Source organism: Pectinophora gossypiella, chromosome 10 (genome assembly GCF_024362695.1).
Source record: "Pectinophora gossypiella chromosome 10, ilPecGoss1.1, whole genome shotgun sequence".
Taxonomy (NCBI): domain Eukaryota; kingdom Metazoa; phylum Arthropoda; class Insecta; order Lepidoptera; family Gelechiidae; genus Pectinophora; species Pectinophora gossypiella.
Window position 1 is genome coordinate 2,856,638 of NC_065413.1, and position 481,917 is coordinate 3,338,554.

At 39.2% G+C, this 481,917-nt stretch overlaps 18 protein-coding genes and 2 long non-coding RNA genes across 37 annotated transcripts; 11 read left to right on the forward strand and 9 right to left on the reverse strand.

The window, feature by feature from the left end:
- Positions 1 to 18,160: 18,160 nt before the first annotated feature.
- LOC126370234 (uncharacterized) lies at positions 18,161 to 20,140 on the reverse strand. The gene has a single exon (XM_050015045.1). The coding sequence runs from the start codon at positions 20,123 to 20,125 to the stop codon at positions 18,605 to 18,607; it is 1,521 nt and encodes a 506-aa protein (XP_049871002.1). The 5' UTR covers positions 20,126 to 20,140; the 3' UTR covers positions 18,161 to 18,604.
- A 28-nt stretch (positions 20,141 to 20,168) lies between these two features.
- LOC126370198 (TELO2-interacting protein 1 homolog) lies at positions 20,169 to 39,197 on the forward strand. Of its 3 annotated transcripts, XM_050014963.1 has the most exons (18): positions 20,221 to 20,291; positions 23,277 to 23,494; positions 23,845 to 23,987; positions 24,416 to 24,590; positions 25,823 to 26,015; positions 26,611 to 26,749; positions 28,189 to 28,360; positions 29,328 to 29,533; positions 30,072 to 30,260; positions 30,941 to 31,144; positions 31,679 to 31,849; positions 32,623 to 32,850; positions 33,068 to 33,210; positions 33,826 to 33,921; positions 34,911 to 35,223; positions 37,183 to 37,480; positions 38,298 to 38,523; positions 38,957 to 39,197. In XM_050014963.1, the coding sequence occupies exons 2-18, from the start codon at positions 23,304 to 23,306 to the stop codon at positions 39,167 to 39,169; spliced, it is 3,300 nt and encodes a 1,099-aa protein (XP_049870920.1). In that variant the 5' UTR covers positions 20,221 to 20,291; positions 23,277 to 23,303; the 3' UTR covers positions 39,170 to 39,197. The 3 variants fall into 3 exon arrangements, with proteins under 3 accessions (XP_049870922.1, XP_049870920.1, XP_049870921.1); XM_050014965.1 differs by lacking the exon at positions 23,277 to 23,494 and having other exon boundaries at positions 20,169 to 20,291; XM_050014964.1 differs by lacking the exon at positions 20,221 to 20,291 and having other exon boundaries at positions 23,117 to 23,494; positions 28,192 to 28,360.
- LOC126370258 (uncharacterized) lies at positions 20,922 to 22,510 on the reverse strand. The gene has a single exon (XM_050015080.1). The coding sequence runs from the start codon at positions 22,361 to 22,363 to the stop codon at positions 21,263 to 21,265; it is 1,101 nt and encodes a 366-aa protein (XP_049871037.1). The 5' UTR covers positions 22,364 to 22,510; the 3' UTR covers positions 20,922 to 21,262.
- Positions 39,198 to 39,571: 374 nt separating the features above from the next.
- On the reverse strand, positions 39,572 to 66,944 carry LOC126370337 (ER membrane protein complex subunit 1). Its single transcript, XM_050015190.1, has 17 exons — positions 66,802 to 66,944; positions 66,601 to 66,716; positions 66,129 to 66,266; positions 65,479 to 65,677; positions 63,611 to 63,750; positions 62,745 to 62,935; positions 61,506 to 61,695; positions 60,575 to 60,691; positions 58,313 to 58,473; positions 57,684 to 57,830; positions 55,672 to 55,839; positions 54,965 to 55,069; positions 53,078 to 53,279; positions 52,011 to 52,163; positions 50,964 to 51,140; positions 47,040 to 47,273; positions 39,572 to 45,461 (listed from the first exon to the last, which is right to left on the reverse strand). The coding sequence occupies exons 1-17, from the start codon at positions 66,942 to 66,944 to the stop codon at positions 45,301 to 45,303; spliced, it is 2,742 nt and encodes a 913-aa protein (XP_049871147.1). The 3' UTR covers positions 39,572 to 45,300.
- Positions 66,945 to 85,983: 19,039 nt separating this feature from the next.
- On the forward strand, positions 85,984 to 117,004 carry LOC126370225 (heterogeneous nuclear ribonucleoprotein R-like). Of its 11 annotated transcripts, XM_050015033.1 has the most exons (16): positions 87,540 to 87,856; positions 88,284 to 88,486; positions 88,756 to 88,867; positions 92,203 to 92,396; positions 101,022 to 101,149; positions 101,466 to 101,707; positions 103,955 to 104,090; positions 105,019 to 105,152; positions 105,613 to 105,684; positions 106,278 to 106,427; positions 106,773 to 106,918; positions 110,110 to 110,204; positions 112,513 to 112,655; positions 113,177 to 113,236; positions 114,628 to 114,775; positions 115,989 to 117,004. In XM_050015033.1, exons 3-16 carry the CDS (start codon positions 88,757 to 88,759, stop codon positions 116,102 to 116,104), a joined length of 1,875 nt encoding a protein of 624 aa, XP_049870990.1. In that variant the 5' UTR covers positions 87,540 to 87,856; positions 88,284 to 88,486; position 88,756; the 3' UTR covers positions 116,105 to 117,004. The 11 variants fall into 11 exon arrangements, with proteins under 11 accessions (XP_049870986.1, XP_049870985.1, XP_049870980.1 ...); XM_050015023.1 differs by lacking the exons at positions 103,955 to 104,090; positions 113,177 to 113,236 and adding an exon at positions 104,326 to 104,461 and having other exon boundaries at positions 87,537 to 87,856; XM_050015022.1 differs by lacking the exon at positions 113,177 to 113,236.
- Positions 117,005 to 122,005: 5,001 nt separating this feature from the next.
- Positions 122,006 to 288,443, reverse strand: LOC126370216 (tolloid-like protein 1). Of its 3 annotated transcripts, XM_050015003.1 has the most exons (17): positions 288,391 to 288,443; positions 238,313 to 238,364; positions 232,237 to 232,332; positions 151,437 to 151,505; positions 135,523 to 135,697; positions 131,495 to 131,521; positions 130,675 to 130,886; positions 129,907 to 130,114; positions 128,944 to 129,152; positions 128,258 to 128,393; positions 127,495 to 127,593; positions 126,650 to 126,867; positions 125,637 to 125,865; positions 124,857 to 125,055; positions 123,337 to 123,541; positions 122,668 to 122,797; positions 122,006 to 122,469 (listed from the first exon to the last, which is right to left on the reverse strand). In XM_050015003.1, the coding sequence occupies exons 3-17, from the start codon at positions 232,322 to 232,324 to the stop codon at positions 122,277 to 122,279; spliced, it is 2,397 nt and encodes a 798-aa protein (XP_049870960.1). In that variant the 5' UTR covers positions 232,325 to 232,332; positions 238,313 to 238,364; positions 288,391 to 288,443; the 3' UTR covers positions 122,006 to 122,276. The 3 variants fall into 3 exon arrangements, with proteins under 3 accessions (XP_049870960.1, XP_049870961.1, XP_049870962.1); XM_050015004.1 differs by lacking the exon at positions 151,437 to 151,505; XM_050015005.1 differs by lacking the exons at positions 131,495 to 131,521; positions 135,523 to 135,697; positions 151,437 to 151,505; ... (1 more) ...; positions 238,313 to 238,364; positions 288,391 to 288,443 and adding an exon at positions 131,251 to 131,369.
- LOC126370322 (anti-sigma-I factor RsgI8-like) lies at positions 263,635 to 270,994 on the forward strand. The gene is made up of 2 exons (XM_050015173.1): positions 263,635 to 263,718; positions 270,473 to 270,994. The coding sequence occupies exon 2, from the start codon at positions 270,476 to 270,478 to the stop codon at positions 270,890 to 270,892; it is 417 nt and encodes a 138-aa protein (XP_049871130.1). The 5' UTR covers positions 263,635 to 263,718; positions 270,473 to 270,475; the 3' UTR covers positions 270,893 to 270,994.
- A 4,540-nt stretch (positions 288,444 to 292,983) lies between the features above and the next one.
- On the forward strand, positions 292,984 to 301,676 carry LOC126370232 (T-complex protein 1 subunit alpha). The gene is made up of 10 exons (XM_050015043.1): positions 292,984 to 293,129; positions 293,518 to 293,641; positions 294,463 to 294,580; positions 295,629 to 295,810; positions 296,292 to 296,556; positions 297,166 to 297,418; positions 297,923 to 298,013; positions 298,780 to 298,972; positions 299,685 to 299,825; positions 300,358 to 301,676. The coding sequence occupies exons 1-10, from the start codon at positions 293,057 to 293,059 to the stop codon at positions 300,586 to 300,588; spliced, it is 1,671 nt and encodes a 556-aa protein (XP_049871000.1). The 5' UTR covers positions 292,984 to 293,056; the 3' UTR covers positions 300,589 to 301,676.
- Positions 301,677 to 303,210: 1,534 nt separating this feature from the next.
- Positions 303,211 to 310,137, forward strand: LOC126370279 (valacyclovir hydrolase). 2 transcript variants are annotated; one of them, XM_050015107.1, is made up of 6 exons: positions 303,211 to 303,440; positions 305,755 to 306,012; positions 307,138 to 307,291; positions 307,971 to 308,136; positions 308,861 to 308,950; positions 309,780 to 310,137. In XM_050015107.1, the coding sequence occupies exons 1-6, from the start codon at positions 303,348 to 303,350 to the stop codon at positions 309,868 to 309,870; spliced, it is 852 nt and encodes a 283-aa protein (XP_049871064.1). In that variant the 5' UTR covers positions 303,211 to 303,347; the 3' UTR covers positions 309,871 to 310,137. The 2 variants fall into 2 exon arrangements, with proteins under 2 accessions (XP_049871064.1, XP_049871065.1); XM_050015108.1 differs by having other exon boundaries at positions 303,211 to 303,356.
- A 477-nt stretch (positions 310,138 to 310,614) lies between these two features.
- LOC126370202 (serine/threonine-protein kinase Warts) lies at positions 310,615 to 320,367 on the reverse strand. The gene is made up of 6 exons (XM_050014980.1): positions 320,080 to 320,367; positions 319,236 to 319,722; positions 315,649 to 317,773; positions 314,136 to 314,299; positions 313,453 to 313,575; positions 310,615 to 312,726 (listed from the first exon to the last, which is right to left on the reverse strand). The coding sequence occupies exons 2-6, from the start codon at positions 319,488 to 319,490 to the stop codon at positions 312,304 to 312,306; spliced, it is 3,090 nt and encodes a 1,029-aa protein (XP_049870937.1). The 5' UTR covers positions 319,491 to 319,722; positions 320,080 to 320,367; the 3' UTR covers positions 310,615 to 312,303.
- Positions 320,368 to 320,822: 455 nt separating this feature from the next.
- LOC126370253 (thioredoxin domain-containing protein 5 homolog) lies at positions 320,823 to 332,256 on the forward strand. Its single transcript, XM_050015070.1, has 7 exons — positions 320,823 to 321,160; positions 321,248 to 321,384; positions 321,472 to 321,728; positions 322,861 to 323,016; positions 323,472 to 323,662; positions 324,392 to 324,518; positions 332,063 to 332,256. The coding sequence occupies exons 1-7, from the start codon at positions 321,000 to 321,002 to the stop codon at positions 332,222 to 332,224; spliced, it is 1,191 nt and encodes a 396-aa protein (XP_049871027.1). The 5' UTR covers positions 320,823 to 320,999; the 3' UTR covers positions 332,225 to 332,256.
- On the forward strand, positions 326,127 to 331,370 carry LOC126370212 (uncharacterized). 2 transcript variants are annotated; one of them, XM_050014997.1, is made up of 2 exons: positions 326,127 to 326,266; positions 326,699 to 331,370. In XM_050014997.1, exon 2 carries the CDS (start codon positions 328,781 to 328,783, stop codon positions 331,232 to 331,234), a length of 2,454 nt encoding a protein of 817 aa, XP_049870954.1. In that variant the 5' UTR covers positions 326,127 to 326,266; positions 326,699 to 328,780; the 3' UTR covers positions 331,235 to 331,370. Both variants share the same exon structure in this region, with proteins under 2 accessions (XP_049870954.1, XP_049870955.1).
- A 558-nt stretch (positions 332,257 to 332,814) lies between the features above and the next one.
- On the reverse strand, positions 332,815 to 335,273 carry LOC126370238 (uncharacterized). The gene is made up of 2 exons (XM_050015048.1): positions 334,864 to 335,273; positions 332,815 to 334,129 (listed from the first exon to the last, which is right to left on the reverse strand). Exons 1-2 carry the CDS (start codon positions 335,048 to 335,050, stop codon positions 332,856 to 332,858), a joined length of 1,461 nt encoding a protein of 486 aa, XP_049871005.1. The 5' UTR covers positions 335,051 to 335,273; the 3' UTR covers positions 332,815 to 332,855.
- A 1-nt stretch (position 335,274) lies between these two features.
- LOC126370233 (uncharacterized) lies at positions 335,275 to 339,877 on the forward strand. Its single transcript, XM_050015044.1, has 2 exons — positions 335,275 to 337,026; positions 337,139 to 339,877. The coding sequence occupies exons 1-2, from the start codon at positions 335,449 to 335,451 to the stop codon at positions 337,184 to 337,186; spliced, it is 1,626 nt and encodes a 541-aa protein (XP_049871001.1). The 5' UTR covers positions 335,275 to 335,448; the 3' UTR covers positions 337,187 to 339,877.
- Positions 339,878 to 340,678: 801 nt separating this feature from the next.
- On the reverse strand, positions 340,679 to 342,554 carry LOC126370313 (ADP-ribosylation factor-like protein 6-interacting protein 4). Its single transcript, XM_050015164.1, has 3 exons — positions 342,181 to 342,554; positions 341,886 to 341,991; positions 340,679 to 341,687 (listed from the first exon to the last, which is right to left on the reverse strand). The coding sequence occupies exons 1-3, from the start codon at positions 342,452 to 342,454 to the stop codon at positions 341,552 to 341,554; spliced, it is 516 nt and encodes a 171-aa protein (XP_049871121.1). The 5' UTR covers positions 342,455 to 342,554; the 3' UTR covers positions 340,679 to 341,551.
- A 1-nt stretch (position 342,555) lies between these two features.
- LOC126370249 (uncharacterized) lies at positions 342,556 to 345,775 on the forward strand. Its single transcript, XM_050015066.1, has 4 exons — positions 342,556 to 342,803; positions 343,231 to 343,456; positions 343,642 to 343,924; positions 344,654 to 345,775. Exons 2-4 carry the CDS (start codon positions 343,292 to 343,294, stop codon positions 345,445 to 345,447), a joined length of 1,242 nt encoding a protein of 413 aa, XP_049871023.1. The 5' UTR covers positions 342,556 to 342,803; positions 343,231 to 343,291; the 3' UTR covers positions 345,448 to 345,775.
- A 968-nt stretch (positions 345,776 to 346,743) lies between these two features.
- Positions 346,744 to 347,604, reverse strand: LOC126370354 (uncharacterized). The gene is made up of 2 exons (XR_007566870.1): positions 347,185 to 347,604; positions 346,744 to 346,893 (listed from the first exon to the last, which is right to left on the reverse strand). It is a non-coding gene; the product is annotated as an uncharacterized LOC126370354 (long non-coding RNA).
- Positions 347,605 to 348,083: 479 nt separating this feature from the next.
- LOC126370239 (RING finger and transmembrane domain-containing protein 2) lies at positions 348,084 to 362,709 on the forward strand. 2 transcript variants are annotated; one of them, XM_050015049.1, is made up of 6 exons: positions 348,084 to 348,402; positions 348,744 to 349,082; positions 350,307 to 350,461; positions 355,066 to 355,336; positions 356,547 to 356,762; positions 357,986 to 362,709. In XM_050015049.1, the coding sequence occupies exons 1-6, from the start codon at positions 348,208 to 348,210 to the stop codon at positions 358,217 to 358,219; spliced, it is 1,410 nt and encodes a 469-aa protein (XP_049871006.1). In that variant the 5' UTR covers positions 348,084 to 348,207; the 3' UTR covers positions 358,220 to 362,709. The 2 variants fall into 2 exon arrangements, with proteins under 2 accessions (XP_049871006.1, XP_049871007.1); XM_050015050.1 differs by having other exon boundaries at positions 348,744 to 349,076.
- Positions 360,819 to 475,958, reverse strand: LOC126370230 (E3 ubiquitin-protein ligase RNF19B-like). Its single transcript, XM_050015038.1, has 9 exons — positions 475,358 to 475,958; positions 406,750 to 406,847; positions 370,538 to 370,718; positions 366,549 to 366,663; positions 365,905 to 366,092; positions 365,263 to 365,404; positions 364,261 to 364,495; positions 363,868 to 364,066; positions 360,819 to 363,429 (listed from the first exon to the last, which is right to left on the reverse strand). Exons 1-9 carry the CDS (start codon positions 475,494 to 475,496, stop codon positions 363,044 to 363,046), a joined length of 1,683 nt encoding a protein of 560 aa, XP_049870995.1. The 5' UTR covers positions 475,497 to 475,958; the 3' UTR covers positions 360,819 to 363,043.
- On the forward strand, positions 373,001 to 375,912 carry LOC126370352 (uncharacterized). The gene is made up of 2 exons (XR_007566868.1): positions 373,001 to 374,540; positions 374,613 to 375,912. It is a non-coding gene; the product is annotated as an uncharacterized LOC126370352 (long non-coding RNA).
- Positions 475,959 to 481,917: the final 5,959 nt, after the last annotated feature.

Genomic DNA, 481,917 nt, shown 5'->3' on the forward strand with positions numbered 1-481,917 from the left:
CGTAAATCTATTTATCTGGAGTTTACACATAGCCCCTTACACCCGGATACAGCTAAATATATATTAATATCTCATCATTATTTTAATGAAGTCAATTAAATAAGGTGCAATGTTATCAACCACTGGCAATAAAGAATGGGATATTGAACCGTGTCGCCAAGGTAATAAGGCGATATATTGCGTTGTAAGTGACTGACCTGTAAAGCATTAACGATATCGAAGACTATGTGTAAATCTAGTGCACTCTCGGGACAAATAAACTGTTCAAATATCAGCGTAACTTAGTACCTATTTATACGATAAGTATAACCACAGAATAAATAAGCGTACAAAATGTAGGAAAGTGAGAATACTATGGAAGGATAATGAATGGGAATTTATTTATTATTTATTTATTTATTCACATTTACATTTTACAATAAATGGTATCATTACAGGATTCAATCCCAAATCGATATCATTGCATATAAGACAATTTAGACAAACATAATAACAAATAAATATTCATAAATTAACCAATTACTTATAAATTATTAAATTAATACATTAGTCAAAGTCAAATCAGTCTAAACAATTTGATTGTTTATGGTACGAATTGAGGATGGTTAAGAATGGGACGTAAGGCAGTTTAAAAAAGTAAGAAAGGCGAGTCTATGGTGGGTTGTCGGTCGGGTTAGAGGATAAGGGAAGACGTTGTTTTTTTGTTTTGTTAAAACTAATTAAAATATAAGGAGTGAAGTTATTTTTTCCCAATTTATTTCTATATCCCACATAAAGATGGGATCATTATCTCCTTAGAGTTATCGTGCGGTGTTCGCATACCTAACGTGAAGATTTGACAGGTCCGGTTTTTTATAGTAGCGACTGCGTGTTCAGACACGTCCCGTATAAGGTCACGTATCAGCCTTATACGGGGTAGGTCACATCATCATCACTAATCACTAATTTAAGAGCCACGCTCTTGTCGGTGTAGCATTCTCCATTCTTGTCTATCAAAGACGAATTCCTTCACCTCCTTATAACCCCTGTTCCCTGTTACCCTGTTCCTTAGGGTTAGCTCACATACCTCCGAAACGCAGTTCTCGTGAATGGGTTTCTTTACGATATTTTTCGTCACCTCTGAGCACTTAAAAAGATGAAAAATTAGGGATGACTTTTTTAAAATGCGAATGTAATTTTTAATTACACTCAATTCCAATTAATTAAAAAAATATATTTTAAAATGAGTCAAAGTTAATAATAGGTAAATATTTTGTGAGCAATAAAATTCATTCTTGTAGACTACCAGTGAAGCGTAGACAACTACGCGCTACGCCGTAGCACCCGTAGAGCCTCTACGTTATCTGCGAAATATAACCTTCCTTTTTTCTAAAATATGGGTCTTAAATTCGCGCTAATAGAACTAATTGTTCTAGGCAGAACCCCATGCCAAATCCACCTTTATATACTTATACGATTATGATATTACGATTGAAATTATGTTATATTTTTTTCCATTTCGTGATTAACATTAACCAACAAAGAGGAAACGCAAACAAAACCTTATTTCCTATTATTTATACAACAAAGTAACAAATCTAATCTAAAAATCACGCCAAGTCTAACCTTGGCTGCATTAAAGATTACGAGTTAAAAAGAAATAGTTGCGAACGAATTATTACATTTTGTTGTATTCTATATTTAATAGTTTTGTTTATCCATATAGAAAGTAGGTCGTTCTGTCTGGGCGTATAAGGTCGAACTTTGGACGTCTGGCGTCGATGCAACGGGGTCCCTGACCGGTGGAATATTACTTACTATGTGTTTATATATGTTTTAATTGGCTATTACGAATGGAAACGTCCTCGTTAAGATCCTCGCAGAAGCAGGTAAACAGGAAAAAATAAGATAAAGTCGTTGTATTTTTTTGAAGAAATAAATGTCATTGATATTTATAAAGTGTAACATTTGATTCGATAAACAAATTTGTAAATAGTAGCTGGTCTGGTAAAAGTAAAAAACGAAGTCAAAACTTGTCTATTAAACAGCAAAAAATAATATTACATACGTTAGAAAAAAAAATGTAACATTCTGAGGTTGCGCGTTGCACACACGATCCGGAAGGCCAGGGTTCGAATCCCGGTGGGTTATATCACAAACACCTCTTTGTGATCCCTAGTTTGGCTAGGACATTACAAGCTAATCACATAATTGTTCAAGAAGTGATCCGTGCTTCGGAAAGCACGTTAAAAACTAAGAATTGTTCTTCTTCTGTCTCATAAATTGTGAGGTGGAGCAACCTCATCAACCCTGGTGTTAGGGTTTTCATTGCGTGTTCATTGAGCCGCCAAAGACCCCTGACATGGCTCATGTAACAACTACATACTTACATCAGTAAGTATTAGTAATCGCGACGACGGCTTAACGTGACTTCCGAAGCACGGATCATCTTACTTTTTGGGCAATCAGGTGATCAGCCTGTAATGTTAGGACATTACAGTTTGGTTAGGACCAAACTAGGGATCACAAAGTGATTTTTATGATATGTCCCGACCGGGATTCGAACCCGGGACCTCCGGATCGTGAGCCCAACGCTCAACCACTGGACCACGGAGGTCGTTGTAACAATTATTTAATAGTAAGAACAATAGCTGCTATTGTTTTTAAATTTATTCTTTCTTGCACTCTGATCTTATTTGCCTAAAGGTTATGTAACAAAGTTCTTTTTACTAAACTTTTGTGTCTTTTACTGCCGGGAACTTTTTCAAAGTGGGAACATTCGCGGAAACAGCACATCACTGGTTGTCACACCCCGGACACTTCATACAAACAAACCTCGTTTTACACAGACACTACACATTGACATTATCGTACACGCGCATCTCTATGTGTGACGTCTGACACCATACGATTCAAGTCTAAACTATGTTCGAAGGGGGGTGAGGTAAACCTAGCTCGGTCGCTGGTGGGGAGCGGAGAGTTGCCGTTCTATACATAGTATCATTTCTTATTCTGTGGTTATGTATAAGATAACATGCAGACACTCCCGTCCCTCCGCCCCTCCTCTATAGTAAGAGACCTTAGTTGATTATATTGGTGATAACGTTCCGTTTCTGTTTATGAAGATAACAGCTAATCGGTTGTCTGCGATGCGTCTGAATCGCTTGCAGCCTTGAACGACAAACAATACACATTTTTATTAGACACAATACTGATAATGCGGGCAAGGAGGAACTTTCCAGGCTAAGTTCACTAAAAACAATATAGATGGCGTTATACAGCTTTAACGTGATAAATTATTATTTATTTATTATTTATTTATTTATTCAATCTTACAACTCTCATTACAGGTATACACCCAATACGACAGTGAAGCAATCTTAAACACTAAACATTATTACAACAACACAATCTCTCAATCTCATCATAATCTCTCATCTCAATTATCTCGAAATTATTCTCGAAAGGACGCTTGCTAGTGGCAGCTTGGTAGTGCAAGTGAAACGATCGATGGTGAAGACAGGAATGAATATTTTATTAGAACCTTTGTCATATTTATAAAATTTTCGTAATGTTAGCTGTGGTAGGTAGAAAAATAATGACAATAATTGACTATAGTTTCGCACTCTATAAAATGATGCGCATTGTTGGTGCTCACGCAGTCGTAAGCTAGTCGGCTCGCTGGACGCTCCGATGATGATGATGATGGTGTATGCTGCCACAGGGCTCCCCCTCAGGCGAAGCGCACGACCGGCTTGGTGTACAGTAGTTTAATTCTTCGGAAGTCCCGGATTCAAATCCCGGAGGGGACATATCACAAACAGCACTTTGTGATCCCTAGTTTGGTTAGGACATTACAGGCTGATCAGCCTGATTATCCAAAAAGTAAGATGATCCGTGATTCGCAAGGCACGTTAAACCGTTGGTCCCGGTTACTACTTACTGATGTAAGTACGTAGTCGTTACATGTGCCATGTCATGGGCCATTGGCGGCTCAATAATAACCCTGACACCAGGTTGGATGAGGTTGGTAATTCACCTCACAGCCCACACGATAGAAGAAGAACTTTGGAAGTTTTTGAAACGATAAAAATAACAAGAAAATTGGTGGGTCGCAACGTAAATCGAACAACTCGAACAATCATTAGACTACGCACGTGGGGACCTAACTTTACATTGATGATTTTTAATATTATATTATATTTTTTTATTTTATACTTATTTGGTTAAATACTTTTTTTAAACACAAACATTTTCATTTAAAATACATTTATATTAAAGTATTTCCCCTCCATTTCTTCCAGGACTCTCTCTCCAGTGCTTCCTCCGGCCAGCCTTCCAGGAAAGCATCCAAGTCGTCGCGCCATCTCCGCCTCGCAATCTTTGCCCAGCAGTGGGACACTTTAGGCTAGATAAGAAGAAGAAGAAGATTAAAGTATTTACGATGATTATTTTTATAAATTGCCTGATGAAATACAATAAACGTATTCATCACTTTTTACAACTTTGGCCACAGATTTTTGCAATATTTGTTATTACTTACAGATAAAAATGATCTTGATATCAAAGGGTAAGAAGGACGAGTGTGATAATTCCAAAGGTTGATTATTCAAGGTATTACAATATCTGTAATAATAAATAATTTATTTTATCTTAAGCCAACACGCATGTCAAATTGAGATTGTAAATGACAAAGTCTAAGGTGAAAGTTGTTTACAAATTAAATTCATATTTACTGTGTCTGGACTATTATAGAAAATTCTACCCGTTCCCAGACATAGATAAGAAACTCCGACCAATAAGAAAATGTCGAAGGGAAATCAGGAAAAGCAAACTGCTGAATAAAAATAATTCGCTCATGTAGTTTCACATATTAAAGCAAAATAATACAATTATGAATGTATGCCGACACCACCTCAGCATAATGCCATAGCCTAGACTACTGGGCGGGAGGGTCCTTAGGTACTGGCCCCGCCTTCGCGGTCTAGCCCACCAAGTGAGACCCCATTGTGGGAGGCCAATGAGCCGTTTGCGTTTAAGCGCGGGCTGGTCTTCTTCTTCGTCACAGCTACTGAGGAGTATGTTTCTTTTTTTTTGACGTTGCTTATTGTAGATTTGCCACAGATGGCATTAACTACTTGGCCCGAAGAGAAGTATGTGTATATATTATAATGTACTCTCCCTACCCCTTCGGGGATACAGGCGTGAAGCCACATAATGCTTTCAAGCAGCTTGATGAATTTGACAGCAAAATTAACTAAATATAGAACTGTTTTATTTACTCTGTTATACAATACACATGATAAAATAGATAGTGATTTTCAAATACTCAAAAAAATAAAAATCTTAAAGTCCAACGTAAAAATTGTGAACAAAACCGCACTTTGTACTATGAACTCATTAAATCTATTGAGGAAATTGGAAATAAATTATCCGCGATAAACTTATCAAAGGTCACGTTTTATCTATTGCTTCCGAAGACTTAATTTAGAAGTATTGAAAGAATTTAAAGATTGCTTAGAACTTATCTCTAAATACTTACTTAGTCAATAAAAACGTCATCTAAGTCCTTACTCATTTATTCTTTTACAGCATATCCACTTACGTCTTATTTTTTTAAATATTGTGTCTGAAAACCAGTGCCCTGTTTATCAAAACTTTCAAGCCCTGTATTACAAGAAATTTTCTTGTAAAAATTTTCATTATTACAAGAATGTGTTTATCAAAACTTCACATGTTAAATCCATGTTACAAATATCAATATTTATTTCACACGTACTTTTTTGTTAAGCGTAATTTACACGGACTTGTAACTTGTAGCTCGTGAACTTGTAGACTTGTAAGTTTTGATAAACACGGCACAGGTCTTGCGAGGTTAAGAAAATCCTGTCATTTGAACCGGGAATAATATAATTTAAAGGGAATAATATAATTTAATAATATAATTTAGACAAAGACGATGATACTAAGCTGGCCTGCAAAACTACGTACTTACACACTTATAAAACACATACGTACAGTCATGAGCAAAATAATGTACCCACTTTAGGACTCTGTCGCACTAACACATTTGACATTTAGTGAGACTTACAGTTCAATTTGTCTAAAAAGTTAATGTGACATGGTACCAAAGTGTATACATATTAATGCTCGTGACCGTACACATATATAAAATTTGAATAACTCTTAAAAACAAAATAAACTTTCGAAATAAAAAGAACTTGAAATGTTATAGTTTAATAGACAAAGAAAGTTGATAAAATTATTTATAAAAGGTTTTTTTTTTAATTTTAAACTCTATGTCGGTGTCACCAGGCTACGATTCCCAAAAAAAAAAAAGATGACGCTGTACAGATTTGCCTTCGTGAAACCTTCTAATTTTATGGATAAATAGACATATGCATCTTTTATCTTTGTTTTTGGGTATCATCATCATCATTATCATCAGCCCATTAACGTCCCCACTACTGGGGCACGGGCCATCCCTATGGATGGATAGGGAGATCGGGCCTTAAACCATCACGCGGGCCCAGTGCGGATTGATGGTTTTTAACGATTGCTAATGCAGCCGGGAGCAACAGCTTAACGTGCCTTCCGAAGCACGGAGGAGCTCGAGATGGAACTTTTTTTGTGGTCACCCTTCCTATGACCGGCCTAAACTTCAACAATCGCAGACCGAGCGCGTTTACCGCTGCGCCACCGAGCTCCTCCTGTTTTTGGGTATAAATGATGTTATTACACCCAGGCACAACGCACCTTCCTCCCATTATCATTCTGATCAAAATAAAGTGAAGCAATATAGTATGTGATCAAATATCAAGCAATAGTTATTTATATATATGACTCTTTTAAATAATTATGTACCCCGAGCCTCTGTGGTCTAGTGGTTAGAGCGTTAGGCTCACAATCTGGAGGTCCGGGTTCGATTCCTGATGGGGACATTGTCGAAATCACTTTGTGAGACTGTCCTTTGTTTGGTAAGGACTTTTCAGGCTTGAATCACCTGATTGTCCGAAAAAGTAAGATGATTCCGTGCTTCGGAGGGCACGTTAAGCCGTTGGTCCCGGCTATTAGCCGTAAAAACACCTCCACCAACCCGCAGTGGAGCAGCGTGGTGGAGTATGCTCCATACCCCCTCCGGTTGATTGAGGGGAGGCCTGTTCCCAGCAGTGGGACGTATATAGGCAGTTTATGTTTATGTACCCCGAGCAATAAGGTCACGTAATATCTGAACAATGCCATCTATATTTTTAGGGAACCTAGCCTGGAAAGTTTTTTTTTAAGTGCTTAGTTTAGCAGGCCAGTGTATTACATCATGCATTTAACTCGTACAGTTCGGGAGGGCAACCCGATTTCTGACTATCAGGCGGATGTATCCTCAAGTCGCGGGTCGAGGGTCAAGTCACTACAGATCTGGTTAGAACTGGATATTCGGAATTTACCTAAACTGGGCAAACGTGTGATAATTCTATGAGTTACTAGAGGCGCATGTGGTTTTCAAACTTTTTAAAAGAACATTGGAAGTTCATCATATTTAGGTTATTCCGTTTATCACGGGGGAGTTCGGAAATTGACTAATTTGGGCAAACGTGAGTCGATTCCATGCAGTTTTAGAGAGTGCCTGTGGTTTTCAAACTTCGAATAAGAACTTGTGAAGTTCATGATCTCTAGTTTATTCCGTTCATCAAGGGGAGGCCGTAAATTCACTAATTTGAGCAAACGTGGGTAGATTCCATATATTTTTAGAAGGTACATGTTGTTTTCATACTTCGAATAACGGGGATATCTAGGTGTGTTGTGTGAAGTTTTCATTACTAACACTCTGTATAATGTATTAGGTATAATTAATTACAAAATTTACTAACCATGTCGTGTACACACGTTTTGGGTTTTAATCTAGTTATTACCCACATCTGGAAACTTTTATTTTCTCATGCCATGATTGCTGTCCTGACCTTTTAAATAAATAAATAATATTATGTCACTCCGTTTGCTGACACTAGCAAAGCATTCATTGGAAAACTGAATACTTACTACATAACAACAGTTTATATAATAAACAATAAAATGAGTTATCTGCGCATGCATCTAATGATTCCAATGATCACTCTAGTCACATTCTCAATCCCGGACATGTCTTCTCTTTATCACTGCACGAGCAAAGTGTTGTGATAACAGAATGCAAATTAATACTTGCTGCACACAGAACCGGGAAAGGATGACAATATAATTCCTTTTTTTTTTGATGTGACGTATTGTAGATTTGCCCCAGATGGTATTAACTACTTGGCCGGACAAATGGGGAGCGTTGAAGGCTCTCACCCGGTACAACCGGTCACCCGGTTTAAGACAACAGGCCTGAGGGTGCCCAGTCATGCGCGAACCTCGGCTCAGGGCGTCGTCTGAGAGGAAAAATATTTGAAAGAATTAATCGATCCTAGTGGGTCGATAGCGATAAGCGCTGATTGAGTGAAGTCGTCGATCACGCCGGCGGGGTCGATATTGGGATCCTAAAGTGTTTGGTGTCGCGAGCTGATTGGCTGCCTCTATGGCTAAATATAATTGGAAAATGTACATACATTGGTACTCGATCATGTTTGTTTCCCGTTGAACAGGCAGAGAATTCCACTTACCTACTACGATCCTAACACACCAGTTTCGCTACCTCCACTGTCCTCCAATTCTTCTCATCTCATGTCTCGTGAATCGAGCTTAATTACGTAACAATTAGGTAAATTATAATTGCGTATGGAAGACAAAAATAAAATATCCTGCATGGATCATATGTCCAGCTTAAGCTCCCCTAACCAAGTCTCTGCCGCATCCGTCACACAATGCAGCTCGGCTATGCCACTTGGGAATCGGTGCAGAGGGCACTCGTTCACTAAGACAAAGACGTTATTTAGGCAAATAAGATCAAAGTACAAGAAAGAATAATTTGAAAAAGAAGAGCAGCCAATGTCCGTACTATTAAAGAGATTTTTACAACAGGAACATTCCCAAGAGCTGCACATCACTGATTCGTACTACTTCAATCTCTAAATACATATTACTTACATAAAACATTCATTTCTATATTAGCACTAAACACTACCACATCTCCCGTTTTTAACGGAGTCCTAACCTGGAGATTTGACAGGTCCGGTTTTTACAGAAGCGACTGCCCGTCTGACCTTCCAACCCTCGAAGGAAAAACCAGCCCAATACACATTAAGTCATATACCTCCGAAAATGCATTTCTCGGGAATGTGAACAAACGCGGGCCTGTTATTATTTAAAAAGAAATGTTTTCCTTCACCGCTGAGCACAACAAAAAGACAAAATTACGTATTATAAAAAATACACGCGTGGCTGATGTCCAGCCCTCAGTCTTCTTCTTATCGTGTGGGTTGTGAGATCGCTCAACCACTGGACCACAGAGGCCGTTAGCCCACAGCGTAATACCGTGACATAAGCTTAGCACGGGTGGGTTCTAGTTTAAATCCCGGAACGCCCCCGGTCTCTATGTGTGGAGACCTTTATAAATGCATCCACTAATCGTGTATTTCCGCAAACAAGTTGGAAATCAGTGACCCTCAGCTATCGGACTTGACAATGTAAATAATTGAACAGATTCGTTGTAGAGTCAATAGCAGACATACATACATGTAGGATTTGGGTTTGCTCAATTAAACAGTCAAGTACGGTTCAAACACTTCTTTTTATTTACTCTCCCAGAAGAACAATTTACACCACTAGTGTAATTTAATGATACTTACATAGAATAAGTCGTATTGCTATAAAACAAATTGGTCTCTTTAAGGCGAGTGACTTGACGTTGCGTCAGTCATTTGCTTGTACTCACCATCTCCCTAATGCTAGTATCATCCCGTTTTCCACAGGGTCCCTTTACCTAACCTGAAGATTTGACAGGTCCAGTTTTTTACAGAAACGACTGCCTGTCTGACCTTCCAACCCGCGAATGAGAAAACCAGCTCAATACAGGTTAGGTCACATTACTCCGAAAATGCATTTCTCGGGAATGTGGGTTTCCTTTCCGGTGTTCTCCTTCACCGCTGAGCACGTGATAACCATTTATGATCAAACATGAATTCGTAAACAAATTCGAAAATCATTGGTTTAGGCCTATGCTGGGATTCGAAGAGAGAGAGTCGAGCGTTCTACCAACTGGGCGACACTGGCTTACCCAACTAATATTTATACTTACGTATATGTGGCTCATCTACAAAAAAAGGTTGATTTTCTCTAGCCAGTCTTTTGGTCTTCAACTATGCGTCATTTACTATACGTAGATAAAGCGAAGATTGTAAATATAAATACTACGTTCTAATTATGTGTACGTGTGTAGTATGTAAATAATAGTACACTTTGTTCACAGACTTTGTCAGACACGTAACAGACGGGTGACCGCCAGTATCGCTGAATTAGGACAAGGAGATAAACACAATCAGCTGATGAGACGCGACAAGTGTACGAAAAATTGTATATGGAAAAACTGGTCAGTATCTTCTTATCTCTAAGAATAATCTAGGACCTGGCGCACAAAATTATAGAATAAACAATTAATACTACGTAGGTACTAAAACACAGGGACTGTAACCTGGAACCTGACAGTGGGCAGCAGAAACTGTCAGTACTATTCAGAGGCAGAGGACAGGAGTCCTAGTACGGCTTTGGAATAGACTACTCTAGGCGCCATCCCACACGCGTCAGAGTACTGTGGGCGAAAGGCAAAAAGGAAATCACTGCCCTATTTTCCCTAAAAAAATAACATGGAGAATGCTTCACCGAAAAGAGCGTGGCTCTTGAATTAGTGATGATCAGGTACTAAAAATCGGTTTTAAGTGCAGTTTTCTCTAACACGGTTGACTCGACCATTATAGACGGCGATATGGCTCACTGCCTGTCAAGTTGGTTTAAAAGAAAGCTCGGTGAAGTGTGGGTACTTTGTTGTGTCTTTGACTAACCCAATTGGGATTAGTCGTGAGCTTCTTCTTATATCGTGTGGGTTGTGAGGCGGAGTACCAACCTCATCAACCCTGGTGTCAGGGTTACTATTAAGCCGCCAAAGGCCCCTGACATGGCTTATAACGACTACGTACTTACATCAATCGGGACCAACGGCTTAACGTGCCTTCCGAAACACGGATCATCTTACTTTCGGACAATCTGGTGATCAGGCAGTAATGTCCTAACCAAACTAGGGACCACAAAGTAATTTTTGTGATATGTCCCGACCGGGAATCGAACCCACGACCTCCGGATCGTGAGCCCAACGCTCATTCACTGGACCACGGAATTGTGAGCTTATGTTATGTCTGTACAGAAGTTCTATCATGTGCTCATCGTATGTATCACACTAATCTCTGAATCACATGGATACGTTATCGAGACCCACCGACACTCAAACATTTTATCAACACTTTAAAATAAATTTAATAGGTATCAACTTATCAGTTGAATTTAGGTAGACATGACTTACTTAAGTACTTACATTAATTTCACAAAAACAAGTCTGATAAAAAGTCGTCGAAAGTTCAGATAAGAAAAAGATGATGAATCACGTAATAGTACCGTTTTTTCTATACCAATCGACATTATCCCAAGGTCTGTGATCATCATCATCATCATGCAGGTAATCCGTGATGGCCATGTTCGGAGAATGCTTAACTTACATCGTATTCCAATCACCAAAATCACTTTGTGATCCCAAGTTTGATAAGGACATTACAGGCTGATCACCTGATTGTCCAAAAAGTAAAAAGAACCGTGCTTCGGAAGGCACGTTAAGCCGTTGGTTGGTGTGCGTGTGCTTGTGCGTGTGCGTGCGTGCGTGCGTGCGTGTGTGTGTGTGTATAGTGGCATCCTGGTCCTGGTAGAAACCTGGTGCTATGCGAATAGCGCGAAAAAATAGAATGAGAAACAACTGCTTATACTCTGATTAAATTGATCATCTGAGATAGAGTGTGGTAGCTTAATTTGATCGATCGATTCCAAATTATTTGTGATTCAATTTAAAAAAAATCGTTATAATCGCAAACAGGCGTAAGGCGATTAGGTACGATAGAAAATACCGATACGAGCCCTAACGTCGTGTCTATTAGAACATTAGATAATTTAAAACAGATATGTGTAATCCATGATAGCCCTGATCGGAGAACACGTGAGTTACGTCGTAGTATCTCTGGTTCGAATCTCGGCTTGGGCTTTAAACCACTGGATTCGACTTTATGAGCTTGAATGCATGTTTTAATCATAGATATCCCGACGACCCGATTACCCTAGCTATATAGGCAGCCAATCAGCTCGCGACACCAAACACTTCAGGACCCCGATACCGACTCCGCCGGCTTATCGCTATCGAGCCACTAGGGTCGATTAATTCTTTCAAATATTTTCCTCTCAGACGACGCCCTGAGCCAAGGTTCGCGCCCAACTAGGCACCCTCAGGGAACCTTCAGGGAACCTTGGCTCAGACCTCTTGTCTTAAACGTTGTACCTACTGGGTGAAAGCCTTCAGCGCTCCTCATTTGTCCGGCTAAGTAGTTAATGCCACCTGCGGCAAATCTACAATAAGTCAAAAAACAAAAAATCGTAGATAAAATGTGGTTTTAAGGAATTGTAGACGGTTAATGGCAATAGGCTCACCGCGCAATTACACGGGATTTAAAGCTGGCGAAGAATGGGTATCTACTTGTGCTGTCAAAAAAAACCAGGCCTGGTAAGAAGAACGCTGATTCCGTGTTTCCCTTTTTTCTTTAAGCTGGGCTATTTTCAGGTATATAATAGGGACAACGCAGGTGGTTAGGATTCTTCCTTTTTTTCATCTTTTTCTTTGTTATATTTGTTTTTCCTTATTTTACATTTTGCAATTCATGTGTATCAAACACATAAGATACTATGCCGACCCCTTTCCGGACAGGTGTGATGCTAAGTTATGTTAAGCACATCCATCCCTTTTTTTTTGACGTGACTTATTGTAGATTTGCCGCAGATGGCATTAACTACTTGGCCGGACAAATGGGGAGCGCTGAAGGCTCTCACCCGGTACAACGTTTAAGACAACAGGCCTGAGGATGCCCAGTTGGGCGCGAACCTCGGCTGAGGGCGTCGTCTGAGAGGAAAAATATTTGAAAGAATTAATCGACCCTAGTGGGTCGATAGCGATAAGCGCTGAATGAGGGAAATCGTCGACCACGCCGGCGGGGTCGGTATCGGGGTCCTGAAGTGTTTGGTGTCGCGAGCTAATTGGCTGCCTCTATGGCTAGAGTGATCAGGTCGTCGGGATCGTATATTACGTCCTTCTGACGCCGATACTTTTCAGTACCGTCCCTAAGCGGGATGTATTCAGAAGCCGCAACTACTAGGGGATTTGGGTGGTGTGACATCCATCCCAACGTGATGATTTATCAAAGATTAAGCCCCCCTCACCCCCTCTGGGTGTTAATTCAGCCTTAAAAGGCCGTAGTGTAAAACGCTGAGGAGTAAGAGAGATTGCGCAGACTGTGTCTCGCTCGCACTTACGCCACCAGCTCGCCAGCTATGTTAAAGTCCGGGTTTTCACTGACGCGGAGATGGGCGGCGAAGAGCGGATATGTGCGGATTTGACCAATCACAGCGTTCGAGAGAGCGAAAAACGAAGACGCTCTGTCACTCTCTCCCTCACGGTGATCCGCGTCAGTGGAAACGCAGCCTAAGTCCCACTATTTCATCTATTCTTTTACCATCGATATGTATGTATTACTTATGTAGATAGTTAAAGTACAAATCTTTTTGATCGGCTTTTTTTATTTTGGGGTAGTCAGAGGCACATCCATCGCAAGAGAGTTCATCTATCGAGCTATCTATTAAACCAATGATAGGTGGTGAGCCGTATCGCCGTTTATAATGGTCGAGCCAACTTTGTTAGTGAAATAATAACTCATTGGTGCAAGTCCGGTACCGGTGTTCGAACCGTCACTCGCCGTTTGAGAAGCAAGCCGGTCTACCACAGGACTGTAGCCATTGCGTGTAGACAAAGCAGAAAAAGAAGTATAAGTAAGAAGTAGAGAACTAGTAGAAAAAGAAGTACTTACATAACGAACGTCTCATCCGCCTAAAACTACTGCAGCTTCTCACAACCTGTATAGCCAGGGAAAAGAAGCTGCAAGAAAAACCTCGGCACATCGACATAAAAGGTAAATACTTTAATGTAAGTACTTCTTTTTCTTCTTCCAGTGGGTCGTTTCATGTTCACATCAGAAGCCGCTGCTCGTGATAGCTCAGATAGGAATGAAGGCCCTATGAGGTAAAGAAGACCAGGCCCTTAAAGGACTTAATTTTTCCACGAGGCTCCAAAGGTGCGATCTTTGGCCGAGGGGTGTCGCGTCTGACCCCGGCCGATAGTGCTATCTGAGCAGTTTATAACAACACTCTTATCGCCCTACGACTTACGGACAAACACCAGATATGGGTTTCAACTTTCACATTTGCACGATGTTTATGTAGCTTAGCGTTGAGTTTATTCGTTCTTGGATTTGTTTCTGCCTGTCACACATTTTGACACAGATGGTGGCTGTCGATTGCTCAGCCAAGTAGGTGTGCTCTCCGAGGCAAAACATTAAAACGATCTGATAAACCCTTCTAATCCAAGTCTAGCAAGAAGTGTTTCCTAGTAGTAATTGCCTAGAAGAAATTGCTCTAGAGCAATAAGTCCGACCAATTATTGTATCCATGTGTCAAGTCTGTGTTCTAAACTAAGTACTGTGCAATAAAGTGTATTCGTGTTTTTATTTTGGGCACTGTGCCTCGCTGTGATGCCTTGGAGGGGTTTTTAATTTGTAGATAACTGTGTGTTGTTTTGTGTTTAATAAATAAGATTATTTAATAAAAAAAAATTTACTTGATTTATTTGATTGTTTTCCGGGCAAGTAGTTAATGCCATCTGCGGCAAATCTACAATAAGTCACGTCAAAAAATAAAAAAGATTTGATTGTCGAATCCCAAAAAATCCTCAAAATAGTTATTGGAGAAAAATTCTTCGACCCTTATTCAGTGCTTTGGGTCGTCATAGTGGTGATGTTAGGTGGCGAGCTCTCCGAGTGGCGTCAGCACGATATTCTTCTTCCGTTCATCTCTGTCGGCTGTACTCCATCCATGTCTCAGTACTCACACCGTTCACACATACCTATAAATGTCCTTCTTCAGACAATCCATCACTTTACGGACAAAGAATATGAGACTAGTTGAAGGTGGACAGAACAGGTCAACTGATTCGCATTACTGAAAACAGAACGACATTACCATAGAAAAATAGTCGTCGGCCTCGAGGAAGGAGGCCGGCATAACTTCTTTCACCCTAAGGTTGCCTCGCCTATTGACTTATGTTTTTATTCGTATGTTTATGTCCTTTGTATATGTCGTTGTGCAATAAAGTATTATTGATTAATTGATTGAAGGAGATGTCATTTGAAGAACACACAGTTATGTAGGTACTTACTTAACTATAAGTAAGTATGTCCTATCAATATGTTAGACCCATCCATAGAGTATACAAATACCTAGTGTGTAGTGTGTGTGTGTGTGTGTGTTAGTGTGTGTAGTGTAGTGTATACCTCTATGTTCGTTATTCTGGTACTTAGTGGCTTGTGTGCACGTGTTTGAGTGTGTGTGTGTGTGTGTCTAGATGCACCTACTCACTATTAATTAGAGGTTTCATTGACTGCTACAATCGCAGCTGCATTCATTCTTATGATAATAATAATTTATTATAAGTACTCAATATAGATTCTGTCAAATCGTTCGAATGCAAAAAGATAGTACGATATCCGCAGGATCTCTATAGAGTTCTCAAGAACAGCTCTTTATCGGAACCCAGAGGTTCCGTAGATAAGTCACGAGGGTTCCGCGAAATATGGTCTATCGGACAAAATACCTAATATAAAGCAATTATTGATAAAACATGAAAATCAAACAAAAATATTTTCGCTTTTAATTTTCATTTTATTTACAGAGCATGTTTCTAATGATTGTTTTGTCATAAGGTACTATTCGTTTTTTCCTTACTTATTTTTTTAAGGGTCGACACAACATCAACCTAGCTTATAACCTTTTTACTTTTTTAAGTCTTACCCCACATACATTTTTAATTACCCTACATAAAACTTCTTAATATAAAAAAAATAGTATTTTATATACCGTCTTAAACCTAAATAAAGATTTTTATCTATCTACCTAACTAAAATGTCCTTCGGATACCGTCGCCGCCTGCGTGGTCGTCAATTTCCACATGCGGCAAATCTACAATAAGTCACGTTAAAAATAATAAATACAAAAAACGCAAGACTACAGTACAATCTTCAACCACAGAATAATAGTGTGATGCTAATTTTATAAATAGTGGTCCGGCTAGGCATCGCACGAGCAATACCCTATACTTACTTTCTCACGAAGCGAAACAAGTGCCGGCACAAAAACAAAACAAAATCAATAATCCCATAAAAAGTACAAGCCAGTTCTACGCTAGTTATTTTGTAGGGAACAACCACCTAGCTGGTATGTGCACTCAGCAATTACTTATGATAATCGTTGTATTAAACTCGTTATTAGACCGCTGGCTGTTTTTGCTACAGTTTTTGCGAAACTAACCTTTCTGGGCTGAATTCCTTTATAAAAATAGCCTGTTGAACGAACTTTTGTGTACTTACGTGAGAACGACTTTTGTACACTCATATGTATTATCTATAGACACTTCGTACAAACTCAGACAGACTAACACACTTATTTTCGTATGATGAGTAATAAGAAAGTTGGAATCTGGGACGATGGAAGGACAAAGATGGTGGATAAAATTTAGGCAAAATAAAATGTTTTTGCGTTCACAAACATTTTTGCACGTTGGTAAACTAATTGCGACCTTATTTCTCTTTGTGTTTTCTTAATAGGTTTTCGACAGCAAAGTCAAAGCCCGGGAACCCTCGCTGCACGAGTCGGGGTCGCACTTCACCGGCTTTTTTGACTTCTACCTTTTATAATAATTAGAGATCGGACACTTTTTTAAGGATCCGGGTACCCATCTATCCGGCAAAGTTACTATAAGTACATGCATTAAGTCAGCGATACTGAGCGGAACCCTCTGAAAAACCATGCCTTGAAAGAACCAGACCAGTATCTCTACAAAAGCAGGATCCGGTGCATCACTAATAATAATACCTCGGAAATATTCGGAAGGTCCGAAAGAAAGCACATATAGTCGGCACGTGCAGTTTTGATAATAAATTGTCACATTATGGACTTAATTAGATAATAATTATAGTTAAGCAAACATGAATGTGGGTTGTTAAGATTCACGGTCCAACGCGATCTACAAGGTCTTTATTTACATAAGGAAGCATAAAGAAGGGACCTGTAAATTGCCGTCAGGCTATTTCTTACAAAGATTTCTTTTTAATTTGCCAAAAGAAACGGGACCTGATGCCCCAGATTGTAAGACCCTAAGTAGGTACCTTGGGACTGCAAATTCGTCTATGATTAGTCGCTGTTGGTTTCTTATTAGACTGATAACTACTTACTGACTATCATGACGTAGGTATTGATAGAATTGTGACCTTATAATTGGGTAGTTTCCTAGGGCAAAGGTAAATTATGAAATTCTAATTACAAAATAAAGACAGATCTAAAAGTGCCAAAAACGTTTTAAATTGAAATAAAGTTCAACATTTTGTCACGTTTTTCTAAGTCACGGGTTGCTTTTTCATACAAATTCCAAAGTAATTTCGTGTTTTCACGTTTAATAAAAAGAAACTAATTCAGAGGGGTAATGCTGCCAGCCTGTTGGGCACCTTGCCTCGATGTGACGCATTGGAGGAGATGTTTTATTTATAAAATGTGTTTTAGTAACTAATTTGACTTAATTGGAAACTACCCTACTGGATGAGTTTCCGGCATAAAAGATATCCACATATGTGAAGTTAATTTCGTAGCCGGAAAATGGCTTCTAGTCTGCCACTACTATTATCTAGTTGCAAAAGCCATTTTGTATTATTATGATGCTATTATTGCACTCCACGTGTTCACATGAACGTGATAATTATCATTATAATGTGACCTATTTAATAGTAGAGCGTTATATAGGTATCACATTAAGTATATAAATAAAGGAAAAATTGCAATAAAACTTTTCTTCAGAAAAGAAAGAAAAATGTTTCTCGTATTTACAATAAACGTTTATTTACTCAACTGCCTTATCATTCAACACATGATAATATAAAAAAACCATAATAAGTAAGTAAGTATAGCACAATGACCGAATAACGTTACTACTATACCTATATACAACACCATATTTTACAATTTTAGCCATTACGAACTTTAATTAGCTTCAAATAACATAAATACGATCCGGACATTGATCGGCCATGATAAGCATTTGCTTTATCTAACATAATAATTATACGCTTACAATAATATTTGGTACGTTAGATATCTACTTAGTAGTTACAATCTTGTCGTGTCCCCGGTTATCGACTTGTTTTCGAGAACACGCGTATATAACGCGACAAATATCGCTACAGAGAGCTCCCACTCACGCACTATTCAGGTACTGAGTGTCTTAATAAATAGATCCTACTTGAAGATTAGGGCCCGTTCAGAGCGGCACGTTAGGGGGTGTTTTACAGGGCTCGGGCGGTTGGCGGCGCTGGTCGGGCGCGCACGACTGGTAGTACGCGCAGTACGGCAACGGGTCCCAGTACGCGAACAGGGCTTCCCTCGTGTCCAGCACAGTGTCCAGCAGCTTGCCCACAGTCGCCGCGTGGCCGCACCGCGACTGTCCTTGACACAAGTATGGCAAAGACACCCCTACTCGAGCTCCGATCGCAACCAACTTGTTCCCGTGCCCGTTCGTTGTATGTTCTTCGCGCACCAATCTGAACGACACGTGGCCGGTCATGGGTCTAGCTGCAGACAAGCGCGACACGAACCGCTGCACCCAAGCGTCGGCTTCATCGTCCTTTTGTGGGACTAACCCTTTCCTCACAGAGTCGACGCGGCACGTCACGTTGTTAACAGCACGTGATTCCTTCAATGTAGTGCAGGTGATGATCCTCTCGCCCTTCGGCTCTCGGATGATCACCCATGGTTTCTCAGCACTGATTTCTCTGGTAAACCTGAACTGACTTTTTTCTTCTGGCATGACAAATCGCATGCGATCTCTTGCACCGCGGGCTCCAGCGCTCGCAATGAAATGTCGACCTTCCTTCGCGGCTCCGCTGTCGTACCAGTGGCGTACATCTTCTTCACTGGCTACTACCCAGAACTGCGGTGTGGCGAGGCCGGCCGCTCGACATACTCTCATCAGCTCCAGCGGGTCATCCAACATGACGACGTCGCGGGCGCACGGCACGAAGCACTGACACCCGACCACTTCTAGGTGTTGTTTCGCAAGCGCGTCATAGTACGCAGGGGTCGTAGAACTTACTGGCACGTAGAACACCACTGATTCCGCGTCTACTATCTCTCGCAGCGACCGAGCGTAGGCGAGCGGGTCGGCCGGATTTGGACGCGGGATAGTGTAGAACCTATTGACAGCCGCCGAGTATTTCAGTAGGGAGAAATGACCCTCTATCTCGAACGCAACGACCCGTGCGCCCGCCGAGTGAAAATTCCTCGCCAGATGTAGAGCTTGAACCGAACTACCACCACTGATGAGCACGGTGCGAGGTTTGTACGAACTCTGCAGGAAGACGAGGCGACCGATCATCTTCAAAAATCCGATAGGATACTGCACACACTTCCAGAATATGAATAGAGATGCGGCGATCCATAACGTAGGCAGTACGATCAGGATTTGTTTCCAGGCGGGGTGTGAGATGAAGTTGAAGAGAGCGATGAACGGGCGGAGGAAGAGCCTGGGTCCCCACGTGATGATCCGGATGAAGCGCGGTAGCGGCGGCGGGCGCTCGGGGCTGATGGCACGCTCCTCCGGGATCAAGGAAAACGTGGACGAGAAGGAGCGGCGCAGCGCCGTGAAGGGCGGCGGCTGATGGGAGCATCTCTTGACGCGAGGGGAAAACACGAGCTCAGTGTTGGAGCGCGCGAGGCGCGTGTACTCGGGCGCGCAAGCCGGCATGGCGGGCGGGACTGGCGCGCGCGCTCCGCGCCGCTGCATATAAACTGCCTTGTTATCTTGCTGCGCGGGCGCCGCCGCGCATTACAGCCTCATCTTTGCACCCAATTAACGGTTACCTAGTTAAAAAAATAAACAAACAATTGGGAAGCAACTTCGTATCGGAAATTGTTTATTTTACCTGTCATTTGTTAAAAGGATTTTCCAGGTAAGTAATTTAGTCATTAGTAAACAATATCAAAGTCTGAATACGATAGTAGATATAATGGAAAATGTGAGGTGTTTGAAAAAAATGCATGTATTCGGTACATGGACGATCATTTAATGAAAATCTCAACAATATTAACCATTTACGTTATCTAATAAATAAGGTGAATAACAATTTATAATTATGTTATCAATTACCTAATACAAACTTGATTCTACCTATATGATACATGAAGACTAGCTTTAACAGATGATATCACAAATCAAATTTCCTAGGAACTACCAACCTAAATAAATACGACCTTAGAACACAACCTAAAGTTAGAATTTTTACTAAAATGTATTATACAAAAATATGTTCACTAAATATTTCAAATGTCTTGTAACTAAGTGTTACAAGCAACTAAAATATTGTAACAGTTCCTATATGTGAATGTGATGAACTCTGTATAATTACTACTTATAATAAGTAAATGCTAATTTTCAAAACTTTAAAATACCTAATTGTTTTTGGCAGTTTCAAATACTGGTACCATAAATATGAATGTTTACAAATAACTTGTTTATTATAAAAATGAACATAATTAAATTGTAATTAATGAATGATGCTGGTAATATAATTAACTACATATTCTATTAATGCAGTGGAAGACACAACACAGTGATAACAGCTAGAGAAATAATAGGTATGTTAAATGTTTTGATTGCATGTATAACATGTACACATAATATATGTTATGCATATGAGTACTGTACAAACAACAAACTTCACCTTTCGGTATGAAGAAATGCAACAATATGATTAAATACACAAAAAGTATTTCATAAATCAAATTGTAGACTGGCCAGAATATTGATAAAAACAAATAAACATTACAGTTACATTTAACAATATTATATTTATTTAATTAATTAACAAGTGTCCTCAAATCTACATCAGATTACAATACAAGAAAGCAGGCTCTGGTATAATTAGTCCGTAGTACAGGTTGATATGATGTTCCCAAAGGGTAGAGTTGTTTCCTTCAATTCGATTGAGCCATTCTTACACACTACATGCAACTCATTCTGTGGTTCCTTCTCAAACCTAAATCTTTTAGGGTGAGAGTCATCCATAAATCTACCTAACTTCAATATTTTGTCATCAACAAATATCTTATCAGCTATAAGATTAGTAGCCGGCAAATTGTTCAGTATGTCTGGAATCAACACTTCCACCTTCCCCTTCTCATGTATGAAAATACTGCTCTTGTCAACCAGCTGTGATGCCAGCATGTACACATCCCCACTCTTCAATGAAGCCTGTAGATTGCCTGAGAAATATGTTATGTGCAAGTTGCCTTGTTGAATCACATCTATCATAACATTTTTGTGAAGATGGGCCAGACGGATGTTACCCATTAGAGTAGTAAAATGAGACTTGTCACTGTAACATGACTTCACTACAATGGGCCCGGCGTGTGTGTTCACGTTGAGTAGCTGCGCCATTATGTTGTTGCAGCTTATGCCAGAATTCAATCCAGTCTTGAGTTCAATGTGTGATGCCTGCAACCGGCCTTCAGTCACCACCTCTCCCTCATTGCTCTCTACTTTGATGCGATGGGCTTTCAGATCTTTCACGATAACCTTCCCTTTGTCAGTTTTCACGACGAACTCCTCGCCTTCTAACTTTCCTAGTTCCACCGACGCTTTATCTGTTGTCGTGACCTGCACTTTCAACTGATATGGTACTTGTATTAAGCATACATCGCTCCTGTCCGAAGAGGTGTTCTTGTTAAGCAGTTCTAATCTTTTGGAAGTCTGTTTCACCTGGAAATCGTTCGTTCCCTTACCTTGGCTATACAATGTCATTACCAACTTGTTATGAGCTTTTATGTTGTGTACGTCGATGGGTTGAATTTTAACATGTATGGGGCTCTCAACAAATATACTTGTGTTGTTCTCGATGGTCTTCTCCACCGTCCTTACTGGGTTTAAATTATGCAAATTGTGCTGACTTCTAAAATTAACAAAAGATAACCTCAAAATCTTGAGGCACTTATGTACCACTCGTTGTCCACGGATGGAGAACATTTTGGCATTTCTTTATGTTCTACAAACTAAACTAAAAACATTATTTCAGACTTTAATCTAATTAATTTTAACTCGTTCCTTCTCATTTTTTCTAATTTGACAACTTTTTACACAAATGTCAGATCTTAACACCTGACTTTGACAAGCGACAGTAGAGGTACTTTTTTGTTCGGATACCTACAGATCGAACACATAGGTAATAGCCATAATAACCCACCAACTCACCACAATATGAAAACGACATAATTAATAATAATGACTTTGGCTCAAAGTAAGGGACTCCAGAGTCGTCCAATGTGGAAAAAAAACAATAATCGCTACATTTTGATTTAGCCTATTTTATTCCACTGGGGGGCAAATGCTTCCACTTTTCCCGATCCGGAAGTCTTGTGTGAACACCGACTATCTCTGGAATTCTGCAATTTCTGCAATAAATATATCACTTATCTCTCAACTCACTCACATTCATCATGTATGTAGTATTTATAGCGTGTATCCGAATGTAAATCTGCTCTTTTTTTTCTTTATATTTTTTTATTCAGGCAGGGAGGCAGACAATGTATTCGTACTGCCTCTTGTAAGGATATTTTGATTTATTTCTGTTTCTATCTACTCTAGTGCTGCGTCGTATTGGTATTGCTGCCTTCACTCGCATAAATAATTCTTATATAATCTCTTCACCTAATATATCTTTTGAACCTTTGAATAAAAAATCCATTTGAAATAAACGTTCAAGATAACACACAGCAAACTTCATAAACGCATCAATGTGACAGTTGCAGAGGTTGCAGAAAATTGCAACCAGTTTTCCGCAAAAATTAAAAACTTATCTCTAATACGATGTGAATAGCCATGTCATATTAAATATTCCAATAAGATTATTACATTGAATTAAATTATAACCTTTTGTTAGTTCTAAACAGTGTGTAAGGGCGCAAAGATGAATGCTGATCTGAAAGAGGCATTTTCTCAAATAAAACCAGTATGTGACCTGGTGATGGTGTGTCCTAATGCGGAGACCATCACGTCCTTCTCACAACGCGTGGAAGAAATGAAACAAGAAGCTCTCCAGGAGCTCCAGCAATATATCTTGTTCCCATTCATAACACATGTAAAATCTGAAGAGATTGAGTAAGTTACCTATATCTTATACTATATTTATTATACCTGTTAATCGTATATTTATACATACTTTGTATAGACAGATAACGTAATATATTACTTTTGTGTGTTATTATTTTCTAAGGATTAATGTGTGTAATGAAGTGAACTAAGTATCCCACTTAAAATGTCTCACTACGCAACACATTGCTGTATTAGATAAAAAATACTCACTTTTCATATTAATTATATTCCTTTTAAATATGAGGGTAGTCTTATGTACCTACATTCATATAATTTTTATAAGCTTTTTTATAGTAATTAAAGTTAGTGAAACTCTGTACCTAAGTAATTATTGTAATATAATGTATTGTTTTTAGTAAGAAATATGATCTGCAAAGTAAAATGGCAGATGCAATGCGGATGGTGTTAGAGAAAGTGACGGTGAACAGCTTCGAAATGTGCATGAAGATTGAGACAGCATTGCTTAGTCTCGTGTTCGACAACTCTAAGCCTGGGATGGGTAAGTGAGTTTTATTGTTCATCCTACCAATGTGAAACCTTGGTTTGATGATACTGGTCTGTCGAGGGGCACTTTAATTCCGGCATTAAGGGTGGTATTAATCTCAGCTGAGACTGCCCTCAAGATGATGTTCAAGCCCCTGTTTTGTACAAGAATTGTCACATTGAGGGCAGTCTTAAGGCTGAGAACAGTTTACTAATACTGCCCATAGAGTTTGATCTGGTCACGTAACAATAACTTTTACTTTTTAATAAGGAAACAAAACTGTCCCAATTGTGCATGCTGTGGGACTGCTGAGAATATTACACATTTCTTGGTGGAGTGTGACCAGAACAAAGAAATTAGAAGGATATTCCACCAAAATCTACATGGAGGACCATTGCCAAATCCTGTATACATGACTGAATATATGTTGTTGTTTTCCATAGTGGCAGATGTACCCGAAGAGTTGAAGTTGAGCGTGATGCAGTGCCTGACCACGCTGATGCTGCAGCTGGACAAACCGTCGCGGGAGACTCTGCTACGGACCCAAGTGCCCACACTGGCACAGGCCGTGTTCGTTGCTGTGCACATAGCTAAATTGGAGAAACATAGGCCATTGAGGTAGGGGTACTTTAATTCTCTTCTTCTCCTTTGTCCTCGCCTAATCATGCGGCGCCAAGTATCGCCCTGACAAACATCGTCTTCTTTGAGACCCAGCCTCTCCATGCCCTCTGGACATTTGGCAACCAGGTGGTTTCAGGTCTTCCCTTCTCCCACTAGTAGCCATGGAAATGAGTTTTTTCACGAGATGGTCGTCCATTCTTCTCATTACATGGCCATACTATCTAAGCCTGGATTCCGACATCTTGTCAGTTATGGGCACAACTTTAAAACTCCCTGTGATGTGATTGTTGCGCACTTTATCTTTTAGCATAACTCCCCCAGACCATCGTAGCATACGCATTTCTGTGGTGTGAAGTTGAGTTGAAGTTTCTGCTCGTATAGACACTCTTTTTTTTTTTCCTGGCTATATCTGCAATCAGTATCTTTTTGTTTTTTGTTTACTATGAGCAGATTTGGTATAAGTGTATTGTCAGGTAGAGTGTGTCTTCCAGCGAAGACAGCTACTCATAATTAACTAATCTATGACCACTCATTCTTCTGAGACACTCTAATTAAGATTTCTTTTTAAATACACTATATTGCTCTTTTAGGTGAATTGCTTTGATGTGGCCTTTTTAACTCCCCTGATCTTACGACAAATTTGAATACGTCCTAAAAGGAATCCCCATGCAACATTTGAGAGTCCTATCAACAATGGGTAATATTTAGCACTTCTTTTTAATTTATTTGTTTGTTTTTCTGTTCCATTATTTTTTTAAGGGAAGGCAAATTTCGTGTCTTATAAGGAAGTCAAAGTGGCCTTTGTTAAACAAGAATGGAGAATGCTACACCAACAAGAATGTGGCTCTTAAATAGGCTAGGAAACTAGCCTATTTAAGAGATTATTAGTCATATCACTTAATTTTTACTAAACATCAAAACACGAAATTACTATAAAAATTGTATGAAAAAGCACACTCTGACGTCATTAAAAAACATGTTAAAATGTCAGACTTATTATTACGTCTTGATTAAAATTCATAAATAACTTAAATAGAAAAAAGAAAAATGTTTTTCTTAGTTTTAGATCTGTCTTTATTTAGTAATCAGAATTTCATAATTTATCTTGGAACTTAGTACACGACTCAATTAACGATGATGATGACATTTACCACCACCCTGACACCAGGGTTGATGGGGTTGGTAATCCACCTCACAACCCACACGATAGAAGATGACATTTACCACAGACTAGCAGCAATAGACTGCTTGACGGCGCACACGGCGACGCACGCGAAGCTGACGACGGACAAGTACGCGATATCGGACCGCGCGTTGCAGCTGGTGGTTGTGGACACGCTGGCCAACATCCTGCCCGGCGTGCTGGCCGCCCTGCAGGACGTGGCTGTGTGCCACCACAACCCGGGACACGCCGTCGTCGTGGTGAGTACAAGATAGATATTTTTTAATCCAGGTAATTGAACTTTCTCAACTTTTAATTTACTTTTTTTTAATAAATAAACTTATTTATATTTAAAAATAAACTTATTTATCTAAAAAATAAACAATGAATAAAAATATACGACAGAAATTACAAACATAAAATTAAAAGGTACCTAAACTAAAAATAATAGAAAAAAAACAGTGAATCTCTGTAATCTGTAGGTTGTGTAGGTCTGTGTAACACAGGTCCAGATTCCTGTAGACACCTCCTAATTTTATTATAAGTTGTACCTGTCATTTTTTTACCTGCCAAAGTGGAAAGGGACGGGCGATTGACAGCTGACTGATTGAATAGACATCTCGCTGGTATTAAACCCGTTTGCCGTGTGCTGTCAACTTAATTCTGTCGGGTGTTTGGCCAATGTAAAATTTTGAAAGGGTTTTTTAAATTTCTGCCTAGTAATGTCTGTCGATTACCAGTCCCTTTCGTTTTGTGTGTATAATGAGAGGTATAACTTAAAATAAAATTAGATGGTGTGTATAGGAACCAGCACTATACGTAAGTAACTAAACGCCCATTTTCTTCTGCTCCCAGGCGGCAATAGAAGCAACGCACCGTATCCTCTGCTTGACAATGCAGGACCGTCTGATGCCGCGCCGCGCCGAGCTCACCCCTCAAGACTTCGCGCGCCTCGTACGGGAGAAGACCGGCCCAGACAGAGAAGTAAGCAAGGGTTAGTTAGAACAACTTATTTTGTTACTAGTCAGGGCCAAACAAATTTAAAAAAAATGTTTATTTTCAATGTAAATTGAACAGAAAACTTGCAAATTTATATTTGAATTCTACGCTTCTGTTGTGCGCCGGTATGACGCGACGCAAAATATCTTCAACAACAAAGTTTTTTTAATTTCCAAAAGCAATATACATATTAAAATACCATGACAATTCATGATGATTCCGTGCTTCGGAGGGCACGTTAAGCCGTTGGTCCCGGCTATTAGCCGTAAAAACACCTCCACCAACCCGCAGTGGAGCAGCGTGGTGGAGTATGCTCCATACCCCCTCCGGTTAATTGAGGGGAGGCCTGTGCCCAGCAGTGGGACGTATATAGGCAGTTTATGTTTTATGTTTTATGACAATTCATGAGACATGAAATTAGAATAAAGAATAATACTACGTATAGAACGGTAAATCTCCGCCCCGCACTAATTCGTAGGTAGATTTACCTCACCCCCTCAGGGTTGTACTCTAGTCTGAATGGACGTAAGCTATGGAATAAGGGGGAGCGCGCGCAGATTGTCTGTCTCCCTCTCACTTACGTTACGCGGCACGAATTAAATTATTGTGTGGGGTGTGCTGCGAGCAACGATAAATCTTTGTAGGCACCATCTAATTTTATTTTAAGTTATACATGTCATTTTCGAATCCGACGAAAAGGAAAAAGACAGGTAATTAATAGGCATAAAATTATTGGTACACACGTAAATTTTAGGCACGAATATTAAAAACCCTCCCAAATTTATATATTGCCCAAATTACGTGGACAGCACGCGTCAAACGGGTTGCATACTAGCGAGATGCCTATTTTATTCGCCCGGGTTATTCATTAATTTTAAAATTTACAGTTGTCAATCCTCCGTCCCTTTCCTTTTCGACGGATAAGGAAATAACGGGTATAATTTAAAATTAAATTAGCAGATGTCAGGAATCGGGGCCAATGTCTTAAAGAAATCTGTTGGGTTAAAAAGTAAAGATCAAAAATATTGCAACTGGACATTTGCGCATATAAATATAAATGCGCAATGTTCTCAAATGTCAAATAACATAAACTCATAATAAAATATAGGAAAAAAAAATTGCAATATTGCTTTTTTTCATGAATTGCATCCATTTGGCTACGGTAGACCCTCTATCATGTTTGATTTGTCACTATTCTACTCAACTTATACATTGTTTTAAGTTGACGCGGTTATTATCATAATTAGAACACATAATAACGGGTTCACGGCAACAGTGTCGAAATATCAGGAGTCTCATATCCCTGCTTTAAGCGCGGTAAGAACCCGTTATTATGTGTTCTACTCAACTTCTTCGGGATGATAGGCAGAACAAAGTCCCTATGTTTTCTCTACTCCTAGTTTGTTTAGAAAAGCTAAAACATTCGTTCCTCAGCAGAGAAGAAACAGAAGTTCCTACCGAAGCGTTCCCCGGAGTGGTATGCTATGGCGGGTGAGAAGTTAGCAGTGGTGACCCGCAGCCTGGTCTCCCTCAGCAGACATGAGCACTACCGAGTCCGGAAGGAGCTAGCCGTGATGTGCTACAGGATCCTCTCCGAGTGTAACGCGTGAGCATACATCATCATCTCCCTCATCAATAAAAGAACAGAAAACTGCAACTTACCGTACATCGCTGGGTACAGTACATAATACTCCCCAAATGGACAAGTAACGAGGTATACTCCACCACGATACTATACTGCGGTTTGATGGAAATTTTCAAATATCTCCCCAGCGTTATCCCGTTTTCCGCAGAGTCCGCTTACTAACCTAAAGATTTGACAGATCCAGGTTTTACAGAAGCGACTACCTGCTTAACCTTCCAACGCGCGAAGTGAAAACCAGCCTAATATAGATCAGGCCACATACCTCCGAAACGCATTTCTCCGGAATGTGGGTTTCTTCACGATGTTTTCCTTCATCGCTAACACACGCGTGAGCATACAATCGACAATCATTCTACATATAGAATAAGTTACTATGGTCCTGTCTTATATCATGTGGATTATGAGATGGATTACCAACCTCATCAACCCTGGTGACAGGGTTACTATTGAGCCGCCAAAGGCCCTTCACATGACTCATGTCAATTACGTATTCACATCAGTAAGTAGTAACCGGACCAACGGTTTCCCCGCTTACTTAACGTGCAATCTGAAGCACGGATCATCTTACTTTCGGATATTCGGATGATCAGCCTGCAATGTCCTAACGAAACCAGAGCTCGTAAAGTGATTTTTGTGATGATTATGTCCCCACCGGTATTCGAACCCATCACTGGACCACGATTACTACTGATTACATAATTACGGTCAATAGCCGGGCTTAAAGTACCCTCCGAAGCACGGAATTGTCTTACTTTTTCGGACAATCTGATTCAAGTCTGCAATGTCCTTACCAAACAAAAGAGTCATTTCGACAATATCCCCGTTGGGAATCGAAGCCGGACCTCCAGGTCGTGAGCTCGCTCTAACCACACCGCTAGACCACTGAGGTTATGTCAATACTTTTCAATGAATAGTCTGTGCATTCCAGGACAATGCAACCGTCCGCGCCCACAGCCCTGGACGTGCTCATATCTCTGTCAAAGGACGAGTACCCAGAGGTGTCTCAATACTGCACGACGGCTGTTAGATCTTACCTCTCCAGCAATAAGGCCGAGATTAACAAAACCATGGACGGCATCAGGGATAATTTTGTCGCCATACTCAGCGGGTTGGCCAGGATATTGAATAATGTTGGTGAGTGTGATTTTGTTGAACTTCACAGACAGGGCGGACAACAAAATGATCCTACAAGCGCTCCGCTTTTCTTTTTGAGGTTCTGAAGCCTAAAAATAATAGTAGTAGTAGTACTTATATAGCCGGGGACAAGAAGCTGCAGGAAAAACCTCGGCACAGGACCCTAGACGTTCTTAAAAAACAATTAGGTTGTTTCCTAGGTCAAAAATAAGTTATGAAATTCTGATTACTAAGACAGATCTGAAGGTGACAAAAAACGTTTCCTTCTTTTCTATTTAACTTATATATGAATTTTAATAGAGAAAAATATAATGATAAATGCGACATTTTGTCACGTTTTTCTATGACGTCACAGGTTGCTTTTTCACACAAATTCCAAAAAAGTAACTGTTTTGACTAGTTGGAAACTACCCTTTTTAGTAATTTGGCTGCCTAATATTACTTCCCAGACAGTTAATCCCATGCATTAATATCTTCTAAGTAATCAATACCCTTATAAAGTAACCTTTTTTACAAAGATTCTGTGTAATGCGTCCAGATGCGTCTCGCAAGCTGACAGCGCTGGATGTCCTGCATGGCTACGTGGAGATGTTGTGCGATGACTCGCGGCCTCAGCGGCTGACGGCAGCGCTGAGCGCCCGCGACCACATGCAGCGAGCCTGCGACGCGCTGCTGGAGGCCGCCGCGCTCGAACCCGTCACCGCGCTGCAGCAGTACGCCACTAGAGGTGAGGATATAATATAACAGTCGCACAAAAAGGCTAGACCAGTATTTTTCCACGTGACTTATTGTAGCCTTATTGTAACTTTAAGGTCATTTTTGAAGTGTAGTAGTCATCATCATCAGCCCATTAACGTCCCCACTGCTGGGGCACGGGCCTTCCCTACGGATGGATAGGGAGATCGGGCCTTAAACCATCACGCGCGCCCAGTGCGGATTGATGGTTATTAACGACTGCTAATGCAGCCGGGACCAACGGCTTAACGTGCCTTCCGAAGCACGGAGAAGCTTTTTTTGTGGTCACCCATCCTATGACCGGCCTTTGCGAAAGTTGCTTAACTTCAACAATCGCAGACCGAGCGCGTTTGCCGCTGCGCCACCGAGCTCCTCAACTTGAAAGTGTAGTAGTAAATGTAGTAAAATATTTCCGATAGAAATTGTTATATCCCATACAATATAAAACTCTTTATTGCATAATCGCACAACAAAAAAAACTGTTTACAAGCAGGACAAAAGAAGTATGTAAGGCACCTTATTGCCAAATAGCAATTTCTTCCATGTCCAAAGCTCCAAGAAAAACGCTATCCCGCTATCCCTGTAAATGGTCGCGTGTGATTTATTTTGTACCTATTTTATGAAATATCTGAACTTTTTTCATAATAACTACTGTTATATTTGTCTCCCCAGACGTATCATCGCCACCTCCAAAGGACGCGCCGTGGTGCAAACTCCGACACCTGGACTCGGCCAAGCTGGAAGACCGACTGCGCACCGTGCTCCGGCTGATCGGTGGCGCGGAGTGTGGGGAGCTGGTGGCCGACCAGCTGCTGGAGTTGTTCCTTCAGCAGAAAGACAGTCGGGTGGTGTATGTCGTCAACTGGATGGCTGCGGGTAAGAGACTCTACTGTCTAGGTCATATTGACAGAAAGCGATGGAGCATTCACGTTCTGCATTTGTGTGTCAAAAAGAGCTTTATTACCTAACTTTTAGCAGATAACACGAGAGTACAAAAAAAGAACAATTTGAAAAAGAATAGCAGCGAGTGTCCTTACTCATCATCATCATCATCAGCCCATTCACGTCCCCACTGATGGGGCACGGGCCTTCCCTATGGATGGATAGGGAGATCGGGCCTTAAACCATCACGCGGGCCCAGGCGCGGGCGCGGGCTGTTCTTACTATTAACCTCTTATGACCGAGATTTCCAGACACAATAGATAAACAATGGGGTTTGGATTTATAAAGATCATTCGGTCTTAGGAGGTTATAGAATTTTTACAACGGCAACATACCTACTTTGGGAAAATTCCCGGGAACGGCGCATCAGTGGTAAAATGACTTTTGCCCATTATAGTTTTAAATATTGTTTCTTGTGACTGCACATGGATATGTGTGTAATTAAATGTGTTAATTCTTCTTTTCCAGCGGAGAACTCTCCTCTTAGCTTGGCCCGGCGCGTGCTAGACACGTACATAGCGGAGAACATGTGGTACTCGCCGCTAGAAGTACGCAGCTCCGAGCCGCCTCTCACCACCCAGGATACCTTGGATGCTACTGTCTACAACCCTCGCGCCTGGATCAAGGATAGCGTGCCCGGTGAGTTGATCAGATTGTGGCGGATCACCTAGTTCCGCACGTACCACATAGATGGCGGTGAAGTTGGGTAGTTTCCTAGGTCAAAGTTAAATTACGAAATTCTGATTACTAAGTAAAGACAGATTCTACTTTTTCTATTTAATTTATTTATGAATTTAAATAAAGAAACGCAACAACGCGGCCAGCGTGATGGGTACATTTGAGCCGGCTATGCTCCGAGGCGAGCTATTTGACTAACTTTAAGTGTAAGTAATGTCTAGTTTTTAAGCAATGACATGTGTTTTTTGTAACACTTATTTATTTATGACAATAAATTGCATTTGTAAAGAATAAAGAAAAACGTAATAATAAGTGCGACATTTTGTCACGTTTTTCTATGGTTGCTTTTTCCATAGTAATTTCGTGTTTTGATATTATTAAAAAGTAACTGATTTGACTAGTTTCCTTATTGGTTGAATATTCTTTGAATATAGCGACATCTATTGGTTTTCCTTCGTTGCATATTTAAAACCTTTGAAATTGACGTATGATATCCGAAAGGAATTGAAGGTTCAAAAATTGCGCGCTAGATGGCGCTGTTCGTGATAGGCGCTCATCGATGCCCTGAAACGCGCTAACGATATTTGCACAGCGCAACGTACAAGATTCAGCTTAACACCGCCACATTGTGTGGGTAGCATGCCTTGGCAATAGCAAAAGCCTTGCCGCCAAAAATAATCGTATCTATATAGTGTCCGGGGTAACTTTACTTAGCCGTACTTTCCCCCCGCCAGACCTATACGAGGGTGCAACAGAGACGCGCTACACGGGCATCAGCTACCGCGCCCCCCGCGTCACCCCTCTCCCAGACCCGGACTCCTGCGCCACGCTCGTGGAAGCTCAGGACAATATGCTGCTCAGCTGCCTGCTCACTGAGGGGGTTGGATTGATGGCTACTAGGCTCAAGGAGCACTACCAGCCGTATTTGTTGAAGACGCTGTGCTTGCTACTGGAACGTGTGGGTGAGTTGATTTTTCCAGTTCCACGCCGCGCTGCAAGGGACGTGTGCTTCGACCAATAATAGACTTAAAAGCAGCGTGTGCTGGCGTAGGCAAATGTCGTGCGTGTAAGAAATAAATAGTAAGTAAAAACCCTATCCATCCATAGGGAAGGCCCGTGCCCCAGCAGTGGGGACGTTAACGGGCTGATGATGATGATCTAAACCCGGGCTCGTTTCAGGCAGTAAATACGAGATGCTGCACCTAGCGGGTCTGAAGGCAATAAACGACGTGGCGCTCGCGTGCGGACATCAGTCGGTGGGGGACCTCATACGACACAACGCAGACTACTTCACTAACCAAGTCACTGTGAGGCTTAAAAAGGTCAGTTTCGAATTCACTAAGGTAAGGTCATAGAATAAACAATAACATTACGTACAGAAGGGACAGCTTCTGGCTAGGGTTCTCGACCTGGAGGTCTGGGTTCGATTCCGGATGGGGACACTGTCTAAAATCGCTTTGTGAGACTGCGACCTTTATTTGGCTTGGATATTGCAAGCTAAGTTACCTGGTTGTCCGAATAAGAAAGGTCACTCCGTACTTCGGAAGGCACGTTAAGTCGTTGGTCCCAAATTTCAACCCGCAGTGGAGCAGCATGATGGAGTATCGTCCAAACCCCCTCCGGTTGATTGAGAGGAGGCCTGTGCCCAGCATTAGACCTGTACCAATTGGGTATTGGGGACTCGTCATTTTTTACACAAGGAACGTCTCATCCGCCTAAAAGTACTGCAGCTTCTCACAACCTGTATAGCCGGGGAAAAGAAACTGCAAGAAAAACCTCGGCACAGGGCCCTAGACGTTCTTTAAAAAAAAGCAATATTATTATACAATTGGGTAGTAGAAATCTATCTCTGTCAAAAAAACGTTTTCTTTTTCCTTTTTAACTTATTTATAAATGTATCCGAGCTTGATTTGACTGCTAAGAAAAATATTTTTCAGGCTTGGGACAGTCAGTCGGCGTTACAAATATTATCTGTGGTCATGGAATACAGTGACGCCTCTATACTGGACTGCCTCTACGGCATCGTGGAAGATGTAAGAATATCTTATCCAGTTACCCTAGTACTATGTAACTTTGTAGAATTTAGCAGTACGGTCACGAGCATCAATATGCTTATACTTTGGTACCATGTCATATGATGTTTTTCATAAAAAAAGAATAAAAAGCTATAAATAAAAAATGTCCTCCAGCTCACCACATCGAGGCAAAGTCCCCAGAATACTGGCCACGTTGCCTCGCTGCACCGCCAAACTGACCCTTTGGGGAAAATAACTGCCTGCTCTAGGGTCGGAAGTTGCCTCGATGAGGCGAGCTGAAATCGTCTTTAAAAACTGACGTGCTTCTGGACCCCATGGGCCCAACGTTTCTACAGCAAAAGGCAAGAAAAAATAACCTGATACTTACGCCGCTTCCCTAATACCGCAGCCGTTTGTTTTTTGTATGTTTTTTATATAAGTTTTGAGCCTTTTACTGGTGAACGTTTCCAAAGTGGGAATTTTCCGTTTTAAAAACTCTAATAGTAAGGAAAATTGCAGCTGTGCTGTTTTTTTAATTTATTATTTCTTGTACTCTGGTGTTATCTGCTTAAAAGATAGGTAATAAAGCTCTATTTAGATAAGTAGCGATTGATGAATGTCGATGAAGCAGGAGAAGTGTGTCAGGATCGAAGCAAATGGAATTCAATAGGGAAATAGACCTGAGTTTATGTATATAGGTATGTTTTACATAAGTTTTGGCCCTTTTTACTGGCGTGAATTCCGGCCAAGTAGTTAATGCCATCTGCGGCAAATCTACAATAAGTCACGTCAAAAAAAAAAACGCGTGAACAACTGGGCACCTTCAGGCCTATTGTCTTAAACGTTGTACTGGGTGAGAGCCTTCAGCGCTCCCCATTTGTCCGGCCAAGTAGTTAATGCCATCTGCGGCAAATCTACAATAAGTCACGTCAAAAAAAAACTGGCTTGAACGTTTCCAAAGTGGGTATATTCTCGGAATATCACTGGTAACGACTCATAACTTGCAGGTTCTAGTCCAAAGCTGCGATAAGTACTACGAACGGAACCTCGACGCGTATCTGCAAGTGTTCCTCACCTTTATACAATGTATACAAAAGTGGTTCCCCCCCGACGAAACACACAAACAACACAGTGCCATAGACACAGACATAGACCTTCTAAAAGACGTCGTAGAGTTTATAAACAACAAAGAAGAAGCGGAAAGGTTGCTGAGTACAGAAGAGTTTGAAGAAGAGTGCGGGAAAAGTGTAGAGGAGATGTACAGAGAAGATCAGAAGAGAAAAGAGGAGGATATATTGGATTATGATGATAGAGTTACGCGTGAGTGTTCTTGTTTAAGCGAAATCGACTATGATGCCAATGAGGGACTTTTCAGGCTACGTTCCCCAAAAAATAATAGATGGCGCTGTTCAGATTTAACGTGAATATTACCTATTTTCTCACTAACATAGTTATTCAAAAATATAATCTAATGTCAGAGGCATATATAAAAATAATTCATATTTGGATCAGATACGTATAGAATTATGTTGTTACCTATATTAACATAAACTGCCTATATACGTCCCACTGCTGCCACAGGCCTCCCCTCAATCAACCGGTTTACCTATATTACTTCTCTTTATTTTGATCAGAATAATAATCGGTAGGTACCCTCTCCGGTTGATTGAGAGGAGGCCTGTGCCCAGCAGTGGGACGTATATAGGCTGTTTATCTAATAATCGGTAGATATGTTGTGGTAGGGAGCCTTCCCTACCACCTTCCGTGCCCCAGCAGTGAGGACGTTAATGGGCTAATGATATGTTGTGCCTGGGTGTAATAACAAGGGTCATCATTTATACCCAAAAATAAAGATAAAAGATGCATATATCTGTTATCCATGAAATTAGAAGGTTAAACGAAGGCAAATCTGTACAGCGCCATCTGTATTCTTTTCGGGCAACGTCGCCTGGAAAGTCTCCCATTTCTATTCGATATACTACTTACGTTATTTGTTACCGAGATATTCTAACGGCTACCAAAGGAAGCAAGTAATCGAACGCACGTAGTCAAATAGCCTGGTATTAAATGTGTTCCTCTAGTTGTAATGTATACCTATATTGATTTCAAAGATGTGTTGCTGTTGCAGTTTCTTGGGATTTCTTCTCCTCAGCCATAACACCTTGCGATATGACGTAGATTCAAAAATGTTAAATTGACCTTCAACAAATTTATCCATGATAATTACGTTGAATAAATAATTCTGATTCTATTGCAAACTGACATACAATATGTAAAAGCGTATCGTCTAATACAATCGTGATATAAGAAAACCAGGTATGCTCAAAAGTGACAGCTAACATTTCAAGGTTAGCCCAGCTAACGTCATCCCAGCGTAAAAAATAAATTACCCACGACCAATATTTTTAATTTACAAAGCAATTTTAAATTTTTAGTAAGAAAGAAACGTTTATTATAAAGGGACACCACAGTAACAAATACAAAACAAATATATAATTTAAAACACGGAGTAACACACAACTTACAATCAAACAAAACACATAATAAAACAACATACACGAGAAATACAAATAATTGAGTGTATGGACTGGTCAACGATGGTGGTGGTGTCCTTTTATAAAAGGGCCTCACTCAGCATAAGCCGCGGCGCGAGCCACGACGCTGGTATTCTGTGGACCCATGCTAAGTGAGGCACGGAAGCCGTGTCTCCCACAAATACAACTTGAATGAATACATAGTAAAAGAGTTACTTACAGTTTTAATGATTTTTATATATGTGACGAGTTCTATTAATTTTCAATTATAAAATTTACGTCCTTGGCATGTGAGACTTACGTCATCAAACGGTTAGAAATGGTGGCTTTTCATAAGATTGAGCATAGGTACCTGGTAATAGCATTATGGGTCACTGCCCACTCAACAAACATCTATTTAATTTAGGAATAACGGGCAGCCCACTTTGTAGAGGATGTCTGGATGCAGAAGAAACTGCCCTCCATGTAATCCTGGAATTCACGGGAATGGGGTCGCTCCGCGAAGACTGTGAAAACCCCGGGAGGCTTCTGAGCTTCTGGAAGGAGTTAGGTTGGCTTACGTAGTCAAGAATTACACGCATAAGGGCCATCTTAGAGTCTAAATGCGGAAAACAGAGCCCACTAACATAACATAGGTACCTGGCTTTCTTATACCATGAATACAATAATCCTATGCGAGTATCTACATTATAGTTACCACTAGATTAAATCCCCAAATGAATATCTCTTCTCCTACATCTTACAGAAGAAAAAGAACCCCTCCCCCAACACATAAGAGTAACCGTGACCATCTTAAGACGGAGCATCAACTTCATAACGTCGCGGCGCCGTCACGAGTCCCTGCTCGCCCTGCAAGTAGTGGCGGCGGGGTTGCCAATACTGCGAGGATATGAGGATGAGTTGCTCCCCTTGGTGCACCAGGCCTGGGCGCCGCTAGTCGACAGGTTCCACATAGAAGACCCAGTGGTGCTCCGCCGCGCACTGTCTCTGCTAGTCACCATGGCCGAGCTGGCCAAAGACTTCATTAGGAGTCGCACTGTTAAGTGAGTTGGATTTTCTATATTTATCATCATTATCTTCTACTAAAATGGTGTCGGGATCCACTTCAACGTGATAGTTCGTCTATGCAATGGTAACCAATCACCATACGGTTAGTGTATTAGGTTTGTATGGGCCGCTAGCCACATACACTTTACTGCTTGCTGATTGTAGAGATGAATGATAACTCACTGATACTAAAATAGTTCCTTTTGTTCTTAAGTACACAGTAATATAATTGATACGTAATTAATGCTATATGATAGAGTGATATGAGTACACGCGGAATGCTTGCTAAACGCGGACTGACGTGTAATGACGTAATTATTACAAAACGTGACAAAAATGCTGAAAGTGCAATGCAAGTTAGTTATACCCGTATTTTTCAGCTGTGTATAATCTTATTAATATAGTAAAAACTGACAACCTGTATAATAAGCATAACCCAGTCCTCATAACTCACGGCCATCCCGGACCTACTCGAAGTCCCTTTCTGAAAACAACGTCTCACTAAATTATTTAGCATTCGATATGTAGCCGTACTATTCATCCCATTATCATCATTGCTTTATTTTTTTCTATTTATGTAAATGCTAAACTTGGTGACATAATGGAATAGTTTGTACACAACTGTAAAGTAGACGAATAGCAATCTTATGTATGCGACAGTACGTCTTTTTATTTTCAAAACCCTTGCTTCCAAAATAATCGCCGCCATCTTCTCCCCTCCACACTACCCAGGACACGATCATAATCTGCATCACACACACATCGTGTTCATAATATTTTTTCAGTCCCACATTTATCATTTTAATTCCACAGAGAAGTCCTCCCAAGCATCCACAAGTACCTCCAAAAGTCAGCCTTAGAGAGTTACCTGAAGGACGCGGGGTCGGCGTACCGCAACAGCCAGGCGTACACGCTTCAGGTGGCGGCCCTGACGGCACTGCCCAACCTCGTGGTAGACCTGCAGCTCGATGACAAGGTTATGGAGGCCATGGCCAGTGTCAGCCTGTACCTGTCCAGGAAACAGCCCAAGCCTTTACAGGTGAGATTAGTTGCTAAAGAATTTCGGGTGTACACGAGAAACTTAATAGTTATATTTGTTCAACAAGCAACAAGTGATTCTCAAATAGACTCATCGATATATAAGTACCGTAGATTGAACATGAGCGCCCAAAAAATGAGACGAAAAGTTATATGCACACCCGGGTTATATATGCATTCGGAAATAGAGATGACGGCAGAGAATTCCACTCTCTAGCAGTGCGCATAATGAAGGACGATGCGAAGCGCTTTGTGCGAATAGTTGGGATATCCCCCAAATAAGGATGGAACCCGGCCGTACGTCTGGAAGTCCGAAGATAAAGGGGGGATGGTGGAATGAGCTCGTGTCGATCGCGGGCACACCCCCCGAAGTGCAGTCTGTAGAATAACGACATACTAACTATTTATGTTGATGTATAACCAATTAATTACAGGCCCTAGCAGTGACGTTCTTCAAGGCTATTCAAGAATACGATTATGGGGCGACCTGGCACTACTTACGGCGGGTGTGTGATAACGACACGGTGTTAGAACCCCCCATCGCGCCGATGAACCTCGAACCCATAGTCGGAACCCCTTACGAACCAACCTGCGATGACTACGTCCACAATATCGGACTAATTTGGAACAATGTACACACAATGTAAATAATTAAATGGATATTTTATGTAACTACTTACGTGTTTTATTCTCTGACTAGCTTTTGCCCGCAGCTTCGCTTGCGTTAAATTCATGGTAACATGATTCCCGTTTTCTAATGTATAATTTTTTTAGCTTCCTACCTTGAAAACTGCGAAAAGAATATAAAATATCATCCTTTCTTTGAAGGGTTTCGGGGCAGATTTCCAAAAAAGTGCACGTCTTTTTTGTTAGTAACAAATAGTCCGCATACCAATTTTTAGCTTTCTACCTTGAAAATTGCGGAAAGCTCCATACAAATTTCTTCATCATATCAATTTACCATGACCGAAGTCTAATCCATAACGCTGCGTCATAACGTGTTTCTGAAAGCGCCTGCGCGTCATATAAGAAACAATGAAAGTCACGGATGGCAGTATTGTAATTTTATTTTATAAACACAGTTGTCACAGAAAACAAATACCCATATCTATACAGTACATTTCAATTGTATCGTGAGCTATCGCAGCTCTTCTTACCCGGAAAGATGAAGTCATTAATTCGAGATAAAACTTTATAATAAATATTCAAGTAGCTCAACAGATATAAGGTCTCAAATCCTTAGAAATAAATCATCCAACCTGAGCTTAAAACTAAGCTTTATCTATTACAAAATCGAGTAGAAGAGTTGCAAAAGCCCACCAACCCTGAACCATGATAAGCAGATAAAATACTAAACGCACCTTCAACTTAAACGAAACTAAATGAATTGGTAACCTTTCATCTTACCGTATATTATCAAATATTTAGGTTATAACAAAACAAGTAAGACTTTATAGTAAATGTCAAATGCTAATATAACAACGTAACGTTTGCCAAAGACTTATCTTTTACGAAACGACTCGAAAGAGTACGTCATATTTACAAAAACATTTTATTTTTATAAATTCTAATCATCATCCCGACATATTAGTCGATAAGCAGATTCCAGCGATCTAGAATGCAAGTAATACGGCTGAAAAAAAGATAGGGAAGTCTGAGGTCAGGCTTTAACAGGATAGCCGAGCTGTAGGATTTTAAAATTCCATGAAACGAATGTGTACTAGAAGAAAGAGGTCTATGATCAATTTTATTTTGTCTATGACAGTATTCTAGAATAGTGGTTTACTTTTTTCCCCGGAATGGCGTAAAGCTCGTACGGTGTGTGTGATTTAAAAACTTAATAAAACTGTTTGTACATGTTTTATTTCCAACTCACAACTTTTTAATTTATCAGTGTTAACATTAATCGTTCTTCACGTTTGCCTTGCGGCCATTTTATTAATTCCGACATTTCAAAGTCTTTGGCAAATGTACGTGCTGCGCAGTTCTTAATAAAGTCGCTTATAAAAAAGTAATTCCTTTATTCGGGATATTTTATTGCCACGAGTAGTGTTACGCTGTTTGTTGAACAAAACAAACAATAAACAAAAACATTTCGTTAAACAAAAAGAGCACAAAACTTTAAGCTTACCGCTAATAACAATGATGTCGTGAGCAAATCCAATGTAACAGAAATATCTTATGCAAACGATCCCGATAATGCTAGCTTACACCTTTATATGTTTTAGTGTTGGGAGACGCACCAGGCAGAAGATATCGATATTTCGGCCTACAAAGATACGTATGCACTTGATCGAAATCGAAATGGTGGAATTTCTTGATACTAGTTCCTGAGCTCGCTAAATCGTGCCGGATGGTGTCGCTGCTTACGTTCTGTAGGTACGCTTAGACGCCGCTCAAGTGGACGTGACACTTAACATGCGGAAAAAGTCCAAGTAATTCCTCAAAATCGTTTTCGGTGTAGAACATCCCATGGTGCACTCCTACATTAAATATACTTCTCGTCAAAAAATCGATACACCTCCGAATTTCTGTTCAACAAAACACGAGTTTTTTCATTTGAATTTGGAACATTAACATTAATAATGAAAAACCTTATAATACATATCCATTGTAAAATGACATTTACTTTTTCTGATAATCCTTACAAAACTTGCGAGGTGATCAGATTTTTTGATGACACGTGTATGTACTCGTAAACACGTTAATATCAAATAATTATCAACAACGTACAAATGCAAATTCAGTTCCAAGCTCGCGCTAACGAAATGCTGTTTATGATATTACATTTAGGGATATTTACGAGTAGATTTGCTAAGTTTAAATTTTACAATTCTAGAATGGCAATATTGGTACCAGGATTTCTTATTGGTTGATGAATCTATTCTATAGTATTGCCACCATTATAAAAAAAAAAACTTTAGTACATCAGTATTATAAAGATTATCTTTGAAGCATTTTTGTATGGCCGGCTTAGATTTGTTAGGTGTCATTTAAAAAACGCCTTAGATTGTACAATTTGTACATTTCTTAGTACGTATAATATGACAAATTTGAGATACAACTATGGCGCTGATTCCTGTAGACACAATTTAATTTTATTTTAAGTTATACCTATCAGTTTTTTATCCGCCGGAAAGGAAAGGGACGGGTAATAGAAAGACATAAAATGTATAGAATATATGAGAATATACGTCAATTTAGGCAGAAACCTACAACCCTCTCAAAATTTTACATTGGCCAATAACCCGACATGACTAATTTGATACGACACAATTATAAAAACCTTCATAGAAGGAAAAATTGAAGGAAAGAGAGGAAGGGGTAGACCTAAGAGAACATTAATGAAACAAATAAAAGAGAAGGTGCAGGTCGTGTCGTATCAGGAGGTGAAGGATTTTGCGGGAAGAAGAGAGGAATGGCGATTATTCCACCGACAAGAGCGCAGCTCTTAATTAAAAAGAGAGATTAAGTTGACAGCAACGTCAAACGGGTTTAATACCAGCGAGATGTCTATTTGATTCGCTCGGGTTGGGTTATTCAATCAGTCAGCTGTCAATCGCCCGTCCCTTTCCACTTTGGCGGGTAAGTGACAGGTACAACTTATAATAAAATTAGGAGGTGTCTACAGGAATCTGGACCTGTGTTACACTAAAGCTAGTGTATTTTAAAACTACTATGTGCACTTGGTGTTTCAATATTTGGCAGTTAATGATACTTACAAATATTAACCTACACAAGAACACTAGTCCGTCAAACATTCAGTCAAGCATTTCAAACGTTGTTAAAATGCAAGTAAAATGGATTGGAATAAAATGTAAAGCAAGTTCAATATAAATTGCCACAGTTCGAAAGTCATACTAATGTCATTAAAATTAGTTATTCAAAGAATTCTAACAATTTATGTTGAACATACTATATTTTTCAGATATAAATAATAAAGGACCACAAAGATTATTTCGAAAGGAACTATTATTGTGACAGATTATATGATCTTAAAGAATTAAGTAAAAATGCATTGGATATTAACATTCCTTTGTAATGTTACTAATGAACATTCCCATTTTGAAAACGAAGAGCAACTTTCAAAGTCATGTGCTAGCCAATCACAACACACATTTGCAACCATATGCGTTTCCATTGGTCGACGGAGAACGGTTGATTGAAGCTGGTCGCGCTTTGGATGCGTTTGCCTACAAATTCGACTCCTATACGTAATACGTACAAACACGCCCTAACAAGTATTTTTTTAACAGTAGTTAATGCCATCTGAGACAAAGCTATAATTATTCACGCCTGAGGGTCTGACGGCCTGAAGGTGCTATGGCATTAACTACTGTTAATACCACTACTAAGTGTAGTAGTATTATGAGGACAGCTGAAGGCTTTTTTTATTGTTAAATTGTTAAGTACAATTTTATTTCTTACAATATTAACCCGCCAAACTGTTACGTTTGATGGTTTTACCCGGTACAAAAATTTAAGACGGGCCTGAGGGTGTCCAGTTAGGTGTCAACCTCGGCTCAGGGCGTCCTCTGAGAGTATTATTTATTAATCCACTCTAGTGCACCGATAGCGATAAACAATGAATGAAGGAATTCGTCGACTAAGCCGGTGGGGTCGGTAACGAGACCCTGAACTGTCTTTTGCCGCAAGCTGATTGGCTGCCTCTATGCAGTGCGCTACTAAAGTAGCTCATTTTGATTTTGTTTAATTTAATTTGTTTGTAGTTTTCATTTTAAATTCAAATTGTAAAGCTTAATTTTAATTTTGACATTGATGTCGAAATATGGACCTTGTGATGTCTGAATTAAAGAACATATTATTATTATGGGTAGCAATCCAAACCTTCCTTGTTCATGGTCATAGAAAAGTGTTCGTTCGAATACTTTAGAAAACGCATCCTAAGTGCGGCCGGCATAAGTGACGTCATATCCCCGCCACATTTCTCGTACCTAGTTACACGCGATATATGATATTGTACCGAACGATGCTAAGGCAATTTAGAAATCGCAATAAATTAGAAAGAATTCTGCGAGGTGACCCCGCCTGGAATGGCTTTAATTCAATAAAAAATCCGTATAATACAAACCACTTCTTAAATAAATAATTACACCTAAATTGCACTAGCTAAAATTTTATTACATTAACTATAGTCTATTCAGAATAGCATAACCTCTGACAATAAAAAAATATTTTATATAACAACATAGAATAAATAATACTGTGTATAGAGCTGTATTTTTCCCCCCGCACCGATTCGTATGTGGCGCTGACCTCACCCCCTCTGGGTCTTACTATGGCCGTAAGGAGTAAAGGGGAGGGCGCGCAGACTGTCTCTCCCTCGCACTTACACGTTAGGCGGCACACGGTAAGAATGAATTTTTTGTATGGAGTGTCTGGTGGGCGATAATACTACACTTTAAAATTGATTCTTTTGCGATATTTAAAACGAAATTTTAAGCATTTTCAAATTTCCCACTTGTCAATTAATTATACTATTATTCAAACAAACAGCCCCCAAGGTCTAGTGGTTAGAGAATTATGCTCACGATCTGAAGGTCCTTGTTCGATTCCCGATGGGGACATTGGCGAAATCACTTTGTGAGATTGTCCTTTGTGTGGTAAGGACCTTTCAGGCTTGAATCACCTGAGATAGATGATTCCGTGCTTCGGAGGGCACGGTAAGCCGTTGGTAAACGCTATTAGGCGTAAAAACACCTCCACCAACCCGCAGTGGAGTAGCGCGGTGGAGTATGCTCCATGCCCAATTCGGTCGATTGAGGAGAGGCCTGTGCCCAGCAGTGAGACGTATATAGGCTGTTTATTATTATTATGACTATTATTCAAATAACTTCACAGTAACTGCCACAGGCTGTGCTACCTTGAATAGATCGTACAATAATGTTGAATGAATTTGATCATCATAATTGATCATCGAATTATCGCTCCCATCCTCAACTTTGCCGTAACGTTAAATATGTGTATGCATGGATTTATTTACTATGTGAACACTCACTAACTCACGATCACGAACTATTTATATATATTATTTATTTATTAAAAGTCCTTTTAGGGAGAGACTGTATTGACAAATTGGTAGGACAATTAGTTCCTATCACAATCATTGAACATTGTCATAGTTTAGGTTTTTCATAATCTGCCTTGTAGATGTTTCTTTACCTTCAAAGTAGTGCACATATCAAGCATATAATTTAAAGACTCTTGTAAAGTTCTTATGAGAATTTAGCGAACTTTTTACGCATTTACATAACAACATAGCATCACGCATGTGTCCCCGATGGGGTAGGCACAGGTGTATCGTTATATACTAACTCCTCGCCAGCTAATATTTAAGTCCCATGTAATAGGGTGCGAGCCTGTTGCCATTAACCGGGCACAAATACTGAAAACCACGTAACATTTGTGATCCCTAGTTTGGTCAGGGCATTACAGGCTGATCACCCGATTGTCCAAAAATAAGATGATATGTCCCGGTTATTACTGACGTAAGTATGTAGTCGTTACATGAGTCATGTCGGGGGCCTATGGCGGCTCAATAATAACCCTGACACCAGGGTTGATGGGGTCGGTAATTCACCTCACGACCCATACGATAGAAGAATAAAGTCGAATTTAATGGTACAGAAACCGAGCCGGGATGCATATTGTGCATTTATTAAGCTATTAACACCCAACTTTCTCTTTAAACCAATTCCTGTCACTAACCAACAGTCAATACAGTCCGCGCCCTACTACCTTAGGCACTGGGCAGACATCACTTCCACGCCATCTTGAGCAGTTTCCTCGAGGCGAAGTATTTGGTGCTGTATGTGGCTACGACCAGAGCCGCCAGCACTATGCTGATGAGGGAGTAGTCGAAATCGTCTTTGAGAAGGTCGAACGTCTTCGACGGCGCCACCCGCGTGTAGAATAGATCTGTTGAGAGAAAGTCCACAGTTACATAAGATCGCATTTTCCCATTGGTGTAGGCCATAGAATAGGCTTGTTTCCAACTAGTCAAAAGAGTTACATTTTACTAAATATAAAAACACAAAATTACTATAGAATTTGTATGAAACAGCAACCTGAGACGTCATAGAAAAACGTGACAAGTGTCACCCTTATTGATACATAATTTCTATTTATTAAAATTCATCGATAATAAATATTATAGTAATGTGTAATTATTTATAAATTAATGAGTAATATGTAATTATTACCCTTGGTATATCGGTGTTTTTGCCTATTGACAATGTTTATCTTTTTGTAATTGACTTGTAACGACATGTTATTAATAAAGTTCTGTATTCTGTATTCATAAATAACTTACATAGAAAAAGGAAAAAACGTTTTTTGTCACCTTTAGATCTGTCTTTATTTAGTAATCAGAATTTCATAACTTGTCTTTGACCTGGGAAATTATTCAATTGTTTTTTTTTTCTAATGTCGATACGCATGTTATTTTTGGCTAGTTGGAAACTACCCTATTACAAAAAAATAACAGTTGACATTGCAAAAAGAAAAATAAAATTATACAAAAAAGGGTTTGTTCATTGAACAGACATTGCGTTAACGGTAATAATGGTGCTAATTCCTGTAAATACCACCTAATTTTATTTTAAGTTATATCTGTCATTTTCTTATCCGCCGAAAAGGAAAGGGACGGGTAATCGACAAGCATAAAATTTATGGAACACACGTCAATTTTAAGCACAAATCTAAACCACCGTCTAAAAATTTTACATCCGTCAATAACCCGACACAGTTAAGTAGACAGCACGTCAAACGGATTGCATACCAGCGACGTACCTTTTGATTCGCCCGGGTTATTCATTCATTTACTCATTCTTCCTAAAATTAAGAGCTGTGAATCATCCGTCCCTTTCCTTTTCGACGGATATGAAAATGACGGATATAACTTAAAATAAAATTAGGCGGTGTCTGCAGAAATCGGGGCCAATATTAACACCCGGTATTCGAAGATCTGTGGTAATAGTTGATAATTCGTCGCTGACGTCGCGAACTGACGTATCTGAAATTTTTAGCGAATCTTGATTTGCACCTTTTGGTATTGTAAATATTTTTACAATAAGATTCCCATTGACATTCAGAATTTGCCTTTTAAGACAGTAGTTAGACAAAAACTTTACAAAAACGGTTAGTGATTATTTAGAAGATATGAATGCATGGGATTAGCTGTCTGAGAACTGATATTAGGCAGCTAAATTACTCAATTGTATACCAATATTTTATGGGTTTTTTTTTTAAAGAACGTCTAGGGCCCTGTGCCGAGGTTTTTCTTGCAGCTTCTTTTCCCCGGCTATACAGGTTGTGAGAAGCTGCAGTAGTTTTAGGCGGATGAGACGTTCGTTATGAAAAAAATGACGATTCAAAGTGTAACTATGTTACCTGTTATATTTTTGAATTTGAATAAATAAGACACAAATTATTTTAGCTAAAAATTGCAGATACGCCAGTTTGCAAAGTCATCCACGAATTATGTAACAAGCTCACCTAATCCAGTAGCGAGCACGAGGCTAGTGGACTCGAGCCCAGCCGGCGCGGTATATATAGCGCGCACTTTGAGCACCGTCTGATTGTAGTTGATGACGGCCTCTGAGGGTAGCGGCAGCTCGGGCGCGTACGGGATGAGGCCTTCTTCCCTCTGCTCCGGGGTGGGGGTCACTGGCCGCCTAGGCTCCAGGTAGGCCCAGGGCAGCTCAATGATTGCGCCCGTTGATAGCGCCACTGGGAAATCAAAGGTTAGTATTAAGAATGTTTCACAGTGAATACGAATCGGCCTGCCGTCGAACATGCCAACATAAGCTCACAATTACATCCCGATTGACGCAATCAGAAGTACATCCATCGCAAGACGAACTAAGTACCTACACTAAAATGAAACAATGAAGAGAAATTTAAATGAAATTAGAGATTCAAGTCCACAATGGCTCGATGCCTCTATGATACAGTCTGGACACTTTCTTTCTTGTTCTTACCGTGTGCTGCTTAAAGCGTAAGTGCGAACAGCGCGGGAGTTAAGGAATCCACTTCCGCATCATCAGCATTCCATAAGAATGATTCCATAAGAATGCTGATGTCAACTTTACATGTAAGAACTAGATTAAGAAATTGTATGTTGTTGCAATAACCTAGTTTAAGATTTTAGATGTAAGCAATTTATTATTGCATTAGGTCAGTATATAAACATAAGTAACTAGCTCTAAGATGTTCTTTACACTACGTTCTCTTGAATAAACGTATCGTGTCTCCCGGAGTCTGTGTCTCAATTATCTACACCTTAATTCGGGCGCCTTTACTCGTTAACTAGGTAGTGAGCGAGCGGGCAGGGGTTATACTCACGCAGCACGTGCTTGTCGGTGAGCGAGCGCTCGGTGCGCGTGGCGGCGGCGGCGGCGGGCGCGGCGGGCAGGATGTAGGCCTGCCGGTGGGCGCTGCGGGGTGAGGGGGGCCCGTTATACTCACGCAGCACGTGCTTGTCGGTGAGCGAGCGCTCGGTGCGCGTGGCGGCGGCGGCGGCGGGCGCGGCGGGCAGGATGTAGGCCTGCCGGTGGGCGCTGCGGGGTGAGGGGGGCCCGTTATACTCACGCAGCACGTGCTTGTCGGTGAGCGAGCGCTCGGTGCGCGTGGCGGCGGCGGCGGCGGGCGCGGCGGGCAGGATGTAGGCCTGCCGGTGGGCGCTGCGGGGTGAGGGGGGCCCGTTATACTCACGCAGCACGTGCTTGTCGGTGAGCGAGCGCTCGGTGCGCGTGGCGGCGGCGGCGGCGGGCGCGGCGGGCAGGATGTAGGCCTGCCGGTGGGCGCTGCGGGGTGAGGGGGGCCCGTTATACTCACGCAGCACGTGCTTGTCGGTGAGCGAGCGCTCGGTGCGCGTGGCGGCGGCGGCGGCGGGCGCGGCGGGCAGGATGTAGGCCTGCCGGTGGGCGCTGCGGGGTGAGGGGAGCCCGTTATACTCACGCAGCACGTGCTTGTCGGTGAGCGAGCGCTCGGTGCGCGTGGCGGCGGCGGCGGCGGGCGCGGCGGGCAGGATGTAGGCCTGCCGGTGGGCGCTGCGGGGTGAGGGGGGCCCGTTATACTCACGCAGCACGTGCTTGTCGGTGAGCGAGCGCTCGGTGCGCGTGGCGGCGGCGGCGGCGGGCGCGGCGGGCAGGATGTAGGCCTGCCGGTGGGCGCTGCGGGGTGAGGGGGGCCCGTTATACTCACGCAGCACGTGCTTGTCGGTGAGCGAGCGCTCGGTGCGCGTGGCGGCGGCGGCGGCGGGCGCGGCGGGCAGGATGTAGGCCTGCCGGTGGGCGCTGCGGGGTGAGGGGGGCCCGTTATACTCACGCAGCACGTGCTTGTCGGTGAGCGAGCGCTCGGTGCGCGTGGCGGCGGCGGCGGCGGGCGCGGCGGGCAGGATGTAGGCCTGCCGGTGGGCGCTGCGGGGTGAGGGGGGCCCGTTATACTCACGCAGCACGTGCTTGTCGGTGAGCGAGCGCTCGGTGCGCGTGGCGGCGGCGGCGGCGGGCGCGGCGGGCAGGATGTAGGCCTGCCGGTGGGCGCTGCGGGGTGAGGGGGGCCCGTTATACTCACGCAGCACGTGCTTGTCGGTGAGCGAGCGCTCGGTGCGCGTGGCGGCGGCGGCGGCGGGCGCGGCGGGCAGGATGTAGGCCTGCCGGTGGGCGCTGCGGGGTGAGGGGGGCCCGTTATACTCACGCAGCACGTGCTTGTCGGTGAGCGAGCGCTCGGTGCGCGTGGCGGCGGCGGCGGCGGGCGCGGCGGGCAGGATGTAGGCCTGCCGGTGGGCGCTGCGGGGTGAGGGGAGCCCGTTATACTCACGCAGCACGTGCTTGTCGGTGAGCGAGCGCTCGGTGCGCGTGGCGGCGGCGGCGGCGGGCGCGGCGGGCAGGATGTAGGCCTGCCGGTGGGCGCTGCGGGGTGAGGGGGGCCCGTTATACTCACGCAGCACGTGCTTGTCGGTGAGCGAGCGCTCGGTGCGCGTGGCGGCGGCGGCGGCGGGCGCGGCGGGCAGGATGTAGGCCTGCCGGTGGGCGCTGCGGGGTGAGGGGGGCCCGTTATACTCACGCAGCACGTGCTTGTCGGTGAGCGAGCGCTCGGTGCGCGTGGCGGCGGCGGCGGCGGGCGCGGCGGGCAGGATGTAGGCCTGCCGGTGGGCGCTGCGGGGTGAGGGGGGCCCGTTATACTCACGCAGCACGTGCTTGTCGGTGAGCGAGCGCTCGGTGCGCGTGGCGGCGGCGGCGGCGGGCGCGGCGGGCAGGATGTAGGCCTGCCGGTGGGCGCTGCGGGGTGAGGGGGGCCCGTTATACTCACGCAGCACGTGCTTGTCGGTGAGCGAGCGCTCGGTGCGCGTGGCGGCGGCGGCGGCGGGCGCGGCGGGCAGGATGTAGGCCTGCCGGTGGGCGCTGCGGGGTGAGGGGGGCCCGTTATACTCACGCAGCACGTGCTTGTCGGTGAGCGAGCGCTCGGTGCGCGTGGCGGCGGCGGCGGCGGGCGCGGCGGGCAGGATGTAGGCCTGCCGGTGGGCGCTGCGGGGTGAGGGGGGCCCGTTATACTCACGCAGCACGTGCTTGTCGGTGAGCGAGCGCTCGGTGCGCGTGGCGGCGGCGGCGGCGGGCGCGGCGGGCAGGATGTAGGCCTGCCGGTGGGCGCTGCGGGGTGAGGGGGGCCCGTTATACTCACGCAGCACGTGCTTGTCGGTGAGCGAGCGCTCGGTGCGCGTGGCGGCGGCGGCGGCGGGCGCGGCGGGCAGGATGTAGGCCTGCCGGTGGGCGCTGCGGGGTGAGGGGGGCCCGTTATACTCACGCAGCACGTGCTTGTCGGTGAGCGAGCGCTCGGTGCGCGTGGCGGCGGCGGCGGCGGGCGCGGCGGGCAGGATGTAGGCCTGCCGGTGGGCGCTGCGGGGTGAGGGGGGCCCGTTATACTCACGCAGCACGTGCTTGTCGGTGAGCGAGCGCTCGGTGCGCGTGGCGGCGGCGGCGGCGGGCGCGGCGGGCAGGATGTAGGCCTGCCGGTGGGCGCTGCGGGGTGAGGGGGGCCCGTTATACTCACGCAGCACGTGCTTGTCGGTGAGCGAGCGCTCGGTGCGCGTGGCGGCGGCGGCGGCGGGCGCGGCGGGCAGGATGTAGGCCTGCCGGTGGGCGCTGCGGGGTGAGGGGGGCCCGTTATACTCACGCAGCACGTGCTTGTCGGTGAGCGAGCGCTCGGTGCGCGTGGCGGCGGCGGCGGCGGGCGCGGCGGGCAGGATGTAGGCCTGCCGGTGGGCGCTGCGGGGTGAGGGGGGCCCGTTATACTCACGCAGCACGTGCTTGTCGGTGAGCGAGCGCTCGGTGCGCGTGGCGGCGGCGGCGGCGGGCGCGGCGGGCAGGATGTAGGCCTGCCGGTGGGCGCTGCGGGGTGAGGGGGGCCCGTTATACTCACGCAGCACGTGCTTGTCGGTGAGCGAGCGCTCGGTGCGCGTGGCGGCGGCGGCGGCGGGCGCGGCGGGCAGGATGTAGGCCTGCCGGTCGGCCGCCGCGGCGCGCGCGCCCGCCAGCGAGCTGAAGGCCGCGCCCGCCGCCGTCCAGCGCTGCTTGCCCTCGTACAGCTCCAGCGTGGCTGCCCATAAAGAAGAAACACTTTATTTTTTTTATACTACTATAAGGATAGTAGATATTGAAACAACGGAGTACGGTTAGATACTGATTTATTAGGATAACGCCAGTGCTAATATATCGCAGCTATGATTAAATATATGTACCTATGTACTTATTACGTATACTTACTTATGGATACTACATCACCGGGGAAAAGGAGAAATAAAATGAAGTACCTTAGTGCTTTATTTTATTTTAAATTTATTAAGTCCTAAAAATTCTAGTCCTGTTTTTATGAATTATTTCTTCCTTCAGATGACATGTACCTATGTACTTATTACGTATACTTACTTATGGATACTACTCTACACACACAACTTTTAGTCCAGTATGACATATCCAGCGCGCTCGGCGCGAATTGTATCAGGGGTTTCGACCAATAGACGCGAATGCTGTCTACAATCTACGTGGCTACTGATCAAAGCCCGCGATATAATTTGCGCTGAGCGCGATACGATTGCCGTGCAGAGCCTAAAGGATGCATTTTTACTACTCCACTGGAAGTTGGTAGTGTGCTTCTTTATATTTAATGAGCCGAAGCACGGACTTTTTTTACTCTTTCGGACAATCAGGTAATTCAAGCTCACAAAGCAATTTCGACAATGTCTCCATCGGGAATCAAACCCGACCCTTCACATCGTGAGTCTAGCGGTCTAACCACTAGACCACGGAGATTGTTTATTTTGACTGCAATAAAATATGACTAGTAAATAAGGAAAAATATAAATATGTAGGCTCCTGTTGTTAGAGGAGAGGCCTGTGCGCAGCAGTGGGACGTATATAGGCGGTTTATGTTGTGTTATGAATATGTAAAATATAATAAATAGCGCACCGATCTCTGCGCGGCGCTGCTTGTCGTTGTAGTACACGTAGGCCATGAAGTGCTCGGAGTGCACGGCCAGCGGCAGCGCGCGCGCGCGCCGGTGCGCCTGCGCCAGCACGGGCGCGCCCGACACGCCGTCCACGCACGTCGCCAGCACCAGCGCTGCGGACGGCGGCATGCCCGCAATTACCAATAATGCTACGTGCACAGTCATGACCAATATCATGTACCCACTTTAGAACCCTGTCGCACTATCATATATTTGACATTTAATGAGACTTACGGTTTAATCTGGCAAAAAAGTTAATGTGCCATGGTTTCAAAGTGCATAGATATTAGTACTCGTGACCATACAAGGCAACTCTCCGCCCCCCCCACCAGCGGCTGAACTAGGTGTACTTCGACCACCTATAACATAGTTTAGACTTGAATCGTGAAGGCAGCGCGGGGACCGTTGTTTTTATTTTTTATCAGTTTAGTTTATATGTTCGAAATTTGAAATTGGACGCCGACATTCTTTAGTAAGTAATAGACCGCGCTAGGTACAATTGCGCGGCACCTATAAATAATATATTTTTCATTATTCTTCTTCTAACAACTGGGTAGATCTTCGAACACCGGCGGTCAACCTCATTACTGTTATAGCAAAAATATCCTATAATTTTTGGTCTTTTGCAAATATCCAGTTAGTAAGTAAATTGGCGACATACAATACAAACATATTAAAAATACATTATTATAATTAGATAGGTAGTGCAACAGGCGGCCTTATTGCTGAGGTAGCAATCTCTTCCAGGCAACCTTTAAGTATATGAAATAAATTTAATAAAACATACATAAATTCGAACTAGATATTTCCCTTTAGATTTGGTTTCATACAAGACGATTAATTAATACGGCTCCAGTGAGGACAGAATCGTCTACCCTGCTCTTTACTGGGGCAATTCCTGTTCGGCGCGTTCTTGCCGCGGGGGTAATCGCCTCTTCAAAAAATTCCAACCAACCTTTCAGTAAAAATTCCAACCAACCTTTCAGTAAAAATTCCAACCAACCTTTCAGTAAAAATTCCAACCAACCTTTGTGCACCGCGTCGGGCCCCTCGGTGATGAACAAGATGAGGTTGGGGTTGTCGTACTTGTAGAGCACGCTGCGGTCGCCCAGCACGCGGCCCGCCGAGTGGCCGCGCTCGCCGCCCGGCTTGTCCGCCACGGCCACGATGCGGTGCCCGCCCGACGGCCCGCCCAGCAGCACCGACCACGTCTTCTGGGCTACTACACTCTGGGAACGGAACAGGTATCGTTACGTTATTGCCCTCAGTTTTCCACATCAAAGGTGGTACTAATAAAGTACATACATACATAAACAGCCTATATACGTCCGACTGCTGGGCACAGGCCTCTCCTCAATCAACCGGAGGAGGTATGGAGCATACTCCACCACGCTGCTCCAATGCGGGTTGGTGGAGGTGTTTTACGGCTAATAGCCGGGACCGACGGCTTAACGTGCCCTCCGAAGCACGGAATCATCTTACTTTTTCGGACAATCAGGTGATTCATGCCTGAAAAGTCCTTGCCAAACATAGGACAGTCTCACAAAGTGATTTCGACAATGTCCCCATCGGGAATTGAACCCGGACCTCTAGATCGTGAGCCTAACGCTCTAACCACTAGACCACGGAAGCTGTACTAATAAAGTAAGTAAGCGAAATTCATCTTTTTTCATAAGTATACGACGTTTTTACAAGAAAATACCCGACCAAACAGCGACAGGATTAGCAGAACGTAGTGGGTAGCTCACTGGGACGGGCTAACCTATAAAATGCTACTTAGGTTCTATGACGTAGCGAGTAGGCGCCGCTACTTCAAAAGCGCACCCCTGACGCCGGGCAGCAGCGGTATCAGTACTGGTTGGAGGCAGAGGAAATGGATTCTGGTAGGGCTCTAGCTAGAACATCACCGATTGAGAAATTGGTCGGTGTGTTGCGGAACGGAAGGCGATTGGGGCAACCACCGTTCTACACGGCCTATCTATGGAGTAATGAAAATGGAGGCTATCACTCCACCGACAAGAGCGCAGCTCTTAAATAAAGAGAGAGACCAGACAGTATTTGGAATTTGTCATAAAATAAATTTAAAGCTCATGTGAAGCTAGAAGATAATAGCTTATAGACGGCGATACAGCTCACCGCTTATTATTATTTATTTTTTTTAAATGTCTTTATTGAAAAAAATTATAAGTGAAATATTATTACAAAAGATCTTATTCTAATGTAATCTATCATATTATGTAAACGTTATACAAGTTAATTAACCTTTCTAAACTTATAAGATGTGTAAATAAAAGTGGGTAATGAAAAAATATAAGTGGTTCCTATACCAGGAAAATAACTAAATCGTGTCTTGGTTTGCAGGACTAGACACTTACAAAACAACAAAAGTACCTTTAAACATAAACACAAACATAATAGCGCTTGTAATAACATAAACACAAATATAATTCCGTGCTCCGAAACAAATGAAATAGAATGACTAATCGCATTCGAGCAAAAATCAAGTTGAATCGGCGAAGCGGCGCGATGGCCAAACCGGTTGCCGAAGTTTATGCACCTACTGCTATTCCGTCAGGAAATAGTGATGTGGTAGTTTGTACCTGTTATATGTCTTGGCGTATTTGAGATTATTTATTCTGGACCTACCAATAGAGGAAATAAGTTGATTTGGACTTTTCGGATTATTAATGAGGTAGAATTTGCGTGATAGTTTATAGACGTAGTGCTTTAAAGGGAGTAGATTTATTATTTTATGTAAATTGTTTAAGTTGGATTTTAACCGCTTATTACGTTGGTCTAACAGAAAGCTCGTTGAGGTGTGGGTACTTAGTTCAGGTGTTAGTACCCCAATTGGGAAAAAGTTGTAAGCTTATGTGTTATTTTATGAAAATAAAAATAATGAAATGAATCGTACCTTTCCATCGTACTTCAGAGCATAACCCTGCACTTTTGCTGTGTTCTTTTCGGCGACATACATGTACATATTTTCTACTAGTGGCGCAGATGACAATGGCAGGATCTGTGAAATAAAATAAAATTATAAATCAGTGGCGTATATAAACGACCTCTGCGATCCAGTGGTTGAGCGTTGAACTCACGATCCGGAAGTCCCGGGTTCGAATCCCGGTGGGGGACATATCACAAAAATCACCCTGTGAGCCCTCGTTTGGTTAGGACATTGCAGGCTGAATCACGCAACTGTCCGAAAATAAGAAGATCCGTACTTCGGAAGGCACGTTAAGCCGATGGTCCCGGTTACTAATCACTGATGTAAGTACGTATTCGTTACATGAGCCATGTCAGCGGCCTTTAGAGGCTCAATATTGACCCTGACACCAGGGTTGATGAGGTTGGTAATCTACCTCACAACCCACACGATAGAAGAGTACATATAGCAAGCATTAGGTAGGATTAAAATGTACTTGTACACTGAGCTGTGGTAGCCGCGTGAGTAGAACGCGTAACTCTCAATGTGAGCTCGCGCGTTCGAATCCCAGAACGAACCAATGTTTGTATTCTAAGATTGTCACGTGCTCAGGGTTGATGAGGTTGGTAATGCACCTCACAACCCACACGATAGAAGAAGAATATATGGAAGAAACCAGACTTGTTATGACATACCTGTACACTCTCATCTTTATCGAGCAATATGAGCGCGTGCAGTTTCTCGTTGTCGGCTCTGTGCAGTAGCGCAGCTTGCAGCAGTTGTACGTCTAAGTGTAGAGTGCCTTCGCCGACCGGGGTCCCTCGGATCGGGTCCAAACTGATGACGAGGCCGTTGCCTGTCTCCTAAAATGAAAACAAATATAGGGTGTTAGCGCCACCGTACCATAGAATAAGTAATAATACTACGTATAGAACGGCAACTCCCCGATCCCCATTAACGGCTGAGCTAGGTTTACCTCACCCCCCTCGGTCTTAGTTTAGTCTTCAATCATATGGGCGTAAGACGTCACACACACAGATGCGCGTGTACGATAATGTAAATGTTTAGCGTCTGTGTAAAACGAGGTTTTTTTATGAAGTGACCGTAACGAAAACTTTCGGAGATGATTCAGACCTAATATCAGTGGATTTTCCTGAAGGAAAATTTTAGTGTTTTTAAAAAATATTTTCAGTACTTTTGCGCCGGAAAATCCCACTTGGTATTCACTCATAATTATGAGCCGAATCTTCCCCAAAGTATTTGGTACGGTTCCACTTACACCCTATAAAATTCGTTCTAGAGACCACTCCAGAACTATTACTACGAACTATTATTTGATCTGTATAAAATACATTGCATTGCACAATGAAAGTCTTTCACTCAACGATGTAGTGTAACAATATTAAATAATTGAATAACTAATAAAGTCTAACTTACAATATACCACATTACGATAAGCATAAACTTCTATTGAACTGTGAACACTTCTTTACCGCGTTTCTGGATCGACAAGCGCCATCTATGTTGTACAGGCGGAACTAGCTGAGAAACTAGTTGCGTCGCCATAGATGTACCTTTGAGTAGCCTTTTTTTTGGGAATATAACCGTGAGCTTATGTTATGATAACAACATAATAAGCTCACGAGCCCCAGGCTGGGTTTCTGTTAGACCAACGTAATAGGTGGTGAGCCGCATTGCCAACTATAACGGTAGAGTCAACTGTGTGTGTTACGGTCACGAGCATTAATATGTATACACTTTGGTACCATGTCACATTAACTTTTTTGACAAATTGAACTGTAAGGCCCTGCGCAGACGACCGACTATCCGTGACGCACTTTTTAGTCTGTGAAAATATAACCTATGCAATTATATGCAGTAACGCACACGACGCGTAAAAAGTCCGGCGCGTTACTGCATATATAGTCCGGCAATCTCGTGCGCGACCCTCCTGCGGGGCGACAGACGGTGGCGGGGACGGGGTAGCGCGTCATCATCTTGACATTCTAGAACACGGCTGCACACGTAGAGAAGTGTGCCAGAATAAATCTTGCGATAAGTTGTACTTACTTGTGACGTAATATATGTAGGAGTGAATAAAAAGATAGAACTATTTTATTTTATTATTATTATTATGCTTGACGACCAATTATTAGGAAAACTAAAATATTAATAGATTGTTTTATTATAAATCAATTTCCATATCGCTTTCATTTTCACTCTCCGTTTGATATTCTTCGTCACTTCTCTTTGATTTCTCCGTGTTTTGCTTATTAATTATTTATGTACAACCTCCTTAAGTTGTCTTGAGATCGCCTCACTCATCCTCAGATATTAATCTCGTGTGCGTCGCCCTCAAAGTAGTACAGATTATGAAGCACGTGTTGCCGCTTCGGCTGCGCGGCCGAGACTGCCGTACTTGACGCGCAGATGCACGCGTTTCCCTTCCCCGCTACACCACCTGCTACCCGCTGACATCTTAGCTACCCCGTCCCCGCCACCGTCTGTCGCCCCGCAGGAGGGTCGCGCACGAGATTGCCGGACTATAATTGCATAGGTTATATTTTCACAGACTAAAAAGTGCGTCACGGATAGTCTGTCGTCTGCGCAGGGCCTAAGTCTCACTAAATGTCAAATATGTTAGTGCGACAGAGTCCTAAAGTGGGTACAGATTGTATGTTTAAAAACTTATATAAGGGACAAGTACTTCATGCTTGCCGATGATGGTGAGGTAGGCAGTGAGCGGCGGGTGTCGGGCGGAGCGTCGTGTGAATATCAATACGTTCTCCGTGTCGAGGCTGGGCTCGTAGCGGCGCCAGAGCAGCTCGCCGGACAGGTTGTCCATGCCGAATATCTGTAGACAATACATACATAATATAATACAAACAACACATACAGACATTAAAATAAAAAGCCAATAAATAATCCCGGTGGGGATATATCACATTACAGGCTGATCACCTGATTGTCCGAAAGTAAGATGATCCATGTTTCGGAAGGCACGTTAAGCCGTTGGTCCCGTTGACTATTTACTGATGTACGGTCACGAGCATTAATATATATACACTTGGGTACCATGTCACATTCACTTTTTTGACAAATTGAACAGTAAGTCTCATTAAATGTCAAATATGTTAGTGCGACAGAGTCCTAAAGTAGATACATTATATTGCTCATGACTGTAAGTGAGTAATCGTTACATGAGCCATGTCAGATGCCTATGGCGGCTCAATCATAACACATGATAAGAAGATCAGCTGAATCATCTCCCACAGTATTTGTTACGGTATCAATTACACCCTGTGTATAAATAAAAGAAGTAAAGTATACACATACCTTGCCAGAGTCGGTGACGAGTACAATCATTTTGTGCAGGTTGAAGTAGTCGCGGACCAGCGGCTCCGGGCCGCCGCGCGACGACGTGTCCTCGAACAGCAGGGTGTGCAGCTGCTGTATCTGCGTCTGGAGGCGGCGGGTGAACGCACCCCAGATTGAACCTAACGCATACAACAAGGAATAATGCTACGTATACAACGGCAGCTCGGTGCTAGGCAGCTACGAACTCGGTGCCGCAGCGGTAAACGCGCTCGGTCTGCGATTGTTGAAGTTAAGCAACTTTCACAAAGGCCGGTCATAGAGTGGGTAACCATTAAAAGAAAGTGTTCATCTCGAGCTCCTCCGTGCTGCGGAAGGCACGTCAAGCCGTTGGTCCCGGCTGCATTAGCAGTCGTTAATAACCATCAATCCGCACTGGGCCCGCGTGATGGTTTAAGGCCCGATCTCCCTATCCATCCATAGGGAAGGCCCGTGCCCCAGCAGTGGGGACCTTAATGGGCTGATGATGATGATAGAACGGCAACTCTCCGCTCCCCACCAGCGACTGAGCTAGGTTTACCTCATCCCATGTTTATTTCCGTTCACCGACTTGAACTCAAGAGGCTTAAAAAGCGTTGAGTAGGATGGAAAGCAGGGAAAAGCCTGTGCTGTGGGACACTATATAGGTATGGAATAACTACGCCCCGCACCAATTCGTATCGGGCGCCGACCTTACCTCTGGTCAATTTAGTCTTAACTAGCCGTAAGCCGCTGAGGAGTAAGGTGCGTGTGGACCGTACAGTCATGAGCAATATCATGTACCCACTTTAGAACCCTGTCGCACTATCATATTTGACATTTAATGAGACTTACTGTTTAATTTGTGAAAAACGTCAATGTGACATGGTTTCAAAGTGTATAGATTTTAGTACTCGTGACCGTACGTATCGCTTGCACTTATGAGTTACGTGGCACGCGGTAAAAATGAGATATTCGTAAAGAGGAGTCAGGGGTGTGTGGCAAAGAAAAAACGGTACGAAAATAAATCACGCAAAATGCATGTTTGTCTCCAAACAATTTCTAAGCCAATGGTGCTAATTCCTGTAAATACCATCTAATTTTATTTTAAGTTATATCTGTCATTTTCTTATCCGCCGAAAAGGAAAGGGACGGGTAATTGACAAGCATAAAATTTATGGAACACACGTCAATTGTAAGCACAAATCTAAACCAACCGTCTAAAAATTTTACGTCAGTCAATCATTCTTCCTAAAATTAAGAGCTGTGAATCATCCGTCCCTTTCCTTTTCGACGGATATGAAAATGACGGATATAACTTAAAATAAAATTAGGCGGTGTTTGCAGGAATCGGGGCCAATGAGGATTTAAACTATATTGTTAGCACAGCAGTGGTCTACGCTTCATCTTAGAGATCTTTACACACGATAACAATCATATAATAAGCGTGATGTATAGCTTCAAGTTGTCGTATTTACACAGTAAAGTCACTTCGAGGGTTTCCGCAAACAAATTCGGTAGTTAAACACGTCTAGGAAGGCACACATAACTCTACGATACTCACTATGCATCTTTGCAGCTAGAAAAAAAAGAATAACTAGTAAATAATTAAAGCACATAATAACGGGTTCTTACCCGGGTTCGGGATTAAACGCGGTAAGAACCCGTTATTATGTGCTTTAATTATGATAAAAACCGCGTTAACTTAAAACAATGTATAACTCGTAAATAACTTGTTGGGTATAATGAAAATGTTTACGATCATTTTAATTCATCTGCAGGGTCTGCACGGACATAGAACAAGGAATAATACTACGTATAGAACGGCAACTCTCCGCTCCCCACCAGCGTCTGAGCTAGGTTTACCTCACCCCCCTCGAACGTAGTTTAGACTTGAATCGTATGGCGTCAGACGTCACACACACATATGCGCGTGTATGATAATGTCAATGTGTAGTGTCTGTGTAAAACGAGGTTGTTTGTATGAAGTGTCCGGGGTGTGGCACGGATTATATCGAGATCTTGCACCGATAAACGAAGCGAATGCCATCTACGTAGATATACCTCGAACGGCTATTGGTCAAAACCCTCGATATTATATCGCGTGGCGCGTGGTAGATCATTTTAAAAACCACATATTTGAAAACGAAAATCTGCGAGCGGTAATAGCCCAATTGGAAGAATACTTAACAAACTGACTTTGAGTACTATTTTTTTTTTTGTGGACCACAGAGGCCGTTAACAAATAAATAAATAAGTACCGACCTTCTTTCTGGTCGAATTCGGACTCGATGGCGGCGTCGAGGTCCGACACGGGCAGGTCAACGAACTCCACCGCCACTACGTTCGCCAGCGCCTCCTCTCGGGTCCACAAAACTTTGCCTGCACGAAAATAAACATTTATATATTTTTTTTACTTTTAAGGCGAAAACTGAGAAGGATAATCGCAAGACAAACTAAGTACCCCCACCTGACCGAGCTTACTGTTAGACCAAAGTAGTCAACATTGTCAGTATATAAAGAATAATACTACGTATATACAAGGTGTTAGTAACACCGTACCGAATACTGAGGGGGATGAAAAGTATGGAAACGAAAATAATTTAATAAAAACACTAACATTTTCATGACTTAGTTTATAACAGTTTTTTAGGTGTCACTAACACCTTGTATACTGTTTGATAGAAAAGAATCGAACGACCTAATATCGACTGATACATCATCATCATCAGCCCATTAACGTCCCCACTGCTGGGGCACGGGCCTTCCCTATGGATGGATAGGGAGATCGGGCCTTAAACCACCACGCGGGCCCAGTGCGGATTGGTGGTTATTAACGACTGCTAATGCAGCCGGGACCAACGACTTAACGTGCCTTCCGAAGCACGGAGGAGCTCGAGATGAAAACTTTTTTTTTTCTGTGGTCACCCATCCTATGACCGGCCTTTGCGAAAGTCGCTTAACTTCAACAATCGCAGACCGAGCGCGTTTACCGCTGCGCCACCGAGCTCCGAGAAATTGTTATCTTATTGAAATATAATCAATAATTGTACTGAACTAGTCATTCAGTTTAATAATAAGTAGTATTTTATATACTGACTACATTGACTACGTTAGTCTAACAGAAAACTTCTTGCGATGGATGTACCTCCGACTACCCCATGGGGATACAGTCGTGAGTTTATGTTATACTGACCTCCTTGCTGCAGCAAGTGGCCCGCATCATCAGCAGTAGTGACTAGTATCCTGCAGACGAGCTGGTCCCGCGCGCGGGTGCACATAGAGGCCACTATCTCGGGCTCCGGGAGGCCGTTACTACGGCTCGAGTAGTCTATGTCCGGGACTTCAATACCGGACGACGCGCTGTGTGCTGTTAGGCTGAATGTCTGAGAAAGACGGGGTTTGTTTTAGGATTCTACTTTCCATTAATTACTGACTTAAAAGGTTTATCCAAGTAGATAGCTTTCGCTGTGTCTATTGGTCGAAGCCCTGAAGAAGAAGATAAAAACTAGAAGCTCAAATGTAGGCGACACTGTTGAGTGTTCCTAAATTTTGACAGTTCTCCATACTGTCCAGCTAATGTGTGTGGTAAATTTGATTTTTATCATAAATTGTGGAGCAACGTGGATTGTATCCCGTCTGAAAGGTGAGTTACGAAAAAAAAGCAGCCTGGGGCTTAAAAAGTCATTGGCAGTTTGAAAGCTTTTATTTTTACAGAAGCAACTGCTTTTCTGTCCTTCCAACCTGAAGGGAAAACCAGAGCAATACAAAAAATCCTCACTATGTCTTTCTTCATCTGAGCACACGATAATGAGATACGATCCAAACATAAATTCGAAAACAATTTCGATAATAATTGGTTTAGGCCCGTGCTGAATTTGAACCTGAGACCTCACAATGAGAGTTTAAGCGTACTTCCGGCTGAGCTACCACGGCTATTTGCAATAATAATAAAAATCCGGGCTTAACGTGCCTTCAGCCGTTGGTCCCGGTTACTACTTACTGATGTAAGTACGTAGTCGTTACATGAGTCATGTCAGGGGCCTTTGGCGGCTCAATAGTAACCCGGACACCAGGGTTGATGAGGGTGGTAATTCACCTCACAACCCACACGATAGAAGAAGAAGAGATAAAAATAAGTATATTTCTCACTCACAAAAAATTACAGTAAAACTTAACATAGTACTACTCACAGTGAACATGTTTATATTGTGAGAGAGACTGGTGTCCATACTAGACGGAATGCCTGTGTTACGGATCACCAGGCTCTCTTCCTCCCTATTTTCATAGTACATGGCAAGGCATTGTTATAGAAATAGACTCTTTAAAATTACAGCTATATGTCTGTGTGTGTGTGTGTGTGTGTGTGTTTTAGCCCTACGACGCGAAGTGTATTGGGATCGGGAGCTGCCATGACAGCAATGATTAAACTTACCCCAGCAACATCACTCCAAGTCTGCAAGACAATGGGTCCAGTAGGGCTGTCCACCACAGTGACACTGGCTGACGGATCAGACAGGGAGACCGGAGACGGGTGGAACTCGTTGTTCTTAATCAGCACTATCTTCTTGTCGTCGATTATGAACCCTGGGGTGATGCTGTTGCCGTCCAGAGGGCGGAGATTACCTGTGGGTTAGAAAGGTGATGTGATTATAATTACATAACATTTTTGTTTTTGTAAAAGGAAATAAAATACGTACTTCTTCTCCTATACGTACGTACTACTTCGTGTGGGTTGTGAGGTCAATAACCAACCTCATCAACCCTGATGACACAGGGTGTCAAAGGCTCCTGACATGACTCATATAAAGGTAACTCACATCAGTATTTACATATATGTAAATACGTACTTGAAAAATAGTTTTGTGTTTAATTTTCGCTTGCCCTAGTTTCTGAAGGACATGTAATATGCATATGTTACAAACTGGATGCTCTATCAGGTACCTAACAGCAAGTGCTGAAACGGGCCCACATTACATCACTAGCAACTAGTAATTGCTATAAAAAAGAAAACAAATTTATCATCATCATCAGCCCATAACGTCCCCATTGCTGGGGCACGGGCCTTCCGTATGGATGGATAGGGAGATCGGGCCCAGTGCAGATTGATGGTTATTAACGACTGCTAATACAGCCGGGACCAACGGCTTAACGTGCCTTCCGAAGCACGGAGGAGCTCGAGATGAATAGGCATTTATTAGGGGCTTTACATTATTTACCTAAGAATAGAAGAAAAAAAAGTAAGATAAGATAAATGATCTTGATAACATATGAAACATGTACATGGTAATAAATTTGTACCTTCACTCTCCATGCCGACGAAGTTAGACATGGGCTTTGATATGAGTTGCACCGCATTGGAGGATACATCCAGCGAGATGAGCAACTGGTTACCGCGGCTGCCCGACACGCAAGTGTAATACGGCGCTGTGAACACGCATCTGAAACCAAACACATGAACATAACTATATAACATAAGATAAACAGTTTATATACATTCCACTGCTGGGCACAGACCTCTCCTCAATCAACCCGAGGGGGTATGGCGCATACTCCACCAGGCTCCTCCATTAACGGTTGGTGAAGGTTTTTTACGGCAAATAGCCAGGACCAACGGCTTAACGTGCCCTCCGAAGCACGGAGTCATCTTACTTTTACGGACAATCAGGTGATTCAAGCCTGAAAAGTCCTTACCAAACAAAGGACAGTCTCACAAAGTGATTTCGACAATGTCCCCATCGGGAATCTTACCCGGACCTCCAGATCGTGAGCCTAACGCTCTAACCACTAAGAAAAAAAAGGTGTTTTACGGCTAATAGCCGGGACCAACGGCATAACGTGCCTCCATCTTGTATTGACGATGTTCGTGCGTCAACCAACAGGGTCCACATAGTAACAGCGTCGTGGTTCACGCCGCGACTTGTGCCGAGTCAGGCACTTTTATCTCAGGACGTCCACCACCACCTTATGATCATTTCGACAAACATCCGTCTTTTGTTTAGTGGAAATTTGATATGATGTTATCAAAGGACAAGACTAAGAAACCTCCAATGCTCTAACCAGTAGCCTATGAAGGCTGTAATTACTATTACTACATACAACATAAAGGCCTTTGTGATCCAGTGGTTGAGGTGCTACCATACTGAGTATCATTACACTTATAACCATCTAACAGCATCAATAATAATGTGACCATGCACATGGAAATGGTAGTGGATTGGTCATGCCCATAGAAGACCTATAGATCACTTGTCCTGACGAACTCTGACCTGGTTAGCGCGTGGAAAACTCGCAAAAGCGGGCCCAAAGAGACATGGCGACACTCGATTGACCGAAAACATTCGGCATGTTACTGAAACTATAGAGGCTGTAAAAGATTGCAATGAGTAGAAATCTATACATTGTTTTAAGTTTACGCGGTTATTATCATAATTAAAACACATAATAACGGGTTCTTACCGCGTTTAAATGGGGATATGAGACTCCCGATATTTCGACACTGTTGCGAGTGCCATGATCACGGGATGACTGATGAGATTGGAGTGGAGTAGGTAGATCCATAATTTTCTACGGGCAGACATATCTGTCTACCCTCTTTCTTTGCCGCTTGTTTATGTTTTTGATATCGGAATGTTCGGAACCATCTGAACTCAGGGAGATCATCTCATCTGGGAATCTCATATCCCCATTTAAACGCGGTAAGAACCCGTTATTATGTGTTTTAATTATGAGTAGAAATCTGTTGTTAGAGTCCTGTAGGGCTGTATCCCAGCAGGAGATAATAGGATTAAAAGAAGAAGAAGCTAATATATCAGCTTAAGGACAATAAAAAAATAATTATTATTATTTAATTAGGTTGCCTGGAAGAGATTGCTACCTTAACAATAACCTCGTAAGGCCCGGATTTCCAGACACAGTAGTTATTCAAATTCAAAAATATCTTTATTCAGTAGGTAACATAGTTACACTTACATAAGGTAACATAGTTACAAGGACTTTGGGCCTTAAGACCATAAGGCCGCCTGTTGTACTACCAATCTAATTATAATACCTAATGTATTTTCAATATTACATAAGTGCCATAAAGAGTTTTTGTATTGTAAAAATAATTTATTAGGAAATCTCCCTTATATCGAAGTCATCGTCTTCCAATTGATCAATACACTCACCCTTCATTAGACCAAGTAGCCGGCAGCTTCGATGTATGCCCACTGTTCTCCCCTGTCACCACATTGTACCACGTCACCTCTAAATGAGAACCGAATGCTGGTAGCATGTGCATGAGACGGTTCTGTGACACCCACCACTCCGAGAAGTCAGCACGCTCGTCGTCTTGAAGTGTCAAGGACCATTCCCAGGCCAGGACTCCTGAAATGACATAAAACTTGTTTATTTTCAATGTTGAAAGTAGTGACAACCAATAGTGCTACTTATTTGTGTGTGCAATAAAGTATGTGTATTTTGAATGACATTTCAAGTTTATCATTTACTAAAGATGAGTCAGCATTATTATTCAAATCAGCATTTTATGTTTGATTATGCCTTTTATACTGTAAACCATTGTGGTATGGTATTGTGATTAATCTTATTAATTACTGTGGATTATATGGTTACATTATTTGATCATTACATTCATAAAAATAGAATAAATTATTTACATCACACAAAATCTATATTCATGTAATAAAAGTAATTGGTCATTGTGGCGAGCCTGAGCGAAACCCTATGTCCAACAGTGGACAATTTCCAGCTGATGATGATGATGATGAAGGAAAGCAAAAAGTACATAACAAAAAGTCCAAACATCAAAAGTTATTACCTGTGGCTACATCCCATCCTCGCACCAGGTAAGGGTTTACTCCGGACACAGTGACGGCTTGGTCAGACGGTGTCAGATAGAGCATCTGGATGTTGCCAGCAGAGGCAGTCTCCAGCACCTGACGCCATACTAGCGAACCTGGGAATGTCATTTATGAGTTTGCATAGATCATTTTTATAACTTAATATAGCTAAATAAGTACAAGATTGAATAAATAAACTGCATTACAAAACTGGAAAGAGTTAGTAAATATATAGATATTGTATGTATGCTCTGTACTAGTACTTCTTTAGTAGAAAAATAATATGCACTATCTTTTAGACAGTTTATGCATACTTCAGCGTACTTATATCAGCAACTATAAGACCAAGCCACGTCGCTTTAATGTACACTTATAGGTTCGCGTGTAAACAGTAACCAAAACAACCGGCAAGGGATATTCGTAGCGGATATTGTCAATAAAATAAATTACCAGTCTTCAGATTTAGTGCGGCCAAAACATTCTCTTCTGTAGCGACAATTAACCTCTTAGCAGTCGAAGAGGTATCAAATTGAGCCAATTTGATCCTCCCCACGTACGTTTGACGCCTGAAAACGCGTTAAAAATTAATTATTCACCCAAAATCAACCGCAAGATGACTTACAAGTAACATAACCTATAACGCGATATTACCAGTCAAACTTCCCAATTTGATCCTCATATAGGCACAAGGATAAATTAATTAAACTAAAGAACACAATAAACCAATTCATACTGTTCAAAATTTTCAATAAACCCAAAAAATTGGGTTTCAAATAAAATGACAGCACCCCCATTTTTTTTTTTTTTTTTTTTTTGGTTTGGTTTTCCCCGAAGGGTAAGGCAAAGGGAACTATGCCCATACAGCCATGTCTGACGTATTTTTTTTCTTGATGATTAATGAAATGATGAAAGGTGATGATGATGAAACCTAAGCCCCCACCCTCGGAGTAGACTCCTACTCCGAACCCCAAACGAATTAACTCAAAAGTCCGCATAAACTTTTGAGTTATGAAGCGGCTTCCTGACACGAAGCGAAAATAGGCAGATACACTTTGTTCATTGAATACTCCAATATAATAACACTCGCGAATGTCTTCCGACTAACTTAATGCGATCATTAACCACAAAACACCACTTCGTATTAATTATTTAGATTATTCAATGAAGAAAGCAACTGTCCCGTTCCCGCCTCCCGCCAAAAAGCCGACAGCACCCCCATTTCTGAACATTGATTTTTTTTTTTTTTTGGTTTTCCCCGAAGGGTAAGGCAAAGGGAACTATGCCCATACAGCCATGTCTGACGTATTTTTTTTCTTGATGATTAATGAAATGATGAAAGGTGATGATGATGAAACCTAAGCCCCCACCCTCGGAGTAGACTACTACTCCGAACCCCAAACGAATTAACTCAAAAGTCCGCATAAACTTTTGAGTTATGAAGCGGCTTCCTGACACGAAGCGAAAATAGGCAGATACACTTTGTTTATTGAATACTCCAATATAATAACACTCGCGAATGTCTTCCGACTAACTTAATGCGATCATTAACCACAAAACACCACTTCGTATTAATTATTTAGATTATTCAATGAAGAAAGCAACTGTCCCGTTCCCGTCTCCCGCCAAAAAGCCTTCTGAACATTGACTGAAAAATGATGTTGCCTTAAATAAGACTAAATTTTCTACTAAAATAGTAGTAGAAAGTTACGTGGCGATTATTGATTAGCTCTTGTCAATGTAATTAACAATTTGTGTCTTATTAACATTATCAAGTTGCAGAACACTGTATAGCTATTAACTTTCAGCTGTAGAAATAATGAAACATATTTCATTAAACATTATTTTCATAAATTTTCCTCACACTTTCTCACATCACATTTCTTATATTGGCAACATAGCTTCTACCGTTTCATTCTACGCAATTTTATTTCACGTTTTTTTGCAAATGGAATGAACTTTTCTGTACACCCTTTTCTGAAGCATAGCGTGAAGTAGAAAATCGTTTAATATTAAATATAAGTACGTTTGTTAAAAGCACGAATGTATCCTACCAAGTAATTTATAGTTGATATAACCAGCAATACACTCGGCTTTGTATTTTTTCATAAATGAGCGTCCGTCCGTAAGTGTACGCAAAACATGCACCTACCTAACTCTTAAAGAAAAATATCTTAATAATTAATAAAAAACACGTACGTATTACCACAGCAGAGTTATTACGTAGGTATAGTAACTAAGTTACGTACGAGCGAGGGTCGCGAAATCTAGCTTTCACCGATGCAGCCCAGGTGCAAGAACGGACCCTTGCATTAGTGCATTCACGGCTAACCGGCCCGGTGGGCGGGTCGGTTATCGTTTCAAGATGCATTCATAGCCACGTCGTTACAATTATGTCGCATTATAGAATTTAATTTAATAGGGTAGCCGTGAGAGGATTCTAGCTCATTGAAAGTAGGCACAAGGCAAGTAGGGATTCCTAATAAAAAGTTGGTAAAATTATTATATAGACGCGAAGGTTGTATACTTCGTAACAATTTTAGATGCTGAGAACCTCAGTAGGTAATAAACTCGTTTAATATCTAGATAGTTTCACCTATGTTTGATTATAAACTTTAATGTAGGTAAGAATTAAGTAGGTTTTTTGTTGTGTCGCAATACAATAGGTACTTAGCATAAGTACCCAAGTTAGACGAAAAAATAATTATATAGTTGCAATAATATAATTTAATACCTATCTAATTTCGTAGTAACGTATTAGCAAAGTCAGGGAATTTATAGTAAAGTGCAATGGAAAAAATCTTTTAAATCTCTAGTAATCTCTACAAACTAAACTTAACTTACTTTTTATAAACTTACTTGAAAACTTATAAGACAGACGATAAAATCTAAATTAGAAAGCTTCATAATACTCGTCATCTCTTAATTAAAGGACTTTGTTCCGCTAGAAGCCTTAAAGGGAGAATAATAAAAACACCCGAGACGTGTTTGTTTCACTTACAAGCAGTTGGTAAGCAACCGGGCAATCCCATAACATCAAATCATCCCACTCTTTACAATCACCACTTTAGTTTATAATCATTGCTTGATATATACTAAAGCAAAGTTTCAATCACGCAGTGAACAAGCAATGTAACTCGGAAACCAGTTGGAAAGTTCGTAGTGAGTGAATAACAGGTACGCGAAACGTTCCCCTGAGATTAAAAGCCGGTTGCTTGTCGTATACCTAGTCGGCTATGTAAGTATATACAGTTTGTGTATGTGTGAGTGTGTAGGTACAGTGCTGTATGTACGCAGTGTCTGCATGTAAGCCGGCTATGGAATATAGGTACTTATTGCATAGCATACTGCAGGCCGATGCAATGCGGTAAAACAACCGCCTAGCGCAGTTTTTTGAATCGCTTAACTGCGGCTTTAAAATGCTGTAAAGTTGCCTAGTTAGTTTAAAATATTTATAGTCGACAAGTACGTATTGTAAGGTTTTTAGATTTGGGGCTACGGAAAAGTAGGTAAGTATTTTGAATCATTGGTTACTTATCATCTCGAGCATGACGTAATAAAATAACCGTTTGAGAGTTCTTTAGAAAGAACTCTTCTTCTTTCTTTAGAATTAGAACTCTCTCCAACATGATGGCCTGTCTATATCCTTAAGACCATATTAAACACCATCGCTGGTAACCAAACGGTTCATCATATCCATGCGTTTTGGTTACATGTGGTTTTCTTTGTGGTTTTGCCTACCCTGGTAGCAGGCGTGATCTGTTTCTGCCCGTCCACTGGGGGTCTGTGGACATATCAAAGCATCATGCCTGTATCCCTAAAAGGGTAGGCAGAGGTGTATAATATTACACCCACTTCTTTCCAAGTGCTTGTAAGTCCCATGTAATAAAATGGGATGGGAATGGGATGGGATGGAAATGGGATGGTAAGCGGACCCTGTGAACACGGGATAATGCTAGGGAGATGATGGTGATGTAATAGAATGGCACACATCTTGTAAACCCTGAAACCCTGGAAATAATTCCTGATAAATCCTGGAAACCACGTGGTATTAATTATCTATGATCCAAACATGAATTAAACTGATAATGTAATTTAGTGGTGAAAGCTCGAGCCAGGATTCAAACTCGAACATTATGATGTACTTACGAGACAATTTTGAAGTTACTTTATAGGCATACAATTGAAAACTCAACTCTGTAAATGTGAACTTTTTCGGTAAAAATAAAGATATATTAATTATTATTTGTATGTCGAAATCAGAACTTTCATTCAACGTAACTATCAAAATAATAATAAAATAAAATAATAAATAACATCACATCAAATCATCACCGTTTTTCATGGATAAACATGTTGAAAGTCAATTTAACAAGAATTTTTTTCTCATAAATTCTTCCAAATAGGTACTTAGTGATGATTATAAGATAGTTGTGGTCGTATGCCAATCTGTCCTAAAAGTTTGCTTGCCACGGTATGCGATCACCTAAACAGCACTATTTGGAAGAATTTCAGATAAATATTTTCTTGTGACATAATTTTTAGAGCGCGATTTTTCCGTAGTCGGGTTTTAATGTATATTTTTTAATAGCAATAGCTATGGCCTGATCCAGCCATATTACTCGTAGTTCAGTAACTGTGGGTAAATAACTTGATATAGAGCATGTGTCCATTAGGCCATATGCCAGTGGTCTCACATGCATTCATGTTTTATACTTATTATAGCTGACATGCACAGTTCAAGGTAAAAAGCTGGTTATAACAGGGGCAAGCTTTTTCCATCGTTTTGTCGTAGCTTGCCTATAATCTAGGCCGTTTCAACGTTCTAGACACTAAGAAATGGCTTATAATTACGTGCAGAACATAAATACAGAAAAACTTGACTAAGTAGCTGCGTTTCTTGATTGGTGATTAGACTTATATAAAGGTGTTTAGGTGTATAAATAAGTACATTCAAGCCATTTGGTCCTTATCAAATAGACAGAACACTATAATATTTTATTTACATAACGTACGTCTCATCCATCTAAAATTATGCAACTTCTCACACTGTAAGTATAGCTGAGGAAAAGAAACTTCAAGAAAAACCTCGGCACAGGGTCCTACAAGCCATTTGGTCCTTGTCAAATAGAACACATATTCAAATAAAATATTCAAAAATATATTTATCCAGTAGGTAACATTTTTACACAACGAACGTCTCATCCGCCTAAAACTACTGCAGCTTCTCACAACCTGTATAGCTGAGGAAAAGAAGTTTCAAGAAAAACATCGGCACAGTGCCCTAAACGTTCTTAAAAAAAACATTGGAAAATAAATACCTAGCTACCTAGGTACCTAGTATCTAAACTGCAGGTGGTCAGAAAGCACCATGTGACATGCAACCTTTTTATACTGGTTTTCTTTATGACTATAGTACATACATAGGTACATATATAAATAAACTCACGCCCATTTCCAGTAAGCAGAGACTATGGAATTCCATTTGCTTCAATCCTGACACACTTCTCTTGCTTCCTGCACATTCATCAATCGTTTCATACACACCGGTTCAGAGTAGATCGTACTGAACCTTTTCTAAGGACATCTCCAATTTGGTCAATGTACGTCCTTCTATGTCTCCCTCTGCCAGCCCTACCACCACCATTTCATGAAATGGTCGAACACATCATGCAATGATCAATTCTAAGATCTCGCCACGACATATACATACATGCAAAACTCACGCCCACAATCCCTAATGGTGCGGGCAGCGCCACAAGTAATTAAAGACAACTGATGATACCTACAAAATCCTAAGATGGATATTATGCTGAATCATACGGCGACCAGCCTGTTGCGCGATTATCCTATCGCCACTAACAATTGTCCATCATGTTAGAAAGGACACAATCCTCTTGAACAAATAACTTCTTCTTATCGTGTAGGCTGGTGTCAGGGTTACTATTGAGCCGCCAAAGACCCCTAACATGGCTCATGTAACGACTACTTACTTACATCAGTAAGTAGTAACCGGGACCAACGGCTTAACGTGCCTTCCGAAGCAGGGATCATCTTACTTTCAGACAATCAGGAGATCAGCCTGTAATGTCCTAACCAAACTAGACCACAAAGTATTTTCATTTTGATATGTCACCTACGAGAATCGAACCCGGGATATCCGGATCGTGAGCCCAACGCTCAACCACTGGACCACAGAGGTCGTTACACAAACAACTATTAATTACACACAATAACAAATAACTATTAATTACAAACATCATCAGCCGTTGGTCCCGGCTGCATCAGCAGTCGTTAATAACCATCAATCCGCACTGGGCCCGCGTGATGGTTTAAGGCCCGATCTCCCTATCCATCCATAGGGCAGGCCCGTGCCCCAGCAGTGGGGACGTAAATGGGCTGATGATGATGATGATGACAAACATCATCGGACAGAATCTGGTAATAAAATGCTATTCATTGAATAAATAAATATGGTCATATTACAAAACTCAACCAAGGATACTGGTGCATTTATAAATAGCCCAGACAAAATGGCAGACAGGGCTAAGTAACAATTTAAATAAGTGAGAAAAAAGAGGATATCGACCAGATGGTTATACCGCACATGCATGAGTACATGTCGTTTAAGCATGCATTGAATAGCATGCTATATTGGACACTAACTGCACCGTGAATGGTTTGTATAGCGGTTTATAATCCACTGGTGACTGGGTACCCTATAAGTTATATATATATATATATATATATATATATATACCAGTGGATTATAAACCGCTATATATATGTTTTCCGCTATATATATATATATATGTTTTCTTGGAGAAAAACCTCAATTCAGTGCAATGAATTACACTCCAGGATTAGATGAGCCAACCCTATTTTGTTTAGAAAGCCTATTCAAATAGTGACAACTATAAACTGGTCCCATCGTGGTAGTCGATCTTCTCCTTCTTATCGTGTGGGTTGTGAGGTGGATTACCAACCTCATTAACCCTGGGTGTCAGGGTTACTATTAAGCCGCCAAAGGCCCCTGACATGGCTCATGTAACGACTACTTACATTACATCAGTAAGTAGTAACCCGGGACCAACAGCTTAACGTGCCTTCCGAAGCACGGATCATCTTACTTTCGGACCATTAGGTGATCAGCCTGTAATGTCCTTACCAAACTAGGGATCACAAAGTGATTTTTGTAATATGTCCCCGCCAGGATTCGAACCCGGGGCCTCCGGATCGTGAGTCCAACGCTCAACCAATGGACCACAGAAGCCGTTGTGGTAGTCGATGACGTAGGGTTTGCTACTGTCCGCTCTCCTACTAATATTGCTATTGCTTTTGACATTTGATGTCAAATTGCAACATTGCTTTTTTTTTTTGATTAATTGCGTCAATGTGGCCTTTTTAGCCTCCCAGACTTCTTTTTTTTTTTGTCGTGATCGATTGTAGAGTTTCTGCAACTGGAGCGCTGTAGGCTCTCACTCATTCAGACTTCCTTTATTCTAGATACCTCTTTATTAAACATAGCCACCAAAGTTTAGTGGTTCTAACCACTTTTTGTCCGGCCAAGTAGTTAATGCCATCTGCGGCAAATCTACAATAAATCACGTCAAAAAAAAGGTTCTAACCACTAAACGCGTTGCGCGTCTGACCTAGTGGTTCGGGTTCGATTCCCGATGTGATGCAGACATAAAATTTAAAAAAAATAACAAGCCGGCGGAAATCTAAAAAAAGATACGCGCTTGTTCAAGTTGATAATAAGTTGGGGGGTACTTTAGACGTCGCCAGCCAGATGGGACATCATTACTTACGATATGTGGACAACGGAACTCCTCTGGCTTCTGTTTATTGTAGCAGGAAGTAGTTACTGCCGAATAAACTCGCATGATTAACTGTAGGAAGTAAACTCAAGGGCGGAAGAGACAGCCACGCCAATTTACAAGGGCATACTCGTGTTTCGCATTTATAATTTTACGTAATTTCGCGAAATTGTTTTTTTTTGGTACGTACTTATAGGTACCTGCTTTTTACTAGTTTTTTACACAAATGCCTTCATAAAGTCGTCCTGGTTTCGAGGATTTGTGCTCGGTTAATGGAAATGGGCTCGCCCCCATAACTGGCGAGGAATGTTTGTATATACTGTACATCTCTGCCTACCCCTTCGGGGATATAGGCGTGATGCTATGTCTTCTTCTTGGTAGTAAGTTTCTAATTATCCAAATATGAATTCAAACTAATAAAAGTCGATTTCAGTGGTGTAAGTATGTCATACTCACATAAAGGCAAATTAGTGACACCATGATGGTCGCGCGTTCTCCAAACTGGGTTATCAAGGTTATCACAGATGTACCTAAGTTTTTATCATTATTGTATATTATTTTTTTACTTATTATAATAATTTTGCAATTAACAGGAGTGAATAGAGAAGAGTTTAGAATAGAATAGAAATAGTTTATTATAAAAGGGCGCCACACATAAAAATAAAGACAATAAAAACATATCAAATTTCCACTTAACACAAAAAAAAGCAAGACGGATGTTTGTCGAAATGATCATAAGTTTCGCACAACTTCACTTCAGCCCTAAGACGTTCCGAAGCTAGTGAAGTGACAGGATATTTCATTTTATTTATCAATTTATTCGACACCTTTTTTTGACGTGTTTTAGTGTAGATTTGTCGCATATGGCAAGAACTACTTGGCCGGAATTACAAAGAGTTGAATCATCTCTTTTGCAAAGATTTCCACTTTGCCAAGTGAAATGGAGTATCTGAACTGTGGACTTGGTAGCCCCCACGATGTAAGACCCTAAGCTATTGCTTATGGGTAATCTGGGACTGGCTCTTTACCATTCTTGGCAGAATTCGACAAAGCTATCACTTTATAAGCAACATAATGGACAGGTGTTGGGTTGGGGTCACCTGTCACTTTATCATAGTCCTACTTTCAAAAGTATCTATCGGTCACTATTTACTTAGCAAGTATATAGTCATTACATTATCCATGGGACCTTTGGCGGCCTAATATCAACCTAACCAGGGTTGATGAGGTCGGTTTTTGACCGCGCAACCCGCACGATAGAGATGACTTTCAAATTGGCTGAACCTGTGGCTGAATCTATCGAAATGATCTAAATGGTTAAATCCACGCACGTATTAACTAATAGGATGAAACAACGGGAGTCTTATCTCATATCCCCGATTTAAACGCGGTAAGAACCCGTTATTATGTGTTTTAATTATGATAATAACCACGTACACCTAAAACAATACTAATAGGATGGGTAGAGTCATAAGTAACCATAGGACTTACAGTCACTTTTGATAAGAAATCCTAAGATATATGATAAAGCGTATGGTGACGGGTGATTCATACGTCGGTCATTTCATGATCCATTATGGACAGTCATGAGCAATATAATGTACCCACTTTAGGACTCTGTCGCACTAACGTATTTGACATTTAGTGAGACTTACAGTTCAATTTGTCAAAAAAGTTAATGTGACATGGTACCAAAGTGTATACATATTAATGCTAGTGACCGGACATACCAAAAAATTAAAAAAAAACAAATTAATGATTTTGATTTTTTTTCGGCTGTACACTCTGATTTCTGCTTCTGACTAATCTTCGCGGCTTTTTCATAACTTTGTATGAAAAAAGATTTTGTTTTTTTTTCTGGCAATTTCCCTGACTAGACGGTGTGACTAGCAGAGTTAACGCCTGGCCGGTGTTGGTCCTTATCGCCGCTGTATACGAACTGAATTCAGTGAAGCAGAACTTTGTCTGATCGTACTAAAACAGTTACATCATCGTATCATGTTATGTGACGGAAACTGTTACTCATTTTTTAAAGATTTTAGTAAACTGTGTTTCGTTATCTACTACCATTAGAATCTGGTTGTTTTCAAGGTTAGAGTGATTAGGCGTTTGCTAGATGAGGATTGATTGAGGGTTGAGGGCTGTGCTCACCATCCGGAGGCCCCGGGTCCGAATCCCGGTGGGGACATATCACAAAAATCACTTTGTGATCCCTAGTTTGGTTAGGACATTGCAGGCTGATCACCTGAATGTCCGAAAGTAAGATGATCCGTGCTTCAGAATGTACATTAAACCGTTTGTCCCTGCTATTAGCCGCAGCAACACCTTTGCCAATCCGCAATTGAGCAGCGTGGTGCATATGCTCTCTCCTCCCGTTGATTTAGGGGAGGCCTGTACTCAGCAATGGGACGTATACAGGGTGTTAGTGACATCGTAACAAATACTCAGAGGGATGATTCAGACCATGATTCTGAGTCGATATCAAGTGGAATTTCCTGTCGGAGAAGTCATGAAAATTTTAGAGCTTATTTAAATTATTTTCCGTTCCATACTTTTGCGACGGAAAATTCCACTTGATATCAATTCAGAATCATGGCCTGAATCATCCCTCAAAGTTTTCGTTACAATGTCACTAACACCCTGTATAGGCTGTTTATGTTATGTAAGTACTTAATTAAACAATGGGGTTTAGATTTTAAAAGGACTTTAGGCCTTAAGACCTGAAACCACATCGTCGCTTACCAACACAGGTATAATTCTAACCAAGCATGAATCTAAAGTAAAAAAGAATATCCTATCGGATCAGAACACAAGATACTTATTAGAATATAGTTATTATTTCTGACCGAAGGGCGCGGTATACCTATAGCCGATTCCGCGGACGACCGCCCCCTTACCGACCACCATCGCCGCCGCTTGTGTAGCCAGAAATAAGCAGTTTACTATTATTGTTATAATAATAATGGTCCATCATACTGGAGTGGACAATTCCTTAGTCGACTTTTACGATATGACGGGATTGATAAGACAGTGTCACGCATTGATTGATCGTTTAATTAATAGTTAATGGGTACCTGACATAATATCGAGCTGATTATTGTAGACACCAACCTAATTTTTAGTTTGAAAGTTGTAAAACTAACTTTATCCGCCGCAAGTCACAACTTGCACTCGTCGTAAATGTGTGAATATCAAAATGTGTCAAGTTTGGTGGCGAACTGTCATATAATTTTTTCGTGAAAAATTGAGGAAATTGGGAAAATTGGGAATTGAAAAATTCCTTTTTCATGTCGGAACCGAGGATCCTTTTGGATCTTTTTCATGTCGGAACCCAATTTTTCACGAAAAAATAATATGAAATTTCGCCACCAAACTTGAAATTTTGAGATTCACCAAATGAAGGACGGCACTATTTTTAGAGCTGTCAAAAAAAAATGCAATAGACTAGTTTCCAACTAGTCAAATCAGTTACTTTTTACTAAACGTCTAAACACGAAATTACTCTGTTTGTATGAAATGTGATGACTGTGATGTCATAGAAAAACTTTATTACATTTTTCTTGATTAAAATTCGTAAATACGTTAAATAGAAAAAAGAAAATGTTTTTCATTACTTTTAGACCTGTCTCTATTTACTAATCAGAATTTCATAATTTATCTAGTTACACGACCCAATTAAGTTTTGTCTGCCTAACGCCATTGTCGTTTTATTACGAAATAAATTAAATAAAGTCACGGACGTTGCTCTCTGAAAACGTAATTTCTTTTTTATTATATAACAAAAGGAACAATAAGACTATCACCTTACATTGCTATTTCACGAACAGCAGTCTGTAGCGTGATCTAGTAGTCAAGTTTAACAGATTTTCTGGATCCCCGCGGCTTAACGCTAGCCCATTGAATGTAATACAGAGAGTACAATGCACCCAGAGGATTGAATCGTTATTTGTTCTCACAGTAGACTAGGTAGGACTATAGGCTATAGTGCTAGGTTGCGACACGGTCTAGACTAGAGTGGTGTGAAATTCACCGGCTCACAGCTTTCGCGATTCAATGGACGAGATTGATCGAGAGAACCGGTTGCGGGAGGGGGTAATTCTCGTTCCAAAACTTTCTGTTGGGAATTTTATGAAAGCAGTTTTTTATTATGTACGATATTGATGAAATTATGAGAACGTAAATCAGTTATTCAAAATAAAATATAAGTAGATAGACTATAAATAAATTGAATTTGATACAAAATTTAAAGATGCTGCAGATTTTTAAAACGGATAAGCAATTGATTTCCTAAGTACAAACCGGTCGAACAAACTTGTCTTACTAACACTATACGTACTTATATTAAGTACGCATGGTACCTACATGATCTTTTCCAACAAGATTGGTTATATAAGCCACATGCGAGCACATGAACGGAGTTGAAGCAGTCGCCGAAGCCGAAATCGGCTGGATCACATTATCATCATCAGTACACATACAACCTTGCTATTTTTTGAAGCAACACTCAAGTCTGAACGAGACAAATTTAGTACAGAAGCACCATGACAAGTAAAAACACCGTACCTACAAAGTAATTTTGATTTTTCCCTCATTGTTTAAAAACGATAGGTATTTAGTCAAGTAAAGTCAGGAGACATTTCGCACAGAAGCTCCATACTTCGACGATAGCTCGACTTTTTTTTTTTCATATTTAAGAAAACAGTACCTAATCAAGGAGGCATTTTGAACAGAAGCAAAGAAAGTTCGAGTAAGAAAAACACATACATACATAAATAAACAGCCTATATACGTCCAACTGCTGGGCACAGGCCTCCCCTCAATAAACCGGAGGGGGTATGGAGCATACTTCACCACGCTGCTCCAATGCGGGTCGGTGGAGGTGTTTTTACGGCTAATAGCCGGGACCAATGGCTTAACGTGCCCTCCGAAGCACAGAATCATCTTACTTTTTCGGACAATCAGGTGGTTTAAGCCTGAAAAGTTAAAGAAAAAAGTTACCAAACAAAGGACAGTCTCGCAAAGTGATTTCGACAATGTCCCCATCGGGAATCGGACCCGGACCTCCAGATCGTGAGCCTAACGCTCTAACCACTAAGAAAAAAACATGTTGACGTTTTAAAATGCGGTGACCGAAGATGCTTATACGAGCGCAGCCCGGTCCGTCGCCAGCCGGCCGCAAGGAGCGAGGGGGCGCTCAGACCGGATCCCAGACCCTAAAATAAAAACATCTATCGAAATAATAATACGCACTACACCAAGACAAGTACGCGAAACGAATGACGTTGACCCCCTGAACATTCCCATGCTACGGGCCAACTGGATTTTTCTTAATGGTAGGGTGGTACCTACTACGATTATAGATGTGAATAGGCCTTTCAAACGTGTGTTTGGACTTATGAGCTTTTATTTCTAAGACTAGATTTCATGGGAGCTCGAGAGCGCATCGCGATTAATGAATGGCTTTCCAAATGGAGTGTCGTGTTGGGTGGTTGGGATTGTGGGTAATTTAGTGCAAAAGTTTACGTACCTACTCTGAAAGTGTTCAATGAGGGTGAGGTGTCCAAGGCCCCTTCCTCAAAAGCAATATAGAAGACGCTGTAAAGATTTTCCTTCGTTTAACCTTTTCTTAGATAACAGACATATGCATCTTTTATCTTTGTTTTTAGGTATAAATGATGACCCTTTTTATTACACCCAGGCGCAATTACATCCTCCACCCATTATTGTTCTGATCAAAATAAAGAGAAGCAAGATAGCAATATAATTCTATACTTAACGTGATCTAAATATCAAGCAACAATTATTTTTACATATGCTTCTGCCATAACGGCATAGCCGAGCTGCATCGTGTGACGGATGCAGCAGAGACTTGATTGTATGATCCATGCGGGATATTTTTTTTACCATACGCAATAATAATAACATTGTATTTTTGTATAATTATGTACCCTAGTAATGAGAAAATAGGGAATTATCACGTTAAATCTCAACAGCGCCATCTATATTATTTTTGGGGAACGAAGCCTGGAAAGTCCCTCATTGATGCTGTATTACGTAAACCTAAGTCACCATCATCATCAGCCCATTAACGTCCCCACTGCTGGGGCACGGGCCTTCCCTATGGATGGACAGGGAGATCGGGCCTTAAACCACCACGCGGGCCCAGTGTGGATTGATGGTTATTAACGACTGCTAACGCAGCCGGGACCAACGGCTTAACGTGCCTTCCGAAGCACGGAGGAGCTCGAGATGAAAACTTTTTTTTGTGGTCACCCATCCTATGACCGGCCTTTGCGAAAGTTGCTTAACTTCAACAATCGCAGACCGAGCGCGTTTACCGCTGCGCCACCGAGCTCCTCTAGTAAACCTAAGTATTCAATAGTTATTAAGAAGTTCAATAATGACAGCCAACAGCTACTTAATTAAAATCAATTATAGCAAATAAAAACACCTGTTCGTAAAATACATTCCAATTGGTATTTTTTTAACATAGCAAGTTTTTTTTATGATAGAGGAGCTGTATTGTGTATGATCGTAGGGTAACGGTTTCCTTTCCTTACTTATCTTCGCGCTGTGACTTTTCTGGGGCAGGCAGGTGGAACGTAACGCCATGTGTCACACGATTTCTCTTCTCTCCTACCATATTTCGCAAAGATGTTTTGTTTTAATCGTTCCTTTACTTTACAAGTATGACCACGTTTTTATTTTATTATAATAATAATCTTACTTTTTCGGTCAGGTGATTCAAGCCTGCAATGCCTTTACTAAACAAATGACAGAAGTAAGATGATTCCGTAATTCGGAGGGCACGTTAAGCTGTTGATCCCGGCTATTAAATAAAACAAATACCTCCACCAACCCGCAGTGGAGCAGCATGGCGGAGTATGCTCCATAACCCCCCGTTTTCGGTGAATGCTGTGTACGCATGTAATTGGCAAGCATATATACCAAGTCTTTCTATTTATAATGCTGTCTGTAAAAGTTTCATATGTATTGCTGTATGTGTACCTAAATAATTAAATAAAATAAATAAACCCCTGTGGTTGATTGAGGGAAAGGCCTGTGCCCAGCTGTTTATATTTATAATAATGATAATAAAAAAATATTTGTTTCACATTTTCACTCTTGTACTCTACTGTCGATAGAAGAGACATTTTTACTTTACGATAATTGGGTTGTGTACTAGGTTTAAGGTAAATTATGAAATTCTAATTACTAAATAAAGACAGATCTAGAACTGACGAAAAACATTTTCTTTTTTCTATTTAACTTATTTATGACTTTTAATCAAGAGAAACGTTAATAAATCAAACATTTTATCACGTTTTTCTATGACGTCCCAATGTGCTTTTTTCATACAATTTCCAAAGTAATTTCGTGTTTTGGCGTTTAGTAAAAAGTAATTGATTTGACTAGTTGGAAACTAGCTTATTATGATAAAAACTTTTATGTCGGATAAATAACGACATACTTACTACACATTCTTTTTTAATGTGTTTTATTGTAGATTTGCCGCATATGGCATTGACTACTGGGCCGGACAAATGGGGACGCTGAGGGTTCTCATCCGGTAAAAAAATACAAAATTGTTATCTTAATAACAGGCCCTAGTGTCCAGTTGGGCGCTTACCTCAATAAAAATATGCTAAGTTTCGCCCATTTCTTATTATCATTATCAATGAAAGCGTGGTAGGTAGATAAATTAATCATAATAATTTTAAACAGGTGTAAATTTACAGCTTTCATTGGCTGCCTATGCGAAGTTTCTTTTGTCGTTTTTTGTACTCAGCCATCATCTTTCCGAAGCCGTAGTAAGTGATTGATTATAACATATAAATAGTAAATATTCTCAGACAATTCTAGGTAGCAACTGGTCCTAGCAACACTCGGAGGACCAGGGTTCAAATGCCGATGGGAACATATCACAAAAATCACTTAGTGAGCTTTGGTTTGGTTGCATTCCAGGCTGATCACCCGATTGTCCGAAAGTAAGATGTTCCTTGTTTCGGAAGGCACGATAAGCCGTTGATCCCGGTTAATATTTACTGATATAAATACTTAATCGATACATGAGTCATGTCAGGGGCCTTTGGCGGCTTAATAGTAACCCTGACACCCCTGACACCACTGACACCAGGGATAATGAGATTGGTAATCCACCTCATAGCCCACACGATAGTAGAAGTAGATAATTATTACAGACAATAACCAATTTGTTATTTGTTTTCTTTCGTTCGAATAAAGTCGAGGTAAAAATATCGTAAAAGTCTTGTCAAATGTTACCCGAAGATATAAAAACTGAGGTCAGATGAGCTGTCTTGTCTCTAAGGTCTCGCCACGGTTCACATTTGACCTGTTTATTTTAGGGGTGTCCCCAACTTTCCATAAATACGTACATGCGACTTGACCCGTCTCAACTGTATAATTTAACCATGGCATCTTTTCTTCCATTATGCTTTTGTTCGTCGAGGGCAGACAAACTCGTTGCCTCGACGATAAAAAATATTTAATGGATGTCCGAACAATGAGGGAGAAATTGTGATAGGTGAGAGTAAACTTTTGCAGCCAGCGACAGTGCTTATTCTTTTATTTTCCGTGACGATACCCCAATTGTTGAGGTTAAATAGGGTCACCGACAAACTATTCTCCGATCCGATACCAATTTTGAATTGTAAAATTTGGGATCAGTGGGTTTTTTAACAGGATTAAGTACCAACTGAAAGTGACGAAAGGGAAAGGGTCTTAATTCTAAATTAATTTTCACTGTAAGCTCACTTTGAAACTACATAATTACTCGTAATAGGTACAATACGTTGCCATTTTATTGTGTAATGACTAATGAAGTGTAAAAATAATAAAACTGTACGAAGAAAAATATCAGCTCTATAGGCATTGCATGCATGGGACACTTCAACAAAATAGTAGATATACCTTACATTATTACTACTTTGTGAGACTGTCCTTTCTTTCTTGGACATTACAAGCTTGAATCATCTAATTGTTCTGAAAGGTAAGATGATTCCGTGCTACCCGCAGTAGAGCTGCGTGGTAGAGTACCTATGCTCCGTACCCCCTCCGGTTGATCGAGGGGAGGCCTGTGCCGCCTAGCAGTGGGACGTATAATATATTCCATTTATTATATTTTGTTAATTATATCTTTTATCTTTAAATTATTTTTGTTTCTATAGCACTTAACCGTGCTTAGGGAAACTCACAATAATAAAATTCAAACAAAAAAAAATTCTGGCTCGTCCCGGCTTGACAAGAGCTGCGGGTTCAAGTCCCGTCCGAGTCAGATTTTTTTCCATTTAAATTTTCTCTTTGTTTTGCCTCGTTGTATTGTGTCTTTTGTCTATATTCTTGCCCGTCACTGAGAAATTAAAAACATCATAGAAGGAACGAAAATGAAATGATAAAGAAAATGAAATGGAAAAAGTGCTGGAAAGAGTTGAAGAAAAGAGAACCATATTGAAGACTATAAAGAACCGGAGAGGAAATATGATTGGCCACCTGATGCGACACGATTCATTTATAACAAACATTATAAAAGGAAAAATTGAAGGGAAGAGAGGAAGGGGTAGACCTAGGCTAACATTTATGAAACAAATAAAAGAGAAGGTGCAGGTCGTGTCGTATCGGGAGGTTTTGGCAGGAAGAAGAGAGGAATGGCGATTACTCCACCGACAAGAGCGCAGCTCTTAAATAAAGAGAGAGAGAGAGAGAGAGAAGGAAAGAGAGGAAGGGGAAGACCATGAAGGGCTTTCAAGGAACAGATTAAAGAAAAGGTTAACGTCGTGTCTTATAGGGAAGTCAAGGATTTGGCCTTTGATAGACTGGAATGAAAAATGCTACACCGACAAGAGCGTGGCTCTTAAATTGATGATGATGACTGAGAAATTGAGGAGTAACAGGTTAGCATGGTATGGCATGTAATGAGGAGATATGAAAAGCATATTACGAGGAAAATGATGAGTATGAATGTGGATATAGAGGTAGGGCGCGACCCAAGAAAGTGTGGATGAATTGTGTGAAGAAGGATATGTGTGTGAAAAGTGTGAGTACTGAGAAGACTGACAGATATGAATGGAAGAGGAATACATGGTGTGCAGACCCCACTTGAGTGGGGTATAGACAGGAGGATGATGATATAAACAGTCCATATTCATCATCTCTTTAAAAGTTTATTAAAGACATAATTGTTATTATTTTTATTATCATTTTTGTAAATTTTCTGGTGGCGTCCTTTTATGATAAACTAATTTGTTCCTTTCTTTCTATATTTTCCAAAAGACACTTTCCTAATTTATAGATCACCCAATCTTTTGAAATGCGACACGCCATCAATAAATTCAATCCGCCATTCTTCATTAGGATTAGTCACAGCTATATCATAGTGTGTAATAGGAAATAATTATGTGTGGTGTATAATTATGCGCACGAGTCTACTAAACGGCGAATGTCAAGATCACGCAGTGGCGGGCGAATTTAGAATTAGGCAGAACGGAATTGGTAGAATAGAGCCGTTAGGTAGAGACGTCGAGTTAGGAACAGAGCAATTAGGTACGGATTGGTTCGAGTCTGGCGGACAACATTACAGTTCATTTAACTTTAGTTCTGTTAGCTCTACAAATACTGTCATCCTGCACTTAATATATGTGCAAGAAAGAGGTAGTGCTACTTTTAGAACTGATGATTGTCAAGCTAAAAGAGTGTGCCAGAAATGCCAGAATCCGAATCATTCCTAAGTCGCGCAGCGATTGGTCCAAACATAAGTTCGAAAACAAATTCATTCCCTTTATAGGCTTCTCACGGACCATCATATTATGAAGAGTATGGCTATCTAAACGTTACTAATAATCGGACACCTACACGTTAGGAGATAATGGATTCGATAGCGGTTCAGTTTCTTTCTATGGTCGTCTTTCATCCTTTATACAGCATCACGCGTGTGTCCTCGAAGGGGAAGGCAGAGGTGTATGGTATGAGGTATTTTAAGAAGATTCTATATTTTTTTTGTACACAATCACCACAATTGGAGGCTTGAGGTTTCATCTTTATCAATAACTCAAGAATTATTCAAGAATTTGAATGATTTATAGTGGAAAGAAAAATGTAAGTAGATACGTATATGCTGTAAAAAGTATTCTGTAAGTGAAATGTAGAGCGCCCGCGATTGAAAAATCATCCTGAGTTTACACGAGGGCAGAACAAAGGACGGTACTTCCAGACTCCAGACATACGTATGGACAACGTTCGTTTATTATTCATAATAAATTAACATAGGCCTTCGACATCATACTGTCTGTCCGTCTGTACGTTGCAAAAATAAACATTTTGTGGCCTATTGAATATGCGACGTCACACGCTTGCAAGAGGTCGAGCACCTCCGCAATAGGACGAGATTACCTACCGCAATCTAATTGTGCTTTACAAGCTAAAATAGGTGCAGTTAAACAATAAAATTTCCTGTAATTGCGCCAAAGTGGACTCTGTTTGAGTCCGTCGGCTCTCCGCGGGCAACTGAACCACTCCGCCGCGCGCCCTTGAATTGGCAAAAAACAAAACAAATAATGTAGGCAATGACCTCGACACACATGATAGACACGTTTACTCTATTCAAAGTAAGTCAGGTTAGATTAGGGCGAGCATTATAATGGTTTAAACGCGTTTCGTGAGCACGACGTTATTTAACAACTAGAACTAGATTCGCCGGCTAGTTTAATTTGATAAGGTGACGTCACAGCGTCTGGGCCGTGGGCCCCTGATTTTGACGTCACCTAGTACGGCGACCCACAAATCTACAGACACAATAAATTCGACAACGCACGGGCCGGTGCGAAACGGCTGCGGGTCAATGAACTCTTGACGTATTTAAAATACGCACAAAGTAGGTACCTTATCGCGAATGTAGTACGCGGGCAGAGAGTGGAGCGGGCTTGGTATGCTATACATGTATGTTTGCAAAATGGTTATTTATAGACGTGAGTGTCCGTGGCGGATGATTCGTGCTATTTCTAAGGTCCTTATGAGAATGGGTGAGTAAAATTTTATTGTTTTCTGGAAGAACATTTTAAATGTAACAATTTTCACGTAGGTACTACTTCTACTTATTTAATTAGGTAGTAATATTATAATTATTAAGGTAGGTAGGTACTTACCTAAGCACTAAAATTAAATTGACTTACCGAGTCTATTTATTCCAAAAGAGTTAGGTATGTACTCACTATCTAATAACTAGGTATTTCACGGAAAGTGTGCTGGCCTCTTTCCAGATTACCTCTATGATTTATTTTTATCAAGTAATCAGGCTGAATAAAAAGAAACATTACTTTTTAATAAAAAAGAAATTCTAATGACTTTCTTTCAAAACTGTCAAATTTCGAAAATAGTGATGGGCTGATACTTATATCATTAATAATACCGGTTTTTTAAAATGTCACTGCCATTAATTAAATTAATTAAAAGGTCCTTTGTTTGGGCTTTCTTTTGACGCTTTTTAAATAAAACCAATCGCGTGAGCATAATCTTTCTCAAGATGTTATCCAACGCCGGAAACTCGGCGAGAGTTCATTTGACTGGTGTTCTTTAACGCTATTGATATCAAGAAAATGTGAGAAAGGAAGTGTGTCTGTGGTGTCGTGCCGCTACACAACGCACAGTACTGAAGTTCTTATTGTAAAGTAGTCTGCTTTGAGTAGTTATGCGATTTTCGACGCGACAACAGTCACATGTAAGATTCACATTGGCGGTGAAAGGACTGCGTTGGAACCTTGTCTGTACAAAGCGAGGCACCCGCAGTAGCCGCCCTACCTACCTACCCACATAATGCGGCGGATACAGATCCGAGTTTACACATACACATGAAGTACGAAGGCCAGTTTTCAATACGTGTATGTGTCGCGAATACATACGGCTTCGATGATCAGCAGGTGTAAGCGAACTAAAGCAAGGGGTTATTGCGATTAACTCTTTTATCCCTTCGTTTCCATATCAAAGAGTAATGAACCTTGTTCTACTATTGGATGATGTCGATTAGTAACCGTGTGATCTTTTGTACGAGCAGACATGTATTTTTGACCACTGTGGCCGTAGTTAAAATTTAAACCGTTAATTTATTTTAAGTAGATACAATTGTTTGAATGTGATGTAACTTTGTTAAAAACTGTTTCTAATTAGATCGTTTTTGTTTTATACATAGTCTAATAATAAAAAAGAGTTTGCGAAATTGCAAAGTTGTAAATAATAATTCCAACTGGGATCAAACTAGGTATGAAATTATTAATAATTGTAATGTAATTAGTTTTTATCACTAAATATTATCTCAAATGTCCATATTCTTAAATGTCATAATCATAAAGAAAGGTGTTGAGAAATTCCAAAGAAACTAATTGTAATAACAAAGGCAAACTCTGACAGCGAATCGATTACGAGTACCGAAGGTCAGAGGGTTTGGTGGTGTGTGTGTGTATGCAAGTATGCAGCGAGCTCGGTGCGGCGTCGCTGCTGCACGCCTGCACCGCCAGTTGCAACACCCTCCCCCCCTCGCTCTCGGCTTCTCGCTCGCCGCCGTCTTGCCGCTAGCCTGTCTCACCTCGCGGCCGGCAGCCTTGCGCGACGCGCCGCGCTCTTTCACATTCAAAATTATTCGCAATCATTGCAAAAACTCTCTGTGCAATAAAAATATAACAGTTTTCGCTGCGGTCGCAATTGGATTATAAACAGAGAGATTCTTAAAACTTAGTAATCAAATTAAGTGCCTTTAAAACTTTGAATGCACTCCTCGTTGCATGTCCCGCGCGCGTCGTTATGAGAACCCCGTACTGGCGGTCACGTTGACGTCGCGCGGTGCCGCCATATCTGTCTCGGCCACCAACTAGCAAAATTAATAGGTAATTATTTTCGTGTACAGTGCTCTTCGCAGATTTTTTCGTTCAGTGATTGTGCCTTGTAGTGTTTTACATAAATTTAAATTCCCTGTGCTGATTCTAATTGGATTCTCTTTGGGAATTGCGGCGCGCGCCGGCCGGTTCTTATCGGGTGCAATGCAGTTGCACTCTCAACTTATTGCAGTTTTGCATTCACCAAAGTTTCATGCGCGGAAAGTTTTTAGTGTTCATAATATATTGGTTCAAAAGGATTGTAAATGTGTTTTAAAGTGATTATTTCGCGAAAGTGATATGTGTAACAGTTTCTAAAGCGCTGTCATAGTTTACTCTGCTGTGTTATTTCGGTCATTGACCGCCGGATTTCGCATCTCTTTTATTGTTAGATGTCGTTGTTGAATATTTTGACATAATTTCGTTTTATGGTTTTTAGGCTTAAAATTTTGTCACAACACTAGAAGAATACAATGACCCGCGCATTCGGTTTTTGAAATTTGCCTTCACCCGGATGGAATGAGGAGTGCACAATCCCATTGTTTCACATTTTCATATGTTTGAACATCATTTGTTTTTTTGTTTTTCGGACGATTAGAGTGTTATCATTTTCTTCCAAAATTACAAAAATTACAAAATAAGGTAAATATTATTCTATTTGCACAGTTTTATTTGTTCTTACTCTTTAAAATAGTACAAATGCATTATAAATGTTAGTTGGTATCGGTCAAACGCGTGGCTTTCTTGAAATTCTGATGATGACATCATCTGTAAGTGAGCCATGAACAAACCTCAATTCTCAGTGCACCGAAAGTTATAACAAAAGTTAGTTTAGGACAATCCAGCCAACTGTGAATTGCCCGCGTTGCGGTGTAGTGCAGTGTGTGTATAGAGTTCTCATGATTGTGCAGAATGGCGGAGGGCAATGGAGAAATATCCATTGAAGAGGTACCTGGGAAGGACTCCGACGTTGGCCGAACACCAGATTACCCCAAACTCATTGAATATGGCTTGGATGCCAAGGTGAGTGTTGTATATTTCATATTGCATGCCTACTCTGTCTGTGACCTTAATGTAACAGCTTGTAATGTACCACAATAGATATATTTTGTATAGAAATAGATTTTAAACTTAAAAGTTAATTTCTGAAGTTGAAACTTAGTTTTTTATTTATGCAAGTAGTTACATTATATTTGAGGTTAAATGTGTAATATATTTATACAAAACATGTGCAGATAGCTAAAAAACAGCATTTGGTAAGCCCCCGTGAATCTGGCTCGGCGGTTCACTGATGAGATTTGGTAGGTTGGAATGTAGTGGGACGTTAAAAAATGGCTGGTTAGCTTGAAACAAAGCTCCATTGTGCCTCTGGCAATAATAGAGAGGCCAATTGCTGTTAACCCCAGAATTATCAGCACATTACAAAAGTTTCTTATTAGAAACCTTGATGCATACATTTGGAATTAAATGTAGACAGTTTTCTTATTAGAATCCAGTTAGAAATGTAAACTTAAGCCTAAATGTAATTGACACATAAACCAGAATTATTATAATTATAATATTATTATAATTTATTGCAATTTTATTAATTCAATTTTGTATTTTCATAATAAATCTGCAATAGTACTACATAATGGCAAAAGTGAATTACAATGCATTTTCATACAATTGAGGAGTTATTTAAAGATATTATATTTTGAGTTCCTTAAAGACCTTCAATAACTTTCCTTTATAAAATACTTGCAAAACCTGTTCACTATAGTATGTCCTCTATAAGGTATTGTGTTACTCTATTAGTAATATTTCTTATACTGTCTGCTCTAGTATTGTTATAAGGCATATTTATTATATGCAGCCTACTCTCTTATACCTACAGTGGTGATACATATGTGTGTTCGAGTCACACAAGTTCTGAGAAACTAGTTGTGGGAAATACCACAAGCGTGTATAGGTACATGTAATACCACACCTTAGGCTTCCTAACATGTAGCTTTATCTAATAGGCAACCGAGTCAAATTTTCTCTTTACGAAATGTCAAAACAAGAGTTTGAATGGAAATGCTGTCCTGTGACGTCATCAATAAAAGCAGTCAAATGTTTCATTGTTACTTAATTCCCAAAATAAAATACGAAAATAAGTCTAAGAGTAAATAAAACAAGATTGATTTTTGATCATCGTCTGTATCTAGATTAGCATTTCTTTGGGCCAGTCAAATACCCAATTATTCTTAGTACATGAGAAGTATCCTAGACTTGAGGCAAATGACCCCTCCACATTAGATAACAGTTGCTTAGTAACAAGTTTTGATCACAGCAGAAACTTTTTAGCAATAAATTCTGAACGATGGACGGCTTTGATAAATGTCAATTAAATTATTATTATTTCAGATAATAAAATTTATTATATTAAGTAATTTTAATTAAAAAAATATTTTTCAAATAAGAATCTTATAAGACCTCAAAAGGTACATAATTAAGGTTTTTACTGCTAAACTTGACACAGGATGGTAATAGAACAGAATAACCATCACACTAGACTTGCCGCCATTTCTAGCCCTTTTGCGCAATGCGTCTCGGTTGGCGCATTACAACGCCATCACATTTGAGAAATGCTGTAGCAATTAGTACCATACTAGATATTGTCTTTCTCAAATGTTTTATACCTACATAATGTACAGCTGTTTTCACACAGTACCCTTAAACTCTATAACATTGAAGAGCTAGAGATAGCTTGTTTTGAGTTTCCAGTTTGTTTTCACTTTCTCTGATACTGTTTTATCCTGACCTCTGGCACACTTATCTTACCTGCAATGAAAACTAAAGGTGATTCTTGTTATGTTTCACTTGTTGCTATGAAAAATGTTTACATGTTGTAATAGTTAATAAGCAAAGTTTATTCTGTGTTTGGCCTTTAAAAACTTTGCCACACCTACTGGTCTGAGATTGTGTCTGTATAAGGTCAAATCTAAAACTTTAACACATATTCTGATTATATAAGCTCATGAAATAATAGATTTGTATGTTCCAATATGATTCCTACTAGAATTGTAATCACTTTTGAAATCCTACATACAAATAGTATCAACAGTGGCTGCAAGTTGTCTTTGATTACTTGTGGCTCTGCCCACCCCATTTGGGATTACGGGCGTGAGTTTATGTATGTATGTATGTATGTACATACAAATAGGTACCTACTTTAGCTGTATGATTCTGGTTTCAATTACAATTTTAAGTACATGGATATCTAAGTAGTTATCCTCAGATTTACCTCACTTGACCAAGGATATCAAGTTGCAATGAGAAAATTTAATAAACATTCAGGAAAATTAAAAGTTCATTATTGGCGTCATGCGCCCTATTTGGCGTTCTACCAACGTCCAGTGCGCAGAAAAGGCAATTGGTGCTTGCAATTTGGTGAATTGGACTGTACACTGTATATTGGCTTGCTTACAAATTGTATTACACTATAAAATGATCTTTCTTTTTATTGCAAGATTGAATAATTGTAGCTCCCTGACAAATTCTGAGTAGCTAAATGATATCCTCTTTGCTGTTCCTATAAATTGATTTTATAACATGACATTTAGAGTAAATGTTAAGCTTTTATATCGACGGAATTACGATCAAGATCACGAATTTATAGCATTCTACTGCATTAAACTTGTACAACAAGTTTAGTATGCTTTGCATTTTTGTTCACTGTTTTTGGTTTAAAAGTATGGAGGGGAGATAGAGCTTGTACATATACACTATTATTGTATGTTAAAAGCGTTCATAGTAGTGTATTCCGACTTTTTTGTTTGACAACTTAAGAAGGACTATTGGGCTAGAAAAACATGTATATTTAGGTATGCACTGAAAATGTCTACCTCAGTACCTCTTTGGTATAAAGGATCTGGACCATCAAATCAAGAGGTCCCGGGTTCGATTCCCGGCCGGGTTTTCGGAAACGTGAAAATGTTTACATATGTTGTCTTGGATCCGATTCCTCCGATCGATCAAGTAGCCCATGCCCAGGAAGTGGGACATATAGAGGATGTTTCTTTTAATGCTCGTGATTTGTGATGTGCGTCACACCATTCTCGCCTAGGAATCCCGAACTCTGTATTAAGTTGCTAAGCGTCGTTCTACACTCACATGTTAGTATTTGATGTTCCTTGCTGTTATGTTCATAAAGTCTCCCCGGTATCCCTATCGAGGTGGGCAGAGCCAGCTAGCCTGCAGCGATGTCTGATATTGTCCATATCAGCCCACCTGACACTAGGGCTGGTGAGTTCGGTCGTCGAACTTACCCGCACGAAAAAAATAAACCTATTGCCTAAATAGAAAGCTCTAATAGTGTTGTTTGCGTGTTTCAGGTTGCAGCCAAGCTGGATGACATTTATAAGACTGGAAAGCTAGCGCACGCCGAGTTGGACGAGCGTGCGCTAGATGCCTTAAAAGAATTTCCATCCGAAGGTGCTTTAAGTGTTCTTGGACAATTTTTAGATTCAAATCTCGAGCATGTATCTAATAAAAGTGCTTATTTATGTGGAGTCATGAAGACCTATAGGTGAGTTGATTTAGCTATTTACTTTTTATGCACACGTATAGCCCTAGTGTGAATTACATGCGGCGTACTTTGCAGTGTTTGGTGCAATGTTAGGGTTGCCGATGCTGGTATTGTGTGGTTGGTGATCGACCTTACCATCACATGTGAGAAGTATCTAGTCTGGCGAGTCACAACCTCATCAGTTTTCTTTTAAGAAATGCACTTTCGACTTTCGGGATATAAGATTATGTACAGTCATGAGCAGTAATGTACCAACTTTAGGACTCTGTCGCACTAACATATTTGACATTTAGTGAGACTGACAGTGCAATTTGTCAAAAAAACATCATGCGACACGGTGTATGCATATTGATGCTCGTAGCTCTTATTTATAAGTATATTGTTAAGATAACATTAGCTATTAAGTTGCCTTTCATACTAACCCCTATGGATGTGTTAATGTCTGAAATAAATATATTTGAATTTGAATTTGATAGTATGGTTGACGTAATCATTATGAAGTGAATTAACATCTTACTTACATCGTTATCCGTAAACGGCCTATGTGGTCTAGTCGTTGAGCGTTGGGAAGATATCGTCTAAAATTTTGTACTAGATGAGAGCACTCAGCGCTCCCTATTTGTCCAGCCAAGTAGTTAATGCCGGCTGCGGCGCATCTACAATAAATCACGTCAAGAAAATAAAAAAATTCCATTCCCACCGGGATTCGAACCCGGGAGCCCAACACCCAACCACTGAACCACGGAGGCCGCTCGAGTCCCGATGGGGACAAATCACAAAACTCACTTTGTGATCCCTAGTTTAGTTAAGACATTACAGGCTGATCACCTAATTGTCCAAAAGTAATATGATCCGTGCTTCGGAAGACACGTTAAGCCGTCCCGGTTACTACTTACCGATGTAAGTACGTATTCGTTACATGATTCATGTTATGGGCTTTTGGCGGCTCAATAATAACCCTGACACCAGGGTTGATGGGGTTGGTAATCCACCTTTTTATCCACACGATAGAAGAAGAAGAATCTCCAATTGATGGATGAAGCCTGTGTTGTAGTCCTGTATCCCCAATACGTAACTTGCAGCATTCAAGCGCCCCAAAGATGTAAATGTGTGATAGGTCACATCTTGAGGCCTAGCCGCTAGGCAGAGTTATCCCACTTGGCAACCCGATGAAAATATTGGATGATTGCCAAACGGCTGTGAATCTGGGTCATTATAATCTCGAAAAATTGATTCGACACGTTATCGACGCCGTGTCCGCTCTGTGGACAGCACGAGTAATTTGTATGCGACACGATGTATTGCGATTCGCGAAACACAAGTTTTTTTATTTTTTTTCCCGTTAATTTGCCAAACCTCAGTGCTTAGCGTATGATTACCTACCAGATTAGTGGTCGGTAACGATTAGGCTCACAGGGTGATTATAAATACTAAGAAAAGGATGCCAAATGGCACTTCCGTATTTTTTGCGGATTAAAACAGGATGGATAGATTTTGCAATGTAGCACTTTATGGACACTGGGCACTGGAGCGCCCTAGGTGTAGCAACGGTATTGTAGTAACAAAAACGAAGATATGAAAAATATGCAGGACATTTTTTGTATAATTTTGAAAGAAAGAAAAGAAATACATTTATTTCTATATTGGACGCGCCACATTAACAAATTTACATTACTCCTACATTACACACAGTTACATTAATTTCCGAGAGATTGGAGATTTTCTGTTTCGTCAATTATTCTGATTGTCTGAAATGTACGATCTAAAGTAGAGTTATATGAGAGGCCTTGTATGACTTTGTAACAAAAGGGCAGCTAGTTGATTATTGATTACTTGTTGTAACTCTGCTCAATCCATTAGCGATCACACGCGTGAGTTTATGTACGTTACAGCAGGCGTTATTGTAGGTAAGTTTTTTATTTCATTATCATCATCATCATCAGCCGTACGACGCCCACTGCTGGGCATAGGCCTCCCCCAAAGATCTCCACGACGATCGGTCCCGCGCTGCCCGCATCCAACGGCTTCCCGCGACCTTCACCAGATCAAATACATAGTTTCTATCTTTAGTTCTAGTTTTTATTTATTGCTTTGTAAATATTTCCATAAACGCGCGCACATCTCAACTATGTTCCCCTCATGACGGAAACTATTAACGCCTATCGATAAATAGCAAGCGGAGTACCGCAATCGAGTTTCAATTTGTGTGAGACCAAATTAACGTTTTCGCTTCAAGTTCGTTATACGCAGAGGTGTGGGACTAATTCCAACACGTTCAAAGTTGATTTTCTAATAAGCCAGTGTTGTGATAGTGGTCGTCTGATAAACAAAGAGTAGAATGAAGCGGGGTACGTTTACACGTTGATGTAACAGAGTATATGTGTTCCATTGTTATGTTTGTCGTGTCTGTTATTGATTAGGCTAGCCTGTTTTTTCAGCGTCGTTTTTGCACTAAGTTTTGAACTATTCCTCTCTTACGAGCCAAGTTCACTTTATAACATGAAAAAGACATCGCAGGTTTGAATGGGTTTTAATCAACGAAAAGTTCTCCTTTCCAAAATGACGAACCATTATGGGCATGGAGCTTATCAGCACCTGTCATATATACAGTTCATCATATCCGTCCTAGGACTTCGAATCCAAGATGGTTGACAGGAACAAGAATGGAGTGCGGCTGTCGTAAACTCACAGTATACAGACATACACATAAAACTCACGCCCGTAGTTCCCAAAGGGGTGCCTGTGTAGATAGCAGTAGAAGAGAGGAATGGCGATTACTCCACCGGCAGCAGCAGGTTGTCGTCACGTCGCGGGCACAGCCCGCGACGGGGGGACACCTTCGGGGCAGTGCCCCCTTGGTGTTGGCGCTTTCGCCGCCCGCGAATACGGGCGGGGCACGGGGTCGGGCTACGGCGGGCGAGATTCGCCCCTCCGTAAGCCCTGAGTCAAGTCCGGTGGTGCCGCCGGCGAGTCCGCCCACCAGGTGGGACCCTGTTCAGGGAGGCCCAGTGAGCGGCTCTAGCCAGGCGGCACATGTCTTCTTCCGAGGTGTGGGCCGGCGAGCTCAGGTCCGAGGGTTCGGACCGGCTCAAGCCGGCGGAGATCGTATTGTCAATCCTGTGAGCCGCCGGCGAGGTCGGAGCCGTCAACAGTGACGGCTGCCCTCAAGCCGGCGGACTGGGTCACTCCAGTGCTGGAATCGCATCCTCGTCGAGCTCCTCCACCTCTACTAGCTCTCGAGGATACGGTTTCCAGTCGGGTGGGCGCGCGTGGTATGGAGCCAGATTCCGTAGGTGCACGAAATCTGACTCGTCCGCGCGCGCGAACATCTTGGTCGAGAGCTTGGAGATGAACTCATCCAAGGTCTCGACTTTAAGGTCCCTCCGAATGACCTCGTTGCGGACGAATCTCGGCGCGTCCGCGATGGTACGCAACGCCTTGGACTGCTGGGCCCGCAGTCTTTGGCGATTGGTCTCTGAGACCAATGCGTACCACGCGGGGGCGGCATAGGTAAGCCGTGACCTGATGTACGCCTTATGCACGCCGAGCTTCATGCGCAGCGGGAGGTTCGAGCGAAGAATGGGCCGGAGCAGAGCAGTGGCAGCCCCTGCCTGTCCGACCACATTCTTCGCGTGCTGGGCCATGGTGAGGTGTCGGTCTATGGTCACGCCCAGGTATTTAGCCTGGTTGGACCACCCAATTTCCTCCCCATGCAGCGTCAGATTCGGGGGATCCAGCCGACCACGCCCCACGGTGATCGCTTGGGTTTTACCCACGTTCACCGACAATCTCCACTTTGCCAGCCAGGCAGGGAGGGCATCCAGTGTACGCTGCATCTTCTTCGCGGCGTGCCTGAGATTCAAGGACGTCGAGAAGAAGGCAGCGTCGTCGGCGTATAACGCCAACTTGGAGCCTCCCTCCACAGGGATGTCATCTGTGTACCTGGAGTAGCAAACCGGAGAAAGGCAGCTACCCTGGGGAACTCCCGCAGCGATCGAACGGACTTGGGAGAGGGCGCCTTCCACTGCCACCTGGAAGCGCCTGTTCTCTAAGATACTCCACCGACAAGAGCGCAGCTCTTAAATAGAGAGAGAGAGAGAGAGAGAGAGTAGCCCCATAGCGTTTATCGCTGAATAGGCAAACCATTTACTTTTTTACACGAAATTGTTTAGGAACTTGTGTGAAAAAGCAACCTGTGACGTCGTAGAAAAACGCGACAATGTCACACTTATTATTACATTTTTCTTTATTAAAAATCATAAATTAAATAGAAAAAAAAGAAAAGTTTTTTGTCGCATTTAGACCTGTCTTTATTTAGTTATCAGAATTTCATAATTTATCTTTGACCTAGGAAACTACCCAATTATAGGAAATCGTTGATCACGCTGGAGGAGGAGTCAGTATCGAAAAAAGCCGGTTGCTACGACATATCCGGGGAGGCACATAGTAGGACGCGTTTTATGTCATTCTATTCGTTCCCTGTCCAGCGTAGAAGTTAACATAAAACTTGAATAATATAGAAGGCTGCAGAGGTACCAAATCGACAGTAGATAACTGGCCATATTTTTCCACTTCCCGCAAGATCGTGTGACATTTGCGCATGTCCTTACGTCGGCGGCAGATTAGATTACGACTGGTCATTACCCCCGGTGCGAACCTGTTGTAGGATGCAAATGCACTCGACTTGCGTGAGGCATAGACTAAAGAGACTGGCGTGATTTAGAAGGGTGTTTAGTACCAGAGCTTGGTCGCTAAGGGATCATATTTTAGACTACTCTGCCAATATGGCCTCGGTAAATAACATAACCCAATGGGGTAGTCAGAGGTACATCCAGAGTAACATAAACTAAGTACCCACACCTCACCGAGCTTTATGTTAGACCAGCGTGATAAGTGGTGAGCCGCATCGTTTTCTGTAATGGTCGAGCCAACTGTGTTAGTGAAAACTGCACTTAAGATAAATTAATAACTCATTTTAACGGTATTTTATTGTGGGGTCGAGCCGCTGATGTAGAAACTACACTTCTCATCAAAAAAATCGAAACACCTTGCAAGTTTACGTTTTGTCAGGATTATCAGAAAAATGTGTACATTTAGGAATAAATATTAAATGTCGTTTAATAGTGAGTAATATGAGCTTATCAAATCTTAATGTTAATGTTCTAAATTTAAATGAATTTTTCATAGGTTTCGTATTTTGTTAAATGAGTCATTTTTATTCCGTATGGAGTATAAAGGAAATGGATAAAACAACACACGTAAATGAAAAAAAAAGCTAAAAAACGTTTATTTAATAACTTGTATTCCCTCCCCGAGCTCTAATTACTGCTTCCATACGGTTCTTCATCGATCGGATGAGAGTCACGATCACATGCTGTGGTATATTGTCCCATTCCTCTTGGATTGCATCTTGCAGCTGGCTAAGTGTTTCTGGGGCAGGATCTCTTGCTCGAATTCGTCTCTTTAATTCATCCCACAGATGTTCAATGGGATTCATGTCCGGGCTTCTTGCTGGCCATTCCATAATAGAGATATCGACTTCGTTAAGATAATCTCGTACGACGCCCGCGGTGTGAGCCCTAGCATTGTCGTGCATGAATATGAAGCCGTTGCCAATAAAATGTGCATAGGGCATCACATGAGGCTCGAGACACTCTTCGACGTACCGATGACAGTTTAGTGCAGGCAGACGTGGCCCAGACACGAAAGCAAGCTCTGTCTTACCGTCGGCGCTGATTCCTCCCCAAACCGTCCACGAACCGCCACCATAGCTGACCTTTTCTTCAATGCAGCATTGTGCATAGCGTTCTCCGTCTCTTCTGTAGACCTTGTTCCTTCCGTCGTTACCATACAGCATAATTTTACACTCATCAGAAAAGAGAACTTTGCTCCACTGTAGGTATGACCAATTTAGGTGCTCACGTGCAAAGTTAAGGCGCGCTCTTCGATGGTCTGCAGTTAATTTCGGCCCATTTGCTGGCTTATGCGGTACCAGTCCACGATCCTTCAACCTTCTTCTAATTGTAGAGTCACTTACAGCCACCCTTCGTACAACACGAAGCCGCTGCTGCAGTTGAAAAGCGTTAAGGCGTCGATTTCTTAAAGAAGTTGTTACAATAAATCGATCATCTCGCTCAGAAGTGACCCGATTCCTGCCAGATCCTGAACGGCGCGTGAACAAACCAGTCTCCCGATAACGTTTATAGACTCTATGAACAGATGACAGGCTTAGATGCAGTCTTGCAGCCACAACACGCTGACTAAGGCCAGAATCCAGCAATGCCACAACTTGGGCGGCTTCTGTGGGCGAAGTATCCATACGTTTTAGAAAAAAAACCTTTTTTCAGACGTCCCAAAGTCACAGTATTGAAATAAAAAACAAAAAGTTTAAGGATAGGCGCCAATTTTTAGTTTTTAAACGCTAAATGTACTCCAACCCTAAACACACATTTGTCTCAAAACAGTGATTCATTTCGTTTATGAGATAAACAAATGAAATTCTAATTTTGAATTTAGAATTTTCGCTTATTACTGTAATGGCCAAACTGCCAGCTATACATTTATGTAGTTTTTTTCATCGTATGAATTCTTTTTTGTGTTAAATTCGGACAGAAACAATGAAAACGGAAGTGTTTCGATTTTTTTGATGAGAAGTGTATTTTCATCATTCAAAAAAGGGTAGTTCGCGCTATTTATAATCTGCGTTGTCGGGACTCTTTAAGGGAGCTGTTTAAAGAAATAAATATACTGACGGTCGCAAGTCAATATATTTATGAAAACATTATGTATGTGCGTAAAAATATATCTCTCCTTCCGAGAAACTGTGAAAGGCATACTTACAATACAAGGAATAAAAATAAAATTGTTGTTCAAAATTCTAGATTAAGTAAATTAAATTCATCTTTTTTGGGGTTATGTATACGTTTTTACAATAAAATATTTTAAATTTGTCAGAGAATAAATTTAAAGCTCACGTGAAGCTTACTTTATGTAAAAAAGCTTATTATAAGATTAATGATTACCTAAACGATAAACATGTCTGGTATTAAATGTGTTCCTCTAGTTATTAAATAACTTGTAATGTACCCTCATTGATTTAAAAGATGTGTTGCTGTTGCAGTTTCTTGTCATTTCTTCTCCTCAGCCATAACACCTTGCGAAATGACGTAAATTCAAAATGTTACATTGACCTTCAACAAGTTTATCCATGGTAATTACGTTGAATAAATGATTCTGATTCTGATTCATTGGTGCAAGTCCGGTACCGGTGTTTCCTCTCAGAAGACGCCCTGAGCCGAGGTTCGCGCCCAACTGGGCACCCTCAGACCTGTTGTCTTAAATTTTGTACTGGGTGAGAGCCCTCAGCGCTCCCCATTTGTCAAGCCAAGTTATAGTCATCTATTGTTATTAAAACTCTTATAAAGAGGTGGTTGTAAGTTCTTCTGACAAATTCTCGTTCTGTCCAACCTTTATGGGACCAAGGGTGCGTTGTATATGCTACATTTATAGTTTATAGCCCCCCTGTAGAATTTACCCTTGGATTGCAATGTGGATGGATAACAGGTTTTTAGTACTCAACATACTTGCCAAACTAGTACTATGGCTCAAAGATGATTTTTGATACTTGTTGGCTCTCATCTCCAACAGATCAAGATTATGCAAGTGTCACGCACGTAGGAACTTCACTTTTTCTCTGATGAGTTTTTGCGACATTATAGAATATATGAAGCTTAATTACTCAGACGCAATAAAGGATATTTGTCATCCACTTTGATAAAATACAGAATGTAGGTTATCTAAAAGAAAACTCATCAAAATCGGACAATGGCTTTGATTGAAAGGATATTGGAATTCTTATCAACGATTCTAGATTAGGAGCCTCGCGAAAACAGCGGTTCCGGGCATTAAAACTATAGATTGTTACCTATTACAAACTGGCTTAAGACATACATAAGGTGCTTGCGTACTTTTGATACTGAATTACGCGGTGAGGGCCCTTAGCGCTCCCCGCTTAACCGGCTAAGGAGTGAATGCCATAACCATCAGAGGCATATCTACTTACAGTACTAATTCACGTGAAAAAAGGTCCTGGGGGTAAAAAAGTCCACAGACATTTGCGCATATAAAAGAAAGTCTTTAATGAAAATAACTGTCAAATAGTAATATTGCTTTGTTAGATGAATTGCTTTGATGTGGCCTTTTTAACCCCCTGATACAATTACGGAGGTTTAGAATCTGTTCGGCAGCATGATTACAGTCTTGAATTTTTGATGATAAAATAAAAAAATATCTATTGCCAAACTAACAACTATGACCAACCCTTGACCTTATACGTTCATTTCAAATGAGTACTGAGTGTTTGTAATGAGTTATTGTCTTCTGGAAGTTGGGTTTCCTTTTCATGTACATGGATGGACGAATAGCATAGGTATGGTCGAACTGCGTTTGAACGAAGTGTGTAATGAATGAACAGCTTATGGATGAACTGCGTATCTGACAAACGGCTAACATATCAACTCTAGAGCGACAAATTCTACCGCACGATGCAAGAAAAGACCATTCCTACTCCATACAATAGTCACCAGAAAAAAACTTGTTCCAATACTTGATGTTGTAAACTTCCAGACAGAAAAGCAGAGCGGGAGTGCAAGGCGCGCCCGCGCTGTCGTCCGCTGTCCAGGTCAAGGGCCCCGATGAGGAGAAGATCAAACAGATCCTGGCTCGCACCGGGTACACGTTAGACGTCACCACAGGTCAGTGTATTTTCATATTGCATAGGATGACCGTTGACCGGGTTCCGTGGTCTAGAATGAGGTGGCGTGATAAATTCGATGAGCCTTTGACAGTTTAGAAAGAAATGACCCAAGGTAGAGAAGAGTGGAGGAAAGGCTAAAAGCCTTTGCCATACACTGGGATGGGGTGTTTTCACGATGTTTTCGTAAAAAAGAAGCAGTCGTCCAAGAAAATGCATGTGAAGTGCTTTTTTGTCAGGCGCAATTTTTATCCTTGTTCAAAACCAGTTGCGATCGAGAAACCTGCGAAGCTAACGCTACGGGTTTGTGATTCCAGGACAACGCAAGTACGGGGGCCCTCCGCCGGGTTGGGAGGGGGGCACGCCTGGCGCCGGCTGCGAGGTGTTCTGCGGGAAGATCCCCAAGGATATGTATGAAGACGAGCTCATCCCGTTGTTCGAGCGCTGCGGGACCATCTGGGACTTGCGCCTCATGATGGATCCCATGACGGGCACCAACCGCGGGTACGCCTTCGTGACGTTCACGACGCGCGAGGCTACGCAGCGCGCCGTGCAAGAGGTGAGTGTGACATGTGGTCGGTGCACTAGCGTACACTCGATGTCGCTCTGCGTTCCATGAACACTTGCTAGACTTGAGCCGCATCTAGACTGATTGATTCTTGAAATCTTGGAGGAATAGAGCATACTCAATTTTACGTATTTAAACTAGTCCATGGCTTATGTAGATGTGCGTACTAGTCTACCAATAAATGTCAGGACTCACTGACCCAACCGAACCGAATGAACCCGGTTTCTTCTGTAGTGTCGAGAATTATTGAGCTGCCAAAATGTCATGCGCCCGTTACGAGTTTTCAACCACTGTCTGGCGGTGTCTATATGTATGAATGATCAGTGACTGACAACCTTCTCCTGGCCAAGTAGTTCATGTCATTTGCGGCAAATCTACAATAGGCTGCGTCAAAAAAACAGGGCCTTCTCACTCGTTATAAAATTGAAAGCAAGTGGTATCGCCACTGTCCCAGCAGCTAATATCTTTTCAATTGAAATAAAAAAAAAATCTACTCTTGTGTTAGCTTATTCCATGCCATCGGTTTTGTAGTATTCATGAAGCGCAGAGCTTATGCGGCGATTGGGTGTTGTTTCTAACGGGAGAGTAGTAAACAAGTTTAACAATCCAAATTGAGTTCGTGTACTTCTTACAATTACTCATAGTTGTATTTAAAGTGCAGTTTAATTAGAATTTGTCGCAGTCTATTAATACCCTGTATTTGTTACTACTCTCTTGAATGTTCACGACTTTGCTAGTAGTAAAGTCGTGAGCTGTCGCGCGGGCTGCGGTGCCCATACAGTCGTCTCGCACGATACTTACGCCTATTGACTGCTGTTACTATCGCAATAATTTTCCAAATACGACGGGCACCACGGCCCGTACTTGGATGTTATCAGCACACCTGTCCATAGCAAACTTATCCAGCACTGTGTGTCGCCGACAGAAAAAAGAACACATTAGTCCTACAATTGGTAACACCAAATTGTGTAAAAATAATGTTAAGTAATGTTGTAATTGGTGATAAATAAATCTGATGCAAAATTCTAATTTGAAATCTATTTCCAGGTGTCTCGTCGAATGTTTAAGTATAATCCCTTGAAAATATCACAGCACTATAGCTGCCGAGGTTTGGTCGTTTCACTCTGTGTACATATTTTGGTCTTTCACTAGAAACGCTTCGAACGTTCACATCTCCCCTTTTGCTTTCATCTTTTCATCCACGTATTCATTGTATAGAATTTGTGGAATATAAGATTGAAGAAACGATTGGCTTGATGTAATAGTCGAACGCTTCAGTAAGTTGAATGGACGTTGAAGGCATTATTCATTTGGAAATTTCGTTATTCAATTTTATTTGCTGCTTTGTCCATCAAACTTTCTTGTGCAAGACCAGTGGGTAGAGCCATCCTGGGTCCGTCGTATAACCTTGGGATTGTGATGGCTCCGCCCCGGTGAAGCGGCCAAACCAAGGCGTCACTTGCAAGACTACTCGTAGCCATCAGCCAGTAATTTTGCAAGTCCCTATCATTTGCCTGTCGATATATTCACAGTCACACTTGGGAGACTTAGATTTAAGCTTCTTATATCATTTACAAGAGCATGACATTAATATATCCCTCCACTGACTCGGGCCACTTGCATGCTTACGAGAAACTCATTGCACTGTAATGTTCAGTAAGTAGTCTCCTTTTAGTACGTATTGTGTAGTCGATGAGCTAAGCGTCGACAGCATGACAGTCTCCTCGCAAGCATGCAAGCGGCCGAGGGTCCATAATATCACCGACTTTGTGTAAATGTGCAAATGTAACACCTTTAATGATCTAGCCTCGCTTGTCCTGAGATTACATCCCGTTCTTACTGTTGCACCTCGTTCAATTTTAAGTTGCTTTTCATTTTTTTTTTGTTACCATCACACTGTACTCGCTTCTTTTTATTTTCACTTCATCAAACGGTCCACTTACAGGGTTAACTTTCAATTGGCTTCAAAAAAGTTCTCCGGCTGAGAATGTAATAATCTCAGGCTCTCCTCTTTGCTCCGTACAACACTTTCGGCTTATCATCAGAAGTACAGTTAACTCATCACAATTGGCTCTAACCGTCATCACCCGCCACGCCTTGATCGAGCTGCAACGGCCGCGTTCCCGCGTCTCTCACGTTGTGTACAAAATTCATCAACATGATCGGCGATGACTCGGCCCGCCCCAATCAAAATTGATGTCTTTTTTTCAAAATTGTTCCCTTTATATTTTCCCACAGCTCGATAATCACGAAATAAAACCTGGGAAGACTCTGAGAATTAAGATTAGCGTACCGAATCTGCGACTTTTCGTCGGCAACATTCCCAAGTCTAAAGGCAAAGAGGAGATACTGGAAGAGTTTGGTAAATTAACAGGTAAAGTGTCACTCGAATGATTAAGGAGTTATAGATTTGTTGGGTTGAGTGCGTGGGGCTTGGTGTGGACCGCTGAGGGTGCCCCGCTTGCGTCCCGCTTGCGTCCTCCCGCCTGTGTCCGTCCGTGTCCGCCTGCGTCCGCGTCCCTCCCTCTCCAGTCATTGGGCCCGGACGCGGCCGCCGCTGCGCGACCCGGCCCCAAACATTGGCTATTCTCCTCGAATTGTTCTTGCAGCTGAATGATTATGAAATTCGAAAGGGGAAAAAGATTGGCGTTACGGTTTCCTTTAACAATCATCGTTTATTCGTGGGGAATATCCCTAAGAATCGAGATCGGGACGATTTGTTTGAGGAGTTTACTAGGCACGCACGTAAGTCCTTGTCGAATTCATAATACATAAGTGCTATCAGTTCGTATTGGCGCGGTTCGGGGCGAAGTGAAGGGACTGATATGCTCGGTCTATGCTGAAACCGCGTAAGTAAGAACCTCTTATTATCATTTATATCTAGTTGCATCTCTATAATTGGCGGTAGACGATATTGGCAGAATAAATGAATAATGGGCGATATTCCGGCACAAAACGTAAGCAGTTATTAAGGTTGTTGGTGGTCCCCGCTTGGTGCGTGCGCGCACGGGCGGCGGCCCTTGTCACTTCGCGCCGAGCCGCCGCCGGTGTGTTTAATAGTAGACTTGCAAACGAAGTGTTAACCCGACGATTGGCTTCGCCTCGAGAATGCTCACTGGTAATGACTGGAGAAACTTGCTGTCTCTAGAATAGACTCTTCAATATATGTTCTCCTGAAATATCGTTTGATTTGCTTCATATTCTGTAGCGATAAATGAATGAGAGGGTCTTGGGAAGCTTTCTTATAATTTAGTTTGCTAAATGGCACTTCTGTCCGCTTATTCTCCGTGTTATGATTGCAGCGGGACTCGTGGAAGTAATAATATATAGTTCGCCCGATGACAAGAAGAAAAATAGAGGGTTTTGTTTTTTGGAATACGAGTCTCACAAAGCGGCGTCACTAGCTAAACGTAGACTGGGCACAGGTAGAATAAAGGTAAGTATTATTATAAGGAGAACAGAAGGTTATCTTCATACAACCGCACGGGTAATTGCGCTATCCGATCGTCTCAAGTACATAATTATCAAATCTTCCCCATAAACACACCGTGGCCAAAGCCCGGAATAAAGCGCTGCGCGGTAATATTCGTGGCAACATAACGTACGACAATGATATGGCATTATTGCTACGAATAAATAATAAGTCTTATAATTAAGTAAAGTAAATAAGTCTAATAATAAAACTTATTATTTATTCGTAGCATTATAGCATAAAACTGCCTATGTTTGCGCCAAAGAGAAGGTGAATTAATGGTTGGGCTTTTGGATAGCTTGCGTGTATTATCTATATACCTCAATGAAGATAATTCACTGTTCTCATTTCTGTACTGTATTGTTCTGATATATAGTTTGATTTATTTATTTTCGGCTATTTACCCTGTCGCATCTTTCCACAGGTATGGGGCTGTGATATAATAGTGGATTGGGCTGACCCTCAAGAGGAACCGGACGAGCAAACTATGAGTAAAGTAAGTCTTCAACTCATTTATGGGTATAATTTAATAAGATATGCATTTTGACCACTAGACTAGACCATCGCGGATTCTTTTACCCCAGTAGATATAGTAATGTATCACGATATGAAATAAATCATAGTTAAGGAACCCAGTATGATGAGAAAAATAAAGGAAAATATTGGAGGCATATATCCTAAACTACAGTTAGGTCTTCCCTGGATTTGGAAAGCCTTCATTTAATTTAAAAAATGTAACCAGACTTTTCTCTAGCTCTTAACTACGGAAATATCAGATATTTTCAAATCATATCATATAGATCAAAATCAATAACCGTTGAGAAAATAAAAGTAACAACGGATGGGTGAAGCGGTAAAAGTAACTACAGATAGGTGAAGGGGTAAAAGTAACAACAGATAGGTGAAAGGGTAAAAGTAACAATGGATAGGGTAAAGGGTAAAATGGAACAACGGATATGTGAAGGGGTAAAAGTAACAACAGATATGTGAAGGGGCAAAAGTAACAACAGATAGGTGAAGGGGTAAAAGAACAACTGATAGGGTTAAAGGGTAAAATGGACCAACGTAACATGTAATATCTGTTTGAAGGTAAAAGTGCTGTACGTGCGGAACCTGACGCAAGAGATAACGGAGGAAGCACTAAAGGAGCAGTTTGAACGCTACGGCACCGTGGAACGAGTCAAGAAGATTAAGGACTACGCGTTCGTGCACTTTGAGGACCGGGACTGCGCTGTCAAGGTGGGCTTTTATTTAGTTATTTATATAAAGCTTCATAAAAAGTTATGTTACTTGGACATTTAATTTTATTTCATTGTCTGTGTGAAATGTGTATTTTCAAAGGAAAAAAGAATGGGACGTAAATTTGCAACTACTTATCACTGCAACCTGTACCTAAATTTATACACAATAAAAATCATCTTTGTCTTATCCAAAGCCCATACAATTAATTACCTTACATAATAGTCGAAACACCACATTTTGTAGTTTTTGTTACACTTTTTTGTTTTTGTATATTTAATTTGCATAAATAATAAAGAAAATAATAATTAGACAATTGTCTAAAGTCTCGTCGTATTATTCCAGGCAATGCAAGAGCTAGACGGCAAGGAGATGGGCGGCGCGCGATTAGAAGTATCACTGGCCAAGCCGCCCTCCGACAAGAAGAAGAAGGAAGAGATCCTGCGCGCGCGCGAGCGCCGCATGATGCAGATGATTCACGGCCGTGGCGGGTGAGATATATAACCTATTATGTAATAATGTATTATGTATTATTATTCTATTTAAGCTTTTAAGCTTTTATTAGGTAATTGGACCCCGTGACAACGGGATAACGCTATGGAGATGATGATTTATTTTATTATTACATTTTTGGTTGCTTAGTTCAGTGGATAATTGGGTAGTTTCCTAGGTCAAAGATAAATTATTGAATTCTAATTACTAAATAAAGACAAATCTAAAAATGACAAAATCCTTAGTTATGAATTTTAATTAAGATAAGTACGACATTTTGTCACGTTTTTTTCTATGACGTCACAGGTTGCTTTTTCGTACAAATTCCACAGTAATTTCGTGTTCAAACTAGGGACCACAAAGTTATTTTTGTGATATGTCCCCACCGGGAATCGAACCAGGGACCTCCGGAGCCCAACGCTCAACCACTGGACCATGGAGGTCGTTAAGTAATCGTTAAGGTTGAATTATCTGCATGGAAATTCCAGCCTTTACCCGTGGTCCCGGTGGGTTGACCCATTGCCGGGTCCACGGGTAATTTTCATTACCCGTGGTTCCATGACATTAGTGATTGATCCCTGGACTTCTGACTGTATCGATAGAAAATTAAACATGAACATACGATACGTACAAAACATACCATGAACTTATTTAAGATTAAATACAAATCCATCTAACAGCATAATAGGTACGTCAAATAAATCACATATTATAAAGAGAGTAGCCTTTTTTCCTGTATTAGTCATATTGTTTATGACTAGTAGGATCTTTATTACAACTGGTGCAACTCCGAAAATATTAAAATCAAGAAATTTTTAAATTACTTGCAACGTTCTTGGCTGAAGAATGATATTGTCAAAACTCTCAGTGTCTTCGGAGAAAGGCACCGAACTAATAACGTATCGGAGTCTTGGCATAGCAAAATTAAATTAAAAAAAAATTTCACGAACATAATGCGTCTCCTAAACGTTTTAAAAAAATTATCAAAAATTAAAAAGTATAGTCCGGTTAGAACCAGAACAAAATTATCATTTGAAAATGATCAGTTCATAACCGATACACTTATGGAATTGATTACTGGTGAAATATCAGTTGGATACGCTTTGGAAATGTTGAGATAGTCATTATTTTTTTTTATTTATTTAACATCATTGGGTCTAGTATGAGTATATTTTTGTTCTTAAGGATGGAATTATTTTATTTCAATGAGTAAATTTTGTTTGTAGTTGATGGTTTTCATTTTCTATCGATAGTCAGAAGTCCAGGGATCAATCACTAATGCCATGGAACCACGGGTAATGAAAATTACCCACGGACCCGGTAATGGGTCGACCCACCGGGACCACGGGTAAAGGCTGGGAAATTCCACTTGATATCAACTCAGAATCATGGTCTGAAACATCCCTCAAAGTTTTCGATACGATGTCACTAACACCCGGGCCAACATGCCTTCCGAAGCACGCCCTACAATACTACAACAATGCCTTATGAGGGCCCTTATTAAAAGATTTGATTAGTTGGAAACTACCCTATTAGTAGCAAAATTTGATTTAATTAGAACTGGCATTTTAGGCTTGACAGAAAAGTTGGATTTGGATAGGACGTAGGTAATACAAAGTAGTGAATTCCACGTAAGTGCCTAAACCGCATTCTGGTGTGACGTTTCTCAACAAAGCTTCGATTTCTTTCAATTAATTTCAATCCGCATTGAAACCACAATTTTTAAATGGATTGAAACTGACATGTTTATTGAATAAAAATAGAAATGTTTTATTGCGACTAAAAAAACAGAAGTAAAGAATACAACACGAACAGAAGTGTTATAAAAATACAGAAGTATTATAGTATCAACATGGAGCCGGTAAGGGCACAGCAACTGGTAGAAAGGTAAACAGACATTTTGAGAGTGGACATATAGATTCATATTTATCATACATTTAACAATATTAGTGCACTTATTTTTTTATTTATTGCTTTATTATGTTGAGGTTTTATTATGAATACATACATCCGAATGTGATTTTTAGGGTTCCGAACCTCAATAGGAAAAAAGGAACCCTTATGGGATTACTTTGTTGTCCGTCCGTCTCTGTCTGTCAAGACCTCTTTCAAAATGGCGCTTAGGTGGTTTTCACTGTAAAACAACGACATATGATAAGACTATTATTAAGTATATTATATTTAAATTGGTTTATTTTTTAATTTATTCATATTTTACCTGTAGTAGCTTGTATTATTAGTTTGTCACAACTGTCTGATACGCGTTCCTGATGTAATTCAAAACAATAGTCGATTTGAGGTGTTTAAACATGTTCAATTCAAATTCAAAAATATCTTTATTCAATAGGTAACATAGTTACACGTTGAATCGTCATTTTTTACATAACGAACGTCTCATCCGCCAAAAGTACTGCAGCATCTCACAACCTGTATAGCCGGGGAAAAGAAGCTGCAAGAAAAACCTCGGCACAGGGCCTTAGACATTCTTCTTTTTTAGCAATTTGGCTGCCTAATATTAGTTCCCAGACAGTTAATCTCATGCATTCATATCTTCTAAATAATCATTAACGTTATAATGACCTTTTTTACAAAGTTTCTGTTTAATTACTATCTTAAAGCTGTTCAAAGGTTAACTAAAGTGCGGTACACGCCTTATGGAAGTGTAAGCTCACTACATTTTTACTACTTACTGTATGTACACATTATGCGTACGTTTGTAAAGGTGCAGATATATTACAGTACCTATAATGGACGCAGATGCTTATGTTTGTAACTATGTTGTATGCGATAATTTGAGAACTTACCGATTGTAATGATGAATTTCATACGCCCCCCCCCCCCCCCTCTCTTGCCCCCTTTCTCTTTGCCTTTGCCCCTTGTTATCTAAACGGATATTAATTTCATTTAAAATCTCTTAAACATGAAAAACTGCTATTCTTATAAACTGATAGTTATTCTAAGTTATATTAACCCATACGAGGAGTTGCGGACTACGTTGTGCAATCCTATTGGTTAATATTTCTCCATTTCGCCGCTCCGGCGGACAGACAGCCTACAATTATTATTGTTTATTCTATGGCAGTCGGTACCACGGCTAGTCCACGAAGCAAGCGTAGAGACAGTGCATGGTGACGTTAGCTAGGCTACGTAGCTGTAGTTAGATCGTATAACGTGGTTTTGTTAACGTCAGATTTGATTGGTGCAGCTGCTCGCCCGTGCACGGCGCGCTGCGCGGCCGCACGCCGCAGCCGCAGCCGCGGCCGCCGCAGGCGCGCGGGGACTACGGTTAGTATGCGCACACGCACACGCACACGCACACACTAGCTCACTGGGCTCTGGGGCGTGAGGTTGGCTTTCTGGATCTGGTAGTGCAGTTAACTTGCGACGTCATCTATGTGTGGTCTTCTTATCGTGTGGGTTGTGAGGTGGATTACCAGCCTCTCAGGGATCAGGGATGTTATTATTGAAAAATAAAAGAATACCTACAGCTTGCTGTATACAGATGCAGAACAGCGGTAAAACTGGGCCGGCGCGGGATATGATGGAACTGCATACAAAATCTTACCCAAGGACCCGGTTTTACCGCTTCGTCCGCTCTGTGTGGATTCTTTTGTGAAAGTTTATACCAAAATATTGTGGCCATTGCAAGTAGCTTTCAAGTTTCTTCTAAAATTGTTATTTTATGTTTTTGTTTGACAACATAGCTTGTTAAATATGCTTAAATATATGACTATTCATTCCTCTTAAAATTCGAACAAAAAATATGCTTTTCTGTTGAACCGATATCAAATAAATTAGTTATCATTGATACTTCTAGCATGATGTTAATCTAGAGGTCTCATTGAAACGAAAAATAATGATTGAATTATTTTTCTAGAATATTGAACTGTTTCGAACTATTTCTATTGCATTTTTTCGAGATATCAAAACGAATTCGAATTTACTAATTCCATGGTGAGGAGACTACTGCTTTGATGCACACTATGATGTCATTTTCATAATTGATTTAAATAAGGTTCGGGCATTCCTATTAGATTGTGTCATACAATTTACAATCTACTTGGAATATATATTCCAATTTGTTAATTGTATAAATTGGAATATATATTCCGAGCAGATTATATTCCAATTAGATTATTGTTATAAGAAATAATTTGTGTTGAGAAAAGATTTACTCACTAAAAGAATTGCGAAAGTCAACCAAGCGCTACCAGACCAAACACGAAGCACCCACGAGCGACGGCACTACAGAGATGGGTCAAAAATATTGAATGCCTAAAATAAAACCTATAAATTAAATATTATTTAAGTTTAATTATAATTGCTTGTATAAAGAAATGTAAATGTGATAATCCAAATCAAAAGGGCACTTATGCGGCGGGCGCTTACGCCGTTAGGTAGTCAAGTTCTATACAAAAAAATTCAAAAACGCCGTAAGTGCCTGCCGTGATTAGGACTCGATTTCGATTATCACATGTAGATTACAGTTGTGGTCTTCGGCCCGTCTCTGGCCGCCTCACACACGAACAACGTGTACACGGTGTGGTCTCCACGCGCACACTCGCACAGTCCGCTACTATCCCCTACTAACCACGTGGCCTCGACTATACACACTATTACACTGATCCAATACTTGGCGGGGCGTTGTGGCTGGTTCAAGGGAGCTTGTGTATCCCTCAATAACTAGTATACAATAGGTCAACGGTGCTATTCAATTTTCTGGGCTCCTAACTAATGGCTGACGGAATTTAAAAAAGATTTGCCCGCATTATTAAAATTCTTACGCAGCGCCTGACAAAACATTAATATCAACGACATGGTTATGTGTTACTGCTATTTTATTCTGCAAGGCGCTTTGATTTCATTATATCATGATTTATACTTGCTCGTAAGCGCCTTTTGACTTATTAATAATACTTACTGAAATAGAAAGTGTATCGTCACGGCCACAATACATGTTTCATTAACGCTATTTTCCAGGCTAGATATTAATGAGAGCTAGGTCTAGGAATTATGCATGGTTTCCACTGAAGACTAGACAGATGTGAAATACATAGAGATTAAAGGAGAGGCTACACATTATCACTGAACTATTTGTTAATAACAATATTAACAGACTCCAATGCATGTACGAAGAAAACATTCTCATTTTTCGAGACCACTGTTCTGGACTCTTGAAATTTTATATCACAATCTCTTCAGTACATCGGGTGGTGGAAAATTATGAATAAATGAATAGTCAAGAGTTAAATTCAATGATAATATCACTTATTCTAATGTTATAATTGTTCACATAAAAAAACAGCATGTTTCATGAACCGAATTGTCAAAATTGAAGATGATATTGGCGATGCATGTTGTTTCGGTGTGTGAAGACATTATCGAGTGCTTCAGTCCGTCAGGTGTGTGTTTGAGCCAAGGAGAAGGTGGTGGAACTAACCGTGTGACATCCCCGAGTAAAGTTAGCATGCGTTGTGTAACGTCCCCATACGAGTGTCGTGGAGGCTCTCAGCCCGCTAGCCACTGTACGGTAGCTTGTAAGTTAGCGTTAGTTTAGCTTAGCCTCTAAAAGGCCTGTGTTGTGTGTTTATAGATTATGATTACGACTATTACGGGTACGGTGATTACCGAGGTGGCTACAATGAGCCATTTTACCGGTACGATGAGTTCTATTTTGATTACGCGGGGCCACCGCAACCGTCCGCCGTTCGCCAACCTCCCAACAGAGCGCAACCGGTGGGTCCCACACACACTCACTAATTTATCACTTATTTACTAGTCACTAGTCGCTGTACTCATTACCTTTCGATTTTTGAGTTGCCAAATTTTTTTTCATCTTGTTTTTTGTTGAATCCTATCCTCGAATGGAGTTAGTGACTCGGTAAAGTCGGTAGTGTGTAGGCCTGACGGTGGTGAAGCCAGGCGGCGGGAGGCTTGCTTGCGGCGGCCGGCGCGCGGCCGGAGTCACCCTCAGGTCTATGGGCTGCGGCTGCGGCCACGGCGCCGCCATGTCCTGTTCAATTGCCATTCACGTTTGCCTCGCCTAACATTTCATCACGCTTGTCACCCATCATGTAGCGCTTCGCTTCGCTTTCATACTAACCGGCTAATCCGCTCGGAGCTTTGCCACCCTCGCACCCCCTAGGTGAGGAATGTTTCGAAGCTTGGAATGTCGGAGTAATAGTATTCTCGTTGTCGCAACGAGGTAGCGATAATGTTGAAGACTTACTGACCCGCTTGGTAAATGCCTCACTCAGGACGACGAGCTCGGTGTCGGGCCCAACTCGCTTTACTACGATCTAACCGGAGGCATTCAGGTACCGCACTCCGCCCACACACGTCGGCAACTTTCACATCTGTTACGTGTATAATGTTTAGTGAATGTCGTCTGTTACCTGTAGCACATTAGACTGTTAGATGTTGTAGAACTGTTGAAACATAAAATATACGAGATACATAATAATACCCCTAGATTGCATCCGTAAAATAACTGATGAAAGATTTAGAATAGATTGATGTTGTAGGTACCTGACTGTTTCATTATTTTTTACATTAGAATAAGTACAGTTTTATTTCAAATATGTAGTGCGATTTTATTTTGCCGCATGATTACTTTTTATTATTTGAGACAATGACGCATTTAGAAATAAATGATTTTCTGCTTCACGCTAAACTTTTAACCACTAAAAGAAAAATCTTCATGTTATCTTCATTTCTTGTTTCATAACCTTTTTGAAATAACACTTACATGATACGTAACATTACATTTTGTGTTTACACATGTTACATAGATCATAACATGCAGTAGATTTTTCTTCATGCTAATGAAGAATGCGTTATTGTAGCATCTTGGGGTTTCTTTCACAAGTTTAAGTACTCTATAGACTCATGTGAAAGGAGCAGTGTTTATTTTTTATTGAATAAGTTGATTTTACTTTATCTGTACGATTTTATAAAGTTGGCATTATCGTACGTGTTAATTCGTTAGATCGTTAGACGTAGCCGTTATATGAGATTTAGACTAAGACCGTAGATTTGATTGACAAATCGATTGTAGATTGTCTATTAAGTTGTTTTTTTTTTTATTTTTATAAAATGCATGTTTGTCAGTCAACTCTTCGTTTAGTTAGTGGTAGTGAATGTTTAGGTCAGAATATTGACTTGCTAAGTTATGAGGGTCTGTTGGCTAAGGGCAGGCCTCGAGCGATGTATACTTGTGAAACGTGTCACAGTGACAAAATATCTATTTTTATTCTCCGCGCTCAGTCCATGTCTTCGCTTCGACCCACACAACGTCAGCAAGTAGCATTAGGTCCGTTTACATTTCGAGACCGTCGCATAAGGCGCAGCCTATACCACTCACGAGTAAGTGTTTCAGCCAAGTAAAGAATATTGGCCGAAACATTGATATCAGAAAACAATAGATAGGTATTGAAAACTTTTTAGAGAATTTTTTTCTTTATTTGTTGGAAGTCATCCACAACATTTTCGGAATCAATCCTAATATTCAAAATCTTTCAGTGTTCTTTTCTTTACCCACGTGCAACAGCCAGGGGTACCTACCGTTTAAATATCTATAGTTTTCCGATATCGGGTCGCAGTCGTTAGACTGGTAGTTACTCGCGCGCGGTGTCGGCGTGTCCGCATGCGACGGGCCGGTGTCGGGCCGGCCGCGGCGGAGTAGTGCAGTAATGTCGGGTGTCTGCAGGGGGCTGGGTCATGTGGGACGGGCGGGCGCTGGGCGCGGCGCGCGGCGGGCGCGGCTGGGCCCCGTGGTGGTGCGCGCCGCGCCGCGCGTGGCCGCCGCACGCCCAGCGCCATGCGTGGCAACCCGCGCGCCAAGCCAAGTTTACCAGGTGCGTATACACGCTCACACACACACACACACACGCGCGCGCGCATCTAACACTTGTGCGTCCGCTTGAGCGGCACCGGAGCTTACGGAGGGTGTGCAGACGGGTGTTTTTTTTAAATGGCTGAATAAGAGAAATTCTTACGCTCCGTACGTTCCTATTCCGCTTAAGTGGACGCGCAGGTTTAGGCCTCGTTTACAATGCGTTGAGCGGTGCATTTCCGCATATTAATCAACTGAGACGCTTCTACGTGATCAATTTTATACATCGCACACACAACGCGTGGCGGAACCATAAACGATACCTTAGTGATAAGTTATTAATGCTTTCGGGGTATTTTTCGGGCACTTGTAATTTCCCAAATACATTTTATACCTTTTTACCCCGAGGTGTGAATTTTGCCCCAAAATGCGGAATTACCCCAAAAGGGGTAAACATTAAATTATATCGTAAAGATAGGAATGTATGTGGTTTATTTTAACACTTTATAGTCTTAATTATAATTACGAGTTTCAGTGAGTTCAGACTTCAATACAAGTCCTGAATACAAGTCCTATATAATATATGTTAGGGGGTGCGAGGTTTAAACGCAAATTTGATCAAATTAACTATTTGAATACTAAAAAGGCGAAAAGTAATGTAGATCAGATCAGTAGGTTTGATGAATCATGTCTGTTACTGAATTTTAATGGTGATGTTTTTGTGACGTAAGTTTGCTCCATTAACTTGACTACTCATTTACCTTGACAGCACGATCAAGTCAATGGAATAAACAACTAACCTGTCGCGGGTTTTAACATATTTTCAGCAAAATTCTAAATTATACCCTGAAACATTGGACTCTCTCTCGGTCGACCTACCCATACGAAAGTCTCCATCCTGATACCTTGTCCTTTCCTTTCAGCATGTTTGATGGTTTGCGTGTAATCTGGATCATGATACCTTGTACATTGGTAACTATTCCCGCTCCTCAATCCTACTCTACTCAGGGCTACCACAAACTTTGACGAATCGGTAGTGAAGCTCGATCGAGTGACGAGTCCCATGTTTGCAGGCGTACGAAGTTTGTGGGAGACCTTATCTGCCCGTATGTCGTTTTTCGAGAATAGTACTCAAAAATTAGCGTAGAAACACCTGTTTGGAAATCGGATTCTCGTAGTGGATTAGTTGATGTCGTGTGTGTTTTCAAGCGAGTGACGGCAGCGGTGTGTTGCAGGTAAACGTAAATTCGACGGGGGTCACCAGAACCAAGGGGGGGAGAGCAAGCGGCGGCTGGGCGCGGCGGCGGCGGCGGCGGCGGGCTGGGCGGCGAGCTCGCTGCAGCTGAGCTAGCGGCCGCCGCCCCGCCCCGCCCCGCCCCGCAGCCGCGCCGCTGGCCGCGAGCCCGGAGCGCGCGAGCCCCTGTCTCGGAGACACTACAAACTGCGCAGGGGGGCCCTCGCTCGCTCGACCGATGCGCTCGCCGGTTCATGGTTACGTTTACGTCCGATCCTCGCTGTGTAACGAGAGGATCCATCTTTTTTCTATATATGTGTTTTTTTTATTTGATTTTCACGTTTTCAATTTTGTATCGCAACGATTCCGTAAAAATCTTAAAGTAGGACGTTATGAAATGTTTCGAATGTAAGTTTCCCGTTATGCTTATGTTTTCACTGTCGTATTAGCCGTATATATTTAATATATACTTTATTTTTGTCGCGCGCGGCCGTGGTTGCCTGTTTGCGACCGCGCGCGGGCCGTCGCTCCTCGGAGCGAGGCGGCCACGTCGACTGTTTTTTTACTACATGTTATTCAATATATTTTATTCCTGCGAACGCATTTTGCGATGTGATGTGTATTTTAGCAGTAATTATTATATTATAAGGAGTTTGACTGTTGTTTTTTGACATACTTACAACGTAGGATACATGAGAATGAATTAATTGAATGAATTGAACTCTACGACTAGCAATTACGGCTAAAATAAAAACACCTGTAATCGATAACATTTCCCGACTGTGTTCCTGCTTTAGTTTTTTGCTTTATTTTTATTACATATTTCCCTTTAAAATACATTAGTGTGAGGAAGTAGTATTGTAAAGTTCAGGATTCTGTAATGTTTATTATTGCTGTACTAAACTTTTTTTGTATTTCGACCACATAGCATGTCCATACTGTTAGAACTCGACTTGTATCAATCTTGTATCAGTTTAATATGTGGAATAAATTTGCAAAACTGTGTTTGCCTTATTATGTATTTGTTTCCTTTACTGCAGTCCTTACACAGAATTAGGTACACACACAAGATTACTCATTACATATAACTACCTTATTTATGACCATGTAATGTTAATTTGCATCGAGTACCTCGATGAGTACCTCATCGATCACGCCAATATGTCAGTCGATCACGCCAATATGTCAGTCGATCACGCCAATATGTCAGTCGATCACGCCAATATGTCAGTCGATCACGCCAATATGTCAGTCGATCACGCCAATATGTCAGTCGATCACGCCAATATGTCAGTCGATCACGCCAATATGTCAGTCGATCACGCCAATATGTCAGTCGATCACGCCAATATGTCAGTCGATCACGCCAATATGTCAGTCGATCACGCCAATATGTCAGTCGATCACGCCAATATGTCAGTCTATGACATAGTCGATGGAGTCTCCATTTCCTTATCCTAACGTCGATTTTCGTGGTGTCAGTTTTTCTGTTCTAAGGAATTTGTAAGGAACAGATTAACATAGCGTAAACACAAGTACAACCTACCTGTGAGAGTGGCCAATACTCTGAAGGACCATTACCTATTACTGTACTTAATAATCTGGCGAATCACTTTTGCCGCGGACAGCCAGAATAAGTAATACTCCTTGGTGGATTATAGTCTCCCAAGTTTTGGTTTGGAATGACAACAGAAACAGGATACAAAGAGGGTGAGCAATAAAAGACTGGTTACGATAAAGTGGTGTATTTATCTAGCGTGTGGTGTGCGGCGCACACGCGGCTCGTCGTCATACGGTGTCGAGGTCGGGCGGCGGCGGCATGGCGCGGCGCGCGCGCGGCGGCGGGCGCGGGGGCGGCGGGGGGCGCGAGGGCCGGCGCCGCCGCCCGCAGCGCCGCCGCGCCGCCAGCCCCGCGCCGCCGCACGCCGCCGCCGACAGCGCCGCCCACCACCACCACGCCGCGCCGCCGCTGCTAATGGCGCCGGCCGACCCGCCTATAACATCCCAAGCCTCGTACTCGTCCCACGCAGGTGTCATCGCGTGTAGGCCTAATGGCCGTGCCAAACGTGCCACAGTCGAACGGATCGTACTGACCGCTGAGTCGCGTGGATTTCGTCCGGCATCCGTGCTCTCGTCACTAAAAATTGCTTTGCAGGCGTTCGATTGCAAAAAGCTATAGGTGAATGATACAGACTGCTGAATTCGGAACATGCCTGGTCCAATTGGTTGTTTGACTACATTTTGGATTGCTTGGCGTCGCATATCAATTGCACGATTCACGAAATCCGCACGACTTAACGGATGTTCTCAAATAGGGGAGCTGGGATTGTATTAAGGTTGGAATGCGACAAATACAGCGCGAAACTTGGTGAGCATCAGAATGACTGCCCAATGCGACAGGATAAAGGTATTATAAAATTTTAACAGGACAGGAAGCTACAGTTTTGGTAGCCCAGCACGTCCAGCACTAAGGCTTCTGACGGTAGATTTGGATTATAACTTGATAGTGTCAAATAGCACCCAAAAATTGAAGGAAATGGAAAATCAATTAACTTTTTCAATAGGTAGGGTTTTCGATAATTTACAAACTTTATAACATTTAAAGAATCACCCGAAAGTATTTCTCTATGGTCTGCGCAAGTCAAGTCAAACTTTCTGAAACTAGGACATCTTAAAACTTTTTCAAACCAATTCTTGTCTTTAAACATTATAAAACTTAGCTGATTTTAAATGTTCCTTTTAGATTTTGTTTATTTTTAGGTTTACCACATGCAACACACAGATTAGTCAAGGTTCATTGACGAAGCTACAGTGGTGGAAGGCAGATGAGATGGTATCAAGCTCAAGCGTAAAACAATGCAGACGTAAACATTTTGACGCCACCAAACCAGTAATATTTGGCGCCTGTTTAACAGTTTTGTATTTCATGAAATGGGTAGGTATATACTCAAGAGTCGACAACATACCTTCGTCCTTACAAAGTTTAAGTCTGCACTACACTCATTATGGGCGTATAAATGTATGTAAGACCTATGTGTTATGGTTAGAGTTGACAAAATGTTTGAAAATATTAATTGGTAAGTATACTGAATAATGATTGTAAGAGTTTACAAACTAAGTACTTAATTGAATGATATAGATGATTTCTTAGGTATTAAGTATATTAAAGTAGGTACAAAAGATATGTGTATATTAAAGTGGTCACATCATTTATGATCACAAGAACATTTGCGAATCCATTTGTGACACTCTATTGAAGTACTTATAAAACTGTTACGTATTTATTCGGTAGTGGCATGTAATGGTTTGACGCAAACATAGAAAGCGAAGAGAATCATGCGAGCGTCACAGAAGCTGAGCGGGGTGGGATGAGCGTCGTGTAACAAAACCAGGCTTAGATGCTTCGTGTTTGACAGCTTAGAAACGTTTATGTCGCGTTTTCCGGAAATCTCGCTTAGTATTAGATTAGGTTTCCACTGAAGCTAACACTAGAAATGTGCAGGAAATATCCCAAATAGAGTGAGCGTTCCTCAACTTCCCCTTCAATTTTTGCCAACTTTGCTTCTTTGAAGATCTCATTCAAGAGACTGTTACGAAAGGTGACGGTACCTTGCGTTTAACAAAACCAAACACGCGCACTGATTATACCTAGTTTTGTTATGAAAATGGGTGTGAAAAGCATAGCCCGGTGAGGGTGGGTGTGGTGGTGGGTTCGGAGGCGTGGCGCGTGTAGACTCACGTGCGCGGTCAGTGCGCGAGGCGCGCGGCGGCGGGCGCGGCCAGCGCGGCCAGTGCGGCCAGCACGAGCGCCGCCAGCCGCCGCGCCGCACGCGCCGCCCCGCCCGCCGCGCGGCGCCCGCCTGCGCACAGCGCACACCCGCGTCACGGCTGCTCTCTGATGCCAAGCTACTGTTGCCTGCCGCACTTGGAACTTGCCTCATAACGGCTTACGTTCATTTAAGTACCCACTTCTGAACCAATTTACAATTAAATTGTGATGTTTCCATCCCGTTTAAAATAGGAATTTTGGCAATCGCAACAAGTAGCTTCATCAGAAAGCATTGGGAAGTATATAACGGTGTCCCGGGCCCCATAGTGCGATGACTCAATGCAAGCTTCGTCCCATCGGAATAAAACACATGGATCAATTCTAACTTCAACTACAAATGTATACATTCAACTACGAATAACTACCGTAATATTATAACAACAAGAAAATAATTAAAAAAAAATCTTTTAGAATTGAACTCTTATGAGTCATCACAGTATTTAGAAAGAAGAAAAATAGATAAAACTATTTAAGTGAGGAAAAATTTATAAATGCAAGAATGATTTTAGTATGAAACATTTAGATTTTTAACACATAAAAAGGGGCTTATATTTATATCGTAAATAAAAATCTGTGTTATCTTGCAACATACTCAATATATTCTGCTAATTCACCAACAATTATATAATATATGTTTTCTTCAAAAACCCTAAAAGCCTATCGTCCTAAGTTACAGTAGATACAACACCCTTTGAGACAAAGATTGCATTGAACCATCTTAATACTGAGAAGTTTAAAAAGTACAGTGAAGTTTAAACATAACATTATTAGTATTTTTAAGAATGTTTGATTAACAATGCTACTGTGTTTTAGATATACAATATCTTACAACGATATAGAAGATAAAAGCAGGAGTAAGCAGCAGCAAGAAGTGATATATATCTAAGGCCACATTGGAGCAATTCATCTAAAATTAGTATTGAAATGTGACATTTGCGCATATAAAAGTAGGTAAGTGCAATGTCAAATTAAAAGCTTTTTTTAGATGAGTTGCTTTAATGTGGCCTTTTTAACTGCCTGCCCGCTCTACACAGCAACCGCCCTCGCGGCGCTATTTATGCGAGGGCTTCGATCAATAGCCGAAAGACGTTTGCCTGCGTAGATAGTATTTACTGCCTCTATTGGTGGAAGACCTCGTTATAATTCGCGCTGCGCGCGATGCGGTTGCTGTGCCGCAGGGGCAGGTACTTCGAAGCTTCCACGTAGATAAGAGTGCATTGACGTTTAAAGCACGGTACATTGCTCGCTATTGTCGTCCGAAAACAGTTCATCTACTGCTTACTCCATCAACAAGCTACATATTTTTATATATTTAGTTTATATTATTATAAGTAATAATATTTTTTGGTGATCGTTTCCTTAAGATGCGACGACAAATGCATGGTGTAATACAATCGTAACAAGTGGATAGGTAATATGCAAAGTGCGGTGCCAATCGTACATAATTTACAGTGAAAAGTTTATACCAATTTGGAAAAAAATATCGGACGCTTTAATTAATTCAGATTATATTCTAGGCCATTTAAAAAGAAATAGAAGTGATATCAACCTGCAGAAACGAATAAACACAGGATTAACTAAATTCACAATAACTACATATACCTACCTACTTAGATATGCGATATGTTTCGTACTTTACGATAATAATAAGTATATTTTAATATTCTCATTCACTTATCCTAAAAGAAAGAGAGGAGAAATCTCTTGTTCATATGGGTAAGTAAGTAATCTATTTTTTTACTTTTACGACTCATAATGACAACAATAAATATTCTGGGGATGTTTAATAGATACGCATGTATAATTACATACATACACATACATACATAAACTCACGCCTATTTCCCACCGGGGTAAGCAGAGACTATAGAATTCCATTTGCTTCGATCCTGACACACTTCTCTTGCTTCCTCCACATTCATCAATCGCTTCATACACGCACGCCGGTATGTATAATTAGATATTTTTAAGATGTTCACGATCTACTTAAGGTCAATTTTACTATGTTACCTAATGAGGAAGCTTTTTTATGTAAGGAACTAAAGTAGATAAGTACTTTACAAATAACAACTGATTAAACGAACAATTTGTCTCGTTATTAGTGAACGAAAGCTTCCTATTACGAGGGTATTATTATTCTTTTCCAGTTTACCTAATAATTAAATAAATTAGGCGGAGTCAGATGGACTATTTATTTAATACAAAACGAAGAGAATGTAATAGAAACTAAATAATTGTAGTCTAAGTCACCTATTAGGCCCCGCGTCCGCGACGCTGCTGTCGCAGATACTGCAGACTTACGACTTGTCAATTCCGTCAATCTCTAGTCATCGTTTTTTAATAACACTGTATGTTTCTAATTTTATATTCTCTTTTTGAAATCACTGGTCTAGAAAGAAAATGTAGCAAAATTGACCTCTCAAATGAGTCGCACTACGATCCAACCTGTGAGCGTGCATACTAACAATGCGGGTATTTGGTCGGCGGCGCGCCGGCGCAGTGCTGCAGCCCCGAGCAGGCGGCGGCGGGCGGCAGGCAGGCGCCGGCGCACGGCGGCGGGCCGGGCGGACACGCGCCCGCCTCGCGGACCGTCACCTCCGTCCACACGGCGCGCCACCCCGCCGCGCCCACCGACTTGTCGGCTATTATAAACCTGAAACCGGGTGCATAGAATAAAGAATAAGACTTTCTACATATAGAACGGCGGCAGACCACGAGCCCGGTAGTTATAGAAGCAATTAAGTATTTTGACAGAGTCGATGTAGTAAAATGAGGTTTGGTTATAAAGAGATACAAAATTTAGAGCCGAAAAGTCGATTTTATAGCTTAGATAATAGAGGAAATTACTCACGAAAGTCTTATTGAGTTGGAAGAGGAGAGGTACTGCCAGCGATCGGACGGCGCCTTCTCTCCGCAGAGCTCGAGCGGCGGGCCCGGGCTCTCGTACCACAGCCTTAGTACCGCTGCTGGACACCCACGTTCTGACGGGACACACATTCAAGTAGGTCAGACCATGTCACGTAATATATAGCCTATAACGACCCAGCGTTTGAAACTTACTTACTTAAACAATACATGGGTTCCCTCACGATATTTCGCTTAGGTATATATAATCATAATCAATCATCAATTCAATTCAATGACATTTTTTTTAATTTTCGGAGGTTTTTACGAGTATGGCCATAATGTAACCCAAGACAGTGAATAAACTATAATGAATGAACTATATGAGGACGTGTTATCAGTCCATCATAATGTAAATATTCCATTCCTATTAGAGAGGAAATAATCTCTTCGTTAGTTTTTTTCTCCACTTTTTTTCAGACGACGCCCTGAACCCAGGTGCGCAACTAGGCACCCTCAGGACTGTTTTAAATTCGATAATTTATGGAGCCTCAGCGCTCCCCATTTGTCCGGCTAAGTAGTTAACGCCATTTGCGGCCAATCTACAAAATAAGTCACGTTAAAAAAATCTTTTTTGGCGACTCACCGTCGGTAACTGAGTCTCCAATCAATTTACCTGTGAGATGTCCTTCAACAGCGAAGTGTTCAAAATTGAGCAATAGTCGCTTGCCGGGTCGCGCGGTGACGAACCAGTTGCAGACGCGCGAGGCGGCGCCGCGGGCCGGCGGCTCGTACGGCAGGGGGAACCGCGGGGAGGTGATGACGCCCCACTCCGCGCCAGACATGTTGCCGCCGCAGTCGCCGAATATCGACTTCGCTGGCTGGAAGACACAAAACTCAAAGATTGACTGTTGTTAGTGTTGCTGTAGTTACAAAAAAGGTTACAGCTGTTGCAGTGCAGTGTGTTGGATTGCATATGAACCATGATGAATGAGGAGCTCGGTGGCGCAGCGTAAACGCGCTCCGTCTGCGATTGTTGAAGTTAAGCAACTTTCGCAAAGGCCGGTCACAGGATGGGTGACCACAAAAAAAAAGTTTTCATCTCGAGCTCCTCCGTGCTTCGGAAGACACGTTAAGCCGTTGGTCCCGGCTGCATAAGCAGTCGTTAATAACCATCAATCCGAACTGGGCCCGCGTGATGGTTTAAGGCCCGATCTCCCTATCCATCCATAGGGAAGGCCCGTGCCCCAGCAGTGGGGATGTTAATCGGCTGATGATGATGATGTGTTGGGTTGCACTCTTTGATGAGAGTGGAAGAAGTGAAAGGGACGTGTCAGGATCGTAGTAAGTGGATTTCCGTGGTCTCTGCCTACCCCGACGGGAAATAGGCGTGATCTCATGTATTGTATGTGTATTAAGTTTCCAAATGTCCTTTTTCTATCCACAGGTAGGCCGATCGTCCTTTGGCGACGAATACTTTGTCTACGAGTTCTACGATAACTAACCCGTACCCCGTGTGCACGCTCTTAGTAAGTACCTAACCTACTTCTATGCTGATTGTTCCTGTGTTACGTGGAGTACTTGTCCTGTTGTAAGACTACTAACTCGTACCCCATGTGCGCGCTTCTTGAGGGGCAATGTATACGTTTTTACAATAATATTCCCATTGACATTCAAAATTTGCCTTTCAACTGTTTTAAGACAGTAATTAAACAAAGACTTTACAAAGAAGGTTATTATAAAGTTAGTGATTATTTAGAAGATATGAATGCACTGTTTTAATTTTTAAATTAACTGTTTGAGAACTAATATTAGGCAGCTAAATTACTCAATTGTATTTTTATTATTTTATTTTTTTAAAGAACATCTAGGGCCCTGTGCCGAGGTTTTTCTTGCAGCTTCTTCTTAGCTTCGGCTATACAGGTTGTGAGAAGCTGCAGTAGTTTTAGGCGGATGAGACGTTCGTTATGTAAAAATTGACGATTCAAAGTGTAACTATGTTACCAACTGAATAAAGATATTTTTGAATTTGAATTTTAGTAATTTTTACTTACCTTCTTCTATGGTTGGGATTGTTCATGTGTATTAGTACGTGCATCTTCGAGAGGAACGCGCGCAGTGTCTTCATACGCGCGTCCAAAGTGCGCCCTAAATAATTATGATGAAGGTGGAACTATCTTATAATCTATATCTCACCTCGAAAACATATCTGGCCTTGAACCCCGAAGCAACGGCATCGAGGTCGGTGTGCAGCGCGATGAGCAGCCCTAGGGCTCCGCGCGGGGACTGCAGCGGCCCCGGCGTGGCCAGCCCGCACCAGCGGCCCAGCGGCACGCGGGAACCCTCGCGCCCCGTCCACCACGCCTCCACCCAGTCCTCGCTGCATGTCGCGCCGCTGGTGGGGAGTTCGTCAGATTGTTGATTTTTGTTGATTAGTATTTTATAATGGTAAAATTAGTATTTTATAATGGTAACTAATGTTCGGTTCGTTGCGGGAATCCGTAGACTCACAAGTGCTGCAACAATCATCGACTACAGATGTTGTGGCCAATGAATTAGGCTAGTTTCCAACTAGTCAAATCAATTACTTTTTATTAAACGTCAAAACACGAAATTACCATGGAATTTGTATGAAAAAGCAGCCTGTGACGTCATAAAAAAACGTGACAAAATTTCGCACTCATTATTACATTTTTCTTTATTAAAATTCATAAATAAGTTACTTAAATAGAAAACATAAAACGTTTTTTGTTACCTTTATTTAGCAATCAGATTTATTTTTATTTCATAATTTATTTTTGACCTAGAAATATAGGAATATAGGGGATATAAGTAACAAAGACATAGAAGAGACTTCAAGGCTTACCAAAGGGATTGGCTGGAGATCGTGGAAAGTCAAGAGGAGTGGAAAAATCAAGGGCTTTTCAGTGTAATCGAATAGCATGACGAAATGATACTGCAGGTCTACCAACTTACCCATACAACCCAGCAGTGGCGTTCCACGCGTCGGCTCGGACCTTAAAATGATCGAAGACGACGGTGACCTGTTCATTCGGGGTTGCATCCAGCGAGTAGGTGCAGTTGGTGTGCGAGGGGTAGTTAGAGGGGTAGCGGGGGGAGTTGAATTCGCCGCGCTTCTTGGCCTCCGAACGGTATGTGAACGCACACTCGCCGCCCGGCGCCGCCGTGCCTGGTACCCGGTATTCTGGGGAACAAAGACTCAACATTATACAATACAATACAATTATCATCATCATCAGCCCATTAACGTCCCCAGTGCTGGGGCACGGGCCTTCTCTATGGATGGATAGGGAGATACAATACAATACTAAAACACTTTATTGCACCAAAATTAAAAGGAATAATTACAAAAAAGACTCTTAACTAAGTACAAAGCAAATGGCGGCCTTATCGCTTAAAGCGATTTCTTCCAGACAACCATAAGGTGAGAAAAAATGTAAAAATTGAAAGATTCATTTATTCTTATTCTTATATCACTAACCTGCTAAAGGTCAACTATACAATTATCTTTGATTCTACGTCATTTAGCTTAAGGCTTTTTAGGCTGAGGAGAAGAAATGACAGGAAACTCAACAGCAACCCTCGTTTTGGAACATAGATATGGCGTTTATAGCATTAATGGTGTTAAATAACTCCAGCCACTAGAAACCACCACCAGGCATTTTTATATACGTAATTTCAGATTTTGGACAATGTCCCCGTACAAATGTACTTAATCGTGAACCTACCTAAATATAAATCGAACAAGAGTTTAGGGGATTAACATTTCATTTCATAAAAAAAAAAACTAAAACAATAAAGTTACTGGCAGCCATAAATTCCTGAGTGACCTAGGAGACAATGGTTCTCATGCTTTCGTGTTTCAACAGATCTTTGAAGACTGTTTTGACCTTTTGCAAGACGTTAATTGTCTGCTGTCCAATTCTTTGAATTGTAAGGATATTTTCTATCGTCATGCTTCTACTCACCAGTCTCAAAGGTATACTTGGCCTTGAAGCCGCGGCCCTGCAGCTCGCCGGAGCTGAACACCATGACGAGGCGCGGCCCGTCCGACAGCAGCGGCGGTGGGAAGGCAGGCGGGCCCGCGCTGCCCTCTCCACACAGTTCCGCGTCGTGCTTGTCGTACGAGTCCGTCGCCTCCTGCCCGCGAAGGTAGACCTTCAGGTAGCCGTCTGGACAGGCAGCGCTGGAACACGTAGACGGTTAAAAATATATTAATAACATACTTCCTAGTGTCCATATTTATTCTGGAAGTGGAGGCCTGGAGTCTGTAGTACAGGGTAACCTATTTTAGGCTCCAGCCTCTACAAATAAAAATAAAATAAAAATAAGGCCGCAAGAATTGTACTGTATTCATGTGTTATGTCTGATTGTTGGAATTTAGTTCTTTGCAATAAAGTATATTTGAAGTAATAAACCACGTTCAGGGAAAACCGCTATAGGCCAGCTTGCGGCAGTTGTAAATCGAATAATTGGGTTGGGGTCGGGTTGGCCTCATCCCTCAATAAGCGCTTATTTCCTCAATCAGCGCTTATCGCTATCAACACACTAGGGTCGATTAATTCTTTCAAATATTTTTCCTCTCAGACGACGCCCTGAGCCGAGGTTCGCGCCCAACTGGGCACCCTCAGGCCTGTTGTCTTAAACGTTGTACCGAGTGAGAGCCTTCAGCGCTCCCATTTGTCCGGCCAAGTAGTTAATGCCATCTGCGGTAAATCTACAATAAGTCACGTCAAAAAAAAAAGGGTAAAGTTATTATTATGTATCCCGGGCATGTGTTTAGAGTGCGTAGAGTGATTTGTTCTATACTTACTCTCCTTTAGGCTTATCGCCCTTCGGTATAGAAAAGTTCTGGAATTCTAGCCGCACCCGTTCCAAATTCTGTGAATCTTGCATACCATATATAAAATATCTGCAAAGAAACAAAATATTTTATTTTTAATATTTATTAAGTATTCTATTATATATAGTATTTTATTTATTATAACTGGATTGCATAGATTACCCTTCATAAATAACTGTAAAGTGTAACTATGCAACTATACTATACTGTAACTATGTTACCTACTGAATACATAATTATAATTAATAATTCTTTATTAAAGGCAAAACAAAACCCACTACAATATAAAAAGTAAAGTTCAATTGTATAAAATAAAATACAGATATAATATAAACATGAAATTTTAAAATAATAATATGATAAAACTAGAACATAAAATACAATACAATGCTATTTAAAAAATAAAGATATTTTTGTGTTTGAATATGAATATTACAATACATAAAACTAGCTACTTATATACGTCCCACTGTTGGGCTGCACTGCATCAACTGCGGGCGGGTACCAACCTACTTATATAATAATTGAGATTTTCTATCTGTGTTCAAAACAATAACTCAGAATTAAAACCTATATGGGGAAATCAGTAATCGTAACATGGATCCGATATCGCGCGCGATGCGATACATAAACCAAAGCTCTTTTCTACGCGACCAATCCATTCTACTACCTAATGTATACTACGGCTACTGTGAGGGGTAGTTATTCATGGAGTAGTATAAATGTAACTTACCTACAAACAACTTTTTGTATATAGGGAAATGGATAATTTGGATGGTAGACGAATCCCGTGGACTCCTTTTTACTAAGGATCTTCTGGTCGCACTCGGAGCCTCGAATGTGCTCGGCATCGTGTTTACTTATAAAATCTGGAAACGAAATAGGAAATAGAAACTTAAAAACTTCGGTAGGTACTCATGGAAACGTCGACATTTCGTCGATATTCAACATAATATATAAGTCGCAGTCGGATTGTATAATTCGCTGTATTACATTACGGCTAGCTGTTTCTCAACATGTTAGTGGAACGACCATACAAAAGACATCAACGCAATCACTCCTTGAACAATGTAAATACATAATTTGTATATTCTTCTGAAATATTTTTTGAGTAAAGACTTTGAGTCAAAAGCACTTATTGACTCCATTGGATGTTAATAAAGAAACCTCTTGGCGCAGTCTCGTAGTTGTTTAAACTACTCCAGAGGTCTTCAAACAATTTAGAGAATGTATTCATGTTTGTGTGTGTGTGTGTGCGTGTGCGTGTGTCTGTGTGCCTGTGCGTGCGTGCGTGTGTGTGTGTGTGTGTGTGTGTGTGTGTGTGTGTGTGTGTGTGTGTGTGTGTGTGTGTGTGTGTGTGTGTGTGTGTATGTGTCTCTCTGTGTGTGTATGTGTGTCTGTGTGCGTGTGTGTTCTTACCTAACTTAACAAAACTCTCGGAGAACTCGAAGATGCCCTTGAAGCCGCGGTTCTGCGTGTTGGCGGCGCGTGGCAGCGAGTAGAAGGTGACCAGCAGCCGCTCGTCGCTGCTGTAAAGCACCAGGTTGCGCTGCTGCCCGCAGTACGTGCCGATCACTGCCGCCGTGTTGTCCGGACCGTCGTACACGCGCACCCAATCGAATGGACAACTGTTCGGTGAAGTTTTTAAATTAAAATTATTGAATTACCAGGCGCACAGAACAGCAATAAACTCACTTTAAACGTTATCCCACTGTTGGGTGCAGTGATTTCATTTCAAAAGATTGAATTACCAGGCGCACAGGGCAGCGATAATCTCCCAAACTCACTTTAAACATTATCGTGAAAGGGGAAAATGGATAAAAAATAAATTGCCTATATACGTCCCACTGCTGGGCACAGGCCTCCCCTCAATCAACCGGAGGGGGGGTGGATAAAATGTACCAATTCAAAGCATGTTATTTTATCTTCTTTCTCATGTAAGGGACTTTGTATTGTCTTAAGTGAGTATAAATAACCTAATTACTCAATTACCAATGTTAAGCATCAGTTTTTGCATGAAGAAGCAGAGATACTACGACATGTATAAACAATCCAAAGAAGCATTTTAAACTTATAATGACGGATCTCCTTGCATGATAGTCGATATTTGATTCTTTGCTCTGCAGGTTATACACAAAACCTTTTGATATACTATTGCCGAGCTCCATGCTTCGTAAAGTTTGCGGATGAGTGGAGTGCAAAGTGGAAGTATGAGCAATGTGGTCATACTTGCATGGCGCGCGTTCCACGCACACTTGGCTCTTCCAACTTCCAACCTAAACGACCTAAAAATCACTGAAGAAAGCTTCAGTGATTACTTACACCTAAATGATGCCGTAGTGGCATAAATAGCTCTTTGTACTCATGTAGGTTTTGACTCACTGAGGCCCTCCGAAGAAGAGATCGAAGTCGCGGAACTCGAGGCGTATCCTCTGTCCAGGCTGGCCGACGAACTGGTAGTTGCAGGTGATGTCCTTGGGGTATATCCCTGGGTACGTGGGCGAGAGCAGGAGCCCCGTCTTGCGCTTGCTCGCCTCGATGACGAACGAGCACAGCGTGTTGGGAACAGGAGTGCCCACTTCGAACTCCGCTGGAAGGTGGGAAAGTAAAATGTGTTTTATTGGCTTACGAGAAAATCTTTTGGGGATGATTCAGTTATTTCTACATTTATTACTACAATAATTCATCATCATCAATTTAAGAGCCACGCTCTTGTCGGTGTAGCATTTTCCATTCCAGTCTATCAAAGGCCAATTCCTTGACTTCCCTATAAGTCACGACGTTAACTTTTTCTTTAATCTGTTCCATGTAAGCTCTTCTTGGTCTTCCCCTTCCTCTCTTTCCTTCTAGCTTTCCTTCTATGATGTTTTTAATGAATTCGTCGTGTCTTATTGAGGACAGAAGAGGCAAGATGATTGGACACCTACAATAATTAGTTACCTAAAATATAGGGTGATAGTGACATCGTAACGAAACGATATCAAGTGAATTTACTGTCGGAAAATTAATGAAATTTTTTGTGTATTTTTACTAAATTTCACTTGATATCAATTCAGAATCGTGGTGTGAATTATCTCTCAAAGTTTTCGTTACGGTGTCTCTGATACCCTGAATGTATGTACGATGTTTTTTCAGTGAAAACAAACTCACAGGCGTTGATGAAGTAGTAAGTGCCTGTGAAGAGCGTGGGCGGCGTGTGCGGCTTGTCTGTGAAGAATGCGAGCGCGACGGCGCGGTGCAGGGAGACGCGCCGCCGCGGCGGGATGGGCCCGCAGTACCGCCCGCCGAACGCAGAGTTCACCAGCTCCGAGGACTCCAGAGACGCCATCTCCGAGTAGATGTCCATGTACTCGTGCATACATCTGTAGGGAAGAATTTTGATATTTTTTGGTCATTATAGACTAAGCTTATTAATTGTTTTACTAGCAGTTCCTTTTGGAACCCCAATAACGGACTTGCACCAATGAGTTGTACTATTTATACCTACATTAATTACTATTATAATACTAACATTAAGTATTTAATTATTTATGTATACATTTTTGTGATAATATCTGTTTATGTACACCTATTTAAGTAATTTGCTAATATTTATTTTATGTAAATACGAATATTAACGCATATTTGTGGAACACGACAGCAGACAATATAAAGCATCGCAGGATGAATATCTTGAGAAAAGTCACCATCTCCCTAGCATTTATCCCGTTCACGGGGTCCGCTTACCTAGCTAAACATATTCAGGAACGTTCTTTATACGATTTTTTTGATATATAACTCCCATAGGCCGCGGAAAGAAAAACGCGATTTAGTGACGGCAGTGAATAAATCAAAGGGAATCCTCGTGGAGGCTCCATGATAGTTTGACCCAATTCCATCGACTATTGGCGTCGTCTCCAATAAAAACATGTTTGTCTCGCTTTCATTTACGAAAAACAGATAAGAGTGAAGGAGATAAATAGATACTTACGCTGGTAGCTCTCCGACAGCGGCTCCACTGAAAAAGAAACAACATGTTATTAGATTATCAAATCACAAGATTGTATGAAAAGTTACACAATCCTTATATAAAGTTACACACACACACACATACAAAAGAGAATGGGTGTACCAGGAGGTAAGAAAACAATAGGAATAAGAATTGGGACGAAAATTCGCTTACTTCGTTTTTTTTCTACTTGGGATAACTTCATTTTAAATAATATGACAACGAAAAGCACATTATATTCTCGTTGAAAAGCTTCTGGCATTTTTATAGCTACGCATTATTGTCAATAGATTTTATAGCAACAGCGGAAAAAATCCACCATTTTACCATAAAAAACGCGTAAAGAAACAATGTTTAATGGCGCACAATTTGTAACAAATTGCGGAAAGTTACCGTCGCAATTGATTATCGCTATTACATCGGGAAAATCTTCGGAAAAGTGGAGTGAGAGAATACGTAATGAAGTTATTATGGCGAACGGTCGATCTCTGGTTTGCTATTACCTTACCTCCACCTGTTCGGAATGCATTCATACTTACTATTCAGATTGTTTGACCACGCGGAGGACCGCGTGGTCAATTGTCTGTGAGGACACAGACAAGATATTCAGGAATGACCACTGGACCAAAAATACTAGAATCAAATATCTGTCTATTTGATTCATCGAACTGACTTAGGGTTTTTGTTTTCTTTTTTCATGTCAGCTATTATCTTTATGTACCGTTCTAGCCGCTTTTCTTATTTATTTTTTTCTCCTGATTTCGAGTGATGACAATCATTTATCGGCGGGAACTTGTTATTAGCATCGTCTCATGCATATTTAGTTCATTTAATGTATAATTAGTCTCTAAGTTCTCCAAATAATATAAAATAAATAAAATAAAATAATAATAAATCTTGACACAACGCCAGGCACTCGTTTGTAAAATTTATCTTGTTATATTATTCTAAATCAAATCAAATCAATTAATTTGCGAGAAGACATAGAATACAAAAAAGGTGGTAAAATAATTAAATAACAATTTTGTGATGTGTTCGGCCTGCATGCAGGCGTACACATATACATAAAAAAATAAAGAAATGGTACATTGAAAAGAAAATTATTGAAAATATACTTATTATTAAAAAATTACAAAATTTAATTATATTTATGTTTAAAATATTCCTTCAAAATATGGTAACATTTGTCCATAAGCCATTTCGTTAGGTTATTCTTGAACTTGTTTCTAGTCAGTTTTTTCTAAAGTTGATATATTGTAAATCTAATTGTATTGCATTGGAAGAGCGCGGCATTCCCAACAGAAGTGTATTTGATTACTTTCAGGGAAGCCTCATGTACCGTTGTAAAACATTTACAGAAATAAAACTATTTTTTTTATCACATCCGATAATAACATTTCTGGATTTTGAAATTATTTTTTCGGAAATGAAATTCGCGAATTCGTTAATACTTAATTACATACACAACGCATGCCTATATCTAAGTAGAGTAAGCATTATAAAAAAAAAACTGAAATTAAACTTACGATAAGCCAAGCATTTAATTTAGCCACTATGCCCAAGATGGTGCATAAATGACAGTGTTTCTGTGTGTACGTGTATTTTAGTAGTTAATCGGAAGTCTTACTAAGCTGTAAGTTGGGGAGTTTGGATTAAACGTCCGTAAGTTTATCGATTTACACTAATTCCGCTGCCTGCCACACAAATCCTATTTGAATCTCTACAAATTACCTAGTTGGTAGAGGATTGAGATATTTTGTTTTGGCCTCAACCGTTCCGCTAGCACTGGCTATGAGATTGAAAGTTGAGCTAGGAACTGTATAAGTACCTACTTAGAAGTAGGTATTCGGTGCTTTATCTATACTAATATACGAGGCTCTCGATCCGGAGGTCCCGGGTTCGAATCCCGGTAGGGAAGAACAAAAATAATTTTGTGATTTCTAGTAGGACATTGCAGACTGATTACCCCGATTGCCTGACAGTAAAATGATCCGTGCTTCAGAGGTCACGTTAAGCAGTCGGTCCTGGCTACCATTTACTTAAGTAAGTATCCCGTTACATGAGCCATGTCAAGGGCGTTTGGCGGCTCAATAGTAACCTTGACCAATAAACTTTACGGTTACCAACCTTATCATAATTCATAATTCATTTATTCGCAATAAAAATGGTATTACAGTTTGCAGATGCTCAGCATTTAACATTTGGTCTACATTTTTAGTGGCAACCGTGGCAAGTTAAGCCGCTGGTGCCGGTTACTACTTACTGAGATCACAAGTAGTCACAACCCACACGATAGAAGAAGAAGAGAGAGATTATTGGTGTGTAATATATAACACTTCTCATCAAAAAAATCGAAACACTTCCGTTTTCATTGTTTCTGTCCGAATTTAACACAAAAAAGAATTCATACGATGAAAAAAAATACATAAATGTATAGCTGGCAGTTTGGCCATTACAGTAATAAGCGAAAATTTTAAATTCAAAATTAGAATTTCATTTGTTTATCTTATAAACGAAATGAATCACTGTTTTGAGACAAATGTGTGTTTAGGGTTGGAGTACATTTAGCGTTTAAAAACTAAAAATTGGCGCCTATCCTTAAACTTTTTGTTTTTTATTTCAATACTGTGACTTTGGGACGTCTGAAAAAAGGTTTTTTTTTCTAAAACGTATGGATACTTCGCCCACAGAAGCCGCCCAAGTTGTGGCATTGCTGGATTCTGGCCTTAGTCAGCGTGTTGTGGCTGCAAGACTGCATCTAAGCCTGTCATCTGTTCATAGAGTCTATAAACGTTATCGGGAGACTGGTTTGTTCACGCGCCGTTCAGGATCTGGCAGGAATCGGGTCACTTCTGAGCGAGATGATCGATTTATTGTAACAACTTCTTTAAGAAATCGACGCCTTAACGCTTTTCAACTGCAGCAGCGGCTTCGTGTTGTACGAAGGGTGGCTGTAAGTGACTCTACAATTAGAAGAAGGTTGAAGGATCGTGGACTGGTACCGCATAAGCCAGCAAATGGGCCGAAATTAACTGCAGACCATCGAAGAGCGCGCCTTAACTTTGCACGTGAGCACCTAAATTGGTCATACCTACAGTGGAGCAAAGTTCTCTTTTCTGATGAGTGTAAAATTATGCTGTATGGTAACGACGGAAGGAACAAGGTCTACAGAAGAGACGGAGAACGCTATGCACAATGCTGCATTGAAGAAAAGGTCAGCTATGGTGGCGGTTCGTGGACGGTTTGGGGAGGAATCAGCGCCGACGGTAAGACAGAGCTTGCTTTCGTGTCTGGGCCACGTCTGCCTGCACTAAACTGTCATCGGTACGTCGAAGAGTGTCTCGAGCCTCATGTGATGCCCTATGCACATTTTATTGGCAACGGCTTCATATTCATGCACGACAATGCTAGGGCTCACACCGCGGGCGTCGTACGAGATTATCTTAACGAAGTCGATATCTCTATTATGGAATGGCCAGCAAGAAGCCCGGACATGAATCCCATTGAAAATCTGTGGGATGAATTAAAGAGACGAATTCGAGCAAGAGATCCTGCCCCAGAAACACTTAGCCAGCTGCAAGATGCAATCCAAGAGGAATGGGACAATATACCACAGCATGTGATCGTGACTCTCATCCGATCGATGAAGAACCGTATGGAAGCAGTAATTAGAGCTCGGGGAGGGAATACAAGTTATTAAATAAACGTTTTTTAGCTTTTTTTTTCATTTACGTGTGTTGTTTTATCCATTTCCTTTATACTCCATACGGAATAAAAATGACTCATTTAACAAAATACGAAACCTATGAAAAATTCATTTAAATTTAGATCATTAACATTAAGATTTGATAAGCTCATATTACTCACTATTAAACGACATTTAACATTTATTCCTAAATGTACATATTTTTCTGATAATCCTGACAAAACGTAAACTTGCAAGGTGTTTCGATTTTTTGATGAGAAGTGTATATATATTTGTGTGTCTGTTTGTATGAAAGGTTACGTACTCTGGTGGCTTCCCTCGCAGGTCGAATGTGCGGAACTCGACGAGCACCCGTTGTCCGGCGGCCGCGAGGAACGTGTACAGGCACTGCCTGCTCTGGTTGCTCGGGTTCACCAACTCCGGCGCATGGAAGGTGCCGTTGCTCGCGCCGCCGCGGCTCACGAACGTGCGGTCGCACTCTGTGGGCACGGTTGCCAGTTAGGAATATTTAGTCAACTATTACTACAATAATTAGTTACCTAAAATACAGGGCGTTACTGACATCGTAACGAAAACTTTGAGAGATGATTCAGACCATAACTCTGAGTTGATATCAAGTGGAATTTTCCGTCGTAAAAGTAGAACTGAAAAAATAAAAAATAAATACTAAAATTTTTATGACTTTTCCAATAGGAAATTCAACTTGCTATCGATGCAGAATCATGGTTTGAATCGTCACCTTCAGTATTCGTTACGGTGTCACTAACATACGTACTTGTATGGCTACCTGTATGTACTTGTATGGGGTGTAAGTGACATCGTAACAAATACTGAGAGGGGTGATTCAGCTGATTATTGTGAGTAAAAGTATAGAATTGAAAATAATTTAAAAAATATAAAAAAACCTGAATTTTACGACGGAAAATTCCACTTGATATTAACTCAGAATCATGGTTGAAAGCATCCCCCTCAGTCTTCGTTACGATATCACTAACACCTTGTTTGGTAGAAATTAAGTAGTACTCAATTCTAACCGCTAAGAAGCTGTTACGCGTGCAATATCAAGAGGACTTATGGACAAATATGTTCACTGAATAGCACTGAATCAGCATTTAACACGCTAAATAATTAGTTATCTAGTATCACTGTGTTTCATGATCTCTGCTTTCCAGTCATGTGTATAAAAATAAATTGTTTATTGTTAAGTACTTATAGAAAAAAAATAGTCAGTTTGTCGTGGCCATATATTTTAGGTTTATTTGTCATTGTTTAATATTCATTGGGCGATATAAATTGATATTACAGCAATGTTGAGTGACAGAGTGGGAAAGGAATGTTAAGCTGGTTTGGACACTTAGAGCAGATGAATATCACAAGAAGAGGATGTGACTGAAAACCAGCGCTAGATGGTGCCATCATAGCACTATCTGAGCCATTTCCTTTTGCCCGTATTTGTAATATTCGTAATTACCTACCTAGTTCTTATAGAAAGATGTAAACTGTTACTGGCAATACTTACATTTATTTCATTCTTATTGAATGTAAACGCTATTGGTAAAGTTTAATTTTCATAACTTTAAAGAAAACTTTCCAATCAGAAGTAGAGAGGAAACCACTTTTATCTCGACCTCATTCACGTACCTATTAATTTCAAAGTTTCCTTTCTAAGCATGTGGAGAAAAGAAAAATACCTGAGGTAATAGGTATCGGATTGAATAATATTTTTAATCAACTTTTACAAAACAGGGAGGTTAGCATGGGAATCACTCAGCTCTAACAGCGGAACATTATGAATGTCTATCGGTTCTAAGCACGGTATAGTGTGGAAGTCACTTGGCTTTAAACACGGTATAGTGTGGAAGTCACTTGGCTCTAAACACGGTATAGTGTGGAAGTCACTTGGCTCTAAACACGGTATAGTGTGGAAGTCACTTGGCTCTAAACACGGTATAGTGTGGAAGTCACTTGGCTCTAAACACGGTATAGTGTGGAAGTCACTTGGCTCTAAACACGGTATAGTGTGGAAGTCACTTGGCTCTAAACACGGTATAGTGTGGAAGTCACTTGGCTCTAAACACGGTATAGTGTGGAAGTCATTTGGCTCTAAACACGGTATAGTGTGAAAGTCACTTGGCTCTAAACACGGTATAGTGTGGAAGTCACTTGGCTCTAAACACGGTACTTATATGTGAAAGTCACTCAGCTCTAAACGCTATGTAGTGTGGTAGTCACGATATAGGGTGGAAGTCATTCGACTCTAAAGGCCGTGCTATTAAAACTCCCATTTAGAACACTTCTTAATGAGCTCCTAGATTGATACAAGATCTTATCTTCGAGATTGTTAGCTATAGCGAGATATCGATCGAGTTTTCGTAGAGCAATATTTCGTGTTTGTTTTGTTTTGTTATCAACCGAAGTAAACATTTATCTCCTTCTGTTAGTTCAATCAGATATGAAGATAAGCGAAGTTTAGCTTTGGAATAATCGGGAAACCTCAAACATTTCACAGAAAACCTGACACTATATATCATAGGTAGGTACCTAAGTAGGTAAACAGTGTTTTAGGTGATACATACATAAAGCTCACAACTATATCCCAATTGGGGTAGTCAGAGGTACATCCATCGTAAGACAACCACCTTACCGACCTTCTGTTACACCAACGTAAAGATGTATGAAATAAGTTTTGTAATTTATGGATGAGACGATAGCATAGAATAAGGAATAATACTACGTATAGAACGGCAACTATTAACTCCCCACCAGTGTCTGGGCTAGGTTTACCTCACCCCACTCGAACGTAGTAATTTCAATGTAGTGTCTGTGTAAAACGAGGTAGTTGGTATGAAGTGTCCGGGATGACGATAGATGAAGAACTAGGTACGTACGGTCACGAGCATTAATAATGTATACACTTTGGTACCATGTCACATTAACTTTTGTGACAAATTGAACTGTAAGTTTCACTAAATGTCAAATATGTTAATGCGACAGAGTCCTAAAGTGGGTACATTATATTGCTCATGACTGCACTTAAATATATAAAGCTAAAGATTAATAATTAATTGTGCATGCTAGTTTAATGACGTTTCTGTTTTTTTTATGAATACTTATACAATTACGATGTCAATTTGCGATGCCCTATTAGGGTTATGTACTGATACTGTTATTTTTAAGACCTTTTATATAATGTCTCTCTCTTTATTTAAGAGCTGCTCTTGTCCGTGGAGTAATCGCCATTACTCCATAGATAGGGCGTGTAGAACGGTGGTTGCCCCAATCGCCTTCCGTTCCGCAGTACACCGACCAATTTCTCAATCGGTGATATTCTAGCTAGAGCCCTACCAGAATCCATTTCCTCGGCCTTTATATAATGTACATGACGCAAATAAATAAATGAAATGAAATGAGATTGGATATTCGGGTGCTTATTTGCCTAAAGCACAGATCATATAATACTAACGTACTAAAGAGTACTTCACAGCGCGCAAAAACTGTCGGGTAAGGTGACACAGTATTATAGAATAACATAACATAAACTGCCTGCCTACATATGCCTGCCCGAAAAAGTAAGGGCACGTTAAGCCGTTGGTCCCGGCTATTAGCCGTAAAATCACAGTATTATAGAATAAATAATAATAATACTCAACTTGACATTTCGATCACACCCCCCATACATCATTTTTACCCCAGAGACGTTTTCTGGAAAAACAAGATTTTGTATGGCGGCCATCTTGTTTTTCCGCCATATTGATTTTTTTCAACGGCGATTGGATTTGACCAAGATTTAAATACGTTGTGTGATAAAAAAATCATCCAGGTACTTGTGTATCGCAGAGGGAGAATAACGAGACATATTTATAAACAGTGAGACGCGACGCAACTTTTACGATTACGACCTATCCGTATCCTTGACTTCCATTAGTGAACAAGTTCTTAATACCTATCAGTATCAATTTCTAAAGTATTTGGTACTAGCAGACGCTATAATCAATATTATTTTCTTTGTTCAGCTAAAAGCAAACCAAAATTATTACGATCGTACGCGCGAATTTTAGTTTTATGTGGAATTATAATATAATCCTTATCGTTATAGAATGTAACAGATCTATAAGGTCGATTTTGTTTTGTTAATTTGAAAAATTTTTACTACGTCATCAAAAGAATTCGTCATGTAGTTTTTTTTTTTTAATTGATAAAACACAAATTGACCTTCTCCGTTCTGTAATAGAGATTATAATACAGACAGCGCTTTCATTATAATATAACAGGAAGCTTAATTCATTTTACGGCGTCATGCGGGTTCATGTTGTTTAACGGCCTCTGTGGTCCAGTGGTTGAGCATTAAGCTTACGATCTGGAGGCCCCGGGTTCGGATCCCGGTGGGAACATAATACAAAAATTACTTTGTGATCCCTAGTTTGGTTAGGACATTACAGGCCGATCACCTGATTGTCCGAAAGTAAGATGGTCCCGGTTACTACTTACTGATGTACTTAAGTATGTAGTCGTTACATGAGCCATGTCAGGGGCCTTTGGCGGCTCAATAATAACTCTGAAATCAGGGTTGATCAGGTTGATTATCCACAACACAACCCACACGATAGAAGAAGAAGTTCATCTTGCGATCGATGGGAATTGGGGTACCAATTGGGATATAGTCGTAAGCCTATGATATGTTGTTAGCTATAGCATTAGCGTAATCCGTTCATTACAGGTTGCACACTCGTAAATACAATCTGCCATATATTATCGTTATGTGTGTAGAGTATAAACAATGTTTCAACTTAGCGCCGACCCCGCCGACCCACGCCGACCCGCCGCCGACCCCAAATCCCTCTTTTGTTTCGCTTTAATTTCGCTGAAAAAGTGCGATAAGGTAACGTCGGACCCGTTTGTTTTACATTTACTCTCGCCAACTTATGGTGTACATAGGTACAAACGCTCACACAGGTAACATTTCAAATGTAAAGTTGCCACTTATAAAATTGTCTTTTATAAGTACTATATATAAAAATGCGCAAGGGACAAAGAAAAACAGACTTAACATTACTTACTTTACTAAATGATTAGCATTTTTATGCTCAAAAAAATATTGGGGGGCGAAGAAAATTAATTCTATACGTCAAAATTGTAGCAGGGTTTTTAGAGTTAGTTGTTTATGGAAAATACTAGAAATTAGCACGGATTTACATTAATGTAATTAGTCACAGACTGATCATTATTCTATGACTTAATTACAACCAAAACTAGGTGCTTACAGGTATTACCAATTAAGATGTGAATGAATTTTAAATTCAGATGAATAAAAATGTCAGGTAGGGCAGGGAACGGTAATATCGACTCTATATTGTATATTATACTACCATGTACATGTCAATCATAACAACATAAGCTCACGGCTATATTCCGATTGGGGTAGTCATAGGTACATCCATCACAAGATGAACTAAGCAAGGATGTCTCATAATTACTACCATCAAGTTTAGGTTAATATGCCACCGAATTTCCAACCTATAGTTGTTACTTAATTGAAAATTTGAATGAAGAGCAAAATATTTATTCATATTAATAAACTGTCCATAAAAACATCCGTTCAAATTCGTCAGTTCGAATGATATATATATATCTGGTTTTACCACTGAAATCCGGCCCGCCACTCAAACTTCTCTCGGCGGAAATAGTCTAGAGAGGGAAGATATTCTTAACAATGCCATTATTTATTCATGCAGCTACATTGTTATGGAATCTGGGGTAGACTACTTTGTTTGGATTTTGACCAGTTATATTTTGGAATAGTCAAACCGTGGGCCATAGAATAAGTAATAATACTACGTATAGAACGGCAACTCGCCGCTCCGCATCTGAGCTAGGTTTGCCTCCCCCTCGGACACAGTTTAGACTTGAATCGTATGGCGTCAGACGTCACTAACACAGATGCGCGCGTACGATAATGTCAATGTGTGGTGTCTGTGTAAAACCAGGTAGTTTGTATGGAGTGTCCAGGGTGTGCCGTGACACTATACAGTGTCAATGACATCGTAACGAATAAAGGGGATGATTCACACAGACCATGATTCTGAGTTAATATCAAGTGGAATTTTCCATCACAAAATTCGTGATTTCTTTTAGCTTTAAAAAAATATTTTCAAATCTATATTTTTGCGATGGAAAATTCCACTTGATATTAACTCAGAATAATGAGCTGAATCATCCCTCTCAGTATTTGTTACGATGTCACTTACACCCCATACAAGTACATACAGGTAGCCATACAAGTATGTATGGGTATTAGTGACACCGTAACAAATACTGAGGAGGATGATTCAGACCATGATTCTGAGTTGATATCAAGTGGAATTTCCTGTCGGAAAAATCATGAAACTTTTATGTTTTTTTTTTAATTATTTTTAGTTCCATACTTTTGCGACAGAAAATTCCACTTGATATCAACTCAGAATCATGGTCTGAATCATCCCTCAAAGTTTTCGTTACGATGTCATTAACAACCTGTCTACAAAAAAATCTTATTTTTACCGGGTGTGTGTCGCCTGACGTGTAAGTGGCAAGTGCTACCGTGACCGACAGCCCACGCTCTATAAGTATACGAAAATGTTTTTTTTATTGACTACTTGACAGTTATAACAATAAAATATGAAATACGTCGGATATTAGTTTATTATTTAACGATAATTATCCAATATATTTTTTTTATTATTAAGATCTTTTTTAAATATTTTATTTTTACAAAATAAGAATGCTGTTTTTTATCTGTGTAATGTACAAACAAATTTCAAAACCCGAAACACGGGCGGCCATGATTAAGCTTCGTGTGACGTCACATTTCACACAATAAACAAAAGCAAAAGCTGTAATAGTTGTTTGACAGTTTCTTTGTGTGTTGAAATGTGAAGTCACTGCACTGGCCGAAATGTCACGTGACCAACTGTTTCCGCGCGAAATTTAAATTATTTGAAGAAAATTATGTTTTTTCTACTAAGTATATAAAACTTTTTCGAGAAAATAAAATATTTTAAAAGTTATAAAATAAGCGTCTGTAATTTTTAAAATACTTGTAGCCAATGTATCAGTATCTATTTTGACTGTCCCATTTATTTACTTTTATAATATTTTATTGGAAAATTAAATAAAGAGGAGTGGGTGTGTATTAGTAAATATAAATCTGCCTATCCTTTTGCTATGTTATGTTAGTCTTCTTCTTCTATCGTGTGGATTGTGAGGTGGATTACCGCAGGGTTACTATTGAGCCTACCTACATAGTTATTTATTTAGATTAGGTAAGCGAACCCTGTGAAAACGGGATAACTAGGTTAAGTTACTTACTTAAAGAGATAACAGTGAAGTTAAGCACAACCCTACGTGGTCCCTTGTTTGCCAGCTCTAAGAGTTTCTTAAAGAAAGCGCTCGCTTGAGAGGCAGCGAATGATTCAAAAGCATCGGATACCATGCTCCGCTAGGTAAGAGACGAGCTTGTTAAATAACATGCTGCAAAATAACATGCCGACGTGAAAGGTAGTTAAGCGTCCAGACTACCTGGAGAATGCGCCACGTTGCACATTCACCAAGATAAGCTCATGAAGCGTCTAGACTGCCTAGAGAATGCGCTACGTTGCATAAGATAAGCCGTGATGAGATCAGACGCTTGGTCCCTTCCCATTAGTTTTTAAAGTAGTCTTAAGCTGAACTTCTTTTAGACAATACGTGTGTCTTATTCTAAATAAATAGTTTTAAATTCAATTAAATTGTCTTTTTAAAAACAGTCCTCTCACCCCGGGTGATTTATCTGGCGCAGCCGGTAGGATATTTGCATTAAGGCTGCACCTGAGGACTAGAAAATCGGTCGTCGGGTCAAAAAAGTCGCAGATATCCACGAACCAAATAAATAAGTTAAACACAAGTGAGTGAGTGGACAGAGTGAAAATCGTTTTCACATAATACGAGAGACACATAATTCTACGAAGTTCAGTGCAGCTTTATCGTGGAGGATATGGCAGTGAGCAGATTGTGAGTGACTAATTCGCATTCCACTTCTTATGCTTATCTATTCCTGTTAGTTGCGGGCTCAATTATTAATAAGTGAACTCTATAGCTCTATATAGTTTGTTTCGGTTAACTTCACTGAGATAAAGAATATCTGATTTTCACATATCGCACTAAAATAGGTGATAAGTGAACTTTTAAGTATTTTTATTACTTTTGTTTGTTACATTTATTTTATTTTGTGTGTGTTTCGTTATAAAACTAAATATGGCTCAAGTAACGTTAGTTCCCAAAGAAATGCTGTGTTTGATACCGAAGTTTAGTGGTCAACCTGAACAGCTTAATTTATTCTTATCTAAAGCTCAATATGTACTAGATAGTTACACGATACAGGGTAACCTTGCTCAGAGCACATACCTTTTCCATTGTATAAGTAGTAGGCTTGTAGATAGAGCAGCTACCCTTATCAGTGAGAGACAAGACATTACGTCCTGGGATGCATTGAAATCTGTGTTACTTCAGCATTTCGGTGACCCACGCTCAGAGGAGTGCATTAGTATTGAACTCGAGAGCATGAAAATAAAGTCGGGGGAGTCCTACAATGAGTTCTGTAACCGCATTCAACATGTTCGCAGCGCCTTATTTGCTAAAGTAAACCGGTTGACCGACGAAGGCGTAAAAGCAGCCAAAATGATCATTTACAATAACAGCGCGCTCAATGTTTTTCTATATAACCTTCCGGAAAACCTAATACGTATTGTTCGCCTAAAAGGTTGCTCCACTCTCGAAAATGCGTTAGGCATCGTAACTGAAGAGGTGAATTTCCAGCACCAATATAACTCTAAACACAAACAGTTAACTTCAACACATAATGTACAACCACAAAATTCTCAAAATGTTCAACCCCAGAATTTTAAATTTAATATTCCACAAAATACACCTGTCTTTCGACCAAGTGCTTTACAACAGTTCCGGATGCCATTACCTGGAAATCCTCAATTTAAATTTGGGATTCCACAGCAGATGGGCTATAAGCCAAACCTGACCCAAAACCAAAATAATTTTAAACCAAACCCTCAATTTAAATTCGGTATTCCCCAACCTCAAGGTTTTAGACCCAACCTCAATCAAAACACACAGGGTTTCAAATTCGGGATTCCCAATCAGTATCGGTTCGGGATTCCACCCCAGCCTCAGGGATACAGACCCCCTGTAAACAACTCCAAACCATTGGACACTGATGTCTCTATGCGAACAGCAACAAGACAGTACATGTTAGATGAACCTGAAGGTAATAATAACCTTTTCTATAACTACGAACTTGCGGAAACTTACTGTCATCCAAATGAAGGAGATTATGAAGCATATTACGATCTGTATGAAGAGCCGACCAGCTCGGAAACAACCAAAAACTACCCCGGATTTTCACGAGCCGGCCGCACCCAACAACCCGAGATAGTAAATCTTAATTGTGATAGCTTATTAAAATTACCACACATCAACTTACCTGAGATAAATGCTCGTTTTATGATAGACACGGGAAGCACTCGATCGTTTATCAGCCCAAGGAAAGTTGACGAGTTCTTCGCCAACTATAAGTTCTTCGAACCCTTCGAGGTTGTAAGCACTCACGCTCGTAGCAGACACGACGAAGTCATCGTCATACCCCTTCTGAAAACTTTTAAGAGCATGTTACAACATAAGTTTTATGTTTATGACGTCGATAATCGCTACGATGGCTTGATCGGTTCCGACCTTCTAAAACAACTAGGCGCCACAATCGATATGCAGAATCAAGTTCTCCGAACGAAAAATGTAGAAATACCAATAATATATAACCCACCATACGAAGTGCAGCTTCAACCACGTACTGAAACACGCGTGACGATTCCTGCGGACCTGAAAGATGGAGAGGCGATTATTAATTTCGTAGATTTCGGTAAAGACGTGCGTATGCCGAGCGCAATAGTGACATACAAGAATGGCAAGCAAAATATCAACGCGGACGCGTTATCCCATATAAGGCTAAATGCTTTAGGTAAAGACGATACTGAATCCATGCAGGTGAATGTAGACGAATCTGAAAGACGATTACATTCTTACTTGGATGATGTGGTTTCTGAAATTGAAAGGTTAAGTAACGCGCAACCAAATCGGAAAGACGAAGTAATATCAATAAGCAGTGGAGAGAAAGAAGAAACAACAAAGCATGAGTTAGAAACTGAGTACCCTATATTATCGCCTTCTGAAAGCACCATTACAATACCAGAAGGAACGATGAGTAACATGTCTCTATCACAAACTGTTCATTCGGCACCAGACATGGACACAAATGGCATACCTATTCTAAACGAAGCCATAGACTCTAAACCTAATCAGATGTTAATTTATACATGGAACAGAAACGAAACGGCTGTAAAGAATATCTCTAGTAACAATCAAAAGATATTAGAAGCACATTTACCAACAAATAGGCCAGATTTGGTCACTCAATTCCTAAAAGAATATGTAAAACCGAAAACTAAGCATTTCATATATTTTGAAAATGAAATTCACCGTAAACAGTTTACACAAGCGGCTATAAAACTTTTTAGAAAAGGGACAGTCAAACTATTTGAATGCACTAAAAGAGTTATACATGTAGAGGACGAAGAAGAGCAACGACAAATTGTTTTAAAATACCACGAGAGTAAGACATGTCATCGAGGAATCAACGAAACTCTCATGAAGCTGAAACGCGTATACTACTGGAACAATATGAACATAACAGTCAGTAGCGTGATAAACGCGTGTGAAATTTGTAAAGCAATGAAGTACGACCGCAAACCATACAAACCTGAATTGCAGTTGACACAGACGCAGACAAAACCTTTCCAAGAATTGTTTATGGATTTGTTCTCAATAGAAGGGAAATACTTCCTGACCATCATTGATGCGTTTAGTAAACTAGGACAGGCTTTCGAAATTCCTAATCGCTCTACACCGGAAGTAGTAAGAGCTCTGATAAAATACTTTTCATTTTACGGTGTCCCCGGTAAAGATAAGCCCCGGTTTCAAAAAGCAGAAGTGGTTGGAGAGATAAGTAGGAATGTAGTACCTGTCGATGTTAGGAACCGTAATACCAATGTACCTATTAAGGACATTCGTCGTCCTCCACAGGGTCGTGCTCCTGCTGGTGGTCCAGTTGAGCCAGAGCCAGGAGGAGGCCAAGCTACAACGGATTGAACACAATCCCGGGATACTTCCTGTAAAAGAGGGAACTGCTATTATAAGTTACGATAAGTGGATAATAATTAAGAATCTAGATTTAAGTTTAGTATACGATGATATAGAGTTTAATTTCAACCGCTATGCGAACCTCAACAAACACGTCCTAAACCATTTTGGCAAGAATGTTTTTAATTTCGAACTCGCGAATGTCAAAAGTCAAACTGATCACCTAAAACACATAACTTTCACTAAACTCAGACAATTAAATCCATCAAAAAGAATAAAACGTGGACTACTAAACCCTTTAGGGTCACTTATAAAAGTAATAACTGGCAACTTGGACAATGAGGATGCTGTGAAGTATGATAAAATGTTAAATGAACTCAAAACTCGACAAATTTCAGAATTAAAGAAAATGAGTCTGGTCACTGAAATGTTGGGGACATTTACGAATAACAGCAATGTAACAAAAAATAATTTCATCCAATTGGATAGGGAAATTTGGGACATTAGAAAAATACTGAATGAGTCAATGACAAATTTTACAAACAATAGATTAATTCATATTTACAATTTATTTTTACATAACTTCCAAATGTTGTATATCAGATTGGATGAAATAGAAACAGCAATAGCATTTAGCAAAATGGGAACTCTCCACCAGTCAATATTAGACACTGACGAATTTGTAACTGTTTTAGGAAAAATTGAACGTAAAGAGAGCCTTGCATATCCCGTAAATTATGTAAATTTAATTAAAATAGAGCAGTGTGTAGAGATTAAGGCATATATCAAAGAAAATCAGATAGTCTTTATCATCGAAGTTCCCTTGGTCAAAAAGGGAATATACGATTATTATCACGTCTTTCCTCTACCTATTACAAACAACCTAAATCAATCCGTCCTAATTATCCCAAAACAACCTTACCTTATTGCGAATGGTTCGAACACATTCTCACTCACCAAACGCTGCAAAGAGTTGGAGAGAGGCTTCTTTATTTGCTACGAAGAACACATTCCCCCAAGATCCATGGAGGATACCTGTGTGGCGGACTTAATGAAGTTTACTATGAATATTACCACCTGTTATCCTATCCTGGTGGAAGTGAAGACAATTAAAGTAGAGCCCATACAACCTAATCGATGGATTCTCTACTCTAAAGCCAACATCCTTTTGAAGACACGCTGTGGAAGTGAGATGAGCAGAATCTACATCAGAGGTACTTACCTGGCTGTGATCGATGATAACTGCGAACTAAAAATCGATGACGTCACACTGAGGCATCATAGTTCCGAAGCATCTCCAATACTATATCCCAAGTTACCTCTTATAAATTTTCCGGAAATCCCAACTTCAGCAGCAGCATCGCCCTGGAAGCCTATCAACTTGGATGAGGTCGACCTGCGACATCTCCAAGTGTTGTCGTACGCCCTAAAAAAAGCTGACAGTGTTGTGCTAAGTGAAAGTGATAAAAGTGTAAGTGCGGTAAATATAAATAGCATTAGTATAGGAACTCTATTTTTATATATAATCTTAGTTTTAACAATTTTTATCGGTATCTTCATAACTTTAAGAAGACGTCGAAATTCTCAGTCTCAAAAATCATCCCCTGAGAATTTCGAAGTTATGGAGGGAGGAGTTAAGCGTCCAGACTACCTGGAGAATGCGCCACGTTGCACATTCACCAAGATAAGCTCATGAAGCGTCTAGACTGCCTAGAGAATGCGCTACGTTGCATAAGATAAGCCGTGATGAGATCAGACGCTTGGTCCCTTCCCATTAGTTTTTAAAGTAGTCTTAAGCTGAACTTCTTTTAGACAATACGTGTGTCTTATTCTAAATAAATAGTTTTAAATTCAATTAAATTGTCTTTTTAAAAACAGTCCTCTCACCCCGGGTGATTTATCTAGGTACAGCATGTTATGTTGCACATGTTGTTATGCTCATAACTTGTCGCTAAGAAACACTGTGACATGTTTATTAAATGTTAATTTTTTGTCCATGTTTTAGACGCATCAGTAGGTAGGTTTTGATTTAACGTGCCAATTTGATTACCTTAAATTAAGTACCTTTTTCAATATGACATTTCAATTGGAACATTTTTTGTGTTATTGTTATTTTGCAGTCGATAAGTATTTGTTAAATTAAGTTAATAAGTTTGTACTGTGGCAAACATACTACTTTACATAACGAAAGCTTACAACTGTATCCCAATTGGGGTAGGCAAAGGTACATCAATCTCAAGATGAACAAAGTACCCACACCTCACCGAGCTTTCTGTTAGAATAAGGTGAGCCGTATCGTCTATATATGGTCAATCCAAATGTATTAGTGATTGGTACAACTCCGGTACCGGGGTTCGAACCGGAGATCTCCGTTTGAGAAGCAAGCTGGTGAACCACAGGACCTGAGTGATCCTACCTACCTACCTACACCTATCTACCTGGTTATACCTATTTTAAATATAAAGTTTACGAATTTGCGGCGCGTGGTCAACTCAAAAAGCAATAAACGTGTTTTTTCACATTCTTCACATTTCTCCAACAGCTTTTTGAGACTTGTGAACGTTTTTATAATTAACGAACATTCAGAACGCAATTAGAAACACGATTCTTGGCAGGCCGACAGTCGAGGGCTCGCTAAAGTTCCGAGCGAAAAATGTATAAACATTCTCTCGGTTTTTCCAGGTGGGGCTTAGTAGTGTTGCCAGCAGGTCTAGCGCGCTAACGGCGGGAGTAGAGCGAGTAAATGTTAAAGCGCGAGTTGTCAAATTTGACAGACGAGTTAAGGTTTCTCGTTGACGCATCGACATACTCATGACTTGAATATGAAAAGTGTATCACACAAATGATGTTAAAAACTATCAATTTTCTAATTTCTTAATAATAAGTATCTTCTTATCGTGTGAGATGGAAAACCAGCCTCATCAATCCTACTGTCAGGGTTATGATTGAGCCGCCAAAGGCCCCTAAAATGGCTCATGTAACGATTACTCACTTACCAGTAAATAGTAACAGGGACCAACGCCTTCCGAATCACGGATAATCTTTCAGATAACCGGGTGATCAGCCTGTAATGTCTTAACCAAACTAGGGATCACAAAGTGATTTCTGTGATATGTCCCCACTACGATTGGTACCCGGGGCCTCCGGGGGCCTGTTTAATAAAACTTACAATTGTAAATTTCAATGACAATTTGATGTACATTGCGTAGCTAATATGAAACTGCAAAATATTTGTGATCACACACTCCGCAATGTACATCAAATTGTCATTGTAATTTACAATTGTAAGTTTTATTAAACAGACCCCGGATCGTGAGTCCAACGCTCGACTACTGGACCACAGAGGCCGTTTTAATCAAATCAACGGATAATCTTATTGGATCTCATTGGATCAGTCAGTAATCACCCTATTTATGCTCTATAGCAGTTTTTGGCACATCTCGCGCTAGCAACACTAGCTAAGTCCAGGTCTTACCTCGCTCGGCTTAGTTCGGGCTGTTAGCGAGCCCATTAAAACTTTCCTCCCGACTCGCTTCGGCTCTCGATTAGAAATTGCATTAGCAGAAATTTGCGGCAGACATTTCAAAAAGTCTGCATTCGAAACGGTTACTTTTTGTCATTGTTTTTCCACATATATAAACTTTTTTTATAGAGTAAATCCTTAGGCATGATAATAGCCAAGTTATATAAAAGAAAATTATGTAACAAAATGTGTAGTTACGTAACAAAAACTGAACAAGTAATTATTATTCCGGCTCGGGATCTAAATAACTGAATTCGACTTTATGAGTTGGAATACATAGGCTACTTGACAACCTAGCCAAATGAAATACTTTTTACGAAACGTCAAACGTTTTCTTTGGAGTTTGTATGGACATACTGTCCTGTGACGTCATCAATAAAAGCGGTCAAACGTCGTACTCATTGTTACTTAAATCATAAATAAAAATCAAAAATAAGTCGATTGATTTAATAGAATGAATGAATTTAGTAAAATGAGATTGATTTAATTATCATTTTAGACTGTTTATTATTTCTAGATTAGCATTTTATAATTTATCTTTGACCCAGACAAATACCCAATTACGAATGTCTAAATTTCAACATCGGCACTTTTGAAATGTCGAACTTTTGATATTTGGACTTTGAGGGTGTCGAGACTATAAAGTCCTTGTTTCTTGTGCGTCATTTTCAACGACATGCTTTGTAATCCAGTGATATTATGTATTTATATAATAGCTGAATATGCAGAGAAAATAATTTTTACATTACCCACCATTGTAAACGTATATTAATAATAATAAGTAGGTATAAGGCAGGCTGGTTGTTAAGGTACTTATATGTAACATTCACATGCGCAGCGGGACTACAGGTACCAAAACAAATTAAAACTTTTCGACACCTCATCAGGTTACAATCGCCAATCAGTTTAAATAAAATAAAATTGGAGAGTTAGCTTTTATTGCAAATGGAAAGTCGTGATAGGATCTGTACAGTGCCAGGGATACCCGCCAAAAAAACGGTTTATTTTCCGAACGTCCACACTCCACGATCGTTAAATTTAATATTTCCACGCGTTATGTTTATCTTTCATCTGTTGCAAGAGAAATCTAATTAACGTGTGGACTTTTCGGATGGCAAATACTAGTATTTGGTTTATCGGAAGGATGAGGGGACTGTGCTCGGAACACTGCGTGCTGCGTGAACATTCATGTGCTAAAATAAGATCTCATCCAATCTCCGTTTTTATAACACGTTTAGATAAAGTAACTCTTTGGTGCACCTAGCCAATTTGTTTATTTTTCCGTAAGTACCCCAAATTCCTATGCCAATGTGTATATAATTTCCGTTAGTGCGCGAATCGACGTAGCAAGACGGCACGGCTGCAGCTGTCAAATCGAATCAATTTTGAAGTTACGCGCGCTTTCGTCGGAAAGTTTTTTTAGATTGCGAGATCTTATTGTAGCTGGTTGTGAGTATTGGGTTTATAAAGAGACGTACTTGGAAGTTTAGTAGGCGAGGGGTCAGCGAGCGCGGCCCGACTCGAGAGCTCCGTGGCTTCCCCGAACACTGCACACAACAGAAATAACAACTCGTTATCTGCTTCCGCCACTATCCTCAACTCAAGGATTCACTTGCTTATTATAAACAAGACTTTTGTAAGTAACCTAGTACTTAATCTTGTTACTAGTTTATTAGCTTTGTTACTAAATAATGCATTACGTTATTTGTGTGGTAATAATATAAAATATGTTAAAAGTAAACGTCAGATTTTGTTTGTTTGTAATGATTATTCTTTTCTCTTACTTTCTAACAGTTTTGCGTTGCTGTTTTGTTTTATTTTGTTTGTGTGTTTCATTTGTGCCCAGCAGTGGGACGTATATGAGCTGTTTATGGTTTTTATGTATAACTGTTTAAAGTAAACTTCTTGCTTCAGGTTGTTTATTCAGGCAGGTGTCTGAAACTTAGTCTCCTATCTCGAAACTGAAAACTATACTGGGCTTAAGAGCGTGAATAATGAAGGTGTTCTGCCTCTGCAATTAATTCACATAACTCAAAGTTGGTGAACTTAAAGAATCCCGAAGAAGGAAACAAGATGAATTTTACGTCACCCTCAAGTTTGTACGATAACTCAGTTAGGGTGCAAATTAGTTGGTGGAAGTTTACACTTATACTTTACTGACAGGTTTTACGAAGCTCGTGGAAAATATTGGGTGAAATTGTGTACCTATGCAGATATAAAAACCTTTAAAAAATAAAAACCATGTCACATTAACTTTTTTGACAAATTAAACCGTAAGTCTCATTAAATGTCAAATATGATAGTGCGAAAGGGTTCTAAAGTGGGTACATGATATTGCTCATGACTGTACACATAAAAAATAAAACATATTAATGAATGAGTAAATTAAAATGAGTATTCATTCTATTTACTCAATTCACTCAGGTATTGACTCAATGAACTCAGATATTTACTCAAATATTCACTCTGTTTACTCAGAGCGTCAGTGTCGGTAAGATTGCGCAGTAAAACTACCGTCTAACTTGTCGCAACTGTCAGGGGTTGTTACCGGCAAACTTTACGGAAAAAACTGCGCGCTAGCGCTTGATCACCTAGGATTCTTGTCATGACTTATTGATTTGAAAAGACGAAGGACGTACATTAAGTCCTTCTCGGTCTTCCTCTGCCAGCCCTACCATCAACTTTCGCTTTATATGTATACCGCTTTTGCAATTCTATTATCCTTCATCCGCTCTACGTGTCCAAACCAACCTAACATTCCCTTCTCAATCTTAGTCACTTTATCGTCTTTTACACCACATTTCTGTCTTATCACACTGTTTCTCACTCTATCACCCAACTTCACACCGCAGATGCTACGCAAAGACCTCATTTCTACGGCATTGATCCTAGTTTCATGCTTACAACAATTAACCAAATTACTATTGAGTGACAAGTGTATCATTCGCCATCCTAACAGCAATCAAGAACAACACGTACACAACCCCAATAAGTAGAAACAATGTTTGAATAAGGTAAGGTAGGCTTTATAGGTATTTAACGACATGCTCTGTATATAGGCATTGCTTTTTCTTTCAGCACTTCTTTGCTAAAAAAAAAATAAGATCTTCTGAACTGTTTCATATTTTACGGTAATCATCATCATCTCCCTAGCGTTATCCTGTTTCTCAAGGGGAAGATTTGACAGGGCTATTTTTACAGAAGCGACTGCCTATCTGACCTTCCAACCCGCGAAAGGAAAACCAGCCCAATACAGGTTAGGTCACACACCTCCGAAACGCATTCTTTCGTTAGGAAGATGAATTATAAATCATTAGACCGACAGCTGGACTAGCCACTCTGAGTCCTTTGCCTAATATGATAAATGGCTTCCATTTGCTAATGACATAACTTTTGTTCCCTAATTAATTGCTCAGCGTTTTTATGTAAATCTTGGAAATAAGTCTTCATTTAATATTTGGTGAATAGAAAGCTGAAAAAGATTTTGTCTTTTTCCGTTTGCCTAGAAATTGTCTATCTAACTAGACAATCTATCTAACTAGCTTACTAAGTTTTGCTTGAATAAATTGTGAAATTTAAAATTTTTTTGGTGAATAAATGGTAAATTTTAAATTTAGAATGCTTGAATTAATTTGACACGTTCGAAGATTCTGGCATGAATGAGTCTTTTGGCAGGAAAAGGTATAGACTTTTTAAAAAGTACGATTTATTAAAAAATGTAAGTTTCAAAACTAAAACCCGGCTACGGAAAAATCACACTCTAAAAAGTATGAAACAAGAAAATATTTCTCTGAAAATCTTCCCAGTAGTGATGTTTAGGAGATAGCCGTGGTCGTATGCCGTGGTAAGCAAACTCTTAGGACAAATTGGCAAATTAAGCCCTCTCATTTGATACGTAACACAATCTATTGGAAAAAAAAATTCGTCCTTAATATCCTCTAGACGGCGCCACATTGAATCTATAAACACCGGAAAATTAAGACACTTCTAGTGACAACTCATTTGTTAAATTCTGACAGGTGGTTTAGTAGTTAGGTGACGGTGACATATATACATACAAAACGGTAAAACACATAACCCTCCTTTTTGCTTCGCCGCAGGCGGGTAATTAATCTAATCATTCGTGGCGCGGACTATTTTCCTAAACCTGGTACATTATAGTATTCGCTTTGTAATAAAGCGGGTATGGGTATATTCTGCAAAACTACAAATTCTATTAATTACATAGATCAAAAGAACGACCAATGACAACCTTTCCGAGAAGTTCGGATTGAGAATTCTCATAACAGAATCGTATTACGCGAATACTGTCTTTCCTTTTATTGTATTATGTACCGTCCACTAAATGAAGTTCCAATAAATACAATAAGAGATGAAACTGTAATAGGTTTAGAACCGGAGCTGAATGAGATTTACCGCCGGCAACCAGCGGTTGGGGGGGGGGGGGGGGGAATATGACACCCGTACTGTGTACTTACAATACAAGGAATGAAAATAAAAATAAAATTGTTGTTCAAATTCTAGATTAAGTAAATTAAATTCATCTTTTTTGGGGTTATGTATACGTTTTTACAATAAAATACCAGATAATATTTTTGTCAGAGAATAAATTTAAAGATCACGTGAAGCTTACTTTATGTAAAAAAGCTTGTTATAAGATTAATGATTACCTAAATGATAAAAATGTCTGGTATTGAATGTGTTCCTCTAGTTATTAAATAACTTGTAATGTGTACCATAGTTTTTTAAAAGATGTGTTGCTGTTGCAGTTTCTTGTCAATTAATACATAATTATAAAAAAAAAATCCACCCCCGATCACTATGGATGGGGCCTTAATCGAGTGGATGTACACAGCCTATCTACAGCACGTCTAAACACCGTCCGAGTTCCGGATATGGCGTACGGTCCGACGAAGTTACTCGGAACGTTTCACAGGAAACGGCGTCTGTCGCTTCGTACGTAGAACACATGCACGAGCACCTATAGCATAGAGGTTATCTTCATAGAGCATGGATAACGGTTTGTTAGAAAAGTTTTCTAAAGGCTCTCTTAGTAGTAGTCCTATAAGCGCACGATTAGAAAGACAGCAATGACAGCGCGAAAAAGACGGGAGATACGTCACTCTACTCTTGCTACGCGAAAAGGGATACCTCTAGATAGTAGATAAATATCATCATTAATTTAAAAGCCTCGCTCCTGTCGGTGTAGCATTCTCAATTCTTGTCTATCAAGGGCCAGTTCTTTCGCTTTCTTATAAGACACGACTGTTCTTCTTCTTCTTCTCCTTCCTCTCTTCCCTTCTATAATGTTTTAATAAATTCCGATGACTAGAAAAATATACAACACTATTTACAATCTATCCTTCTGCACTTATGCCGCTACTTACAAAAAATATTTGATGTATTTACATACACAAGGAACACATCAACAGATACAGGCAGACACATGCTCCGTCCATGACTTACGAGTAGTACTTATTGTGTTCAGAGCCGCACGATATGATGAACCGTCAGGTCACAGCTTACTTGGAGAGGACACAATATAGAAACATGATATATTTTATAATCTCGTTAGCGTAACCTGAAGATTTCACAGATCCGGTCTTTTACAAAAGGGCTGCCTGTCTGATCTATTCTAACTCGAAGAGAAAATCAGCCGAATATGGGTTACTGAAACATTTATATTCTGAATTATCTCTCTTTCTCTCTCTATTTAAGAGCTGCGCTCTTGTCGGTGGAGTAATCGCCATTCCTCCCTTCTTCCCGCCAAAACCTTCACCTCCCGATACGACACGACCTGCACCTTCTCTTTTATTTGTTTCATAAATGTTATCCTAGGTCTACCCCTTCCTCTCTTCCCTTCAATTTTTCCTTCTATAATGTTTGTTATAAATGAATCGTGTCGTATCAGGTGGCCAATCATATTTCCTCTCCGGTTCTCTATAGTCTTCAATATGGTTCTGTTTTCTTCAACTCTTTCCAGCACTTTTTCATTTGACACCATTTCAGTCCAGCTTATACCCTCCATTCTTCGCCAACACCACATCTCAAACGCTTCCAACCTCTCTCTGTCTCTCTGTGTCATAGTCCACGTTTCACTTCCATAGAGTGCAATGCTCCAAATATATGATTTAATAAACCTGAATTATCTATATGACCATATTTATTTTGTCCTGTCTTACGTTGTGACAGTGTAGCTAAACAGCCGTTCCGTGTATAAAGGAACATCGATAATCCGTCGACTGAGTACTTTCAACATGTTGATGGATAGCAGCTCACCGAGAGCGATGGAGCCATACTCGCTTGCTAAGCCGACAAAAACCTGTAATACCTCTTTCGGGTTTTATCCCATATGCATACTAACATACATGTACTACTTACTACTTAGGTGATTTTGTTTTTATAGTATTAAACTGTTTAGAGAAACCCACAAAGCTGTTAAACCGAAAAAAGTATGACTCGGACGGGACTTGAACCCGCAACGTTTATGCTCAACCATGTGTTAATCGCATTACACCACTGAGTCCTCTTCCTGTCCATGCGAATGTTTGTTCCGGCTAAAAATGTGATAAAATACAGAGGTACTTCCTACTGCATTACATATAAATCTCATCAGTGGAGGTTCTTGGACCAAGTTCCATACATTTGTGCCCTTTGTCATTTAAAACCCTCAAAAAATTTTACATTATCTAATAACCCGACAAAACTAAGAGCACACGTAAGACGGGTTGCACATCAACGAGTTGCCTATTTTATTCGCCCGTTATAAGATGAACAAAAATCAATCTCATTTTACTTTTCCACTTATTTTTGAATTTTATTTATGAATAAAGGAACAATAAGTATGACGTTACGACGATAGATAACCTGACCTGTATGTGGGCTGGTTTTACCTTCAGGTTGAAAGGTCAGATTGTCACAATATCTCCTAAGGCATGGTAAGGGGATCCGGGAATAAACTATAAGAAGATAGATGATGGATTAAATTCAAGCTTATGAAACATTAATACATATTTGAACACAATAGGCTACTTAACAACCTAGTCAAATGAGATACTTTTTACGAAACGTCAAAGCTAAAGTTTTCTTTGAAGTTTGTATGGAAGTAATGTCCTGTGACGTCATCAGGAAAACCGGTCAAACGTCGTACATATTGTTAATTAATTCATAAATAAATTTCGAGAAAAGTCGAAAAGTAAAATAAGATTGATTTTTGATTATCTGAGACTGGCTTCTATTTGTAGATTATCATTTTATAATTTATTTTTGACCGAGTCAAATACCCTATTGCAAATAAATAAATAAATTGCTGACATGTGAGGTCATCAATATAAGCTAATTCAAATTTAAATTTCGAAGATAAGTTTTACCGATAAGGCCGCCTTTGCCCACCTTGGAATAAGTTAATCCTGTTAATGTCTTGTAAATTTGTGTGCAATAAAGTGTTTTATTATTATTATTAAAAAAAGTCAGATTGATTTTCTCATCATCTTCAATTTATAGGTGAACCATTCTAGTACTCTCCTAGCGTTTAAATAATCGTGACCCGGCACGGTTTACCTTGTCAGGAATGCTCCGGTAACAAACATGTGCTCATTGGGTTTTCAGGTAATATCGAGATGGAAGGATGCTGGATATGAAAGGGCGTAGTGGGATTGGGGGCAATCAATCTATTTGCCTTCAATCTAGCTTACCTCATAATTCTGAATTAATATCAAGTGGAATTTTCCTTCGCAAAAGTGTGTATAATGTTTGTAACATTATTTTGTAACAATAAATGTATAAATAAAATAAAATAATAATAAATAATGGACACGAAATAAATTTTAAAAAACATTAACATTCTCATGAGTTTTACTTCGGAAAATCATGAGCTGGAACATCCCTCAGTATTTGTTACGGTGTGACTAACACCCTGTATACATTATATATATCAGGTGTAGATAGATAAATAATGCTCTTTTAATTTAATTTTGAATGGTGAAATTTGCAATAACTCTTGCAGTCATCCCGTGATCATGGCACTTGCAACTGTGTCGAAATATCGGGAGTCTCATATCCCCATTTAAACGCGGTAAGAACCCGTTATTATGTGCTTTAATAAAATTATTGCAATAACTCTGTCAAAACAATCTTGGTCAGATTGCTTCCCCGACAAAAGCCAACAAAAGCATTATCGTCCGGACACGCCTGTTTCTTTTGAAAAACTTCCAAATAGATAACGTGGTTCGGATGACTTCATATTTCATGAAGCGGAGGGTCGATATTATCTTTATGACACGGCGAAGGGTGAAAGCACTCTTGATGGTGGGTTAGTTACCTGTCTCGTGCCTTTGTGAGAGGATGACACCTTAGAAGGGTTTCTATTAAGTTTCGGGTCCGCTTACCTAACCTGCAGATTTGACAGATCCGGTTTTTTACAGAAGCGACTGCCTGTCTGACCTTCCAACCCGCGTAGGGAAAATCGGCCTAATACAGGTTAGGTCACATACCTCCGAAAAATAATTTCTCGGTAATGTGGGTGGGGAAACCCACGATGTTTTCCTTCACCGCTGAGCACGTGACAACAAATTCGACAATCATTGGTTTAGGCCTGTGCTGAATTCGAACCTGTGACCTCAAATGAGAAGCATTACCCATAAAGACGCATTCAGTGCTTTAGACACTAAAATAGTATAGTTACGCGTTCTCCGAACTTTACTTGAGTGCATCCTGGAGAGTGTCCATTCTATAAACAGTATTATCTTTTATTCTATGCTTACAAGGTTAAGATGTTACTGCATTGTAAGTAGATATATGTTTCGTATTCGATGAATAAATGAATTGAAGCAATCATAAGTACGATCCTATCAAGCGCGCCACAATGGAAACTAAAGGGCAAAACATTGGTATGGATCTGTCAGTGTGTAGGACTCTCCTGACCACAAGTACCTTGGTCACAACCGCAGCTGAAGACCCTACACATTGATACGCCCATTCGAACACTCGAACACACGACAAACGGCGTTTTAAGAGCATCCGTACCATTTTGTTTGGGTTAAATAATTGTTTTTATAGAGACTTTGCCGCGAGATTGAAAAATGATTTTAGAGTGGCTTCTATGTAGCTTTTGATCAAATTGTTTATTTTATTGTTGCAAAGTGGTCGAATGCTATTCAGAGCTGGTTGATGTGGGTATATAACTTTTTGCTTCTTAGCTTACTCATTGCATATAAAATGTATAGTGTGTTTAGTTTTAAACTAAGCTGCTTAATGAAAGAAAACTGTAATTGCAGAACAAGTAGGTATAATAGGTCGTGTTTATCTTGGTCGAGTTCGTCCCTTTGAGCAAGCTAAGTTTAAAAACATTTTTGACAAGGTAAAGTAAATCTGCTATCAAAGAATGCCTTTGAGGCAGCTACCTGGACGTTTAAAGTTCCCTACGCCATTTTTTTACTAACTTTTATCAGAAGATTAATGTTAGATTAAATATCCTCCTTTAAAATACTTTTAAAGGTTATTTCTATATTATTTAAGTACATAGTGGTGCTAATTCCTGTAAATACCATCTAATTTTATTTTAAGTTATATCTGTCATTTTCTTATCCGCCGAAAAGGAAAGGGACGGGTAATCGACAAGCATAAAATTAATGGAACACACGTCAATTTTAAGCACAAATCTAAACCAACCGTCTAAAAATTTTACATCAGTCAATAACCCGTCACAGTTAAGTAGACAGCACGTCAAACGGATTGCATACCAGCGAGGTACCTTTTGATTCGCCCGGGTTATTCATTCATTTACTCATTCTTCCTAAAATTAAGAGCTGTGAATCATCCGTCCCTTTCCTTTTCGACGGATATGAAACTGACGGATATAACTTAAAATAAAATTAGGCGGTGTCTGCAGGAATCGGGGCCAATACCTACCACTTTTATTCCAATGAGGGAATTTTCAGGCTACATTCTCCAAAAACAATATAAATGGCGCTGTAAAGATTTTCCTTCGTTTAATGGATGACATATATTATCAATCAATCAATAATACTTTATTGCACAACGACATATACAAAGGACATAAACATACGAATAAAAACATAAGTACAATAGGCGGCCTTATTGCTAAATAGCAATTTCTGCCAGGCAACCTTAGGGTGAAAGAAGTTAATACATTGGAGCACGGACTGGTGCAATAAACATGTAATGATACGAACAAAAAAAGAAAAGAAAATATATATATTATATATTTAATATGCATTATCTTTGTTTTTGGGTATAAATTATGACCCTGTTTATTACACCCAGGCAGAATTACATCTTCCACCCTTTATTATTCTGATCAAAATAAACAGAAGCAATATAGGTAGCAACATAATCCTGTACATAATTTAATCCAAATAACAAGTAACTTTTATTTTTATATGCCTCTTCTATTAGATTCTATTTTTGAATGTTTTTGTACCTCGTGGAACGAGAAAATAGGTAATTATCATGTTAAATCTGAACAACGATCTATATTATTTTTGAGAAACGTCACCTGGAAAGTTCGCTATTAATAATAATTGATTATTATGTAATAATAATCAGGAAGGAATCCGTAGAAAATACTAATAATAGATATTATCGTTCAATTTGAAATCCAAACAGTCTTTAATTTGTTGTTCAGGATTTATTCTAGGGAGAAAATAAGGTAAAATATCACACACGGTAAAATACCATATTTAAGTATAGAATATTAGTCACGTTTTTATTTCGTCGCGTTTCCGCGTAGCATCACTACGAAACATAATACCGTCGCTGTCAAACCGAAATTCATTCGGCAAATAGCAGTCGATATAATATTCACCCGCATGGACGAAGCACAATATCGCAACATGTTTGCACAGGACTGTTTGTTCGGCATGTTTAGCCCCGGACAGATGTCTCGGCAGTCGACACGAACACGAAACAAAACATGGTGAGAATGTTCCCGATTCAACATATCTCAACATGTTTTATGTTGACTTTCGGCCGACCGCGACTTTATTTTTGTTTATGGAACAATACTGGAAACGCTGATCTGTGAGTTATGTGAGTCAACAATAAAACGTAGCAATTGCTACGAGTATGTAACATGTTGCTACGACGTAGCTTAATCTTGGGTTATGGCACACCCCGGACACTTCATACGAATGACCTCATTTTACACATACACTACACATTGACATTATCAACACGTGCAACTGTGTGTGTGACGTCTGAGGGCTGTCGATTACAATACCTAAATTAACCGTTATTACTTGCTTAGGTAGGTACTACTAACGAAAGATGCTTTTATAATAATCAGTTAATATTTATTTACGACACAAATCACAAAAAATAAATTTAGAACAATGAAGATTCAAAATATAAATAAAGGCTTTACACGTGACTTAAAAAAACAGTAAACTAATTAAATTCATTCTCATTATTTTTACATTTAAGCTTACTTAGCTTAAGTTTAATTTTATTGCAAATTATTAGCATGTTTTGATGAACAATCACCATGAAAAATAAATATTCATTGGCGCCGCGCAGTCTTACCCAGCGCGGGCAATTACTGTGAGATCAAATATTTGAATCAGACGAAAGAACATCGGCGTCCAATTTCAAAATTCGAACATATAACTAATCTGCCAAAAAGTAAAAACAACGTTCCTCGCTAAACTGTGTTCGAGGGGGTGGGGTTCTCGAGGTAAACCTAGCTCAGACGCTGGTGGGGGCGGAGAGTTGCCGTTCTGTACGTAGTATTATTCCTTATTCTATGGTTGTAGGTGGGTTGAAGAATTATGTATACGTGTGCGTGTGATTAATTCGGTCAAGTTGCTTCCTTAGTCATAGAAAGGTATAAAAGGTATTTAATATTATATATCTCATTCTGATTATTTATTTGGGATAAAAACTTAGGTTAGATGGATTTTCTTACGAGTAAAACAGGGGGGTTAAGGCTGTCTGTCCATTTAAGCGGAGCGAGCTTGCGGAGCGGTGAAAGGGATAAATATTAACCAATAGGATTGACCAATCTCTGTCCACTGCAGCTGAGCGGAGTTTCTATGCAATCCTATTGGTTAATATTTATCCGTTTCACCGCTCCGCAAGCTCGCTCCGCTTCAATGGACAGGCAGCCTTAAAAGGCCACATCGAAGCAATTCAATATAAAAGCAATATTGCTATTTGACATTTGTTTGCATTGCGCATTTACTTTTATATGCAGAAACGTCTAAATGCAAAATTGCTTTTGTAGATGAATTGCTTTGTTGTGGCCTTTTTAGCCCCCCTGGTATGTATCTCATTTTCTACTCAGAATACAAGTTAAGAAAATACATAATAATATAACCACAACTTCGAAGGGATGGGCCTCTTCGCAAACTATTGTAAGAAACAAAAAAATTGTTTTTATTTACTCGACTTTTGTGGTCGTAAGGCCCAAAGTCTTTTTAAAATCCAAATCCCATTGTTTAACTATTGTGTCTGGAAATCCGGGCCTTACGAGGTTAAATATGTATTTATTTTTAAGGGTGTTGAGACCCTCGCTATGTACGTTTCGTCGACAATAGATGGCGTAAGTGTAGCCACACCATTCGGTGATCGAAATTATTATTTTTGTCGTAGAAAAACTAAGCCAAATGAGGTCTTGAAGGTCTAAAGAACCTACAAACACTAAAACAGTTACACACACAGTTATCACTAATATTTAACATATTTAGTGACACTGGAGTCATCTAATAATTAATTTCAGGAAAACTGAACTAACCTTATCGATAAACCTACTACTATCTCAAAATTAGACACACCTATGCCTTATCTACCCTATGTTTATCCACATATTCCTCCTTAATGTCGTATATTGGGTAACAATGCAGCAACATGGCCGCGCCGGAAGTGCCGCCATCTTGATTGCGCCGCCCGGATATTGGAGATGCGCGCCTCCCGCGTAATTGACGAGATATTGCCGCCAATGCTAGCTTGCTACATGCACTAGTTAGGACAGGAAACGGATATGACTGAGCGGACATGTTGAGCTTGTCTATGCATTGTGCAAAAGTATGCTGTTGTTAAAGGTAAACGACAATTTAGAAGATAGTTTAATAATCCCTTCGGCTGTGCCTTAGTCGGATAAAAAGCACTTATTTATTATGCAATTATGTAGGTAGTTCCATCTGTGTTGGCTTAAGAGTGAACGGTCACGAGTACTAATATGATACACTTTGAAACCATGTCACGTAAACTTTTTTGAGAAATTAAACCGTAAGTCTCATTAAATGTCAAATATGATAGTGCGACAGGGTTCGAAAGTGGGTACATGATATTGCTCATGACTGAACAAAACATAACAGTGATGGAACGTGTTTAGCTGATTAGCGTATCGGGCATGTCGTAAAAGATGTATAAAAGATTATGTCATCCTCCCATTGAAACAATTTATTATATAACAAATCATCATCTCCCTAGCGCTATCCCGTTTTCACAGTCAGTTTACCTAACCTGAAGATTTGACAGGTCCAGTTTTTCACAGAAGGAACTGCCTGTTTGAGCTTGGGAGTCCCAACCCGCGAAGGGAAAAGCTCCCAAGCAGCCCAATACATCACAATTACGTCACATATACGAAACGTATTTCTCGGGAATATGGGTTTCCTTATCATCCAAATATGAATACGAAAACATTGGTTGAGTCCTGTGCTGGAATTTGAATCTGCTTAGTCTTCTTCTATCGTGTGGGTTGTGACGTGGATTACCAACCTCAGCAACCCCCGTGGCAGGGTTATTATTGAGCCGCCAACGGCCCCTGACATGGCTCATGTAACGATTACTCACTTACATCAGTAAGTAGTAACCGGGACCAACGGTTTAACGTGCCCTCCGAAGCACGGATCATCTTACTTTCGGACAATCAGGTGATCAGCCTGTAATGTCCTAATCAAACTAAGAATCACAAAGAGATTTTTGTTATATATCTCCACCGGGATTCGAACCCGGGACCTCCGGATCGTGAGCCCAACGCTCAACCACTGGACCACAGAGACCGTTGCGACCTTAGTGAGAGTCCAGCATTCCTCCAACTGAGCTACCTCGGATTGTACAAAAACAAATAAAAAAGTAGCAAAATAATATGCAGCACTACATATTTTTCAATACTCAAGATACAAATAAGTATCTTGAAAAATTGTGTATGTAATTATTTCAATATTGCTTATACGTTTTCTTGTTAAGTATATGAAGTTTTCTTACAAATGTTCATACATATCTTCCAGTTTTAAAGTAACCCAGACTTCTGAAGGAAGAGATGCTTATATGAAAACTTTGTTTGTTCTCGGTTTGTACTCGCCTTTGAGTTTGTTATGCTTCTCTTTGCTTGTTAACATTCTGTGTAAACGGTTATTAAGACTAAACCATGTCTTAAACTAGACGCACTGGGAAATAGATGTGAACTTATATGGTCTCAATGGTGCTATTTCCTGCAGATGCCATCTAATTTTATTTTAAGTTATTCTTATCATTTTCTTATCCATTGAAAAAGAAAGGGACGGGTAATCGACAGGCATAAAATTTATGGAACACACGTCAATTTTAAGCAGAAATCTAAAAAATCCATTTAAATTTTTACATCGGCCAATAACCCGACAGAACTAAGTAGACAGCACGTCAAACGGATTACATACCAGCGAGATGCCTATTTCATTCGCACGGGTTATCCATTCATATCATCCGTCCTTTTTCTTTTCGACAGATAATAAAATGACGGGTATATCTTAAAATATAATTAGGAGGTTTCTGCTGGAATTGGGGCCAATAACATATTTAAATAAAATATACTTCGAAGAAAGTAAATTTCTTACACCTGGGTGGTTTTTCGAACACCAAAAGTAAATAATCATTACCGTAAATGCAAAAAGAACCTACAAACTTTTGTCTTCTTGCAAATAAATATCCAGTTAAGTAACTTGTACGCCGCTAACTTACGCAAGTTAACTGGATATTTGTAAAAATACAAAAGATTCTAGGTATTCGAAATACGAGATACCGGTGTTCGAAAATCAAACATCGTAACGGAATACTGAGGGGAATGATACAGACCATGATTTTGAGTTAATATCAATTGGAATTGATATAATCCATGTATATTTTTGCGTGTTTTTTTTTTAATAAGTATTTTCAATTTTATACTTTTGCGATGGAAAATTCCACTTGATATTAACTCAGAATAATAAGTTAAATCATTCCCCTCAGTATTTGTTACGATGTCGCTTACACCCTGTACAAGTACATACAAGTAGATAGGGTGTTACTGACATCGTAACAAATACTGAGGGGGATGATTCAGACCATGATTCTGAATTGATATCAAATGGATTTTTATTCATGAAAATTTTTTTAAAATTATTTTCCGTTTCATACATTTGCGACGGAAAATCCCACTTGATATCAACTCAGAGTCATGGCCTGAATCATCCATCAAAGTTTTCATAACGATGTCACTAACATCCTGTATAATTTGGCGTACTTATTCCCCAGCTATGTTTCAGTAAATACAAAATATAAGCTTTGCGTTTATCATAATCTTCAACACTGTGCGTTGCGCTGTTTGTAATAAGAAGTTATTCGGTTAACTCGGTAATTAGATTGATGTGGTAATCGAGTGAGAGGGTCTCATGAGACGCTACAGCGTTCGACGAATCTCAGGTGTTATGTGATGAAGATCAGGTAATGAGATGATTCTAAGGAGTAAGGGGGAGAGCGCGCTGTCTCGTTCACACTTACGCGGTGGACGGCCTAAGGTAAAATGAGATTGTTTAATGGTGTGTCCGGGTGAAATATAGAGCTTATCTTGTGGCAGCTTTTAAAATGGCTGTAAAGTCCGATGCGAGAGCGACAGTCGCGGCCGCACGACTGGATTTGTAGTTGAGGGTTATTAGATGGTACAGGTGGTAAATTGGCCCTCTCACTTCTGAGTCGCCTCTCGCGCTCGTCGGCTAGAATCTAGACCCAGTTTTATCGTGTGCTTTGCACCCATCGGCCAAAGAAGTCCTCCACTTGTTCCGGTCACTGCCCAGGTCCTTCCATTTATCGGGGTTGATCTCAAATCATAAGTATCTTGGTAGCAGTATAATATAAAGCGATGGTTGGTGATAGGGGTGGCAGATGAAGATCTTCATAATAGACCTAATTGGGTCGTGTACTTGGTTCAATATAAATTATGAAATTGTGATTACCACATAAAAACAGGTCTAAAACTAACGAAAAAATTTCCTTTTTCTCTATTTAACTTATTTATGAATTGTAATCAATAAAAACGTAATAATGAGTCCGACATTTTATCACGTTTTCCTATGACGTCACAGTGTGATTTTTCGTACAAATTCCATAGGTAAGTAAGTTGTGATTTGACGTTTAGTAAAAAGTAACAACAGTATTGGGGATGTCTTTAAAAAAGTTTCAGTACGATCTACTCTGAACCGGCGTGCGTGTATGAAACGATTGATGGATGTGGAGGAAGCAAGAGAAGTGTCAGTATCGAAGCAAATGGAATTCCATAGCCTTTGCTTACTCCGGTAGGAAATAGGTGTGAGTTTATGTATGCATCTTAATATCTACTTTAGTAGAATTAAGTTTGGTTTAGGGGCGGTACTTTTTTTTATTTTTTTGACGTGACTTATTGTAGATTTGCCGCAGATGGCATTAACTACTTGGCTGGAAAAGGGCGGTACTTGTGTCTAACTGTCAGTATAAATAGTAGGCGTAGATAAATAATCGATAAATACACGGCAATATTCCCAATACGGCTAGTCAGTGGTGAAAAATACCGATAAAATAAGTTACTAAATCTTTTTTCTTACTATTTTTTTTTCTTTTTTTTTGCCATTGGTCCCGGTTACTACTTACTGATGTAAGTCATTAGTCGTTACATGAGCCATGACAGGGGCCTTTGGCGGCTAATAAATAGTAACCCTGACACCAGGGTTGATGAGACTAGTATTCCACCTCACAACCCACACGATAAGAAGAAGAAGAATGTTTTTTATGGTTTAAGTCAATAGGTTTTTCGAGCATTAAACCGATTAAACTACAGATTACATTTTATCAAAACAATGTAGCCTACTAGCCAATCCTAAAACCTACTGAAACGACCAAAGTAATTAACCTACCCAACTGTTCGGAACATCGGACGAAATATGTACTTAATCGCAACGGGTTTTAATATTTTAATCCAAATAGAAGCACACCAGGTGTGCGAGGAGACAAAATATCTAAAGTATTACTTATATTTGTAGGTTTATACCGGGAACTTCAGCTTCGGCTGCCTCGTAGCCAAAGTTCCACTTTATAATTTCATCGCTTTTCGCACGGTTTAAGCTTCAGTGCTGCATAATTTATAGTGCTACAAACAAGAGGCTGCTTGGGTTTTAAACGAGATTTTAATTTAGTGAGTTGGTAGTGTTTTTTATTTATCGATTATAGGTCTATTCGAGTAATAGGAGCGGTGGTAGCCCAATTAGTAGAACGGTTTTTTTAGTTCGTATCAAAAGCGCACTCCAGCCAATTTGATATACTATACGTATAGTCGGTTTAAAGTAAAAACCTCCTAAACGTATTTTTCAAAAACACATTCTGCTCGTCCAGTGGCGTGGTCGCCCAATTGGTAGAACGCTTGCCTCTCACTTTGAGGTCGCAGGTTCGAATCCAGCACAGGCCTAAACCAATGATTGTCGAATTTGTTTCCGAATTCACGTTTGGATCATAAATGTTTATCACGTGCTCAGCGGTGAAGAAAAACATCGTGAGGAAATTCACATTCCCGAGAAATGCATTTTCGGAGGTATGTGACCTAACCTGTATTGAGCTTGTCTTCCCTTCGCGCGTTGGAAGGTCAGATAGGCAGTCGCTTCTGTAAAACACCGGGTCAAATCTTCACGTTAGGTAAGCGGACCATGTAAGAAACGGGATAATGCTAGGGGATGAGGTATATTGGAGTATGCTCTATACCCGCTCCGGTTGATTGAAGGAAGACCTGAGGGATTAGAAAAGCCACTCCGTAGCAATTCATCTAAAAAAGCAATATTGCTATTTGACATTTGTTGGTGTTTTGTGGAGGAAGCAAGAGAAGTGTGTCAGGATCGAAGCAAATGGAATTCTATAGTCTCTGCTTACCCCGGTGGGAAATAGGCGTGAGTTTATGTGTGTATGTATGTACATTTGTTGGCATTGCGCACTTACTTTTATATGCGCAATGCCTACAAATGTCAAAGTCTTGATCGATGGGGCTAACAAACTTTGTTAAAAGCCCCTAAATGCTTATTTATATAAATTGCTTCGTTGTGGCCTTTTCAATCCCCCTGTGTCTAGCAATGGGACGTAAATAGGCTGTATTATGTTATATAAGGAGATCTATTGGATGCGATGTCCTCTTTCGCGCCTGGGAGGAGGCACTGGGGACCCCAAGTGCCAGTCGGGAGTTGGTGGGGGCGATTCGGCCAGTCCTTCGGAACTGGATCGAGTGCCCCGGCGCACCCACTTATCACCTCACGCAGATCCTCACCGGGCATGGGTGCTTTGGTGAGTATCTGTTTGGGGTGGTCAGGAGGGAGCCAAACGCCGAATGCCACCACTTAATGCATTTCCCAACGAAAAAAAAAATAAAAAAAGGAGATCTATTGGATTTGGTGAAACTAAATTAACCTGCAGTGGCATATGTTCAATAAATGTTCTTATCGAGGAGGAGAGCTATATAAACGTTTGTTATTTTGCTTTTTTTTTATGTTTTTGTTCGTATGTTTATGTCCTTTGTATATGTCGTTGTGCAATAAAGTATTATTGATTGATTGATAAAATATATGTCATCCATTAAACGAAGGAAAATCTTTACAGCGCCATTTATATTGTTTTTGGAGAATGTAGCCTGAAAATTCCCTCATTGGAATAAAAGTGGTAGGTATTGGCCCCGATTCCTGCAGCCACCTCCTAATTTTACTTTAAGTTATACCTGTCATTTTCTTACCCGCCGAAAAGGAAAGGGACGGATGATTGACAGCTCTTAATTTTAGGAAGAATGAGTAAATTAATGAATATCCCGAGCGAATCAAAAAAGTATCTCGCTGGTATGCAAACCGTTTGACGTGAGCTGTCAACATAATTCTGTGGGGTTATTGGCCAATTTAATTTTTTTTAGACGGTTGTTTTAGACTTGTGCTTAAAATTGACATGTGTTCCATAAATTTTATGCTTGTCGATTATCGGTCCCTTTCCTTTTCGACGGATAAGAAAATGACAGATATAGCTTAAAATAAAATTAGATGGTGTTTACAGGAATAAGCACCTATATCTATATAAATAAGAGCGAAAGCACACTCACTTATTAACTGATTCACTCATCACGAAGTCTTAGAAACTACAAGTGCTAGGGGTCTCAAATTTTACATGGGGGTTCGTTTTAGGTGGTAGGTGCTCACGAAGGATTTTGCGAAATTTAACCCCTGAGGGGTAAAAGGGGGTGGCAAAGTTTCTACGAAACATCTAGTTTAAATAGTAGGTTTTCACGCGAACAGTTATGATAGTTACGGGTTTACAGTATTGTATAAGTTGATGACGCACTTGTTAACTATAACAGTAATTAGATATACAGGGTGTTAGTGACATCGTAACGAAAGCTTTGAGAGTTGATTCATGCCATGATTCTGATTTGATATCAAGTGGAATTTTCCGTCGCAAAAGTATGGAACTGAAAATAATAAAAAAAAAAAAACAAAAAAAATCATGAATTTTCCGGCAGGAAATTCCACTCGATATCAACTCAGAATCATGGTCTGAACCATCCCCGGCAGTATTCGTTACGGTGTCCCTAACACCCATACCTACTTGTATGGCTACCTGTATGTACTTGACGGGGTGTAAGTGACATCGTAACGAATACTGAGAGGGATGATTCAGCTCATTATTCTGAGTTAATATCAACTTGAATTTTCCATTGCAAAAGTATAGAATTAAAAATAATTAAAAATTCCACTTGAAGTCAGAATCATGGTCTGAATCATCCCCCTCAGTATTCGTTACGATGTCACCTAACACCCTGTATACAACCGTCGTCCTACCTACCAACATGAAAATTCATTAACAATGTTTTTTCTTCGCTAATGATCTCAAAAACAGCTGCGGCTGCCTCGGCCACAAACAAAAGAAGGTCTAAATTAAACTTTCATACTTTCGGCATCCCTTTGTGGGTCTGAAATAATGGGAGGGTTGGCAACCCCGAAATTATCGCGAGTCAATGAACACTAACAAATATTACCGGTCGCCGTTCACCCTGGCTGATGTTTACTTTTTGAATTTCATTTCCATTGAAAGGTTTGAAAGAGTGACCCTTTTTCATGGAGTTTAGTAAAACAGCGCCCTTTTTGAAGCCTTTGAGGTAAATTTAAGTTATTATTAAGTATCTTATAAGATAAGCCTCGGTAATTTAACCTTTCAACTCGAAGGAAAAACCAAGACAGATTATATTACAAAATAATAGCCGGAGCCGACGGCAATAACCTAATTTTAAGATATTTTTTTTAATCAACACGACATAAGCTAAAATACCAACTAAATACCCATTCTTCACCGAGCTGTCTGTTAGATATTTTGTGCATCCACTGCAATGACGTAATTAATGGCGTTTATCAATATCACACCCTATGAATTTTCATCGGATAGCAATTTACGAAAATTAATTCAGCTAATCAATCCGGAATATCAATTCGTGGTCGGGTATCATTTTGGTGAGCTCAAAATGTAGGTCACGTAGTACTTACTAAATGAATATTTATAATGACCGTGCAGTGGTGCGATATTTTCTCTAAGTTCCGGTGAATATATGGCGACGCCATTTTGTGAAGCGACCTGTGAACCAAGATGGCGGCACGCGGGAAGTCATTAGTGCCTCGTTATAGTAATTGCAGCCTTAAATTTTCATAAGTTAAATAATAAGTAAGTAAGTAGATATATTTTTTCTTTGCAATACATTTTTTTTTGAGTTAAGTTCGTCTATAAAACAGCTGTTTAAAACGAAAGTAGGTAATATAACTTTATATGAGTATGAGAGGAATAATATAGTAAGAAGAAGGCTTTAAGTTAGTTCTACATACGATTTACTGTAGAGTCGTTACCCTTTTGATGTTTGTTCTTACCTGAAAAAGAGAAAAATAAATTAGTAGTCTTTTTTGTTTATTGAGTAAGTATATCAATTGTGTAGAACGCGCTGTCTATTGCAACTTTTAAAACTAGACTAAAGTCTTGGCACAACAATTTTATTATAAAAGATTATATAACGTTATTTATTACAGATTGGTTCTCGTAATCGTATTAAGTGTGGCAATCGTTCAAGCTGTACCCAATATTGCTGTATTACTCTCGTTAATGGCTCAACTTGCAATAACGTCTTAAATACCTATTTCAAATCGGTAGTAGGTCATTTTTATTATTATTTATTATTATTATAACACAACATAAGTTAATAGTTTTGAACTGAAAATTTAGTTTTTATTTTATTTAATTTAGTTTAGTAAATAAACAGATGTGAAGAGAAAATCTAAAAATAAATAGATGGTTAAACCCATAGTTACCTACTGAAAAGTTCCTCATAACTATCTTAGGGAAACGGAATACAAAGAAAAGCAATATTGCAATTTGACATTAGCGCATATAAAAGTAGATACGCAATGTAAAAATAGCAATATTGCTTTCTTACATGAATTGCTTCGATGTGGCCATTTTAACCCTCCAGTTTTTTTAGTAACTTAGTTCAAGTAACGACTACGTATTTAGTATTCTGGTTACGATGTACCTACTCACCTATTTATCGTGCTCGTAACATTTTTCTTCCCAAAATGTCTACAGCCCACAATTTATCCAGCTACTACACAAATTGAATACCTATTAGGTCGCGTCTTCAAACTTGGTAGTTTTACCAACCTATTTTCCTTTTACTCTTTCGCTAAAGGGCGATATATCAAGTCCTCTTATTATATGTTGCAGTAGTGTACGCGTTGCTTTAATAAGATGACGGAGAAAACGAATGTGTTTCGATATTTTTTGTCACGTTTCTCGAATATTCCGCGAACCTTCTTTCATGATTGCGAGATTATGACTCTAGTAACATATTATACTTACATCAATGCCTTTACCTAAGGCTATAAGTCGTCTAAGAAAACTCCTACACTGAGTTTACTCCGGACTACTTATGTTTATCAAGTTATTCAAGTTTAGTGTCACAAATGTAGAAAGAGTACCCAACTTGCTCTTTATTTATTTATTTAACAATATATTGTACACAGAACAGAAAATCGGCAGATCACAAGAGGAATGCGTCGAGAGCACGGCAACCACTTGATTGAACCAAGCGCGCAGCTACCACTCGATTGAACCAAGCGCACACCTATCATTCGATTGAACCAAGCGCGCAGCAACCTCTCGATTGAATCAAGCGCACTCGATTGCATCGGTCCACTTCTCCCGATAGCCGAGATTTTTTATTTCCCGTTCAATCATTATCGCACTAACTCGAGAACCTTTAAGGTACTTCCACTAAACTGTCGATATAGCAAGAATTACAGCAATAATTTTACACTGCCTTTTTCTTTAGGAACTACTGTCATTCAAATATCAAATGCACTAATACTAAAAAAACGACATTGGTGCGTTACAACAATATAATTTTTTGTAGTAAGTATCATTTAAGTACTGAGGGATACGATTCAGCTCATGATTCTAAGTTAATATGAATTGGAATTTTCCGTCTCAAAATTCATGAGTATTTGTGTTTTATTTTTATTTTTCTTTACTGACCATCTCTCTCAGTATTCGTTACGGTGTCAATAAATTACACCCTGTATAAAAAAAACAACCTCTCTAAAATGTAGATTATACAACAAAATAACCAATAGAATAATATTTAATAAAGCCTAAACAGCCTATATACGTCCCACTGCTGGGCACAGGCCTCTCCACAATCAACCAGAGGGGATATGGAGCATACCCCACCAAGCTGCTCCACTGCGGGTTGGTGGAGATGTTTTTACGGCTAATAGCCGGGACTATCGGCTTAAGGTGCCCTTCGAAGCAGGGAATCATTTAACATTTTTCAAACAATCAAATGATTCTAGCCTGAAAAGTCCTTACCAAACATAGGACAATCTTACAGAGTGATTTCGAACCCGGACCTCCAAATCCTGAGCATGACGCTCTAACCACGGAGGCAGTTGATTGAAATTTATAAAGTTATATCTACAACGGAAGTCGCTGGCGATTGTAAAAATAAAATTCACTGACTTATGAACTCTATTTTTATCACAAAGATCATGTACAGCATACAAGCGCCGTATCTGGCGATGCTTGATACCTCGCTTGACCCAAGGCCGGCTATTGTCGCAAGTCTTTTGTTCTCACATGACGAACACACGGACGTGCCGACTTTTGTCACTGCAGATTATGTCGCATAGAGTTATATTAAGTTTCTTTATGTGTGAAAGTTTACCGAGTTGATAGAACTTCGTTTCATGTCTGCATTTTGTAGAGTTAGAAAATTTAAAAATATGAATAAAAAAGCCGTTTAAGATACTTTGGTTAAATGCTACTAGCTCTTATTCTAAAAGTATTCATTTGAAATGAGAACGAAGAAAATTTTAATGTTTTTTTTTTATAGTAATGTAGGCCTAGGTATTTCAATACAAAAACTACACTTATTTTACGAATGTTAAAGCAAAAACCTTTTAACGTCCAACAAAATGTCAAAACTTGCAATCAGTGCATATCATCTCCATTCTCCCCTACGTCTAATGACCTGCGAAATTCCAGCCAGTTTTATCTTGCCGAGAACCGGGAAACTAGGTCAAAAAATATCGCGGCCACAGCTACTTGAGAGGCGCTCTGTCGCATCGAGATGGCATTGTACACGAATACACCATCGTTGTTTAGCACTTGCCCAACGAGGGCACTCCACTGTCAAAGGAATGGAATAAAGTAGTGAAATAATACATTAAAGACTGAAAGGTTAATTTGTTTAGAAAAAAAAATAGTACCACATTGATGATAATTACCTCCTATTGAATTATAATTATAAATAATATAATTTGTATTACAAAAGTGTTAACGCTATGATTAGTCAATACTTAAAAAGAATTGCAAAAATATTTAAAAATAAATATTATTTTGTAATGGCACTTATTGGGTATCCTGTCGAAAAATTATAAATTTAAAAACAAAACTTAGATATTTTCTTTTTTGCTGAAAAGGCATTTATTTTAGTCTTTTTTTGACAATTCAGCCAGCTTTTATATAATATTTTTTTCGAACGCAAAATACAATTTAAATTAGAGAAGAGGCTTGTTTTAAAAATTGTTATTTCCACGTTATTTCAGTTCCATCTGTTGTGTTCACGACCGAAATTAATTTGTATTATTTGTCTTTTCTATTTGGGATGCCATAAAAATGTACTGGCTTCCCTTCTGAATGGACGGTCATTTTCACTCGTAATTTTTGTTAAGTAAGATACGTATTGTTGGTTGGATAAATATAATATTTCTAACACCTTCTTTGTATAAAACTTCCAAATGTATGTACGAGACATAAAGGAAGAAAACAATAAATTAATCTCTTATCAAACCGTTTAAATTTTTAAAGATACAAACATTTTTCGCATTTTATTTTCCTCACTAGATACGGGAAAAGAGATAGATTTCTTATTGAATTTCTGTTTTCCCTTTAAATAAATTATGTTGTCCTAAGTGGCGAAACGTTTACTTCTCGAAAATACCACACTTTGCGCTTCATACATACATAAATACATAGGTATATACATAAACTCACGCTTATTTCCCACCGGGGTAAACATAGAATTCCAATTACGTTTCAATACCGATTATACAGAAATCAGAAATCAGATTCATTTATTCAACGTCATTATCACGGATAAACTTATTGAAAGTCATTTCTGAATCTACGTCATTTCTTCATCGTCATTTTTCTTTATGATGAGAAGAAGTGTCAAGAAGCTGCAACAGCAACACATCTTTTAAATAAATGTAGTTAAACATTACAAGTTATTTAATAACTAGAGGTACACATTTAGTGGAACACATGTAGAGGAGTGGAAGAAAAGAAAAGAGGCCTTTGCGGGACACAGATGACTTAAAAACAATAAACATATGCAATGGAAACATCAGCGGCTTTTTGGCGGGAAACGGGAACGGGACAATTACTTTCTTCATTGAATAATCTAAATAATTAATACGAAGTAGTGTTTTGTGGTTAATGATCACATTAAGTTAGTCGGAAGACATTCGCGAGTGTTATTATATCGGAGTATTCAATAAACAAAGTGTAACTGCCTATTTTCGCTTCGTGCCAAGAAGCCGCTTCATAACTCGAAAGTTTATGCGGACTTTTGAGTTAATTCGTTTGGGGTTCGGAGTAGGAGTCTACTCCGAGGGTGGGGGCTTAGGTTTCATCATCATCACCTTTCATCATTTCATCAATCATCAAGAAAAAAAATACGCAAGACATGGCTGTATGGGCATAGTTCCCTTTGCCTTACCCTTCGGGGAAAACCAAAAAAAATGGCAACATCATTATGCCAATGCCAATCTTATTCTTCACTTTAATTGACATATAAGTTATTATTGTGAAAATGTTTAAGTAGAATTTAATGATTATTGATATTGTTCAAAGTACTTGGCTAAATTGATTAGGTTTTTACAGGCTTTCGAGACGGGAAAGTAAATTATGATCCCTAACATGAAAGTTGATGCTCCCACGTGAATCGTCCACTTACTTGTACAACGACGGCCATTATAGCAAATGTGCGTCTGCTCCATTAAGGTACATTATATGCCGCATATATTAGCAATGAAGGAACATCGTGACTAAACCCACATCCCCGAGAAATGTAAAAAGAAAAAGTAAGATGATTCCGTGCTTCGGAGGGCACGTTAAGCTGTTGGTCCCGGCAATTAGCCGTAAAAACATCTTCACCAACCCGCAGTGGAGCAGCGTGGTGGAGTATGCTCCATATCCCCTCCGGTTGATTGAGAGAGGCCTGTGCCCAGCAGTGGGACGTATATAGGCTGTTTATGTAAATAAAATGTACTCTTTCTTGTACAAATACAGAAAATTTTACATAAAGGGTTTTTACCAATAGAAATTTCTTGCAGGGAACAAAGTAAAGGAAACTGTCCAAAATCTAACGATGTAAAATATCCTATTTAATTAAAATCTCTTTTCGACTAAACTTTGTTATCTATGGTATTCTGTGTCAGTAAAAGCGCGCCAAATATGTCTGGCCGTCATAATGCCATGTAATACTGAGATGGCGAAGCCAGAGCGATAATCTCTCTTATTGAACCTTTGAAAACTGTGAATACCCATTGCGAAATCCTGGGATATGAAATGTGAATTATTTTAATGAAAATTTACCTTTCGATTACCATTATCCTAATAATAATATACGATAAAAGATCGTCACTTTGGTATGTATCTTATTACTTTGTACTTCTATGCGTTATATATATATACAAACCAAATAACATACATAAAATCACACATATGTCCCACTGGGGTAAGCAGAGACTATCCATTTGCTTCAAACCTGACACACTGTCAGGTCTGTTTGATGTTATCACTCGTTTCATACACGCGCGCCGGTTCAGAGTAGATCGTACTGAACCTTTTCTAAGGACATCTACAATTTCGTCAATATACGTCAATCACTTCCTGTCCAGCCCTACCACCAACCTTCGCTTTATATACTAAACCAAAAACACTATATTGAGAACTGTCGAACTAAAATAAAACTGAGTTCTTCCCGCCAGAATCTATATAAGTTGTTAGACACGTTGACTCCTATCGATTACTCCTATCATAACTTTATACTTATGTACTAGAACATTATTATCATTAAAACCCAATCTCTTGTCTCAGCCATAACAACTTCCGAAATGACGTAGATTCAAAAATGCTAAATTGACATTCAATAAGTTTATCGATGATAATTACGTTGAATAAATGATTTTAATTTGATTTGACTTGTCCTTGTTCACCTAAACGATGTCCAAATAGAAATACCATACTATTAGACATAAGAGAATGGATATCTATCGGTGAACAGTGAACGCCTAAATATGATAGTCATTGGTGCTAATTCCTGTAAATACCATCTAATTTTAAGTTATATCTGTCATTTTCTTATCCACCGAAAAGGAAAGGGACGGGTAATCGACAAGCATAAAATTAATGGAACACACGTCAATTTTAAGCACAAATCTAAACCAACCGTCTAAAAATTTTACATCCGTCAATAACCCGTCACAGTTAAGTAGACAGCACGTCAAACGGATTGCATACCAGCGAGGTACCTTTTGATTCGCCCGGGTTATTCATTCATTTACTCATTCTTCCTAAAATTAAGAGCTGTGAATCATCCGTCCCTTTCCTTTTCGACGGATATGAAAATGACGGATATAACTTAAAATAAAATTAGGCGGTGTCTGCAGGAATCTGGGCCATTATGTGATATCTTTGGACTCCTTTATATAGACATTTTCTATGGACAAATGTGGTTACTGTACTTGACATTGGCAGTAATGGTTGTCTCTTCTCTATGACGACGGGTTACCATACAACCATAAAGTTGAACATGTGAACGCACCAAGTTAGATACCAACTACGAGAGAGCTCGCAAGTTTAACTATAGTTGTTCCACAGTTATACGAGTTGGTATTCCAGTAAAACGACCATTATTACACCTGGGGGGTTCACACTTGACTGCTATGTTTCTACTAGGTATTAACGCTTGGGCATTATTCATTTGGTTGGAAAAGTAAGGTTAATGTGATTTTAGTTCGGTTTGCTTCAAAATAACAAAATATTGAGCTGAAACTTTCAATCATACTTTTACGTAGTAGGGCAGTATATTGTTTCTCTGTGATCATACTTTGGTAGATCAAGAGTACTCTTAACGGGTGAGTATGCATGAAGTCATTGAAAAGAGTTGAGCAAGCGAAGGTGGTGTCTCAGGATCGTAGTAAGTGGAATTCCGTGGTCTTTACCTATCTCAACGGGCGGGTGAGAGGGGGGGGGGGGAGATTACTTTTGTATATCCTTAACACGTACCTACAGTAGGAAAATATGTAACGTATAAACATTTTCCATGATTCCATTCACACACTGAAAGCTAAGATACTGAGGCATGTTACTAACTCTGTATCATCATAAATTCATAACGTACATTTTCCCATTTGTATTTTTAATTTTTAATTTTAATTCATTTGTTTCCAACAATACTTAATTTTGTTGTATACCTATGTATATGTTATAGTTTTAACTCTTATGTTTTCTAAGATTTATGGCTGTTTTAATTTAGAAGTTAATTTCTGTTTAAGTTTTATACATATTTAATTATATATAAATATATATACACTTAGATATATAAGTTTGTTGTTGTAATTACGAATGTTGTGTGTACCTGTAATTGGAGCACATATACAAAAACTAATTTATGACTTGTATTTTATAACTTTACAATATGTGTACTGTTGGTATACCTATCTAAATAAATAAATAAATAAAATAAACAGAGACACGAAGGAAAGAAGGAAGGCATGTTAGGTCCCGGGCTACTAGCCCTAACACCTCCACCAACCCGCAGTGGAGCAGCATGGAATGGGTATGGAGTATACTCTATCTATACCCCCGTTGATTGAGGCCTGTGCCTATCAGTAGGACGTATATAAGCTATTTATGTTTGTTTTATGTAAACACAAACGGATGCAAACTCCCGCGAGTGCTTCAAGTTAAACAAGGGTAGTTTCACAGATGGATGAGTGGGGTGTAATCAAGCGGCGATAGTGCCTACAGTTACCTATGTTTTATATCTATCAAGTATGATGAAGATGTTTTTTGGCTATTCATAAAATTAGCACAATTTTTCGTTTTCTGGATAAAACTTACTTACTCGCATCGCAATACGCTCGCTCCCATTACATGGGGCTGGCGAGGGGTGGGAGTATAGGTTTACCGGGTGAGAGCCTTCAGCGCTCCCCATTTGTCCGGCCAAGTAGTTAATGCCATCTGCGGCAAATCTACAATAAGTCACGTCAAAAAAAAAAAAGGTGGGAGTATATACTATACACCACTGCCTACCCCTTCGGGGATACAGGCGTAATTCTATATTATTACTTACTCAACTAACACACGTATCGTATGAAACTAATATATACAATACTTTTTCACTTGACTTATTGAAGACTAGCTTTTGCCCGCGACTTCGTCCGCGTGGTGTCTTATATAAGAGAGAGATCTTTGTGTGTGTGGGAGTGCATACTTATGCAGTTTAGATTTTTTCATACAATTTTTTTCCCAATAACTCCCATTTTTCAAAATACAGCCAAAAATAAACTTTATATTTACTAAGGTATGCATGCATGCTAGATTGAATCAATTGATAGAATTGATTTTTTTTAATTGATTGTTCATTGAGTTTTAATTTTAATACACACTTCCTCTCTTCCCTTCAACGTTGCTGTGCCCTACAGGGTCCATGTTTTAGTTCCTATGCCTATGTAACACCCCATTGTACTACATGGAATGCAATAAATAATTTAATTGAATTGAAAACATCTACGTATCTTACGCGGTTTCGATTTTTTCATACAAATGTTTTTTTCCCGCTAACTCCCGTTTCCGTGGGAATATCCTGTTGCAACTAAGCTTTAAGTTAACTAAGGTACCTGCATGCCAAATATCAAGCGTCTAACTTAAGCGGTTTAGATTTTTCACACAAAAGGATTTTCCCGCTAATTTCCGTTCCCGTGGGAATTCCGGGAATTTCTTTCTTAGTGCACCTCTACGGTACCTAAGCTATGTCCCTTCCAAATTTCAAATGCCTACGTTTAGCCGTTCAGGCTATGCGTTGATATGTCAGTCATTGAGTCAGTCAGTTTCTCCTTTTATTTAGATTTGATTTTTTCATACAAATGTTTTTTCCCGCTAACTACCGTTCCCGTGGGAATTTTGTAATATCCTGTTGCAACTAAGCTTTAAGTTTACTAAAGTACCTGCATGCCAAATTTCAAACGTCTAACTTGAGTGGTTTAGATTTTTCATACAAAAGGATTTTCCCGCTAATTCCCGTTCCCGTGGGAATTTCGGGAATTCCTTTCTTAGTGCACCTCTACGGTATCTAAGGTACCGGCGAGCCAAATTTCAAACATCTAACTTGAATGGTTTAGATTTTTCATACAAAAGGATTTTCCCGTTATTTCCCGTTCCCGTGGGAATTTCGGGAATTCCTTTGTTAGTGCACCTCCACGGTACCTAAGGTACCTGCATGACAAATTTCATACGTCTAACTTGAGTGGTTTAGATTTTTCATACAAAAGGATTTTCCCGCTAATTCCCGTTCTCGTGGGAATTTCGAGAATTCCTTTCTTAGTACACCACTACGGTATCTAAGGTACCTGCATGACAAATTTCAAACATCTAACTTGAATGGTTTCGATTTTTCATACAAAAGGATTTTCCCGCTAATTCCCGTTCCCGTGAGAATTTTAGGAATTCCTTTCTTATTGCACCTCTACAGTACCTATGGTACCTGCGTGCCAAATTTCAAACGTCTAACTTGAGTGGTTTAGATTTTTCATACAAAAGGATTTTCCCGCTAATTCCCGTTCCCGTGGGAATTTCGGGAATTCCTTTCTTAGTGCACCTCTACGGTATCTAAGGTACCTGCGAGCCAAATTTCAAACATCTAACTTGACTGGTTTAGATTTTTCATACAAAAGGATTTTCCCGTTAATTTCCGTTCCCGTGGGAATTTCGGGAATTCCTTTCTTAGTGCACCTCCACGGTACCTAAGGTACCTGCATGACAAATTTCAAACGTCTAACTTGAGTGGTTTAGATTTTTCATACAAAAGGATTTTCCCGCTAATTCCCGTTCTCGTGGGAATTTCGGGAATTCCTTTCTTAGTACACCTCTACGGTATTTAAGGTACCTGCATGACAAATTTCAAACATCTAACTTGAATGGTTTAGATTTTTCATACAAAAGGATTTTCCCGCTAATTCCCGTTCTCGTGGGAATTTCGGGAATTCCTTTCTTAATGCACCTCTACGGTACCTAAGGTACCTGCATGACAAATTTCAAACGTCTAACTTGAGTGGTTTAGATTTTTCATACAAAAGGATTTTCCCGCTAATTCCCGTTCCCGTGGGAATTTCGGGAATTCCTTTCTTAGTGCACCTCTACGGTATCTAAGGTACCGGCGAGCCAAATTTCAAACATCTAACTTGAATGGTTTAGATTTTTCATACAAAAGGATTTTCCCGTTATTTCCCGTTCCCGTGGGAATTTCGGGAATTCCTTTGTTAGTGCACCTCCACGGTACCTAAGGTACCTGCATGACAAATTTCATACGTCTAACTTGAGTGGTTTAGATTTTTCATACAAAAGGATTTTCCCGCTAATTCCCGTTCTCGTGGGAATTTCGAGAATTCCTTTCTTAGTACACCACTACGGTATCTAAGGTACCTGCATGACAAATTTCAAACATCTAACTTGAATGGTTTCGATTTTTCATACAAAAGGATTTTCCCGCTAATTCCCGTTCCCGTGAGAATTTTAGGAATTCCTTTCTTATTGCACCTCTACAGTACCTATGGTACCTGCGTGCCAAATTTCAAACGTCTAACTTGAGTGGTTTAGATTTTTCATACAAAAGGATTTTCCCGCTAATTCCCGTTCCCGTGGGAATTTCGGGAATTCCTTTCTTAGTGCACCTCTACGGTATCTAAGGTACCTGCGAGCCAAATTTCAAACATCTAACTTGACTGGTTTAGATTTTTCATACAAAAGGATTTTCCCGTTAATTTCCGTTCCCGTGGGAATTTCGGGAATTCCTTTCTTAGTGCACCTCCACGGTACCTAAGGTACCTGCATGACAAATTTCAAACGTCTAACTTGAGTGGTTTAGATTTTTCATACAAAAGGATTTTCCCGCTAATTCCCGTTCTCGTGGGAATTTCGGGAATTCCTTTCTTAGTACACCTCTACGGTATTTAAGGTACCTGCATGACAAATTTCAAACATCTAACTTGAATGGTTTAGATTTTTCATACAAAAGGATTTTCCCGCTAATTCCCGTTCTCGTGGGAATTTCGGGAATTCCTTTCTTAATGCACCTCTACGGTACCTAAGGTACCTGCATGACAAATTTCAAACGTCTAACTTGAGTGGTTTAGATTTTTCATACAAAAGGATTTCCCTTCACTACTCTAGAGTAGGGAGCAGCTGCTCCTATTGATTGTAGCGTGATGAAAAGTATACTATAACCTGTCCAGGAGTGTGAAGAATAATTGTACCAAGTTTCATTAAAATCCGTCCAGTAGTTTTTGTTTCTATAAGGAACATACAGACAGACAGACAGACAGACAGACAAAAATTTTACTGATTGCATTTTTGGCATCAGTATCGACCACTTATCACCCCCTGATAGTTATTTTGAAAAAATATTTAATGTACAGAATTGACCTCTCTACAGATTTATTATAAGTATAGATTTGCCGCATATTGCATTAACAACTCGGTGGCGCAGCGGTAAACGCGCTCGGTCTGCGATTGTTGAAGTTAAGCAACTTTCGCAAAGGTCGGTCATAGGATGGGTGACCACAAAAAAAAAGTTTTCATCTCGAGCTCCTCCGTGCTTTGGAAGGCACGTAAAGCCGTTGGTCCCGGCTGCATTAGCAGTCGTTAATAACCACCAATCAGCAGTGGGCCCGCGTGGTGGTTTAAGGCCCGATCTCCCTATCCATCCATAGGGAAGGCCCGTGCCCCAGCAGTGGGGACGTTAATGGGCTGGTGATGTGATGTGCATTAACAACTTGGCCGGTCAAATGGGAAGCGCTGAGAGCTCCCATGCAGAAGCTTACAACAGTAAACTAATAAATGAAGGAAAACAATGAAATAATTAATTACGCTCCTGCGGTCAACGGTCAGTCAACAAATTGCCCAAAAGTTGGACTAACAAAAAACCTCGTTTAGTTTAGGTTGTTTTATATAAAATCGATGGTCTATAAGTTTGTCGATCAAGTCAACCTGGTCGGTGCTTAATTGAGGTAATGTTTACCTATTTGTATTTGCGGTCATAAATACATGTTTATTGCGAACTAAAACGAATACTTCCCCGAGCATTCACACACTTCCATGCCACATCCCTTACTGAATAGATGAAAGGTCAGAAACATGGTTTGAAATGGAATATACAGGTATAATGTATGTTAGCATAGTCATGTATGTGTAGTAAACACTGTATAAATCATTTGGGAAAGATGTATGAGGTCTAAGTGGAAATGCTCAATCTTAATTTCGTCGCTAGGTATGTTCATATACCGGCGGGGACGCGGTTGTGTGCAATTGCGTTCCCGTATCCCCGCCACACGGCGGCAAAGAGGAACAACGTTGGGTTTTAGTGGGTATACCGGGTGGCGACACCCGGGGAGTCCCACATAACCACGTCGTCCCCCCGGGCGGCGTTTCCCAACGTCAAAAAAAAAAAGGTATGTTCATATACTTAATACCTAATATGCATCCATAATAGGTACCGTACCTAGAGTTCCCTTAAGGCCAAATCAACTTGATTGAAGTATATTGAATAAAGTTTAGTACCATATCACATTAACTTCTTTAACGAATTAGTGTCACTAAACGTTAAATACGTCAATGCGGTAAGGTTCTAATTTCTAAAGCTGGTACGTGATACCGTATAGCTGTTTTCTAAATATAAATCTTGTTAGAAGAGATTTCTTTTTATTTCTTAAATTAATAATTCGCTTTGTAAAAGAAACAAAATATGAAAATTAAAAGTCTGCTTTTACTTTGAAACGAAATTTCCGAGTTACCGAAAAACTTTTGTTTAAAAAACGGTGATCTTCAATCTGCTATTCAGCCGACATTATTAAAAAGATCGTATCGACTTTGATCAATCAGGGGGAAAGTTGGGAATGTTGAGATTAAAAAAAAACGGGGAAATTATCAGGATTCGATCCAGATGGCGGCGAACTTTTAACTTTGTAGTTACCTACCAACAAAATTGCGTTAGACGACCAATCCTTAGGGAATACAATTAAGTTTTAATAGTTTTAAAGACTGCAAGTTAGGAGTATGTAAATAATTTGAGACTCTTGCGATGTCTATACGGTGTTAGTGTCATCGTAACGAAAACTTTGAGGATGATTGATGCTTTTGCAAAGAATTGAAAATAATTTTAAAAAACTTAAAAAAGCATGAATTTTGCGGCGGACAATTCCACTTGATAATATCTCTTATAATCATAGAGCAAGGACCTCCGCGCTTATAATGCGTACCTATCTCACAAACGATTATGAAAAACGACAGTGGCGGGATTTATGTCACCTTATGTCAATTCCATACATTTTTATCACTGTCATTATCACTTTTTTTTACTAAGGTGAATGCTGTATGGTCCTCAGCGTGCTTAGCACCGTAAGCGCGCGACTCTTTACGTCACCCGTCACTTTCTCACAGTACTGCACAGAAAGAGACAGACAGACGATCTCTGTTGCGACGAGAAAGAGTCGCGTGCTTACGGTGCTAGGCCCGCAGATCTTTGCCTACCTTATATAAGGCAAATTTAAACAACAACAAGGTAATTTTTTGTCCGGAAAGTACTACTACAATAAGTAAAGTCTTAAAAAAAACTGGCACTTTTCAAAACCGTTTGCACCTTGACTAAGTATGACTACAAATTATCTTGAGGTTTCGCCCATCCGGAATAGGCATTTTGTTCATCTGTTTGATCTTGCAATTTATAGTCTAGTGCTAAATAAACAAGATGGATATTCCTATTTCCTAAGGACTAGTGTCAAGCTAATCTCGCCCATAATTTTGGCTACCGACATTTCCAAGCCGTTTCGCTCTGGTGACCTCAGGAACCGTTATTTGAGACAACTTGTTAGTGTAGAAACTTGGTACTAATCCCGTTCGGACGTTAGTCTGCTGGCGACAAGTTTGGCCAGTAACTAGAACAATTTAAAGTCCTGTCTACTATAGTCGGGTCTAGTTGGTAGAGGAATGTGGATCTTTAGTCTCTGATATAATGATATTGATTCCAGGAAACACCTCCTAATTTTATTGCAAGTTACACCTGCCATTTTCCTATCCGTCAAAGAGTACCTATCTACAGGGTGTTAGTGACATCGTAACGAAAACTTTGAAGGACGATTCAGACTATGATTCTGAGTTGATATCAATTAGAATTTTCCGTCGCAAAAGTATGGAACTGACAATAATAAAAAAAAACACAAAACATTTCATGTACTTTCAGACAGGACATTCCACTTGATATCAACTCAGGATCATGGTCTGAATCATCCCCCTCGGTATTCGTTACGATGTCACTGACACCCTGTATAAGTATAAAGATTACACAGGAAATGTAATTAAATACGAACATCATCTACATGTCGGGGAAACAAATTGTCAGTTTAATTAGATGTCATAAGGCTCCGTCATAAGACAGGTCTTTGTTGACAAAGGGTCTCTGTTCAGCTAAACTACCTGTCACCGGTGTAATTATCATGGAATTTCCGAACACAAACAAATGAAAAATATGTTCATCAAGTGATGAAATTATCGTGTATTAGAACTTGAATTCCGACCGAAATAAGTACTTTAGTACTATCATCATCATCGGCCCATTAACGTCCCCACTGCTGGGGCACGGGCCTTCCCTATGGATGGATAGGGAGATCGGGCCTTAAACCATCACGCGGGCCCAGTGCGGATTGATGGTTATTAACGACTGCTAATGCAGCCGGGACCAACGGCTTAACGTGCCTTCCGAAGCACGGAGAAGCTCGAGATGAAAACTTTTTTTTTTATGGTCACCCATCCTATGACCGGCCTTTGCGAAAGTTGCTTAACTTAACAATCGCAGACCGAGCGCGTTTACCGCTGCGCTACTGAGCTCCTCATAGTACTAAATAAGTTATAATGCATACTTAATAAAGTACTTCTTCTACTATCGTGTGTTAATTGATATCAAGCAATAACACTCTAACTAACTATGGAACTGAAAAAAATAAAAAAAAACACTAAAATTTTCATGAGTTTTCCGACAGAATCATGAATCCCCCTCAGTATTCGTTACGGTGTCAATAACACCCATACTTACTTTTGTACGGGCTGTAAAATACTGAGTGGGATGATTTAGCTGATTATTCTGAGTTAATATCATGTGGAATCTTCTATATAATATGAGGTGAGGTGTATACCAGTTAATTTGTTACACAATTTATAAAACATACTAAAGCACTACTAGCACTACTAAACTTCATGTACATCCATAATGGTGCTAATTCCTGCAGACGCCATCTAATTTTATTTTAAGTTATACCTGTCATTTTCTTATCCGTTGAAAAAGAAAGGGACGAGTAATCGACAGGCATAAAATCTATGGAATACACGTCAATTTTAAGCAGAAATCTAAAACAACCGTCTAAAAATTTTACATCGGCCAGTAACCCGACAGAATTAAGTAAACAGCACGACAATCGGATTCCATACCAGCGAGATGCCTATTTTATTCGCACGGGTTATTCATTCATTTTAAAATTAACTTGTTGGCAATTATCCGTCCCTCTCCTTTTCGGCGGATAAGAAAGTGACGGGTATAACTTAAAATAAAATTATTGGTGAAAGTGTAAAAAGGTGTCTGCAGGAATCGGGGCCAATACCTCTATAAGAGATAAAGAAACAGTTATTTGAAGAATTGTATAAATATTTTCAAAGCAATATAAATGTTAATGCTAATCCATAGAGATTTTAAATTTGAGTCGCGATCAAATGCATTTTAATTTCATGAAAAATACAATTTCTAAATTGACTCGAGTATTTTTTTCACGCTTACCTACATTTATATAAGCCTTATTTATGTAAGTATATTTACTCTAGAACACATATTTTTTTTCCTAAGTATATAATTTTAGACCTTGCATTTACAATTTGCCCGTAAATAAACACACTATTATAAACTACTTTATCATAAGCTACTGACAGTACAAGTGACCAAAAGGTACGGTAACTTCATGAAAATTAAATAATCAGGTGTTAGTGAGAATCGATGGGTTCCAAACAGTGATGTTCCATTGATTATTCCCACTTTCCTAGGAGTAAAAAGTCCCAATTTAAGAACCCAGGAGTGAAAAGGCGCAAAAGCTGTATAAAAAGAGATTTATTACCTAGAGATTTATTAAGAGATTTATTAAGAGATTTACTCCGTGGTCTAGTGGTTAGAGCGTTAGACTCACGATCTGGAGGTCCGGGTTCGATTCCCGATGGGGACATTGTCGAGATCACTTTGTGAGACTGTCCTTTGTTTGGTAAGGACTTTTCAGGCTTGTATCACCTGATTGTCCGAAAAATTAAGATGATTCCGTGCTTCGGAGGGCACGTTAAGCCGTTGGTCCCGGCTATTAGCCGTAAAAACACCTCCACCAACCCGCAGTGGAGCAGCGTGGTGGAGTATGCTCCTTACCCCCTCCGGTTGATTGAGGGGAGGCCTGTGCCCAGCAGTGGGACGTATATAGGCAGTTTATGTATATAGGCAGATAGGATCAGAGTGCAAGAAAGAACAATTTGAAAAAAGATAAGCAACCAGTGTCCGTACTGTTAAAGAGTTTTTACAACAGGAACATTCTCAATTTGGGAACATTCCCGGGAACAGCACATCACTAGTTCCAAAATAACGTCCATGCCACTTACGTCCCGTATTTAGGCGGCCGCTGCCTTTTAATATTTAAATATCTAATTGTGGACAAAATGTATCGACGTGGCCTAGATAATATATCGCTTTTTAGTTTAAAAGTGGAATAAACTAAAGTACCTACAGCTACTTATATATATGTTTTGCATCGAATATAAACTCAAGCCATAGAATAAGGAATAATACTACGTATAGAATGGCAACTCTCCGCTCCCCACCAGCGTCAAGTTTACCTCACCCCCCTCGAGCATAATTTAGACTTAAATCGTATGGTGTCTGACGTCACACACACAGATGCTCGTGTACAATAATGTCAATGTGTGGTGTCTGTGTGAAACGAGGTTGTTTGTATGAAGTGTCTGGGGTGTGCTCAAGCTACAACAAAGTAATGGTCGGTTCTTGATGATTAAGATCGTTAAATAATGCTATCTACAAAATGTAACATTAAAAAGTTTCAAGCGAAAATGTAATTTTTTGAGAAAATTGTGTTACAAAAAATGTCTAACAGTATTCATTTATAAGTTATCAAAAAAAAAAATACAAATCTAAGCAATCTTCTTCGTCTTTTAAAAATACGCCTTAGAATTTTCCAGAAGCTTTTATAAAGCGTGTAATATCCGTCTTGTGAGCTCGAAGCCCAACAAATAACATCTTTTAAACTTATTTCATTTCAAAGACAAGATAGTGCGTGGGGTGTGTGGAGATGAGCTCCGCAGCCTTACAAAGATTTATCAAAGCCTTATTTCGCAGTTTTATAGATGCGATTTTCTTCTGACTGTTACCAATTTGTTTGTTTGGCGAACCCTGCCTTTGTCTTTAGACTTTTTCCGCGTATAAAAGGATCTTCATTTTGCTTAAACGCATTGATAAACTAGATAGAAACTAGTCTATTCAGATATTATCAGAAGTTTCCAACTAGTCAAATTACAGTTAAAAGTAAATGAGCAGAAAACCCTTTAAATTTCCATCTTATCTAATTTAATAGGCATCACAACAGCAATCAATCAATCAATAATACTTTATTGCACAACGACATATACAAAGGACATAAACATACGAATAAAAACATAAGTACAATAGGCGGCCTTATTGCTAAATAGCAATTTCTGCCAACCTTAGGGTGAAAGAAGTTAATGCAAATCCTTTGTATAAAAATAGTTTTTGGCTACAATAATTTCCATGGATACCATGCCATAAATCACTTGTACAATTGGTAACACGTTTAACCCATGATAAGGCATTCATGGCCGTCTATTCAGCAGTCGAACGTAATAAGGTAATAGGGAACGTGAGGCTTTGGCCCCAAATGGAATTCGGAAATTCTATAGTCTATGCCTTTATGACATTAAGGGATAGGAAAATCATACTATATGTATATTACTTATACTTAGGTACCTAAATATTTATTTGTGAATAGCGTTAACTATAATGATATCTTTGTATGCATAGCCAAAAGTGATAGTTACAAATCAACAACATAATACATAACAATGCATCACGCCTGTCCCCTGTCGCCTGTCGGAGGTCTTAAGTTCAAATCCCGGTGGGGACAAATCACAAAAACCACTTTGTGATCCCTAGTTTAGTTGCGACATTACAGGCTGATCACCTGATTAACCAAAAAGTAAGATGATCCGTGCTTCGGAAGGCACGTTAAGCCGAAGGCCCCGGTTACTACTTACCGATGTAAGTAAGTAGGCGTTACATAAGCCATGTCAGGGGCCTGTGGCGGCTCAATAATAACTCTGACACCAGGGTTGATGAGGTTGGTAATTCACCTCACAACCCACACGATAGAAGAAGACGCCTATATCCCCGAAGGGGTAGGCAATGGTGTATATATAGTACATGTTGCCATTATACGGGCACAAATCCTGAAAATCACGGGATACCACGTAGTGACATAAATACATAAACTCACGCCTATTTCCCACCGGGGTAAGCAGAGACTATATAATACCATTTGCTTCGATCCTGACACACTTCTCTTGCTTCCACGTAGTGACTTGGATACATGCTGTTAATATTCCAAATATATCACAGAAAAAATCCTCCATAACCCGCAGTGAGGCAGTTTGATGGAGTATTCTCCGCATCCCCTCCACTTGATCTCGAGGAGTCATGTACATACTCCATGTGCTATAGGTATATCTCTTCTCACATGGCATGGTTAGAGTGGCATCTCTCGTCTCTTTCGTACTAAGTTGTACACCGTTAGTGCGGAAGAGACATATCTCTCGTTTGTTTCGCCCTAGGCGATGTATCTCTGTCCTACTGACACTTTTATAATGCTAGCCTTATAATCGGTAGATGTATTATTTTAACTAATAATACATACAATACAAAAACTCTTTATTGCACTTAAATAACATAAAAAAAATTAGAACTGATTTGACTAGTTGGAAACTAGCCTATAATATTCTCTACTAATCATAGAGCAACACGGCCTCCGCGGACCGGTACCAAGACATCACGACCACCTCAAAATCCATCTTCTTACATACATACATAAACTCACGCCTATTTCCCACCGGGGGAAGCAGAGACTATAGAATTCCATTTGCTTCGATCCTGACACACTTCTCTTGCTTCCTCCACATTCATCAAGCGCTTCATACACGCACGCCGGTTCAGAGTAGATCGTATTGAACCTTTTCTAAGGACATCTCCAATTTAGTCATCGTAAGTCCTTCTCGGTCTTCCTCTGCCAGCCCTACCATCAACTTTCCATCTTCTTATTATGCATATAACCACACCAACGATACTTCACTTATATTATAGCTTGACTTTTACTGCAAATAATACCCACTCAATATTGAAAACAAGCGATTGGCAAAGTTTGACCTTTTAATGACCTCTGGGGCATAACAAAAGGGAAAAGTTGCGAAGGAAAGAATTCCTTCCATTTATTACTGTGACAGCCTTCCGTTGCCTTGTCTATTCGTTATTTAAGTACGTACATTCCAGTCTTACTGCGTTTGGAAAATCGTTTTTAATAGGCTTTTGTTATACAAGAGTGGAAAGTTGTGTTTTAACGCGAGTGTCGACTTTTAATTACGAACTAGCGAAGTAATCTAAAATTGAATCATATTTCCACTGCACAAAAGGCTGTTTGGTAACTTACTCGTATGTTCTCTTCTCTTAAAATGAAATAAAATTCCGTGTATAAGTACTTGTATTGTCTTCTCTCTTAAAAGTTCAAAACACATTTTTACACACTGTTTCTACATGGGAAAGCACCTTCTTCGTCGTGGAGTGGAAAAAGTAACTGATTTGACTAGTTAGAAACTAGTCTATTCAGATATTTTAAAGAAGACTAGGACAAAAGGATGAAGGTGTTCTAAACCAGCGATCACATATGAAGATTTTGATAACAGTGGAAGAAGAGAAAATGGTATGTAAAGAGGCAAATGAAATTCCGTAATCTTTACCACTACGGAAAATAGGCGTGATTTTAATGTATGTTGTTTTTTTTTCATAATTCTCATTTCGTGAGCCAATATTCTCTTAAGCACAATTTAGCGTTTGCCAGCATAGCTTATAACCATCCACTGCATATAAAGTAAATGAAACGTAACGTTCTATTAAGCTAAAAGGCCATATGATCCTAATATTCCTTATAGTCGTATCCCTGATTGCGTTGTGCAGAAAAAGCGCAAACGAGAAATGGATTGGCATGTAATGGACGGATTATATTGGCACTTACTGGGTGAAGAGAGAGACTCGAAATGTAAGAGGAAAACGCCCAATTTACTTAGCTGACTTTATTCTGACACATTAAATTTACCGCCAGACAAGTAAAATTTGTGGTTTTCACCAAAAAGTCACAAGGAGATTTGTTTCCGGACCTTTTCAAAAGGGAAATTAAGATTGTTTACTAAAAAGTTTTTGTCCAAGAAAACCTTTATGTGAGCTTACCCTGATGAGAAATCGATTTAAACACGATAAAGAAAATTAGAAGCCGATCCTAATTTAACGAAATGAAAAAGGTGATTACGTTTTAATAAACGTATTTAGCCACGTTTATAAATCACTGTCAATTTTAACATATTCAGTTTGATCCTTAGGGTCCACCGTGTTGCTTTATGGTTTCTAAAAGTTTAAATGCTGCAATTGTTCCGCATTTTCATTCATCAGGTTTGATAGACAGAGATTTACATTCAATAGTTTATAACTACCTGACACACGAGGACTGCTTACTTAGATAATATGACTCGCACCTGTCAACAAACTGCACGTTTGAGTTGAACATTTGCCTAGCTTTACCTTTGCGCCGCCGCTGCTAGGAACCGCCCTTAGCCTCCATGTTCTGCCCGACGACGATGATGAGGATGATGAAGACGAGCAGTAGCACCAGGATGCAGCAGATGGCAACGGCAAGCATTGCCGCGTGTTCGCCCAGTTTGGTGGAGCCGTGCGCGGCGCAAGCCTGCGCCGCTGTTAGCGTCGCCGCAACCACTCGCGCACTTATGGTGGCGCGCTAAACTTTTTTTTACTTTTAAAAACGATATTCGATCTTCTTTTCAAACACGTGCGGAATGATGAGCGTGTATTCAAACTTTCAGGTTTTGTTTTTTTATAATTATTCCGTTTATTATTTTTTTAATTAATGCTCGTAACTTTTTTGCGGTTTACTTGCAGGATAGTTCGAGGAAGCAGAAAAAACACTCCACAATCACGCAAGTTACTTTTACTTTCAGCACACAAGGCCAGTTTCAGTCTTCCAATTTTCCTGATTTTCTTTCACTATTATTTGAGCACTTAAGTACTTATATATTATTTTAATAATATATAATATTTATGTTTATTGTCAAATACGTATAACCGTTACTAGAATTGAAAAAAGAAACGTTAGTACTATATTTTTTAATTAAAAAGCAATTGAATTGTTTGGGTACAACATTAAGCCGTGATAATTTGGAGAGGGCGTGAAGTGATTATTGTAATTTGAATGAGGCCATCTTGGAATTAAAACGCGCGTCTCGTCGCGTCACAATTCTCTCGCCATTTCCGCGGGCGCTGTTGTGAATCGAAACTCCAATTAGAGACCGAAAAAACTCTCTTAAAACATTTATTCCGTGCTTTTGGGAATATTCCAAATCATGACTTGACATTGAGTGTCTTCTACAATGCCCGGTGGGCTCTTATTAATTGTATAAAATGTTTGTTAAAACAATTCTGTCATACTTAAAAATAATAAAATGCAGGTAGCTACAAAAATGTTATACTATTAAAAATTATAGCAATAAGAACTAAAAATATGACTAAATATAAAAACACCCTGATTGTGATATTATCCAGTCATAGCAACAGCACGTCATACATTATAATTTACATACAACGTTAAAACTTCAGCCAAGCCACACATTTTATTAAAACCAGCAAGGCGCACCTCAACCTCTATCAAAACCGTCAAACAATCACGAAAAACCTTTTTTATACCATTTCATTCATTTCAAAACCTGTGGCGAATGAAAATGTGCCGGGAAAAATCATCAGCGCCCCATTCACGGTCGAAGAGCTTTAATCTCGAAGGTTCTATACGTTTGTAGGTACGTATCTATATTTAAAGGTTTAAATCGCTCCTCCGTTTTATGTTAATACCGGAGTGATTTAAGAGGAGCGGGGGATGTTTGGAGGTCGACATGATTCCTTTTACGAGTTTTTCGAGCGACGCCTGCATGTTTTAAGTTGGTTGACTCGTAATCTACTTGGAAAATGAATTAATGTGCTTTACAAATTTCGATTTTGGTAATTATTGTCGCTTCTGTAAAAAACAGCCCTGTCAAAACTTTAGATTAGGTTAGGTTAGATGATAGCTAGGGAAATGATGATGTTTTTATAATTAATGTGGTAGACCATGTAACTATGTTTAGTATAAAGTGAAGACCATTGCTTCTTTATTTCTATTTATTATCTCTACAACATCAAAGCTTAAGTTGACTAGAATTACTTAAAAGCAAACGACTTGACTGAATAGTGAATTTTTCAATGAATCAAACTACTTACTTATTTTGTAAAATTTGATATACTTACAAGGTGTTAGTGACACAGTGACGAAAACTTTTAGCGACGATTCAGGCCATGATTCTGAGTTGATATCATGTGAATATCCATTACAAAAGTGTGGTACTGAAAATAGTGAAATGAGCACTTACACCATGAATTTTCCGACAGGAAAATCCACTTGATATCAACTCTGAATCACGGTCTGAATGGTCCCCTAAAGCTTTCGTGACGGTTTCATTAACACGCTGTATATTTTTGTGTATATTCGTACCAGAACTAATAGGATAGCTGTAGGTCATACGTAAATCCGGCCCAGACGATGTTTTTCGCGAATCGGAATCAATAAGTCGCCGGCTGCGGCTGACAAACGACGTAGACTCAAGACAATGGCCGGGTATTACCGGGATCTGCTAGGATCGCGCGACACGCCCGGGAATTTCCTTATCATCGCATCCGAATCGGAACTTTTTGCCGCATCGCCGTTAATAGTTCTACCCTTTATATTTGGAGATGCTTTTGGTGATTCAGATAACATTGGGTCGCTCAAGCGCCGTAATTTAATCCTATAAAGAAATTATTGGTAGTAATTACATTAATTAGGGAGGAAATAATGATAACTATCTCTCTCCAATATATTCACTTCTTTCACCCTAAGATTGCCTGCCAGAACTTGCTGTTTAGCAATAACTTTTGGTTGTTACTATACATGGTTGCATGTTTGTTAGATGAATGAAATTATATTTAAAATAAATGAACGAAAAGTAAAGGATAAACTTCGGTTAAACGACTAACTTCCTAGAGATGTCTTTCGAGATACATCAACATCGGTAACCCCGCCCAGATTCCTAAGCGTGGAAGTGCCTTTACAAGCAACTGCTTTGTGTAGCTATTTGTACGTCTGTACGGGTGTATATGAGGCTGTATATTTACGTGTGCGCGCGAGTGTGTGTTTTAAAAAAAACTAAAATACCAACAAAATCGAAGCAAGTTTCTTAAAAGTATTTCCAAGTAAAGTTATAATAGTTTAGTTTTCTTGTTATTTCTTGTGTGTGCAAATATATACATTTTTGGGTTAAGATGTTATATTGTATGTTATAAAGTAATTACTCAAATCCCGCAGTAGTACATATCAAATAGGCTGTTTATGTAATATTTTCAATGATTTCCATTGCGAACATAATTACACCTCAACCTGTATAGGAACGATGCGGAGGCGACTGGGCAATCGATTTGCGTTTTTTTCTACGGATTGAATTCGTTCCCTGAGGTGCCGGGCTGCCTGATACCGTATCCCGATCATCGCGTTTTATATTACCGATTGGATAGACCATTGCAGTTTATTTTTAGATAAGTATATACTTATAGGAGCTCGGTGGCGCAGCGGTAAACGCGCTCGGTCTGCGATTGTTGAAGTTAAGCAACTTTCGCAAAGGCCGGTCATAGGATGGGTGACCACAAAAATAAAAAGTTTTCAGCTCGAGCTCCTCCGTGCTTCGGAAGGCACGTTAAGCCGTTGGTCTCGGTTGCATTAGCAGTCGTTAATATCCACCAATCCGCACTGGGCGCGCGTGATGGTTTACGGCCCGTTCTTTCTTCTCGTATCCATCCATAGGGAAGGCCCGTGCCCCTGCAGTGGGGACGTAAATGGGCCGATGATGATGATGATGCTATACTTAAACGCTGGATTGCGAGTAAATAAAAATACTTTGTTTATGTACTTATTTTCTTTCACGCGTTCAGCTGCTTGTTTTCCCGAGCATGTCGTGAAAGCCGATAAAGAGATTGTATTCTTTACACACAAAAACAGCCTATAAAATACACGTATACAAGGTGTTAGCGACATCGTAACGAATACTGAGGGGATGATTCAGACCATGATTTTGAGTTAATATCAAGTGGAATTTCCTTCGCAAAATTCATGTTTCTTTGTATTTTTTTTTTATTATTTTAAATTCTATAATTTTACCATGGAATATTCGTTAATGTCACTAACACCCATTCGTACTTGTAGCTACCTGTACGTTCTTGTATGGGGTGTAAGTGACACCGTAACGAATATTAAGGGAGATGAGTTAGATCATGATTCTGAGCTAATATCAAATGGAATTTCCTGTCGAAAAATTCATGAAATTTTTAAAACTTTTTAAAATTATTTTTAATTCCACACTGTTGCTTCGGAAAATTCCACATGATATCAACTCAGAATCATAGTGTAAATCATCCCTGAAAGTTTTCGTTACGACGTCACTAACACCTCTGCGTACCCCGTGTGCTATGTTCTCGTATAAAATAATAAATGTTTCTTCTCTTTCTTTGTTCCAAAGTCTCTTACCGTGTTCTAGTATCTGGACTTTACTACAGATTGGATTCGCTCCCCAAGGTGCCGAGCTATCCGACGCGCCGCGATGAAGGCGTTTTATATTACCAGCTAGGATATTTGCAACTTTCCTTATACTGCATTTTTTACTAGAAAATATCTTCAAAAGGTTTTAGTTTCAGAGAGCTATGTTTTAACCACCAGACCACGCAGGCTGTTGGAACGTTGGGCTCACGATCTGAAGGTCCAGGTTCGGTTCCCGATGGGGTCATTTTCGAAATCACTTTGTAAGACGGTCCTTTGTTTAGTAAAGAGGAGGAGTGCAGGCTTGAAGCAGTTGATTGTTCGAAAAAGTAAGATGATTCCGTGCATCACCGTTATTTGCAGTAAAACAGCTTCACCTAGAAGCTAAGTGTAGCTAAGCAGTAGAACCCGGTACTTATTATGTGTTTTAAGTTCTATAATTTTCAAAACATTTTGAATAAACATGTAATACGTAAATATGTTGTTCAAACAGCTGTTGGCGCAGGAAATTGAAGACATCGCAAGGCGCGAACGACGCCTTTCGTAATTAGGTTCCGTATTAATTACTAAAGTAAATTGGAAATTGCTTAGCGTGATACTACGTCATACCAAAACCAGATATTGTAATCGATATTCATAATTTTGTGTGTTATATGCAAAATGATAATTGCTAAGCATTAAATTGTATTGATAGAATATTGATAGCATCCACAATAATCTCTAATTTCAATTTACGAAGTTTCTGGAGAAAAAAGCACATAATTTCAAACTAGGAGTAACCGTATAAAAAATACGAATTTAACATAAAACATTATCAAGGAACACAGGAAATGCGAATTCAGTTTTAGTTGCAAAGAGTTATTTTTTTAACGGACCCGCAAAGAGTTAGCTCGTATATTTTAATGAGAGTTTTTCTAACATAACTAGCAAAAAGCCACGGTTCTACTGCAGACCACGTAAATCCGGGATTTCTCAGTTACAAGAAGATACTGGATAGACCTTTACATAGCATCACGCCTGCATCCCCAAAGGGGTTGGCTGAGGTGTACAGTTTGTACACCCACTTCTCGCCAGATATGTTTAAGTCCCATGTAACAGGGGCGACCCTATTGCCATTAACCGGGCACAAATCCTAGAAACCACGTGCTATCACTTATCTATGATCCTTAAACATAAATTCAAACACATCCAAAAATTCAAAATACTTGCTGCTTTTGCTTTTCCATCGTAAACTTTATCACCTTCTAGATTTTCTAGAATTTATTACTTAAAAGTTGGTCTTCTAGCCGCTTATACATCTTTATATTGTTGATACCTTTTGCATAGAATGTGTTGCCCTAACTAATAGCTCAACCAGTTCAATCTCTGCCTGGCCGAATGCCGATCCCAAGACACAGACCTATAAGCTTACTTTGGAGATCAGAGTTCAACAAATAATTTGTACACCTTCTTCATATGTACTTAACTTAATCGCACACCTGTACAAATCTCCTTGATAATAAATAAATTATTATTATTACTTTATTCTTTCTTCTTTTTTCTTTATTCGGTTGATTGAGGGGAGGCCTGTGCCCAGCAGTGGGAGGTATATAGGCTGTTTATGATGTTATTACGAGTATTAATGTTGTATAGGTTACCTCGACGCAGTCATCCATACTAATATTATAAATGCGAAAGTTTTTTTTTTTTGACGTGACTTATTGTAGATTTGCCGCAGATGGCATTAACTACTTGGCCGGACAAATGGGGAGCGCTGAAGGCTCTCACCCGGTACAACGTTTAAGACAACAGGCCTGAGGGTGCCCACTTGGGCGCGAACCTCGGCTCAGGGCGTCGTCTGAGAGGAAAAATATTTGAAAGAATTAATCGACCCTAGCGGGTCGATAGCGATAAGCGCTGAATGAGGGAAATCGTCGACCACGCCGGCGGGGTCGGTATCGGGAAATGCGAAAGTGTATGTCCGTCTTTCACACCAAAACAGAGCGACGAATTGACATGACTTTTGAAATGAAGATAGTTGAAGTGATAGAGAGTGACATAAACTATTTTTGTCTCTCTCTAACCCCCCACTTCTCTAAATGGAGGGTGAAAATGTGTATGAAGCATTCTGCAATTTTCAAGGTAGAAAGCTAAAAATTTGTATGCCGACTATTTGTGACTAACAAAAAAAATGTACATAATTTTTTTTTCGGTAATCTGCCCCTTATCTTATCTTATCTGGGCAAAGGCCTCCCTCCATTTTTTTTTTATTTCTGCCCCTAACCCCTTCAAAGAGGGGGTGAATTTTTATATAGGACATTTCGCAGTTTTCAAGGAAGCTAAAAATTGGTACATTAGGAAAAGGGAACCCGATTACCCCGAAGTGTTATATAAACTTTAAATTGGACAACAATGTTCACTGCTGAACTCCAAAGGGATAATAGGTTCACTTCCGGAGCATATAATTTTGAATAGGAACAATAAATGTGGCCCTTGAAATATTCCGGAATCCCTGAATAGTTTCTCGGCTAGGCGTTCAGTGAAGGCCATTGTTTTAATTGTCTCTTCTAATGGTTTTATTTCGCGGTCCGCGTTGATCACGAAACTTGAATTCAAATATTTTTACTTCTAATGGTCATAAAATTGCCTGGAAGGTTTTTATCTCAGAATTAAGACTTATGTATAGTATATAAGATATGTCATAAACAGCCTATATACGTCCCACTGCTGGGCACAGGTCTCCCCTCAATCAACCGGAAGGGGTATGGAGCATACTCCACCACGCTGCTCCACTGCGGGTAGGTGGAGGTGCTTTTACGGCTAATAGCCGTTTTTTTCGGACAATCAGGTGATTCAAGCCCGCAATGTCTTTCCCAAACAAAGGACAGTCTCTCAAAGTGATTCCGACAATGTCCCCATCGAGAAACGAACTCGGACCTCCAGATCGTGAGCCTAACGCTCTAATCACTAGACCACCGAGGCTATTCTGGAGACTATTATAAGATTATAATGATTACTAAAACAATTAAATCGATAAGGTCGCCATTTGCCATGTGCGTAGTTAAGAGTCTTTTGTAAATATTTCCTTTTATTTTGGTGCAATACAGTATATCTGTATTTTAAAGTTTTTATAGCGGCTCTGTTTTAAAAAACGGCTAGGCATAATGTAATACGGCAGAATATACATAATATACAATCCGGCTGCCACATATAATAATATGTACTTATACGTCTGTTAGGTTTAAAGATTATTTATTCTCACTCAAGGGGAGTTAAGAAGGCCACATCGAAACAATTCATCTAAGAAAGAAATTTGACGTTTGCGCATAAAAAAGCAAGTGCGCAATGCAAACAAATGTCAAATAGCAATATTGCTTTCTTGATGTGGCCATTATAACCCCCAAGACAATACAAAGTCACTTACTTACATGAGAAAAAAGATAAACTAAGATAAAATTAAAATTAAATAATAACATCATGTTATACTTTTGCCGCTGGATGCGGGCAACGCAGGACCGATCGTCGTGGAGATCCTTGGGGGAGGCCTATGCCCAGCAGTGGGCGTCATACGGCTGATGATGATGATACTTTTATTCCACAAGATTCATTCGTAAAAAAAACACGCGTAACTATACTTACTACTATTATATGTTTTGAAGGTATTATGAAAAGAAGCGAAAGTGATGTTTGAGGATCGTAGGTAAGTGGAATTCCGTTGTATCTGTCTAAGTATATCAATGCGAAATAGACGTCACGTTATGTTATCTATCTATAGGCATATCCCCTCGAAAACCATTGATTCTGTGGGATTTGGGTCGCGGCCCGCTGATAAGTTCAGCCGATATTCAACCAATAATACGTTGATGAACGCTAATAGCGTTCTAGTACATCCTACTGCGTTATAACTCGCTAATCTCGCTAATAGCGTTATAATACACATTCCACAATAAGTATCTATTGAAATGAATGGTACGTTGGTTTCCGTCAAGACTTTCAAGTCACGACATCTGACGGATTCCAAATATTCTATTTACTTTTCCAATTCATTATTTATTACTCATGGTCACGTTTAAGCCGTTGGCCTCTGCCGTAATGCTGCGTTTCCATTGACGCGGAGCTGTGCGGAGAGGAGCGGAGATGTGCAGGAATCGACCAATCACCGTGAGGGAGAGAGTGACAGAGCGTCTTCGTTTTTCGCTCTCTCGAACGCTGTGATTGATCAAATCCGCACATCTCCGCTCTTCTCCGCCCATCTCCGCGTCAGTGGAAACCCGGCCTAAGTCGTAAAAACACCTCCGTCAACCCGCAGTATAGCAGCGTGGTGAAATATGCTCCATACCCCACCGGTTGATTAAGGGGAGGCCTGTGCCCAGCAGTGGGACGTATATAGGCTGCTTATTTTGCAAAATCCATTTAACTTCGTGTTTTGATGGTTAGTAAAAAGTAACTGATTTGACTAAGTGGATATTAGCCTATTACAATTTGGGTAAAAATTTAAACTCAAATTATTTTCACAAAGGTTGTGTTAACAAAAATAACTTTCGAATGTAGTTTTAAAAAGGCGCTTAGGTGTTTTATTATTATAAGACGCACACACATCTTACACGTATTTGAATGTTTCACACTAAACTACTGCATTAAACAAAAATAAACAAGAGATTCGTATTCATACTTATAGGTGTGGATTTATTAACACCAGTAAATATACTTCTAATATAAAATCATATTCACGCGTTGACAAAAGGACTTACGCATGGCTGAATCAGTAGTTGAAATTTATTTTAAAGTTGTTGTAATAATATTTTTAAATTACAGTTAACTGTTTTGAAATCAATCGACAACAATTAATGTTTTCAAAGATTGTGTCACCGATACGAAATTACTAATCAATTATTATTCAAACCCGGGTATTTCTCCACAACAAACAACATAACATCACGCCTGTATCCCCGAAGGGGTAGGCAGACGTGTATAGTATAACACCTAGTCCTAACCAGATATTTTTAAGTCCCGTAAATGCGAATTCAGTTTTAGTTGCAGAGTTATTTTTTAACGGACCCGCAAAGAGTTAGCTCGTATATTTTAATGAGAGTTTTTCTAACATAATTAGCAAAAAGCCACGGTTCTACTGCAGACCACGTAAATCCGGGATTTCTCAGTTACAAGAAGATACTGGATAGACCTTTACATAGCATCACGCCTGCATCCCCGAAGGGGTCGGCTGAGGTGTACAGTTTATACACCCACTTCTCGCCAGATATGTTTAAGTTCCATGTAACAGGGGCGACCCTATTGCCATTAACCGGGCACAAATCCTAGAAACCACACGACGTGCTATCACTTATCTATAATCCTTAAACATAAATTCAAACACGTCCAAAAATGCGTTGCTTCTATGCTGTTCTGGGAGCAAATAAAAAACATAGAACACGTTCAGCTGCTTGTCTTCCCGGGCATGTCGTAAAAACCGACAGAGGGATTGCGTCCTCTAACATGATGGACTAATGTTATGGGCGATAGGCTGATCCCTTATCACCATAAGGTTCATCATATCCATCTTAGGACTTCGTGTCAACAGTGGCTGCAAGTTGTCTTTGATTACTTGTGGCTCTGCCCACCCCATTTGGGATTACGGGCGTGAGTTTATGTATGTATGTATGTATGTACGTACAAAAATCTTCTTTTTTCTTTATTCGGTTGATTGAGGGGAGGCCTGTGCCCAACAGTGGGACGTATGTAGGCTGTTTACGTTGTTATTCTTAATGTTATCCGAGCATTATAATCTTCATTAACCGGACACAAGTCCTGGAAGCCAAGGGATATATATCTACGCATATTGCAAAAGTCGCTACAAACTGTGGCTCTACTCAATCCCATAGGGATTACAGGCGTGAAATAATTGCAAGTACGCTTCAGATGACATTGACAGTTTCGCATTAGGTGAAATGTAGGTAGAGAATGTACTGAGGCTACAAAAACTTTGCTTTAAAAATGTAAATGTTTTAAAATGTCGAACGACAACAAGTTATACATGTTCTAAGGCAAGCCATGGTTAAAAAATAATATGATTGGTTTTGATTAATGTCTTCTTTTATCAATTTTAAAGAACCTAAGTAACACTAACATACTTACTAAGTTCTGAAGTCATTGCTTTACTAACCAAAATAAATCTAATTATTATTGCAATCCTACATGAAATATAGATACAGCATGAAATAGCGTAGAGAACACAATTACAAGCGCAATTTAAAAGTCAAAATGCCTAATCTAGGAGGCAACTTGGCTGATAGATCTGACGACATGCAAATTGTGTACTTACCTAGGTAATGGAATTAGAGCGGATAATCGATTTCATGACTCATTTCAGACGTTCGCAATTATAGGGGAATGTCAAATACACCCTGGCTCTGTTTACGTTGAGAGAATACTAATGTTTCATAAATATGGGTGAGGCCTCGTTTAGAGACACGACGCTACGCAGAGTCACGCGCGTTTGATTGATATTGATGACATAAGTAACTAAGGACAGGTTGGATATACGCGCCTAAAAAAAAAATATCCTAGAAAATTATATAAATTCTCAAGTCTGTGGTTTTTGGACAAATTCTAAGTCTGTGGTTATCTCATGGAGTATTTGGACAAAGAAGGGAAGGAAATTAAAGAAACTTATTTCAAAAGAAAATGTCAAAGAGACCGGACAAATGGGGAGCGCTTCGGTTTCCAGAACTGGACAGGTTGACGCTGTAGTAGTTTTCGGACGAGCAGTTCGACAAAAAATATGTTTACATGAAAATCGAATGAATAAAAATTTTTTTTGAGTTTGAGTAATTAAGTATATTACCTAATTATTATTTACTTTTTCATTTATTTTTACACAAACTAAATCTTAAAACCTTGTACTTAAACCAAATGTCACAGTACAATTTTTTTTTTAGATGTTTTGTCGCCGAACGAAGTAAATACTCCTTTGGCCAAAACTCTATGATCCAGTCCTTTAGAAACAAGCATAATGGCGGACATTTTTAAGAAGAAAACAAGAAAAGAAGACAGTTAATGCGTAGGTAGCTAGCGACGCCATAAAAAAAAGATTGTTGACGATCGTGAGCGAAAAGGATTGATTTTGATTGAACTACTTACAAATATTTAATTATATTAGACGTATTGTATAAATACCGGTAATTGGTAGATAATCGAAACAAATGTAAGTAATCTTGGATGTCAATATAAATGTGTATGAACCAATATGGTTATTCTTAATAGATGTATTGCTTCAATGTGGTCTTTTTAGAACCCTAGTAGAACATAATATTAAATAATTATATCATCATATTTTCCGTTACTCAATGAACCACAGAAAATTCCCATAAGCATGTGACTTTTTATGCTCAAGGAGACGGCAGATGAATTCTTTCTAATCAATTTCGCGTAAAATAGGATGAGGGGCTGAACCCCAGTAATATCGGCCATAAATCCCCTTGGTAGGAAATGTGCTGATGTGCTGACGTGGCAAATCTTACGATTACGGGCTTAGAGGGAAGAAGCTGTCATAGTTCCATACCTTATTGTTTTAATACGCGGCTCTGCCTGGCGGATATTTTTATGGAATAACAGCCTAAAACTAATTGATTGTATGTGCCAGGTTTAATCAAAGGTTTTATTCTTGATACACATGAATATGTTTTGTATCAATAAATGTATAAATAAAAAAATATAACAATAAATAAACATAAGTAGCCGTGTATTTATGTGAACGGATGAAAGATAATAGGATTACGAAAGCGGTATTTAAAGCGAAGGTTGACGGTAGGGCTAGCAGAGGAAGACCTAGAAGGACGTACGTTAACCAAATTGAAGATGTCCTTAGAAAAAGTTTAATACGATCTACTTTGAACCGGCGTGCGTGTAAGAAACGATTGATGAATGTAGAAGAAGCAAGAGAAGTGTGTCAGGATCGAAAAAAATGGAATTCCATAGTCTCTGCTTACACAGGTGGGAAATAGGCGTGAGTTTATGTATGTATGTACTTATCTCCCTCCAGCGTTATGCTATTTTATGTTTTGCTATTTTTAATACCGTTACATAGTTCCACAGATATTAACAAGCATCTTTCAAACTTATGTGTGTACCAAATTTTAATTGTGCTTTTTATTTTGATCGCGATGTAATCCCATTACTTATAAGACTTGTTTTCTAGCTTATCGTGTCCCTGGTAAGCAAAGGGCTCTCCTCTCACCACAGTTGCGTTCACAGTTTCACCCATTGCGTGGGCGCTTTCGCCCACCTATCCGGAAGCATTAGGCACACATCGCTGGTCCAATTCCACCTTATTTTCGCAGCAAGACTTATTAGATTACTAATTAATTATCAAGCATATTCACAACCCACCCTTTGCAACCTTTGCCTCCTTTTAGTTTTTCCTTGTACCAATAAAGTATTCATCATTCATTCACATGACAGAGAGAGTTTTCATTAAGTCATGTCAGGGGCCTATGGCGGCTCAATAGTAACCCTGACACCAGGGTTGATGGGGTTGGTAATCCACCTCACAACCCACACGATAGAAGAGAGGAGATTAATTTCCATTAAAACCGTGCAAATGCACGTGCTTATTACATCACAGCCTTATATTGACAACCACGTAAGAAACTTTTTGAAAAATCACATTCGGATATGTTTTTTTGTTTACAAAACCTCGCAATAATGTCTCTTCCTAGTTTCAATCCAGAAAAAAATACAATATGAATTTTTAACCGGATTAAAACGAGGTATTGTTGAAAGATAAAGATATTTTTGAATTAGAATTTTAAGAATTCGCTTGGCTAATTCGCATTCGTGGTTGTCACTAAAATTCGACGACATAACATAATACACAAAAGTTAATAAATGCGCGACAGGATCGCACGCAGTTACGAAGTCACAGCCACGATCAAATTCAAAGCCGAAATGAATTAAACATGACGTCTGTTGGCGACGGGGTGCTACAACCATGTACATTTATAGACCTCTATTCATCTCATTATCCGGAGGTCCTGGGTTCGAATCCCGTAGGGTAGGGTAGGAAACATCACAAACAATACTTTATGGTCCCTAGTTTGGTTAGGATATTACAGGCTGATCGCCTGATTTTCCGAAAGTAAGATGATCCGTGCTTTGGAAGGCACGTTAAGCCGTTGCTCCGACTAAGTAATGTAAGTAGTCGTTACATGAGCCATGTCAGGGGCCTTCGGTGATTCAATAATAAACCTGACTCCAGGGCTGACGAGGTTGGTAATTAATTCACAACCCACACGATGTTATGTTATTGTAATTATGACTTACTGGCGTTTTAGGCTATTTGTCTGAAAGCCACATATTTTTTTTAATAAATAAATTAGGCGAGTATGAGACATGCTCGTAGAGGCAGGGTCGACGTAGATCAATAAAATACAGGCGGCAGTTTACCTATGTAAAGGAGGCAGTGAAGAGGATAGCTAGACAGGAAAAAGGGCCTATTTTCCATATTATTCCAGACAGAGCCGTAAATTGTGCGCCCCGTACACGATATTGAAGATATACTACTCGCTCGTAAACTTTTTGGAGTGAGCACAAATACAAGTCACTAGGAGACAACTCGGTCCTAAGTTTGATCATCATCAAATCAAATCAAATCTAAATTTCAACAATCACTGCACAGAACTAAATTTCAACAATCAGACATAACACATGAATACAGTACAATTTGGGCGGCCTTATTGCTCTAGAGCAATTTCTTCCAGGCAACCACCAAAAGGAAACAAACATTTACAAACAACTTGGATGCGGGATGGTGCAACAAAAAATAAATACCTAAAAGTAAAACTAAAGTTACGTCATAAAGTTATATCATCTCCCTAGCGTTATCTCGCTGTTATGGGGTCCACTTACCTAACCTAAAGGTTTGACCGGTCCGGTTTTTTACAGAAGCGACTGTCTGACCGTCCAACCCGCGAAGGAAAAGCAGCAGCAGAGTTAGGTCAGGTTCCTTCGAAACTCGGGCTCATAAGGGTTTCATCACGATGTTTTCCGTCACAACTGAGCACGTGATAATTTATTATTCAAACATGATTTCGAAAACAAATTCGAAAATCATTGGTTTAGGCTCGTCGGATTCGAAGCGTTTTTTCCAACTGGGTTACCACGGTTACCTAATTATAACTTCTCAAAATTAATCTCCATTTTATAAGCAACTCTCAAAGAATGTTCCATAAAGCCATTCATCATATTTCAATAACAGAGAAAGCATTTAAATGAACTTTTCTAGTTACCCAGTTATTCTCAGCACTCATTAAGACGAGAAGTAAAAGCAAAAATAAAAGAGAGTGTTTCAACAAGCTAGAGACAACTTACAAACTGTTGTTGAGATAAATAGGACTTAGGGTTCCGTATCTATACAGGAACAAGAAGAACCAAGAAGAGCTTACATGGAACTGATTAAAGAGAATGCGAACGTCGCCGTCGTGTTGAAAACATATAATATATTTTAATATTTTTAAATATGGAAACACTATTGTCATCACATTCATTCGCGGAGCTTTCGCTCGCCCCTTCTCTCAATACACGACGCTGCTGTTTTATTTTATAAAATCAATTTCACCGTCCCTACACCCGAGGATTTCTTCACGTCGTGTCTTATAAGGAAGTGACGGAATTGGTCTTTGATAGACAAGAATGGAGAATGCTACACCGACAAGAGCGTCTCTCTTAAATTAGTGAAGACGATCTATACAGAACCCTATTATTAATCTACATACGTTTAGTTCTCGCGGCACAGCAACAGGGGCTTCGACCAATAGCCGTACGACATCTAACTACCGTAGATAGTATCACTGCGGCTATTGGTCGAAACCCTTGTGTTGGCAACATTGGGTTGAAAACTGTCATAGCCGGAAACTTGAATGAAAAACGAAGTGTATCTATGGTCGTGGTCGACAGGAGGAACGAAGATTGTCGGTGGTTGAGCGAGGATTCGCGCCTTTTACTTACCTTATAAAAACAATTATAATGGTCTATCTGATTATTGTAAACTGGAGAATTAAAAGTAAAGTAAGTAAGTAAATAAGTAAGTAAAATATTAAAGGAAGTTATTATACTATTCGGGGTTTTACCACGGGGGACGTGGTTGCCATGCAGCGAGGGTTGAGGGCCTTAGATACGTTGCAAAAATGATCATAATGGTGACAATCGACAGTGTCAGTGATAAAAATATGTCTTGTCACTTTATGTGAATCCCACACATTTTATCACTGTCACTGTCGATTGACAAATTCGTTTGCAACTTAGCATCATCTTTAGACTTAAGTACTACTGTAGTAAAATATCAAATTTTATTTTAAACCGCCCAATAGCGTGTCATACTTACTAAAGTATAACATATTTATTACGGAACCATCATTGCAAGCCCAACTCGCACATGCCACTTTCCGTTTAATAGCACCAAGTCAAAGTAGTTCAAGCAAAAATGCCTCTATAAGCATTACTTGTGGTATACAGGGTGTTAGTGACATCGTAACCAAAACTTTGAAGAATTCAGACCATGATTCTGAGTTGATATCAAGTGGAATTTACTGTCGCAAAATTCATGTACTTCCTTGTGTTTTCTTTTTTAAATTAGTTTCAATTCCGTTTTATTTTGCGATGGAAAATTCCACTTGATAGTAAATCAGAATAATGAGCTACTATATATAGTCTCTGAGACTCACGGTGGCGCGGCTGGGGAGAAACACTCCTTGGCCGAACCCCTTATAACATTAATTTTCTTTTAATGCTATGATATACTATTTTTTTCTTGGTGTACACGTGAAGGTAGATTATTGATATACTTAATTAGAAGTTGTGTACTGAATACTTAAACAACAAGTATACTTAAAAAATGGTACCGAGATATGTAAAAGTTAAATATGAAGATAATGCGCATGGATTATTCAAGCATTGTAAAGTTATGTCGGTCTTTGACAAAGTGAAAATATCTATATCTTTAACTAAAACTTCTAGACACGATAGGCTTCGTAACTAATGCAACCTGCCTACCTACAAACTACCTAAAACTAATAACGCATATGGCATGAGGACGTGGAAATACTTATTACCCGATATATTGAATAAGTTACCTAAAGACAAAGAAACGGACATACTTACTAACATAAAAACATGTAAACGTACTTTAAAGAATTTGTACTTGGGTTCTAAAGATGTAACGTAATGTTATGATATTATTGTAACGAGGGAACAATTTTCATTCGCTTCTGGCATAAGCCTTATTCAGGCTTTTAGATAAGCGTCTTATACTGTATAAATAAATAATTTGTAAAAGTGTTTTGAACAAAATAAAAAAAATAGCGGTCCCGCCAGGTAGCATCACACCGCGAGAAAAGGCACCAATGTCATACACATTATCATTTGCTCCATAGTTTAATGTATTTAATCATACAAATTACAAACTATGAGCTGCTGTTTAACACTGTAAAAAATGTCTGACTTCAATTTTTTAATTAGTAAATAACGTATGTATAATGGTTTTATTTGCTCTTTAATTCGTCTAATAAGAAGCTGTATGATCACAGATTGGTATAAGTAATCTTACCATTTTAGACTACTAATAAATAAAAATGGTAAGTACAATTAGGAATGTTGTTTTAAAAAAAAACTTTTTAGCAAATAAGCAACGCCGAAAAATCGAACGTCGTGTCTTATAGGGAAGTGAAGGAACTTTTCATAGACAAGAATAGAGAATGCTACACCGACAAGAGCGTGGCTCCTAAATTAGTGATTTATGAGCAAATAAACTCGCCGATTGTGCTTCTGTTTTTATTTCGTAAATGTCCTTTACAAAGAAAATATTATTTTCGGCGTATAATAAACACGCCTCATTAAAAACAAAATCGATTATTTGTAAATGGGTAGTCGACAATTCAATAAATATTAAAAAAAAACATTCAACATTCTATAACAGTCGTTTTGTAAAACTTTTAAGTTTCAACAAAGGTAATTATTGGAAGAATCATACTGAAATTCTGATACCCTCTTGTGTGGTTAAAATGGACCCTGGTTTTTTGCCGCTACAAATTGCAAGGTCCCGCAAGTGACGAAGATTAATAGAATATAATAATATTTATTTGCTTGAAACATGATTTGTTTCTAAATATAGTTGACAAAGCGATAGATATTAAAAATAATCCAAAATAATAGTTTTATAAACTTCTTAAGGGTCAACAAAGATAATAATCCAAAGAACTATATCATCATCTCCCTAGCATTATCCCGTTTTTCACGGGGTCCGCTTACATAACTTGAAGATTTGAGAGGTTCGGTTTTTACAGAAGCGACTGCCTCTCTGATCATCCAACCTGCGAAGGGAAAACCAGTCCAATACAGGTAAGGTCACATACCTCCAAACCAAAACCAAAGAACTATATAGTACTTAACCTAAATTATCAAGGCAACTGGACAACCCTGGACCCTGTTATTTGTCTGTTGGAACGACAACGAAACGCGAATTCCCGCAAATGACGAAGATTTTTCTAAATAGTCGACAAATTAATAAATAGTACCTAATAACAATTGAAATATTCTGAAATAATAGTTTTTTAAACATCTAAAGATACTTACAACAAAGATAGTTTTCTTTTTCGACGTGACTTTTTGTGGGTTTGCCGCAGGTGGCATTAACTACTTGGCCGGGCAAATGGGGAGCGCTAAAAGCTCTCACCCGGTACAACGTTGAAGACAATAGGCCTGCGGGTGCCCAGTTGGGCGCGAACCTCGGCTCAGGGCGTCGTCTGAGAGGAAAAATATTTGAAAGAATTAATCAACCCTAGTGTCGTCGACCACGCCGCCGGCGGGGTCGGTATCGGGGTCCTGAAGTATTTGGTGTCGCGAGCTGATTGGATGCCTCTATGGGTAGAGCCAAAGATAGTAATCCTAATAACTACTTATACAGAATTTCAGATATTGTCGTAACCTAACATACCTACAACAACAAAAGGTTAAAATGGACCTTAATCCTTGTCCGTTGATGACGGTTGCAACCGCAACGACGCGAGGTCCCGCTAATGACGAAGATAAATCTCTTTCACTCCTCGACTAGAGGGGAGAAAGGGAGCTAAATTAGTATTAATTCATCAAAGTTTATTATCTGTGGGTGCATGTAGTAGTTATAGGATTGTTGCGATTGTTCAAGGGGAATAGTGACCAACACCAGGCATATTTTTCCTAATTCAATTCAATTCAATTCAAATTATTTATTTCAGATTAATATCCATAATTATAAGTATAAGTACATCAGATTAGATTAGATAAATTAAAATTAAATTATATAAAAAGTCAAATAAAATTAATATTATTAATAAAAATGAAATTACACGAAATAAAATAAAATAAAATACATTGGTGCCCATTCGGGTGCACACTAATTGTGATGTAATTTCTGATGGGTTGATATATAAGTCCAACGGGATATAACCTAGTTTTTCATTGCTCGAGTACTTACATAATTATTCAAACACATAATGGAATGGCAGAGGCTCATATAAAGATAAATATTGCTTAATATTTCGAATTTGTGCAGAATTATGTTTTGTTACTATTGTTACCTACATTGCTTCTCCTTGATGATGTTTGAGCCACTTGCTCTATCTTTTATATTTCGGTTAATAAGCCTAGCCACCCAAGGGAAACACACCAAAAAGACTTTATTCATTTAAAAAACAAATAATTAAAAACTTTTTACTCTCACTTGTGCGTGAACCTCGAACGGTGGTACCTATTGACTTTTGTCCGTTTTTTTTTCTGTGGTTTATTGCGAATGCGTGTTTTTTTTCCTTAAATATTTAAATGATTAGAATAATAATGGTTGGAAGATGTGTTGCGGCTTGGTGTAATAACAAAGGTCATAATTTAATACTCAAAATAAAGATAATAGATATGTCTGGAATCCACGAAATTAATAGGTTAAACAAAAGCAACGTTGTACAGCGCCATCTATATTTTTACTAGGGAACGTGGTCTAAAAAGCCCCTCATTGTGATGTAGTCATGAACTTATGTTGTGTTTCTTCACGTTGTACTTGCCTGGAAGAGATCCCAAACTGGTGATTGGATGTTAACAAAGTATAGGTACTTTCTTCTTAAATCATCAGTTTGAGACATTGCCAATAGCAAGCTCAAAAACATCTTATAACAACAAACAATTTGCATCAACAATGTCTGGGTAGGATCAACAAATACCGTAATTTCAAAGTTACGGAATTTTTTCGACAGTTTATCAACTTGGTTCAGAAATTGGAAATACACCTAAGCATCGTAAATGAATGAGATAAGAAAAATAACCATTTTACAAGTGCAAGATCTAGGAGATCTAGGAACTATTGTAGATGTCTTTAGAAAAGGTTTAGTACGATCTACTCTGACCCGGCGTGCGTGTATGAAACGATTGATGAATGTCGAGGAAACAAGAGAAGTGTGTCAGGTTCGAATAAAATGGAATTCCATAGTCTCTGCTTACCCCGGTGGGAAATAGGCTTGAGTTTATGTACCTTTCAACCCACATGATAGAAGATTGAGTGACTTGATATCATTCATGGTACATTCATGAGCAATATAATGTACCCACTTTAGGACTCTGTCGCACTAGCATATTTGACATTTAATGAGACTTACAGTTCAATTTGTCAAAAAAGTTAATGTGATATGGTACCAAAGCTTATACATATTAATGCTCGTGACCGTACATGCAACAGATACGGAACAGATATCATGAGAAGCAGCGGGTTGTCTTATTGATAAGTTGTGGCTCTGCCCACCGCAAATGGGACACTAGCGTGACCAATATATGTATGTACCCACGTCAGTTGGAATGTAACTGCATACATTTAACCGACCTTGTGTCAATCGAGAGGCAAGGCGCAGCGAATTCTATAATTGAAATTGCTCGTTAACAATTATTCAGTTACAATTACAAGTTGTAAGTACTGGCAGTGACAGAAAACACATTGGAAATCTGTTTTTTTTTTTTTACGTGACTTATTGTCGACTTACCGCGTATGGCATTCATTATTTTGCCGAAATGAAAACCGCAGCAATAGCTTTTTTTATAAATAATACCTAAGTAATAACTAACTACCTACAGAGTCTACGAAATTATGGCTTTGCTAAGTAAAAATGCAATTATTTCACTGGAAAAAATATTGTATGTAGCGTGATTAAAATTGTTTTGAACTGTACAAGCAAATGACAGACGCGAAAGTCAAGCCGTAAAGAGACTCGCTGCAGCGGGAATCGCCGTTCGGGGAATCGCTGTCAATGCCATAATTCGATTTTTGTTTTGTTGCACAATATAGGATGGCGTACTACGCACTGAATTCATCTGATGACGTCATTAGATTTTTTCAAAATAATATGCTCTCTGTAAAAGTGATTAAAATAATTCCATATTCAAACTGTAAATTGTGACAGCGCGTGCGATGTGGAAGAATTTGATCTGCTTCCAGTTTTAAATGGAATCTTGACTTTTGATTAGAGTTCTAATGATCCTAAATTACAAATAAACGATAACGGTAAACTGATGAAGGCGAATGTACCGGTAATCTTCCAAGTACCGGTAACTGAACATAAAATGTACAAAATATTACAGTTTGTGACGTGAGAACGCAGTTGTTTCAACAAGATTCTATGTTTAGCCGTGCAAATGTTTAGGAAAACCGAATGAAAGCAATCTTTTAAGCTTTTTACAGCTGTGTTAAGCGAAATATGATATGAAAAGATGAAATTGTTAAGGTTACTCAGTGGATATTTAATTTACTCTTGTTGTTTTGAGATCCCCTATAAGGTCTACTAAACAGTTATCGTGTTCTAAAAATATGTAATATTGTCTAAAAGCGATGCTAAACCATTTGACTATTAGAAAAGCTGACTAAGTTTGACCAGAATTTGACAAGCTGAAATCACCTGATTGGCAAGAAACACGTCAGAAACATAAAATAATTCCGTAGTTAGGAATGCGCGTTAAGCCGTTGGTCCCGGCTATTATCACTAAAGTAAGCACGTATTCATAACATGAGCCATGGCAGAGCTTTGGTGGCCCAATAATAACCCTGACACCAGGGTTCATGAGGTTGATCATACATCTCATAAACACGAGAGAAGAAGATTAAAAATCTCGTAAGCTGAATCTATTCCAGGTTGTTTTGTTCCAGGATGTTACTTGTTGTAAAGCCTCTGATATCATTCACATTAAAAATTGATTCAGAGCAATAAGGTCGCCCATTTTTACTGTTGCTAAATACTTGTATGATTTGTGTGTATGTAATAAAGTAATAGTAACAATATTTGATTTGATCTTGAGAAGAGACTAGGTTAAGTAGGTAGATACCTATGTAGTTAGAATTTCGGCATTCCGCATCAGAACACAACGTGTATAGAGAATGTATGTATGTGTTTTCGCCTCTAGCCTCGAGAGACGTGTCGAGGAATAAAAATGAATGAGCGCCGGGTAATACATCACGCTAGACGCGATGACGTGTGACGTCACCCGACAAGAATCCTATCCGGGACAAACACACCCTTCCTCCCCTTTCCTTATTATAGACGAGGAAAAAGTAGGTAAAGGATTCCTTAAACCTTTCTTTGTTTTCCTACACATTTCACCGCAGTTTTGTGTTACCAAAATGCTCAAAATGCCCTTCAACGGGTGAGGATGGTGCTTAAAGGACGTACCCGTACTACGTGACCTTTTTCTCTTTTTTTGCCTCATCCTTCCCCTCGGTGACCACCCCTTACATATACCTAACGGGAGGGGACTTTAGAAGATTTCAGTATCGCGTTGTATGAATTGTGCTTTACAATTTATAATTCCAATAATTATCTTTTTCTCCAACGAGAAATTGTGTGGAAAGAGAATTCTTAAAACTACTTAGAAGACTTAAACTAAATTTAATTAGTTCAACTGGGATTTGTGAACGAATCGATCGATTAAGGACGTTCAAATTGAAATTAACGTTCGGAAAGTGATTACGGAAGCTTCAACGGCGTTTTAATGTTAATTACAAAACGAAACTGAACCCACAGAATGCAATGTACATATATATATTACGTAATTAAATAATAAAATATGGATAAAAAGACTATAGAACTAACAAAATTTGGAATTTCTTAATCTTCGTACCCATCCCTTGAGTATACAATAATCACAGAAATTGTTCCATATTTCATTCTCTTTTATCTTTCTTAATCTCTCTCTTTATTTAAGAGCTGCGCTCTTGTCGGTGGAGTGATAGCCTCCATTTTCATTACTCCATAGATAGGGCGTGTAGAACGGTGGTTGCCCCAATCGCCTTCCGTTCCGCAGTACACCGACCAATTTCTCAATCGGTGATGTTGTATCTTTCTTAATAAGAGAAAATATTGTTTTACCGTAATTAAAATAAGCTTTTTGCAGTACTTGTATGCTTCGATGGAAAAAGAATTCAAATACAAACAAGAATAGACTATTTTCCAACTAGTCAAATCAGTTACTTTTTACTAAACGTCAAAACACAAAATGACTGGAATTTTTCATGAAAAAGCACACTGTGCCGTCATAGAAAAACAGGATAAAATGGCTTACTTGTTATTCTTACGAAATTTAGAATACTATCAAGGAATTTTTGGAAAATCTCAGCATTGTTGACAAAACATGTACTTTTACTTGACAGGTGACAGTTCAACATTACCATAGGAAAAACTTGTTATTACTTTTTTTATTAAAATTCATTAATAAGTTAAATAGAAAAAAGAAAATGGTTTTGTTAGTTCTAGACCTGTCTTTATTTAGTAATCACAATTTCATATACATAATTTATCTTGAACCAATACACGACCCAATTTATAATATATAAAGATTTGAAAGGTCCGGTTTTTTACAGATGCGACTGCTTATCTAACCTTCCAACCCGCGAAGGAATCTTACGTAGGTATCTATGTAACGAAACTATTTCGAGAACGAGAAAGAAGAAAAAAGTAAACAATACTTACATAACGACCCGAAATTCTTTGTAACATCACTATCATTAATATAACAGCCTCTAATCCACCAAAACTTGGTTATCCGCTCCATTGGAGAAACATGACTTGTAATCACCGTTAATTACGCAAGACGTAGGTAAGACGGCCCGGCCATATTACGTCAACTTGACCGAATATGTCCTGATAAGGGTTGACTGAGGACCGAGGAAAGTGCGGCCGACCAGAAAATTAAAAATAAAATCATCTTACGATAGGGGAGGACAGACCATAAAGCAAGTTATATCTCTATCTGATTTCATGTGCGTCATGATTGGATTATTTATAGCCGTAGTCTGTCTCCTTTAAATTATCTATGTCTCATTTCTATCATAGGGCTAACACTAAACTCGGGCGAGAGCAGCACGTATCGGTTCAACTTAGGCTGGAGAGTTCTACTCACTTGTACATCACCCGGTGCAAGTTGGCCCGTACCGCTTGCACGCACGCGGTTCGACGCATGCGATCAACTTACGTGTGGGCCGAATCAACCTACACTGGGCGATTAAAATGTTTTTAGAATAAAGGACTTTCCACGTTCCCCAAAAATAATACTGGGTGTTAGTGACATCGTAACGAATACTGAGGGGGTTGATTCAGACCATGATTCTGAGTTAAAATCAAGTGGAATTTTCCGTCGCAAAATTCATGATTTTTTTTTAGTTATTTTAAAATATTTTCAATTCTATACTTTTGCGATGGAAAATTCCACTTGATATTAACTCAGAATAATCAGATGAATCATCCCTCTCAGTATTCGTTACGATGACACTTACACCCCGTACAAGTACATACGGTAGCCATATAAGTAGGTATGGGTGTTAGTGACACCGTAACGAATACTGAGGGGGATGGTTCAGACCATGATTCTGAGTTGATATCTGAACCACCCCTCAAAGTTTTCGTTACGATGTCACTAACACCCTGTATAGATGGCGTGTGCTTCGTCATTATTCGGGTACATAATTATTCAAAAATACAATGTAATGGCATAAGCATATAAATAAAAATAATTGTTGTTTTATATTTAGATCACATTATGTTGCTTGTCTTTATTTTGATCAGAATAATAATGGGTGGAAACTTAGATTGTGCCTGGGTGTAATGAAAAGGGTCATCATTTGTACCCAAAAACAAACATAAAAGATGTATATGTCTGTTATCCATGAAATTAGAAGGTTAAACGAAGGAAAATCTGTACAGCGCCATCTATATTGTTTTTGAGGAACGTAGCGTGGAAAGTCGAGCATTATCCAGTATAAGTTAGCCCAAACCGCTCGATTTTAGCGGAAGGCTTAGTGCAATAGTAAATGTGATTGCAAGTTGTTGGCAATGGAGTCCAGCTATTCAGCCTCTATTAACTTAAAGTCATGTCAACTTTCTTAGGTATTAGTTGTGTGTATCTTAGGTGAAGTCTATACATAAACTTAATAAAATAAAAACTTCCAAAAATAAAAAAGCGCCGCGATCTGTGCCTACGAAAATCTAAAAATATTCAAATTCTAAATTCGGTAACTAGACCCTTAACTTTTTTTTTTAAATGAGTAGGTACTTATTATCATTATTAACACAACTATATACCTACGTAAGCATTACTCGAAAGATTATAAAATGCGAAGTACAAGAAAAGGGGTATTTTACACCTCTGCCTACCCCTTCGAGGATAAAGGCGTGATGCTATGTTAAAATTAATCAAAAATACACACACTCATTAAAACAACACTGACACTGATTAAAACAAGTGTAGTGTACCTTATGAAAATATTAAGACAATATTGTTTTCTTCTTCAAAGATTATTTATATCAAAAATTAATACGATATTATTATAAAACTGACATCAAAAAGAGTTAAACATTACAGACCTAACTCTGACAATATATCGTTTTAGGTCTGTACTTAAGCAAAAAGTTCCAAATTGCAGGGTCGAACTTTCCAAGACATTAATCATTCCAGCCTAGCCATAGTAAAAAAACCTTAGGCTTCGGGCTGAGTGTTTCCATTGCCCAATAAACCTCGGTAGGATACGTAAAAATTAAAAAAGAACAAGAAAAAATAAATCTCTTGTTTTATTTACGAAGTATATTTTATTTGTGTAAGTACTTAAGTTGTTTTGATCTTCTTCTACACAAATAAGTTTAATCTGTTGAGAACTTTCGCTTGAAGATAAATTATAAACAGATTTTGCAGTCGCCTTACAGCTGGGGTCCTTTTGGGTACTTTATAATACACATTTCGCATTTTGAAAAAATAGAAGAAAATTTGTTATGTCAGGCTCAGGATCAAAACAAGTGAAATTTTATGGATTCTGTCTGCCGCTATGGACAAATATTCAAGTAAGTAGCTCTTATTCCTATTTCAAGTAGGTTCAGTGAAAATGTCTCTTTTTTATCATACATCCCTAGAACCGTTACCCCCACACTCATTTCATTCTTATTCATATCATCTTTCCAAATGATAGAAGGTAGTAAAACGACGATGTACCCAAACACAAGCTTAGTATAATATTTACTTAAACGTTGTTAAGAAATACTTTTAAATGTTAACACTAATTCGTCGCACACTGTCAACGACCAACACTGCGTATAAACTTTCTCACTATTCAACACGACGACACTAAAATATGTTAAACATCAACACTAAATAACAACACTATGAAATTGTAAACCACGACACCTATATTTCTTTTTAATTAATGTATAATTTTCTTTTACTAAATTAATTCTCCTACAAAAATTTTGCAACTTTTGATTTCTCAAAAAAATTCTACAAAATTTGTAAATTTAAAATTCAACCGGGGTTCGAAATTTAAATGGCTAACTGCTATTTTATTAATTTTTAAGTTTTTATTTTTTAAATTTGGCGCTGTTGTTGAGGCAAGCGCGCGCGAAGCGTTCGGCGCGATCGAGTTTCGAGCGCCCACTGGCGAGGGCGCGGGACCTGGCGCCGGATGAGGCGGGCGGGGCGCCATCACATCACATACGAACATCTGCTACTCTGTATTTGATTGGGAAAACACCCATTTGGGAAATGTATAGACTTTTCATCGACTAATCCTAGAGCACACGGCGAGACTTAGGTTAGGTGTTTTATAATGCACAGAATAGATGTCTGCTCGACTCTACACTTTTTCAATAAAGTGAAATAAATACCACAGAAAATAAATATTTTTACTGTTTGTCTGCCTTGTGTTGAGTACTTAAAAACAATTTATCTGTATGTCTCCTGCGTACGTAGACTAAATAAAAATTTTAAATCAATAAGTATTGTTAGATTAGACATACATACGCGGAGACGATTTTATTAAATGTTTGAGTTTCCGCAAACTCTACATAATATCTAAGTATCAGACTGTTTTGCTTCTTAATTTTTAACAAGATTTGGACCAACGTCTTTTAGCCTAACATAACATAACTCAACAAATACTTTATTGCACAAACAGGAAAAAACAAAATACAAAACAAAAGAGAAATAGAATTAGTACAATAGGCGGCCTTATTGCTAAGTAGCAATCTCTTCCAGGCAACCTTTAAGTATAGGAGATATTGAATATTAAGTAATATAGCGGGTTAGTGTGTATTAACTATTCATCTTATTAACTTACAAGGTGAATCGTTCAGTATCTCTCTTAGATTTAAAAGCGTATTAACTAAATGGAACTACTTAAATGTAAAATGGTGTAAATAAATAAAGTCTACGCGCGCCTGACTCCAAAGATTTACAATATTCATAAAGAGAAGTTTCTTTGTAAATGAATAGAGTTGAACGTAAACGAGCGTATTTGAATTAATTTGTGAAGGTATTACAATGCCACCGTACTTTAGGATCTTAATATAATCCAGTGGTGTTTAGGCACTGTGTTACTGGGTGAGGGCTCTCAGCGCCCTCCATTTGTCCGGTATCTCCAATAAATCACGTCAAAGAAAAGGAGAAGTTTGTTTTGGTCCCATTTCCATTGGAATGTTTTCTATTGAGGTAGCTATGGCCCTATTTATGTAAATGTTAAGAAATTCTTTGGAATGCAACTAAAAAGTAAATAGGCAGATTTTTTGGTTTCCAGCTGCAGTCGGTAATTTGCGTTATGGCAGCTACAGATTCAAGATTACCTAGTTTGTAAATAGATTTTATGCTAACTTCCCCCTTTCACCCCCCCCCCTCCTCCCCCGTCTCCCGTTTGAGAGGTAAAACTGGTCAACACAGGACTACGGGGGTATTAAAATACATAATAACGGGTTCTTACCGCGTTTAAAGTAAGGATATCAGCCACCTGATATTTCGACACTGAGTAATCCCGTGATCATGGCACTTGCAACAGTGTCGAAATATCAGGAGTCTCATATCCCCACTTTAAACGCGGTAAGAACCCGTTATTATGTGTTTTAAACATTTTTTTTTATTTATTTATTTTTTTATACTCTAACTTTCCTGCCGTATCTGCCGTCCGGCATCCGGCGCCCGTCGTCCGTAGTCCGGGCTCCGGCAAGCCGGATTATCCGGACTAGCACGGACAGGCACTATCGCACGGAACATTAATTAGCGGCTGCCTATCAAACATTTACGACGCAACCCTAATAAGGAACATAGTTTTCTAAGCCTGGATTAACTTGCTGAAATTGAACTGAACCTGAAACAAAATGAGTATGTGTATTACATACATACATAAACTCACCCCCAATTGGTATTATTATTTGAGAGCTTATAATTTTCTATATACCATAGCATCCCTTTTGTATCATTCTCTAGCCATAGAGGCGGCCAATCAGCTCGCGACAACAGAACCTCGATACCGACCCCGCCGGCGTAGTAGACTACTTCCCTCATTCAGTGCTTATCGCTGTCGACCCAGTAAGGTCAATTCATTCTTTCAAATATTATCCTCTTAGAACACGCCCTGAGCCGAGGTTCGCGCCCAACTGGGCAACCTCACACCTGGGGGGTTAAAATGGCCACATCGAAGCAATTCATCTAAGAAAGCAATATTGCTATTTGACATTTGTTTGCATTGCGCACTTACTTTTATATGCGCAAATGTCAAATTGCAATATTGCTTTCTTAGATGAATTGCTTCGATGTGGCCATTTTAACCCCCCAGTTGTGTTAAATGTTGTACCGGGTGAGAGCCCTCAGTGCTCCCCATTTGTCCGAGCAAGTAGTTAAATCTACAAAAAGTCACGTCATAAAAATAAAAAGCTTGTATCATCGAAGGGGTAGGCAGACTTGTATAAAATATACCCCCACTTCTCGCCAACTCGGCTATGATTAAGTTTCATAATTATAATAGGGCCGTTAGCCGTTAAGGAGTAAGGGAGTGCGCGCGCACTATTTGTCTCGCTCACACTTACAAACGGTAGTGTCCGGTCACGAGCATTAATATGTATACACTTTGGTACCATGTCACATTAACCTTTTTTGCCAAATTGAACTGTAAGTCTCACTAAATGTCAAATATGTTAGTGCGACAGAGTCCTAAAGTGGGCACATTATATTGCTCATGACTGTCCGGGTAGCGCGGCTGTCTTACAGACGGAGACCCTAAGAAGACCCGAGGTATAGCAGCGTAGTTTGTTCAACGTAAGCCGGATCACTTTTATTAATTGCGCCAGCATTCGACTTACCAGGATTACCCGCCTACGCCAAGCATTCTTCTAGGGATCTGTGTCTGTGTGTATAAAGGTATTAATTAGAACCTTCGCTGGACTGGATGTAAAGAAAGACATGGAATGGATGAGCCACTTGTACCAGACGATATTAACACCCTGTGCCGCCTCTATGGCTATAGTAATAGTGTAAGCAATGTACCAAATATCATCGTCATCTCAGCATTATCCCGTTTTTTCACAGGGTCCGCTAACCTAACCTGAAGATTTGACAGGTCCGGTTTTTTACAGAAGCGACAGCCTGTCTAACCTTTCAACCCGCGAAGGGATCCCAGACCAGTACAGGTTAGGTCACATACCGCTGAGCACGTGATAATTACTTTTATGATCCAAACATGAATACGAAAATAAATTCGACAATCATTGCATGACAGCCTGCGCTGGATTCGAACCACAACAATGTACAATCGAAGAGCAAAAGTTCAGTCACTGAGCCCAATTATTTGCAAACAGTGGTTGTGAACCATTAGTTGTCATAATTATAAAATTTATGTTTTGTAGGAACTTAAGTGCAACCAGATAATTTAAATAAAATATAAATTAAATTAAATTAAATTCATCTTTTTTGGGGTTATGTATACGTTTTTACAATAAAATACCAGATAATATTTTAAATTTGTCAGAAAATAAATTTAAAGATCACGTGAAGCTTACTTTATGTAAAAAAGCTTATTATAAGATTAATGACTACCTAAATGATAAAAATGTCTGGTATTGAATGTGTTCCTCTAGTTATTAAATAACTTGTAATGTATATCCTCATTGGTTTTTAAAAGATGTGTTGCTGTTGCAGTTTCTTGTCATTTCTTCTCCTCAGCCATAACACCTTGCGAAATGACGTAAATTCAAAAATGTTACATTGACCTTCAACAAGTTTATCCATGATAATTACGTTGAATAAATGATTCTGATTTGATTTGATCTGATTTATCACTTTGTAAGAAACTGATTGGACTTTTGCACCTTATCGTCCCGGCAAGGTAGTTAATGCCATCTGCGGCAAATCTACAATAAGTCACGTAAAAAAAAACGAAAAAGTCCACTTTAATTAAAACACATAATAACGGGTTCTTACCGCGTTTAAAGTAGGGATATGAGACTCCCGATATTCCACTCCAATCTCATCAGTCATCCCGTGATCATGGCACTTGCAACAGTGTCGAAATATCGGGAGTCTCATATCCTTACTTTAAACGCGGTAAGAACCCGTTATTATGTGTTTTAATTATAATAATGGTCCCGATTCCTGCAGACACCGCCTAATTTTATTTTAGGTTATATCCGTCATTTTCGTATCCGTCGAAAAGGAAAGGGACGGATGATTCACAGCTCTTAATTTTAGGAAGAATGAGTAAATTAATGAATAACCCGGGCGAATCAAAAGGTACGTCGCTGGTATGCAATCCGTTTGACGTGCTGTCTACTTAACTGTGTCGGGTTTTTAGACGGTTGGTTTAGATTTGTGCTTAAAATTGACGTGTGTTCCATAAATTTTATGCTTGTCGATTACCCGTCCCTTTCATTTTCGGCGGATAAGAAAATGACAGATACAACTTAAAATAAAATTAGATGGTATTTACAGGAATTAGCACCAACAACCGCGTAAACTTAAAACAATGTATAAAACCCACCTTATCGTACCACATATATTACAATAAAATACATTTCGTTTCATTAAAGGAATCTATATAAGTTGAAAGCAACAGTCTAGTAGTTTCCCCAGCTGGTTTGGAACGTGCGTCACGTCGCAGACGAGCGCCCGTCTGCGGCGACATTAATTGTGTTCGCTACATTTGTTGGCCCGTCGGAACGCTCCATCAGTCGGCGACGACGTGAGGTAGAATTCAAGACGACGTCACAATTACAACCCGATCACTCATGGCCATCAGGATCATCGGTCACTCGTATATTGTCGGTGTATTTTATAAAATAAATAAAATAAAAATCAATTTGTTTTTCTCCAGTATTTTACTATAACAAAATTGTGGACCTGCCAGTAAGCAATTTGATATGCTCGTGTTGGGAGTGACCGCGCAGCTTTTGGTATTCTAAGTTGAAATGGTGCTCAATAATTGACCACTTCACCAGACGTTTGCTTCCAACGTATTTTAGATATAAAATAACATTTAAAGGTGACCGGCGATCCTGACGACAGGACCGCCGGTCACCTTAATAATATATTTAATAATAGGTAATATTAAATTTAACATAAAGTACTTACGACATTTTACTATTGTTATTTTGAACTATATTATCCAGACCTCACAAACACAGGGTGGTTAACCAAAACAAAAAAAACGTAATAAATCAGCCGCTTATGTTCTTTATTTCCTTTTTTTTTAATAAAAACAGAAATCCTTTTGTTAAAAAATGAGTATTATTTTTACGTGTCAAGTTAAGTGACAAGTAAAAATTGTGTAGAATGCTCGGTGCTATATAATAAGTAAGTAGGTGATATTATTTATTGTTTTTTTCACTGAGACGTTTATGAATAAAAATATTATCTAAAATCAAATCTAATACACTTTATTGCACTGAACATAATTTTAACAATCAGACAGCACATGGACACAATTTGAGCGGCATTATTGCTCTAGAGCAATTTCTTCCAGGAAACCAATACCAGGAAACAAACATTTACTAAACTACACAAAAAGTAAAAATGTAATAATGTAATCAATGTATGTGTGTGTATGTTAAAATGTATTAATGTCAGACAGAATCTTCTATTTGAAAGACTATTGGACGGCTATAAATCGGTCACTGGTAGAAAACTATGATATTCGACAAAACACATAGCATAATATAGCATCGGGCCTGTATAGAATATCACCCACCCCACCACACCCACTTCTCGCCAGCTATGTTTAAGCCCCATATGATAGGGGGCTAGCCTATTGCCTTTAACCGGGCACACATCCTGGAAACCGCGTGGTATCAATTATCTATGGTCGAAACATAAAAACTCAAAAGTCGAATTCAGTGGTTTAAACTCGTCTGAATGTCCATTTAAAATCCAAACCCCTTCGCTTAACTATTGTGTCTGGAAATCTCGGCCGCAAGAGGAGCCCGAGCCGTGGCCCATATAGAACCCATGTGGGTTTGGGAAACCCTGTGACTTACATAAATCACTCGTTATCCTTTTTTGTTTTTGACGTGACTTATTGTAGATTTGCCGCAGATGGCATTAACTATTTGGCCAGACAAAAGAGGAGCGCTGAGTGCTCTCATCCGGTACAAAATTTAAGACAACAAGCCTGAGGGTGCCCAGTTGGGCGCGAACCTTAGCTCAGGGCGTCGTAAAGAGAAAACTATTTGAAAAAATGAATCGACCCTAGTGGGTCGATAGCGGTATTAGAAACCACTAAAAACTTCCTCTAATATAATAACTTATCTAGCGAACTCCACTCCCACAAACAAACCGAGGAATTGGTTTTGTGGGGTTTGTATTGTAACAATATTTTTTTTATCATCATCTCCCTAGCATTATCCCGTTTTTCATAGGGACCGCTTACCTAACCTAAAGATTTGATAGGTCCGGCCAGGTCTAACAATATTTTTGTGTCCTTTTGAAAAATAAAAACATTTTAGTTACTTATTATACTTGAGGAGCTCGGTGGCGCAGCGGTAAACGCGCTCGGTCTGCGATTGTTGAAGTAAAGCAACTTTCGCAGAGGCCGGTCATAGGATGGGTGACCACAAAAAAAAAAGTTTTCATCTCGAGCTCCTCCGTGCTTCGGAAGGCACGTTAAGCCGTTGGTCCCGGCTGCAATAGCAGTCGTTAATAACCACCAATCCGCACTGGGCCCGCGTGGTGGTTTAAGGCCCGATCTCCCTATCCATCCATAGGGAAGGCCCGTGCCCCAGCAGTGATGACGTTAATGGGCTGATGATGATGATGATGAGTTACTTATTATATACCCTTTGTATCAATGGATTTCAATCAAAGTGGCTCTCCTTTCCTTGAAATAGATACATGTGATTTATGGGGTACGGATTTCAATGTGCTCAAGTGATCCAGGTGGTCTACAGCGATTGAATCAGAGGATATTGCGCAACCGAAGACTTCTTTTGTAATTAAACATTTTCAAAATTAGAATGTGGAATAAAACCAGGTGAGAATTCGCGCCGGGTCGAACCCAAGTACTGGAATGGAGCCTAATATTATTAATTTAAGTGCAGTTTTCACTATCACAATTGACTCGACCATCTTCTTCTTCTTATCGTGTGGGTTGTGAGGTGGGATACCAACCCCATCAAACCTGGTGTCAGGGTTATTATTGAGCCACCAAAGGCCCCTGACATGGCTCATGTAACGACTACATACTCACATCAGTAAGTTGTAACCGGGACCAACATCCGAAGCACGGATCATCTTACTTTCGGACAATCAGGTGATCAGCCTGTAATGTCCTAACCAAACTAGGGATCACAAAGTGATTTTTGTGATATATGATACCGGGATTCGAACCCGGGGCCTCCGGATCGTGAACCCAACGCTCAACCACTGGACAACGGAGGCCAAAAGACAGCGATACGGCTCATTGCACCGTCATCCCACACCACATCAATTTAATTCATAATTAAAACTAATTTATAGTTAAATTAACGCTGCATGCGCAATATAGTTCTTCCAATGAAGCGTTCATTGCAAATGCCCTTGAATATTAACATAACAAGGGGCTTAATATGACAATACATGTCATCAAGAGCGTACCGGATCGTAATATGATTACGCAGGCGCAACTCCATCGACGTTACAACAACTAGACTCGCAGCAACATACGAACGGGTGCTGATCAACACATCTGATAAATAAGTCAGATATACGATACTGTCAGAAAACTTTGTAGCAATCGTGACTGCTTCCGTGACCTTTCGACGTGTTTAGAATCTTGAGTGAGTCAATTAGAACACATCCCTCGCGTACCCTCCTTACCCTCCTCACCTCACTGACAGAATGAATGAGCAAGCGGAAAACCTGGCCAAGTGAGAGTCGATTAAATCTTTGAAATATAATCCTCTATTTGTACAAAATTTTCCTGTAAGTACCCAAAGGTTGCCTGGAAGAAATTGCTGCATGAGCAAAAAGGCCGCCTGTTGTCCTTATCTCTGTATTTTGTGTCCATTGTGCTCAATTAAGTATTTTATCTATCTATCTATCTCTCAGACGACGCCCTGAGCCCAGGTTCGCGCTCAACTGGGCAGTGGGTACCCTCAGGCCTGTTGTCTTAAATTTTGTTCCGAGTAAGAGCCCTCAACGCTCCTCGTTTATCCGGCCAAGTAGTTAATGCCATCTACGGCAAATCTGCAATAAGTCACATTTTTAATCAGCTAAGACTGAATTATATTTCTAACAGCATTTTATATGCATACCTAGTCAGCCAGCCTATTCTATGCCAAAATCAAACATTACACGTCTATTAGGTAGTATCGTCGATGCGTAGCTCACGTGCGCGCGTAACTGCAGAGAGCTACGGCGTAGCAAGCGCGTAGGCGGGTTATTTTCGGACTCCCGATTCGGAATTCATTCTTTTTATCGGGAAAAAGAAAATGTTACATTTATAGCGGGTGGCAAGTATGACTGGAATTGTGAGTGAATGAGTTTATTTCACTTGAATTGGTATAACTCTTGTAAGTAAGTATAGTTTTTATATACTTACTTTTATTCCAAACCCTTATAGACCTGTAAGCTATCTACATGTTTTAAACTAAACATATTAAGTAAGTACCTATGTATACAGGGTGTTAGTGACATCGTAACGAAAATTTTAATGGGTGATTCAGACCATGATTCTGAGTTGATATCAAGCGGAATTTTCCGTCGCAAAAGTATGGAACTGAAAATAATTAAAAAAAAAACAAAAAAAACATTACTTTTCTGATAGGAAATTCTACAAGCTATCAATCCAGGATCATGGTCTGAATTATCCCCCTTAGTATTCGTTACGGTGTCACTCAAACCCATTTGTACTTGTATGTACTTGTACGGGGTGTAAATGTCATCGTAACGAATACTAAGGGGAATAATTCAGTTCATTATTCTGAGTTAATATCAAATGCAATATTTCATCGCAAAAGTATATGATTGAAAATAATTTTAAAAAACTTGTATTTCGGGACGGAAACTCTTCTTCTTTTATGTCCTTTCTTCTTCGTTTCTCTTTTGTTTTGTATTTTCCTGTTTGTGCAATAAAGTATTTGTTATGTTATGTTATGACGGAAAATCCACTTGATATTAACTCAGAATCATGGTCTGAATCATTCCCCTCAGTATTCGGTATGATGTCACTAACATCCGGTTTGCTCTCACAATTCAACAGTATAATCACAGCCATATATTTCACAGCGTAACCTCCCACGCAATTAACCGCAGTAGTGTTTAGTTTTATTTATTTACAAATTATTCGCACAATAGTAGTCGAACAATAGTACAGGCACTATTGTCTTGACGGACGAGTAGCATACATCTTTTGGTACTGCCTTTCTGTATGCGACAGCCGCATATCTCCACTATTGTCCGAACGTTTGTATATTCAGCTAAATAGAAGCGCTAATCTTGTTCATTTAAGTCCTAATTTATGATTTGCCTTGTTTATGTTATCTCTAGAAACGCCAATAGACCAACCACTCATTGAATCATCATCATCAGCCCATTAACGTCCCCACTGCTGGAGCACAGGCCTTCCCTATGGATGGATAGGGTGATCGGGCCTTGATCACGCGGGCCCAGTGCGGATTGATGATTATTAGCGACTGCTACCGGCACCAACAGCCGGGACCAACGGCTTAACGTGCCTTCCGAAGCACGGAGGAGCTCGAGATGAAAACTTTTCTTTTTTTTGTGGTCACCCATCCTATGACCGGTCTTTGCGAAAGTTGCTTAACTTCAACAATCGCAGACCGAGCGCGTGTACCGCTGCGCCACCGAGCTCCTCACTCATTGAATAATGACTATTAATTTAATTTTATGTGTCCGGAGATAAATTATGAAATTCTGATTACTAAACAAAGACAGGGGGGTTAAAAAGGCCACATCAAAGCAATTCATCTAAAAAAGCAATATTGCTATTTGACATTTATTTGCATTGCGCACTTACGTACTTTTGTTATTTGTCTGTAATCTTCCTAAAAAATAAATAAATAAATAAATAAATGCGCAAATGTCAAATTGCAATATTACTTTTTTAGATGAATTGCTTCGATGTGGCCATTTTAAGCCCCCAGGTCTAAAGGTGACAAAAAACGTTTTCCTTTTTATATTTGAAACTTTATTTGAAAATATTGATAGTTGAAGCGCACATGAAGACAAAATATGAATCGCTTTTTAGAAATAGTTTTACTTCTGACATATTAATATGTCAGAAGTAAGCCTCTATCTCCATAGCCTTCCGTGAAATTCCAATAGATGCAAATCTCACAGCCCACAAATCGTTCCATTTCAAAAAAACTACACGGTGAATATATATTTGAGAGCGTTTGGAATTCTAAATCTCTCGTTCTCAAAGCCTTGAACTGGGGAACCTACTCTATTTCCTCTCTACATACATACCACGCAAACATACATGTAGTTTATATAGATATTTAAGAAGATACACACCGACGTCATCGCCCCGTGACGACAACGTTATCGTCACCATCGTCGCTGGTCTGTAAGCGTACTTAGTATGTACAGTCATGCATGAGCAATATCATGTACCCACTTTAGAACCTTGTCGCACTATCATATTTGACATTTAGTGAGACTTACGGTTTCATTTGCAAAACGGGCTTTGTACCGGGTGAGAGCCTTCAGCGCTCCCCATTTGTCCGGCCAAGTAGTTAATGCCATCTGCGGCAAATCTACAATAAGTCACGTCAAAAAAAAAAGCAAAACGGGCTAAGTATAAGGCTCTTGAAGGGCCATATATTTTCATTCCCTTCGCGGTAGAGGTGAGTGGGGTATGGTGCGCTGAAGCCAGGAGCTTTGTGCGCGAGTTGGGGCGGCGCCTCAGAAATAGTGGAGCGGATCCCCGCTCAGAATCGTATCTGGTGCAACGCATATCGCTGGCTGTTCAACGCGGAAACGCAGCCAGCATTATGGGTACATTTGCACCAGGTACGATTCGAGGAGGGCTTCTTAATTAATATAGTTTAGCTTAAGTGTTAATTGTACATAATTTATTTTATTTTGAGTTCTGTTTATTTGTTTTAGTCTTATTTTAATTTTATTTGTTTTGTTTCATATTTTTCTAATATTTTTGTTATGTAACTGTTTTGTTTATGGTGTAAATAAATTCCTTTCTTTGCAAAAAAGTTAATGTGACATGGTTTCAAAGTGTATACATATTAGTACTCGTGACCGTACATAATCCTTAGTTGTTTTTTTACGATAAGCGCATTACAAGGGTTTTATGTGTGAGTGAGATTTCTAATGGACTTAAACATGTTGAGGGTAGTGAATATATGTCGGTGGTTGCATTACACATCTTATGTAGGTAAGCTTAGCGTTGAATATTCAGATATTGATGCTAAGCTCCAGCGCAGGTTTTCATAAAATTGTTTTAGAGAGGATTTAATAGAGGAGTTTCAAAAAATTCCCAGCTGTTATGTCTGTAAAATTCTCTGTGTAAAATATGCTAAAATGTAAGTAACTCGAAAAGTACTCTGAAGGACATTATTGACGCCCTGAGCCGAGGTTCGCACCCAACTAGGCACCTTCTGAGCTGTAGTCTTAAATTTTGTACTATGTGAGAGACTTGAGCGTTCCCCATTTGTCCGGCCAAATAGTTTATGTCATCCGAGGCCAACCTCCAATGAGTAAGGTCAAAAAAAGACTCTACTACATTAACCAGTCGTATCATAAACGAATGTAAAAACCCATTAAAAGCATACTTATTAAGACAAACCGAGGAATTGGTTTTGTCGTTTTTGTTGTACTTACCAATATTTTCTGTATTTTTTATGAAAAATAAACATTTTACTTACTTACTTACTTAATATCAATTATTCAGTTGTGACCAAAATTCTTTTTCACAGTGACCTTAGTACACTAAACTTCTATTTTAAAACCGTCAATGATCAGGAAATGGTCCATAAAACCTCGTTACACAAAGTTTCGTCCTCAGGCAATTTATAATCTGCATGTCCCTATTGATCGCGCGAGAAGAAGAAACGTTTTCCCACAGGTTAGAAAAGGACAGATATACGTCAGCGAGGACGAAATTCAGAGAAAATGGTCCTATGAGATTCGCGCCCCGCACAGGCGATATTTCCTTGGCCCTTCAGGCTATGAAAAAATTAAGATGAAAAGAATATCCTTTGAATTTTTAGAAGTTTTATGCGTTAAATCCGATTCATGATAGTCTATCCAGCCTTTAAGAAAAGGAAACAGTACTATAAATGGTGAAACAAACATACGCACACATTTACTATTATTAATCTTTTACTTTACCTTTTGAATCTAAATTAGCCGAGTATTCTCAGCCACATAATTTTACTTAAGTAGTTATAAAAAAAAATCACGAAATTATTTTAAAGAATTTAGTGGAAATCTGTCACTACTCGAGATTCTATCAATCACAATCTGCTATCAATCGCCCACAACCACTCAGTGGTCGGATGCCGATCACAGATTTGTTATCAATCATCTCGGAAAATATTTTGGGGAATTTCCGGAAATTAATAAAAAAATATACTAAGAGTACGCTTTCCTTGGCGCCTAATTATGTAGGGTGGGGTGATCTATACTTCCCAGAGATTTTCTCCTAGTATATTAGTGTAGTGTTTACATAAGTACTTACATAAATACATCTTGTTGTAATACACGTAGGTATAATAAAATATATAAATAAATATGACTGTAATATATGACGACCGGCCTATGCCCAGCAGTGGGCGTCATACGGCTGATGATGATGATGTAATATATTATAAAATACTTGAATCGATATAATCGATTCACATAATATATATTCTGTCGTCTCGGGCAATGCACTACGCGGTGGCCACAATTAAAAAGTAAACTGTACTGGTATGTACGGGGGTGGAGTGAAGACGTAGTGTGTGGCAACGAGCCGATATTTATTTATATATTATATTGAAGCGAATACACTACAGTTAGTAAGTATAATTTACAAGATACCTATAAAGATCAATTTCCAACTTAAGCACCATACATTTACCAATCATTCTTGAAGGTGCTTCGGAAAGTATCTGAAACCGTTGATGAAACCTGCTTTTTACTTAAATCACTATAACGTCGTTTGAAGAATAATAATTCTTGGACTTCTTGGTGCAAAACACTATCTGCTTACCCTATGAGTTAAGGCGACACATTTGCTTAAGTGCATCTTCACATACGATAGTTTATGATACAATAAAATCCGTAAAGCACTTCACTACTCTACGTCATTAAATATCTAGGTAAGTACTTACTTCAAAATTAAACCCGTCATAAAATTAACATACCATTTCAAAGGCTTATATTTCCATTTATTTAGTTATTTAAGGTATATCACGCTCCTATCGGTGCGCCCTGCTACTTTTTAGGGGAAAATAGGGCAATGGTTTCCTTCTTGCTTTCCGCCCCGCAGTACTCTGTCTGACGCGAATGGGATAAAGCCCAGAGTAGTATATTTCAAAGCCGTACTAGGATTCCTATCCTCCGCCTCTGAGTAGTTCTGACAGTTACTGCTGCCCTCTTTCAGGTCCCAGGTTACAGTCCCTGGGACTTTCCCTTTCCGTCTGCATTGCTGCACCAATGGCTCCCATCTCCGCCTCTGCAATCGTTGAGGTGTTCACGTTGTACCCCGTGGATTTGGGTACCTATCCGAACTCAGCCACCAACTGACCGGCCTTAAATTATGTAAGTAAGTAAATGATCATCTATGTGGGAAGTGACCAAGTTACCCCTTCATTCATTGTTCGGAGAAAACTGACCCTGAAGCTATGCAGGCGTGTAGACTTTAAAAAATATACAAATTGTTAACTGGTGAGATGACTTACCATCTAACCCAACTAAATACCAGTGAAATACTTGATGATCAAATTAATGAAAACCGTTTAAAACAGATAAGATTGGTTTTAAATCAATTAAGTATTTTAAAGTGAAAATTAATTACCTAAGTCGAATACAATAGGTTCTCCTACTTTAGATATTTTCGACAACCCATCTTCTGCGAAGTATTGTTAGCGGATAAAAGCCTCTCAGCGTAATAACCGTCTCTGTCGCTAAGAGCACCTATTAACGCACCTCAATGCATCTACTTAAGTAGAAGGAAAATAGAAGTATCGTCCTCGAGAAATAAATTAAAATGAGTGAATGAACCACTTTACAAAATACTGGCTGGCGCGCTACGAAAACGTTTTGCACAGAATTAAAAATTTAACTGCCAATACTTATTTTTTATCGATTATCCCTGAAAAACATGGCCAGCGTTGAATAGAAATAAATATTAAAAACTTACCGCTTGTGTGTTGAAGAGTAGTTGCGAAGAGACATAGTAGCGACAGCGACAGGCATCCGAGCGAGTTGAGCCAATGTGCCGCGGCCATACTGTATCCTATTAAATACGAAAAAATAAATTGCAAAAGTGCCAAAAATAATAATACGCAAAACGTTCCCTATAAAACACCTTAATTTTGCTTTAGCGCCATCTAGCGGGTGGTGCGCGAACTTCTACGACTCACATACAGCTAACTTTCTCAGCGTTACAGTCATGACAAGTTTTTGGTTCACTACGCAGTACAACGTCCATTAACTAGATGGCGCTAGAATCACGAAAATTACAAAGTGGGAATTATACAAATATTATATTATTATTGTTTTTATAATTGTAATTCGCACTCATTTACTATACTTAAATAAAAAGCAAATAATTACATTTATTAAATAAATAATTATAGTTTTATAATAATAAGTATATTTTTATACAGGGTGTAACGGAACGGGGGTATCAACCCGAAGTGTGCCTACTCTGTCACTATCTACAAATCACATGCGAGAGTATTGGCCGCCTAAATTCATATTTGCATTAGTTATGAGCAATTGAATTCCAGGTCTTCATGTAATAAATTCAAATTTGCACAACACTACGTAGCAATCAGCTGTTCAAGGTATTTAACTTTTGAGTGAACAGCTACCACCTCTTTTATTTATGCCTGCCCTAGTAAAGGGTAAACGTGCCAGTGATGGCCATATTAATCAATATTTTTTAAATTGTTTTGTTTCATCCTTGTGAGGCCAAGATTTCCAGACACAATAGTTAAAAAAACAATGGGCATTGGTCCCGGTTACTGCTTACTGATGTAATAAGTAGTCGTTACATGAGCCATGTCAGGGGCATTTGGCGGCTCAATAATAACCCTCGCACCAGGATTGACGAGGTTGGTTATCCACCTCACAACCAATAGGATAGAACAAGATGTGAACATACATAAATCACGGCTTTATCCCTAATGGACCAGACAGAGCTACAAGTAATTACACATATCTAATATCACACTTACTGCGCTACTGAGATGGGCAGAGTCACTTTGTTGTACAAGTTTTGTCCAAAAATGTAGTCGATTACCTACATTAATAGTTGATAAAGAAATGTACTTTACAATGCATCTCGTCTCCTTGTGTAGTATGCTTTATTTTATGATTACGTAATATCAGGCTCCCTTAACACCGTCATCCAGGTCAAATGGGCATCACACTAGCGGCGAATGCGTTCATGGCTAGCTAGGTACGGGACAGTTTCATTAGAATACTTTCAGAGTTTTGCAGGCCCTAAACAACTACTACTACTCATACACAGTTACCACCAATCACTGACTAAGGTGTGCAAATACTAACACCTCACTTTACAATGGATCAAAGGACACAGTGATTCAAGAGGTAACGACGCGGCGGACGAGTTGGCCAGAAGGGGAACGGGAGGTAACAGCCATCGGTCCGGAACCGATATTGCCGATCTCATTCGGACAGGTCCGCTCGCTGCTACGAACGAGAGCAGCCAACAAACACACCTTTTTTTGACGTGACTTATCGAAGTTTTGCCGCAAATGACATTAACTACTTGGCCGGACAAATGGGGAGCGCTGAAGGCTCTCACCCGGTACAACGTTTAAGACAACAGGCCTGAGGGTGCCCAGTTGGGCGCGAACCTAGGCTCAGGGCGTCGTCTGAGAGGAAAAATATTTGAAAGAATTAAACGACCCTAGTAAGTCGATAGCGATAAGCGCTGATTGAGGGAAGTCGTCGACCACGCCGGCGGTGTCGGTATCGGGGTCCTGAAATGTTTGTTGTCGCGAGCTGATTGGCTGATTCTATGGCTAGAGTAATCGGGTCGTCGGGATCGTATTACATACTTCGGACGCCGATGCTATTCAGTACCGTTCCTAAGCGGGATGTATTCGGAAGCCGCAACTACCAGGGGATTTGGTTGGTGCGGAGCAGAATCAAAAAAACTAATTTGAGCCATTGGGCAATGGTTGGCAGACTTAGGTCAATGTGCAGATTTTCATTGCGATGGAACCACGAACGATTTTGTATTTCCTGTAGACGGTGGATTTGAGAGAGACTCGCGTGAGCGAAAACTACCCCTGCATAGGTCATGATCGGACGGATGCAAGTCGTGTAGATTCCAAAGGGATAATTTACTACGCTTGTTAAGGAGACAATGAACACGGCCCATTACAAACGTGGCGCGATCGCGCACACGTTTGATATGGGCCTTGAAAGTAAGACGTCTATCTAAGACTACGCCGAGATATTTGACTTGCTCCTCCCAAGGGATCGGCTTGCCAGACATCTTGATGACTTAAGTTGACAGCGTGACCGTGACGTATTATAATAGCCCTTTGAAAAGTACACCGCTGCACTTTTCTCCGGGTTTACCTTGATTCTCCATTTGCGAAACTACTTGCCCAAGGCATTGGCGCGTTGGAGAATTCCGGTCATCATAACTCGACCACGGCACGAAGAATAGATGGCTGTATCATCCGCAAATAAAGCTAGTTCGGTATTAGGGTATTTGGGAATGAACAAACACACCAGACTATGAACCACCGTAAATAAATGCAGGCAGGCTAAGTTGGCACTACCCAACATCAATAGTTGTCTCTCCAAAAGAATTCTAAATGTGAAGAGGTCTCCACTAATACAGGTAACAGCTGCAGGTAGCAGGTGTAGCTGTGTGGTCACGGTGATATCAACAAACATCTGTTTACACTAGGTGTCACCGACAAGCCCCTGTGCAGAACCTGCATGGACGAGACAGCGGCCCATGTGCTACTGGAGTGTGAAGGAGCCGCCAACTACCGGGTCCGGCACCTTGGCCAGACGGGGTGCCTCCCTGAGGCGACCGGCAACGTCAGAGGCTTCTTAGAATTCCTTGGGGATTTACAACATAGTAAAAGCAAAATAAATTTCTCAAGTACCGTTGTGACTGCCTACCCCTTAGTGATACGGGCGTGATATTATGTTAGTATGTTCTGATTACTTATGGCTCTGCCCACCCCATTAGGGATACGAGCAGCTGCAAGTGATTGTGTATCTTATTAACGAGACATTAATGTTACGTTTACAACATAGTAAAGACAAAATCAATTTCTCAAGTAAAGTACCTACCTAACATAACTTTACTTTTACTATGACATGGTAAAAGTAATCTTAAAATAAGTACTTTCGTACAATACAATAATACTTTATTGCGTACAAGGAATTAAAAACACATAACAGTATTTTTTTAAATCTTTCTATCGTGTGGGTTGTGAGGTGGATTACCAACCTCATCAACCCTGGTGTCAGGGTAACTATTGAGCCGCCAGAGGCCCCTGACATGACTCATGTAATAACTACTTTCTTACATGAGTAAGTAGTCACCGGGACCAACCGTGCCTTCCGAAGCACGGAATTGCAAATTGCATTGGGACAGTTAATGGGATTTATACCCTGTACCAGGATGCCAGGGCTCGCGAATAGAAAAAGGCACGCTAGTGTTTCAAACTATCGATAGTTCAGTATCGATTATCGATCATAATCATTTTCAACTACGATTTTGATTGGTAGAAATAAAAAAATAGCTTTTCAAAAAATCTAAATCCATGGACTTTTGAGTTATTGAAATTCAGTTTAGACAATCAGCCCACTCAAAATAACCATACTATCGGAGTGTAGCAATACTACTGACTGAGGGCAAAATTATCGATAGTTTGTTATTAATCCGCAACGATACTATCGATTGTATTGCACTTAGGTAATAAAATCGAAAATGTTCCCACTTTCCGAGTTATCAATAGTCTTGCTATCGATCGACTCTCGGTCGGGATAGATTATCGATAGACATTTTTTGATCGGCAAGCCCTAGTGCACCCGAAATTCAAAATGGCGGTGCTGTTAAGGGGAAGTTATCATTAACCATGATAAAAAATATTTTTTTTTTTTTGTATTTTTTTCCTTCCTAAATTGTAGTCGTGTATTATCCAACAGTGAACAATAACATCACGCCTTTTTCCCATTGGAGTAGGCAGAGACTGCGGAATTTCACTTACCACTACACGCTCGTATCGCTACATGCCCGTACCAAACATACATACATAATATCACGCCTTTATCTCTTATGGGGCAGACAGAGCCACAAGTAATCATAACATAGGTACATAAATAATTATCATGCTCGTACCGCTAATGGGATGTTCTTGTGACTCTGCCCACCCCATTAGGGATACGGGCAGAGTGATAGTATGTCTTATTATTGACAGATTAATTTCGCCTTCTGCTATTGCGCGGGATATTTGCGAAGAAACGTGGCAATTCTGTGTTAGTGCCAGAGTGTGAGCGCGGGTGATCCTTATTAGATAAACGACTTTTTTACTTTTCTAGGTTCAAAGTAAAATACGTACCTACTTTCATAAAATACAATACATTCATTCATTCATTCAAACAATACCATAAAAATATTTTATTGCGCACAAAGAAATAACACACCCTTAAGTACCAGGATACTAGCATTCCAAAAGAGATAGAAACATGCACACGAAAGTAAACTGTCAAATTATTTGTCAGTGCTTGTTTACTATCTGTGGAGTGAAGTTCGAAATTTGGATTTGTTGTGATAACTGTGATCAGTGATAGTTCGAGGTGTCTTTGAGTAATGTAGGTTATTATGAAATGATGATGTGTGTGGGTGCCGGCGATGGCAACTTAAGTGAAGCACGGAACTTGTATCAGCGATTCATAGAAGGTAGACCAGCTGATGAAGCCAGGCAACTGCCTTCACTGCATTGCTTCAGGAAAATGGTCAATCGCCTACTGCATTTAACGGGCTCTTTCCACGCGTCATCCGAGACTGGCCGCTCGGCGACCCGTGATCCGGAGTTTGAAGAAGCCGTACTAGCCGTGCAGCCAACCCAAGGACTACCACGCGAACCTTACCACATGCAACGTACGCCCGAGCTAATTCCTGCTGATTATTTACCTCGTGTGGCATTCTGAGAATGGTACCGAGTTCAAGTGGAAAGCTCACCAGACTTTGCTTCGAAAGTGTTGTGGACAGATGAAGCGGCAGGTCTGTGCATCGAACGGGGATGACGACATTTCGAACCTTTCTTGTAAAACGTAAGTCTAATTATTAATTACCTACCTACTTACCCACACTTTCACACTTTTTTTCCTATTTACTATTAAATTAAATACCTTACCTAAACAAGTAGGTAATTTTAACTTATTTTACACGTCATAAAATAATGTGAGAATAGTTGTCAAAGCAAAATGACTCCAATTATTAGATGCTTTAGTGTCATTCTTGTTTGTTACAGTCGCCGACGTGCCGCCGACTCGGATTGTTCCAATCGGCCGCCGACTCCTTTTGACGTTGCCGCCAAAGCCGCCGCCCGCTCGAATTTCGTACCTATCGCGGCCGTGCGAGCGCCGCGAGTACCAGGCGACCAGGACGCGCTAGGAGATTTGTGTAGTGCCAATATTTGAGTGGATTAAGAACAGTGACCTCAATAGTGCTGTGCCGTGTTTTTTACATGCTGGAAATATTAAAATATTTTTTTAACTGAAATTGAAAAAAATATCAAAAGTGTTTTTTTTTTAATTGAAATTTTGCAGATAAGATCTACATAAGGTATAGTTTTGTCCCCTTTCGGCTTGATACCCCCCTTCCGTTACACCCTGTATACCTACAGGGTGTTAGCGAAATCGTAACGAAAACTTTGAGGGATGATTCAGACCATGATTCTAAGTCGTTATCAATTAGAATTTTCCGTCGCAAAAGTATGCTGAAAATAATTAAAAAAACACTAAAACTTTCATGAATTTTCCGTCAGGAAATTCCACTTGATATCAACTCAGAATCATCCCCCTCAGTTACGATTCGTTACGATGCTTTCTTTACAAACCTTGGACCAAACATTGAACTTTATATACGACGCGTAGCAAACGTAGCAAGTAGCTACGAATGTGCATTTTCGATTCATTAAAGTTATTACAAAGTTAGTTTTGTCAAATAATCAATTATCTGGTATTATTATTATGATACTACTCACCATATCGTCAGCATGTGTGGTGGTGGGCCGTCTGGTGTCCACCGCAGATCACCTGAAACAAGGCAAACATTATTATGCCACTAATTAGGTAATTCTCTGCTTGAAAGGGGGGAGCAAAGAATAAATAATAATACTTTGAACAAAACAGACATTTTCGAGATGCCGAGATTTACCTCACGCCCCGCAGTCTCTCTTAGACTAAATATCCGCCATAATTAAAACACATAATATCGGTTTCTTACCGCGTTTAAAGCAGGCATATGAGACGATATTTCGACACTGTTGCAAGTACCATGATCACGAGATGACTGATGAGATTGGAGTGGAGTAGGCAGATCCATAATGTGTGTATGAGTTTTAATTATGATAATAACCGCGTAAACTAAAAAACAGTGTATAAATATCCGTCAGCCGTTAAGAAGTACGTATGTCCGGGTATGCTGCCCTGTGAGAATCGCAGGCCAATCCATTCGATTGGTATCAGGAATCAGAATACCAAACGATCTGTATTATCTTGACAATATTCTTTCACTCTTCTCTTCTATCGTGTAGGTTGTGAGGTGAATTACTAACCTCATCAATCCATTAGGGTTACTATTGAGCCGCCAAAGACCCCTGACATGGCTCATGTAACGACTACTTACTTACAGCAGTAAGTAATAACCGAAACCAACGGCTTAACGTGCCTTGCGAAGCACGGATCATCTTACTTTTTGGACAATCAGGTGATCAGCCTTTAATATGCTAACCAAACTAGGGATCACAAAGTGATTTTTCTGATATGTCCCCACCGGGATTCGAACCTTGGACCTATTCCTTTCACTTAAGACTTTGGTCCCGGTTACTACTTACAATGTAAGTAAGTAGTCGTTATGTGAGCCATGTCAGGGGCCTTTGGCGGCTCAATAATAACCCTGACACCGGGGTTGATGAGGCTGGTTATGCACCTTACAACCCACACGATATAAGAAGAAGACTAACAACCGCCATGTTGGTTTACTAGAAGGTTCTACCGTAAAGAGATGTGCTATACACAACAGTATCTCAATATACGTGTTTCAAACATCAGACACATCCCGCCATTAATATCTCGAACAACGTCGCCAAGATCTTGGCAGACTGATTGCCCGCTTTGTTGTAAAATTGCACAACTTTAGGAAAAAATCAAGAGTTCCTCGGAAACACAAATTGACTTACCAACAACGATTGTCGAGTTGGAAATTAAATTGGAATATTTGAAATGATTAATCTTTTTTGTCTTTCTTATTACGTGAGATTTATATTTTGCTAACGGCCACAATCTCAAACTCGAAAGTTGAAATATAGGATACGAAATAATATAATATATATTTTGCACATACTCGTATTGATACATTTTAAAAATATCGCAATACTTTAGGTATATCAAAGAATAGAAAATAATATAAATTGTTTATTATAAAAGGACACCACACACAAAGACAAGACAATAACATCACTTAAAATGTTCACAAAACAAATACAATATCATAGAGGATGTTCATTAGAATGATCTTAAGGTGGTGGTGGACGTCCTGAGATAAAAGGGCCTCACTCAGCACAAGTAGCGGCGTGAACCACGACGCTGCGGGCTTAGCACCGTAAACGCGCGACTCTTTCTCGCCTCGACATACGTCACCCGTCTCTCTCTCACAGTACAGCACAGAAAGAGACAAACGATCTCTGTCGCGGCGAGAAAGAGTCGCGTGCTTACGGTGCTAGGCCCGCTGGTATTACGGACCCTGCTGAGTGAGCCACGAACTTGATCATAATTTCGCTTACATACCACTAGACAAGATCACGTTTGCTCTCTTTAGTATGGTTTTCTTGTTTTTAATTTTGAGATTATAGACGGCGATACGGCTTACCACCTATCACGTTGGTCTAACAGAGAGCTTGGTGACGAGTGGGTACTTTGCTTTCATCTTGCGATGGATGTACCTCTGACTACCCCAGGGACATAGCCGAGAGCTTATATCATGTTATGTTTGGTAATTTTGAGTAAAGATTTATACGTAAAAGTTCAGTAGTATACAGGGTGTTAGTGACATCGTAACGAAAACTTTGAGGGATGATTCAGGCCATGATTGTTGTAGGGAGCGCTGGTAATTTCAATAAAACCCCACACAAACAATTGAATGAACTGTATTACTTAGGATATTAAATTAAATTACAAGATCCAAACATTGAGACGCGTTGGCTTGCTCGCGCTAGAGATGTGACTGACCATAAATGGTAGACTATTAGGTATGTCCTATACAATTGTGAGTTAATATCAAGTGGAATTTTCCGTCGCAAAAGTATGAAATGGAAAATAATTTGAAAATAGACAAATAATCTCATGAATTTTCCGACAGGAAATTCCACTTAATATCAACTCAGAATCATGGTCTGAGTCATCCCCCTCAGTATTCGTTACGGTGTCACTAACACCCATACCTACTTGTATGGCTACCTGTATGTACTGGTACGGGGTGTAAGTGACATCGTAACGAATACTGAGGGGGCTGATTTAGCTCATTATTCTGAGTTAATATCAAGTGGAATTTTCGATCGCAAAAGTTTAGAATTGTAAATAAGTAATTAAAAAAATAATAAAAAAAATCATGAATTTTGCGACGGAAAATTCCACTTGATTTTTACTCAGAATCATGGCCTGAATCATCCCCCTCAGTATTCGTTACGATGTCACTAACACCCAGTATACATATATAAAGTGCAGCAATATCGCAATAGCAATATTGCTTTTTAACCCCCCTATACTTTAAATTATCCCCTAACATTGTGATCTTAAACGATGTTGTTTGTTCTTCCTACATACTTCTCCTAAGGGACAAGACTGCGACAAATTCAAATTCAAAAATATCTTTATACTGTTGGTAACATTGTTATACTTCGAATCGACAATTTTTACATAACGAACGTCTCATCCGCCTAAAACTACTGCAGCTTCTCATAATCTGTATAGCAGGGGAAAGGAAGCTGCAAGAAAAATCTCGGCACAGGGCATTAGGCGTTCTTTAAAAAAAACATAAATTATTGTTATGCAATTTAATAATTTGGCTGCCTAATATCAGTTCCCAAACGATTAATCTCATGCATTCAGATTTCATTACGACTAGATGCAAACACTTCACTTCGCCTAACGTCCCCTAGGATTTGAAACTATGATACCGCACTAAACTGAAAGTAGAGCGATCCTTGCCCTGGCCTCGTGGCCTAGATGCGCTTGTTGGGTACACACATACATTCATAAACTAGTGCTCGTGATCCTTAAGATCTTCTGTTGATCTGAGCGCAAAGAAAATATATAAATAATGTGAGGAGCTCGGTGGCGCAGCGGTAAACGCGCTCGGTCTGCGATTGTTGAAGTTAAGCAACTTTCGCAAAGGCCGGTCATAGGATGAGTGAACACAAAAAAAAATGTTTTCATCTCGAGCTCCTCCGTGCTTCGGAAGCACGTTAAGCCGTTGGTCCCGGCTGCATTAGCAGTCGTTAATAACCATCAATCCGCACTCAGCCCGCGTTTGGTTTAAGGCCCGATCTCCCTATCCATCCATAGGGAAGGCCCGTGCCCCAGCAGTGGGGACGTTGATGGGCTGATGATGAATGTGACGTAGAAAAGAATCGATAAAAATCTCGACTGATACATCACTATGCTAATGGACATCACAACACTGGCCGCCGTACTTTGACAGATCCAATCCTTACTGCTCATTGAAGCTACTGTAAAATGTTATCTTTATTCTTCTTCTTCTTCCTAGCGTTAATCCCGCCGTCTTGCGCCGGGGTCCGCTTTCCTACTGTTATCTTTATTCAAATACTTATAATCACTAATTGTACTGATCTGGTCGTTCTGTCTAATAGTAAGGATAATACGTTAACTGTAACGCATTTTGTTACCCTGGAGCGTAGAATAAGGAATAATACTACGTATAGAACGGTAACTCCTCGCTCCCCACCAGCGGTTGAGCTAGGTTTACCTCACACCCTCGACCTTACCTTAATCTTCAACCGTATGGCGTCAGACGACACACACACAGATGTGTACGATAACGTCAATGTGTAGTGTCTGTGTAAACGAGGTTTTTTGGCAAGTTGTAAACAATTACGAAAACGAAAGTGACACTGATAAAAATATATGGGATCGCCATAAGTTGATATGTTGATGTTTTTTGAATTTATTTATTCACACTGACATTTGCAACATTACAGATATATTCATTGCGTTACAAACAAGATTCTTCTCATAAAAAAACGACCTTATATTGTAAGTATTACTTATACTTATTATATATCATTAGACAGTACTAACATGCATCAAAGGTTCGAATATATTCACTCAAAAAACATACACTCACACTCAATCGCACTTTGAAATCGTTTGCAACTTGGCTTTGCCCTGAAAAAGCTATGTGGTTAACTACTAATTCCTTATTCTATGCTACTGCTGCTATTACTGAACTGTGTCTACTTAAAGGATTGTTGTCTACGACGATAAACGATCGATATATTTTTATATACTTTTAGTACATTTGCATGAGATGGCATGCATTACTTGGCCGGACAAATGAGCAGAAACTGAGCGTTCCCGGATTTCAATAACATTATTTATACTGGCAAAATTTAAACAAACATGTCTAGGAGTAAGAGTACATAGGTACGGTCACGAGCATTAATAAATATGTATACACTTTGGTACCATGTCACATTAACTTTTTTGACAAATTGAACTGTAAGTCTCACTAAATGTCAAATATGTTAGTGCGACAGAGTCCTAAAGTGGGTACATTATATTTCTCATGACTGTACACATGTTAGTTTAAATAATAAGGCATTTATTTTTGCGTAGGCAAAAAAGGGATTCGACCCAAGCTCACCGTTTGAGAAGCCGAAAATAAAAGAACTATTCCACTACATTAATCAAGTCTATTCTTTAACAATCAGTGCATACGAAGGCAATCAAGATTACTCGGGAGAATACTCAATTTTCTCCGATTTAATTTCCTATTTTCCGGAAAAGGGAAAGAGGGAGGGGCAGTGAGGTCCAGAGGTCCGCGCCCCTCTGTATTGAACTTGATGAATTGAGCACCCGGTCAAGTGTGAAGCGGAGTTGGATTCGCGTCCGGAGTGACGTGCATTCACTTTCACGGTTTGAAATCGATTCTTTGGCTCTTTGTTAATGATGGTTTAATTCTCTACGTCTTTCTGTTCATTGGTTTGTTTTCTACTTGTATTTCGGTTTGTTTTATACCAATAGACGTGAATAGTTTAGTTTTTGGATTATATTGCCTGTGATAAGTATCTTTTGATTTAAGTATCTTTTGGTCAGCAAAAATTTAGCTTCGATCGCCATCGACTCGCAAAGAAGAAGAAGGTGGTATAGAATAATTAATTAATCTGGAGGAAGCAAGAGACATATGTCAGAATCGAAACAAATGGAATTCCATATTCTCTGGTTACCCGGGTGGGAAATAGGCGTGAGTTTAAGTAGACTCAGTACAGATATTATTATGAGGTGATAGAAGCAATATAGAAGCAAATTTTAGTTAATAGGTAATAAATAATAATGCTTTTTTTTAAATGTATCGAATGCAAAATACATATTATACCTCTCCTATCCTATATTTTTGAATGCCTTGTTTCACCTTTCGAGTTTGGGATTGTAGTCGTTTGCAAAATCTAAATCTAATAACGAATAGCGAATCACGTGTAGCTTCGCATAGAAAATACATTCTCCATGATATGACCACAAGCCGGATACTCAATACAAGTATATATAACAAACCTAGTTTATTACAAGTTGAATGCTGCCCAGACTTCCTAACCTAATCTAACACAAGCCCAGAAATTCATGTCAATGAAGTTTTCCTTATATTATGTCTAAGATACAGGTGAGATCACGGAATAGAAGAAAAAGGTTGGAAAGGCCCTAACGCGCATTTTGTATGAGAATAAAGCTCCACGGTCATCAAAGCTCTGACGGCATTTAGATTAACGTGAGGCCCAGCGGGGGGTGAGGTAAATCTAGCTCGGCGCCGATTCTAATTGGTGCGAGGCGGAGAGTGTCTCTACTCTTTGTGATTTGTTGTGCTGTAAAATGCTGCGGCAGACCCAACTAGTTAACCAGCTAGTTCCGCCCACATGCAACAGATGGCGCCACATTCAATAATGCAGTCCTGAAACGCGATATCGAAGTTTACACAAATGGCTCAAGCGGATCGTCGATGCCTAGTCACACTACCAACTTGAGGAAAACAAGTACTATGCTCAGTTCGGTACCTCGAAGACATCCTTTGGCAGCAGCACACCCTCGCCTTATTATGGTACATCTCTCCCATGATGTCTGCTATAAATTGAATTGAAAACTTCAGCTAGATAACCCGCTTCAGAATATGTCAAAATTGTATCTAAAACTTCATTTTAATAGTCATGAAAAATTCATACACTCCCTATTTTATTTGCATCATATAACGCTTGTTCGCACTCAATATCCGATGAATTTTTTATCGATAATTCACATTCATATTTAATTTTGTCTATGTTGAATTGCTTTTTACGATATCACTGTCAGTAAAATGTTGTTTGTATTAAAAAGGAAGTGATATTAAGTGTGAATAATAAATAGATATCCAAAAATGCTTCTTCAAGCTTCGAGCAAGCAAAAAGCGCAAAAAATCTTTCACAATTCACAGAAAATACGCTCAGTTAATATGAAATTTCGATTTCCATACCTTCAAAAGTAGATACTCCCTTTACAAATACCTTTAGCAAAAAATCAACTAATTCAAATCCCACTGCGGGCGGCAATTCCTCAACCATTTAAAAATCAATGGCGAAAGAATTGGCCATCTATTCTCGTTTTATCAAAGAACCCGTCTGCTTGACAGGGGCCGAGTAAAATAATGTGAATTTAATAAAACGGGGAAGGTACCCCAATTTATAATGTACGACTGTGAAAAATAGCGCGACTGGCGGGATAAATCGGAGCGAAGCTTGCGATGTTGCGATGTTACGCTCTCCCCCTATATTGGTGCTATCAGTAAATACCGATACCGATATATCAAATGAGAAAGAGACTGATGGGAGAAAGGCAGCTTTATTGAAATATTAATACAATAGAAGAAGAAGCAATAAAAGTGTGTCAGGATCTAAGCAAATGGAATTCCATAGCCTCTGCTTATCCCAGTGGGAAATAGGCGTGAGTTTATATATGTATGTAATTCATTTCATTCATTAGTTTCTTTTTTATCCAACTAAGACACATACATACATACATAAACTCACGCCTATTTCCCACCGGGGTAAGCAGAGACTATAGAATTTCATTTGCTTCGATCCTGACACACTTCTTTTGCTTCCTCCACATTCATCAATCGCTTTAAATACACGCACACCGGTTCAGAGTAGATCGTATTAAACCTTTTCTAAGGACATCTCCAATTTGGTCATTGTAAGTCCTTCTCGGTCTTCCTCTGCCAGCCCTACCATCAACTAAGAATTTCGTTTTTATAACTATAGATAAAATCTGGGAGTCTTCAGGGTTAGAGTGAATATGCATTTGCTAGGTTACCATTAGGTGAGATTGTGGTTCGATCCTGACAAAAAAGAAATTAGGTAAGAGCTTTTAAATTAGCAACGACGATATAACATATTTGACAACCTTATTCGTCCCACTGTTGGGCAGACATCACCCATCAACCGGAGGGGCTGGGAACATACCCGTCAACATCGTATTTTCTTCTTTAGTATTTTTTGCAATAAAAATGATTCTTCTCGCAGCCATTGGAGGGAGATAACTAAGTTTGTTCGATTTTGGATGGTAACCGTCTACGGCGTAGCACGTAGCCAGAGGCTACGACGCTACAAAATGTTACGCCGTTTCTCACGCCACACTGGTAAGTATATCAAAAAGTATTCCTATATTTTTTATCTACGCCTTTAGTTATTCAGTTAGTTGGTAATAGTTTTAAATGGAAATTTCCGAGAAAATAGTGAATGCGTGTAAAGCAAATCTACAACATATCTAAGTCACGAATAAAATTGTATTGTCTGAATAAACATTTTTTTTTTAATTTTGAATACAACATAATATAAGCATCAGCCGACAGCCTAGTCACATGAAACACTGATTACAAAACGTCAAAGTAATAAATACATTTCCATGGAATTTATATAAAAATACATACTCATGACGTCATCAATAAATGTGGTCGAATGTAATATTCTTTGCTATGTACCTCTTAATTAAAATTCGTAAATCAGTCAAAAAGAAAAATTTCATTGATTTTTAAACATCGCAGAGTGGCTTCTAAATTTATTTTCGATCCAGTCATACAGCTTATATACGTACGTTCCATTCCTCTATCAACCGAAGGAGGTATGGAGCATACGCCACCACGCTGCTCCAAATATAACCCACAAAACCAAAAACAAAGATAAACAAACTCTTTTTAAGTATATAAAATTATATTCATTAATTAGAATTGAGAATGTATTTTTAATATGTTTTAAATGCAATGAAGAATTTTTGTATTGTAAGAATTGATCGGTGTACTCGCTCGTGACCTCCAATAAAATGGCGGAACATTCGAATTTCGAATACACAAAATGTACCAAGCACGTTACATTGTTAGTCCGCGCCAGTGAACAGTGAAGGTGGGATGTTTCACACAATCATTGGTTTGGTGACTGGAAACGGATTTACCGCTTCCCTGAGCCAATTACCTTGAGCATAAAGGACGGTTATGTGTTTATCCGCTATGTATATATATTGTATATATATTGTATGCATGTTGGATGTGAAATGGACTGATCGTGTCAGAAACGCCGTGCGGACGTGGTCCACGCAGGCGCCAAGTTGAAGTGGGATTAGGCAGATCACGTCTGTCGGATGCCTAACGACCTGGGGGGTTAAAATGACCACATCGAAGCAATTCATCTAAGAAAGCAATATTGCTATTTGAAATTTGTTTGCATTGCGCACTTACTTTTATATGCGCAAATGTCACATTGCAATATTTCTTTCTTATATGAATTGCTGCGATGTGGCCATTCTAAACCCCTGTGAGCTAAAATCACCACAGAATGATCTCCGAATAGAGAAAGACGCAGGCGTCGCAGACCGAGGCGGAGATGGCGCGACGACTTGGATGCTTTCCTGGAAGGCTGGCCGGAGGAAGCACTGGAGAGAGTCCAGGAAGAAACGGAGGGAGGCGTTTGCCCAGCAGTGGGACACTTTAGACTAGATATATTTCAATCAATAATACTTTATTGCACAACGACATATACAAAGGACATAAACATACGAATAAAAACATAAGTACAATAGGCGGCCTTATTGCTAAATAGCAATTTCTGCCAGGCAACCTTAGGGTGAAAGAAGTTAATGCATTGGAGCACGGGCTGGTGCAATAAACATATATTATAATGACACGAACAATAATAAAAAGGAAAATAAAATAAGAAAATAGTAATAATAATATATATATATATATATATATATATATATATATATACACACACATACACACATATACATACATACAAATAGCCTATACAATATAATAATACATATAAGGAGAATAAGAAAAAAACACTTCCAAGTAGATATATTTATATGTCTGACCCCTCCTAACTACTAAAACACTTGGAATTTTTAACAAATGAGGTATGTCACAAGAAGCGTCTTGATTCTCCGGTGGCAATAGGCTAAGTAGCATCACATTAGATTCAACGTGACACCCTCTAGACAACATACACTGCTGAAGAAAAATATTTTTGAACTTTCCTTCTCGTTTTTATGCAATAGGTAATTTATTAAAACAATATTAATAAATGTATGAGAACTACTTAGAATAAAACTCTAGAGAACTCGCGACGCGATTGTCCTGACACGTTGAAGATTTGGAGAACTTAAAATTTGTGTAGATTTTTGTTCGTAAGAATTTTTGTGCACAACATAACTTCGCGACTATCTCCCAATTGGGGTGGCCAGAGGTATATCGAAAGATGGACAAAGCAAATGGATAATAATGGTTGATAAAACTACTGAATTATTTTTGATGGTATTTTACTCTAATTCTAAAACATAGTTTGCTAATTACATAAAAGCTATTGAATCATTTTTTATGGGATTTTGACTAGTATAATAATAATTTCGTAACTGCAGTTCTGTAATATAGTTTGCTAATCCATATTTCTATAATTTAAAACCAATTATCGCTTCGCTTACACCAATAAAGTTTATATACGTTTAAATTTATAGTATTATTAGCAAAACTACAATACAAATATACTTTATTGCACCAAAATAAGAGAGAATAATTACAAAGATACATGGCAAATGGTGGCTTTATCATTTAAAGCGATAACAAAAAATTCAAACTACTAAATTCTTCAAATTAGTTCCTCTGTCTACCACAAAAGAGAAGAGGTGGTGATAATAGGCATGAACGAGTGTGTTCAAACCGTGTAGGGTGGCGAACATTAATTAGTCTAACAATAGAGTGGCCTGGCTGCAGTACAATGACGTCATTACCCGAAAAGTGCTCGTTTTCGTTTATAAGTCCGAACGGCCTCCATGGTCCAGTGGTTGAGCGTTGGGCTCACGATCCGGAGGTCCCGGGTTCGAATCCCTGTGTAAGTGGGGACATATCACAAAAATCACTTTGTGATCCCTAGTTTGGTTAGGACATTACAGGCTGATCACCTGATTGTCCAAAAAGTAAGATGATCCGTGCTTCGGAAGGCACGTTAAGCCGTTGGTCTCGGTCACTACTTACTGATGTAAGTAAGTAGGCGTTACATGAGACATGTCAGGGGCCTTTGGCGGCTCAATAGTAACCCTGACACCAAGGTTGATGAGGTTGGTACTCCACCTCACAACCCACACGACAGAAGAAGTAAAGTCCGCTCCATAGAGAGGTGACTCCGGGGAGTTCCAGTCAGGGATAACAGGGAATATTTTGAAAGAAAGGAAGAAACATTTATTACTCCCGGATACCACAGACACAGACAGACATTACAAACATTACATTCAACACAGGACAGAAACCACACGGAAATCAATACGCAAAAAAAAAGAACACCAAGATCAAAAATCATTAACAAAAAAAGAAAAACAAACCAAAATCATAAAAAAATAATAATAACAGTAAGTTGTCCTAAATACAATGCACTCTGACGGCCCGATCATCTGCGGTGGCGTCCGGAATAAAATAATTTTGCACCTAAACGAGTACTTAGGTACTTAAGGTGATACGTTTCAGTCAGCTAGGTAACGCTGCGTCAGCAGATGGCGTTACTTCTGCAGTTTTCGTATTTTTTTCCATTTATTCGTTTAGTGTTGAGTTCTGACCCAGTGAAATGTTAGGTGGCGAAATCTTACATACATTATCTTTAAGTTAAGCTACAATTTTGAAGTATTTACTGCAGATATCATATTGAAACATTGCATCAAAAGTTGGTGTCATTTCAATTTGTGTACAAACACGAAGCTGTCACACACACATGCGAACTAGGTTAGCTATTAAAAGAGATGCATAATTTGAAGTCTACTTCTAACTTCTAAATGGCGCATTTGGTAAAGCAGTCGCCGCCATTCTTAAGTTTCACGGTTCAAACCCAAGTGCATGTTTTAATTGTTTTTACTTTTTGTATTTTTTTTTACAATTGAATTTGGCGAACCCGTCTATTTGTTACGGAATTTTCAAAAAGTATCACTTTTACCAATAATATTATAATTATACAATAATGTACTTTGCACTAAAGTACCTTCCGTAATTTCCGTATTTTTTATTTTGTAAAATTCTAACAGGCATTAATCGCATCAGTGAACATGCGGCTAACTAAAAAACTACTGAACGGATTTTCATACGGTTTTCACCAATGAGTAGAGTGATTCATGGGCGTGCTTTAGGGTATATAATTTATACAAGTATTTTTTTTTATAAAATGGTTCAAAAAATGATGATGAATGTGAAACATAATTATCGTTACAAATATAGCAGACTTGGAGCTTTCGGCGAAAACACTGCCTGAGCCCATTGAGATATAACAAAACAACGTATGGTTGAATTGTTCCTTTTTTGTAGGTCTACCGAAAAGTCCACAATATGTCATAATAATTATATTGTGTATAAAGAATTGTGTATATGTATTGTATGATTTTACAAATAACGATCACAGTACAGTAATAATAAGGTAGATTTTTCCTAAATTGCGTCGGTTCAAACTTTGTCGCATCGCGTTTGAAAGATGTAATAGCGCTTCAGGACGTCCCGCAAGCACGGCGCTGATGTCGCAGTATCCGCATATAATTATTATGACTTGTCATTTAGTTCCAATAAAATCCGCGGGACTTCATACGTATGTCAGTGACAGCTGGTGATAGCATGCGGGACACTTAGCAGCTAATCGAATTCTATGTTGTTTTCGCGCCCAGTCCAGATGACTTGCAGCGCATTTCTGGACTTATATTTACGCGTGGTGGTGTTGGTTGTTAGGTTAGTTAGTTCAGGTTAGAACGTCCTCGTTAAAAAAAGACGAGGCTGGGACGTATTGAAGTAGTAAGTATTTCCATATATACGCGGCCTGAAATGGGCTGTTTCAGGGACCTGAACTGGTTGCTGTCGAACTTATTATCACGTTTTCTTGATTAAAATTCATAAATAAGTCAAATAGAAAAAAGAAAAAAGATTTTCGTTAGTTTTGGATCTGTTATGATGTCTGTGATGTTTGTTTATTATACATAAGAATTTCAAAATTTATCTCATTTTTTTCCCAAAGGGCAAGGCAAAGAGAACTATGCCTATACAGCCATGTCTTGTGTTTTTTTTCTTGATGATGATTAATGAAATGATGAAACCTAAGCCCCCACCCTCGGAGCAGACTCCTACTCCGAACCCCAAACGAAGTAAGCGGCTTGTTGGCGCAAAGCGAAAATAGATAGGTACACTTTGTTTATTGAATATTCCGATTTAATAATACTATCGGGAATGTTTTCCGACTAACTTAATGTGATCATTAACCACAAAACACCACTTCGTATTGATTATTTAGATTATTCAACGAAGAAATCAACCTTCCCGTTCCCGTTTCCACCAAAAAGTCCGCGGCAAAGAGAATATAAATAAATCTGTATGTTGGATGGAAAAAAAAATTAATTAAAAATGACTACTATGTAGGCCGGCAAATGCAACAACTTTTTTTTTGATTTGGTTTTCCCCGAAGGGTAAGGCAAAGGGAACTATGCCCATACAGCCATTTCATTTTATGTATTGATTTTTTATTATAATATATGTCCTCTTTTAAAACACGGTACTTACCCATTATTTAAAAATGTTTAAATAATATACGTTAAAACAAAAATATTTTTCCAATATTCCTTTTCTCAGATGTAGTATTTTTAGTTTTTTATTTATATTTATTCTCTTCATACAAAATCTCTTTATAAATTGTCACTGACATTCTATTACACTTGTCAAGTAGTCAAAGCCTTTAGAGAAAAAAAAACTATCACGCACACAAACTAACATTGACACCTCTACACGCTCAGCAAATACACTGTAATCTGCACCACTACAAATGTAGAATTGATCAAAATTGAGGGTCTGAAATATGGTACTTCTCGTATTCGGACCCTAAAATTTTGTTAGTTTGCGAAAATAATACACCAAAATATTACTATTTATCGGTTTTATAACAATATTCCTCTATCCGTTTTCCTGTAGCACTGCATCAACTTTTGTATGGAAAACGAATCACCTTAATACGTATTTATTTGACCCGTCGCAAGAACGCTCGACTCTCACTGTGAGCTCGGAGCAATGAATTTCGAATTATTTTCGAATTCATGTTCGGATTTTAAATGTTTACCACGTGCTCAACGATAAGCGAACCCTGTGAGGGACGGGATAACGCTAAGAAGATGATGTGCTCAATGGTGAAGGAAAACATTGTAAAAAAGTCCACATTCCCGAGTAATGGCGTTTCAGAGGTATATGACCTTACCTATATTGGGCTAAATAATTGGACTTCCGTAAAAAATCGGACCTGTCAAATCTTCAGGGTAGGTAAGTGGACCCTGTGAAAACGGGAAAAAAGGACCTGCAAGACAACTTTCGTTTGTTTAAGGAGACGGAGCCGACGCTTCAGTGAGGCGAAGATGAATAATAAAGCTCCTAAATAGTTTAATATTTTAATTAAAATTATAATATTGTATGTATTTTTAGGTTAAGGTATATATTGCAATAGCATTGAATAGCATTGAATATAATACACTAGCATTGACATATTATTATTTCATCTTAAGCACAATAAATTTGTATCTGCCCTCAAAACGTTGGAACAGATGTAGCATCAACTTTTCTTTCTTTTTTTGTATTGCTTGCTTACTTAATTTTTTTTTTCATTTATTTATTTAAGGTCGCTTTTTAACATCAAAGGTCATCAATTTATTACTTCTGTCTACTTCTCAGTGATGCATGTATTAGTTATAAGTGGAGACTTCATTGGCTAATGTACAAACTATTTGCATTTTTTAAATTGTTATTTAAGCTGTTTGTTTCCCGATTTGAAATAAATAAATAAATATGGTATGGACCTTAGTTGCCTGAATTATATAAATAAATAAATCATCGTCTTGCAACTAATATTCTATTTTTACTTATATGTATCATTGTATGTAAATATTTATAGTGATATATAGATATTTATATATATATATATATATATATATATATATATATATATATATATATATATATATATACATACAATGATACATATAAGTAAAAATAGAATATTAGTTATATTTTTTATTTATTTATATTATATATATATTTTTTATTTATTTATTTTTTCTTTCTCTTATTTTATTTTACTTTTTTGCGCGCTACACTGCAGCTGTACAAGTGTACTATATCCTCTGCCGAAGGTTGTCTGGAAGAGATCGCTCTTAGCGATAAGGCCGCCTTTGCCCACCTTAGAATAAGTTTATCCTGTAAATGTTTTGTGAATTTGTGTGCAATAAAGTGTTTTATTATTATTATTATTATTATAAATGCTAGGGAGATGATGCTGAGTGTATATTTACTGTGTGTGTGTGTTTTTTTTTATTTAGTGTGAGTTCTACTTATTCAAGTAAACGTGTAGTCGTTAACAACTTACGTGGTCTAGTGGTTAGAGCGTTGGATGTATTATATGCCTCTGACTACCCCAATTAGGATTAGACGTGAACTTATATTATGTTATCTGACAACAATGTTATACTCACGTAAACACAGTAAAACGGAAGCACTTAAAAAAACATTCACTCAGAAACCAAACCACGCTTTCAAATAGATTGACCTACATAATATCAGGACTAACTTCATAACCCCCATTCAACGCCCGGATCGGGTAAAAACCAACCCCGAGCGTTTATCAACGAACTATATAATGGGGTAAGGCGCAACGAAACTTTATCGATAAGACGACCCGATTGAAAATCACCACCGAGACCGGAACACGGAAGAAAAACCGACCTCCCGAATTGGGTCGCTTAACGATCCGTGACGGACTTGCTTATCGAGTTATCTCTGGGCCGGTTTTAGGGGTTAATTAGGGCTTTTGTGATTCGAGGAACCGCTTTACGAAAGGTAGTTTTTGGTTGATGATAACGCATAATCGGGAAATAGTAGAGTTCAAGTTAATCTCTTTTGGCAATAGTTGTAATTTCAAGACTGTAATTGATAAGTAATTGCTGTTGTTGTCCCAAATAAATAAAAATAAAATAAAATAATGAAATGAAGGAAAGCAAAGATTACCATTGGAAATCAAATGAGAATATTGTAAACTTATTGTGGGCCGATGGTGCTCTTCGTGTCATTTTTGTAAAAAGGTTCTGTTTTTAATGTTGTTTTTACATGTGCAATACAGCGTTTTTGTATTGTATTGTATTGTATTGTGTAAGTACAAGTTATTAGCCCTCAATAATGTTATTAGCCCTAATTCCCGCAGATACGTCAACCTCCTAATTTTATTTTAAATTACACCTGTCCTTTTCTTATTCTTTGAAAAGGAAAGAGACGCATGATTGACAGCTGATAGATTTAAAACGAATGAGTGAATGAATGAATAGCCCGGGCGAATCAAATAAATCGTTTTTTTCTCTAAACGAGACCTTCCTAAGTTCCTCTCTGCGACCGTGACCAATCCCCGACGCTATCCCAATGCGGTAACTATCGTCGTGTCGTCATAAACCTACTCCTTCCACATTCCGCAGATAGTAAATAAAAAAAATATGACGGGCTTTTATTAGTGCGTCCTTTTGGCGACGACAGTAGTCGCGTCGTAGGAAAATGTTACACTACGTTTTTGATCGATGACTGAATTAGTTGAAACTCATTGACTCACTCACTGGCTGTTCTCCTAGAAGAAGCATAGGGGTGTAAAAATGATAATATTAGTGGATTCAATGAATTTAGAGACAAGTCCGATTTGGATGATTTTATTAGGGGTATTTTTATTAAAATCGGAAACATCTTGAATAGGGCAAATAAACATTTCAATAAAAAAATACTCCTACAATAGAAAAATATCAACAAAATCGGACTTGTCCCTGACAAGTATGAAGTTTAAACTAACTTCAGGGGGTTTAAAATGGCCACATCGAAGCAATCCATCTAAAAAAAGCAATATTACAATTTGACATTTGCGCATATAAAAGTAAATGCGCAATGACAAGTTCAGTTTAAGAAGCTCCTGCTTTATTACTACTATTATTATTATTTATTGCTAATATAATTATAATGATAGTATAATGTACTTATTATAGGCATAGATATTGGATGAAACAAATTCTCGCATGTCACATATCCGGAGCTCTTAGTGGGCCCTATTCCTGCAGACACCTCCTAATTTTATTCTAAGTTAGCCCTGTCATTTTCTTATCCACCGAAATAGAAAGGGACATACGATTGAAAGATATTAATTTGAAAATGAATGAGTGAATGAATGAATAACCCAGGCGACTCAAGTACTTCGCTGGTATGCAACCCGTTTGACGTGTGCTGTAAAATTTTAAGAGGATTGTTTTAGATTTTTGCCTAAACTTGACGTTCCATAAATTGTGTGCCTTTCGATTACCCGTCCCTTTCCTTTTCGGCGGATTTCAAACGTGATACTGGCAGAATTGTGACCACACAGAAGCCATTCATCAAGAATTGAATTGAATTTTCGGCGGATAAGAAAATGACAAGTATAACTGAAAATAAAATTAAATCGTGTCTACATGAATTAGCACCAGTGTGAAGGTAAACACAAATTTTAGAGAGGATGCTTAACATAACTGGATGCGCAACGTGTCAGAGTAACCTGAATAATTGACTTCGCGCTACAAAATTCATACGACGACCAGCCCAGTGCTCTACCAGGACCTAACACACATACATACAGATAAATAGAGCTTTATATACAAGGAAAGAGTTACTATGAGATACAAGCTATACTTAGTGCCGGGACCACCGCAGGGACAATCGCGTTCTATAAGGTGTTAGTGTGTTAGGCACATAAATAACATGTCAGTACCGACATTAAAAAAGTCTATCGAAATCTATCTCACAAATGAGATGACTACTACCAGACACAGTTGGTACTGAATATTTGGTTCCCATAAGTCAAATCGTTTATTGATGATTGGGTAATTTCCTAGGTCAAAGTTAAATTACGAAATTCTGATTGCTAAATAAAGACAGACTTAAAACTAACGAAAAATATTTAATTTTAATCAAGGAAAACGTATTAATAAATGCGGCTCGGTGACGTCATAGAAAAACGTGATAAAATGTCGGATTTATTATTACGTTTTTCTTGATTAATATGCATAAATATAATTTATTTAGAACATAAGAAAATGTTTTTCGCTAGTTTTTAATCTGTTTTCATTCGGTAATCAGAATTTTATAATTGATCTTGTACCTAGTACACAAACCGAATAGACGTTCTGTCTAATTAATATATAATAAATAAACAATAGTATTGCTCTATTAAAGAATCGTCCTCACAAACTGCGTCAAAGAATAAACAATGCATAAGTTCATAACAGAAAGTATAGTCAGCAGGGTACAACTATCGCAATGGAACGGATCCGGAAATTGAATAAGTTGGCAGAGAACAACTTGGGGAGGAAGTCATTAAAACGATCGTTTGACAGACCCGGGCTGATTGGACGGCGGCGGTCAATAAAATCAATCTGTTAATGTCTAAAGACTGAAGAAAGGAAAGAAAAGGGGAAAAAAAAGAAAGAGAGAAAAGAAAATGTAGTGCTTGTATGTTATTCGTTTTCATTAAAGCTTAACCGAGTAGAGGTTTAGATTCGCATCGAAATGTATTTTGCCCTTTGAGAACATAATCTCTCGACTATATCCCAATTGGGGTAGTCAGATGTGCGGTCACGAGCATTAATAGTATATACACTTTGGTACCATGTCACATTAACTTTTGTGACAAATTGAACTGTAAGTCTCACTAAATGTCAAATTTGTTAGTGCGACAGAGTCCTAAATTGGGTACATTATATTGCTCATGACTGTACTTAGTGCCCACACTTCACCGAGCTTTTTGTTAGACCAACGTGATGGGTGAGCAACGTGAGCCGTCTGTAATGGTTGAGCCAACTGTTCGGTGCAATTCCGGTGGCGGGTTCAAACCGGGGCGCTCCCCGTTTATGAAGTAAGCCAGTGAACCACACGACCACAGTGCCTATGTAAAAACTGTACACACTTTTTATTATTGTCTATTTCTCTCTCTTTATTTAAGAAGAGCCGCGTTCTTGTCGGTAATCGCCATTACTCCATAGATAGGGCGTGTAGAACGGTGGTTGCCCCAATCGCCTTCCGTTCCGCAGTACACCGACCGACCAATTTCTCAATCAGTGATGTTCTAGCTAAAGGGTAATGCATATTTACCTAACTCAACTTGCGATATAAAAGCATTTGAAGTAAGTATATGTATTTAAATTAATGGCCTCATTAATGTATAATTTAAACAGCTTCACTCGATTTCCAAGTTGAAAGTTGGCAACTCTGCCGATGATAATCACTCTCAACGCGAAGTTCGCGATTTCAATTAAGTAGAATATGATAAGGAATATATACTTACACAAATATATCGTCATTGGATAAACTCGTACCAGGTAAATACTTAGCATAACGTAGTCTTATACTTTTTCTTCTATCGTGTGGGTTGTGAGGTGGATTACCAACCTCATCAACCCAGGTGTCAGGGTTACTATTGCGCCGCCAAAGGCCTCTCACATGGCTCATGTAACGACTACTTACTTACATCAGTAAGTAGTAACCGGGACCAACGGCTTAACGTGCCATCCGAAGCACGGATCATGTTACTTTCGGACAATCAGTTGATCAGCCTGTAATGTCCTAACCAAACTAGGGACCACAAAGTAATTTTCGTGATATATTCCCACCGGGAATCGAACCCAGGACCTCCGGATCGTTAGCCCAACGCTCAACCACTGAACCACGGAGGTCTTACATAGAAAACTGCGTCCTAAACGCCTTTTCGAAAAATCTTATTCTGATGTGATTTTTCCAACAAACAACAAAACCTCGATTTCTTTCAATGAGGTTCTTTCCAGGATACGTTCGCCAAAAAACAATACAAATGGCGTTGTTCAGTTTCACTGTGATAATTACCTATTTTCTCATTATTCGGATGCACAATTATTGCAAAATACAATCTGCTGAACAAGAGTAGAATCTGCGCCAAAAGCATATCGAGAGTTAAAAGGCAAATGGGTTTAAGCGACATTTTGGGCGAAATTGACGTATACAGGGTGTTAGTGACATCGTAACAAAAACTTTGAGGGGTGATTGAGGCCATGATTCTGAGATGATATCAAGTGGAATTTTCCGTCGCAAAAGTATGGAACTGAAAATAATTTAAAAAAAAACACAAAAATTTTCATGAATATTCAGACTGAAAATTCCACTCGATATCAACTCAGAATCATGGTCTGAACCATCCCCCTCAGTATTCGTTACGGTGTCACTAACACCTATACCTACTGGTATGGCTACCGTATGTACTTGTGCGGGGTGTAAGTGACATCGTAACGAATACTGAGGGGGATGATTCAGCTGATTATTCTGAGTTAATATCAAGTGGAATTTTCCATCGCAAAAGTATAGAATTGAAAACAATTTTAAAAAACTAAAAAAAAACATGAATTTTGCGACGAAGAATTCCACCTGATATTAACTCAGAATCATGGTCTGAATCATACCCCTGAGTATTCGTTACGATGTCACTTACACCCCGCACAAGTACATACGGTACGCACAGCAATCAATCAACGATATTATCTTTACATACATACAGATGTGGGCAGAGCCTTAAACACAACATACAACCACTGTTAATACGAAGTCCGAAGATGGATTGATGAACTTTATTGTGGCAAGGGATCGCTAGACATATAACAATAGTCCACAATGTTAGAATCATAATCCCTCTGTCGAAATTTACGACATGCCCGGGAAAACAGGCAACTGAATGTGTTCCGTTTTTTTTTTCTTTTCAAATTATCCGTCTGTCACTTTCGAACGCTTCATTTTAAACGAGTAAATAAGATTTCCATCATTTATCCGGCGATATCTTCAAGTCTTTCGGTGGCAGTTCGATAAGTTTACTTATTCACCGACTTCGCGAACTGAGTTGTTTAATTAAAGGTGGGAGAGTGGATGGGGGAATTTCATTACGTATCCCCCTCACCCCTCCCGCCAATCTTCAAACAATAAACAGATTAAAAAGCGTAAATGACACAGGTACGTCCCCACAAGACCCTTTTCCATTTAAGCTTGACAGCTGAACGCAGACTACAATCGAATGTATCAACCTACTTATAATTTGTAATGGGATGGTTGTACCTATTATACCTAGTGTAATCCTCACATATACACTTCTCATCAAAAAAATCGAAACACCTTGCAAGTTTACGTTTTGTCAGGATTATCAGAAAAATGTGTACATTTAGGAATAAATGTTAAATGTCGTTTAATAGTGAGTAATATAAGCTTATCAAATCTTAATGTTAATGTTCTAAATTTAAATGAATTTTTCATAGGTTTCGTATTTTGTTAAATGAGTCATTTTTATTCCGTATGGAGTATAAAGGAAATGGATAAAACAACACACGTAAATGAAAAAAAAAGCTAAAAAACGTTTATTTAATAACTTGTATTCCCTCCCCGAGCTCTAATTACTGCTTCCATACGGTTCTTCATCGATCGGATGAGAGTCACGATCACATGCTGTGGTATATTGTCCCATTCCTCTTGGATTGCATCTTGCAGCTGGCTAAGTGTTTCTGGGGCAGGATCTCTTGCTCGAATTCGTCTCTTTAATTCATCCCACAGATGTTCAATGGGATTCATGTCCGGGCTTCTTGCTGGCCATTCCATAATAGAGATATCGACTTCGTTAAGATAATCTCGTACGACGCCCGCGGTGTGAGCCCTAGCATTGTCGTGCATGAATATGAAGCCGTTGCCAATAAAATGTGCATAGGGCATCACATGAGGCTCGAGACACTCTTCGACGTACCGATGACAGTTTAGTGCAGGCAGACGTGGCCCAGACACGAAAGCAAGCTCTGTCTTACCGTCGGCGCTGATTCCTCCCCAAACCGTCCACGAACCGCCACCATAGCTGACCTTTTCTTCAATGCAGCATTGTGCATAGCGTTCTCCGTCTCTTCTGTAGACCTTGTTCCTTCCGTCGTTACCATACAGCATAATTTTACACTCATCAGAAAAGAGAACTTTGCTCCACTGTAGGTATGACCAATTTAGGTGCTCACGTGCAAAGTTAAGGCGCGCTCTTCGATGGTCTGCAGTTAATTTCGGCCCATTTGCTGGCTTATGCGGTACCAGTCCACGATCCTTCAACCTTCTTCTAATTGTAGAGTCACTTACAGCCACCCTTCGTACAACACGAAGCCGCTGCTGCAGTTGAAAAGCGTTAAGGCGTCGATTTCTTAAAGAAGTTGTTACAATAAATCGATCATCTCGCTCAGAAGTGACCCGATTCCTGCCAGATCCTGAACGGCGCGTGAACAAACCAGTCTCCCGATAACGTTTATAGACTCTATGAACAGATGACAGGCTTAGATGCAGTCTTGCAGCCACAACACGCTGACTAAGGCCAGAATCCAGCAATGCCACAACTTGGGCGGCTTCTGTGGGCGAAGTATCCATACGTTTTAGAAAAAAAAACCTTTTTTCAGACGTCCCAAAGTCACAGTATTGAAATAAAAAACAAAAAGTTTAAGGATAGGCGCCAATTTTTAGTTTTTAAACGCTAAATGTACTCCAACCCTAAACACACATTTGTCTCAAAACAGTGATTCATTTCGTTTATAAGATAAACAAATGAAATTCTAATTTTGAATTTAGAATTTTCGCTTATTACTGTAATGGCCAAACTGCCAGCTATACATTTATGTATTTTTTTTTCATCGTATGAATTCTTTTTTGTGTTAAATTCGGACAGAAACAATGAAAACGGAAGTGTTTCGATTTTTTTGATGAGAAGTGTATTTTTTTCATTCATTGTCAAGAACACTACAAGGGAAACCTCAGAACAATAACTAGGGAAACCAACCATAGTAGTAGCTTGCTGTCAGTATATATTTTTAAACAAAAGAAGGTTTACGGAAAATTTAAAAAGGATACTACATAGTCAAACGATACCCGTTTCCATTTTATAGATAAAACTATAAATAGATGGTATTGACTGTGTCAAATATAAGTAAATTAAAAAGTGGCTGTGACATACGGACGGACGGACGGACAGACATGACGAATCTATAAGGGTTCCGTTTTTTGCCATTAAGCTACGGAACCCTAAAAAACGCTAATCTACAATTAGAAGCCAGTCTAAGATGATAAAAAATCAATCTCATTTTACTTTTCGTTTTTTTTTTTTAATTTTATTTATGAATTAATGAACAATAAGTACGATGTTTGGCCGCTTTTATTAATGACAGGTCAGTATTTCCGTACAAACTCCAAAGAAAGTTTTCGTTTTGTATTATGAAAAAAGAAATATATTTTTTTTATTGTACGCAAAGTTTTGGGTACTTATAGGAATTACTTAGATTTGTAATAAAGTAAAATCTCTATTTCAAACTAATTCAATTTAATATATTTTACCTGCATTCCAAACTACGTTACGTTCCTCAAAAACAATACAGTGTACAGTCATGAGCAATATAATGTATCCACTTTAGGACTCTGTCGCACTAACATATTTGACATTTAGTGAGACTTACAGTTCAATTTGTCCAAAAAGTTAATGTGACATGGTACCAAAGTGTATACATATTAATGCTCGTGACCGTACTTACAGATTTTCCGTGGCTTAACCTTCTTATTTCATAGATAACAGATATATGCATTTTTTACCTTTGGTTTTGGGTATAAATAATGATCCTTTTTATTACACCCAGACACAATCATATCATTATTCTTGATCAAAATAATAGGAGCAATACTATAGGTAGTAACTTACGTCTATACATACATATTGTAATATTGTACATACATACATAAACTCACGCCTATTTCCCACCGGGGTAAGCAGACACTATAGAATTCCATTTGCTTCGATCCTGACACACTTTTCTTGCTTCCTCCACATTCATCAATCGCTTCATACACACACGCCGGTTCAGAGTAGATCGTATTGAACCTTTTCTAAGGACAACTCCAATTTGATCATCGTAAGTCCTTCTCGGTCTTCCTCTGCCAGCCCTACCATCAACTTTCGCTTTATATACCGCTTTTGCAATTCTATTATCCTTCATCCGCTCAACGTGTCCAAACCAACCTACCATTCCCTTCTCAATCCTAGTCACTATATCGTCTTTTACACCACATCTCTGTCTTATCACACTGTTTCTCACTCTATCACTCAACTTCACACCGCAGATGCTACGCAAAGACCTCATTTCTACGGCATTGATCCTACTTTCATGCTTCTTCTGCCATACCCAACATTCACTACCGTACTTCAGCGTAATATTGTAATCCAAATATATAGCAGTAACAGTAAACAGTATCATAATAGTATATTATATTTTGGAATAATTATGTACTTACCCGAGTAATGAGAAAATAGGTAATTATCACGTTAAAGCTATACAACTACATCTATTGTTTTTAAACGTGGCCTGGAGCGTTCCTCATTTGCTTACCTTTATTTTAAGTTCATTTTACTGAAACATCTAAAAATAACACAAAATAATGGACCCTGCGATCGCATCTGGCGCCCAGTACAATCTTTCCCCATTTTAATATTTCATGGGACGTTTCTTACCTTGTAATAATGGATGAAAATTGGACCCAACGCCCAAGACAGTGGGGTAATGAAATTGCCAGTAAGATACATCTTTATTTTAGTATAGCTGGGTATCGAGCTGAAAAAACCTTTATTAATTATCTATGAATATTTTCCCGTATTACTTAGAATTGGTAGGGTTCGTTATATTTATTTTATTATTTAATTATTATTAGATTATATATAATACACGGAATAACAGACGAAATAAAGTCATAAATCTATGTCACGACTTTAAATTATTCTTAATTTGAAACTGGCATATAATTTCTTTTGTTTTTACTTTTGATTTCTTCTTTTTCGAACGGGAACGTTTTCCCGCCTTTTTGAAAGGCGATGGCGTGGAATTTTGTTCGGTTGCGGGGAATCTGCTATGAAGAGTTGGAGAGTTAACATTGTTTAAGAAAATATAACATCATTCTAGATCATTTCTAAATTGTTTGATTACGACAGACTCCTCCCCACCTGAGAGCAGTAGTATTATCACATGATATTATAATATCAAATTACAAGATCCAAACATTCTTTCGCGTTGGTTTGCTCACGCTAGAGATGTGATTGACCATAAATAGATTTGTTTTTGACGTGACTTATTGTAGATTTGCCGCAGATGGTATTAACTACTTGACCGGACAAAACCATAAATGGTAGTCTACTAGATATGTCCTATACAGAGTGATGGAACTGGAAAAGTATCTAAATAAAAATAATCTTTATTCACAAGCAAAACTGGGCGATAGCCGCAGTATAGAAGTGACAACGCGCCACCGCACCATACCCTACGGTGCTATTATTGTGTTAGGTTTTCTGTAATTTTGTGCGAATTTGTGTTGCCTTCATATGGCAACACTAGGAGAAAGGGTATAAAAAGGCGTGTTTGTCTTTCATTGGGGTTCTTTTGATTCGAGCACGCATCGAAGGCAGACGTACCATTTTGAACACGTGTACACTTGTGTTTGAGCACGCGTGCGTTTTGGAAATTTAGAGTAAGTAACCAATATACTTATTATTTATTATTTCAATAAAATAAAATAATAAAAAAAATAAAATCTTTATTCGTTTTAGACAATATTTTCTTTTAAATGCTAGTTGACCCAAGCCCCCCTTTAAACTGGGAAAGTCTGTGTTAGGAGGCTTGGCTCTTCCTTATCTTAACTTACTTAATTAGTGACTTATTATACCAAATATGTATGTATTATATCTATGTCTTTCCTTAATGTATATTTTTATCATTGTTTTATATTTTTATTTCTGTACTTAGGAGTGCAGATGGATGTGTGTGTGTGTGCGTGTGTGTGCATGTAGGCAATGTGTGCAGTGCATGCATACGTGTGCGCGCTTATGTATATTTACAATAAAATTAAATAGAATTCATTAACAAATAATACTAATTATTGACCGACGATCTGGTGAAGGTCGCGGGTAGCCGCTGGATGCGGGCAGCGCAGGACCGATCGTAGTGGAGATCCTTGGGGGAGGCCTATGCCCAACAGTAGGCGTCGTACGGCTGATGATGATGATGTATATATATATATATATATATATATGCATGCATGTACATGTACACACCTGCACCCATACATATATATATACATAAGTACAAGCGCACACATACACACACACACACACCCACACTACTCCAAAACAGAAACTAGTGTAACCAATGTATGACTGAAACATTTTATGCTTGGCATTGTAAAATCTTTTCAGTTTCATCATAGTTTTTCGATTTTAGTAGTTTAGTAGTTAGTATTTTACATTCCCGGTGTATCATTGAGTATATAGGTATGGACGAGTTTATTCCATTGTATATAAAAGCCGATAGCCAGTTGTACTGATGTCTAGCAAAAGTTGTGCGTACAATGGGTACATCTGCTACCAAATTAATTCGCCTCTTCTTTGTTTTATTGGGGTCGTATTCTAAGGTTGAGTGTTTTCTTAGTATAGAATTTAAAATATATAGTTGACGTACAGTAAGTAGGTTACATTCTGAATACAGTTGTTCAGTAGGGTACCTTTTATTTTTGAAATACATGAGCTTTATCAAAGCACGTTGAGTTCGCTCTAGGTGAAGAAACTGGGTTTTAGCAGCCCCACCCCACGCGGGGATGCAATACGTTAGTATGGATTGCGCCAGAGCAAAGTAGATTTCATTAAGAAGATTTCTTGTAGAGTTATGGTCACCCAAGGCCCGTCGGGGCACCACATACCTAAGCGATTTAAAAATGTAAGTTATTTTTCGAAGCCTGTTAATGACATGATCGATATGCGGGTACCAGGACAGACGTTGGTCGACCAGAACTCCCAGGTATTTCATCACACTAACTTTTTGAATCACAGGGCAGTTACAGTTATCAAGTTGACAGAATTTGTGTATTTTAATGTTAAAATCAATTGATGGCTGAGCATTTGCATATGTACTAAAACAGACGTAATTCGATTTAGTGGTATTTAAAGTAAGGAGATTGTAATCTAGCCATTGTGCCACAAGTGATAATCCATGTTCAGTATTTGACTTAACATCGTTCCAGGTTTTACCAGTGAACACTACAGCGGTGTCATCGGCGTACGCAAAGATGTTGGAGTTTGGTATATTGAGATTACACAGGTCGTTGATATATATTAAAAACAGAGTAGGCCCCAACACACTGCCCTGGGGAACTCCGTATGTCACCACTGACTCATCACTAACAATATCCCCAAGTTTCACTCGTTGTTTCCTATGAGATAGGTAATCTGTAAACAAGGATAAAGCCCTTTCCCTTATGCCAATCTTCTCTAATTTATGCATAAGGATAGGAACAGACACAGTGTCAAAAGCTTTTTTAAGGTCAAGGAAAGCTGCCAAACATTTATTAGACTTATCTATTTGGTCAACTACCACAGAAGTTAGAGCTAGTACCGCATCTTCTGTAGACCTACCCTGTCTAAAACCAAATTGTGACTGTGACAATATATTAAACCGAGTCAAGTAATTTAAAAGTCTTTTATTTAGGAGCTTTTCCACAATTTTTGAGATACCAGTTAGTACAGATATAGGTCTGTAGTTGCTGACTTCGTCTCTGTCCCCACCCTTGTGCACTGGTGTTATGATAGCTTGTTTGAGGACAGATGGAAAAACACCTTTCTCAAAACAAAGGTTGGCAAGATGCGTTATGACCGGTATAATTTCGTCTTTTGCATATTTTAGGAATGAGGTAGATACATTGTCCCAACCCGGGGCACTAGTAGATTTTAAATTGCATACAATATGATTTACTTCATCATTGTCGGTTGGTAGTAAAACAAAGGAGTGAGACAAGGCAGGGAGGTTTTGAATATACTTTTTGGATTCACCTGTAACACAGATTTCCTCAGCAAGATTCTTCCCAACATTAGCGAAAAAATTATTAATGAAATTGGCTGAAGCAAAGGGTGAACTTTTAATGTGCATTAAATCAGAATTGCAAGTACTGGTTTTACTGGTATACGTAATATTTTTTATGTTATTCCATAACAATTTTGTATTATTAATAGATTTGGCTAGTAATTCCCGTTCATAATTTCTTTTAAGTTTTTTTATCAAATTGTTACAATAATTTCTGTAGCGACGATAAGTGATTTTGAGTGTCTCATTAAATGGATCTTTACGAAGATTTTTCTGAAGATTATTCCTATTACGTATACAGCGAAGAATGCCATGGGTAATCCAGGGTTTCAAAATTATTTTCTTATTTGGAATCCGGGTGACAACAGTGCTAGCTAATATCGAGTCTAGTATTTGTTGTGTCAGATTTTCGATCACATATGATGGATCGTTATTGAGCAAGAGAGTACCGATATTTTTTGTCATCAAAAGTTGAAGAGCTTCTTCGAAGTTTACGGTCTTTTTGGATTTAATCACTTCTGAGCGGGTTTTGATTTTGGCTAAGGAAAGTAGTATAGTGTTATGGTCAGTAACAGTAGTGGACAAAATTGCAATAGTTGCATTGAATTTCCGTTTGTTAAGGCGAAGCATGAAATGGTCGAGGCAATTTTTATCTCTCGTTGGAATAGTATGACCTGATATAATTCCATGAGCAGAGAGAGCACCCAAGTAGCTAATCCTATTTCTATGTTCATGGTAGGGTTCATTCTGTTTCAGATGAATATTAATGTTGATGTCACCAGTGATGATAATATTATTTTTAGATTTATTCAGTTTGTCTAGATGTTCGCTTAGGCTCTCCACAAAACCGTCAGCATAGGTATGGGAGGGGGATCGGTATATACACAAAATTATATTGTTCATAACCTCAAGTTGTAAGCAGGATGCCTGTGATAAATTTACTTCAGAAACTTTATGTTTTAAGTTACTTTTAATATATACCACAACTCCATCATTTTGGTTCAGGCAGCGCGTACTACAATATGAAGAGTAGTTATTGAGTTGCGGAATCTGTTTATTTACGTTAAGCCTACACTCACTTAAAACGATTATATCCGTGTCGAAAGTAAAACCAGAAAGGGTGAGCAAGAAGTCATCAAAATTTGCATAAATACTACGAATATTTTGGGATATTATAGTTAAGTCACTCTTGTTTACCTGCAAGTATTGTTTGAGTTCATTGCAGTCAGATTCTAACACACGCGCCACCTCAAAATTATCTATTTCATTTGCTGTGTGCAGGATGTCATCCATAATAATTACGAGTATGTGTTATAAGGGTGGCTATGAACGAGTAGTTGTATGTGAAAGGTAAAACGGATGATCCTAATGTAAAGTTAGTGTTTGTATGGGTGAACGCTTTGTAGTCGAAAACGCGTAACCGACGCGTTTGGCATGGCGGATAGTACCTTTTGGGCGCGGCGTTATACAGTGCGATATCGGAGGCGGCGTAAATTTGAATAATTGGAATTGAAGGTGGCTTAAAATCAACTTCGCAGTAATGTTGATGGATTATTAAGTATGTTGCATATTTGTGAGTATTAAAGTTAGTATGTAAAACAAAGGTGGATAATAAACAAATAATTCGTATATATAGGTAATAGGAGGTGTAAATATTATATTGAGTGTGTGTTGAATTGTGTGTAGAAGCTATATTTGCAAGTATATTGTGTGTCCCGTGTAAAGATATACAATCATCCATTTTAACTTCTTGTTTATACAGCCATAAGTACGCACAAACGAATGAATAACGAACTATTGTGTAGGGGAGATGTAGGCAATGGGAGTCAGTAGGCAATGGTGATCACCTCAAAATAACAAAAACCGAACGCGACCGACCGATTCAAACATAAGTACACGCTAGCATGACGTCACACCCGTGCGCGAGCGGCGACTGGCTCAGCTCGGCCGACGCGTTGGCGAGTAATGGGTGTTTGAAGATTTCGTGCCATTTACATCTAATTTTTCGAGTTAAGAAATACGAAGGTAAGTTACAAAATAACAAATATTTATTTCTGTACTTGTAATGTGTAATAGTCGTAGCATTTTAGCATGCAATTCAACAGCCATATTGTTATTATTACCTATAATTTCTCGCCAATTTTTTTTTTTCGTTTTATTGCCTATGTAGGTAATCGGAGTCGGGTGATCCCAATTACCTATATGAAGACGCCCTAGTTGAAAAAGAAAATAAAAGAAAAGCCAAAGCTGTGAAAAACGAAGGAAAAAGAACAGGAAAGAAAATCAAGCCACAGAAGGGTAGTCGTGACAAGGTTAAGAAGAAAATTCTGTCGGACTCCAATGGTACTTCGACGTCAGACGTGAACACGGATGTGTTATGCCAAGAAAATGACGATGCAGAAGATGCAAGCAGCTTGTGTCTTGTATGTGGTGAATTCGGCCGCAACAATGAAACATGGTACCGGTGCACTTCTTGTGGGCTCTGGCCTCATGCCGACTGTTCTGGGTGGAATACTGCGCACAATTATGTTTGCGATATGTGTTGATCACCATTGCCCACATACTGATCACCATTGCCAACCCAAGTTGACAATCGGGATCAAAGTTATTTTTTTTTTAAAATGCTATTGTACCAAAACTAATAAACCAAAGTAATTAAAGTTGATCTCAATCGATAGTTAGTAGAGTAAAGTTTATAATAAAAACAGAGTAATAAATAGTTGATTCATAGATTAGCTTTTTTTTTCATTTTCGCTTAAGTGATCCCCATTACCTACATTTACCCTAATATAAACTCCAGGGAACATATTTTTCTAACATTTTGGTAGTTAAGCGAATACAGAATGCCATAAAATAATAAAGGTTAACAATACATAACGATCCAGGTAGTCAATTTTCCATAAGTAGGTGATGCACCTGATCAGCGTTCTTTATCATAATAATAGGGGTTTGCTCAGTCTTTCTGACATACACCTTTCCATATGCTGTCCAGCAGAAGCGGTAGTTTTTAGACTTAGCCAAATCACGGGCCAAAAAGTGCAAACGGGCTCCTCTTACTGTCAGATTTTCTGACAGAAAAACAGGGGTGTCTTCGTTTGTTTTCATACCCAGATGCTTAGCACATAGTTTGGTCTTGTTTTTTATGTTGTATGATTTGGCCATCCTTAGAAAGTCAGTCTTGAGGAGACCAGAGTTTGTTTCCACAATAATTGGCGTGTTTTTGTGATCAGGTTTTTTCCCTCTAACACGATAAATATCTTTGATATCCTTTATGGACATCTTGCAGTCGATAGTTTCGGAGAGGTGAGTAACCATCTCAATAAGGTCGTTTTTTGTCTCGTTATCTTTTTTAGGAACATTCTTAATCTCAAAGTTTGTCTTGCGGATTCCCAACTGCACATCCTCAAGTTTATCCTCAAGGTACGTTATGTATTCCCGATCTTCCCTAATTTTATTCTCCAGGTCCACTATTCTTTTATTAAATTCTTCATTTTGGGCCGCCAGGTTAGAAATTGAGGCGATTATACTTTGATTGGATTGGACGACATCCTTAAGTGTGGCTTTCAGTTCTTTAAGTTCACTCTTATGCGAATTGGAAATATAGGTCATGTATTTCCTCATTTCTTCCTTGAAGCTTTCGAATTCACCAGATTGCTGGGTCCCGTTGTCAGGGTTCTCATGCATGCCTCGTCGTCTAGTCGTAACAAAGCTTGGATTTGGAGGCGTATCATCATCACCTGCAGAGAGGCAGATTGACATTTCCGGGTCTGGTGAATTTCCGCCCAACATCGTGTCTCGTAACGTAAGACAGTGGAACCAGTTACACAGCTATACGGAACAAATGTAGGTATGCCTTGTGACTTGCGCGTGCTTACTCAAAGCTACTCGGCGTGCATAAGCGTAGTACCCACCAAAGATTTGAAGTACTTGAGTGTGCGTGAAAACTGCTACACAGGATGTGTACGATGTGCTCACAGTCGAAGATTGATGACACGCACTTCTTTAACTTATGCACTCCTAATTTTAAGTTGATTTTTTTGACAAATAATTGAATTTAAATGGTTTAAAAGTACAGTGACGCGGATTCAGACACGTTTACTCGCAAGCGAGGTCCGAAGCGAAGAGGATCAATGGTTGTTTTATTTATAGAGCATGTACCTGAGGCAGCTTTATGTATATCCAGGTATGCGTATGTTAGTTAATGATCATGTTACCGTGGTCTTATTACATTTCAGAAGTGGGATCGTATCCATATGTGTTAATCAGGATACACCGTTTTTGAGATATTTTACTTTGGAAATATATCTGTATAAATATATACATATAGGGTTATCTGAAGAATATTTACATGTTCCAATGTTTTCGAGTTCCAGATTATGCCTCTTGAAGACGAGATCGTTCCACGAAGACGACTGACGAGCCGAGACGAGCCGAGCCGAGCCGAGCCGAGCCGAGCCGAGCCGAGCCGAGCCGAGACGAGCCGAGCCGAGACGAGCCGAGACGAGCCGAGACGAGCCGAGCCGAGCCGAGACGAGCCGAGACGAGCCGAGACGAGCCGAAACGAGCCGAGACGAGCCGAGACGAGCCGAGCCGAGCCGAGCCGAGCCGAGCCGATACAAGCCGGGAGCGCAGCCGAGCCGAGCCGATACAAGCCGGGAGCGCAGCCGGAGAGAGAGCCGGGAGTGCAGCCGGAGAGAGACGTCGCTTCACGCGTCGGCACAACGAGCGACACAGCCAACGACGTCGCGGCGAAGGGCAGGAGGTGCGACGTTCGTCGGCAGCTAAGGGAATAGAAAGGTCAGATAGCCCTACATTTTCATCTAAAGATGTTCTTAATATTGTTGAATCATTAGTTAACTTAAGATCTTAACCTAATCCGACAGCAGTCGCCACATCACATCCTTCCAGTAGTATTATGAACCATGTTACCCGAATTTGGACCCTCATCGAAAAGTCAAAAGATTGATACTTGGTTAAAGGAAGTTAATGAGTGTGCCACTGTTTACGGATGGGATGAGAACAACCGTTATCCACTTCGCAATGCAGAAACTGCAGGGGTTGGCCAAAGTTTGGTATGAAAGCTTCAATTCTATTGTGTACAGCTGGGCAGAATGGCAGCTATAGTGGTTAGACGCATTTCCTTTTGAACATGATTATGGCCAATCCCTGGAGGATACGCTTAGGCGAAAGAGTAGGTTTGGTGAACCGCTAGAGGTTTATTATTATGAAGAATTAGCTATCGTGAACCGGTGTGACATCGAAGGGAAACGAGCCGTGGACTGCATTATCCACAGATTAAGTGACAAGACAATTAGATCCAGCGATAAGCGTTACGATGTACGCAGCCTGATCAACTCCATTTTTCGATGAGTAATAAGGAGAACCAACCGCCGCCCGATCGCTTTCATTTTAATAAAACAAAGTAGTCGACTGAATCCACAGCGGGAAGTAATAATGACAATAGGGATAAATCAGTTAAGACTTCAAAAAAAAAAAATTCAAGTTACAAATTATTTTGTTTTAACTGTAGGGAAAAAGGTTACCCGTATCTTAAATGTCCCAAACCTCTGGTCCAATGTACAGGATGTCGTAGGTTCGGTCATAAAATGGAAACTTGCAGAGTCCCTTTTTTTTTTGAAAACCGTGATAATCTAGGTAACATTCCTAAAATCATGCGCATACTTACCTCTAAGTCGGGCTCAAAATATTTCAATACAGTTAGGGTAAATGACACCTCTATGATATCGTTTATAGATTTCGGTAGCGAAGTATCGCTCATAAAACAAACAACGACACTGATTTTGGGGTAGACTTGTGATCAATCCCCGACTCCACTAAAAGTTTTGGTAGTGATTTTATTTTGTCCATGGGCAGGACACAGGTTAATTTATGCATCGACGGTGTTAGTGCGGATGTTTTGTGTCACGTGGTTGACAGTAATCTGCTCAATTGTCCGATATTAGTAGGACAGTCCTTCACCGAACAGAATCAGGTGCTGGTATTCAAGAATGCCAACGAATTGAGGTTTTATTATGATGATGAATTCCCTTTTGCTAACAGTGGTAGTGGTGATACTGCGAGTGTAAGGTCGTCTCCGCTTCATGCGCAAGATTGAGTGGAGAGGCGATTATCAGAGCTCGTACTGATGTTGTGATTAATTGATATGTTAGGCTTAGCGGAAGAGTCGTGGGGAAGCCAAACCGAGAATTCACGATAGCCGGCGGGTTATACAAAGTAGAGGAAGGTCAGCTCTTTGTTCATATTACCCCATTGTCAGCTTTTGTTATATTGATGAAGGTGATATTATGGGTGGATGAAATAGAGTTCAGATTGTCAATCATATTTGTACATCACCCACAGACCTCGTTGGCGAGCATTTAGGTATAGAGCCTAAAGATGTTAACTTTAGCAAAAACGCTTGAATAGCCACATAAACGACGTCTATTTTAACATTTTGAACGAATACAAGCATTGCTTCGCGCAATCATTAGAGGAGTTGGGATGTACAAATATGACTGAAATGAAAATTGAATTGAATATTGAGCGTCCTGTGGTTTACCGGCCTTACATATTGTCGCACAAAGAACGACAACAAGTAAGAGAAATGGTTGGTGAGATGATGAATGCGGGGATTGTACGAGAAATTGTATCGGAATATGCGAGTCCAAATATGTTGGTTCGTAAGAAGGACGGTAAACAAAGGCTCTGTGTTGATTATAGGTTTCTGAATTCAATGACAGTTAAGATAAGGTACCTGATGGCAGTGATTGAAGACGAGATTGCTCGATTAGTGGGGCAGGCCTACTTTATAACTTTGGATCTGGCATCTGGATACTACCAGGTGCCTATTGCAGAAGAATCGAAACCCTTAACTCCCTTTATCACCCCAGACGACCAATATGAATTTAATCGTATGCCGTTTGGGTTGGCTAACGAACCAGCTGTATTTCAAAGGCTGATGAATAAGGTATTGGTTTCCGCTAGGTTCTCAGAAGCTACTGCTTACATCGATGACGTATTAACTTACGAAAAGGATGTAGAAGAGTGTTTGGATAGGTAAGAAAGGGCTTTACAGTTGATAGAAAAGGCAAGCCTAACTCTGAATTTGGCAAAATGTAATTTCTTACAGCAGAATTATTAACTATTTGGGTTATGATATTAGCGCTGCTGGGGTACGGCCGGCTGACAAAAAGACACAGTCGGTGTTTGATGTTCCTCGTCCCACCAGTCCACATTCCGTCCGCCAATTTCTGGGACTAGTAGGATATTTTCGGAAAATTTATAAGGAATTACGCGTCTTTATCACATCCGTTGAATAAGTTGCTCAAGAAGGATGTGGAATGGTGTTGGACTGAGGAACAAGAAGCCGCATTTGTTGATCTCAAGAGTAGTCTGATAGATAGGCCAATCTTAGCCATTTACGACCCGACCGCCGAAACACAGTTGCACACTGACGCCAGTGAAGTGGGCGTCAATGGAATATTGATGCAGCGACGTAATGGAAACGACACCTACCATCCCGTAGCGTACTATAGTCGCCAGACATCTCCAGAAGAGAAAAGGTTTATAAACTTGAGACTCTTGCTATAGTAAGTTCGCTCAAAAGTTTCGGGTGTATCTTCTGGGTCAGAATTTCAAAATCATGACCGATTGTATTGCGTTGCGCTCCATGCTTTCCATACGCGATTTGGTTAGATGTATTGCCCGCTGGTGGCTGTTTTTGCTTTTTGAATATCGTGCTGGCACGAAAATGACGCACGTGGACCTTCTATTTCGGAACCCAATTGAGGATCTTAGTTCAATGGAAATTGACGCTGGTCTTTACCCGACGGTTATGTCAATCAATGAGGGGGACAGGTTGTAGACTCTTCAATTAGGTGATAGTGAACTGGGTCGCATTCGGGAATTTCTTACCACTGATATTGATGCAGATGGGTTAAAGTACATAACAGAAAACTAATTCAAATGAGGGCCTATTCCACGTAAACGAAAAGTCGAGGTGCCTTTTCACACCCTGTACATCAATCACCTTGGACCTTTTTGTGCGATCAAAGAGAGGAAAACTCTTACCTATTGGTAGTCGTAGATGCCTTTACGAAATTTAAATTTATCAGGCCAGTCAGTAATACCAAAAACAGTTACAACAACGCGAGAATTAGAAGATATTTTCTATACGTTCAGAAACCCAGATCGAATTATTAGCGACCGCGGTACTTTCTTCACATCGTACGTGTTCAAACGTTTTGCTCGGATAAAGGTATTAGACACGTGTTGAACGCAGTTGCAAGTCCTAGGTCCAATGGACAAGTAGAGCAGTGTAATCGCACGATGTTAGGGTCGTTAACTGCGCAAAATCTTAATTTTGACAAGAACGCCTGGGATGACAAGATAGGTAGAGTCCAATGGGGCAGGAACAACACCCGTCGGAAGACAACGGGACGGACTGAGGTAATGTTTGGACTTCAGATGGATGCGGAAATTAATCCTATGTTGAACGAAATAGTATGCGAAACGCAAAATTATACTTTATTGTCAGTTCGGGAATCCCTTAAAGATGTAAAAATTGACGATTCAAAGTGTAACAATGTTACCTACTGAATAAACATATTTTTGAGTTTGAATTTGTTGGGATTGATGACTACTTCATTTAACAAATCGAATGTCACCCTGGATTCACGTTAATGATGATAAAGAAAGTAGTGATGAAGATGACTGATTGTGTCATTATTATATACAATCAAAAGAAAGTAAGTAGAGGTACTGTTTGTTGGATGAAACTGTAAGATGTGTATTTAGTAATAGCTTGAGAAGGAGGGCTCATAGCTATTTAGTTAAGGTGACTTTCAATTTTGTGAGGAGGGTTCAAAATTATTTTAATTATCTTATATAAGAAGGAAGGGTTTGTATACGATAGTTACAAGTGTGAGAAAGAAGGTTCACACTCAATTGCTTTGCAATAGTTCGTGAGAAAGAAGGGTTTGCGAACTATTGCCAACTTGAATAGCTTTATAATGTTATGATTATTTTAATTATCGTATATAAGAAGGAAGGGTTTGTATACGATAGTTACAAGTGTGAGAAAGAAGGTTCACACTCAATTGCTTTGCAATAGTTCGTGAGAAAGAAGGGTTTGCGAACTATTGCCAACTTGAATAGCTTTATAATGTTATGATTATTTTAATTATCGTATATAAGAAGGAAGGGTTTGTATACGATAGTTACAAGTGTGAGAAAGAAGGTTCACACTCAATTGCTTTGCAATAGTTCGTGAGAAAGAAGGGTTTGCGAACTATTGCCAACTTGAATAGCTTTATAATATTATGATTATTTTAATTATCGTATATAAGAAGGAAGGGTTTGTATACGATAGTTACAAGTGTGAGAAAGAAGGTTCACACTCAATTGCTTTGCAATGGTTCGTGAGAAGGAAGGGTTTGCGAACTATTGACAACTTGAGTAGCTTTATATTATGATTATTTTAATTATCGTATATAAGAAGGAAGGGTTTGTATACGATAGTTACAAGTGTGAGAAAGAAGGTTCACACTCAATTGCTTTGCAATGGTTCGTGAGAAGGAAGGGTTTGCGAACTATTGACAACTTGAGTAGCTTTATATTATGATTATTTTAATTATCGTATATAAGAAGGAAGGTTTGTATACGATAATTACAAGTGTGAGAAAGAAGGTTCACACTCAATTGCTTTGCAATAGTTCGTGAGAAGGAAGGGTTTGCGAACTATTGACAACTTGAATAGCTTTATATTATGATTAGAAAGAAGAGCTGATGTTTCACCCCGTAAATGTGATTATATGTCGTTGTACTTTTAGATTTTAAGTGAAGCTTTGTAACTGTTCTCGATGAGTGTGGAATCACTTGGCCCGCCGAATGTTAGGTTTGAACATTAGACGTTTTGTCTACGTGCATGAGGACATGCACAACGTCAGGATGGTCGAATGTTAGGTTTTCTGTAATTTTGTGCGAATTTGTGTTGCCTTCATATGGCAACACTAGGAGAAAGGGTATAAAAAGGCGTGTTTGTCTTTCATTGGGGTTCTTTTGATTCGAGCACGCATCGAAGGCAGACGTACCATTTTGAACACGTGTACACTTGTGTTTGAGCACGCGTGCGTTTTGGAAATTTAGAGTAAGTAACCAATATACTTATTATTTATTATTTCAATGGTTGTTTTATTTATAGAGCATGTACCTGAGGCAGCTTTATGTATATCCAGGTATGCGTATGTTAGTTAATGATCATGTTACCGTGGTCTTATTACAATTGTATATTATATTTAAATGAAAATTGTAAAAAGTCACCTACAATAGTAAAAAAGAAAAAAGAACGTGATTCAACCAACAATAATCACACTAATAGCAGACTATACCGCGCTACCACACGAACTCTCACCGTAACTTTTACGTCTGATATATGAGGCTCAATTTTATCGTCCATTGCCATCTTCCGTCCCTTGGAATAAAATAAAATAAAACCGAGAGGACGTGTCGTGTGAGTGCACGGTCATGTCGCTACTTTGTCGAGGGAAAGAGGAAAGAGGGACTACTCGTACCAGCGCTGGGATGGGCGGTTACCGCGGTCTATGTCTCTTGGAGTTTTTACAGGTCATAAACCAAGAAAGCATTATAATATCACTAGGTAAGTTAAGTTGTGAATATAAATGCATTTTTAGGCATATTGAATACAAAAAACATCACATTTTCTAACTGTCAGAAGAAAAATATCGAATTGATTTGCCCGATGTACTCGATTTTATAATTACATAAGTAAGTAAGTAGATATATAAAATGTCCCTACTGTCGCTTACTTTGTGGAGGGAAAGAGTAAAGAGGAAAATCTACGCCCGTGCGTGGTGATGTGCGGTTACTGCTCTGCGGAGGTCCGTGTTGCTCTATGGGTTACTGTGATCTAAATGCCTCTAGGAGCCTTTACTACTAACTACTAACCCTATTAGTAAATCTATAAATTGAAAATTAGAAACGATTTTATAGGACGTATTAGCGGCGTCGTAAGCCCGTAATGTTCGTAACATGATTCCCCGACACGACAGCCAAGTTTTTAAATATTTACAGTCTTAAAAGTACAAAGGAGTAAAACAGTATAGTAGAGCCATAGCAACGGGTAAATATAGAACTAGGAATGCGGATACTTCATCCAAAAAAAACAGTGATAAGAAGTAGGTAGTACCAGTAGGTAAGTACCAAACTTTCGAGAACATGTAAAAGAAAAGTATTTTTTACATTTGACTTGGTTGTATAGGCAACGTTCCCTTTGCCTGCCCAGTACGGGCTAAAATAATCAAAAATAGATTAGGTGACAACACCAACACAGAATTTAAACAATACTTGATGTTCAATTACACTTATAGAAAACTCACAATCCTCAATAAAGTAGCTATTTCAGTCCACCTTTTGAAAAATGTGAATGCAACAATAGAAACTCCGTTGTCGTTTATCTTGGAGATTGATTGTCCAGTTGAAAACGACCATTAAAACTTGAGTTACGGCTTTTAGGCTAGAAAAACTATATTTATGTTGTGTCAGATTCGTACTCATAAAATTAATTGAAAATAAAAATACAATAAGATAAATCAATAAAAAGAATGAATGGTGCTTTTACAAAATGTTGACTGGAATTTCGTAAAAACTTTTTAAATTGACTTTTAAATACTTATTAAAAATGTTTTATTATTTTTAAAAGTCAAAAGGTTTTGTGTGTAAATTTTTATAAGAAAAACCAGCCATTTATATCAATTATATCACAATTTATAGAAAAGTCGAGATTTAAAAAACAACTACATCGAGATTAAAATCTTTTTGATAAATTTAAATGAATGATTTAAATTAGGGTTCAAATACTTACACAGGCAAAAGTGCTCATTTTTACATCCACGGTATCGGGTCGTAAATGTTACACATGCTTATCTCAATAAAAAGGGTTGTAGGTGGGTACGTTGTACTTGGTAATGTCGCATAAACTTTGTATCGTTCTGTGCAGCATAAAATTTCAATGTATTCTCTTAGATAAAAGAAGATATCTATACTTATGGTGAAGATATAGTAAATTTTAAAGAATATTTGCAGACACGAAAAATTGCTCATGTAATATTTGTCTTCACTACCCGTCAGAAAAATCTCCGTCCGCATTTAAAGAACCTACACTACCACCGATAGGCGGTTAAAAAGTAAGTAACGTTGAAGCGCGCAGTGGTGGTGTTTACTGCAGTAACATCCGTCTAGCTAGCGTGTATCGGAGCATGTAAATGTTTAAACCGAGCATGAGACCGAAATTCCCGCCATTGCAAAATAAAAACAAACAAAATAGTGTTTTGTAGTGCCGTCTAATACACTTCTCATCAAAAAAATCGAAACACTTCCGTTTTCATTGTTTCTGTCCGAATTTAACACAAAAAAGAATTCATACGATGAAAAAAAATACATAAATGTATAGCTGGCAGTTTGGCCATTACAGTAATAAGCGAAAATTCTAAATTCAAAATTAGAATTTCATTTGTTTATCTTATAAACGAAATGAATCACTGTTTTGAGACAAATGTGTGTTTAGGGTTGGAGTACATTTAGCGTTTAAAAACTAAAAATTGGCGCCTATCCTTAAACTTTTTGTTTTTTATTTCAATACTGTGACTTTGGGACGTCTGAAAAAAGGTTTTTTTTCTAAAACGTATGGATACTTCGCCCACAGAAGCCGCCCAAGTTGTGGCATTGCTGGATTCTGGCCTTGGTCAGCGTGTTGTGGCTGCAAGACTGCATCTAAGCCTGTCATCTGTTCATAGAGTCTATAAACGTTATCGGGAGACTGGTTTGTTCACGCGCCGTTCAGGATCTGGCAGGAATCGGGTCACTTCTGAGCGAGATGATCGATTTATTGTAACAACTTCTTTAAGAAATCGACGCCTTAACGCTTTTCAACTGCAGCAGCGGCTTCGTGTTGTACGAAGGGTGGCTGTAAGTGACTCTACAATTAGAAGAAGGTTGAAGGATCGTGGACTGGTACCGCATAAGCCAGCAAATGGGCCGAAATTAACTGCAGACCATCGAAGAGCGCGCCTTAACTTTGCACGTGAGCACCTAAATTGGTCATACCTACAGTGGAGCAAAGTTCTCTTTTCTGATGAGTGTAAAATTATGCTGTATGGTAACGACGGAAGGAACAAGGTCTACAGAAGAGACGGAGAACGCTATGCACAATGCTGCATTGAAGAAAAGGTCAGCTATGGTGGCGGTTCGTGGACGGTTTGGGGAGGAATCAGCGCCGACGGTAAGACAGAGCTTGCTTTCGTGTCTGGGCCACGTCTGCCTGCACTAAACTGTCATCGGTACGTCGAAGAGTGTCTCGAGCCTCATGTGATGCCCTATACACATTTTATTGGCAACGGCTTCATATTCATGCACGACAATGCTAGGGCTCACACCGCGGGCGTCGTACGAGATTATCTTAACGAAGTCGATATCTCTATTATGGAATGGCCAGCAAGAAGCCCGGACATGAATTCCATTGAACATCTGTGGGATGAATTAAAGAGACGAATTCGAGCAAGAGATCCTGCCCCAGAAACACTTAGCCAGCTGCAAGATGCAATCCAAGAGGAATGGGACAATATACCACAGCATGTGATCGTGACTCTCATCCGATCGATGAAGAACCGTATGGAAGCAGTAATTAGAGCTCGGGGAGGGAATACAAGTTATTAAATAAACGTTTTTTAGCTTTTTTTTCATTTACGTGTGTTGTTTTATCCATTTCCTTTATACTCCATACGGAATAAAAATGACTCATTTAACAAAATACGAAACCTATGAAAAATTCATTTAAATTTAGAACATTAACATTAAGATTTGATAAGCTCATATTACTCACTATTAAACGACATTTAACATTTATTCCTAAATGTACACATTTTTCTGATAATCCTGACAAAACGTAAACTTGCAAGGTGTTTCGATTTTTTTGATGAGAAGTGTATTATTATGAGCCTTTTTCTCAAAAAAGAACTAAATATTGTTCTTTTTTCAAATTTTAACGACCATACAACTCTCGATTCGTAGATTCGTATGTAAAAATATTTCTCTGAACTCTATTTACATTTACCTATTTATATATTTTTCTTTTTCTGTCATGGCGGGAATTTTGTTCTAATGCCCATTTAAACATTTCAAGCTAACTCTCGAGTCGTACTATTAATAATTAAAATGCTTTTATGGCCTACCTAAGCTTAAAGACCTGTAAACTTGTTTGTCAAAGTAAACAGCATTCTGAGCTAGTAAATAGAGGAGTTGGCAAACCAGTGTGGCGCATTAGTGCACATTTGTATGCCACAGTACCTAACCAAGGTGCAGTGTGTTTATTATGCACAAACATTCGACAAACACTGGCCGTCGTGTTAGACTAGATATTACAAGGAAGTATTTTGTATATAGAGGCAATGTCTGTTCTGTCTGAAAATACTCCAAAAAGTGCCCATTCGTGCCCATCCTCATCGTCTTTTGTTACTCATGTTTTTTTCTTATTTTCCTTCCTTCCTTATCATGTTTATGTTAATGCTTCTGTTACGTTTTTTGTAAAATATTTTTTTCCTCCCGGGCACATCATAAAATCTAGATAGATGAACAATGGGCGACGTGCTTATCACAATTCTATCAACCACACGCCTCATAATCATAAGACTCATATTAATTAATATTCAATAGTAATTATTTATTGCATTCCATTTAGTACAATGGGGTGTAAAACATGGATCTTGGTGGACACAGCAACGTTGAAGGAATATTTAAAACTTATCATTTAAAAAAAATCTATAGTGCTCTCTTTAATAGCCTGGTTTTCAACTAATCAAATCAGGGAGATTATATACTTATAATTCAAGAAATAATACACGAAGAAAAACTTCATTTGACCAGGCTGTATGGCTATGTACCTTTGCCTGCTCCTTCTCGAGGCAAATTTAACAAAAAAAAAGATTATACTTATGTTTCCTTCACACTAGCCTTAACCACGTTAATCTTACTTCATACTTAACAACCTCGTTTTACACTTGCAACTGTGTGTGTCTGAGGGCTACCAACTAAAATTTGGAAACCTATAAAATTTCCTGTCTTTTTGGCAGCGCCTTGTTTGGATGCTTATTCAGCATCCAAACAAGGCGCTATCTATTGTGGGATCTATTTGATTCGTCCGGGTTATAGTTTCATTCATTCATTTACTTTAAAATTAATAGCTAACAATCATCCGCCCCTTTCCTCAAAGAGAATATAATTCACTACGTTTCAGCGCCTTTCCTTTTCTACGGATAAGTAATGACAGGTATAACTTAACATTAAATTAAAAGGTGTCTGCTGGAATCAAAACCGGTATCCATCTTAGATTTGCATTTTCAACGCAGCTGCAAGTTGTCTTCAGGGGGGTTAAAAAGGCTACACCAAAACAATGAGATACTCTTTACGAAACATCAAAACGAAAGTTTTCTTTCGAGTTTGTATGGAAATACTGTCCTGTGACGTCATCAATAAAAGCAGTCAAACGTCGTACTCATTGTTACTTAATTCATAAATAAAATTCGAAAATAAGTCGAAAAGTAAAAAGAGATTGATTTTTGATCATGTTACACTGTCTTCTATTTCTAAATAAGCATTTTACAATTTATCATTGACCCAGTCAATTACCGTATTCATCTAAAAAAGCAATATTACTATTAGACATTTGTGTGCATTGCGCACCTACTTTTATATGCGCAAATGTCAAATTGCAATATTGCTCTCTTAGATGAATTGCTTCGATGTGGTCTTTTTAACCCCCCTGGTGAAATGTGGATCCATTCACCCCGTAATCCCTATTACGGGCGTATATTCATGTCTATCTGTCTATCCATCTATTCAATATAAAGCATTATCGATACAAAAGAAGAGGAATTTACCTGACGGAAATGGATCTGTTGGTAATCCATCCAGTGTACAGTTGCAGGAGATATCCGAACACCCATCACAGAGGATTACGATGCATTTCCTCGGATTCAAAGAGAGAATTCTATTGAAGATTTCTTTTTGTTTGTTTTTCTTGAAGATACCCTGAACACTGAGTGAGATTAGCATAATGTTTTAGTTCAAACATAAACAGTAATAGCATAGATACTATGAATATAGCATAGATACCGACACCGCCGGCGTGGTCGAGGATTTCCTTCAATCAGCGCTTATCGCTATCGACCCACTAGGGTCGATTAATACTTTAAAATATTTTTCCTCGCAGACGACGCCCTGAGCCGAGGTTCGCGCCCAACTGGGAACCTTCAGGCCTGTTGTCTTAAACGTACCGGGTGAGAGCCTTCAGCGCTTCCCATTTGCCCGGCCAAGTAGTTAATGCCATCTGCGGCAAATGTACAATAACGCAAGTCAAAAAAATTAACTTTGAATATTCTGTTACATTCTAATACAAGGTCAGAAACGCAAAGAAAAGATTGCAAAGTTTATTTTTATTGATAACAGGCTGGCCACCGATTTGTCTAAGTTATTTTTGTAATCATAATTTATTGTCAGGCTATAGTTTGTACATTGGTGTATATGTCACTAATTCACTAATGGAGTTTGTATGAAAGATTCAACTAGTCAAATCAGTTACTTTTTACTAAACGTCAAAACACGAAATTACTATGAGTATGAGGAAGCGCACAGTGATGTCATAGAAAATCGTGATAAAATGTCGGACTTATTATTACGTTTTCCTTGATTAAAATTCATAAATAACTCACTTAAATAGAAAAAATGTTTCGTTAGTTTTAGATCTGTCTTTATTTAGTAATCAGAATTTCTTAATGTATCTTATTTATTTATTTATTATTATTAAGCCGTTGGTCCCGGCTGCATTAGCAGTCGTTAACAACCATCAATCCGCACTGGGCCCGCGTGATCGTTTAACGCCCGATCTCCCTATCCATCCATAGGGAAGGCCCGTGCCCCAGCAGTGGGGACGTTAATGGGCTGGTGATGATGTTGATTAAGGCATTAAATAACACTGGTATAAATGCAATGTCCTGCAAAATTGCATAAGCAATTTGACTGCAGGATCAGAGTCTCACTAAAACATGGTTAGATTACAAAAAATAAGAAATAGGTAAGTAACTGCTAAATTAAATCGAATAAATATTTTTTTAACTTATTTTTAAACGTTTTGGCTCATTTTTAACCTAATACACGACCCAGTACTTAGTATATAAAATAAAACTGAGTGTACTAAATCTAGACTATCTAGGCAAGCTATCTTCTGGCACTAAACGTCTACAAGCTTGCGTGTGCTGCAGTAAATTGCCAAGGAATGTACGTGCTTGCTCTAACGTTTGTGGCCGCGTGAATAGAGTAGACAGGTTACCTACATGTTTACATGCATTCATTCAAACATAAGATTATACCCATTTTCCGTTGGCATTCGTTTTATGAGTTCGTTGTATGCTATACACAACATCAATCTCTGCATTTAAGTACTTATACTTCATCAACATCTCCCGTTGCCCCTTTTTGACAGAGATTTGACAGGTCCGGTTTTATTCATAGAAGCGACTGCCTGTCGACCTTCCAAACCGCGAAGGGAAAACCAGTCCAAAACAGGTTAGGTCACATACCTCCGAAATGTATTTCTCGGGAATGTGGATTTCTGCACGATGTTTTCCTTCACCGTTCAGCACGTGATAACCATTTATGATCCAAACATGAATTCGAAAACGAATTCGACAATCCTTAATATTATGTTTAGGCCTGTGCTGGATTCGAACCTGCGACTTCAAAGTGAGAGGCAAGCGTACTGGGCTACAACGGCTCACAACGCAACGGTAAAGGAAAGCCCACCGCGTCACATGAAGGCTCTGCCGCAGCCCAAACACTGACCAATGCGACATTAGCATTTAAATAGCTTCGGCTTAGATACCGGCGCGACTATCCCAACTACATAGCTACGAATACGGCTTATATTTACTCGAAATATTTACACATAAACATAAGCTCCGTGGTCTAGTGGTTAGAGCGTTAGGCTCACGATCTGGTGGTCCGGGTTCGATTCTCACTTTGTGAGACTGTCCTTTGTTTGGTAAGGACTTTTCAGGCTTGAATCACCTGATTGTCCGAAAAAGTAAGATGAGTCTGTGCTTCGGAGGGCACGTTAAGCCGTTATAGGCTTCGTTTCTACGTACGTTGCATTTGAACCTGTCAAATAACCTCATTATTGCAGGTCTGGTACCCCAGCGCGGCCCGTTTGAAAAGCAAGCCACAACAATGACTATAAAAAAAAAATCTAAAAATAAGCATGCGACCAACAACCAGCCATAAAACCTACGCGCTCTACTGACCAGTAAAAAGCAAACACTAAGCTCGTATTAGTTCACCACAAAGCAAATATCACGCCCACACACCAAAGAGGTGGCCACTGAGTAAATACTTCAAAGGGCTAATATTGATGTGTACGGACTACGAACACCCAAACCGTCCATCCGCATTATCATTTAGATTGACAAGTATCTTTCACTTACTTGACCGGACAAATGGGAAGCGCCTAAACCCTCGTATATTTACTTTTTACACACTCGTCATCCCCTGCCCTTACTCTAAGTGGGGTCGGCATGACATGTATTTCTCTTCCATTCATTTCTGTCAGTCGTCATCTCGGCATAGAATAATAATTTTATTTTTATTCTAATTTTGATTTGGTTTGACAGGACTAAAATTAGCTCTATCCCTTTCTTGCACTTATTGTAAGTGCAGGACGGCATTCATTTGGGAGCTGTCGAACTGAATTTGGGTTGGGTTTGTGTGCACCCGAATGGGCACCAATGTATTTTATTTTATTTCGTGTAATTTCATTTTTATTAATAATATTAATTTTATTTGATTTTATATATAATTTAATTTTAATTTATCTAATGTAATCTGATGTACTTATAATTATGGATATTAATCTGGAATAAATAATTTGGATTGAATTGAATAGAATAAGGAATAACTGAAAATAATTTAAAAAAAACACAAACATTTTTTTTTTCTTGTACGGGGTGTTAGTAACAACGTAACGAATACTCAGGGGGATGATTCAGACCATGATTCTCAGTTGATATCAAGTGGAATTTTCCGTCCGACCATCATCATCATCAGCCGTACGACGCCCACTGCTGGGCATAGGCCTGCCCCAAGGATCTCCACGACGATCAGTCTTGCGCTGCCTGCATCGCGGCTTCCCGCGACCTTCACCAGATCGTCGGTCCACCTTGTAGCGGGCATACCCACTGAGCGTCGTCCGGTATTAACTCTGAATAATGAGCTGAATGAGCTGAATCATTCCTCTCATCATCATTAACATCCTGTATACTCTTCTGCCTACCCCTTCGGGGAGATACGTGATCCTACGTTTACCAGTAACATTCGTACCCCAATGTGGTACCAATGCTCATGGCCGCACACTCACTTAACTATCCGGAAGCAGCGCGAAGACATTAGCATATAGATTACATCGCGTGACATATCGCGATCACCACACGAGATTACAACGTGTTTCACAGCTTTTAGAAAAGAAAGGCTTATTTTCTGAAGACATTTGTCCTATTTTGCACATCTTTCCGTAATCCCTATCAGGGTGGGTTGAGTCACAAGTAATCTTCTACCGTGTGGGTTGTGAGGTGAATTACCAACCTCGTCAACCCTGGTGTCAGGGTTATTATTGAGCCGCCAAAGGCCCCCGACATGGCTCATGTAACGACTACTTACTTACATCAGTAAGTAATAACCGGGAACAACGGCTTAAAGTGCCTTTCGAAGCACGGATCATCTTACTTTTTGGACAATCAGGTTATCACCCTGTAATGTCCTAACCAAACTAGGGATCGCAAAGTGATTTTCGTGATATGTCCCCACCGGAAATCGAACCTGGGACTTCAGGATCGTGAGCCCAACCCTCAACCACTGAACCACGGAGTCCGTTACACACAAGTAATTGTGAGTCACAAGTAATTACGGCGTGTTTCACAGCTCACAGCTTTTAGAAAAGAAAAGCTTATTTTCTGAAGACAATTATCTTATTTTATACATACTTAATAGGGTAGTTTCCAACTAGTCAAATCAGATACTTTTTACTAAATGTCAAAACACGAAATTACTATCGAATTTGTATGAAAAAACAACCTGTGACGTCATAGAAAAACGTGACAAAATGTCGCACTTATTATTACATTTTTCTTGATTAAATTTCATAAATAAATTAAATACAAAAAAAGAAACTACTATAGCTAATAAGAAATGCCCTATCAAATTAGTCCAAATCTGCGAGCGCATTGACGGTTTGAAAGTCAATTAAGTCTTCTTCTATCGTATGGGTTGTGAAATGGAGTACCAACCTCATCAACCCTGGTGTCAGGGTTACTATTGAACCGCCAAAGGCCCCTGACATGGCTCAAGAATTGAGGGAATAAAGTGGGGCGGTTAACGCGCTTGGTCTGCGATTGTTGAAGTTAAGCAACTTTCGCAAAGGCCGGTCATAGGATGGGTGACCACAAAAAAAAAGTTTTCATCTCGAGCTCCTCCGTGCTTCGGAAGGCACGTTAAGCCGTTAGTCCCGGCTGCATCAGCAGTCAGTTAATAACCATCAATCCGCACTGGGCCCGCGTGATGGTTTAAGGCCCGATCTCCCTATCCATCCATAGGGAAGGCCCGTGCCCCAGCAGTGGGGACGTTAATGGGCTGATGATGATGATAGTACACCGTCTTACCAAAACGGAAGTAGCGTGAAGCAGACATTAGCATATAGATAGCATGTGACCGCAACCAAGGCGGCGTGACATATCGAGATCACCACGCGAGATCTTCGCATGTTTTACAGCTTTAGATCGAGTTGATCGAAGGATCGACCTTTCATGATAGAGATACATAAGTACATAAAATAAGCTCGCGACTACATCCCAACTGGCGTAGCCATAGGTACATCCATTGCAAGTTGAACTAAATGCACACCTCACCGAGCTTTCTGTTAGACCAACGTGGCGATGCCATATCTCCGTCCCTAATGGCCAAGCCAACATTTAGAAAATAAGGTTATTAATAATATTTTTCTTTCGTAATATGTGAAAGAAATACAGAATGGACACTGTGTCTAGACGACAAAATGAAGAGAAGGTTACCGAAAATTATATTGATAATTGTTTTAAAATCATATATCCAATAAATGTGCAATTATCACTATCGCTCTCGTAATAAATTGGTAGAAATATAAATGCTTACTCGGTAATGGAAACTAATAAACCATTAGCTGGGTACATTTATAATAATTATAAATCAAATTACATTTATTAAAAAATATAGTTATAGTTACCTACGTACCTACTAACACATGATTATGTTACCCATGGCCGACTGATTCGCAAATAGTCTAAGATACGAGCTACCAGCACATACAATATTTCATTAAACTGAGATATTTCGGCAACACAATGCTCCTGTCAAATCTCCCATCAAATAGCGGCGTTTTATTAACTGAAAGTTCTCTGAAATATTGACAAAATATTTCATATAATGTGTGACATCTTTCCTATAGTGATAAACTTGAAACGAAGGAGGGTTCCGTGTAATCTTATACGAGGATACGACCGCACGTCCATCGTTCAGCTTCTAACACATTACTTTCAACTTATCTAACGATAACCGGACACGGGCATCGTCTTTACTTACTACAATATAAATACATTTTTTAAACGTCAAAATGATAAATGAATCATTCATGAATTAAAAATAGTCGGAACGACCGCAATATACCAAGAAGATGGAGAATCCACTCCGTGACGAGATACAATCGCCGGCGAGAGTAATTGCCGGATGAAACGATGGATCTCTTTAAAGTGGTGCGAACGGAGCGATCTCTCCAGCTGAATGCTAAAGAGGCTGCGACAATATATCTAATTGTCCCTGAGGCGCAAAACGATCGCGGCAGAATCTCAGCAACGCGCCACGAAAATCAATAGGCACGTCTTCGAGATGACTCTCCACTCATCCCCGACTCAACGGTCATTTATATAAAGTGTCCGCTGTTTTATATAATGGGGTTTGTTGACAGTGGGTGGGCTGCATCCTTATCAGGCGGTATCGCCAGAACGCCGACTCCGTCCCCCTCCCAGTCAATGCCTACCACGCCCTCGGATTCCTCGCGGATGCTGCGTCATGGACCACTCTGCACGTTCTTGTCGAGGGGGTGGAACTGATGGGTAGTTGTGTGAGGAGTTATGTCATGACTTACCCGCGTGAGCACGGTCCCAGTTTGGGCGCCATTTAGCGCGTGGTAGCGGCGCGGCAGCGGGCGATCGCGCGGAGGAGCTAGCGCGGCGACGGGAGCCGCGCGACTGCCGCCGCCGCGCCGCGCGCCTGCGTGTGCTCGTCGCGCGCATGTGCACACTACACGCCTACCCGCGATTTGTTTTGCTCTGCGACTCTCATAACGGAGGCTTTCGTTAAAAGCCGCAGAAAACGAGATTATGTCCCGGTATGGATACGGGACGCGTTGTGGAGCATTCCAATGAACGTCAGCTGAACCCTGTAGCGGTATTGTCGGCTTTTGTACGCGTCGTTTGACGTGAATTGCAATGGACTTCTGTGGGATTTAAAGTTGGCTTGTTAAACGGAAACGTTTGTTCTGTGGAGCCGTTATCTTTGATTTTAAAGTTCTATCCCTCTCATTTTCTGTAACGAAGGCTATTGTTATTAGAAGGCTATCCATATTTGTACCGATAGGAATTTAGATGAAAGTACCCTTATCTCGTTGACAAATGTTTGGCGGCTTGGTTTGGAAAGAGGTCTAGCAATTACTCAACGTGGAGGGTATATGGTGGATACACACATATACATATAAACATAGATATAGTAGTGTGTATTTCATCTTCTAAGCTAAACTGGGAGCGAATAAAAAATACGTCAAAACCAACAGAAGGATTTGTGTCCTTCCTAGCATGATGGACCATTATTGCAGGCAATGAGATTTTCACATCCGTCTTAAAAACTTCGTTAACGGTTGAAACGAAGACGGGGGCAAAGGTCAAAGGGGTCCGTTGATTGAGAGGACGCTTGTTCCCAGCAGTGGGACGCGTATTGTAGGCTATAATATATGAATGGGAAATTGATTGAATGGGAATTTGATTGTTTATGGTATGAAAGGAGGATGGTTAATGAATGTGGCGTAAGGCGGTTTTAAAAAGTAAGAAAGGGGAGTCTTTGGTGCGATATCGGTCGGGTGAGAGGATTGGGTTTTAATATTTAAAGGTGTGTGTAAAATAAAAGAAGTACAGACATTTAAAAAATATCCCGAGTTATTTCATTATCCCACATGTATGTTGGAACATTGTATTAAAAGTAACATGTAAAGCATTCTAGCATTAGAGGCGGTGCGAGGTGTGCCATCGCGGGAAAGAGGGGGAGGGGGGGTTGTGTGCGCCAAAAGCAACCAAGACTGGTCCACCCAGAAACTAAAACTTCAACTAATCGAAAAATTGTATTATAAGGGGCTTAGGGGTGCTCGCGCCACCTAAATGTATTGCTAGGGGCACTGTGCCTATTATCTCCTTATTACTTGTCGCTGTGATGTTATGTGATATATACCTATATATAAATATACTCACGTAACATGTCAGTAGCATGTGTGGGTCTGTAGAACGGAGGAGGAAAGATCACGTACGTTCTTCCCCCAATCCGCACGGGTCGACCGGCTCCCTCACGTAATCCTTACATTTAACTCTTCCACTTTCACAGAAACGTAACTTTACTGCGGCAATATAACTGAGTAACGGATGAAGTAATTTATTTTTATTTCTTAGAATTATTTTGAGGGGCTGCAATCTTCAAGGCGCGAAGAAAAGTAACGCGCAGTTATAAATCTTACTGTTATTTTTCATGTTTGTGACGTGACAAAAAACGAGTGAGGTGAAACGTTTCGTGAGTTCAGATGACATTTTCTACTTGACCGGACAACTGGGGAGCGCTGAGGACTCTCACCTGATACAAGAGGCAAGACAACAGGTCTGAGGGTGACCGTGAGGCGCGAACCTCGACTCAGATAAATTATGAGATTCTGATTACTAAATAAAGACGGATCTAAAACTAACGAAAAACATATTCTTTTTTCTATTTAACTTATTTATTGAATTATAATCATGAAAAACGTTACAATAAGTCCGACATTTTATCACGTTTTTCTATGACGTCACAGTGTGCTTTTTCATACAAATTCCATGGTAATTTCGTGTTTTGACGTTTAGTAAAAAGTAACTGATTTGACTAGTTAGAAACTAGCGCGTGAGTATTATACCAGGGGCCTGTTTAATAAAACTTACAATTGTAAATTACAATGACAATTTGATGTACATTGCGGAGTGTGTGATCACAAATATTTTGCAGCTTCAAATTAGCTACGTAGTGAACACCAAATTGTCGTTGTAATTTACAATTGTAAGTTTTATTAAACAGGCCCCTGGCTGTTTTTCGCTAGAATTTATCTATGTTGGTACTTACACGTTATTTATGCACCTAACACACTAACACCATATAGATCGCAATGTTTGTGCCTCACCCAGCAGCGTCCACAAAATACCAGGGTCATGACTCACGCCGCCGCTAAGTATATGCTGTTATCCTTTTATTCAGAACGTCCACAGATCGCCTCTTATTATTTGTCTGTTTAACCTATGTGCAAATCTTTGGAAATAACACATACACATATATAAACTCACGCCTTACCCACCGGGGTAATCAAAAATCTCCAATGAAATATAAAACCCCCAAAAATATCTTCATTTCATCGGAAATAAATTGTGTTTAATTATGAAAGAAAGAAAGAAAGAAACATTATTATTTAGGACACAGACACGGATCTTCCTATTCACTGAATTATGCTTATTCTGTGTATTTTATTGTTACTAGGTATTTGTGTAGCATTTTAATAAATAATTATTTCCAAGTTCACCTAAAGACTTTATTTAATGAATCTTGTTTCGGACGACCACTTGACAAACTTCTACATCCGACGGTAATTCAAAAGTGGAATTTGAAGAACGTGATACGGCAAAAAGTTTGTTCTGAAGGCTCCAAATATGATGCGAAAAGGCACGAAATATTAAATTATATTGAAAGAAAATACGTAGGTAATAAAACCGAGGTCTCATCATCTCCCTAGCATTTTCCACAGGGTCCGCTTACCAAACCTGAAAATTTGATAGGTCCGGTTTTTTACAAAAACGACTGCCCGTTTGACCTTCCAACCCGCGAAGGGAAACCCAGCCCAATAAGTACATGTTAGGTCATATACCTCGGAAAATGCATTTTTCGGAAATATGGGTTTCCTCACGATGTTTCCTTTACCTACCGCTGAGCACGGGATAATCATTTATAATCCAAACATGAATTTGAAAACAAATTCGACAATCATTGGTTTAGGCCTGTGCTGGATTCGAACCTACGACCTCATAGTGAGAAACAAGCGTTCTACCAACTGGGCTGCCACGGCTCCTCGGTCCTCCGAGATCCTCCGAGATCGTGGGCGTACCCGTGTGCGTGTGCGTGTGTGTGTCTGTGTGTTTCATGGATGAGACATTATAATGCATCTTCAATCTTTATTATTCTGATGAAAACATAGAGAAGCAATAAAGGTAGCAACATATCTGATTCAAATATCAATCAACAATTATTTTGATATGTAAGTATAATTATATGCATCTTCCATTATATTATATTTTGGATTAATTATGTACCCAAGCAATAAGAAAATAGGTAATTATCATGTTAAATCTGGACAGCACCATCAATTTTTTGGTTACCTAGCCTGGATCGTCCGTCATTATATAAAAACTAGATGTCGCGTGGTTCGCTCGCAGCAAGCTGCTCGCGTGTCCTGTATTAATTCGAAGCTTTGTATGGCGGCCATTTTGTTTTTTAACGGCAATTGGATTTGACCAACATTTTATTAGGTCTCATGAAAACCAAAACGTTCCAGGTGTGATATATTTGCCAGGCCGTAGGGTGCCCCCTGATGCGGAGCAATTTTCCAAGATGACGTTCCGATCACACCCCTATACATCATTTTTACCTCTGAGATATTTTCAGGAAAAACAAAAATTTGTATGGCGGCCATCTTGTTTTTCCGCCATTTTGTTTATTTTTCACCGGCAATTATATTTGACCAAGATTTAAATAGGTATCGTGAAAACTAAAAAGTTCCACGTGCGATAGTTTCACCAGGCCGTAGGGTGTCTCCCTGATGCGGAGCAGTTTTTCAAGATTGAGAAGTATTACCATATTCAACTCGACGTTTTGATCACACTTCCCATACATCATTTTTACACCCGAGACATTTTCTGGAAAAACGAAATTTTGTATGGCGGCCATCTTGTTTTTCCGCCATTTTGTTTTTTTTTCACCGACAATACAATTTGACCAAGATTTAAATAGGTTTTGCGAAAAAAAATTTGATCCAGGTATAATAGTTGCGCCAGACTGTAGAGTGTCTCCCTGATGCGGAGCAGTTTTCCAAGATCTGGAAGTTTTCCCCTACTCATCGGAAGATCGTGATCACATCTCCCATACATCATTTTTACCCCCCGGCGCTCCTTCTGGGAGAACAACCCTGTCAGTGAGTCAGTGAGTCAGTCAGTCAGTCAGTCAGTCAGTCAGTGGGTTTGTAGCTATATATAATATAATATAATAATAATAGTTTAGAATAAAGTTTTAAAAATGGTCATTAGACAGAACAAAAATCTACGAAAAGCTCATTGAGAACAATGGTAGAATTTTTTATATTTAAAATGGCAATAAACAATCATGTGTCATCCTATTTTGTGAGCTAGCAACATTCTTTCTTCCAGAATCAAAAAAGTGTGACGGGCGACTATTTTATGAATTTTGAGTTGAATTTATATTAAAAAATGTCGACCCTCGCTGCGCCCTTATCCGTCGCGGGGACCAGAACTTCTGGAGCCCCAGTCCGCACTCAAAATGGTAAGTTTTCTGTGAAAAACTAACACACGCGAAGTACCCCGGTAGATCACATGCATTGGTACTTATGGTTTTATTTTTGTAAATATCTTGGAAAATTGTGGCATAATTAACATTACGTGACTACTACACACTTAGAAACGTTGTAAATTACTCTTATAATACTCCAGAACCATGCTAAATTAAATTTTAATTTACTTACAAAGAAACATAACCTACACGTTATAACAGGCGATGTTCTTCAAAAAAGAAAACGATTGAATTCGTACGTCACGTACAGTGATAATATTTGTTTTATCTAAAATAATTACCTTTTTCATCTTATAAAAACATGAATTTATAGTAAATATAAATTAAAAAAAATCTGTTCATCACCTTGGTAACTTTACAGTTATGGCAGCAGCTGCCATCGCCAACATAGTGAAGAGTTCTCTGGGCCCTGTGGGGTTGGACAAAATGCTGGTGGATGACATCGGAGATGTGACAGTCACTAATGATGGAGCCACTATTCTGAAGTAAGTAATCAAAATATCCAAATAATCAAGTAATTTTGTAGCCTAGGTCAGACACCAGCTACCTCCCACGGATGTACCTTATTTCTAATGCTAAATGTACTTTTTAGGCAATAAATAAATGTTATAATAGTAATAATACTTAGTTTTTTATCTCTTATTTTGGATAGATAAAATCTTTATTTTTGTTTTTACTAAGAGCAGATATCGTCCCTTAGCTTACAACACCGCTTAAGTCATTTTTACCAACTTTACAGGAGACGAAAAAAAATGTCTTATTTAAAATATCTGTAGATTTTTTTATTGCTACTTAATACATACTCTAGTTAGCGGTTAATAAATAATTATTTATAAGTACTTACTTTGACGATTTACTTTATTTTAACCTTTATTTTCTTCTTCATCCAATGAAATGTAAAAACCGCCAATTTTCGACTTGAGCGGTGTTGTAAGCTAAGGGACGATATGTTATGAGCAAAGTTTCAAATAGTGTGTCCTCCAGTGTGAACAGCTACTCATAATTAGCTATTTAAGTAATAAAAAGATCAGTCAATTGTTTCCAAGGTTTGCACTATAAAACTCAATTGTTAAAGTTATTTACAAACACTATATTTTCTGATAATTTGATTGATTGAGCTCGATTGAATACATAAATATTATACAGTTATATTTATGTATCCTTTGTCACTATAAGGTTCATCATAACCATCTTATTGCCCGTCCCTTTCCGTTTCGGGGGATAAAAAATGACAGGTGTAACTTGAAATAATGTTGTCTGGATTCTGCACCACTGACTGTACTTATGGTTCCATTGTTTTCACTAGAATGTTAGAGGTGGAGCACCCAGCAGCCAAAGTTCTGGTGGAGCTAGCACAGCTGCAGGATGAGGAAGTCGGAGACGGCACCACATCTGTTGTCATCATTGCTGCTGAACTACTCAAGGTATGTGTACAGCATATTTATACAACTATACAAAACTTTTCTTTTTTATTTCCTACTAGTACCTCAAAAGAGGTGAAGATTCTATGTTAGATAATTGTTTTTATTTGTAATATAAAAATAAAAAAGAAATTTCCACTGATGTTGAGGTAAATCTTCATTTTGTGTGTACCAGTACTATGACATTATTATTAAGCCTCTTAACCCTTTCACGGACAGAGACCATGGGTCATTGATGGTTCATAATAGTATGACACCTTGAAATCGGAACGTCATTAGACGTTCTGTCCTTGAAAGTGTTAAGATACAGCAGGTCTGAATGAGAAATGAAATGAAATAAAATTTTCTGTGGTAATTGTGGTCATACATTGTGATGGAAGTAAGTATTATGACTCAGCATAATCTGACATACAATAACTATTATAAATCTTATTCTAAATTAGCTAGTTACCTATATTTACATCGGATTTACATACTATTATTAGGATGCAATAGCTCACACATACAATAAAAAAAAACCTCTCTTAGCCACAGCTTTACTTGAGCAGGAGTTATATTTAACCCTTTCAAGGGCAGAGTCCATGGGTCATTGATGGTTCATAATAGATAGTATGACACCTTGGAAACGAAACACCATTAGACATTCTGCCCTTGAAAGTGTTAAAGAATAGGGGTATAAAAAGGCCACATTGAAGTAGATCTTATAAAAAGCAAAATATAGGAATGAGGATAAAAACTGCCTATTTCCCCCATCAGGTGTCGCTACTGTTGGACATTCTTAAGTTTGGTTATATTTGAACCCGTTTAACTGCAAAATCATGTGTTATATTTATTCCCTAAAGATTGGAAACAAGAAAACTTAGAAAATCTTATTTTCAATCAATCCTTTTTCCAACTGGTTGCTTTCTTTGCACCTCATTTCATAGTTGTTGTATCAATGTGGCTTTTTTTAACTCCCTAGAGCCCATCCTTTGTTTTATATTGTATTAAATAAAACTTTTGCAAGCCTATAATCATTATCAACATACTTTTCTAACCCCCTATTACTCAGAGCGCCGACGAGCTAGTAAAGAACAAGATCCACCCCACAAGCATCATCTCGGGGTACCGTCTCGCCTGCAAGGAGGCCGTCAAATACATCCAGGATAATCTGACAGTCACAGTGGAGTCCCTCGGCCGGGCTTCCATCGTCAATGCTGCCAAGACCACCATGTCTTCAAAGTTGATTGGAGCGTAAGTAAAGAATTTCCATTCGCAGCAATAGTTTTTGAACTTTTCAGTATAATCAAAAATGCTAACTTGAATAATGATGTTTATAGAAAATTCAAATCGTTATAATTAATTAGGTTCAATTAAAATTTTAGGATGTTGAATAATAAATCTTATTGTTCATCAAGGACAGTGTTCATTGAGGAGCTCGGTGGCGCAGCGGTAAACGCGCTCGGTCTGCGATTGTTGAAGTTAACCACAAAAAAAAGTTTTCATCTCCTCCGTGCTTCGGAAGGCACGTTAAGCCGTTGGTCCCGGCTGCATTAGCAGTCGTTAATAACCACCAATCCGCACTGGCCCCGCGTGGTGGTTTAAGGCCCGATCTCCCTATCCATCCATAGGAAAGGCCCGTGCCCCAGCAGTGGGGACGTTAATGGGCTGGTGATGATGATGATGATGTTCATCAAGGCTTTGAGACTTAACCCTCTTTGTCCCCTTCTACCAGTGACGCAGACTTCTTCTCCGAGATGGTAGTAGATGCAGCGCACGCTGTCAAGACGACAGACCCTCGCGGCAACGCAGCGTACCCAATCAAAGCAGTCAACATTCTCAAGGCGCACGGCCGCAGCGCGCGGGAGAGTGTGCTCGTTAAAGGATACGCCCTCAACTGCACTGTGGCGTCTCAGGCCATGCCCAAGAAGATTGTCAATGCTAAGATTGCCTGCCTCGACTTCTCGCTCCAGAAGACTAAGATGAAAATGGGGGTTCAGGTAAGAAGTGTTATAAAATCACAAAGAGAAAATTAAATCAAAAAACATCGATCGATGTTTTCTAATTAATAAAGCAGCAAGCAGTGTGTGCTATAAAAATTAAATAAAAATCTTTATATTACAAAGAAAGAGGCTTGATGTTTTAAATGAAAGATATTTATTTATTCATTTATTTTATTTAAAGGCACATCAACAATACAAGCACATAACACATAAGTCTTAAATATCTAATGACTCGATCTTAGTGCTTATACCTGTTACAGATGTGCACAGACATTCATTTTTCTCCTTCATTAAAATTATGTGAAAAAAAATATTTTTATAGTTTCTTTTTGATTGTTGGTGGAATAGAATGCATTCGAATTTTAATTATTCAAACTAGAAATATCTAAAATTATTTACTTTTTATTATTATGAAACATCCCTTTGGCAACGGAGATATCAACTGCTGGTTAGCAGAGCCACTGTCATGTAAAGCTTGCATCTGGTTGAACAATCCTTTACCTATGGGATACACGAAAGAACCTATGAAGCTGGCAATGATCACTCAGGGTGTTATATCCTCATTTAAAAATGAGAAAATAAAAAGCATGAACTATAATATACCAGGTGCTGGTCACCGAACCAGAGAAGTTGGAAGCGATTCGCGCGCGCGAGCTGGACATCACAAAGGAGCGCCTCCAGAAGATCCTGTCGACGGGCGTCAACGTGATCCTGTGCAGCGGCGGCATCGACGACCTCTGCCTCAAGTACTTCATCGAGGCCGGGGCTATGGGCGTGAGGCGCTGCAAGAAGGCAGACTTGAAGAGGATTGCTAAGGCTACTGGAGCCTCGTTCCTCACCTCACTCACCAATATGGACGGTGAGCGCTTGTCAGCTATTTCATGACGCAATTTCTCGTACTTTTTCAGGTGTGTTTTTCATTGTACAAATACGATACACAACAACTCACGACTATATCCTAATATAGTCACATCCATCGTAAGATCAACTAAGTAACTCTACTCTGAACCGGCGTGTATGAAACGATTGATGATATGGAGAAAAGAGAAGTGTGTCAGGTTCGAAGCAAATGGAATTCCATAGTCTCTGCTTACCTCGGTGGGAAATAGGCGTGAGTTTATGTATGTGTGAACTAAGTACCCACACTTCAAAGAACTTTCTGTTAGACCAACGTGATAGGTGGTGAGCCGTATCGCCGCCGTCTATAATATTTGAGCATGTGTTAGTGAAAACTGAACTTAAAATAAATTAATAACTTATTAACTTATTTGTGTAAATCCGGTACCGGGCTTCGACTCACTTGGCGCTCTCCTTTTTGAGAAGCAAGTCGGTAAAAAAATTCTAATCTGTAAATTGTTTACAGGTGAGGAAGTGTTCGAGCCCAGCATGATCGGCGAGGCGGCGGAAGTTGTACAGGAACAGATCTGCGACGACCAGCTCATCTTGATCAAGGGGTATGTTTTTATTCGAGTAAAATGAAATCAGTATTTTATCTACATACATCCAAATAAACTGATAGATATTAATTCTAGTGTACTTCTGTTGCTAATGACTACTTGATTAAGATGACGAGTAGCGTGTTTGGCAAACATCATAACTTGTCGAAAATAGGACTTGACGAATTACGAATTTGACATATGACAGACTTGACCATAGTCGTGAAATTCATTATATAAAATTGGTTTGTATAGTTATCTTGCTAAACTAAACTAATTTATGATATTAAGACCTCCGTGGTGGAAGGCACCTTGAGCCGTTGGTCCCGGCTCCTACTTACTGATGTAAGTAGTGTAAGATAGAAAAGAATTGATCGACCTAAATATAGACTGACACATCACTATGCTCTAGCTTATGTACTTCGACAGATCCGATTCTTACCGCGCATTGAGACGATTGTAAAACTAAAATGTTATCTTATTGAAATATAGTCAATAATTGTACTGAAGTGGTCATTCTCTTTAATAGTAGTTACATGAACCGTGTCAGGGGCCTTTGGCGGCTCGATAGTAACCCTGACGTCAAGGTTTAACGCTTTATTGCACATATAAACACAACACTAAAAACAATTACTAAAGTGACAAGCGAAGCACAATCGACGGCCTTAATTGCTAAATAGAAATTTTCCAGGCAACCTTAGGATGAAAGAACTTGCTGCTAGAATAGACCTCACAACCAACACTAGAAAAGAAGAAGACTAGTATATATGTATGTCCCCCCCAGGCCGGCCGCCCGCACGGCGGCGTCCATCATCCTCCGCGGGCCCACGGACGCGTACTGCGACGAGATGGAGCGGTCGGCGCACGACGCGCTGTGCGCCGTGCGGCGCGTGCTGGAGTCGGGCAAGCTGGCGCCCGGGGGCGGCGCCGTCGAGGCCGCGCTCTCCATCTACCTGGAGAACTTCGCCACCACGCTGGTGAGAAACGGCATCTACTTATCGTAATTCAATTCAATTCAATTCTCAATTATTTATTGCATTCCATGTAGTATAATGGGGTGTTACATAGGGATAGGAACTATAGGGCACAGCAACATTGAAGGGAAGAGAGGAAGTGTGTATTAAAATTCAAAACTTATCATTTAAAAATTCGTCTACAGTATAATAGCTCTTTTTAGTTAGCATTGTAATGTCACTAACCTCCTAATGCAGACACTACCAAACAATAACAATGGTGTTTGGCTTTTAAAGGACATACAATCTTACGATTTTATAGTTATGAACAGCTTATTATATCTCACTGCTGGGCACAGATCTCCCCTCAATCAACCGGAGGGGGTATGGAGCATACTCCACCACGCTGCCACGATTTTATAGTAAAAACTTCAAAAACGCATTTGCAAAATCACATTCTGATTTGTTTTTTGATAACAAAACCTTGCAATAGACACGCTAGTAAACATTTGTAATCTCAATTTTTACTTTACACTTTATATGAAAAATGGAGAACAAGAAAAGAACAGAGCCAATTTTCATTGATCTTGTGTCATTGGCATACGGTCCTTATAAACATGAACCGGCCTGAAATGATCCTTCATATATCGTCCAAAAACTGACTTTTTGTTGACAAAACCTCACAAGAGACACGCTAGTTTGAATCCGCATCACCACTGACTCCGCCTCCCCGCAGAGCTCCCGCGAGCAGCTGGCCATCGCCGCGTTCGCGCAGTCCCTGCTGGTGATCCCCAAGACGCTGGCCGTCAACGCGGCGCGGGACGCCACCGACCTCGTCGCCAAGCTGCGCGCCTACCACAACTCCAGCCAGACCAAGGTACACACGTGTTCCATTGCACTACGCTTCTTTAGTTACAGCTTGATTACCGGCAGCATCAGGATATGCACGACAACCCCGCCGGAATTATATCGAGGGCTTCGACCATTAAACCCAGACCGGACACGATCCGGAGGTCCCGGGTTCGAAACCCGGTGGGGACAAATCACAAAAATCACTTTTTTCACCTGATTTGATCACCTGATTGTCCAAAAAAAAGTAAAAAGATCCGTGCTTCGGAAGGCACGTTAAGCCGTTGGTCCCGGTTATTACTTACTGATGTAGGTAGGTATGTAGTCGTTACATGAGTCATGTTAGGGGCCTTTGGCGGCTCAATAGTAACCCTGACACCAGCGTTGATGAGGTTCATATTCCACCTCACAACCCACTCGATAGAAGAAGATGTGGCTATAGGACGAAGCCTAAACTACATTAATCTACCTATATTATACGTATCTATAAATATAAATGATAATAATAAAATATAAAGAATTTGAGAGAGGATTAATTGAATCTTTAATTATGTTCACAGGTAGAGCACGCAAACCTCAAGTGGGTGGGTCTGGACCTCACAGAAGGCGTTCTCCGCGACAACCTGGCCGCCGGCGTCCTCGAGCCCGCCATCTCCAAGGTGAAGTCTCTCAAGTTCGCGACCGAGGCCGCCATCACCATCCTGCGCATCGACGATATGATCAAGCTGGACCCGGAACAGAAGGGGGGGCGGAGCTATGAGGACGCCTGCAACGCTGGAGAACTAGACTAACCCCAATACGAGTTACTGCACTCTCGTCACTGTAAATACGTCACAAGGGTGAATCAAAAAGTACCTTGTTACATAATTCGAGTGGCGCGTTTTACACATTTTTCTAAAATACTGGCTATAAATAAGGCCCATAAAAGAAGATTCGATTCGACACAAGGGATACCATAATGTACCACGAAATATACAGGGCATATTTAAAATTGGAACTCCACTGAAAATTCAAAATGGTTCAGTGTTTACCCGTTTCGGTGGCGAATTTACACTGGCGAGTGTACAAATACCCCAGTGAGATCTCAGTACTACACTAGACTGATTATTCGTAGTTGAACGAGTCACATGGAACTAGGAAGATGGGGTACGATCGTGCAGCGGTTTTTAGTTGTGAAAATTGTTTGCGTTCATTGGAGCACTCTTTTTAAGTGTATAAGTATGTATTATCACATTAAAAACTTTTTGCTACTTTTCTACTGCCGCTGTAAACGTTAGTACATAACCCGTCACGGCTTCTAAAATCAATGATTACAGACATAATCGAATTAGAAAAGTTCCACTGAGTATTTTTCTACAAGTAACACTAAGTGAATTTGTACTGGGATCGGGTTTTATTTACTGTGGATGTGTGCTTGAGGTGCCTGAGTGACTGCTGTCATCATTCTTTTAGGAAGATTTATTATGTATTAATCCCACTGCGGACCCTGCAAAACATAGAGGAACTAGATGAATGCAAAATATGTCTCGATTTAGTTCAACTTGTCCAATGTTATTGCAGTGTCCGCATTGGGTCTTTAAAACTAATCGCAATTTTGCTAGTATCGATAGAATTCATGGAATTAATTGAAGTTTATTGTATGAAAAGTTTATGTTGTGTAACAAATTATATCACTTACTACTCCTGCAACCAGCATTGTAAACACGAAAGTATTATATCCTTGTTCTAAACAATGTCACAATAGATCGGAAGGATCCGTTTAATTTACTTAAATTACTCGGATTTATTTATTTTTAACCGACAATGGTTTCTTTGCTTTTAACATTAATGCTAGTTTAAAGCTAGGGCGTATGAAATAAACTTAATTTTAATACTATAACTTGTTTATTATTTCATAGATACGTGATTGTAGATATTATAGATACGTGCATTGCATAGATATCTAATCTTCTGCTGAACTATTATCTTGAAATGAGAGAGGAATGAGATGGGAGCTGTCAAGTAAAAGTCGTGTCCTTACCACACACCGGACACTTCAAACAACCTCGTTTTACACAGACACCACACATTGATGTTATCGTACACGCGCGTCTGTGTGTGTCGTTTGACGCCATACGATTCAAGTTTAAACTATGTCCGACGCGGGGTGAGGCAAACCTAGCTCAGACGCTGGTGGGGAGCGGAGAGTTGCCGTTCTATACGTAGTATCATTCCTTATCCTATGTCATAGCATTGCCATTTATAACTGGTCGGGATACTGATTACACAGAAAAAACGACAAAAATTTGTCGCGCAAATATTAGAATTTGTCAGTCTGCCGTTAAAAAGTTACAAGATTTTTTGGTGGCAATACCAGGATGCGCCTTTCCCCAGCATCACATATTTGTTACAGCATTTAGCGAAGATCTGATTTCACCATCAAAATATAATTTGTCGCCAAATATCAGAATTTTTCGACACGCCGTTCAAAAGTTATAGATTTTTTGTGACAGCGCTTACAAAAAAGTACTAAAATTTTTCGCCAAATATCAGAATATGGCAATCCATAAATAAAAAGATATTCGACTTTATTTTTTTATGCTTTATATTTAAATAAACTAGTAAGTAATTGGCTCCTGGACTACTGCGTATAAAAATAAAAGTCTAATATCTTTTTAGCTATTGATCGTTATATTCTGACATTTGGCGACAAATTTATACAATAACAGACTTTCCAGCCTACGTTCCTCAAAAACAATGTAGATGGCGCTGTAAAGTTTTTCCTACGTTAAACCTTCTACCATAGATCATATAATACTAACGTAGCGTAGGTACAGACTACGAATCGTAGCGTACAGATGCAAAGACCAATACAGACGCCTCACGTCATACATCGAAACCGTACCCTCCTAATTCGGGCAATTATTCGGGATATTTTTCGTTTTCATAATGGCCACTAGATGTCGCTAAAAAATATACTCAAAAACAATATAACTGAGATGGCAATGGCCCCGATTCCTGCAAACACCGCCTAATTTTATTTTAAGTTATATCCGTCATTTTCATATCCGTCGAAAAGGAAAGGGACGGATGATTCACAGCTCTTAATTTTAGGAAGAATGAGTAAATGAATGTGTCGGATTATTGACTGATGTAAAATTTTTAGACGGTTGGTTTAGATTTGTGCTTAAAATTGACGTGTGTTCCATAAATTTTATGCTTGTCAATTACCCGTCCCTTTCCTTTTCGGCGGATAAGAAAATGACAGATATAACTTAAAATAAAATTAGATGGTATTTACAGGAATTAGCACCATTGCCAGGTTAAGGGACACGATTTTATAGTGTCGCAATACCGCTGCCGCAAGAATGACAAAACTTTCGTACTAGAAAGTCTTACCAAATCACAACAAACTTTATAAACGTGCACATTCGCAATCGCAATGCTCTTTGCGCTCACTCAGTTGTCAAATGATAAGACGATTTCTTATCACCCGCTGTTATCATTTTTGAGATAAAGCAATAATATTTTTAAATAAGCTTTACACGTATCACTTCACCACCGAATAAAGATGTTTAAAGTAAGAAGTTTAATTGTACCATTATCAAAGTCAAATAACCTAAAATTATGTAGTGTTTTGTTTTCATCATCAGCTGGGCAAAAGGTAAACTTTTTAATAATTATAGGTAGGTATAGTTTTTATGAATACAACTTATAAAACAACGTACAACGTGTTAAAATATATTTCAAGGTATTATTTACGGCAAACTACCTAGTAAATTCACTTTTTGAAATAAATCGGTCCAGTAGGTAGGTATTTACAAAGTTTTTTAAACAAGTCTTTCCGGTCAGGCAGCCGCATGAATTTTAGTTCGCGCAAGCACGCCTGATGTCACATCACTCGATCCGCCCGCACGGTCTCTATACGCCCATAATGGCCGCATACATAAACATAATGCATAATTACTCTTTTACGCAAAAACGGTACTACTGAATAGATTTTAGTGAAACTTTTTTTTTGGGCGCGGCGGTGTCAGGAGCGCTCAAGCTGCGGGGTCCGGATCACTCGGGCGGCGGGGTCAAGAGCGCCCGGACGGCGGGGTCAGGGGGTCAGGAGCGCCCAAGCGGCGGGGTCCGGATCATTCGGGCGGCGGGGTCAGGAGCGCCCGGGCGGCGGGGTCAGGTGCGCCCAGGCGGCGGGGTCAGGAGCGCCCGGGGGGTGGGTTATGGATCACTCGGGCGGCGGGATCAGGGGCGCCCGGGCGGCGGGGTCAGGAGCGCCCGGGGGGTGGGTTATGGATCACTCGGGCGGCGGGATCAGGGGCGCCCGGGCGGCGGGGTCAGAAGCGCCCGGGCGGCGCGGTATGGAAACCTAATAGCGACATACTAAAATTATTCAGGAAAACTAACCACCTAATAATATAATGTTCTGTTAGGATATGATATGGTTTAATATGGTTAAGTAGGTGAATGGTACTATTTTACGCAAAAACTACTAAATGGATTTTAATGAAACTTAACAATAATATATCTTGTACGGCATAATAATACATAGGCTATAATTTAGATGTAATTACCTATAATTATGAAAATTAAATAAATCATAATCATAGACGTTAAGTAAGTCTGCAATCTAAGAGCAATTTTGCCGTGAGTTGCAAAAACCATGAGAGTTAGACAAATATAATGTATAATGAAAATGTATAAAAATTACAAATAGTTGTTGTACAACTAATTAAAAGTCCGCGATAGCGTGTAATTTTTGTCAAAATAGTTAGTCGTAAGTATAAAAAACCATGTTATTACATTTCTAATGTCAGCTTTGAAGTAAATAATTCATTCTTATCAAAATAAATACTTTTATCACTTCAGATATACATAATGTAAAGGATAAACTTCGTCCTTTACTCTACGTAATTTGGACAAATATTTCAAAAATTACGAGATGTAGGTAGAAGCGTGTATGGTCACGAGCATTAATATGTATACACATTGGTACCATGTCACATTAACTTTTTTGACAAATTGAACTGTAAGTCTCACTAAATGTCAAATATGTTAGTGCGACAGAGTCCTAAAGTGGGTACATTATATTGCTCATGACTGTACGCTCTGCTAAAATACAATTCGGTGTGGTCGATTAGATGTGACGTCACAAGCCTATCCGCGGCAACTTCATACCGAACTCCAAAAGAAATATAGATGGCGCTGTACAGATTTTCCTTCGTTTAACCTTCTTATGGATAACAAATATATGCATCTTTTATCTTTGTTTTTGGGTATAAATGAGGACCCTTGTTCTTACACCCAAACACAACAAATCTTAAACCCATTATTATTCTGATAAAAATAATGTGGACAGCGCCATCTATATTTATTTTTGGAGAACGTAGCCTGAAAAGTCCCTCATTGGCAAACAGCAAGTAATTCAAAAGATTTCCACTCTTGAGTTTTATGCCTACTCGCCATTTTTATATTTGCATCCTATTATTATTTTAGTTCTTTTACAATTTGGTCTATTACTTACAACAAATTTTCATTTCGTTTCATTTCATTTCACTACCTAGATAGATAAATATTTTTATTATTATGTGAGACTGGTGGTGATCTACCTAGATAGATAAATATTTTTATTATTATATGAGAAAACTAGCGACCCGCCCCGGCTTCGCTCGGGTGCAATGCTGAGGAAAACAATGAAATTATTTTCGACATCACATTAAAAACCTCAAAATTAACAGTATTTCTCCACTATTTAATGGATGTTATTACACATATAAACCTTCCTCTTGAATCACTCTATCTATTAAAAAAAAACCGCCTCAAAATCCTTTGCGTAGTTTTAAAGATTTAAGCGTAGGTACATAGGTATATAGGGACAGAAAAAGCGACTTTGTTTTATACTATGTAGTGATAAATATCTCAGACTCTAAAGTAAAAAAAGTTTCTATATTCTCTTTGTATCTGCCTTATTGCAGGAAGAAAAAATAAAAGTAGGTGAATGGAACATAAATTACTTAAAAGTAGGCAGTGGTCCTCACACACTGCTCTGTATGCCGGGAGCCCTCGGCTCCATCTGGACAGACTTCAAGCCACAAGTTGAAGGGATTGACAGAGAAAAGTTTACGGTCGTGGCGTGGGACCCACCAGGTTACGGCAAGAGTAGACCTCCACTGAGAGACTTCCCACCAGAGTTGTATGAAAGAGATGCTGACTATGCTTATGAATTTATGAAGGTAATCATTTTTTTTATTATTATTTATCTTTATATATTTATAATTCTCTCCGAAGAGGTTCAAGTGGCACGAGCCGTAGCCGAATGCTTTTATTGTTTCAGCGATTAAAACTTATTATTATATTTTAATGGTGTCAAGTCCTGGCACTGCTACCATAACGAATCGGAATACTGACTACACAGGAAATTTGTTGTCAAATATCAAAATGACAAAAAAAAACATCAAAAACTTACAAGCACTTTTTAGTGGCAATGCCAGGAGCCTCATTTCCCCAGCATCATATTTTTGTTATAGCGCTTAGCGAAGATCTGATTTCAACAACAAAATGCCTACAATTGTCGAAATTCGTCGCCACATATCAGAACTTGACACGCCGTTCAAAAGTTATAGAGTTTTTTTGTGCTTACAAAATTCTTATTCCAGCATCACTTCCTTCGTATCTCGATTTTCGATAATTACTGCACTTAGCGAAAATCTGATTTCACCCAATTTCTACAATTTTTATAACGAAAGAAAAAACCTATAAAAACCTAAAAGAAAAAACAAAAAACCTATAAAAAAATCCTAACCTATGAAAAGATACCTATTCGACTTTTATTTTTATATGCACTAGTCCAGGAGCCAATTCAGTAAATGTTAACATTGAGTCATTTCTAGGTACTTACTAGTTTAATTTTATCAGATTATTTTAAGGTAAACCCTTGTGGGATTTGATATTGTTATTTGTATAAATAATAATTAAAAAAGATTAACGTCTTGTTTATTTCACAAATAATCATTAATATTGTTTAATAGGTTTCCTAATATTCTTTGTTCGAAATGGGCAAACTCTTGCATATGTTTTAAATTTAAGATTATTGTTTTGTTTGCGATATAATAAAAAATATTTAGGGTCCGTCTAAGTAGTTGATGCCAAACACAGACCAAGTAGAGATGCTACGCATGATGCCAATTGTACATTAACGTAAAAAAATTGGCCCAGAGACGAGAAAGGTAGAAACTCGGTAGAAAGCTTTGGTAGAAAGGTTCAATGGTCAGTGTTGCCAATAATTGCTACTCAACGTCCCTCCACCTTTTTCCCATTATTTTTCTTCTACCCTCGATCATGTGTTGATTTCTCCCTAGGCGCTGAATATCCCGAAGTACTCCCCGCTGGGATGGAGCGACGGCGGTATATCCAGCCTGATCCTCGCGGCCAAGTACCCCGCTGCTGTCAACAAGCTTGTGGTCTGGGGCACCAACACTCTTATACTGCCGCATGAACTTGAGGTCTATAAAAGTAAGTACCAATGTTGTCTGTGTAGTCGCATAGAATAATAGGACCCCCCCCCCCCCCAAGGCCCCGATTTGTGTTGGTAGCAGTCAGACTTAAGAAGCGTGCGCCACCGAATTAAAAAAAGAGGTTGGAAAGGATTTAACGCTCTTTTGTATGAGAACCGCTATCGCCGCTATGTTTATAATGTGACTAATTATTATTTATTTATTTATTTAATGTTGTATGTACAGCTATAATTAATTTAGTGGCAACTTATGGTAAAAACAGAAAGCCAATTATAGTTCCTCGCAGATAGCAAATTGAAAAAAAAAACAAACAAAAAGCAGTTAACCATTATTAGGTACTTACTTAATTCTTTGATGCTTAATACTGACATTATTTGTAATATTGTACGTCCGACATGGACATGCTGTTGAGACAATTTCATAATGTTGGACACCTGCATGTATGTACCTACACAGCTTCTCAATAAATGTTTCTTGTTTTGCTGGTTCGCCCCACTCTCTTACTACTACTCCTGCAAACAGATAACTACGATAGCTCTACTGCTTCTCAAATTTCATAGCCACTTTACCGGCAATGTATATCTCATGTGATAGGCTGCAATTTTATCATTACTTTTCGTAAGACAAGGTTTGCGCGTTTACAAAAATTGTGTATTTATGGTGTCATAACGTTACAGAAATCAGAGACATCGACTCGTGGTCGAAGCGCATGCGCGAACCGATGATAGCAGTGTACGGAGAAGATCTGTTCCGGAAATATTGGGCTGAATGGGTGGACGGCATGGTCGCGCTGTTCAACGCTAAGAATGGAGAAATCTGCTCTTCTATGCTGAAGAATATCAAGTACGCTATGTTTCCACGTCGTTAGAGGGCTTCGACCAATTGTCGTACGACGTTCTTCTATCGTGTGGGTTGTGAGGTGGATTACCAACCCCATCAACCCTGGTGTCAGGGTTATTATTGAGCCGCCATAGGTCCCTGACATGACTTATGTAACGATTACGTACTTACATCAGTAAGTAATAACCGGGACCAACGGCTTAACGTGCCTTCCGAAGCACGGATCATTTTACTTTCGGACAATCAGGTGATCAGCCTGTAACGTTCTAATCAAACTAGAGATCACAAAGTGATTTTTGTGATATTTCCCCATCGGGCTTCGAACCCGGGACCTCCGGATCGTGAGCACAACGCTCAACCACTGGACCACGTAGGCCTTTGTACGTACGGCGTTTATCTGTGTAGATAGGATTCGTTGCGTCTATTGGTCGAAGATCTTCTATACAAATAAAAGTTACTGATTTTACTAAATTTTTGTATCATTTCTCTGACTCAGATTCTGAGTTTACATCAAGTGGAAATTTCCGTCGCAAAAGTATAGAAATGAAAATAATTTAAAAATACTATACCTACAAAAAAAAATCCGACTATAAAATCCACTTTATATATTTCACTAACATTCTGCATTTATTTTTACCGACTTCAAAAAAGGAGGAGGTTCTCAATTCGACCGTAAATATATATTTTTTTATGTTTCTAATATGAATTACTTAACTTTTTCTAATAGGTGTCCAACTTTCATACTATACGGACAGAAGGATCCAATGGTGGATGGTTCACACGTAGCTCATCTGCACACCAACATCGAGGGGTCTAGGTAAGGATTTCCATCAATAATACGTTTAATATAATTCTATTTTCGCTCAAAAATACAGCCTGGTACAAATGAGATATGCAAAGAAGATATGCTTATGATTTATATTTGACCAGGCTATAATGTAAATAGTATAGAACCTAACCTGCCCAGTCGTGCTATTCCATAGCTACGCAAGTGGCGCGCTGACAGTCCTCTGCACTCTATCTGTCAAGAGTATTACTTAAATTCAGTTGCACGCAAACGGCCTTCGTGGTCCAGTGGTAGAAGGTTAGGCTCACGATCCAGAGGTCCCGGATTCGTCCCGATGGGGAAATATCTCAAAAATTACTCTGTTATCCCTAGTTTGATTAGGTCGTTACAGGCTGATCACCTGATTGTCCGAAAGTAAGATCCGTGCTTCGGAAGGCACGTTAAGCCGTTGGTCCCGGTTGCTACTTACTGAAGTAAATAAGTAGTCGTTAGATGAGTCATGTCAGGGGCCTCTGGCGGGTCAATAGTATCCCTGATACCAGGGTTAATGAGGTTGGTAATCCACCTCACAACCCACACGAGAGAAAAGTTGCACGCAGTATACCTGTCTCTTGTTTTTCAAGACCATTATGCCTGTCTCTTTTTGTCTAGTTATTTTTGGGTATTAGCCGTAAAAACACCTCCACCAACCTTCAGTACAGCAGCGTGGTGGAGTATGCTCTATACCCCCTCCAGTTGATGGAGGGGAGGCCTCTGCCCAGCAGTGGGACGTGTAGGCAGTTTGTGTTTGTTATTTCACCTCCCGCACGTCAGTCACCACTAAATTTTACGTTAATTTTGACTATATATTTTTTTTCAGAATTCACCTTTACCCCGATGGCAAACACAACATCCACATAGCTTACGCAGAAGACTTTAACAAGAGAATTGAAGAGTTCCTGTTGAAATGAACGATACTAGTTGTTTTCTATCGCCCTCATTCGATCTTCTTATCGTGTGGGTTGTGAGGTGGAATACCAGCCTCATCAAACCTGGTGTCAGGGTTATTATTGAGCCGCCAAAGGCCCGTGATGATCCGTGCTTCGGAAGGCCCTCATTCGATAGTGTGGATTTTATACGAAATCTCATATTTATGTTATATTTATAATCTTCTTGTTTTTTGTTTTGAAATATTTTTTTTAGGTGACAAGTGTTATTATATTACAGTAATTCCATTGTCCGAAACTTTTTCTTTTAATTAGTCATTAGATTGAAGAGAGTCAAGGAGAAAAAAAATAGGAATTATTCTTCCTAAACACTCCTTAAAACTTATACATCAATGGGCAATGAGACTTTCCTCTAAAACATTATATTTGTTATTTTTTTTTTACGATTTTAAATTTTCTCTTTGTGAACATTATTGTATGTCAATGGGTGTAGGTACAACAGTGATAATGATTGGAAAAACACTCTTGTTGTTGTAGCATTCTCCATGCTACGTTTTTATAGAGAAATATAGGGCAGTGGTTTCCCTCTGGCCTTCCGCCCCCCAGTACTGTCCGACGCCAGTGTGATGGCGCCCAGAGTATTAGCTTATTTCAAAGCCGTACTAGGACTCCTGTCTTCCGCCTCTGAATAGTACTGACAGTTATTGCTGCCCTGTGTCAGAATTGAATCATTTGTTTGAATTGTTTTGGATTGGAAAACATACAACATAAATTCCCATATTTTATTTTCATTTACTTCTTATAAGCACGTTTCATTTCAGAATAAAACAATTTACATTCAATAACACATAATTTAAGGTTGAACTGACTCATTACATCGAACTGTACAAGTGTATCTCGAGACAACCAGCAGGCTCTCCTAATACACGGTCCGTCACTTAAACAACTTAACGACAGTACTTATAACATTCAACAACGAACGAGACACTACATATTGGCACAATTTCTAACCGATGGACTAATGAAGTACCACTCACTCTTACAATTTAAGTGACGTTCGTGCATTTAACCGTACTATAATGCTGCCAAACAGTTTTGTTTACGTTTTATGCAGTACCTGGCCACTTTAAACAGAGCCCCGACTTTAAACATCCACAAAGTTCTCATACTCTTACTGATTGATTGTACATGATTTCAGGGCTCACCTTATAGTGGCCAAGTGAATGTTATTTACCGCGACTACACATTAAAAACTTGGATATTGTTAGTGAAAAAATCTAAATTGAAAATCATATATGACTGAAAATGAAATCTAGAATATAATACAATGTGACACTAACAAATTTAGAACTAAACCTTCAGTCAACATCGCAATAAAAATATGTAACTGAGTTTATTTGTGTTAATAAATAGGTATTGCACTATAATGTCGGGTTACCGATGCCTGATTCTACTTTACCTACGGTTGAAATTCAATAGAACTTCTGAATAAATGAGTTACAAAAATCGTTGATATAATGAAGGCACTCGCTGAGCTCGCGTCCAGAGACGGTGGAAGCACGTTACTGTACATTTGACTTACCAATTCCGAATATGACTGCTGATGACTTCATAAGTTACGGTTTACTATAAACAAACACACAAGCGACCTACCTCGATAAATACATAAGAAAATATAGTGACAATATTATATCATTCGCTAGAGTTGAGCGCCCAGGCGCAGGCTAACGTCGTGGCTTCCAAACGTGTAATGCGTAATGACGTTATAAATACGTTTAAAAGATACCATTTCACAAACTAGAATTCCACTTAAGTAGTAAACTGCGTCAATACTTATCTTAAGTCCTTAATAATTTAGAATAAAAATACCAATATAATATTGAGTGTATATAGCACACCGCGCTAGCCCGCGGACGGTCGCCAGCCTACCAAGTTATCTTGTTCTTATCTCATAAATAATTTCTCTAGTTACATTACAAAAATAGTATACAGTGATGGAACGCCTCCGCGCCGGGGGCTACGATAGCACCATAGTTGCACACGCCACACTGCCGCATCCATCCATTACATATATATTACACAAATAAGATTACTCTTACAAATACATAACGATACAATATTACAACATTATCACCGGGATTATTAACAATACGGTTTTTAATTAAATTTAAATACGTTACATTCGTTACGTTTACGAAAACTAATGTTTTAATAGAGAGAGTCAAAGGCACACACTTTGTAAAAAAATCCTACAAGATAGTCTCAGTGTCTCTATATCACCGTGTTTCTACTCGCAATTAACCGGACGCTAATTCGAGTAGAAGGTGCGTTCGTCGCGAACGCGATATCTCGATGGGATTCGACGTCTGACGCCTTTACGACAAATGACAACTTACCGCGACAAAATCCTACCAAATTGAGACGTTTATAAATAAACTCGTAAATATAATACCATCGCTACACATACACAGGACCCTGGTTGTCGTTGTCATCTAGATTAATTTTGTTCGTGTATCCGTCATCGAAGAACCTCCTGAACGTAAACTCGAAGAACCCGTGGAAAGTCTTGCCATTATCCAAAAGTTCACTATCCGATTTATTTGAATCCGAACTGCCTGAATTCCGGAGTTTGTCGGGATCTATAGGGTCGAAATTTGATGTGTCTGTGGGGTATTCTATCCGGGGTATGTAGGGGGCGACCTGCCTCCGAAGTCCTTTGTCGAAGTCGATGGTCTTGAGGAAGGGGTGGTTCTTGACCTCGGTGGCGTCCTTGCCGAGGCGCGTGTCCTGTCCTGAGCACAGTTGGAGTATCAAGTCCTTGGCGTCCCGTGTCAGATTCGCCGCGTCCGGGATGTGTAGCGTGCTCTCCCAATTTATTACCTGGAAATAACAAACAATACAATTGAAGAACTAAAAATACGATAGGAATTTTGTTAACACATTAGTTTTTAAGTCATCTCTCCAAGAAAAAGAAAATTGGTGCTAGAAGTAAGCTGGACAACACTTTGAATTATCGTTAGCACTCATCTCCTTAGTATTATCCCGTTCGCACAGGGTCCGCTTACCTAACCCGAACAGCCCAATACAGGGTAGGTAATATCTACATATAGGGTTTCTCACTTCCCAACCTATGTTCGCTATCGAAGCACAAGAATCTCGAGGCCAAATTCTCGAGTCTTTATATTTATTTAAACAAGAACTACAGATACCGAACGGAAGTCGTCTACAGGCTATTATGATCCCCGACATCGAACTGAGGTAAATTCGAACCTTCCGAGCCGTGATGCACTCGTTAAACGGTACGCACCGATCTCGGAGATCCAAATGGGCTTCGACGTCGCACCTTACGAATAAAACGCGACTAGTAAAGTCACATTGTTTAGAGCCTCCCGACTCTCGGGGCTCCCCAGTAAGCATATCCTTGCCGGACTCGGCTAGGCTGGTTTCCCACGGATGGTAGCTTCGTAGTAGCCGCTCAGCCGAGTGCATGAACCAAATGTCCGAAACTGCGGTTCCTCTCGTATCGCAGTATTATACCTCGGAAGCGCATTTCTCGGGTATGTGGGTAATTATAGTTAGCACTATTCTAGAAAAATCTCCACGAACCTTAAGCTGCGTCTCCGCGGGCGTGGCGGCGAGGAAGGGCGGGGAGCCCACCAGCATCTCATACAGGATCACCCCCACCGACCACCAGTCGCACAGCTGCGTGTACCCCTTCCGTTGCAACACCTACATAACATAATGCTAATGTATTTACCATTTCAAATGAATGCATACAATTTCTCACCACATTGTGTGAAGAAGGATATGTACGGTCACGAGCATTAATATGTATACACTTTGGTACCATGTCACATTAACTTTTTTGGCAAATTGAACTGTAAGTCTCACTAAATGTCAAATATGTTAGTGCGACAGAGTCCTAAAGTGGGTACATTATATTGCTCATGACTGTACGTGAAAGGTTCACACCTTTACTCACGTACTGAGGGGTTAAAAATGCAACATCGAAGCAATTCATCTCGAGCAATTCAAAAGCAATATTGCTAATTGACATTTGCGCGTACAAAAATTAGTGCGCAATGGTGTCGATTCGGGCAACCACCAATTTAATTTTAACTTAATTTGACACGACAAACACTAGCTCTATCTACTGACAGCACTAATTTAAGAGCTGTAAAACTAAAATGAAACACCCTCACAAACTTTCGCGTTTATAACATTATTTTGGTGGTGAGGTAAGTACTTTGTTTGAATATTTTTTCTCTCTGTCGCTGTCTCTCTCTTACCTCGGGCGCGATGTAGTTCGGAGTGCCCACTAAAGAGTGCGCGAGGCACCGCTGATGTTCCCTCTTGCGTCGCCTTTCTAAAGGCTTGAGCTGGTGGCAACGACACTCGCCCATTGCGCCCCATTCGCCGTCTACTGGATCCATCGAGTCCTGCCGCCCGTGGTCTGAAATTTACAAATATGCGCTTTGAAAAATAACAGCCAAAGTTTTTAGCGTGTTTTAATACTCAACTAGCGACATCTAGTGATAACGAATGTGTACGTATCTCTGTTGGAGAAAGAGTAACTAAGCATAGAATGCTGTCAGAACTAGAGTATGTGCCACAAAAGTCCCGCCGATATAATAGAACTATATGACAAAGGTAGAAGGCACTCTCCAATTAGGTTTAGTTTAGTGTAAAAATATTTTTATCTGTGTAAATAAGTAACAAAAATGAACAGCAGATTAGGCTGTATGATTGTGTTCCATTGCCAACTCATTTGAAAATTAAAAATGCCACTACAGATGCACCATGATGTATCGCGGTTTTCAATGGAAGTAAATTACAATACATAATAATTCTATGAAGAAGCGCGGCCGCGGACTTCTTTCATGGCGTCGACTATAGTTATCGTCGTAAGAGCCAACTGAGGGAATTTGTTTCCTCTCCAGCCGGAGGACTGTCTAAATGGGCGGTGAGGTGATAACTCATCTCCACATCGTTCTATTTCACCAAGCGTGGCTACAACTTCTTTTCTGAAGAGCAGGCTCTGAACACCAACCGCGCCGCGAATTATATCGAGGTGGTTCCACCAATAGGGGTTCCGCTAATCCCATCTACGCGAATCGTGGATAGACGTCGTACGGTTATTGGTCAAAGCCCTCGACATAATTCGCGCCGCGGTTGCCGGGCTGTAGCGGCAGTGTAAAATAAGCTAGAAGAACTGCAATCACTTTATCTTTAAATTACATGGCTGTACCTAAACTAAAACCTAACCTAGCGGCACGTTGTGATGGCCGATTTGACGTTTGTCCCGCTCATCAAGTTTCGTGTTAATTAATAACTACGTTACGGGAGCAAATATCTGTACTTTATTGTGTTCAACAAGTTTCGTATTAATTTAACTAACGCCTATTTCCCAGCGGGGTAAGCAGAGGCTATGGAATCCAGTTTGCTATGATCCTGACATACTTCTCTCGCTTCCTCCACATTCCTCAATCAATTAATTTATAGACAGAGCGAATAGGGTAGTTTCCAACTAGTCAAATCAGTTACTTTTTACTAAACGTCAAAACAGGAGATTACTATGGAATTTGCATGAAAAAGCAACTTGAGACGTCATAGAAAAACGTGACAAAATGTCGAAAATAGAAAACGTTTTTTGTCACCTTCAGATCTATCTTTATTTAGTAAAATCAGAATTTCATAATTCATCTTTGACCTAGGAAACTACCAAATTGCTGTCTTTTATTATGGGAAACGACCGTCACAGCTTGCGGCTAGTGTAACAGATTAAAACAAAACAAAACTCACCGTTCCTCTGATAATATTTGGAGTTGTGCGTCCAGCGGAACCCGGTGCAGAGTCCGAAGTCTGTGAGCTTGATGTGACCGTCCCGGTCTATGAGGATGTTATCTGGCTTGATGTCCCGGTGGATGAAGCCCATCTTGTGCACGCTCTCCACCGCACACGTCAGCTCCGCGATATAGAACCGCGCCAGCTTCTCCTCGAATATACCCAGCTTGATCAACAACGACATGAGGTCCCCGCCCGGAATATAGTCCATCACGAAATACAAGTTATCCTTGTCCTGAAAACTGTAGTACAGTTTCACTACCCACTCGTTGTCGGCTTCTGCTAAGATGTCGCGCTCGGCTTTCACGTGCGCCACCTGGTTCCGCTTGAGCACGTCCGCCTTCCGAAGAGTCTTCATGGCATATAGATGACTAGTATCGATCTTCCTCACCAGCGTCACCTCCCCGAACGCCCCCACTCCGATCGGCTTTATCTTGGTGAACATCGACTTGTCCATCTTCGCTCGCTTCAGCCGGATGTAGTTGGACTCCTTCTGAGACAACATCTTCCTCATCTGGCACTGCGCCTCCGCGCTCAGGCCTATTTTCGTCATCTCCTTCTCGAGCTGCATGCGACGGAACGTCCGCTGCTTGTACGACTTCAGAATATTCTCGACGTGCTGCTCCATGAAGAACTTGAACGCTTGCGGAGAGTAGTTCCTCACTTTACAATCCCTTCTCTCGTCCTCTTTCTCCTTACTGATGTTCTTCCGCTCGGGGATCGGCGACTGATGTCTAATCTTCTCCAAGGGTTTCGGCCGGCCCATGCGCTCCGTCGAACCGTTCGTCTTGTCAGAGGTGGACGCGACGTTGTCTTTCAACAGATTATTTGTACAGTTCTGGTTGGGACACTTGATCTCGAGGCCCTGCGACGTTTCGCCTTTGACGTCGCAATTGTTCGAGAATTTTTTATGTAGGGGCGAGTGATGAGAGTTGACGGTGGTGGTGTTGTCGGCCTGGTTGCCGTAGGGCGGCGGCGGGACCGGGTGCATGCCGCGCTGCACGGCCAGCGCCTGCATGGTGATGGCGTAGCTGGGCGGCTCCGTGGTGGGCACCGAGGGCGCGCTGGGCGGCACGGCAGGTGGCGTGGAGCCCGGCGACGCCGGCTTGGGGGCCAGCGGGTAGCTGGGCGGGGTCTGCGCCGCCTTCTGCTGGATGGAGCTGGCGTATGAGGGCGGCGGCGGCTGTGGGCCTGCGCCGGCGGGGGGCGGCGCCACGGGCGCGATCGCCGTCTGCAGCACCGGCTTCTGCACCTGCGTGGACTTGACCGACTGCATGATGATGGGCGGCTGCACCGCCTGACGCGCCGTCCACGCCTGGATGGGCGTGGGCCGCGTCATGCCCGCCGACGAGCCCGTGGACTGCGTCACCGTGATGGGACTAGGCGAGCCCGCCGACGTGCCGCCCGAATAGATGCCTGATGACGGGCTCTTGCGGTAGTCCTGCGACTGCGTGGGGCTCTGCCGGTTCTGCATGGACACCGAGTAGGAGGGTGGCGGCGGCACGCCCGCCAGGGGGTAGGGCGGCGGCAGCTCGGCGGCGGCGGCGCCCGCCTGGTAGATGCTGAGCGCCTGGATCTGCTGCGTGAGCTGCTGCTGCACCTGCGGGCCGTTCTGCACGATCATGGGCTGGCGCGCGGGCGGGTTGGGCGCGGCCGCGGCCACGGGGCTGGTGCCGCGGGCCGGGGGCAGCGGCGGCAGCGGCGGCGCCGGGGACATGCGCTTCATGAGCTGCTGCACGGAGGGCGGCACGGGCGGCGTGGAGGGGCAGCGCGGCGGCGGCGGCGGCGGCGGCTCGGAGAAGGCGGAGGGCGAGTACTGGCGGCACAGCTTGTCGTGCGGCGCCGCGTCGGCCGCGCGCGGCGAGTCGGACCGCGACGAGCCGGCGCCCGAGTCCAGCGCGGGGCTGCCGCGGTGCAGCCCCAGCTCGCGCTCCAGGCTGGGCTTGCGGTGCAGCTTGGTGCCCAGCGCGCCCAGGCTGCCGCCCTTGAGGACGCCATTGAGCGGCTCCTGCTGCTTCGACAGGTAGTCGAGGGCGGCATCGAGGCGGCCCCCAGAGTACTTCAATGCTCTAACTGAAAGGTCCTGTAAAGAAAATATTATAATTATGCATAACCAAATAAATACTATTAGAATGTCAATATTAGATTTTCTGGGGATATGCATTATTCCATATCTGTTTGTTATGGAACCCAAAAATATAGAATAACCCTGAACATGGGCTCTAGGCTTTTTCTGAAATCATACAGCTGCATACTGGTGACTTTACTTATTTATTCCAGAATACAACATTTAAATAGGCCAGTTGAGTTTGAACTTGAAATAAACAACATTTAAAGCTAACATTTGGTTTTTAAAGAGATCTTAAAGGCATGTGTATTCCCTGTGTTTACTTTATCAAACAAAAATAGTTTGTGTAAAGGATGGCAATCAAACCACCTAAACATACATTACACATACACCCTTTACTAAAGTATATGTAACCATTACACTTCATACACAGACCCTGCAGAATTTTGCTTTTACAAAAACTAATGTTGATAAAGATACTTTTAACATGAATGCAAAGATAAACTAACACACTTCCATGTAAGCAAAACATTCTTTTTGGCAAATGGTCCAGTAACCAGAGCTGCAATAAATTAAATAAAAAAAAGAAAGCAATTAATTATGTGACATATTGAGAAGACATGAAAAGCAATAAAAGCTAATAATAATGGTTATGGGCAAAGAGCTGGTAATATGTGGTCATATCCATACTCAATAACTTTATTGCCTACCTAACTGCAGTTAAGAGTTTTTGTATTGTATTGCCATCCCACAATATAGATTCAGGTGACACTGAACTTAATTAGACAGGACTAAAACTAACTCTGTTTCTTAAGAACAGCACTAGTTTAACTGTCAAACTAAAATTAGGTGAAGTTTGTGTTCAATAATCACGCATCAAATCTGATTAGTCTTGATACTGATTTCAGATATTTAAAAAAAAAGTTTATGTCTGCCGGAATAGGCTGAAGAGAGGAGAATAGTACAAGCATTCTTCACCAGCTATATTTAAGTTTAAATATGGTTAATCATATGCTTCTTAGAACCCCAGTACTAAATGTAGCCACACTTGCAAGTTTTCTTCTGATTAGTGTACCCTCCAGGTCCAATGTTATCAACAATTCACCATTTGGTGTGCAATAAATACTTTGACTTTGGCTTGTGCACCCTTGACTCTACAGTTTTGCTGTTCTTGAAATAAAATTGGATTACTAGCTTGCTGTCTGTATGCATTATTAAATAACTGGTAATAGTCGACAACACAAATTGCTTAGAATTAAGGTAATAAAAACAACCCAGATTTAATCTGATCTCTAAAGAAAGATTTTTATTCATCCTTCAAACTGTGATGTTACTAAAAATAACTTTGAAAGGATTCTTATTTTTAAATGAAATATTCTTTATTTACCTAATATAACTACGACAATCCTTCAATACATTTTATATGCAATTACTATCAATTATAAGCTATTGAATTAAAATAAAAATACTCGCTTACCTCATCATATCCTAAAGCGATGAGTTGATTTAATGACTGTGGTAGCACATTCAAATCCTTGTCTAGTCCATTTCCTGATGATGAACTGAATCCAGAGCTCACTCCCGAGCTGACAGTGCTGGCTGCTGAGGAGCCGGGAGGGTCAGAGTTCCCGATGTTAGCGAACGGGAGGAGGGAGTTGCGGATCTCGGCGAGCGCCTTCTGGTGGTACCCGGAGGAGCGCGTGGCCGTCTTGCCGGGCGCCGGCGGGTTCATCGCGCCCGCGCCGCAGCCGAGCCTCTCACCCCACCCCTCCCATCACACGCACCAGCCCCACCATCCACATGCATGTGCTCTGGCTCTTCTCATTGACATTCGCTTATCACTCTATAGATCACACAATTACGACTCTCCCGTTTCGTAGAGGTTACTCTGATCCTATGCTCACAGTTTATATCTTATTAGCATGCTTTGGCACTTGTTCTAATATCCTACGCTTCACATAAACCTGAAAGCAAGAAAAAGTACAGTATACACTGACCTCGCTCAAATTCTTATAGGTTTTCACGTAAGTAGAGTGGATTGTTATTGTTACTAACGAAAACCGCAGCTGTAAACTCAGTTTACGACTAGCATACATTATCATATCCAATACTACACACAAATCTGTAGAAAACTACTTTAATTTGTGTTTTAGTTTGATTATTTAGCGCTAGAGCAACGAGTACAGATCGAGCAGAAGGGAATGCTCAACACGAATCAATCATGACATAGCTGTGGAATGCCAAAATTAGAGGCAGCTTTGTTTGGTGTTTGGGTCGAACAACGATTAGTCATGGAATACTTTATAAGAAATTCAAGTTACCTGGTGTTTATTCAGTTTCTGCTAATCCAAACAGGAATCATAAACGTCATAATCCCGTAAAATAAAAACGATAGTCGAGAGCTCTCACATTACCGATGACATCTTTCTTCCACAACTCAACATATATTTATAATGTAAACTTTCACATACACACTAAATAATAGAGAATCTCAATTTAATTTTGTCTCAATATTACAGTATCAAACGAATTATGAAAACAAAGAACTGTGAAACACAGACATGCAAGTTGGCAAACCATACAAAGCGACCATTTTGAAGAATTACCACATTCTTTTGTGTGTTCATAAAAGCAAGGCAAAAGAAGTGCTCAACAGTGCACCGTATTTTGTCATTATTCAAATATATAAAAAAAATGTATTTTATGACACTAAAATTTGAAATGAAGTTATAAATTGAGAAAAAGGCTTCATTTGTTTTTATTTATATGAAAATGTAAAATATTTTTTTTATATTTTAAAAATAATTAATCAGAAAAACCAAGAAGCATGCCGTGTATCCGAACATTTCCGAAGCACAAATATTCGTGCATCGTTGAACACCGAGGAGCGTATTGAACGAATGATATCAAAATATAGTCTGTATAACTGTCAATCGAAAATAAATGTTCATTCAAACATTCACTCTTTCGTTTTTTTTAGTTACACTAGAACTGTGTGAAAGAAACCTACAGATAGATTTTGTCATATTTTGTATCACTTTTCTTGAACTCAATTATTACAAAAATTTTGTTGTTTATGTAATTAGAACACATTGAAGGAAGAAATTGATTTTTATATTTCTCTATTTATTTTCCCAAATAATCCTATTATGTGAATGTTATTTGCAGTAAAAACATTGTTTAGGAACAGGCCTACGTTATAAGAGTAGTGTTTTAGTCTAATATTGCTAGTCAAGCCAAAATGAGGCCCAAATATTTTTCAATATTTGTTCCAGTTTTACTACTATTTTTACCTTGTTTTGTTACTCCTGAAGAAAGTTTTGTTTATGATTATGGCTCAGATAATTTTAAGCAACAAATTGAAGAGATGGATGGCAATTTTATAATGTTTTATGCACCTTGGTAAGTTGTGTATTAGGTACATGTATAGTTTTGTAAGTGGTTTCCGGCTTTTTTGGACTAACCGTACATTGGTGTTGTTATGTTAAGGTGTCGTCATTGTACTGACTTCCACCCGATTTGGATGGAGCTAGCAGAACTAGTGAACACCAAAAACTCAAAATTTGCCATTGCTCAAGTGGACTGCACGGTTCACTCCAAACTTTGTCATGAAAATGACATCACAGGTAATTTTTCTAAAGCTTACCTGTTTATTTTTTTACCATCATCATAATTATGATTTTATATAAAATAATTTTGGCTTTATGTTTCAGGGTATCCAACACTATTATACTTCCATAAAAATTCGTTTCTCCCAGTGGAGTATAAGGGCACAAGGGATCTGCCTTCCCTCACTCTGTTTCTTAGTGAAGTGTTTACTATGAAAACTGGTATAGATACAGACAAGGATGCAAGTGAAGTGAAGATATACAGTGGTATGGCGTACCTAACAGACCAGAACATTGAGAAGTTTGTGTCTAAAGGGCAACACTTTATCATGTTTTATGCTCCATGGTGCAAAGCTTCACAGGTATTAAAAAGTCATGTAAAATCTCTAGACTTAATGTAAAGAAGAAATAGAGGAATCTTATCTAAGCTAAATGACAAAAACCCATATAACAAGGGATATAATATATTTTTCCTTAAATTAATAGTCATTTATAAAATCTTAGTCTTAATGTTTAGAAAACAAATGAAATTCCATAGTCTCTGCTTTGCTTGGAAGAAAATATGAGTTTAAGTATGTATGTATAAAAATCTTTACTATTATGATTTACATGCTTAAACTGTGTATTAATAATACATAAATAATATCTATGAAAATATTGAATTATAAAATATCTATTATATTTGGTTAGCATGCTAAAACTCATTAATAAGTCCTTATCCACAATCTGCAATAACTTAGCCAATAAAATATTCAATATTCTTTTTTGCATACTACGGTTTTATAATGTTCATAAAAATTTACTCCTATATAACACGATGCAATTTGTTTCTACGTACACATAAAAGGCTCTATAGGGGTGTGCAAAAAACAAGTATTCAGAATCATGTTTAGTCTGTCATATCAAGTCCACATTCATACATGAATTTGTTGAATATAGATAGCTGCTAACTGTTCGTTATCTTGTTTAGCCCCTTAAGTCCATCTATAGGTTTCAATCTGTAATATTTGGCAAATGTCATCCAAATTGATCCAACGGTTAAACAGCATACTTTCGCATTCATCTTACGAGTTCATATCAAAAGTGCCTGAAGTTGTCTTCAGCGGGGTCTGCACAGCAACCGCGGCGATATCGAGAGCTCCGACCAATAGATGCAGCGAATGCTGTCTGCGGTAGATAGAAGTCTTTCGGCTATTGGTCGAAGCCCTCGATATATTTCGCACCGCGTGTGACGCGGTTGCTGTGCCGCGAGGGTTGATGCTTATATTTCTACATTTTCTACCTACTCCTCATCATCAGGTATCAAAAAGAATAAGAAAGAAATATAATATTTATTATGACGGGCGTGAGCGTGAGTTTGTACCTTAATCGCTTTAAGCGATAAGGCCACGATTTGCCATGTAAATATTTCCTTTTATTTCGGTGCAATAAAGTATACTTGTATGTATATGTAAATGTTATAATATTAGTAAGTTAAGTATAAATAATTTTCAGAAACTGGCGCCAGTGTGGGGCGAGCTCGCTGTACAGTATGCACATAATGAATACATACAGACAGGTAAAGTCAACTGTATGGACAATGAGATGACCTGCAAGAACTTTGACATCAAGCAGTATCCTTTCTTGCTTTGGATTGTCAATGGGAGAATTGTAAGTGTGGAGAATAATTTCCTTTTTTATTGTTGTAGAACTAGTCATTAATTTCATGGGCAAAAAGGAAATTAGAAAGAGATGAACAAACTGGGAACAGTGGGAGAGGCCTGAGAGATTTTTAGTAGCCAAGCGCATGTATTCCCCTCAGCCAAAGTACATGACCGAATGGTTCATGTTATGTAATTTATGAAGAATATCCAATTATTTACAGGGTTCTTGGCACTAAGTGCCCTTCGTAGAGTCTGTGGGATGTTTTTTTCCAAAAAATTGTCTATTATACAGCTAATTTTATTTTAAGTTAACTGTGGGTGTATGTTAGTTGTTATGATGATGTTTATTTATCTTTTTTTATTCTTGGTTTAAATATTGTTATTGCAGTGTATTGCTTTACACTGTAATGTTGTATGTACCTTTATAAATTAATAAATAATAAATGTTTTTTTTTCCCACAGATGGGAGTAACAGATGTGGAGACGTTAGAAGAGCTGAAAGCGTATGTAGAGAAGATGCTTCTGTCAGAGAACCACGACCCAGAGAAGTTTATGAAGAAGAAAAAAGTACTGCCCGTGGCCAGGATCTCGGAGGAGACCTTCGAGACCTTCCTCGAGAAGGAACTTGTCTTCGTCAACTACTTCGCACCCTGGTAAGGGATCTCACTGCTATATTCGATTTGAAACACTCTATTGCACGTAAACACGACGTAAAGGATAATTACAAGCACAATCGGCGGGCTTATTGCTAAGCAGCAATTTCTTCCAGGCAACCCTAGGGTGAAAGGAATTGATATATCATTGAATAAAGAATACAGAACAGAACGATAACTAAACGGTATTGTTGTAAGTGGTAGAATCGGAACGGCGTGCATACCGCCAGAATGTTCTTAGAAGGGCCAGGTCAAGAAGAAGCGAAAATGATGTGTCAGGATTGTATTAAGTGGTATTCCATGGTCTGTGCCTACCCTGGAAATAGGCGTGATATTATGCACCATTCGTATCGAGCGTAATTAAGAACTGTGTTTGAAACTTAGGGGCGTATCTAAACTAATAGTAACAATGAATCAAATTCATGAACCGTTTAATATATACTTATACTTCCATTAGTAACGGCAATCAGCTGGTATCGTGAAAAAGCGATTTGAATTACTGGCGCTAAAATAAAGTAGGTACAAAATACGCTAATTTTATTAATTTCCAGCCTCCGTGGTCTAATGGTTGGGCTCATGGTCTGGAGGTCCGGGTTCGATTCCTGATGGGGACACTGTCGAAATCACTTTGTGAGGCTGTCCTTTGTTTGGCTAGGAATTTGGAGGTTTCATCACCTGGTTGACCGTAAAAGACACGGAAGACAGGTTAATTTGTATTTTATTTTACAGGTGCGCTCACTGCATGCAGTTAAGTCCGCTCTGGATAAAACTCGGTGAAAAATTCCAAAACGAAAGCAGAGTCCTGATTGCGGATGTGGACTGTGTGAGATCTAAACCAATCTGTGAAATGGAAAAGGTAAATATAAATATAATATATCCTTATGTTGTGGATAAAAACAAAAATAAAAAAGTTTATTGCAGTATCTTTTGGTACACAGTTTATACTGGGTTTGGAGCCACCTTTTAAGCATAGATTTATGCTTGTATTAGGTGACTCCGTTCTTCCATAACAATTTTCGTAATTTTACCTTACACAAATTGACAAAAGAACTTAAAAAAAGATAAAATTAGGCATGCTTTTGTATTTAAAAATGGATATACCACCAATCCGCACTAAACTTTTCGCCTCTTCGTTTTTGATGCGAACAGCGAATTTGGAACTGCCTGCCGTCATCTGTTTTCCCAACTCGTTATAATCTGGGAGTCTTCAAGGCTAGAGCGAAGCGTTTGCTAGGTAATCGTGATCCACCTTAGACCACATCGCCACTTACCATCAGGTGAGATTGTGGTCAAACGCGAGCCAAAAATAAAAAAAATAAAGACCACAACCCATGAGCCAAATTATACGGTTGGTTGGATACTATTAAAAAAAAATATACGGTGGAATTGAGAACCTCCTTCTTTTTTGAAGTCGGTAAAAACTAGGTTGGGTAGTAGTAACCCAAAGAGCAGTTGAGCAGTTTGGCGGAGTATGCTCCATACGCTCTCTGCTTGATGAAATGAATGTGCCCAGTATGTATCCTGGCTACTTGACAACTTAGCCAAATTAGATACTTTTTACAAAACGTCAAAACGAACTTTTTGGAATTAAGGGTCTTGGGACCCTAGCTTCGCGACAATAGATGGCGTAAGTAACTAATAACTAATGGGTACAAAATGTTTTGAAAGAATACCTTTGATAGAGCTGGAGTCTGTACTGGGCTCGAAACCCGTATTACAGTTCACCAGGCTCCCCCCCCCCTCTGAACTATGTAAAGTGCTATACTAATTAATTAAGTGCATTATAGCACGTAGTATGTTACACATGTTACATAACAAAACAAAAGAGAAATAATACATTAAAAAAAAGGATAAGAACTAAAAACAGAATAGCAAAAAAAATAAAAAATAATAAATTGGTAAGTGTAGCCATGCCATCATCATCATCAGCCCATTAACGTCCCCACTGCTGGGGCACGGGCCTTCCCTATGGATAGGGAGATCGGGCCTTAAACCATCACGCGGGCCCAGTGCGGATTGATGGTTATTAACGACTGCTAATGCAGCCGGGACCAACGACTTAACGTGCCTTCCGAAGCACGGAGGAGCTCGAGATGAAAACTTTGTTTTGTGGTCACCCATCCTATGACCGGCCTTTGCGAAAGTTGCTTAACTTCAACAATCGAAGACCGAGCGCGTTTACCGCTGCGCCACTGAGCTCCTCAAGCAATTACCCACATTACCACTACACTTACGCCATCTATTGATGCTGATCGAAGGACCCAACATCCTTAAACTAGCGCAGCGGCACGTTATGATGATAGTAACCCAAAGAGCAGTGGAGCAAGGCGGAGTATGATCCATATGCTCCCTGGTTGAGTCTATACGTCCTAATACTCTCCAGTATTGCCTTTATTATTATTTAGGTGTTCGAGCCTCCGCTTGAACCACCGTTGAGATAACGCCTGAATAATTCGTAGCTAACTTCAGCTTTTTACCATCTTCCCACTCACTCTAGCGATGCTACTGTTTCTTTCTTCGTGTATGTGGGTCAGCGCGGCTGCTCTGTTCCTCAGTACGCTTTGAGAATTCGTAGAGTCAACTTGCGTTTACTACAAATCTGTGGTGAGTTGAAATACCCACAATTTACCTACTGTCCATTTAGTAATTATATTATCGAACGATTTCCGCTCGACGCCTCAGGGCTCAGCGACGACTCAAGGAGTCCTCACTCCTTTACAACTGCCGTACGGCACGTTTATGGTTCGACCTATGGTCGGCTTAGTGATCGTCGTATCACTAAGCCGACGTCGTATTAATGACTCGTCGTCGTATCACTAAGCCGACGTCGCATTAATGATTCGTCGTCGTATCACTAAGCCGACGTCGTATTAATAACTTGTCGTCGTGTCACTAAGCTGACGTCGTATTAATAACTCGACACGTCGCATAAAGGACTCGACATCGCATCAACAAGTCTATTTCGTATTATCGATTTCATGTCGACTACGACGCACTATCAAGTCGTATCGACTTACCATATACGTGGGCTTTCAGATCATGGCGGAGCAAACGACTATGGGTCAACTTGCCGCGGTACCATGCGAAGATGAGGAGGACAAGAGTCCTTTCCAAGCCATAGTCTACGCGGTGGAGGAGCTTTTCCCTAAGGGTTGGCGATCATGGAAGGTTTTTGATTACTCGTTCAAAGACGTTTTTGGAGATGAAATTTCTCAGAATATCGACGCTAAAGTGAGGTTCGCCATACCCATCACTGTGTTAGCAAGAGCGTTTGATCTTTCAGCGCAGTCCGTGTCGGAAAGGCGCTTCAGGGCTATCAAGTCGAGAGTTTTGAGATGGCCTTTAGGGCGAGCTCTTCTATACGCCCCCCATAATATCATGGAGAAGATCCACGAACCGGACTATCAAGCCTTCATGGACACAGTAAAAGAATTAAAACCTGCGTTAGTAAACAGGCATAAGGCTTCATGCCAGCTTCGGGGAGTAGAACCTGATGGATCATTTGATGACAGTGTTTCATCTGTGAGTCAGAAGAGGCATAGTACAAGCTCTTTAGACGATCGGGCCGCGCCAAAACGGGTAAAAGCGCAAGAGGATAGTAACCAATTACTTGCAGCAGTTTTAAATAAGCAAATGGAAATGTTCGATAGGTTACTGAACGTGTCTACGGAGCAGAACGAAAACATTAAAAAGTTACTTTCACAGACACAGGACTGCCCGAAGACAGATAAAGGGCCTGACTTAAACGAGTCTTTTGAATCGGTTCCAGACAGTACTAATTCGGACGAAGAAATGGAAACAGGCTTGTACTCCGCTGAATCGATAACTAAACGAAGTATAACCTCCAACAGTCGGGAATCCGTTCTTCGCGATCAGATTGTGGAAGCTCAGAGACAGCTTGCAGCCCTCCAAAGTGGAGAGGACATAGATGATGATACAAGGGAGGCCTATACCTTTGCGCCCTTTACCATCGAGAAGGAGCCGAAGATCGCGAGGGCTGACCCAGACCTCCTGAAACAAGGTATAGAGTGTCAGCGTTTTTGTCAAGAAAGTTGGCGTAACATCAGGTACGCGGACACCCAAAAAATGTTCCAGGCCAGCCCAGCGTTTTCCTGTTTGAAGACGAACAACATTTTGGCAAGCGCAACGCCGAGCTACAAATCAGTCAACATCCTGGAAAAGTTTGACCTCACATTGGGCGCTGTGACGAATGGGCTTCTACAGCAGAGGAAATGTTTCCAAGAGTTACTGGACAAGTTGCCAAGGGAGACGAGACATCAGGTCGGAAAATACTTTTTAGCTGCTGACTCAAACTTCCGTAAAGTATCCGATAACCTCTTGCAATACGTCTGCGGACGTCGTGCAGAGGTAATCCAACAACGGCGAGAGTCATACCGGCCTACCAATAAGGTGCTGAAGCAAATCCTGCACGACATTCCACCTTCTGAGACGCACTTGTTTATGGACAAGACACTTACGGAAGTGATAAAGGAACAAGGCGGTATATACAAATTTTTTCCCGCCAGAAAGAAATTTTCGTCACCTACTAACAAATCTGGTCATGATTGGTCCGGTAAAAGGGAGAACCCAAAGCCGAGCTCCAACCCCAACGCGAAGGGAAAGAGGCCGAACAACAACTACGGCCAGAAGTGGAACACCGCGAGTAAGGGAAAGAGCGGACAGTCCACTGGAAGAACACAAAACCAACAATTCAAGAAAAAGGGGGAAGAGGACCGAAAGTGACGGTTTCGAAGCGGGTCGCCTTGCAAAATACGCAAACAGCTGGTTTCAGGCGCCCTCAAGTATATTAAATATTATAAAAGGATACAGGATTCCGTTTCGTATAAAACCTCCGACAAAGAGTCTTTCAAGAAGAGATCTGTTAAAATTTCAGACAAGGTCTTGCCCAGAAATGACATCCGAGATAAAGAAAATGCTCAAGTCATCCGCAATAGAACCCACGGACGAAAATCGGGGCTTCTTGTCCACCTTTTTTCTAAGAAAAAAGGCAGACGGGACAAACAGACCCATATTCAATCTAAAGAGGTTAAACCATTACGTAAACGTGCCAAAGTTCCGTCTGCTGAACCATCAAAAGATACCCTCACACTTAGAACCATGCGACTTCATGATGAAAATAGACATCTCAAAAGCTTATTTTCACGTTCCGATCATACGGAGCCATCGACGTTTCCTATCGTTGGCATACGAAGGGAAAATGTACCGAATGACTTGTCTTCCGTTTGGACTAGCCAGCGCACCAGCGGCATTTGCAAAGATCACGAACTGGATTGCCCACGAACTCAGACAAAAAGGTCTAAGGATTGTGGTTTACTTAGACGACTTTCTGCTCATGCACAAAGACTATCAAACTCTAGAGAACCAAGCAGAGTGTGCCTTAAAATACTTAGAGAAAATGGGATGGCAAGTAAACTTCGGAAAATCTTCGGCAACACCAACCAAGGAGTTGGAATATTTGGGAATCACTTGGAACACGGACAAGAACCGGAAGGCACTAGGTGCCCCAAAAATAGAACAATTATCGAAAAACTTAAGCGGGCTAATCAAAACAGGTCACTGGAGTTGGCACGATGCGAAAGTAATACTAGGCAAGCTAAACTTTGCGTCGTTTGTAGTGCCTCTGGGACGTTTACACTGCAGAATCCTGCACAGAGTGTCCAACCGCCTACCCAAGAGCAAACCGCATATGAAGTTCCTGATCCCAGAAGCTGCCCGGCTAGAGTTAGAATGGTGGTTGGAGAACGTTCACCAGGAAACACCGATCTTCTATCCTTCTCCGACAATGTTCATAACAACGGATGCGGCAGACAAGGGTTGGGGAGCAACAGCAAATGGCCGAAAGTTTTGGGGCTATTGGTCTCCGAGTCAACGAAAGTGGCACAGCAACCAAAAAGAACTTTGGACGGTATACGAAGTTCTAAAACGGCTGGAATCGGATCTAAAAGGACGATCAGTGACTTTACAGACGGACAACCGTACGAGCGTGGCCTACATAATGAAACAAGGGGGTACGAGATCCCTAACTCTTCTTCGAACAACGGAGAAAATTCTAAACCTTTGTCAGAGCTTACAATGTCACTTAACAGCCCGTTACATACCAGGTCAGTACAATGGGATAGCCGACGGTCTATCGAGGGCAAAGGGTCTACCGGAGTGGCATCTCCGCGAAGCAGCAGTAGAAATGATCTTCCAGATTCTAGGTCGGCCCGAGATAGACTTATTTGCATCGGAGAAGTCTGCGGTGGTACCAGCCTATGTCAGCGAAGACGCTGCAGACACGGGCAGCCAGTTTACCGACGCATTCAGCAGGACGTGGCAGTACAAGTTGGGTTGGATTTTTCCACCACCTGCGTTAATTCCTCAAGTTCTTCGGCACCTGAAGTTATGCAAAGGTCAGTACCTCCTGGTAACCCCAATATGGAACAGGGCGTTTTGGGAACCGGAGCTACGGAAGAGAGCGCTAGGACCCCCGTTCAGAATCCCAAACCTTCAATCCTACCTAGTCGATCTGCAGACCAACCGACCTCCCCCGGGGATAGACCAACTGAATTTGGTGGTATGGAAGGTTCAGGCTGGATAGATCACGTGAATGGTTGGTCAGAACGAGAGGTCCATTTACTTAAATCAGCTTGGAGATCTTCTTCTTTAAAAACCTATAGAGCTGTTTGGGCTAAATGGCGCAATTGGGCTTTACTTAACAATGTTACAGTCAGTAATCCGAGTCCTCAATCACTAGCGAAGTATTTATGCTTTCTTTTCAACCAGGAGAAGTACGCGCCTAGGACAGTGGCATTACATAAGTCGGTGGTATCGACGTTTTCAAATCCTAGTCAATCTGAAACACTCAGCTCACATCTGCTGGTAAGACAGGTCCTCAAAGGGATCTTTTCTGAGAACCCACCCAAACCAAAATCTTTGTCCTGGAGAATAGATGACCTATTAAATTTTTTAAAAGACTATTCATTTGATGAATACAGCATATTCGGAGTGTCACGGCATACATGCGTTCTTCTGTTGCTGGCATCAGGGAGGCGAGTGCACGACCTAACGCTTTTAAGTATTGGGGAGAACTCTTTTGAAGATAATGGTGAAGAAATTATATTTTGGCCAAAGTTTGGCTCTAAAACCGACACCCCCTCTCACAGACAGTCGGGATGGCTGCTCAAGTCCTCCGAAGATCAGATACAACGGCTTAACATAGTCTTCTGGGTGAAGCGACTAATATCGGTGACAAATACCCGTCGCGTTTCAAAAAATATAGAAAGCCTCTTTATTACAACAAGGGGAGCAGTAAAGAGCGCTTCACGATCCATAATTGCAGGCTGGATTAGAACCCTATTTAAAGAGGCAGGTATAAGTGCATCTGCGGGTAGTTTCAGGGCTGCAGTATCATCGGACATGTGGTCAAGTAACCTTTTCAATATCGAAGAGGTTTTAAAGAGAGGCAACTGGCGAAGCAGAAATACATTCATAAATTATTACTTTAAGGAAGTGCCAAAACAACCACGCGTTGTGAGCAATGCGCTAGTTGATTCATTTATAGCTGTATAACCATTTATATTGATTAAGTAATTATAAATTATGAAAAACAGTACTTAATATACTTTTGTTTGCACATGATTAAAAATTAGTATTATTCAATCCCTTTTATCAAATCACAGTACGCTTTGGTCAGCGCCGGCAGAAAGTAAACACGTCTCAACGGTGGTTCAAGCGGAGGCTCGAACACCTAAATAGAACCGTTTTTCCCCCGAAGGGTATAAAACGGATATTTAGGTTTCAGCCGAAGCTTGAACCACCACTTAATGCCTTGCCGGCTTAAGGTACTGAGGAACAGAGCAGCCGCGCTGACCCACATACACGAAGAAAGAAACAGTAGCATCGCTAGAGTGAGTGGGAAGATGGTAAAAAGCTGAAGTTAGCTACGAATTATTCAGGCGTTATCTCAACGGTGGTTCAAGCTTCGGCTGAAACCTAAATATCCGTTTTATACCCTTCGGGGGAAAAACGGTTCTATTATATATTTTTTTAATAATATAGGCTACTTGATAACGTAGCCAAATGAGATAATTTTAGCTCTGGCTATTATTATTATAGTCAGTGTTGTGTGCGTCCACACTATTGGCACACCCCGGACACTTTATACTAACAACCTCGTTTTACACACACGCTACACATTGACGTTATCGTACACGCGCATCTGTGTGTGTGACGTCTGACGCCAGTGAGGTAAACCTAGCTCAGACGCTGGTGGCGGCGGAGAGTCGCCGTTCTATGCGTGGTACCTTATTCTACTACGCTATTGTCAGCATATGGGAACTTATGTGTATGTATATACTGCTGTTGATGAACCATAATAAATACATAAATTCTTTTCAGATAAACGGTCTTCCGACGCTAATCCTGTATAAACATAAGAAGATTGTGAATGTAGACCACGGCGGGCGCCCGCTGGACAGCTTGATATCCTTAGTGAATGAACACCTTGAAGGCAAAGACGAACCTGTGCCCGCCACAGAGGCCCCCAAAGACGAGCTATAAAACTAGGTAGAACAATAAACCAATTTACATTATATGAGGTCTTTTCTTTGTCGTTCTGAATATGAATTTCCTATCGTTATGTAATTTTTTTTTTAAAGAACGTCTAGGGCCCTGTGCCGAGGTGTCTTTTGCAGCTTCTTTTCGCCGGCTGTACAGGTTGTTGAATAGCTGCAGTAGTTTTAGGCGGATGAGACGTTCGTTATGTAAAAATGACGATTCAAAGTGTACCTACTGAATAAAGATATTTTTGAATTTGTACGCTGTTGTATACGTCACTATTAGTTACGCACATCACTACAGCTGTCGCGATTGTCTATGTCATTCTCTTTGGTCGTCTCATTGTACTTATAAGCCGCGCCAATAAAGAAACGAATCGAAAATGGCGTCTAGTACTTGCAAAGACAGATGGTAGGGTCAGCAATACTAGGGTTTAGTTCCCGGGAAATTTCGAAAAAATAGATATTTTTCAATTTTATTAAAAATATTTTTTAAGCAAGATTAATATTCCGGGATCGAAAACCCATTAGTTTCAAGCTTGTTAAGAGATACATAAGTATGTAGAATACATAGGTGTAAATATAAAACAATGCTTTGAGCGAAACATTATTATTTATTTATCAAAATAGACAAATTAATTTTGAGACGTTGATGGCCTTTCACCGGTTTTAGTAGACGTTGATGTCCCTTCACCGGGGTCATCGTAATCAATCTCTTCAATCCCAGACATCTCACTGTCCCTTTCTTCCGCCGAAGTATCAGTTTCACTTGATGAATCGTCGCTGCTATCCATACCCACTCGTATAATGAAATCATCTATTTCCGTTTCATTCGTAACGTCACGTGTCCAGTACGTTTCTTCTACTCTTTTAATATGGTTGATTTGTTTTTTCCAGTCTTCAGCTGTTATTGATGAGATGGCATCTTTTGTTAGTTGTTCAATTTTGTTTTCATGCTGTTCCACATTTTTGTCAGCAACCCTTTGTTTTAACAAATTCCAGATATGCTCAATCGGGTTCAAATCACAGTTATATGGGGGCAATCTTAGGACTTCGTGTCCGTGTGATTTTAATAATTCATCCACTACATACTTTTTCTCTGGCATTTGTTTCTTTAACTCTGTTAGGAGCTCTGCTTTTGTCCATTCCTCTCTGTAGGTTATATTATGTTCCTTCATAAATTTTTTTACATCATCTTTTCGAGTAGCCGTTGTTGGTGCTTTGTCCAATTGCATCGAATGATACGAAGCATTGTCTAGTACTAGAATACATGATGGAGGCAGATTTGGAATTAATTTTTCATTCAAATATTTTAGAAAATTTTGGCCATCCATTTCGTCGTGGTAGTCACCTGTTTTACATTTCGCTTTAAAAACCAGGCCAGCACCACTCACGAAACCATTTTCACTTCCTGCGTGAACTATTACCCACCTTTGGCCAGGGCTGTCATTTTTTCGAACACCCTTATCCCTCGAACTTTGCCAGCATTTGCTTACTGTATAGTGGGCGTGAATCCATGTTTCATCCATATATATCACAGGTTTTTTATCGGGTCCTAATGCATCATTTTCTCTAATGCGTCGCAAATAGCGGGCTCGCCAAGCTTTAATATTGTCTTTTTCTATAAGAATCGATCTGTTTTGACGGCATTTTTTGAACCGATAGCCAAGTTTATTTTTTAAAATCCGCCTCAAAGTTGTTTTAGATCCTTTAAAATTTAAGTCTTTTTTTGCGGATGCCAATATTTTATTTAACGTGGGTACTTCTTTACGCACATCGTAAATAGAATTAACAATATTTCCGATGGCACAGATATCAAAATTGTCAATGGGGACTCTAGTATTATGTAGACCACGTCTCCCTTTGCTGGGTGTCCGAATTCTTGTCTTCTTCTCCTCAGCAAGTTGACCTTAAAAAACAAAAATAATTCTCAGCATTAATAAAAACATTGAACATTGCAGTTATCATCGGATATTAGCCGTAACATATCGAGAATATCTAAGAAGTACCTATTTATAAGCATATTTTATTCCTTATTTTTATAAAAGAAATAATTTGTATTATACATATAAATCTTATTATAAGATTAAAACTTAATTTTCGTTTCCAAAAGAAAGATTTAGTTCAAAAATGGAATGAAAATATTTCCCATTAGTTGTTTTTTACAGAAGATAGCCTATATGGGCTATGAGCTTTTGCATGCTAAAAGCTAGGCGAAAATAACTTAAAAAGAAAAACAAAGAACTAGCGATAAACTAGAACTCCGCGCCACAAAAGAAGTCCCGTGGATGAGGTCGTTGCACGTCAAAGGCGGCCATCTTGAGACACGAAAAAGAACTCTATTGCAAAGAAATAAGAAAAGTCAAATTTAGTTCCACAATATGCCGCGGGACTTCTTTCGTTTCAATCTAGGCAACATGGTCTTATTTTATGAATTAGGTATGATCTTAGCCTGCTCCACACTAACTGGACGAATTTAAAAAAAAAATAACATCAATCGTGTAATATTGAGGTTATTTTATTATTTCTCGTAAATTATAGATTTCTTCACAAAAACTATTTAATGTCTATACTTGTGTACAAAATCATGCCGCGGGTTACTAATGACATACCCTTGTTAAATACGAAAAATATATTACATACCTTCTTTTTTTATTTTCACAATAGTGCTAACAGATAAACCCGTGGCCATGGCGGCGCGAGCGTTTGCGTATTGAAACGGATGATACCGTTCCAAATTTTTTTCTTCTTGGAAGTATTTGATGACGTTATAAACAATATCACGTGCATCACTTCGAAGAACCTTGCCTCGTTTTCCAGAAGTCGTCATAATGACCACGTATCAACACGGCACTTAAAAGTTGGGTTAGGAATTTGGAAACAAACAGCGTCGTGAGCGTCGTAGCAGCGGAAGAGCAAAACCAGACTGATTCATTTTTTTTTTGTATACGGTACGCCCGTGTGTGAGTAAAGACAGCAATAGCGTGCGAGTGAGAGAGAACGATGAGTGACGCCATTTTCGATTCGTTTCTTTAATGGCGCGGCTTATACCTTGTGTTGTTTATATTAATAAAAGATATTAATTACATTGAAGTCGTCGTATGATTTTATAACCAAAAGGACCGGCTAACACGCTACAATACCTGGTGTCAGAAGTGTAAGTGAACTGGATTCACATCGTCGTGAAATAAGTAATGTCAACAAGTCGCCGCCTCGCCGCTTACAAACATGTCGGAAGATCAAAAACCCAAGAAATTATCGGGAATGTCATGTCCGCAGCCCATGTTGATGACTGGTAATTTAGCACAACAATGGAAGAAATGGGTGCAATCCTTCAAATTTTACATGCGCGCGTCCGGCATGGATGAAGAAAGCGATGGCAGAAAGGTAGCTTTATTTTTACATGTCATTGGGGAAAAAGGTGTGGATGTATTTAACACGTTCGGAAAAGACGAAGACAAAGTTAAATACGACGAGCTCATCGAGTTGTTTCAAAATCATTTTGCCCCAAAAGCTAACCTAACTTATGAATGTCACAATTTTTTCACATATAAACAAAGTGAAAACGAGTCGCTGGATGATTTTGCATGTGCACTAAAACTAAGGTCTCAAAACTGCGAGCTAGGAAAGCTGCAGGAACGTCTTGTCAAAATAATGTTCATATGCAACATGCATCAAAAGTACAACTATATCCGAGAAAGACTTTTGCTTGAAGACAAGCTAGATCTTGACAAGGCCTTAGAAGTGGCAAAAGCCATGCTAGCTTCAAGACATCAGACAGATGCATTGACAGCAGAACAAAGTTCAGTCATGTATAATAAAACTCAGTCAAGGTCTAAGTCAAATACAAGAAATAAAAGTCAACAACAACAGTCAAAAAAGGAAGTCTGTACAAAATGTAATCAAGTCCATCGTCACAAGTGTCCAGCATTGTCTCAAGTCTGCAGAAATTGCAATAAAGTCGGTCATTTTGCAGTATGTTGTCGGTCCAAGTCGAAGTCAGTCAAGTATGTCGAGTCAGATAACAACACCCATCAGGTACAGTCAGAAAAACAAGATTTATTCATTGGTCATATACAGTCGTCATCGTCAAGTGAGTGGACAATAAATATAAACATAAATAAGTCACAAGTGAATTGTATTATTGATACAGGCAGTGATGTCAACATAATGTCAAAAAACGTCTATGATTCACTTAATATCAAAAAGGTATTGTCTAAAACTGATATTAAAATTAAGTCATACACTGGTAATAGTCTAGAAGTACTAGGTCAACAAAATTTACAATGTAAATTACAATTGAATGGCACCTACATGACAAAACAAATTAATTTTGTTATTGCAAATGTGAATTCTCCAACTGTGTTAGGTAAAATTACTTGCTCAGAAATTGGATTAATAAAAAGAGTTTTTTGTGTCGAGTCTACAAATAGTCACATGTCAGAAAATAATGATAGTCAATTGTCATTTGAAACAAATCAAAACGAGTCAAAGTCATGTCATGTAATTTGTCCTGAAGCCATGAAAAGTCAGTCAGTACAGTCAAGTCAGTCACAGTCAAGTCAGTCACAGTCAAGTCAGTCACAAGATATAAATTTGTCTAAACTAATTGAATATAATAATTCTGTTTTTACCGGTCTTGGATGTCTTCCTGGTGAGTGTGTCATAAGTACAAATCCTGATGTCAAGCCAAAAGTCGATGCACCAAGGAAGGTACCATTCGCTCTACATCAAAGGCTTCAAGAAGAATTGGAGAAAATGGAAAACATGGATGTCATTGTCAAGGTCACAGAGCCAACTGAGTGGGTGAGTTCTTTGATTTTAGTCGAAAAGAAGAATGGTCAATTACGGGTATGTCTAGACCCCCGTAATCTAAATCAGGCGATTAACAGAACTCATTATCCTATTCCGTCCGTAGACATGGTTCGCGCCAAGGTCGCTGGTGCAAAATTCTACTCAACTTTAGATGCCAGTAGTGGATTTTGGATGTGTAAATTGAGTGAGAAGAGTTCTTACCTCACAACATTTAATACGCCATTTGGTCGTTATCGCTTCAAACGTCTTCCATATGGAGTCAACTGTGCCCCTGAGTACTTTCATAGAATAATGACAGAAATATTTGGTGACATACCAGGAGTGGCAGTATACAGCGATGATATTTTAGTCAGTGGACAAACACTACAAGAGCATAATGAACGCCTTAATATGGTATTCAACAGAGCCAAGGAATACAATGTCAAATTTAATAAAGAAAAATGTTCATTTGCCAAGGAGAGTATTAAATACCTGGGTCATATATTTTCAGCAGTCGGAATCACAGTCGATCCGGATAAAGTCAGAGCAATCCAAGAGATGCCGTCTCCTACTTGTCTAAAAGATTTACAAAGATTTCTAGGCATGCTTAATTACTTAAGTCCTTTTATTAAAAATATGGCATGTGAGACAGAAATTCTACGTCAGTTACTAAAGAAGTCTACTGATTGGCAGTGGAATGCTAATCATGAAGCAGCATTTTGTCATCTAAAACAATTAATATGTCAGGTCCCAGTCTTGTCACATTTTAATGTCAATGATCCTATTGTCATACAAAGTGATGCTAGTAGCTGTGCTGTCGGAGCAGTGTTGTTACAAAATCAACATCCTGTCTATTATGCGTCAAAAACCTTAACGGAGTCACAGCAAAGAATGGCTCAAATAGAGAAGGAACTATATGCAATAGTCTTTGCCTGCGTCAAGTTCCACCAATTTATATATGGACAAACTGTAATGGTCGAAACAGATCATGCTCCGTTAATAACATTATTTAAAAAGCCTTTAGTCGAAGTCCCAACACGTCTACAGAGGATGATGTTGAAAATACAGTCATATAGTCTAAATGTAGTCTACAAGAAAGGCAGTCACATGTATATTGCTGATACATTGTCTAGAGCACCACTGTCAGAAACAAGCACAGATGAATTAGATGATGATGTGGTTGTGCACGTCAATTTACTTATTAAGTCATTACCTGTCTCTCCAGAACGTCTACAATGGCTAATCAAAGGCACTAATGAAGATGAAAGTCTACAGATTTTGAAAAAATACTGTAAAGAAGGATGGCCGTCGAGTAAAGCTCAAGTTCACAAAGATGTACAGGAATATTGGCAATATAGATTTGATCTACATACAGAAAATGATCTAATCTTCAGAAGTAACAGTATAGTCATACCTAAAAAATTAAGGCCAGATATCTTGAAAATAATACACAGTGGTCATCTAGGAATTGAAAGGTCTAAAGCGTTTGTCAGAGGTCATGTATTTTGGCCATTCATGTCAACAGATATAAAAAATCTTGTCGAGTCATGTCATACTTGCTTGTCACATAGAAGCTCAAATGCTCCTGAACCGCTTCTTCCACATGATGTCTCATTGCTTCCATGGGAAAAAGTTGGTGTTGATTTCATGGATTATAAGTCTAAAAAATTCATAGTCGTCCAAGATTATTACTCGAATTATATTGAACTGATGTCAGTGGCAAGTACTAACGCCAAAACAGTAATTGTTTGTCTTAAAAGTATCTTCAGTCGACATGGGATACCAGTAGAGTTATTCTCAGACAATGGTCCACCATTTAACTCTGCAGAATTTAAGAATTTTATTTTTGAATGGGGAATACACCATAACACGTCAAGTCCATACATACCAAGGTCAAATGGATTGGTAGAGTCAGCAGTCAAGATATGTAAACGTTTTCTTACTAAGTCAGACGAATCAGGAACAGACCCATATCTTGCTTTGCTTCAATTCAGGAATACACCTAGAGGAAATCTACCATCTCCAGCACAACTGTTAATGTCACGTTCGCTGAGAACACAATTGCCTACAGTCACAAATAACTTAAAACCTAAAACAATCAAATTTCAAGATTATGTCAAGACAAAGGAAGAAAATAAGAAGAAAATGAAAGATTATTACGACAGAAAGACTAAAGTATTGCCAGAACTAAAAGAAGGAGATAAAGTCTATTTTAAGAAAATGCCAGATTCGCTATGGACTACAGGCAACGTCAAGTTTAAATGCGATCAGCCTAGGTCCTATACAATTGAAGGGTCTGATGGATTTATAGGAAGAAGAAATAGACAGCATATTTTGAAGCCACCACAGATACCACAAATGGAATTTTCTGAAGGGTCACAAAAGAGTCCAAATGTCAGAACGTCTCCTGTGTCACATACAGTAGCTCCGTCTATTGAAGAGCATACTACCCCGGTTCAAATGCGCACTCGGAGTGGAAGAGTCATAAGACCACCAAGACAGTTAGATTTATAAAAAATATACATATATATATTTGTTATGACTGTGAAGGACTGTCTGTAAATTTAGCTGTCTAGTATTAGTAATAGTATAGACTAAGTTAAACATATTGTGTCTTAATTGTAATTACAAATTGTCTGTCTTAGCTGGTCAATAAGCTACTGTTAAACTATAGTGTTAAGTCAAGTCAAGCTGTAAAATTGTAATCATTTTACTTCTTTCTGATAAGGGGGATGTTGTATACGTCACTATTAGTTACGCACATCACTACAGCTGTCGCGATTGTCTATGTCATTCTCTTTGGTCGTCTCATTGTACTTACCTTGTGTTGTTTATATTAATAAAAGATATTAATTACATTGAAGTCGTCGTATGATTTTATAACCAAAAGGACCGGCTAACACGCTACAATACATACGCGAGTGCCGCCTCAAGCTTCACAGCGATATTACATCTTTCAATCATTCGTCAATCACGACATATAAAAACAAAAATCGACCTTATTCGACATAGTGTGATTGTCAAAAAAACACCAATCACATTCAAATTGAAATTATGATCAAATCAAATTAAAAATACTACTACTACTACTAACTACTACCGTTACTATTACCGTTAGTTACTATTAACTGTAACTGTACTATGATCATAATTTGAATGGGCCATATTCCGAATGCCTAAAACCATGGTTTGTGTGTGGTCAATATTTTTAAACACGATTTTTTCAACTGTAAAATCTTTATTGGATTAAACTTGAAGAAAATTGAAGCTTAACATAAACTACAATAAGGTACTTTTCTTTGCACTCTGTGTCTTATATCAGAATTATAACATGTAATGTAAATAGCTTTCAATTATAAATCTTGAATAATACCTACCTAAATATTGGCTGCAGTTTAAGTACCCATGACCGAAGGGCGTTATATATAAGTAATGCGTTTCTGAAACAAAGTTATCAGAATAATAAGTTACACGCCTAATATGCGAAACCTTCAATTTAAAAATTAATAGGGTAGTTGATAACTGAGTTGACAAGAATCAATAAATTATACGTATTTCATTATAGTTACAAAATAGACATAAATTGACAGTCAAATTTGAAAACAGAATCGAAATTCGTTGAAAAATAAAATAGTTACATCCACCTGAAATTAAATAAAAAAACATAGCAATAGGAATGTGTGACATCTCATGTTCAACAAGTGTCATTTTGCTAGAACGGGATGGAACATTTCCCTACCACTGACTGTAAATTATTATGCCTAATAATAAAAAAAATAACTAAAAAAAATAATTCACGTGAGTGGATTGATTAAAAGAAAAAAAAGTCAACTACCCTACTTAGTGCTTTATACAAAAATGTTAATACCATTAAGATATGTTTATAACCTATCACTAGTAATAGAAAAGGAAGGAAATGGAGAGTAGAAAGAGGAATAAGGTATTTTATGATGTAACTACAAATCTGCAGCCAATGCAACATCCTATCTAAGCTGTAATAAATAGTTTGTAAGGGGTGAGTATATAGATATAAAGCAAATATATAATGCAAGTATCTTTTTCATTTGCAAATAGGGTAGTTTTGTTTTTTACCTTTTGCCCATTTGAGGGTCAAGCTACGATCATAAGACCATGCTGCCTAGTCTTCAGTACATTTCCTTTGCTGTACAAATAGGGTAGTTAAAACTAGTAAAATCAGTGTCTTTTTACTAAAAGTCAAAAACACGAAATTATAATGGAATTTGTACGAAAAAGCAACTTTTGACGTCATCGAAAAACGTGACAAAAAGTCACACTTATTATTAAAGTTAAATAGAAAAAACTTCCCTTTATAATGTAGCTAGATGCATAACATAAATATGTGAATGCACACAATATCAAAATTATCATAACTTCCCATAGTTATGTGTAAGTAATTAAGAACAAAACTGTTTTCATGATGATCTAGATATAAAAAGTGTAGCATCCAGCTAATTTGCATTATCTATTCACTGTATAACGTTGGTATGCCCCTGCCTCATGTGCTGTTCTGATAGCCTTATAAAATATGCTTTTTATTGACAGTGTTTGCCTGGAAGAAGGCTCCATCAGCCTGTGTGGCTTGCCGGTTGATCTGTTTGTGTCGGTCACGGGAGACTATCTCCTCTAACACCTCGCCGTCTCCCTTTATTAACCTGAAAACAACACACAACTGAGGCACAGTAATGATTTACAAAATATATGACTCAAGGCATTTAAATGATGAAATTTAATACTGTGTCAGTCAGCATGATCAGCAAAAGGTCTTGAGTTTTATTCCTACTTGGATAATTGTATATTGTGAGTACAGTGCGATAAACTGGTGAGCAATGAAATAAGAAGGATAGGTTAACCTGTATCGGCCACTTTCTTCATCGAGGACTCTCTTGACAACACTCTGTCGCTTCTCCCATTCTTCTTTGGTCATTGGGGCCATTGCCTTCGACCTTTCCATCAGCTCTACAACAAATACTAAGTGTATAGTATAACTTTGCACAACCTAATGTAATACTAATGCTTAAATAGTGAATCTCGTGAAATGTGAACAAAATCGAATAATTCATGATCTATGAGTGTTCTCCTTAATATCTAGAATACTAATGTTACGAGCATTACATGAAACAATTTGTATAAATATTTATAACGAACCGAGCGGTATGTCAGCCGGCGCGTCTTCAGTTTTAGTTTTCGTCTCGTCCCGACTACAACTGCTGCTTTTGCTTCTGCGCTTCTCTTTTAACTTCCTTTTCTTCTCTTTCAATTTCTTCTTCAATGCCTTTTCCGTCCTTTTCTGTTCTTTCTTCAATTTTTTCTTCAACTTACGAAGTTTCTTTTTTTCTTGCGAAGAATCTGAACTGCTTGAACTGGAACTGTCTTCAGATGATGTAGACCGTTTTCTCTTCTTAGACTTTTCTTTTCCCATCGTAATTAATTGGTAATATATAAATAATTGTGAATAAAACGCGTTTTATCGCCATACAACACCGTAAACGAACTAACAATAGTAACAATTTAATTTAATCTGTCAAATTTGGCAACTGTCAACTGACATATTTTCTTTTTAATTTCGTTTACACGATTTACAACATTGAATGCATATGATTTGATCTACAAACAAAATCCAACCATTGTTCACTTGAAGAAGTTTCCATGTGTATTAACCCTAGCTAGGTACTAGAAAAAAACCCGCTCGTTACAATAATAAATAACAGAACAATCAAGTGCTTAATAGCCCGCTGCTGTTACTTTACACAAAGGTTGCTATTCCAGAGGTAAATAATCAATTATACAGTAAATTAGAAGCGAAGTCTTTTATTTTTCATTATTGCAGAATCACTAGAAATATTATCTACCCAACCAAGATACATTTGTCGTAACCAGGAAAACGTGTCGCATACCATATAGCCAGCCAGGACATTAAGTACCTAACGAATGAGGTGCACCTACTTATTAATGCAGTTGGGCCGAATATTGCTTGTATTACCTCGATGGGAGGAGCGCACAATCAGCATGAACACACGTACAGCCTGAGTCATGTCATGATTGAGCGGCGACACGGGAGTCCCGATGAATAATTGAGGGAGGCAGCGCGCATGCGCGGGACTCACTGGGAGCCCCGTCTTAGCAGCTGCCGCTCGCACAGATTGAGCTATTAATTCTACATAAAAACAGTCATAATGTTCTTTATTTGTTTATAAGTGTCCGTGTAATGTGTGTCGCCGGCTGGCTGTGTTAGCGGGGTTGTGAGGCAGTGTGCAGTATGCAGGCGGGCGGGCCGGACAGCGCGGCGGTGTCGGAGGCGCCGAGCAGCGGCAGCGACGAGTCGGACTGCGAGCCGCAAGCGGAGCCCGACGCGGACGCCGCCCTCACCGAGGAGTGGGCGCGCGAGCTGCTGGCCGGCGCGGGCGTGGCCTCCCCGCACGAGGTGCCCCCGTTTTTTATATGTCCAACTTCGTCATATTACGAAACTTCACATTTATTTTCTATTTCAAGTTTTTAATAATAACTTCAAAGTTAGTAACACCTAACATTAATCAACAAATTAACGACTGATCGACTGCGGCAACAATTTGTATAAGAAACAATTGTCAACAGCCACACCTTTCGCAGGTACACGTAGAATCCAGAGCGGGAGTCGCCGGAGCCCTCAGCAGAGTTCTAGCAGTCACTGTGCGGTACGAAGCCGACGGCGAGCCAAAGGCATTGCCTTTAGTAGTCAAACTGCCTCCCAGGGACCCCTTCGGGCGCCTCTTCGTGGCTGAAGCGCAGTTCGATACGAGAGAGATTCTGTTCTATACGGAACTAGCGCCGGCTCTGAATAGATTGGCTGAAGAAGCATTAGGTCCTGGCGAGGGATTGCCCATCCCGAAATGTATCAAGGCGAGATTACCAGGTTCGTAATTTCTAGTGATGATAATTTCGTAACTTAACCCTTTTTCTTTGTCAGTCTGATGTGTAGTTGTTTAGTAAGTAATTCGAATAAATAACGAAAAAATCTAGGTAAATAACGAACTAACACGATTTGATCATTTAAAATCTATTAAGCTTTTGCACGTCCGTCGTAAGGAATGACTGACTATTATTTAGTTTTCAAATAGGTACAGTCTCGAAAACGGTATGACTCCGATGATATTTTTATACCACTCAGTGTTTAGTTAGGTACATACAACGTCTAGATAACTGAGTCATTTGAGAAGAACATTATTTTTATCTCTCTTCAAGGACTTATTTTCGAAACAGATTGTGTTAACAAATGATTTTTTGCGATAAAATATCTATAACATCAATAACAGAATTTTTTATAATCGCAATTTATTCTCAAATATAAAAGACCTACCTACTAGTTAAACTCTAATCACGTCTTAGGATCCACTTTAGATGGACTGCTAAAATGAATTAACTCGCCAATAATTTTGGCAAACGTAGCGCGATTGCGAATTATATCGAGGAATTTGACCAATACCTAGTCGTACGTTGGCTATCCACGAAGATAGCATTAGCTGCGTTTATTGGTCGACCCCCTCGATATAAATCGCACCAGGCGCGGCGCGGTTGCTGTGCAGAGCCTGCAATTACGATTTCTAATGACTTTATCAAATATGGATATTGTTCAATATTGCAGACGAAATAGGCGGGGACAGCGAATTGGTGCTAGAAGATGTGACATCTGTCGGATTCGAAGCCGCGGATTTCGCGGAGGGACTGTCCGAGGACCGAGCGCGTTCCGCGCTGCACGCCGTCGCCCGCCTGCACGCCCTCTCCCTCGCCCTCCGTGAGAGGGAGGGCCCACTCGACCAGAGATTTGACTTCCTGTTCCCCTGCGAAAGGGCAGCGGCGGGGTACCTCCGGCTTGTCAGGCGAGGACTCCCGCAACTTGAAGCATTCCTACGAGGACGCGCAGACTGCGTCGAGGAGGCCGCAGCTGTCTCAGTACTTTGTGCCAGAGCACCCTCCCTCCTCGGCACTCTATTGAGACCCGCCGAACCTGCCCCTCTGGCACATGCAGACTTTTGGAGCGGAAACCTACTATTTAAAGAGAATGACGGCGTCAGTGAATGCATAGCTTTGGATTGGCAGATGGTGTCTCTCGGGAGGCCGATGGATGACGTCGCACTGTTGCTACTGTCATCGCTGACTCCCGAAATGAGGAGGGCGGTGGGTGAAAAATTAATAGAGGATTATGGCGATCGGTTGGAAGCTGAGAGTGCTAGACTAGGGGCGTCGTCGGCCGCCGCGGCCGTGAGGCGCTCGCTGCGGGCGGACTGGCCCCGCGCGGCGCTGCGGGCACTGCTACTGTGCGCCGGCAGCGTGGACGTGGCGCTGGGCGAGCCACGCGCCGAGCGCCGCCTGCTGGAGGCCGTGCGGGACTTGCACGCGGAGGGCGTGCTCGCGCTCAAACCTGATACGGAAGCGTGACTCAAAATTAGTGCCAAGGGCGTTTTACCGTTCATTTTACATTATCGAGTCCAATACATAGTGTAATTATTTGAGATATTTTAAGCACAAATTTTGTTATAGTTGTATGTTTTTTATTACAACATTAATCGTATTAGATAAACAACGATTGGATTCGATGAAGCCGGTCGCCAGTGGCGGCGTGTGAAGCCTAATCAAAGACTGAATATACGTTTTATCTAATGCGTATGTGAGTTATATCTAGTAGGTGAATATTGCTCATCGTATCAGCGGCTAGAAATTCATTGCGGTCTATTGACTATTATTTAAAATTAAATTATGGATTAAATTCGTGTTTTATTTTTCCAGCATTCCTGTTCCACATAATTTTATACATACAATGCATAGCTCCCTATCAGGAGTCTAAGGGTAGTGGACAGATTAGACAGAAGGCTCACAAAAAAATGTTTACTGTAATTTTGGAAGTATCTTGACATGGCCTGTTTTTCTGTCTTTTTTTTCCTGCACAAATTCCTGGACGAATCCTCAGCTGTCATTGCTGTCAACCAAAGACCTTGTATAGAATAGACGGAGCATATTTAAGACGAAAGAAAAACATAGGTTTTGTCTTTCGCACTCATGTGAGCCGTCATAAGTTAAAAAGAGATAAATATACTATCGTCGTAACGTCTTTTGTACTCGTGTAGCGGGTTTGTTATAGAAACGTACCTATAGTATATGTTTTTGTATCAGAACCACTAGTGCCGTTCCATGTCTTTATCGACATTATTATTGGCTAAATATTTCATGTTAGTCCAAGATCTAAAAAAATATACATTACAAATTGAATGATTAATTACATACAGAAATAACGACCTAGTATCCATACCTGGGTGGGTAGAACCACAAGTAAATTAGTTAAAACGATACCTATTTGTACCCTGATAGAAAGATACCTAAGAAGAACCGTACGTTGCGGTGACAGATTCAGAACCACTTATTCAACGTAATTATCATGGACAAACTTGTTAAAGGTCAATTTATCATTTTTTAATCTATGTCATTTCGCAAGGTGTTATGGCCGAGGAGGTCGAGGACGGTCCATCTAGTCCACATATACTATAGTATCATTTTAATACGACATAGCGGCCACCCTTTGGTTGCTATAAATCACATACCTACCCTTTTATAAAAATTAAATACACGTTTTTCATTGACTTGACCGGAAATCGAATCGGCTCTCGATACAAGAAGTAGACGACCTTCTAGTATATTTCGGGGATTATCTCAATGCGATTAAAGAATAAAAGCAAATACTTCTTTATAAGATTTTTATTCAATATAGTTAGAATACAATGACTACGAAGCACTGAACAATTCCGACTTTTGGTGATAAAAAAAAAATATTTCCTCTTGTTCACTTTCTTTAGAAGTGTATAGTGTCGGCTCTGGTCGTTATAACTTTACCTGCAAGAATGGCACATATTAACGTGGAGCACACAAATACACAAGCATTGCATGTTTACACATTGCACATAGAAGGAATAATCACAGGTAATTACAAAAATAGTTATTCATACTAATTATTTATAGAAGGAATAATCACAGGTAATTACCAAAATAGTTATTCATACTAATTATTTTGTGCAATAGAGAATATTTGTATTGTATTGAAATATTTTTTTCATGCTAATGTAGAATACAAAAACAAAATAGCTGCAAATTTATCTATAAACTTATAACTAAAGTTAAACTCACCTTATGTGAGATATGTGAGTGAATATTGTTGGTACTGCATCTCTATGTAATATTTTTGTTTGGTATCCTGCTCGATAGAAAGCAAGATACATCGAAATGTAATTAGCACAGGCTTAAATAAGGAGAAGGCGTCCTTCAGAAGAGAGAATTATCTCGTTTCATGGTCTGAATCTAATTGTTTCTTAATTTCTTGTTTCGTAAATTAGGATATTTAGGAAATCTGGAAAATACAATATCTTTATGTAATCTTCATCCAAATCGGAAACAGGTCGAAAAATAAATTAAACGTGAATAGAATAACGCAACATGTAGATGTTACATTCAAACATAATATTATGTTATCGATATCAAAGGACAACACTACTTATAATACTTTGGGTACATGATCTGTCAAAGCTGATTAACGTAAAATGTGAAATCAATTATTTGTACAAATGTGACGGCTTTGCTGAAAATATGCGTCTGCATCGTGCTTAGGGCTCAATAAACTTTACAAAAACCAGACCACGTAATGTATTTCTTGCACACAAACATGTATTATGTGGTCGATAACTTACCCATGGTGAGACATTGTTTGATCGTTCTCCATTATAACACCCATTCTACTCTCACAACCAATAGCTACGCAAGCCATGGTTCATAATGAATAACTATTTCACAGATTGTTTATATAAAAAGTTAAAATAATGTCCCAAAACACCAAAAAACTAACGGCAGGTTTGGTATCCAGCTGACTACCACAACATCTCAAAACGGTAAACACTGACGTTCTAGACAGCGGTGTTTGTCTATGTTTGTTTCTTTTTTCCACAGAGATTGTTGCCATAGGGAAGAAAGAGAGCTGTGATAGTTTGATCGTCACTCTAAAATATTATCCGTCTATTCTATACAAGGTCTTTGCTGTCAACACATAAATGTCATAACGCTGACCTTCGGGCTTTGTTCATAATATTTGGAAATGATAACATTTTGGATATAAATCTTTATTTTTGAGTATTTTAAATAGGCGATTAATGAGCAGTGATGGCGCAGACCAATCAAGTGACGCTAGACATCGACGATGAGGCGCCAGCCGAGAGTCCACCTCGAATTAATGTGTTACACAGATTGGATTCTGGATCTCGACCAGTGCCCCCTAACCGAAATAATCTGGGCCTCGGCGACCGCCTCAACAGTGTCTTTAGAGAAATCAGGCCGATTGTTGAACATGCACGAATGGTAAACAATGTTCTGTTACTTTTTTTCTACCCTTGAAAATATATCGAAAAAAAGAACCTTGCAGTTAGTTTTGCTACATGGTGTTTTTTCTTATAAGAATCAGTTTCTATGATATAGCAATGTCACATTTCAATTCGTGATTTAATAATTGAAAAAAAAAATATAATAACTACTGAATCATATTTTATTATATTTGTTATGCAATATCAATAAAATTAGTCATCATTTCATAGTCACACGTTATCAAAGAATTATAACGCCGAAGCAATGAACAAAGCAAGCTTTATTTCACTTCCAAAGAATAATACTTTACACATTATGTATAACATTAAAAATTGCAGGGTAATAATGCAAGACTGTCTCTACCGACATGGCTACCACGAACCACACCAGGGACGCACCAAACAGACGGTTTGCAGAGGCCACAGAGCTCCATAGCACACGTCAACCTTGGCCCAAATGCTCAGACATACATAGTAACTGAACGCACAGCTCCTCCAGTACAAAGACAGCAGTCAGGCCATGGAGTGAGCAGTAGTGCGTCAAACGACTCTAATTTATCGGAGCCAGGACCCGATCATCCTGAGATCAACGTGTCAGTGAACCCGGCAAACAACAACAACATACATGATGACGGAGACAACGACAGTCACAGTGAAGACGGTACTCAACAGGTATATGTAATGTCGCTTTGGTTGTCCTATGTAGTATCATAGTTACATAGATTATAAAATACAAATTAATTATGATAATTGGGCACTAAAAAAATGAAAGATAGTGACATGGGTTGCTTTACCTCCAACAAATCAATAACAAAGCATCAAATCTGATAAAAGTCTTGCGTCTGATTGCAGGTAAAAAGAATGGAAAAAAATATATGATAATTTTTGAGACCATTCATAAACTGCTGGCCATTTTCTGTCATAAGCAATTTAATGTTATTAGTAGTACACACTAGTGCTTATAATCTATACTTTAAATCCAACATGTTTATTTATAAACAAGACTGTCTGACTGCTCTCAACATTCAAACACAATTGACCTTTACTATTTGTGTGTAGTTTACAGCTTGAGCAACAGTATTGGTCCATAGTCCTCAGCCTATAATCATTACATACATAAGATCACGCCTATTTCCCATTGGGGTAGGCAGAGACTATGGAATTCTATTTCGCTTCTTTCACTCTCATGCATGTTCGCCAGTTTAGTGTGCTCTTAAATTGACTTTTTTATGTTTATATATAAATAAATATATAATGTCCACACTAAACATAATTTGACCTCTCAGCTGGCTTCTCCTTGCTTATTCTCTTGTATGATAATGATAAGCAGCATTGGAAGATTTGCAACAACATTTGAAGTTGCAATCAAATGCTAATGGAATATAATGTAAATGAAACAAAAAGACAAACATTGGCTGGACAAATAAGCAGTTTGAACCACTACACAGTGGAAACAAATCAACACACTTGAACTTTGATCTTTGGATGTTTGGACAAGGAAAATTGAACAAGTGGGACTAGTTGTTTTTTTTCTAATCAATATTGTTTCATTACATCACTAAATTTGATTGGATAAGGCAAAATATGTACAAAAATTGGAATTTATAAAAAAAAATGGTATTCAAATATTTTAGTCACCTAATTTGTTCCTTTTTTTTTGTAAAAGAAAAAAAAAGAAAATAAGGGTAGTTAAAAACAAAACTTTTAGTATAAAAGAAACGAAATAGAGGTAGATAGTTTAATTTATAATTGATTTTATGAATGTGCACAATTACATTTTATAGATCACTTAGCAGAGTTTTTTGGTTTAATTTATACTTATTTTAATATGTTTTTTTATTTGGTTTTTTATTTATTACAATTGTAAAGAAGCAATGTCCGAATTCTGATGTTATATTTCAGGTGGTAGATGTGAGGGCAACACTGAACCTGTTAATAAAGTACGCTCCGTTCTACTTCATCCTGTTCATTAAGTTCATGTATGACAGTCGGGAGGCTATATTCACCTTCTGTGTGCTCTTCTGCACATTCTCACACTGCAATAGTTTAGTAAGAAGGTGAGTTGAATGAATTTTTTTTTAAATCATTCTTGGAGTGGGTGGTGCCAATTTGGGTGCACAAAAACTTAACCAATTTCAGTTTGACAGCTTTTAAACTAGTGACATCTTTCACTTACAATAAGTACAAGAAAGAGATAGAGCTACTTTTATTCCTGTCAGATTAAGTTAAAATAAGTTGGTGGTTGCCAGAATCGGCACCAATGTTCAATAAATTGAATAACTTGAAGTTAAAAAAAAATATGTGAATCAGTTTTATTTTGTGAAATTAATAATTATTTTTTATATGCTACAAGTTATTTTATATACATACATAAACAACCTATATACGTCCCACTGCTGGGCACAAGCCTCCCCTCAATCAACCAGGGGGTGGGGGGGATGGAGCATACTCCACCACGCTGCTCCAATGCGGGTTGGTGGAGAATGATATGTTGATATAATCAAAAGAAAATGTAAAGAAAATAATAAAGAAAATGTTCTTATAACAAATGTGCTCATAGTAAAAAAACAAAATACTAATTGCAGATATAAATAAATAAAAAAGTAAAATTATAAAGATTGCAGATATAGCAAACATAAAATAGGTATTATCAGCATGCATGACATACAAAATTAATAAAAGTTACCTAACAATAGTTTCAATTATACAGCCGTAGATAGTGATGGGCAGGGAAAGAAAAAATTGGGTGGGAAAGAAAAAATATCGGGAAAATATGGGAAAATAAAATAAACACCCGAAAAATTCCCGAATCATGGGAAAATATTTTTTATTTAATTATTTTTAATCTTATTATTATTTGTATCTCGTTTCCATGTCTCGGGTCGGGTCTGTCATGGAGTCCCGGACTTTTGGAAGGCGTGCGTGGGGCCGAAGCCAACACGTAGAGGCCCCTTAAGACAATTTACTCTAAATGTGTTGTGACACCAACCGGCGATTATCCCTGTATGCACTATGGGAGTGCACCCAAAGACAATCCCTGGTTCGTGTAGGACTATTGCAGATTATGGGAACAAAAGGAACTGGGCTATTGGGTTGGGGGTTAGTGAACCGGGATACTGGGGCTATGGGGGACTATGGCGCCTGCTCGACCAATGTTGGTAAACATGGATAAAATGAGCAGGCGGTGACTCGTCACTCACTGGTTGGGCCACCTATCTAGCCGACGCGACTGGACGGCAAGGCAGCAACATGGTTGTGAGCATCTCTGGGTGTCAAGAGGTGTACACCGCTTTCTGCGAGGCGGTTTACCCGCCTTATCAACTCGCGACTTATGCATCTTTCACTTCCACCCTGCGAGCGTATAGCTCTAACGCCCCACTCTGGCTGGCCAATGAAGGCAAGCCAGAGGTGAGAGTCCTGCGGCCCCCGCTAAGGTCCACTCCGGCCAGCCAGTACTGTCACCATCTTTGTTGCTCTTCTTTGGACTCTCTCTAGTAGTGCAATGTCCTTCCTATAGTAAAGTCTCCATATTTGAAACCCATGTTCTAACAGCCATCTGACGTAAGTAAGTTTTGTAAAGCCTAAGAAACAATTCCGTATCTATATGATAAAAAGCTTTTCTAATTATGTATAAGAGGGAGTTATCCTTCTTAGTGATTCCAATAATGTGTTCGTCCCACTTTAGACTATGTGTTATCGTTATGCCAAGGTCATTTTGTTTTTTAACACACTCGAGAGGTTTTGAGTCAATGGTGTAACTCAACGTGGGGTGGTTACTGCCAACATGCAACACAGTGCATTTGTCTACGTTTAATGTGATTAGCCAATCTCGGGTCCAAGCAATTACTCTATCAAGATCATCTTGGATTATATTATGGCTAATAAGTGGATTCCCCGTTATTTTCGTATCATCTGCAAAGAGTGATATATCAGACATGATACCATGTTTAAGATCTGTAAGGTAGATACTGAATAAAATAGGTCCTAACACCGATCCCTGCGGCACACAGCTGAGGACTTTTCTGGGAACAGAGTATGATTCTCCGATGCGCACAGAGAATATGCGATTTGACAGGAAGTCTAATCCACTTCACGACATTGCCTCTGATTCCAAAGGGCTCTAATTTAGCAATCAATCGTGTGACAGGAACTCGATCAAAAGCTTGTTCATAGTCCAAGTAAATAATATCTGTAGGTATTCGTGCCTCCCAATTTCTTGCACAAAACCATGTTGCTCCTCGATGATGACATTCTCTCGTGCCAAAAGCATCCTATATATCCTATAATATGTAGATATCTTTGCATGGAATTATTAAAATTGAACATTCCATTCAAAATATATTACAAAGGAGATCGTCGGCTTTCCATACTTTGGCCGGCCCAAATTTGAAAGTGCCGGTCAGAGAAAAAAAATGTGTCAAACTTTTCGAGTAGATTGTTCTGAACATTTTTTACTATGACACCAGACGTGTATGACCATTAGTTTGGCTTTAATTGGATTTTAAAAATCTCGATTTTTCATACATTTTGTAAAAAATAATATTATGTCCGTTGGGAAAAAGAGGTATACAGGCGTATTACAAAGGACCGTTAGAACATTTATTAGTATAGCGCCAAACTTCTATGACCATTATTTTGACTTTTATTGGAATTTACGTTTTAGTTCAAATGTGAAAAATGCCGACCAGCAAAAATATCATGTTGAGAGTATCAAGTAGATGCCTGTTAACATTTTTTTCTATAGCGCCAAACTTGTATGACCATTAGTTTGGCTTTTAGTGTATTTTAAAAATCTTCATTTCTTATTTATTTTGTATGAAAATAAAGTGCTTTGGGTAAAAAATGCGGTACGGCGGATTAAAAAGGGCCTTTAGAACATTTAATAATCTGGCGCAAAACATTTTTGACCGTTATCTTGACTTTTTATTCGTCTCTCTTTCCGTTTTGGTTCAAATGGGAAAATGTCAGCCAGCGAAACAAAATAAGTCAAATCTTTTGGTAAACGACTTGAAACGTATTTTTACTATACTACCAAATGTCGACTTTGGCTTTTATTGGACTTTTTAAAAAAACTTTTTTCTATACATTTTAACAATGACAACAAGCAGAGCTTTCCCAATGACTAGTTATTAGTCAGATAAATACTTTGTGTTTTTGTTTTGAGTGTTGTTAGGTGAACTTCTATATTAATACTATCTGATTTTAGATATGACGTTGGCTGTAGTTTTTGCATTCGACTCAACGTTACGGCCTAAGTTTAGGTTGAATTATGGTATTGATTCACCTTGACCGACCGTAAATGGTTACCACCCTCCAAAGATAAGCTTGCCATCTAGTGACGAAACTCGTATTTTGGCATGACGTCTGAAGTATCTGTTAGGGAAAACAGGAGTCGGGTAGTTGTACTTTGCAAGTACGCCTATCACAATGTCCTGGTGCTACTCGGCCGATAACATAGTACCTCTATCACCCCACTGTTTATTCCTTGTTTACACTTTTCTTTAAAAAAAAGTAGCTTCTTAAGCGTGTATCACCATCAGGTAATGTAGTGGTCAAACGCAAACCTATTTTTCAAAAGACGACCACCATATTACGCCTTTAGCAAGATAGTTCCATTATCACTAGATAAAACTTTTTTTTTATTTTTGAAAAATCGAATTAAGTTCAAAATATTGGTCATAGTCGTTTAATGCCATAGTAATAAACATTCTGACGATCCTTTAAATAACGCGCCTGTTATATTTTATTTTGAATTATACAAAATGAAACAAAATTCAAGTTTTTTTTTAAATCCAACAAAAGCCAAACTAATTAATGGTCATACATGTTTTTGTCATAGTGAATAATGTTTACAGGTATCTTCTCGATAGCTTTGACATGTGTTTTTTGCTGACCGGCACTTTTCACACAGAAACTATAACGTAAAGTCCAAAAAAAGTCAAAATAATGGTCATAGACGTTTGGTGCCCTAATAATAAATGGTCAAATGGATAAGTTCTAACGGGATATACAAATATTGTTCCATGGCCGGCACTTCACATTTTCACCAAAAATGTATGAAAATTCAGTTTTTTTTTAATTCGAATAAAACCGAAAATATTGACCCTACAGCTTTGGTGCCATAGTAATAAATGCTCAGACGGATAAGTTCTAAGGATAATACCATTATTGTTACTTGGCCGGCACTTTACATTTTCACCATAAATGTATGAAAAATACAGTTTTTTAAAATCGAATAAAACCGAAGATATTGACCCTACAGCTTTGGTGCCATAGTAATAAATGCTCATACGGATAAGATCTAACGGAATATAGCAATATTATTTTTTGGCCGGCACTTTGACTTCTGGGCCGAAATCCGATGATCTCCTTTTAGTTTTTTAAGAGTTCATACGACACTACGACAGAAAATAAATTGGGCATAAGTAGGCATACATTATATTTAAATGGTCTTTGTTGGAAATCCTTACTTTTAATACAAATATATGCGATAAAAAATATTTTCCCTTGAAATGGGAATTTTTCGGGTTTTTTCCCTCAGAATTGGGAAAATTCCCGAAACGCGGGAATTTTCCGGGTAAGAACCCAACACTAGCCGTAGAGTATAATTTCAATCAAAACATTCTTGACAAGTTACCACAGAGTGCTATCTCCCTTGCAGAGAACACGGGAAGCAGATGAACCGTAGTATAGTAGCGTTGTTCTGCGAGTTAGTGCTAACGACGGCGGTGGTGACACTCATCCACTTCTTCTGTGGCCATGGGCGGTTGCTGCCCAACGTCATCATGTTCCCGGGATACAAGAGCCCCATCACGGTGTGGGAACTTCTCTGGCTGGTCGTGTTGACAGACTTAATTGTTAAGATATTCACAGTCAATATTAAGACTCTAGTTACTATGATGCCGGCGTTCCTACTACCATTTCAGAAAAGGGTAAGTTTAGTTTTTTTCAATATTCAATATATTCAATATTCTTTATTTGCATACTATGATGGTGTACAAGTTTGTAAGTTACATGTATGAGTTTCACATCATAGACCCTTTCGGGCACAACAAAATAGAAGTTTAAAAGAGAGGAGGAAGCTGTTCAAATGGTAACATCAGTATCATTAAGGTATTCACTGGTGCTGGTGTTTTTTAGTCGTAAAGATTTTTTTTATCTAATTTTTATCGAGGCTTGAGCCACTCTTGGTCGTTATGCTTCTTCATAGTTTAGATCGTTTAATGATGATCAAATCATCACTTTACAAAAGAACACCATGATGCTGTTCGTGAAATAACTTAGGACCTGTTTTCTAAGGTGACAAAAAACGTTTTCTATTTAACTTATTTGTGAATTTTAATAATGAAAAATGTGCCACAATTTTGTCACGTTTTCAATGAAGTTACAGGTTGCGTTTTCACACAAATTCCATAGTGAATTCGTGTTTTGACGTTTAGTAAAACGCAACTGATTTGACTAGTTGGAATCTACCCTATTAGGCGCAACTCCAATCATTTGTAAATTCTCTGCTAAAGAAACCACAACCTTTAACTTTGGTGTAATTAATAAATAATCCCAAACCCTTTCAACTGTACAATAGAATATTTATTTATTGCATTAATTGCCTCAACTGACGTTATAAAAGATGTAATTGCCGAACACTGGTTCCTGAGATACAGGTCTCCTAGTCCAGGGAGCAGGGTTATACTTCTGTAGCATTTGTATGTGGACCTTTTCTATGACAATAAACAATTTTTATTTTTTATTATTGTGGTACAAAGTGGTATACAGTGTATTATAGTTGTAACGGCCTCCGTGGTCCAGTGGTTGAGCGTTGGGCCCACGATCCGGAGGTCCTGGGTTCGATTCCCGGTGGGGACATATCACAAAAATTACTTTGTGGTCCCTAGTTTGGTTAGGACATTACAGGCTGATCACCTGATTGTCCGAAAGTAAGACGATCCGTGCTTCGGAAGGCACGTTAAGCCGTTGGTCCCGGTTACTACTTACTGTGTAAGTACGTAGGCGTTATAAATGAGTCATGTCAGGGGCCTTTGGCGGCTCAATAGTAACCCTGACACCAGGGTTTATGAGGTTGGTAATTCGCCTCACAACCCACACGATAGAAGAAGAAGATTATAGTTGTACCTTTTTTTCCAGGGCAAACTATACCTATTCATAGAAGCGGTCTCGCAGCTCTATCGCTCACTGTTGACCATACAACCGTGGGTTTTCTTCCTGCTCCAATCATACACGGGATCCGAGAAAATGGTGGGAATGTTCCTAACGTCCGTCTATGTTATTGCTAAGGTTATCGAGGTCCTTGTTCGACTGAGACTGTTTAAGAATGCTACATGGATGCTGCTGCAGAGTGTGGTAAGTCTTTTGTTTAGCTTTGTCGCAGGTAGACTAGATGATGTTATCATCCCAGACGTATCCGTCGACGGCTGCACCCTTAGCATAGAATAAGGATTATCACTATGTATAGAACGGAAAACAAAACATCGTGAGGAAACCCGCATTCCCGAGAAATGCATTTTCGAAGGTATATGACCTAACCTGTACTGGGCTGGTTTTCCCTTCGCGGGTTGGTAGGTCAGATAGGCAGTCGCTTCTGTAAAAAACCGAACCTGTCTGTGAGAAACGGGATAATGCTAGGGAGATGATGATGATGACTATGTATAGAACCGCAACTCTCCGCTCCCCACCAGCGGATGAGCTAGGCTTACCTCACTCCCCTCGGTCTTACTTTAGTCATCAATCGTATGAGCGTCAGACGTCACGCACACATATACGCGTGTAAGATAACGTCAATGTGTAGTGTCTGTATAAAATGAGGTGTTTTGTGTGAAGTTTTCGGAGTTTGTCCTTGTGTTAGCCTAGGCTGTTGCATGTTAGCCGTGGATATTAGACGTAAAAACACCTCTATCAACGCAGCAGCAGCACCAATGGAGCAGCGTGGTGGAGTATGCTCCATACCACCTCCGGTTGATTAAGGGGGACCTGTGCCCAGCTGTGGGACGTATATAGGTTGTTTATGTATGTTATATTATACCATATACATATTATGTTTCATTAATTATCCAACTTTTATAAGTGATTATAAGTTGTCTGCTATTTACTTGTATCTCGGTCCATATTGAGAGGGATTCATTAAATCGTGAGTTTGTTACTCCTCTGTAATTTGACCTCCTTAGTCCTATTTAAATATTAACGGTGCCCATGTTCATTATCTCCCTCTCTAAAGTTCCTGTCTAAATTATGTAATTAACGACACCTTTTAGGACCTCACTTGTCAGTGCTGCCACCTAGCGACATTTGTATTACTATTACATGCGACATAAACGTAGTAGAGTGGGTGCACAGTCATGAGCAATATAATGTACCCACTTAGGACTCTGTCGCACTAACATATTTGACATTTAGTGAGACTTACAGTTCAATTTGTCAAAAAAGTTAATGTGACATGGTACCAAAGTGTATACATATTAATGCTCGTGACCATACACACACACACCTCTATACACCTCTGCCTCCCCTACGGGGATACAAGCGTCATGTTGTTACATTTTATTTTTATCGATTTATTTATTTTCCAGAGTCTCGGCACAAAACCTACGGGCGAACAGTTATTGTCGGCTGGCGACTCGTGTCCGATCTGCCACGACGACTACACGACGCCAGTGAGGCTGGGCTGCAGCCACATCTTCTGCGAGCTGTGCATCAGCGCGTGGCTGGACCGCGAGCACACGTGCCCGCTGTGCCGCGCCAAGGTCGCCGACGAGCCCACCTGGCGCGACGGCTCCACCACATACGACTTCCAACTCTATTGATGCCCAGTGCGAGAACGCCGCGAGTTCTAAGTGAGAAAGTGACTAGTGAAAGTGTTAAGAAGTCTCGAGCGTCTTCGACAGTGTGATATGTAGAAGGGTAACATAATTTAACCAAAGACAAGATTCCCCCAGTTAAAGGAAGGTTGGTGGATAATATTCTTGTAATTTACAGAAAGGTTTTAAGGCATTTTAGTCGGTCCTATTTTTCAATTGACGCTCACCTACCGCAAGCATTCCAATGGAATTACAAGATTGATAATAAGTATGACAAGTTTCGAAGAGAATTAGCTCTCTCACCCACAGCTGCATACACACATACATAAACTCACACGTGTTTCCCACATGAGTAAGCATTGACTATCGAATTCCATTTGCTTGGATCCTGACATACTTCTCTTGCTTTCTCCGCATTCATCAATCATTTCACCAAGCCAAAAAAAATGTTTCAACGCATTCCCAAAGCTGTATGCTTCAGGCAAGACATAAGTCTATTCAACAGTTGTTCAATCCAATATTTCAGCTTAGAAATACTCCTACTTTATCTAAATGGCTCATATAAAACTCATTTACTCTGCAAATCGAGTCATTTTTAATACTTGCATAGTACTTTGTTTTTTCTTAAAAAAATAATCATACTTAGTCCAATCTACTTTTCCTTATCAAGTGAATTTATTTGTTAAGCGTGTTTATATTGCATTATACATGAATTTGTGTAAATATTTATTGTAAAATTAGTAGGAGATTGTGAATGGCTGTGTTTGTATACTTTGAGTCCTCAGGTAGTGTTTGGTTTGATTCATTTAATGAATGAGTTATCAAGTGCATGTGTAACAATGTCACTGTCTTCTCTCTCTTTATTTTTTATGAACTTTTATTATCAAAACATGTCAGTAAAATGATAAATGAAATCATATTTTGTTAATAAGAATCCTGTATAGAATTGATAGGCCTAATTAATTATTTAGATGTGATATTTTTTTCAAAATTATTAATGGTGCAAAGCATTTAATATTATGCCCCATTTGTATAAGTCTGTATTCTACTTTGGATGTATTGTATAATGTAACATTTCTTTTTCTTTGTTATACTGATTTTGAGTTGTTTTATTTGGCTTTTCACATTTCTAAATAATTTACTTATATTGAGGCTTTCCAAGTCATTTGGGTTTTGAGATTTCAAAATGCATTTAAATATTATTCCTATAATAACATCTAATCATGGTAAAATAACTAAAATATAATTTGGTCTTGAAATGTTGACATTCGTATTTAAAAGTTAAAGCTATAAAAATCCGTTCAATATTAGCCAAATAGCATGTAAGTACGTTTTTCTGAATATAAACTAGTATATAACATAACATCCATGTATCTCCAGAAGGGTAAACAGCAGTATACACCCACTCCCCACCAGATATGTTTAAGTCCCAAGAAATAAATAGTATACATATGATAATTAGAGAAATCTTTCTCTTTAAAATAATATGTAACGTTTAAATATGTAATCCTCAAGAGAAATAAGAGCATAGGTAATATTAATAATGTTAAAAAAATACTATTAAACAAATAATAAAAATTTAGCTTTCACAATTCCGAATTGCATTGTACATAAGATTAATCGAAATATTATGAAATAATTGTTATGTGATAAATAACTACCAAGATGTCCATATTTTAGACTGTTTTTGTAGAAATTTTTTTTTATGTATTAGTATTTGATTTGGATATTTATTTCAAACTAAACGTTATTATTTCATGCTGATTTGTCTAACAGACAAAAAAGGAAAACACATTTTCGTCAGGAGTATTTTATTTCTGTTTTGTATCTAATATAAACATCTTTTAAATATAATTATATAAAAGATATTTTCAAGCATGATTATAATAGACAGTAATTAAGGTCGATACTATTCAACATAGTATAATACAGTTTGGTATAGATTGGTGCAACTTAGAAACAGAAGGCCAGCACTTACTTGAGAACAAAAACACGTATTATTATTTAGTCGATTCGGACCACAAGCGGTTCGTATCGGTGCGAGTCGACTAAGAATTTTCAAATGGGTCGATTCGCACCTTGCTCTAAATCGCTGAAGAACTATTTTGTAAAGTTACTTTAATTAAATTTTACCCTGTGGTCCGAATCGACCCATACTAAAAGGACACCTGGAGCCATTCGCACCGCTCTAAAAATGCGAAAAGACCAATATAAAACGAACGAACGAGTAGGTCCGAAACGACTATAGACTCGGGCTGTATCACGACATCACCCATATCGTCGCTAATTGACGTATCTGAAATCTGGTGAATCTGATTTGCACCTTTTGCTTTTAATAAGACACAAATTATTTTAGCAAAGAATTGCAGATACGCCAGTTTGCAAATTCGACCCAAAATTGTGGCGATGTCTTTGAGAGATACAATGAATGCGTTTGGTAGTTTTTCCCACTATTTACTGCCACAAATTTCTACTAGCAAGATTATTGGTAATTTGACTAGCTGCTGTTTGCCGGAGGCATTAGGGCGAGGCCCGCAACACAATTTTGAGAAAGCGACGCTGTTTAGGGGCCCTAATCTAGTTTATATCCGTTACCTAGATGGCGTACGTATAGCCTATATGTATAGGATTCAGTGTAAAACATAAATAATTTAGTCTTTTTCCATAATTGAGGCTTCATTTTATTTGTGCCACAAGCGCTAATATAATGTATTTTCTTTAAATTATTTATTAAATATACATTCCCATACAAAAGTATTTATCAAGTTTCTGTATTTTTGTTACCAATAAAAGTAAATAAACCTTCACCTTTTTTATGTGTAGTTTCTAACAATAAGTAATAAAAAGAATATTTGAATAGGAAGTTAGCAATAGTTTCAAACCCAGAGTAAAACTGAAGAAACCCTTCCTGTTTATAATATTTTTGTGGGTCTCTAGACCTTTTAAGTAGTGGCAAAAAGGTGTAGAGCAAGTTTATCTATGACAAAAATAATAATTTCGATCACCGTATGGCGTGGCTACACTTACGCCATCTATTGTCGACGAAACGTACATAACGAGGGTCCCAACGGCCTAACATAGCTCCAAGCTAATATAGTTCCAAGAAACATTGCAACCCTTTCAAACTAACAGCTTTTTCACACATCCGATTCTTATACCCGACCAAGAATGACGGACAGTTGAAAATTACTACGTTATATCGGATGTAGCACTAGCAAACTACCATACAATAGTACTACGGCCACTTCGGATCAGTCATTTTACGGACTCGAATCGGATAAGGCGATTCTCTGCCCCGCATGATGCAGCGTAGCGCGTGGATGCGTTCTTCCGTTGCTTGTAAGTATCTCCGTTTGTATAGAAAACACGCACGGTCTAAAACACAGAAAATGCACCCGCATGAACGCGCGTGGATGCATTTTCTGTGTGTAGAGCTTGTCCAGAAAGAGCGAATTCGCCGCGATTATCTAGCGCGTATTACGCGCGACCGTTGCGTCCACAAGGTACGTACCAACGCGCGAGCATTTGGGTATTCCGTGTCATAATTTTGCCGCTCCATTGCCCTCGATACGTGCACTCGCTCTAAAGTTCGCGCGTTAACTGGGCGCAACAAGGCGTCCCTAGTATCTCAACTCGCGCGAATCAAGCGCGAGTCGAGAGTCGAGCGTAGTGCACGCGATTTAAGCGCGTATTTTGAATTCGCGCGATGCTTGTGGACGCGATGTATTGCTGTCTAGTATCTCACTAACGCGCGAATCACTTCGCGCGAATCGTTTCGCGGCGAATTCGCCCTTTGTAAACTTACAAGCAACGGAAGAACACGCGCTACGCTGCATCATGCGGGGCAGTGTGAGAATCGCCTAAGAGTTAGAGTAGTGCGAAAACGCCTTTATCCTTCTTGTTTCTAAGTTGTCTCTACATTATAATGTATACTATACTAAGGTTAGTAATAATGTTCATAGCAGAAAACGGTCCATTTAAAGTTCTAAAAATACCCTCCACGACCTGCGCTACCTTGTCAACAATGTGACATGACAATATCGTTTGCATTTATAAATTGTATATTGTACAAAATGTAAATTAGAATTTACCTAAATTATTTAGTTTTGTTTTTGCGCTGGCCTGGGAACCAAAATTAACATTCCTTTTGTTCATTGTTTAAAATTTTGTTTTATTTGTAACGTATACAAGGCCTACAAATTGGATTTACTATAGAAGAATTTATATTTATTTGTGGTATAATTTCGTCTGTAACTTCCGTATTAGAGTTATATAAAGAAGTAGAGTTTACATAAATTGTACTGTGACTGTTGGTCGGTAAGGGTGTTGAAATGTTGTACGTTACATTATCGAGTACCACGTACGTCGGTACGTTATAATTCCCTTAGAATATTTTTTTAGAAATTGGAATCGAGTGTCTGCCGACACCGTAATGAGGCACGGCTCGTGGGCCGGTCCGTAGCGTCGTCTTACTGAAATATACGAACCGACACCGACCATTCTTTCATTCATCCCCTCCAAAATGAAACCACAGACCAGATTATAATTACAGTTTAATCCTTAGTTTACACTTTTAAATGATTCACATAACATAATAATATCGCTTACGATTACTTTTGCCTACAAACGTGAAAAATTAAATAATTTAGATAATTAATAGTAATTATTATTTAAAGTATCACAAATATCGGATCGAGTAACACTGCACCGAAAGCGCGAAGCGGGCGGCGCCGGCCAGCGGGGGGCGCCGACATAGTTCGATGTCTACACTTACACTTAGTATCTTACGCGGGAGCGAGCCAGAGTCAGGCGGGCGGGGGCCGCGGGGGGCTACGACGCCTGCGCGGGGCGGGTCTCGCACGCGGCCGACAGCTCCACGCGCGGCGCCGGCGCGGCGGGCTCGCGGCTGCAGGCGGCGGCGCCGGCGCCGGCCTCGGCGTCGGGCGGCGCCGGCGGGCCCGCCGACCCGTACAGGAACAGGCTGCGCAGGCGCGCCGAGCGCGACGACGTGGACGGCAGCTCCAGCGGCCAGGCGGCGCCCTCCGGCAGCGCGGGCGCCACGTCGGCCGTGACCTCGAGCCGCTGCAGGTCGGGCAGGCCGGCCCCGCCGCCGGGCGGCTCGGCGGGCTCGGGCGCCCCCAGCGACCCCGCCAGCGCGGCCAGCGACGGCGCGCGCGCCTCGGCCGCCGCCGACCCCGCCGACAGCGACGCGTCGCCTGCACATCAAGCGAGCGTTAGTCTTACCTCTAAAACAGAATAACTTCACTATAAGCATTGCACGGTCGTAACTCTTGGCATGAGAACGTACATTTATAAGTTAATAGGGGGTAGTTCTAAATAATAACGAATACAGCAAAATTAGAGTGGAAGGCAAGAGGGAAACCACTGCCCTATTTTTCCCTAAAAAAATAGCATGGAGAATGCTACACCGACAAGAGTGTGGCTCTTAAATTTCTGAAGGATCGTCATCCTTAACATCATCGTCACCATCTAATTAACTCTAAAATCAAACTTTACCAAGTCTATTTATAAAGACCGAACTACAAAAGCATGCTAAAACTTGAGACAGTACGTCTATAGCCGTGATCCCGAACCAGACACTATAATGAAAGCTCAATGACCGCGGCGCAGCTGTCCCTAGCGCAGTAGCGCACCTATGCTGGGCTCGAGGCGGCGGCTCTGCGCGTCGTTGTCGGGCGGCGCGTCGTCGTCGAAGTGGTGCGCGCGCGCCGGCTGGCCGCCGCAGCCGCCCGCGCGGCACAGCGACACCGGCACCACGCCGTACACGTAGAACAGCAGGATGGGCACGCCGATGCCCACTGCTATGCCCGCCACCACCGGGGACACCACCAGCTGCAACGGAAACTGGCTTTACAGTGCTAGTTTGTAGAAGATCACATCACAGTTTCGGTGTAATCAATGAGCGTATCACGGAAGAGCGGCAAAAGTAACTTGCGACGTCGACGTCGAAAATAGGACTTTAGATATTCGTAATAATGAGATATCAAGCTTTTTGTTCGCGGCTTCTTTTGCGTGGATTTACATACCGCGGCAGCGACGGCGGCGGCGACAGCGGCGCGGCGGCGCGCCGCACTGGCGCGGCGCAGACGGCGATGCGCTCGGCGACCAGCCCACAGCGGCAGCCCCACCAGCAGCGCGGGCAGCGCCACGCCCGCCACCACGGCGATGCCCAGCGGCGCGCCCGCCAGCGTGCCCAGCTGCCACAGTAGCTTTTTCTTGCGCGACCACGGCTTCTTGCCCCAGAACGTGCAGCCGCTTGGACTGTGAATACGACACGATGACATTTATTTGCATGACAAACTGATTGGCGAAGGAGTATTTGTCCTGATAATCTTAGGCTGGTCATACTTTGGACGTTTTAGTGCGCATTCGTTTCATGCGAAGACGCAGGAATGATCCGAGACTTCCAAGTACTAAGGGGTGCGCGCACACTGGAAGATGTTCTTCAAATACAAGTACGTTTTCATACAAAGCTTTGTATGAAAATGTGTCCAAAATGCGATTGGTCTGGAAATACAGCCTTAGAGTGTGTTATGGCAATTCCAGAGGTCACACGACGAGTCTATTTTAGAATTGATTTGTTGGAGAATCAATTCTTATCAACCAGCCCTATAAATTGACTAATTTCAGTCGCTGACTAATCCCGACAAATATCTAGAACTATAAATTAGTTTTAAGCTAACAACGTCCAAAAATCATTTTATTAGCTAGATTTACAGCTATAAAACTAATTGTACAAATAAATTGTACGTACGTTCGCCAGCTACATAATGAACTCCACTTAAAATGTTGTTTTATGGCGACGCCGTTAGAACGATGAATAAAATGGTTCAAATTGTTGGTGATTTTTAGTTTCGGTGCTGAAGCAACCGCAATTTCAGGGTCAATTAAGTAGTGTCAATAATTCAGTGTCGCGACATACTAAACAACCCAAAGCTTTTGCGACCCCCTTATTCCTAAACGCGCCCCCCCAGATTACGAAACGACTTACATAATGCAGATCGAAGAAAGCAATATAATAAACTGACCTAAGGTAATGCAGATCGGAGACCTCCTTCATGCAGAGCCAGCAGAACTCGGCGCCGCACACGCAGCACACCATGTGGTTGCACGATCCATCCTCCACTTTGACAATCAGGACTGAGCAGCGCGGGCATGGCTTCACTTCTCCTGGAAAACCGTAGGATCAGATTTCAGACACACTCTTCTATGGAAAAATGATAAAGCTAACTTATTTTCGTCTTTCGTTGCCGTATCGTTCTGAAACTTAGCATTTTTTCGGACCTTCACTTGTTTTCTACCAACTGCAATGTCTAGTGCTGAATTCAAAGCTAGAAGGTTTTAAATTATTATGTGCATCTGTCTAATTCGGCGTCCTTGGAATTCCCTTTTTAAGTAGTATACAGAGCATACTTAAGTATACAGACTTTACAGCGCATATATTGGCGAAAATAGTGAAATTTTCGAAGAAACTGCTCCTCATGTAATCCTGGAACGCAGATTGGCAACACAAAGGGCACAAATCCTCAAGCAAACGGGGTAGCTCCGTTTCAGGATACTTGAAGCTTTTCGAGGGAGTTAGGTTAGCTTATACAACACCACCACGCATGAGCATCTGAGAGGACCTGACTTGGAGAATAGAAGCCACTAGCGTAACAGAATGGTCTTACCATGGTCAAGGTCAGCGTGTGAGGGCTGGGGCGCGCGCGGCGGCGGGGCCCGGGAGCGGCGCGCCGCGTCGCATGTCTGCGTGGGGTGCCACGCCGCCTTGCAGTGGTAACAGAAGGAGGCGCCGCAACCAGGCGCTAGGCAGGTCAGCTTTGGACATGACGCACAACCCGTTGCTACTACTGCGAAACTGGAATGAGACGGCTGAGGTTAATTTACAATCTATTTAAATGGGATATAGGAAGATAAGGAAAACATCGTGAGGAAACCCACATTCTCAAGAAATGCATTTTCAGAGGTATGTGACCTAATCTGTATTGGGCTGGATTTCCCTTCGCGGGTTGGAAGGTCAGACAGGCAGTCGCTTCTGTAAAAAATCGGACCTGTCAAATCGTCAGATGTAGATGCCCTCAGATTGTATTGTTTCTGACAGCAAGAACTATCGATGCTACTGGTCTATCGATAGGCAACACTAGTTGTAACCAATAGCAGCGACACGACGGACCTACTCGCAAATGTCAAGTTGTGATTGGGCTCGGAATGTCCCATAGTGTAGTGTTATGTGTTGGACAGTTTGGGCCCTTTGTAACCTGGAAGATGAATTGCAATTATTTATATTTCACAGAATAGAAAAGGTGTTACATACCTGCAATCGGGTGCGGGGCACCACCTAGTGTCAGGGTCGGCGGCGAGCGCTCGTCTCACGCTGAACTCTTCGTACTTGTCATATAGAACTGGGTTGTCGACGATCTTCCGGACATCTGGAACAATATCGACCATGTATTTATTAGACCATATAAAAAATCACAGGGATTGTAACTTGGAACCTGACAGAGATCAGTACTAAGTAAATAGATTACTCTGGGCGCCATCCCACTCACGACAGACAGAGTACTGCGGGGTGGAAGGCAAGAGACCACTGCCCTATTTTTCCCTAAAATGGTAGCATGGAGAATGCTAAGCCAACAAGAGCATGGCTCTTAAATTAGTGATGTTTTTATTAGACCATAATATAAACAGCTTTTAACAACACATTGTTATAGCATGCTACTTCTGTGTTTTGTGTGTAAAACTGCTGTGCTGTGTGCAATAAAGTATATTTGTATTATATTGTATTGCTTTGCAGCCCGTCGTCGGTCAAAATACGGAGCATACTCCACTGCGGGGTGTGATTCGTGAACATTTAGAAAATTTCGGTTCCTAAAGTCTATAACCCCAGGCTCATAATTAGTAATGGTGTAACGGCTCGATACTTTGACCACAGACGTTTTTTTAACATGCTAAACAATTAATAGCTGTATTCAGGCTTTCAGTGACACCGTAAAAGTATAGATATAAAAATAATTTAAAACAATCATGAATTTTGCGACGGAATAATTGCTATTAACCGGACATAAATCCTGGAAACCACGTGATATTAATTACAAACAAAACATGAATTCAAACTCATAAAGTCGAATTCAGTTGTTTACATGGGGTAGGGCATGTCGTAAAATCCGACAGAGGGATTGTGTCCTGTATATACATTAGTCCATCATGTGATGGACTAATGTAATGGGCGATAGACTGATCCCTTATCACTTACTTCTTTCTTCATTATTTACGCCTACTGCGAAAAATATCTTGACTAAGTGCGGGTATGTATGTAAAATGTTGTGATTGTTCAATGCTCAGCTATTCACGGGTAGTTCTATGGAATCGATATCAAATTACAGTTTGCTGCGCTCTACGTTCAAAGCTTGCATGCAACATGCATTCTGAATCATATCCGCCGATAAAAACACATACATACATAGATAAACATACGCTAGTTAACCCTAATGATGTGAGCTTTGAGTAAATGGAAGACAGTTTGCATCCGCGTTTGGTGAACTCTTAAGTTGGATTAATGATGAACTGTACGATAGGTGATTAGCCCATACAATGGTCCATCGTCTTAGGAAGGACACGATTCCTCGGTCTAGTTTAACGACATAATTACCCGGGAAAACAAAGAGTTGAACAAGTTCTATGTTATGTTGTGTGTGGCTGTGTTTGTGTTGTGTTGTTGTTGCGTGTTGCGCTGTCTGTTTTATGGTGTTGCGTTGTATGTAATGAGACATACAGTGAGAAATGTAATGAGACAGACGTAAATTCAAAAATGTTACATTGACTTTCAACAAGTTTATCCATGATAATTACTTCTTTCTGATTTTAACATAAGTGGTTATCTTTTTAAGTTATTTTTTGTATTCTTAAACTTCTTGCTTCTAAGCTGTTCTGGGAGCGAATAAAATACATAGAACACGTTCAGCTGCTTGTCTTCCCGGGCATGTCGTAAAATCCTACAGAGGGATTGTGTCCTCTAACATTATGGACAAATGTAATGGGCGATAGGCTGCTCCCTTATCACCATAAGGTTCATCATATCCAGCTTACGACATCGTATCAACAGTGGCTGCAAGTTGTCTTTGATTACTTGTGGCTGTGCCCACCCCATTAGGGATTACGGGCGTGAGTTTATGTACGTATGTATTCTTGAATTAAGGCTAGAAACTGAAATAAATGGTTTATTTGTTTACATCTATTTTTTTTTTATTCGCCTCAAACGCAGCAGCATGGCAGTTAAACATCACACTATGCAACATGCGTTCTGAATCACATCCGTCGATTTAAATGTGCATTGTTATTTATTTTACTGAGTTATTTTATTTACCGCGGCTTGTCCTGTTGTTCATTCATTGTTCTTGCCTCAAAGAATTGGGTCGTGTACTAGGTTCAAGATAAATTATGAAATTCTGATTACTAAATAAAGACACATCTAAAACTAACGAAAAACATTTTCTTTTTTCTATTAAACTTATTTATGAATTTTAATCAAGAAAAACGTAATAATAAGTCCGACATTTTGTCACGTTTTTCTATGACGTCACAGAGTGCTTTTTCATACAAATTCCATAGTAATTTCGTGTTTTGACGTTTAGTAAAAAGTAACTGATTTGACTAGTTGGAAACTAGCCTATTCTTGGAACTTGTTTATTTATATTTTTAGGTTTTCCCCCGTGTAATAGTATATGTTTGTTTACTTGTTGAACACAGCGCCTTGAGAGTTTTACATATTATAATTATGCCGTTAAATACTCGTGTTATTATAAACGGCGATATGGCTTACCACCTATCACGTTGGTCAAATAGAAAGCTCCGTGAGGTGTGGGTACGTAGTTCATCTTGCGATGGACACCTCTGATTGGGTCGTGTATTAGGTTCAAGATAAATTATGAAATTCTGATTACTAAATAAAGACAGATCTAAAACTAACGAAAAATATTTACTTTTTTCTATTTAACTTATTTGTGAATTTTAATCAAAAAAAAACGTAATAATAAGTCCGACATTTTATCACGTTTTTCTATGACGTCACAGTATGCTTCTTCATACAAATCCCATAGTAAATTCGTGTTTTGAGTTTTTGACGTTTAGTAAAGAGCAACTGATTTTACTGGTAGGAAAAGAACAGACTGGCAGATTGTACTGTATCTATCATCATCTGTGTTAATTTGTTTTGTATGTTGTGTGCCATAAAGTATATTTGATTTGATTTGATTTGAAACTTGCCTATTGGGATATAGTCGTGAACCTATGTTATGTAGTACTTGTGTGTCTCTTATAATATTGATTTTCACCTTCTCTTGATTGTCTTTGGAGTATTCACAGTTTTTTCCATCACCATCACCAGCCCATTAACGTCCCCACTGCTGGGACACGGGCCTTCCCTATGGATGGATAGGGAGATCGGGCCTTAAACCACCACGCGGGCCCAGTGCGGATTTGTGGTTATTAACGACTGCTAATGCATCCGGGACCAACGGCTTAACGTGTCTTCCGAAGCACGGAGGAGCTCGAGATAAAAACTTTTTTTTGTGGTCATCCATGCCATCCTATGACCGGCCTTTGCGAAAGTTGCTTAACTTCAACAATCGCTACCGAGCGCGTTTACCGCTGCGCCACCGAGCTCTTCCATAGTTTTTTCCATATTTCAGTATATTTTTTCTAGAATTCAAGTCGTCTTTGGTTACTTGTGGCTCTGCTCACCCCGTAAGGAATTATGGGCTTGAGTTTGGTATATGTAACTAAATTTAAAAAAAATAGGACGTTTGACATACTGTTTCAACGGCATATCAGATTTAATCAGGCCGATCATTAATCAGCTGATCAAGTGGACGATTCCGAAAGTGGAAAAATGGAGAAATGATTATCACGTGCTCAGCGGTGAAGGAAAACATCGCGAGGAAACCCACATCCCCGAGAAATGCATTTCGGAGGTATGGGACCTAACTTGTATTGGGCTGGCTTTCCTTTCGCGGGTTGGAAGGTCAGACAGGCAGTCGTTTCTGTGAAAAACTGGACCTGAAAAATCCCTGCTACTACTTAAGTACATAGTCGTTACATGAGTCATGTCAGGGGCTTATGACGGTTCAATATTAACCCTGACACCAGGATTGATGGGGTTGGTAATGCACCTCACAACCCACACGATAGAAGATCGTTCAACTTGTGATTTTAACTTTCTGTTTGTGAAGTGACATTAATAAACTGTTTACTGTTCGACTACTGTCTTACTACTCTGCAAGCACGTCGGGCCTCAGTTGTACACACCTAAAGGATGCATGTTCTCGTGGCAGACGGGGCAGCTGACCGGGACACGAGCCTCGAAGATCTCGATGGCGAGGTACTGTCGCAAGCAGGGCTCGCAGCAGCGGTGCGCGCACCACGCCAGCCGCACGAGGTTCGGCCCGGCGACCACGCACAGACATAGTGGACATTCTATTGCGTCGCCCTGGAACAAGAGAAAAGGTGGTTGAAGCAGATTATGATGGGGAAGAAAGATGAATACTTTCTAAAGATCACAGACTAGCGTTAAAGCACCTAGGTGAATTGTAAAGATTTGTTTTGTGTAAGTATTTTAAATGTAATAATGAGAAAGCGTGGGATATGCCTAAGAAGAAGGCATCGAGACAAACTTGTTTAGGTTTAGCGATGTTTGTAAACAGACAGAGATGTCGACAGCCTCCGTGGTCTAGCTCACGATCTGGAGGTCCGGGTTCGATTCCCGATGGGGACATTGTCGAAATCACTTTGTGAGACTGTCCTTTGTTTGGTAAGGACTTTTCAGGCTTGAATCACCTGATTGTCCGAAAAAGTAAGATGATTCCGTGCTTCGGAGGGCACGTTAAGCCGTTGGCCCCGGCTATTAGCCGTAAAAACACCTCCACCAACCCGCATTGGAGCAGCGTGGTGGAGTATGCTCCATACCCCCTCCGGTTGATTGAGGGGAGGCCTGTGCCCAGCAGTGGGACGTATATAGGCTGTTTATATATGTATGTATGTAAAAGTTATGAAGTATTATAAGAAAAAGAGATTTCGTATTTTTTTTGCATCTTACCACACTAACAAAATAGTGAACAGGATACCCTAAGATACATAAAAACGACCGAGCTACCTTTTATATATGTATACGTAGGTATATGTACGGTCACGAGCATTAATATGTATACACTTTGGTACTATGTCACATTAACTTTTTTGACAAATTGTACTGCAAGTCTCAGTGAATGTCAAATAGTTAGTGCGACAGAGTCCTAAAGTGGGTACATTATATTGCTCATGACTGTGTTCATCACCTCTCATTAGTGCATAAACCAGTGTTCACTTCATAAAAAAAACATCGTTTTACACAAACACTACATATTGACGTCATCGTACACGCGCATCTGTCTTTTTATTACACCCACGCACAATTACATATTCCACCCATTATTATTCTGATCATAATAACATAATTCTATATGTCGGAGTTAGTTATGAATTAAGAAGAGAAATTGATCAAATCGGAAAATACAATGAAGTTGCAACACTTCCATCATGAAGTTGCAACGCTCTGACGTCAGGTGGCGTACGAGCAGAGCGGGGTGAAGTCGAGGGAGTCACTACAGAGTCGTCGTGTCGAGCGGACGTGCACTGCCGTTCTAGTCGGGCAGTCTACCGCGAACCATCGTCATGAGCGGACGTGTCGAATAATTACGAGGAGTGCTATAGTCGCTCACCTATAACTTGTAGGGACGTCAAGAAAGTGTGATCGGAAAAGAGTACCTAGCAAGTACGTTCACATGTCCCGATGATTCGGTCCGAATATAGGAACCATGGGTGGTGGAGGGCAAGTAGAGGGCGAGTAGCCCCTTCGCGCTAACGTCCTTATGCGCGCTAGATAACGAGAGACTGTGTAACCGTTACGAATACCGTGACGTTGCCGTGAGTGTGTACCTTATGCTGTGACTTTATTTAATCGTGATACAAAAACTATGTGGAAGTAAATAAAATGATTGTGATACTGATGACGGCCATTATTGTCTTCAAACGCCCACCCTTCATTATGATGATAATGTTACGACCGACACCGACCCACTGCTACGACATCAGAAGCGGGATTAGTGAACTTGGATGAAGACAATGTGATGCGACGTTCACAACAAGACAATGCAAGTTTTGATTATCACAATCAGAAGAAGATTATGATGATTATCACATTCGTGTGACCACGTGATGAAGATGTAGTCTACAGCCATGCCTGAATTTGGAGATGGACCTGAATTTGAAGTGACCTTGACCTTGTTAATGATCGACATCACTACATGCCGTAAGATATGATGGAGTGAACATCACAATATTTCCATACTGTGTGCAGTCGTGTTTGAAGATTATGGTACCTCAACTTGAAAACTGTTAATTACGGTGAGTCGTTTTCATACTGGAACCTTATTGTTATTGACTTCATTGCTGGGTGAATTTCCGTTTCTAATAATGAGGAAATTGATTTAAAATTAACTTGGAAATTACTATTTCCCTTTGTTTAAAAATAAAATTGATGAGACATATTGTGTCAATCCGTGTCAATCATACCGCGTTTTCCAATCTGTTTTCATCATCGTCAAATCTTTGTATTTTGGTCTAAAAATATTTCGAATTGGTGTAGACACGCTTAACCTGCGTGATTAAAGTTGTATTTTCGCACTCCAAGCAAAAAGAAATTAATCATGACATGATAATTAGCCTCGTTAAATAACGTGTTTTGTAATCTACCGTCATTCATCAAATGTTTCAAAATTCAACATTCTTTATTGAAATCTTTTTAAACCGGTTGAAAGAAAGTCACTTGAATACGATAATACAGTGAATTCTTTTGTTTCATGTCATAACTTGCCACGTGGTACGGCAATTGGTGGATTGCAAGCGGGGATGAAAATGGCGCGGGCTGAGCCGTAGCCGTGTAAAGTGACGACATCATGGCAGCGCGTTGTATACCAGCCGGACTTGCTGCGCTGGTGCTGTTGAAGACCTAAACCATGTCACAAGACCAGTGGTTGATCTTTTATTGGAAATTCTTATACGTCCCGGTGAGTCGTATCTGTTTCACCTGATTTGAAATATGGAAAGTTTTAATAGGATACAAACGAATATAGTGCAGAAAGTTCTCTTTTGTTAACTTTAATTAAATTGGAAATCGTAATGAAGTGAAGTAAACATTGCGAAGTAAAATGATTTGGATTACGATTAAATGAAATAGGCTTAGAAAATGCCCGAAACAGAGTAAATCATTAGTGAGAAAATTGGAGCAAAACATTCTAAATAATGATAATACCGAATTGGTAATTGTTTAAATGCGGTAATATTTCCTCGAGGTGTTGGTCGCTACACTGTGACTTTATGACTTGTGTGTGTGAGAGCAGGGTGCTCTGTCGTTTTGTGGTCGTGGACCATGGTGGCCATCCCGGGAGGGGATGATGTGACTCATGACTGTTTTGTAGCGTAACGGCAGTTTGGGGAGGAATATTACAGCCTGTTGTGCTTTGCAGTAGATGTTGATTTAATTGAGCAATGAAAGCTATGATTGACCTGTTTCGGAGCAACTCTGATAGGAAGCTGCGCACTTGTAGTGTTCGGGGCTGCAGCCACTTTTGTGCTGCTCGTCTTAGAAACTACAGGTATGCGGTCGAAGCCCGGATTTCATGTTGACTTTGTATTTGGTCATGACATTGTACCTGAATCTAAGTCATGTTGAACTCCGGTAGAATTAGTCAAACGAATTAGAAATTAGTGATGTAGAAGAAATTGTGTAACCCATTGACCTGTTTCGGAGCAACTCTGATAGGGAGCTGCGCACTTGTAGTGTTCGGGGCTGCAGCCACTTTTGTGCTGCTCGTCTTAGAAACTACAGGTATGCGGTCGAGGCCTGGATGTCATGTTGACTTTGTATTTGGTCATGACATTGTACCTGAATCTAAGTCAAGTTGACTTCCGGTAGAATTAGTCAAACTACACGAATTAGAAATTAGTGATGTAGAAGAAATTTGTAACCCATGGACCACTATTCTACCAACTAAAATGTAAAGTTTGTGTGCTAGCTGTGTTGAGATATCGTCACTTGGTGTAAGTGGCATGAGTTGCTGTCGCTCGATTTAGGTGGCAGTGACGACTGTGTTGAGATATCGTCACTTGGTGTAAGTGGCATGAGTTGCTGTCGCTCGGTTTAGGTGGCAGCAACGACTGTGTTGAGATATCGTCACTTGGTGTAAGTGGCATGAGTTGCTACCGCTCGATTTAGGTGGTAGTGACGCCTGGTTGTGAGATATCGTCACTTGGTGTAAGTGGCATGAGTTGCTACCGCTCGATTTAGGTGGTAGTGACGCCTGGTTGTGAGATATCGTCACTCAGTAGAGTGGCATGAGTTGCTACCGCTCGATTTAGGTGGTAGTGACGCCTGGTTTTGAGATATCGTCGCTCAGTAGAGTGGCATGAGTTACTATCGCTCGTTTAGGTGATAGTAACGACCGATGTGTAAAGAGTAATTGGATTTTCAAGTTTGGTTGTTTATAGTGTGTGAATACTGGTCAATGGTCCGTGTATTGTTAGTTGATGATTTATCATGATGTAATGTGAGCTCATGTAGAGTCACAAGTAGAGCTCGTGTAGAGTCACAAGTAGAGCTCGTGTAGAGTCACAAGTAGAGCTCGTGTAGAGTCACAAGTAGAGCTCGTGTAGAGTCACAAGTAGAGCTCGTGTAGAGTCACAAGTAGAGTTCGTGTAGAGTCACAAGTAGAGCTCGTGTAGAGTCACAAGTAGAGCTCGTGTAGAGTCACAAGTAGAGTTCGTGTAGAGTCACAAGTAGAGCTCGTGTAGAGTCACAAGTAGAGCTCGTGTAGAGTCACAAGTAGAGCTCGTGTAGAGTCACAAGTAGAGCTCGTGTAGAGTCACAAGTAGAGCTCGTGTAGAGTCACAAGTAGAGCTCGTGTAGAGTCACAAGTAGAGCTCATGTAGAGTCCTTTATAGAGTCTCATGTTAGGTCAGGAATGACCGAGCGAACTTGGATACTGTGCTGTGGTATATTGTTTCAGATTAACACACGAGGACGTGTGTCACGCAGGATGGCCGTGTCGGAGTTAGTTATGAATTAAGAAGAGAAATTGATCAAATCGGAAAATACAATGAAGTTGCAACACTTCCATCATGAAGTTGCAACGCTCTGACGTCAGGTGGCGTACGAGCAGAGCGGGGTGAAGTCGAGGGAGTCACTACAGAGTCGTCGTGTCGAGCGGACGTGCACTGCCGTTCTAGTCGGGCAGTCTACCGCGAACCATCGTCATGAGCGGACGTGTCGAATAATTACGAGGAGTGCTATAGTCGCTCACCTATAACTTGTAGGGACGTCAAGAAAGTGTGATCGGAAAAGAGTACCTAGCAAGTACGTTCACATGTCCCGATGATTCGGTCCGAATATAGGAACCATGGGTGGTGGAGGGCAAGTAGAGGGCGAGTAGCCCCTTCGCGCTAACGTCCTTATGCGCGCTAGATAACGAGAGACTGTGTAACCGTTACGAATACCGTGACGTTGCCGTGAGTGTGTACCTTATGCTGTGACTTTATTTAATCGTGATACAAAAACTATGTGGAAGTAAATAAAATGATTGTGATACTGATGACGGCCATTATTGTCTTCAAACGCCCACCCTTCATTATGATGATAATGTTACGACCGCGACACCCACTGCTACGACATATACATAATGTGATCCAAATATCAAGCAGCAATTATTTTTATACATGCTTCTGTCATTACGTTGTATTTTGGAATAATGATGTACCCGAGTAATGAGAATATAGGTAACTAGCTTTTGCCCGCGACTTTGTCCGCGTGACGTGTATCTTATCACGCGGTTTACATTTTTTCATACAAATGTTTTTTCCCGCTAACTCCCGTTCCCGTAAGAATTTTGCAATATCCTGTTGCAATTAAGCTTTAAGTTTACTAAGGTACCTGCATGCCAAATTTCAAGCGTCTAACTTAAGCGGTTTAGATTTTTCATACAAAAGGATTTTCCCGCTAATTCCCGTTCCCGTGGGAATTTCGGGAATTCCTTTCTTAGTGCACCTCTACGGTACCTAAGCTACGTCCCTTCCAAATTTCAAGTGTCTACGTTTAGCCGTTTAGGCTGTGCGTTGATAATGTCAGTCAGTCAGTTTTTCCTTTTATATATTTAGAAGATTCTCCTAGACGGTTGCAAACCAATGCTAGGAGGCCGTCTCGCCCGCTGATTGGTTGGGGACTGCTTATTTAATTCGCAGCTGACCTCTTATATAGAGGCCGCTCACTATCCACCACCTGTGACCCCGTCGGTAGCCTACAGCACGGCACAGAAGTGATTTACCACCTGCACCATCTAGTAACCCTCAACTACAATGCCAGTTGTGCGGCCGCTACTGTCGCTCTCGCATTGGACTTTACAGCCATTTTAAAAGCTGCCACAGAAACGCTGTTTGAATCATCTGATAAAGATGTAAAGGCCTGAGATATTTAGAAGATTATCACGTTAGAAGTGAACAACGAAATCTAGATAATGTTTTTAGTAATCGTAGCCTGGAAAGATTAAGTCAATATGATTCACCTAACTTTGAATAAAGTCTATCTAAATCTACATCTTCCTTTTTTAACTGGACTATGCTTTCAGACTAACATAAGCGTATACAAGTAAAACTTGAATTCGAATACACGCTACATTGCATTGTAGGCAATCAACTAGTTGAAGATATACTTAGATAGCGATCTATGCGGAAACGGGGCCGTTTCAGGAAAGTAGGTATTTGGCGTGTGGACTTAAGTAACATTATCAGAGTAGAACGGTACCTTTTCGCCGCGCACCAAATCTGCTGATGCCCTTTGAGATTCACTTGCGAAAAGTACCTAATTACGCTTCATACATAACATAAAACAGCATAACGTACAGTAATGTGCCGTTCCCAGGAATATTTTCAAAGTTCCCGATTCCCAAAGGGAATGTTCTCGACTTCCTGTTGTTAAAACTTTTTAATAATAAAGACACTGGTGCTAATTCCTGTAAACACCATTTAATTTTATTTTAAGTTATATCTGTCATTTTCTTATCCGCCGAAAAGGAAAAGGACGGGTAAGCGACAAGCACAAAATTTATGGAACACACGTCAATCAAGCACAAATCTAAAGCAACCGTATAAAAAATTTACATTGGCCAATAGCCCGACAGAAGTATGATTGATGACAGCACACGTCATACGGTTTGCATACCAGCGAGATACCTTTTTGATTCGCCCGGGTTATTCATTCATTTACTCATTCTTCCTAAAATTAAGAGCTGTCAATCATCCGTCCCTGTCTGCAGGAATCGGGGCCACTATCTCCGTATCCTTTACAAAAGACATAGTAATAAAATAAAATCAAATCAAATATACTTTATTGCACACAACATACAAAACAAATTAACACAGATGATGATAGATACAGTACAATCTGGCGGCCTTATTGATAAGCAGCAATTTCTTCCATTTTTTTTTCTTCTTGCTTTAATAAAGCTCTTTTTACGTAAGTTTTGCGCCGTTTTACTGGCGGGAACATTCCCAAAGTGGGAAAATTCTCGGGAACAGCACATCACCGATCACGTATCCCCGAAGAGGTATGCAGAGATACATCTATACATAGTATATATTATATTATCTACAGTTATACAACCACTCCTCGCCAGCTATAGGTACTTAACTCCCATGTTAATATGGGCATGTGTTTACGCGTACTTTCTGCCTAAACATGTGCGTTGACAGGGTTGACAGCAGTTTGGATCAGGGCCAACCAATCCCGCAGCATCATGGCGAAACTAGGTTATTAGTCCACTCAACGACCTTATATGACGGTGGACAATGGTCAAATCAGTAAAGTTCATGTGAAGCTACTTTATGTGAAGCTTATATTATAAGATTAATGATTACCTAAATGATAAAAATGCCTGGTATTAAATGTGTTTCTCTAGTTATTAAATAACTGGTAATGTATTGATACATTGATTTAAAAGATGTGTTGCTGTTGCAGTTTCTTGTCATCTCTTCTCCTCAGCCATAACACCTTGCGAAATGACGCACATCCAAAAATGTTAAATTGACCTTCAACAAGTTTATCTATGATAATTAATTACGTTGAATAAATGATTCTGATTCTGTTTAGAAGTTCTAAACTTGAAACCGTTTTAACAACTTTATGTTTTGTGACATCGTAAATTCCTATCGCAAATGAAATAAAAATTTACAACTTGGTATTTCCTTGTTTTTACGTCAATCAAACAATTTGGTAGCTCAGACAAGAAGCGTTTCGTAAATGCAAAAAGACAAGTTCTAATAACCGATGACGTCACTTTGAGGATAATGAGAGGTAATGGAGTGGAGTGGTCGGGTGCTACTTAGGCCTCATTCACATTGCCGAGCGGGCGCGGAAGCGGGCGCGGGAATATCAAACGCTTTTAGTTCGTATCTAAAGCGCACTCCAGCCAATATGATACACTATATAATCCTAAATTTTTCAAAAACACATTCTGGTCGTCCAGTAGCGTGTTAGCCCAGTTGGTAGAACGCTTGCCTCTCACTTTGAGGTCGCAGATTCGAATCCAGCACAGGCCTAAACCAATGATTGTCGAATTTGTTTCCGAATTCACGTTTGGATCATAAATGATTATCACGTGCTCAGCGGTGAAGAAAAACATCTTGAAATGCATTTTCGGAGGTATGTGACCTAACCTGTAATGAGCTGGTTTTCCCATCGCGGGTTGGAAGGTCAGACAGGCAGTCGCTTCTGTAAGAAACCGGACGTGTCAAATCTTCAGGTTAGGTAAGCGGGCCCTGTGAAAAACGGGGTCTAGCTAGGGAGATGATGACATTCTGGTGTCATTTTATTAAAACAAAACTTCGATTTCATTCAATTGATTTCATTACGGGTAGAAATTGAGATTACAACTTTTTACGAGTACCTAGCGAAATAGTACTGTGCGCAAGTTAACATTAGCTCCGTGTTTAAATACGTAATAAAATAGTTTAAGTCATTATTTTACAATTATTATAGTTTCAAAACACAAATTAGGATAAAACTACAGTGCATAAGTGTTAGTGACAATTTGGACGCAACATTGACGAAAATAATAACGAGTGAACTTTGTATCAGTTAACCGCCAATTATTTGAATAAATACCTTCCAGTGTTAAATAAAAACAGTGTTATCTAAGCTCAGTGTTAATGTGAAGCAATAGTGTTAATGTTTATGTACAGAGAATAGAACTAGTGAGGAAAACTTTAAATTTTCTCTTTTTTTAACCGTTATAAATAGTAGTGATAATACAAAATATGTGACAGCGACATCTAGTGGAGGATAGCAGTACTACTAGATTAAGTCACTCAACACAGAGGGCGCTGATAAATATTTTTAGTCGCGACACCTAGTGGTGGATAGCATAACTACATAAATTAGCTTTTCACCTATAGAGGGGGTATTTCTGATAAGGCAAGATGACTCTATGTTGTAAAAAATGTAAGAATACTGCGCAGATGAGAGATACAATTCTATGCTCCATATGTAATAATAGATATCACTTTGATTGTTGCGGATACTCTGAAAAAATGTACCAATTGTCAACCACGGAGAAAAGAAAGGAATGGAAATGCAATACATGTTTAACAAATAAGAAAACTATCACAGTAAAACCACAAACTAAGATAGTAAATACACATGAAAACGTGACAACAAGAAAAAGGGGCACAAATTCTCAAAAGGTTATACAAAAATGTGTTCCTTCCACTTCTGAAAACACAACATTAAATTCACATACACTGGATACAACATTTTTATCAGAAGGAGACACCTGTGAATACACTTCGCCAGATATAGAATCTAAGAGTACGGAGGACCAATCGTGTATTAGTAGTATTCTGGATCTAAAACAACAAATTAACATGCTTACCTCGGATTTAATGACAACGCAAAACGAACTTGAAAACACGATCTGTGAAAACTATGAACTCAAGAAAACTATTAATAAACTAACGCAAGAGGTGGAAGTCCTAAAAACGATATGTACAAGTCCATCCATTGAAACTACTAATGCTTCGACACCAAAGAATAAAAGGCAATCCACTATCAACAATGATAGACATATCTCTGATAACCTATCATTTGAGAAAATTGAATTAGAAAATCAGATTTCAGGACTACAAAAACAATTATCACAGGGCGCCGAAGAGATAGCAGAACTGAAAAAGAAAATAAATAGATTAGAATTGAAACTTAGAGCAGCCCCGAATGCGAGCACTGTAAATCAGGAATCACTACCACACTGCAATAAAAGGACACAAATAACAAACAAGCAACGTAAAGATAAAATATCTATCATAAGCTCAAACAAGAAAAACAACATTTTAACTATTGCACAAAGTACATTTAACGAAGAAAACTACGACCTGTGTCATTACCTTAAACCTAACTGCAACATGAAATTGTTACTAAAAGAAATAGAGCTAAAAACTGTTAATCACACGTTAAATGATTTCTGTATCATACTACTCGGAGAAGAAGACTTTAATACCTCAAATAACTATCAAGATCTTGTGCACTTTATTGGGGATAAATTACGGAAAATAGTTAATACAAACTTTATAATATGCTCACCAACTTTCAAAAGCTGTGCTAATGTATTTAACAGTAGAGTCGAACATTTTTGTAGACTACTCAATGAGGATGTCATTAAGCATGAGTACGCTTATTTGGTAGATTCCAACCTAAGTCTACAATATAACGAGACTATGTTCCACAAATGGAAAGGTACGGTTAATAATTATGGCATGCGTGCGATCTTTCATGACATTTATGAAAGGGTCGCAGAAATTCAAGCATGGAATGATTCCAATATAACGTTGGAAAAGCACTGTGAAAGCAAGGATAATAAAAGTGAGGAATTGTTTTTTCGAGAATAATATCTACTTGCTTCATCAAAATATTGCTGGTTTAATAAAGAAAACAGATGAGTTGACCATACATATACAAGATCTAAATAATAGAAAAATCAATGTTGAAATAATCTGCATTACTGAACACTTCATTAAAACCAATTATGAACATTTTCTTACAATTCCTAACTATAAAATGGCCGCAAGCTACACCAGAGACGACGCTAAGAGAGGAGGAGCATGTATCTTAGTGAGAAACGGACATCAATGGAAAGAACTTTTAGAAGCTAAGACTCTATCTGTGTCTGGAACGTTCGAGTGCTGTGCTATAGAGCTAGTTAACTATGAAATAATAATAGTATGTGTGTATAGAGTGCCTAAAAAAGATAATATTAGTGATTTTTTTAAAATACTGAACAACTTATTGATAAAAATTTACCGATACCGTAAACAACATCTTATTATCACTGGTGATTTCAATATTGATAGACTTACTAGGAATAATCATGCTTTGGAATTTGAATACATACTTCTAAATCATAACTTGAAACTTGCAATAAACCAACCTACTAGATTAAAAACCCAAACATGCATTGATAACATCGCACACGACTATAACAGACAGTTGAAAACTGAAGTCATAGACTATGCTCTATCTGACCATACTGCCCAGATTATTAAAATACCTGTTAGAAAGATATCAAAAATAAATTACTGGAAAGATATACGACGAGATTATAGTGCGGAAAATATCAGCAAATTCGTGCGGTGTCTTGAAAAACTGAACTTTTCCGATGTATTTCAAGCTACTAATCCCGATAGAGCCTATGCGTGTTTTATTGACATTGTACAATTGATGTATAACTTATGCTTTCCCAAGAAAGTAGTAAGAATGAATGTTTTTAAAAGTAATACATGGATATCGCGAGGAATAAGGGCTTGTAGTAAGAAAAAAAGATATCTTTTACATCAATATAGATGCAAACCGTCTGAATCTAATAAAGTCATTTTCAAAAAATATTCGAAACTTTTAAAAACTATTATAATAAAAACGAAACGAGCACAAAATATGAATAAAATTAAAAATTCATCTAATAAGGCAAGATCTACATGGCAAATAATTAATAGCTCAAAACAGAATATTACAATAGATAATATATCAAAAATTAAAGAGAAAAATAAAATTACTACAGACCCTGGCGAAATATCTAACATGTTTAACAACTACTTCATTGATAAAATAAAACCTGTAAGTAATCAAGCATCCAATAGCTGTCCTATTATTGAAACCAACAATCACTCTATGTTTATGCCGCCTTGCTTACCAACTGATATAAGTTTAATAATAAAAGCACTAAAAAATACAAATAGTGTGGGTCATGATGAAATATCTACAAAGATTCTAAAATCAGTTTCTGACATCATTAGCTTTCCATTGAGTCATATACTAAATCTATCAATCAGTGAAGGAATTTATCCGGAAGATTTAAAAACAACAATCATTAAACCCATTTTTAAAAAGGGAAATAAAGATCAAATGGATTGTTACAGGCCAATAGCACTAATACCTGTTATATCAAAAATATTTGAAAAGTTTATACATAAACAAATCTGCAATTTTCTAAATAAATATGACATACTGGCAATGGAACAAAAAGGATTTAGAGAAAACAAAACTATAACTATGGCTATTTATGATTTATTGAATAAAGTAATTACTAAAGTAGACTGCAGAATTCCTATTTGCTCCATCTTCTGTGACATGACCCAAGCTTTTGATCACGTGAATCATCAACTTTTATTAAAAAAGCTTAATACTTACGGCATTAGAGGCAACATTCTTAGACTAATTGCATCATACCTAGAACACAGAAAACAATTCACAGAAATAAAGAAACTTGATATACACACAAAATTGATAAAGACCTACAGATCAAATACAAGAGTGAATACTTACGGAGTCCCACAAGGCAGTGTGCTGGGGCCGCTTCTGTTCATTATCTATATAAATGACCTCCCGAAAAGTACGAAACAGCATATATCGCTTTTTGCTGACGATAGCACAATTACGATTGACTTGAAGAACGTTGCCACGTATGAAGCAGATATTCTGGATGCATTCAGATCAGTAATAGAGTGGTTAAATAATAATAATTTAAAAATAAATCTTGAAAAGACGAAAGTAATTCACTTTGCACAGCGGATATCACCACATAATGTAAATGTTGGTTACGAAAATAAATGTATCAATCCTGTTAATAATACGCAATATCTTGGGCTAACTATAGACTCTAAACTTAATTGGAAACTACAGGTAGAGAGGCTATGTAATAAACTTAGTACCTCAGCATATGCACTTCATAAACTTAGACCGATTACAAACTTAGATACTCTACTGACGGCGTACCATGGTATCGTAGCACCCTTTATTCGGTACGGTATAATATTCTGGGGAAATTCTACAAATAGAGAGCTAGTATTTCGAGGACAAAAACAATGCATACGATCCATGTTTGGTATACCGTCAGATGAAAGTTGCAGACCATACTTCAAAAAATATAATATACTAACATGCCCATCTATATACATACTAGAAATAGCTCTATTTGTGAAAGCTAATCCCGAACTGTTTCCTAGACTGTGTGAGACAGTAAGGCGCAGTAGACGTGACGAAGACGTTGTTCGAGTACCTCGTGCTCACACAGCTCTCATGCGCAATAGTGTTATATGTATGGCTCCAACTATATACAACAAAATACCGAAAGAAATAAGAATGTTGCAACACGAGAAATTCAAAAAAATGTTAAAGTTATTATTATTGGATAAATGTATATATGATATAAGAGAATTCACGAATACCTAATTATTACTGAAGTTTGCTATGTAAGTATCTAATCTCAAATGACTATTTTTTTTCTTTAATTTCCATATGTGCTTTTACATTTTAATTATAAACATTATTTAAATATTTGTATACCTATCTGTAGGTGGAACATAGAGAACTAACTGTAACATAAACCTGTAACACCAACTTTATGTACCTATGTTCAATGCAAATAAAGAATCTGAATCTGAATCTGAATCTGAATCTATTGCGAGATGTTTTTTTTTGATAAAAAATCACATCGGAATGTGTTTTTTCGAAAAGGCATTATGAGGCAAAATTCGTTAACAAATGTCATAGGCGTGTTCTGATGACATAGACAGACATGTTTCAATCTGCAAGGTCGCTGCACTATGGTATGTAGATCTCGTCTGGCTGTTTGCAATGCAGTTATAATCGCCGTGATATTATCGAAACTTTGTCTAAATTCTTTATCATTTTGCAATTTGGATACAGTGTAAGTATAAGAACAATCTATCCCAAAGAATTGAAACGAAACTGCACTAAAAAACTTTATATAGTAAGTACTATGTCTATATTACAGCTGCGTCTCACCCCGGACACTTCATACAAACAACCTTGTTTTACACAGGCATCACACATTGACGTTATAGTACACGCGCATTTGTGTGTGTGACGTCTGACGCCATAGGAGTCTAAGTCTAAACTGTGTTCGAGGGGGGTGAGGTAAACCTAGTTCAGACGCTGGTGGGGGCGGAGAGTTGCGGTTCTATACGTAGAATTACTCCTTATTCTATGGCTGCGTTAGAATATGAGCTTGTCTGCAGCCTGTGGGCACCCTAAGTTCAGTTTTTAGGAAGCAACGGTCAAAGACATTAAGTGCTCGTTCGGTGCAATTATCGTCGCTTGACTTGTCTGGGTTTTTAGGGCCAAATGGATTTTTAGCAAAAGCTGAAATTGGAACTTTCACAAGACCGCGGCTATGGAGAGACGGGAAGATAAATATCTTCCCACTACCCAAAGGACTAGTCAAATGGTTGTGAAAAGCTGCAATAGTTTTAGGCAGATGAGACGTTCGTTATGGAAAATTGACGATTAAAAGTGTAACTATGTACAATTTTTTTTTTAAATGTATAACTGCGGGTTAAATAGACTAGTATAAATAATGAAGCTTTTAAGGTATTTCATCACGTACCTACTCGTTATGCTTAGTTGGTGTATCTCCTGGCATTATTATGATCATCTTAAGAAAACCAATCAAAAAAGTCTACATGTCTGTCTTTTAACACCTTCCTTGTAGCTTTGCTTACACAGATAAGGATTATCGATGTAACACACTCCGTTCAAAAATCTCATTCTTACCGCATAAGTGTGAGCGAGACAGACAGTTACTCCTTAGCGGCTTGCCATCTAAAGACCCAGAGGGGGCAGAGAATTACGCAGTATTAATCTTTATTCTATGGTTATTCTACTTCTAAATATAACAGCGTGTTTGATCTATATCAAACTAAGTTATTCAGTAAATCTAGGTTAGGTTGGCAGACGAAATTCCCAGAAACCTTGTAGGTACGATACATGTAACGTTATACCGTACACGGTTCATAATTCACAATAACCGCACCGGAGGCAGGCTTCATGCTCAGTTATTCTTTATTTAGAACTTTTTCATTACAAGCTGTTTAATGTCATATAATAGGGAATATACGTATAGAACTGCACATGACTACACATTATCATTCAATGTACTACATATATACTAACCCACTCGACTTGCACACACACACATACACACATAGTCTCTCTCTCTCTTTCATACACACACACACACACACACACACGCACCCATACGCACATTTACACTCACAACTACTCAAAAATACTTACTATACTCGTACTAATTAGTTTAGCACTTTTAAATAATAAAAAAAAGGAAAAAAAATCCAATGTTATAGAAGAGCAAGGTCTCCTGGCACAGGCATACTTTGCTTAAAAGGAGACGTTATCATATCCTTTGGAAACTTTCCTTTGGAAGTATAAATAACGCTACGAAAATGGTGCTATTAATATGCATCTATCACGTTTCCATCTTACGTTATTCCTTTCAAGTCGTGACTCGCGAAGATATAAATAAATCTAATGCACATTTCAGTAAGCTTCATTTGTATTCTGTGTTCGACGGAGCCCTAATATAAATATCAAGACAGCCCCGCGTATGGAAACCTATTGTTGTCAGAAGCAAAATCACGGAATAAAGAAGCAATTTAAATAAATAAAAGATCTATTAGTTGAGCCGTAGTAGTCCAGTTGGAAGAACGCTTAGCTCTCTCTGTGAGGTCACAGGTTTGAATCCAGCACGGGCCCACCAACCAATGATTTTCAAAATTTGTTTGTATCATGAATGATTACCTTTGGCGGCTCAGTCATAACCCTGACACCAGGGTTGATGAGGTTGGTATTCCACCTCACAACCCACACGATAAGAAGAATGTGGAGGCGGAAAACCATAGTGAGGAAACGCACATTTCGAGAAATACGTTTCGGAGGAATGCTATCTAAACTGTATCGGGTTGAGTTTCCCTTTGCGAGTTGGAAGGTCAGACAAGCAGTCGCTTCTGCAAAACATCGAAACTTTAGTCAAAACGGGATAACGCTAGGGAGATGATGAAAAACATTGACTAGATTCATGCACCGGGGCATAATTCAAATTCAAATTCAAAATATTTATTTCGGAAACTAGTCCATATTTAGTTAGTAACAAAAGACTTAACCTAGTATTAGTAACAGATTCGAAAGACGAACAACATAAAAATAAAACACAAGAGACCGGCCCGAATCACCGAAGCCGCGGGCAGCTATGTAACAGCGTGCAATCGCACCCAGCGGTTCAGCAGCGGCGAGTCGTACCGGTCCACAAATGCGCTCATGATGGTGTTGGGGCTGGCACGCGCACGGCGCAACAGAGACGCACAGCGCTTACGCATGATCGCGTGGAAGTCGTCTACGCGCGCCTCGCAGAACATACCGGAGGCGCTACAGCGTCGCGACAGCCCCAGCAGCGCCCTGAACGCATTGTACCTTTGTGAAATGTTTTTATCTATCTATCTATCTATAATTATTGTCTAACTAAAATAACATCCTTCGCATGATCTCTGAGGTTGTAATTACCCGAGCAGTTCAGTTAGGTGGAATTTTAGCCAGTAACCAACGCTAGGAAAGGGATTATCTTCAGAGTTTGCCTTGAAAATTATCCCTTTTACTCCGGAATCCTTGCTCCAATGCGCTGGGTTTCTACAGAAGCGAATCATCCGACCATTCAACCCGAAACGAAAACGGATCCAATTACCACAAACACACACACCCTCACATCCCAAACACGTCATAATCACATACATACTCTATAAAAATATTGCCTTACGACCTTTACTTTAAGCACGTGTTAGCAATTTACGATCCATACACACGAATCCGAAAACAAATTCTGAAGTATTATTCCTACTCCTACTTCTCTCGTATCGACAACTTTATAAACCAAACCACAGATTCTCGGTATTTCCCAGGAAGTTATAGGGTAAAATAAAGGAGGTGACTTAACCCTAAAAGGCTAACACGGTTGTACAGCCTGCCTACAGGCATACATGACTACGTATATAGGCGTTTAACACAGTATCTGCTAAGAAACAGGTCGTTACACAGATTACGGGACGTGTAAGTCTTCCGTAATGTCTTGTGATGATACTCGCACACGGCTTTAGACGCTACATATTCATTCAAGATTTGTCTGGCTTTTAGTAAATTACACCTACTCTGTTACAATACGTATAGCTCTGACAACGTGCTTTTTGGAACTCATCCATGAGTGGAAAAAAAATGTCTTTCGACTTCTTGCGAATGGGAAAAACACCAGAGATTTTGAGCATGTGGAACATAATAGAACAGCCTGGAAGACTAAAAATGTTACATTGAACGATTTACATCTATAAAAGCAATATTGCTATTTGACATTTGTTCAGATTGCGCACTTACTCTTATATGCGCAACTGTCAACTGTCTTTTTTAGATGAAACGCTTTCAATGTGGATTTTTTAGACCCCTGAGTAGATTACCTTACCACTCCATACCATCTCCAGTTGATTAAGTAGAGTAAAGACAGCTTCACCTAAGCCAAACGCAGTATTAACCTCTTAACGACGAGATTTCCAGACACAATAGTTAAACAATGGGTTTTGGATTTTAAAAGAACATTCGGTCTTACGACTTTAAGACAACTATAATTTGCTAGTTATGTATGATGTTAGTTCACAATTTACAACAAACATAGTACCAAATATTCCTTACTTCGTATGACGAATAAAAAGCACCCTAGCAGACGCACCCATAGCAAAGTCACCCAACACGTTTGTTTGTGATATTACGTGCCACGGAAACTGAAAACTTGAGCAATTTGCAAATTGTTACTTTTGAGATGAACACACGAGGAAAGATGGTAAGGAAACAACACGACATAATCAGGACCAACTGACGTCATCACCACCACAAATAAGAAAACATTGAATCACCGTGAAACTTAATTTATATGTTGTACTAGAAACTTGACTCATCTATGCCAAAGCTATGTTTTCGTGTAAAATTCTAGCGATAAGTCTTCTGGAAATATAAATCCGAGGGTAAAAATAGTCGTTGATTTTTGCTGTTTTTATTAAGCGCAAACCTGGCAAAGCTCCGACCTTTGGAACCTCCAAAAGGAATGAACAATTATAGTGATATATATGTGATATTCATGGGCTTTTAGAAAATAGGAATTCGAATAGCCGACAATTGAATACAGCATGCTTTTAAGTTATCAATGTCCAGCTCTTAAAAATGTTGGAGGAGCCATGTTTATTTTTTTATATCTTACATACATAAAGTCGAGACGATAATCCTTAAAAGAAGAGGCAGAGTCGCTAGTAATAATAAGACGATACTTCAAAATAAAATATGTTTTACTCTACTCTGTGTTTTACTTTTATCACAGAGTACACCGTGACACCTAGCAAATCAGATCCTCCAGTTTGCAAACTAAGCGACACAACACACCTATCAAATTAAAATTCAAAAATATCTTCATTTTGCACACACTCGCATCAGACAGACTGAGGAGGTCTAACTGAATAACTCGTTGCGCCTTTGATGCACAAAACGGAAACTGCAGGCCTGCAGCAATCTCCACTTTAGAAGAGAAAATAAGGGGAACTAGAGCGAACTGTGGCGTCACACAACGCGATGGCACACCCTCGACTCATCGCTCGAATATTTCCTTAAGGCTTCTTTGAAATATTTTATAAGACTGAATCAATAAACCTGCTTTGCGAATAGCTGGCACACTTGTAATATGGAAGTTGGAGAATTAAAATATGATAGATAAAATCTTGATGACGTAATCGTCTGAGAAGAAACGACTTTTTATATTTGATTAAGTCAAAGATATTTTCGGTGTCCCTTGTAATTAAAACTAGTAATCAAGCGCAAATGACAAATTTCGATATTTTTTTGGATGACTAGCTTCAATGTGGCCTATTTATTTAAGCTATGCACATTATAACATTTAGTTAAGACATAATTAAACAAACTAAAGCAGTACTAATGTGTAAGCCAATTACAAGTGAACACCACATTCATCTTTTAAAAATAACATGTAGCCTGTTGAGACTAACTTTTCAGCAGCTAAAATCTCACTATTAATAACAGTACTATATCATATACATGATTATTGCATAAGTTGGTACATAAAACAAAACCCTCACAGAGTATAGTCTATGTACGAACATTGGACGACATCGCGGCATAATAATATCAAACACTACCACAATTTGGAGAATTTTGGTGGAGCAGCGTGGTGGAGTATGCTCCATACCCTCTCCCGTTGATTGAGGGGAGGCCTGTGCCCAGCAGTGGGACGTATATACAGTTTATGCATGTATGTTACTACCACAATTTACTTTAAATGGTAGATGCTATTTTGTTTCATGAGTTATATACTAGTAAACAAAAACAAATCTCTGTGCCCTGAATAAGGTCCTAAAATAGGACTTGCTTTCAACTCGGCTGTCTAAAGATCGGTTACAAAAATGGAATAAAAGAAAACCAAAGGCGTTTGATGTTCTGATAGCGTGAAATTACTTTCTATAACGTTTGCGAGACGTCTGAGTTTGTAAATAAAGCTGTCAATCATTAGCTTAACGAGACGACATGTCTACCTCATTCACCTTACGTTGAGTTTTTTTGCGAGAACAAGTTAGCTCGAGTTTTCTATTGAGCCTGTCGATGAAAACATTCGGTTTACGTGACTTAAGTGTTGTGAAAGTGTGATTGTACATTCTTTGGGGCGTCTCTATGTGGTGTACGTCACGGGCACGCTTCTCTAGCGAGCAGCGCCGGTTCGAATCCCGGCACCGAACTTGCACCAATAATTTATTAATGTATCTTAAGTGAAATTTTCACTAATACAGTTGACGGCGATACGGCTTATCTATCACCTATGGCGCTGGTCTAACAGAAAACTTGTGGAAGCGTGTACTCAGTTCATCTTGCGATGGATGTACCTTTGACTAGCCCAATTGGGAAAATAGTCGTGATCTGTCAAATCAAATCCAATCTAAAATTATTTATTCTGACAACATTTAAGGTTAGTAAAGAAACTTACATACTAAGTTAGTTTACAAAATAAGGTGGACGATATACGATTTTATCTATGTATGTATGCAGTTCCGCGGTTAGATGCTTCCGTGCTTCGGAGGGCACGTTAAGCCGTTGGTCCCGGCTATTAGCCGTAAAAACACCTCCACCAACCCGCATTCGAGCAGCGTGGTGGAGTATGATCCATACCCCCTCCGGTTGATTGAGAGGAGGCCTGTGCCCAGCAGTGGGACGTGTATATAGGCTGTTTATGTATGTATGCAGTTCAGTGGGACCGATTATTAGCCCATTTTTTTTTAGTTCGTCATGTCGTCGTATACATACGACCACGCCTACTTCCCGTTGGGGTAAGCAGAGACCACGGAATTCCACTTACTACGATCCTGAATAATCCTGATACACTACTCAAAATTCAAATAAGAATTCAAAGTATAACTATGTTACTTAATAGTAATGTTTACATAACGACCGTCTCATCCGTTTAAAACTACTGCAGCATCTCACAACCTGTATAGCCGGGGAATAGAAGCTGCAAGAAAAACCTCGGTACAGGGCCCTAGTAGACGTCCTTTAAAAAAAACATAAAATATTGTTATACAATTTAGTAATTTGGCTGCCTAATATCAGTTCCCAGACAATTAATCCCATGCAATCATATCTTGTTAATAATCAGATGGTGGCAGCTTTTAAAATGGCTGTAAAGTCCGATGCGAGAGCGACAGTAGCGGCCGCACGACTGGCATTGTAGTTGAGGGTTATTAGACGGCACAGGTGGTAAATCAGCCCTAACCTTACAATAACCTTTACCACTTTCGCTCTTCCCACAATAACAATATACCATGAATATCGATATATCAATATAGTATTTATATATCTTAAAGGGTGAATTAACAATTTTTTGTCTGTAGTATTAAATTCGCTCAGTCGCTTATTTCAATTCCACCGTTACACATAAAGTTTATCACCATCCACCATTTTACATTAGAGAAAGTAACAGTACACAATTACATTAAAGTCCAATTAATTTAAATTTCCCTTGATTCAATCAACCAGAAATTACGTTACACCGACGGCGTATTATGCTAACCGTACCACTTGGTTGCGTTGTTTGTTTACTAAGGAAGTTCCAAAATTGAGTTACTAATTTCCGGTATATTTTCAGTATTAATTATACGCGTAAATTCATGCCAATAACTCTATAGAGGTGGGTAAAGTTTCATAGAAAGCGTCTTGTGTCTTGTAGCAATAGGGACTCTCGTCGGTTCTAATGGCTGCAGTCTGACCTCTGACAACTGATACGACATAGTTTAAAATCTGAGTCGGTATATTGTCGTCATACAGTTTTCTTCTATCGTGTGGGTTGGGTGGATTACCAACCTCAGCAACCCTGGTGCCAGGGTTATTATTGAGCCGCCAAAGGCCCCTGACATGACACATGTAGCGATTACTCACTTACATCAATCAGTAAGTAGTAACCGGAACCAAACGCTTAACGTGCCTTCCGAAGCACGGTTCATCTCACTTTCGGACAATCACGTGATCAGCCTGTAATGTCCTAACCAAACTAGGAATTACAAAGTGATTTTTCTGATACGTCTCCACCGGGATTCGAACCCGGGACTTTCGGACCGTGAACCCAACACTCAACCACTGGACCACGGAGCCCAATACAAGTTAGGTCCCATACCTCCTTAATGCATTTTTCGGGAATGTGGGTTTCCTCACGATGTGTTTCCGCTGAGCACGTGATAATCATTTATGATACAAACATGAATTCGAAAACAAATTCGACAATCATTTGGTTTAGGCCTGTGCTAAAAGTGTGTGTATGTGTTAAAAAAGTATGTTGCTGCAACATAATATAAGTACCTATTATGAAAGAAAGAAAGAAAAAAAGAAAGAAATAATCGTTTATTATAAAGGGACACCACAGTAACAAATACAAAACAAATATATAATTTAAAACACGGACCACGTAGAGGGCAATGAACTTTAACAACCTGAAATCATAATGTCTTATTCCACGGACTATCTAACAGGGTACCATCTCTGGAGACACCACAACGACATAATAACCTGATGAATAAAACAACCGTTTCAAATTTTCATGGCTGCGTGCGCAACGTGATAAAATTTTGTCACGGTCATTTCATCGATTCCAACGATATAATTGTCGTTTTGTCGATTGGTGCTAATATGTGAACCCGAATAAGTCATGTCGTTCTGTCAGAATACGAACAAAATCACGTGACACGCATGTTAGGGAAAAAAAAAACAAAATTTATTTATTCGATCGAAAATTTTATCACGTCGCGCATGTTAGCCCTGCAGAACAGTATTCTATCAATACAGTATACATTATAGTACAGAGCAGAAGTTGAACTAAATTAAAAATCATTTATACAACATTTTATACTCATGTTATTTTTATTCTCCAGAGGGTTCGAGACGAATAAATAAAACATATTTTCTTTAAGTCCAGTACGTTAGGTTGAAATGCTCGACTATTCTGTTTTTTTTTTTTAATGTCCTCAACATAATTTACGACCAAAATAAGAATAGGGCCCTGTTTACAAGTCCCGTTCGATATCCGTATTTACCGAATATAACTTTTGTTATAATCTGTACGGGAATTCGTGTAAAGGACCGGAGGCGCGAATGTAATACTCATAAATATTGAAATGGGTTTCGGACTTTATAAGTATTTTTTCAGCATCGAAAATCATCCGGTCGAAATATCCCGTTAATCTGGATATAGGTCGGTTTGTTGTGGGGAAAAAATATGAAAAGTTGAATTTAGAACAGCGTTCTCGTATTGATTAGAGTGACCGGGGATTAATTTAGAGGGCTGTGACGTCAGGGCTGGTAAACTGGTATTGTCTAAAATTAGGGTTGTCACTTCTGCTCATTATCCTAATAAATCGACGATGTGCAAAGGAATGCATCTATAAATCATCATCTCCCTAGCGTTATGCCGTTTTCACGGGGTCCAGGTCCTAACCTAACCTAACCTGAAGATTTGACAGGTCCGGTTTTCTATAGAAGCGATTGCCTGTCTGACCCTTCCTTTTTTGAATTTGTTTTTTTTTATATTATTTTTTACACTTGCCGTAAAGTATACATTTTAAAAAAGCTATATATATATTTTAAATGGACAGGTGGCATTCTCGTAGCTAGAATATTCGCGTCTAGTTTAGGATAGGCAGGTCAATACCGTGCTTCATTAAACACAAGGCACTTTTGGACCTTGTCTCGTTTAGCCTCCGGCCGACTAGTGATTGCCGTCCGAGCCAAATCTACAATAAGTCACGTCTAAAATATACTTGCTTTGCCTGGAGAGTCTCAGTGCTCTTCAAAACCCTTTATCTACGTCTTTCCTCGAGTGGATGTTTAAAACGCCAACGCTTTATTTACACAGTGATTCCTGCAGGCCCCTCCTAATTTTATTTTAAGTTATACCCGTCATTTTCTTATCCGCCGAAAAGAAAAGGGACGGATAATTGACAACTGTTAATTTGAAAATGATTGAATAACTCTATTTGTCGTTTCGGGCTAAGCTTACAAATCAAAGAAAAATACACTCTTTTGAAGCACTATTGATTCAAGTTTAGGGCCAAAAGTCCTTTCAAATGACATTATTTATAGTTTCATGGTGGTAGATAGTGAACGGCCACTAGATATAGTGGTCAGCTGCAAACGAAATAAGCAGACCCCAACCATTCAGCACAACCGGCTTGCAACCGTCTAAGAGAAGGGAAATTCCGAAATTAAACCCGGAACTGGGGTCTCCGTTAGACGCGAGTAGGGTCCAACCCGATTCTGCAGATTCCTGCAACCGACCTGGCGCCACACGTATTTGGCTTGCCTTTCCTGTGGATCCAGCCAGGGAGGCCGAGAGGGTGGCGTAGAACTTAGGCCCTGCGTTTCCTGAAATGTGTCCTAGGCGACTAATTCTCTGCGACAATTATAGTCATGAATCGTCTGAAACAGACGTATGAGTATGTTTGTTTGTTTGTCTTCATCTGTGTGAATTTGTTTTGTATGTTGTGTGCAATAAAGTATATTTGATTTGATTTTGTCTGTATGTGCTGAAGGTTAGCAGTTGGATAATCATAGCTGTAGGATTGCAAGAGCAACGGTCAGAGAAAGGAGTTCCGTCAAGTTACGAAACTGTGGGCAAGGCTGGACACGTCAACATGCGATGCATACTGACATATAGTAGAATGAAGTTGGTATACAAACTGTATTCTGGAATGAAAAGCATGCCTTTGCGAGGAGCTCGGTGGCGCAGCGGTAAACGCGCTCGGTCTGCGATTGTTGAAGTTAAGCAACTTTCGCAAAGGCCGGTCATGGGATGGGTGACCACCACAAAAAAAAGTTTTCATCTCGAGCTCCTCCGTGCTTCGGAAGGCACGTTAAGCCGTTGGTCTCGGCTGCATTAGCTGGGCCGGCGTGGTGGTTTAAGGCCCGATCTCCCTATCCATCCATAGGGAAGGCCCGTGGCTCAGCAGTGGGGACGTTAATGGGCTGATGATGATGATGATGATATTTGCCTTATGTAAAACATTAGGTTTGTAAAAGGAAACTTTCTGGCGAAGCTCGCATTCAGTATTTTTGCTGACTTGGATTAAGATGTGCGATGATAAATTACGTATATTTATTTCCGTCGCACAGTAATAAATTATTATAGACTATATTCGCTTTAACATGTTGACGTATACGCACTTTGTCATGCATAGAGATAATATGATCTATCTCAACAAAAGAAAGAATAATTTGCAAAAAACATATGAACCTTAATAAATACTTAATAAAATCAGGCGTTCCTTTGAGATAATAGAAAAAAAAATTAACTTTTAAACTTTAGTTGTGAGCTTTTTTTCACAACACTTTGCCAGAAACCCAATACATTTAATAATGTTAATAAAATCATAATGAAGCCGCGCTGCAACAAAATTACCTCAAAGTTATTATTAATTTCGGACCCGAAATAATTTCAGTCGTACATTCATTCGGCGTATATTATACATTCCTACATATATTAATTAAAAAGTCGATTGTGACCTTTTATTTACATGTAAAAATTTGAATGCGGGGGCGCAGCCGGTGTATATTTAAATCGACGGTATAATGTTATGTTTAATATTTCACTAAGCGCCGCAGTAAACGCGAAAGTCGTTAATCCGGTATTTTGTTACTCAACCAGCGTACACATAGGTGCGCGTGCGACTATCGACTCGCGTCGTTAGAATGGAGTTGCGCGTAATTACAGACGGTAACGAGAGTCATACTCTGTATGTTAAATAAATAAATAAATGTTAATATATTCATTACACTCTTTAGCAATACGACGTTGAAAGTTGCCCATTTTGTTGTTGAAAAAAAAAATTCAACCATTCTAGTTGTCCTATCGTTCTTGAACAAACCTAAGGGGTGACCTGGGGGGTTAAAATGGCCACATAGAAGCAATTCATCTAAGAAAGCAATATTCCAATTTGACATTTGCGCGTAAACAAATGTCAAATAGCAATATTGCTTTCTTAATTGCTTCGATGTGGCCATTTTAACCCCCCCCCCCCCCCCTGTTAGAAGTAAAATTTCACTTGATATTAACTCAGAATCATGAACTGAATCATCCCCCTCGGTATTCGGTACGATGTCACTTACACCCCGTACAAGTTCGTACAGGTAGCCATACAAGTACTAACATCCTGTAGGTATATAGTTGTTCAACACCAAACGCATGTTGTTGCCTATTAGGAAGTTTCTATAAAGACGGTAACCTATTCCAACAGACAAGGTTACGAATTGACAACATTTCATTTTTACTAAGGTGCCTTAAATCGAAAACCATTTCGAGATATTTCTATGATTTACACAAAACACATTTTTTCAGATTTTTTAATTCAGTAATAATAGAAATATATTGAAAAATCCACGAGGTCAGAAGAGGAAGGCATAATAAGTTCAGACCTTTACATAAAAATTATAAAAAAAGTAAATGTCATACATAACATGACACTTTGTTTGCGACTTGTTTTAAATACGCATGCAAAGGTACATTACATTATACTGCCTTCATTCTATCAATGGCAGAATCCAATTTTCAAAAAATATTTTTTGTAACTTCTAGTGGAAAAATCTTGAAAAGAAAAAATACGTGTCTTCTATTTAAACAAGTACTTTCGAAATAGCTCAAAAAAACCACGGCTTAAAAATTTGAAATGTTGTCAATTGTTAACTCTATCCCTAACTTCAAATACGTGTTTCGTTGTTTCTTCTTGTATAACAAAATTAACAATATTATACCGGGTATAAATTAAAAATAATAAAACACTTTATTGCACACTCTACAAGTCATTTACATTTATAAACTTATTCTAAGGTGGGCAAAGGCGGCCTTATCGCTAACAGCGATCTCTTCCAGACAACCTTCGGCAGATGATAAAGTACACCAGGAGGGTGTAGTAAATTAAGTACCTTTTGCGTTTATTTTATCGTTCCTCTTTTTTATCATTAGGCTTCGTCAGCGTAAAGATAAAGTACAATAAGGGACTTTCCAGGCTATGAACTGTGTTAGTGAAAACTGGACTTTAAATATATTAATAACTCACTCACATTTAAATGTATTTAATTATGTACAAAAGGGTTTAATTATGTACAATCAACACGGAAGTCTATATAGGTAAACTTGTGTAAACACAATAACGTAGGTAATTAAAAATAATAAGTTGAAAGGAAATATAATGCTAATAATAAAGCTCCAAGAACGCTCGCAATTTTGTCCTTTGTTTCTTTGAGGTAATAAAAAGTTGGTCTTTTTTCTTAAGATCCTTAATGAGGCAACACTGGACAATTTGCTTGTCACACAGCGTTGCCAGACGTCCCGATTTTGGCGGGACGTCCCGATTTTTAAATCAAAATTGAATATCCCGCGCGGGACAGGCTCAGTCCCGCTTTTCGGGAATAACTCGACCGTGCGTGCAACGTACTGAGAAAGCACGGCGGATGGCACAGACAAGTGTGGACTTCCCGCCTGGCCGGCGGTAGGGTAAACCTGATTAAAAATATCATATACATAACAACATACATAAACTGCCTATATACGTCCCACTGCTGGGCACAGGCCTCCCCTCAATCAACCGGAGGGAGTATGGAGCATACTCCACCACGCTGCTCCACTGCGGGTTGGTGGAGGTGTTTTTACGGCTAATAGCCGGGACCAACGGCTTAACGTGCCCTCCGAAGCACGGAATCATCTTACTTTTTCGGACAATCAGGTGATTCAAGCCTGAAAAGTCCTTACCAAACAAAGGACAGTCTCACAAAGTGATTTCGACAATGTCCCCATCGGGAATCGAACCCGGACCTCCAGATCGTGAGCCTAACGCTCTAACCACTAGACCACGGAGGCTGTTGAAAAATATCATATATATTTATTAAAATACATTTTCTATGGATATTATTGCTATCTATTGTCACGTAAACATAATTTGTACTCAAATTAAAAAAATAAATATTCAAAATCTTTTTATTATATACGTTTTTTTTTACTTTGTCCCGCTTTCGACGAAAGAATCCCGCTTTTTTCACTCAAAAAGTTCCAAAATCCCGACTTGGCAAAAAAAAGTCTGGCAACGCTGTTGTCACAGAACAACGCAGGAGAACATGGCCCTATAGGGTCCTACAGTGTATCCTGCGATCAATAATAATTAGGTAGTTTCTTAGGTCAAAGATAAATTATGAAATTCTATTACTAAATAAAGGTGACAAAAAACCTTTTCTTTTTACTATTTAACTTATATACGAAATTTAATAAAGAAAAATGTAATAATAAGTGGGACATTTTCTCACGTTTTTCTATGACGCCACAGGTTGCCTTTTCATACAAATTCCATAGTAATTTCGTGTTTTGAGGTTTAGTAAAAAGTGAGCGATTTGACTATCAACCGAACATTAAACAACGCTTGAATTTAGTTGCAAATTGTTTTTTAGGCTTTCGAACCTCAAAAGGTAAAGGATAACTTTGTTGTCCGTCGGTGTGTTTCACTAAACCAAGCAAATATTACTCTTCTTCTTCTATCGTGTTGTGTGGGTTGGGAGGTGGAGTACTAACCTCATCAACCCTGGTGTCAGAGTTACTATTGAGCCGCCAAAGGCCCCTGTCATGGCTCATGTAACGACTAGTTACTCACATCAGTAAGTAGTAACCGGGACCAACGGCTTAACGTGCCTTCCGAAGCACGGATCATCTTACTTTCGGACAATCTGGTGGTCAGCCAGTAATTTCCTAACCAAACTAGGGATCACAAAGTAATTTTTGTGATATGTCCCTACCGGGAATCGAACCCGGGACCTCCGGATCGGGTGGCCAACGCTCAACCACTGGATCACGGAGGCCGTATAATATACCACTAAAACAAAATGATTGAGTTTATATGCACTATAAGACACATTGATTCTCATACTAATGTATACTAATGTAATGCATACTACTTAATGTATGAGAATCAATGATAAGAATATTATGGTTGGAACGCACCATCAACTTCGAAACAAAACTAAAGCTGTGGTAGCGTTAGTGCAGTTGGGGCCATCGCAAGATGAACTAAGAAGATTCTTCAAAAGGTAAAACAGAACCCTTATAGGACCCTTTTGTTGTCTGTCCATATGTTTCACTAAACTAAGCGAATATTACACTAAAACAAAATGCTTGAGTTTGTATGCAATATAAGACACGAATTTAGTGTGAGTTATTACAATTCGAACAAAAACAACGGACAACAGGTATCTGATATAATCTACAGTACAAAAGAGAAGGAAAAACCTTCGATCACTGAAATTTATTGTGTTCTTTTCAAGGAAAATCGTTTTTTGCAACTTGGCATTTCATATTGTTTTCTTTGTATATCTACTTCCCTCAAGAACAAGACATTTCTTTCTTTTCCTTGTACTTTCGATTTGTTGTAGGTACAATTTCTGAGGATAATTAAAACCTCTATAAAATGGTTGCGTTAATATTAAAATTCCCGATTATTTTTCATCGGAAATCGAATGGCAGTTTTTACTATTACTTTTTTTATTGGCTTAGCGGCGTACTGAATCATTTATCTTACTAAGTATATTGACATTTTTACAGTTATTAAGTAACAAAGCAGACAGAACGGACTCAGACGTCGATACTATTTGAATTTGAACGAAAAAACCAACTAAGTACCTACTTTACAAGTGTAAGAGTCATCTTAGCACAGCACTTAGATGGTGACTCGACAAATTATAAGAGTTTATCATTGGGAAGATATCGAACCACCACCGGTGCCTTCAGAAAAAGTTGGTTTACCAGAACCTAAAAGTTTTTTGGCAGATTACGGATTACACCGGTGTCCGTTTAGTTGGGGATAAATTGATGTTCAATGATAAGACGTTTTGATTTTGCTACTGTAGAGCTTTAGCCGGTAACGCGGTGGAGTAGTGGTTAATTAGACTCATCGATTGCTATTGCTCCGAGTTCGTTGCCAATTAATTTAGGAATAAGCATTTGTAAATTGTGTTCCTCCTCGAACCCTTTCAATTAGTCAACTTAGTCCTGTAATCCCTCTAGAATATTCCATAATACCTCTGGTTGATGGGGCTACAGCAAAGTGGTTGTGGAATGTTATTGGAATCTTCTTACCGTATACTCCGGACACTGCTTTTCTAAACTGAAGTAATTACTTAGCTAGTTGTCAATTGGAAACTAGTTTTTTTTTAGAATAGAATAGAATAGAAATTGTTTATTATAAAAGGACGCCACACACAAAGACAAGACAATAACATCACAAATTTTTTTTACAAAACAATTACCAAAAGCATAGGAGGATGTTAATTACAATGATCATAAGGTGGTGGTTTTTATAATTGTTTATTATGCTTTTTGTTTAAAGAAACTACCTAATATTATATCTGGTAGTTAAGTTTTTTTTGCGATGCGTTGGTACTAATTGCAGAACTTTGAAATTAGAGGGTCTAAAACGCCATTTATAAAAAAAATCGCATATAAAAGTGCGCAAAGTCAACAAATGTCAAATAGCGATATTGCTTATTAAGGTGAATTGTTCCAATGTGGCCTTGTAAACTTCCAATAACTAGAATAGTAGAATAGACTGGATTTTCAATGCTTAAATAATAATGTAGATTTAGACTTTCAGCGTTTTTAGTAAGAATATTGAATGACTTGGTTTACAGCGAAGAGATCGCATTTTTACAAGCCAAGTTTTTTCAAGTTTTTTTTTATATAACACTGATTGTCTAAAATACATAAAAGCAATTAAGTTACGATAGAGAGTCTGGGCAACTGACTCACCAGGCAAAAAAAGAGTGCGTAAACTTTGAATAGGTAGGCAAAGTACTTTGCGTAAGTACAATGTTTTTGTTTCTTTTTTTGTAAGGATAACGGCAAATAAACCACTAGGTTCATTATACGGCATTCGATTATAATAACTCGCCATCTGTTTACTTATCTTGGTAGCGACATAATTTACTTATTGAAATGTCAACGGTTTGTGGATTTCCTTGTACGTACCACACACGGGCAAGTCAAGTGACAGGCAAAGATGCATGTTTTTTTTTTAAAACCAACTTTAGCGCTCTGCTTTTGGCTTAGGCTGTGACATAGAATAAAGAATAATACTACGTATAGAACGGTAACTCTCCGCTCCGCACCAATTCGAATCGCGTGCCGAGCTAGATTTACCTCACCCCCTCTGGGTCTTATTTACTTTAAATAGCCGTAAGCCGCCAAAGAGTAAGAGCGAGCGCGTGCGGACTGTCTGTCTCACTCGCACTTAAGCGGAGTGTCCGGGGTGTGGCTGTGACGTCTATCAGCTCCGTAAAGAAGGCATATTAACATTCGCTCAAACGAATCAAATCTTGCCTATGTCAAAGAAGTAAACCGATGTTTGTCAACGAAGGTTGCTTTACTACTTTTTCTTTCGATGTAAAGTGGGTGACCAGCCTCAACCTCATTTTTAAGTGGTCTATTATTATTAGTCATTTCCAGACGAGATTCGCAAAAAAATCCCTACGATTTTTGTACGATTCTCACGTTTTTGGAGAGGAAAGTACATCCTCGGACACACCATATCCGTCACGGCGTTTAACGTGTTAAGGTGGATGGGCTGGTAAATCTATGGCCGCGACGTATAGTTTATCATAATAATATGTTATCATTGGACTTCTGCACTAAGTGTTACTGAAATTTTTCTTTTGGTCTTATTCTGGTGATTCGGTTCGGAGATTCGAACCCGGGGCCTCCGGATCATAAGCCCGACGCTGAACCACTGGAAGTCGACCAAACACATTCTTTGTTTTACTTTTCCACCGTTAACTATATTTCTTTATACGGAGTTAAAAATATAGCTTTGCCTTGCTGTGACTAAGAACCGGCGAGCCTTTGTTGTTACTCATTTCAATAGACATTTTTACCTATTTGTAAAGTTTTAGACATTATGTGGTAATGAGAGAAAGGGAAAGTTGACAAGGACATGCCATATGATGGACGACAAAGAGAAAGTTTCAGAAGATTACACTATTTGAAAACAAAGAAATTGAACGCTAACCTGGTAACTTAAATCAAGTAGAGTTTGCATTTTTACTACAAACAATATACAGGTTTAGGTTTATTCATAAATACATATTCATAAACTCATGAGAGACAAGACTGAAGTCTTACATTCGTCTTTCTAAGCATCACTTTAACACTCATTTTAATGTACCTACCTACAAAGAATAAACGAAGAAATAAATTCTTGAAAACCTGTCCTGACCATTGGAGCAAGGCTTTGATCACGTCTTTTAGAAATACAATAATCATTTCACAAAAAGAAAATGTCTGAACACCCTTTCTTGCAGACAAAGAAATGGAATTTACAAAGAAAAATAAATCAAGCCATCTTGTGACAAGGTCCAAATAGCTGGGCTAGGTCCGTGTGACCTCTGTCTGTACTTAAGACTAATCCCATGACCTCTAAGATATAACTTAAAGTAGGAATACTTATGAATATTAATGGAATATACTTCGTGTACTCAAAGCTCACTTGAAAGTCACATTAGCATAACAAAGAGCATATTTTGGTGACTGAATGTTTCATCAGTTTAGTTCTCTCGAAGGAAGATTAATAAGATACGCAAGTCTAATAATTAATTAACTATACAGGGCGTTAGTGGCATCGTAACGAAAACTTTGAGGGATGATTCAGACTATGATTCTGAGTTAATATAAAGTGGAATTTCCCGTCGTAAAACTATGGCACTGAAAATAATAAAAAAAAAAAACACTAAAATCTTCATGAATTTTCCGTCCGGAAATTCCACTTGATATCAATTCTGAATCATCCCCATCGGTATTGGATACGCTGTTACTTACACCGTATGGGTGTTCCGTCCATGTATGGCTACTGCTACGTACTTGTACGGGTGTAATTGACATCGTAACGAATAATGTCTTTAACACCCTGTATTGCTATGACAGATATTATTAATTACATCGTAAGGCGGAGATGTACGGAATTAATGAAAAAAGGGTCATATCATATCAAGCGGAGTTGTGCATGAGTAAAAGATCCTATGAAGTTCTAAAGATAGAAGATTGTTTTTTCTTTAAGTATGCTCTGGCACTAGACGAGATAACAGAAGATTCGATAAATAAATGTGGCTCCTCAATCTTCAATCTTCACGGAACTTAAGAAGGATTCGCATCAAAGTTTACCTCATCAACTTTAGTATCTATAATAAAGATCAAACCACAATTATACGTATGATTACATTCTTAGCGTGCATCGTATTTCTTTGAAGTGATGGATACAATACAGTAATTGTGATAAGTTAATGACTTAACAAGGTTAAAATGAGGTATACTCGTTTATCACGTCTATCCATTGTCCCTTTACAGATGATGGATGATTCAGCATGAATAGGAGAGGTCTATCATCACCCTTGAAGGCTTTAAAGTAATACTGTATACTCTAAGGTAAGGTACCACTTCAGGGTTATATGTTACGTTCTGATTATAATCGATTTCGTTTTCAATACCGTAACGGTCACGCCATAATTTACGATAGACGTATGTCGTAATTCAAATTGGAAGACACATGCAAAAATGCTAGTCACAAAACGAATTAGCATGCAAGACATCAGTGGCTGCTAATCACATCCTTATTAAGCGCAAGCGTTTGCGCCGTTTGATTGACCGTCGTAAATGGAGTATCTGTAACGTACGAAATCGCAGGCGCCAGACTGCATGGCATAGCATAGATTCATCCAATCGTGTCGCAACAGAAGCATCGATTTGCATGCCTCGTGGTAGAAAGTGTTTTTCTTTTCGTCGGCGCACGCGACGCGCGCTGGCATTCGGATTAGCGAGGTGACGTGACCGCTCTCTGGCGTTGCACAATCCGTTTGTTAAGCTAAGCCCGACTCGGACAAGGCCGCCTTTGTTGGAGCGCTGTAGCACTTAGCGCTGGCTTAGACTTGAATTGTACTTGAAGCGATTTATGATCTAAATCGGTCGCAGCTTTGCTCGTAACTACTCGACTGCCAACTGAGAATGAAAAAACTTGTCACTATAAAAAGAAGATCTGTAGTTTTTGGCAGAACAACAATGTTTGAACGACAGATTTAAGTTTTTTAAACGAATGTGAATGTCTGTGTTAATGATAAAGACCATTTCATAATGCTTTCGACGTGATCATTACTTTATTTATAACTAGGTATGAAATACTGGTGAAGACACAACTTAATAACATTTGTGTTATTTAACAACGCCATGCGATACGCTTAATGTTTTTTAAAGAGGATTGTTAACATTAATTCGTCTATTTGTATGTTAAAGTCATTGCTGATCTTCAGTCACCATACGGTTCATTATCCATTTTAGGACTTCGTATTAGTAGCAGCAAGTTGTCTTCTAATTACCTGTCGCTCTGGCTAATGTATTAAGGATTAAAGGCATGACTTTATGTATGTTATTGAATGATACAAATTGCTATTAACTCTTCGAGTATTCTATCGACTTATCTTGTGGAGGCGGTGCTGCAACTTTGTGATAAACGACACTGACGTAGAATAGTTTCTTTGGTAGTGTTGTGGTATATCACTAAGCACCGTAGGAACAAATCACTCGAATCCCACTGGCTCGTACCTCCGAACTCTCGTGTTCCAACAAGTATTTTAACAAGATATACCGCTCTCAACTTCAGCAGGCGAGAAAACAACGTCCACGTTGTAAAATATATTAGTCTCTCCTTTCGAATTGTTTAATAAACCTCTCTTCTTTTTTTTTAGATGAATTGAACCAATTCATCTAAAAAAGCAATATTGCTATTTGACATTTAAAACCCACATTACCGAGAAATGCATTTTCGGAGGTATGTGACCTAACCTGTATTAGCCTGGTTTTCCCTTCGCGGGTTGGAAGGTCAGGCAGCCGCTTCTGTAAGAAACTGACCTGTCAAATCCTTCCTTTTATCGTGTGCATTGTGAGGTGGATTACCAACCCCATGAACCCTGGTGTCAGGGTTATTACCGAGCCGAATCCTTCAGGTTAGGTAAGCGGACCCTGTGAATAACGGGATAATACTAGGGAGATGATGATTTGTTCACATTGGTGGCATTTTTATATGCGCATTTATGGATGTGGCAATTTTAACCCCCATGGATTGGGATCTGCTAGGGTTTTAAGGGATACCATAAAAGTCGACCATTTTCCATTCTAGCAAAACGAAATTTTACGGTACTATGAGCATATGACGTCACGCGTCCTATTTCTTTCTAACTCCTTGATATTGAATGACTCTATTTTTTTCGATTCTATTTTCAAATTTGTGTCTATTTAGGAACGAATATAATGAAAAACGTATAGTTTTTATACTCGTCAACTACCATACCAAACGGAATATTTCAATAAAATTAAAAAGTTTCATATTTCGTCTGTCGTAAGTTATTATTCTAATGACTTTGATTCAATAACGCATTACTTTTATCGCCCTTCGTACGCTTACTTAACCTTAAGGTTTGGCATTGTTCGATACTACCAAATGAAAAACCTTATCTATACTAAGCAGTGTAGATAAGATTTTTCTTAAAGCAGCTAGTATATCTACGTAATTAACCTGTTTGCTCTGTAGCTGGGATTACCGTATAGATGTCTACGTGACATTCGGCACCTCTCGCCAATATGCGAGGACGACCTAGTCAAATGTAACGTCAAAACCATTAAAACGTTATGGATTTCGTATAGAAATACGTACGCATGACGTCATCAATAACCGTTATCAAACGTCGTAGGTAGTTTATGTGACTTACTCTTTGTTATGTGATTTATTTTTTATCATCTTAAACTGGCTTTAATTTTAGTTTTGTAATTTATCGGTAACTCTTCGCCCCGCACCAATTCGTCGATAGAGCGCCGAGCTAGATTTACCTCACCCCCTCTGGGTCTTAGGTAATTTAGTCTAAATGGCCGTAAGCCGCTAAGGAGTAAGGGAGCACGCGCGTACTATCTATTTCTCGCAAGTTATTATGGCTGAGGAGAAGAAATGACAAGAAACTGCAACAGCAACACATCTTTTAAATCAATGAGGGTACATTACAAATTATTTAATAACTAGAGGAACACATTCAATACCAGACATTTTTATCATTTAGGTAATCATTAATCTTATAATAAGCTTTTTTACATAAAGTAAGCTTCACATGAGCTTTAAATTTATTTTCTGACAAATTTAAAATATTATCTGGTATTTTAAGCCGTTGGTCAAGGCTATTAGCCGTAAAAGCACCTCCACCAACCCGCATTGGAGCAGCGTGGTGGAGTATGCTCCATACCCCCTCCGGTTGATTGAGGAGGGGGTATGGAGGCTAGGGGGGGAGGCCTGTGCCCAGCAGTGGGACGTATATAGGCTGTTTATGTTATGTATTTTATTGTAATACATAACCCCAAAAAGATGACATGAATATAGATAGAACTCACCTCGTCGTCTTCAGCGATAAACTCGACGGGTGTCTGTTGTTTGTTTTGTATCTCGACGCCGGATAGTTTCACCGGCCGGCTGTCTGTCTGGTCTAATACTGTAACAAACAAGACAATCGGTTCAAACATCTTAATAGTATTTACAACACATACGACAAAGAACAAGTAAAATCGGTGGGTCGTCGTTTTGTTTTTAATAATTATGTACGGTCACGAGCATTAATATGTATACACTATGGTACCATGTCACATTAACTTTTTTGACAAATTGAACAGTAAGTCTCACTAAATGTCAAATATGTTAGTGCGACAGAGTCCTAAAGTGGGTACATTATATTGCTCATGACTGTATCTACGAATAAATAGTCATCATCATCAGCCCATTAACGTCGCTGCTGCTGGGGCACAGGCCTTCCCTATTGATGGATAGGGAGATCGGGCCTTAAACCATTACGCGGGCCCAGTGCGGATTGATGGTTATTAACGACTGCTAATGCAGCCAGGACCAACGGCTTAATGTGCCTTCCGAAGCACGGAGGAGCTCGAGATGAAAACTTTTTTTGTGGTCACCCATCCTATGACCGGCTTTGCGAAAGTTGCTTTACTTCAACAATCGCAGACCGAGCGCGTTAACCGCTGCGCCACCGAGCTCCTCAAACGAATAAATAGTAGTCATGTATATATTTATTTCACAAAACTGCTGAATTCGACTTTATACGCTTTATTACAAAAGTACAATAGAATATAGAATATGTTATGCATTAGGGAAACCCTGCGATGAGCTAGCCTTACGGTGCTAGACAAACTTAAGGATCAGTCAAGCAAGATTAATTACAGAAAACTGTATTTAGGGTACTTACTACCGAATGAGAAATTGGCTAATCGAGACATATAGTATATATATATTTTTTTACTCTTACATCCTAGATAATTGCTACCAGTCCAAATATAGCGCTCGCCTCATATTACATGGGACTTAAACATATCTGGCGAGGAATGGGTGTAACTTACACCTCTGCCTACCCCTTCGGGCACACAGGCGTGATGCTATGATATGTGTTATATTACAAGAACGTCATATACTTTATGTTATATAAGAAATTAACAGTTACCTATATTTCAAAGATCATTTGGACATAGTATAAAAAATGCAACGTTATTGTTTACAAATACGACCTAATTTTAAACGCAATGAATAAGCAACTGACACACACGCATTCTCTAATCACCCAGATGTTGTAATAATTCTGTGGTACTTTACATAAGTTAATAAAAAACACGTATGTGAAGGCGGTACACATGGTTACGTTTGAGTTTGCTGACAAAACACGCATAAGGCGCTTGTTAAACCAACTGCACGGATTCTGCGCGACACGATATTGCCTGAAGCAGAATAGGATTTTGAACTACAAAAACAAAATATTTTATCACTAAGGCCGGTCACATACATTCGGAATTCCGTTTCGGAATTTCGATTCGAAATACTGTTTCGGGATTCCGTTAATATATCACACACATACGTTTATTTCCGTTCGGAATAACAAGGCTCAGTTGAGCGACGCTAGAACTTGAGTTCAGACATTTGGCATTATGGACGACGATTTTCTTATCGCGATAGCACTGTAGCTATACCTATCAAGGAAAAAAAAATACGTCGCCGTTACTGGGTACATCCTCTGAACACCCAAAGATTGCATAGGCCATCATACGGAATTCCCAATCAGATTAAATTTCGAACGGAAAAAAACTGTAAGTATGTGGTTGATTCATAGATGTTGTATGGATTTAATGCGTTCGATATTACGAATCGATATTTCGAATCGAAATTCCGAAACGGAATTCTGAATGTATGTGACCGGCCTAATACCATATACTCGGAAACAAATGACAATCGCCCGTCAAAGATAACCATTTGTCAATTAGCCACAAGAGCAAGTCGCATCTTCCACCACGAGGTTTGCAAAGAAGCGTCCAAGGAAGGACTCAGGGAGGTGTAATGAAATGAAATACAATTACACAGTGAAGGAAGTAAATATTACGGCACAACACTTTCAGTCATATTCTGACATACTAAAGGTAACTAGTATAGATAATAAGTATAACTAGTTATACTTATTAAATTTACATGATATTATAAGGATGCAATAACTCACTTAAATTTAGTTCATCTTGCGATGGATGTACTTCTTACTACCATTGGGATATAGTCGTAAACTTTCTCCCAGGAATTAAACAACTTTCAGTAAATTAGTTACGTAGATACCTAAAAACAAGTATGTTCCAATTTGGAACCATATTTTGCAGCTTACTGACAAACTAGCGGGCTTAGCACCTTAAGCACACGACTCTTTCTCGCCGAAACAAGCCTACGGCAGGGTTTCCACTGACGCGGAGATGGGCGGAGAAAAGCGGAGATGTGCGGATTTGACCAATCACAGCGTTCGAGAAAGCGAAAAACGAAGACGCTCTGTCACTGTCTCCCTCACGGTGATTGGTTGATTCCTGCACATTTCCGCTCCTCTCCGCCCAGCTCCGCGTGAATGGAAACGCAGCCTTATGCGTTACTCATCATTACGTGCTGTCGCGATAAAGCGCACACGCTGCGCAAATGTGCGCTTCTTGGTAAGGAAAAACGTGACATTATGAAACATCGAAAGCGTTGCACTGTTATTTCGTGTTATGTGATTTCACAACATAAGTTAAAGAGTCATACCGGATCCAATTGAAATAAGGTCGAGTTTATGGATATTTGTGACACCGCAGCAATCAACTTGAAAATCAGCTACTTTCCGATTTCTTTGTGTTTTTTTATAAATTATATTCCAACATGCGTGGTTACATATTATGTCGTGGCCAGATCTATTTCATGAGTTCATGATTTCATGAACTTGTCATATTTCACGAAATAGATACCTCGTTGGCCACATCATGATGAAGTTTGGCCAGATCAATGGACACAAAACATTTAACGTTGATTGAAATTGCAATATATTCGTACGGTTCGTTAGTACATAATTCCAGTTGCACATATATATCGTAGACATAGTATATAATATCCTTAGCTTTAAAGCACTCCCTAGTGGCTGTGCGCCTGAGAGGTCAAGGAGGTATTTGGCTCGTGAGTGGCAGACACCTGCGGCTGCGGCGGTAACGTTCCACTTTGTAACGTCACTTGCATCAACCACGATTAATTGCAGGGACCAGATGTTTGTGTGTTTCTGTTTGTAATTGTGTAACTACGTATCTACATGTTATATATTCTAAGATTCAAATCACTCGCCAAAGTTCTATATTTGCCCCTGAGAGGTCAAAGAGGTATTTGGTTCCTGCGGCTGCGACGGTAACGTTCTAATTTGTAACGTCATTTGCATCAACCACAATTAATAGCAGTGGCTGATGTTTCGTTTCTTTCTGTTTGTATTTGTGGAACTACAAGCTATATTACACTAAGCTACAAATCACACCCTAAAGCTCTATCTAATAGTTAAGTGTAACTAGAAAATACGAAATTTTATCTGCCGCTGTTTTTTATGGCGTCAATATTTTGATGACCTGACAATAGAGTGCTTATACAACTCAGAAAGCTTTAAATTAAAAAAAAACAGACAGGTAAAAAAGTGAAAGCAAAATAATTATAGAACGATAAAGGAGTTCTGGATTTAATATTCTTGTTATTGTACAAATCCCTATAGGTAATATTCCTAGACACTCGGTAAATCCAGACTTAAAAATAAAATGTACTAGATTATTTTATAATACCTATTTTTATTTGTTCGTTTAAGTTATGCGTGGGTATCTAAAAATTCTAGAAGATAAATAAACTACAATATCAGACAAAAAATAAATAAATTGAAGATCTACCCAGAATTACTAGAGCCTTTGTTTTGACAGAGGTACTCGCGCTCCTTGAAAAATAATATTGTTGTCTGAAACTAGTCAAAAAATTTTAGACAAATATAATGTCTCTTTTAACCGTACTAGAGTCCATTTGAAACTAGAATTATTATAACATAACATAACCTGCCTATATACGTCCTACAGCTGGGAATAGGCCAATCAATCGGAGAGGTTATGGAGCTTCGCTGTGGGCTGGTGGGAGTGAGTATGATTAAAGAATATTTAAAATAAAAATATTGAGAGAAGACACAAATGAAAGCTTGTCTAATTTCTTCACAAGACATACTTTAAACTGGCGCATTTTATTGTCACATACGAGGAAGGGCACCTACGAGGTTGTCTGACATCCTGAAGAACATGGTGGGCGGCAGCATACAGAGAGCGGTCCACGCAGCATATAGCCGTACCGAGTGGAAGACCATAACCTGTGGTCGCGATCCTCAGCAGTGAGGGAACGACAAAGAAGAAATTTTATTGTCTTTGGATAACTGCGAACACGGTTTGAATATTGTTTTTTATCCTCACATAAAACGATGCTCCTTAAAATGAGTAACTTTGACTCAACAAAAACCCTGTAGGTAGGTAATTTACCTATTATATCAAACGTTAGTTGTAGACACGACTATGACTAGTGCTCATAAGTCATAACAGAGTATTCAAACATGGCAACCGACACAAAATGTGTAAACCCTTACCACGTTACCTATTATTATAAGTAATTATACCTTATTACACAAGTTTATGCTTGAAAATGTAAAAGGGACTGTACCATAATTCCATTGTTCTTTTTACAAATAAAAGGCTACAGTAATTAGCAAACTTATAGTTAAAAGTATCGATGATCCAGCAACCTCAAATATTAATCTGGAAGTGCCATTGTGTTATAGGATACACAATTTTGTATGATCTTTGTTGTGTGTTTGGCTTTGGACTTTAAAATATTGTAAAATATGAATAACTGCTTTTTGACTAATACATAAAATGCAAGGAAAGACAAGGAAACACAAGGAAAAGAGGAAGGGGAAGACCAAGAAGAGCTTACATGGAACAGATTAAAGAGAAGGCGAACGTCGTGTCTTATAGGAAGGTGAAGTAATTGGTCTTCGATAAGAATGGAGAATGCTACACCGACAAGAGCGTGGCTCTTAAATTAGTGATGATGAATACATAAAATATTCTAGAACGTAATTAGGTACAACAGTTGCTTGACAAGTAGAAAATTGTTAAAAACAATAAAATAAAAAAGCCACATCTAAGCAATTCATCAGAATGCTTAGATGTGGCTTTTTTTGATAGAAAAGCAATATTGCAATTTGACATTTGCACATATAAAAGTAAATGCGCAACGCAAACAAATGTTAAATAGCGATGATGCTTGTTTTATATGATGCTTGCGGTACAGAAATATTGATAAATTGAATATTAAATTTCTGTTAGAAATAAGTTGTGTCAAATATACTTTATTGTACAGAACTGAAATTCAACAATCAGACATAACACATGAATACAGTACAATTTGGGCCTCTTTTTTCCCTCTTCATGTTGTCACATTATCTTGTGTACAATCAATTATTAAAATAAATAAATAGAATAAATTGAAAAAAAAAAACACTCTTTTTCTCTTCACTTACCTACATCATCAGTCACTTCACACTGATTATCCTTGTGACTATATAGTTTGAGTATTTCAAGCATATCCATTATCAGTTTTCAATGAACGTTACAGCCCGCGCCGTGAGACTGTTCGCGTCGGCGATAACATGGGAATATGCAAAATGCTAACTGGTGATATCAGACAACTTGCTACTAGACACCCAATGTTAGATTTGTTATTTTATTACACATCATCTCCCCCGTTATCCCGCTTTTCACAGGGTCCACTTACCTAACCTGAAGATTTGACACGTCTGGTTTTGTATAGATTAATCACCGAAACTCGGTTGCTTGCACAAATTGTCGTTAAATTGGAACTTGTTAGCTGTAGGTAAAGTATATCTGAGAATGTTTGAGCTAGACTTTTATTTAGTTAAATTGTTGCGGCCTTAATTAAGGATTTTTGTTTGGCCTTAATTTTCTTTTTCCTTTTTAATTTTATAGGGCTTGCGTGTTGTCTGTTCACCCAACAAAGCAAAATATGTAAATAAATGTATACAATAGCGTGGGGTACAGTAGTCAGTCAGATGATTATGGACAACTTGCTCCGGGAAAAACCCGATGACTTCACGGGAACACTTTTTGCTGTTAGGGATATCCAAACATTAGAATTAAAATAGAGGTCGTTCTGAAGGGAATTTAAAATGATTGTATGTAATAGAAAATGACGCACTAGTATTAAATTACCTATTTTGTTACCAATTGTTTCACTCGCAAAACGATCATTTACCATACTTCATCGTGAAATAATTACCTAGCTAATAAAAATTTGTATTGTATTGTTATATAGAGCAAACAGAGAAGAAAAAAGTAGCAATTATATAAACATTAATGAATCGCTACTCAATCACACCACTCAAAGTGATGGTCACCAATCTACTAGCTGTCATTGAATGATGACAGAATTACAATTGTCATGTAATACAAAGGCCACAGGTTAATAAGGCCATATTGAAGCAATTCATCTAAAAAGGCAATATTGCTATTTAACCTTTGGTTGCACTGCGCACTTACTTTTATATGCGCAAATGTCAAATTGCAATATTGTTTATTCAAAAGAATTGCTTCGATGTGACCTTTTTAACTCTCCTGTATAGCTGTTCGGTGGCCAAATTCATTAATCGGGAATATGAGGCTTGACGTGGTAGACCCCGGAAACGATGGCGCGATGATCTCGACGGTTATCGAAAAGACTGGATACAGCTCGCACAGAACCGGGATACTTGGAAAAATATGGGGGAGGCCTTTGCTCAGCAGTGGGATCATATAGGCTAATAATAATAATAATAATAATAATAATAATCATAATATTCATAATAATAATGATGATGAGGCTTGAAGTGGTAAGAACCCGGTATTATGCCTTTCAAACAATTTATAATTATAATAAGTTAGAAAGGACACATTTCTTTAATGTTTACGACATACCCGGGAAGAGAAGCAGCTCAAGGCGTTCTATAAAACTACCGTTCTATGTTTTTTTTATTCGGTCCCAGTCCAACATTGAAGCACAATTAAAACTATACTATATAATAGTTCATTTGACCTACAAAGTAAAGCTAAGGTTAAGTTTTCCTTTGAGTTAAGGTCATAGCAAAATAGATCCTTTTAAACTTAGACTACATTAAACAAAGATTGCGCGTGATAATACTTTTCCCGTAGGCGTTGAAAGGTTTAGTATTAATAATAACCTGTTTGCTTCAAAGGTTTGAATATTTCTCTTTATATAGTATATTGAAAAACGTAACTTATTTTATAAAATAAATGTTCGACAGTTCTTTTATCTCGTGTCAAGCCAAGTTCAAGTAACAGAACTGGCGAACAGCACTGTGTGTGAATTTGGAGCCACTTTTGACCCCCTCATATAAACTTTATTACCTAAACGAAGTAACTAGTATTATTGGCAAGGTATTACTATTATACTCCAAACTTATTTCAGTAAATAGCAGCTGGGGCTTGACGTGTCCGTCGAATCACGGAATCATCTGTGCTAGCGTCGCACAAAGTTGTTATTTGTTAGACTTGTGCCTGCCGGGAATCGAACCCAGTACCTCGGTATCATCAGCCCAACGCTCTTACAACTAGACCACCGTCAGCAACCTACCGTTGAGCCATGATTTCTACAAGTGAATCGTTGGCACAATTCAATTCAGATCACTGGGTCCATACATCATATGAATCCGCTTTGCACCAGTATTTGTCTGAGTTCTCCTCGTTTCGTCTACCGGTGGCAATGAAGACCTAATGGACCAAGTATCGCCAATAATGCCTTGTTACATCGATCAATGTAAACAAACATATTTATTAACATTCTGACTGGACTTTTGGACATGCGGTCATAGCTAAATTGGTCTTCGTAAAACAGTCGGCTGCTACGACTTGGTTGATAAGCTGTATTGAACGGCCTCCGTAGTCTAGTGGTTTGTGCGTTGGGCTCATGATCCGGAGGTTCCATGTTCCAATCCCGGTGGGGACACATCACAAACATAACTTTGTGATCCCTAGTTTGGTTAGGACATTACAGGCTGATCACCTGATTGTCTGAAAGTAAGATGATCCGTGGTTCGGACGGCACGTTAAGCCGTTGGTCCCGGTTACTAGTTACCGATGTAAGTAAGTAGTCGTTACATGAGCCATGTCAGGGGCCTTTGGCGGCTCAATATAACCCTGACAGCAGGGTTGTTGAGGTTGGTAATCCACCTCACAACCCACCTGATAGAAGAAGAAGAACGATATCGACATATCATATTAGTTTAGCTCATATCACACTTTCAGATCCTCTAGAGAAATATTTTAGACAATTAAGATAATATTTCGGTAACAGTCGTCGTAGTCTTAAACCACCACGCGGGCCCAGTGCGGATTGGTGGTTATTAAAGACTGCAATGCAACCGGGACCAACGGCTTAACGTGCCTTCCGAAGCACGGAGGAGCTCGAGATGAAAACTTTTTTTTCATCTCGAGCTCCTCCGTAGGCCATCCATAGGGAAGGCCCGTGCCCCAGTAGTGGGGACGTTAATGGGCTGGTGATGAGTCGTCGTAGTCGGTCGTTGAAAATAATTGTTTTGTTATAAAAATAAAACCGGCGTAACCGGACTTGTAACAAAATGTACTTTATATTCGTAAATATTAAATTAGAAACGTTCTGGAAAAAATAAACGCCATAATAAGTGATCTCAAACAGTATTTTCAAATAATAGAACCTCTTTTCCTTAGAATCTTCCAAATATATAAAAGGAGAAACTGACTGACTGACATATCAACGCACAGCCTAAACGGCTAAACGTAGGCACTTGAAATTTGGAAGGGACGTAGCTTAGGTACCGTAGGAGGTGCACTAAGAAAGAAATTCCCGGAATTCCCACGGGAACGGGAATTAGCGGGAAAATCCTTTTGTATGAAAAATCTAACCCACTTAAGTAAGACGCTTGAAATTTGGCATGCAGGTTCCTTAGTAAACTTAAAGCTTAGTTGCAACAGGATATTGCAAAATTTCCAAGGGAACGGGAGTTAGCAGGAAAAAAACATTTGTATGAAAAAATGTAAACCGCGTAAGATACGAGTAGATGTTGTCAATCTAGCATGCATGCATAAATTTGTAAATATAAAGTTTAGTTATGGCTGTGTGTTTTGAAAAATGCGAGTTAGCATGAAAAAAATGTTGTATTAAAAAATCTAAACTGCATAAATTAGATGCTTGAAATTTGACATGCACTCCCACACACACAAAGACCTCTCATTTATAACGCCACGCGGACGAAGTCGCGGGCAAAAGCTAGTCTATTATAAGTAGGAATTTTCCAGTAGAAGAGCTTTTTTCCCGGAAAGCAAATAATGATTGAGAAGGATGAATTTCAGCTCAACTTTATTTGGAATGGAAATATACTTTTTTATAATTCTACGTATACAGGGTGTTAGTGACATCGTAATGAATACTGAGGGGGATGGTTCAGACCATGATTCTGAGTTGATTTCAAATGGAATTTCCTGTCGGAAAATTCATGAAAATTTTTGTGTTTCTTTTTTCAGTTCCATACTTTTGCGATGGAAAATTCCACATGATATCAACTCAGAATCGTTATCTGAATCATCCATCAAAGTTTTCTTTACGATGTCACTAACACCCTGTACATAAGGTAAGCTGAGAATTGGCAACATACCTACGTCACTACGAGAGAATCAACAACAGACCACAAATCATAAGGCTCTTAGACTACACTGCAGTTCACTGTACAGTGCAGTGCAGACAATCTGGACAGTTTGTGCAGTGTACTGTTTTCTGTGGGTCCTTGTGGGATACTGTGCTTTGTGTGAGGCGTCCTTCAATACTCATAATAAACGTTTCTGTTTTTCTTTCAGTTCTCCGAATATAATCCCATCAATATTCAGAATCAGAATCATTTATTCAACGTAATTATCATAGATAAACTTGTTGAAGGTCAATTTAACATTTTTGAATCTACGTCATATTATCTACGCTTGGTGTTATGGCTGAGGAGAAGAAATGACAAGAAACTGCAATAGCAACACATTTTTTAATTAAGCTTGTAATGTAGGTATACATTAGAGAAACACATTTAATCCAGGCATTTTTATAATTTAGGTTTTCATAAATTTTTAATAAGTTTTTTACATTAAGTAAGCTTCACATGAGCTTTAAATTTATTTTCTGACAAATTCAAAATACTGTCTAGTATTATAATATATATAGTTTTATTGTAAAAACATATACATAACCCAAAAAAGGTGAATTTAATTACTTTCGTTACAAAATATCAACACTAACTGAACCTATTTCATTGTCGATCTGAATACTGATACATAATAATGCAAAAGTAACACTGTCGGTATGACTGTACCTTTTCACGCTAAAATCCCGTTATCCCGTTTTCACAGGGATCGCTTTCCTAACCTGATGATTTAACAGGTCTGGTTTTTTTTTTCAGAAGAGACTGCCAATCTGACCTTCTAACTAGAAGGGAAAACCACGATTCAATCGCTGGTTGATACTGAGTAACCCAAGTAAAATAAGGATATAGAGTAGTAGGGATTTTAATCTGATAAGGCGGAAATCTCCATACACAAATGGGGATTAGATTTTAAAAGGATATTCAGTCTTCGACTTTAAAGGGACGGACTTAGTGTTATTATAGTGATAACCAAAGTCGGAGCCGGAGGTGCAGACGGAGAGCTAGTAGCCAATAACCCTGTACAAATACAGTCTCGTTAGAGAGTGACATCATTACTGCAACTGGTTCACACGCGAACACACTGCCCGAGATGTTGCTGTCCTAACGACACCACTTACGTTGGCGCATTTCTGCACGTGGACGTACAATACTACTTATTATTGTTACAGACAAAGTGAGAGAGTATGTTTACTGATAGAGAAAAAAACTGGCGAATCTTCTTAAGAAAATTATCTTTGTAACGAAATATAAATAAATTTGTGAAGTCAACTGTAACATAGTGTACAATTGTTGTAACACAGTAGACGGTGTGAGGGGGAACGTAATCTCTGATTGTAAAGTCGACATCAGACTTCCATTTGCTATTTGGGTAGACAAAGACCATAGAACTCGACTTACCATTTTCATTTCGTCCGCACTCATCAATGTTTTCATATGAGTTGACATATTTTTTATAGTTTATTTATTTATTTAACAATGTATTGTATTTTTGTGACGTTTCTTAGTGTAGATATGCCGCAAATGACATATATCCCACATGTATCCCTGGGCAAGGGTTCTACGTTATATCCAAGACAGACAAAAAAAACTTCTGAATCTGCAAATATACTTTATTGCACTAAAAGACAGAGACAATTACTGAGGTAAGAGAGCCTTGTCTATGTACATCAAATAGGTTTAGGTCTATACCTAGTAACACATGTGAATATCGTCGCTTAGTAACAGAGTGGGCTTTGAACAAGTACTCGGGCGGAACTCGGACCGATTACGTTTCGCTGGCTAAACAAACTGTCCAAATAAGGATTGAGAAGTGGTTTATGTAAATGAGTTATGTGGTCTGTAAACTTGATGTTTCGTAACAGCATTATGATGGACCGCGTAACTACAAGCGGAACATGTTATAAACATTAATGAGATGAATCTAGCGCGCCTTCCGGGGAAACGATCCGATTTCATATCGCTTTGCTTATTCGCGATTATCTCAGTAGTGTTATTAGAGTGAAAATGTATATTTATTGCGTAATGGATTATAGTTTCTTAAATAGGTTTTGGTACGTTCAAAATATTGGCTTTTAAATGCGAATATCGTGTTGTTTGCCTTAGACGTTGTCGAAAGTACTATAAATACCATGATAATTATGATTCATCATCTAATTGTTATAAAAGTTACTACATTACCGTACACTCCATACATCATCATGTCCCAGCATTATCCCGTTTTTCACAGGGTCCGCTTACCTAACTTGAAGATTTGACAGGTCCGGTTTTTACAGAAGCGCCTGCCTGTCTGACCTTCCAACCCGCGAAGAGAAAACCAACCCAATACAGGTTAGGTCACATACCTCCAAAAATGCATTTCCTCGGGAATGTGGGTGGGTCACAATGTTTTCCTTCACCGCTGAGCACGTGATAATCATTTATGATCCAATCATGAATTCGAAAACATTGAATCTTTCGCATACTATATTTAGAACAAGGATGTTCTTAATAAGAATTCAAGTAGGAATTACATTTTATCTTTAATGTCATTAGAGATAATGATCCTTGAAAGTCTAGCTGGCATTAAAATAACGACTTTAATGTGGTTTTAGTCTAAAATAGTGCTAGTTGCAGATTTAACTTAGAACACAAAGCCACAAAGTAACGTTAGGCAGGGTTATGAGTACATTAATGTGAAGGATAATTTATTGCACCATTTTGTGAAACAACAAAATATCAAAGCATTCAGTGTTTTTTTCATATTTCTATTTCGGCTCCTCTCCCTCTCTAAGAAACATTATCTCTCACGCCTATAGATAAACCTAACGTACCTTGGTTCAACAACAAATTCAGGAAGGTTTTTTAGAAGGTTCTAGACCAAACTGATGAGCATTTATGAAGGTTTTAATGACAATGGAAGAAGCGTGTTAGGATCGTAGCAAGTGGAATTTGTTCCGTGCCTCACCCAAAGGGAAATAGGCGTGATGTAATGTTTTTTTTTCTTTATTTAAGGAGTTTTATCTTACAAAAAGATAATGTCACTCCGTAGTGACTTCTTTCGATTCTACAACTTACGCAAACTAAAAACAACTTAAACTAATGCAATAATGTATAGGCTTAAAACAAACTGTTCATCCCCTTCTCTTCAAGCCCACCATTACAGTTTTGTACAGTGCCATTGCTTCTCCCGACAATGGGAAAGACAAAGCACTGTTACAGCCCCCCACCTGATAAATATTACTGTAACTATCTAGCAGCTGTATTCTCAGATCCTCGTTCCGTACACACTCCATCATGATGTGTTGAGCATCCTCGATAACGCCACACTCGATGTAATGTTTGCAGTCTTTAAGTGTCTCAGGTTATTGACCTTCACTACAACTGTTCACCATGCCCTACGAAGCATGGATCAACGTCACTAAACTACCTAACAGCACTGTACTGCACTGTTATTCTTACATCAAATCTTTGATGAGAGTGGAGGTAACGAAGGTGGTGTGTCAGGATTGTAGTACATAAGTGGAATTCCATGGCTTCTGTCTATCCCAACGGGAAATAAACGAGATCTTATGTAATACATTGGGAATGGCAAAGCCACAAGTAATCAAAGACAACATGCAGCCACTGTTGCGAAGTTCGAAGATGGATACGATGAACCTTATGGTGACAAGGGAGTTGTCAATACGCGACAAGTTGTGGCCTGTTGTGGCACATCTCAAGTGCAATAAAGAGTTTTTGTATTGTATTGTATCTCGGATAGGAATTATCACTCTAATAAATTCTTCTTCTCTCGTGTGGGTCGGGAGGTGGATTAACAACCTCATCAACTCTGGTATCAGGGTTACTATTGAGCCGTCAAAGGCCCCGGACATGACCCACGTAGCGACTACTTACTTACATCAGTAAGTAGTAACCGAGACAAACGGCTTAACGTGCCTTCCTAAGCACTCTAATAAACGATTAATTCAATTAATTGCCTACGTCCCAGCTCTGGGCACAGTACTAAGTAATAACTCTCGGCGTTTTGTAAATACATTTTGTCACATGTCTTCGATTTGTGCTATTTCGGACGCCAGTTTTGTCAGTGCGCCACGAATCTGAAGTGTGCGACTGCAATTTTGTTCTCTGGTATTTAACGAACATACATATACACTCCTCACGCCCGTAATTGGGTAAGCAGATACATCAGAGAGCAATACTAAGTCTAGTATGGCCAATTCAATTGATCACATTTGACGTTTCCGCTTCATCTGAGCAAAGGCTTTCCCTCTCGTCTTCCACAGTTTCTTATCCAGACAAGACATCTGTCTTGTCCCCTCCATCGTTCAACGTTTCCTTAACCTCACTTTCTTTTTTTTTAATAATAATACTTTATTAAAACGCAACATTATTTTACAGTAGTTTCTAAGTTTTTAGTAGGGATTTCGTTATAAGGTTTAATTTTGCACGCTGGCCTCAGTATTTTACGAGCCTAACGTTGCCAAATGTGATCTATTGAAATGGTTCCACTTTTTTTACATAAGTTTACTACTATACTCGTATCCCAATTTGGATAGTTAGAGGTACGTCCATAGCGAGATGAAATAAGTATCCACGCCTTACCGAGCTTTCTCTTAAACCAACGTGGTGAAGCGTATCGTAGTTTGTACCTAATTGAAAATTGGTTTGCTTTAGACCACAACCTCAGTTGATCGCTAATGACGTACCTAGTGTCTAAACGCTTTCCTAGTAAATGCCTTCAGGTGTACTATACACCTGTAGATTGACGTCAATGTATTTGTAGGCATTTGTCGGTGAAACATATGACTTATTTAATCAACATTACCTTTCTTATACCTATTATTCACTTATTCAGATATTGAGTTAAGAATGATGCGTGAATTTATTTACACACGGCGTTATACTATACAAATTCAAATCACGTGTGAATAACAAATTCATCGGAATAACAACAGTACGTAAGTTTTTTTTTTTTTTGAAAGACCACGCTTTGCATACATACATACTTAATTATGTGATAAAATAAATAGAAGCTAATAACAACTCAAAGTCAGAGGGGGTGACCCTAGGTCTGCGTCTTACCTGGTCCAACGCCTGTCAGTGGCTGTGCAACGGGGCAATGCCGCTAGTGTAATGGGTTCGTTTGGACCAGGTCAGATTCAGAACACTTAAACGCCTAGTTGGACGTGACGAAGTTACGTATGTTTCTGATTATGCGACAAATTGTATTATTATAATAAAATTGTGACATTATAAAAAACTAATAACTATTATAAACATGAACTGAATCATCCCCCTCAGTATTCGTTACGATGTCACTTAGTCACTTACACCTCGTAGATTGATTGTTGATTGAATGATGAAATCATGGTCACAATTTTTACCTGTAGGCTCGGCACGGCAACCGCGCCGAGCGCGGCGCGAATTATATCGAGGCCTTCGACCAATAGCCGTTTGACATCCATCTACGTAGATGGTCGAAGCGCTCAATTTAATTCACGCCGGGCGCGGCGCAGTTGTCATGCAGATCCGGCTGGATTGGTTGATTTAAATCATAAGGAAAATTACGTTAGAATGTGATTTTTCAAATACGCACTTACGTGGTTTTAACTATAGCGACGGTATATTATCTTGTGGCCGCTGGTATTACTGACTCTACCCACCCCCACAGGTTGCATACCACTAGTATAATCAGAGTTCTGACTAGTATACAATATTGCTAACTTTCGAGATTCCTACTTAAATACCCTCTGAATTGTTATGTGCAAAGAATTTGTTTTTGTGTTGTTTGTAACATGTAAATCAACTTAATTAAAATACCACGTCAATTTACCTCAGTTCTAACACTAAATAATTTTCCGTGTGAAGTCTATAACATTGTGGGTTTTCCTTAATAAAATTGTATTTTATAAAATCAGGCATAATTGTGTTATTTTGAGATGTACTTAACCATTTACTGTCTCGCTTAATATGACATGAATTCATTCACAAAAGAAGAAGAAAAATATTATTTTTGATGTGGGGTCACCGCAGAACATTTGTTAAGATTTACAGCCTCGTAATGACAGTTATAGCCAGAAACCACACAACAACACATTTTTTAACAACTCATCATCTCCGTAGCATCCCGTTTTTCACAGGGTCCGCTTACCTAACCTGAAGATTTGACAGCTCCGGTTTTTTACAGTAGCGACTGCCTGTGTGACTTTCCAACCCGCTAAGGGAAAACCAGCCCAATACAGGTTAGGTCACATACTTCCAAAAATGCATTTCTCGGGAAAGTGGGTTTCCTCACGATGTTTCCTTCACCGCTGAACACGCGAAAATCATTCATGATCCAAACATGAATTCGAAAAACAAATTCGACAATCATTGGTTTAGGCGTGTGCTGGGTTTTTTTAACAACTAAATACTATGGCCATTTTGACATGATAAATACAGCAATTCGCTTCGTCAATATAAATTAATACGAAACTTGTTGAACACAATAAAGTACAGCTATTTGCTCCTTTAACGTAGTTATGAATGAATAAGAAACTTTATAAGCGGGACAAACGTAAAAACGGCCACCATAATGTACCGCTAGGTTAGTTACACAGTATAAGCAACAAACGACCTTTTTCCTCACACAAACTGGCTATAGAACAACAGGGAAACCACTTCAATCTACTAAACGCGTGCGTTACTAGCCTATAAAACCAATATGTCAACATTTGCCAGAGGAAGGGATATACAAGGAAACCAACCAACTAACAATTCAAACACACCAAACCCTTGCGGCATAGGTTACGTATAATATTACGTATATATTAAAAGCTCCGGTTGATTGAGTGGAGGCCTGTGCCCAGCAGTGGGACGTATATAGGCAGTTTATGTATGTATGTTATGTATTAAAAGCTTATTATAAGATTAATGATTATCTAAATGATACAATTGCCTGGTATTAATCGTGTTTCTCTAGTTATTAAATAACTTGTAATTATACTACATTGATTTAAAAGATGTGTTGCTGTTGGAGTTTCTTGTCATTTCTTCTCCTTAGGCATAACACCTTGCGAAATGACGTAGATTCAAAAATGTTGAATCGATCTTCAACAAGTGTATCTATGATAATTACGTTGAATAAATGATTCTGATTCTATTAAATGCAAATGCTGACATCGATGTAGATACACGTCGACTTTTGTGGTGTTGCCCGCGATACCGTAAGCCATGTAGCAGGGGCTGATGCCCCGGGAAATAAAGGAGTAAAACAAAATGGTTGCCATATTAGTCGCCATGCCAGATAGTGTATGGCAATTCCAGGGGACTCTGGACAGTTGCTCTTCTACTTTTATTGAGGAAAATCCTTCACAAACGTTATTATCTCTTGGGGCGTCCGTTTATGATAAGATAAATGAGACTTTAAAAATTCATGCTTTACAATACAAGGAAATGTACAAAGGGCGCTGAATAAATATAATTTGGAAAGTGAAGTAATTTTGTTCCTTTGTTGGGGCTTATACAAATACCGTCTATATATATTCGTTAATGCATAATCAAATAATATTTAAAGATCCTTTACCGTGTTTCCTGTTAGACCCACGTGTGACGTGATGGGTGGTGAGTTGACTAACACAATGGGTAATATTATATTCGCAGGCTCAGATTTATGTTAAGAAATCACAGTAGGACGGCCTTACTGCTCAACATTATAATTTCTACCTATCTTTCCTACATAAATCCAATTCATGAGCATCAAGATGTTATCTAAACATCATATTTGTTGGCAAAACATTTATTTATGTATACAAACTTACAACTACAGGTTATAACTAATGCGACATGTATAACTTATAATAAATATGATCGACACATGACATATTGTATAATATAACACTTTTTAGGTAAAATATTTGCCAAATAATTCATGTTTTAGTTTATTAAAATTTATGAATAAAACAGGTAACTGGACAACATTCCAGGTTTAAACTAAATATTCCGCATAAATTATTCATAATGACAATATTTAACGAGCATACAAGTCATTAAATTATACTGTAAATAATACCGAACCTACAAGTACAATAAGGAATAAAATACTACGTATAGAAAGATAACTCTCCCCGCACTAATTCTTTTTTTTTCGAGCGCCGTGCTAGATTTAGAAGCAATTCATCAAAAAAGCAATATTGGTTTTTGTCATTTTATTGGCATTGCGTACTTACTTTTATGTACACAAGTCAAAATCAAAAATAAAATCAAATCATTTATTGTCTGAATTTTGGTACATATATTGTTCTTAAAATTAATCTTATTACTAAGTCCCACCAAACTCTATCTTTGCAGACATATACAAACGTTATTTACAAGTCAGATTGCAATATTGCTTTTTAAATGAACTGGGGGGTTAAAAGGGCCACATCGAAGCAATTCATCTAAGAAAGCAATATTGCTATTTGACATTTGTTTGCATTGCGCACTTACTTTTATATGCGCAAATGTCAAATTGCAATTTCTTAGATGAATTGCTTCGATGTGGCCATTTTAACCCTCCTGCTTCGATATGGCCCTATTAACCCCTCTGACCTCCCAATGCCAACAAATATCATAAGATTTGATCTAACCATGTATGTATCAGCCCTAACACGACAATGGAATAATACACAGATTACATAAATATTCCGCATACGCGGGTGTAGTACGGATGTATTGACGTCAACGCTGGAGCGATGCGTCGGCGAAAATTATTGGTGCCATATTTATACGACGGATCTCATACATCATAATCGTACTACAAGGTTTTTAATGCACGTAAGTATTACACCAGCTTATATACATCCTACTGCTGGGCACAGGGGTCTAAAAAACACAATTCGTCTAAGAACCAATATTGCATGCAATTAGACATTTGCGCATACAAAAGTAATTGGGTAAATTCCTAGATCAAAGATAAATTATGAAATTCTGATTACTAAAGAAAATTACTAAATAAAGAGATCTAAGGATGACAAAAAACATTTTCTTTTTCTATTTAACTTATTTATGAAATTGAATAAAGAAAAATGTAATAATAAATGCGACATTTCAAAGACAAAATAAAAGAAAAGAGATGCCAAGTATACAGCAGGAATGTCAGGTAAGATTTCATATGACAAAAGCATTTAAAACCCTGAACCTCTGGCAGCTAATTATTTCTAATTGGAAGGATAATTAATATATTTCATTAAATTAAAAGTGAGGCGTGTTGTTCGCGACATAATTAGTTATATTATTAATTAATAAGCCAGTGGAAGGGCTGCATACAAGGTTGGGACCTTGTGGTCTATTCAATGCGATATTATCTTTGATTGTGCTAATGTACCATTAGTATTCTGTGCGCTAAGTTTCCTTGTACATGTGGGCTGGTTCGAAAAATCAATAGCGTTCTAATCTTTTAAGCTTGTTTTAAATTAGTGTTTAAATTGTTATAGGTACGTTAAGCTGCGGAGAATCGCGCTAGGAATATATTTAGTACATGTTTTATAAAAGACAAGGCTCGCTTTCACATTATAGAATGGATCTAAGTGCACAGACAGACAATGGGATTGTCCTTTCCAACATGAAGCTTTTGATAAGTAGTAGGAAATAATCTTCCCGTTGATTGAGGGGACGACTGTGTTTCAGATGGAAGTAGTAGGCTGTTCAAGCACTTTAACAAAACACAGTTTTGTTTGTTTTAACAAAACATGTTTACGTTTGGTATGTAGGGGATGACCCAAGAAAGTGTGGATGGATTGTGTAAAGAAGGATATGTGTGTGAAAGGTGTGAGTACTGAGATGACGACTGACAGAAATTAATGGAAGAGGAACACATGTTGTGCCGACCCACCTAGACACCTAGAGTGGGATGATGATGTTTAGGTTTTGTTTAGGTATATGCGTTTGTTTCGCGCACGATAGAGTTATATAGGACTTGAAATGTACTGGGTCATTTTATCGATTCTGACGATATAATTACGTCGCTTTGTAGACTGGTGCTAATATGTGAACCCAAATAAGTCATGTCGTTCTGTTAAAATGAACAAAATCACGTGTCGCATGTTAGCCCTGCTGGACTTACGATCTTCATCGCATATGTTTTAATTAAAATAGTTTTTCCGTGACCATGTAGAAACTTGGCAAATAAGTAGTTTGTATCTAAACGTTTCCATGATTACAATGATCACATGCCAATTCTCGGCGGAACGGAATATTTTTATTGCTTGCCTATAACACTTGCCTAGAGAAGCGAACAGTTATAGAGGCAATTTATAACACTTGTTGGAAAGAAACTACGATAGGGTATTTGACTGTGTCAAAGAAAAATATAAATTGTAACATGATCAAAAATCAATCTCATTTTACTTTTCGATTTATTTTCGAATTTTATTTATGAATTAAGTTACAATGAGTACAACGTTTGACCGCTTTTACTGATGACGTCACAGGTAAGTACCTATTTGCATACAAACTCCAAAGTAAAACTTTCATTTTGACGTTTCGAAAAAAGTATCTCATTTGACTAGGTTGTCAAGTAGTCCATTGATAGTAGTGTTGTCGAACTATCGTAATTTGTAAAAGAGCATCCTGTCGATAGGCCTTCTTACTAGGATAGAATTCTTACTATCGGTCAACTATCAACAGACTATTGGCTACAGGCATTGGATAATTCCACTTGATATTAACTCAGAATGATGAGCTGAATCATCCCTCTCAGTATCTGCTACGATGTCAGTTACACCCTGTACAAGTACATACAAGTAGATAGTGTTACTGACATCGTATCAAATACTGAGGGGGATGATTTAGACCATGATTGAGTTGATATCAAGTGGATTTTGCCGTCGGAAAATTTATGAAAATTGTAGTGTATTTTTTATTATTTTCAGGTCCATACTTTTGGACGTAAAATTCCACTTGATATCAACTGAGAATCATAGCCTGAGTCATCCTTTAAAGTTTTCGTTACGATGTCACTAATACCCTGTATATAACACGGTATATTATTATTTAGACTAGAGGCTTAGTCATACAATTTACTTTAGTCTCACGCACTATAGATAAAACAATGAGAGTGTAAGTATTTTGCAAATAAACGACACATATCTTCATTGCGTACACTTTTTACATTATTTATCAATCACGAAGTATGTTAGTGACTCAATAATTGATTTGTTTTGTAAATGTAATAATGCGAAATCGATTTACAAATAATAAGGCGAATAAATATTGCAGTAATAACAAAACAAGACAAAGGATTTATCCAGAAACAACTGGAATTTTCGAATCATATTCAAATCTCGAATGTTCTGGAAACACTCAATTCCACACACTGGCGTTTCTGGCAAAATTTGCTAGTAATGTAGGTCTCGTATCGATCACGGACAGTGTTCCAACAGGCTCAGGGAGACTCGAGGAAGAGGATGTTTGAACGCATGCCAAATTGCCAACACGCGAAAACGTAATACTCGACTATATAGTACGTAAACATTGAGAAGATTACAAATAACTCTATTGTATGGAGCAAAACTGTTTGCATTGAGAAGTACCTAAAGCATTTGAGATCTTTCGTTATTTGCATGTATCCACCATGATATATGAAAATATCCCCGTGTGTGAAGTGAACCTATCGTAAGAATCTTAAAAAACTTTATTGAATGAAACCGACGAACTGGATTGTCGCTACTTTATTTATCAAATGAAATACACTTTATTGCACAGAACGTATTTCTAACAAACATACATAATACATGAATACCATACAATGTGGGCGGCCTTATTGCTCTAGAGCAATTTGTTGTACGCAACTACTACCAGGAAACAAACATTTACTAGTTTATCATTTTTATATAGTACACTCAGACGTTAGTGTCTACAGTTATTTTCATACGATTTGCAGAGCAAGATTAAAGATTTACAGACGGAGTTTTATATACGTACAATATTCAAATATAACGTTTTGAATCTGTATTTACATAATCAATAGATAACAAATCTAGCCATTCCGCTTATCAGAGATTTACAACGGCTTCATAATTATGATAACGTTGGTAATGTGTTGATTGTCTCAGCTAATCAATTCGTATCAGAATGAATATTCAAAATACTGCGAAAGGAGCGTTGTGCTTGAGGGACACATTAGAAATGACTATTTTGCTGTGCCCTCCAGGGTCGATAATGATTCTTATTTCATAATGTCACCTGTGTCTACATTGTGGAATGGCAATAAAGTTATAGTGTACAGTATAAGAATCTTTGTAGAGCGATTTTATGATACATAGTGAGATATTCCAGACCTACGGGGTATAACGTAGAATGCTTGCCCAGGGATACGGGTGAAGACCACAACGGTTGCAAAGGCGGAAATGGAGCCATCGGTATGGCAATGCAGGACGGAAGGAGCAAGTCACAGGGATTGTAACCTGGAACCTGACAGAAGGTAGCAGTAACTGTCAGTACTATTCAGGGGCAGAAGGCAGGAGTCCTAGTACGGCTGTGAAATAAGACTACTCTGGGCGCCATCCCACTCGCGTCAGACACAGTACTGCGGGGCGGAAGGCAAGAGGGAAACCACTACCCTATTTTTACCTAAAAAAGTAACATGGAGAATGCTACACAGACAAGAGCGTGGCTCTTAAATTAGTGATGATGAGTGAGATATTAATGTAGAAGTACTCGTATTTATGTTTTCGTATTTACGTAGTATTACAGTTTTTTTTAGAATAGCTTGTAAAGTATTTTTTTTAACGCATCACTATCATATTTCCTACCTTTAATGCACTGATAAAAATGCGTAAAAAATAAAACATCGTATATGATTCCTAACTAGGCCAAGTATAGGCACCTCATATCACCAGTACGACCCAAGTGCTATAAAATGACCAAGGTGAAGTAATTTGAAGTGCTTATTTTTGGTTAAATCATAACAGTATGACGTATCAAGGAAATTAAACAAAGGCAATTCCTTTCATGTGTGGACGTGGGCTGGACAAGGTGAGAACCAAGGCTTCGAAGATGATACCAAGGTGATTATCACCGTATTATTGCGAAGTTATATACAAACATTCTAAGGAAACTACGCGACAGACAAACGGTGGGACCAAATACTGTTTCATAGGAAAGTACCTAATTCTCAGAGTTTTATTTTGCAGATGGAAGTAGCACATAACATACGCTCACGACTATAACCCAATTGAGGTAGTTAGAGGGACATCCATCACAAGATGAACTAGGTACCCACACCTCACCGAGCTTTCTTTTTTTCTTGTTTTTATGTAAACAAGATAACACAGTCTCTTAAACCCATTTATTCGCAAAGCAATCACTTCCATAGTGAATATTGAAATCCGCTAAAACCGTTCGCAGCATTCGAGTCGCGTACAAGAATGCATTATTTAATAAATGATTTACGCTGGCGATTCAGTAAATCCAGAATCGATTGAGCACTGAATAATTGCTGTTGCCATGTTTGAATTTCCCCACGGGCTGTCGACAGCGGCGAGATAGTATCATTAAACATTCTGATTGCACAGTCCCAACTTTGAAGCGTCCACGTGTTCAAATTGCTTCTAGTTTCATCCCAGCCTTTGTATAAATAAACACAAACTTTATTACTTTGTTGCTCAGAATTTATACTAATATTATAATGAGATAGTAATTATTATTATGTGTTATTTATACTTACCTTTCAAGCTTTACCTGGGAAGACTTGGATGAAAATTGGCACAGGAATAGATCAAAACCTAGGTACTGTCACGAGCATTTGGTACCATGTCACATGATTTTTTTTTGACAAATTGCACTGTAAGTCTCACTAAATGTCAAATATCTTAGTGCGACAGAGTCCTAAAGTGGGTACATTATCCCTCATGGCTGTATACGTTACAGTCACATACTTCCCAAGGAGATACTCGTTGCAGACGGACTTAGGGATTTGCGACATAACCAAAGTCCACGAGAACGAAATCACGGGCGGAAAGCTACTATGACTAAAAAAAACTACTCTTGTAATACATACATAAATCACACCTATTTCCCACCGGGGTAAGCACAGACTGGAATGGAAAATGGATCAATTCCATTCCATTTGCTTCGATCCCGACATACTTCTCTTGCTTCCTCCATGTTCATCAATCGTTTCATACACACACGCTGGTTCAGAGTAGATCTTACTGAACCTTGTCTAAGGACATCTCCAATTTGGTCAATGTACTTACTTCTAGGTCTTCCTCTTGTAATAAATGTTCATTTGAATTGTTCATCAACCTTCGTCCGGACAATAACTAGAGACGTAAACAATTTTCCCCGGTTGCGTCGTTAACAATATCGTAGAAAAAACGAAGAGGTAAAGGACATTCGCTAGGTAAGAGTTGAAGAAAATTTCATCATGATGTCGTTTGAGGAGTTTTAAACAAAGCGCAATTGTCGTCGGCCCGTATAATATACTTGAATAATAAAAGTAAGAAACTCGGGCTTGGAAGTTTCATCCGTTTTCTTTCAAAGTGAGCTCAATTTATCTCTTCCTTAATATAACATAGTATCAGGCCTGTATCCCCGAAGAGGTAGGCAGAGGTTGTAATATAGTATACAGTATAGGAACCATGTAATAGCGGGTGAGTCTATTATCATTAACCGAGCACAAAACCTGAACAGGGGTATCACACAAAAGGTTGTTGAGGCGGTGGAGCTAATTTTCTTCTTTAAGGGTGTAGGGACCTTAGTCAAGTTCCTATCCGTTACCTAGATGGCGCACATATAGCGGATTCAGTGTAAATCCAAAATATGTACCTAGTTGTCAATAGCTGCAGACTTAGAGAAGGTGAAGATAATAGGAAGGGTGTATAATATTTTTTATTGTTTGTAGGTTCTCTAGACCTTCAAGTAGTGGCATGACAAAAAAAAATATTTCGATCATCGAATGGTGTGGCTATACTTACGTCATCTATTGTCGCCGAAACGTAGCGAGGGTTCCAACGCCCTTAACTCGTAATAGAAACGAGCCACGTACCCTGCAGTGGGGTGTCTACGACCTGTCTATTAAAATTAGTACAAAATAACGTGTATATTTAGAGACGCCAGATTAATCTCGCTGTGCCCAGTTCCCGGAAAGTGGGGCACACTGGGTCACAGGTACAAGATGAATTGCCGGCCTAGTCCCAGAACTTCAAACACCAAGTAGCACGAATCTTTCTCGTAACACGGTTCATTATTGTATATTCAAAGTTGATATATTAAACTTCGATGGCCTATTGGATAACGTTCGACCTAAAGACTTGTAGGCCAATGCGTTATAAAAAAAAAAAAAACTAGAATACTTTATTATTTTAAGTGTTCATTTATCTTTCGATGACACGGAGGATGTTTGTCTACAACCGGTTTATTTTTGCACATCGAATTCATCATAGAATAAAGAATAATACTACGTATAGAACTCTCCGCTCCCCACCAGCGTCTGAGCTAGGTTTACCTCACCCCCTCGAACATAGTTTAGACTTGAATCGTATGTTGTCAAACGTCACACACTCTCGTCTCGTCTGTGTTAAACGAGGTTGTTTGTATGAAGTGTCCGGGGTGTGAACACACTCAAATATAATTAGCGTGACTGTCAAAACGTTCAAATACTAGGTGCATTGAATTGAAATAGAACCAGATTGAATGGAGACCGTGAGAAGCTTGCCGCAACACACTGTGTTAAACAGTACTTGCAATAATGCCCCGTTAATTACATACGTTCTTACAACCGCAACGCAAACTAAAGACACACTTGCGTAGGCATTGCAATTGTACCCAATCCAATGAAATCAACAGGTTTACGACGCCATTATCGCGGCACTCTGTACCAAATATGCGAAATTATCGTGATGGCACAAATACCCAATTTGGTGAAACCGGCGCTGTTTTTCTGGTCATACTGTTAGTTTTGTTTTAGTCGCGTTTTGTGAAGCGCTTCTTTTATCGTGTGGGTTGTGAGGTGGATTACCAACCTCGGCAACTCTGCCGACGTAAGATTTAGTCTCAGGGTTATTATTGAGCCGCCGAAGGCTCCTGACATGGCTCATGTAACGATTACTCACATCAGTAAGTAGTAACCGAGACCAACGGCTTAACGTGCTATCCGAAGCACGGATCATCTTACTTTTGGACAATCAGGTGATCAGCCTGTAAAGTCCTAACCTAACATTTTTGTGATATTTCCCCACCGGGACTCGAATCCGGGATTGTGAGCGCAACGATTAACCACTGAACCACAGAGCGCTGAAAGATAAAGATAAACAAAGCGCTGGGTTGTTTGCGTTGCAAAATTTTTGCGTTTGAAGCTCATAACAGGTAGAGAGGGACAATATCAGGGGATTATGGCGTTTGTAGTGGCTGTGTAAAGGGCGTTATCAGAGAGCTGTGAGAGTAATAACGCTGCGGGCGCGCTGTACTCGTAGCGGTCATATTTCTGCTGAAGACAAACACGGGTGCGACGGCAAACATTGCTGACTCAGTGACGAACCTAGGTAACACCCCGGACACGTTATCGTGCATCAATGTGTGTGACGTCTGATGCCCATACGATTGAAGACTAAAGTAAGACCGAGGGGGTGAGGTAAGCCTAGCTCAACCGCTGGTGGGGAGCGGTCAGTTGCCGTTCTATACGTAGTATTATCCTTTATTCTATGCCTAGGTGACAAATATAGGCCGAATATAGGTAGGAATCTTAGGATACATTTTGCTTAATAAGTCCGTCTTTTTATTTTATTGAAGCAGACTTGTGCAAAGAAGTAGAATAGAAGACATATTGAATTACTGATTGAAAATACGAAACAGACAATGGATTATTTGATCATTTTCATGATTATTAATCAAACTTAACACCCTTTGTATACCTTTGTAAAACAGAATCAACCTCAAATATTTCATTAGGAATAAATCTATAACTCATGCTATAAATTTGAATTTTCCCCACCTCGCCATATAAAGCCCATACATCGTTTTCGGGCAATGTTCCTACTGCGGCCCTGTTCTAAATCATTATTATAGTACGTTTTATAAATCACGTGTCTGCGTTCTCGTTGCCTGTATTCTACACTTTTTATTCTTTTACCTGTTCTGTGATGGAAAGAAAATGGCTCAAGTTTTATGTAAGACGCTCTCTTCTGAAGCCTTAAGGTGCATTTTCAATGAAAATATTTGAAGTAGCATAATTCTATAACATTGCTGCATTTTATTAGTTTCCTCTTTGCTAGAAAACTCTTTTTTACACATCTAGCTATGTGATAGACGCTATATCTATGTATTGACCGTCGACCGGAGACGATTCGTGCTTCGGAAGGCACGTTAAGCCGTTGGTCCCGGTAACTACTTACTGATTTAAGTACGTAGTCGTTACATGAGTCATGTCAGGGTAACCCTGACACCAGGGTTGATGAGGTTGGTAATTCACCTCACAACAAACACGATAGAAGAAGAAGAGTATGTATTGACAAGGGCAATCGACTTTTACTACTACACTAGGTACTAAACGAGGCTTTTGAATCAATGGCAATTCCGGTATAAGCAGACCGATTAGTAGCGTGTTATGAAAATTAATGTACGAAACCTCCTTTTTTTAGCGTTGGGTAATGCTTTACGCATACCACGCCACCCGGGGGGGGCGACGTAGTTATGTGGAACTCCCCGGGTGTCGCCACCCGGTATACCCACTAAAACCCAACGGTGGTCCTACTTGTCCACTGTGGTGCCAGGACCCGGGAATCGCCGAAGCATACTTCCGCGATGTACGAAACCTCCTGACACAGGCTATATCAAGCTTAAAAGGAGGTACCAGTCAATAGTTTTAATGTAAACTCTTTTTTAAGAAATAAAGCATTTTTTTTTATTATTTTATTTTTAAACACAACGTGTGTCACGTATTCGAATTTCGAGTCGGGTTCTAAATCACTGTATTCTACTTTATGAGTTTGAATTCATGTTAAGATCATACACTTCTCATCAAAAAAATCGAAACACCTTGCAAGTTTACGTTTTGTCAGGATTATCAGAAAAATGTGTACATTTAGGAATAAATGTTAAATGTCGTTTAATAGTGAGTAATATGAGCTTATCAAATCTTAATGTTAATGTTCTAAATTTAAATGAATTTTTCATAGGTTTCGTATTTTGTTAAATGAGTCATTTTTATTCCGTATGGAGTATAAAGGAAATGGATAAAACAACACACGTAAATGAAAAAAAAAGCTAAAAAACGTTTATTTAATAACTTGTATTCCCTCCCCGAGCTCTAATTACTGCTTCCATACGGTTCTTCATCGATCGGATGAGAGTCACGATCACATGCTGTGGTATATTGTCCCATTCCTCTTGGATTGCATCTTGCAGCTGGCTAAGTGTTTCTGGGGCAGGATCTCTTGCTCGAATTCGTCTCTTTAATTCATCCCACAGATGTTCAATGGGATTCATGTCCGGGCTTCTTGCTGGCCATTCCATAATAGAGATATCGACTTCGTTAAGATAATCTCGTACGACGCCCGCGGTGTGAGCCCTAGCATTGTCGTGCATGAATATGAAGCCGTTGCCAATAAAATGTGCATAGGGCATCACATGAGGCTCGAGACACTCTTCGACGTACCGATGACAGTTTAGTGCAGGCAGACGTAGCCCAGACACGAAAGCAAGCTCTGTCTTACCGTCGGCGCTGATTCCTCCCCAAACCGTCCACGAACCGCCACCATAGCTGACCTTTTCTTCAATGCAGCATTGTGCATAGCGTTCTCCGTCTCTTCTGTAGACCTTGTTCCTTCCGTCGTTACCATACAGCATAATTTTACACTCATCAGAAAAGAGAACTTTGCTCCACTGTAGGTATGACCAATTTAGGTGCTCACGTGCAAAGTTAAGGCACGCTCTTCGATGGTCTGCAGTTAATTTCGGCCCATTTGCTGGCTTATGCGGTACCAGTCCACGATCCTTCAACCTTCTTCTAATTGTAGAGTCACTTACAGCCACCCTTCGTACAACACGAAGCCGCTGCTGCAGTTGAAAAGCGTTAAGGCGTCAATTTCTTAAAGAAGTTGTTACAATAAATCGATCATCTCGCTCAGAAGTGACCCGATTCCTGCCAGATCCTGAACGGCGCGTGAACAAACCAGTCTCCCGATAACGTTTATAGACTCTATGAACAGATGACAGGCTTAGATGCAGTCTTGCAGCCACAACACGCTGACTAAGGCCAGAATCCAGCAATGCCACAACTTGGGCGGCTTCTGTGGGCGAAGTATCCATACGTTTTAGAAAAAAAACCTTTTTTCAGACGTCCCAAAGTCACAGTATTGAAATAAAAAACAAAAAGTTTAAGGATAGGCGCCAATTTTTAGTTTTTAAACGCTAAATGTACTCCAACCCGAAACACACATTTGTCTCAAAACAGTGATTCATTTCGTTTATAAGATAAACAAATGAAATTCTAATTTTGAATTTAGAATTTTCGCTTATTACTGTAATGGCCAAACTGCCAGCTATACATTTATGTATTTTTTTTCATCGTATGAATTCTTTTTTGTGTTAAATTCGGACAGAAACAATGAAAACGGAAGTGTTTCGATTTTTTTGATGAGAAGTGTAGATAACTGATATTACGTGGTTTCAAGAATCTGTTGGAAATGATTTTTGCTTTTATAGCACATACCCGTATGTATCTCAGTTTCACCTTTAGATCTGTCTTTATTTAGTAATACGAATTTCATAATTTATCTTTGATCTAGGAAACTATCCAATTGCGCTTTGTCCAAAACTCTTCAAATGACATTATGATGAAATTTTCTTCAACTCTTGCCTAGCGAGTGTCCTTTACCTGTTCTTTTTTTATGCGATATTGTTAACGACGCGACTGGGGTAAGTTCGCGTAATGCCATGTTATGTCATGTAAGGAAACTTATGTTTCTAGATACACCCAAGAATATAGATCCATTGCCAACCGGTGCAAGATCTACCACCGACGCGCGCGCTTTATGTGAGTGCACCATAAACATAACAACTTGATAACACAATCTCTCACCACGCCAGATTATGTATTGTAATCTGATGACGTATTCACTACACAGTGCATCCACACTGTTTGTATGCAAAATAAAGCAAACCACACAAGTTCAAGATCGACCTCTATTTGTTTATTAATAAACTAATTAGCTTACAAATAAAGTTTACGCCTATAGCCTATTGGGATAGGTAACGCAACAAGATCAGAACATAAAATTGTAACATTACCGAAACTTTAATATGAGTAATTGGTAAGTATCTACCGGCTTTACACCACAGGATGAGCAGCAACTAGCCTCCCTGGTCCATTGGTTGAGCGCTGGGGTCATTATTCGGAGACATATCACAAAAATTATTATGATCAACTGATCCCTGGTTTGCTCAGGACATTACAGGCTGATGACCCTCATCCAATCGTTCGGAACTAAAATGATCCGTGCTTCGGAAGTCACGTCAAGCCTTTGGTCCCGGCCACTATGTACTACCACTATGTATTTACCGATGTAAGTACGTATTCGTTACATGAGTCATGACAGGGGCCTTTGGCGGCTCAGTAATAACTCTGACAGATTTGCTGAGGTTGGCCATCCACCTCACAACCCACGCGATAGAAGAAAAATATATAATTTGTTTACACTCAGCATAAAACGAATACTTATAGTTGAAAGTAAGGGTTTCACTTCTTCAACAGAAGATAAGTTTAATTAGAAAAGTTTATGATGATAACACTCCCACTGTGAAAGGTCGCCATGAAGTTGTTTCACTTCAACAATAAACTGTACTTCTATTGGAATTTCATGAAGTTGGCAATTACCAATTGAAACTGGCAGCATTGTGAACACAATGTTGTAAAGGTCAGCTTCAAGGAAATAAAGATGGTCTTCTGAGAAATAAGCTGGCTACTGTACTGTGTACTCTGGCTTTTGTACGAACTGTAGGTACCTATTGTAGGATGACCTTTATACGAGACTTTTTCCTTGAAATCTATGTACCTTCATTAAAATACGAATACCAAAAGTGACTGCAAGTTTTGTCTTCGGATTGTTGCTATGTCTACCCTGTTAGCGATTATAAGCGTGACTTTTATTTACTTTTAATTGAAAATGTGTCTTTGAGCACCTTTAACAACGTTAGAAAGTAGCAGCTACATTGTATGAGAATGTCAAATTTTCCTTCAAATCTGTCTGTCTTGCAATCTTTGAGGGCTAATTACTTAGTTTTTTGCCCGTATTAAGGGTACTTTTTATTAATGTTTCTAAAATCCTATTAAATGGAGCAGTTTATAGAAATACTTTCAGGGTCCACGACAATCTCATGTGTTTATTATTCTTCGGCGAAGTATTAACAACTGTAACAATTTTGGTCGAATTCTCACTTTGACTTCCGATAACTTTTTTTTTTATCTTTGATTTCACTTTGATTTATCTTTGATTGAGCGGTTCACAGACTTAGGCATAGTTGTGAAGTAAAATAAAATAATTACTAAGGGATAGCGACAAAATGATTATTTCTGAAGTAAGAAAGAAAATCTAGAAAAAGGTACAAAATGGGTCATATCTCCTAAACCGTAAATAATTGCTGAACATACATGGGGGTGTTTCTGGTAGCTAATGAGCCCCTCTATCTAATTTTTCATTTTGAACCTGAACTACTGGGCCACCCTGTATATACCTAAAACAGCTCCAATGCGTCATATCGATCTTGCCTTATGTGTATTTTATATTGTGTTTGTATGTTCTGATGTTGATGCATTATAATATACAGGGTGTTAGTGACATCGTAACGAAAACTTTGAGGGACGATTCAGATTATGATTCTCAGTTAATATAAATTGGAATTTTCCGTCGCAAATGTATGGGATTGAAAAAAATTTAAATACACACTAATAATTTCATGAATTATCCGACCGGATCCACTAGATATCAACTCAGAATCACGGTCTGAATCATTCATTCAGTATTCGTTACGATGTCACTAATATCCTGTATAGATATTTCGAAGTCAAAAGTCAATTCTAAACTCAAAGAAACTAGTTTAATGTCATCTGTATAAAATATGCTATAAGGTTATTAAAATTAAATATTAAAATCGTGTTTATATTTCTTATGTAATTTGTTGAGAATCTTAAAATAACATTCACCATATTGAGAAGCAAACATGTAAGTATGTGAGACGATTGAATAATATAATAAGTGATAAAAATATGCAATACAATTATGTATGTAATATTATGTAACGTCACAATTTACAAGTTTATCCTAATTAGATTTTGTCACCTATTGGAAAATTTCTTGGAAAAAAGAACCATTAGTAACAAAAACTTGAAACAAATGAAAAATGAAATGAAAAAGGCATTTATTTGCTTTTACACTGTAATACATAAAATAAGCCTTCCCAGTAAGTAAAATAATTCGAAATTGCCACTTTGATATATGCAAGGCTAGGTTCTCAATAGTCAGCCGGCTGTGAAAGATTCTGTCGTCGAGTGTCGCTGAAGATATCTACGACACGCTCGAGAGCACTTCCCTTCAGTCTCCCTTATATACAGCTATGTGGACTTCAAGTCACTGGAACATATATATGTGGGTACCTTAGGTACCTATTATTGTATATATTTATATATTTTACTTAAACTTATTATTAAAGATGTTGTTGGGGTATGTCCCAATGTTTATGTTGTAATGTAATTAATGTAACAAACATAACATAAACAGCCTATATACGTCCCACTGCTGGGCACAGGCCTCCCCTCAATCAACCGGAGGGGGTATGGAGCATACTCCACCACGCTGCTCCACTGCGGATTGGTGGAGGTGTTTTTTACGGCTAATAGCCGGGACCAATGGCTTAATTAATGTACTAAGTATGTATCTATGTATTAAGTATGTATGTTGTTGTTACTGTAGTAGATAAAATGTTATTTAAATGTGGTCAGCTGATAGAAAGAAAATTCCACGTAGCTGCCGAGTGGCGTTTATTCACACACTAAAATAAATTGTACATTTCATGTAATAATGTCGATATGCAGACGCTTGCATAGTATACGGTTACATATGTGACGAGTGTGCTCGTACAGATGTAATGTTAGATTATTGCTAATATACACGTTAGTGACATCGTAACGATAAGTTTGAGGGCTGATTCAGACCATGATTCTGAGTTGACATCAAGTGGAATTCTCCGTCGCAAAAGTATAGAACTGAAAATAATTAAAAAAACACCAAAAATTTTTTGAATTTTCCATCGTAAAAGTACAGAATGAAAATATTTTTTAAAAAAATCATGGATTTTGCAACGGAAAAATCTACTTGATATCTACTTAGAATCACGGTCTGAACCATCCCCCTAAGTATTCGTTACGATGTCACTAACAGTCTGTATTTATACTTACACACACACACACACACACACACACACACACACACACACACACACACGTGTGTGTGCTCTCTTATGTTGCGTTGCGAGTGAATTTATCCATCATAAGGAACATTATTAGGTGTGGGAATGTGTGAAGAAAGATTGTATGAACTTTATTAAGGAAGGCATATGTTCATGTGTAAGATACTTGCGATGGATGTATCTGTGACTACCCCAATTGGGATATAGTCGTGAGCTTGTGTTTGTTATGTTATATGTAGTATTATTCTTTGAAGCAAATGGAATTCCATAGTCTCTGCTCACCCCAGTGGGAAATATGCGTGACTATATGTACAGTCATGAGCAATATAATATACCCACTTTAGGACTCTGTCGCACTAACATATTTGACATTTAGTGAGACTTACAGTTCAATTTGTCAAAAAAGTTAATGTGACATGGTATCAAAGTGTATACATATTAATGCTCGTGACCGTATGTATGTATGTACACAGTATACATGTGCGGCGATCGACCTAATAATGGATCAACTTGATACACCTTATGTGGAACCCAGGTAGTGAAGGGACCCTGCCTTCCAATGTTAAGTGGTAAGCACCTTTCCACTTCATCTTGCGTAAGTACCTACTTTTACTTTCCGAGAAATCATTTATCCATAATGCCACTCTGCCGTTATTATCATATGCTTCCTTCCCCGGACAAGCGACATTCGAGTACTTATTATAATTGCACATTTTTCACCACGACTTTATTGGTTATTAAATTATAATTAAAAACGGCTTTGAAATCCTTTCAGTATACATAACTGTGCGTACAACTTTTGTATGTTATTAGCTATTATATTCTCATATAAGAATATAACTATTATTCTTTTCAAAATCTACCTATTTAATATGTAAACAAATGGAATGATTTTCCGTATCAGATACCGCATATAAATACGTGTCTAAAGATTAATTAGTTTAGATTAATAAAGCGGAAACGTTTTCTTCTGTCTGCGTATATTTAGCCAAAGTAAGATTATTCTGTATTTCGGGAGGCACGTCAAGCTGTTAGTCCCGGCAAACCCCCGTAGTAGACGTATTAGGCATTTTATGTTATAAGAACATTATGGTATATTGAAATTACTATATTTTCACAACCAAAATGTAAATGACATATACACAAAACCGTAGTAGATAAAATATTCGTAGTAGTAGATAAAACACCCACCTACATATAACCTTGTGGTTTAAATAACAGCACCATAACTTTTCAAGTCACATTGCAAAGCAAAAAAGCATTGCCTGAAAATATGCAATTCAACATAATATATAAGTGGACCTAACGTGTTCAGTACAACCTTCATGCCAAGTACTAACCTTGAGCTAAACCCACGTTTCAGCAATCTGCAATTATCCTATAATTCTGTTTGAACAGACAATCTAAATACTAAGAGATTATGTGGCTAATGTCGTCATATAGAAAGCTGGTTCTTTTTATCTTTAGAGATATATATCTGTAATTGACGTGGGAAAAATCGTTAGTTTCTCTTAAACACATACACATACATACATAAACTCACGCCCGTAATCCCAAATGGGGTGGGCAGAGCCACAAGTAATCAAAGACAACTTGCAGCCACTGTTGATACGAAGTCCTAAGATGGATATGATGAACCTTATGATAAGGGATCAGCCTATCGCCCATAACAATAGTCCATCATGTTAGAGGACGCAATACCTCTGTCGGTTTTTACGACATGCCCGGGAAGACAAGCAGCTGAACGTGTTCTATGTTCTCTTAAACACGTTCGTGATTATAATACGATATAGTAATCTATAGGGTATATGATCTTAATACTCGCGTAGAATAATGTAGCGTCTACAACATTATTCGTCAACTTTGTTTGTGTTTTAGGTAGGGAGATACAACCAAAACTAGCCAAATACGTACGAGTAGTTCCAAATTACATATATTAATGTCACTAGAGCGATATACTATCGTCGACTGTCGTCGTTCATATAAATTGTTCTGCGTGGTTTTTGGCAGTCAGCCATTTCATGTAAAGCGTTATCGCGAAATTAGCGCGGCGTTAAGCTCTGTGGTAGTAGCTCAATTTTTAGATGGATAGCTTTTTGTATTTACCTACTCAGTTCAATATTGTTTATTTGAGGAGTTGTTTTAATAACTACCTCTGTAAATTAGGTATATTCGTATAATGGCATGAAACATCCCCCGCGACACGATAAACATCGCGGAATCCAACTAATAGAGTTAAGATATTATGACATTTATCATTATAATCAACATTTGCTACCTCTGTTGGTCAAAGCCCGCATTATTTGTCGCGTTCACATAGATAGCGTAACCCATGCAATGCCAGACATCAACAAAGCGTGTACCTTGTATTCTAACGGTGGTACTGTAATATAATTTACCTAGTTAAGTGAACTTTTAGCCTTATGACCGAGACATAGTATGACGTGCATACTGCCATTACGTTACAGTGACCTACGGTTCTAAATGGTGGCCATTATGGCAACCTTCACATGCCATCAATGTTAGTCTACTTTCAATTATAAAATAATTCATTAACATTATTTTTTTACAGTTAAAACTTAAAAAGAGAAAAGATAAAAAAGGTCTTGATGGAACTTTTTGTAGATTCAGGTACCGTGCAAGTTTTTAGAACGAGAACTTAACTTAAAGGTGGGATAATAATCTATATATTTATTTCATTAAAACCCCAACAATAACACAGAAAACCATAAAATGGAACATTGAGAATTAGACCGCTATTCGTTACTGATGGATGGACACGCGATGTATCAAACCCACAAACATTTCATAACCCAGCCAATTGATTCCATATTACTGTTTTCGGCCAACATCGCCTATTGTTCCAGACGCATGGTCACGTACATACCTCACCTATACCTAGTCAAATGTACAAAGACACGGTTTGTTTGCTGAACTGCATACGATTGTGTCGATTGACCACATTTCGCATGTCAATAGGACGAATATTGGTTCCTATTCAGGCGCACACAACCTAACCTAATTTTAGTTAGACAGCTCTTTAATTAGTGCCGTCCTTCACTTACAGTACGTGCAAGAAAGAGATGCAGCTACTTTTAGTCCTGTCAAATTAAGTTGGAGGTCACCATTAACCGATGAGCCGTCAACTTCCGTTATCACAATCAAAACAAATGCTGTTTTAGAATCATTCTGAAAGTTTCGATTTAATCTTACTGTGGTAAGATTATAATTTTACCGGTTAACTTAAAATATTCCCGTGTTGACAATATTACTGCGACAACATTAGCACAAGCTATAGGAGATCATCGGCTCTCCATACTTTGGCCGGCCCAAATTTGAAAGTGCCGGCCAGAGAAAAAAAATGTGTCGAACCTTTCGAGTAGATTGCTCTGATCATTTTTTACTATGACACTAAACGTGTATGACCATTAGTTTGGCTTTAATTGGATTTTAAAAATCACGATTTTTCATACATTTTATAAAAAAAAATATTATGTCCGTTTGGAAAAAGGGAATACAGGCGTATTACAAAGGACCGTTAGAACATTTATTAGTATGGCGCCAAACTTCTATGACCATTATTTTGACGTTTATTGGACTTTCCGTTTTGGTTAATATGTTAAAATGCCGGCAATCGAAAAGAATACGTCGAATCCGTCTAATAGTTGCTTCTCAATATTTTTTAATATGACACCAAACATCTATGACCATTATTTTGACTTTTATTGGAATTTACGTTTTAGTTCAAATGTGAAAAGTGCCGACCAGCAAAAATACCATGTAGACAGTATCGAGTAGATGCCTATTAACATTTTTTTCTATAGCACCAAACGTGTGCGATCATTAGTTTGGCTTTTATTTTATTTTGAAAATCTTGATTTCTTATTTATTTTGTTTAAAAATAAAGTGCTTTGGGCAAAAATTGCGATACGGCGGATTACAAAGGACCCTTAATACAACTTTGAACATTTAATAATCTGGCTCAAAACATTTTTGACCATTATTTTGACTTTGGCTTTTATTGGACTTTTTAAAATCTTTATTTTTTATACATTTTAACAATGACAACAAGCAAAGCTTTCCCAATGACTAGTTATTAGTCAGATAAATACTTTGTGTTTTTGTTTTGTGTGTTGATAGGTGAACTTCTATATTAATACCACCATCTGATTTTAGATATGACGTTGGCTGTAGTTTATGCATTCCACTCAACGTTACGGCCTAAGTTTAGGTTGAATTATTATGACCGTAGATGGTTACCACCCTCCAAAGATAAGCTTGCCATCTAGTGACGAAACTCGTATTTTGGCATGACGTCTGAAGTAGCTGTTAGGGAAGACAGGAGTCGGGCAGTTGTACTTTGCACGTATGCCGATCACAATGTCCTGGTGCTACTCGGCCGATAACGTAGTACCTCTATCACCCCACTGTATTTTCCTTGTATACACACTTTTCTTAAAAGTAGCTTCTAAAGCGTAAACGCAAACCTATTTTTAATTTATAAAAATGTGTCAAAAAGACGACTATATTACGCCTTTAGCAAGATAGTTCCATTATCACCAGATAAAAACTTTTTTCGCCAAAGTGTAGGTATCTATTAAAACACCAGATTTTTGAAAAATCGAATCAAGTCCAAAATAGTGGTCATAGACGTTTAATTCCATAGTAATAAACATTTTGACGATCCTTTACATAACGTGCCTGTTATATTATATTCTTTTACAAAATGAATCAAAAATCAAGTTTTTTTTTTAGCCAAACTAATGGTCATACACATTTTTGTCATAGTGAATAATGTTTACAGGTATCTTCTCGATAGCTCTGACATGTGTTTTTTGCTGACCGGCACTTTTCACACAGAAACTATAAGGTAAAGTCCAACAAAAGTCAAAATAATGGTCATAGACGTTTGGTGCCATAATAATAAAAGGTCAAACGGATAAGTTATAACGGATTATATCAATATTGTTTCTTGGCCAGCACTTCACATTTTCACCAAAAATGTATGACAATTCATGTTTTTTTAATTCGAATAAAACCGAAAATATTGACCCTGCAGCTTTGGTGCCATAGTAATAAATGCTCAGACGGATAAGTTCTAAGGATATATACCATTATTGTTACTTGGCCGGCACTTTACATTTTGACCAAAAATGTATGAAAAATACAGTTTTTTGAATTCGAATAAAACCGAAGATATTGACCCTACAGCTTTGGTGCCATAGTAATAAATGCTCAGGTGGATAATATCTAACGGAATATAGCAAAATTATTTTTTGGCCGGCACTTAGACTTCTGGGCCGAAATCCGATGATCTCCTTTTGCATTCATAATTTGAGACATTTTTGTGGTCTTCTATTATTCACGTTTTCTGTCTGGCTATTTACGTAAAATTAAAAAGCTATATTAATATTAGTAACTTGATTATTTCTGTATGTACAATAATTTAATAATCAATTAAAAAATAAATCTTTTTTATTAATATTTTTCGTTTAATAATTAATATATATATATATATTTTTTAACAATGTAATATTATACGATTATTTACATTTTCTTTTTTTTTTACCATCAATCCGCACTGGGCCCGCGTGTTGGTTTAAGGCCCGATCTCCCTATCCATCCGTAGGGAAGGCCCGTGCCCCAGCAGTGGGGACGTTAATGGGCTGATGATGATGATGATGATTTACATTTTAACTAACTAATTTCTATTGTAGATTATCTGTACATTTCCGATTTACGCGTTGATTATTACATTTGATTCAACAATTAACATAACACACATACCTTTCGCAAATGCTGTTCATAATTAAGCAACAAAATCCTTCTACCTCGCTTTCTCTTTCATTAGTCGCATTTTAAATACATGATGACAGCGTTGCCTACTTCCCCACATTTACAAATGCAAATCCTGAAACCTCACCGGACCGGTGGAGTGCGAAACGACCGAAATGAGTAACATTGCGCCCGCGCAACGCAACGGTGTAAGCGAGTGCCGAAACACCGCGCAAGTCGAACGAGGCCTTTCAGTTTTTACAGCCTTTGTTTCTAAATTGCTGCGATGAAAAATAGCTGATAATTATGGTGACATTATTTTCTTGAATATTTCGGCTTTTATTGAGTTTTATTCAGATATTTTTGTTGTCAACCATAAAGAATAGAACATACCATACCACACATAGATAAACTCACGCCTATTTCCCACTGGGGTAAGACACACTTCTTTTGCTTCTTCCACATTCATCCACTGTTACACGCGCGCCAGTAGACGAACGCGTGTCGTCTTTGTTCTAAAAGAAAACTGGAATTTGTGTAAGACTAATTAGGTACCTGAGGAGCTCGGTGGCGCAGCGGTTAACGCGCTCGGTCTGCGATTGTTGAAGTTAAGCAACTTTCGCAAAGGCCGGTCATAGGATGGGTGACCACAAAAAAAGTTTTCATCTCGAGCTCCTCCGTGCTTCGGAAGGCACGTTAAGCCGTTGGTCCCGGCTGCATTAGCAGTCGTTAATAACCATCAATCCGCACTGGGCCCGCGTGATGGTTTAAGGCCCGATCTCCCTATCCATCCATAGGGAAGGCCCGTGCCCCAGCAGTGGGTACGTTAATAGGCTCATGATGATGATGAATTAGGTACCTATCATTACTTAGAGCATCTCCAGTATAAGATTCTTAGTAGTATTAACTTATATTTTCTATGCTTTTCATCATCAGGCTTTTAAGTGTCATAATTCGATGATTGTTTGAATGACGAACAGATGACATCAAACGGCGTATTCGCCGACGCACCAATCAACGTACAAATCATTGGGCAAGGTTGTAGTACTGACAATTAATCATCGAAATTGTTGTTTTATTCTTTTACCGATTCCGCCTGCCGCTACCGCCCGAAACATGAGTCACAGGTGTGTCAGAAAACGGTCTTTTTATCTCATTCTTACATTTTATCGACACGACGAATTTATTAAAAACACATAGAAGGAAAGAGAGGAAGGGGAACAACAAGAAGAGCTTACATGGAACAGATTAAAGAAAAGGGTAACGTCGTGTCTTATAGGGAAGTCAAGGAATTGGCCTTTGATAGACTGGAATGGAAAATGCTACACCGACAAGAGCGTGGCTCTTAAATGGATAATTATGACATTTTATCGCCAAAAACGTGTTTTATTTCTAAAATCTCGTCTTGAGCCGATGATCGCACCCAACTGGGCCCAGGCCTCTTGTTTCTAAACATAGAAAAAGTACGTATAACTTTGAAATATTTATAAGTCAATCTATAAGTCTTTAAGCAATCTAATTCTTTTAACACGTGGGTAAATTTGCCTTTAAACATCGCAAATAATCTGGTATAAAATTCTAAATGGATGCTAGATAATTGAAAATGACAACGGGTCGTATGTTAGCATTTACGATTAGGTTCACCTTCTGATGAGTACCACTAAAGCAATGTCATTCGCATTGTTCACGTACATTGTAGAACATTCATATTACGAGTTGACCTACAAGTACCCAGGTCAACTTATACAATGAATTTATGATTATCCCAGAGCATTTTGAACGCGGCGAGGTCTCGCAAAGCTAATACTTTCCGAGTCGTGGAGCATTCATTTCATTGTAAGAATATTTCAAATCAATGTAGGCGTATTCTAGAAATAAGAAAAAATCCCTATGGAAATCTCACTAAGAACAAAACAGCAACAAAAAACCCAGTAAGCTATGTTTAGATTAACGAAAAATCGTGATTACTTTCGTATTTTTGTGACGATCCGGTTGTAATGATAAAAAACAGGGTGATCCGCAACTTTGATCTGCTAGTAAATCGAGTGATTGACCTGGTAACAATTGTACATAGTGGCAAAAAGGCGTAATTGGGTAAAAAAACATACTTCTTCCGTTCGTTTCCCGATAACGCGTTTACTACAGCGAAATCCAATAACTTTTTATCAAAGTTTTTGATACCTACAGTTATAAATGGAGTTAAAATTAAAGGAAAACAAAAAAGAAACACTTTGGGTACGAAAATAGACTTTTAAAAATAGCTTGAATGAGGCGTGTCTGTGGGGCGATTTGTATGGGATTATCTGTCATCTTCGTGTGGTAATCGCTTTAGAGAGACGTTTTAAGACTAATGGCATCTGCTAGAAGCAAATTAAGGTAACCTGGTTTACGGAACAATGTGTTCTGAGCACGGCACGATCCACTGGCACTTTCACCATCCCACTCGTGATTACCACGACACTGGTTGAAAAAATCCGGTCAAATATGTTCATAAGCATCTTGAGGTTCCGTAACCACTTGTACTTAGTTTCGTATGTGACATTGCATTCGTTTGATTGCACAGCTGGTTAAGTGATATTTCTGTTTAAATAAATTGTCCTCTCTAAAGGTTTCTGTACACATACTCATTAACGCTATTCTTCATCTATCGTGTGGGTTGTGAGGTGGAGTACCAACCTCATAAACCCTGGCGTCAGAGTTACTATTGAGCCGCCAAAAGCCCATGACATGGCTCATGTAACGACTACTTACTTACATCAGTAAGTAGTAACCAGGACGAACGACTTAACGTGCCTTCCGAAGCACGGATCATCGCTATTTAATTCCGTAGTCACGTATGGTTGGAGCGAATCTGTGGTGTACTTTGATTTGGGTCAACAGTTATCATGTATTGTGACAACTTCCTTAAACTTTTCCGCTGAGCACCAGCTAGAACCAAACGCTCAAATAGCGCAGTTGGGCTTCAGACACGGAAGCTCCATACTTACATAAAATTATGCCCGTATTTGTCAACAATTTCTTTTCATTACCTGAAACAAACAAAACACAAATAAATATATGCGACTATAATAATATTCTTACCACATACCAAATATACTTTATTGCACACAAACAAAACATACAAACAACACATACACAGTATACACACACAAACACAACAAAAATAAGACATTTATTAATAACACGACCCTAAGAGATATGTAATAATCTTGGACAATAATGATTCCGTATACAATTTTCTACCGCCGCGAGGTGCGGAAGTTGCAACACATTCTAATATGATTACATCCACACCTTATCTCGAGATTGTACTCATCTCGCTTGCAATGAATAATTAATCTTAAGGTTGACTACGCACCCGATAACACGTTATCTTCACGGGCGGTTGTACTATTAATTATATATAATTAAATACATTTCTTTGAATGTAAATGCTTTGTAAATTAAATTACACAAACAAGACTGTTTAAACAAATATATCTCTTCGTGGTATAACTACTGGAGAGATTGACAGATATCAACGATTGCTGCGCATAGCGCGTGATTCGTACCGTTTGCATCGAGAAAGCAATCAAGCAAATGGGTCGTGTACTAGGTTCGAGATAAATTCTGAATACTAAATAAAGACTGAAAAAAGGTTCAATACGATCTACTCTGAACCGGCGTACGTGTATGAAGCGATTGATGAATGTGGAGGAAGCAAGAGAAGTGTGTCAGGATCGAAGCAAATGGAATTCTATAGTCTCTGCTTACCCCGGTGGGAAATAGGCGTGAGTTTATGTATGTATGTATGTAAATAAAGACTGATCTAAAACTAACGAAAAACATTTTCTTTTTTCTATTTAAGTTGTTTGTGAATTTTAATCAAGAAAAACGTAATAAGTCAGACATTACACGTTTTCTATGACGTCACGATGTGCTTTTTCGAACAAAATCCAGTCATTTCGTGTTGAGACGTTTATTAAAAAGTAATTGATTTGACTAGTTGGAAACTAGCCTACTCATGTATGAAATGTGTCCGCAACAATATTTTCTGACAATGTCGCCTTACAGTGAAAACTACACAAGCGCCATTTTGAAAAATCACATTCGGCAGTGATTTGTGTTACTAAAACATCGCAACAGACAAGCTAGTTTTAATCTAAATTTTGTGGTCTCAAATTTTTACCCGGATGGAAATTAATATTCGAAAATCGAAGAAAATCACATCAGAATGTGATTTTTCAAAATGGCGCTTTCGTGGTTTTCAATATAAGGCGACGGTTGAGGTCTTGCCGCTGTATTCTACCCTAAAAAAGAACCCCGGGCGTTTATGTATTTATGTACGAATTATGTAGCTTGAAATAATACGTTTTAAATAACTTCATACATGTATGATGAATTGAACTCAACAGTTGAGTTTTCTGTCTTAAAAACTTTGTGATATCATAGAATAAAGAATAATACTACTACGTATAGAAAGGTAACCCTCCGCCCGCACCAATTCGTATCAGGGGCCGACCTCACCCCCTATGGGTCTTACTTACGCTTAGGAGTGAGGGGAACCGCGCGCGCTGTGTCTCATTCGCACTTACGCAGTAATGCGGCAAACAATAAGAATGATATTTTTTGTATGAAGTGTCCGGACTGTGGTAACGTAACAGGGAACAACTTTAAATAAAAGATATTTTATTTTTAGAATGAGAATTTCTGAACTAGCTGCACCGGTCACAAACTGACATATCCGCATTTTTGTTTCGGTCAACACATTGTAGTTTATTATAAATAGTTGAATTGAAACTCGGACAAGTAAAACTTTGTTTTGTTTACATTTCACACCGCTCTAGTTCACTGGGAAGCAAAAGAACAGAATGTCAAAAAACCTTTGTACCGAAACAATAGGCTAGTTTCCAACAAGTCAAATCAGTTACTTTTTAGTAAACGTCAAAACACGAAATTACTATGGAATTTGTATGAAAAAGCACACTGTGACGTCAAAAAAAAAACGTTATAAAATGTCGACGTTTTAATGATTAAAATTCATAAATAAGTTAAATAGAAAAAAGAAAATGTCTTTCGTTAGTTTTAGATCTGTCTTTATTTAGTAATCAGAATTTCATAATTTAACATGAACCTAGTACAATCATGAGCAATATCATGTACCCACTTTAGAACCCTGTCGCATTATCATATTTGACATTTAATGAGACTTAAGGTTTAATTTGTCAAAAAAGTTAATGTGACATGGTTTCAATTTGTATACATATTAGTACTCGTGACTACACGACCCATTTCGTTAAGGATGAAACTTGAAATAGAAATGTGGAGGAGGATTATGAAAAGAGCAAATATATATTCTATATAATATATCTTAATTTTGAATAAGTATGTAGCGGAAAGTTGCAGTTTAAAATGTTTTTCTCGTGACGGGTAATATAATTATACAGATAAAGGATCGTGAAAACACTAACTATAACGGATAAAAAACGCCAGCGTAACAACTATAGAAGTACATACGATGTACTGAAAGCAATTAATTTCCACAGAAAAATGAAGCTAACAACATTCCAGGCAATATATCGTCACTGGAAAGGCAAAATTACGTAAGCGCCAAAATAGGTATTTTGGGTTTTTTATATATTCGGAATCAGCGTTTCATTCTGCGTCGATCTGTCTGGGTAGCATTGCGATACGAGCACTTTTTTGGCGCTTACGTAAATTTGAAAATAGTTGACTTTTTTCAATTCCAGTTTCTTAAACGACAAGATTTTGGTGTTTTTTTCGTGACTGGTGTATAAGTAATATTGTGGTCCTATATAATAACTACATATTAACTTTAAGTAAATTTGGCATTCTATAGTTTGAAAAGTATAATTTTATTAGTAATTTTGGACTACTGAAAATAAAAAATAGACTATGTATAAGTCATTTTTATTTACAGCTTTTAAAATAAGTAAGGCGTATAAGAAAAAAATGTCTTAGCATGTTTATGCAGTGAATGGCGTATAAGTAATTTTGACTTACAGTATTTAGAATAAGTAAGGCGTGTACGTAAATTTGCCTTCGCATTTTTATGCTGTTATTAAGCAAGTTTGTGGGCTAGCAGTAAGTTTCCCAGGAAGTTATTTTTTAACAATAGATCTAAAAGTAAAACTATTTTAGAATTGATTTTATAATTTATTAGCGACCCGGCTTCGCTCGGATGCAATGCTGAGGAAAAATGAAATTATTTACGACATCACATTAAAATCCTCAAAAATAACAGTATTTCTACACTATTTATTGGATGTTATTATACATACCTATAAACTTTCCTCTTGAATCACTCTATCTACTAAAGAAAATTGCATCAAAATCCGTTGCGCAATTTTAAAGATTTAAGCGTACATAGGGATATAGGGACAGAAAAAGCGACTTTGTTATACTTTTTAAGTTCTGTCGTTTGCATATTTAGCGCCAATTTTGAATTGAGAACTCAAAATTCAAATTTGTTGGAATTTCGAACATACATACATACATACATAAACTCACGCCCGTAATCCCTAATGGGGTGGGCAGAGCCACAAGTAATCAAAGACAACTTGCAGCCACTGTTGATACGATGTCGTAAGCTGCATATGATGAACCTTATGGTGATAAGGGATCAGCCTATCGCCCATAACATTAGTCCAACAGTCCATTAGTTGTGTTAGGAATTTCGAATATCAAAACAATTGAAAGCATTAGGATTAATGCAATTGTTTAGTCACAGCGTTGGTTTGAATCTGTCAGGTCACGTCCGAAAATGAATCTTACAAAGAAAAATTTTCTATAACTTTCGAAGAGGCCTACTGCGACTTCAGTGTTTCAAACAGTTAAAATCTCTATTCCACGATGAAGTGCCATGTCTGCGAACCATCGAACGCTGGTATTTAGAATTCGAGCGTGGACATCCGCCTTCACTGAAGATAATATCGTTGCTGTGAGACAACTAATCCTCAAAAATCGTCATGTGACATACCGAGAATAGAGGCGTTATTAGGCATTTCAGGGACAACCATTTAAACGATATTGAATGAGGCACTTGGTGTGAGAAAACTAGTTTGCCGTTGCATCCCGCATTTTCTGACGATCATAAGGTAGCCCGCGTCAGATGGTGTAAGAAAACTCTTCAGAGGTTCAACCGAGGAGAGTCAAATCACGTGTACGACATCATCAGTGGTGATGAATCTTGGATTTATGCTATTATCCTGATTCCAAACAACAATCCACAGTTTGGGTCTTCCAAAACGAGTCAAAGTTGTTCGCTCTCGAAGCACTTCAAAGAAGATGGTGGCTACCTTCGTGGAGAAAATCGGTCATGTTGCGACAATTGCACTTGAAGATCGTAGGACGGTTAATGCAGATTGGTATACCACAAGTTATCGCCGAACTTCGAAAATATAACCCAAAGCGACGCATGATGATGCGAAGGAGTGCAGGATGCTGCACCATGACAACGCAAGCTCACACACCGCTCGTCAAACGATTATTTGAAGCAGGAAAACGTAAAAATTCTTGACCATCCTCCATACAGTCCTGACCTAAGCTCCAATGATTTCTTTACATTTCCTAAAATTAAAAAAGAAACTCTTCACGGTCAAAGGTTCCAGTGCGGCGAAGAAGCGGCCAACGCTTTCAAGTCAGCCATTTTGAACACTTCTACTTTGGAGTGGAATAAATGTTAAATAACACCTGGTTCGAGCGAATGGAAAAGTGTATTAAACTTCGTGGTAAATACTCTTAAAAACAATAAGGGGAATTATTGAGGAATTAAAAAGACTTGACCCTTCCAGAGACTTGACTCGACTTAGAGCCACGTATGCTTGTCCTAATTCAAACAATTTTGAGCCCAAATATACTACTGCATGGTCGACTGTGCTGCCCTGCATATGTTATGTTATGTTAGTGGGCTCTGTTTTCCGCATTTAGACTCTAAGGTGGCCCATTATGCGTGTAATTGTTGACTACGTAAGCCAACCTATCTCCTTCCAGAAGCTCAGAAGCCTCCTGGGGATTTCACAGGCTTCGCGGAGCGACCCCACCCAGCGATCCACTGTGCTGCCCTGCATATTATGGACGGTGGATGACAATGACAAAATTAAGGGCAACATCCTTCTTTCAGTCATTTTGTAATATCGTCCATCTTGGATTTGAAATTTTGACATAATGACAGTATTCTACTAGTGTAGTCCTATCTTTGATACCCATATTGAGGGGGTTGTGGAAAAATATGTACCTAGTCCGCTATTTTGGAACGGCAGCCATCTTGGATTTTAAATTTTGACATAATCACAGTATTCTACTTGTGTAGCTATTTCATTTGATACCCATATTGAGGGGGTTTGGAAAAATATGTAATCCCCCATTATGTACCGGCTGCCATCTTAGATTTATAAATGTTATTGATTTTATTATATTGTATTGACATCGGAATTAAAGGTGCGTACCAAATTTCAGATCAATCTGACAACAGGAAGGTACTTAAATTGCAATATCTAATTTTGATACAAATATACCGTACGGGTTTAGCTAAATAAAACCGTTTAACCCTTTCACGGACAGAGACCATGGGTCATTGGTGGTTCATAATAGGTAGTATGGCACCTTGGAATCGGAACGTCCGTATACGTTCTGTCTTTGAAAGTGTTAAAAAGAAACTTTTACAAACAGATAACGGGTTGTACGCTATTATTTATATTTTATGAAACTTTATTTCTGGCACTTCAGTATTTTAATAGCCATTTTTATAAATCAATTGAAGTAATAAGTAGTTTAAGGAGGTATTAAGAATAATTATTTGTCTCTTACGTCTTTTTACCCATGTAAGATATTACAAAAACTTACTTTAAAGAATTTTTGGTGAACTGACATAATCAATCGATCACTTTTTAGGCAATTTTTACATAATGAGAGCAGATGTGTAAAAGTCGTTACAGTAACTTTTACTCCGCTAACATTACAGTATTATTATATTTAAAGAAATATTGTCGTTCTCGTATGCATTGTTTTAAGAGCTGTAAGTAATTTTGCTTCCAAATAATATTTTAACCAGATGGCGGTTAAGTAAATTTGCTTTACTGTAAACTGAAGTCATTTTTACGTAAGCGCCACTATATCCTAAAATAGCAATCCAACAGTTATAATATGTATTGCTGGACATAGAAAATTAAAAAACAATGTAACCTTACCTTGACATCATCTAAATTGGATAATTGGGTAAAAAGTTATGATAAAAAAACGAAAAAATGAAACTTTAAACGGCTTTTTCTCGAAATGGCCTTTTGGCGCTTACGTAATTTTGCCTTTCCAGTGACGATATGTAATTTTTCTTCGCCTCTGACTGCAATATTGAATTTTCTTAAAACACACTTTTTACGTTCGAACCTAAATTATGTCACTGACCTTAGCCAGTCTTAATTAAGCGAATCAGCGCGATACGCACGACTTCACCTGCCACGGCTTCAGATCAGATCTCTATGTAAATCCAACGACCGAATAATGAATGAGTGAATGAACGAATGGAGGCAGCCGCAGTCATCAGATTTCACGTGCAGTGATGTCGAAACGCGGTTGAAAGGTTGACACCCTCGATAGAGATTAGGGCAAGGTAAAAGCACTAATCGGTAGATATTTGGTTCAAATTCAGATGTAGTTCTCATGTCATCATAGCTTTAGAATAAACAATACTGCGTATAAAAAAATAAATAAAAAAATTGAAAAAACCCCCAACCAAAAAAAAAGTACTCAATTACTATGTCAAAAGGTTAAAAATGCTAAACCCTATAAAAATCAAAAAATAACTTATCCCACATATGCTTGCAAGCAAACTGAGCGTGTAACATTCCTATCACACTTAACAAACGACCTTACGACCTTGAAGACCTGAACCGATTTCCACCAAACATAGCTAAGAACACTCTCGACTGATGTACCTTTTAAACAAAAAAATCGCATTAAAATCGGATCATCCGTTTGGGAGCTGCGATGCCACAGACAGACAGACCACAGAGGTATAACACTCCGTCGTTTTTGCGTCGGGGGTTAAAAACAGTAAGTCTTTGCCCCGCACCAATTCGTAACTAGATTTACCTCACCGCTGCCTGGTCCTACTTTAGTCTTAAATGGTCGTATGCGGCTGAGGAGTAATGACGAGCGCGGGCGGACTGTCTATCTCGCTCGCACTTACACGTTAAGCGGTAAGAATGACATTTTTATGGAATCTGTAGGATGTACTGTGTTCCTCTTGTTATTAAATAACTTGTAATGTATACCCTCATTGATTTAAAAGATGTGTTGCTGTTGCAGTTTCTTGTCATTTCTTCTCCTCAGCCATAACACCATGCGAAATGACGTAAATTCAAAAATGTTACATTGACTTTCAACAAGTTTATCCATGATAATTAATTACATTTAAAAAAATGATTCTGATTTCATAACCTAGCTCTCAACTATCTTTGTCGTCTATAAACTTGCAAGTACGAGTAATCTTCGGATAACGGTTCGAGAAATTATATTTTACAGAAATAACACGTGTCAAGAAAAAGATAAATAAGGAAAACATTGGAAGAGTAAATAAGCAAATTACAAAACAAATAAGCCACTTTACCTCCACGCGCTTGTAATAAGACGAGAATAATTGAAAAAAATTCCATGGATTTTCGTTAATGGTAAAAAACCTTCTTTCCTTTTTATGTAATAACTACAAAATTTAATATAATAATAATTTGTATAATAAATAGGTCAAGAGTACACTAAACCAGCGATTTCGAGAAGAATTAAAGTGGTGTCTCAGGGTCGTAGTAAGTGGAATTTAATGCTCTCGGCCTAACTCGATGGGATGGCGTGATCTTATGCATATAGATGTGGTGGCCAGGGGGGTTAAAAAGGCCACATTGAAGCAATTCATCTAATAAAGCAATATTGTACATTTCCGCATATAAAAGTACGCAAAGCAATTAAATGTCAAATAGCAATATTGCTTTCTTAGACGAATTGCTTCCATTTTAACCCCCCCAGATCTTAGGATTGATCATTTCATGATGAAATAGATATCAATTTCGATGGCTACAATGGCAACAGGTTACTATAGTCCCTATAGGTTCTATAACCCCCTTTACGACAAACCCTAGTTAAAAAAAAACAACTAAACGCATTCCGTTGGGACTGCCCAGTCCAGGCCGAAGAGAAGTTAATATTTATAGAAATTAACACTATTTTCAACTCAACGCTTACCTCGACCCAATCAAATAAAATATTTAAGGGGTCTGCCAAACAAGCCTCTATATTATAGCCTTCAAAAGGTGCTAAGGCAACCATAGTCCCAAACGTACATAATAGATTAAACGGTAGAGCGCATAAGGCATCGGCGCAGGTACATAGACTAAACAATAGTACTACAGAAGGGACACTCTTCTCTCCGCACCCCAAAGGACGTTATATACCTACGATCCTGACGCTCCGTGACGGGCTATCCCGACGAGCTATAGAGACGACCAATCAGCTCGCGACAACAAACACTTCAGGACCTCGATACCGACCCCGCCGGCGTGGACAACGATCAAAAGGTCGTCTTGTGTATTATAACCTGCAGGGCAATAAGTCAAATATCGACTATCATGTAAGAAGATCCCTGCTTATCACAGAAAAGGTAAAAACCTTAGTATGAACGGCTAATTATTGTATGGAGTATCTTACGAAAAGTAATGATAAAATTGCAGCCTATCACATAAAATATATATTGCCGATAAAGAGGCGATGGAATTTGAGAAGCAGTAAAGCTATTGTATTTATCAGTTTGCAGGAGTAGTAGAAGAGAGTGGGATTGAACCGGCGACAGACGTTCTCATAGAAAATGCGCGTTAGGACCTTTCCTACCTCTTTCTTGTATTCCGTTGTCTCAATCGCACGCACGAGATTTTTGTAAGGAGTGTCCGGGCTGTAGCGGTAGAGCGCACTATGGCGGCGCAGGATACTCGCTCAATTATTTACGCGCAGGCGCACAAGGTTTGCGCTTTTCCTCCGCCGTTACGCGTTTCCATCTTTACATTATCTAACTTAACACTCAAGGTGCTATGATAAAACAGGAACTCTGCTATTACGGGAAATTATTTAATTTGGCCTTTTATACACGACGTAACGTAATATCAATTATCTAAGATTCAAACTCATAAAGTCGAATTCAGTGGTTTAAATTAGAACCGAGTTGGGATTCAAATTGTAACTTACATTGTCAATCACGCGTTCTCCGAACAAGGCTATTTTCTTTATTTTTAAAATAGAAAAATGTTTTGACCTAACATAAACAGCCTATAATGTTCAACAGGAGGGATAATTGAACATACTCCACAACGCAAATAACAATGTAAAATGTTTTGAATCTGCTTTAAACTATTTAAGCTGAGTGTTCCCTTGAAACGTGTTCTGGCGTAATTCAAGTTACCCTTCGGGACCTGTCACCTCGAGAAGAGCTTTGTACAAACTCCGCGGTCCTTGAGGGACCTAGTTGGAGGTTTTATTTAAATTAAGTCGCGCACAACTACAACCTCATTTTTCTCTCAAGTTTAAAGGTTAAATTATTGCAGATTTACTTCGTATAGTATTCACGATTTGGCCGGATAAAAAAAAATAGGACAATAAGACAATTATATATGTAAATGTTAACTTTTGTTCAATAAATAACAAATGTTTGAGTTGATTTAAAAAAGTTATTTGCTTTCCTGTGTGGCAAAGGCGAACGAATCTATTATCCAGTGATAATTACAAAATTTTTAGATTACGGTCTCTGCTCATGTAAAAAAAAATCAAAATAAAATATAATATACATGGTGTAAGTGACATCGTAACAAATACTCAGAGGGATGATTCAGCACACAGGTTTAGTACGATCTACTCTGAACCGGCGTGCGTGTATGAAGTGGAGGATTGATGAATGTGGAGGAAGCAAGAGAAGTGTGTCAGGATCGAAGCAAATGGAATTCTATAGTTTCTGCTTACCCCGGTGGGAAATAGTCGTGACTTTATATATGTATGTATGTATGATTCAGCACATTATTCTGAGTTAATATCAAGTCGAATTTTCCATCGCAAAAATCGCAGAATAGAGTCGTAGAATTAAAAATAATTTAGAAAAACTAAAAAAATCATGAATTTTGCGATGGAAAACTCCACGTGATATCAACTCAGAATTATCCCCTTCAGTATTATATATTACGAAGTTATATATATTTCGAAGTCAAAAGTCAATTCAAAACACAAAGAAACTAGTTTAATATCATCTGTATAAAATATGCAATAAGGTTATTAAAATTAAATATTAAAACCGTGTTATTATTCCTTATATAATTTGTTGAGAATCTTAAAATAACATTCACCATATTGAGAAGCAAAGATGTAAATATGCGAGACGATTGAATAACATAATAAGTGATAACAATATGTTATACAATTATGTATATAATATTATGTAACATCCCAATTTGCAAGTTTATCCTAATTAGATTGTCACTTATTTCTATCAACTTTTACTGCAGACTAGTTTAATTATGTACATAATTTCACGTCTTTACTTCCTACTTCAGTGAGCAGAACCCGTTCGGAACGGCAAAGTATGAAATGTGTTTTGTCTTTTTAGGTTAGGCATAATCATAGAATAAAGAATGTATCTAGAACGGTAACTTTCCGCCCGCACTAATTCGGATCGGGCGCCGACCCTACTCCCCCTAAGTCTTATGCCTTGATCACACCTACCGAGTGGACGGGCGAGACAGTGCGCTCGGCCGAGTACTCGGTGTGTATGAACATTACGACGAGTGCACGGCCCAGCGGTGGAGTAGCTATTTGGAGATAGCTACTCGACCCCTGTTCTATTTGCTAGGCCGAGTATCCACCCCCGCGCTTCCCCGCACTGTCTCGCCCGCTCACTCGGTAGGTGTGATCAAGGTATTATTACTTTAGGGCCGTAAGCCGCTAAGGAGTAAAGGAGAGCGTGCGGACTATCTGTCTCGCTCTCACTTACGGGTTAGGTTAGGTTAGGTTATATGCAGTGTCTGAGGTGTGGTATAATGCAAAAATATATTGAATTTTAAATCGTTCATGGAACATTTAAGTTTTAATATTCCATTTCCAGGTCATTACTTTAAATGTATATTTTTAAGATATTAAACAAGTTATGCTAATCTTAAAACGACTAGGTATGTTAGGTAAATAACGGAAAGCAATGGATGATTTATGTCATATGTTTAAAATAGATGTCATCCGACAACGTAAGATTCTACCTACACCTAAAAGCTACAACAAAGAGATTTACAGTTTGAGTTTATGCATAAGTAATGTGATTTAATCTCTTAAAGAACAGGTTTTATGTAACTGGTCTTAGGTGTTCGCGGACAATATATTATTTTTATAATAATTTTAAGGGTCCATGGTGATAACAGTGAAATCTTTAATGATACACAAATCGTTAGATCAAATATGGTCTACAAAAAGTCAAAAACCATTGCTGATTTAGTTAAAGTATTTTTTTAATATCACCGGAAAGAGTACAGGAAGTAAAAGTACCTATAGTAACAATTACCCATTGTTACACACCTAAGCTCGCGACTTATATCCCAATTGGGGTAGTCTGAGGAACATCCATCGCAAGATGAACTAAGTACCACCTCACCGAGCTTTCTGTTAGACCAACGTGAAGTACACATTGTTTGTTTCCCATAAATATTGCTATAACATTGGTTATAAGAAAAAACGTTTCATAAGTTAAACACAAACATAATATAAACCCCGTTTCATAATTACTTCCAATTAAATTCTTAGCGGTTTTCTGCCGCACCGCTTGCCTTGCAACAGAGCAATTAATTACATAATGAATTTACAACCGAAGCCATTTCTTGTTGCATATCGGAGAAATTAATCCATCTGTATGATTGCAATTTACTTTATTGGTTGTTCATTTGTGTGTAGGTATGTGTGTCTGTAAAAATATATAATAAGATCCCGAAAGCCTTGCAAGACATCACCGATTTAAATAATTTCAAAAGAAGCTCAAAACAGTATCTAATTGACAAAAGTTTTTATACTCTGTAGGAGTTTTAAATGTCAAGTGGTTATCTTTTAAGTTACTTTTATGTCTAAAATATATACTTATTCTCATTATGTTTAAGCCTACAAAATATGAAACTGTAACTCTCTTGTTAATAGCTGTCCCTAATCTGGGTCCATATGTATTAATCACCTTATGTTACCAACCCTAGAGGGTTGGTTACGTACCGTGTGGAACGCAATAAATGATATGATTATTATATAAATAATTAAAAAAAAACTTCAAAAAAATGGCGCTCTAAAAAATACGAAACAAGAAATTATTTTATCATGAATTCAATAAATAGGTATTAGATGTAATGGTGAAGATAGCTGTGGTCGGATGCCGTAGTAGGCGAGTGTTGCACGCTGGCTGGTGTGATCATGACGATGAGGGATGGTAACAGAAACGTGGACTTTAAGCACGGTATATTTAAATCCCAACAAAAAAATCATGTCCAATGTTGCCACGACGAGATCATGTCGATGGCAATGTTAAAAAGCTCTCATGTAAAGCCAAGCTTCTAACTCTACAAGCCCTAACTATACAAACACTAAGTTCACAAACTCTACACATTAGGCAAAATATGGAGCTTGTCCGTTTAGACTAAAGAATTATTAACAAAACGGCAATGAATAGTCAATAAATTCGTAGCCTATAGTGGTGGCATGAAATAGTTTTTTTACCTTACGCTCATGTGGTAGTTTAGCTAGTAGCTTTCATTTATTTGGTATAATCCAAACCAGATTTATGAGGGTTCAAAAAATCGACGATACATTTCGAGAAGGTAGGTAGCGTCCTGCCTTTGCACTTCGCTTTGCTCGTCTTGGCCGGGGCACTCCCGTGCCTGCAGATTAAAAGCACAGTAATATATTTAAACACACGTAATGAACGCGCGATCGTAGATGCAGAAGGGAATATATATTGTTGGTACTTTACAAATTAAAAGGTAAAAAATAAAATTCTGGCTCGTGGGACAGGTTGGCATACGACCACGGCTATTTTCTGAACACTACTTCCTCGTCCTCCGTGATAAAAATCGGTTAAAAATACAGTGTGACTACAGTGCAGTATGAAATACATGCTCCTAGCAGTACATACATAGTTTCGCCTGAGTAATCCCATTGCAAGGTGATAAGGGCTGGCGAGGCGTTAAGTTTGCAAATATCACGTACAAGGACCTAGTCTAGGAATCCAATATATCTGTTACTACTACATCTATCGATATATTGTAGAAGAAAGAATGATCATGATCAATACACACTTTAGAACCCTGTCGCATTATCATAGTTGACTTTTAGTGAGATTTACAGTTCAATTTGTAAAAAAAAAGATGAGTCCCTTTCCTTTTCGGCGGATAAGAAAATGCCAGGTATAACTTAGAGTAAAATTAGGAAGTGTCTGCAGGAATCGGGGCCATTGGCAACATAAACTAAAAGTTAATATTTCAAGACAATAATAGCTAATCTAAGCTAGATGCGATTGTTCAATAAACCATAAATGATGGATAATTACTGCTAAAACGGTTGATGTTTACGATCAATTCGGTTTTAATAGAGTAGTAGGTATGCGTACCCACGATGTATGTTTAGCAAAATCATGGCGTTTCTATCTAGCCTCTAAGATACCATTGTTAAACAAAAGGCTCTCTATAATCTCTCCACTTTCAACACACATAACATACCATCACGCCTGTATACCCGAAGGGTTAGGCAGAGGTGTATAATAATAATAATTATTTATTTATTTCACGAAACATGTCTCATATGTGTTAGTGAAATTATTCTAGATGTTAGTAGCCTTATCTAATATTAGATGATATGACATGCAAGTCACAGCATTTACGCAGATACGGGCAGTCGAGTCGCGCACCTACAGTCGAGAGTATAGTATATACACTCACCACTCGCCGACTATGTATTGCCATTAACCGGGCACAAAACCTGGAAACCACGTGATATCAATTGATTTATCCCCATACCTGAACTTCAAAGTCAAAAAGGCGAATTTATTTTATTTTATTTAAGCCCGAGTCGGGGTTCGAACCTGTGACACTACGATACAAGTCGCGCGTTCTCCGAAAAACGCTATCACAGATTTGTTTTTTCTTCAACAAACTTGCCCGATATATAGAGCCAGTTCCTTCTGTAGGCGTTGATGTCATCACACTCCCTTTTTTGAGAAATCTATTTATCAATCCAATAATCGACTTACAAAGATCAGACTATCCAAGACAAAAGGAGACCCAAATTAGTTTCCAACAGATATCCGCTATCGTCTGAACTTTGGCAAAGTTATACACAAGTATCTTTGGCAAATACGAAGGCCGCCTTCAGTTCTGTGATAGCAATGAGAACTTTCCAGGCTACGTTGCCCAAAAACAATATAGATGGCGTTGTCCAAATTTAACGGGACAATTACCTATTTTCTCATCGCTCGGGATACAAATTTAATCAAAAATATAATCTAATGGCAGAGGCATATATAAAAATAATTGTTGCTTGATATTTAGATCAGATACATAAACAGCCTATATACGTCCCACTGCTGGGCACAGGCCTCCCCTCAATCAACCGGAGGGGGTATGGAGCATACTCCACCACGCTGCTCCAATGCGGGTTGGTGGAGGATCAGATACGTAACATAAAATTATGTTGCTACCTATATTGCTTCTCTTTATTTTGATCAGAATCATAATGGGTGGAAGACGCAATTGTGTAATAAAAAGGGTCTCATTTAGACCCAAAAACAAAGATAAAAGATGCATAATTATATCCTCCTAAGGCCCGGATTTCCAGACACAATAGTTAAACAATGGGATTAGTACTACTAGTAGGGCCGTGGGCCTTAGGAGGATAGATGTCTGTTATGTATAAAATTAGAAGGTTAAACGAAGGAAAATCTGTACAGCGCCATCTATATTGCTTTTGAAGAACGTAGCCTGGAAAGTTCCTCATTGTTATACTGTTGCTAGGCTGTAGCCAACTGAAATTAGATTTAAATTAACAGAATCGATATCAATTCCTCTGTCGAGGTTCTCGACTACTCGTAAATTGCAATGGCGACAATCCCATCTTTTTGCTTTCAAATTATTATTACCCACTTATAATGCAACAGATGTTTCGCAATTTCTAAAATATCTTTATGGATATTAACTTTATTTACGTATTCGTTTTTACTAACTAGTGTTGCAGTTGTAGCTACTTTTTGTCTGCTTCACTTCAATTTCGGCACTAATAAAAACATTTTTACTTTACTTAGCGGTAGATCTAAGCACTAATATTGTTTAATTATATTTATAATCAAAGGCTACATAGGTTCCTGAACATGTTAAACTTGGAATTTTTAAGGCTAGAGTGAATAGACATTTGCTAGGTAAGCGTATAAAAGGGTGAAATTGTTATGTAAAAAAAAAACATGTATTTTAAAAGAATTGAATCCATCGTTTCTCGGTAATAAAACAGATCTGCGAAAGTGCAATCAAGAATCTGCATTATACTAGTCAGCAAATAGTTCACATAAAAAAAAATCTAAAATAAAAAAATATTTATTTACCAAAAATCAATGCAATCCTCGTGTTTGGGACTACTCTTCCTCTTCTATCGTGTGGGTTCTAAGGTGAATTCACCTTACAACCCACACCACCACCCGGTCACCCGGTCACCAGGGTTACTATTGAGCCGCCAAAGGCCCCTGACATGGCTCATGTAACGACATCATGGGACTACTTTTAAGCCAATATTTACTTGTGTTAGTAGCCCCGCTCTTCTATGTGATATATTGGTATTAAAATCACATACCTTAATGTAATAAGCTTTCCCGTAATTTACGACGTGGAAACTGCTTCAATTTTCATACTATTAGTGTTCATCTCACGCTCAAACGAATACGTGATTTGGTTTGAGTGGAGTTATTTACTTTTACTTTACACTCTCTTCTACGGATCCCAGTGAATCGCAATCAACCGATAGTTGTGCAAGGTTCCTATCTCTCTAAAGTGTATTAGAGAGTCCAATCAATTCGGGATCTCAGATGTATTGAAGTGCTTCTTCAAGAAGAGGGTGCATTTTGCACACGAACAAGATTCATTTGTTGAGGATTTTTCATTATTTTACACGTAATATATTTTCTCTCGTGATATAGGTGTATAGTTGTTTGAATGAGATGTTATTTTTGGACTTTTACAAAGTAGTTGAAGTTAATCGTAGCCTTTAACAAATAGAAAATAAAAAGCTTTTGAATCACCCCATACTAGTATAACGTAAATTTTAAACTTTATTGCATACACATGCAAAGCAAGATTTACACACATGGACGAAAGATACAGTACAATCTCGCGGCCTTATTGCTAAGCAGCAATTTCTTCCAGTGGCAAGAAAACATTTATCACAATTTAAACAAAAAAAAAACATAGCGTTTTGCATCAAATTGCCATTAAGACGACTAAATGTATATCGACAAATACTTCTTTAGCTCGTAAGTTGCCTATATATATATAAATGATATTCAGTTAGGGCACTTGTACACGACGCAGTTATATGCTATCAATACAACAATTTAAGCATTTTATTTTATACTACAAAAAGCCGTGAAAAGCCAGTTCGGTTCTGTTGTTAGTTGGTGTCGATTCCGCAAAACAGCAACTAAATTTTATCTTAATTTGTCAGGACCAAAACTACCTCTATCTTTTTCGTGCACTTATTGTAATGTAAGTGAAGAGGGGCAATAATGTAATGTAAGTTTAAGAGCTATGAAACTAAAATTAGGTTAAGTTTGTGATCGCCAGAATTGGCACCAAAGTCTGAAGCACGCGCCGATTGTCGTAAATTACATGTCGCGACACTTCCGACTTCAAGTCATTAGTTACCAGTACGTGATGAGACGTCTGTCGTCTATACACGTACCAATACTTGCATTAATAATGTATTTACAGTTGACGACCTTTTGTGTTGCTGTGGGGATTTTTACATTTGTTACGATTTTAGGTCTTAATGCGTCTGATTTCATTGTTTTTGTGGGTAATTTAAGATATTAAATAAAATGGCAACACTGCGTACTACGTAAAAGTAGTACTCAGCGGGGTAAGAAAGAAGTGGGGATGCGAGGTATCGTTGAAAGGGCAGAGTAACCTGCGGTAGTTCGCTAAAGGCTAGCATTAAGGCAAGATTGTAAGAAGAACCTGTGTAGAAAAAGTGAATAAATGATTAGCGAGTTATAATTCTGGATTTTATTACATATTTCTTCCGACTTTCCGAATGGAATCGAAAATGATTGTAAATTTGACCTTCAATGAGTGTAGTACGTAAACGGCTAGCGATACGTAGAATAGTAAATATTACCTAATTTGTGCTAGTGGTATGCTAGTCTAAAGCTGGCGACGTGACAATTCTCATGAATTAAAATATTTATATAATTCAAACGGATCTCAAATCGTCTAATAATTAGTTGGCAGAAGGTACTCCAAACGTTTTGTTATATACGGGTGTTAGTGACATCGTAACGAAAACTTTGAGGGATGATTCAGACCATGATTCTGAGTTGATATCAAGTGCAATTTTCCGTCGCAAAAGTATGGATAGGAAAATAATGAAAAAAAAAACACAAAAAAAAAACACAGGAAATTCCACTTGATATCAACTCAGAATCATGGTCTGAATCATCCCCCTCAATATTCGTTACGGTGTCACTAACACCCATACCTACTTGTATGGCTACCGTATGTACTTGTACGGGGTGTAAGTGACATCGTAACGAATTCTGAGAGGGATGATTCAGCTGATTATTCTGAGTTAATATCAAGTGGAATTTTCCATCGCAAATGTATAGAATTGAAAATAATTTTAAAAAACTAAAAAAAATACATGATTTTTGCGACGGAAAAATCCACTTGATATCGACTCAGAATCATGGTCTGACTCATCCCTCAAAGTTTTCGTTACGATGTCACTAACACCCTTTATGTTAATTGTTCTAAAATCCTTACCTCAGTTTTCAAACTTTTAGGGATACCAAATGACTTATAATAATTATTATGTCACAACCTGTAACTACATATAAGGAATTTTCAGTAAAATAAAGATATTTTATTATTATTATTCTGTGACACATTCTATTAGCTAAACTCACGCCTGTCATCAATATTGTGGTATGTAGAGCGTATGTTGTTCTGCAACTCAGCAGACATTTTTGTTCTATTCGATATAACACAGTCCCGGCTATAGGCAGTATAACACCTCCACCAACCTGCAGTGAAGCAGCGTGGAGTATGTATACTCCGTCCATAACTCCTCTGGTTGATTAAAGGGAGGTCTGTATCCAGGAGTCGGACGTATAAAGGCTGTTTATGTTTTTATGATATGATATAGGTTCGCGTTTTTTTGGCTCGATCATTATAGACGGTGATCCGGTTTACCACCTCTCATGTTCGTATAAGAGAAGGCACGGTGATGTCTGGGTACTTAGTTCATCTTGCCATGGATGTACATCTGACCCCAATTGGGACATAGTCGTGAGCTTATGTAATGGCCCCGATTCCTGCAGACACCGCCTAATTTTATTTTAAGTTATATCCGTCATTTTCATATCCGTCGAAAAGGAAAGGGACGGATGATTCACAGCTCTTAATTTTAGGAAGAATGAGTAAATGAATGAATAACCCGGGCGAATCAAACGGTACGTCGCTGGTATGCAATCCGTTTGACGTGCTGTCTACTTAACTGTGTCGGGTTATTGACATGGTAAAATTTTTAGACGGTTGGTTTAGATTTGTGCTTACAATTGACGTGTGTTCCATACATTTTATGCTTGTCGATTACCCGTCCCTTTCCTATTCGGCGGATAAGAAAATGACAGATATAACTTAAAATAAAATTAGGTGGTATTTACAGGAATTAGCACCAATGTCTATCATACTCCAAGGTAAAAAAAAATCGGTTGAGTCAGTTTTTTAATAAATATGATGAACCTTATAATGACAGGTTCCATCCATCGCCTATAAACTTAATCATTTATTCATACGTTAGATACGGTCACGAGTACTAATACACTTCTCATCAAAAAAATCGAAACACCTTGCAAGTTTACGTTTTGTCAGGATTATCAGAAAAATGTGTACATTTAGGAATAAATGTTAAATGTCGTTTAATAGTGAGTAATATGAGCTTATCAAATCTTAATGTTAATGTTCTAAATTTAAATGAATTTTTCATAGGTTTCGTATTTTGTTAAATGAGTCATTTTTATTCCGTATGGAGTATAAAGGAAATGGATAAAACAACACACGTAAATGAAAAAAAAAGCTAAAAATCTCTATCGCTATCGTTTATTTAATAACTTGTATTCCCTCCCCGAGCTCTAATTACTGCTTCCATACGGTTCTTCATCGATCGGATGAGAGTCACGATCACATGCTGTGGTATATTGTCCCACTCCTCTTGGATTGCATCTTGCAGCTGGCTAAGTGTTTCTGGGGCAGGATCTCTTGCTCGAATTCGTCTCTTTAATTCATCCCACAGATGTTCAATGGGATTCATGTCCGGGCTTCTTGCTGGCCATTCCATAATAGAGATATCGACTTCGTTAAGATAATCTCGTACGACGCCCGCGGTGTGAGCCCTAGCATTGTCGTGCATGAATATGAAGCCGTTGCCAATAAAATGTGCATAGGGCATCACATGAGGCTCGAGACACTCTTCGACGTACCGATGACAGTTTAGTGCAGGCAGACGTGGCCCAGACACGAAAGCAAGCTCTGTCTTACCGTCGGCGCTGATTCCTCCCCAAACCGTCCACGAACCGCCACCATAGCTGACCTTTTCTTCAATGCAGCATTGTGCATAGCGTTCTCCGTCTCTTCTGTAGACCTTGTTCCTTCCGTCGTTACCATACAGCATAATTTTACACTCATCAGAAAAGAGAACTTTGCTCCACTGTAGGTATGACCAATTTAGGTGCTCACGTGCAAAGTTAAGGCGCGCTCTTCGATGGTCTGCAGTTAATTTCGGCCCATTTGCTGGCTTATGCGGTACCAGTCCACGATCCTTCAACCTTCTTCTAATTGTAGAGTCACTTACAGCCACCCTTCGTACAACACGAAGCCGCTGCTGCAGTTAAAAAGCGTTAAGGCGTCGATTTCTTAAAGAAGTTGTTACAATAAATCTATCATCTCGCTCAGAAGTGACCCGATTCCTGCCAGATCCTGAACGGCGCGTGAACAAACCAGTCTCCCGATAACGTTTATAGACTCTATGAACAGATGACAGGCTTAGATGCAGTCTTGCAGCCACAACACGCTGACTAAGGCCAGAATCCAGCAATGCCACAACTTGGGCGGCTTCTGTGGGCGAAGTATCCATACGTTTTAGAAAAAAAACCTTTTTTCAGACGTCCCAAAGTCACAGTATTGAAATAAAAAACAAAAAGTTTAAGGATAGGCGCCAATTTTTAGTTTTTAAACGCTAAATGTACTCCAACCCTAAACACACATTTGTCTCAAAACAGTGATTCATTTCGTTTATAAGATAAACAAATGAAATTCTAATTTTGAATTTAGAATTTTCGCTTATTACTGTAATGGCCAAACTGCCAGCTATACATTTATGTATTTTTTTTCATCGTATGAATTCTTTTTTGTGTTAAATTCGGATAGAAACAATGAAAACGGAAGTGTTTCGATTTTTTTGATGAGAAGTGTATGTACACTTTAAAACTATGTCATATTAACTTTTTTTTGACAAATGAAACCGTAAGTCTCATTAAATGTCAAATATAGTGCGACAGAGTTCTAAAGTGGGTACATGATATTGGTCATGATTGTACATTACATCGTATTAAAAATTGATTTTTAAAGTTTTTTTCCCTCCTCGACGTGGTACAGATAACGTATTCTGTGACAAACATTCAAATCATAGCAATCATATACTCTAATGCAACATAATTGAGTAATTTGCAACGTCATAACATAATACTCTTGGGCATAACTAGCTCGTGATGCACCATATTTTTACACGTGTAAGTAAAATAATATTATATTACAAATTACGGAATAATTGTCAATCACGGAAGACGGTGAAGGATGCAGAGACGGAGGGGAGGCATTTACTCAGCAATAGATAATATTGGCTAATAAGACAACATATCATAAGCTAGTCAGAGATACATCCATCGCAAGATAAAGTAAGTACCCACTCCTCACCGAGCCTTCTGTTAGACCAACGCCATTAAATTGTATTTTGGAATAGTTATGTGCCTGAGTAAAAAGAAAATAGATAATAGATAGAGGAGCTCGGTGGCGCAGCGGTAAACGCGCTCGGCCTGCGATTGGTTGAAGTCAAGCAACTTTCGCAAAGGCCGGTCATAGGATGGGTGACCACAAAAAAAAGTTTTCATCTCGAGCTCCTCCGTGCTTCGGAAGGCACGTTAAGCCGTTGGTCCCGGCTGCATTAGCAGTCGTTAATAACTATCAATCCGCACTGGGCCCGTGTGGTGGTTTAAGGCCCGATCTCCCTATCCATGCATAGGGAAGGCCCGTGCCCCAGCAGTGGGGACGTTAATGGGCTGATGATGATGATGATGATGACTACGTTAGAACGAGAACTCTCCGCCCCGCATTAATTCGTATCTGGCGACGAGCTAGACTTATTTATTAATTGCCAATATCTAAAGTTCGGTGAAGTTCGACGTCTCCATAGTTTTAGTTTTGTGGTGTCAAACTTCCGTGAATCGCTCTTTGATGTCTACGAAACCGTGTAAAGTCCCATAATTTTGCAGACGTACGAACGGCCTCCGTGGTCCAGTCTTTAAGCGTTGGGCTCACGACCCGGAGGTCCCGGGTTCGAATCCCGGTGGGGACATCCCTAGTTTGGTTAGGGCATTACAGGCTGATCACCTGATTGTCCAAAAAGCTTCGGAAGGCACGTTAAGCCTGATGTAAGTAAGTAATCGTTACATGAGCCATGTCAGGGGCCTTTGGCGGCTCAATAATAACCCTGGTATCAGGGTTGGTGAGGTTGATAATTCACCTTACAACCCACACGATAGAAGAAGATTGCAGACGTATAGTTGTCATGCAAAACTAAAAACGCGGTTGGACGATATCGCTTTTTATGGTGCCTCCTCATAAATAAAGTCGCCTAGACATCTTAAGTTTCAGTCTAACATCATGCACCTGATACTCGCAAGGAATACATAATCGCTTCCCAAGTAGCCGTATCGATCGCAGTTTGCCCGAGGCAGATCTCGAATAATAAAATCTAATAACAACAGGGGATTTACGAAAGGCCACATTGAAGTAATTATAAATAAAGTAATCATAAACATCAAACCACCCGGTGGCAACCTGTGACGTCATAGAAAAACGTGATAAAATGTCGCACTTAGTATTACATTTTTCTTAATAAACTCATAAATACGTTAAACAGAAAAAAAGAAACGTCTTTGTCACCTTTAAATCTGTCTTTATTCAGTAATCAGACTTTCGTAATTTATCTTTAAACTACCCAATTATACCCTTTAGCATACGTAGATATTCACAGGCACGTAATATACTGAAATAAATAATAATAATAATATATATCTAATTTAAATTTCCAGCCATTCCTAATTTAAATTTCCCGGTAATTTTAGGAATTCTCGTAACATAACAATGTTCACAAAGCCTCAACCTTATTATAAAACAAAGGAAAGACGCGTGCTCGACTCACAGACAAAGACTTGCATAAACGTACCTAGGTACTCATATCAAGTAGGTATTGAACACACGTATATATAGCTTATAAAACACGAATAGCTAGCTTCCCATGCGCTTAGATAATAATGAAACAATGATGATTATGATTAGACGGTTTTTATAACACGGCACAATGGCTAAGATGACTTAACTGCATGTGCGTTCACTGTTTTAGATTAAACAAACCTCTTGATTCATAGCCATGCTTATATTCTTTTAGACGTTAACAGACCTTACGTGAAAATTAAACTTGACAACCAGTTCGCGTTCTCTTATGAAGATTTCGTTCGACATTGCCGACTATTTTATTAAAAGATAAACTTTGCTGTTATACCCAGGATTAGCTGAGTGACAAACTGATTAGACTTGATTAATTTAAAAAAAAATGTATTAAAAATTCAACACTTTTTTTTGACGTGACTTATTGTAGATTTGCCGCAGATAGCATTAACTACTTGGTCGGACAAATTGGGAGCGCAGGCTCTCACCCGGTACAACGTTTAAGACAACAGGCCTGAGGGTGCCCAGTTGGGCGCGAACCTCGTCTCAGTGTGTCGTCTGAGATGAAAAATACTTGAAAGAATTAATCGACCCATCGGGTCGATAGCGACAAGCGCTGATTGATGGAAATGGTCGACCACGCCGGCGGGGTCGGTATCGGGGTCCTGAAGTGTTTGGTGTCGCGAGCTGATTGGCCGCCTCTATGGCTAGAGTAATCGGGTCGTCGGGATATCACACAACATCGATTACGGCGAAATTGTATTAAGCATTGAGCAATTCCGTCGAATATTCAAGCTAAAGTATTGTTTGCAATGCAGGTAGGTTGGGAATTAAGAAGGTAGGTATTTAGGCAGGTAGGTAACCTACCGTTAGAAAGATTTTCAAATATATTTCGTTCGTTAGTATTGTAAGAGTGCAGTTAGCGTTACATACGCACATAAAAGCAAAAATGTACACAAACAACCCACTTTAATTGTGTGTGCAACTTTATATTATACTGAATCATGAATTTACACATAATATAATAAATAGGAGATGTTGTAGGTACATACAATAATAAAAATGTAGTAAATGTAGATTTTAATAATAAAAAGTCATAAATCAAGTGTATAACCCAGGAAATCACAGTGTGGAAAACATATGACACACCAACACAAGTTTACATAGCACAGTGTGTCAATATTGTATCTTCTTATCTATCCACACTGGGGATATGGTATGAATCTATCTATGCATGCATGGTATATTAATATCTGTCACTTGTTGAGCAATCATTGAGGAAATGATTGAATATATTCTAATAAAAACTTATTTTTGGATAACCTTGGGTTATAAATAGCAACATAAATTATTAACTGTTTACAGAAATAATGAGGCACTTTGCCAATGATATCAGATTTTATGTGTAACTTCTTGATTATTATAAGTCATTGGGAATGCATTCATCTTGTAATGGATGTAGGTACGTCTGACTAGCTCAATTGAGAATATAATCGTGAGCATACATAAACAACCTATATACGTCCCACTGCTGGGCACAGGCCTCCCCTCAATCAACCGGAGGGGCATACTCCACCACACTGCTCCTATTGGGGTTGGTGGCGGTGTTCTTACGGCTAATAACCGGAACCAACAGCTTAACGTGCCCTCCGAAGCAAAGAATCATCTTACTTTTTTGGACAATCAGGTGATTCAAGCCTGAAAAGTCCTTACCAAACAAAGGACAGTCTCACAAAGGGATTTCGACAATATCGTCGTTTTTCGACGCTCTAACCACTAGACCACGGAGGCTGTTATATATTTTTCATCCTCGTAATAGATGTACACCTGACTAGGTCAATTGAGAATATAATCTTGAGCATAATGCTATGTTTATTGTATGGAAATACTTCATATTATTATCACAGTAACAGAACTAAATCTTCTATGTGAATTACCAACCTCATCAACCCTGATGTCAGGGTTATTATTAAGCCGCCAGACTTATTGATGTACCCTCATTGATTTAAAAGATGTGTTGCTGTTGTAGTTTCTTGTTATTTCTTCTTCTCAACCATAACACCTTGTGAAATGACGTAAATTCAAAAATCTTACATTGCCTAGTTTATCCATGATAATTACGTGGAATAAATGATTCTGATTTCTTAATGTGAGGAGTTGAAATCTGTTGTTCTAGCCCTACATTTGTTGAGGGGATAATGGGATTAGAAGACAATAACAAACCTTAATACTGTAAAAGATTTTATAAAAGACAATAACATTTACATAAAGTTCTGCTTAGCTATTAAAAAAAGATGGGTGTCATATTCAAACCTTGAGCTTTAACTGACTTTATTTCTAAATAATTGTAACATAAGTGAAGAATAAATAGAGGGTAACCTTAAAACAGTTGAATACTCACAAAATACCTAAATGACCCAGAAAAGATTTTAAACACAAACCAAAGCAACACTCTTTGTGCATTTGATAACAAAAGACTATTTCTCAATGAGAAGCATCCAAAAATAGTCCAGGCAGTAATAGAGGTCAATCCTGTGATTGGAACAGCATGTGGCACTGACCTATATATCGCCAGGTACCTCATTGCCATAATAGGCTAGTTTCCAACTAGTCAAATCAGTTACTTCTTACTAAACGTCAAAACACGAAATTACTATGGAATTTGTATGAAAAACCACACTGTGACATCATAAATAAATAAATAAATAAATAAATAGAGAAACATGATAAAATGTTGTACTTATTTATATGTTTTCCTTGATTAAAATTCATAAAAAAGTTTTTTTTTCATTAGTTTTAGATCTGTCTTCATTTATCTAGTAATCAGAATTTAATTATTTATCTTAAACCTAGTACACGACCCAATTCTACAATTGGCTTTGGTTATAAACATTTCTATTGCAATGATTGATTCAACCAATTTTTTTAAGCCTTCAAAGTGATTATTTAGTTGTGAAATATAATTAGTCATGCTAATGATAATTGTGATTATAAAACCAAATTAATTAGTTTTTAACACAACTCAATAAAAGGTTAATGTAGTCAGTAATGAGCAATAGTTTAGTTAAATTCTCATTTTTTTAAATAAAATGATTTGGAATGAAATTAAGTTTTACAAAAAAAAAATATTGTTTGCATAATTTTAAAAAAAAACTAATTTTGATAACCACATTAATTTACACATGGTTTGAGGTTTATTATCATTAAATTAGACATTTGAGACTCATTAATTTATTTCAAAAGAAGTTATTTTGCCTTCTATACGACGACCGGTTGCCATTAACCATAAAGTTGAAGTTGAAGTTATTTTGAATAAACTGAAAATTTTGATCAAAATTATCATTCTTTAAACAAAGAAACTGCTTAAAGAATATTCCAGATTATTATATTATAGGTACTTGTTCTGAATATAATAACAGATGAACAAACAACCAACCTTACTCAAAACTTAATTACTTGTTTTTTTACTTAAAATTTACATGTGGCATTGACTTATGTACATTTGAAGTAAATCAAACTTTAGTATTTACATAATCCATTGGGCAAATGTAACACATATTTACATTATGTAATTGTGAAATAGGTATTTGGAAACAGCTGACTGAACAATCACTACTAACCAATTTAGACCGCCTAGATACAAAATTGACAGATGAATGATCCTTGGTGCTCTGCCAACTTTATATGGACATGCAATCTCCAACAGTTGGCTTGATGGCAGAAAACTGTCTCATCAATTTATAGGTAACTTACAGGTATTGAAGACGCATCAGCATTGTGGATAGGTGTAAAGAAGACTGTTGCCAATTCTCAAAGGCAAATATAAGCTATGGCAAGGCTGTGTGTGTTATTAGTCTGTAAAGGATCAAAGACTGGAGCAGGGGTGCATACCTGTATGTGCAAGCCGGCGGCCCACAAGTGGACTGTCCAGCAACAGCCGGCGCAGCGACCAGCGGCCCAGTACTCCGCCGCCCCAGCCGCAGCCGCCGCCTCCGCCGCTACCGCGACGTGCGCCCTCGCGCTCCACCATCACTACACACACATCACACCACTGTCCACACGACCGATACCACACCGCACGATTCACCGACTACCGTTACAAAACATCCACTGAGCAGTCCGGACCGCTGTGTTGTGCGCGACCGAGTTGAGTAATCTGCTGAGGCATCGGCGAGAGAAAGTGGCGATGGCCAGACGGAACGTACGCGGATGATGTAGATGCAGTCGCTAGGAGGGGAAGAATCGCAGTTTTCGAACTTCCATTGTATTGAGAGTGCTAACGTAGTCGACGATTGACTGAAAATAATCGTTTTCCGAAACTTTCCTTGGCAGATCTTAATAGGTACTATTTTAAAAAACTACAAATGCCTCGCGGCGGTCAAGTTGGAAATGCCATTTTTTGATAATACGCTATGCACAAATTTTACAAGCACAACGAAAGAGAAATGATGAGCAGCCACAACTGTCATATCAGAAAACTTATTGTGGTAGTGGTACCATGTGTATCATTCAATAAAACAACTTTACACATTTTTTTATCTCTGTCACTCACAAAGTATTAAAAAGAGAACACATATAATTTCCATCGAAAGTCACTTTATGAAAAATGTGTGAGTTACGGTGGTATCACTGAAAGTGTTGCAAATTATAAAAATATGTATAAAAATAGTCTGGCAACTTGTATTTGTGTTTGGATACATGTTCAATATACTAAAAATGTATTTACAGCGTGTATCCGAATATCACAGTATGGGGGTGGCTAGCCAGGTGTTGAAGTAAAACAGTCGGATCTCAGGGTAATCTTTTGTTTAATGGGGTGATTGTCACAATATATTCAGATTCACACGAGTTCTTACAAGATTGGCACACAAATTTAAGAAAAGGGCGCGTATAGCGTGCGCGTGGTTCGCAATCGTCCAGAGAAGAGAGAAAATATGAAAGTGACAGATAGCGGGGGCGCGCGGGGGGTGGCGCGGCACGCTCATTTAACAATTAAAGCGCGCGGGCATACGACCGCGCGAGGCTCGTTCGTTTCGCCGACCCAGACAATGTTCGGTAGGCCGGGTTGCTATATACTCCCCCTCCAGTCCTGGAGGACGTCCTCGCTCCTGGACTGGCTGCTCAGACTGCTTCCTACCCGGTCGTCCTCGTTTCCTTTTAGGAATGACAGGTTTAGGTGGAGTTACCTCGCTGCCTGTGTACCGAGTAAGATCTTGAAGATGATACTTCCCTATAATATCGTCGGGGTTCTCCATGCGCGCGATGCTGTAGGTCGTAGGACTAACCTTCTGCGCGATGCGATAAGGACCATCTCGACGTGGGACGAATTTGGATGTAAGCTCCTTGGAACTCTTGCTCAGGACGTGTGATTGTAGAAGAACTAAGTCACCTACTTGAAAGTGGTCTCCAGGACGCCGTGACTGGTCAGCGTACTCTTTGCGCTTGTCCTGCTGCACTTCTACACGTTCCCGGATCGCCGATAGGGAGTTGATAAATTGTCTGAGATATGGTGTTATCTGTGGGACAAAGTTATCTTTGTCTAGAATAGCACGAAGGTCATGTGTGACCTCTGTGGGAGACCTCATCTCTCTAGCCAAGGTCAAATAAGCTGGCGTCTTACCTGTAGTGCGGCATGGCGCGCTGTTCAGGGCAAAGCGAATGATGTGTAGCTTCTTTGGCCAGGATGGATGGTCGTTCTCCACGAGTTGTGCTAACATTACCTTTAAGTCGCGATTCTTTCTCTCTGCAGGGTTGGCTTCTGGATGGTAGAGTGGCACGAAGTTTTGCTTCACATCCAGGACCGACATGCATTGGCGCATGACTGCCGAGATGAATTGGACGCCGTTGTCCGATATTATCCGGCGAGGCAACCCGTATCGCATAAAATATTCCTCGATGAGGACACGCGCACATGCTTCTGATGTGGCTTCCTTTAGGGCAAATAGCTCTACCCACCTGGTCGCTGTGTCCTCGACGAGCAATATCCAACGCTCCCCCTGCTCACCCTCCGGGAGTGGGCCGAAGAGATCAATGGCTAGCACCTCGTTACGTTGATTCATAACGGGTGTTTGAAGAAGGCCGGGAGGCTTGGCATTTGTGGCTTTATACCTTTGGCAATGGATGCAGGATTTCACGTACTCCGTGACTAGGCGCCGCATTCCAGTGAAGTAGTACAGCTGCGCGATTTTCTGGTAGGTCCTGTCTATACCAGGGTGACCAGCCAGCGGGGAATCGTGGCACTGCTTGATTATGTCATTTACCTGAGTTGCTGGAATGACAAGCTGCGGTGACTCGCTGTCTGAATCAGGATTATACCTGTATAGCACGCCTTGGTTTAGTAGGTAACCTCTTTCAGTCCATCGTTGTGCTGCTGTTTCGTCGGTGGCTTCCAGCTCCTGGACTATCTTGGCGACCTCAGGATCGGTAAGTTGCTCCTGTCTTATCTGCTCGGGCTTTTTAGTAGGTAATTCAATAATTACCGAACAGACGCCGCAGTCCTCGCGGGTGCCTCCAGAGCAGATGGGTCGGCTCAGGGTGTCTGCCACGACGTTAGCTTTCCCTGGTGTGTACTGGAATCGAATATCAAACGATTGGAGTTTTAATGCCCAACGTACTAACCTTCCGGTTGGCGATTTCAGTGACAGCAGCCAGCGAAGAGGTTGATGGTCGCTTCCGATGACTACCGGTTGTCCATCTAAATAGGAACGAAAACGTTCAACTGCCCACACAACGGCCAGAGCTTCACGCTCGGTTGTGGAGTAGTTTCTTTCAGCTGCAGAAAGGAGTCTACTTGCGTACTCGATGGGCCTTTCCTCCTTGTCCTCCCCCTGTAATAAGACCGCGCCTAAGGCGTAGTTGCTTGCGTCGGTGCGCAGAATGAAGGGATTATTGAAATCAGGTTGGATCAATATTGGGGCAGAAGTAAGCAACTGCTTCAGTGTATTGAACGCTTGCGACTGAGCAGGGCCCCAAGACCAAACTTGATTCTTCCTAGTCAACCGTGTAAGTGGCTCAGCGACTTTGGAGAAGTTAGGAATGAATTTTCTAAACCATGAACAGGTTTGAAGGAAAGTCCTCATGTGTTTGAGGTTTGATGGCTCCTTCATCTCGAGGACAGCGTTTACCTTGTCACGGTCAACGGAGACGCCTTCTTGCGTGATGACGTGCCCCAGGTAACGGACGCTTTCTCTGGCGAACACGCATTTCTTCCGGTTGACGTGCAGATTAAATTGGCTAAGGCGTTGGAAGACTGCCTCGAGGTCACGCAGGTGTTGCTGAAGTCCTTCTGAAATGACTAGTATGTCATCTAGGTAAGTGAGTATAGTTACGTCTTTTAATGCTGCACATGTCCTGAAGCGATCGATGAGCCGCTGAAATGTCGCCGGAGCATTTTTCAATCCGAACGGCATTCGCTTGAAACGATAAGTACCTAGAGGTGTTACAAAGGCTGTTTTGTCCCTGTCAGCTTCACTGACGCTAACTTGCCAGTAACCCGCCTTTAAATCTAGGGTACTCATGTAGCAGTTCCTTTTCGTTGACTGTACAAGCTCATCAATGAGGGGCATGGGGTAAGTATCAGATTTGGTGACAGAATTTAACCGTCTGTAGTCGATACAGAAGCGGATACTACCATCTGACTTCGGCACGAGCAGCGCCGGGGCACTCCATGCAGACTCACATTCTTCGATAATGTCGGCCTGTAGCATATCTTCTATCTCCTTTCTCATCAACTCTTTCTTTGCAGGATTCAAGCGATAGGGAGGTACAGCAATGGGAGGGTGCTCACCTGTATCGATGCGATGCTCGGCGTAAGGTGTCGGGGCTCCCCCTGGCTCGAAGATCTGGGCGTACTTGACGAGTACTTGGGCAAGCGCCTGTCGTTCAGCTGAGCCAAGATGGGTGCCTTCGTCTTCCCGAAGCACGTCTGCAGAAGCGCAGTTGACGTCGCGAGAGGCGGGTTCAAACAGAAGCTTGTAACGAGTACTAGATTTGCTGAAGTACCAAGTTTCTGAGCTGAAGTCTAACACTACTCCGGCGGCAGAAATAAAGTCGATACCGAGGAGTGTCTCGTTGTTGTCGGAGTCCGGGAATACCAGAAATGGGATAGAAATAACAGTGTGTTCCAACCTCACCTGTAATGTTGTAGTTAGTACATCCATTACGCGAATGTGGCCGTCGGCGAGCTTCACCCGTCTCGACGTGCGGTGAAGAGGATGGCCTCGACGTAGAAGGAGAGTATATAGCGTATGACCCGCAATGCAATGCTTAGCGCCTGTGTCAATCAAAGCAGTACCATTAACACCCAAAATTTCGATTTTAAAAATTGGTCGCATGTCCTGATGCGAAGCGAGCCTGACGTGGTCGTTGCCTAACAATGATGCGTCCCCCGTACGTGCACACTCATCAATATTCAAAGTACATTCATTTAAATACTTATCCCGATAATTAAATTTCGCATGGTCACCCTTATCCATATAACAATCACAGTTAGTAGACTTAGAATTATAAGCATCGTTATGAATTGAGCAATAACAATGGCAACCCTTAGGTTGTTGAACATTCACAAAACATTCATTAAAAAATTTATCCTTAGAAATAAATTTGTTATGGTCACCCTTATCCAGAAAGCAAGCAGAGTTATTAGTGTTAAAATTATTAACATTATTATGTATTAAGCAATAACAATGACAACCCTTAAGTTGATGAACACAAACACCCTCTGAACTATTGGAATTATTCTTATCTGATAAGAGCAACACATCTGACATATGAGTATTGTAAGTATTATTTATAGCTAAGTTATCAGATTGGTATGGAACATTACAGTCTCTAGCGTTCAAATGGTTATTTGAAGAAGGAATATTGGACTTATTAGTAAATTCCACACAATAAAAGCTTTCTTTACACTTGTCCTCATTATTATGTCCATTCGACTCCACCCAAGTATTAAATTTTGTCTCACCTTGAGTGTTCGCTAACTTACGGCATGCATCTCTAGTGTGACCGAACCTCTTGCAGTAGGTACACACTGGCCGCTGCTTCTTTGCAGTGGCGGCAGCCGGGTCTCGCGCAGGTGGAGGTGCAGGGGCGTGGGCGGCGGGCATCGACGTAGGCTCGGGGCGCGTCGGAGGGACGGAGAAAGCGGGCTCGGTGACAGGCGGGGCGCGGCCAGCGACTGCAGCATGCGCGGCGGGCGCGCGGCTTGGCTGCGCGGCGGCGGGCATGGCGCGACGGTGAGCGACGGGCGGCACGATCGGCGCCGTCGCATCTTCTATTTCACGTGCACGGCGGAGCAGTCCTGCGAACGTCGTAACTTCTTCTCGTCGCACTTGTCGTCGTATACGGTCGTTCAATAACCCGTACACCATGTCTAGCTCTACTTTCTCGCTAAGATCGCCGCGAGGGAGGCGTGCTAAGAGAGCGCGTGCTCTAGCTATAAAAATATCTGTACTTTCCTTGTCATGAGCCATTTTGAACAGTTGTAGGTACAGGCGATGAGGCGGACGTCGGTCTCCAAAGGCACTTATCAGGTTCTCCTTGGCTTCGTCCCATGTAGAGATAGTATTCTTAATGCCCAGCCACCATGTGGCTGCGTCTTGCGTTAAAAGCATAGATATGCCTCTGACTACATTTGCATCGCTGATCTGTGTACATTCAATATAACTGTCGACCGCATCTATAAACGCTTCCACGTCCGTCGGGTCGCCGCTGCCGCTGTATGTAGCTTTACATTGAGACATATTAGCATGGCTGTCTGGTAGCGGCGCCGGAGTCGATGAGGTCGCACGATGACTCAAAACAGACTCGAGTACGTCTTTGAAGGCTTCTGTCTGGGTTTTCTGAAGTGTCGCGACGAGGGCGGCGACACTTTCCTGTGAGAATGTCACGCTGGCATCGGTAGGGGGAATAGAGAACCGGTCGCCGATGGAAGGTGGGAATGCGTCGGCCGCGCCGGCGTCGTCACGTGTGGGCGGCGGCGGGTCGTAAGCAGCATCATCATCGGGCCGTAAAGTTTGCTCCTGACTTCGAGTGCGTGGCATTATCACGAAATATTCGAATCCACGTAGAAATCTTGTAAAAAATCTCGGAGGGCCTCCAGATCGTATAGGCGTGTTACAATTATTATTATCTTGTAGAAATCACGATGTATCGTTAGGTATCTGTGTTTTCTTATGATTATCTTGTAGAATTCACGACGTACCTTATAATATCTGGAGTTGAAAATCTTGAATAACCGCGTTGGGCTGCCAGATATGGGGGTGGCTAGCCAGGTGTTGAAGTAAAACAGTCGGATCTCAGGGTAATCTTTTGTTTAATGGGGTGATTGTCACAATATATTCAGATTCACACGAGTTCTTACAAGATTGGCACACAAATTTAAGAAAAGGGCGCGTATAGCGTGCGCGTGGTTCGCAATCGTCCAGAGAAGAGAGAAAATATGAAAGTGACAG

What these genes read in the sequence shown, in the direction of transcription:
- LOC126370233 (XM_050015044.1), top strand. Translation starts at nt 335,449, where the DNA reads ATGTCGGAAGATCAAAAACCCAAGAAATTATCGGGAATGTCATGTCCG. An exon ending in TCACAGAGCCAACTGAGTGG is followed by an intron (nt 337,027 to 337,138) that starts GTGAGTTCTTTG and finishes TTCCGTCCGTAG; the next exon opens with ACATGGTTCGCGCCAAGGTC.
- LOC126370230 (XM_050015038.1), bottom strand. Translation starts at nt 475,496, where the DNA reads ATGGTGGAGCGCGAGGGCGCACGTCGCGGTAGCGGCGGAGGCGGCGGC. An exon ending in ACACGCTGACCTTGACCATG is followed by an intron (nt 365,405 to 365,904) that starts GTAAGACCATTC and finishes ACGGTTTTCCAG; the next exon opens with GAGAAGTGAAGCCATGCCCG. An exon ending in CCGCCGCCGTCGCTGCCGCG is followed by an intron (nt 364,067 to 364,260) that starts GTATGTAAATCC and finishes TTTCCGTTGCAG; the next exon opens with CTGGTGGTGTCCCCGGTGGT.
- LOC126370313 (XM_050015164.1), bottom strand. Translation starts at nt 342,454, where the DNA reads ATGGGAAAAGAAAAGTCTAAGAAGAGAAAACGGTCTACATCATCTGAA. An exon ending in GCCGGCTGACATACCGCTCG is followed by an intron (nt 341,992 to 342,180) that starts GTTCGTTATAAA and finishes TATTTGTTGTAG; the next exon opens with AGCTGATGGAAAGGTCGAAG. An exon ending in GAAGAAAGTGGCCGATACAG is followed by an intron (nt 341,688 to 341,885) that starts GTTAACCTATCC and finishes TGTTGTTTTCAG; the next exon opens with GTTAATAAAGGGAGACGGCG.
- LOC126370234 (XM_050015045.1), bottom strand. Translation starts at nt 20,125, where the DNA reads ATGCAGCGGCGCGGAGCGCGCGCGCCAGTCCCGCCCGCCATGCCGGCT.
- LOC126370239 (XM_050015049.1), top strand. Translation starts at nt 348,208, where the DNA reads ATGGCGCAGACCAATCAAGTGACGCTAGACATCGACGATGAGGCGCCA. An exon ending in ACGGTACTCAACAGGTATAT is followed by an intron (nt 349,083 to 350,306) that starts GTAATGTCGCTT and finishes GTTATATTTCAG; the next exon opens with GTGGTAGATGTGAGGGCAAC. An exon ending in TGCAATAGTTTAGTAAGAAG is followed by an intron (nt 350,462 to 355,065) that starts GTGAGTTGAATG and finishes TCTCCCTTGCAG; the next exon opens with AGAACACGGGAAGCAGATGA.
- LOC126370198 (XM_050014963.1), top strand. Translation starts at nt 23,304, where the DNA reads ATGAATGCTGATCTGAAAGAGGCATTTTCTCAAATAAAACCAGTATGT. An exon ending in CGGGACACGCCGTCGTCGTG is followed by an intron (nt 26,016 to 26,610) that starts GTGAGTACAAGA and finishes TTCTGCTCCCAG; the next exon opens with GCGGCAATAGAAGCAACGCA. An exon ending in CTTGCTACTGGAACGTGTGG is followed by an intron (nt 32,851 to 33,067) that starts GTGAGTTGATTT and finishes GGCTCGTTTCAG; the next exon opens with GCAGTAAATACGAGATGCTG.
- LOC126370253 (XM_050015070.1), top strand. Translation starts at nt 321,000, where the DNA reads ATGAGGCCCAAATATTTTTCAATATTTGTTCCAGTTTTACTACTATTT. An exon ending in ATAATGTTTTATGCACCTTG is followed by an intron (nt 321,161 to 321,247) that starts GTAAGTTGTGTA and finishes TGTTATGTTAAG; the next exon opens with GTGTCGTCATTGTACTGACT. An exon ending in CATGGTGCAAAGCTTCACAG is followed by an intron (nt 321,729 to 322,860) that starts GTATTAAAAAGT and finishes AATAATTTTCAG; the next exon opens with AAACTGGCGCCAGTGTGGGG.
- LOC126370322 (XM_050015173.1), top strand. Translation starts at nt 270,476, where the DNA reads ATGCCTCTTGAAGACGAGATCGTTCCACGAAGACGACTGACGAGCCGA.
- LOC126370258 (XM_050015080.1), bottom strand. Translation starts at nt 22,363, where the DNA reads ATGTTCTCCATCCGTGGACAACGAGTGGTACATAAGTGCCTCAAGATT.
- LOC126370225 (XM_050015033.1), top strand. Translation starts at nt 88,757, where the DNA reads ATGGCGGAGGGCAATGGAGAAATATCCATTGAAGAGGTACCTGGGAAG. An exon ending in GGAGTCATGAAGACCTATAG is followed by an intron (nt 92,397 to 101,021) that starts GTGAGTTGATTT and finishes GTAAACTTCCAG; the next exon opens with ACAGAAAAGCAGAGCGGGAG. An exon ending in ACCGGGACTGCGCTGTCAAG is followed by an intron (nt 106,428 to 106,772) that starts GTGGGCTTTTAT and finishes GTATTATTCCAG; the next exon opens with GCAATGCAAGAGCTAGACGG.
- LOC126370238 (XM_050015048.1), bottom strand. Translation starts at nt 335,050, where the DNA reads ATGACGACTTCTGGAAAACGAGGCAAGGTTCTTCGAAGTGATGCACGT. An exon ending in TGTGAAAATAAAAAAAGAAG is followed by an intron (nt 334,130 to 334,863) that starts GTATGTAATATA and finishes TTGTTTTTTAAG; the next exon opens with GTCAACTTGCTGAGGAGAAG.
- LOC126370202 (XM_050014980.1), bottom strand. Translation starts at nt 319,490, where the DNA reads ATGAACCCGCCGGCGCCCGGCAAGACGGCCACGCGCTCCTCCGGGTAC. An exon ending in TCGCTTTAGGATATGATGAG is followed by an intron (nt 317,774 to 319,235) that starts GTAAGCGAGTAT and finishes TTTTCTTTACAG; the next exon opens with GACCTTTCAGTTAGAGCATT. An exon ending in CGAACTACATCGCGCCCGAG is followed by an intron (nt 313,576 to 314,135) that starts GTAAGAGAGAGA and finishes TATGTTATGTAG; the next exon opens with GTGTTGCAACGGAAGGGGTA.
- LOC126370216 (XM_050015003.1), bottom strand. Translation starts at nt 232,324, where the DNA reads ATGGCCGCGGCACATTGGCTCAACTCGCTCGGATGCCTGTCGCTGTCG. An exon ending in CGAGAGTTTTGTTAAGTTAG is followed by an intron (nt 128,394 to 128,943) that starts GTAAGAACACAC and finishes TTTCGTTTCCAG; the next exon opens with ATTTTATAAGTAAACACGAT. An exon ending in AGGCCAGATATGTTTTCGAG is followed by an intron (nt 123,542 to 124,856) that starts GTGAGATATAGA and finishes TGTGTCTTCCAG; the next exon opens with CCAGCGAAGTCGATATTCGG.
- LOC126370337 (XM_050015190.1), bottom strand. Translation starts at nt 66,944, where the DNA reads ATGGGGGTGCTGTCATTTTATTTGAAACCCAATTTTTTGGGTTTATTG. An exon ending in TCGTCACCGACTCTGGCAAG is followed by an intron (nt 57,831 to 58,312) that starts GTATGTGTATAC and finishes TATTGTCTACAG; the next exon opens with ATATTCGGCATGGACAACCT. An exon ending in CGTGCTCGCTACTGGATTAG is followed by an intron (nt 45,462 to 47,039) that starts GTGAGCTTGTTA and finishes TTCTCTCAACAG; the next exon opens with ATCTATTCTACACGCGGGTG.
- LOC126370212 (XM_050014997.1), top strand. Translation starts at nt 328,781, where the DNA reads ATGCGACTTCATGATGAAAATAGACATCTCAAAAGCTTATTTTCACGT.
- LOC126370232 (XM_050015043.1), top strand. Translation starts at nt 293,057, where the DNA reads ATGTCGACCCTCGCTGCGCCCTTATCCGTCGCGGGGACCAGAACTTCT. An exon ending in AGAACTTCGCCACCACGCTG is followed by an intron (nt 298,973 to 299,684) that starts GTGAGAAACGGC and finishes GCCTCCCCGCAG; the next exon opens with AGCTCCCGCGAGCAGCTGGC. An exon ending in ACAACTCCAGCCAGACCAAG is followed by an intron (nt 299,826 to 300,357) that starts GTACACACGTGT and finishes TTATGTTCACAG; the next exon opens with GTAGAGCACGCAAACCTCAA.
- LOC126370249 (XM_050015066.1), top strand. Translation starts at nt 343,292, where the DNA reads ATGCAGGCGGGCGGGCCGGACAGCGCGGCGGTGTCGGAGGCGCCGAGC. An exon ending in GCGTGGCCTCCCCGCACGAG is followed by an intron (nt 343,457 to 343,641) that starts GTGCCCCCGTTT and finishes CACCTTTCGCAG; the next exon opens with GTACACGTAGAATCCAGAGC. An exon ending in TATCAAGGCGAGATTACCAG is followed by an intron (nt 343,925 to 344,653) that starts GTTCGTAATTTC and finishes TCAATATTGCAG; the next exon opens with ACGAAATAGGCGGGGACAGC.
- LOC126370279 (XM_050015107.1), top strand. Translation starts at nt 303,348, where the DNA reads ATGTTTAAAGTAAGAAGTTTAATTGTACCATTATCAAAGTCAAATAAC. An exon ending in CATCATCAGCTGGGCAAAAG is followed by an intron (nt 303,441 to 305,754) that starts GTAAACTTTTTA and finishes GCCTTATTGCAG; the next exon opens with GAAGAAAAAATAAAAGTAGG. An exon ending in ACCAACATCGAGGGGTCTAG is followed by an intron (nt 308,951 to 309,779) that starts GTAAGGATTTCC and finishes ATTTTTTTTCAG; the next exon opens with AATTCACCTTTACCCCGATG.